Source organism: Leguminivora glycinivorella, chromosome 9, assembly GCF_023078275.1.
Source record: "Leguminivora glycinivorella isolate SPB_JAAS2020 chromosome 9, LegGlyc_1.1, whole genome shotgun sequence".
NCBI lineage: Eukaryota > Metazoa > Arthropoda > Insecta > Lepidoptera > Tortricidae > Leguminivora > Leguminivora glycinivorella.
This window is the reverse complement of record NC_062979.1, coordinates 5419663-5996378: the sequence shown is the minus strand read 5'-3', so window position 1 is coordinate 5996378 and position 576716 is coordinate 5419663. Positions and strand designations below refer to the sequence as shown.

Here is a 576716-nt window from a genome sequence, read left to right as displayed (position 1 = left end):
ATATAAGCCGGTGTTTCTTAAGAACTGTCCTTATTTAATCAACCCCTCAAGCACCTACGTAACGGACAGGACCGTAATGAAATTTCTCTCTTGCCCGACGGCCTTCGCCTTATCCAGGACGGGAATGCGAGTACGGCGTTTTTCGAACGGCGTGGACAATTCGGATTCACTTTGTACCAATTGTGGTGTATTTTATTTATTTTTATTGAAGTGAAGCTTCTAATCCGACTTCCAACTGCCAGCATGTAACACTCAGTCATTGTTACTTTGCGTGAAATGCCGCTCACTCAGCGCGTAACATTCTGTCAGTGTCGTTACGCTCAACAACTCACTCATTCCATTCATTCACTTTACTTATTCACTCACTCAGTGACAGAACAGAAATTAATTGGAATGTGTGTGTTTTATATTTAGATCGAGTTAAAAATTAGTTTGTTTTTTTTTTTCAATAATTTGAGCAAATGCCAATGTAAATGAAATATTTAAAACAGTAAAAAGATAGACGTAACTAAACGCAAAAACGTGATGGATTGAAATTAAGTATGTTGTTTGTTTTATGTTGTGTTGGAGTTGTTTATGTTGAAGTTTCACTTCTTCCGCGCGCAGGGACTCCACGCACTGTTTTTTTTTTTTTTCAAAGTAATTTATTAAGTAGTAAGTAAAGGAACAGTAACAAATTACTTAATATTAAACAGATTATTAAATTATCATATGCTGACTACTAACTTTTACATAGTAAATAAAGTACTAATGTATGTAAATTTCCCAAAAGAATGCCAAATAAAATACTTGGCCTCACGACAAAAGAAACATATTATTATGCTTATATTTCCAGTAGCGTGCATTTTAGGCGAAAATGAAGACACATTTCACGTTGATAAAAGACTGAATGACATAGTATTTCAGACGAATGGTCTCATAAACTATTAGGGACTGCTCATACCGCACTATTCGCTTGCGACTAGCAGGATAAGAGAAAGCGGTTTTTTTATACGGTCTTATGTGCGGGATGAGGACATCACGTCAAGAAATTATAGAGGTAGAACATATCAAAATATATGATATAATTTCACGTGGGTGTTATCCTTTCAACTCAAATACAAAAGATACTCGTATGATTAAAATGTAAGGTTTTGCAATATATTCAGGCGGACTTAATACGACAAGGGTATATTGGGTATTGGCCTAAAAAGTTTTTGTCGTCTTCTTGTAATCACAAATTCTTTATATTATAATTATAGGTACAAAGGGTGCATCGGGGTAATTTCGAAAGTCATATAAAAATTCACCATTATTTCCATCATATCAAGATTCCCTTTTCGAAATTACCTGAGCATTTCTGTGCTTAGAAATTACCCCAGTGCACCCTACCTTGGTACTACTTATGCTAGATCAATGAGATCTTTAGTGTTTTCTATTGCAAGATAAAATTAAACAATTGAAAATAAATGATATGTAGGTACTGACCCTAAACGGGGATAACATATTCCGTAAAAACTGAGCAGCAACGTTACAACTTACAACGGCGTGGACTGTTGTCCATCTAATATTGCCCTCAAAGAACAATATTATTCTACATGAATATGTTGTGTAGAGCAATAGTGTATGCTCACATATCCTACTTATATATTTAACATACGAATGTTGTACGTATAAGATTTAAAATGGATAAAGCAATTCATTTAACCCCTCGTATGCTTAGATACGGATCCGTGCGTGGGAATTTCAATATATTGTTTTAAAATTTAAATGCTAAGGTCACTGTTTCAATGATCAAAATTGACAGGCCGCATACGAGGGGTTCATTCGACCTAATTCGACCGAATGCCTAAGTGAACACGGGCCATAGTTTTCAAAGTTGGTCACCCCACTTTTTTTTGGATTTGCATTTTTTTTTGTGGTTTCCACTCAGAATCGCGAGCTCTTTCAATCCTAATGGCAGAAAAAAAAGTGTCCAAAGGCTTTTTTCCCATTTATGGCGGTAACGGAATGGAAGGTTTGAAAAATGTATGGAAATCTAAGGACATTTTTTTTCTCATATCAGGATCTGATCGATTCTGAATATGAATCACGTAAAAAATACCCATGTTACAAATAAAGTGAGGTGGACAACTTTGACAAAAATGGCCCACATTCTCTTTTAATGCGCCTTGGTGGGACGCTGACATGCGATTGGCTGATGAGTAAGTACGCTGCCTTCGCGAAATTGGTCGTATACCAGTGCACGCTTGGCTCGCATTTGTGTACTGAGTCAGTGACGCCACTGTATTTCCACCATGTTTAGTGTCCGTAATTCCGTATTTTCTTAAAAAGTAACCATTATTTTACCCATGCAATTGCAAAACTAAAATAAAAACATAAATGCATAATAAACTCAAACGTGGGGTAGACAGAGCATAGTAAACTGGGTGCGTAGCCGAATGGCACAAACGCTCACGAAACGAAACGCTCGTAGATATCTACATAAATATCTCTATCGCTGTTGCATATTGCCACGAAAGACCTAGACTACCTTTCGCGGCATTTCGTTTTCGTTTCGCGCCTTAGAAATGCCATTCGGCTACGGGGTCAGCAGGGTTAGCACATGATTGCCGCGAGAGTATGTCGCCGCGAGATAGACTACCCGTCCTTATGTCATTAACACTTTCGCTACCAAGAACCCGACTGTCGGGTACACCGCTCGTAGAAGCGTAGCCGATTACATGGGTTTCCCCGTATGTAGCGAAAATGTCGTAGCGCCGCGTAGAGCCCGGTTTCGAAAGTGTTAATACAGTTAGAAGAAGACGTGTCATCTATCTCGCGGCGATATACTCTCGCGGCCATCATGTGCTAGGCCTACTGGTGAAGTTTCAGTGCCATGGCAATTAAGGGAGTTGAAAAATAACGGAATTATTATTATTTTATTTTAAAAAAATAGGGGAATTAGATTACTGAAAAGGTTAGGAGGTTAGAAACTACTGCTCTATAAGGCCATGGTCTTTTTCCATCCATTAGCAGAAAACACCATTTAAAATGTTCATTTATTCTTTAGAATCTTTAGATAAAGGAGCTTTCTTCACGGCTCCCGGTAAGTGCACTTAAAATGTTTCCCGAAACAAAAGCGTTAAAAACTTCTTTCTCTCGAGAGATTTATTAATGAGATAATAATTCATTTATAAAAGAATTTTAATAGAGATCAAGTCTTTAGAACTTTGACTAGGTAACATGATAATATGATGAACGTCCTTATTTTCTACTTGACATTGACATTATTACACAATATATTAATGTATTAGGTGTCCTGTCCTCAAAGATTTTTCTCTTAACTTTGCTCTTAACTCTCACAACGAAGCTTCAAAATTATTAGTTAAAATTTTTTAACTAAAAATTTTTACTAACTATTTTATATAAAGGCATAATAATGTAAATAAAAAAACTTGATGAATAAATTACATTTAACTGAAATAAATAATTACAAAATTAAAACTAACTATTTAACCCCGCTCCTTATCGTTTCCGGTGCAAAAGTAATTACCCATAATAGGCATTCCCCCGTTGGACGGTTATGGATAACTTAAATATTTTATTAATGTCCTTACTTTCTATAATGTTTCCAGGGAGGAAATCGAGAACAATCGATTGTACCATATCCTCTTAAATATCAATTTTACGAGCAAAAAATTAAAAGCCCTTTTTATGAGTCGTTTACCCCATTGCCGTGCATAGCAATAGCGTGTCCCATACCGTGTATTACTGCCAAGTCAAGGTTCTTGCCATCCGAAATCGATAGTGCTAACACTAATCACATGCGATCTATCGAATACGATAAACTACTTTTAGAATTCCGTATAAACCCGAACCCTCCTTGGAACTTGTACACTCCTTTTTGCTGTGTGCTTAACACAGCAAAAAGGAGTATACAAGTTTCTAATGGGTTGGCAACGCGCATGTGACACTCCTTGAGTTGCAAGCGTCCATAGGTTACGTTGGCCGCTTTCCGTCAGGCAGACCGTATGCTTGTTTGCCACTGATGTAGTATAAAAAAATATTACCTAGTAAAATCAAAGACATATATATAACTCCGTATAGACAGATAAAGTACCTCAGAACCATGTAGAAAAAGGTACGGTGGCCTAGATGGCGTTACACCTTTGGGGACGCTCGGCTAAATGGCGCTAATATTAATATTTGACATTTAAATACATATCGAGCTAAGAATACGGGGAAAATTGTCAAAACTGAGGTTCAAAAGTTTTAAGCCTGTGTCGAGCGATGGCAGCCCATAACATATACGCCAATCACGCCTGTATCCCATAAGGGACTGGTCCCACCGCGAGCTAGTAAACTATGAGCTATCGGCTATAAAAACTAACAAAAGAAGCACTCCCGTGCAAATAAAAGAGACACGGCGATGTTTATAGTTACTCGCCCAGCGGTGAGCTATCAATATCGCCGTGTCTCTTTTATTTACACGGGAGTGATTATCTTTTGTTCGTTTTTATAGCCGATAGCTCATAGTTTACTAGCTCGCAGTGGGACCAGTGCCTAAAGGTGTAGACAGAGCACATGAAACTAGGCTTCAGTGTCACTCTTGGCAAACAAGGGATTGAAAGAAAACGAAATTTTGACATTCCAGTGACAGGTTGCCAGCCTCTCACTAATTCAGCATTTCTTGAAAAGTTTGTACAAAAATTAAGGAAAAATTAAGTTTTCATTATTCCTATTTTGTTACCAAGATTTTTTTGATGAATTGAGATTTTAGTAAGTTTTATTTCGTCATTAAGGTTCTCTAGTATCTATATTTTCTTAATTATAACAATTATCCTGTATATATCCTACGAAAGTCGACTTGGTACTACTTGGACTACTAAATGTTGGTAACAAAATAGGATCAATTAAAATTTGCTGACGTAGCTATGTTTTCGGGAACTGCACAATTCGTTCCAATCATGCCAGCCCTTGTGAATTGTCCTGTGTGCGTAGCCGAATGCACAAACGCTCACGAAACGCTCACGATAATATCTCTTTCGTAGTTATCTATCTCTATCGCTCTTACGTATTGGCGCGACAAAGCCAGCGGCGTTTCGGTGGCGTTTCGCGTCGCAGAAATGCCATTTGGCCACGCCCCCTGCCTGTACGTCAAACAGTCGCTTCTCGATTTCTGAAAAAAACTTGTGCGCGTTGGGACCCTACAGTTAGGCAAAAAGATATAAAATGCGGCCCACTATGCACCCATTAAAGGAATACCGGACACGACAATAAGTCTGGTAAGTATGTAAAATATGCTTCCGAGCATTCCGCTTTCTTAAAATGTGAAATCAATTTTATTTTACCACCGGTCTTAAAGATGTATTTTCTCATAGGTAAACTGCCACACTCCTAATCGCATGCGATCATTATAGCCAACTCCCTAGTGATTAATGATTACTAGCCTCGGAACGTGATCGATGGCCACTATTGATTTCTTTTTCATTACTTGAAGGAAAAACGAAGGAAACTGGCGTTATCCTAATCAAGTTCAGATATCCTCTTTGGATTACTATATACATACATACATACAATCACGCCTGTATCCCATATAGGGGTAGGCAGAACACATGAAACTACTAAAACTTCTGTGCGGTGTCCTGCCGTTTCGCCAAAAAACGTTTCGTCAAATTTCATTTCCCAATAATCATATCGCAATAGTCTCATTTCCCAAAGTATTGTTTGGCAAAGGTATGTTTCGCAAAGAATTTGCTTGGTCAAATTATCATTTGGCACAATTTTACTTAGTCAAATTTTATTTAGACAAAACTTTATTTCGCAAATGTTTTTAATGGCAAAACTTAGGTATATCCCAAAAACATGTTTGGTCAAAATTTCACATTGCAAATTTCGGGAATATTTAGGCATTTGCATTTTCATTTCTTCGGGATCCATTTAATATACCGAAGATTTTTTTGCCTTAATCTTAAAATCTGTCAAATGATAATTTCAGTTTTATTCCCAAGTGCTTCAGCTGGACAAGAAAAGTTTGGACAATATTATTTTGTCAACTATTTTTTTGCCAAAAAATATTTCTACAAATTACGCCATGTAAAACCACGTTTGACAATAAATATTACAACTTACAAGGTATAAATGTATGTAATAATTTTATTTGTATTGTAACAGAAAACTAGTGTGAGACAGAGTCAGTTTAGGTGCGACGACGAGCGAAGCGAGGAGGAGCGTATTAAGTTGACAGTGAGCAAACTGGAAATGACTTTTTAAAGTAATTAAAAATTAATAGAACATAATGGTCTTGAAAACATCAGGTTTCTTTTTAATTAAATGTATCCGGACATGTAAGTGAAAATGTCATCCTTGACATTTGAAGCAGGAGGAAAAAAAGTACGACATACACATTATTTTACACAAAGTATAAAACCAACAAACAAATTTCTAGTGCGCCATTTAATTGCAATATATTGGTAAATGTAAATTTTGCCTAACAATACCTTTGACTAAATAATATTTGGTAAAATGAAATTTGACCAAGTAAATATTTTGGGAAGTAAATACTTGCCAAAAAAAGTTTTGCTAAATGTCAATTTGCGATAAGTTGTTTTGCCAAACGTTTATTTGGGAAATGATAATTTGGGAATAATAGTTTGGGATGTGAAACTTTGGCAAACGTTTTTTGGCGAATCGTCAGTGAACCCTTCTGTGCCACTCTTAGCAAATAAGGGGTTGAAAGAAAACGAAACTGTGACATTGCAGTGACAGGTTGCCAGCCTCTCGCCTACGCCACAACTTAACCCATATCCCATAGTCGCCTTCTACGACACCCACGGGAAGAAAGAGGGTGGTGAAATTACTATATAGATATAGTAAAGTATCCCTTCAAGTATCTCTAGTTACAGAAATCACGTCAATTCGTTCCTCCGTTTTGCCGTGAAAGACGCACTCAAACACAGATACACACACATTCCCATTTATAAAATATGTGATAGCCGCGGCCAAAAGCTAGTTATGTATAATAATTTATTTCCAAACAGTTAAGTATCAAATTATTTTATTTTTATATGTAGATAAAATCATTTTGATGTGGTTCATGTAAATATATGGAGGCGTTGTTGAGGCTATAGGTAAACAAGATAGGTACAAGCATAAAATTTTAATTTTAGCCCCAATGACGTCACCCCGCCGAGATAATAATAAACGCTTATATAGTCTGAAAATATTTGCATATTTCTGTCACCTTAATGGCCAAAAGACTATCCCGTCTATTTATGTCACCCTAATGATCAAAAGTGATGAAGTGAATGCAAATCAAAGCGCCTAAAGTAATTGCATAGCAATTTCCTTCACATCGACACATTGTTGCGCGTCAACAAATGTCATCTCTCTTACTAGCGCCGATACTGTGACTCGACATAATTCAGTTATTGTACTTGCTTATTTTTATTATAATAAACTTAGTTAAACAAGTTAAACGCGTTGATTATTTACAACAGGTTATGGGCCGCCCCTGCCTGATATAATTTTGAAAAAATAAAGTGTAAATTAAGTGAAATCAAAAGTTAAAGTAAAATCATCATAACCTCACTTAGTCGCGTAAAAAAACAAAGTTTTTTTTCAGCTAAAAACTTTAAATATTTGATAAAATGATGGCTACAAACGCGTTAACAATCCAAAAGCTAACGGGACGAGACAATTTCTCGACATGGAAGTTTGCTATGGAAGCTTATTTGCAACATGAAGAATTGTATGACAGTGTCATTACAGCGGATTATAACGACAAGAAGAAAGATACAAAAGCGAGATCTAAAATAATATTGTCGATAGAACCACAATTATATGTACATGTGCAAGAAGCAACCACAGCCAAAAAGGTATGGGACAGTTTGTGCAAAGCGTTTGAAGACTCAGGTTTACTAAGAAAAGTTGGGCTACTTAGAGAATTAATAAATACTAACTTAGAATCAAGTACAAATATTGAAGATTATATTAACAAAATTATGTCGGCAGCACACAAGTTGAGAAACATAGCTTTCAGCATCGATGATGAGTGGCTTGGGACGTTAATGTTGGCTGGACTTCCCGATGAATACAAGCCAATGATTATGGGTATAGAGAGCTCAGGCATAAAAATTAGTGCAGATCTGATCAAAACTAAGTTATTACAAGAAGTAAAAATCTCAGATACTACTACCGCTTTTTATGCAAAGTCAAAGAAATATCCAAATCGCTTCAGTAAGAGCAAGGATAATCACTCAGGAAAATCTAAGGGGCCACGTTGTTTCAATTGTAATAATTATGGACATTTGGGAAAAAATTGTTGGTTTAAAAACAATAAAAAAGAAGAAAAGGGCACTTCAAAGGGTTTTGTTGCCGCTTTTTCAGCTTCTATGGGCAATAATTCTAGTGAAACTTGGATGGTAGATTCAGGTTGTTCATACCATATGACAATGCATGAGGAATGGATAGAGAATAAAACAACTCCACCTGTTCAGAGTATCAAGATAGCCGATAACACAAATCTCAAAGTACAAGGCTGCGGAACGATGACCATTCAGGTACCAAGTAAAATGCCAGGACAATTTGATCAGATACAGGTAAAAAATGTATTGTTTATTCCTGAATTAGCCCAAAATTTACTGTCATTGAGTCAAATTATTAAAAGTGGAAATAGAGTTAACTTCGATGCCTATGGATGTTCAATAATCAATAAGAGTGGAAATGTTGTGGCAAGAGCAAAACAAGTAAATAACACTTATGAGTTAATAACCGGCCCAAGAGGGCATGCAATGACGGCCACAGCAGAGGACAAATATGTCTGGCATCAGCGTCTCGGGCATATTAATTACAGTGACTTGGAGAAAATTCCACAGTATACACTTGGTGTAAAGTTATCTCCACAGGGACAACCAGGTGCCTGTACTTCATGTTTAAAAGCGAAGCAGACCAGGCAACCATTCAAGAATGAAGGTTCTCGTGCAACAAGTCTGCTTGAAGTTATTCATTCAGACCTCTGCGGTCCAATGGAGAAACAGTCTATCGGAGGGGCAAGGTACTTTTTAACTTTTATAGATGGTTATTCCAGAAAAGTATTTGTCTATTTTCTAAAACAGAAAACAGAGGTATTAGAGAAGTTTTTAGAATTCAAAAGAAGAGTAGAAAATGAACTAGACATGAAAATTAAAACTATTAGAACAGATAATGGAACAGAGTACAAAAATCACAAGTTTGATCAATGCTTGAAGAGTTTCGGGATAAAGCATGAAACAAGTACACCCTACACGCCTGAACAAAATGGGGTTAGCGAACGAATGAACCGAACTTTAGTAGAACGGGCGAAATGTATGATGTTTGATGCTTCATTACAGACGGAGTACTGGGCTGAGGCTGTAGCCACAGCCGCATATATCATCAATAGATCTCCGTGTCGCTCTCTACCTGAAGTCACCCCAGAAGAATTATGGACTGGATCAAAGCCTGACCTTAGCCACATGAAAATTTTTGGATGCCGGGCTATGGTGCACATTCCGAAACAGAAGCGACACAAGTTTGATCCCAAATCCAGAGAATTAATATTTGTGGGGTACAGCGACTGTACTAAAGGCTACAGATTTGTTGATAAAAGAAGTAAAGAAGTAATAATGAGCCGTGATGTAGTATTTTTGGAAGAATCAGTTGGACAGAACAAAACTATGGAAATATGTGAACCTAAAAATACAAGAAAATTATCTGAAGAAAATAAAACCGTAAATGAAGAAATATATACAGAAATGGGTAGTAGAAATGAAAACGGGACAGTATATTTTGATATAGAGGGGAATATACAACAGCCTAATAATGAAGAAAATCATAGTAAATCAAGTGATATTGACAATAATGAGGATACTAGCGAGGTATTTGAAGATCCATGTGATAAGGATGAGACATATGTTCCTTCAGACAACAGTACTGTAATAAGTCCTGAAGTACGACGTATAAACTTGAGACCTCGCCGACGCCAAGATGTCATTGATAACAATGAAGCAAATTCATTTTTATGTTTCAACTCTGAATCAACAATGAGTTTATTGGATAATGATCCTCAAGACCATGTAGAAGCCCTACAAAGTGAAAATTCAAATTTTTGGAAGACTGCAATGGAAGATGAATATCAATCCTTAATTGAAAACAACACATGGGCTGTTGTAGATTTACCAAAGGGCAAGAAAATTATTCCCTGCAAGTGGGTTTTTAAAACTAAAAGAGATGACGTTGGCAATATTGCCCGCTACAAGGCACGCCTCGTCATAAAAGGCTTTAGGCAAACCAAAGGCATTGATTACCACGAAGTATACGCCCCAGTGGTACGATATGCATTGATTAGATATCTGATTGGTCTATCGGTTAAACACAATTTGAAAATTCATCAGATGGATGCGATCACAGCGTTCCTCCAAGGTGATGTAGAAGAAGAAATCTACATGACATTGCCACCTGGTTATGAAATAGAAAATAAAGTTTGTCGACTCAATAAAGCTCTGTATGGTTTGAAGCAAGCGAGTCGGCAATGGAATAAGAAGCTAAATGCTGCTCTCTTAGAAATTGGTTTAAAAAGGTCAAACATAGATCCCTGCATATACTACAAAGTGCAAAGTGAAAATGATATATTATTTATTGCAGTATATGTTGATGACATATTATGTTTCTTTAATAATGAGAAAACTGTTAAGTTTATTAAAGAGAAACTGGGAGAAAAATTTAAAATTAAAGATCTTGGACCAGCTCAACAATGTATTGGCTTTAAAATAAAGCAAAGTGATAATCTGAATACAATTTCCCTCGATCAGACATTATATATTGAGAAGATATTACACAGATTTCAAATGCATGATTCTAAGCCAGTACCTACACCTTTTGAAGAAGGTGTTCAGTTGAAAAAGGCTGAAAATGACAATGAAATTCAAAGAAACATACCCTATCAGGAAGCTGTGGGATGTTTACTGTACCTATCACAGGGTACACGCCCAGATATTACCTTTGCTGTCAATTCTGTAAGCAGATTTAATAATTGCCCGACAGCTCAGCATTGGACGGCTGTCAAAAGAATATTTAGATATTTGAGAGGAACACTTCATTTCAAACTTACATTCAAGAAAGACAGCAGTAACATTACTGGCTATTGTGATGCAGACTGGGCCAGTGACACATTAGACAGAAGATCCTGCACAGGATATATTTTTATCTTTCAGGGTGCTGCCATAAGTTGGAACTCTAAAAAACAGGCCACTGTAGCACTCTCATCTACAGAAGCAGAATACATGGCTATGAGCTCCGCTGTTCAAGAAGCGCTTTGGCTTAAACAACTTGAAGATGATTTCTGGCATAAATCATCAGGTACGCCAATAACTTTGTACTGTGATAATCAGAGTGCTATTAGTATTTCAGGTTCTGGTGCCTATCATGCGCGAAGCAAACACATCGACGTACGTTATCATTTTGTAAGAGACAAGATTGCTGCCGGACAAGTAAATGTCGAATATATCAGTACCAATAACATGATAGCTGATGCGCTTACCAAAGGACTCCCTCGTCTGAAGCTTTCTACGTTCACAGCTGCAATGGGTTTGCATTCAGGAGAGGATGATGAAGTGAATGCAAATCAAAGCGCCTAAAGTAATTGCATAGCAATTTCCTTCACATCGACACATTGTTGCGCGTCAACAAATGTCATCTCTCTTACTAGCGCCGATACTGTGACTCGACATAATTCAGTTATTGTACTTGCTTATTTTTATTATAATAAACTTAGTTAAACAAGTTAAACGCGTTGATTATTTACAACAAAAAGACTATCTGTATCGTTAGAAGATTATAATGTATCAAGGATGACTTATACAGGGTTGAAAATGTTCATACTAAGCATTGTACCTCCATTTGTAAGCGCCATCTATTAAATACTATCATACATACACCGATGTGACCTAATTTTTTTTCGAAATATGCGATGAAGAGATATCATAATAGTAAAATAAAGAAAGATGTAATTTGTTCTTAGAATAATAACACGCAATAACATTTGGAAAAAATATGGTTTTTGCCACTTTCAGGCTACGAAACAGCGCCATTTAGTTTTATCCATAAATGGCCATACATTTCAGTTTCCTACACTTGGTTTTTTGTAGAAGTGTCAGTGAATGAATGAATGAATGAATGAATGAATGAATGAATGAATGAATGAATGAATGAATGAAATCGTTTATTCACAATGAAGTCCCGATATACATCGACCTTGGTAAGTATAGTTGTCTGAGAAAATCCACAACACAAGCCTTTTTAAGCTTACCGTGGTCAGTCAGTGTAAAAAAAATTCCTAAATATTTATTTATATAAATTTGTCATTAATTTCAGGAAATTATAAATTAAATTAAATTGATTTATATAGATATTTCGCTTTTTAACCGCAAGGCGGAATCCACTCCCCTACACAGCCAGTATGGTTTGCGACTTTTATCATTTGACTAAGAATAACCGTAAAATCTTGTTGTTTCCACGTAAAATGTTACGTAGAATCACTCGTGCGAACATCTTTAAGAGGAAAAACAGACAAGCGCGAAGCGCTTCTCCATACAAACGTTATCTCTTTCGTTTTTCGGAGAAATGCCTCTGGATCGAATTAGGGTTACTAATTTATACAAACTAGCCGGGTTATGTACCTACGGTTATGAAGAATTCTATAATATAGGTAATAAATATTAAACATTAAAACTAAAAAAGTGGTCACTCCAGATTTTCAAATTAAAAAAAAAATTGTTTTTTATCATGCAGAAACGTCTGCGAGCGATATTACATATTTTTAAATTAAAGGAAAAATGGAAAAATTCACACCTCCGGCAGGACTCGAACCTGCGACCTTTGGCCTTGCCGGGGCCATCACGCTACCAACTGCGCCACGGAGGCCTGTTAAGATCTATTCTTACGGGTAGATGTTTGCTATAATGCCACCCCACCCTAAGGCGGTTGAGAATTGAGGGAAGGCATGGATAAATTCGCACACATCCAGCAGGCCTCCGTGTGCGCAGCTAAAATTATAATTTTATGCTTGTACCTAAGATAGGTAAGTTTATAGCCTCAACAACGCCTCCATATATTATTTACATGAACCACATCAAAATTATTTTCTCTATGTATAAAAATAAAACAATTTGTTACTTAACCGTTTGCATCAAATTATTATATATAACTATATATGTCGGCGGACGAACGAAGAATCCGCCAGATTACGAGATTCCTAGGCGTATCGTGAAACGGCGCCAAATCATGATTTGGCTTAGTAACATTCGCCATACCGTTCAAAACTCATCGTTTAACGATTTTCCAGTGACGTTTAAGCAGATCATGAAATTCCTAGGCATATCATGAAACAATATAAAAAAATTATTTGTGTATTTTTGTAATGAAATGATAGATATATTCATGCAGATATATTACTACGTTTGTATGAAGAAGTGGTTTCCTATTCCCCTCTTAATGTTCTCTAGTACTTATTATGAGTCTTCAGTGACATTCCAGGTTGCTTTCAAGCGTGCAGAATGAGCTTGGTCCCAGAGGAATGAAGTAGCCAGAGTAACTGCGCATTTAATTAGTTGTTCCTAATGTTCCTACTAATTGCATATTTTAGCTGTCTTTCACTGAAAATATGGTTATCTTGTAAATTTTAATGAGTGATATCACTGACAATTTTTATCACACAACTACTTTGTAAACTGAATAATAATTTGAACCTTGAGATCTTATAGATATTTATATATCAATTACCATATTTTCATTGATAATCGTTGTGATTTCATTCGTATATTCACTACAAGTCCTTCTCGTGTGGCCACAGTATGCCTAAAGTTACATAATCGTTTTATTAATGCGGGTGGTTTTGCTAATTTGGTTTGAATGTCACAATACAATAAATAAAAATAAAAATAAAATATTATAGGACATTCTTACACATATTGACTGAGTCCCACGGTAAGCTCAAGAAGGCTTGTGTTATGGGTACTCAGACAACGATATATATGATATATAAATACTTATATACATAGAAAACATCCATGACTCAGGAACAAAATATCTGTGCTCATCACACAAATAAATGCCCTTACCGGGATTCGAATCCCGGGCCAAACCGGTCGTCAAACCTCAGAAATGTACATTATTACAGAGGTAAACAACAGACGGCCTTATCGCTAAAGAACGATCGTTTCTAGGTTACCTGTGGACAGAAAAACTTGGTTTACAGGGACCATATTCTTAAGTCAGGTCAAGTGAACACAAACTCGACTGCTAATGGCATCTGGATAAATTACAGTATCAAATTGACAAGTCATGATTTTTATATTTTGTATCATCAACACGATAGGTACGTCAGTTTTCACAAGTGAGAATGGTGACAGACATACACCTTTACACTTAGCAAGAACGAAACCGTTACTCTGTTTGTTTAATAATCAGTCTTTTCCTGTTGCGACTTTAAAATTACTTCTCTGAAACAGGTGGAATAAAACGACAAGCTTTATTGAAAATTTCATATTATATTTTGTGTAAACGAAGAAAACCACGTGACTGAAGATGTATTTAGTTTTATTATTATTGTCTACACGATTCGATGTATTTTCAGTTCATTTGGCGTTGACTTTTTTCGAATTTTTTATTATTTTAAGACAATTCTATAGTAACAAAAAACAAGTGTACGAGATTAAAAAACACCAAAATATGTATAAATACTTCTAATAATGTCAATATCTAAAAAGAAAAAACCGGCCAAGTGCGAGTCGGACTCGCCACCGAGGGTTTCGTATCCATACAAACTTTCAATAGTTAAAATAATAATGTTTCTCATATAACTTTAAAGTCTTGACTAGAAGTACAGGTATAGCGCGCTCGGTTGCGATTTCACTATTTCTTACATTAAAGCCCTCTTAAAGGGATGGAGAGTGACATAAGCGCCTTTTTATCTCTTTCTAATGCGAGCGAAGCCGCGGGCAAAAGCTAGTATTATATTAACGAGTGGTAATATAAAGGTGGATAGTGGAAGACCTAAGAAAAGATGAATGGAATGTGGAATGTGAGAATATGAGAGTGAATGGTATTAGTATGGAAATGACGGCTGATAGAGAGGAATGCAGGAGGAAAATTGCTGCGCCAACCCCAAATCATGGGAAAAGGGCAAGAAAATGATGATGATGACATAAACGAGGGAATAATGATGATGATGTTGAATTGATATTTCATAACAACAATAGTAAAATTCCTTCATTGTAAACCTGGAGTATAAAGTGCTATCCCACCGGTCTGGCGCAGTCGGTAGTGAGCCTGCCTGCTACGCCGCGGTCCCGGGTTCGAATCCCGGTAAGGGCATTTATTTGTGTGATGAGCACAGATATTTGTTCCTGAGTCATGGATGTTTTCTATGTATATAAGTATGTATTTATATATATCGTTTTCTGAGTACCCACAACACAAGCCTTCTTGAGCTTACCGTGGGCCTCAGTCTGTGTAAGAATGTCCTATAATATAAGTATTTATTTATTTATTTTATAGTTAATTACTTCAGTAATTATTTTGAGCCATCTTAATGTTCCTGTCCCTGTGACGTCACAGTTACTAAGGCCTCGTTAATCTTGTCAGTGACTAATTATGGATGTCTGGCACTAATTTAGATACTAAATGACTAGTCTTAGGTGAAACTTCTAAGATCGTGTCCTAAATGTGGGCATTACGGCGCGACTATGTATTTTAAACGTAATATTTTTTTGTAAAGAATGTGGAATTTATAAAATGAAACCAAATGAACCTTTCAAATCAAGAGTGAACAGGCATCTTCTGGGCGAGCTCACTCCATCGTAGGCCACGTCTTTGCCTTTGGCTAGTCTGTGGTCAAGAGTAAGCCCATTAATAATAATAAAAAAAAAAAATATTTTCAGTACAGATGGTGTTTTTGTGCGAGAAGTGGTTCATTATAGTTATGTCAGGTCGAAACTTCGGATGGCCATCTGTACTGAAAAACGTCGTACGTAATGTACTATTTCTTGTTTTTTTTTTGTAGTTTCTGGAGCAGTAGGTATTGTAGCGAGAAATTTCTTATAATCTGAACTATTTAAATGCCACATTTAATGGATAAGTTAACTTAATAATAGTTTAAATAATTATAAGTATAACAAAGTTGTGTGTCTGTTGGTCTACATTATGGGGGTCTTGAAATAGGTATGAGTGTGTGTGTGTATATATATAATTATAGTTGTCCAGGTTTTTCAGTTTTTAAAGCTCTGGGAAAGCCTCTGCAGTTACAGGTTATGGTGACTGCTTACAATCATGCGGGATGCATGCTGTTTGCCACCGAGTCGAAATTTAAAAGGTGTGAAAATAATTACCGGAAGAAATATCCGGAAGGATAGGACAATTTTGTATGGAGAGTCATAGGTTCAAAATCCCCTTTATTTCATGAACACAAACACAACAACAGAGTTATCACGCAAAGTTAACCCCAGACTTGTAAAGTGCATACTGAATAGCAGCTGCACGATGCACTCAAATTTGTTAGTAATTGCATTTCGCGGACTAGGATGAATTAAAAACTTCAACAGACGTGGGGGAAATTGTGTTTACTGTACACGACGTGCGAAGTGTTGTATGTATATCTTATTAAGATAAATAACCAATGAATAACAGGGGCCCATTTCTCAAAACTGAAAGTTACAAGTTACAAGCGGAAGACTCTTTCCAACTTGTCATATTAGAAATTGATAACCATTTGTTAATTGTAACTTGTTACTTGTAGCTTCGAGAAATGGGCCCCAGGTCCATGATGAATCGATTAAATCGAATGGGTTAGCCCGATGGTTAACCCACCATTTAATTTGGAATTTGTTAGTTGAAAGGTTGGTGCAAGTGGTCCTAAAAGTAGTAGACACCTGAATCGTTCCATTCATCTTGAGACTACGATATGTATTGCGATACAAGTGCGGAAAGGAGAAGTTCGAAACGAATGGCGATTTTCGACATGACTAGAAATGTAAATTCATAACAGTACATTAATAATCCAAAAACAGTACATTCTCGGATTAAGACAGCTCGTCTCAAATGAAAACCATTCAAATCTTGAGTCAAGATTATTTCAAATATTTTAAACCAAGTAAAGTGTTTTCTTGAAACAATAAAAAAAATCTTGTTGGAAAAATATGAGGATCTCCAATCAAGATAATTTCTTTTTTTTTCATTCAAGAACAGTATAAACTTGAGCTAAGACAGCTTATCTCAAATGAAAACCATACCATACTTGACTCAAGAATATGTGAAATATATTAACTCAAGTAAAGTATTATCTCAAATGAAGAATACATAGTATTCAATCAAGAATTTATAGTCTTCATGTAAAATCTCCATTAGTCTTCGGAGAAGAATATGATTTTATTCAATCAAGAATATTATCTTGAAATAAGAAAATGAATGAAGAGCATATTATTCTTCATTTAAGTATTCAAGGTGTCTTAGTCTAAAAATATATACTTATACCAAGACAACATTTACTTATATTTAAACAATATTGTTAAGAATATTGTTATTCTTGGCCGAAGACATCCTTTTTTTCCGTGTACCATTTTGCGACCTAGTGTGGAAGAAAGCGCCATATGTAGGTGAAAAATAACATACCTACCCATGTACGATACATTTCATAAATTTTGTCGTTCCGTCCTAAGACAATTCAGACAATGTCATATCCCTTTGTAATGGGACTGCCTGAAATTGTATGTATGTTCGTATGTTTCCGTAATAATTCGATGATGAAAAAACATTTCGCACTACATCTGTAACGCACTGTCCTAAATACGCCCCCATAACTGGGTTTTCTTAGCAATACAAATCTCTAAGAAAAGACAACCTTCTTCGCAAATGCTAAAGTTAAAATTTGGTCGTAGACAACAAAAGTAATGCCGAATATTTTCTATTTGTCCAACTTGAGCGGCAGCACGCAAACAATCAATCATGTTCCTAACAAAATACAATACAGGGTGAAACTTAAATCGTGAATAGAAACATGTTTTTATTTCTCTATCAACAATAGTCTACTTGACGCTTTTTTAAATTTCATTTCATTTCATTTATTTAATTGCTTGTGTGTACAGTAGGTGTTATTACTAAATAATGTTTCAACACAACCCTGTAAAGGGCACTGCAATTTACTTACAATTATACCTCTATATACCATTTATGATGCATTTACAAATATATAATAATATGTCACTTATCAACTACTTAATTACTTCATTTCAATATTATAATTCTTGTTTGTCCAATTTACGTCTACTAAATTTAACACGAATAAAAGGAAATTTAGACATTACATTTACAGAGTAGAAAGGAAAGATAGAGAGATGCATGATTTTAATCCTTATTCTTTAAGTATTCGTCGACCGAGTAGTAGGCTTTTTCTGCGAGATATTGCTTTAAGACTTTTAGAAATTTATTTTGATTTTGTTCGTTTTTTATATGGTCTGGCAGTTTATTATAGATCCTTATCGACGAGGGATAAGGTCCGTTTTTGTGTATTGCTAACTTTGATGTTACTTGTATAAGATTATTATTATGACGTGATTCAAAGCGGCGGGGCACATCTCCGGTTCTGGTGTACAGTTCAGGGTGGTCTTTAATAAATTTACATGATTCTAGGATATATATGCAAGGCAATGTAAGGATACTAAGGTTTCTAAAATGCATTTGGCAACCCTCTGGACATCTGATATTTGACAGTATCCTGACGCAATCCTTCTGCAGGATAAATAGATCCGATGCATCGGTGCTATTGCCCCATAGGATCACACCGTAACTTAGCCACGCGTGTGCGAAGGCGTAATACGCCGATAATGCGGTTTGTAAATTAGTTGTTTTTTTAAGTTGTCTGAAAGCAAAAATGAATTGGCTAAGTTTTGTTTTGATTTTTTGTACGTGGTCTTTCCAGTTTATGTGGGTGTCAATAGTTATGCCAAGGAGTGGAAAAGATGAAACACATTCTAATTTGATTCCATTGTAAATAATGTTTATGTCAAGTTCTATTTTCTGGTAAGGCCTGAATTGCATTAATTTAGTCTTAGTGAAATTAATTTCTAAATTGTGATCTTTTAACCAATCTATAATTTTTTTGATAATTACGTAAATTTTTTCGTCAAGTTTTGTAACATTTTCACACGGAAGTAGAAGGGAGAAGTCGTCCGCGAACATGACACATTTTTCGTTTATGGATTTAGGGAGGTCATTAATATAAATTATAAATAGTAAGCATCCGATGACACTTCCCTGGGGGATTGAGTCTACTACAGGTTGAACATCTGATCTGATAATCGTCATCTCTCTTGAGCTTTCACTTGCATACACAATGTCCACGTATTGCTTCCGGTTATTTAAATAAGATTGGAACCATTTGTAACTTATTCCGCGCACCCCAATACCATATAGTTTATCGAGTAGTATATTATACTTTACCCTCTCATACGCTTTTGACATATCAAACAAAATTCCGATGGCGTACTGTTTTTTATTTAAGATATCCAAAATTTCATTTACATACTTATAGACAGCTAGCGTTGTTGACCGTTTTTTCCGGAAACCGTTTTGTGAATCTGTAAATATGTTATATTTTTCACAAAAAGAGTACAGTCGGTTGCACATTGCCTTTTCAAAAACTTTAGATATCGCGGGTAACAGAGCGATCGGGCGGTAGTTGCTTGGGTCAGTTTTTATATTCTTTTTGTGAATGGGTTTTATAACCGCTTGTTTTAACGAATCAGGGAACACACCCTCGGAGAAGGATTGGTTTATGATATACGTTAGCGGTGACGTTAATTCTAATGCACAAGCCCTTATTAATATCGGTGGTAGCTCGTCAATACCGCAGCTCGATTTAGCTTTTAAGCTTCTTATTAGGCTGTATACTTCGCGATGTTCCACCGGCCGTAGGAACATTGTATTTACCGAAGGTTGCAATATGGGCCGGCCGCGCGGCATCTCTCGGGCGTCCGCCGCTGACGGCGATTGCCCGGCAATTGCAAACAAGTTGTTAAATTCGTTACAGACCAGTTTGGGATCAGACGTCAATTTATTGTTGATAAGTAATTGTATATTTTCCTTACTTTGTTTTGCTTTTTTATTGAGGTTTCGGTTTATTATTTGCCACATACATTTAATTTTGTTTGAAGATTTCTGCATTTTTTTAATGAATTGTAATTTTTTTGACTTTTGAATAATCTTTTTTAACATTTTTTCATACGTTTTGTAATGTTTTGCTAATATTTGGTCTCTGGACGAGATAACATGGATCCGCAAAAATCGTTTATGCAAACAAGACGTCCTTATGCCTCGCGTTAGCCATAGATTTGTTTTCGGAGGTTTTAATTTAAGGCGTTGTTTAGGTATTTAAGAGGATACGATACCGAAGCACGAATTCAAATTTGAGATTTTTAGGTCTTTATCGCCGTCGCGCTGACGGGGGCGGCACCCACAGAGAGGCCCTGTGTGCGTGCGCGTGGCGCACGCACACACCCGCGTCCACCGCCGGCACAAGTACTTACTCGCGCTCAAGCGCTCTCTATATTTGTCTAGTTTCGGACTTCTGATGTATAATGTTTTGGACTCCGTGAAGATATTAAGTGTACTGATTTGACTAAAATGCAAATTTGTAATGTTTTAAGGAATCGTAGAAACAATTCCTTATCTTATACATAATGTGATTATCTTAAAAGATGATTTCTTTTAAGAGTCACATTGTTAGCGAAATAAAGTTATTCGGTATGTAAAAAGCTAAAACCTTTTCGATTTCAAAGAGAAGCCATATTATAGGAGTAGATACGTACAATCAACCAATTAATCTGAATCCTAGGTCATTGGCCAATCTAGACCCTTTCACAGTAAAAGTAAAACTGACTTCTGTAGCAAATAAATGACGGTGTCAATACGACAGGGTTCTAGAGTGGCCTAGGATTCTACATAATTGGTTGACAGTATCTACCTACCAAAAATGTATGTGAATCTTATTTGCACATGTTTGACAGAAGTGACAGCGTAGGAAAATTTAACTAGGTAACAATTTGGCACCTATTATATTACCAGACACCGGATTATGTTCCAAGGTAGTTAGAACTTTTTAGCAGAATTCTAACAAAAAATCTGCCAAACAAAATCTTATTGCATATGAAGCATAAGGACCTTTTTCAGATGGAAAGCTACATATGCATCTTATATTTCTAATTTTCTAGGGTTGTGTATACATATTACCTACCTAGCATTAGAAATACAAGGCTTAGCACAGAACAAGACCAACCATAAAAATGCTTAACTAATTTGCCAGCTAAATTTAAACCTAGGTATCGGTACTTAAACGTATAGATACTTTTGATATTTTTATTATTTAAAACTTATTTATACTTACATATCAGCATTTCTGTTACCATAGAATTAAAACGTATATAACACTCATTTCACCTACCAACTAAGGGCATCTGTAATCTACATACAAATAAGGCCCGGTTAAAAGTCTCGAAATGTTATGTACATTTTATAATTAGATAAGTGTAAATGGGTCAAAAAATTGGGTCCATGTGCAATTGTGCATTAAGTAGGTGCACTTTTCCCAAATTGCTGCATGTATGAAATAAGGCCCATCAGTAACATAACAAAAAATAAGGTATTTCTTACATACCGAATTAAGCGTAATTGTGTCGCTTAACTTCAAACCTGGATAAATGCATTCTGCTACAAGGTTAATATATATATTTAATATATTCAATCTTAAAGCAGAATGGATTTAAGTACCCAAGTTTGAAACTAAGCGACACAATTGATAGTATGTATCTAGGAGATATTTTCTTTACAAAATCGTATTATTCAAGAGCGCTATGATAAACGCACGTCGAAATAAAGTAACATTGTCAATATTTACCGATGAGATTGTGCTCTGTGTGTAATGGTAAATATTAATAATATGAAAAGTAATTGTTTCAGTCAGAGCATCTTCACTCGTCAATTTCGTCTTACTCTTTAGTTGTGAAACATGGGTGACAAAGGACGGTCGCCAGAAGGAAAAGAATAAAAATATATGGATACCTATATATATTATAACTAGTTTTTTAAAGGTGCGCGGGGCCCGAGGGCCCCGCGGTGTTCTTTTGTGCTTTGCTTTATTGTTTCATTGCTTTTGCTTTTTGTTTTTGAGCTATGCTTTTTTGTTTTTTTGCTTTGCTTGTTTGATTTATTGCTTTGCTTGTTTGCTTTTTTGCTTTAGCCTTTGCGTGCTTGGGAGCACTCTCTGCCCGCAGCTCGGCCTGCGGCCTCGCGTGCTTGGGAGCCTGTCAGACACGCTCCGGGCCTTCGGCCCTCCGCGTAGTTACTGTGGGGGATGTAGGGAAGTTGGAGCTTAAACACGACCCAATAGTAAAAGTGTCTTAGAGAAGCGAAACGACGGGCCGGAGTCGTGTTTAAGCTCCAACTTCCCGGTCCGCCAGAGAGCCGATCAGGGACGCTCCGGGCCTTCGGCCCTACGCGGAGCTCGGCCTTCGGCCTTCGCTGGGTTTCGTTTCGAAGCTCCGCATCGGGCCTTCGGCCCGCCGCGTCGCTTTTTAGACACTTTGATTATCGTTCTGCTTGGGAGCACAGTCTGTACGCAGCTCGGCCTGCGGCCTTCGCGTGCTTGGGAACACTCTGCCCGCAGCTCGGCCTGCGGCCTTCGCGTGCTTGGAAGCCTCTCAGGCACGCTCCGGGCCTTCGGCCCTCCGCGTAGTTACTGTGAGAGTTGTAGGTAAGTTGGAGCTTAAACACGACCCAATATTAAAAGTGTCTTGAGAAGCTCACGACGGGCCTGCGGCCTGCGGCCTCCGGCCCGTCGTTTCGCTTCTCTAAGACACTTTTACTATTGGGTCGTGTTTAAGCTCCAACTTCCCGGTCCGCCGGCGAGCCGATCAGGGACGCTCCGGGCCTTCGGCCCTACGCGGAGCTCGGCCTTCGGCCTTCGCTTGGTTTCGAAGCTCCGCGTCGGGCCTTTGGCCCGCCGCTTCGCTTATTTAGATACTTTTTGTTATTGTTTTCTTGGGAGCACAATCTGCACGCAGCTCGGCCTGCGGCCTTCGCGTGCTTGGGAGCACTCTGCCCGCAGCTCGGCCTGCGGCCTTCGCGTACTTGGGAGCCTGTCAGACACGCTCCGGGCCTTCGGCCCTCCGCGTAGTTACTGTGGGGATTGTAGGATTTGTAGGGAAGTTGGACCTCCGGCCTGCGGCCTCCGGCCCGCCGCGTCGCTTTTTAGACACTTTTACTTATATTTTCTTGCTTGGGAGCACTGTCTGTACGCAGCTCGGAACTTGGACCGGAGCAATGACCGTCGGGCTGTAGAACGCTCCCTCAGGCTGGTAGGGAAATTTGACTTTGTCCCCTCTCGCCGCCGTTTTTGACTTTTCCAAAAATTTTTTTTTCTCATTTCTATTTTTGGCCCCCGCTCTTACCACGTGCCAAATTTGAACGCGCTCGGACCGAAAATAAAAAAAAAAAATTTCAAAGTCGGCCATTTTGAAATTTTGTAAATGCCATTCGATGGACCTCAGATAACTGTACAACATTAGTTTAAGCACTATTAACCTTTTTCCGACCGTTACGGAGCTATGGGAATTTAAAAAAAAACCTCCATACAAACTGGTAGGGAAATTTGACTTTGTCCCCTCTCGCCACCGTTTTTGACTTTTCCAAATTTTTTTTTTCTCATTTCTATTTTTGGCCCCCGTTCTTACCACGTGCCAAATTTGAACGCGCTCGGACCGAAAATAAAAAAAAAAAATTTTCAAAGTCGGCCATTTTGAAATTTTGTAAATGCCATTCGATGGACCTCAGATAACTGTACAACATTAGTTCAAGCACTATTAACCTTTTCCCTACCGTTACGGAGCTATGGGGATTTAAAAAAAGGACCTCCATACAAATTTCAATTGGCCTTCAAAGGGCGCCATTTTGAATTTTTCAAAATTTTCTTTTTGTATACTAATCTTGGGGTGGCTGTCTACCCGTGTGCAAAATTTCAGCGCGCTCGGACCATTTTGAAATTTTTCAAAAAAAAAGTCGGCCATTTTGATTTTTTTTTAATGCCATTCGATGGACCTCGGGTGACTGTATAACATTTGTTTGAGCACTTTTCACTTCTTTGTACCGTTACGGAGCTATGGTAATTAAAAGAAAAACCTCCATTCAAATTTCAATTGGCCCTCAAAGGCCGCCATTTTGAATTTTTCAAAATTTTCTTTTTGAATATAAATCTTGGCGCGACCGTCCACCCGTGTGCCAAATCTCAGCGCGCTAGACCATTTTGAAAATTTTCAAAAAAAAAAAGTCGGCCATTTTGATTTTTTTTTAATGCAACTTTTTTCTACTCGGATACCTGTATGACATTTGGTCGAGCACCCCCGGCTATCTCTTACGGTTTAAAAGTTGCCATACAAAATAAAAGTGGCCAGTTTTCCCACATTTGTAGCACTTTTCAATTTTTTTTTATTTCATTCGAATCAAGGCCGCTTGGAGATTCTATGACCAAAATTTGAGCTCTCTACGACAAACTTGAAAAATCGTCAAAAAAAAAAAGTCGGCCATTTTGAAAAAAAAATGGCGGCGTCAAAAACTGCCCAGGGTCCTCTATGACATTTGGTCGAACACTCCCCGGCTAACTTCAGCCGTTTGGCCAGGCCGTCCGACATTTTTTTACCCGGAACCGGTAGACCGACGGTCTGATCTATCCGGGGTCGCAGGACCAAACTCTATACGACCACACCAAACACTGCCACCTGCGAAATCCCCCTTCTGCCCATTTTTTGAAAAATGTCAGTCGGGTTGTAGCTTTATATTATATAGACTAGTTTTTTAAAGGTGCGCGGGGCCCGAGGGCCCCGCGGTCTTTTTTTTGTTTTGCTTTTGTGCTTTGCTTATGCTTTTGCTTTTTGTTTTTGAGCTATGCTTATGCTTTTTGTTTTAGAGCTATGCTTATGCTTTTTGTTTTTGAGCTTTGCTTTTTTGTTTTTTTGCTTTGCTTGTTTGATTAATTGCTTGGGAGCACTCTCTGCCCGCAGCTCGGCCTGCGGCCTCGCGTGCTTGGGAGCCTGTCAGACACGCTCCGGGCCTTCGGCCCTCCGCGTAGTTACTGTGGGGGTTGTAGGGAAGTTGGAGCTTAAACTAGTAAAAGTGTCTTGAAAAGCTCACGACGGGCCTACGGCCTGCGGCCTCCGGCCCGTCGTTTCGCTTCTCTAAGACACTTTTACTATTGGGTCGTGTTTAAGCTCCAACTTCCCGGTCCGCCGGCGAGCCGATCAGGACGCTCCGGGCCTTCGGCCCTACGCGGAGCTCGGCCTTCGGCCTTCGCTCGGTTTCGAAGCTCCGCGTCGGGCCTTCGGCCCGCCGCTACGCTTCACTTTTAATTAGTTGTACGCAGCTCGGCCTGCGGCCTTTGCTTGGGAGCACTCTCTGCCCGCAGCTCGGCCTGCGGCCTCGCGTGCTTGGGAGCCTGTCAGACACGCTCCGGGCCTTCGGCCCTCCGCGTAGTTACTGTGGGGTTGTAGGGAAGTTGGAGCTTAAACACGACCCAATAGTAAAAGTGTCTTGAGAAGCTCACGACGGGCCTGCGGCCTGCGGCCTCCGGCCCGTCGTTTCGCTTCTCTAAGACACTTTTACTATTGGGTCGTGTTTAAGCTCCAACTTCCCGGTCCGCCGGCGCGCCGATAAGGGACGCTCGGGCCTTCGGCCCTACGCGGAGCTCGGCCTTCGGCCTTCGCTGGGTTTCGTTTCGAAGCTCCGCGTCGGGCCTTCGGCCCGCCGCTTCGCTTATAGACTTTTTATTATTGTTTTGCTTGGGAGCACAGTCTGTACGCAGCTCGGCCTGCGGCCTTCGCGTGCTTGGGAGCACTCTGCCCGCAGCTCGGCCTGCGGCCTTCGCGTGCTTGGAAGCCTCAGACACGCTCAGGCCTTCGGCCCTCCGCGTAGTTACTGTGAGGGTTGTAGGTAAGTTGGAGCTTAAACACGACCCAATATTAAAAGTGTCTTGAGAAGCTCACGAAGTTTCGCTTCTCTAAGACACTTTACTATTGGGTCGTGTTTAAACTCCAACTTCCCGGTCCGCCGGCGAGCCGATCAGGGACGCTCCGGGCCTTCGGCCCTACGCGGAGCTCGGCCTTCGGCCTTCGCTGGGTTTCGAAGCTCCGCGTCGGGCCTTTGGCCCGCCGCTTCGCTTATTTAGATACTTTTTGTTATTGTTTTCTTGGGAGCACAGTCTGCACGCAGCTCGGCCTGCGGCCTTCGCGTGCTTGGGAGCACTCTGCCCGCAGCTCGGCCTGCGGCCTTCGCGTACTTGGGAGCCTGTCAGACACGCTCCGGGCCTTCGGCCCTCCGCGTAGTTACTGTGGGGATTGTAGGATTTGTAGGGAAGTTGGACCTCCGGCCTGCGGCCTCCGGCCCGCCGCGTCGCTTTTTAGACACTTTTACTTATATTTTCTTGCTTGGGAGCACTGTCTGTACGCAGCTCGGAACTTGGACCGGAGCAATGACCGTCGGGCTGTAGAACGCTCCCTCAGGCTGGTAGGGAAATTTGACTTTGTCCCCTCTCGCCGCCGTTTTTGACTTTTCCAAAAATTTTTTTTCTCATTTCTATTTTTGGCCCCCGCTCTTACCACGTGCCAAATTTGAACGCGCTCGGACCGAAAAAAAAAAAAAAAATTTCAAAGTCGGCCATTTTGAAATTTTGTAAATGCCATTCGATGGACCTCAGATAACTGTACAACATTAGTTTAAGCACTATTAACCTTTTTCCTACCGTTACGGAGCTATGGGGATTTAAAAAAAAACCTCCATACAAACTGGTAGGGAAATTTGACTTTGTCCCCTCTCGCCACCGTTTTTGACTTTTCCAAATTTTTTTTTCTCATTTCTATTTTTGGCCCCCGTTCTTACCACGTGCCAAATTTGAACGCGCTCGGACCGAAAATAAAAAAAAAATTTTCAAAGTCGGCCATTTTGAAATTTTGTAAATGCCATTCGATGGACCTCAGATAACTGTACAACATTAGTTCAAGCACTATTAACCTTTTCCCTACCGTTACGGAGCTATGGGGATTTAAAAAAAAGGACCTCCATACAAATTTCAATTGGCCTTCAAAGGGCGCCATTTTGAATTTTTCAAAATTTTCTTTTTGTATACTAATCTTGGGGTGGCTGTCCACCCGTGTGCAAAATTTCAGCGCGCTCGGACCATTTTGAAATTTTTCAAAAAAAAAAAGTCGGCCATTTTGATTTTTTTTTAATGCCATTCGATGGACCTCGGGTGACTGTATAACATTTGTTTGAGCACTTTTCACTTCTTTGTACCGTTACGGAGCTATGGTAATTAAAAGAAAAACCTCCATTCAAATTTCAATTGGCCCTCAAAGGCCGCCATTTTGAATTTTTCAAAATTTTCTTTTTGAATACTAATCTTAGCGCGACCGTCCACCCGTGTGCCTAATCTCAGCGCGCTAGGACCATTTTGAAAATTTTCAAAAAAAAAAAGTCGGCCATTTTGATTTTTTTTTAATGCAACTTTTTTCTACTCGGATACCTGTATGACATTTGGTCGAGCACCCCCGGCTATCTCTTACGGTTTAAAAGTTGCCATACAAAATAAAAGTGGCCAGTTTTCCCACATTTGTAGCACTTTTCAATTTTTTTTTATTTCATTCGAATCAAGGCCGCTTGGAGATTCTACGACCAAAATTTGAGCACTCCACGATAAATTTGAAAAATCGTCAAAAAAAAAGTCGGCCATTTTGAAAAAAAAATGGCGGCGTCAAAAACTGCCCAGGGTCCTCTATGACATTTGGTCGAACACTCCCCGGCTAACTCCAGCCGTTTGGCCAGGCCGTCCAACATTTTTTTACCCGGAACCGGTAGACCGACGGTCTGATCTATCCGGGGTCGCAGGACCAAACTCTATACGACCACACCAAACACTGCCACCTTCAAATCCCCCTTCTGCCTATTTTTGGAAAAATGTCAGTCGGGTTGTAGCTTTATATTATATAGATATTTATCCCGTAGGACAGCAGGTTACTTCAAAGTACTTTAATTAACTACCTAATTTTAATGTTGTCTTCGGTTCCCGTCGTCGTTCGTCGTTCGTCGAATCCCGGTAAGGGTATTTATTTGTGTGATGAGCACAGATATTTGTTCCTGAGTATGTATTTATCTATTTAAGTATGGTTTTGTATTTATCTATGGGATATGGGTTAAATTGTGGCGTAGGCGAGAGGCTGGCAACCTGTCACTGCAATGTCACAGTTTCGTTTTCTTTCAACCCCTTATTTGCCAAGAGTGGCACTGAAGCTTTAGTAGTTTCATGTGTTCTGCCTACCCCTTTATGGGATACAGGCGTGATTGTATGTATGTATGTTATCTATTTAAGTATGTATTATTTATTTATTTATTAGTAAAAACATGTTTACATGACATTACAGTAAAACCAATGCGTCACGAAACTTAGATAACAAAAAAGAAAAAAAAACAGTAAGTAAGAACATGAAAAAAAAACAAACAATAAAGTTTAAAACTAAACAATTTATTTGGGCGATGACGTAACAGCGTGGCTCCGTTGCGTCGTTTGCCCCAGTGTAGGATTCGGCAAGTTGCCCCGGAATCGCCGAAAAACCACACCTTTCGGCCAGAAGTCTGCGCTCGCGATGGTGTCCTGCGCTATATCGTCGCCTAGCACCCATAGTACAAGCTTTGCTTAGTTTGGGGCTAAGTTGATCTGTGTAAGGTGTCCCCAATATTTATTTAATTACTTACCATAATCATAATGTAATAAAATGTGCATTTTTTCGTGGTTACCAACATGCATACCAACCATAAAAATGCTTAACTAATTTGCCAGCTAAATTTAAACCTAGGCTATTTAAACGTATAGATACTTTATATACTTTTATTATTTAGATCTTATTTATACTTTTCGGCAAAGCATTTTTGTTACCGCAGAATTAAAACGTTGGTAATACTCATTTCATCTACCTACTAAGGGCATATGTAATGTCAATGCAAACAAGGCCCGGCTATTAAGTTTCGAAATGTTATGTACATTTTATAACTTGATAAGTGTAAATGGTTCAAAAATTTCGTGCAGTAAGTAAAAAAGTAAAAAGTAAGTATTATTAAACAGAAAAACTATGGGTCTTATTTGATGCAGGTATGAAATAAGGCCCATGCCGCCCATGTGTCCACATGTTCACAACCTTCGATACCCAAGAAGTAGCGCTGCGGAAATAGAGATGGATCGGATATAATCTTCAAAGATGAGCTATCAACAGCGCCAGTATTTGAGTGGTGGCCTCAGAGTGGAAGGCGACCCCGCAAACGCCCAGTACTTATGATACACAATACACATAAACACAATACATTATAATATTTATTGCCCCGTAGGACAGCAGGCTACCCCACACTACTTTAATTAAGTACCTAATTTTGTCCCTTTAAACTTAATATGAAATAAAGTCTGCCTATCTTGACCACATTGACCTTGACGCACTGCTTGTTAAGACTTGAACCCCTCTAATTTAGAGTACCATATCCTAAATGCATAGTCCTGAATAAATGTGTTTTAGACGACAGACCGTAGTATAAATACTTATCACAAAAATTGATGATTGAATTCATGAACACAATGTTTACACAAAGTTATAAAACTTAAGAAGCGAGCGATGGGCCTTATTTAGAGAAGTAACTATTTAGGGCATTTTTTGATTCTATGTCTGCGAAGAAAATATACAAAACGGCATGATTGATAAAACTTAGAAGAAATATAAGCACTGGGCCTTATTAAGGGCAGGTACTGGTACCAACCTGAACAAACTATGTATTACTAAATAAGGCCCATCGTTTTTTTAAATATTTTAAAACATGACTTAAATTATTAATATTATGTCTGTTTTTATTGTGTGTAAATAAGTACATATAATATGACTAATATAACTACTTACCTAATTGGTGTTCGGCAGAATAGTAATAAATAAACAATGATGACCGAATACCAAATTTTCGGCAAAATGGCTGAAAAGACCGAATACCAAATAGTTGCCTAATATTCGTGGAATCTATCGTAAAATACAGCATAACTTTATAATTGTTACTAGTAAACCAATGACGAGAAAAGTTATGCATGTATAAAATAAACCTATACCTGTATGCAATTGTTACGTACCTATACTTATAAAAATATGGACTTAGTATTTCCACAGAATATATAATACAGATTCAAACTTTCACGATTTTTACACATATTTAAAATTGCAAACGGGACTTAATCGCGTATTTACTATGTTTTAAACACTAACCTCCGACGTTTCAAGGACGGCATTGTCCCCGTGGTCTCGGAGCAGACTGGTCTTTTTTGGACCACCAATTTTAAATATGAACATATAATAGTACGTATTTCTAACTAAAAAGTTCGTCAAACACGGTATGTCGATATTTCGACGTAGTATATCGATAACTTTTCACATCACTAGATTATCGACATTAGATGTCGAGTATTTCCCATCACTTTATTTCAGTGTACGTATATAAAAACTTAGCCCCGCCCCTAAATTTGGTGCGATAGGGACAACTGCAGCTCAGGCGCGAAATCCCGCGTAAAAACTGCAAAAATCGAGGTTCCGCTCTCGACTGTTTCCTCCTCCAAAACTTAACCAATCGTTACGAAATTTGGAAATCAGAATGACAAGGAAATTATCTGTGTCGGACCGTTTCGTTTTTTTGGATAATTGATCTCAGTTTTGAATACCACGCCTTTCTTTCTGGCAAATTCAATTAAGCCGTTTTGGCCAACTTTGAGAGGCTCTAATTCCTTTTAAAACAAAAATATCAAAAAAAGCAAAACGGTCCGACACAGATATTGATAATAAAAGTCTGTGTTGAAAAAACCATTGATCTAGCTTCAAAAACCAGAGAGGAAACAGGCGAGAGCGTTTGTATGGAGAAATGAGGGGTATCGTAGCGTCTTAATTAAAATGTCCCGTTTGTTATATAGACTTTGCATATTTTGAAAAATAATGATGTCCTTGTTAGCGAAATGTCTGGTTTGGGTTTTTTGTAGACAGGTTTAGGTGGGTCCGGCTCGGGCTAGGGCTTGAAGCAGGAGTCGCAGGAGTAGGGGGTGATTTATTTCCTTCTTGGCTCGCGGACGTGGATGGTGTATTGACAGAGACTGATGGAGTGTTTGACTTTTCTAGCGATATTATATAAATAATTACTGTCCAATCAACCGAAAAAAAAATACTACCATATTTTATTAATGACTTGAAAACCGCAAAAAACATTTTTAAAGTTACTTTCACTTAATCAGGCAAAAACAACATTAGCCATGCCATCTATAGGTTGTCTGTGCATGACGTAAATCGAATTGAACACAAAACTTTCTGACATTTAAGTATGAGGCATAAAGTTCATTATGTCAGTGATTAACTAGACATAAAGTTAAGTTAGTTTCTATGACGTCACTACATGTCTGACAGCGTTTTCGGTGACAAAAGTAAAAAAAAAATATTACACACATTTTGAATCGAAAATACGTAGCCATCATACACTTTTAATACCCAAAATCTATAAATATTGGTTTCTTATGTCAAATAATACAGGAAACAATCATTTTTTGTGCCAAATTCGATATGAGTCTAGAAGCTTATTGACGATTGTGTCACTTAAGTCTAAACATGACAACGAAATCAAAAATTAACCACGAAAAACGGTAAAATAGAAAACAACTCGTCTGTTTTAATCGTCACTCGGAACATTCAATAGTCAATTGTTGATAGAGAAAGAAAAACGTTTCAATTCACGATTTTAGTTTCAGCTTGTATAAGGCAATGGAAAGGAACACTTTTTATACTAGTTTCAATATAAAATAACCCGTTTTCGATGTTATTAAACGAAGTAATGGCAATTGGCATGTGACTTTAGGCTTCAAGCAAATAGTTTAGTTTTTAAAGAGGAATACTGTGTGACCTTCGTTTTACTTTAATATGGGTTTGGTAAAAATTCAGTTCAATTGGCATGTGACTTTAGGCTTCAAGCAAATAGTTTAGTTTTTAAAGAGGAATACTGTGTGACCTTCGTTTTACTTTAATATGGGTTTGGTAAAAATTCAGTTCAAAATTAAGTACTTTTAGGCGTAACAGTATCAATAAATGAAGCGTTGAATGGTCGTTCAAATCATATTGCGAGTGAAAAAATAATGATACAAGTTTTAATTTTTTGACAAATTTCTTATTTCAAAAAAAAGGGTAACAACATATTTTTAAATTACCAACAATACTTGTAAAATAAAATAAAAAACAAATAAACGGGTAAATGAGATTACGAAAAACGCACATGTCTCGTCTTACCAACGTCGTACGCACGAAACGAAAATGTCTATCGCTTTTGCATATTGGCGCGACAGAGCCAGCCTACATTTCGCGGCGTTTCGTTTTCGTTTCGCGTAGAAATGCCATTCGGCTACGGGGCCAGTCCGGAAATACTTTGTGTTCGAGGAAAATAGTTATTTCAGGCTGTTGAAATAAACGCCTGTGATCTTATACGAGCAATTGTCATGTAGTCAATGTTTCGCGATTCGCATTTAGAAAACATAATAGTACATCACACTGATTTAAACTTTCACGATTATTACACATCATTATTTTTAAAATCGGGACTTAATCGCGTATAACTACATATTAAACTGACCTCCAACGTTTCAAGGACGGCGTTGTCCCCGTGGTATATGTAGTTATACGCGATTAAGTCCCGATTTTAAAAATAATGATGTATAATAGTACATTTCGATACAAGTGCGTAAAAGAGGTAGTTCGAAACGAGTGGCGATAAATTAAAACACGACCGAAGGGAGTGTTTTAAATCGACACGAGTTACGAATTCCCTTTTCGCACGTGTATCGAACGACGTTTTTCTTCGAAACTTCGGAGGTCCATCTGTACTGAAAAACGTCGTACGATACACGTGCGAAAAGGAAATTCGTAACTCGTGTCGATTTAAAACACTCCCTTCGGTCGTGTTTTAATTTATCGCCACTCGTTTCGAACTTCCTTTTTACGCACTTGTATCGAAATGTACTATTTCGTCTTTAAATTTGGTCAGGGATCTTTAAGATCAATCAGGTAGTCTTTTCGTCTGTAAATTCAATAAAATCTTGTCAGTGTATACTAAGAGTTGGGTAGATAGTCTAGGTCTAGTGTGCTTGTGGTTACGTTTAATGGTTCGCTCGGGCCTGAGTTCGAATTAATCAGTGTTCCAATCGCTTACGTAAATAATGTTTAGTCTCTTCCATTGTCGAATATTTATTGGTTTGTTTTAAGTAGTAACATTTCTATATATAAGTGAAATCACTTTATTGTATAAAAAAAAAACACAAAACACACACATAATTTGTACAATTTACTTGATCCGCCACGAACACGCTTCGTCAAAACACAGATGTAATCCGCCCAAGCGTCGTCAGATTCTTATTCTACATTATCGATAAAACAAACCACAATATCTGCAACATGGGTATTTGGGTATTTGGTTCGATGAACAGCTTAACTTTCGGTACCACTACGAGTACATAACTAAGAAAGGCAACCAAATGCTCGGTTTTATCCTTCGTGTTACCAAAGACTTCAAAAAACCAGACAGTCTTCTCTGCCTATTCCAGAGTCTCGTCCGTAGTGTTCTAGAGTATGGCTGTATAATTTGGTCTCCTCATTACGCTGTGCACTCTGGCAACATTGAGCGAGTTCAAAAGAAATGTCTCAGACTGTTGTCCTATCGGTATAAACCTGACCTTACAGGTCTGAGTTATGAACAGAGACTACAGTCACTTAACCTCCTCTCCCTTGAATCTCGTCGCCGTCTACATGACTTTTTATTCTTACATAAACTGCTACATCATAATGTTCACTCTCCTTTTTTATTATCCCTAATTACTTTCAATACTCCTCGTTTTAGAACCCGTGCTCCTAAGATTTTTGCCCTTCAGGTCTACAAGAATAATACCTCGTTCTATAATCCGATGGTTAGATTGTGTCGTCAGTATAATGATTTGGTCTCAAAATATAATGATGTCGATATCTTCAACTCACGGTTAGCCGTATTCAGGAGGCAAGTTGTCAAGGTTCTTGGCCATCGTACACCACAACAACAACATAACTAGAATTGATGATTTAATCATGAATTGTTTAATTTGTTTAATTTATTTATTAATTTTAATATAATTTAAAGTGATAAAAAAAAAATGTAATTTGTAATTTTAGGATAGGTTTTAATACTCATTTATATTTTTTCTTGCTGTGCATACATGTTTTGGACGGCATTCTTATTTTAAACCTGTAACTTGTAGCTGCTATAATAATGTATTGAATGTTGTCTGTTTTGTGTGCCTTATGAATAAAATAAAAAAAATAAAAATAAAACATGCTTCGTCAACACACAAAAACTAACATAACTACAAACTATTTCCATCCCCTCTCTGCACTCAGCAATTCCCGTCAACTTTGTACAAAAATTAAGGGAAAAGTTAAATTTGTTTTTATTAATTCCTATTTTGTTACCAAGATTTTGTTGATGAATTGAGATTTTATTAAATTTTATTTCGTCATTAAGGTTCTCTAGTATCTATATTTTCTTAATTATAACAATTATCCTGTATATATCTTACGAAAGTCGAATTATATTACTAAATGTTGGTAACAAAATAGGATCAATTAAAATTTGCTGACGTGGCATTGTACAAAGTTGACGGGAATTGCTGAAATACAAGTTACAATTTACAAGTGGTAGTCAATGTCTAATATGACAAGTTGGAAAGAGACTTCCGTTTGTAACTTGTAACTTTCAGTTTTGATAAATGGGCCACTGGAGAGGTCAATTCGTTATCTAAATAAACATGTATCTATGACTTTTTGACGTTACACTGTTAAAGTCTTGTACTTAGTAATTTACGCGCTCCCACCATCGATGTTCCCTCAAAAATACGACCTCGGTCTCTTTGAACCAAGAGTGAAGAAGCTAGTACTGAATCGGTGAGCTCCATCTTAGACTCTGTCTTCAATTTCCATCAGATGTAAAGATGTGCCGACGGAAAGTTTCCAAAATTCTGAAATTTTCACATAGGAAAACTTCGGAAACTTTCCATACTTCGTATGGACAATTGTATGGATGGAAACTTTCAATTCCATAAATTTAAATTCCCTTTATTTTTCGTGAAAGTTTCGTGAATTTTTCAAGAAATTTAAGATTTTTTTGGAAAGTTTCCGCAACTTGCACTCACTAAACTAGGGTCAATCTCTAATCAGTCTATACATTGGTACCCGCCTGATGGAAAGCGGTCACCGCAACCTATGGACGCCTGAAACTCAAGGGGTATCACATGCGCGTTGCCGATCCATTAGAAACTTGTACACTCCTTTTTTGAAGAACCCAATAGTTAGTTCATCGGGACTACCTCGGCATGGGAGCTCCTTCCACAGCCGCCGGAGCGTTCACGGGAGGAAATTCCTCTGAAACCACACGGTGCGCGACCATTTAGGCATACATATAATAGGCCTGAATAAACCGAAAATTACAAAAGTCATATATTTTTTTTTTGCTTTTTACTTATTTCGGGTTATAAAAAAGCGCTGGTGGCCCAGCGGTAAGAGCGTGCGACTTTCAATCCGGAGGTCGCGAGTTCGAACCCTGGCTCGTACCAATGTGAACTTATGTGCGAAATACGATACCATTTGATATTTGCCAGTCGCTTTTCGGTGAAGGAAAACATCATGGGGAAACCGGACTAATTCCAATAAGGCTTAGTTACCGGGTTGGAAGGTCAGATGGCAGTCGCTTTCGTAAAACTAGTGCCTAATCTTGGCATTAGTTGTCAAAGCGGACCCCAGGCTCCCATGAGCCGTGGCGAATGCGGGGATAACGCAAGGAGGAGGAGGGGACTTATTTCGGGTTATTTAGGCCCACCGTGTATAGGTACATATAAAATGTTTGTTTCCTTCAGGTAGTAAGTACCTACCCTGTATTTCGACGCAGTACCTCACATTAACTATTTTATATTGAACGCTGTCCTCGTTAGGTCTAGATCTCTAGATCAAGTGGCTGGCCTGCGGTTTCATCTAATGGACGCTCGGACGAATTAATCAGTATATGTTCCAACTGCTTACCTAATGGAGATGTAGGTATTATTCAGTATGATCTGTGGCCCCGTAGCCGAATGGCATTTCTGCGACGCGAAACGAAAACGAAACGCCGCGAAAGGTAGTCTGGCTCTGACGCGCCAATACGCAAGAGCGATAGAGATAGGTATCCACGAGCGTTTCGTTTTGTGAGCGTTTCGTAAGCGTTTGTGCATTCGGCTACGCACACAGGAAAACACTACCTATTCCAATTTTTCAGATCCCATATGGTACACGGTGTATATTAAGGCGCGTCACAAAATGTGTACCTATGTAATGAGTTTTTGATTCTAGTTAATTACAGTAGGAAGGCGCTATTCACTATCTCCATACAATGAACGTTCGTGACGTTAAACGCATGCCAAGGCACACAATTTTTACCGAGCTAACTACTTATAATTTTATTAATTTTATAAAAGGTGTAAATACCTATATGTCAAAATATATTATTTCATTTTTCATTCATTTTCATTTCATTTATTTACAACAGTCTTAATTAACACTTATAGACCGCAAAATAAATATTCCTATAAATAGTACATAGACGGTGGGAACAAAAGCTAGGGTGACCATGAGAGCGTCCGGACTGGGATTACATCCGCTTTTACACATTTTAATGAGAACTGTGTTGCTTTTTTGTTTTTTAGAAGTATAGTAAATTGATTTGTTATAGTCAGGGCCCGTAACTTTCATGCCGATAACATAAATTTGACGTCGCGCTGCATATAGGATGATTCAAGAGTTTTATTCAATAATTAATCATTATTCATCAATCATTTTAATGATGACTTCAAAACTAGTCTATTCATACGTGAAATAATTAATACCTACAAAAAACGTGAAAAGTAAATTCAATTATTTGATTATTTTTATACATACATATTATTAAATAGGTTTGTTACCACATTTCAATAAATTATAAAAACAAAACAAATTGTTTCCTTTTCGTTTCACGTATCAAGTAGGTTTTAATTATTCCACGTATGAATAGCTTACTTTTGAAGTCATTTGTACATGATTAAATTGAACCTAGCAAAGTGGCAACCTAGACGGAAGGCAAGGGGGAAACGTCCTGAGGTGTCCAGACAACCCGCATTTCTGCCGTATGTTAAAGGTGTGACGGATAAGGTTAGTACAGTACTTGGAAAGTACTCTATAAAGACGGTGTACACGCCATTATCCAAAGTTGCAGGAAACCTAAGATCACCTAAGGACGTTATACCGTTTCAATCACCTGGCGTTTATAAAATTGATTGCAGTTGTGGTAGCTCCTACATTGGAGAAACTAAGCGAACCATAGAAGAAAGGGTAAAGGAGCACATCGCGGCTGTGAAAAATCGTCAGGTCAACAAGTCTGCCGTGGCTGAACATTTGTTAGAGTCAGGACCAAACCACTGGATCGAACTACATGACCCTAAAGTCCTTTCCACGGAACGCCATTTCTACAGTAGAAAAGTGCGTGAAGCCATTTCAATCAAAAAACATCGCAATTTCAATCGGGACGAAGGTTTTAGGATCTCATCCACATGGAATCCTGTCATTAATAAGTGTAAGCGGAAAATAATATCGACAGTCGTTAAATCGAATATCGTCAGTGTTGTATGTCGACAGAGTAACATCCCTAGTGCGCAAACAGTTCAAGTTGATAATCAAAACCAAGTGCGGGTAGTTCGAAAAACTCGCGCGGCTGTCGGAAGGTGTTGATGTCATTTCAAGCCAGTCTTCTCCGAGACCACGGGGACAACGCCGTCCTTGAAATGTTGGAGGTCAGTTTAATATGTAGTTATACGCTATTAAGTCCCGATTTTAAAAATAATTATAATTAAATTGATTAATGAATAATGATTAATTATTACAATAAAACTATTTGCATCATCCTATATGCAGCGTGACGTCAAATTGATGTCATCGGCATGAAAGTTACGGGCCCTGGTTATAGTAGTCACTGATTCAATATGAATGACTATCAGTCTGTTTGTATAAAACTGGTCAGCAAACGACTCCTAGTAGTTGCAGTTCCACATGGTAACTGAAGTGATAATAATTGTAAATTCATCTGTTTGAATAGCGCTGAGTTAACCTGACTTTAGTCGGCATTTGAATGTCATGTCTTTTAACATGTAGGTCTAAACTGAAATAGACCGGTCTGGCTCAGTCGGTAAGTGACCCTGCCTGCTAAGCCGCGGTCCTGGGTTCGAATCCCGGTAAGGGCATTTATTTGTGTGATGAGCACAGATATTTGTTCCTGAGTCATGGATGTTTTTTTGTGTTTAAGTATTTATCTATTGGGTTGGTAAGAAAGTAATGAGCGATCGATTGAATTCCACATAAAATTTTTGAGAGAGTTCTAGAATCTTCTATGGTCGAAAGTATACAAAGGGCGAGTCGCACAGTTTCTCGTCAGTCATTCACTAGCTGTCGCCGAGCTAATATAAGGAAGAAAATGGACGAATTAAAAGTGCATGTAAGGCATTGCTTACTATATGAATTTCAGTCTGACCATTCAGCCGCCGAAGCAGTGCGTAATATATGTCAGCGTGTTGCTCCTGAAGTTGTGTCTGAGGCCACGGCGAAACGATGGTTCCAGCGGTTTCGTAGTGGCGACTTTTCATTATCAGATCAACCTAAGTCTGGTCGACCGGTGAAGATTGATGTAGCCAAATTAAAAACCTTAATTGAAGGAGATCCGAGGCTAACGAGTCGTACTCTTGCTACCGAGTTAGGCTGCTCTCATGTCACCATAGAAACACATTTACACGAGTTGGGAAAAAACTACAAATACAGTGTTTGGATACCGCACGAACTTGATAGAGATCAACTAAACCGCCGTGCCGATATCTGCATACAACTTTTGTCTTTTCGCCGCACATTCAACTGGTTGGACCATCTTATCACTGGAGATGAAAAATGGGTCTTATATATAAATCACACACGCAAACGTCAGTGGCTAGCTCCAAACGAAAAAGGAATAGAGGCACCAAAAACAGAGCCTCACCCGAAAAAAGTTATGCTGTCCGTTTGGTGGGATATTCATGGTATTATTCACTGGGAACTCCTACCAAGTGGAATGACTGTTACCGCATCAGTATACTGTAATCAGCTTGAAAATGTAAACCAAAAAATCTGTCAGAATCGTCCACAGCGTGCTAAAGTTTTTTTCTTACACGACAATGCTCGCCCACACATTGCAAAAGTGACTCGGCTAAAGCTATTGGAGCTAGGTTGGAAAGTGATACCTCATCCACCGTACTCTCCAGACTTGGCACCTACGGATTACGCATTGTTCAGATCGCTAAGCAATGCCTTGAATGAAAAAAAGTTCGATGATCAAGCCCATCTACGACAGTACATAGCTGAGTTTTTTGAATCTAAACCTAAGAACTTCTTCGCCGATGCTATTCATTCTTTACCAGAACGATGGAGACAAGTAGTAGATAACGAAGGCCGTTATATTTTTGATAAATGATTAAAATAATAAATTAAATAAAAATTACAATATTGGTTATGATTCGCTCATTACTTTCTTACCAACCCAATATTTAAGTATGTGTCTAATGTAATTGGTGTAATTATGAAATAAATATATTAACCTAATTTAAGTATGTATTATCGTCGCTTAGCACCCACAGTACAAGCTTTGCTTAGTTTGGGGCTAAGTTGATCTGTGTAAGGTGTCCCCACTGCCGGAAATCCCCTGGGTAGATTCTCTTTGTGTAATTGCACTGCTCTTGGATAATTTGTAATGAATTGGCAAACTTGTATCGCTACGAAAACGTTGTAATTGAATCAGTATCAAAGGCATTTATAGTAATAGTACACAGCACAAGCACTTTTGCTAACTCGTAATCTTAAATTTATCTAAATATAATACTTAAATAAGTATGAAATAATTAAGTAAGTTTTGCAATGTCTACCTATTTTGTGATGTGGTCATGCGGGGACTAAGGTCAAGTCGCTTGTATTGAATATAGGTTTATTCTGACTTATGTTTAGCAATGCACTGACGAGAAGTTTCCAAAGTTGCAGAACTTTCCTCATGAGAATTTTCGGTAACTTCTGAGAATGTTCTCGAGAACGAGAATTTATCAGAATACTTAGTAACTTCGTAGTTTATACCATGATTTCGTCGGACTCAGCAAGTCAAGAAGTAGTGCGCTGGCTTCGAATGCCGATGTTCTCAGGTTCGATCCTGACAGCGATCTTTTTTTTTATTTATGTTTTGACATGACCAAATCAAGATCAATCAATCAATCAAGAAATAATGGTTCGGTACCTAATTAAAAAAACTCAGGACTAAAACCGTGAAGTCTGAAAGTCGAAATGTTCCCTGAAGTATAGTGAGAATTTAAGCAACTTATTGGTAACTTATCACCAGAGATCGGACGGATTTGCGACATTCTTAGTGACTTACGTCATTTTAATGACTTTTAGTATGAGATGACGCACAAAAATCCGATCTCTGCTTATCACTTATCAACAAAATAGCTAACTGTAATAGACAATATTATATGTATAATAACATATAGTTTTATATTATGCCCATTTAAACTTTATTTCAAGTATATTCTCTCGTTTAAACGATAAATTTCATGTTGCAGGAATGTTCTCCGAAGATTCTCAAGAATGTTTCCGCTTTTTGGGAATGTTCTGCAATTTCTACATTACTACTTATGTTATGTGTTATATATTATATAGGGTAAGGTGAAGCAATATGACGTGTTGCACTCACACTACAATTTTTTTCCGATTTTAAAAATATACGATACGTGTCCTATAAACCTGAACGTATAGTCACCCCACTCGACACCTACGTTCTACATTCTACAGTTTTCCACCGAGGGCGAGACGTGGCCCATATTCGCGCGCTATTTTTGCCTTTATTAAGCACAATGTGGAAGAATTGTTCTTCTTAAAGGACCTTGAGTTAACACAAAGGGGGGTAAAATTGGAGCAAATTATTAGAGCAGCAGGTGGGTTAAAGGAGTTGATTTATGTACAGTCAAGTAGGCAGGTATATCTATGTGTGATAAATTATGAACTTCGTCGGCTACCACGGCGGGCGATTGGTCTAGTGGTAAAGACGTTAACAGCGTAAGCTGAAGACCCGGGTTCGATTTCCGGCTCGGCCACCAGTGGGCCTTGTCGTTTTTTCTTTCGTGTATGATATCTATTTCAATTTACTAATTTATTAGGTATAAAATTTTAATTTCAAACCAGCAATAATATAAAAATTATATAGATATGTATGATAATTATACTTGTCAAAGCGTGACGGATACTTTATCCACATAGATATGTGTTAAAATTGGAAGCATAATACACCGGCTCAGAATGAATCATATTTTATTATAAAGCCTAGTAAAGTTATCGTCGGGCAGGCTCGGAAACCTTTTTATGCTTTAAAACTAGTGGGTAAAAACCAAAATTTGTACCTCTTATTTGAAACTAATATATCTATTCTTGATTTAAAACTAGTCTGTTATGTGTACTTTACAACTTGTCGATGTATTGTTATCGACATATACCCTTCACTATTTTTATTTTGCTGTTCCTGGTAACACTTTATCTGTCAGTCATTTGTCAATTTAGTCCGCAGGATTGTGGATTTTACTTTAAACCTCATACACTCATGGTACTCGCTCAGAGGTATGACTATGTGACACTCCGCCCGTCAACACCAATATAAGTAGATCTCTGATTACATACATTTAGTATGAAACTAAAGAACTCTTTGCACTAGTCGGTTGATTGTCGAATACAATGAATATAGCTTAAAGTTTTCACACTGCTAATGCTTTCTTAAGGGTTTAAAATGCAATATGCAGAGCCTTTCAACATGTGTTAGGTGCAAGTTATTGTGTAGGAAAACTAGGTTAAGCTGATTGAAATAGATATCATACACGAAAAAACACCGGGCCTGCCTGGGCTAGCCTGTGTGGTGACGGGTTAAGAATTTCACCACCCCCTTTCTTCCCGTGGGTGTCGTAGAAGGCGACTATGGGATATGGGTTAAATTGTGGCGTAGGCGAGAGGCTGGCAACCTGTCACTGCAATGTCACAGTTTCGTTTTCTTTCAACCCCTTATTTGCCAAGAGTGGCACTGAAGCTTTAGTAGTTTCATGTGTTCTGCCTACCCCTTTATGGGATACAGGCGTGATTGTATGTATGTATGTATGTATGTATGTAAAAACACCGGGAATCGGCGGGAGGGGGGGGGGATAGTGGTGAAGACGTTAGCCGCGTAAGCTGAAGACCCGGGTTCGATTCGCGTCGTGTCGTTTTTTTCTTTCGTGTATGATATCTATTTCAATTTATATATTAGTAGTGTGACTACTTGAAAAAAAGAACAAATCAAAAAATATTCAATAAAATAATTTGATTTGTTCGCTAGTCGTATAGGTTAACCTGCTTTATATCAATTTATAGGTTTTCGATGAAAATTATGGAGTGCGGTATTCGGCGGGGCGGACGAGCGTGCGTTCTGCGTCCCGTCCACCCTAAGCAGCGTCGACTCAGGTGCCGTAGCCAAATGGCATTTCTGCGACGCGAAACGAAAACTAAACGCCGCGAAAGGTTAGTCTGGCTCCGTCGCGCCAATACGCAAGAGCGATAGAGATAGATATCTAAGAGCGTTTCGTTTCGTGAGCGTTTGTGTCATTTGGCTACGTACCCTGGTCAGGTATTACACTTGTATAAGCTTCAATATGAGCGTGCACTCATGCCTTACACTTTTTTATAAACAGGTAAGGTACAGCGGGGCAAATCTCGACTGAGGGGCAATTGTAACTGATCCATTTTTTCCATTGTTACACTATCAAGTCGAGTTCCACATATATCCACTAACACGCGTGCCATATTTAACCAGTGGACACTCTTATTAATAATGTAAAACATTGTAAAACAGAAAATAATGGACCAGTTGCATTTGCCCCCCGGTAGAAATTGCCATGAACTATAGGTTTTTTTATAAATAGATGATAGGGATTTAAATAATTTTGTAGGACAGTTTTCTTCTAAATCTTTAGACTAAAAGCTTGAGTGACCCGTTAGGTGTTTGGAACGGGTCACTAACATCATCATATCAATATGAGCATGCACAAAGGTTAACTTACGCGATGAAGTCCCGTTTTCAATATACCATAGACAATAATTTCGTTTAATTCTGCACAGACATTGTATCCGTTGTTTATGGCCATAAACGGCTATTCGCGAACGTTCTATTTGCGAAGTGACACGCAATAAATTTAAAATTCGAATGTCGTATACAGGCAGATCATTTATTCTAGACGCAGCATGTACAACTTGTGCTTGCCTGTAGGTATGTCTACCACGAGTTTGTTACTGACGATGACGTGACAGTAACAGCCGGGTCGGTTTGATTCTGTGACGTCTGATTAGCTACTTTTTATACATCTCGCTCGAAAGTAATAAAAAACATGTACGAGTGAGATTTAAATATTCTACCAAATATGTCATAGTCGTCAGTGCCAATTTATTGTTAATGGCACTGTGGTAGGTACCTAGACCTAGTTGTACCTACATTTATTTTAACAGGTTTATTAGCTTAATTTTCGTATTTTATTTTTATTGTCAAATTTTAAAAATTATCTATGTATGTGGAAAAATGTACCTAATTAATACTTAACTATCGTAATATGCATAGATAGAAGGCGATTTTCCTGAACATTTTTGACCCATAAGTAAGGTTTCTCAGTTTCAATAAACTGCGGAACCCTGAAAAAATCATAATAAAAACATTTATGTAGGGATACATAAATAACAAACCCCAAGCTAGTATTTGTTTGACTAAAAATTAAAGCGCGACTTTTCCTATACTAAATAGTTAACAACCATTAAAGTAACGAGTATCTATTAGGAGTAATCTATGGTCGTATGCTTAGTGAATTTGGAAAAGTTGTTTATTTCAATTCAAATCACAGTATTTCCTGATTACATCCAAAACGGCTTAACTCTCTGTTACTTGCCTTCCAAAAACGGTTTTTACTCCGTGTAATTTAACATGAAAATTGCAAGGAAAAGTATAATTTGAAGTGAATTAGCGAAAGTTATTTGGATTTGGCGCCTCGTAATTGACTCTGTGGTAATAAATCTCGTTAAAACCCGCACAAACGAAGGTGTGACTTGTTTACCACCCCGCCCGGAAAACAGGGGAATAATATTTACAGTACATAAGGCGCTATGTTACAGTACTAGTTAGATAATGAGCTCATTAAGCATCTATGTCAAAAATTGAAATGGCCATATGAGTTGTAAAATGTCATATGAGAAGAGGGTATTCGTATCTCGTGTCGATTGAAAATAAGTCCCTTTGGTCCTGATACCGGCCGGGACAGTACTAACACATATTAGATTGTCAGGAATGTACTATGGTAACATATTAGGGTGGTACATGAGGGCCTACCTACCTCTTAAGTATATTGAGCCAAGTGACAATTTTTATGATTTTACGTTTTTTGCATAGGAAAATTCCGTTCTCTTCACGACTTATTCTACATAGGAACATAAAATAAGTAGGAAGGTAGTAGTACTTTGCGCCTAGGGCGGTAAAGTAGCATAGCACCATTATGTACTGTAAAGTAAATTATAGTCACCCCGTAAATGATTGACTAAACACTGTACACATAACAATTTCTTTGACTCCACCCACAAAAGGGACGCGTTTGCGTGTCACGTATCTTTGGATTAATTAGTCTGTCTGTCGCTCAGTAATGTTTGTCATATATTTGTTGTAGCTTTCGTTTAAATTTCACGTTTATTTTGCAAGTTAATCTTTGGGTAGTCCAGCAATAATTTTACCTATACTTTTATTAAAGTCTTAAGAGACCGACGGTGGTTGTAAGCACAGTTTTCCATATTTAGTACAAACGTAGTCAAGCAAGTTATCTCATTTGTTTGAAAATAGGATAAGTTTTATAATTACGGTAGTCAATAAATATATCTTGTTTTACGTTGGTTTCTCAAGTGTCAGGAAGTTTTATAGTGGGTACGGTACAAAAAAAACATAATATATTTATAAGCCCAGATGACAAACAAATCAAAAATGCATACGTGTCTAATACAATGACAATAAGCCCGCGTGTATTTATTTGAAATATTGGTTTGTAAAGATGTTTGTGAACTGTAATAACAATAACGACACATGACGTCAAAGATTTCTTTATACCAGCGATCGATGCATGTTTTTGTTTGTGCAGTGAAACTGCTATAATTTTATCAGCGACATTGCATTGCCCTACCTTACCTTGGGCCTTGGCGTCTTTCATACCTATGGCAGTCCTACTTTTCTTGTTCCATAATAAAAATATATGCCTTCTTTTCTTATACAAAATGTAATCGGTAAGTTGATATGAAACGTTAATAAAAGAAATTTTTAATAAGCGGTAGGCAGAGCACATGAAACTGCTCAAGTTTCGGTGCCACTCTTGACAAGTAAGGGGTTGAAAGGAAACGAAATTTTGAAGCAGGGACAGGTTGCCAGTCTTTTTCGCCTACGCCACAATTTAACCCATATCCCAAAGACGCTTCTACGGCACCTACCCCTAATGTTACTACAGACCTAAGACACATTTGAAAAATGTGAGTGTGACCATTATAATAATGTTCAATCTTTTTCCAGTTTTTCAATTCCAAAACTATTTCGCGGTTAAAGAGTCACAAGCAATTTCGTGTCGCTTTTATTCAATTAATACCATCTAGCCTAGCAAACATACCTCTACACACATACAGCTATATCGCTAAACGTGTACAAAATAGGTCACGTGGCTATGACATGTGAAACGCACTAAGTCAAAACGTTTTCAAGCGAATTTAAACTTTTACGCATCTGCGTAGAACTTGAAATGGTAGTGTGGAGGTTTTCGTTGCATCTTTTGCTTTTTAAACTTGCGAGTGTGATACTCTAATTGGAAAATACACAGAGATATACAAGTGTATGTCTGTATGTCTTTCGATTGCGTAAATGTATGTTTTTCTAACTGCTAATAGAGGAACTGCTTAACCACTGTAGATAACTTATCGGCGATACTGAGACTCTTCGCTTATTTCTTCCTGCAATGCTTGCACATGATTGGCGCGACGCGCGACAGATTCTGATACTGACAGAAAGTAAAGAGTAAGTGAACACAGACACCAATGATTCCAATAAAAACACGTTATGGCTATTATTATTATTACGACTGGTCTGGCCTAGCGCGTAGTGACCCTGCCTGCTACGCCGCGGTCCCGGGTTCGAATCCCGGTAAGGGCATTTATTTGTGTGATGAGCACAGATATGTGTTCCTGAGTCATGAATGTTTTCTATGTATTTTTTTTTTTTTTTTTTTTTTTTTTTTAATCAAAAATTATTTATTTGTGAAACGTACATACTACATGATACGGGGGATGGAGCCACCCGGTAAGCAAATAAATGCCTGTGTTGGGAGGCACCGCTCTTCCCTTAATATTATGAATTATACATTTTGTAGAAGGTATAATTATTTTATGTATATAAACTAATTAAGCTAAATAAGAACAGCTAGAACCTAAACATAATAGTATTTAAACATATGGGTATATAAGTACAAAACATTATGATATAATAACAATTCAATACTTAAAACACTATCAACTCAAGGTACATGCGAGTATGCGCGCGCGTGTGTGTGTGTGTGTGTGTGTGTGTGTGTGTGTGTGTGTGGGCGTGTGTGTGTGTGTGTGTGTGTGTGTGTGTGTGAGTGTGTGCTTCCTAGTATGGCGGTCGTAACATATCCTCCGTCTCTTCATACGTCTTACTTTTAAGCCACTTGGTGATAAGCGATTTACATTCGTGATATGATTTTGAGTGAATGTCAAGTTCTCTGTTGATTTTATTATAGAGGTATGAGGATTTTGTATTAAATTGTGAGCTTGCAAAGTATGTGCGAGTATGTGAAGTTATTGCTACGTTAATTATATTTCTTTTAGTTTTATATTTAGGATTATATGGTAGTAACTTGTGTTTCTTATTCCATTCGTTTTGTGATTTCTGTGTTTTGTCTGCTTAAGTCTGCAATAGAGGCCTCTATACTTACATTTGTGTTTTTGATCTCTTTAAGGGTATTCGAGATATCCCGGAGTTCAGCCGTTTGCTGGTTTCTGTAAGAGGTTATCAGCTGGCGCATTTCCATTCTGAAGTCCTCCAGCCCGCCGGTCGCGATGTAACTGAGTTCATTTGTGTGTCTACCTGGCTGTCGTTGTGTGACGTAATCAGGCGACGAATATTCGCCCCTCTCTCCTTCCTCCATACAAATCGACATGTTGTTTTCGGTGGACATTTTGAGATGTTGCTACCAGGGTACCAGAGTTCGTTAGGCGTTGGCTGTACGGACGGTGTGGAGACGGCTTCTCAATGAACGCTGCGCACCGCGCGCCGATTGGTCAACGGAACGTATATAAAAGTATTTATAGATTATATATATCGTTGTCTGAGTACCCACAACACAAGCCTTCTTGAGCTTTCCGTGGGACTCAGTCAATCTGTGTAAGAATGTCCCATAATATTTATTTATTTATGTATTAACTAGAATTTGATGTTTACTAATAACTCCTGTAATATAAATGTTCGTATACTTACAAATTCTTCATAGACGTATTTTTTAAATATATGAAATCTTATTTCGATTTTTAATTTATATACAGTAGTTTGACTTCTTAAAACACAAATAAAAATATTTGTTAAAAATAATTTGATTTGTTCCCATAGTTGCGTGTAGACGTATGCTTTGTTTCGTCGCTAGTCGCTATGTCATTATTTCTAGTGGATTTCAAGAACCCTTTCGGTACTCACTTGTTACATTCGATAACCTTGTTATAACAGAAATTCAAAGACAATAAGAAAATGGATAGAAAAATATCAAAATACCTAAGTCCAAAAACAGATTCTTCCAGTAACTTACAAGGTTTAACTTTAATATCACAATCTAGACTATCTAGAGGAAGTAAAAGATTCCACTTTGTCGATTACCTTATGCATGAAAAAAACTTTTTTTTTTTTTTTTATTAAGTAATAAGACATAAGTATATGTCAATATGAGGTTTTTCAAATATTTTGCTAATATATTTTCGTGAGTGACTTGTTCAGATACTACCGGTCACTCACGTTTTTTTTTACAGAATCTTTTTTTCATATTTTCTTATATAATATAAAGCCGGCCATTCAGAAGCACAGAAATGCAGATAAATAGCGACAGTTATAAAAAAGCGAAATTAATTTAAGCTCACATAAACATTTCAGCGGGAAATTTAATTATGAAAGCTGCTCGTTGTAACAGATTCTGTAAATTCTGTTTCCGTTACTGCGAGTTGCGTTACAGACGAATAATAAGCAGTAAGTTGACTTTATATTATAGGCCGATGACCGGTTTTTGAATACTATGTCAATAATAAATAAATAAATAAATAAATAAATATTATAGGACATTCTTACACAGATTGACTGAGCCCCATGGTAAGCTCAAGAAGGCTTGTGTTGTGGTTACCCAGACAACTATATATGTAACAGACTCAGGAACAAATATCTATGCTCATCACACAGATAAATGGTCTTACCGGGATTCGAACCCGGGACCGCGGCGTAGCAGGTAGGGTCACTACGCGCTAGGCCAGACCGGTCGTCAATCGCATCCAAGTATACAACCCGCCTGCAACGGGCTGCTTCAGCGGTGCGCGTTGCCGAACGTCACTCCGCACCGTTGTTGAGTTCAAGTAACCTTCCTCTATGATAGCAACGCTACATTATGAATAGAGTAGAGTGTTGAACTGGCAATAACAAAAATAAAACTAGAAATGGATTTACGAGTACATAACCCTAAAGGACTAATCCAGAACAGACCTACTCTGTCATACGTTGCGGACCTTACGACCAGGCTAGACATCACTGAACAGCACAACAGGGCCAGTAACATTGAATTACACTGCATTCCGGAGCACCGAAGCGAGAACTTGCTCACAGTCGTGAAACAAATTGGCAGAACAATAGCATGCGAAGTTACTGACCAGGACATACATCTGTGTACGAGAGTTGCAAAGAAAAATCAAGAGAGCACGCGACCTAGATCAGTAGTTGTCAAATTTGGCTCTCCGAGAATCAGAGATCAGTTTTTAGCCCAAGTGGTCAAATTCAATAAGGCGAATCCCAAAGAGAAACTTCACACTGGGCACCTGGGCATAGGTGGTGACAAGAAGCCTGTCTATGTTGCGGAACATCTTTCACCAAAGAATAAATCTATACAAGCTGCAGCTAGACAGGTGAAAAGGGACAAGGGGTACAAATGGACCCAGCAGGGACGAGTCTTCCTGCGAAAAACGGAAACATCGGAGTACATTTGCATTAAAAGCTTGGAAGACCTGCAGAAGATTGTATAGACTCGTTGCTGTCTTGTAATATAGTCTTAAGTTAGTTCGATTTAATTAATTAAGTACTGAATTTGTCTATTTGTATTCCCTTTTCTATGGTTTTGACTTGCTTTTATCAAAATGTCAGAGGCCTTAGATCAAGTATCCCCGAGGCACGTCAATGGGCACTGAACTGTAATTATGACATCATAATACTTACGGAAACATGGCTTAACGAAAGTATATTTGACTCTGAACTTTTCAATAGTGATTATATTGTGTATAGGCGTGACAGGGAAACTGCATCAATTGGTAAATCAAAATCAATGGGGGGAGGAGTGTTGGTTGCGGTTTCCAGTAAATTGATCTCAAGAAGGGTACATGAATGGGAGAGCGATGGAGAGGACTTGTGGATCACTGTAGAACTGAAAAACAACAAAAAAATTGAAACTCTTAAATTATGCGCAGTGTATTTACCCCCACCGGTTACAAAAAATAGCTTAGATAGGTTTATTGACCAAGCCACTGCAGCTCTAGAGACACCAAGCACGTATACTTTTATTGCAGGTGACTTCAATCTGAGTGGCATAGTATGGAGTGCCTCAGATGGAGAATTGTGTAAAATACCCGATAATTATAGCAATTGTATAATAAAGAGCACCTTAGTTGACTTTATGTCCTCATATAATATGAAGCAGTACAATGGCGTCATCAACTCAAAGGACAGAATTCTTGATCTCCTCATATGTGACTCTGACATTGTCGAGGTTTCCGAAAGTACCACTCCAATCAAGAATGTAGATAGTTACCACCCCCCTTTAGACTTCAAAATAGACTTGTCTTCTCTTGAATATCTTAAAACTGAACCTCAATACAAGCGTAACTATTTTAAGGCAGATTATGATTTAATACTTGGGGCATTGAACGACATTGTGTGGGGTGATGAACTAAGAGCCTGTAGCAATACTGATGAGGCAGTAGATAAGTTTTACAGTGTTGTACATAATATCATCTGTGAAAACATCCCATTACAAAGACTTAAGCATAATTCCTATCCTGTTTGGTACAGCGCCAATTTAAAACATATGCTCAAACAAAAATACAAGTACCATGCTAAGTTTAAGAAATATAAGAACCCACTTGACAAACTTGAATTCGAATACTTGCGAAAGAGCTGCGAAAAATTAATTAAGCAGTGCTACAAAACTTACATTAAAGAGATCGAAAGAAGAATAAATCAAAATCCAAAAATGTTCTGGACACATATCAGTAAAATGCGTAGTAATAGTTCCAGGTATCCTCCTAAAATGGAATTTAATGATACAAAAGCAGACAATCGCGGAGATATTTGTAATTTATTTGCTGATCATTTTTCATCAGTATATGAGCATGAACAACCCGGTAACGACTTACGCACAAGCATACTAACTGCCGATAGTGAAATAACAGACATAATACTCACGCGGGATGAAGTTGAAGCTCGTTTAAAAAAATTAGATACTTCTAAAGGTACGGGACCGGATAATATTCCGCCTCTATTTCTAAAAAAATGCGCTAAGTCACTTTCGGAGCCTCTGACCATCTTATACAACTGGTCTTTAAGAACAGGGGTATTTCCAGAGCAGTGGAAAAAAGCTCGAATAGTCCCTATATTCAAAAGTGGGAAACGCAGTTTGGTCTGTAACTACCGACCTATCTCTATTCTGTGCACAGCGGCTAAAGTTTTTGAACAGTTAGTTTACCCTTACATCTTTAATCATGTTCAAAGCTATATATCACCATTGCAACATGGGTTTATGCCAAAAAGGTCAACTAACACAAACCTATGCACCTTCATCGAAGACGTTACTCAGTCAGTTGATAAGGGATACCAAGTTGATGCAGTATACACGGATTTTTCGAAGGCATTCGACAAGGTCAATCATCAGATACTGTTGGACAAGCTGCATCGTTTTGGAATATGCAACTCATTGTATGACTGGTGTCGATCTTACCTAGAGGACAGACCTTCGACTGTGGTTATCGAGGGCGCTCAGTCTTATGAGTTCATAGCGTCTTCTGGAGTACCACAAGGATCGAACTTAGGACCTCTATTTTTCAATATTTTCATCAACGATGTAACATCCGTGTTTAAATCTTCTAATGTATACTTGTTTGCCGATGACTTAAAACTCACGAGAATCATTAGAGGCCCCGATGATGCTGATAAGCTGCAGGACGATGTAGCGTCTTTGGTGAAGTGGTGTGCGACCAACAAAATGCATTTAAATCCTACTAAATGTTATCACATTAAATTCCACAGAAAACGAAATGAGATGCGAACAAACTATAAAATCTTGAACGAACATATGCAGGAAGTGACTGAGATTAGGGATCTCGGCGTTATTTTGGACAGCAGACTGCGGTTTCATAAACATACAGACACCATGATTGACGCATCATTTAGGGCGCTGGGATTTGTACTCAGAGCGGGGAAGGAATTTAAAAACAACTCAACTCTGATAACGTTGTTTAACTCATTCGTTAGAAGTAAGCTGGAATACGGTTGTGTTGTCTGGACACCTGTTTACAAGATCCATGTCAACAGAATCGAACGCGTGCAGAAACGTTTTACTAAACACCTGGCATATCGATGTAGAATGTCAAAGTTAACACCTTATAAAGATAGACTTAAGCGGTTCCACATGTTATCATTAGAACAAAGGAGGGATGTGCTTGACATGACATTCTTATTTAAAATAATTCATAACGAAGTAGACTGTCCCACTCTGTTAAGTATGTTTGCGCTTAGAGTACCAACCCGCACACCTCGCTACCCCTGCCCTCTATTCAGCACACGCTTCAGTCGCACCAAACTTGGCTCTCACTCACCGGTGCCTCGCATGTCACGCCTGTACAATACACTTAGCAAGCACAATGAACAGCTGGATATATACCATGACAGCTTGTATAGTTTTAGGAAGAAACTTATTTCAGTCCCCGATTGAAGTGCTTCTCTTGACTCTCGACTTACCACTTTGTAAATATTAGATTTTAGTTTTAGTTTATATATACTTACCATTTGACTTATCACTTTGTAAATAGATTATAGTTTTAGTATAGATTTCTAAGCTCATATTAAAATTTTTATAGAGTAGATTTTTTAATGCATGCTGTGTTCACCTGTAATTGGTGGCGCAATCACAATTAAGCTGTAAAATTTTTGTTTCTTTATATTAAGTTATTGTTGCCACTGTTGGTGAACCCTAATAAAAAAAAAAAAAAAAAAAAAAATACGAATGACATTTAAAATCACATCGCCTGTGACAAGCAAATATACCTGCAACTAAAAATAACAAAATGCACGATTATCGATTAAGTATGCTAGGTTAACAGCGATTCGGAAAATGAAATTATACAAATACGTATCGGGAAATAGAATTCAGTTATACTACTGATATATGAAGCCTCTATATTACCTCCACTGCAAGCTTGGAAAGCTTTTTAAAAGCTAACTGGATGCCTCCAGGCTTGTAGGGCCTTGTCTCATTAACGTTTAGGTACATTTCAGTCCGTGTAAAAACGGCAAGGGTGTTTATTAAGTAATAACTTTCTCTTGAAGCTCTCCTTTTTGAATAAAGATCAAGGTAGACTTGAGATCATGAGGATTTTAATACAAATGTGTTAAAAATTGCGTATAACTATGCAAAATTAAACAAATATCTCAAGTTGAAAAACCGACTATGGTGAGTATTGTGAGTGGAGAAGGTGACATTGACATCCCTAATGGACAAAATATCCAGGTGGGTAGTCAGACCAAGTGCGGGTAGTTCAAGGAACTGGTACAGCTAGAAGATGTTGATGTCAACTTTAGAAAGTGTGCTCTGAGACCACGCGGACAATGCCGGCCTTGAAACGTTGGAGGTTAGCCTTAAAATATGTATTAGCTTGAAGTAAAGTAGCCTATGACATCCGACAGTGTGGTACCTGGGTGCGTAGCCGACTGGCACAAAATTTCACGAAACGAAACGCTCGTAGAGATTTATCTCTATCGCTCGTGCGTATTGGCGCGTCAGAGCCAAACTACCTTTCGCGGCGTTTCGTTTTCGTTTCGCGTCGCAGAAATGCCATTCAGTACGGCACCTGATTGCATATTACCTGATTGAAAATCTCACATTTGCAGTTAAATATAGGTATTCCGGCAAGAAGGGAAACATTTACTTATAAAAATGAATTGGATCTAATATCCTCTTGATTATTTTTCCACCTACTCGACTTCACGGGATTCCCTGGGATTTGCGGAGTAAACAGAGGGATTCAACCTTAGTATAACGAATTTGCGGAGTAAACAGAGATGAAAGTATTTAAATAAAATCAACATTAGTATCGTTATAAATGTTGACTTTTTGCGTAATTTTGAAAGGTTAAAAAGGTTCTTGTGTTATGTATTTCTTTTTTATTTTGTCTATTTTCTTAACTTAATTGGATCCACTAGACTTACAATCTGGCAAAAAAAGAGTCGTCCTATTTTATGAATTGAAAGGGATGATAGTACTTTAGGTATATACTGACCGACACATGGATCGTGAATCATCAAAACTATTTACAACTAGCTTTTACCCGCGGCTTTGCTCGCGATAGAAAGAAACAAAGCGTAGCCTATGTCACTCTCTATGCCTTCAACTATCTCCACCTAAAAATCACGCCAATTCGTCGCTCCGTTTTGAAAGACGGACTCCTGAAAGACGGACAAATAAACAGACACACACACTTTCCCATAGTGAAGTAATTTTTAGACTTTTAAGATACTGTAGAGAGATAAGTTTGTAATTGTACGATTTAAATAAATACATTTCATTAATTGCTTTCCCATTTATAATATTAGTATGAATACCAGTGCCGGCTGGTGAAAATTTCTGATAAGCAACACCAAAGCATAAAGAAACCAACCTTAACATTAGGTACTTTACTAGTAATCAACTTTAGACAAGCCAGTAGGAATCGGCTTGTATGGACCAGCCGCTGCTGATGGATACACGCTGTACTGTACATAACATGTATACTGTAGAAATGTCAGTAACGATAGAATTTATAATGCACTATTATTATACTTTTTACCTATGTACACACGAGACGATATGATGACGTGAGTGACCGGTTTCAAAGACAACATTTTTAACGGGTCACTCACACTTTTAGTCTAAAGATGCAAAAATCCTACCAAAATATGTAAGTCTCTATCGCAGTATTTAGAAATTTAATGCTTTAATCTCATGTTGCCATTCTGTAAACAATAGTACATTACAATACAAGTGCGTAAAAAAGGAAGTACGAATTTCCTTTTTGCACGTGTATCGTACGACGTATTTCAGTACAGATGAGCCTTCAAAGTTTCGACCTGGCATATAATGAACCACTTCTCGCACTAGTGCGTAAAAAAAACACCATCTGTACTGAAAAATAATAAATATAGCCCCCAGTTCGATAGTAAAGTAAAACACGAAGTAATAACATTAGGCTGAAACTCCCTAAACTTCCACTTCTATGCAAATAGCCTGAGAAGACGTAAAGTCACAATAATATTTACATTTTATGACCCAAAAGTCCTTTAAATAAGAGTTGCTCAGAGACTTTCATAGGACGGTTATTTTTTAATATCCACACTTCAAAACCGCTGAAGGCCTAGTGGTAAGAGAGTGCGACTTTCGATCCGTAGGCCGCGGGTTCGAACCTCAGCTCGTACCAATGACTTTTTCGGCACTTATGTGCGAAATGTCATTTGATATTTCGTCGTGTTCTATACGGCCACAATTGAAAAAAACATTTTTTCGAGAAATAAATAGGATCTTACTTCTTGAGTTTTAGGTCTATGAATTTGAAATTTTGCTATTTTTACTCGGAATGATATAACCCTCCATAAGATCATGCCACTTTTCGCAAAAAAAATCTTTTTTTTGAGATACAATGCCTGAAAGACAGGTATTTAGAGTTATGGCTGTATTGCAGAAACGTTTTTTTATGATTTTGAGATGCGTCCAAAATTAAACGATATTATTCGATAAAGGTATCATGCAAATATATATGCAAAAACACCAAATAGTTAAAATAATTTTATTTACGAACTTTGACAGTACAGTAACGATAGCAATAATTATGTGTAACTAGCTTATAATCATCAACATTATATTACGTCATTACCAAATAATATTAATTATTTAAAATTGAAACAAATAAAACTTTGTAGCTTACGTATCTTGGTGTCACCCTGGATAGAAGCCTGAATTTCAAGGAACACCTGACCAGCCTCTGCGAAGGTCAATACACAGAACAGCATCATTCACAAGCTTACTGGAACTACCTGGAGTGCCAGCGAAGCAACATTTCGGACAACCGCGCTATCCCTAGTCTACTCCTCTGCCGAGTACTGCTCAGCGGTGTAGTGTGGCTAAACAGCACCCATACTACCGAGGTAACGCCCAGCTGAACCACACTATGTGACTCATCAGAGGCTGCCTAAAACCAACTCCCACACACTGGTTGCCGGTGCTGACTCATATTTTACCTCTAAACTTCCGCCGAGAAAAGTGCCTATTTCGTGAAATCGCCAAGATTCGAGCAGACACAAGTTTACCCATCCACCGAGACCTCGACGCGCTAAAGGCTCTCAGACCAAGGCCCTTAGAGGCATGGATAATGGACTGGGTAGCCAGAGCTCTTCCTACAGAGCTGTACGAGTTCGATACTGGGGCCCGACCGGTGTGATTTAAGGAGCCTCGACAGGTTTGGTGTCGGCTGAACCGTATCAGGGCAGGCATCGGAAACTGCTCATCTTTGTGGTGCAGATGGGGATGGTGCGAGTCTGTGGAGTGATAGTGTGGCCACCCAGATCCGACGGTGCACCATATAGCCTTCGAGTGCCCCATAACCAAGTTTAGCGGAAAAAGGGCTGATCTTAAGACACTTTCGACAAATCATCATCCTCCTTGCGTTATCCCGGCATTTGCCACGGCTCATGGGAGCCTGGGGTCCGCTTTGACAACTAAGACACTTTCGACAAATGCCGTTGAATATCTGAAGTCTAGTTTTTTAATAATTTAAGTAGAGAACAACGTGTACTGACTGGTAAAAATAATTATGACCTTAGTAATGAGACAGGTTGAACTGCACTTGTAAGAAAACAAAGTTGAGATTTGTTTAATCATTTTGTGTAGTAGTTTCGGCGTCGGGCTGGTAATTTTGTAATAATAAGTGTGATACTGACTGTTTGACACAATAATTAAAGGGATTTATCGCAATTATCACTCAAGTTTTTAGGACGCAACTCAAAACTTACATTTAAAACGTGTGCTATACAGCCACAACTCAAAACGGCCGTCGGTCGGTTTACATGCGAACAAACTGGCAAGTGGCCGTATTGCAGGGAATCTTCTGACAATTTATGGTCAATTCCATACGGCCACTTGTGAGAAAAAGGCTCTTAAGGACCTTTTTTGCTATGGCTCTCGAAATAACCTTATTACGACCTCGTAAATTGAACAATTTTGAATACGAATCTGCAATAATCCAGAAAATTAAAAATTTTGAGTTGTGGCCGTATAGCAGGCACACGACGATTTGCCAGTCGCTTTTCGGTGAAGGAAAACATCGTAAGGAAACTGGACTAATTCGAACAAGGCCTAGTTACCCTCCGGGTTGGAAGGTCAGATGGCAGTCACTTTCGTAAAACTAGTGCCTACGCCAAATCTTGGGATTAGTTGTCAAAGTGGACCCCAGGCTCCCATGAGCCGTGGAAAATGCCGGGATAACTCAAGGAGGATGATGATCTACACTTCTACAGTGATAGCTATCTCATCGTCTGCAAAACAGGGCTTTAAGAAGTTTCCGAAAACAATTGAAATAGATGCCATTTCTTCACTTCATTCTATACTATACTTGACAAATAAAATGATCTAATGTACTAAAACGAAAAAATTAAGGAAACTAAATTAGTGTATTACGATACAAATGCGAAAAAGAGGAGGTCTGAAACGAGCGGCGATAACGGCTATCGATACGAGTTACGAAACGAATTTCATTTTCACACGTGTGTCGTATAACGTTTTTCAGTACAGGTAACCTTCTCTGTACAGGAAAAATCAGTTAATCCATAGTAGTGAGTTTTATTTTAAGCTTAATTAGGCACTCAGATTAAATTGGCACCTCAAATTATACGATCTCAAATGTGTGATCAGCGTATCAATTACTGCAATTAGTGTTAAACAATATGGCGCCTAAACTTAATAACTTGGCGCGTTCCAATTACCCGTGTCAGAGGTCCGAGTAGCCGGGTGCAAACCTACCGAATGTGTTATTATCGCACTAAACCCTAAACCTGGCAACACTCACTACGTAACTATACGTTACGACCACTAATGTCAAAGAGAAGTAGGTACCTAGGTACTTATTTGTGTGATGACCAGAGCCCGGAAAATCCATAGCAAAACAAAAGACTGTCGCAATCAAACTAGGGTGAGAAACATTTTTTTATCGATATCGAGTAAGTTTTGTCTAAAAAAAATCATACCGATATGTTTAGGTACGTACGTTATTTTATAATTATTCACGCCAAACGCAAAACAAGTAGTAAGTTAAGGGTTTGTTTTATATGTGTTATTATTTCATCTAAAATACAACGTAACCTATATTATCAACGTTACTTATATTTCTGCATATTAAGTAAGTAATAACCCTTTCCTTTTAGCTTGGCCGTAGTCGGGTAACAAAGAGGTAATCTAATCAACCTCATTGTAAATTTATAATAGACACTGCAGAAAATTAATATTCCATAAGACATTGAATGTCATTATTGTCATTTCATTGCGTATGACAGTGATAAAATATAAGTTGTGTCTCTGTAGATAATTATTATTTAAATCTTAAATATTTTGACACGGACGTGGTTGATATATAAAACTATTTAAAACGAGTAATGTGCAAGATCGTATTAAAACGTGGATAACCAATCACCCTGAACTAGTCTACAATGAGTTTTATAAATTTGCTCCCTTGACGTCGAGTGAAGTCGAACGTTCATTTAGTATACATAAATGGCTTTACAGTGATAAACAGTCTTCTCCCAGAGAATGTTGAAAAATTAATGATTATATACTCCTATTACTATAACAAACCCAATAAGATGGCAAGTGCTGCTGTGTGTACTGACGTGGATTTCGAGGAAGAAATTTCATCTGTCTGTACCTGTATAATTATTTATACATTTTTTTTTTTCATTTGGTGGGCCATTTTCTTCTCATATTTAGAACTATCGATATCGATAAAAAAATGTTTCTCACCCTAGTCGCTCGGTAAAACTCGCTCTAGCGGGACTGTTGTCCAATTAGGAGTGCCACAAGGCTCAATTTTAGGTCCATTCCTGTTTTTGGTTTATATAAATGATTTGCCATGTATAGTAAAAAACTTTTGTGAAATAGTACTTTTTGCTGATGATACATCACTGCTTTTTAATGTTGACCGAAAATCTACGGATTACAATGTAATTAATAGCACGTTAGCTGATGTACTGCAGTGGTTTACTGTCAACAATTTACTTCTTAATTCTAAGAAAACCAAATGTATTCGATTCTCTCTGCCGAATGTTAAACCAATCGATACAAAAATACTTTTGAATGATGAATGCTTAGAGATGGTAGATACAACACTGTTCCTTGGCTTAACATTGGACAAAAATCTACAATGGAGTCCTCATATAAGGAAACTAGCAAGCAAATTAAGTTCAGCCGCATACGCCGTTAGGAGAATCAGGCAACTGACTAATGTTGAGACAGCTCGCCTAGTGTATCATAGTTATTTTCACAGTGTAATGTCATACGGTATTCTGGTTTGGGGCAAAGCAGCTGACATACAGACTATCTTTGTATTACAAAAGAGAGCCATTCGTTCTATTTACAACTTAGGAACACGTGAATCAGTAAGAGAACTCTTCAAAGAAATTAATATCTTAACTGTAGCTTCCCAATACATTTATGATAGTATAATTTATGTTGTTAAGAATTTAGACTGTTTCACTAAGAATTCTGATATCCATAATTATAATACTAGAAACAAAAATAAGCTTGCCATAAAGAAGTTTCGTGTCCGTAAAGTACAGAAGTCATTTGTTGGGCAATGCATTCATTTTTATAATAAGTTACCTGACACTGCTTTGAGATTACCCCTCCCAGCTCTTAAGAACTACTTAAAAAAATCATTGATGTTAAAGGCTTATTACAGAGTCGAGGACTATTTGACAGACAAACATGCATGGCCCGAACCAGAAACTACAAAAAACGAATAGCAATTAAAATAATTGTATTATGTATAGAGGACACAGTTCAGATAAGAAAGCACATCAAATATTTTATATTTTATGTTGTGTAGGTAAATTACATATTTAATGATATTGAGATTCATATTATCTTTTTCTTCTGTGACAATTTGATATGTTTTCTCTGAAGAAGAACGACGTATTATTAAGCAATAATATAATTTATTGAAATTAATTTCCATAGAGTACCTAGTCTGTTCATATTCTTTGATGAATACTTTTGCATGTTAAATTGTATCTTGTTATTTAATGCATGTTAGTTATAAGATGTAATGTTTTGAAAAGAAGTTGCCCGCCGAGTTTCTTGCCGGTCCCATAGTGGATACCCCCCTCCCAACTGAGGGGGGACTGAAATCTTCTCGAGGCTGAGGCGTAGGGTTAGAGCCGGCGTAGCTTTATTTGACGTTCATATGCGCATTGTAATATGCCTACTTGAAAAATAAATATTTCATTTTCATTTTCATTTTCATTTAGTTTGATTGCGACAGTCTTTTGTTTTGCTATGGATTTTCCGGGCTCTGGTGATGACCACAGATATTTGTTCCTGATTCATGGATGTTTTCTATGTATATAAGTATGTATTTATCTATTTACGTATGTATATCGTCGCTTAGCACCCATAGTACAAGCTTTGCTTAGTTTGGGGCTAAGTTGATCTGTGTAAGGTGTGCCCAATATTTATTTATTTATTTTATTTTATTTAAACACAGGCGTGTATTTAATTTTGGCGGCTTACAACCAATCGAGGCCTGTCTGAGAAGCCCGACTTATAAAAGCTCCTATGGACTCTATCGACCGAATATCTAACTCTACCAAGCCAACTTTATATAGAGTTTGCAATGACAATTGTGACAATGTCATCATCAATGACGCTGACGGTCTGTAAAGAAGGCGTTGCCACACGAACACGGGGTTCGGTCGGTGCAGACCCGGCAAGTCAAAGGTCCTCATATGACGTGGGTAGAGGGTCCAACAATAGACAATTATGACCATATTTCCACTAACACATGCATTGTTTGCATCTAAATGTTATCATAGTTCATTCATAAAAACGTAACGACGCATCTGATGTATTCTGGCACGAGGCAATTGCATTGAAATTAAATTAGCATTGAATTGATTTATGGACCAGAAAACGAAATAAAACATACCTACTGATAGGTTTCTGATACTGATGACTACTCAGATTTAACCGTAAACATTCACTTGAACTTTTATTCTAATAAACGCAGATAAATCATAAAAAGGGGATGAAACTATAGGCAGGTCGACTTGGCTTCTGAATGAGACTTACAGGTCACAACATGAACTGAGGAAAGACTGGCCACTTGAAGACCGCCCACCGGAGATGACCTAACTACATGAAATACATGCATGCAATCACGCCTGTATCCCATAAAGGGGCAGGCAGAGCACATGAAACCACTAAAGTCTCACGGTGCCACTCTTGGCAATTAAGGGGTTGAAAGAAAACAAAAATTGTGACAAAATTTAAATATACACAACATAAAATAGTACATCACATAATTCGCCATAAAATACTAGAACATAACTTTTTTGTAACTGTTGTGATTTTGCGTAAAATGCTTAACATGGCAACTATTTTATATGAAGACAGTGCAGTTTTTTTTGTAGCTGTTATATTTTTAGCGTAATGAGTTGCGTTTTTTTTAGTTGCAAATTTCAAACGTAAGAAATACAATAATTTTAAAAATTCGTGAGTGACTCGTTTCATATATTTTGTGACGGGTCACTCACGCAACTCATAGCTATTTAATCGACTGTTGCTTCAAAATAGTTGGCTAAATCATAAACCAACCTAAGTCAGGCCTGTCCCACTCGCGCGACGTAGGCATCGAACTCTAAGCACCCCTCGCGGGGGGCAAATGAGTAGGGCCTCACAGGTGAGCGGTGACGCACGCGCGAGAGTTGCTCGTCACATACCTACGTACCGATTCGACCGCTGTCACAGAATTTGATTATTTTATCGTGAATATCGTGATACATACTAGTCGAAACGTGAATATAATGTGTAGGCATTTAGCGTCGCGCATTTGAACTTAATAGTATCGTAGCATGAGTCATTATTTCTTTAAACGGGTTTTTGGAGAGGTCTTTCTGAACACGATTTATAATGTTTATGATAGAACTTAGGCACAGAATACATATTAATGTATTCTGTGCCTAAGTTCTATCATAAACATTCTAAATTGGTTGTACATTTGCATGTCTACACGAACATCGCGATCCGAGTACTTGACTACTGCTCATAAAAAATAACTTTTCCTGCTGACCTAGCCGAAATGACAATAGCTGACGTTAGACGCCGATCAAAACGCAGTCTGTCTCTCACGCTAATTCAGAAGAGCTATAGAGATAGATAACGATAGTGCATTTGGCTACGTATCCTGCCATCAATTTCGTTTTTATTACCACCCTAGTTCAAACAAAAAGACAACAAAGACTCATTTCAAGAAGTTTTATCATCTCATGACACCGAAATAGTACCTATCTTATGCCTATTCTTGTTAAATATACAACAGAAAACGATTAACGTTTCAAGAGGCCAATTGTACAACTTCACGGAAAAAAAATATTTTAACAATACTACCAGAACGTTTAGTAAAATAGATTTATCGTAACTGATACTACAATCTCGTAATAAAAACAACTGTATTGTTACGTTTACTATATCTTGAATTCAATAGAACTAAGCAAACATTAATATGCACTAAACAGTTCTGTTTGAATTACATATACGAGAACTCTAGTTTTATTTACAACTAATAGAATAAGCTTCTTGTAATGCCAAAAAAATAAAAATTATCTTTACAATCTTAATCTTAGCGGTTACTATCACAGTATACTTCCTGTAACTTTTTTATACGTTGCCATTACTTTGTAGTTCTCGTAAAGAAATAAAAAGAATATTCTTGTAATGTAAACTCAACGAAGAGTTATATTTAAAAATATTATGTTTGTATAAATATGTACGCATCGCTGTCAACTCTATTATTTGTATCGTAGCGAATGCCATCGCAGTATAGTTGATATGACTGTTTTATAAGTTGATATTACTTTGCAGCTCTTGTAAATAATGACAATAATATTCTCGTAATGTATACTGGTGAACAAATAGTTCTGTTGAAAAAGTATTTAGTTAGTATAAATATGTGTTTCGTTTTTGTAACGAAACGCCATGTTTAAGTACCATTGTATATCTTAGTGAATGCTATAGCAGTATAGTTGATTTTACTTTGCGCCTCTTGTAAAAAATAACAATGATATTCTCGTAATATACACCAAAAAATAATTGTTATAACAAAAATATTGTCCGCATAAATAAATGTTTTGCTTGTGTAACGAAACGCAATGTCAAAGCGCTTGCGGCGTGGTCGGCGGCCATTTACGTGTCATGAGAGATCACGCGTGGACGCGGATCGCAATAGGTTATATTATTTATCGTTAAACGTACTCACTACGTATTATCCATTCGTTTGGTAGTTTCCATTTTAGGAAATGGATGAAGAGGTGCAAAAACTCTTGCAAGGATGGGAGATGGCAGAGTTGGCAAAAGCAGGTGAGTCATGTACCGTACATGTAGAACTTAATAGTAGATAATTAGAATGGTGAGTAAGAAGGCATCTAATGTTGTATTCATTTTACATTGCATACAAATTCATACGACATTACGTGGGCAAAATCTAAATACTGAACTAATAAGGACTGTCCACGGTAAAAAGTGGTCATACATAACATGATAAATCTTTCTTCCTGAATGCACATTTTGAAGCAATATTATATTTTGATAAATCTGTATACATAAAACTATATAATAATTAAAGCTATTCCTTATAATGCTTTAGTGTGTCTGAGGTTTCGCCGAATGTATACCATCAAGCATTTCATTTCTTGTACAGTGTTTTTTAACAAACTTCACACGCTTCCTGGCACAATTTTATAAATACTTATATTTTTATAAGCTGTTTTACACACATTAGAATGACATCTTAGCAGTCAAAAAAATACTTTTTGAAACTCATTTCGACTTTTGGGAGTCAGGAAGACTTTCTACTCCAAGCACTGACAGTTGTTTTTGTATGGAGAGCCAAAAAGTGTCAAAAAGTCGAATTCAGCAAAGTTAGAAAATCTCAGTACTTTCTTAATCTGATTACAATCAGAAAAATGATTACTATCGTAAAATCAGTATGTAATAGGGTATATTTGGCTATTATAATTAAACATTAAAAAAATATTTTTGTCATTAAAACTGTTGTACTTAAAGACTGCAACAAGACACTGTACAAAAAAATATTGTTATCATGAGATACATACTGCTAAAATTCATAGGCCACCTAAAGTTTATAATTTGTTTGTATTTTTATAATGTAGTTTGATATCTACAAATTATTTGACAAACATGCTGCTTATAAATTCTCATTGTATCAAAAGATTTACCATGTTATATATGAAAACTTTTTATCGTGGACAGTCTTTATATATATCTGAAGTGGACGTAGAATATTACTTATTGTAAAATTTATTCATAGAAATTTTAATGTCTTTTTCAGATGATTTACAATGGTTGCAAGTTTCCTGTGACCCATGCCATACTGTGGGACAAAAGTGGAAAAATTCTGCAAAATATAAATTTTGGACGAAATGAAGGACGGTTCTATTAACACTGACGAATATATGAACAAAGTCTTGCACTAAGGATCGTTGAAATATATTTTTTAACAAATTATATAATTATTTTATTTACTTTCAGATTCACCAATTTTCACCGCTCATAGCATCCATTCCATATGCTGGGTGACCCAGGTTTCCGGATCCCAGTTTCAACTCTAGGCTTCTGTCTCTTGGAACTGGTCCTAGCAACCTGCATTTTTATCGGTAGGTACCTATGAATTTGTCTGTGCACTGTATAGACAACTAACATTTCTTGTAAATGTAAGAAAAGGTTTGTTGTCTATACAAGGTGGTACAGTAGGATTAAAGGCTGAGCCACGCCAGATACGTGTACGTAGACGTGCGCGTAGCGTACGCGGTGTAAATGACGAATCCTCATTAGAGATTACACCGCTTGTGTGACGTGTTTCCCGTGTGTGTCTAGCGGTGTATCATCTCTTTTGAAGATTCGTACTTTACAGCGCGCACGCCACGCACACGTCTACGTACACGTATCTGGCGTGGCTCGGTCTTTAATCCTACTGAACCACCTTGTATAGACAACAAACCTTTTTTTACATTTACAAAAAATGTTAGTTGTCTATACAGTGCACAGACAAATTCATAGGTACCGATAAAAATATAACACGTTAACGCAATTGTATATTTATTAGAGAGTACCATAAATGCAGTTGCTGTAACTAACTTTCTTGTTCTATCAACCATTTAATGAAGTTTACATAAATGAAGAGAATGTAATATATATCAGATGACTTGTATTCTTAACGATACCTATTATTGGCCTAACTAAAGTTTTATAACCTTTACAAGAATTTCTTGTGGAGTTTACATTATTTTGTTTATTTAGACACTCCATTTGTTATAAATACTGAATAATCTAGTAATACACACATTTGACTGTGTGACCCTTACAATATTTTTATTTTATGATACGTAATGTATATATTACCTTTACAAGAATATATTGTCAAGGTCACATTTCATTTATTAAGCTCTGCAAGAAAATATTATTTATTTGTACGGTCCACGTGTTATGATTACTAAATATTCTAGTAATACACGCTATTTTAATGTGTAGCAATTACAAGATAACTAGTTCACTAAGCTCAACGCATTTAAACAGACTAGTTTAGTTATTTATACTATGTGAACAATTGTCCCAGAATTTACTAGATTTTCTCGTTCAGATTACACTATTCAGGTATCATGGACGAGACTTTTTTCTCCGTGTTTGTACCTAAATAAGTAAACTAGTAATAGTACATTGTTCGACACGAAGGTTGTGTTTAATGTATTACCTATTGTCGATTTAAAAAAAAAAAACATTATGATTTTTGTTAGAACCAAACCCGAGATCACATTGTTTTACTTTTCCAGGTTGTTAGGTCACATATATATACACAGTAGGTAAATAAATATTCTACCTCATCTTCAGGCGAGTAAATAAATACTCATCTTCATTTAACAACAATTATGTAGGTAATAGTAAATTGCATTTCTGCTGCGCTAACAGTGTACTTAATACATCTCAAACGTTAGCTATCTCCCTCCCTCTTTCGAAAAACGAGCTAGATGCACGGTTTGCAGCGAATAAGATTCGGCATGAATAAGCAATGAGACATCAAAAGGCGAGGACGGTGTTTCGAACGGCGCCCCGGTTAGGGATGTCCAGCACGGGAAGCATGGTCGCGCGATAGACGATAAAATATCAGGCCGCCAAATAGTGCGATAGGGACGGCCTGCTATTTTATCGTCTATCGCGCGACCATGCTTACCGTGCAGGCAGGCAATTATGGTCGCGCGATAAATGATAAAACATATGGCCGTTCCTATCGCACTTACTAATAGTGCGATAGGGAAGTCAACTGAAGATGCAGTTGCAGAACTCACTACCTTCTTAACACATCACCTTGACCAAAAACGCCGGTGTCTAGGCATTTTTCTTGATCTCTCCAAGGCCTTCGACACAGTGTCGGTTCCTAACCTTCTTCTCAAATTAGAACACCTGGGTATCCGAGGTACCACCTTAGATATGTTCCGCGATTATTTATCTGATAGGACTCAATCACTAAAACTGTGCTCTTACACGAGCAACGAAGAACCAATTAGCTACGGCGTTCCCCAGGGCAGCATTTTGGGCCCGACGCTCTTTCTTATATATGTGAACGAATTGTGTAAGCTGTCACTAACAAATTGCAAAATCATCGCATATGCCGATGACACTGCCTTGCTATTTCATGGTTCTAACTGGGACGAAGCCAAAATGCACGCAGAAAGAGGGCTAAGAACTGTAATGCAGTGGCTTAAGGAGAATCTTCTCACCCTTAATCTTGACAAAACCAAAGTCATACCTTTCGCCATTGCCAAATCATCCCTACCCTCTCAATTATCTGCCTATGTCCATCTCTTGCTCTGGCCTCCAGCATAAAGTATCTTGGAGTTGTGATCGATCAAAAATTGAACTGGCATGACCACATAAACTCGGTGACAAGTCGGGTCAGGAAACTGATGTACATCTTTAGGCAACTCCGTCATTCAGCCGACACCAAAATTCTGATGATGGTATATAAATCTTTATGCCAAAATCTTGTCACTTATTGTTTACCACTGTGGGGAGCAGCCGGTAAGACATCCATGCTAGCTATAGAACGCGCACAGAGAGCAGTGCTAAAAGTGGCAACGTCCAAACCATATAGATATCCTACCGCACAATTATATGCTGACTGCAATGTCCTAACAGTTAGGCAATTATATATTCTTCGCGCTATTCTGCGACGACATCGTCACCTCCCTCTGAGTGCCAATGTATTAAGCAAGCGTAGTAAGCAAATCTGTTGTCCGGTGGTTCTCCAGAGAACTGTATTTGCTAATCACCAATACATATCTACTAGTGCCCGCGTTTATAACAAAATAAATAAACAACTAAACATATACCCTCTAAACCATTACAATTGTAAAGTTAAAATAAGTGCCTTCTTACAAACACTAACATACCAGGACACCGAAAACCTTTTATCATGCTTAAAATAATAATCCTAAAAGTACAACGTGTTAAGCTCCCTATACACCCGTCCCGTCCCCCTCCTACACATTACTTACGACACACACACACACACACACACACACACACACACACACACACACACACACACACACACACACACACACACACACACACACACACACACACACACACACACACACACACATATACACACTGACTGTTATGGCCTAACTCATAATGACACATGCCATTTAATTTAGTAGGCTTCCTTCTCTTTTCCTTTCTGTATTGTCTTGATCCTTCTTTTTACCTTTTGTTTTATATACCTACTTACTACTGTTTAAGATTTCATATTGCTCATTTTTTTTTTCTCTAAGATTAATTGTTATTTTTCCAAAGTGCTATATTTAAAGTGTTATATTTTCCTATTGCTGTTACCACCGTTACCAATTTAAGAGCTCACACCTTAGTAGGAAGAATCACTGACTCCCGAGTCACAGGCTTGACCTAGTTCGGGAGGCAGAGGCTCAACCCCTTACCTAATTGTGTTACAAACCTAATACATAAGTATGTTTCGTGTTACTATCATTATATATGAAATGTAATGTATGGTTTAAAGCAATAAAATATTTTTCATTTTTTCAGTGCTCTGGGTTTTTTCATGGCCTCAGAAACAAAAATCTGTGCTTATCACAGAAAAAATGCCCTTACCGGGATTCGAACGATAACTGGAAGACGATACTCGTATTAAATACAATTTAAATACGTCACTTTCCCCGAATAGTCCACAAACTACTGATGACAAGAGTTTCCATAAATCTGTAAGGTACAGCGGGGCAAATCTCGACTGGGGGTCAAACGTAACTGGTCCATTTTTTCCATGTTTTACAATATTTGCATTATTAAATAGAGTGTCCAGTCCACCAGTTATAATTGACGACCTTGTAAGTTTTTAGGATTCCGTATCCTACGTTACGTTATGACAAACGTTTGTTTGTGTGTTGCAGTTTATTCAGAATCTATATATTTGATTCTATAATTTATGATCATACATAATATACATCATATTTTGCGCATTTTATACCGCTACTTGTTTTAAGATGCATACAATGAAATAGAAAAATTAAATGAATTAAAAACTGGGGCATACCCTAGGTATGTTTTATCTTTGCCTGAAATTTTAGAGTGGAGTCAAAAATATTCTCGTATAAATGGAATTCGTCACAGCACTAGCGTTGAATTTGTAAATGAAAACGGGCCGGTTCTGAAATTCAAATGGCCGAGGTTTGTTTGTACAGCGTTGGAAACTGACGAAGTTATTACTGCTCATATTTCACAGACATAGGTAAGGTAGATAGGGGCAAATCTCGACTGGGGGACAATTGTAACTAATCCATTTTTAGGGTTCCGTAGTCAACTAGGAACCCTTATAGTTTCGCCATGTCTGTCTGTCCGTCTGTCCGTCCGTCCGTCCGTCCGTCCGTCCGTCCGTCCGTCCGTCCGTCCGTCCGCGGATAATCTCAGTAACCGTAAGCACTAGAAAGCTGAAATTTGGTACCAATATGTATATCAATCACGCTAACAAAGTGCAAAAATAAAAAATGGAAAAAAATGTTTTATTAGGGTACCCCCCCCTACATGTAAAGTGGGGTCTGATATTTTTTTTCATTCAAACCCCAACGTGTGATATATTGTTGGATAGGTATTTAAAAATGAATAAGGGTTTACTAAGATAGTTTTTTGATAATATTAATATTTTCGGAAATAATCGCTCCTAAAGGAAAAAAAAGTGCGTCCCCCCCCCCCTCTAACTTTTAAACCATATGTTTAAATAAAAAATATGAAAAAAATCACAAAAGTAGAACTTTATAAAGACTTTCTAGGAAAATTGTTTTGAACTTGATAGGTTCAGTAGTTTTTGAGAAAAATACGGAAAACTATGGAACCCTACACTGAGCGTGGCCCGACACGCTCTTGGCCGGTTTTTTCCATTATTACACTATGATGTTGAGTTCGATTGTACATGTGGGTAGTCAAGTAAAGTGGGGTAGGCTCGATATAAAATAAAATCAGTCTTGATCTAGCTATCTTCCTGTTTTACTTCAGATACCTAATCCCGAATACTACATGGTGTCAGGTGTGGGGTACGAACCCACGCTCCCATCTCGGGAACCAGAGATCCACTGAACACGCCCACCATATATAACCGGTGGACACTCTGTTTAATAATGTAAACATCGTAAAACATGGAAAAAATGGACCAGTTACATTTGCCCCCAGTCGAGATTTGCCCCTATGTACCATACCTAGTTACGCCGTGGCTTGCGTGGGCGACGGTCGCGCGATGGTCGCGCGACGGCGATGCGACGCATACGAAATCAAACCTTATCGATATGGCAGTATGAGACGCGACGGCGACGTTACAGTGGTAGGTAACCTTACGGTTTTGGGGTCATCTGTTACTGAATGACCTGCCCTGTTTGCGTGGTAGTTTCTCAATATTAAAGAACTTGGCAACCTATCTCCACTATATCAAGTATTATGGACAGTATCGCTGGCAACAGAAATTGGGTTTCCCATGTTATTCGCACAGCCAAATAACGAGGAAATGAGGAAAAAATATCGCGCCAGACCCGCAAACCGAACGGTATTTGTTTTATTTTTTAATTTACTTTGATATTTAAATTATTTCAGTCCGCCTACGCCTGTTATTTAGGATATAATAAAATCAAATGTTTATTTTGTGCAGTTTTCGTTTATTTTGTGCAGTTTTTTGATTCCGCAGCAAGATAGATTCTCCATACAATCTCCGTGTATATTAACCAGCTCTGTAATCTACAAATTGATAATGCATCTATCTTCTCTTATGCTTCACACACACACACAGCAGTCGTCTTTTCCGGAAACACCTGGGAAGAGGCTAGAGAATCCGCGGAAATAGGACTTTCTAAGATTGCCTGTTGGCTACGAAACAATTTGCTGACCCTAAACACTAATAAAACAAATTTCATGTGTCTCACAAAATCCACCAGGACCCAACCGGATACAATATTTGAGATAAAAATACATACCTGTAACGGGGCAACCAGCTCTACCTGCGCCTGCCCTCTTATACAAAAAGTAGAGTACACTAAATACCTTGGAGTCATGATTAACCAAAGGCTAACATGGCACGTTCACACAGATGTCATCATGACTAGAACACGCAAACTAATATGGTTGTTTAAGAACCTATTATTTTTTTATTATACAATCGTACTCATTTAACTCATTCTAATAAAACTAGCTAATTGCTCTGAAACTCTTTTTTTCTGTGCTTTGTACTTACAATAGTATCTTCACTAGTTGGAAAGGCACTTGAAGACGAAGAATTTATGTGAATTACAATAATATTTTAATGGCAGCATAGCACTCACAACTTGCATACCAATTCGAACATAACCTGATGTCAGAAAGATGTCTGAAATAAACATAAATAAATCGTTTAGTTATCGTATGTCTAGCTCGCACGTGTACGGACTAATACAACCGAAATGAACGACATCTGAACTAAATTTAGATGTTACATAAGCTCGAGTTTGCTGACTCTCGAAAAGTCCTGGAAACTCCGCAATCGACCAAACAAGAAGTACTTAAACCATGTAGGTAAGTTCAAAGTTACGAGTGCTCTCTTTGTGGGTATCTCACTTGCAACTCTCCGCAACCTACTCGCGCGCAATTGATGTAGGTATACCTAACTTTACAAAACACGGGACAAGCCATTGGCAAAAGCTTAGAAATTGAAATCTTCTTATCGTGTGAAGGGATCACAAGTTATAAACTAAATAATATTTTGCCAATATCTTGCCACCTCCAACCCTCGGGGGGTAGCTTTTATAAGGTCTTCTGCAGTGCACTTGGCTGGACACAGGGAACATTGCATCATTTATGTTGCATTGTTTGTATATCACCACATTCACATAGTGCATCACTTTGTCCCGGGTTGATTCCCCATTTTAGGAGGTTATCTTTAGATATTAAGATATCTTTATTTATCTTTAAAAAATAAATTGAAATAAGTTTTTATAGAGGCAAAATCGACTAATACTTTATGTATTAATAACCGCGTGTCTTGAGCTACAGACACTGTTTTAAATTAAATACTTTGCGGAAATATATGACTATTTGTCATATTGTCAAGAGGGCGCTGTTGTTCTGCATACATATGCGGTGACAGTTCAGTAAAGAAAATATTTCTAATGAAATTCCGCAATATGGGAATAGATAACTAATAAATTATTTAGAATTTAAAATAATGTGGACAATCAAAAGGCCTTTAAAAGGAAGTTGGAAACGAGTGGCGATAAATTAAAACACGACCGAAGGGAGTGTTTTAAAACGACATGAGTTACGAATTTCTTTTTCGAACGTGTATCGTACGACGTTTTTCAGTACAGATGAGCCTCAGAAGTTTCGACCTGACTCTCAAGTGCTTGAACCTATGACCGTAGGTATTTTCACTAGTCCCAGTAGCAGTTTTAACCTTGTTGAATAGTCTCCCAGAATGGAGCTGAATGCAAAACCCGCTGAATAAACTGTAGCATGCTTTATTAAAAACCTACGCTATTTTTACGGCTGCGGTTACTGAAAATGAGAAGCTCTTTTATAATTAGTTGGAATAGTGCAAAAGATTTTTTCACGAAGCTAAGCGAGGTCAGCCGTCCCGTATAAATAATGCATAGCATAGAATTGGTATTATTTAACAGTTCATATGTATTTTGATCGCGATGATTTTTAATAAGATTTTTTTATAAATCTAAACTCAATGAAACTATGGTGTCCTGATATTTTTTGTCTCAATCATCCAGTAAACAAAACCAAAGAAGAACCATGTTAAGGGATTTAAAGAAAATGAATTTATTATAATGCAGTGCCAGACCATCGCCCACACTACAATGAAACCCATATTATTCCACAGTCGACTCCTACAACACCCACGGGAAGAAAAGGAGTAGTAAAATTCTTAACCGGTCACCACACAGATATTTTGTTTTTAACCCCCGACGCAAAAACGACGGTGTTATAAGTTTGACGTGTCTGTATGTCTGTCTGTGGCATCGTAGCTCCCGAACGGATGAACCGATTTAGATTTAGTTTTTTTGTTTGAAATATGAATTAGTCGGGAGTGTTCTTGTTCTTAGCCATGTTCCATGAAAATCGGTCCACTATTTCGGGGGTTTGTTCAAAATTTTAATTTTGTGGTTAGGTTATTAAATCGGTGCAGTTAATTAACTACCTAGTTAAATGCAAATTCAATATGATATAAACGTTTAAACTCAATCATTCTAGTACAATACTTGCGCAGATTGCACATAATGCACATGCACAACTGGGGCTGGGCGGTCAGCCGGAACACTGTCACAGTATAAAACCAGTAATCATTCTTCTAACAAATTTTGCGCCACTCGGTTTGTCCTTGAGTAGCGCTCGCACGCAGCCCCGACGCAGCGAGGTGCAGAGAGTACATGCAGAACCGGAGGACGCCGGTCGCGTCAGTACGCGTGGCGCTGCGGTGTCGCGCGCGGCGCGTGCTAGAGAGCCAAATATCGCGTCGCCGCTGCCGGAGATTAACTACTGAGTCGTCCATATACTGTGATCACTGTCGCTGGTATCAATTATACCAGCTGGCTCTAAGGTTATTTTGTACACTATACATACTGTTATCCTTGTTGTTGTTGTTCGAAGAGCGACCAACAGCGCCAGCATCGCGTTTGAGTGGCGGCCTCAAGGAGGAAAGCGAGCCCGCAAACGCTCCGTACACACCTGGAGGCGGAGCGTAGAGAACGAGTTGCGGGAGTTCGGACTGAGTTGGAACGAGGCCAAGCCGGTGGCTCAAGATAGAAAGGCGTGGAAGGATCTTGTGGAGGCCCTATGCACCTAGGGGTGTCCTAGGACGATCAACAACAACATACTGTTATATGGGGGTATCAACTGGAGTCTCTGGACAGCCTTTCACAATAATGACAATTGTCGCCCGGCAGTGACACTTCGCCGTTCATTGCTCGTTCAAAAAGGAAATATTGACGCTGAATAAGAATACTTATCAACCCCGAGATAGGCACAGAATTATCAGTCTCAAGTGTCAAATGCCACCGTGGTGAAATAACCCACTGAAGTGACATTTATTTATTTATTTATTAGTGAAAACACAAGTGACATGACAATCGTTGACGATACGTGGCGATCAAAACACAGTCAGCTCTGTCGCCTACAAAAGAGTGAAAGGGCGATTGTTTTAAGTAAGTACCCTAAATTGGTGCTGTAATGTCACGCTATTACACTATATACATCGGGTTGGCTCGCCAATACACACCGCACGTCCGTGCTCTATCGCACTCGGACACCGACTGCCATATGTACTCGAGACACCTATACACTACATCCCTTTCTTGTTTTAATTTTTTTTTTTTTATAAATATTTAAATAATAGGTCAATTTAGTTTTAATTCAAATACTTGCCATGCTGTGCCGTGTATCTTTTTTTTTCCTTTTTAATGAACTACGTTTCTTATAATTGTCTGCCCACTTTCGTCATTCCTAACTTGATCATCTCCGTCTTTACCACTTAGTACTGTATGTGAAGTAGTTATAATTAGGGATTAATTTTCTATCTTTAGTCATATTATGTTTAGGACATTCCGGTCTGAGGGTTGACTCAGAGCGGACGCTGCACCACCATCTGCAGTGTATACTCAAACATACTTGTGTGTTTTATTAACTACAATTCCTAGATGTCAGTCTCACTCCTTCTTCTTTAAATCTGTTACCTTTTTCAATTCAGTTTTGAAAACTAGATTAGTACTTTTTTTTTATACATATATGATTGTTATTTTTTTTTTCTTTCTTCAATAGCATACAATATAATTGTACAATGCAAGCATCGCACATTTCTCGCGTCAGCATTAAAATTAATATAATTATGACTTGATTAGAATTGCTTTGCATTGCTTGATTGCATTTACATGCATTTAGTTATGTTTTATTGCAAATAAATAATGATTGATTGATTGATTGATCGCTGTATTTGCGATTACGCTATACATCGATTTATGCATTAGTTTACGTTTATACGTGCTCCTAGCTAGTACTCAGTATACCTTGGTTATCAATAAATTTATAAGTGTATCAAAAATCAGTGTTTCTATCAAGACTACCATCAACCATCAAGAATCATATCATCTAACGCTCCGTCTTGCGTGAGCGACGGGCGACGCGACGCGACGCGACGCGATGCGACGCGATGCGACGGCGATGGCTCAAGGTCATCGCGTATCCATCGCGCGCAACTTCGGCACTAGCATTTTGGTGATTAGAATCACAAGATTCGCCGTCTTTCACAATGTGCAAATGGTCTAGCGGGTTTGACTTCTAGGTGGAATCGTTTGCGCCATGAGTGTCGTGAGTTCGAATCTCGGCTCACGCAATCTTTTTGCATTTTTATTTACTTTTTTTCTTTTATGTTCTACTAGCTTTTGCCCGCGGCATGGGGTCTCATCCGGAACAGTGCAAAATTATTTCCAAATAGAAATCATAAATGGCGCTAAGTGTCACGATTGACGATTATTATTTTTTTATCAAATAGATTTAAAGGTATTTGAAGCGTCATAAATTAAGTACATTATAAATTAAATACAAACATCGATGACAACACAAATTTAATGCATTATTTTAGAAATTTTCAAAGAAATAATATCACGTAATATATTGCTACTGACTATGACCAAAGAGATTATAGAGAGTTACTGTCGAAGTAAAATGTGTAATCACAGTGCATAGACTGCCATCTCGCGACACAAGCTTACAACTTTCGAACCTCAGTTTTGACAATTTGGCCCATATTCTTAGCTTGATATGTGTTAAAATGTCAAATATTAATATTAGCGCCATCTAGCCGAGTGTTCCCCAAAGGTGTAACGCCATCTTGGCCACCGTACCTTTTTCTCTATGGCTTTGAGGTACGTTTTTTTCTTAGACCTTGGCCGTCTATACGAAGTTATATAGGTCTTTGCTATGACGCAACAACGTGAACAACCTGCGCGCGACAGTATCGAGCTACCTAAATTTTATTGCATATTGTCACTAGATGGAGCTGTCACTATCTACAGTATACTGCCAACGAAACGGTGCGATTGTGTGCGTTCCGTTCATTGAGATATATCAGGGGCGGCTCACTCCGCGATTCTATCGCCGCGCTACAAGTACATTCTGGCGGCCGCGAGTTCGCGGCCTAATCAGGGGTGGCGCGCCGCCCGTTCTCGTGGAACGCACGTTCGCACTTTCTATTGTTACTTTACGTCGCGAATTTTTTTTAAGGTTGTCCGCGTGTGGAATGACTACTTAAATAATGTTTACTTAAATAAATATCTGGATAAAATAAATACCATAGGACATCTTTACACAGATCTACTATTGATTAAGTCCCCCGGAAAGGTTCAATAAGGCTTGTGATGTTGGAACTTAAACAAAAATATATAACTACTACTGTATATATACCTAGAAACTACCCAAGACCTGAATATAATAGTATAACATTTTACCTCAGTATTATTTAATTCGTTTTAATCCATAGGCAACCCTATCGCCGGACGCCGCGCACGTGCGGCTCGTTTCTTTGTTAGAATTTTGTAGGCATTTAAAAAGGCGGCATGCCGTGAACATCAAAGCAGTGGGCCTTCTGTACTTGTACTATTATATATTCTGTGGATATATGTACTACGTACTATAGGCGACGTTGCCAGACGGAAACTGCACAAGCTGACAAATGCGCGGAGTGCGCGAAGCGGTAATTTACGCGTAGAGTAGTAAGTCCACCATCAGATGTGACACATTATTATATTCCGCCTGTCAAAATTATTTAAGGTCAGTTGGGGTAAGAGAAACATACTTTATTTAAAATAAAATATAAAATCGTGTAATTCGCTTCTAAGACGTTTATTAATTTTTATGATAATTGGATAATATTGCTGTGATACTCAGCTTATCTATACATTTTTTTTAATAAACTGCATGCACTCCATAAGGCTCAAATCATCAACTAAGTAGCACAGCGCAGAACAGTTTCTCTTTCCCGGTTTTTGGGGTAAGTGAAACTGGTTCCATTTTAATTGCTAATTTGACGTTTTATGAAATAGTTCACGCTTAAATATTCTAAGTATAGTTAAGTTCATCCAAAATAATATTTAACATATTGGTATATATTTATTTATTTACAACTTAAAAAATACAAAGTAAGCGATCACTGCCGCCCATGGACACCCGAAACACCAGGGGTGTTGGAGGTGCGTTGCCGGCCTTTAAGATGGATGTACGCTCTTTTCTTGAAGATTTATCTTCTTCTTTAAAATACAAATATATACTTATATATAATAATATATATATATAGTGCGGTCAGTTTTTTTGGACAAAGCGTAGGTATCCATTGTTCTCTTTTTTCATGACCAGGCCAAAGAAAACAGCAAAAAGTGAGCGTGCTAAAAATACAATGTTACTCAATAACTGTTAACAATCAATAAACAAATTAACTTTTTTTTTATATTATAGTAACATAATTCATAAAGTAGTAAGTAGTTACCTAATAATTTTCCAAATTGAAATAAATATATTTCGCAAATCTATTAGAGGTGAAACACATTAGTAGGAACAATGAAAATGGCACATCTGCGCGGTTAACTTTTTAGTCTATGATTGCGTCACCAAAATCGCGCAGCCTCGCTCCCGCTCGCGTGTTCGTAGAATATTCAGCTGTCAGCCGATAATTGACCGCAGCGAAGCAAGGGCTACGTTTTAACTCAAGCAGTTTGCTTTTGTATGTCCGGATGTCTCGCTCTACAGCTCGCATTTCCCAACCGATTCGCGTGAAATTTTGTGACCAGATTCTATGACTCAATAAAATTTTTTTGTCGTCCCAGATTTTGGAAATTGTAAAAAATTACAAAGTCATGGGGCCTCACGCCTTAACTTTTAGCCGTATCGATATCTTAAAAGTCTTGTCTTTTAGATGCATGTATATAGAGTGCTTGGCAAAAAAATCAGACGATTTAGAACACAGGTTTAGACGGTAGATGTAAAAATATGTAATTTTGCATGAGAATAAGCATTTTAATTTCGCCAATCTACGTATGTGTTAGGGTGGCTCAGTGGTAAGTCACCGTGCTTTTTTTTTCAAATTTCTAATCACCATGTTCTGCGTTCGAATCCTCCAGGTGCCATAATTTTTGTATTTTTTTTGCATTTGAATTTTGTATTATAATAATTATATTTTAACCAACTAAGCGATATATACATTTTATATACATTTAATCATTATTTTTTTTCAGTAGAAAGTAAAATCCTGTTTGCTTAATGATCGAAATTTGCATTTTTATGTCCGTATATTTTCCTGTATTCAACCGATTCTCGTAAAATTTAATTATGTAACGAGACTATTTATATTTATTTTTTATGATCCAGTGTTTAATAATTTTGAAGTACAAAAAAAACTTATTATTTATAAATAAATGTAGTGCCGAAGATGGCAAAAATAAGTACTAACCAATTTGATATAGAAAGGATGAGCTGAAATAATTACGATGCCTCTCCTACAACGTCACGCCACAATATTCTCACAGATGGCGTTAAACAGAAGATAAAAACTTACCTCGAAAAAATCAACAAAATTGTGTTTGACCAAAGACCTATATAACTTCGTCTGACTAAGACTCTATACTCTCTGGTTTGACTAAAGAAAACGGACGCAAACATTTAAAAATTTGTGCGTGGAGTCCCTCCGCGCGGCATAAGTGAAACTTCGTAACATAATTATGATAGCTGTTTGCAACAAGAAGAAAAATAATAAAAATAAAAATACAAAAAGTTTTGCATTTGCCGGGAATCGAACCTAGAAATATGACTAGCGTGAGGGCAAAAATGTACCATGAATGACACTGCACCACCGTGGTTTGTACTAATCGGTGCGAATTTAAGTGTTATGTGCTGCCACTTTCAAATAGATTGAATTAGTGAGTTGGCGATGCATCGTAGTATTTAAAATAGTTGGGTTAGGGTTTTCTTGCGACCCTTAAAAGCGAAAATAGGAAACCCACTTCGCGGGCTACCGTCGACACGTTTACAAAACAAAAACTGATATTGTTATACTGATGTTGTTGATGTTGTTGATATGGTTTTGTAACCAAAATGGACGACGAGGGGGAAGCACCCACAAGGGGGGCTCGGGGGGCGAAGCTCCCCGCCAAAAACAAATAGTACGTATTGAAAATAAGTAAGGTTAGGGTTTTCTTGCGAAGTTTAAGATCGAAAATAAGGGGCTGGGGGGCTCGGGGGGCACAGCCCCCCGCAAAATAGAAATACCGATTAAGTATCCAAACTAAGTAAGGTTAGGGTTTTCTTGTGACCCTGAAAAGCGAAAATAGGCAACCCACTTCGCGGGCTAACGTCGACACGCTTACAAATCCAAAATTGATAAGAAAAAAAAAATGGACCACGAGGGGCGAAGCATCCACAAGGGGGGCTCGGGGGGCGAAGCCCCCGCCAAAAAGAAATACCAACGTAGTACGTATTGAAAATAAATTAGGTTAGGGTCTTTTTTACGACGCTTAAGAGCGAATATAAGGGGGGGTTCGGGGGGCGCAGCCCCCCGTAAAAAAGAAAGATCAATTAAGTATCCAAACTAAGTAAGGTTAAAGTTTTCTTGCGACCCTTAAGAGGGAAAATAAGGGGGGCTCGTGGGGCGCAGCCCCCCGCAAAATAGAAATAACGATTAAGTATCCAAACTAAGTAAGGTTAGGGTTTTCTTGTGACCCTGAAAAACGAAAATAGGCAGCCCACTTCGCGGGCTGGCGTCGACACGCTTACAAATTCAAAATTGATAAGAAAAACAAAATGGACCACGAGGGTCGAAGCATCCATAAGGGGGGCTCGGGGGGCGAAGCCCCCCGCCAAAAAGAAATACCAACGTAGTACGTATTGAAAATAAGTTAGGTTAGGGTCTTTTTTACGACGCTTAAGAGCGAAGATAAGGGGGGCTCGGGGGGCGCAGCCCCCCGCAAAAAAGAAAGATCAACTAAGTATCCAAACTAAGTAAGGTTAAAGTTTTCTTGCAACCCTTAAGAGGGAAAATAAGGGGGCTCGGGGGCGCAGCCCCCGCAAAATAGAAATACCGATTAAGTATCCAAACTAAGTAAGGTTAGGGTTATCTTGTGACCCTGAAAAGCGAAAATAGGCAACCCACTTTGCGGGCTAGCGTCGACACGCTTACAAATCCAAAATTGATAAGAAAAACAAAATGGACCACGAGGGGCGAAGCATCCACAAGGGGGGCTCGGGGGGCGAAGCCCCCGCCAAAAAGAAATACCAACGTAGTACGTATTGAAAATAAGTTAGTAGGGTCTTTTTTACGACGCTTAAGAGCGAAGATAAGGGGGGCTCGGGGGGCGCAGCCCCCCGCAAAAAAGAAAGATCAATTAAGTATCCAAACTAAGTAAGGTTAAAGTTTTCTTGCGACCCTTAAGAGGGAAAATAAGGGGGGCTCGGGGGGTGCTGCCCCCCGCAAAATAGAAATACCGATTAAGTATCCAAACTAAGTAAGGTTAGGGTTATCTTGTGACCCTGAAAAGCGAAAATAGGCAACCCACTTCGCGGGCTAGCGTCGACACGCTTACAAATCCAAAATTGATAAGAAAAACAAAACGGACCACGAGGGGTGAAGCATCCACAAGGAGGGCTCGGGGGGCGAAGCCCCCCGCCAAAAAGAAGTACCAACGTAGTACGTATTGAATATAAGTTAGGTTAGGGTCTTTTTTACGACGCTTAAGAGCGAAGATAAGGGGGGGCTCGGGGGGCGTAGCCCCCTGCAAAAAAGAAAGATCAATTAAGTATCCAAACTAAGTAAGGTTAAAGTTTTCTTCCGACCCTTAAGAGGGAAAATAAGGGGGGATCGGGGGGGCGCAGCCCCCGCAAAATAGAAATACCGATTAAGTATCCAAACTAAGTAAGGTTAGGGTTTTCTTGTGACCTTGAAAAGCGAAAATAGGCAGCCCACTTCGCGGGCTAGCGTCGACACCCTTACAAATCGAAAATTGATAACAAAACCCAAATGGACGACGAGGGGAGAAGCACCCACAAGAGGGGCTCCAAAAAGAAATACCACGTAGTACGTATTGAAAATAAGGTAGGTTTGGGTTTACTTGCGAAGTTTAAGATCGAAAATAAGGGGGGGCTCGGGGGCGCAGCCCCCCGCCAAATAGAAACACCAATTAAGTATCTAAACTAAGTAAGGTTTGGTGTTCTTGTGACCCTGAAAAGCGAAAATAAGCAACCCACTTCGCGGGCTAGCGTCGACACGCTTACAAATCGTGGACGACGAGGGGCGAAGAAAGAAATACCACCGTTGTACTTATGGAAAAGAAGTTAGGGTTTTCTTGCGGCGAAACACCCACCCCGGGGCTCGAGGGCCCGGGTACCTATTGAAAATAAGTTAGTTTAAGGTTTTCTTGCGACGAACAAGAGTGATTATAAGGGGGGGGGGGCTTTAGGTTAGGATTTTCGTGTGACGCTTAGAAGCGAAAAGCCCACTTTGCGGGCTAGAGGCGACACGATTACAAAACAAAAGATGATAACAAAACCAAGGGCAGGACTATGATGCTTGCCATTTTATCACTTATCTACGCGGATAAAGCATCCGTCACGTTGTGGCAAGTTAGTCAGTGTGAGATTGACATATGTCTTATCCACATTGATAAGAAAGTGCAAGCATGATAGCCCCACAGTTTTTATATGTTAAATGCAAAAATTGCCGTTAAGGGCTTGAGTTGAGTGCCTATAGCGTACGAGTATATTATGTCGCTTGAAACTGTTGCTGTCATGAGGTCATGACTTGACTGCGATAATCACTAATTAGCTTTCAGTTTTGCGTTCTCTAAGCATTTCGCGAAGGTCTACAGCTCCACGAGCCACTAGTATTTGTTTGTTAAATAATGTAGGTATACGTTTGTAGTAGTGTGCGTGACAAAAATGTCGTCTATTTCTATTAAACAGCTGCCAATGATCGAAATTCAAATTAGTTGAACAATTTCCATTGAAAAAAAAAAGTTTGTAATGCATCGGTCCGAATTGTGGATACTAGTTTTATCATCTTTTAGTAGATACAATTGAATGTAAAATTATTTATTTTGCCTGACACTCTTGAGTATTTTTTATGCCGTTATTTTAATTTTACAATATAATATTTGGAATATAGTGCTTATAATTATTAAATATAAAACATTTTTTAAATACTTTTTGATACAAAATCATACTTCATTGATTTGGAACAATGCTTTTTATCGGACCTACAGTCAACTAATTGGAACCCTAGGCCACTGTAGAACTATGTCATAGTAACGTTATAAATCAGATTGTAAGAAACCTCTTACTGCTTGTCATTTTGACATGGTTGTAGAGTGGCCTAGGGTTCCAATTGGTTGACTGTACATCCGACACTATCGGAAGCGTTTATCGGATGTAGGATGTCGATCTGACACCCGATATCGGATCGGATAATGTGAAAACGGCCTAAGCATTAACCGTTAGTGCGTTTTCACATTATCCGATCCGATATCGGATGTAGGACCGATATCCCATACATTGAAGCCGCCATCTTTGATTTTTGCCTTTGAAATCCTTCCGACATTTGCTATATGCACGACCGATGCGATGCATGCGAAATCAAACCTTATCGATATGGAAGTATGAGACGCGACGATTGCCGACTGGCTAGGATTTCCGAACGCACACGAATGCGCGCTCGGTCGCCGATTTGCGGCGGAGTGGGCCTAGACCTCGACGCGACGCCGCACTTGCGTCGCGCGAAGCGCAACAGCATTTTAAAATCGGTGCGACTCTGTCCGTCTGTCTGTCCGTCTGTCACATTCCTAAATATCTCGAGAACTACTAATGCTATCAACTTGAAATTTGGAATAGTTGTGAACATTGTAAACCTCTACAAATAGAAAGTATAATTTTTTTAAATATATTAATTTTAATTGTAAAAAATGGCCAAAATGAAAGGGGGCAAACTGTAAATTTCAAGTTACTAGGTCAAGTGGGGTATCGTTGGAAAGAGCTCAAATTGAACGTAAATAAACTATTTTTTATAATTTTTTTGTTGTGGAAAAAAAAAGAATTTTGAAGGAAAATGTAAAAAAAATACCGTTCCCCCCCCTTATCTCCGAAGTTTACCAACGAAAAATTATGAAAATTTTAGTAAACATTGGTTTTATGCTATATATTACAGGAAAAATATAATCGTGTTTGTATTTTGAATACTTTTTTTTTAATTCACAAAAAACTTTTCAAATTTTTACTTTCAATTTACCCACCCTTGCGGATGTATATCGTACTTCAAATTAATACGAGATGTTACGTAAACCATCTTCTGTCCAATAAAGTAAAAACTGTTTAAATCGTTTAACATTATAAAGAATTATCCCTGAAAAACCAGGTCGCGCAAATTAGTTATCAAATTGACCGGGAGATGGCGCTATACACTATAATACTCATTAGTGCCTATACTTTTGTCTTCTAGTCAAGTCATTAGAGTTATATGAAAATATGAGATTATTTTTACTAGGTAGTTTGAAAGAAAGTTTGTACGGAACCCTCGGTGGGCGAGTCCGACTCGCACTTGGCCGGTTTTTTTATGTAAAAACGATAATGTAAAAACGGCCTAAGGGTTACCAAGGCTTGATCGGCGCGCCTAGTGGACGCCAGGCTTAAATTGTCTGGTCTTGGTGTTTTAATAATTTTATGTGTTTATAGTCGTAATTTATTTGCGAAGTATTAATTTTATATCTGTATTTTTAAATTACACTATGTTGTGGTACCGGGAAGCATATTTTAACTTAAAAGGACGTAATGACAACATTTCATACCATGTTTCAGAAAATAAATAGTTTCGGAGTTTAAATTAAGTTTGCAGTGTTTGCACAATTTTATGAATAAAAATATTACTCTCGAAAATGTTTTATCAAATACGTACTTTACATTTTGTTCATTATGTACTACATGTACATTCTTAGCTATTATACTTATGTATTTCTTACATAATAATATTCATTTCCATATTTCTAATTAACTACGCGCCTGCTTTAGAGTGCTTTAAATTTTTAACCGACTTCAAAAAAGGAGGAGGTTCTCAATTCGACTGAATTTTTTTTTTTTTTTTTTGTATGTATGTTACTCGATATCTCCGAGAATCGTGGACCGATTTTCAAAATTTTTTTTTTGATCGAACCGGTATAACCCCGAGATGGTCCCATTGACACCAAGTCAGGGTCTGATGATGGGATCCTGGAGAAATCGAGGGAACTCTTCAAATGTTATAGGCACATGTAATGTTTTTAGTCTATTTTTCAAAGGGACACCAGTATTTACGTCTGATGGTAATAATTTTATGTGGCTGAGCTGATGATGGAAGGTCAACTCCTCAATGGTTAGGAGTTAAAGGATAATTCTTTCACTACTGTACATGTATTCGGACTGATACATATAATATCACTAGGAACCACTAAAAATCAACTGAGCTGATGATGGAAGGTCAACTCCTCAATGGTTAGGAGTTAAAGGATAATTCTTTCACTACTGTACATGTATTCGGACTGATACATATAATATCACTAGGAACCACTAAAAATCAACAAATAAATAAACTTTTTAACAAAAAATAAAACCGCCTTCAAAAATAAGCGCGTTACAAAACACGGAGAAACTAAAAAGCCAAAAATAATAAACCTTTCAATTCAGATTTCTTATCGTATTGCAATAAGCTAAACATCCAAATTATAAACAAATCAATTATTTTTGGAGTCGGTACCAGCCTGTGTATGGTTGGGTGGGGCAAACAGGCAATAGCAAGGCGACGAACAGGTCTGGTACTGACTACAAAAATGGGTCTATATTAATTCGCATAACTGAATACTCCTAATATGAATTGGCATACCGTTTATTACGCATAACGTTTAATACGCATATCATTATTTCGCATAACAGATTTCGTATAATGCTAATGCGCATAATGTAAATTGTTATAACAATGAATTGGTATAAGTATAATAAGCATAACTTTGATTCGTAGCATGTTTAAATGGCATACAAGAAAATTTATTTTCACCATACTAACGGGTAACGGCTTACTTTTCTGTTCGAAAACAGATAGCAAAATTGTATTTTATCCACAAGAGTGCAAAGTAATTTCATACAAATTTTAACCAGATGTCTTAAGTTAGCTGATAAAATTTTACCTACAAATGATGATTTTGAATCATAAATATTGAAGAAATCGATGGATTTGATTTAGTTTGATGTTTTATAGTCAGTATTTTGTTCGTGCTGGGGTGGTGAAAATTTTTGTGTTTCAAACTCGGTGGCAATGTTTAACGTGCCGTACGAAGGTTAATGTGCCTTGAAACCCTTGCAACGCTCAAGATTCCACTTTTTGAACCACTCGCTACGTTCGCGGTTCAATATTGGAATCTTCCGCTTGCTCGGGTATCAGTATTGGCACGTGCGATCTGCGAAAATCTGAACGATGAAATAATATTATTTAAATACTATCCATTTTCAATTTCTTTAGTAAGGTACAGCGGGGCAAATAGACTAAAAGGCTATTGGACCTAATCCATTTTTTTTCCATTATTACACTATTTCCATTATTCCATTATTATTACATGTACCCACTGAACACGCTTACTACATAACTGGTAGACACTCTATTTTCTGAAAAACACTTATGAAAAACGAAAAACTTAATAAGTAATGTATAAATAAAATAAAGACTTCTTAACTCAAATAATCTTTTTAATTTAAGATTAGCAGATAAGTTCATAAATACATGTATGTTTATACAAAATAAACAGTTTTTTTTAATAATGCAAACATTGTAAAACAAGGAAGATTGACACAGTTACATTTGCCCCTCACTCGAGATTTGCCCCGCTGTACCTTAATTACCCCTATCTTTTTCATGCCTAATAAGTGAGACAATATAAAATTAAACACTCAAAATCGAGCGCTCGAAATTGGAAAATCAGCCCCTGATTGATCCAATCGCTTGCTCCATACAGTTAGTAAGTATGGAAATTCATTTTAGGATAATTAAAGTTATACGAAATAATAGTATGCAAATTTCAATTATGCAGATTCATTGTTATGCGAAATAAGAATTATGCATTTTTAATATTATGCTTATTCAATGTTATGAACAATTATGTTATGCCAAATCTGTTCTGCGAATTCAAATTATGCGAATTAATGATAGGCGAAATAGAGGGCACCCTACAAAAATAATTGATTTGTTTATAATTTGGATGTTTAGCTTATTGCAATACGATAAGAAATCTGAATTGAAAGGTTTATTATTTTTGGCTTTTTAGTTTCTCCGTGTTTTAACAAATCAATGCATCCTTTGGTCGGGGGCTGGGGCCTTTCAACTCAAGGTCGCCGGCGCCGTGGTCGCGGGGCGCGGGGCGTGGGGCGCGGGGTGGGGCGCCGCGGATCTCGTTCATTCAATTCCGCTTGCATGTGTTGCGGACAGAGCGAGTATATTATACGTACGCGGCGAGCACACATACAAGCCGCACGGCAACGCCATCTAGTAATGTTCGACTTTAAACGTCCATGTGACGTTATAGGTTTAGTGCGTGAAAGCTAAAACAGATGTCGCAAGATGTTGCAGTTTGATGACTATTTCGACGTAGGATACTGATAAGAGTTTTGTTGGCCACGCGTGGCTACTGGCGCCATCTAGCTCTTTGAGTGTGGATTAAATTTAGCCTACAGGTCTAGAATACTTAGGACGGCGCCCATTTTTAGTATGGGATTAGGTATCTGTACTAGTATTATTTGATCTGTGGCCGGACTATCGAACGTAGGTCCACTGTCTATGAGCGCTGGGCGCAGCGCAGACTGAACTGAGCAGTGAGCGGGCCCGTGTCAGCAGTGTATTTTATTCGAATTTTATGTGCTTTAAAATAGTACATTACGATACAAGTGCGTAAAAAGGAAGTTCGAAACGAGTGGCGATAAATTAAAACACGACCGAAGGGAGTGTTTTAAATCGACACGAGTTACGAATTTCCTTTTCGCACGTGTATCGTACGACGTTTTTCAGTACAGATGAGCCTCCAAAGTTTCGTCCTGGCATATAATGAACCACTTCTCGCACTAGTGCGTAAAAAAAACACCATCTGTACTGAAAAATATCTATCGACACAAATGTGTGTCTTATATGTATTTTTTTTAATATGGCAACAAGAAGTTCTGGTTTAGGATTATATCTCAATAAATGCAGGAATCGCAGGAATTACAATGAACGCCCCTTAAAGAGTAGTCTAATTATATTTTTTTTGTATGGGTACCTTTCCTTGTTAGTATAAAAGCCGGAGTTATTAAAAATAAAATAAAAATAAGAATGAAGATTCTTACAGAAAGAAAAAAGTAAACAATCAATTAATAAAAAATAAAAGAAACAAAAATAAAACTGCAAAAGCACGCCTCAGCCGAGGTTCGAACTCACACCGCTGGCGCGGCGTCCAGACGTCGAAACCGCTAGGCTACGAGCCCGTTGTAATAACTAGTTAATTTTGTGATCCTATTCACCAAAGTCAAGTGCTAGTACATATATCGTAAGGTCATCGCACTAGTGTTTCATATTTTTAGTTCACACTTAAATTTTAATAATATCTGGGCAACCGAGCTTCGCTCGGTTCTGTTTCGTATCCTTGACATGTGTCGCCATCTAGTTCAAAAATGAATAGTACCTACATCGAGCGAAAGAATTCTCAGCCTTAACAACACAACTACTCCACACGAGATGGCGCGCATTTCGCCACAAAAACTCAAATAGTGTATTTTTCTATTCGTTTTAGCCTTGACCTGTGTCGCCATCTAGTGTTTGCAATAAATAGTACTTACATCAACCGAAAGAATTCTGTCTTAACAGTACAACTACTGCACACGAGATGGCGCGCGAAGAAAAACGCATGAAAACTCGAAAATTCGCGTTTTCCGGGACCTAAGGATAAATTAGACCGATTTTTCACCCCCAAAAACCCCCACATAACAAATTTCTGCGAAATCGTTAGAGCGGTTTCCGAGATCGTCAGTGTAAATAAATATATATATAAATAAATAAATAAATAAATATACAAGAATTGCTCGTTTAAAAGTATAAGATAAGATATCTGGGCAACCGAGCTTCGCTCGGTTCTGTTTCGTATCCTTGACATGTGTCGCCATCTAGTTCAAAAATGAATAGTACCTACATCGAGCGAAAGAATTCTCAGCCTTAACAAACACAACACGAGATGGCGCGCATTTCGCCACAAAAACTCAAATAGTGTATTTTCTATTCGTTTTAGCCTTGACCTGTGTCGCCATCTAGTGTTTGCAATAAATAGTACTTACATCGACCGAAAGAATTCTGTCTTAACAGTACAACTACTGCACACGAGATGGCGCGCGAAGAAAAACGCATGAAAACTCGAAAATTCGCGTTTTCCGGGACCTAAGGATATGTTAGACCGATTTTTCACCCCCAAAAACCCCCACATAACAAATTTCTGCGAAATCGTTAGAGCGGTTTCCGAGATCGTCAGTGTAAATAAATATATATATAAATAAATAAATAAATAAATAAATAAATATACAAGAATTGCTCGTTTAAAAGTATAAGATTTTACACAGACAATCTCGTATCACCGTGCACATAATCAAAGGCTGTCAATACAAGTTACAAAAGTTGTAATTTCCTTACTTTTTAGGCACATTACTCCTTTGGTCAACTTATGTTAATTTGAATATTTTGAATTTTTATTATAAGAAAATATAAAGAATGAAATGTGAGACTAGTAATCAATCGTTATTTCTCTAGTCCGACCTCTCTACGTATTGAATTTGCTTCTAAAAATCAAATAGCTTGATCGCGCGCCCATCGCCATCGCATCGCGTCGCATCGCCGTCGCGGGCCGTCGCGGGCCGTCGCTTACGCAAGACGCTCCCATATGAACACAGCGGTTTGATCGCATCGCGTCGCATCGCGTCGCTTAACATTCGCATGTTCATCGCTAGTTCGTCGCGTCGCATCGCCGTCGCGTTCCGTCGCCCACCTAAGACAAGTCCATAGAGATAGAAGGTTTGATTTCGTCGCATCGCATCGCATCGCGTCGCCGTCGCGGGTTCGTCGCTCACGCAAGACGCGGCGTAAGGTGTACGGCTCGTACAATAATATTTCACTAATTTCATACCTTTTCATGATTTACATTATTATTTTTTTTTTTAATAGGTCGCTTGTCAGGCGTCTAATGTATATTAGGTAATTATTGATGATAACTGATTGTATCGGCCCTATACTTCATTATATGCACCTATTATTGCTAGTAACTAGTAAATAGTACATATAAGTATTTAGTTATAGAACCTAATGTATCTGGAGCCTCGTCTGCCGACAAACCATACTCTGGTTTGGCAGAAGATAAATTTAGTTGTAGGTTTAGTTTTTGAATAAACATTTATTTCATTTTATTTCATTTTTCATTTCATCTAATGCAATTCATAATACTTACGGATATTATAATGTTTAGTTAGATCTACTCATAAATTTAATTATAAATTGCAGTGCATAGTTATTAAAACTTTTACTGTCTCCTGTTTTTTTTTTCTGGATCGAAAGGGCTCGTGATTCATTGCATTGTAATACATAGAGATACTATATAGAATATGCATTAAAATCCTATTCAGGGTCACGTATCCACTTTATCGTTTTATTGATTTTGTTTCATCATGATCAGCTTTCTTTCTCGTAGATACTTTGTACCACACAAAGTATTCAACGATTAATTTTCTAAAATAGATAGCTGTTCATATACTATTTAAGAAGTGCTTACCCAATTGACCCAATTATACTAACATCCGATTTATATCTACACAGTATGTATATATTTTAGATAACACTTTTCTTTTAAAGTATTTTATCAACATCTTTTCTTTATTATTATTATCTCTTTATCTATCTTAAGATCTTAACTCTTAGGCTAGGCTATTTTATAATATGATTATTAAAGAAATTACAAAACCACTTTTTTTTTTTGCTGATTGGCGATTGACCATACTCACACCCGATGGAAGGCGAAGATATAGTCGAAGATGGAGCTCACCGATTCAGTAATACTTAGCATATTCACTTTTATCTTAAAGAGACCGAGGTCGTATTTTTCTGGGAACATCTATGGTGGGAGTAAATTATTACCCAAATATTATCTCCTTCATTTACTTTCTTTGCGCTGTTAACCGAACAAATCAGCATGCCCATTTACAAGGCATCAAGTCATACTGAAATTGACCGGAGTAACAGTTTTTTTTTTTTAGAACCCCATACTGTAGTTCATCGGGGAATACCTTAACATAGCTCATTCCACAGCCGGAGCGTTCGTGGGAGGAAATATTATTGTTTTTTTTTTTAACCAATCTATTATTTAAACCAACAAGTCGATTTTGTAAAAGCACATGTCACATATTGATTTAAACATATGTTGGGCTGATTCAATAAAATATATTTTAACAAGTTTGACCTTGTTGTTTGGTTCGTACAAATTCGACTTGTATCATCAATATTGTGATTTATTCCCTTTACTAAAATACTATTGTTTCAAACAGATAAACACGCAACAAGACGAGTTTGTTAGATTCACAAGGCAAATTTCTCTCAGTTGTACCCTTAACTTCACATCCGTCTATCAATCCATTTATATATAGAATAGAATCATGTTCCCTAACTTCAAAATAATGTGCATTGTAAGTAGTTAGGTATCTAGATAATTGACGTGAAGCATTGAAATCTGTGATTATTTAACATTTTACAATCACTACAGAAAAAGCTGATTCAGCCGCTGATTGTTGTCCTTTTGTTCATTTTCTTGACCAGACGAAATAAGGTCACTAGTGAGATTTATTTTATAAATTTACAAACTTAGGTTACTAGTTCGCTTGGAAAATCTTTAATATGTATTCACGAAAGAGAGACCACATTTCAATATCCTCCCGTGAAATTACGCAAATAAGTTCAGCATTTTTATTTCTTATTTTTTTCTATATTAGTTCAATAGAGGCTCACAGATCCATTTGTTTATTTGTTTTAACTGGACACCTGACTTGTATGAGATTCACATACATGAATCTCTGCAGTATGATATTTATTGACCGACGTCAATCTACTATTATGACAATTGAAGGCTCAGATAGTATTTATAATCTGATCTAAGCGTCATTTAAGCGCACGTTCAACCAGTATAACCGTAATTTACTTCGTGTTTAGGTTATTATCATTAAGCTCATATTTGCAACAATTCAATGTTCAGTTTTTTTTTTTTTTTAATTGCTGTTTAACTATGTTTACAACAATTTAATGACCACATAAATATATCTGCTTTAACCAAGGTAAGTTTTTTTTTTCATTTATTTTACATGACAATTAAATGTCCAGATTCAGTAATCTGCTGGTTCCACATATATCTATATTTATCCTCGTAAGGCTAAAGTCATGTCAAATTAATGACCAGATACATTTTATCTGCTTTGAATGAGCCGTGCACACTGTACAGGTCAGGTCATTGTTATTCTGTTACCAGTAGGTTTTTTTTTCCATGACAATTTAATGTCCAGATTCGGTAATCTGCTGTATTAACTAGCTTGATAACCAGAATTTCTGTTATCCAATTCACACGCATGACAATTAAATGTCCAGATTCTGTAATCTGCTTGTACGATACCGTACATTTAAATATACAAATAAGTAGGTAGATATAGAACTTTTAGTTGTAACGTTAACCCCGGTCGAACCAGTGTGGAAAGTGGAATAAAAACTGTAAAAATTTATGTGGGCGTTTTCCTATAATTATCCCTGCGCCCAACATATGGTCCTTCGGTCGGAAAACAAATAAGAACAATTAAATTTCGCGTAATTGGACTTATGGGCCGGGTGTTACAGTGCAGTGCATTGACGCGGTTAGCAACGCTACGTGGACACAGTGTGTTTCGCGGTCGGCAAATTGTCGACACCCGTGGACGTTATCAACTCAAATTGCCATTAAGCGCATTAAAAACAAATTCCGCGCAGTGCGTGGAGTGGTCGGTGCAGTTGTTCGCGCAGGCCCAGCTGTTTTTTCTGCGAGTGGAAGCTGTTGCAGATTCTATGCAACGTGACGTCACCGTGTGGCGGATCGTCGGTGTGCAGTGCACCCGATTTGTGTACCCCATCATCGTCTAAAAAGTCAGGCGAGCCTAGCTATAGTTTTATTTTAGGCCAGTGTGCAGTGCTCATTGTTTAAAAGTCAGACTTTTTCTTATGGTAGTTGTCTACCGACGGTGTGTGGACCTGATTTTCATCCTTTGAGTAATTATGTTAACTAGAGAGGGCACCTCAACTTGATTTTGTGTAACAACACTTAGAGCTGATCAGCACAAACGCGCTTAGTCTGTGCCGAACGGCTGTGGTAGATTGACGTATCGCAATGAAAAATATTTCGTCTAAATAATGCCGTCATGTGTAGTGAGGTACTGCACAAACTGCTCAGGAAAATCTAACAAAAGCTAAGGAGTGACTTTTCATACGTAGGTTTACTGCATTTTTGTTTAAACACGCTTACTTTTTAAAAAATGTATCAATATAAACTCATGCCGAAGCGCCATGTTGCGGCGGCCATGTTTCGTTGAAACCAAAGAGTAAAAAATGCAACAAAAGCAGACGTGACAATATCGCAAGTTAGTTCAAGTTTCCTATCATACATTAAATTATATATATTTATCGACGCAAAAAAGGTTATTTAATTATTATTGTCAGAATTGCACAGTTTTCCGACATGTCGGTCTATAACAGATTCTCAATACGCGTGTCGAATTTCATGTGAGTATGTAAATGTAAGTGCAGTACTTACCAGTAATTATGAGAGTATAAAAACGCGCGAAATTCAAATTTTCTATGGGACGATAAACCCGCGCCCATACATACATGGATGTAGATAAAGTTATATGTGTATAATTAGGCATTAAAACACTCATGTTATCTTATTAACACAACAAAAACAACAACAATCTTTTAATGCCTACCATTATGCAAATGTCACATAAATAACTAATATCCAGTTGCGTCTACGTGTACACATGTACGCTCAGTCCGTATACAGCTTTAAAAAATGTGGGCATTTGAAAAAATTGGAACTCACAGAGTTGTTAAAAAAAAGTTAAATCGCTGTCGGTTTTGCAACGATAATTAAGCATGGAATTTCAATAAAAACATCGTGAATTATACTAAGCTATAATCTAAATTCAGAACGTGAAAAAAGTTTAGTTTTAAATACAGATTTCAAGCTTTATTATCATTACAAAACTAACAGCGATTTATGTTTTTTGTTAACAACTCACGCTAATTGAAAGTCATAAATTAAAAAATGCCCATGTAAACCCATGTCACTTCTATACTACGACTTCTAATCTATGCACTCTATGCAGGGCTCATCATCGCGACCGAAGGTCGTAAGCGCCGAGTAAAATCGTAGCGCTTGCGACGTTACGGAAGCAGGCCATTGGTTCACACCCCGCCCCCTCGCCCCGCCTTCAGCTTACAGGCTGTGACACGTTCGTTGTTTGCTATAGCTCCTCTATACGAAGTAATAATTACTCAATGTTTTCATCAGAAGATACTTTGCAGTGCAAAGAAAGTGTTATCACTTATCGTACACTACAGTGTAGTGTGCATTCAATCTCCGAGCTAAACATTGCCTTGGGATATAAAGATACGGCATTTTATTTTGTGCCTAATACGTGCGGTGCTCGTAAATTTAAAACTTTTTAGAACAATAATCGTGAGCCTTGTTTGATAGTGCTTAAGGTACATTTTCGTACAGCGATTATTACTTCGTGTAACTACTGCCGTTGAACATCAAGGAACATTTTGTGACCTTATTTTAACAAGATTAGTGAACTTTTGTTAAGAAAACAATATTTTGGTGTTAAACAACCAACATAGACTTTAAATTATAACTTTAAATCATAAGTTCCAGCACATTCGAAAAATAGACTTGTTCGTTACGTTCAAGTGGACTCGCCCTGTTAGTTCTCGTTGGCACGGTTCTCATCAACCCAACTCTGCGATAACGAAACGCCATTCGCAACTAAGGCCGAACGTTTTGGCCAATCAGAGCGCACTGCAGCAGAGCAGTGATTGGTGACTGCGATATAGTGATTTTTGCGTGCAATAGAAAACAATTTGCAGTTTGCAATTACTTCGATTTGGCGTCATAACGGTAAAAGTTGTTTGTGCAAAGTTAAAAATTGCCTTTCAAGTGTTTTTAGTGTTCGTATCGTTTAAAAACCTATACACTATAATTAAAAGTGCAAACAGTGTTTTAGAAAAGTGTTTTTGTATACAATTACATTGTAATAAGCATAATTTATAAGGAAAAATGGGTGATGCACTGAAAAAACTAGTCGCAGCCAGAGGACAAGCCAAAGGGTTTATGACCCGTTTAAGGGCTTACATAAACAACATAGATCCAGGTAACCTTGATTTACATTTATTAAGAGAAAAAAGAGATCGTTTAGTTAAAACATTCTCTGAGTATATGGAACTTAATTTAGAAATTTCATTGATTGATCCAGATGACAAAGAGGTCATAGACACGGTGGAAGTTGCTTACTTTGAGATGGCTGCATATCTCAATTCGCAGTTAATGCCTATTGGTGTCGATTCTACTCTCGCGCGACCTGCGCAAGAGGCCGGTTACGGCGGATACCAAAGGCTCCCACGCATTGAGATCAAAAAATTCAACGGCGAGGTAGGTCAATATAATGATTTCATAACACTTTATAACAGTGTAATTAAAAGAGATCCCAAACTATCGCAGTGCGATAAGTTTTATTACCTTCGTTCGCTCTTATGTGACGAAGCCTTAAATATTATTAAACATTTACCTTTAAATGAGGAAAATTTCGAAGTAGCGCTTAAGTTACTAGCCGATCGCTATGACAATAAGCAGCAAATGATACAATATCATATTACTTCCATTTTAGATTTGCCAAATATGAATAAAACGTCTTCAGCGGCAATTAGGGATTTAGTTATTAACACTAAACAGCATTTAGGTGCTCTTAAGAACATGAATGTTCCAGTGCAACATTGGGATTTAATTATTATGACTGTGTTACAGCGTTAGATTGATCAGTACACCCTTAGAGCTTTCCATTTAGAAAAGCAAGGTTTGGAATTACCTAAGTTGAATGATTTGTTTGAATTTCTAGAGGACCGGGCTGCGGCACTGGAAACCCTTGCCCAGGCACAACCCTCAACCAAGAGAAGCAGCTTAGTAGTCGCTGCGACAAGTGATGGTTCTACCAAACAATCTACAAAAAGCTTAAAATGTAAGTACTGTACCTCTCATTTGCACAAGATGCACCTATGCCCAAAATTCAAACTTTTAAGCATAATGCAACGTCAAGACTATGTAAAGTCAAATAAATTGTGTAACATATGCTTAAATGAGCACTATGGTAAAAAATGCCTATTTAGTTTTAAATGCTCAGTATGTAAAGAAAAACACAACTCATTGTTACATGAGGATGTTGTTCCCGACAAAAGTACCAGCCAAGTCGCTTTGTTAGCACAGGCAAAATGCGATATACTCCTACCTAGTGTTAGGGTTAAATTAATAGATAAAAAAGGTAATGCTATTTTTACCAAAGCTCTATTAGATAATTGTAGTCAAGTTTCTCTTATAAGAACTGATTTAGCTAGACAGCTTGGCTGCACTTTAGAAGAGATACATGATACAGTTGGTGGAGTCTTCAACTCTGTCAATAGCTCTACGCTACAAACAACTGTTGATGTTTATGCAACGGCAACCAACTTTAAGTTGTTAGTGACTTGCAATGTAGCCAGTAGCATAACAAGTAAAATGCCTCAATTTAAGATTAACAAAGAGAATTTTACCATACCTCCATATGTTAAATTAGCCGATGAGGACTTTGATGTCTCTCAAACCGTTGGCATTCTCTTAGACAGTCACTTGTTTTTCCAGAATTTACTGCGAGACCAACTGCTGGCACAGCCTGGTGGTCCGTACCTCCATAACACACGTTTTGGCTACATTGTAGCTGGGAGAGTGAGTGACAGCGAACAAGCTGACTCCTCTCATCTTACAGCAGCGGTCTGTTGCAAACATGTCGGTAACAATTTAATTTTCAATAAGTTAGAGCAGTCCATTTCACAATTTTGGCAAACCGAGAAGGTGCCTGAAATCTACACTGAAGCCAATTCTGAACAAGAATTAGCAGAAAAAATATTTAAAGAGTCAGTTGTGCTAAAAGATAATAGATTTCAGGTAGCTTTACCTCTCAAACAGGATGTCAAAGAAATAAAATTGGGTGATTCACTCACATGTGCCTTAAAAAGGTTTAAAAGTTTGGAAGTTAGACTTGCCAAGGATCCTCTTCTATATAGAGGTTATAAGTCCTTCATTGATGAGTACTTAGAGCTAGGTCATGCAGTTAGCATCCCTATATCACAATATGATTTAGATACACAAGCCACATATTTTCTGGCACATCACCCTGTGATCAATGTGAAAAGTTCAAGTACACCACTTAGAATTGTTTTTGAAGGAGGAATGCCAAGCTTAAGCAAAGTTTCATTAAATGATGTACTTCTGAATGGTCCAGTTGTACAAAATGACTTATTTAGCATTCTGATCTTATTTAGATTATTTAAATATGTATTAAATTGCGACATACGTAAAATGTTCAGACAAGTTTTGGTAGAACCATCACATCGTCCGTTACAAAATATATTATGGAGGGATTCCCCCAATAAAGAAGTACAATGTTTGCAGCTTCAGACCGTGACCTATGGTCTCAAAAGTAGTAGTTTTCTAGCTTGTAGATGCTTACTCGAACTGGTCTATAGATATAAGGAGCGTTTTCCTCTGGCTGCAGACGTGTTGCTTCACAACACATATGTTGATGATGCTAATATAACTTGTAATGATAGGGACACTGTCATTAAAGCTCGTGACGAGTTAATAGAATTGTTAAAATTAGGCGGCTTTAGCCTACATAAATGGTGTGCAAATGATAGTTCGCTCTTGACTGACCTGCCATCAAATTGCAAAATGGAAAGTAAAGAGGTAAACTTTTCCGAAAATAAGGAAACTGATTTTATACGAACATTAGGTCTCAAGTGCAACCTATCAGAGGATACACTAATAATAAGTTCTCCCAAGCAAGAATTAATTGAAAATTATACAAAGCGAAAAGCATTGAGCTTTATAAGTAAAATGTTTGATCCATTGGGCTTGGCAGGACCCATTGTGGTAAAGGCAAAGCTCCTAATGCAGCAAATATGGCTTGAAGTCCCATCTTGGGACTCCAAACTGCCTGGCAAGCTCAATGAAGATTTTAGAGCTTTCGCAGAAAGCCTAACACAAATGCCAGATATTGTAATCAATCGAAATATAGATACACAAAATGCAAAATCCATTGAAATTTTTGGATTTGCCGATGGATCTATCCTCGCTTATGGATGTTGCATTTATTTGAGAGTTATTGATAATAACAATAAAGTTACAGTAGACTTGCTATGCTCAAGGTCACGCGTGAACCCAATAAAAAAACTCACCACACCACGTGCTGAGCTCAATAGCGCTCTGCTTTTAGCAATTCTGGCACACAAGGTGTATGACATCATTAAGTTAAAATTTGATACAAAAGTGTATCTATATTTGGATTCTCAAATAGTACTTTCTTGGTTAAAAATTGATCCTCTAAAGCTTACAGTGTATGTAGCAAATAGAGTAAAAATGATTAAAGATCATACAAAGGATTTTTCATGGCATTACATAAATACTTTAGTCAGCCCGGCAGATTGCCTGTCAAGAGGTGTGGATCCTCACCTATTACAGCAAAACACATTGTGGTTTCACGGACCCTCAATGTTAAAAAATAGAGAATACAAACCTACGGCTGACGAAGCCATAGAGATGATGCCAGGAGAAATTCCAGAACTAAAGGTTAGTCTGGTAACTGTTTCTCAGAATAATGATCTAGCACTATTCAAAAATTGTTCTAGCATAATAAAAATGATAAGAATCCTAGCATGGTGCTATAGATTTATAGACAATTGTAAAGCCTGTATTACAAAGAAATATACAGACAAGAAAACGGGATGTCTAACACCTCGAGAATTAAAAAAGTCTTTATTGACAATCATTAGATATGAACAAAATAAACATTTTAGTGATGAAATTAGTGCCTTAAGGGAAAATAAACCTTTTAAATCGAAACTCGATGGGTTACATCCATTCTTGTGTTCCATGAACCTTCTCCGTGTAGGTGGAAGGCTCCAGCATGCAAATCTACCCTATTCTCAAAGGCATCCAATTATATTGCCTAAGGGATCAGATATTACCCGTTATATCATTGAAAATGAGCATAGAGTACTGTTGCATTCTGGAGCAAAGTTTGTGCTAAATAGCTTAAGCTTAACCTATCATATTATGAGTGGGATAAGAGAAGTAACTCATGTACTTTACAAATGTATAACATGTTTCAAATTGAAAGCGAAGCAAGCCCAACAATTGATGGGTTCGCTTCCTCACGACAGGGTAAACCCCTGTAGAGCTTTTAAGAAAGTAGGTATAGATTATGGTGGCCCATTCACTGTAAAAATGTATCGTGTAAGAAAACCTATATTGTATAAAGTGTACATTGCATTGTTTGTATTCATAAGATATCTGTACTCCCAATTGAGACTGATTAAATATATTTAAAATAAATAAATAATTTCCAACATGTAACTTGTACACTAAAAATAAAATCAGAGCTCAACTGGAAGCATATAATATGGCTAGGTTTAAGATAAAAACAAAGTTAAACATTATTTTACAGTTTATTAGTAAGATACTTTTTCATTGTTATCAAGTAACTTCTTGCTGCGGTGGCAGTATGTACGATACCGTACATTTAAATATACAAATAAGTAGGTAGATATAGAACTTTTAGTTGTAACGTTAACCCCGGTCGAACCAGTGTGGAAAGTGGAATAAAAACTGTAAAAATTTATGTGGGCGTTTTCCTATAATTATCCCTGCGCCCAACACTGCTGTTTCCAAATTCGCAATTTAATGCCTTATTTTCAGCCACAAATGGCATAAAATTTCATAGTATTTAGATGCCATTTAAATGGTCGATACTAAACAATACAATTGAATGTACAGAGTGCACCTCCATGTGCTATTTCCAAATTCGCAATTTAATGCCTTATTTTCAGCCACAAATGGCATAAAATTTCATAGTACTTAGGTGCCAATTAAATGGTCGATACAATTGAATGTACAGAGTTGCACCTCCGTTTGATGCCTCTTTTTTTTCTGCCGACTTTACTGACAAAGTAATTTAATACTTAGATGGAAACTGCTTATCATAAGTGCTTCAAAAATGTATTTTTTTTTTGTTCTATACCGTGTTTTTTTTTTCGTTAAATTTGACACGTCGTTAGGTTCATTATCAAGAACCATCCTGTATATCACTTTTAGGTAAATATGCAATAAAAAATGTTCATCCTTTTCATACATAATAAATTAATTTATTATTGTGAGAGACCCTTAAGAATAACATTCAAGTTAGAGTCAAGTGATTGACGGCATATGTCAAAACAAATAACATTAGGAATTGTTGTGTTCAGCACTTTTTTTTTTTTAACTCGATAACCGCAAGAATTACGACGCTAGTTTCATAGATAAATTAATTGTATTTGATGTAATGAATCTCTTTTTTTTTTTTAAGTTAACGTAATCCAATAACAACAGGGTGTATATTTCTTTATTTATTATAAGTAGGTATATTTAGCACTTAATGTGAACCCATCTGGTTTTCTGGTTTTTAAGTAATTAAATACTCAGATAAAACTGCTCGAAATCGGCGTTAGGAATGTTTACGTAAGTCAATCCGTGACAAGGGTAAATAACTACTTAATGAAGTCGTGACTTACGTTACTTTTACGTAAATTCACCCCTGTAAGGAAGTATACTTAGGTAAGTATTTATCTAGTTTGTTTTGGTTTTCACCTTACTCTCAAACATCGACTAATGCTACCATAGGACATTTAAGTGTGATGGTTGTACAACATTTTATCATTCAAGTAAATGCCTTATTTAGGTAAATAGCTTAACCATTCATAAATTTAGCAACATCACATAATTTTGTGTATCAAACCAACCAACAGGTAGATGGTAACTTCACTAATTAAAAATAAATATCATTTCTTTTGGTTGGACGGAAATTATTGTAATGATTCCGGGCTGTGATTTATGTAAATAATAAATCAATTTTATAAACCCACTACACATAAACTCAAATAACATTTTGGTACCTAAAAACATTTGGCAATCTAGGTAGGTAACCAAACCGTTTACTAGGTAGGTAGGAGCCACACACCGACACCTGTATAGGCATGACAATCTAGGAAGGCTGGCCGTATGTTGTCAATTGCCTCAAACATTTTATTAATTGCATCGTTCGGTTACCTGCTTAAGGTTTATATTCGCACGGTTGAAAGAAATAATATTTCATTTATTTTTATTTGGTTTTGACTTAATTCTTGAAAAACTGCCGTTATAATCATTTCGCTTTGTAGTATTTAATGAACACTTTCATTTAGCTTCATTACGTTCCGAAACTACTAAGAATGCCAGTAATTTAAAACGGCAGGTAACCAAACCTGTTTACAAAAAGATAACGGTGCATCATGGCGCATCGTTACTCGATTTTGTAGGTTATGTTACTTATGTTTCTATCCCATCTTTTCCGAATACTAGATTCACGTGGTAAGTACTTGCTTTTATCCTCGTCGCCACTTGTAATGTCACGCTATTACACTATATACATCGGGTTGGCTCGCCAATACACACCGCACGTCCGTGCTCTATCGCACTCGGACACCGACTGCCATATGTACTCGAGACACCTATACACTACAGGTGCCTTGAAATAGACTCTAGTTTAAATTGAATTCGATATGATAACGAATTCTTGTACAATAGTTGTACCCATATCAAGTGCATGACTGTATAACGGGGAGTGCTCCGAGGAATTGTTCGGATTAATCCCTACCGCCTCTTTCTCATTTAGATGGCTGGCAGTCCTCAACTGTGCGTTTCTCCAGAAAATTCCTGCCCCGCACAGCTAAACTGTGGAATGAATTGTCGCCAGCGGTATTTCGGGACCGATACGACCTTCAAACCTACAAGAAAAGAGCGTACACCCATCTTAAAGGCCGGCGACGCACCTCCAACACTTCTGGGCGGCAGTGATCGCTTACCATCAGCCGACCTGACAGCTGGTTTGCCTCCTATCCCATAAAAAAAGTGCCAGGCTGCATATGAAGAACTGGGGCGATACTCGGTCAATCGGAACGTCGTTTACCCTCGATACTGTGTCTCCTGTAGCGGAAACTGTCAGGTCAGTCTCTCTGTTCACATCAAAGAGTTATTCGAGTACGTAAATTGTGCCTTCGTGTTTGACAACCGTGTCCATAAGACTATTAAAAGAATCCTCTCTAGCAGCCTGAATTTTCTTTTCTCCATTTATAAAGTAATGCTTCAGAATGTAAGGTACCTAATACAGCGGGGCAAATCTCGACTAGGGGGGCAAATGTAACTGGTCCATTTTTTCCATGTTTGTTTGCATTATTAAATAGAATGTCCACCGGTTATATATGGTAGGCGTGTTCAGTGGATACATGTAGAACTCAACATCATAGTATAATAATGGAAAAAATGGATTAGTTACAGTTGCCCCCCAGTCGAGATTTGCCCTGCTGTACTTTACATAATTCAATTCAATAATTTTATTTCGGAAAAATCCATAGTGTTAGTGTCCATCCCTTAAACCTATGTTAGTTACATTTACATTACATCTAAAAAACTAAACTATAATAAATTATACACTTGGCCTCTGGATGCCATATGTACACTATTATCCCAGTGTCTCCAGAAAGCACAAGCAAAAAAAAAGGAGATTCCCGCATCAGGTGCTGTAGCTAGAGATGTGCAAGTTGCGGTTTCCAAAAAAATCTTAAATTTCATGAAAAATTCACGAAACTTTAACGAAAAATAAAGGGAATTTAAATTTATGAAATGGAAAATTTCCATCCATACAATTGTCCATACAAAGTATGGTAAGTTTCCGAAGTTTTCCTATGTGAAAATTTCAGAATTTTGGAAACTTTCCGTCGGCACATCAGTAGCTGTAGCCGAATGGCATTTCTGCGACGCGAAACGAAAACGAAACGCCGCGAAAGGTAATCCTGGTAATACGCAAGAGCGATAGAGATAGATATCTACGAGCGTTTCGTTTCGTGAGCGTTTGTGCCATTCGGCTACGTACCCAGGGATGCATAATGTACAGTACCTATGTATAATTTGTTAGTACATATTTTTGTTAGTATATATTTCCGAAATCTACTTTAAACTTTGAAAGTATCATTCATAGTTCAAAATTCAAAAATAAAACAAACTGTTGGGAAAAATAAAACAAAATTCAAAAATAAAACAAACTGTTGGGGTCTACTTCCTCAACCTCATGTTACATCATGCGTAGGTACATATTTGTAATTAATACGACTTTTCCTCGTACAAGAATAGCATTATCTGCCATTTATTATAATGTCATGATGGTACAATACCACCTATAATTAGAATGTTATCTGTAATATCGTCCCCTTACTGCAAATACCGACTATGTGCAAAAAAGTGATTTTGAGATAATGCGATTTTAATGTTTGAAGGTACGATTTCATATGAAAACATGAAAAAAATTACTATTTGTATACAGCATTCTACAGCCCGTATTGTATTGTTTAATACTTAATCATAAAAATTATCCAGGCTGTGTTTGATTGCCGATAAAACTACGATTTAAAAAAAATAGTCACAAACTTAGTTGGTTTTTCCTGTAGAAATAAAAATGTGTATATTTCTTTTATTAATACATATAAAGCAGTGTTTCCCTTTGATTAAGCTTTTCTTTTCATACACTTTACTAATGATTTGCAAAAAAAGAAAAAATATACAAAAGTTTTGAACTTATTTCAAAATATATTAAATATTCTCAATGACATAGGCGGTTTTAGCTGCAGGAAGTATAGCTGCTCTAATTTTATGTTACAAAACTTCACTTATCATTGTTAATTAAAGTAGTACATTTGTAATAAAAAGTTTTTTAACATTACTAACCATTAATAATACTTTATTTGAGGTTTTGAAGGATTATTATCAAAAAAAAATTTTTGAAAAAAATCCTCTTCAACCGGTTTTAGGAGATTTTTCACAAAATACTTTAACCGATTTCAGTAAAATTTAACAAGAAGTAACGCAATAGCATTCTCTTGAAATCACAAAAAGAATTTTACAAATCGGTTAATGCGTTTTTGGGTAATAGCATAATATGCATAGGTACTTACTACATACTAGTTCACTGTCTCAGCAATCCGAAGTCCGCTATAATTTATGTTCAAAATTTCACTATCTACACTGTTACATTTAATATAGGTAAATAGTTTTTGTACGCACAATAACCTGAAGTAATAGTTTATTTAAAGTTTTCTAGTAATCATTTACGCCAAAGTCACTAAAATGTAGGCGTAGATGAAGTAATAAGTAAGAAAAAGTAATGTGTAACGGTAATTACATAGGTTTCTGAGGCGATTTAAAGCAATCATGTTTGCAATATTCTTACGCCCCCAGTTACACGCAGTGTTTATCATCACACTTGCAATAAAAAGATAAAAAAGTATTTATGGTAGTCCAAAATACAAATTTAAACACTCCCTTGGGAAAAAGTTTTTTCTTTTACTCCTGATACACCTGCGTGCGATTGCACACTTACTGCGCAAGAGTGATAAAAAGTTATTGAACAACATCTTCATCGCTGGTGGAATTCGATACAAACACATCCGTAACACGGCTGACAATGCTAGACTAACTAGGTATTAAGTGATTGGAAGCACTCATGGTACTATTTAGTTATGATACCTTTGTCAAAACGTCTGCATAAGTCCATTTTCTTGAACGCAGAGATAGCTAGTTGTTTATCGAGCTTTAGACCGAGATAGAAATATGGTATGATACGTTACGAGGTTTGAGGTGAATCTACTGAACTGGAGTTCAATTTGTGGCATTGATTTCCTTGCCTTGTGCTACATCCAGATCTCGCCATGAACTTAACCACCTTCTGAATTTCTTATAAAACTACGTCCATTAGCGACGCGTCGAATCGGATTCACCGTTCATTGTAAATGTATGCAGGGCTCGATTCGACGCTCACCTGGTAAGGCGTTAAAAATAGATGCTAGATGTCGCTGTATGGGAATCAACAGCGATGAAGATGACGTTTAATAACTTTATCACTATTTTATTAATAATAAGAATATCATCTACCTACGTCTACAATACAGTGACTTTGGCGCAGTGAATTTAGTTTCGTAGGCCAATTCCACTTCGAGTTGTTAAAACAACGATACATGTTATGCGATTACTCACAGACGTCTGAACCGATTTGTATTATTTATCGTAATTCAAAGGTTAATTTAAGGTTATTTGCCAACCAGCTTGGGTTACCAAATTAAAATTAGTATGAAATAACCTTGCACTAATGCAAACCACAAGATTTGGTCGATAAAATGTAACTCTCTCGTCCGTTTTCGAAGAACTAAGAGAGAATTTACCAGTCAGTGAAGTGGCAAAAAAGATTTGATTTAAATGTAACACTGTAATTAGTAACGGTCATCGAAGTTATGAAACATAAAATTACACTGAATTCGATTACTTCAGCTTAAACCGTTTGTGTTAGTGTATTTTTAACCAATTTAAAAAAAACGGAGGAGGTTCTCAACGCACTTTTTGCTAATCACGAAAATATCATATGAAAAACGAAGCTTAATTTAAGACAAACAATGGGTTATATGTATAAAGAAGAGAAATATGCAAACATTTATTTCTACAGGAAAAACCAACTAAGTAGGTATTCGACTGTTTCATTAAATCGTATTTAATCGTCAACTAAATACATTCTGAATATATATATGACAAAGTAATAAACAAAAAAATATAGGTTTTAAAATGCCATACACATAACGTACATTTCTTCATGTTTTCATATAAAACGTGCCTTCAAACTTTAAAACCGCATTATCTCAAAATCGCCTATTTACACATAGTCGGTATTTGCAGTAATAGACCGTTATCCTTTCCTTCGTCACATCACATGCAAAACCAATTATAGTCCCTATACAACTTTTTGGTAGTATGACATTGCTGATGTTTGTAAACAAACATCTTCTGGAAAAACATCTTAAAGACATTTGGTGTATTTAGCCTGGCTTAAAATAAATAATTTTGTTGATAGTTTTATTTGCAAAAATCAAATATGTACACATTAAACTTTTTTGTAGAACATAAGATGGCTACTTTAACAAAATGTTTAAATGCAAAAAAACACTATACACCATTAAAATGTTCTATTTGGCGGATAAAGCATAAAAGTTTATATTAAATATTCATATCACATTCTGGCAGTTTATAATGCAAAAAATTTACCATTAAGTAACTTTATGCGACAGCTATCTTTTAAATGCAGCGTCGTATCAATACATGGGTTTTAACATATTGTAGCCCTTGAAAACCTTATTCTATAGGTGCTAAAAACTCGATTTCGTCAAAAAGTCACTTAGTCGGTATTTGCATTAATGGGACGATATACTGGGTATTTACTATTTATAACATTGTTATTGTTTTTGTACCAGCTAATTAAATGGCAAGGTTTTACTTGTATAATGAAGTTCAACATTAATAGCAAGCGGTATAAGAGCAGTGAATATAGGTACAGTTTCTGTACCTTGTCACATTAACATCTTGTTTGAAATGTCATACGAAGTTGTCAAATGATTAAAAGCGACAAAGTACTGAAATCATCACTTATTTTTGTCGGTGACTGTACAAGTACAGAAGGCTCACTCATTTGATGTTCACAAAATACCGCCATTCTAAATTCTTACCTACATTAACAAAGGGATCCGCACGCGAGCAGCCGACATTGAATTCTATTGAGCCGCGCGAAGGTCGTCAACAGTGAATGGGCCTCGAACTCGCGGCCACCGACATGTACCTACTTGCGGCGCGGCGATAGGATCGCGGAGTGAACCGCCCCTCGTAACGTAACGGCGTGGCTTGCGTGGGCGACGGTCGCGCGATGATCGCGCGACAGCGATGCGACGCATACGAAATCAAACCTTATCGATATGGAAGTAGACGATGCGATGAGACGCGACGGCGAAGGTTACACAATCAAAGGATTTACAGAAAATCATTAAAATAAAGAAATATGTCATTTGTTCATATAAAAAATAAAAACACTCAAAAATATTTGGTGAAAATATGATTTTGGCCACTTCCAGGCTGCGAAACAGCGCCATCTAGTTTCAAGCCTAAAAGGCCCATACATTTCAGGGGTACGTTTTTTGTATGGGCTTTGTCAGTCCAGTATTAAATCGTTCTTGGTACTATCGGCTGCAAAAGTGCATGGAAAAATTATGAATGAATTCATTGATAAATTCGCCATGGTCTTTTGCAGCTGATAGTACATACATATGATTTTAAACACACCCTTACTGGAAACAGGCACTTAGTCCACCCTCGTTCAAGTCTCGTGAAAATTCAGCTTCGGCTTTATGACTGACACGTGCCACATAAAACTCCAGATGTTGCTACTCTGTGTTTTAAGAAGGTCGCAAGTGACTTGTATTGGTTATATAATTCGTCGTTATAGCACCGTGTGCGTTGTTTTACATGAAAACAGAGACAGATAAACAATCAGAACTGGTGTGGAATGCCACCTTACAAGAAATAACAACCAAATAACGCTAGAACTAGATATAGGCACGAGTACTGTATGTCTGGTGTAAAACATGTTTAGTTGTTATTTTTAAGATTGTTATATTTAAGTTTTGTAAGTATACGTTCGCCACAAAAACAATATTATTAAAACATACATACATACATACATAGAATCACGCCTGTTTCCCATAAAGGGGTAGGCAGAACACATGAAACTACTAAAGCTTCAGTGCCACTCTTGGCAAATAAGGGGTTGAAAGAAAACGAAACTGTTATTAAAACATGTGTCTCTTTAAACCTAAACATCCGAACACTTACAACCTAAACGTTTTGTAAGCTTCATTCTGAATTGCAGAACGTCCCTTCTATAATGTTAGGTACTGCGCGCTCAAGGGGGGCGCGCCCCACAGTTTGAAAATCACAGCTCTATGGGATATTGAACAGCGCGCCAATTGGGTAATTTTCGCATCACAACTTATCTAAATCATTCGAAAACGAAAAAAATCTCATTGCAACATAAGTAGGTATGTACAGTCGAGTTCATAAATATGTGTAAATTTTTCACTTTATTGCAACGAGTTAAGGTGAAGAAATGTACACATATTTATGAACTCGATTGTAGTAAGTTCTCATTCTCTATTGTTCTTCCATATTGGTGCGACGCACAAACGCTCACGAAACGAAACGCTCGTAGATATCTATCTCTATCGCTCTTGCGTATTGGCGTGACAGAGCCAGACTACCTTTCGCGGCGTTTTCGTTTCGCGTCGTAGAAATGCCATTCGGCTAAGGGGCCAGATGAGTATCATTCACCACGGAGCATCAATGATTGTACGTTTGGCTAGAGAGACTGAACTCCTTTAGGTTCGCATGAAAAATAGGTAGTAGATAGATACCTGCAGGTACCCAATTACATCGACTCACCACTTTTAAGACGATACAGGAGCGAAAATGCTAAAATGGAAAGGGGGCTCCTTTCAATTTCGGAATTGTAGTTAAATATACTAGTGTTATTAACTAGATTTATCGAAAAAAAATTGTCCATTAAGAACAACTCAGATAAAAGTATCAGTTAAAAAATTTTAAAGTTGAGGTTCCGCTCTCGACTGTTTCCTCCTTCAAAACTTCATCATTCATCAACCGGAACGAAATTTGAGAATCTGAATAACAATAAAATAGTCTGTGTTGGACCGTTTAGTTTTTTTGGGTAATTGTTACCAATCTTGAGTATCACACCTTTTTTGCGCCATAATAAAAAGAAGCCATTTTTGGAAATTTTTTCGTTGGCTCTAGCGTCTTTAAAAATAAAAATATCGAAAAAGTTAAAACGGTCCGACACAGATAAAAATAATACTAATCTGTGTTGAAAAAATCATTGCTCTATCTTTAAAAACCAGGAAGGAAATAGTCGAGAGCGTTTGTATGGAGAACTGACCCCTACCTTAAGGTTCTTATGGTCTTGTCTTAAGACGATACGGTAGGGGTCAATTCTCCATACAAACGCTCTCGACTATTTCCTCCCTGGTTTTTGAAGATAGAGGAATGATTTTTTCAACACAGATTGTTATTATTTTTATCTGTGTCGGACTGTTTTGATTTTTTTGATATTTTGCTTTTTAAAGACTCTAGAGCCAATCAAAAATTTCCAAAAACGGCCCTTTTCATTGTGGCGCAAAAAAAGGTGTGATACTCAAGATTAGTAACAATTAACCAAAAAAGCTAAACGGTCCGACATAGATTATTTCAATGTTATTCAGATTTTCAAATTTCGTTCTGATTGATTAAGTTTTGAAGGAGGAAAGAGTCGAGAGCGGAACATCGATTTTAAAGATTTTTTTGAAATATCTTTCGACTGAGTTGTTCTTAATGGACAATTTTTTTTCGATAAATCTAGTTAATAACACTTGTATATTTAACTAAAATTCCCAAGTTGAAAGGGGGGCTCCTTTCCATTTTAGCATTTTCGCTACCGTATCCTCTTAAGGTTCGCATGGTCTTTATTATTAACTCGTCTACGCCACAGAATCCGCATACCGACGATGAGTGATGGCCCGCGTGACACATTAGCGAGCTAGATACTCGTATCGTGGTGTGACGCTGCACAAACATTTACATACTTTTCAAGTTCAATTTCAAGGCTTTGTACATGTTAACGTGCAAAGATGGGTTTTCAGATGCAAAAAATATTTCTTTACATTTAGATCCTATACCTACAAGTTCTCTAAATCAGATCTGAGCATTTCTTTTTTTTTGCCACTTTTATGAAGTGTGATATTTTTGAAAAAAAAAATGCTCTTTCTACTCAGAATTACTAGCTTTTTCAATCCTAGTAGTTAAAAAAATTGTCCCATACGATTTTTCCTTATTTGTTACCATTTACCGTACATGTTGTATGGGGTAACAAAAATGTATGGAAATTCTGGGACACTTTTTGTCTCCCAGTGAGATTGAAAGTACCTACTCCTGATTCTGAGTACAATTGACCTAAAATTCCCTAAAACAATCAAAATTTTTTTATTGGCAAAAAAAAAAGAAATGCTCATCTACCAAGCTTCAAATCTAGGGTGAACATCTGGTATCTTCTGGGCGAGCTCACGAGCTCACTCCATCGTAGGCCACGTCTTTGCCTTTGTCTAGTCTGTGGCGACGAGTAAGTCCATTTATAAAAAAAAAACTAAATCCAAATCGGTTCATCCGTTCGGGAGCTACGATGCCACAGACAGACAAATAGACAGACACACACACAGACAGACACGTCAAACTTATAAAACCCCGTCGTTTTTGCGTCGGGGGTTAAAAATAATGTACAAGAATACTAGTTTTATTTTGTAATCAACCCATTTTTACACGACTGCCCAAAGAAAAAAGAATGTATTGTGTTTATGTTCATTTAATAATGATATTGACTTTAACATGCATATTTTAATGGTAAAGTTTTAGGATTTTTATCCAAATGACGAGATGGATTAAAACGATAAGGTTAAATCAAATATTACGAAACAAATGCAAATACTTAAGGAAATTTACACGAGTGACGATCGCGAGCGACTCTCGAAACCGCGTTTCGATCGGCCGGCTAGAGAGCGATAGAGAGCTAACTAAGATTCCGAAGCGTAAACGATTGTGAAGTTGGCTAGCACCTTGAATGCCACTACGGGTGATAAACGCAAAACGCGTCAAAAACGATAAGCCGCGATAACTGGAGATAATTACACGATCTACACAATATTAATGGAGATTATCCTCAGCACAGGTTGTTAATAGGTATGTTATGTAATATACATAATATTTTGTTTAGTAGGTTATGAAAAAAGTTTTCGTGACGAGTTAAGAATTTCACCCTTCTTTCCTCTCTAGGCACCTGTATCTTAACAAAATCATAAATGAGCGACAGTTTGGATATCAAAAGAGTAGAGGCACAAACGTTGCAATTAGCACTCTTGTCGCGGACGTTGTCAGTCAACTCAACCTTAAGAAAAAAGTAGCCGGTATTCTGCTTGATCTCAGCTCCGCTTTTGATATGGTCAATCATGACATACTGCTGAATAAGCTGGAGCACTATGGTGTTAGAGGTAGCTCGCTAGCCCTTTTTGATGCGTACTTAACAAACAGGAAGCTTTTTGTAGAGATTCAGTGGACTCAAAATCAGCACGAAAAGGCCTACAGATCACGCATTGCCAACACGCACAGAGGTGTTCCTCAGGGATCTATATTAGGACCTACATTTTTCATTATTTTTACCAACGACCTAATTAAGTTCATTGAGTACAACGTCCTCGACACTACTTTAGTTGTCTTTGCGGATGACACAAATGCTGTTGTAACAGCAAGCAGTATACCTGAACTGAATATTAAGGTAAGTTATGCCCTGGAGACATTCATAGGTGGTTTCAAGCTAACGATCTGAAACTGAATGCCAAAAAAACTAACGTTATGTTATTTAGAACCACATCCAAAAATAAAGACGCCTTGCAGATCTACATGGAGGGAGACATGATAGATCAGGTGGAGAAAGCCAAATTTTTAGGCGTATACAATATACATAGATTCGTATCTGAACTGGAAGCCAGAAGTATCTGCTGTGATAAATGCAGTAAACAGCGCGTGCTATGCCCTCCGAAGTCTAAGAGATGAACAATGGGGGATGTCTGATAATTTTAAAAGTGGCTGATATTTTTTCTGGTGATAGGAATAACCATTTCTAATTACAGAAAAAAAGTTACAGAAAAAAGTTACAGATTTTTTGGTAGCACCATACATTTTATAAAAATAAAAACGTGTTGCTTGACTGCGCGTCCCACCCACTTCGGCTGTTATGAGATTTGTCTTAGTCTTTAAAAAAATTCCTTTTTGAATCTGTGCAGGCCACAGACACTGACAGTTGATTGTCAGCTTGACATTTTTCTCGGAGAATAACCTTATCTGGTGAACTATTTATTACTGTTTTCGACTCATTTTCTCTCCCTGGCCTCTGATTTTGCCTCCTTCTACGACTACCTTCGCTCTCGAATCCCGGACGTTGATTTTACTGGCTTAAAACGACGACCTTTGATTTTAACCTCTGGACCTGATTCTGCTTGCATTAACGAAGACGTTTGCTTTTAAACACTGGACCTGATCCTGCTGAACTGTTTACGATCCGTTTTGCCTCCCTGACTTCTGATTTTGCTTGATATAAGGACGATCATCGCTTTTAAGTTCCGGACACTATTTGTTATAATGAATACAAGTACATAAACACGATATAAGGATCCCAAAACATGCTTTATACCAACTTGTTCTAAAACCAACCAGAAAAACCCAGATTTAAAATTGTTCATATTAAGAAAGGAGCTGAAGGAAAGTTGGTGTCAATAGGTTGGCAGGAACTGCCCAACCAGAGTGCGATTTTGCTGTGAAGACCACCTGAGTGTAAGATACCGTGTCTTGTTTACCAACCTTAAAATGCAGTTACACACTGGCAATAATATCATAAAAAAGAAAGCCATAAATATCTGACACGGTGGCATTTTATAAAATGTGTATTTTTTGGATAGACCAATAGGAAAAATATGGTAAAATACTTTTTTTTTTTATAATTTGCAATGTCCTATAATAAAATACAATTGATTTATTTTATTGTGTTGTTTTATTTTACTTCTGAGTTGTAGGTGTGTGTCATGTGTGTCGAGTTACTGTCAAGTTACTATCAAATTCAGTCGGCTATGGCTTTCCATATTCTTCTATGGCCCTCCATACTGTTAAAGCATGATTAACAGCACTATAGTAGATTGTGTTACGAGGGAGCAAAATTGCATATTTATAGCGAGGATATAAATTGAATTGTGAACGAAGTGAAGTATTCTATATGTAATTGAATACTGAGTGTAGTGACTGGGATTCAAAAAGAAAGGGTTATTTTCTTCCCTGCACTGCGAGGAGGGTGCAAAGAGGCACTTTTCCTCTTTGCTATTAGGGACCAAAGTGATACTTTTCCCTTTAAGGACATATTTTTTTTACATGGTTACATAACATACCATTTTTTATGTTCATATAACATATTCATTATATATAAATTTCCTAAAAGTTGATGTTAATATGTGTAGCAAATTTAATTCCACCTTGTGTCTTAACACTTGAATCCCTCACTACGCTCAGGATTAAATTTAAGAATACCTTGCTACACTCAAGATATATATCTCATTTTTCTCCCTTGTTGCACAATCTACTATTGCTACCATTTGACACTTTTTTTTTCACATCATATAAGCAAATACCAAAATATGAATCAGGTCTGTTGTAAAAATATTATGCACTTAATCGACACAATTTTTTTATACATAATATTACTTATGTGCAAACACTTTCCGTGGCGTTAATATTTTATACAGGCCAGACAAAGTTATTGAACAGAAAAGTGTCACTTAATTCCCTCCTAACAGGGCCGAAAAGTACCCTTTCTGAATGGGTGATGTGAAAAGCAGTAGGCGTCACATCGCAAACTCATTTCCTTTTTGAGCACTAACTACTTAAAGCAGACAATAAACCAACAATCTAAAGTTATTTGTTTAGGGCACAGGTCCTTCTCTAGTTCTCATCTGTAGGCAGGTGCGCTTATGAATCACTACTAGGAGTTAGCCTGTTTTCACATTACCCGATCCGATATCGGATGTCGGAAGGATTTCAATGGAAAAAATCCAAGACGACGCCTGTAATGTATGGGATATCGGTCCAACATCCGGTATTGGATCGAATAATGTGAAAACGTACTTATGGGTGCTAAAATGAGTAATAATGTTAAATATAGATCAAGACAAATTTATGTTTATTACACTCATTAACATGTAGTTGCACTTTTCAAAATTAATGGGATACACATTCTCTGTCCAAAATATCTCTGCATCTTTCATCAATTTCTTCTTCACAGGCATTGTGTTTGTCGCTGTTCCACATTTTGGCAAATTAGATGAACTAGCTCTTACAAAATCGCTAGTACCTATCCACGTTTTCCCAATTCAATGGGCTTAAAAATTGTAATCAGGTCCGGGGTTCAACGCAAAGGCCGTCGGCAGCAAGCAGGGCAAGCACACGTCTTCGTTAATGCAAGTAGAATCAGGTCCAGGGTTTAAAATCAAAGGTCGTCGTTTTAAGCCAGTAAAATCACGGTCCGGGGTTCGAGAGCGAAGGTAGTCGTAGAAGGAGGCAAAATCAGAGGCCAGGGAGAGAAAATGAGTCGAAAACAGTAATAAATAGTTAAAATAGTTCACCAGATAAGGTTATGAATTCTCCGAGAAAAATGTCAAGTTGACAATCAACTGTCAGTGTCTGTGGCCAGCACAGATTCAAAATGGAATTTTTTAAAGACTAAGACAAATCTCATAACAGCCGAAGTGGGTCGTACGCGCAGTCGAGCAACACGTTTTTATTTTTATAAAATGTATGGTGCTACCAAAAAATCTGTAACTTTTTTCTGTAATTAGAAATGGTTATTCCTATCACCAGAAAAAATATCACCCACTTTTAAAATTTTCAGACATCCCCCATACCTTCGTAGCTATCTATCTCTATCGTTCTTGCGTATTGGCGCGACAGAGCCAGACTACCTTTAAAAAGATTATTATATTATAGTTTATAATATATATAGGATTATAAATTACTTGAACATCAAATTGAATCAAATCATATGCTACTCTGGAAATCCTTGTGACCGGCGCAAGTTTTGAGTCCTGTTCGCTGGAAGACGGCCTGCCTCTGCCGCATTTGTCTCGGTGTCCACGTGGCACGCGTTCCGGGTTGAAAAGTCTCCGCAGTGCAGCCAACATTCCCCGGGAGGTCCCGTGCCACCTTCCACAGCTTCCCCGAAGGTTCACCATCTTAGAGGTCGGTCCAATTTATCCTTCTAATGGTCAGGGCATCTGCAATTTAGTTAGATTAAATTCATAGAGTCAGTAATTTAGAGCAAGCAAATATTTTTGAGAACTGGTACCTAGGTATTTATTAGTATAAACTTTAGGCATAAATTAAGATAACTTGTGTGAAGATTTACTTTGAACCCTTTTAAGCGACCTAGCTTTCCACTGAGCTCTGTACATTTCATTGGTGTCGTTTCGCGTCGCATAAATGCTATTCGGCTACGGAGCCTAGGTGTCAAGTCGATTGATGTAACGTGTTCACTGCATGTTCAATACGGATGTCGACTACATAAAAAATGGCATTCTGTTTAGTCCGTCAGTCAGATCGTTAAAAAATATTGAACACAAATATTTTTCGCTTTTTCGCTTCACTGTACCGTCGTCATTTTTCGTTTATATTTATACGATAGCAACCATGCAGTAGTTATAATATACCTATTTAATTTCTAGAAATAAGTATCGTTGCATGATCGAAGGCTGTCAATAGTAATTACAGATGAGTAAAATACATGGCACTATCACGACCTTGAGTCACGTGAGATTTGCCATTTGTTAAAATAGAATAATAGTACATTACGACACAAGTTCGAAAAAAAAGAAGTTCAAAACGAGTGGCGATAAATTATATTCATATTCATATTTTATTACCTTTTCGCACGTGTATCGTACGACGTTTTTTTAGTATGGATGACCGTCCGCAGTTTCGACCTGGCATATAATGAACGACTTCTCGCACTAGTGCTTAAAACACACCATCTGTACTGAAATAGTACATTACATCAGAGGCCGGGAAAATGAGGATTTCCGGCCAAGTGGGTATATACGGCCGAGCGAGCGTGCGAGCGAGCCCGGATAGGGATACGAGGCCGGGAATCCGTTTTCACGCCGAGGCATGTATAGTGCTTTTCTCAAACATACAATGAAATAAATAAAAAATGCTCTAAAGGACAATATTTTATAAAAAAAAGTTACTTTGCAGGCCTAGGCCTAAAAAATAATATGAAATCCCTTTACAGTCCTCTCGAGTTGTTGCGCCCAAAAAGCGATACTTCCCAGCCCATTTTAAGGAACGTAAAGACAATATTTCATTGCATGTTTGAGAAATAGTACATTACGATACAAGTGCGTAAAAAAGGAAGTTCGAAACGAGTGGCGATAAATTAAAACACGACCGAAGGGAGTGTTTTAAATCGAAATGAGTTACGAATTCGCACGTGTATCGTATCGTACGACGTTTTTCAGTACAGATGATACCCTCCGAAGTTTCGACCTGGCATATAATGAACCACTTCTCGCACTAGTACGTAAAAAAACCATCTGTACTGAAAAGGTACTTATATGTTTATTTTTTTTCCACCGTATTTTCCAACATTCCACAAGGCCTTGCTCATCCTAATATTAACCAACTGAATAAAGCAGACGTGTTGTATTGTCCAAGAAGTAAGCAGCTGCCAAAACAATACTTCTTGTTCGCTTTATGCATGTTACTCTTCAAATTGATTTGTGCCGTTTGGGCAAATGCGATACCTACTTGTGAAACTCGCAAATAGGTTGTCAACTTTTTTTTTTTAATACCACGTCGGTGGCAAACAGGTATACGGTCCACCTGATGGAAAGCGGTCACCGTAACCTATGGACGCCTGCAACTCAAGGGGTGTCACATGCGCGTTGCCGACCCATTAGAAACTTGTAGGTACACTCCTTTTTTGAAGAACCCCATACTGTAGTTCATCGGGAATACCTAGGCAGGGAGCTCATTTCACAGCCGGAGTGTCCGCGGGAGGAAATTCATCTGAAACCGCACGGTACGCGACCATTTTTGAAGCGAGTTACATATATGTGGACATCTAATCATGGGTTCATCATCCCGTCCCGTCGCTTTCGCCGTCAACCACTGGGTTTGTACTGGTTAATTATACATATTAAGATCGTTCGACGACCGGCTAAGCCGCGGTCCCGGGTTCGAATCCCGGTAAGGGCATTTATTTGTATGATGAGCACAGATATTTTGTTCCTGAGTCATGGATGTTTTCTATGTAGTATTTGTATATTATATATATCATTTCCTGAGTACCCACAACACAAGCCTCCTTGAGCTTACTGTGGGACTCGATCAATCTGTGTAAAAAGTACGTCCTATAATATTTATTTATTTATCGTCGATCTTGAGCATGGCGGCATCTGCGTCATTTTTAAAACTTGTAAAAATATTCTACTTATAAATAAATACATGAACAAAACCTAACAATAATGTAGCTGTTAGCCGCGTAAGCTGAAGGCCCGGGTTTGATTCCCGGCTCGGCCACCAGTAGGCCTTGTCGTTTTCTTCTTTCGTGTATGATATCTATTTCAATTTAATAATGTAGCTATTCAAATCAATAAATCTAAAATGAAACTTAAAATTAAACTAAATAAATCTAAAATTAGACTAAAATAAATCTAAAAACGGCCCCTGTGGCATAGTATTTTATTTAGTTTAATTTTCATTTTTATTTTTATTTTAAGTTTAATTTTAGATTTAATAGTTTAGTTTTATTTTAAGATAATATTATATACCTGTATTGTTTCTTGAATAAATATTCAAATCATTATCATTTGAACGAACTTAACCCGCTTTTTATAAAATAATATGTCAGAAGTTAATATGAATGAAAACTGTCATAAAGTTTTTAATAAGAACTACATCTGTGTAGGTACATAAAAGGAGACAATTCAACGCCCCAATTAAAATTGTTATGAGGAAAGTAACATTACGTGATTACGCATTGCATTGTGAATGATCACGCAACATTCGCATCATTATTATATCATCTTGTGTTATTCATAATTGTAGGTATTGTGTTTGCTGGTCCTGTTTAAAGAATGTGTGTTGTGTGTGTGCTAAGGTTGCAAAGAAACGGGTTTTTTTTCTGGCTTAAAAAAAACATGAAAAAAAATCTTTTTTTCTGGATTATATTTTTTTCGCAATATGTTTTAACAGAGTTGTTCTGAATGGACAATTTTTTTTTCAGTAAATCTAGTTAATAACACATATTTAACTAAAATTCCCATATTGAAAGGGGGGCTCCTTTTCATTTTAGGACTTTCCTTTAGGTACATACCTATAAATTCAATTCATATTAGTTCAATTCTTCCATCTGGTCAAGTCTTCCGGACGGGGGGTGTCCGGAAGACTTGACCTTGAATTGTCACCTTGTCAGTTATCTAGTACAGAATATATAATAGTACAAGTACAGAAGGCTCACTCCACTCCTTTGATGTTCACAAAATGCCGCCATTCTAAATTCTTACCTACATTAACAAACGGACCGCACGCGAGCACCCGACATTGAATTCTAGTGCGCCGCGCGAAGGTCGTCACCACTGAATGGGCCGCGAACTCGCGGCCGCCGGCATGCACTTGTAGCGCGGCGATATAATCGCGGAGTGAGCCGCCCCTGGTTAGGTAATGATAAACAAAATGACACCATTCTGACAATAAATAAATTCGAATCAAGTCGAATGGTCTGGACTAGGCAATTATGAGCAAGTTATTAGCATTGGCAGCGGCGCCCATTTAAGTTAAATGTGGTCAAATGGCTTTCCTATTGACCATTAAATCTGTAGCTGAGTATCTACTTCAATTAGCTAAAAGCAGTTTAAGGCCAAGCGGATACTTATTTATATATTATAACGATTGTTAAATTATAGAAAAGATGTAAAGTAAGTAAACACTTTTAGTTATTACAGTCCGTTCAGATGTAGGTACTACCTACTCTTTGAGTGATCACAGTACACTTTGGAACACCAAAACAAAACAAACAAACCTTGAATTAGATACTGCAGAAAGAAGAAGTAGATAGTGCAAATGCAAAGGCGAATTTATCCCTAAATAGGGAATGTCGGATGACCTAACTGGAACGTGAGGCCTAATAAACTAACTATTTTGATTTAGTAATCCAAAGTGAATCTTGGCCACCGAAATGAGAGATAGCCACCAGTCCCTGTCTTAAAGCTGACGCAGATCCGCTGCCACACTGTCTTTCCATTTTTCCAGAGATACTTGGGTCGACCCGCCGGACGGCCACCAGCCGCTCAACCCAAGAACGCTCTCTTGACAGCCCGATCGTTTCCCATTCTAAGTAAATGACCGAACCAGCGAGGTCTGCGGGCTTTCATTTCGACGATAATATTGGGTTCGGCCACTAACGCCTCGATCTCAGCACTACGTCACTACCAACTATGCTTGGGAAACCGATAAAGGTAAGATTTAAAATCAAAATCAAAATCAAAATAATTTATTCAGCAAATAGGCCACAGGGGCACTTTTACACGTCACATGTACATAGGTATTTAAAAAAATATTTAAAATTGAGTTGAAATTACAATTGATACTATTATATACTAATTCTAAGTTCTAACTAAAGTTAACTCTATACAATTAATTAGAGATGTAGAAGGTCTCTAAATGTCGAATTACAACCAAGAACTACACTAAATTTTAATATAAAACGTACAAATACAAAAAAAAAAAAAGTCTAAAATTACTTTAGAGGTGCAAATGACTCTAAATGTCACAACTAAAAATAAAATGTATATCTACTTAATCTAATTCTCCTTAGAGATGTATATGGTCTCCATGAGTCAAAATCATATATTTAAAATATTCACTAAAAGAAAGGAAACAAACGACAACCGAACAAAGTGTCCTAATTTAATAAAAATTAGAATTAAAGTTACTAAGTTATAACAGCCCCAGTAAGCTTAAACAGACCGGTCTTCACAGACGGCACCCGTTCACGAGTATGACGCATATCTCAGCCATCGCCTCCCTCAACCTTTATTCGGGAAGGTGGCGACCCGATCAACGACGCCACCGCAGCAAAGACTTTTAAGTGTGCATGACATGTTTAAGCTGCCAGGCTAAATTAAATATTCAAATAATAAAACATAGCTGTAAGACACTATATTCTGTGCTCGTATGTTACAAAGGAAGGAAATATAGATTTATACAATAAAATTAAAGTAAGATAAACATTAAACACATAATCTTGGAGATGTATAAGGTCTCCAAGTGTCCACAACTAAACTTAAATAAAAACAATATAATCAGACGAGAATATGTTCTCATACGTCAATTGAACACTAGTATGCTTAATTACACAATGCAGAGAAAATGAAAAAATATATACGACTTCATTCATCTATTGACAAGCAACCACCTTAAAGGCATCCCTATCATCTATAAAATCCTTTACAGTGTAGTACGCCTTACATAACAACAAACGCTTAATGCGTGCCTTAAATTTGTCAAATGGCAAATCCACTATATCGGTTGGTACTTTGTTATAAAAACGTGTACAGTTCCCGACGAAAGACGTACCAACCTTACGGAGACGGTGGGCGGTCACAGCAAGTTTATGTTTGTTCCTTGTGTTATAGTTATGGATGTCACTGTTAAGCTTGAATTCGTGGATATTTTTCCGAACATACATAATATTTTCGTATATGTATTGAGAGGCAACGGTAAGGATGTTCACCTCTTTGAATTTTTCTCTTAAAGATGCTCGACCGCCCAATCCGTAGATTGAACGGACAGCTCGTTTTTGCAGCACAAAAATAGCCTGAATGTCTGCAGCTTTTCCCCATAACAGGATCCCATATGACATAACACTGTGGAAGTAGCTAAAGTATACCAGCCTGGCCGTCTCTACGTTTGTTAGTTGTCTGATTCGCCTTACTGCGTAAGCTGCAGAACTAAGTTTGCCAGCTAAAGTGGCTATATGTGCATGCCATTGCAGTTTTGAATCCAAAGTGACTCCAAGGAAAACCGTTCGATCTTCAAATTCCAGCGTTTCACCTTTCATTTGGATCTTACTGTTATTTACCTGCTTAACGTTCGGAAGCGCAAATCTGATGCACTTGGTTTTCTTGGCGTTTAGAAGTAAGTTATTCGCCGTAAACCAGTCTGTTATGCTAGACAGTGCATCGTTGATGTTATCGAAGCTGCTTTCCTTTCTGTCAACTTTGAATATAAGAGAAGTGTCGTCAGCAAATAACACTATATCATGTTTATCTTGCACTAGTTTCGGTAGATCATTAATGTATACTAAGAACAGGAAGGGACCGAGAATTGAACCTTGAGGCACTCCAAGTGCTACCGGTGAACCTGCTGATTGAGTCCCATTGATAACAACTCGCTGAGTTCTGTCGGAAAGGTACGATGAAACAAGGTCAAGGGCAGCAGCTTTAACCCCATAGTGGCTCAATTTTCTCTTTAAATTCTCGTGATCAACGCAATCAAAGGCCTTTGATAGATCACAGAAAATTCCAACAGCATCTTGAGCTCTTTCCCAGGCGTCAAAGATGTGTTTTAGAAGTACCACACCGGCATCAGTAGTTGAACGACCTCTGGTAAAACCAAATTGATTATTGTCAAGCAATTTATTTCTGTTAAAGTGAGACAACAGTTGATTAAGAATAAGCTTCTCAAAGACCTTACTTAGCGCTGGTAATATTGAAATAGGTCTAAAGTTGGTCGGGTCTGATTTCGTTCCTGATTTAAACAGCGGGATAATTTTGCTGTGTTTCATAATATCAGGAAAAATGCCAGTTTCAATACATCTGTTGAAAATCTCAGCTAAATAGGGTGCAATTGATTCTACTATTGAGTGTAATACTTTAACTGACAAGCCCCATAGATCTTCAGTTTTCTTTAAATTTAAAGATCTGAACGTTTTAATAACTATGGTCGGAGTAACATAAGAAAATGTGAATATTTCTGAACATTCTTCTACATTAGCTTGCAGCATTTCTTCAGCGACAATTGGCGATGAGTTAAGAGACTTTGTTGTCTCTGCCGGTATATTCGAGAAAAATCGCTCGAAGTGATCTGCCACTTCACGGTCGGAACTTACTAAAGTATCAGCAACTCGTAGGTTGTAGTGCCGTTCTTTTATTTTACGCTTTCCTGTTTCACTGCTGATCACTTGCCATGTAGTTTTAACTTTATCGCTGGAATTTAAGATCTTTTTGGTTGTGGCCCCCGGGTGACAGTGGTTGATGACGCGCCGGTGGAGGCGCTCCGCCAGCAGCGCGCCCAGCCCGGCGCCCGCCTCGTCGCTGTACAGCACGGCGCGGGCGCGGGCGGCGCGCGGCGGCGGCGGGGAGCACGCCGCGGCGGCGGCCGGGGCGGCGGGGAGGATGGCGGCGCGAGGCGGGGCGACGGCGGCGAGACGAGGGGTGGCGGCGCCGGAGCGGGCGAGACATAGGTCAGCAGCGCCAGAGCCAGCGTAGCTAGGCTGGGCGGCGACGAGGCCGGCTCGACGAGGGCCGGCGGCGATGGAGCCGGCCCGGCGATGGACGGTCGCGATGGAACCCGCTCGACGACGCCCGGCGGTGAGGATGGCGGTTGAGCCGGTACTGGCGCAGGATCCCCGAAGCTCGAGACGGGGTGAAGGTCTCGGCTGGGCTCGAGCGCGGGGCTCGGGCGCGACGCGAACAGCGCTCGCAGCGCGGGCGATCCCGGCGCGGCTAGGACGGCACGCAGCGCGGGCGAACTCGGCGCGGCGGGGCGCGTCGGTGGCCGTGGTGACTCGAAGCTCAGGTTGTAGCCGCTGCCCGGTTCTAGAACATTATTCATAAAGGCTATGTACTCCTGTAAAGCTTTACTTGACAATTCATCCCTATTAGTTAAGTCTATCAACTTTAATTCTAATTTTTTTAATTCATCGGAGCGGAGATTCAGCTCCTCAGTTGTCCTGTCTAGTTGATATTGACAGTTTAAAAGTTCCTCGCTGAGGGAAACACTTTTACATTTAGATTGCACTGTCTTAAACAGTGAAGTATGACGTTTCAGCAAAAGCTTTGATTTCTTAATGAATCTGTTCAATTTCAAGTATTTTTTAATTTTATTGTTACCTTTCAATGTAACTCTAACATCACTGTGGTCCTCAAATTGCACAGAATTTTTAATATCTAAAGTTTCTATTATTGGAGAGGACACTGTACTATCAAGAACTAAATCTACATCAAAACTATTTAATTCAGCAAAAATACTCATATTATTGTCAGCGGGCACGGGGTTGCCGGAGCAATACTTGCAAATATGTTTTGATTCCGACTCCTCCAGTTGCTGTTGCAAGTCCCGGACGCGTTGTAACGCCAGCTCGTGTATATCCTGGCATTGCTGGAACCGGTTGACAATGGCCTGCAGTTCATCGCGCTGCCCTTGCAAGTCTTCATACTCAACGTCTTGGTTGGCGAGTTGATTTTTTAGTGTTGTGTTTGTTCTTACAACACGCTCAATCTCCTGTTCACTCTCTTCTTGTTCTTGAAGGAGCTTTTTGTTCAGCTCGTTGGCTGTTTTGAGCTCCTTCTGTAATTGTTGCATTTTGGCAATCAGGACGTCCCTCCTTGTAGTCATCTTGGTAGGTTGTTCTGAAGACATATTTGTAATTTGAGACAATATAGCCAATAAAATATATGTATAGGCAGTGAGAATTTGTAATTATTAACTTAATACTTGCACTTGATACACTATTCAATAATAACAATATGACTTTAATGAGGAAATCAAAATTTACTAATCTTAATTCCTAGTGTATGATAACATGTAATAGGTTTTATAATTCACTTTATTGAAAGTTTAACTGGTTTCCACTGTGTGTAGTCTTATTGTTTTTGAAGAGATTTAACAATGAACTAAGAAACACGGTAAGTTAAAACACTAAACAAGTTGTCATCAAAACATGTACAAACATAACCAAATACCTAATGACTACTAGCAATTTGAAAGATTACATGAAAACTGTATGTAAAGATTATGAAAACAATACTCATCTGTAAATATCTTCGCAGAAACACTTGTAAAACGGTGTATTTTTTAAATTTCGGACGTTACTTCGTTGACAGTTGACTTAATTTTTTGTCGTCGATTTTTGGCTTCTTACAATGCATGGACACTTGAGATAACATTTTATCACTTGAATTGCAGCATGATAGTCCCATTTATCACAATATCTTCTTATATTTTATGAAGTAACTAATTATATTACATATCGAAACAGCGCCGGCCCGCGCACTCGATCAGGGTAGAGCGAGATATTAAGGTAGTACTAAGTAAACTGTTCCATATAAGATGCAACAAAGTACCATTTTTTTAATTTTCCCGTGGTAACGCCGCAAACTCGAACGATACCGACGTCCGACGCGTGAAATCTGTTTGATTCACAAATAATGCCTTGACGTCTTCTGCATTTGCATACAACACACAACTGGACCGTCGCGAGACTCGCGAGCGTAACTGTCTTTGGTGAGAAAACGGTATAAGTTTCAAATGAGTTGTTTGAAAGTAATACTTCTTTTCACTCGTGATAAGCGTTCTTGTGTTTATTTTTAGTTTGATTTTGATATTTTGACAAAAATAAAATTCGGTGGAATTCCAATCTCTACCCAATAAAATAACATACAAACCAAAACAATTCGACGAATCCATTGGAAACTTGTCTTGCCATTTCGTTGTTCATTTGCAAGTAAATTGTCTTGTGGTTTTGCGATTAATACAAGGGCTACTTGGGTGGTTGTAATTGTATCACCGCTCACAATCTCTCTGCTTAGCCTCGAGGTTGACTGGTAGAGAATGCTTTAAAGCATTAAGTCTTCCTTTTTGTACCGCAAGATTTTTCTTTCGTGCAATAAAGATTAAATAATAAATATATATTTATATTTTCCTAGTGATCACTTGGTTCCTCGAAACGAGACGATCCCAAATCGAGATCGTCCAGGAAGAAACAGCTACCAATGCAAAATCAAGTGTATTTCTGACTCTTGGATTTGTACTCGGTTGTTGATTTATAGGTACCCAGGAAAGGTACAGTCAACCAATTGGAACCCTAGGCCACTGTAGAGCTATGTCATAGTGACGTTATACTCGTCAATCAGATTGTAAGAAATCTCTTACTGCTTGTCATTTTGACATGGTTGTAGAGTGGCCTAGGGTTCCAATTGGTTAACTTTACCTGATGGTCGTAATATTTTTCTGACCCCTATAAATGATCACATGATTTCTGGACTAGCACTTGCCACTTGCACCAGTACAATATGCATTGTGATATCAGAAAAGGCATAAATGCACTGGTTCGTTTGAGACAATCACTCGGTACACGTTAAAAATAACAGCCCAGCTTAGTGTTTGATAGCTGACGATAAGATTTCAAAGGCAGAAGACAGGTTAATGCCATGTCCGGTTTCGATTACCTTTAAATAGATATAAAAATATTTTGTGTGTTGTTACAGGCTAAAAAAAATTCTGTAGTCTAGACGCGAACTTAATACGTTCTCCGTCCGACATTTTTTTTTACATGGATTAAATAGTTTATTGAGTTTATTTATTTAAGTTTAGATTAGAGCATCTTTAGATACATAATATTATCTTAAAATAAAATTAAACTAAATAAATCTAAAATTAAAGTTAAAATAAAAATTAAACTAAATAAATCTAAAATGAAACTAAAATAAATCTAAAAACGGCCCTTGTGGCATTACTTTCAATTACTTTTCAGCTCTTGATCAACTAAGCAAGCTTTTTGAGAAAAGCTAGGCGGCAATTGACCCTACTCTAGTCACACTTGATGGAAAATGAGAACAGGACCCAAGATGGAACTCGCCGGTTCAGTAATATTCTAAAGTACTTACAGCTCATCCGATGAGTGCGAATCGGTTCACTATTATCTGGCAAAAACTTTTTACGCATATATTTGATTCGTATAATAGTTCTTGGCAGAAGTCAAGTTTGGCAGAAACACCTTACGCAGAATATGCTTTGGCGCAAATCATTTCGCAGATTTTTGTAATACCGAATCGTCTGTTGTCATAATGTTGATGAGCATAATAGTCTTCTAGTCGAATAATACATTTGCATAATATTTAGGCGGCATAAAGTTGTAATTTGCTATTTGATAGCGAGTTGGATGTGTTGGGGATGCAAGATACCTAACACTCCTCCTCGCTTCGCTCGTCGTCGTACCTAACGGTGACTCTGGGGCAGTTTTTCTTTTCTGATAGCGAGTAATAATTCTGCTAATGTAATATTATGCTATAAGATTATTATGGTACATACAATTATGCTAAACCAAAGTCGACCAAAGTAATGTTCTGTAAAACAATATTCTGCCAAATGTATCTTATGCATGGTAGTAATAATGCCAACTAAGTTTTCTGCAAAATTACCATTCAACCGAACATGTTATGCGAAGTGTGTTTCGGAGTAAAATTATTCTGCCAGATGAGGGTAACCCGTGCGAATATTTTCCTTCCTTCCATTTTGTTTTTGTTTCTGCATATCTCAGGGCTGATACAGACGAACTGAAGTCGAACTGCAACATGTCCGGAAACTGCACGCTGACGAATTTCATGACATAATTTCAAAGGAGAATGGGCATTTTGTCCAATGAATGTATGTACAATTCGATGTTTTCCCTGTTCGTTCATATTAGGTGCAATTTTTAGCGGCCGGCTCTTATTATAGGACATTCTTACACAGATTGACTGAGGCCCACCGTAAGCTCAAGAAGGCTTGTGTTGTGGGTACTCAGACAACGATATATATAATATATAAATACTTATATACATAGAAAACATCCATGACTCAGGAACAAATATCTGTGCTCATCACACAAACAAATACCCTTACCCGGATTCGAACCCGGGACCGCGGCGTAGCAGGCAGGGTCACTACCGACTGCGCCAGACCGGTCGTCAACCGGTCTTATGTATTGTATATTGTATTAATCAAGTTAATATATTTTGGAAGTACGTGGCTCGTTGGAAAGAGCTTATTTATAGCATTATTTTGTTGTATGACACCAACTTTGGATCACTTGCAGGGACTGAGTTAAATAAAAAACAGTATGGCGCATATAATTTGTTAAAAGTGGCACTCAAACTTGAGCATCTTCATGTGCTCTGCCTACCCCTTTCGGTAATACAGGCGTGAGTTTATGCAGAATATGTGTGTATGTAGATAGGTGTGTGGTGTCGCTTGTGTACTTATATCTGCTTGGTAAAATATTTTAGTAAATATACCTACAGGTTATTCAAGATGTTTCTAGAGATAATGTGTGTCGTCAAGTGTAATTTAGGTTATCTTTAAATGTTTCGTATAAATAGATTAGTTGTGTAAATAACCCTAAATTGCTGGCAGCTAAGTATGTGACAGATATTGCTATGATTAAATTAGAGTAGGTAGATAAAGTAAATTCTTTATTTCAATTAGGTAGGTACTTACTTCTTTCATTGCCTACAGAGCTTTTTTTATAATAACTAATTTTAGCAGTCAAGCTGAGCAGACGAGTCTCCTGATGCTAAGGAATTACCGGCGCCCATGGATACCTGCGGAGTTCAAGGTGAGTTGCTGGTATAAATACCAATGCATCTTGAAAGATGCGAGTACGGTCTTTTCGTTTTTAGGTTTCCGTACGAAAAAGGTAAAACAAAAGGAACCCTTCTGGCGCGACTCTGTCCGCCTGTCTGTCCTGTCATATGTCGAGAACTAAGGTACTTAAACTATCGATTCAGCGAAATCGTTAGAGCAGTCTCCGAGATTGATAAGAATTGCTCGTTTAAAGGTATTATATTATCATCATCATCATCATATCAGCCCTTTATCGCCCACTGCTGAGAATAGGCCTCTCTTCTAGTACGACACTTGTCCCGGTCCTAGACGTGTGCGCCGCGCCGGCGCGCCGCCGCCGCCGGTGATTTTGGCCACGCCGCCGCCGCCGATTATTAATCGGCGTGAAATCGGCGTGACCTTGGTGGTTAATAAATTGCTCAAACTTAGTATTTGATTACATTTTTGGACTTTTTATGCAATTTCCAATACATATAATTTACTTTTATTAAAATATTCTGTATTAAGCACTAAGAAAGATGCGAAAAACCGGATACGGGGGAAGATCTACAATATGATCGTGACGACTTTGATCTGGCATACGACTTGACACAATTATTTACAGCACTACGAGAATACCACATCTGAAGAGCCAAGAACTTTCCCTGTTGGATCTTCTGCTATCTTTTCATCTAGATCACCATTGAATCCATTCAAAATTTCATGGCTCCTCGAAATATTGTCCGTTCCAAAATACCCACGTGCCCACCGCGTCGGCAAATTGCTTATAGCCGCTGTGTGTAAGACTGTAAATCAGCAGATTGAATAGGAGGCGATTGTTTTTTGCGCCTTACGCCCCCAGGTAACCCAGGTTTGCTTCAATTTGCATGATCCTAATTTCGTTGCTGATCTGGTTCTGCAGGAAATGAAGCTTTTCATTCCATTCTCTGTGGTTCCAATCAATGGCAAGTGTCAAACTTCATTTGATAGAACCGTGTTTTTTAAGTAGCCTAATATGTGTCCCACTGCTGGGTAAATGCCTCCTCTTCCTTCGTCCACTCATCACGGTTTGATGCCTGCTACCGCCGTCCGAGTGATATCTCAATTTTTGGTCTGCCTTTCCCCGGCGAAGCTGCGGTAACCATTCAGTTGCTACTTTAGCCCACCGATCAGGTGCAAACATGTACTGCACGTATCGTATAGCACATGGAAAATTATTCAGTGGTTCCAAGACGCAAAAAACAGAACCGCATTTTCTAATAAACTGTCTGCGTCCAACTCAAAATTCCGAGACATTTATGCCGGACGTTAGTTTCCAGCATAGTTCAGCGTGTAAAGCTCTTTTTTCCTCGACACAGATAACGACGGTATCATTGGAATTTTGCTGAAGTTGTATGCTTTTGAGAGGTCACCGATGTAAATTCAGCTTTCTTACCCTTATGGCGTAGATCCAACCTCATAAAAATCAGCTTTGGCGTGACCCGATCTACAAACAAGTCCGTTAGTAATCATCATCATCATCATGTCAGCCTTTTTTCACCCACTGCTCACACTGCTGAGCATATGCCTCTTTTCTAGTACGCTACTTGTCCCGATTCTGAGCTACTCTTATCCAGTTATGACCCGCAATTTTCCGGATGTCGTCTACCCAACGAGCCAACGGATGTCAAGCGCTTCCTACATTTGTAAGCCGACACTATTCTGTTAAAATATTAGTCCACCTGCCATCGCTTTGCCTAGCAACATGGGCCCTACTCCCAACTCCATTTTAGTTTCGGAAGGTTGGCATTCATCAATTCAAGTCCGTTTTATACTACTCCTTCTGTACTGTACCAAAAAGACTACGAATTGAAAATAAAGTAACCAACAATACGATTTCTAGTTTATTAGTTTACAATTTACATGGCACATCTTTGAGCACCGGTGGGCAAGTCAAAGGGTGACCAAATAAGCAAAAGGCATTTCCAAATGAGTTTGATACAGCTATAGCCGACGATCGCGTTTGGCACAAAGTTCTTCTTTAATTTCATCATTAAGAAAGAGATGGTTGTAGATTCATGATCACTTAGAGAAGGCATCCTTTGATGGAAGCCAACATTGATCAAAAAAGGTTTTGTGCCAGCAAAGGGTAACTATTTGGGTATACTCGAAAGTGTTTTTTCCTATCCCGTGATCACTTATATGTGTTATTTAACTCATATTTTATATAAAAGTACACGTAGTACACCCTGTACACCTGTATTGATCAAATTTTCAAGAATAAAAACAAATAAATGATTTTTATATAAGAAACATGAAATCAAGATCACGCCGAATTCACGCCGAAAATACGCCGCCGCCGCCGATTTTTTGACAAACGCCGCCGCCGATCATTTTTTGATCGGCGCACACGTCTACCCGGTCCTGAGCTAGTCTCATCCAGTTGTGACCCGCAATTTTCCGGGTGTCGTCCACCCAACGAGCTAACAGATGCCAAGCGCTTCTTAAATCTGTGAGCGGCCACCATTCTGTTAACATTTTAGTCCATCTGCCATCACTCTGCCTAGCAACATGTCCCGCCCAACTCCATTTTAGTTTGGTAATATTTGGACAGTGTTATGGAATAAGCGATCAAGCGACAGTTAGTTGAAATCGAGAAAATGAGCTAGAAAGATTTGAAATTTGAATCAGTTGTTGTAAGTTCATTTATAAAGCAAAAAAGTTAATTTTGACATTGAACCTATAAAAGTGTTCATAATTTAAATTGATAAAAAAAATAACACCATACCTATTCAAGTTTCGAAGTTATTAACGTTTTTCCGCTTGATTCTTTATTGAACTAATATTGCGATGAGGTTAATTTATTTCGCCGTAGCGTACTATGAGACAAATTTTGTCGCTTGATTCTTTAATGCAAATTGTTAGAGGTAAAGTGAATACTGGAATAAAATAAAATTCCATATATTAGAGTAAATAGTGCTATTGTAAATAAATTAACAACAATGTTTTCCTCTACAATGATTAGGACATTTAGGACTAATCCGTCTAACAATTTAGTTTTGTTCTGCAATCAACTTTTTTAATAAATGTCAAAAAAATCAGCATATATGGCAAAATTGGCGTTGTAACTAATAATAATTCATTAGTACTAGCCAGGATTACACACATAAGATATTATGATATAACAAAACCTCTTGATACTTAGTTCTCATTAAGCGAAATATCCTGCAATTTCAAATATGTAACAACGAATTAAACGACACCAATAGGGCGGTTAAATCGATATTGCGTTTATAAATCATCAAAACTTTAAACCAAAACGAATTAATAACATCTTTATGGCGTTTAACTCGATTTTGCGATTTTGAATATACGCTTATTATAATTTGTAAAAGTAAATTTGGCGTTCAATTCGTTTTTACGTAACGACTTAGTACACAGGACCATACAAATTTTAACGTGTCGCTTGATTCTACCCCTTAAAATAAGGCTGTAAGCATGATTTTTCAACAAAGAAGTAATCAATACTATAGATTATCACATTTATATCCGAACTGCATTCATAACTTTTTTTTCGGATTTTGGCGCTTAGTTCGCTATTCCATAACACCGTATTATATTATACCTACCTGAAACCCCAACAATCCCAACATACACTGGTTGCGCAAATTAGTTAGATAATTCGCCGAGAGATGACGCTGTATATTTCCGTGCATCTTTAATAATAAAAGCCGTAATTTTAAGGACCTTCTGACCTTTGCTACAGAATTTCGTGCTGTATATATTCATACATTCAAGAGCAATAAAATCGGGCTACTTATTATTACAATATATTACAAAATAACCCTTTCTGTAACCCTGAGTGTAGCATCACATTAGTATTTCATCCTTTATCTGTGACCTTTCTAAAGATCGTCTGCGCGAATCCAAGGTAATCTTAATTAGCCAATGTGAATTTTAATTTGGTTGTTTTGTATCGTAAACTGTTGAGAATGTTGGCTAGGAAGCTCAAGATTGTGACCGAGCACGCGATACGAGTATTAAATATGTTTTGCTCCGTAAAGAGGAGCATTTTCAATTATCAATGTTGGAGCGAAACATGTCGAGCGATTCATGACAATTTTTATGTGAGTGACCCGATTTTACATGTTTAATAATTATTTATTATTTATTATTATTTATTATTTCAACATTAGCATTAGTAATTAAACCTTACATGCTAACACTTGGATTAATTAGGTACAGTTATCTTTATTATAATGTCAGTGTCCCACCCACGGTAGTTTTGTCAAGCATGCAATCTAACAAAACTTTAGTTTTTTTGTGTTGATTATTATCGGAAGACCAGCGCTTCAAGTTCCTTGGATCGTGCTGAAAGGCATAGGAGGTCATAAACGGCATTTTTTTCTATTAACTCTATTAAGTTTCTCAGTATAAAATGTAAATAAGTTTTACTGGCAAAAAACCTCTGCATTCAAAGTACTCCTAACATCATTACAAAAACCAATTTATATACCACTTCAAACCAGCTTTAATAGAAACAATAAATTTTCGCCTCCTATCTATTAGGTGTTTCAACTGTACCCAAAATCACCTAAAAACGCTTTCAAATAACATCCATCTCAAACCATATTCTCTTGAAATAAGATTGACTATACCATGAAATTATGGGTTACTTAAGACGTTTGTACATAGTAGGTGTATTTGTGGAGTGATATATAATTGTCAGTAATTGGTTCTGATTACTCAGCATCAGGCTTTCCATTGATAAATTGTGATTATACTGTGAACTGTCTTTGTTAGACGCCGTTTGTCTGAGAACTCTCTGGTAGTGTGAGTACTTGACTCTCAGTGCGTTTTCACATTATCCGATCCGATATCGGATGTCGGACCGATATCCCATACATTACAGGCGCCATCTTGGATTTTTTCTATTGAAATCCTTCCGACATCCGATATCGGATCGGATAATGTGAAAACGGCCTCAGGGTACGTAGCCGAATGGCACAAACGCTCATGAAACGCTCACGAAACGAAACGCTCGGAGATATTTATCTCTATCGCTCTTGCGTATGGGCGCGACGAGCCAGACTACCTTTCGCGGCGTTTCGTTTTCTTTTCGCGTCGCAGAAATGCCATTCGGCTGCGGCACCAGCAGAGTTATGAGTTAAGATGCTTTTTTTTATACCACGTCGGTGGCAAACAGGTATACGGTCCGCCTGATGGAAAGCGGTCACCGTAACCTATGGACCTAAGCTTGCAATTTATCACATCATGCTCCTTGCGTTATCCGGGTATTCGAGCCTGGGGTCCGCTTTAAAAACTAAACCCAAAAGTTGACGTATTAGGCACCAGTTTTACGAAAGCGACTGTCATCTAACCTTCCAACCCTGAAGGGTAAGCAGGCCTTATTGGGATTAGTCTGGTTTCCTCGCGATGTTTTCCTTCACCGAAAAGCGACAGGCAAATATCAAATGACATATAAGTAGCGAAAAACTCATTGGTAAGAATCCGCGACCTCTTGATTGAATTGTACCACATAGCGATGTGGATAAGACATATCACAAGGAAAACATTATACGACCAAATAAGAAGGTCAAACATAGGTCGCTCTCTGACAGATCCACTTGGTTTTGTATTTTGTTGGTTAACCAACAAATGTTGTAACTACCCAAAAATATACAAATCATTTGTTTACTTTTTTATTAACACGCTTTTATTAGGTCGTCGTGTATGTAACTAACTATGTAATGGAATCTGCGGAGGCTAATTTAACCATCTTCCAAGGATCGTAGCGTAATGAAAATTGGCAGCTGTATGTAGTTCTGATGACAATACAATAATATCATACTGTTGAATTGATCTGATGATGGAGTCGGAAGATATGAACTGGAACTACATGATGGAACATCCTATCATAGCTGTTTTTGGGTTTCTTAGAAAAGTCTTGTAATGAACTTTGACTACGATTAGGTTTCAAGGTCTGATGATGGAGCCGGAAGATATGAACTGGAACTACATGATGGAACATCGTATCATAGCTGTTTTTGGGTTTCTTAGAAAAGTCTTGTAATAAACTTTGACTACGATTAGGTTTCAAGGTCTGATGATGGAGCCGGAAGATATGAACTGGAACTACATGATGGAACATCGTATCATAGCAGTTTTTGGGTTTCTTAGAAAAGTCTTGTAATGAACTTTGACTACGATTAGGTTTCAAGGTCTGATGATGAAGCTGGAAGATATGACCTGGAACTACATGATGGAACATCGTATCATAGCTGTTTTTGGGTTTCTTAGAAAAGTCTTGTAATAAACTTTGACTACGATTAGGTTTCAAGGTCTGATGATGAAGCTGGAAGATATGACCTGGAACTACATGATGGAACATCGTATCATAGCTGTTTTTGGGTTTCTTAGAAAAGTATTGTAATGAACTTTGACTACGATTAGGTTTCAAGGTCTGATGATGGAGCCGGAAGATATGAACTGGAACTACATGATGGAACTTCGTATCATAGCTGTTTTCTGGTTTCTTAGAAAAGTCTTATAATGAACTTTGACCACGACTAGGTTTCAAGGTCTGATAATGAAGCCCGAAGATTGGCACTGGCATTCCATGATGGCATATCGTATCATAGTTGTGTTTTGCGCTTGTGAGAAAGGCCACGTAATGAACTTTGAACGTTACGTTTTCAACGTTATAACAAACCTATTATTGACCGAAGCGAAGCGAGGCCTAAGCTAACTTGACGGAGACGTTTTTTGAATTACACTTAAGCGGCGTGGCGCGGACGCCCCTTGCGCGCCCCGAGACACGCGACGCATAAGTGGGAACGCTGCCTTAGGGACCGACCCCACTTAGGCGTCCAGTGTCTTGCGGCGCGCAACGGACGTCTCCGCGCGCCACGCCGCCGCCACGCCACCTGGGGCGCGTCTTACGTCCTTCCTATACAAAATGTACTGAGGAGACGTTTTTTGAATTACATTCAGGCGGCGTGGCGCGGACGTCCGTTCCGCACCTCAGGACATGCGTCTCTTAAGTGTGGCCGGTCCCTTACTGTACAGTACCTGTATATTTTAGCCGACTTTGGTATTTATGCTCGAAAACTTGCGGTGGACATCCTTAAAAACAATGAGTAGGATGCAAAATCGTAAAACAGAAGCCAATGATGACTCTCACTAGGTACTTTATATGCAATGACACATTCGCAAACGTTATAAAATCACACCTACAAAAAGTACCTAAACGTTTTAGTTCCTTGTCGTAGTAACTTTAGACAGCATAAAATACAATCCTGACACGTACGTCAAAGTGACAAGGTACTAACGTGAAGAGTTCGTACTGGCCCTATCTGGTTAGCACCGCGTATGAAATTTTAACAAGGGGAACCATATTTGTCGGCATTACGGAACACTTTAGGACTCGTTGACACCTCACTGTAGGGTGCCCATGCTTTGGTACGTTTCGGGATATGTTGATAGTTAGAATTAGGTTAGCAAATACATTCATACTATCCACACTAATATTATAAATGGGAAAGTGTGTGTGTCTGTTTCTTTGTCCATCTTTCACGGCAAAACGGAGCGACGAATTGACGTGGTTTTTTAAGTGGATATAGTTGAAGGGATTGAGAGTGACATAGGCTACTTTTTGTCTCTTTGTAATCCCCCTCCCCTAAAATGGGGGGTGGACAATTTTATTGTATGGAACATTCTGCAGTTTTCGAGTTTAACGCGAGCGAAACCGCGGGCTAAAGCTAGGGAACCAATTCGTGGAATCTCTCCAGGGTGACCATATTTCTTGATTTGGGAACACGATCATTGCATTAGTCATGTCATGTATGTAATCGGGTATTTGTTTTGCGGTTTTTGCTGGAAAAGTCATTATGTGCACGCTCGATCGTGATTGTATTCGTATATTACTTTTAATTTAATGATTCACAATAATAACGTCAATAACCGTTACCTAAGAGTTATATTCAGGGCCGGATTAAGGGTAGAGCGAGTGGAGCGGCCGCTCTAGGCGCCACATGGTAAAGGGGCGCCAAAATCGAGAATATGGAAAAATCCATACAAAAAAATTATACATGGCGTGGGCGCGCACATATCATAAAATGGCAAGAGGAGTCGGGAATGAATCCAGCTTTTGAAAATCTAGAATTGTAATTCAGATTAAGTGGAAAGTTGTACCACATTGCCAACATATACCAACATTCATAATTCATAAGGGCGCTGTTGCTAGGGCGCCATAAGAGGACGATTCTAGCCCTTGACGAACCACATTGTTGTGCGGCCCAACGACAAAGTTACTTCGTTATCCAAATGCAAAAATATGAGTCTATCCGATAGTCCAAAGCGGAGTTCCTCAGAAAGCCAAAGGCGCAAAACGTCTCAGAGAGGCGCAATTTTGTGAGTTACAGGAGATGATGAGCGAACTTCAAAGGACTAAGATCCCGAAGGGCACTTAGTGGCAAAATACCGAAATGGGTGGCACGGTGACGATCGAGTTCGCAGTTAATGGCTTCTAATTCTTAGTATTATAAAAATAATAGTGATGGCGAAATATAAGGTCTAAAGTCGGGAAAATAGGCGCCCTGTGAAGTCAAAATAACCCAAAATATGCCAAAGACCGCAGTTCTGCAGTTGATCAAAGCTTGAACGCTCGCTGCTTCCCCGCTAGCGGGTTGAGAATTGCGTCAACAGGAAAAAAAATCGCGCTCGCTTCGCTCGCGCTTACTAATTTATATCAGTTCTCTTTTAGTTACTTAGGGAAAATTCCGCGCTCGCGTTTTCATTTCAAGTCTGCGACTGAGAAAGTTCAACTCTTGTCCCTTTCGTACTCTGTATGATGAAATCCATAAATTCTGTATTGCGTTAATCTTCAAACTACGGCATTACTATGAAAAAATTTTCGCTCGCTACGCTCGCGGTATTTTTATCTACATCGTAATACTTCTTCCCAAGGGCGCCGAAACTCAAACTCGCTCTACCCAGATCGAGTGCACGGGCCGGCGCTGGTTATATTCGTTAATACATTTTAGTTTTTACTAAACTAAATAAATAGCTTAAATAACTAAGGCACTGGTCCCACCGCGAGCTAGTAAGCTATGAGCTATCGGCTATAAAAACGAACAAAAGATAATCACTCCCGTGTAAATAAAAGAGACACGGCGATGTTTAAGTTACTCGCCCAGCGGTGAGCTATCAAAATCACCGTGTATCATTTGACATTTGCCAGTCTCTTTTCGGTGAAGGAAAACATCGTGAGGAAACCGGACTAATTCCAATAAGGTCTAGTTTACCCTTCGGGTTGGAAGGTCGGATGGCCGTCGCTTTCGTAAAAACTAGTGCCTACGCCAATTCTTGGGATTAGTTGTCAAAGCGGACCCCAGGTTCCCATCAGCCGTGGCAAATGCCGGGATAACGCAAGGAGGATGATGATGATTGATGACGTACCTTAAGTATATTACGCGTTCATATTTTGCTTCCCATCACCGAACTCACGCTCGGAGAAACAAGATAACTTTGCATGTATTTTAGTAATAACAAGAAAAGGGTTGTTTATCAAACCCCGTATGTTTGTTGTTAGTGTTGTTACCTCAATTTTGCCGAACTCTGTAGGCAGTTACATGACATTTAATGTGTGTGGTTTGTTGAACTATGATGGAGTGAAAGGTGTAATAAATTTTGCTATACGTATATAGCAGCAATTCGCTTCTGATTCCTTTATCAGTTAAACATTATACATACATAGAATGTTTATGAAAAAGAAGTCGTTTGAAAGGCATTTAATTCTGATGAAAAATGCGCCTTGTATAACTAAGTACACAACAATAACCGCAAAAAATATCTCACACTATCTAGAGCTATAAGAACGGGTCAAATATTTTGCGACCTTCGAAGAGTAAAATTATTAGCAATATACTACACAATAATTTATTTCACGTTAAAAATACATATTAAACTAACACAAATAAAACTACACTATGAACTAATAAATTAAACTATAACTAAACTAAATCTACCTATAAAATAAAACCCTATAAATAAAAATAGAACCCGGCCGGTAGGGTGCCCAGAAGGCTGGCGGCATTGTGACGCTGAACAGCAGCCAATGCCGATGCGCTGGGCAAGATATGCTCCAGCCTTCCGGTCACCCGACGCGTCTATTAGGCATTAGGCGTTTGGCCAGCTCTGTGGAAAAAAAAACACAATAATACACTTCTTTTTTGCGCATCACATTCTTTAGTCTTTTTTAAGCAACCAATGTGGTCACTCTAGTTTACAACTCATAGGACATTCGCGAGGGTCATCAACTGTTATTCACGATGCTTGTGCTAACCGGTCTCGAGGTACCTACTCTGTTTAATAGTTCGCTAAACAAAGGGAATCCTACTATGAATAATACCAAAGACATATGTTACTCCGTATAGACGGATAAAGTCTAAGAAAAAAACGTACCTCAAAGCCATAGAGAAAACGGTACGGTGGCCTAGATGGCGTTACACCTTTGGGCGCTCGGCTAGATGGCTCTAATATTAATATTTGACATTTTAACACATATCAAGCTAATAATATGGGCCAAATTGTCAAAACTGAGGTTCAAAAATTTTAAGCTTGTGCCGAGACATGGCAGTCTTTGTACTGTGATTACAAGTTTTGCTTTGACAGTAACTCTCTATAATACTCGATCCTCTTTGATAATACTATAATGATTTCTAGTAAATAACCGTTAAGGGGCGCTGTTCACTACATCCGAAGAATGACGGAAAGAAACCGGATGACGAAGATCATGTAGTGCATTAAATACCATACAAGTAATTCTACGGCTATGCCGGATATTATTTTCATGAATTCGGATCGGAAATAGTGCGAAACGAAAGCGCTCTTACAATGTCATTATCCGTGCTATCGAGTAACATATTCTAAAACGTCTAAAAATGTATTAATATCTGTGTGTATGTCGTTCTTATATTATATTACATATACGTTTACTTCATAAATTTTATTGTGCAATTAAATTACATAAATGTTCTGTTTTTAATATAATTTAATGTTGCACAGCCTAGAATTTATCTGATTGGCCCTAACGCCGTGGCTTGCGTGGGCGACGGTCGCGCGATGGTCGCGCGACGGCGAAAGTATGAGACGCGACGGCGAAAGGTTCACTAGTAGAGAATGCCTTATAGCATTAAGTCCGCCTTGTGTATAGTTGTACTTTCCTTGTGCAATAAAGATTAACGGCCATCTTAGATCAAGCAAACGTATCTACTTACTTAGCATGTCAAATGAACTCAGTAAATTCCACTGAGTTTGTCCGTCTTTACGGACATCGGTACGGGCGTCAATTTTTGTAAGTTGAAGTCAACAAAACCATTAAAAATGCCTCGTTACGTGATATTTAATTGCAATAACACAAAAATTATGAACACTCAAGGGCCTTAGACGTATTTAAAATCACAGGAAAGTAACAACTTCAGTACAAAATCTGGCACGCTCGGCCGCCATACAAATAGATGAACTTGTTTCTTCTATCTAAATCTAATTATCGTCGCTGCGCGTGCAAATTTCGCTATGTGTTTTTAACCTACTTTACAGGAGACACAAAAAACTGTTTATTTCGGCAATTATTGAACATAAATAAATCAATATTTTTATGGCATAAGTATTTTCACTTTTGCATACATTAAGAAATAACTTGAAATTATATTTCAGTTATTATAAGGTTAAAAAAATATTTTTTCATAAATATGTTACATAGCGATTATAATTTGAGTCGTAAAAAACCGGTATGTGTATTACAATCACTTAACTAGATTTTATTCTTAAGGAACAAAATACAATTTGTGCACTTTATCGTCACATGGTTATTTAGTCATATGATTTGAATTAAATATGTTGTTGTTTATTTGTAATTTAGCAATTCATTTTCGAATTAATTATTTCAGAAAAAACACGATTTAATACTATAAGCTTAATACACAATACTATAATAAAAAACTCGATTAAATTAATATATTACTACCAATATATTACAACCATAATAATATATTTTTTCCATTATATTTTATGAATGGAGGTTATTTCAGTTACAAAGTTGCTCAATGTGGTATTATGTAAACATTTATGTATTGAATAAGATTTCATTATGCATTTTTTAACTTGAAAAAAACCGGATAATGCTAGTCTGGCTCGAACACCGATGGTTACGTCTATATTTTACTATTTTTTTTCTCACAACTAGGTATATTAATAATAATCATGTATGGTGTAAGACGATTTATTTTCCAAATTTCATAGTTTAGGTCAAACGGAAGTACCCAATAGGAAGTACCAAATTAATAAATTTTGACTTCCTTGAGAGTGTAGATTTTTTTTCAACTCAATTAACCTATGTTGTATTTACTTAAATAAGGTTTTTTTACAGCTTCAAGGAACGGTACAGTACACTTGAGTATAGGGTTTTTCCGAAATAAATAATATTGATAAATTGATAAACGGATTGACAAGAAAGTACATAATTGTGTAAGGGTTCCATTTTTCTTTTTTATCCGAAAACGATAAAAAATCTTTGTCACTCAAAACTTTGTGTGATTTCTCAAGTCAGCTTTTTTTCATTTATTAAACATTTTATTTTCATTTATTTATTTTAAAATGTTTCCAGAAAGGATAGATAGATCTTATCACACAAAATTTCATACAAAACGATGTCTTACCAATGCAATGTTAAATCACTTGCTATTTTTTTAAGTTACTTAGCATAACTTTATCGTATTTCGATAGTTTGTAATATACGTTTACACGCACTGAACCCTACACGAAATTTGTCATTATACTAAACACTAATAAATTTCTGACAGTTAATCTTAAAAATCAATTTAAAATGATTTATTTTTAACAAATATAAAAAAATAGCTATTCGGTCAGAGTGAGTACTTTCAGACATAGTCTCAATAAAAAGGGAAACTACACTCTCTGTCTCATTTATAGAGGTTATACTTGACTACAAACCCACCTACCATACACCATTTAAAGAAGTTTTAAGAGAGTAGGCTAGATTTTTATAAGAAAAGCCTGCTATGTGACGCAAAACACACGATCTGGAAACATTCACGATTTCTACAAATAGTACAAAATTATCGCTGTGTATGAGGTTGTACAAATCGGGCACAAACATCTAACACATCTTTTTATACAATATTTCCGAAAATATAGCTATGTGTCATAATTCACATAGCAGGCGCAATTCCAAAACTGCTGTTATAAGAAGATAATGTAGTTATGTGATTTATTGCAGTTAGCGATTATAGGAGGAACATTCAATGTATGGGCATCACATACCTACTTTTGATAAAACCTGTAATACTGAAATGAGCTCGACGCTGTTTTTGGAGCATATGTATTTAGAAATAAGGTTTAAAATGGCATTGAAAACGAAAAATCGTTAAAAATCACATAGCGAATTTTGCACGCGCAGCGACGTTATGTTAAATAAATAAATAGGACTCGTAGTAGAGGTTCCATTGTATTCCACTCACGTGAGTAATGGCTGCTAATCGGCACGTGAACAGACACACGATTTTTCGCGACTGTGAACTAATTACGATGAATAATTTATCGATTGTATAACAGTACGGTCACCTCTGGCAATATCGATACGGACACAGTGCCAAAATTATGTATAAACTACCTTTTCAGTCATTTCAGTACAGATGGTGCTTTTGCCATTGGCTCGTTTGGTGGACGACATTCGAAAAACTGCGGGGCACTTCTGGATGAGATTAGCCCAGGACCGGGATAAGTGGCGTACACGAAGGGAGACCTATGCTCAGTCCATGGCCATAAAATAAAATGTACTGAGGAGACGTTTTTTAAATTACATTCAGGCGGCGTGGCGCTGTCGTCCGTTCTGCGTCGGCGGACATGCATCTCTTGAGTGTGGATGTGGACGGTCCCTAAGAAGAAGAAGAATAAGATTAAATATCTTATAAAACTGAGCATAACGTGTCATTTTGTCGGTATTGTCATCTAGTTTTACACGTGCCAATAAAATAAGATAGGTACCTTATTTACCTACGTAAATATCAAAAGTCATCCTTGTTAAAACTTGTTTGATTAAAGGTAAGTCAGGTATCAATCTTTATAAGTGACCTTGTAAGGGTCAAACTACATTGTTATCGGATATTTATCAAACCACTGGTTTTCCCCAAAGATAGCTTAGATAACTTCGTGTTTGCTTGTAATTTTGGCAAAACATGTTCAGCACGTGCTTGATAACGATGATATGTTTACGGAAACTGTTAGGGGAGAGTTGTTACAAATCGTAAATTAATGTGACGTTATCCTGGTAAAGAGACCTTATTGCCGATGGCGCTTACGTCCCGCGGCATGGTATTTGTACACGAACATCGCTCATAATGCCGTAAGCGCCATCGACAATAAGGTCCCTTTACCCAGATAATGTCACAAATGTGAGTGTGTTACTTGTTTAGTAACGTCACACTTTATCGATTACTATGAAACCGCTTTGTCAGTTTATTCATATAAAGATACAAGTAAATCTCTTCTTTGTGGTCAACAAAGTGGGATGTTTTATTAAACACACTCACAAATATACATGAAATAGAGTTCCTAAATTGTGGAGTAAAATTTCTAAATAAACTATGGAGAGTAAACGATGAAACGATGAACACTGCTGTGGCACATCTCGGTCACTGCCGATCAAATGTATGTATATGAAAGAGGAGCGTTCCTAGCACACAGTCTAAGCTCGTGTAGGTTGTAAGCCCACCTCTTAATTGCCTGTGTACATGAGAATATAGTTAGACAAATCCAAGATAAGACTATCTATATACTCAGCGACAGTCAAGCGGCACTCAAAGCCTTCACATCGCCCAGAGTTACCTCTAGACTGGTATTAAACGGCATCCAAGCTCTCAACAAGCTTGGAAGGCAAAACAAGGTGCAACTGGTATGGATACCGGGGCACGAAGGCTTCATTGGCAATGAAAACGCTGATGAACTTGCCAAGGCTGGATCTGAAGACAACTTCATAGGTCCGGAACCTTATGTGGGCCTTTCACAAGGAACCATCAAAACGGCTATGAAAGGCCAAACAAAGGCCAGTCACCAAAAAGAGTGGGATGCCCTGGTTGGTCTGAAGCACTCAAAGCTCTTTATGCAGAGGGTAGACTCTGGATGGAGCAAAAAGCTAGGGAAGCTAGGCAAAAGACAACTCCAAATTATAACGGGGGTATTCACAGGCCATTACGGGGTCAAAGGAATTTTGGCCAAGATGGGACACGCCGACAACACTGATTGTCGCATGTGTGGCGAAGAGGAAGAGACCGTCAGACATTTAATGTGTGAATGTCACGCCCTCGCCAGACAAAGAATGAAGAACTTTGGAGCAGGCTACCTGGCACCGAAGGACTTCAGAGAGCTATCCATGAGCCTCATCATCCGATACGTGGAGATGGTCGAGAAGCTCCTGAATAGCTGAAGGATCTTAGGATCGTAGGGGGTAATTGCACAAAAGATCCCGATGGGTCGAAGTGTATCCGTAAGGGCCCCCGCAGATTTAAGATAAGATAAGATAAGCCCACCTCTTGGGCCTCGTGCTGGGGATCTCAAGTGTTGTTCACAATACAAACTCGTTGGTCTTCTCACAGGTTTTAATTATAAAAACGATAATTGTTTTACAACAGAGCTTCCTCGCTTACGATAATTATGACAGAGCTAAAAAAAGAACTTAGCCACAGATAACATATGAATGCCTTTCCCGCCAAAATGGCGGCTTTACACGAACTATCATTATTGTTAAGTTAATATGCTTGATCAATCATACAATTTTATGGCCAATGAGATTATGATTAAGGTGTTACAAATCAAACCCAGGTTCTATACAGAATAAAGACAGACCAGAGAAATACGGAAAATATAAAAGCTAACTATGCTTGTATGAGTGAAATTATATGACTGGTCGACTATTCGCGTTTTTGACATGCGGTAATTGTGAGGTAACCGAGAGGGGGTGGTCGGCACTTTCTGTGGGAGCGGGAGTGGCCATACTGTACGATAGTACTCTTTATTATACTGTGGCTGTGGGCTCTTTCACCATTATGACACTTGACACTGACAGTTATGTGCCTATTTCTAGTTTGATAAATAACATTGTTACTCAGCGTCAATATTTCCTTGTTGAACAGTTAATGAACGGCGAAGTGTCACTGTCGGGTGGCAATGAGTAGGCACGCTCAAAGGTTATCACAAGATGGCGCCACCGTATTAGTTCGTACGTGAGAGCGAGAACATGATATGTTTTCTTCTACACATATGAATGATAGTGACATGCCTAGACACTCGCACAGATGCCGCCTGGCAGGATAAAATGTCAGTGTGCCTCCTCATTGTCACAGTCGTGAAATAGGCCACTGGCACGCGCGTCAAAATCAACTCTTAGTTCAGTTTCTTAGAATACCTTATGATGTGTTAATACGAGTAAATACTTACTTAAAAATTAAAATTTTGAAAAAACCCCCGACCGCGACATAGTGGGCCGATTTTCATGAAACATGGCTAAGAACACTCCTGACTAACTCAGCTTTCAGACAAAAAAACTAAATCAAAATCGGTTTATCCGTTCGAGAGCTACGATGCCACAGACAGACACACACACAGACAGACAAACAGACAGACAGACAGACAGACAGACAGACAGACGGACAGACAGACAGACAGACACGTCAAACTTATAACACCCCTTCGTTTTTGCGTCGGGGGTTAAAAAGAGACATCTACCCTGCTACTGTAAACAGTTTATATTTATGCTAAAGAATAAAATATTTTTATTTTTTATTTACTTAAACCTCGGTAGGTAAGTATAAAATAATTTAAATGGTAGTGTCTTTTTAGCTTTTTACTTTACAGGGTGTATTTTGATAGCGGGTCAGTAAGGGAAGTTTGTCAAAAATGCCCTTTTTCTCGCAAACTGTACCTATGTTTCTTCCAAAATCTGTAAATGCCATTTTTCATCAATTTGAAATTGAGGGAAGGTCTTCTTAGTCTGTCTGTCTGTCTGTCCGTATGTCTGTCTGTCTGTCTGTTTGTCTGTCTGTGTGTGTCTGTCTGTGGCATCGTAGCTCCCGAACGGATGAACCAATTTCGATTTAGTTTTTTTTGTTTGAAAGCTGAGTTAGTCGGGAGTGTTCTTAGACATGTTTCATGAAAATCGGTCCACTATGTCGCGGTCGGGGGTAATATCGTCCGTTATGTGTTCATTCCCGTGAATAATACAGAGTGGGGCCTGTAACAAAGGCAAAGAATTGAACTCTAGGCTATTCTCCTTATACTGATCAACATTTGTTCGGCGACTTTTAAAAATAACTTGTATTTTGATTTTTATCACCCTTGAAAATTTTTTCTAAGAGGTAATGTATTGCGAATTCTGTTAAGTCTAAAGTGTGACAGACAACGTCAATGACAACAATAATGGCGTACATTGAAGCTAATATTTATTTTGTATGAAAAATTAAAAATTTAAAGACTTCATAATTTTTAAAAGTCACTGAACAAATGTTGATCAGTATAAGGAGAATAGCCTACAGTTCAATTCATCGCCTTTGTTACAGGCCCCACTCTGTATATTTCATATGCAAAATATTTGTCCAGCGAAAATTTGCATTTTAGATCTATCTTTCTTCCGCTGCCAACTTACGTGCAAAGATAGCATTAACGTTATCGGACTGATGTCCTTCCGAAATTTTAGATAACATATCAGATGTAAGATGTCATCGACCGGTGAACGGTGCTTTAGGCCTTTAAATACTGATACATATGTAGTACTAAATCTTCAAATATATTTCAAAATCTTCTGTAACTTTGCACGCATGTACTTTGCCCAGTTTCTATCTGTGGAAACTTGTTATTGGCTCATTGTTTTTATGTTATAAGCCTTATTGTAACTTTAGCTGTAAGTTTTCCTTACAAATAAAATAAAATAAAATAAATAAAATAAATAAGGCATAGGGAATACAATACAATACAATACTCTTTATTGCACACCTCACATAGTTTACAAATAATACACAAGAAACAAAACTAATTAAACAGAGGTAACAACAGGCGGTCTTATCGCTTAAGAGAATCTATTTCCCATCTAATTATTAACTCTAATTGGTTAAATTTTGCATAATTACTGTCACGCATATGTCAACTATGCTTTATAAAGTTTTACTACTGTTTTAAATAAAATTAATATTGGGAACACCTTACACAAATCAACGTAGCCCCAAACCAAGCAAAGCTTGTACTATGGGTGCTAAGCGACGATATACATACATACTTAAATAGATAAATATATACTTATATACATAGAAAACATCCATGACTCAGGAACAAATATCAGTGCTCATCACACAAATAAATGCCCTTACCGGGATTCGAACCCGGGACGTAGCAGGCAGGGTCACTACGCACTAGGCCAAACCGGTCGTCTAAACACGGATGCAACAGTTGCACGGCGACATTTTTTGTCTCTGTCGTGCGTCTAAGGAGTGACGACAAAGACAAAAAATGTCGCCGTGCAACTGTTATACCTTTCCCCGTAAAATGTCACATTTATCAAAAAATATTGATGTTTCCTGCAGCAAATACAACTATTCAGTTGATTTCAGTACGAAATTTGCAGCGGCCAGCGATACTTTTAGCGACCGAAAATTTAAAAAAAAAAATGATTACTTACTCTATATTTGTGGCATCAATATATTCAATATAGTATTTTTACTTACTTAACTAGTTTTATTAAGCCCATCCAAAAGAAACTACCTATTATAGAGATATGGTAGCTTTCTCACTGGTTTTGACAAGAAGTCATCTCATGTACCTACACATACACACATGACCAAATGGAACTGACCATTACATTACATCACAGTGACGCGACAGAACGCCTTGACTCACTTTATGTAACAAGCGAACATAATATTATATCACAATGTACATGTCTAGTTAGCGAAAACGTCAATTATTATCGACAAGACGATGTACTTAGCCACTGTACTGAACATTTCATATGTATATAAGGTATTCTTGAAGCAACGGAAGTGGGGCGTCTGAATTTGAATCCGGAGGCCATGAATTTAAATCTTATAGTGAGTTTTTTAGCACTGGTCTATAAAATCTCATTTGAAATTGACCACTTTGTATATTGAATTGAGTTAAAATACTTGTTCAGTATAACATAATGTCGTGAGGTACCTATGGCATAAACCTACATTTGTGCGAAGGAATTAAAATTGAGGGAATGCATGGATAAATTCTATAATATATCTCTATAATAGGCTGAAAGTGGAGATACATTTTTATAGAATAAGATCTTTTATGTACACCCATTTTTTGACAAATAAATATTTCATCTCATTTCAAATTTTCACAGATCCAGCAGGCCTCCGTGGCGCAGTTGGGAGCGGGATGTCTCTGGCGAAACTAGAGGTCGCAGGTTCGAGTCCTGCGGTGATGTGACTTTTTTTTTCATTTTTTCATTAATTTAATAATATAAAATATGTGATTAAAAAGTATTTGTAATTTCGTTGTCAATTCAATGGTCTCTCCAGAAAATAAAACGTTGACTTTCGGCTCAGCAATTAATACTAAAGCTATCTAAGTACTAACGTTGGCTCGATGACGAAGTTTATGTGACATAGTTACTTGATTGGTCACTCAAAACAATACCCATTGATCATTGTCAACCTGATCAGGTGACTGTAATCAACGCGGTTTTCCTGGACCGCAGGTGTAAATGACCTATTAGCATGCAAACCAATTCGTACAGACTTATATTGACCGGGATATAGACCGTGTTTCCTTTTTTAATAACCTGAATCATTCAAAACTTCAATTCGTACAGAGCTTATACTTACTATCATTATTACTACTATACGAAATATTTTTCTAGCCTCCTGACAACCTACGTGTCTTACAACATCATCATCATCATCATCATCATCATCTTCATCATCATCATCGTCATCATCATCGTCATCATCATCATCATCATCATCTCCTTCCTTTTCATATCCGACAAAGGCGACTCCATTAACAATGATTGTCCGGATGATGGAATGCTCTGTTGTGGCTCGCAAACCCAAACTTGGTCTTAAGGACGCGGTCACACGTTGCACAGTGGAGCTGTCCAGATGGAATGCGGGTTACATGTCCTACACATTTTGACCCTTTATCAATTTGACAGAGTTAACATTAAACTAGCAAATTTTGAAACGCTGTCGTGAGGAGGCTAGATACAAGAGCAGATTTCCGTGATGACTTTACCTGATCACCTCGGAATGTAAATGAGGACTTCTGAATGAGTTATTTTTCTTTACTTTGGATTTTTTTTTTTTTTTAACAAAAAAAGACAATGTACACAAGCATATCGTTAAAGTTTCGCCAAACTGTAAAACAGTTTGTTGGCGATGCGCCATCCATAGAGACTAGTGCAGACAGTGTATAGACGTGTACATGCTGTTGTAATATACGGAGGCTTATGAGAGATGACACCGCGTAAGTGAGACGTGAGACGCGAGCGTACATGGCTCCAACATTATTTTCGCAAGCACGTGCACAATACGCACAGTTAACGAAATCCGTGCCTAACCTAAGTGAAAATCGTCGACGCTGCGTGGTGATCCAAACGCCGTCCTGGATAAGTAGCTAAATGCACAAACGCTCACGTTAGGTTATGTAGCTATCTATCTCTATCACTCTTGCGTGTTGGCGAGACAGAGCCAGATTGCGTTTTGATCGGCGTCTAGCGCCAACGATTGTCATTAGGCTAGGCCGGCTGGTTCTGACGCGCCACTACAGAAGAGCGATGGGAAGAACTAGCCACAAAACCTTGGCTCTTATAAGACAATCATATCAGGAATTATGGAAGATGGAAACCTACTACTTCGAAATAAATGTGATAACCATGTGGGGAAATAAACTTCTTTAGTAAATCAGTCACAATTTCATTTTCCGTTTTGCACGCTTCAAGGTTGTGACCGATAACAAAAGGATTTCGATAAAATGATCTGGAAATACCTAGTTTGTTATCAACTGTCAAACTCAAGATGATATTAGTTGTTTTACAGACACAATTTACATAATAGCATAGTCCCTCTCTTGCCTTGTTATGAATCCCCAAAAAGTTTTCGTATAGAGTGTACATTTTTACTTCTTATTTGTTCTAATCTACACGCAGAAAGACATGCAACAACATTTTTTTTACGTACAAAATGCAAAAATTGGTATCCAGCCAATAGGGTGCCACCGCAATTTTGGCCCTCCAGGGTTAGCACATGATTGCCGCGAGAGTATGTCGCCGCGAGATAGACTACCCGTCCTTACGTCATTAATACTGTTAGAAGAAGACGTGTCATCTATCTCGCAGCGACATACTCTCGCGGCCATCATGTGCTAGGCCTACAGAGAACAGAATATAGCTATTGTTATATATATGCACGCAAAAAATTCGATAATTAACACATTTAGTATGGATGTGGAATCGAATACTACGGTATTAACAATAGTTGATTGATGGGAACGTGCGTGCTATTAACAAACTTTTTTTTTTTTTTTTTGTCGGAGTGGGGAATGCGTTACGCACCGTCCCCCCAGCCGCGGGAAGGCCTTGAAGGGGGGGTGTGTGGGACTCCCTCCTTCGGCCCCCTCTCTTGTCGAGAGGGAGGGAAGAGGTTTACCCACTAAACCCCACTCCGGCGTTTCGCCCTCTGTGCCGTTCGCGAGGGCGTCATGGGATCATCGGGTCTCCTCTGTCCACCATGGCGCCCTCCGGCAGCCCCGAATTGTCACAGGGCATCCGCACAGGTTAGGGAGAGAGGGATCAGAAACGCTTGATCCCTCCCTCGACGAGGTTAGTGGGGCCGGTGCAATGCGGGTCCCGTACCCGCTAGCCCCACTAAGGGTCGTGGCGCAAGAATGCTCGTCGCCTTCGACCCTGCCGTCTTCGACGGAGAGGCAGCGCGTCAGCCGCAGCTTCGCGCTCTCTCTCCGCCGCCTCCTTCTGTGACATGACGTCTTCACAGAAGGAGGCCACCGCATCCCATCTTCTCTCGCTGCTCAGCATCGCCCCTATGACGCTGTGCAGCGAGAGGTCCACCAGTCCTGTGGCTGCGACCAGCGCAGCCCTTTCCACGGCCCAGCGACTACACTCCTCAAGGGTGTGCTGGGCCGTATCGTCCTCCACACCGCAGTCCAGGCACTGGGTGCTCGGCTCTCTCCCTATCCGGTGCAGGTAGTGTCCAAAGCACCCGTGCCCGGTCACCACCTGAGTCAACCGGTACGTGAGGACCCCCCTCCTTCTTCCTAGCCAGTCCTCCATGACAGGAAGGATGGCTCCTATGGTTCGCGTTCCATAGAGGCCATCCTCCAGGGCGTCCCTCCATTGTTGGCGCAGGTGCTCCTCAGCTGCCCGCGCCGCTCTTTCCTCTTCCTCGGGGTCCGGCGGCTCTCCCCGGCTCCTCGCTGCCACCCTCCGCTGGTACCTTTCGGCTAGGACCACCGCGTCCAGCTCCCATGGGGGCGTGCCAGCGAGGAGGCAGGCTGCGGCATGGGAAGTGGTGCGGTAGGCCCTGACTGCCCTTTGGGCCACGACCCTCTGGGGCCGACGGAGTAACGCCTTGGTGCGTTCTCGCAGCCTTCCGGCCCAGATTGGCGCTCCGTAGAGCGCCATACTCCGGACGACCCCCGCGAACAGCCGCCTGCAGGGGGCGTTCGGCCCTCCCAAGTTGGGCAGCAGATTGCCCAGCGCCGAGGCAGCACCCACGAGACGAGGAGCGAGTCTTGCGAAGTGCTCCTCAAAAGTCCACTTTCTGTCCAGGACAAGGCCCAAGTATTTTATGTTGGCCTTGACCTGGACAGACTGGCCCTCCACCCTCAGCGCCGTGTTTGCCTGTAGCCTCCACCGCCTCACGCCCCCAGGACCATGGCTTCGGTCTTTGCGATGGCGACCCGCAGCCCGAGGAGCCCGATGCGGTGGACGGTGAGCTCCGTCGCCACCGCCGCCCTCCTGAGAACCTCCTCCAACTCCCGCCCTCGCACAGCCACCAGTGTGTCATCCGCATAACACAGCGTGACCATGTAAGGGAGTTGTGCCCCGCGGAGGACCCAGTCATAACCGAGGTTCCACAGGAGGGGCCCCAAGACGGACCCCTGTGGAACCCCGCAAGTCATGACCCTCGCCCTCCGTACACCCCCCTGTTCGTAGAGCACCACCCGCCCCGTCAGGTAGTGCTCTACTATCCTCCTTAGGTACAGAGGCACCCCGTGGTAGCGGAGTGCCTCTGCGATCACCGCATAGGGGAGGGAGCCGATCGCGTTAGCGATATCGAGAGACACCGCCACGACTCCCTGTCCCTGTTCTTCCGCCAGCTCGCTAAATGCTCTGAGGGTTCCCACGGCGTCCAGCGTGGACCTCCCCCACGGAACCCGAACTGATTGCCGCTTAAGTTCGGGCCCGTCCCTTCGAGGTGCCGCTGGATGCGGGAGGCCAGGATACGCTCGAAGAGCTTCCCGGTCTCATCTAGCAGGACGATGGGGCGGTAGCCGGCTGGGGAGTCCGGCGAGCGTCCTTGCTTCCGGAGGAGGCATAGTCGTCCCTCCTTCCAGAGTCCCGGGAAGGTCCCCTCGACCAGGAAGTCCTCCAGGAGGGCCCTGAGGCGGTCTCCCAGGTGTTTCAGGGCCAAGAAGAGAACTCTCCCTGGCACTCCGTCCGGTCCCGGGGCCTTGCGGGTAGCCCTGACCCGCTCCACTGCCCACTCAAATTCGTCGTCCGTGACTGGGGGATGATGAGAGGCCCCTCTGGGTGTCCTTCCGGGGGGGCCATCACCGGCGGGACGAACTCCGGCGCCTCAGGGAAGAGGCCCTCTACCACCGTTTGGAGGAGCTGTGGCTCCATAGAGTCCATGGGGGGTGCACACTGCAGCTTATTGCGCACCATTCTGTATGGGCGCCCCCACGGATCTCTATTAAGAGTTGCGAGGAACTCTTCCCACCGCTCAGTCTTGGCCCTTTCAATGGCTTTCCGAAGCGCCCGTTTCTTTTCCCCAAGGATGGTGTGGAGGACCCCCTCTTCCTCCAGGGTGTGCCTCCTTCTTCGGCAGCGGGTATAGGCCCTCCGAGCGGCATTACAAGCCGTACGGAGGTCAGCGATCTCCGGACCCCACCAGTACACCTTGCGTCTGCCTTGAAATGGCCGGGCTCGAGGCATGGAGGCGTCGCACACAGCCATTGTGCTATTAACAAACTTAACAAATACATTTGGTTAAATCATAATGTGCGTAGGTAAAAGATAACACAGTGACTAACAATCTTGATAGTGCGCAAATAGTTATTGATAACATTACACCCTGTCGCTTACGCAGTACCCAAAGTTACATGTAAATTAAATAATCAAACTAAATAGAGTTCCTAATAACTAATCATTATCAAAGACTGATTACTAAAGATAGATATCACAAATCACAAATCGTTTATTTGCCAAAAATAATATCTACATAGGTACATTTTTCAAGCAGAACTTAACATAAGGTGACGGACCCAATCATGGACAGTTTAAGAAAAAAATTCGCCTGTTTTTGATATTTCACTGATAAATGTAAAAATTCTGCGGCTAAGCGTGTTAAATCTTGAATGTCCTATCCTTCTTTTACATTTCAAGCTTATTGCAAAATAGATACTCCTATTAGTTTCTTCATAGTTAACAAATTAAAACTAGGTGTTTTTTCTCCAATTATGGACGGCAGTTCTCCAGTAATGGATCCCCCATTATGGACAGTGAAATAAGTTTAAAATTTTACTTTTAAAGCCAACTGATACGCAATGAGTCAATTTTATACACCATAAATACAATTAGTTTGGGTTATTTTAACATAGGATTGTTTCTTGTAAATTTTGGTTTTGTAAATTGTTCCTTGTCCATCATAGGAGGTACGCAGTTTTTCGGGTCCAGTAATGGACACTCGCAAAATAACGTCAATTCTTACTATCTTTGGAGCAACAAACTAGTATGTTTTATACCTTATCTCATGCTTAATGCAATAAGTAAAACGCATTCAAGATTACACCGTGCGTTATTTTTTTATTATTTTATACATGAACTCAACTCTCTTAGCAACATTACTAAGAATTCGTCTTGATATTTTTTTCAGTAAACTGGTGAATTTTATCTTGCCGCCAAATCCTTCAGAAATAACCGAATTAATTGAAACTTCAAAATGAAACAGCTCTATAACTCTAGTTTATGGTACATAGCCGTCAGTTTTTAGAAACTTATTTTAGATACTTATTTTTAAGGATTTGTGTTTTTTTGTCCATAATGGCATCACCGTCCATTATGGGGTATTTTACCTTAAATTACATTTTTGTCATTTAGGTTATATCCGTCGGCCCCAAACTAGGCGCAGCCTGTATCTCGGGAACCGAAAAAATAGATTTAACTGTAGGACTTTATCTAAACGGAATATGGTGGCCGTTTTTAGGGTTCCGTAGTCAACTAGGAACCCTTATAGTTTCGCCATGTCTGTCTGTCCGTCCGTCCGTCCGTCCGTCCGTCCGTCCGTCCGTCCGTCCGTCCGCGGATAATCTCAGTAACTGTAAGCACTAGAAAGCTGAAATTTGGTACCAATATGTATATCAATCACGCCAACAAAGTGCAAAAATAAAAAATAGAAAAAAATGTTTTATTAGGGTACTTCCCCTACATATAAAGTGGGAGCTGATTTTTTTTTTCATTCCAACCCCAACGTGTGATATATTGTTGGATAGGTATTTAAAAATGAATAAGGGTTTACTAAGATCGTTTTTTGATAATATTAATATTTTCGGAAATAATCGCTCCTAAAGGAAAAAAAAGTGCGTCCCCCCCCCTCTAACTTTTGAACCATACGTTTAAAAAATATGAAAAAAATCACAAAAGTAGAACTTTATAAAAACTTTCTAGGAAAATTGTTTTGAACTTGATAGGTTCAGTAGTTTTTGAGAAAAATACGGAAAACTATGGAACCCTACACTGAGCGTGGCCCGACACGCTCTTGGCCGGTTTTTTTTTTTTAATATTTTTTACAAGGGTACTTATACAAATTTTGGTATACAAAATTAATTAAAAGGGTATACAAAATTAATAAGATGTGTGTATGATAGTAATAAGATGTGTGAAATGAATAAGATTGTGTATATATTGCGGAAAGTGAAGGTTTGAAGCCCGACGCCAAAGGCGGATTGATAACTCGAGTTTGTAATCCTTCAGCCGCGGATGATAATATCATCCAAGTTACCAATCAGAGTTACCAATCAATGTTTTTCATCACACTCGAGAAGTAATAACCAAATTTTAAATTAAATGTTTTGAAGTACCTACGCTACATCCATCTTGTATCAACCGCCGCGCCGTCTTGTAATTTTTGACTGGTCATGGAAGGCCCCACCCAGGTATTCACTTTACCGCCCTAGGGCAGTAAAATAGCTCATTACGTATCAGTATGCAGGCATGTAATAACACCGTTTACGAGCGAGTATGATGAAAAATAATTGTTTATTTATTGTTTCATGATTGATATTATTTTGTATACATAAGACGATCTTTTTGTGAATTTGTGTTATTTTTAATTTAAAATATCATGTAATTTTCAATAAGAAATAAAGAAAATAAAAAATAAATAAAATTGAATCTAAAAATAACAGATCATTTAATTTAATTGCACTTGAAAACTTACATACCCCGCCACATCCTTCTCTCCCTATACTATTTGTGCGATGATCTTGAAAATTCCTCCTTAGTCACAGCAACGATCATCTGCAAAGATAATGATGTCAATGATGACGATGAACCAAATCTATGAACCCGTCGTTTTTTTTTGCGATTTCAGCTTTGGTCGCATAATAAATCTTATAGACGTTCAACTTTCGTGAGACATATCGTCACTACTTTTAAAAAATCGTCTACTTTTAAAAAATCTCGTATCTCACGCTGCTTCTCAAAGTTAAAACGCAGTAAGTATATATTTATTCCATACATACTTACTACAATTTTCTTTTCATTGACATACAAGTTTTTTTAAAAGTAGTGACGATATTCTAATATTTAATGAATCTACGGTTGTAGTACGGTTGGCTAAATATAATAAATATTGTTCATTACGACCTCTAAAGTCACTATGCAAAGTTTGAACGATCCTTTTTTTTCACCGTGTATATTTACCACAAAACGTAGGCGTATTGACCCAAACAAACATAAATAAGGCAAGTAATATGGAAAAGTAACGTTACTAAGTAATTCGCAAAAACATAAAACCGGCGCTCATAAAACTCGAGTCGGTTTGGTGAACCGCCTTGAGGGCCGACCCACTCAGTTTTGTTCAAGAACATTGTTGCGTGCGACGGTCAGCTAAACTCTAATGTATCTAGACCCTCTACGTAAAATATAGCGATTCATACGATACGAGTATGGATGGGATATGCCGGTGTCAAAAATTACGTGTTTACGTGTTTGTATACAAACGTCATTTTTAACACTGACAGATCGGTCAAATCTTAGAAACATTATTTTATTACTTATTACCTAAGGCCCACTTGTATCAACGACTTAACTCAGGGTTAGTGGGCTGTCATCTGTCAAATTCCATATAAAACGGTGGGTTAACCCTCCATTTTCGTGGGTGCAAGTGGCCCTTAGGCAGTAAATTGGACATTATTAACTATTCGAACATTATAAACGTCACTTCACTTAAAACTGTGAAGTTTTCTTTGACAGGATGCACCGTACGATGTAACTTCACTGATGAGCGAAGTATTAAGTTCAAGGATATTGAAAGAAATTGCGAAAACCCGGGCGGTTGTCAAATCTTTCTTCTCAAATGTGCGTGACGAGATGCTTTTTTTGTTTCTTTTTTTTTTATTTATCTAAAAACATTTACATACAATTTTTTACATTTTACTAAGTAACCTGAAAATTCTCATCCGAAATCGCGCGTCTAACTTTCTGGCTTTCATTTGTCCACAGAAACCAGGATATTGAAGATTCCGATGGCTGAGGCACGTCCGAATGAGTGACGACCAAACACTATGCAGTCAGGGCGTTGTACTCGTAGTACCTACCAAAAGACCAAACAATGGAGTACCAAATGGCCGAAGACTGTCAGGACGTCCAGAAACCGTTGGAGAGATAAGTGCTATTAAAACCTCAGAAAATTCGGTGCCATCAATTTGACACAAACGGATTGGGACAGGGACTTAGCAGTAGGACGGCCATGATCCAATCGTCGACTCACCTCGGATAGTAAGTAAAGAAGTGTCCATTTATACGGTGCAAGAATGAAAATTTTATTACATTGCATTATTTGCTTGGTGCGCTAAATTCTATACACCCTGTTTTTATTGAAATCCGTTAACTTTAAGGGAAGATTCTTTAGTTCAAATACAATCAATTGCTCTAAGAAACTAGCCTCTTTACTCTTACGTTTATGGAATTATTTAAAAAAAAAATTACTGAACACGGATGTAGCATCCCTTAGGTATCACTTCCTAATGTTATTTGTTTTGACATGTGCCGTCAAACACTTGACAGTGACTTTAATGTTATGATTAAGGTCCTCTCCACTAATTAATCCATTTATTATTGTATGGAAACGAAAAAAAAAATGTTTTTTTACGAATTAAAAAAAAAAGCGTGGTTCCTAATGATGAACCTGTCGCGTGTCGAATTTAACAGAAAACAAAAAAACACGGTGTATAGCCTCAACAGTCCGCAATGTACTTGTACTATTATATATTCTGTGATAGAGGGAAGAGTTGTAACTCCATACATCAGTAAGTGCGGGTTATTTGTATAGGCATAGTTAAGTGACATCTAGCGACAATCACGCGTCAACTAGCATAAATTATCAGTACTGCTACTTGTCAATAGATGTCGCGACGAACGAAAAGTCTAATGCTCACCAATTTTTAGTTAATAAACATACATCACATAAACATACAATCACGCCTGTATCCCATGAAGGGGTAGGCAGAGCACATGAAATTACTCAAGTTTCAGTGCCACTTTTGGCAAATAAGGGGTTGAAAGAAAACGAAACTGTGACATTGCAGTGACAGGTTGCCAGCCTCTCGCCTACGCCACAATTTAACCCATATCCCACAGTCGACTCGGTTTTTAGTTAATATTACAATAGTATTAATCAGTATTCTGTTTTTAATTCCTTCTGCTTGTAATATAAGTTCTAACTATTCTATTATTAACTTTTTAGCAGACGACGACTGATAATTCACGCTATTTGACGCGTGATTGTCGCTAGATGTCACTTAACTATGCCTATACAAATAACCCGCATTTACGGATGTATGGAGTTACAACTCTTCACTGAGAGAAATTTGCATTGTGAATTTAACAAGTTCGACTTGTTGCGGTTTATCCGTTTGAATCAGCCAAACGTATGTTTAAAACAATATGTGTCAGGTTGTTTTTATAAAATCGACTTGTTGATTCAAATATATTGCCGATTCAAATGACAAGTAGCTTGTTGTTTGAACCAAAGAGCACGTAGGCGCTATTTTAACCAAAAAACTTGTTGAACGAACATGAAAACTGGTTGTATTTTTTCTCAGTGTTCCCTTACTTATTCCTCTATGGCAGCCATTCTCAAAGTGTGCTCCGCGGACCCCTAGGGCTCCGCAAAGCCTCTCTGGGGGCTCCGTGTGAATTTTGGGTACCTGGGTGCGTAGCCGAATGGCACAAACGCTCACGAAACGCTCACGAAACGAAGCGCTAGTAGATATCTATCCCTATCGCTCTTGCATATTGGCGCGACAGAGCCGGACTACGTTTTGTTTTCGTTTGGCGTCGGAGAAATGCCATTCGGCTACGGGGCCTGATATGCAACTTCAACTCTCTTCCATAAAACCAAATATTCACCAATTGTTAAAAAATAAAAAAACTGCTTCATGTAATACCTCACATTAGAATCTAGTGATTAGATTTTACTATCATGATTGCAATAAAAAAAAATTAAGGTTTCCGTCAGATGTTTACTTTTTAAAAAGGTTCCATGGGAAAATAAGTTTGAGAACCGCTGCTCTATGGTACCGGATATCCGACTTAGTTTTAATATTCTTATATTAATCACGGGTAAAGTTAGCATTTGCGCATAATGACCGTCATAAGGGTACCTCTTCCGTGGAATGGCACATTTATGTTCGCCGGCTTTCGGACTAAATAAGCCAGTTTATTTAAATACCCAGCAAGGACAGTTTATTTAAATACCCATAATAAAATAAATAAAATAAAATAAAAATCATTTATTTCAGACTCAAGGTCCATAGATGGTTAGTAGAACATTACAACTCTAAAGAACTAATATTAGTGTTAGTAAGACATTTACCTAATGCTAAGGCTTAGAAAACTAAAACAATTCACACTTAAAACCTACATAGCGACAGCGTGTAGCATTTGCCATCGATTGAGCATGGGACATTTTCACGCTCCATAAATACGCTCAAGATGCTGTTGGGGCTGCCGCGCAGGCGACGCATTAGTGAGGCGCACCTTTTGCGCATTATTGCCGCGAAACTGTCCACGTTAGCGTCTGCGAACATACCAGAGGCACTGCAAAAACGCACTGCAAATAATAGACAAGGTAAGACACAGAAAGTCATAGCTACTTTCGTGTTCATTATAATTATTTGGTAAGTATTAAAAACCGCCACTTAAAAGTAAACATAACATACAAGTTAAGAGGGCTTTCGTGTGAAAAACAGTGAAATCGCAACCGAGCGCTTGATCATACCGTGTGTGGTATCAAATTAAAGGGCTTTGCGAGTTGTTTACAAATGTATATCACGTTATAGGACTTTTTCTACTTGGTCTAACAAAATATGAGAAAATGTCCAAAAGTGGTAATAATTGTACCGGTGAAGGCTCGTTTTCAAAAAATTGCCAAAAATAAATAATAGCAATATAATCACTAAGGCATAACAGCAATTTAAGTAAACATAGCAGATTAATTAAGTACAAAGATTATTTCGATGTGATGTAGATTTTCAAAGAAATTATCATTTAATTTTAGGTAATTTCTGAAAAAAATTTAACTCGTCTTAGCCTCGCTTACTCTTTTTTAAAACCTTATAATAAAAATGTAGTCTGAGAAGTTTGTAGTACAGGGTATACGAATTACAAATTCACCTGTTTTAGTAATCAAAATTGTCCAAACTTTACAAATAAGATCGACTAATTCAGCTCTATACGTGAGTTTTTCTAAACGTGCATTAGAGAAAAATTCATAATTAATTTAGTGACTTGGTTTTCAAAAATCCAGTCTTACAAAAATCAAGATAATAAGATGCTCTAACTAAAATTTGAATTAAATAAATCTATTGGATAACGGAAAGTGTAGTATTTCACCGACTAAAACTATCAATTTTACATTATTTTGACGTTTTTTTTGAAAGCAGCCTTAACAACATAATGGCCAGCCTGACGCAAATGATAATTTCAGCCAGTCTAACCGAAATGACAATCGTTGACGCTGACGCCGATCGAAACGCAGTCTGGCTCTGTCGTGCCAATACGGAAGAGCGATAGAGATAGATTAAAAAAAAATATATATCAAAGAAAATGATATTATAGGAAGCGTTTGTGCATTCGTCTACGTACCTTGTAGTAGTAAAGCAAAACAAATGCCCAAGGTCGCAGTAAAGTAATGTGTTCGTATGTTGCCCGCATTTGGCTTCGGCAATGCAGAGTTTACTGTAGCCAATACCTACAAGTAGATAAATAAGAATTTAACATTTGACCAAGTTGAAAAAATCAACATTTAGTGAAATTATTAGTAGGGAGGTATATAACCCACATTTAGAAATGTTAACTTTATGGGAAATCATCTTTTTGTTTTACTAAGGGAGCATTTCTTTCTTTTCTTGCCACTTTTATGAAGTGTGATATTTTTGAAAAAAAATATGCTATTTCTACTCAGAATTACTAGCTTTTTCAATCCTAGTAGTTAAAAAAATTGTCCCATACGATTTTTTCTTATTTTGTTACCATTTTCCGTACATGTTGTATGGGGTAACAAAAGAGGAAAGTAAAAAAAATGTATGGAAATTCTGGGACTATTTTTGTCTCCCAGTGAGATTGAAAGTACTCGTGATTCTGAGTACAATTGACCTAAAATTCCCTAAAACAATAAAAAGTTTTTTATTGGCAAAAAAAAAGAAATGCTCAAGGGCCACTTGCACCAACGAAAATGGAGGGTTAACCCATTTATATGGAATTTACCAGATGACAGCCCACTAACCCTAAGTTAAGTAGTTGGTGCAAGTGGGCCTAAGGCCCTCGGGTTAAGCCTCCATTTTCGTTAGTGCAAGTGACCCTTAGGCCCACTTCAATAACCACTTAACTCGGGGTTAGTGGGCTGTCAACTGGCAAATTCCATATAAATGGGTTAACCCTCCATTCTCGTTGGTGCGTGGCCCTTATACTTGCACATAATACGTACTGATAACCGATAGTATTGGATATAGTCATGGTCGCACCTCTAGCGGATTTGACAGAAGAGCATCGCCCGCCATTTTTAACCCCCGACGCAAAAACGAAGGGGTGTTATAAGTTTGACGTGTCTGTCTGTCTGTCTGTCCGTCTGTCTGTCTGTCTGTCTGTTTGTCTGTCTGTGTGTGTGTCTGTCTGTGGCATCGTAGCTCCCGAACGGATGAACCGATTTTGATTTAGTTTTTTTTGTCTGAAAGCTGAGTTATACGTGTCGTATTTTAATATTTTTAATTCCCCAAGTCTTGTTTGTTTCTAGTGGTTTATTGGTATTTTAGTCTAACACTATGGTAAATTGATACATTGTATAGCTGACCATTGTTAGGTGCAACTACATTACTTTTGCAGAATAACTTTATCTCTGTCAATTTCCTTGATAAAATGAGTGTCAGTAACTGTTCCACTCGCGACAGCAAAGCAGCAACTAATGTTACGGGCAGAACATTAGGGACATACGCGGATCCAGGGGGGTCATGGACGCCATACCAATAGACCACGTGACCCCCCCCCCCCCCCCCCCCCAAGGGGCCTGGGCCTTTACCACGTGACTCCACCCTGAGCACGAAGCTGGATCCCGCTTGATTAGGTATTGTTATTTGTGTACACAAAAGAGAAGAACCGTGGTTAAAATAAATCAATATTAATGATCCATGTTTAATCAAATTAAGTATGCATGAGTGATGGACTTAAGCAATTCTAATAAGCATAAAAAATGCATTTGGTTTGACATTTACCCATGATTCGAAGGTAAAATAATATATTGCGTTACTCCACACGTCACAAAAGATATAAATATACCAGATTTTGGTAAACTTAGTTTCAAAATCTTAGTAAACTTAGTTTACCTTAATTTAACATTTTGACAAAGACTAATTAGGCTTAGAATAAATTTAAAAATAGAAAGATAGATAGAGACTTGAACTTACTAGATACGAGACGACACTCACGAGGGTTATACAGAGGCCGTGAGTTCAAATCTTACTCAAGGCAGATAATTTCCACTTTTGAACTTAGTCCCTAAACTTGTGTCGTTTCTACTCAAAAGGTTACACATGGTTGCTTAAATAAAAAAATATAAAGTCGCTCTAAACTAAAAGCTAATTTGTATAAGGAAGAAACACGAGCAAATTCAAACTTACAAGATAAGAGCCATTACCATCAGGCGACATGCCAACGCGTTTGACTCTTATTTAAAAAAATACTTCCTTATTATAAGCGACAATGTGGTTCCTTTTACTCGAAAACGTCACACTTATACATCGAGCTGCGAAATTGCACGGATAAACCGGAGAAATTATTTATTTAATCTATATTAGGCAAAAAAATACAACTGTACACGAGGCGTACTTAATTCTATAAGGCGTTCTGTACCAGTCAACCTTCGGGCAAATCAGAGATCTTGACATTGATGAAGCCATGCACTTTTGCAGCTCACTGTACAACGTGGTATAAATAATGTCATTTTCAGTACAGTTGGGGTTTTTTTACGCACTAGTGCGAGAAGTGGTTCATTATATGCCAGGTCGAAACTTCGGAGGGCCATCTGTACTGAAAAACGTCAAAACGTCGTACAATACACGTGCGAAAAGGAAATTCGTAACTCGTGTCGATTTAAAACACTCCTTTCGGTCGTGTTTTAATTTATCGCCACTCGTTTCGAACTTCCTTTTTTACGCACTTGTATCGTAATGTACTATTTCAGTACAGTTGGGGTTTTTTTACGCACTCGTGCGAGAAGTGGTTCATTTCTTGTTAGATCGAAACTTAACTCGATTATTACACTCCCTCCGGTCGTGTTTTAATTTATCGCCTTTCGCTAAAACTTCCTTTTCTCGCACTTGTATCAATCAATCAATCAATCAATCAATCAAATATCAATCAAATATTTTATTTCTTAGAATGTGGTACATTGTAGGTTGGTAATACATTTTTTGATCAGCACATCCTGCCACATACGGCATAGAAATATTAATGCATGCATGTCATAAAATCAAGTCACTTGCTTATATAAAAATTATTCTTTAAATATCATAATTATTAATTTTAAATAAAGTGTAATTATATTCAGGTTTCATAAAAAAAAATACATTTATAATTAGTTCATATTCATATTATTTACAATTAGGCGGCATCTAAGAACTCTTTAATGGAGTAAAAACGTTTTTCAATTAAATATGCAACCAATTGCTTTTTAAATTGATGAAATTGAAGGTTTCTTATTTCAGACGGTATTTTATTGAATATCCTGGGTGCCATTCCAAAGAAGCTATTTCGCATTAATGCTGTTTTCAATTGTATCGTAATGACTATTTTAATTGCATGTCAAAAACGTCACAGCGCCCCACATTGTCCCAAACTCAATCAAGCTTTTACTCATTTCATTACCAGCTTATCTGATAAACTGGAAGTTCGATAACTGGCGTGTTATGGAGTGTACGATGTTACATCACTTCATTTCGGTTTCATCGCGATAACGAAGTAAACAAGCCTGTGAAATATGTATATTTTTTTATGCTTTTAGTGCATTTCTATCTAAAATAGTTTAGATGGGATGAAAATCATTGTTTAAAAGCTGAAAAAAAAGATGACCAATACGCGTCATTAAAATCAAATAGGTATTTAATCTGATATAGGCACACGAATATTTATTAACAACTTTCCGGAAAAATTGATATAAAATGTTATAAATACTACGTGAAAACTACAGGGGGGGGGGGCTGTTGGGGGAGGGGGGGTCTTGGTCACCCAGGGCGGGGAGGGGAGCAATAAACGGCACAAATATGGTCATGTTGTTGGGGTTCCTTTACTAAAACATTTATAAAAAAAATTTAATATCGGTTCACGATTCTCGGAGATATCAGGTAACATACATACAAAAAATAAAAAAGACATTCAGTTGAATTGAGAACCTCCTCCTTTTTTTGAAGTCGGTTAAAAATTAAAAAAAAACTAATGTTAGCGTTAGTGCTAAAACCAAAACTAATACAATTCACTCTTAAACCTATCTACACAACGACTATTGAAATGTTTGTACTGTTTTCACATCATAATCATAATATCTTTTATTGCACCAAGAATCTCATCATCCTCCTCCTAGCGTTATCACGGCATTCTCCACGGTTCATGAGAGTTTGGGGTTCGCTTTGACAACAACTAATCCCAATATCTGGCGTGGCGTAGGCACTGGTTTTTACGAAAGCGATTAATTATCTACTCTCATCTGTGCGTTGCGACTTCAAATAATCCTTCTGCGCCAGAGGAGTTAAAATATTATTCTCATTTCAGTCGAGAAAGAAGTCAATTACCTCGGCTGACCTTACACAGTATAATAAAGAGCATTATTGCAACAAATGAAGTCATGCACGGCCATTTTCTTTCGAGTCAAACCGCTGGCACGCGGAAACGCCTACAAGTCAGTGTTGTAAACTTTGGTGCACACGGGTATAAATAAATAAAATAAATGATGTATGGTAATATTTCATGCCAGTACTCGAAAGTAAAATAATGTAGAAATAGTTCAAAAATGTTTTATCTTGTTTGTGTTCTCGTTTGTTGTCAAAATGCTTTGTTTGTATTATTAGGGTTTCTTTTGATATTTGCCAGTCACTTTTCGGTGAAGAAAACATCGTGAGGAAACCGGACTAATTCCAATAAGGTCTAGTTACCCTTCGGGTTGGAAGGTCAGATGGCAGTCATCATGAAATGCCATATAATTGGCACAAAAGCTTGCCAATAAATGTGCGAAGAACAATACCACACCTCGGACAATGGCGATCAAATATATGAAAGAGGTCCGTTTCTACGCACACAGTCTAAGCCCGTGTAGGTGAACGCGTACCATACTTGTAATAAGTGAGATAAGACAGGTCGACTGGTCGTGTTTTTGACAGGCGGCAACTGTAAGGTGACAGAGCGGGTGGGCGGCACCTTTCAGCGGGAAGCGGGAGTGACCATAATGTACGTGTAAGATAGTACTCTTTATTATACTGTGACAATAGGTACCTAGACCTGTCCATGAGAACATTTGCAATTTTGGAAACTTCTCTTCGGTGAATTTCTAGCCCCACAGTAGGTAAGCTCAACAAAAAAAAAGCAACAACAACAACAAGCGTCGGAAGGTTGCCAGCTTATCGGTATTTTACAGGATACATTTCGGAGAGTGCGCTGAGGAACTGTACAACCTTGTTCCTCCGTCCCCATTTAACCAAAGGACCACCAGACAATGCAGCATCGCTTCACGGTTAGTATTCCAAAAACACGCACTAAGCGTTTCGCTTTAACATTTATTTAGCGAACCGGCAAGGAGTTGAATGCCCTGCCTGGGTCTGTGTTTCCACATGAGTACAATCCAGGTCTCTTTAAAACAAGAGTAAATAGGTATCTCATAGGTAAGCGTGCTCCACCGTAGACCGCATCATCACTTACCATCACGTGTGATCGTGGTCAAACGTCTACCTATTCATACTAAAAAAAAGCTTGTGTCGTGGGTACAAATAGTGAAACTTTAAGCCAATACAGAACCTTATTACTTTAATGTGCACTACGCTGTAAATTCTGCTCCAATTCCCGCAATTTCCATTGCCAAGATTTGCTCGTACTGTATTTATTATTTAAAAGCATAAAGTCCTAGGATTAAGGGTCTTATTTATGTTTTAGTTAATCGACTTCGCATTTGCGTTAAGACAGATTGGAGTTATGAGCAGTCAACAATGGATTAAGCCTTTTATTGCGAAATTAAATGGGAGTTTGGAAATTCAACTGCGTATTAAATAATATTTTTTTAACATACTTAGTTCTTTTCCATTATATGTATTTGCAAAGAGGATCAAGTATTATAGAGAGTTACTGTCAAAGTAAAATACGTAATCACAGTGCGTAGACTGCCATCTCCCGACACAAGTTTAAACCTTTTAAACCTCAGTTTTGACAATTTGGTTCATATTCTTAGCTCGATGTGTGTTAAAATGTCAAATATTAATATTAGCGCCATCTAGCTGAGCGTACCCCAAAGGTGTAATGCCATCTAGGCCACCGTACCTTTTTCTTTATGGTACCAAGATGGTACTGAGGTACGTTTTTTTCTTAGACTTTATCTGTCTATACGGAGTTATATATTATATTTTTGGTATTTGCGTATCGTAGGCGTCGTATCACCACGCACGCACACACCGACAACTGTATGCTCAATGAGCTACCATCTGCGACACGTCCGCCCCGGCCTGTTCGCTCTCTAGTATTATACCTAAATATGCTCTGAGGTTCTGGGGGTGTGGATGACCTTTAAAAACATTCAATTAATTTCTGTCCTCAATGCGTTTTGTCAGCAATAGACAATTAATTATTTTTTTCCTTTAATACCAGCGGGTAAAAACGCATTTTATCCACTAGTGGGTAAAGTAAAACCGGGACCTTGGAACTACTGGAAGCGTGATAAACGCATTTTTTGCGTTGTAGTTTCCTCGCTATAGTGAGGGGAAAAGTTTTGTGTTACATTGCAAATGTATTTTACTTCTCTGAGTTCAGGATTCTATTCTCAACCACTCGCTTCGCTCGTGATTCAACTATAGAATCCTTTCACTTGCTCGTTTTTCAATTCCACACTCGGCGTTAAAATACAACTTTGCCCCCTTGTATAACAAATAACTATTAAAAACCGGGACTTAATCGCGTATAACTACATATTAAACTGACCTCCAACGTTTCGTTGTCGTGGTCTCGGAGAAGACTGGCTTGAAATGACATCAACACCTTCTGACAGCCGCGCGAGTTTTTCGAACTACCCGCACTTGGTTTTGATTATCAACTTGAACTGTTATCGCACTAGGGATGTTACTCTGTCGACATACAACACTGACGATATTCGATTTAACGACTGTCGATATTATTTTCGGCTTACACTTATTAATGACAGGATTCCATGTGGATGAGATCCTAAAACCTTCGTCCCGATTGAAATTGCGATGTTTTTTGATTTCAATGGCTTCACGCACTTTTCTACTGTAGAAATGGCGTTCCGTTAATAAGTGTAAGCCGAAAATAATATCGACAGTCGTTAAATCGAATATCGTCAGTGTTGTATGTCGACAGAGTAACATCCCTAGTGCGATAACAGTTCAAGTTGATAATCAAAACCAAGTGCGGGTAGTTCGAAAAACTCGCGCGGCTGTCAGAAGGTGTTGATGTCATTTCAAGCCAGTCTTCTCCGAGACCACGGGGACAACGCCGTCCTTGAAACGTTGGAGGTCAGTTTAATATGTAGTTATACGCGATTAAGTCCCGGTTTTTAAAAAAAATTATGTGTAATAATCGTGAAAGTTTAAATCAATAGACAATTAGACAACGGGATGATAATTATGGTTTAAAATTAATTACGATCATCATAATTACGATCGAAACGCAATTGGCTCTGACGCCCCAATACGGAAAAGCAATAGAAAGATACGATACGCCACGGATATTATTATATTATATATTATATAATATAATAATATCCACATATATTATTATATTATACCCTTGCCTCATTTTATATGATTCAAACCAAGAACGATTTAATACTGGACTAATAAAGCCCATACAAAAAAGCGTACCCCTGAAATATATGGGCCTTTTAGGCTTGAAACTAGATGGCGCTGTTCGCAGCCTGGAAGTGGCCAAAATCATATTTTCCTCAAATATTTTTGCGTGTTTTATGTTGTATAATAACAAATGACATATTTCTTTATTTTAAAATCATGATATCACGTTAATACACATTTAAAAAAAATTATAGGCATCATCAGTGTAGTTATGATAGTATTTAATAGGTGGCTTGGATAAAACCAAGGTCATGTTCAATGAACATGTACTACCGGAACCGATCGCGGTACACGGCGCCGTTCTCGAAGTTGTTCAAAGATATGTTTAATGTTTATCTCGGGCAAACATTGCAAATGGGTAGAAACAACTTCGAGGATGAGGTGAATAGAAGAATTCAGCTAGGTTGGGCAGCATTTGGGAAGCTACGTCGAGCTTTTACATCGTCGATCCCACAGTGCCTGAAGACAAAAGTCTTCAATCAGTGCGTCCTACCCGTCATGATGTACGGGGCCGAAACGTGGACACTGACGGTACGGCTGGTCCACAAGTTCAAAGTCGCTCAGTGGGCTATGGAAAGGGCTATGCTCGGCGTCTCTCTGCGGGATCGAATCAGAAATGAGGTTATCCGGCAGAGAACCAAAGTGATCGACATAGCCCACCGTATTAGCAAGCTGAAGTGGCAGTGGGCTGGCCATATTAGCCGTAGAACCGACAACCGTTGGGGTAAACGAGTTCTTGAGTGGAAAGAGCGTCTCGGCAAGCGTAGTGTAGGACGCCCTCAGGCAAGGTGGAGCGACGATTTGCGCAGGATGGCTGGCCGCAGCTGGATGCGAGCAGCCGAATATAGGAAACGGTGGCGTGAAATTGGGGAGGCCTATGTCCAGCAGTGGACTGCGATCTTAGGCTAATGATGAAATAGGTGGCGCTAAAAAATAGAGGTACGATTCTTAGTATGAAGTATGTAAATCCTATATAAATAATCCTTGATTCAAACGTTGTACACGCCTTAAGGATTTCAGTAGACTTTTGCAATGTCGTCGACTCAGCCCACGCAAGATTACAGCGAGATAAAATACTAGTAAACATTATTGGCAGCGGCGAAATGTCTGCACATCGACATCGAAATGGCAAATGTTTTGCGCCCTTGTGTGACTTTAAGACGAGTTTAGAAGTCGTAAAAACACTAATTTAATTAGTTTAAATACATTACATCGACGGTCATGTTGAAGATGACCGTGTCCCGGCTAGGTCAAAGACATCGGCCAAAAATTTTATGTTTTGAATTTTGCATCTTGTACTAACGTCATTATCAATATGCGATACCGAAATTCATATTCATTTTTACTGAAAGGTACAAAATATAGAAGTTTAATTATTAAAAAAAACGATCGGCTGGTACCCTTACATTAGATTACTCATACATATAAGTTTCGATTAACGATTTTCATCTTGGTAACTGATTATAAGTACCTTCATACCTTTGCTTATTCTCTGATTTTTCTCTAGGTAATTAGTCTAGGTGGTAGAACAAAATAATAGTTATTTGTTATACAATACAAGAGTGCAAAGTTGTATTTTAACGCAGAGTGTGGAATTGAAAAACGAGCAAGTGAAAGGATTCTATAGTTAAACCACGAGCGAAGCGAGTGGTTCGAAAATAGAATCCTGAGCTTGCGAGTTTTTCAACACACGAGAAATAAAATGCATTTGCACTCGTGTGTAACAAAACTTTTCCCCTCACTATAGCGAGGAAAGTACAACGCAAAAAACGCGTTTATCACTGCTTTCAGTAGTTCCACAGGTGGTAAAACATCTTCATCACTAGATTAACCCACTTTTATCAATTTTAAAACAGAAAATATGCCTCTATTCAAGGTCAAATTACTTTATCCACTAGTGGATAAAATGCGTTTTTACCCGCTGGTGTTAAAGGACAAAACACATGTTTCCGAGCTAGTGAGGAGAAAAGGATTCTTGATATAATAAGGATCTCGAGAGTCATGATTCTTTATTGTCAACAAGAATCCAGGAAAAATGTAAACTCCTCAACACATTTAAATATGCATTCATAATTAACATCACTGATTCATTAATGCGTCTGCCTCACGCGTTTTTGCAAAGACACATATTATATGTGATTATAAAATATAACTATTTTCTTAGCAATGCATACAGGTTATGGTAGTAATGTCTTTGACGACCGGTCTGGCGCAGTCAGTAGTGACCCTGCCTGCTGCGCCGCGGTCCCGGGTTCGAATCCCGATAAGGGCATTTATTTGTGTGATGAGCACAATATTTGTTCCTGAGTCATGGATGTTTTCTATGTATATAAGTATTTATATATTACTAGCTTTTACCCGCGGCTTCGCCCGCGTAATAAAAGTATTCTTATTCAAACGTTTACAAAAAATAAGATTTTCATTTGGATCCGTAGGTTTCTATGTAGGTACATTTGTCCGCAATTATTTCGATTAAGGTGCAGCGGGGCATTATACTTCTACATGTATCCACTGAACACGCTTACCATATATATTCCCCGTCCCCGTCCCTCCCCTATCCCTATTTCTATCCCTATCCCTATCCCTATCCCTATCCCTATCCCATTTTTTTATATTTAAACCCCATTGCACCACAACAGGGGAGAAGGTATTTCACTTCCGCCTCGTTAGATTTAAAAAAACGTTGTATTTATCGTGATCAGCGACCCGATAAACCATAAAAACGATACCCATATTGGTTTTTTGACTTTATTAACCCCTTTTGACCCTTTTAGGGGTAAAATTTTCAAAAAATCTGAAACACGTATTAAGTCATATGTCTTAAGGAATCTTCCTGTGAAGTTTCGAATAAAATAGTCAAACTAATCTTGTTTCCCCATACAAACTTTGAACCCCCATGTGACCCCCTTAGGAGGTGAATTTTGGAAAATCCTTTCTTAGCGCTCCTCTACACTACATAAGGAACCTACGTGCCAAATTTAAAATCTCTAGGACCAGTGGTTTCGGCTGTGCTTTGATATGTCCGTCAGTCAATATATTTTTTTGATATTTAAACCCTTTTGCACCACAACAGAGGAGATGATATTTCACTTCCGCCTCATTAGATTTTTAAAACGTTGTATTTATCGTGATCAGCGACCCGATAAACCATAAAAACGATACCCATATTGATTTTTTTACTTTATCACCCCCTTTTCACCCTTTTAGGGGTTAAATTTTCAAAAAACCTGAAACACGTATTCAATCATATGTCTTAAGGAATCTTCCTGTGAAGTTTCGAATAAAATAGTCAAACTAATCTTGTTTCCCCATACAAACTTTGAACCCCCATTCGACCCCCTTAGGAGGTGAATTTTGGAAAATCCTTTCTTAGTGCTCCTCTACACTATATAAGGAACCTACGTGCCAAATTTGAAATCTCTAGGACCAGCGGTTTCGGCTGTGCGTTGATATGTCAGTCAGTCAGTCAGCTTCTTCTTTTATATATTTAGATATATATCTTTGTCTGAGTACCCACAACACAAGCCTTCTTGAGCTTACCGTGGGCCTCAGTCAATCTGTGTAAGAATGTCCTATAATATTTATTTAAAAAAAAATGTCTTAAGGGACGCTAAACATACAAGGCCGCACCCAAACCCATTATTCATGTATTAAAGAGCACAACACAAGCAATATGAACCATATGAACCATATTAATGTTCAATTCTTCATAATTTATTGTATTTATGATTTCAAAGTTTCAACTACAGCGAAAACTGATTCAAGTGATTAGTGTGACCACATAAATTAAGTTTAAATGGGTACGCAAAATTCTGGCGTATGTCATACGTTATACGAATTCGTATGATATGTATTGTATATTATGTTATAACTGGAAGGTGCTGGCTGAAAATCAAAAAAAGAAGAAAATTTTTTTATAACTTTTTCTGTATGTAACAACGAGATTTTTTTTGCCAAGAAAACGGATAAATTATCGAACTAATTTAGAAATCACGCAATTGTCACCATACATAGTAGCGAAACGTCTAAACTCTCTGTAATGGAGTTCTATAAAAGCAGACTGTCAGAATATGGCACATTGCCAAAATGTCGGGCATTAACAATAAGTTTAATAGAAAAAGCCATGTCATTGAATAATCACAGCTCCTTGACGAAAATAGCACCATCTTGAATTTATTATGACCGGCGAATAATGTAGTTTTTCTAAGCGATTTGCTAGATAGCATCTGATTATTTCAATCGCTCTAAGAACCAGGGTAAATGGACTATCTGATTAAGTGATTAGTTACAACTAGAGATGGGCCGAATATTCGGTAAATATTCGGTATTCGGCATATTCAGCAAATTTTTCAATGTTCGTATTCGGCCGAATAATTCGGTTGCATTGCCGAATATTTACCGAATAAACAAAGTAAATAACTATAATGAAGATCTTACGTATTCCATTGGATAATGAACTCCTATTTTAGTAGGTTTCTAAGGAACTACTAAAAATAGATAATTACCTACCTATGCGTCAAAATATAAATAGAATTGTTTTGTAAAAAAGTTGAAAAAACCGTAGTTTAAGAATTTTGAAGAGTTCAGAGTGAACATATGTAGTTCTAGTCACATATGTAACCATTATCAATCATTTAATAGTTTTAATCTTAACTATGCTTTCTAAATATGGCGTAACCGAATATTCGGCCGAATGTTCGGTTCGGTAAGAGCTGAACTGAATGTTCGGCCGAATATTCGTATTCGGCAAAGTCTATATTCGGCCCATCTCTGGTTACAACGGTACACGGTAAGTTATTAGCACGGTTGCTTGATATGCCTATCAAGTGAACTCACTTTTCGTAAGATCTAAAAGGACGCACCAATGCGTTAATAGGCACAAAGAGACGCGATGATAACGCGAGCGAGTTATTATAGTAGAATGACAAACATGACTGACATATTAAATCGCTCGGTCTTCTTGTATCACAGAATATATAATAGTACAGTCAAGTGCAAAAATAAGTATCGAAACAATCGACTCAAAAATATGGTACTTCGCTCTTATTACACCGGACTAAGGTGCTATGGGACATATTTTTGAGTAAGATGTGTACACCCATATTTTTACACTTGACTGTGTACAAGTACAGAAGGCCCACTGCTTTGATGTTCACGAAATGCCTTTTTAAATGCCTACAAAATTCTAACAAAGAAACGAGCCGCACGTGCGCAGCTTCGGATGATAGGGTTGCCTACTTATATGGATTAAAACGAATTAATTCTCAGATAAAATGTTATACTATATATTCAAGTCTTGGGTACTTTCTAGGTATATATATACAGTATTTATATATTTTGTCTAAGCCTTCAGCATCACAAGCCTTATTGGACTCTTCCGTGGGACTTAATCAATAAGATCTGTGTAAGATTGTCCTATTTTATTCATGATGTCTATTTAACTAAGCATTATTAGCCATTCCACACGTGGACATCGCATATGAACCCTAAAAAAAATTCGCGACGTAATGTAACAATAGAAAGTGCGAACGTGCGTTCCGTGAGAACGCGCGCCACCCCTGATTAGGCCGCGAACTCGCCATGTACTTGTAGCGTGGCGATAGAATCGCGGAGTGAGCCGCCTCTGCTTGTATTTACACGGGAGCGACTATCTTTTGCTCATTTTTGTCCCCGATAGCTCATCGCTAAACTCGCTTTTGGTGGGACTGGTGCCTTTAGGCTATATAATTACACTACAGTGCATTGAGTGCATATACATATATTTAGCTATGTTGGCCAATACCATTGGACTTATTTAGATTTCTACAACCAACAAATGATCTATTTATTCAGTTGCTATCAACCGTCAATTTTAAGACAATTCAAGGTAGGTACCAAATATGCCCTACTGAAAAACATTGTAGAGGGAAAGATGGACGGAAAGAGAAGTAGAGGAAGAGCGAGAACATCATGGTGTGGCAATATTAAGGAGTTGGACCGGTATTGCAGGCGCTACCACTCTGAGTAGAGTGGCTATTAAATACTGCAGAGAAGATTTTCGCATGGTGATCGCCGACATCCGTTAGGATATGGCACCTTAAGAAGAAGAAGAAGGTAGGTACATTCTTTTGCTACATACCATTATAATAAAAAAAGGCACACGAAACAAAAAGACCGTCAATACCATGAGATCAGTATCCTAATCAGATTTTCCATAGCAACTCATGCTAAAGGTACTGGCTACGTCTGGCGTTTGCATACATAAACTGATTTGCAAATGAACATCGAATTCTTAATTGCATGATCAGGCCATGTATTCTCATTGCAAGAACTCGAGTAACAGACCAACCAGTTATTATGAGAAACGGTCGAAGAGATAGAAAGGGGGCCGTAGCCAAATCCACAAACGCTTATCGTAGCTATTGTAGCTAAGCTCTAACGCTCTTCAGACTGCGTTTTGATCGACGTCTAGCGGTAACGATTGTCACTTTGGCTAGACCGGCAGTAACTGTTACCGCAGCTCATTGGCAGGTGGATGTGTGGAATTGGAAGGAGTGTGTAATTTTGTGATGAACGAAGTTCCTGGCCACGTAGCCGAATAGCATTTCTGCGACGCAAAACAAAATCGAAACGCCGCAGAAAGTCACCCAAGAGCGATAGAGATAGAGAGCGTTTGTGAGTTCGGCTACGCACACTGGTGTCTGTGGCTGGTGGTATCAGCATTTTCAGTAATCCGAAGGTTTTCGCCGAGCCCCGTTTAAGCTAGAAAACAGAGGGAATAAAATCTCAAAGCGACGGGAATTATTTTCCAGTTTATGTTTGAATTTCATTTGCATGCGCATAATTTGCGAATATATTGATCCGAGGATTAAGAAGACAATACGTTAAGCAGCTCTGCGCATGTTTGTTGTTAATTTCTAATTCTGAGAATGGAACTCCTTTAAAGATGTACTTAATGTTATCCTTGGTTGCATAAAATTATGTGCAGTCTGCGCAGGACAGGTCATTGTGGCAATCTTTGGGCGAGGCCTATGTCCAGCAGTGAACGTCTTTCGGCTGAGATGATGATGCTGATGATGATGTGCAGTCTTCTTCTTCAACCTTGCGTTTTCCCGGCCTAGCACCAGGGTCCGCTTTCCTGCTCAGTCTTCTCCAATTTGCCCGGTCTTCGGCATCCTTAGGTGTGAGATTGTTTTCTTGCATGTCCGCTGTCACGGCGTCCAGCAGCGCTTCTTAGGCCTACCGCGTGACCTAAGGCAGTGAGATTGAGACATCTGTATCCGACGTAGTCTACAGGTCTGCGTCGCATATGTGGCCAAACCATCGGAGGCGAAAACAAGTGGCGAACTTAATCTTTTGATCGGGCATGTAAATAAATTGCGTATAGATAAATAGCGTGTAATGAATTTGCGGTATAGTGACGTTTCGGACCCTTAACCGCATTCTTGAAAATTAAAATTTTGATAAAACCCCCGACCGCGACATAGTAGACCGATTTTCATGAAACATGGCTAAGAACACTTCCGACTAACTCAGCTTTCAGACAAGTAAAACTAAATCTAAATCGGTTCATCCGTTCGGGAGCTACGATGCCACAGACAGACACACACACACAGACAGACAGACAGACAGACACGTCAAACTTATAAAACCCCGTCGTTTTTGCGTCGGGGGTCAAAAACATATTGAACCATAAAAGTGTTCCCAGAAATATTTTGTTAAATAAAAGGTATTCAGGGTAGCAGACTACACCTCTTTTCTTTACCATATGTGTATTAATTGCGAATAACATAACAGGCAAAGTCGAATAAAACATACCTACATAGAAACATACTAAAACTGGCTGCAGCCTTATCCCAAAATCCAGCAACAAATCTTCTGTCGGCGTTAATTCAGCGTATAAATCTAAGAGACCAGTTGACCTTCCACCTTATTGGGGAAAACAGGAGCCTTACGCCCTGCCGAGCTGCCGGCCTAGCCAAATGACAATCGTTCACGCTAAACGTCGTTCGAAACGAAGTCTAGCTCTGTCGCGCCAATACGGAAGAGCGATAGAGATAGCTAACTACGATAACGATGTCATCGTAAGCGTTTGTGCATTTGGCTACACGTACCCAGGGTACGTAGCCGAATGGCGCAAACGCTGACGAAACGAAACGCTCGTAGATATATCTATCTTTATTGCTCTTGCGTATTGGCGCGACAGAGTCAGACTAACTTTCGCGGCGTTTCGTTTTCGTTTCGCGTCGTAGAAATGCCATTCGGCTACTGCACCTGATACGAGACACGAACATCGAATTTATTCATCTACGTTTCTATACATAAAGCGACAGATTAGATTCCCAAATGAATTGATAGACTCATTAGAAAGTCGAACCTGTAGCCAAGCTCGTTATATACTGAAAAAACACTTATTAAAAACGAAAAAACTTAATTATGTATAAATAAAATAAATAACAACATGTAAAGACTCCTTAACTCAAATAATCTTTTCAATTTAAGATTAGCAGTTAAGTATGTAATAATGAATGTACGTTTCTTAGAAATAAACAGATTAAATGTTTTTTTTTTTTTACAGAGAGATAACTATGATTTTTTTTCTGTTTTCAGGGGTTTTTTTTTTCAGATAATCTACTGTATTCTTTCCAATTTAGAATTATTGAAGGAAAGAGAAATAAAATGTTATAGGAATTTAATTGCATCTGTATCTTGTTTTTAACCCCCGACGCAAAACCGACGGGGTGATATATGTCTGTTTGTCTGTTTGTCTGTTTGTCTGTTTGTCTGTTTGTCTGTTTGTCTGTTTGTCTGTGTGTGTGTGTGTCTGTTTGTGGCATCGTAGCTCCCGAACGGATGAACCGATTTAGATTTAGTTTTTTTGTCTGAAAGCTGAGTTAGTCGGGAGTGTTCTTAGCCATGTTTCATGAAAATTGGTCAACTATGTCGCGGTCGGGGTTTTTTTCAAAATTTTAATTTTGTGGTTAGGTTATTGTTAATTCTGAATAACGTAATTTCGGTGGCACAATCAACGGCACATGTTGACAACTCATTTTGTAACTTGTGAGCGAACGAGGAGTTTTGTATAAAATTGCTAAACTCACAACTCGTCTGGTTTCTTCCAGGTGTCAGCTTGACGAAAAGTTGACGTTATTTCTTAATAGGTGAAACTTGATTTTAAAGAAAAGATAAATGACAACCTCTAGCGGCCCACCATACAAAAAAGCCAAACAAATTGGAATCAATGGTACTAGAAAACAGGGCTGAATTTCTTTTGTTTGAAAATCGAACGAATCAAAACGCCTATTGAGGCTACTTTCCTCCTAGTCAAATCAGCTTCTTTTTAAGAACTGTCAAAACGATTTTTAACGACTTTCTAATATGGAATCAATATGAAATCGAATTGAGTGACGTCACGGTCAACTGATTTACTTTATATATTTCTATCTGATTTATAAAATATAAATTGGAGTTAAAAATAACTTCTGTCCCTGTTTTTCTTATAGGTTATCTGATGCTTTATCTCGTGCATGGTATACAATATTTTATTTTAAGTACATTCAAGTTGCGTATATCCTTTTAACGTAGATTCAAATATCACCGTAGGTATTTTCAATTTTGTCCTAGTATTAGGACATTGAACCCCAGGAGGTTAGGTTACACAAAAGAGATAGCCACAACTTCTACAAAAGTCTTCTTTCATGTTGATAAGTGTTTATTTTAGAACTGCATTATCATTTTTTGTTATCACCTACCTATAATACATGTCCTTCATTCCTGCGGACCACGAATGTCAAAGAGAAATACAAATATAAATAATAAATAATAATGAATATACATGATAGGTACCTATATAATACCGTTCCGTTCATTGTCTTCAATATTTAGAGCCGACAGCTGCTGGCGCCGAAGTTTTGTCCTCTTGTTATTTTTTAATAACCGAAAAACGTCACGCCTGACTCTAATGAAATTTTGTTCTTTTGTAAATTTCTGTCTAAACCATGCGTTACATAATCAGTGGCAAGAAAGATTTTTATGAGAATTATACACTGTGTGCCAAATTAAATGACCTTTCCACATTTTTTAACCCCACCAAAAATAAAAGAAACAACAGCTATTTATTATATTTATTAAAACAGAGTAGAGCGAATAAACTAGATATGGAAAGCCAAGCCAAATATCAATGAGACATACAATTTATTCATTATAAGGCATTCTATCTTCAATGAAAAATATGGAACTAGCAACACAATAAACATAGGAGTACAAATAAATATAAACGACCGGTCTGGCGCAGTCGGTGCGAGGAAGTCGCCGTGGCTCTTCGGTCACCAAGTGACCCTACCTGCTACGCCGCGGTCCCGGGTTCGAATCCCGGTAAGGGCATTTATTTGTGTGATGAGCACAGATATTTGTTCCTGAGTCATGGATGTTTTCTATGTATATAAGTATTTATATATTATATAATATATCGTTGTCTGAGTACCCACAACACAAGCCTTCTTGAGCTTACCGTGGGCCTCAGTCAATCTGTGTAAGAATGTCCTATAATATTTATTTATTTAAATATAAATTACAACCCACAGAGCAAACGAGTAACAAATACTTAGTGGATTTCCCTTTTCCTCACTCAAAACCATACGCTTCACAGACTACAAAACAAGGAAAGACGGGTTCACATTTCACCATTACGATGTAACCTCCGTCTATATATAGCCTTCGCCATTATAATGCTGAAAAAATATTATGTTAGATGAACATTGTGTTTATTTTATTTTTGCTCCGTCGCGCCAAGCGATGTTACCATCGCTTCCGAACTAAGGCGAACCATTATAAGAAAGACATCAGACTTATAGTAACTATTAGTGACCTAAGATCTTTTTACACTGGTTTGAACACAATTTTCTTTCACGCTTGGGAATCTCGGGGAAAAACAACCAATACTTGAAAAGAAAAACGTCTTATCTTGTTATAAATTTCATGTGTTTTACAGCGTTTTTCGATTAGAATGTTTAGTAGTAGGCGGGCCATTAGAATCAGTTTATTCGTTTGATAATCTTCGTTATCGTCGATATGGGACTTTAATTTTTGTTAGTGACTATTATAAGCGTGGGTGTTGGCCGCCCTTTTGATCGGTCTAGTGAAGACATTTATATAGTTTGAACGATAACATTAATATTTACTGAAGGGCAAAACAAATAAATCAAGACAATGTAGAAGAAACAGAAGACTGAAAATGCCTGAAAAAATTAAAAAACAAACTAATTCAGTACTTAAATTGTACCCAACTGAATTGCATAGTTAATAAATAAATGTTAATGAATATTTTCAAATATATTTGCAACAGATACAATTATTCACATTTTATTTGTTTATGTTGTAGAAAATAGTACATTACGATACACGTGCGAAAAAGAGGACGTTCGAAACGAGTGGCGGTAAATTACAACGCGACCAAAGGGAGTGTTTTAAATCGACACGAGTTACGAATTTCCTTTTCGCACGTGTATCGTACGACGTTTTTCAGTACAGATGAGCCTCCGAAGTTTCGACCTGGCATATAATGAACCACTTCTCGCACTAGTGCGTAAAAAAAACACCATCTGTACTGAAAAATAATTTTGCTGCTTTTATGTAAACATTTTTTTCAGACTGCCATTGAAAAATGCATTTAGATATGCACCGTTTTGAAATTGAAATTATATAGTGGATTTTGCATAAATTATAAAATTTTGGTATTTGGCAGAATTGCGAAGATCACGAAACATTAACATCGTGATATACGATATATTATCACATGAGGTCACATTACTTATAACATACTAGCTTTTGCCCGCGGCTTCGCTCGCGTTAGAAAGAGACAACAAGTAGCCTATGTCACTCTCCATCTCTTCAACTATCTCCACTTAAAAAATCACGTCAATTCGTCGCTCCGTTTTGTCGTGAATAACGGACAAACAAACAGACACACACACTATCCCATTTATATTATTAATATGGATTCAACACTCTCATAATTTTATCAAAAACCTTTAGTATTAATCAAAAACTGTTAACGAGTTCAAAGTGATATAATTTGTAATAAAATTATAATTGCGAAAGCTAGCCAACTGGCCAGCGATGGCGGAAACCAAAATATTATTTTAACCTGACTCTCATAATGTTATTTTGATTAAGACATCTCATTAGTGTAACTATTTCACGCAAAGTTCCATCCTGTTTGTTTCCAGGACCGAATTTCAGATTTTTATTTATTTATTCGTAAACGCACATGCGTTGATACCTACATATTTTTAATTTTTACATACATACATATGTATAATCACACCTATATATCCCAGGGTAGGCAGAGCACATGAACCGTGATTTTTAATTTTTCATAACGAAAATCGATATATTTGTAATATTTTTTTAACTAAAATATGACTTCAAGTCTTGCATGCACAATTGCACACTTTGCGCAGCAGAGTTGTGGAATGTATAGGGCCAAAAATACATTTTGTAACTACCAATTTTCTAGTCCCACAGGGGAGGGGGGTTTCTTCCCTCTATTTTCGAGCAGATAAATAGGTGAAATAAAACTATGGAAACGGATTAACGGATAATCCGTTTCCATTGTTTTATTTTATGAGTAACTATTAGAGTAACCGAAAACAATTTCAGATAAATAGGTATTAAAATATATTCACTCAATTCAATATAAATCAGCAGTTAGTATACATTAACTCAATAATTATATATACAATTAACTTAAAATAAAAAATATATAAAAAAAATAAAAAAAGGTACATAAAAAAATTAAATTAAAATATTTTTTAAGTTTTTAAAGTCAAAACGAAATCTTCTATAATAGAATGTTTTTCTCTTTGCGTTAATTGATATCAGATTCACCAGAGTAAAGACCACTGAATTTTTTTTTTTTTTATGGGATAGGAGGCAAACGAGCAGACAGGTCGCCTGATGGTAAGCGATCACCGCCGCCCATGGACACCCAAAACACCAGAGGTGTTGGAAGTGCGTTGCCGGCCTTTAAGATGGGTGTACGCTCTTTTCTTGCCAAAAAAACTCAATATCCCTCCTTCCCCGATAATAATGAAAAAGTTCGGGTCCGTCCCGTCCTTGCCCGCCCCAAGAGCAATGTCGTCCACGAATAGAAGAACCACAAAAACCGCTTGAAGACGTGCCAACACGCGAACAGCGACAGACAGAAATACACACAATGATACTGATAATTGTTTGGTTACGTAAAACGGGAATAAGACCTGATTTAGACGGCGTGCAAGCTCGCATGCGATTTTAGTTACATTGTGGGCTGTTGGTTACATGCAATTTTGCACAGCCATCAAATACCGCAATGTAATAAAACTCGTATGCGAGTTCTCATACCGTCTAAATGGGCCCTAATGATTTGATCTACACAGTGTTTTTATTGAATTCCGTTAACTTCGGCATATACTTAGTTAGGTTTTTTTAATACTACGTCGGTGGCAAACAGGTATACGGTCCGCCTGATGGAAAGCGGTCACCGTAACCTATGGACGCCTGCAACTCAAGGGGTGTCACATGCGCGTTCTTCTTCTTCTTAGTCGTATACTCTTGTCAGAGTAGTCGTGGTCATTGGGGTCGTTGTGCTGCCTTTTTAATGGTTTCCCGCCATATTGCTCTATTTGCAGCGTTCCGCGCGCAGAGATTTAAGGGTGACCCGGTGAGAGCCCTCACTTGGTCTGTCCATCGCATTGAGGGGCGCAGTCTGGGTCTTGTACCGCCCACTCTTCCCTGAACAACAAGTCTCTCTATGGCGGAGTCTTCCCTACGTGTATTTTTAATTCGTAACTTTTTTCTGAAAAATACTGTTATCCACCTGCGATAGATGTTACATCAATTGCTGTTAAGAAACGAGCTTTGTGTATTCGATATGCTATCGACATGTCATAATTTTGACACTTACTTAGTGTGAGTTAATTGTAAAGCCCGTTTATCAACAGCATTGAAGTAACATCCTAGCATCTATCGCAGATTTATGGTTTTAGAAAAAAATACGAATTTTAAAAACTAACTACGCCTTTCTGTTTCCTATAATGGACCTAACTATATGCACAAGTTAACGGAATTCAATAAAAACACGGTGTATATGTCTGGATGAATTGTGAAAAATGTCGTTCAAGAATTTACTTCATCTAACCCAGACCGGTTGTAAAAAGAGCTTACATCAAACTCAAAGCAACCCTTTCATTTAGATACCTCTCAGATTACTCGATTTCTCGACTACAAAAGACAGAAATACACAGTGATACTGATAATTGTTTGGTTACGTAAAACGGGAATAATGCTTTGATCTAAGATATGTCTTTCCTTGATGAGTGAGGATTGAGAAAAATGTCGTTCAAGAATTTAGTTCACATAACCCAGACCGGTCGTAAAAAGCGCCTACTTAACAACCCTTTCATTACCTCTCAGATTAACATATTGAAGGAAGCAACGGGAGAGGTGGATGGACTGTGTGTAAGATGATATATGAAACAGAAACAAGTGAATGATGAGATGACAGGTGATAGAGAGGTATGGAAGAGAAGGACATGTTGCGCCAACCCCAAATTACTGGGATAAGGGCAGGCGAATGATGATTAAAATTTATCGATAGACAGAAATACACAGTGATACTGATAATTGTTGGTTACGTAAAACGGGAATAATGCTTTGATCTATATGTCTGGTTCCTTGATGAGTGAGGATTGTGAAAAATGTCGTTCAAGAATTTACTTCATCTAACCCAGACCGGTCGTAAAAAGCGCCTACTTAACAACCCTTTCATTTACCTCTCAGCCAGCGTTTCCACTTAAGCGTTGCGTGTCTCGGGGCGCGCAACGGACGTCCGCGCCACGCCACCTGAATGTAATTAAAAAAACGTCTCCTCAGTACATTTTGTATAGGAAGGACGTAAGACGCGCCCCAGGTGGCGTGGCGGCGGCGTGGCGCGCGCCGCGCCGCTTGGCGGCGCGTCTTACGTCCTTCCTATACAAAATATACTGAGGAGACGTTTTTTGAATTACACTGAAGCGGCGTGACGCAGACGTCCGTTGCGCGCCCCGAGACACGCGACGCTCTGATGTGGCCGGTCCCTGATTAAACTATCGAAGGAAGCAACGGGAGAGGTGGATGAACTGTGTGAAAGACGATATGAAACAAAAACAAGTGAATGATGAGTTGACAGGTGATAGAGAGGTATGGAAGAGAAGGACATGCTGTCGACCCCAAATGACTGGGATCTGAGCAGGCGAATGATATTGTTATTGTGACGTTATCATATCACTGTCTTAAGACGATACGGTAGGGGTCAATTCTCCATACAAACGCTCTCGACTATTTCCTCCCTGGTTTTTGAAGATAGAGCAATGATTTTTTCAACACAGATTGTTATTTTTTTTATCTGTGTCGGACCGTTTTGATTTTTTTGATATTCTGCTTTTTAAAGACTAGAGCCAATCAAAAATTTCCAAAAACGGCCTTTTTCATTGTGGCGCAAAAAAAGGTGACACTCAAGATTGGTAACAATAAACCAAAAAAGCTAAACGGTCCGACATAGATTATTTCATTGTTATTCAGATTCTCAAATTTCGTTCCGATTGATTAAGTTTTGAAGGAGGAAAGAGTCGAGCGGAACCTCGATTTTAAAGATTTTTTTGAAATATCTTTTGACTAAGTTGTTCTTAATGGACAATTTTTTTTCGATAAATCTAATTAATAACACTTGTATATTTAACTAAAATTCCCAAGTTGAAAGGGGGGCTCCTTTCCATTTTAGCATTTTCGCTACCGTATCTCTTAAATGATGAATTGCAAAATGCTCTTTAAGCAAAATGTTACTGTTTGCCGCTATTATTAAAAACAGTAGATTTAAAACTAAGTCCGCTTGTAAAATCATTAGTAGATACGCCCGTACGCCGGTTGTTATCTTTTTTTTTAAACAAAGGAACAAGACTACTTCTTTTTATCTTTAACAACTCGGCAGCAGTAGTTTCTTACCACGAATACCTATTATATTACTCCATATTTACAAGAAGGTCCTACATTTCTTTTTAGGGTTCCGTAGTCAACTAGGAACCCTTATAGTTTCGCCATGTCTGTCTGTCCGTCCGTCCGTCCGTCCGTCCGTCCGTCCGTCCGTCCGTCCGTCCGTCCGTCCGTCCGTCCGTCCGCGGATAATCTCAGTAACCGTTAGCACTAGAAAGCTGAAATTTGGTACCGATATGTATATCAATCACGCCAACAAAGTGCAAAAATAAAAAATGGAAAAAAATGTTTTATTAGGGTACCCCTCCCTACATGTAAAGTGGGGGCTGATATTTTTTTTCATTCCAACCCCAACGTGTGATATATTGTTGGATAGGTATTTAAAAATGAATAAGGGTTTACTAAAATCGTTTTTTGATAATATTAATATTTTCGAAAATAATCGCTCCTAAAGGAAAAAAAAGTGCGTCCCCCCCCCTCTAACTTTTGAACCGTATGTTTAAAAAATATGAAAAAAATCACAAAAGTAGAACTTTATAAAGGCTTTCTAGGAAAATTGTTTTGAACTTGATAGGTTCAGTAGTTTTTGAGAAAAATACGGAAAACTACGGAACCCTACACTGAGCGTGGCCCGACACGCTCTTGGCCGGTTTTTTTTTATTTTAGGTTTTTAGGGAAAATGGTCAAAACAGATATTTGGATCAAATAATTTAGACCATTTTGAGACCGATTACTCGCGTAACTTATTAGTCTAGAGCCAAATTGGCCACAAGTCGTCTCCTTCACGATTTTCGTCGACATCTCTTCTAAATACCTAAAACAGGTATGGATGTGTTCCTCGTTCTCTTCAGATTACGAATTGACCTGTTTTAGTTTAAGGAGGGGGGGACGGGTCGAGAAAAAGGGGGGGAAATATGGCGACCGACCATCATTGATATTTATTCACATCTCGAGTCCTATAGCACCAATCTGTTCGTGCGAGGTGTCATTTGAAAGCTTATTAAACCTACTATATTTGTTTATGAATAACAATAGTCATAAATGTAACTGTTTATAAAATATTTGAAAATATGTGTTTTTTTTTCGAGCATGAATCGCACATGTACTGGTAAAAAATGCTTCTAACTCAATAAACAATAAATTTACAGCAATTGATGTTATTATAAAATTTACGCGTCTATTGATGCTCTTTCTAAAAATATAAGTTTCATTGGTATATGATAATATATAACCATGTAATTAAGAATTTTGTTTGGCAGGGGTTATCCGCCAGGTCGCATAAACGGGCGCTGACCGTAGTAAAGTATTCAATATTTTTGAGGTCTTATTTTACGGATCCATATATGAGAGGTATCGTTTGAAAGATAATTAAACCTACTATAATTGTTTACACATAACTATAGTCATAAAGGTAGCTGGTTACAAAATATTTGAAAATATGTGTTTTTTTCGAGCAAGAATCGCACAAGTACTGGTAAAAAGTGCTTCTAAGTCAATAAACAATAACGTTACCGCAATTGATGTTATTATAAAATTTACGCGACTATTCATGAGCTTTCTATAAATATAAGTTTTATTGGTAAGTGATAATAGAACCATGAAATTACGAATTTTGTTTCGTAGTGGTCACTCCGCCGGTCGCATTAATTAGCGCTGACCGTAGTTAAGTATTCAATATTTTTAAGTTCCTATTTTACGGATCCATATGTTAGAGGTATCATTTGAAAGGAAATTAAACCTACTATAATTATTTTTGAATAACTATAGTTATAAAGGTAGCTGTTTACAAAATATTTGGAAACATGAGTTTTTTTTTCGAGCATGACTCGCACATATACATATAAAAAATGCTTCTAACTTAATAAACAATAACTTTACCGCAATTAATGTTATTATAAAATTTATGCGAAATTTCATGCGCTTTCTAAAAATATAAGTTTTACTGGTGTATGATATTATATGACCAAGTAATCACGAATTTCGTTTAGCAGGGGTCACTGCGCCCTGTCACGATATTGGGTGCTGACTGACCGTCGCAAATTTTCTACATTTCTCAGATCCTATTTCACTGATAAATTTGTGAGAGGTATTATTTGAAAGCATATTATACGTACTATCTTTATTTTTAATACTTGAAGTCGAAACTGTAGAAGTTTACAAAATATTTGATTAGTAATATGTGTATTTTACTGTGCATGAATAGCATTGGCACTGATAAGACACGCTTCTAGTTCAATAAATTATAGTTTTCCGCAATTGATATAATAATAAAATAAACGGAAAAATGTATGACTTACACAAAAAATAAGTTTGGTTTATATTGCCATAAACAATTTTAATTTGTTCAGCTCACCTACTGCGCACCATCATATAAATGGATGTCCACCGTCGTTGCCTTTTTTCATGATTTTTCAGATTTTATTTCACTGATCATATATTCACAATAAATATAATTTATCACGTATCGTATTTACTTATATACTTAATTGATCAGTAAAATAGAATATGCAAAATGATGAAAAAATTAAGGCAACGGCGGTGGACATCCATTTATATGTCGATTGACCGTGCGCAGTGGGTATGGTGGACAAATTAACATTAATTGTTTAAGCAAAACTAACAAAACTCATTTTTTGTAAAGGCCATACATTTTGCGGTTTATTTCGTTATTATATCAATTGTGGAAAAATATAATTTATTGAGCTAGAAGCATGTTTCACTCGTATCAGTGCGAATGCTATTCATACACAGTAAAAATACACATATTGTCAAATATTTTGTAAACTTCTACAATTACGACTAAAATTATTACAAAGTAATGATTGTACGCATAATATGCTTTCAAATGATACCTCTCACAAATTGACCGCTAAAATAGGATCTGAGAAATATATAAAATTAGGCGACGGTCAGCACCTATTTACGTCACGGAGGTGCAGTGACACCTGCTAAACCATATTCGTAATTACGTGGTTGTATAATATCATACATCAATAAAACTTATATTTTTAGAAAGCACATGAAATGTCCTGTTAATCTTATAATAACATTATTTGCGTTAAAGTTATTGTTTATTGGTCATGCACCAAGATACAATCTTAAAAATTATGAAAAAGGCAACGAAAATGGTTCTCCATGTATATGACCACAGTATAAAGCAGTAATAACTCTTCTAACAAACTTCACTCCGCGCGGTGTGTCGAAAACTACTCTCCATATGCACCGAATAGATGCGAAACTGGTAAGTATTGGGCTGGACAGTCGGGGCCGCGTTTGCGCGCTGTGTTGACGTGTTGAGTTCGGGAGAAAATGACGTCAGCACCGAAAACATATTTTCGTTACTGTAGTGTTTATGGGTGTATGGAGAACAGTTCTCAAAATGCGGCAATGTCAGAATGTTCTTTAGAATTCCTAGACACCCAGAAAAGTAAGTGGTTGTTATATTTTTGCAGTGTTAGGTACATTATTGCTTACGTAAATGGCGTAAAAGTGAGATTTAAAGCTAGAATGACACATTAAAATCAATAAGGATTTATTTATCTGTAACGACATTTAGGTAGATGCTGCGGTCTATCTAGATCGAAAGTTTGGTACCTACTTAAATATTGTGCAAACATCTATTCAAACATTTTATGTAAATACGATTTCGTCATTATTTAAGAAACAAACAAGTATCCAAGAATCTTTATTGGATAAAAAGGTAGAAAGAGCGTTGGTACTAGCATAGCGCCATACACAGTTACTACGAGTAGGACAGTAGCACAGGTACAACCCTGCGTGACCTTGCGCAGTAGTAACGACCGCGTCGCCGCTGCCGGAGATTAACTACTGATTTATCCTTATACTGTGATATGACGGTGCGCAGTGAGTATGATGGATAAATTAACATTAATTGTTTATGCAATACTGACAAAACTTATTATTTGAAAAGGTCATACATTTCGCCGTTTGTTTTGTTATTATATCAATTGCGGAAAAAATATAATTCATTGAGCTAGAAGCATGTTTTACTCACATCGGTTCCAAATGTTCCAATGCATATTTTCAAATATTTTGTTAGCTACTACAGTTACAACTAAAATTATTGAGAACTAATGATAGTACGCATAATATGCTTTCAAAAGATACCTCTCACAAATTGATCGTTAAATAAAATAGGATCTGAAAAATATAGAAAATTTGGCGACGGTCAGCATCCATACGTGGCCGGGCGCTGTGGCTTAACCAAATTTGTAATTACTTGGTTATATATTATCATACACCAATAAAACTTATGTTATTAGAAAGCGCATGAAATTACGCGTAAATTTTATACTATTAACATCAATTCTGGAAAAGTTGTTGTTTATTGATTTAGAAGCATTTTTTACCAGTAGGTACTTGTGCGATTCATGGTCTATAAAACACATATTTTCAAATATTTTCTAAACAGCTACCTTTATGACTATGGTTATTTCTAAAAAAATATAGTAGGTTTAATTCGCTTTCAAACGATACCTCTCGCATATGGATCCGTAAAATAGGACCTCAAAAATATTGAATACTTTACTACGGTCAGCGCCCATTTATGCGACCGGGCAGAGTGACTCCTGCTAAACCAAATTCGTAATTACATGGTTATATATTATCATATACCAATGAAACTTATATTTTTAGAAAGAACATGAATAGACGCGAAAATTTTATAGTCACATCAATTGCGGTAAAGTTATTGTTTATTGAGTTAGACGCATTTTTTACTAGTACTTGTGCAATTCATGCGCGATAAAAAAACACATATTTTCAAATATTTCGTAAACGGTTACTTTTATGAGTATAGTTATTTGAAATAAATTAAAGTAGGTTTAATAAGCTTTCAAATGACACCTCGCACGAACAGATTAGTGCCATAGGACTCGAGATGTGAATAAATATCTATGATGGTCGGCCGCCATCTTTCTCCCCCCTTTTTCTCGACCCGTCCCCCCTCCTTAAACTAAAACAGGTCAATTCGTAATCTGGAGAGAACAAGGAACACATCCATACCTGTTTTAGGTATTTAGAAGAGATGTCGACGACTTTTTGGAAAAGAGGTCGTTTGGTCCCTGACGGAGTTATGGCCTGTTAAAAATATCTAATCGACACGATTCGAACATAAGATAATGTTAAGATTAGATGCCTCAAATATTAGCTATGACCGTGACAAAAGTGACGCTTTTGTTTGAAGAAACTTTATTTTTGACACTGATATGTCCCATCCACATCGTATTTAGATCTTTTTCTTCTTCAGGCCTTAGTCCCATCTCTATTTGAGACCGGATTATTTTTAACACGCTTTTATTAGGTCGTCGTGTATGTAACTAACTATGTAATGGAATCTGCGGAGGCTAATTTAACCATCTTCCAAGGATCGTAGCGTAATGAAAATTGGCAGCTGTATGTAGTTCCGATGACAATACAATAATATGATACTGTTGAACTGATCTGATGATGGAGCCGGAAGATATGAACTGCAACTACATGATGGAACATCGTATCATAGCTGTTTTTGGGTTTCTTAGAAAAGTCTTGTAATAAACTTTGACTACGATTAGGTTTCAAGGTCTGATGATGGAGCCGGAAGATATGAACTGGAACTACATGATGGAACATCGTATCATAGCTGTTTTTGGGTTTCTTAGAAAAGTCTTGTAATAAACTTTGACTACGATTAGGTTTCAAGGTCTGATGATGGAGCCGGAAGATATGAACTGGAACTACATGATGGAACATCGTATGATAGCAGTTTTTGGGTTTCTTAGAAAAGTCTTGTAATGAACTTTGACTACAATTAGGTTTCAAGGTCTGATGATGGAGCCGGAAGATATGAACTGGAACTACATGATGGAACATCGTATCATAGCAGTTTTTGGGTTTCTTAGAAAAGTCTTGTAATGAACTTTGACTACGATTAGGTTTCAAGGTCTGATGATGGAGCCGGAAGATATGAACTGGAACTACATGATGGAACATCGTATCATAGCTGTTTTTGGGTTTCTTAGAAAAGTCTTGTAATAAACTTTGACTACGATTAGGTTTCAAGGTCTGATGATGGAGCCGGAAGATATGAACTGGAACTACATGATGGAACATCGTATCATAGCTGTTTTTGGGTTTCTTAGAAAAGTCTTGTAATAAACTTTGACTACGATTAGGTTTCAAGGTCTGATGATGGAGCCGGAAGATATGAACTGGAACTACATGATGGAACATCGTATCATAGCAGTTTTTGGATTTCTTAGAAAAGTCTTGTAATGAACTTTGACTACGATTAGGTTTCAAGGTCTGATGATGAAGCTGGAAGATATGACCTGGAACTACATGATGGAAAATCGTATCATAGCTGTTTTTGGGTTTCTTAGAAAAGTCTTGTAATAAACTTTGACTACGATTAGGTTTCAAGGTCTGATGATGAAGCTGGAAGATGACCTGGAACTACTGATGGAACATCGTACATTAGCTGTTTTTGGGTTTCTTAGAAAAGTATTGTAATGAACTTTGACTACGATTAGGTTTCAAGGTCTGATGATGGAGCCGGAAGATATGAACTGGAACTACATGATGGAACTTCGTATCATAGCTGTTTTCTGGTTTCTTAGAAAAGTCTTATAATGAACTTTGACCACGACTAGGTTTCAAGGTCTGATAATGAAGCCCGAAGATTGGCACTGGCATTCCATGATGGCATGGCATCGCAAAAAAAAGGATCAACAAAGTATGTAAAATAAGTTGGGTTAGGGTTTTCTTGTGACCCTTAAGAGCAAAACTAAAGGGGGTTCGGGGGGCGAAGACCCCCGCATAAAAGAAAGATCAACGTAGTATTTAAAATAAGTTGGGTTAGGGTTTTCTTGTGACCCTTAAGAGCAAAGAAAGGGGGGCTCGGGGGGCGAAGCCCCCCGCATAAAAAAATGATCAATGTAATTTTTAAAATAAGTTGGGCTAGGGTTTTCTTGTGACCCTTAAGAGCAAAAGTAAGGGGGGCTCGGGGGGCGAAGCGCCCCGCATAAAAGAAAGATCAACGTAATATTTAAAATAAGTTGGGTAAGGGTTTTCATGTGATCCTTACGAGCAAATAAAGGGGGGCACGGGGGGCGAAGCCCCCCGCAAAAAAAAGGATCAACGTAGTATGTAAAATAAGTTGGGTTAGGGTTTTCTTGTGACTCTGAAGAACAAAACTAAGGGGGGATCGGGGGGCGAAGCCCCCCGCAAAAAAAAATCAACGTAGTATTCAAAATAAGTTGGTTTAGGGTTTTCTTGTGACCCTCAAGAGTAAATAAACAAGAGGGGGGCTCGGGGGGCGAAGCCCCCCGCATAAAAGAAAGATCAACGTAGTATGTAAAATAAGTTGGGTTAGGGTTTTCTTGTGACCCTGAAGAACAAAACTAAGGGGGGATCGGGGGGCGAAGCCCCCGCAAAAAAAAAATCAACGTAGTATTCAAAATAAGTTGGTTTAGGGTTTTCTTGTGACCCTCAAGAGTAAATAAACAAAAGGGGGCTCGGGGGCGAAGCCCCCGCATAAAAGAAAGATCAACGTAGTATTTAAAATAAGTTGGGTTAGGGTTTTCTTGTGACCCTTAAGAGCAAAAGTAAGGGGGGCTCGGGGGGCGAAGCCCCCCGCATAAAAGAAAGATCAACGTAATATTTAAAATAAGTTGGGTTAGGGTTTTCTTGCGACCCTTATGAGCAAATAAAAAGGGGGCTCGGGGGCGAAGCCCCCGCAAAAAAAAGGATCAACGTAGTATGTAAAATAAGTTGGGTTAGGGTTTTCTTGTGACCTCTGAAGAACAAAACTAAGGGGGGTTCGGGGGCGAAGCCCCCGCAAAAAAAAAAAATCAACGTAGTATTCAAAATAAGTTGGTTTAGGGTTTTCTTGTGACCCTCAAGAGTAAATAAACAAGAGGGGGCTCGGGGGCGAAGCCCCCGCATAAAAGAAAGATCAACGTAGTATTTAAAATAAGTTGGGTTAGGGTTTTCTTGTGACCCTGAAGAACAAAACTAAGGGGGGATCGGGGGCGAAGCCCCCGCAAAAAAAGAAAATCAACGTAATATTTAAAATAAGTTGGTTTAGGGTTTTCTTGTGACCTCAAGAGTAAATAAACAAAAGGGGGCTTCGGGGGCGAAGCCCCCGCATAAAAGAAAGATCAACGTAGTATTTAAAATAAGTTGGGTTAGGGTTTTCTCGTGACCCTTAAGAGCAAAAGTAAGGGGGCTCGGGGGGCGAAGCCCCCCGCATAAAAGAAAGATCAACGTAATATTTAAAATAAGTTGGGTTAGGGTTTTCTTGTGACCCTTAAGAGCAAAAAAAGGGGGGCTCGGGGGCGAAGCCCCCGCATAAAAAAAGATCAACGTAGTATGTAAAATAAGTTGGTTAGGGTTTTCTTGTGACCCTGAAGAACAAAACTAAGGGGGGATCGGGGGGCGAAGCCCCCCGCAAAAAAAAAATCAACGTAGTATTCAAAATAAGTTGGTTTAGGGTTTTCTTGTGACCCTCAAGAGTAAATAAACAAAAGGGGGGCTTGGGGGGCGAAGCCCCCCGCATAAAAGAAAGATCAACGTAGTATTTAAAATAAGTTGGGTTAGGGTTTTCTTGTGACCCTTAAGAGCAAAAAAGTAAGGGGGCTCGGGGGCGAAGCCCCCGCATAAAAGAAAGATCAACGTAATATTTAAAATAAGTTGGGTTAGGGTTTTCTTGCGACCCTTATGAGCAAATAAAGGGGGGCTCGGGGGGCGAAGCCCCCCGCAAAAAAAAGGATCAACGTAGTATGTAAAATAAGTTGGGTTAGGGTTCTCTTGTGACCTTGTAGAACAAAACTAAGGGAGGTTCGGGGGGCGAAGCCCCCGCAAAAAAAAAAATATCAACGTAGTATTCAAAATAAGTTGGTTTAGGGTTTTCTTGTGACCCTCAAGAGTAAATAAACAAAGGGGGCTCGGGGGCGAAGCCCCCGCATAAAAGAAAGATCAACGTAGTATTTAAAATAAGTTGGGTTAGGGTTTTCTTGTGACCCTTAAGAGCAAAAGTAAGGGGGGCTCGGGGGGCGAAGCCCCCCGCATAAAAGAAAGATCAACGTAATATTTAAAATAAGTTGGGTTAGGGTTTTCTTGTGACCTTTAAGAGCAAAGAAAGGGGGGCTCGGGCGGCGAAGCCCCCCGCATAAAAGAAAGATCAATGTAATATTTAAAATAAGTTGGGTTAGGGCTTGTGACCCTTAAGAGCAAAAGTAAGGGGGGCTCGGGGGGCGAAGCCCCCGCATAAAAGAAAGATCAACGTAATATTTAAAATAAGTTGGGTAAGGGTTTTCATGTGACCCTTACGAGCAAATAAAGGGGGGCTCGGGGGGCGAAGCCCCCCGCAAAAAAAAGGATCAACGTAGTATGTAAAATAAGTTGGGTTAGGGTTTTCTTGTGACTCTGAAGAACAAAACTAAGGGAGGTTCGGGGGCGAAGCCCCCGCAAAAAAAAAATCAACGTAGTATTCAAAATAAGTTGGTTTAGGGTTTTCTTGTGACCCTCAAGAGTAAATAAACAAGAGGGGGCTCGGGGGCGAAGCCCCCGCATAAAAGAAAGATCAACGTAGTATGTAAAATAAGTTGGTTAGGGTTTTCTTGTGACCCTGAAGAACAAAACTAAGGGGGGATCGGGGGCGAAGCCCCCGCAAAAAAAAAAAAAAATCAACGTAGTATTCAAAATAAGTTGGTTTAGGGTTTTCTTGTGACCCTCAAGAGTAAATAAACAAAAGGGGGCTCGGGGGCGAAGCCCCCGCATAAAAGAAAGATCAACGTAGTATTTAAAATAAGTTGGGTTAGGGTTTTCTTGTGACCCTTAAGAGCAAAAGTAAGGGGGGCTCGGGGGGCGAAGCCCCCCGCATAAAAGAAAGATCAACGTAATATTTAAAATAAGTTGGGTTAGGGTTTTCTTGCGACCCTTATGAGCAAATAAAGGGGGGCTCGGGGGGCGAAGCCCCCGCAAAAAAAAGGATCAACGTAGTATGTAAAATAAGTTGTGTTAGGGTTCTCTTGTGACCTTGTAGAACAAAACTAAGGGAGGTTCGGGGGGCGAAGCCCCCGCAAAAAAAAAATCAACGTAGTATTCAAAATAAGTTGGTTTAGGGTTTTCTTGTGACCCTCAAGAGTAAATAAACAAAAGGGGGCTCGGGGGCGAAGCCCCCGCATAAAAAAAAGATCAACGTAATATTTAAAATAAGTTGGGTTAGGGTTTTCTTGTGACCCTTAAGCGCAAAAGTAAGGGGGGCTCGGGGGCGAAGCCCCCGCATAAAGAAAGATCAACGTAATATTTAAAATAAGTTGGGTTAGGGTTTTCTTGTGACCTTTAAGAGCAAAGAAAGGGGGGCTCGGGCGGCGAAGCCCCCCGCAAAAAAGAAAGATCAATGTAATATTTAAAATAAGTTGGGTTAGGGCTTGTGACCCTTAAGATCAAAAGTAAGGGGGGCTCGGGGGGCGAAGCCCCCCGCATAAAAAAAAGATCAACGTAATATTTAAAATAAATTAGGTTAGGGTTTTCCTGTGACCCTTAAGTGCAAAAGTAAGGGGGGCTCGGGGGGCGAAGCCCCCCGCATAAAAGAAAGATCAACGTAATATTTAAAATAAGTTAGGGTTTTCTTGTGACCCTTAAGAGCAAAGAAAGGGGGCTCGGGGGGCGAAGCCCCCCGCATAAAAAAAAGATCAACGTAATATTTAAAATAAGTTGGGTTAGGGTTTTCTTGTGACCCTTAAGCGCAAAAGTAAGGGGGGCTCGGGGGCGAAGCCCCCCGCATAAAAGAAAGATCAACGTAATATTTAAAATAAGTTGGGTTAGGGTTTTCTTGTGACCTTTAAGAGCAAAGAAAGGGGGGCTCGGGCGGCGAAGCCCCCTCAAAAAGAAAGATCAATGTAATATTTAAAATAAGTTGGGTTAGGGCTTGTGACCCTTAAGATCAAAAGTAAGGGGGGCTCGGGGGGCGAAGCCCCCCGCATAAAAAATAGATCAACGTAATATTTAAAATAAATTAGGTTAGGGTTTTCCTGTGACCCTTAAGTGCAAAAGTGAGGGGGGCTCGGGGGGCGAAGCCCCCCGCATAAAAGAAAGATCAACGTAATATTTAAAATAAGTTGGGTTAGGGTTTTCTTGTGACCCTTAAGAGTAAAGAAAGGGGGGCTCGGAGGGCGAAGCCCCCCGCAAAAAAAGGATCATCGTAGTATGTAAAATAAGTTGGGTTAGGGTTTTCTTGTGACCCTCAAGAACAAAACTAAGGGGGGTTCGGGGGGCGAAGCCCCCCGCAAAAAAAAAATATCAACGTAGTATTCAAAATAAGTTGGTTTAGGGTTTTCTTGTGACCCTCAAGAGTATATAAACAAAAGGGGGGCTCGGGGGCGAAGCCCCCCGCATAAAAGGAAGATCAACGTAGTATTTAAAATAAGTTGGGTTAGGGTTTTCTTGTGACCCTTAAGAGCAAAAGTAAGGGGGGCTCGGGGGGCAAAGCCCCCCGCATAAAAGAAGATCAACGTAATATTTAAAATTAATTAGGTTAGGGTTTTCTTGTGACCCTTAAGTGCAAAAGTAAGGGGGGCTCGGGGGGCGAAGCCCCCCGCATAAAAGAAAGATCAACGTTATATTTAAAATAAGTTGGGTTAGGGTTTTCTTGTGACCCTTAAGAGCAAAAGTAAGGGGGGCAAAAGTAAGGGCTTTATCAACGAAAAATTTCACGCCACGCCACTGCTAAGCACGTCGCAAAGGTCTACAGATCCCAGAGCCACTATCAGTCTTTTAGTTGCTTAGCAAACTGTCGCGTCCACGTTCCATATCCAGGTTCAACCCCACGCAAATATACTAGAGAGCGACTGAGAAAATTCAACCTTTTGTTTTTTTCCTACTCTGTAAGATGAAATCCTTAAGTTCTGTATTGCATTAATCTTCAAATTAGCGCAGCACTATGAATTTTTTTTAAATGAATGACTTTATTGCGATAAACTTGGTACCTATACATCAGGTGATATTAATTCTTATTAAGTAGCAATACGTGTTAAGCCACAAATGGCTTGCGAAATTCGCCTACTTGAAATAATATTTTTGTTTAAATTTTAAATATATTTCATTATTAACGACTAAAAAGTATAAAATAAATTTATAGTTTAAAAAACTCTAGAAAAACACGCTTTTATAAATGCACGTAAAAGTCAAAATTAAATTATGGATCGTTCAAGTTGTCTCTATTGCTGGGATGAAGAGTAAACTATGTGCTTTTAATTATAATATTTGATTGTAAAAGCGTGGGGCGCTGTAACAGGAAAAACTTTTTGTATAACTTGTTGAGAAATCAAGTTAAGCTATATTACGAGAAGCAGTTTACACAGATTGGCGCGCTAACTGGACTTGCAGCACGACTGCAGCGCCCCACACTTTTACAATCAAATATTATAATTAAAAGCACATAGTTTACTCTTCATCCCAGCAATAGAGACAACTTGAACGATCCATAATTTATTTTTGGCTTTTACGTGCATTTATAAAAGCGTGTTTTTCTAGAGTTTTTTAAACTATAAATTTATTATCTGTGTTGGACCGTTTTGATTTTTTTGATATTTTTATTTTTACAGACGCTAGAGCCAATCAAAAATTTCCGAAAACGGCCTTTTTCATTATGGCGAAAAAAAAGGTGTGATACTCAAGATTGGTAACAATTATAGCCTGACAAGATTTTATTTGACCCTGAAAGAGTGTCGCTACAAACCGCTTTCATATGGCAATAATGTGCCGACGTCATACGTATTGGGGACAGCGTGTACTGGTTACCCGTTAATATTTGTAGAAAATTAAAACATGGTTTTAGAGAATCAAAATTTAAAAAGCAAGGTTTTAAGACTCGCTACTTCTTTCCGCACAGCCTAAAATCCATGAATCTTGTGCCTTAATCGAAGTCATCGATGTTTATTTTCTTTTTTCGTGGGACCTTGTTCTGTACTGGTGGCAGTTATGGAACGGCCTCCTTATTTCTATACATATTTTTCACGGCAGAGCTACAGACACCTTAAATTATATTAGGCTAAACGCGAAACCAACAAATTAATACAGGAGAACCGCACTATAAACTGTCAGTCCCGGACTTGTCAATAACCAATTTCAGAACATTGGTATCGAAATGCTGTCGAATCCTTCATCCTTTTTTGTTGTAAGTAATTTATCACGTTTAGTATAATTATTTTCACTTTTAATCATATTATTTTGGACAAAATTGCGATGAAACCGTTAGAAAATTTAAAATATTTGCTTCATGTTTACATCACTGACATTCGATGACTTTCGACAACGGGTGTCAAATAGTAATCCTTGCCAGTAAAAGAAATTAGTTCAGCTGAAAATCCGCAACGCGGCGAGGGTCAAATAAAAACTTGTCAGGCTATAGTCAAAAAACTAAACGGTCCGACACAGATTATTTCATTGTTATTCAGATTCTTAAAGTTCTGATTGATTAAGCTTTGAAGGAGGAAACAGTCGAGAGCGGAACCTTGATTTAAAAATTTTTTTCGCAATATATTTTAACTGAGTTCTTCTTAATGGACAATTTTTTTTCGATTTTAGCATTTTCGCTCCTGTATCGTCTTAACCAGATTAAAAAGTCCATAACTAATGTCGATCAATATAGCCTCACGGCTAGTAACGTCCTTGAGTACCCGAAAATAATTTACCAAACTGACTTAATAATACGTGAGACCGCCTGGTCGAACTTGAAATTACTTTTTTGCCTTGAAAATGACGTTACATCTGGCGATTCACAAATTATTAAAATAAGATAATTGGATTAGGGTTGCTTGAAGTCAAGTTTTCGAGAAAACTGATTCATCAGCACTCTAGAGGTTAGTGACCCTGCCAAGCTAAGTCGCCGGTCCTGGGTTGTAATCCTGGTAAAAGCATTTATTTGTGTGACAAGCACAGCATACATATTATTATTAATAGCCTACATGGTGTCCTACTGCTGGGAAAAGGCCTCCCCCATGGATCTCCGTCACGGTCTTGAGCAATCTCTGGCCAGTCGTCATGATATGCGTCCAGGTCATCCCGCCATCTCCGCCTGGGTCTGCCAGATCCTCGCCCGTCTTGCGGCACCCAGACCGTGGCATTTGCCCACCTCTGCATACATATATATTATATTTTTTCCTGAGTCAGGGTAGTATAATTCATAAGTAATACTTTATAATTACAGTTATCTACATAACATCCTAAATATTTTTGGGCGGCCAGAGTGGAGGCAGATCTCCATGAACTCCGACGACCGGTCTGGCCAAGCGCGTAGTGAGCTACTGCTATGCCGTGGTCCCTGGTTCGAATCCCGGTAAGGGCATTTATTTGTGTGATGAGCACAGTTATTTGTTCCTGAGTCATGGATGTTTTCTATGTATATAAGTATTTATATATTATGTATATCCTATCCTTGTCTTAGTACCCACAACACAAGCCTTCTTAAGCTTACCGTGGGACTCAGTCAGTCTGTGCAAGAATGTCCTATAATATTTATTTATTTTATTTAAGGCTTTTAAAAATTTAACTCTGTGGCGTGCAGTTTGAACTGTCAGATTGCATACAATTTTTTTTTAAGATTATGAATTTTTAAGACTGTCTGTGGGAAGCCTAACTCTGTGGCGGCGAGGGCAGGCGTGATGTCGCTCTGGTAGTCTGGACCGTGCCGCGCTCTAGTGTTGGAGACCAAGACTCATTTTGGGACATCGCGCCAATAAATATTAAGTAACTACGTATACAGGATGTCCCAAAAAGGACACTCCACAGCGACACTGGAGTAGACCAGCCTGAGTGGTTCCTTCAATCAATCTAACAAAACCCTAGTAAAAATTGCACCGTTTTCAAGTTATTGTTAATTTAATTTGAACCTTTTTAAGTACCCATGTTTATGGGTTATATAGTTCAAAGTAAAAAAAAATACGCGTAGGCAGGAGATTAAGTTGTCCATGTCCCAGTACCCAAATCAGAAGTTTTTTTGAGCTCACCGTGGGACTTACCACGTATAATACTAATTTGAAGTATAAGAAACTTACTAATCGAAATAGTAAGCCTTTCTTTACAAACCCATGCTCTGGGGCATTACTAATTCATAAATACTAAGAAAATTTTATTATAAGAAAAATAACAATGAGCTGTTTAATCCCTGCTACTTACAAGTCCAACTTATTCAGAATACTTATTGTTTTGAATACTTCTAAACAATAGTAATTTTAAGGTAACAAGACTTTGGAAAGTATAATTAGGTAAGAATTCCACTCCTTGGCAGTGCTTATAAGAAAAGAAGAAGCAAAGCGCTTCGTGCGAATTCGCGGAATATCTACCAAGAAAGGGTGGAAAGTGGAAACCGGTACGGTATATATGTGGCACGGGTATTCAGTGGATACATACCTACATATGGAAAAAAACATGGGAAAAAATAGCGAAAAGGTAAGTCCTAAGGGGGGGGGAGGATGGCTTAAACTCTTGATCCACCCCCTTAGTTACGTCCCTAGTAGTTATATTTACTGTAAGTCCAGCGTTTACGTAATAAGGGTACAGCGGGGCAAATCTCGACTGGGGGGGTAACTAACTGGTCCATTTTTTCCATGTTTTACAATGTTTGCATTATTAAATAGAGTGTCCACTGATTACGGTAGGCGTGTTCAGTGGATACATGTAGAACTCAACATCATAGTGTAATAATGGAAAGAATGGATCAGTTACAATAGTCCCCCTGTCGAGATTTGGCCCGCTGTACCTTAGATCTGAGTAAGATAAAGACAAATTATTGCGAATTATTATATATATCTAATCATTATTATTCTATTACTTAAGATAATTTACAAAATTCGCTACAGTAACATTAATCTGTTATCAAACTGGCTTATCCCTCAACTTTTCGAAATGCGAACTCTTTGTTTCAGAGACTTGTCCAAACAAAGAGCAAGTATTTGAACAGTTCGAACAAGTAGCTCCTGGAATAAAAACTATTAACAAAGAAACGCTTCACCTCCTTGGTTGCCCCATCATGGACCAATCATTTAATAATTTCATAGACACAAAAATCGAAAATTTTAAAGCATCTACACATCGTCTGGCTCAAATTAACATACATTCGGCATATTGCATCATAAAACACTGTTTATTTGTACCAAAATTTACATACATCCTCCGTGGTTCACACCTCTGGAAACACCCTTCTTTGATCTCAAATTTGGATAACTTAGTTTTGGAAACTCTCACCACCATCTTCAATATATCCTTTGGCGAAAGAACATGGACCCAGGCTAGCCTACCCATCAGGTTGGGCGGCTTGGGCATCCGAAAAATTTCTAGTGTGGCGCTGCCTGCTTTCTTGGCTTCGGTACACGGTGCTCAAATCCTCATCGGGAAAATTTTAGCCCCTTCCATTGGGGTCCTGGAGGCTGCGCACTGTACCGAGGCCAAGAATGTTTGGCAGCTAACATGCCCCAACACAGACCCGCCTGTCAACCCATGTTCGCAGAGGCGATGGGACGAACCTCTCTGTCGTCTAACAAGGGACCGCCTTCTAGAGACGGCTCTTGATTCGACAGATCGGGCTCGCCTCCTCGCTACTGCGGAATGGGAGTCGGGTCTGTGGCTGCAGACACTACCATCCATCACAATAGGTACATTGCTGGACAATACCACATTCCGGTTGGCTACCTGCCTCAGAATAGGGGCATCAACAAATGTGCCCCATCGGTGTCAGTGCGGAGTTATGGTGGATAATCTTGGCCACCACGGCCTTTCATGCAGCCGAAGTGCTGGGAGAATTCCTCGCCACGCCAGCCTCAACGATGTCATCCGGAGGGCCCTTGTGAGTGCAAAAGTGCCGGCCGTCCTCGAACCCAATGGACTGGCCAGGGTTGACGGCAAGAGGCCTGACGGAATGACGCTGGTGCCTTGGAGTATGGGTCGGCCGCTTGTCTGGGATGCTACTTGTGTAGATACCCTGGCGCCGTCCCATGTTTCAGGCACCAAATTTGGCTGAAGACCTCAAGCGTCGCAAGTATGTCACCCTCGGCAGTAGTTACATATTTGCGGCGTTTGGGGTCGAAACCATGGGGCCGTGGGGGCCAAGTGCGCGTTGCCTCTACAAGGAGCTATCTAAGCGCCTTATAGACGCTTCTGGTGACCAGAGGGCTGGTCAATACCTTGCTCAGCGGATCAGCATTGCTATCCAGCGGGGCAACGCGGCCAGCCTTCTGGGCACCTTACCCAACGAGCAAGACCTGGGCCAAATATTTTATTTATAAGTTTTATTGTAAGTTTTAATTTAAGTGTTTATTGTATTATTTTTATGTTGTTTATAAATAAATGAAGATAGTTTACCAACAAAAAAACTATTTTCATAATATTATTTGCGACTATAGCTAATCAGTCATCTGATTGTAGTTTAAATTTCGTCATAGCACGGCATATTTAAATCGATATATTTTGTTCTTATTGTTTACTCTTATTATGTCGATAATTTATTGATTAGATTAGAATTTCACAATTAGCCCCGCTTACTATGAGTAATTAATTCACAGTTTTTCTTGGAATATAAACGTACTGTTGTTTTAGACGTTTTAAATTTTTGTTCCTAATAAGTAGCCATTCACTTTCCATACAAGTACAATAAATTTACATTTTCCGAGACTCAGTATCCTGTACCAGGATCTCCATTTTTGTTTAACTAACCGAGCACTTATCAGTTTGAAAATTAATTTTGAAAATTATGTAAGTGTAAGTAATACTTAGTCAAACTCAATACCTACTACTTATGGCCAGTTGCATCAACCACAGTTAACAAACACGTCACACAGCAGATGTATATGTCGCAGTAAGATAGATAAAGCCGTTATATAGTTATAACCCTAGGAATATAATTATACGTCGTAACATAGTTAAACGAAAGCGATTAATTGCTATCTTACTAGGAATATAACTATAATACGTTACTATTGGGTTGGTAAGAAAGTAATGAGCGATCGATTGAATTCCACATAAAATTTTTGAGAGAGTTCTAGAATCTTCTATGGTCGAAAGTATATAAAGGGCGAGTCGCACAGTTTCACGTCAGTCATTCACTAGCTGTCGCCGAGCTAATATAAGGAAGAAAATGGACGAAATAAAAGTGCATGTAAGGCATTGCTTACTATATGAATTTCAGTCTGGCCATTCAGCCGCCGAAGCAGTGCGTAATATATGTCAGCGTGTTGCTCCTGAAGTTGTGTCTGAGGCCACGGCGAAACGATGGTTCCAGCGGTTTCGTAGTGGCGACTTTTCATTATCAGATCAACCTAAGTCTGGTCGACCGGTGAAGATTGATGTAGCCAAATTAAAAACCTTAATTTAAGGAGATCCGAGGCTAACGAGTCATACTCTTGCTACCGAGTTAGGCTGCTCTCATGTCACCATAGAAACACATTTACACGAGTTGGGAAAAACTACAAATACAGTGTTTGGATACCGCACGAACTTGATAGAGATCAACTAAACCGCCGTGCCGATATCTGCATACAACTTCTGTCTTTTCGCCGCAGATTCAACTGGTTGGACCATCTTATCACTGGAGATGAAAAATGGGTCTTATATATAAATCACACACGCAAACGTCAGTGGCTAGCTCCAAACGAAAAAGGAATAGAGGCACCAAAAACAGAGCCTCACCCGAAAAAAGTTATGCTGTCCGTTTGGTGGGATATTCATGGTATTATTCACTGGGAACTCCTACCAAGTGGAATGACTGTTACCGCATCAGTATACTGTAATCAGCTTGAAAATTTAAACCAAAAAATCTGTCAGAATCGTCCACAGCATGCTAAAGTTTTTTCTTACACGACAATGCTCGCCCACACATTGCAAAAGTGACTCAGCTAAAGCTATTGGAGCTAGGTTGGAAAGTGATACCTCATCCACCGTACTCTCCAGACTTGGCACCTACGGATTACGCATTGTTCAGATCGCTAAGGAATGCCTTGAATGAAAAAAAGTTCGATGATCAAGCCCATCTACGACAGTACATAGCTGAGTTTTTTTAATCTAAACCTAAGAACTTCTTCGCCGATGCTATTCATTCTTTACCAGAACGGTGGAGACAAGTAGTAGATAACGAAGGCCGTTATATTTTTGATAAATTATTAAAATAATAAATTAAATATGTTATGAGATTGTACATCCCACGGAAGTGCGGAGGTCGAGGCTTCCTAAACGCCAAAGATCTCCACAACCGTGAGGTGTACAATCTCAGGAATTACTTCCTTAACAACGAGTGCGGGATGCATCGTGATGTGGTGGCAGTGGACGGAAACCTCACGCCGCTCTCCTTGGCGAAACAGAACTGGCGCAAACCTGTGGTACTAAGTACTGCGGACCGCAAGGCGGTATGGGAGAGCAAGCAGCTACACGGGCGGTTCTACAAGGCCCTCACGGGACCCGATGTAGATCTGCTCGCATCGGTGAACTGGTTACGATTCGGGGACCTCTTCGGAGAAACCGAGGGTTTTGCCTGTGCAATTGCGGACGAAGTTATGATGACGAACAACTACCGGAAATATATCCTGAAGGACGGTACGGTCGACATTTGTCGGGCATGCCGCCGTCCCGGAGAGTCACTCAGGCATATCATTTCCGGTTGTTCTCATCTTGCTAACGGCGAGTACTTGCACAGACATAATCTCGTAGCCAGGATTATTCACCAGCAACTTGCTCTTCAATACGACCTTGTGGACCGCGAAGTACCGTACTACAAGTACTTACCTGCGCCGGTTCTCGAAAATGGTCGTGCCACGCTCTATTGGGATCGATCTATTATCACTGACAGGACTATTGTAGCCAATAAGCCTGACATTGTGATAATAGATCGACTGCAGCGCCGGGCAGTGCTCGTTGACATCACCATCCCCCATGATGAGAATCTCGTGAAAGCCGAGAAGGACAAGTCCAGTAAGTACCTAGACTTGGCTCACGAGATAACCGCCATGTGGGATGTTGAATCAACGATCATTGTTCCGATAGTCGTTTCAGCGAACGGTCTCATAGCGAAGAGTCTCGACCAACATCTTAAGAGACTCTCGCTAGGTGGCTGGATCAAGGGCCAGATGCAGAAGGCGGTGATCTTGGACACAGCGCGGATAGTCCGACGGTTCCTCTCTCTGCAGCCCTAACCACCGGCAGCTTGGGCCCTGCCCCGCTGCTGGCGGCACCCTAGGTTAGGTTTTTTATAATGTGTTTATATATTTTGTATTGTTTTGTATGTGGTTTTGTATTTTACTTTTATAATCATATTATAAAACCTAGCCTAAGAATTAAAATGAATAATTAAATAAAAATTACAATATTGGTTATGATTCGCTCATTACTTTCTTACCAACCCAATAGTTTAGTCATATAGTTATATGACTGGATTCAGTTTAGTGAAATGATTAAAAATAAAAAAAAAAAAAATTAAAATTTAATCTGTTTATTTCTAAGAAACGTGCATGCATTTATAATATACTTAACTAAACAAAAGCGATTCATAACCATCTTACTAGGAATATAATTATAATACGGTATTTAAAATTGCAATTGAAAATTCCCGTGTGGTGACAGGTTAAGAATTTCACCACCCCCATTCTTCCTGTGGGTGTCGTAGAAGTCGACTGTGGGATATGGGTTAAATTGTGGCGTAGGCGAGAGGCTGGCAATCTGTCACTGCAATGTCACAATTTGATTGGACAAAAAAACAAGTTACACACGTTATTCAGCTACACTGCTACAATTATACTACTGAACTTAATCCAGTAATATACTATATTACTTAACTAGAGACGTATTATAATTATATCCCTAGACTAAGTTTAATCCAGTGATATAATTATATAACTAAACTAGTAACGTATTATTAGACATATTCCTAGTAAGATAGTAAGGAATCGCTTTCGTTTAGCTATGTTACGGCATATAATTATATCCCTAGGGTTATAATTTAACTATACCTCCGCCGCACCGCCGCACTCCTGCCTACAATCATTTCACTAAACTTAATCCAGTCATATAACTATATGATTAAACTAGTAACGTATTATAGTTATTTTCCTAGTAAGATAGCAATTAATCGCTTTCATTTAACTATGTTACGACGTATAATTATATTCCTAGGGTTATAACTATATAACGGCTTTATCTATCTTACTGCGACATATATACGTATATTACGTATCACTATTTTAGTTAAATATTCACTAATGTTTCTGTACGTTGTGTAATTTGCTAGTAAATAATTGTAGATAAGGCGACCTCGAGCCGCCCGCCGAAACGCTATCGCGATAAGCCCGTAGAGATAACTGACATCTTGGATACACGACACGGTTGCGTAAGGCTGAAGAAATTAAGAAAGTTGACGAAAAAACCTACCTAATTTGTATTACCTTCTTTTAAAAATGTAACTAATTAGCTTTTAATTTCTATTTTAAGATGCATGCCTTTTATCTTTTGTTTTATCTACCATGTATGTTGTGGGAATGAATAAAGTTCTTATCTACCACACAATTTACTGAATTAATAAGTTGTCTATGCGATGACGGGTTAAGAATTTCACCACCCCCTTCGAAATCGACGGTGGATTTAAATTGTATGGGCGCTGGACTAGAACCGATCGCTGCAGTAGGTATCACTGTTTCGATTTCTTTTATTTCAACCCCTTTATAGCTAAGGTCCTGAGGCTTGAGTGATTTCATTCATGTGCTCTGTCGACATCTTTTGGAGATACAGGCATGAGTTTATGATATATATTTATGTAAATTAAAACCGAAATAAATACACATATGAAAGAAAAAGTGACCAAGGCCTCCATTGCCTGAGGCGGGAATCGAACCAGAGTACTCTGCAATCGCGGCAGTTGCATATTTCCGCTCGGCCACCAAGGTCACAGCTGCTAAGGTCGAAATTATCTCTCATATGAGTAATCTATACAAGGACCCGTAGCGCCCTCTGATCATCTCTAAGGTAGAACGGTATGGTTCTTGCCCCCATTTAACCATTTTCAATAGAATATAATTTGACTTGTGTTAATTAGAATTGTATTTATGTAGTTTTTGCGGAACCTTAAACCTAAGCGGTAATTTCAGCATTCATAAAGACGGGTTTTACGGTAAATATATTGTATCAGCCATTTGCATTCACACCAGTAGAAAAATGGCGACAATTTTTGAATTATCTCACTTGTCTAGTGACAAACTTTTTAATGAAGAAAAGTACGTGGAATATGTAGCAGATGTAGCTACGTCCTGAAAAGGCTACGTTGTACATTGGGATGCAAAACTGCATGGCGAACTTATCGATGAATTCATTCGTAACTTCTCCATGCAGTTTCGCAGCTTGCTTATACCTTAAACCTATTTAAATTTGTAGGTACAAAAGGTCCTGGTGACATAACAAAAACAGCACTGTCACGAGCTATCATGAAACATCTAGAATAGCACCCTACAGACAAAAATCAAGGATTGCGGAGCAAGTTTTCAAGGCCGAAGGTTAGAAGGGTCGGCAAGGCCTTGGAATTAAACGAGACGGGTATCCCTGGGGAACAATTGGAAATTGTTTCAGACCGCGTGGTTTCTCTTCTACCGTTTGATTTTCATTATGTTTATTACACACTTCGTGTGGATCCGTGATCGTCGCGCTTAAAGACTGTAGGTACCTACTCGATGAAATCCGGCCATTCATGACACAGAATATTGTTTCCCAAATGCACACATTGAAGCATTTTTAGGGTTCCGTAGTCAACTAAGAACCCTTATAGTTTCGCCATGTCATGCCATTAGGGTACGGTCCCCTACATGTAAAGTGGAGGCTGATATTTTTTTTCATTCCAACCCCAACGTGTGATATATTGTTGGATAGGTATTTAAAAATGAATAAGGGTTTTCTAAGATTGTTTTTTGATAATATTAATATTTTCGGAAATAATCGCTCCTAAAGGAAAAAAAAGTGCGCCCCCCCCCCCCTCTAACTTTTGAACCATATCTTTAAAAAATATGAAAAAAATCACAAGTAGAACTTTATAAATACTTTCTAGGAAAATTGTTTTGAACTTGATAGGTTCAGTAGTTTTTGAGAAAAATACTGAAAACTACGGAACCCTACACTGAGCGTGGCCCGACACGCTCTTGGCCGGTTTTTATTAATGTATGTGCGAGGTATCGGCGAATATATTCCATCAAACTTTTAAGAAATGAAATGCTCAGCGTTTTTAGGGTTCCGTACCTCAAAGAGGAAAAACGGAACCCTTATAGGATCACTCGCGTGTCTGTCTGTCCCTCTGTCACAGCCGATTTCTCCGAAACTACTGGACCGATTTACTTGAAATTTGGCACACGTATGTAAACCTGTGGCCCAAAGACGGACATGTAATTTAATTAAAAGAAATTTAATCATAGGGGTCACTTTTGGGGGGTAGAATTGAAAATTAAAAATCAAAGTTATTAAAACTATATTGTGTTACATATCAAATGAAAGAGCATTTTGTCAGCATCTGAAATATATTTTTTTTATATTTTTGATTTTGGTAATTTAGAAGTAATTTAAGAAAATAAGCAAAAAATGACCATTCCCCCCCCCCCCTTATCTCCGGAACTACTTAGCGTAAAATTTTCAAAAAAATACACGAGATATCCCTCTCCCTATAGATTACAGGAAAAACTATTAGAAATCTACAGTCAAGCGTAAGTCGGACTTAAGAGAAAAAAACTCAGATTACGAATTTCACTCACTGCCGCTGCAAGTAGTTACTAAACTTCTTAAAATTGTGTATGCGCGTTGGACAGGTATAAATAAATTCATTTCTGTCTTTTTCTTTTTAGAACTTGTTCAAATTTTTTTTCATTTGTACAAAATGACTTAAGTTCCTACTAAAAAGGAGGCGCTTAAGACCGTTTATAAATTGACTGAGCAAAATTTTATTCAAATCGGTCCAAAAAAAGGTGTCTGTTGACGAAAACATAGAATTTGTGCCACCGAAAGCCCAAATCTGAAGTCCATTTTGCTCTATCTCTTATCGTTTCCGAGATATATACGAAAAGTCTTGAAAGTGCGAAACGTTAACTTTGCCATCATAGTCGTTCAGGCGCTCATGAGTTCTTTGTATGGAAAAGTCGAAAACCGACTCGCACTTGACCAATGTTCATAGAACGTTGTGGTTTTTTTTTATTACCAAAAATGACTTAAGCGCCTTCGGAAGTGCAGGTGCTTAAGCCTCGTGGCGCCGTATGTACTTTTTAATGGACATAATGGTTTCAAAGGAATTTTAACTCTCATGTAAACAAATAAAATATAATTTCTTTTGTTTCTAAAATTTTTCGAATAACTGAAATTGAATTCAATCTCAAGTACAATAAGAATCAAAATTCCCTAGCAAAAATTTTGTATGGTGGGCGCCACGAGGCTAGGGAAATTTAAATCGATGTTATCGCATCGATCTACTGAGGGGGGCGGTGCCTACAGCAGTTGTAGTTGTATGCATACCCAGCTCACCCACACAGACGCGTCCACTGGCGCCGCACCGGTGTCCGCGTGCGCTCTCTGCAATGTCTCTGCAAATTCTATGCACAGCGCAGAATATGCAGAAAGAAACCACATGGTGGTCTGTGGCAGAAACTCAATAGACATTTTTAGGGTTTTTAAAATAAGTACCTGTACGTGAAGTAACATGGTAAGTTAAAAATTATCATTAGATACTTATTTGCGGAGGTGTAAACAATTTCCTTCGTTTTGCCATATATCAATAATTACCTATCTATATTAAATTCATTAATCCGTATACATTACATTTTTACAATTAAGTGTATGAATTATACTTTTTATCGTACGGTCACCTACATAAATATCTATACACCTGTATTCATTGAATTTTGAACCTTCTTCTTCAGTAATAAGTTTCGATATGTAAAGAAATTGAAGGACGATACACAGGCGGGCGGAGACACCGCGTGCCGCTGCGGGCGGGGCGGGAGGGAGGAGGGGTGTCGATGGACGATGTCACGCGGGATTCGCCGCGCGAACTCATCATTCGCGCGGTCGGCTCCCTTCGCTGCCTGCACACGTTCGCTGCTCTCGTACGACTTGATATTATACAGGGTGCCCTACTAATTAATGGACAACCTTTTAACCACCAAGAGGGCACCTTATACTGGTCCAGAAAATCGACTTTACGGTTTAGTAAAAGTCGCCTGATTTTCGAGATTTTCACACGTTTTAAAATTTCAATGGATATTAATGGACAACCTTTTAACCACCAAGAGGACACCTTATACTGGTTCAGAAAATCGACTTTAAGGTTTAGTAAGAGTCGCCTGGTTTTCGAGATTTTCACACTTTAATGGATATTAATGGATACTATATATTATATGTACTAAATGGGTACTATATATGAGGAGTGTCTTTTCAAAAGGGCTTATTTCCACTTTGACCTTTTTTTGGGAAATCGAGAAAAACATAATTCCACGGTATTGATTTTGAAATTAATATTTAATTTGCAAAATTGTATCTAATATGTATTGTAAGTTAACGTTAATGCTATTATTACATCAAACGTAACATGTGTACCTAAATAAATATTTTTTCTACTCCCGTATTGTTATTCGTCATTTACCGTGTCGTGCATAGATCGTTAAAACCCTACAAAAAAGATGCCCGCCCCCGGCCGGCGCCCCGCGCACCCACGCATACGATATAGCTCTTACAGCATTGTTAGGATGCCTTTAAGGGATATGGCGGGCCGCGGGGCGCCGGCCGGGGGCGGGCGGCGGCGCGGGGGAGTGCGAGCGACAGGGTGAGTGCAGAAACATTGCAGAGGACAAGTCAAAATACTTGTAGGAGACAGTGCGAATTTCACGAAAGTTATTCTAGAAAACTATTCAAAAGTAAGTGCATGGTCGTAGAAAAAGTATTGTATGCAACGGTGTTTAACTGAGTCAAAAAATACTCGTGGCGTCTTAATAACAATTTTCGGCTTCGCCTCAAATTGTTACCCACGCCACTCGTCTTTTTTGACCTCCTTTAAACGCCTGTTGCATAAAATACTATAATTACCATATGTTTTTGAGAATTAAGCACTTTTGATGCGAACTTTTGGGAATTAAGCCCTTTTGTTGTGGCCTCGTAGCGTAAACGTTATTATTTTAAAATAGTTTTATTTAATTTTTGGATTTTGTATTAAATTAGTTGATATCAATGTTGTTGTACTACATAGGTACATTGGTTTATCCACATAAATAATCATTACACATTTTTCAAAATGTGTTCTAAACTTTGATGTTACTCTTTTTTTTAAAGATCAGGGCGAGACTTTTCGAGCTTTAATCTCAAAACAACACGTAATTTTCTATACTAAAAAAACTGCATTCATAGTTTAAAAAAAAGAAAAAATGGAAATAAGCCCTTTTGAAAAGACACTCCTCATATATGTATATTATATATTTTAGTTAGTTTATGTATGTATATGGTTGTATTTATATATGTATGTATATTGATGATGCATAATAGTATTTAGATAGTGACTTATATCTATTTAAATTTCTGTTTTATTTTCCGCACCAATTGTAAGTTTCTGTTTGGTCCAATGGTTGACTGGTAGAGAATGCCTTAAGGCATTAAGTTCGCCATTTGTACTTTATGTTGTGCAATAAAGGTTAAATAAATAAAATAAATAATGGACAACCTTTTGACCACTAAGAGGGCACCTTATACAACAACATACAATCACGCCTGTATCCCATAAAGGGGTAGGCAGCGCACATGCAACTACTAAAGCTTCAGGGCCACTCTTGGTAAATAAGCCTGGCCTGTGTGGTGACGGGTTAAGAATTTCACACCCCCTTTCTACTACCTAAAATTTTAAAAAGTGTGAAAATCTCGAAAACCAGGCGACTTTTACTAAACCTTAATGTCGATTTTCTGTAAGGTGCCCTCTTGGTGGTTAAAAGGTTGTCCATTAATTACCGGGCAGGGGCACCCGGTATATTTGTCAAGCGATTTCTGTCGTAAGAAAGCGCGACTCATTCGCGCAGTCGGCTCACGTCTCTCGTTGTCGTACAATTTGACATTATTCAGCTACCTTTTATCGCTTGGCTTTAGTTCGCATATACAAGAGTACCTATAGGTACTACAAGGTCCAAGGCAAAATACAACAATAGATAATGTATTTACTAAATAATATTTATTTAGTAATTTCCCGCTAGAAACTTGCGTTATACTACTTCTACTATTATATATTCTGTGGTTATACATGTATATTTTTTCAGCTACCATAACCAAATTTGGATTAGATTAAAAAAATCTTTAAGTAAAACTTAGAACCTTTCAGATTGTTTTACTCACCCTTTCTGATGTTGACCATACTTACTTACCCCGTTATTCATAAACGTACACTAAAGTTATCAAGTCGATAAATTTCGTTTGTCCCTTTCCGACGTATTGGTGTGATAGAAAGGGACAAACGAACTTTATCGGCTGGATACTTTAGTGTACGTTTATGAATAAGGGTGTTAAAATTTATAGCTACGAAATTTTACATAAAACACCTACTTTAAAATAAAATAAAAAATGTTGAATTTGGTTAACACATAGATTTAGAATTATTAAACTAGATTGTTTAGTTAGGTCAAAAAGTGTGTCCACATGAGAGGTAATTGTTTGGGCTGGTGTCCCTCTCGCACTTGCTGACAATGTCAACATTATTCAGTGACGTCATCACTGTCATAAATTGGGGATACCAGTCAATTTTCAAAGTTACTACTAAATCTACTAACACCCAATTGAAAGTATTTTTTAATTATACAAATCTTTGATTTACTGGCATCAAAATAATTACATTATAATTATTTTCTAATTTTTTGAAATATATCGAAACCCTAGTTTGAATATAACATTAAAATAAAATAAGAAGTTATAAAGTCAGGTAATATACAGATAAAAATCTTATACTTTTAAACGAGCAATTCTTGTATATTTATTTATTTATTTATTTATTTATTTATATATATATTTATTTACACTGACGATCTCGGAAACCGCTCTAACGATTTCGCAGAAATTTGTTATGTGGGGGTTTTTGGGGGTGAAAAATCGGTCTAACTTATCCTTAGGTCCCGGAAAACGCGAATTTTCGAGTTTTCATGCGTTTTTCTTCGCGCGCCATCTCGTGTGCAGTAGTTGTACTGTTAAGACAGAATTCTTTCGGTCGATGTAAATACTATTTATTGCAAACACTAGATGGCGACACAGGTCAAGGCTAAAACGAATAGAAAATACACTATTTGAGTTTTTGTGGCGAAATGCGCGCCATCTCGTGTGGAGTAGTTGTGTTGTTAAGGCTGAGAATTTTTTCGCTCGATGTAGGTACTATTCATTTTTGAACTAGATGGCGACACATGTGAAGGATACGAAACAGAACCGAGCGAAGCTCGGTTGCCCAGATATTACTACTAATATGGGAACCGCATTAACACTGGCAACACGTGCGAGAGGGACACCAGCCCAAACAATGCCCTCTCATGTGGACCGTTTTCGCTAGTCTGATACGATCGACTTTCTGTTTCAGTAATAAGGTTTAATTTCGTATGGCAAAAAATATGATTGAGCTGTCCCCTGTAAAGGTCTTTGGGTTAACATTATAAAAGACCTCAAACAAGCTGTGTTAATTAGTTCGCGAATTCGTCGAGAGGTGGCGCTAAACACAATTATGCTCATTAGAGAACTATACTTCTAGCCTAGCCCAGTCTTTAGAATTATGTGAGTAACGTAAAAGTTTTGTAGGTACGGAACCCTCGGTGGGCGAGTCCGACTCGCACTTGGCCGGTTTTTTTATCAATCTTCATTTGTTTCCTACCATGATTTTCACAATAAAATTGTAGAAACATAGTTATTAGTTATACGCTGTTTTACACACATTAGGATGTTATCATACCCAAAAAATAGTTTTTGAAACTTTTTTCGACTTTTGGGGAGTCAGGAAGACTTTCTACTTGTCGCCTTCAATTTACTTCAAGTATCTTAGTGATAAAATTATCTAAGTAGTTACGTTATGTATTTTTTCTACTCCCGAACTGTTATTCGTCATTAACATGGTCGTGTATAGATCTTTAAAACCCTCAAAGGCCTCCGCCAGCTTCCCACGCACACGCGTAGTAACGAAATAATTGAAAACGCATTGTTTGGCTCTGTAACCATGGCAACGCATTGTTATAACGTTACTTCGCGCGTGCGCGGGAAGCCGGCGGGGGAAGACTTTGGGCAGCTGGCTCGAGCGCTGGCAGTGTAAACCTAGCTTTGTGTCAAAATACGGGAAACAGTGTGAATTTCACGAAAGTTAATTATAGGAAACTATTAAAAACTATGTGCATGGTCGTAGAAAAAGTATTGTACGCAACGGTATTTAACTGAGTCAGTTTTAGGCTTCGCCTCAAATTGTTACCCACGTTACTCGTCTTTTTTGACCTCCTTTAAACGCCGGTTGCATAAAATACTATTATCATTATTAATGTCTGCAAGTGTCAGCATGTTTCAAGAACGAATGCACCGACATCAAGAAGGTATTTCGCGTTTAACAGATGGTGTCAGTGAGATCATATGAGTTGTATTTAGCAGTTAGCTGCATGATGGAGATATGAGCCTGTGCCAAAATATGTGGCCAATGATGTTATAATCAACTATATTACCCCAATATTTAATATAAAAACAGAGTTACACATTATACACAGAGAGAAGAAACAATACTTAATATGACTAACATGTACACTTAAATTCCATAGCATAATAATTGATTATATTGATTCTAGGATACTTCCTTCTGTCGAGTTTTTTCTTTGTTTAAACAAACTAGCGAAAGCTTAAAAATATAGGTATGTCTGATTACTAAAGGTCATATTTTTTACTAATTATTTTATCTAATAAACTCAAAATGGTTAATCCCAATTATAATTAGATTAAACTAATTATTTAAAAAAGATGCGAAGCTTATGTAGGTGTCCAGAAATATGTAGATATCTTATTTCTATGGGCACAATGATCTGCAATTTTATTATTCTATTATTCTTTGTGATAAGATTAGATCGTGAATGATAAATATGAAACTATGGACAATTGTTGCATGCCATGATTGCCGTGAATGCTCTACGTGTACCGTTTAACATGAATCATATGATAGCAAACGTGAAAGTGACGGCTCTCTTCTACCGCGATTTTTTGACATTTTTAACACTCGATAACAACTCGATAATAATAACTCGAGTCATAAACGACACAGAAATTTATATTCATCGTATGATGATATAATACTATGACCACAATAGGCTACTTGCCTCCAAGTCAAATCAGCTTCTCTTTCAATTTAAACGACTTGCTAGTATGGAATTTATATGAAATTGAATTGTGTGACGTCACGGTCAACTGAGTTACTTTATATATTTCTACTTGACTTATTAAATAGAAATTGGATTTAAAAATAACTTATGTCCATGTTTTTAGTATAATTATCTGATACCTACTTTATTTATGTCATTTGATATTTGTCAGTCGCTTTTCGGTGAAGGAAAACATCGTGAGGAAACCGGACTAATTCCAATAAGGTCAAGTTTACCCTTTGGGTTGGAAGGTCAGATGGCAGTCGCTTTCGTAAAAACTAGTGCCTACGCCAAATCTTGGGATTAGTTGTCAAAGCGGACCCCATCAGGCTCCCATGAGCCGTGGCAAAATGCCGGGATAACGCAAGGAGGATGATGATGATGACCTACTTTATTTAGTGCATAGTATAATAGTACATTACGATACAAGTGCGTAAAAAAGGAAGTTCGAAACGAGTGGCGATATATTAAAACACGACCGATGGGAGTGTTTTACATCGACACGAGTTCCGAATTTCCTTTTCGCACGTGTATCGTACTCGACGTTTTTCAGTACAGATGAGCCTCCGAAGTTTCGACCTGGCATATAATGAACCACTTCTCGCACTAGTGCGTAAAAAGAACACCATCTGGGTGGCTAGCCGAATGGCACAATCGCGCACGAAACGCTCACGAAACGAAGCGCTAGTAGATATCTAGCCCCGTAGCCGAATGGCATTTCTCCAACGCCAAACGAAAGCGATACGCCGCTGGCTCTGTCGCGCCAATACGCAAGCGCGATAGAGATAGATATCTACTAGCGCTTCGTTTCGTGAGCGTTTCGTGAGCGATTGTGCCATTCGGCTAGCCACCCTGTACTGACAAATATTTTATTTTAACTACAGTCAAGTTCCCTATGTACAGTCGCCATCAGATATATAAGAGCGCCCGAGGTACTCAAAAATATCTGAACACGCCTCTATTGCCTAGGCGTTAGAGGCGTGTTCTTTTTTTTTTTATTATTATAAATGGGCTTACTCTGTTCAGATATTTTTGAGTACCTCGGGCGCTCTTATATATCTGATGGCGACTGTACACTACACACGTTTATAACGTATCCTTAGTAACGTTATAGTAACGTATCCTACTTCATCATCATCCTCCTTGCGTTATCCCGGCATTTTGCCACGGCTCATGGGAGCCTGGGGTCCGCTTTGACAACTAATCCCAAGATTTTGGCGTAGGCCCTAGTTTTTACGAAAGCGATTGCCATCTGATCTTCCAACCCGAAGGGTAAAACCTTATTGGAATTAGTTTGGTTTCCTCACGATGTTTTCCTTCACGGAAAAGCGACTGGCAAATATCAAATGACATTTCGCACATAAATTCCGAAAAACTCATTGGTGCGAGCCGGGGTTCGAACCCGTGACCTCCGGAACGAAAGTCTCACCCACAGCAGTAACGTATCCTACTTTTAGCTTCAAAAACTCTCATCATCATATCAGCCCTTTATCGACCACTGCTGAGCATAGGCCTCTCTTTCAGTAGGTACGCTACTTGTCCCGGTCCATGAGGGGCGATTTTTGAATTTCACATACGGGATTTTGTCACTAAAATACCGGTTGAAAACGGTGACTTGCTTATTATTTTCAGTGACAATTTTCTGAATTCGAACGCGTGAGACTCAAAAATCGGCCCCCTGACCTAGGCCAGTCTCATTCAGTTGTGACCGGCAATTTACCAGGCCCCGTAGCCGAATGGCATTTCTGCGACGCGAAACGAAATCGAAACGCCGCAGAAAGGTAGTCTGGCTCTGTCGCGCCAATACGCAAGCATAAGCAGAGCGATAGAGATAGATATCTACGAGGGTTTCGTGAGCGTTTTTGCCATTCGACTACGCACCCAGAGCTAGTCTCATTCAGTTGTGACCGGCAGTTTTCAGAGGTCGTCCACCCAAAAACTTTAAAAACTCATTGTAGCTAATGAATCCAACTTACAGACTTACTAACGACTTATTTCAGTAGCACGACTGCATGACGGACATTACTTCAGTCATACTTCTACAGGATTTCATTTCAGCCTTCTGACCATAGAATAATAAATGAGCATTTCTTTTTTTTTTGCCACTTTTATGAAATATGATATTTTTGAAAAAAATTACGGTATTTCTACTCAGAATCACTAGCTTTTTCAATCCTAGTAGTTAAAAAAATTGTCCCATACGACTTTTTCTTATTTTGTCACCATTTTCGGTACTATGTTGTGTGGGGTAACAAAAGAGGAAAGTAACCTAAATGTATGGAAATTCTGGGACATTTTTTGTGTCCCAGTGAGATTGAAAGTACCTACTCGTGATTCTGAGTACAATTGACCTAAAATTGCCTAAAAAAAATCAAAATAAAAAAATGGCGAAAAAAAAAAAAGAAATGCTCAGTGTAAGGGTTCCTAGTTTTCGTATTTTTCTCAAAAACTACTGGACCAAGTTCAAAACAATTTTGAGAAAGTCTTTATTATTTCTATTTTGTTTTTTTTTCAAGACATGGGCTTAATAAGGCACATATGTACGCATTTTGTCCTAGAAACTCGAGTTAGATGTGGGGGGGACGCATTTTTAATCCTCCTTTAGTACCGATTATTTCGGACAAAATATTGATATTATCAAAAAACGATATTAGTAAAATGTGGCATGGTGCTTTATTCGTTTTTGAATACTATTTCTCTCATCCTGCTTGTACTGCTCAAAAATGCGTTTTTAAATTATATAAATCCAACAATATATCACACGTTGGGCTTGGAATGTTAAAAAAAAAATCAGCCCCCACTTTACATGTAGGGGGATTAAACATATGGAAAGTTAGAGTTAGGGGGGGGGACGCACTTTTTTTCCTTTAGGAGCGATTATTTTTTAAAAATATTGATATTTTCAAAAAACGATATTAGTAAACCCTTATTATTTTTGAATACCTCGAAATCCAACAAGTCTTTGAGATATTCTCACACGTTGGGCTTGGAAATGTATTTGCTAGACCTTAATGAAAGCCCCCACTTTACATGAAGTCCCTAAAATAAAAAAATATCAGATTTTTCTTTGTATCAAATAGTATACATAATACCCTTCAGATCAGTGCTCTCGGACCATAATAATACAAAATTATGCACATGTCAACATTTAGACGAGATTTGTTGACTGTGTCCCTATAATTAACGATACAGTCCTTAGGGTTCTATGCTTCTGACGCAACCAAAACAGCGAAAAGGGTAAGTAACGGGAGGAATAACCTCCGTCACAAATACGCTTATCATAACGATAACCTCATAGTGCGACAGATCACGCGACTCTATTTTAGGAAATATTGTCAAACGAATACGAATCTACTTAAATGTATTGTTTATATGCAATGTGCGTGGTTTAGTTCAAGCAAGGATGATTTATATAGGATTGACAATCTTCATACTAAGAATCGTACCTCAATTTTTTATGCCACCCATTTAATAATGGGTGGCATAAATAGTTATTTGTTACAAGGGGGCAAGAGTTGTATTTTAACGCCGAGTGTGGAATTGAAAAACGAGCAAATGAAAGGATTCTATAGTTGAACTACGAGCGAAGCGAGTGGTTCGAGAATAGAATCCTGAACTTGCGAGTTTTTTAACACACGAGAAGTAAAATACATTTGCACCCGAGTGTAACACAAAACTTTTCCCCTCACTATAGCGAGGAAACTACAACGCAAAAACTGCGTTTATCACTGCTTCCAGTAGTTTCACAGGTGGTAAATCATCTTTATTACTAGATTCAACTACTTTTATCAATTTTAAAGCAGTTAATTTGACTTTATTCAAGGTCAAATTACTTTACTCACTAGTGGATAAAATGCGTTTTTACTCACTGGTATTAAAGGACAAAACACGTGTTTCCGAGCTAGTGAGGGAAAAAAAAAATTGAATGCATTATTATTATTATTTGTATCTCCGTTTAAAACTCTCGGGTCTTTCGAGCCCGGTCTTTTTTTTTTCAATTTTTAAAAAATATATTGAATGTATAATGTGATACAAATAATATCTCAAAACATAAATTCCGCAATAATTCAGTTCTGTTCGAATCCAAGTCACTCACGAGCCACGATGAAACGAGACCAAACCTGATTTATTGCGAACAACTGTCTTGGCTGCAGTCACCGTATTAATATTGCAAGTTCCTTTGAAACTAGTATGTCGTTTTTCATGTTTATCATAATGATGTCGTTGGCCTACTTCTAATTTAACTTTTTTTTTTTAATTATAAACTGGCCAGTGATTGACCTTAGTCGCACCTGATGGAAAGTGACGACAAGGCCGAGGTTGTAGCTCACTGGTTCAGGTCCATGTTAGGGTTTTAATATTATTTCGATTCGAATTATTACATACAACCTTCAAGAAGAGAACGCACATCCGTCTTCGGTCAGCAACGCACCTTCTCTTCTGGTGTTTCGAGTGTCCATGGGAGGCAGTGATCGCTTACCATGAGGCGACCTATCTGCTCATTTGCCTTTTATCGCATAAACAACGTATTTACATAAACTCACGCCTGTTTTCCTAAAATACATGAAACTGCAAACGTTTCAGGGGGGGGTTGATAGAAAACGAATTCATGATGAGAATATTGAGAATTATTCCTCTGATATTCAGGAATATTATTTATTAAATAGATCCACATAATGATATGATTTTACTACCTTTTTTTTTTGTAAAAATATTGTTTCTCCATTTACTCAGACAAAGATAGAAAGCAGACAATTGGCTTTATACTTACGTACGTATTTATAATACCTTTCTTTTTCGGAATTTATACAGTTGTACTTACAAATGCCTTATTGTACCTAAGTATCTCGTATGTCTCATGGAGTATTATGGTAAATACACATGAATTATGGAGTACATCAGTGACCTATAAACCTAAAGACATCCCAAACACAAAGAAATTAGGCCAGCAAAAGATAAACGTGGATGGCAATTCGAACTTACAATATGTTGATATGAATATTAAAAAAAGCGTACCCCTGAAATATATGGGCATTTTAGGGATAAAACTAGATGGCGCTGTTTCGCAGCCTGGAAGTGGCAAAAATCATGTTTTCCCCAAATATTTTTGCGTGTTTTTATTTTTTTATAAGAACAAATGACACATTTCGACCGGTCTGGCTCAGTCGGTAGTGACCCTACCTGCTAAGCCGCGGTCCTGGGTTCGAATCCCGGTAAGGGCATTTATTTGAGTGATGAGCATCATGAGCACAGATATTTGTTCCTGAGTCATGGATGTTTTCTATGTATATAAGTATGTATTTATCTATTTAAGTATGTATATCGTCGCCTAGCACCCATAGTACAAGCTTTGCTTAGTTTGGGGCTAAGTTGATCTGTGTAAGGTGTCCCCAATATTTATTTATTATTTATTTCTTTATTTTAATATCATGATAACTATCACGTCAATACACATTTTGAAAAAAAGGTTAACATCAGTGTAGTTATGATAGTATTTAATAGGTGGCGCTAAAAAATGGAGGTACGATTCTTAGTATGATTGTCAATCCTATATAAATCATCCTTGGTATTAACATTAACTCATCAAATGCCCACTACTTTTCATATGAGAACATGCCCAATTTTTAACCGCCGACGCAAAAACGACGATATGTTTGACGTTTATGTTAGTCTGTTTGTCTGTCTTTCTGTCTGTGTGTGTGTGTGTGTGTGTGTGTGTGTGTGGCATCGTAACTCCCGAACGGATGATCTTATTTAGATTTAGTTTTTTTTTGTTTGAAAGCTGAGTGTTCTTAGCCATGTTTTATAAAAATCGGTCTATTATGTCGAGGGTTGTTTCAAAATTTTAATTTTGTGGTTAGGTTATACAATTTTCTCTTCGCTTAGCGTGATGAGCTGATGAGACGGACTGGCGACTGATATCAAAATCATAACATTTTTACTGAAACATGTGCATTCGACTTCGCCTCATGAATAAGATATGAGTAAACTATACGGCATATGTGTATTGTCCTTATTTGGAACTTGCCCAACCATTATGTACTACAGTCAACCAATTGGAACCATATTAAGCCACTGCAGAACTATGTCATAGTGACGTTATATAACAGAGGATGGTTGCCTAATTCTTAAGGATATAGCAACATTAGGCAGTGGATATACGCACTATTTCTTTCTGATGAAGCACAAGCCCGAATTAGTCCGTTGCTTCTGGAAAGTTATGTATGAAAATATTGGCATAATTAATGGAAGATTTTTTTTGATTAGGGTATGTGCATTATAGGCCGAAGTTATTTTTCATCAACCCTCCCCATCTCTCCCCCCTCTGCGTCACCCCTCTTCCCCCCCTTAAATAGCCGAAAATGCGGTTTTTCGCAATTTCTGACAAAACCGTTGCAGATACAGAAAAAGCGTGTAGAAACAAAGTAATCCTTAATAAATTTACTACAAACCATTCATTGTCACTTTGGTTCTAGCACTTATAGTTTTCGCGTAATCCATCACGAAAGTTGGTCCTTTGCTGCAATTTTCTTTAGTGAATGTGAAGCTTTCTCCCAAATTGCTTACAAAATCTGTTTGATATTACTAAAATATTATAAACTGAAAATGAATTTCAGGGGGAAAAATCACTACCATGGGTGGAACTTGAACTAACGGCTTCTGGATTAAAACTCCAGGGCTCTACCAACAGCTACCAAAAGCTCATCCCCAGTCATCGATATACTATATGGATCAATGGTACTCCTAGCGACTACTACCGTGAAAATATTACGTCTTAAATAGTTACTGGAATTCCAAGACATATTGGAAATTCCACCCATGGTAGTGATTTTTCCCCCTTAAATTTTATTTTAGTCATGGGTTACAATATCTTAGTCATATCAAAAAAAAATCGACGATTTTGTAAGCATTTTGGGCGAAAACTTAACATTCATTAAAGAAAATTGCAGCAAAGGACCAACTTTCATGACGGATCACGCGAAAACTATAAGTGCTAGAACCAAAGTGTTAATGAATGATTTGTAGGAAATTTATTAAGGATTACTTCGTTCCTACGCGCTTTTTCTGTATCTTCAACAGTTTTGCCAGAAATCGAGAAAAACCGCATTTTTGTAGTGCATAGTGACCCTGCCGGCTGTTCTTGTTGTGAATGCTAAAGATTTGTATGTATTTAAGTATTTGTATAGTAGGTATATTACATATATCGTTATCTAAGTAAGTACCCACATCTCGGGCTTTCTTGAGCTTACCGTGTGGCTTAGACAAACTGTACTTATAACAATGTCCTTACAATATATAAGGCGATATTGCGGTATACCGACTGTCAGCTGGGAGAAAATTGCGTTACAAAGGTCTGAATAGCGTTCTAGTGTTCATAAGAAAGTGCACGAATTTGAGCAGCAACGGTTGGAAAACCTGGATGCTAAGCGCCATATCCGAAAGACGCGACCTGAGCATTTTTTTTTTTGCCACTTTTATGAAGTGTGACATTTTTGAAAAAAAAAATGCTATTTCTACTCAGAATTACTAGCTTTTTCAATCCTAGTAGTTAAAAAAATTGTCCCATACGATTTTTTCTTATTTTGTTACCATTTTCCGTACATGTTGTATGGGGCAACAAAAGAGGAAAGTAACAAAAATATATGGAAATTCTGGGACACTTTTTGTCTCCCAGTGAGATTGAAAGTACTCGTGATTCTGAGTACAATTGACCTAAAATTACCTAAAACAATCAAAAATTTTTTATTGGCAAAAAAAAAAGAAATGCTCACCTAAGCCCTTCTACACGTATACCCGCAACCCGTCTAGACAACTCCACTGTGCGACGTGTGACTGCATCTTCAAGTCCAAGTTTCGGTTTGCCAGCCACATGAGAGCATTCTATCATCCGGACAATAATTGTTAATAAAAGAAAGAAAGAAAGAAAGAAAAAATATTTATTTGGTATAAGAAAAGTATAGGTACAACACAATACAAATGGAGTCACCTTTGTCGGATACGACAAGGAAGAAGATGAATTACATAAAAAACAAGAATCTCCTCATCAGATTCTTGCAACGTTTAAAGCTTCTCATATTCCTTTATAACGCAAAAGCATCACTTTCATTATACATTGTAGGAACTCGTTAAAAGTTAAACTGACGAACTTTGCGTAGTGGAAACTTGCGACCAAGTTTAACACTTTAATGGCCGTGGCAAGTCAGGCATAAGCTGTCTAAGCTTAGTAATGCGCTTACGGCCCAGCCACGACATTGGTCTAAGCGCGACAGCGGTGAGCGGCAGCCATACGTGCGAATGAAAAGTCCCACCGCTGTGTCTCTCTCCAATGTATGGCCGCCGCTCACCGCTGCCGCGCTTAGACCAATGTCGTGGCTGAGTCTCACTTTCACTAAAATACCGGTTGAAAACGGTGAATTGCCTATTATTTTCAGTGATAATTTTCTGAATTCGAACTCCGTGAGACTCAAAAATCGGCCCCCAGGGTGTAAACCTGTGCGTTTTCACATTATCCGATATCGGATGTAGGACCGATATCCCGACCGATATATTTACGCCGCCATCTTTGATTTTTTCCTTTGAAATCCTTCCTGCATCCGATATCGGATCGGATCATGTGAAAACGCACTAATACGGGCGAATCTCTTTACGCACCAGCGTATAGGACATAATAAATGTAACTAGATAACATTTACTTAAAATTAAAATGAATGTTTTATCCATACAAAATAATTCGGCCAGCAATGTAACGGAAACACACTCGCGCCAAACGCTCGTTGACAGTTGTCATTGATTGTCATCGCCACCGTTTACAGTACATTGCTGCAGCAAATTTTACCAAAAAATCATTAAGGGTCAAAATTAAGAGTAACTCAAAAACCTACAACCTAAAACCTACACTAATGAATTCTATGCCCGGTTTCATTAATCGCCCGTATTACGTTTACATGCTGTATGAGCTGTGGGGGCGTGAAACTGTTAAAGAGTCTGTAGTAGCTTGCAAGCAAAATTTGAGTACAGAAATTCGGTATCTTTTTTCAAGAATCTCGCAAAAAGTGGCCCTCTTTTATTTTTAAAAGTTTTGTTAATCGCCAAATGGTGCTAAACTAAATATGAAGCCCTTTTTACAGTAATTGTAGCGACTGACAATAAGCAAGATGTCTGTAATGTATGTAGTTACGTAAGTTATATAGTAGAACCTAATCTAAACAAGGTAGGTCAAGTCAAGGCGGTCGGGGTGATGTAGTGGTTTATCACGTCAGCCGCGTTAGCTGGAGACCCGGGTTCGATTCCCGGCTGTGGGCTTGATCGCTTTTTCTTTAGTATATGGTATCTATTTTAGTTTATAAAGGTAGGTCAACTTAAATACTGTCCCGTGCATTTTCAGAATTGTGTGCTTAAATTTTGTGAACAACTTACTCTAATTGGGGGGGATACAATTTCTGAAAATGCCCCCCAATACTTAACTGTTCCCTCTAGTATTAAGTAGTTTGTTATATTATAGTTAGCACAAAAAAAATATAAATTGAAACGATGCCAAAACTAGCTCGCCACTCGGAATTGCCCAGACCATGAGAAACCTAGAAGTCAAGGAGGTCAATTACAGAAAGCACGCAAACACGGCACAAATCAAACAATCATCAAAACAGAACGAAACAAGTCATTATCGTAATAATGGGTGATAAAGTAGGTACAATTCGCATTTCCGAGTTCAGACATGTTATAACAATTTTATGTTGGAACTCCAAAATGCGGAATTTCGAAACGACCGTTTGACTTGCATATTTTCTGAATGCACATAACATCTTACCCTGGCCATAAAAAGTAGAAATTAATGGGAGCGCCACCGACCACCGTCTATGTAAACTGTTTTGCAAGTGGCAATTTTTGAATCACTTTTAATAACTAAATAACTTTTCCGAGAGAAGTCACCTAGTTATTGTCAAGGTGTTTCGCTTTTTCATATCAATTTTATTTTTGTAAATTGTCCGTACAGATATGTCTAACCGTTATTGCAGTTAGTTGGTTTATAATAAATCTCCTAATTATACTGCATAATTATAATTACATTCGCGAGTCCTTGACGCGAGTGAATGTGCGATGATCGAGGCGAAACATTCCAGTTACTTCATTCCGACAGCTTACCGAGATTTGGCGACAATTTAGCTGGACTAGTTCTTAACAAAACTTCTGTGTTAGATAGGCATATTCAATTATTTTATTCATCGTGTCACAAGGTACGGTCAACATCAAAAGCAGCAGATCGAACAACGCTTTTGAAGTGTCTGCTGTGCCGTATGGCCGGAGTAACCGCTAAACGCAAAGACATGTGCATGTTATACACTGTGTATTTTTAATATTGCCGCATATTTAAAGGTTTATTAGTAAACAATAAATTGAAATCTATTTATTGATAAAGAGAATTCTTATTTTAAATTACATTCATTGCAAAATCTTAAAATCATTGAGATTATTGCGCGGTCACTAGCTATACTGAATACTCACGAGCTATGTTTGTTACATTCTACTACTACGACTAGGTATAATCCTTCTGACCGCGAACTGAAGGTACCTACATACCAAAGACATAATATATAACTCCGTATAGACAGATAAAGTCTAGGAAAAAAACGTACCATACAGAATAAGGTATGGCATTATACCTTTGGGGTACGCTCAGCTAGATGGCGCTAATATTAATATTTGACATTTGAAAACATATCGAGCTAAGAAAATGGGCCAAATTGTCAAAACTGAGGTTTAAAAGATTTAAGCCTGTGTCAAGAGATGGCAGTCTATGCACTGTGATTACACATTTCACTTCAACAGTACTTAACTTTCTATAATACTTCGATCCTCTTTGCTACATACATATTTATCTATATTTATATAAGTTATTCAGGATGTCAGCTATTTTTGATGCGATGTTTCATTTGCTACTGTTTATTGACACTGCTACACCTATTCATCATCATCATCATCCTCCTTGCGTTATCCCGGCATTTGCCACGGCTCGTGGGATCCGCTTTGACAACTTATCCCAAGATTTGGCGTAGGCACTAGTTTTTACGAAAGCGACTGCCATCTGATCTTCCAACCCGAAGGATAAACTAGACCTTATTGGAATTAGTCCGGTTTCCTCACGATGTTTTCCTTCACCGAAAAGCGACTGGCAAATAGCAAATGACATTTCGCACATAAGTTCCGAAAAACTCATTGGTACGAGCCGGGGTTCGAACCCGCGACCTCCGGATCGAAAGTCGCACGCTCTAACCGCTAGGACACTATACCTAATCATATGGTGACTTGAAAGTTGAGATTACAAATCATTTTAACCGACTGTTAACAAACTAATCGGTCTGTAACTATCGATCGATAAATCTCTTATCAAGTTATCACTGAAGCAATAACTTTGAGACTAGTACATTCTACGCCAAGTTACGAAAATGTGCGCTCATGGTGCAACTACGAGAATTCACTTATATAAAATAAAATAAATAAATAAAATAAATATTGGGGGACACCTTACACAGATCAACCTAGCCACAAACTAAGCAAAGCTTGTACTATGGGTGCTAGGCGATGATATACATACTTATATAGATAAATACATACTTATATACATAGAAAACATCCATGACTCAGGAACAAATATTTGTGTTCATTACACAAATAAATGCCCTTACCGGGATTCGACCTCGCGACCGCGGCTTAGCGGGCAGGGTCACTACGCGCTAGGCCGGAATATACCTAATTAAGTAAATAATATCAATTTATTTCATATTAAAAAGATACAAACCATCATCGAAATACACAGCGCAGTCTTCGTCAAACGCGTAGGTACAAAATACACACATATTATAATTATTCTTCGTAGTGCGACTACGAAACAACACACAGACACATATGTATGACGCAAAATGATGATCAAATTCAGTTAGGTATAACATTTTATTTGTAATGTCAATGACAGATAATTCGTTGCATATGTCAGTGGAAATTTAAAACAATTTCGATCAAGCTTAGCAAACTATAATAATTTTATACAGAATTCTCCTATACGACTGATGACGACAAATCTATTTGATATGTAAACTTATACACTGAGAGAAATTTGCATTGTGAATTTAACAAGTTCGACTTGTTGCGGTTTATCCGTTTGAATCAGCCAAACGTATGTTTAAAACAATAATTATGTGTCAGGTTGTTTTTATAAAATCGACTTGTTGATTCAAATATATTGCCGATTCAAATGACAAGTAGCTTGTTGTTTGAACCAAAGAGCACGTAGGCGCTATTTTAACCAAAACACTTGTGGAACGAACATGAAAACTGGTTGTATTTTCTCTCAGTGTAAACTTACAATAACAGATCTTACTCTCTCTCTCTACCATTCGTTTTTCGAATTAAAATTCATTAATAGTGTACGAGTAACTACCGCTCTATTTCCTCCTATAAGAATTACAATAGAGCTAGCAACATATTTTGCCTTTTGCCACGGCTTATGGGAGCCTGGGGTCCGCTTCCTTAAATTAAAGACCTCAAGTAAAAGGTCAATTGATTAACCGATCTATTAGGCCTGAATAAAACAACCAATTGTACTCCGTAGAACACAAAAATCAACTTTATTCCGAAGTCTTAAAGATGATTTATTAATAATGGACGATATGTGGAATGATCACAATTTGAATACACTACTAGTTTTTTCCCGCGGCTTCGCCCGCGTACGTAACTAATTGATTTCCCATACAAACTTTGGACCCCCATTTCACCCCCTTAGGAGGTGATATTTGAAAAATCCTTCCTTAATGCTCCTATACACCTTATAAGGAGCCTACTAGCCAAATTTGGGATCTCTAGGATCAGCGGTTTAGGCTGTGCGTTGATATGTCAGTCAGTCAGTCAGTTTGCGTATTGGCGTGACAGAGCCAGACTACCTTTCGCGGCCTTTCGTTTTCGTTTCGCGTCGCAGAAATGCCATTCGTCTACGGCACCAGAGATTCCAGAGTCTGCTTGGTCCGACTCTATTGTCACTGGGAGGAGTGGCGCTGAATATCACAAACACATGTACAGATGTATAGTGCGAAAAGGTTTTCTTTAGTATTTTTAACCCCCGACGCAAAAACGACGGGGTGTTATAAGTTTGACGTGTCTGTCTGTCCGTCTGTCTGTCTGTCTGTCTGTCTGTCTGTCTGTCTGTCTGTCTGTCTGTCTGTCTGTCTGTCTGTTTTTCTGTCTGTGTGTGTGTGTCTGTCTGTGGCATCGTAGCTCCCGAACGGATGAACCGATTTCGATTTAGTTTTTTTTGTCTAAAAGCTGAGTTAGTCGAGTGTTCTTAGCCATGTTTCATGAAAATCGGTCCACTATGTCGCGGTCGGGGGTTTTTCAAAATTTTATTTTTGTGGTTAGGTTATTCCGGAAACGTTCGTATTTTTCATGCTAATTCAGACAGTGTCAGTACGTCTTGTACAGAGACTGAGTGAAATAGCATGACACGTTCGTACATTTCCGTAAAAAATACGAAGGAAAACCTTTTCGCACTACATCTTTAAACTCATGCATAAAGCTACGCCGGCTCTAACCCTATTACCCTACGCCTCTGTCAGACAGTTTTCCTTTACAGAGGGTAACAAACAGTTTGATCTTATGGATTGTCAAACGTTGTTGTAAATAAAAAATAGATAAATAAATACATATTGGGGACACCTTACACAGATCAACTTAGCCCCAAACTAAGCAAAGCTTGTACTATGGGTGTTAAGCCACGATATACATACTTAAGTAGATAAATACATACTTATACACATAGAAAACATCCATGACTCGGGAACAAATATCTGTGCTCATCACACAAATAGATGCCCTTACCGGGATTCGAACCCAGGACCGCGGCTTAGCAGGCAGGGTCACTACCGACTGAGCCAGACCGGTCGTCACATATTTCACCCCATACGTATACCAACCAATTCTTATCCGTCGTGTTCATATTTTACCACCGAAAAACCAACAAAATAGCCAAGCAAGCAAATAAAACCATAATTTAAATCGCGACATTATTTCACGTTGCTGTGTCGGAATCGGAACGTTTGCACAAGCCAACCGTTTATTGGTCCCATTACTGTAACTGTCGATTTGCACTCCCCCTTCCAGCAATTGTTATTCTCTCCCAGATCTCACAGCGGAACTGTCACCACCAGATATATCGGAGCGGGCAAAGTGTTCATAAATATCGACGCCTCTAACATCAATATGTTGTTGTTGTTGTTGCAGTCCTAAGGCACCCCAGAAGTGTAAAGGGCCTTCGCAAGCTCGCACCACGCCTTTATATCTTCAGCGACCCTCGTGGCCTCGCTCCAGCTCCAACCAGCCGCTCGTAGCTCATTTTCGACGGACCGCTTACAATGTGAATGAACAGGGCGCCCGGGGCTACGGCTTGCATTTTGCGGTTTCTAGCCGAAAGCAATTATTTATTTTATTTCTTTCCCTTCTCCGAATAGTGCAATATACAACCTAATATTTCATACCTTATTGAGCTTTTAATATTTGGCATTTGGGTGAATCAACTTTTGTATTGTATGGATCTGAATGCTGGGCGACAAAGGTGGAGGATGAAAGGAGAGTGCACGTAGCGGAAATGAGAATGTTGAGATGGATGTGTGGAGTGACCAGAATGGATCGGATCAGGAATGAGTATATTAGGGGAAGTTTGAAAGTTGCGCCTATAACGGAAAAGATGAGGAGTGGCAGGTTGGCGTGGTTCGGTCATGTAATGAGGAGGGATGAATGTCATATAGGCAAAAGAATGTTGGAGATGAAGGTTGATGGATGGAGAGGAGGGGTAAACCCAAACAACGCTGGATGGATTGTCATGAATTACCCTTACTTATTATTAGGTCTACTTTTGTGATTTTTAACCTTACCATCGTGAATAAAGATCCTTATTTCACGTATACCAATTAGGGAAAATTTTAAAAACGATTCATTTTTAATTAAAACAATATGTGACCCAGTGGAAGAGACACTTTTTTCATACAAAAGTGAGGGACAGCTATGTCCACTGGGTCACTGCTCGAAACAAAGTTATAAAATAGGAAATCCTATAATTACATGTTGTATTGCGTAGCTAGTATATTTGTCTTTAATATAATAAGTATACATTAATTAGACTAAATCCCAATTAAATTTTCTGACCACATGTAGTCGAAGTATGCGAAATTTTGCTGGCAAAGAAAAGTTGATTCACCCATTTAGATGACGGCACTTCGAGAGGTGAACCTATACGTCAGTCTTAAGAGCGCTATGACAAAAAATGGCGATATATTGTAAAATGCGCAATATTCAACGATAAAATTGTACACTTTACCCATACTAAAAGACAGTAAAAGTACTTGTTTTAGTTAGAACATCTTATTAACTGTCGGTTAATTAAAAAACATATGAAAGAAAAAGCTTATTCAATTGGTAATGATTTTTTTTCTGATGCTCGTTTAGGAAAAACCGCGTGAAGCACTGATTTCGGAGCTCTTATTATGTACAATTTGATAAGCTCACTCTCATAAATGTGGTAAATTTAAGTTCCTAATATCTTGTACTTTAGGCCCATTAAACAATATTTATCATTTAATTCTTTGAAATTGAGAAATTGGAAGTAAAACGAACTCAATTTTGTCTTGAAAATACATCGAAATAAGTGATCATTTCTCCGAAAATCTACATGTTATCGAAGTTATTTTAGTATATAAATAATCTGCACAATCTGCTTAAATTGCTGTTATCCATTTGTCGTTATAATATTTTATAATGATTTTTTGCCAATTTTTTGAAAACTAGCCTTCCTGTCGCTATTTTACCGGCGACGGACGAATGCGATTTCAGTGCCGCGCCGGAGCTCGAGGAGGTGAGACGTATGTCGCTTCGCTCTCCGAGTTTTCATCGCGAACGTCGAGAATATTTATCGTTGTGTGGGTCGGACGCCTTGTTTATACACGTCCTATCCTCGCATTGTGTGTGTGTAAACAGCGACCAACGAATTTGATCCTAGATCCGTAAATATTTGCTTTTGTAATATTTTGTTATGTTTGAATGTTAAAGTATTACAACGTTATGGTGATAAATATGTGAAAATTACAATACGGTCAAGATGATAAGACACATCAAGATGATACTCGGGATCTGATGATGGAGCCAGAAGGTGGTCACCAGTACCAGTGAACCATGCAAGTAAAGTACTTCGTGTTTAGGCTCGTTGGGTTCGTCTCAACAAGACCTTTGACAAGAGGTGGTACTCAGGGTCTGATGATGGAGCCAGATGGTGGTCACCAGTACCAATGAACCATATGACTAAACCACTTCGTGTTTAGGCTGATTGGGTTCATCTCAATAAAACCTTTAACAAGAGGTGGTACTCAGGGTCTGATGATGGAGCCAGATGGTGGTCACCAGTACCAATGAACCATGGAACTAAACCACTTCGTATGTAGGCTCATTGGAATCGTCTCAACAAGACCTTCGACAAGAGGTGGTATTCAGGGTCTGATGATGGACCCAGATGGTGGTCACCAGTACCAATGAACCATATGACTAAACCACATCGTGTTTAGGCTCATTGGGATCGTCTCAATAAGACCTTTTGACAAAAGGTGGTACTCAGGGTCTGATGATGGAGCCAGATGGTGGTCACCAGTACCAATGAACCATGGAACTAAACCACTTCGTATGTAGGCTCATTGGAATCGTCTCAACAAGACCTTCGAGAAGAGGTGGTATTCAGGGTCTGATGATGGACCCAGATGGTGGTCACCAGTACCAATGAACCATATGACAAAACCACATCGTGTTTAGGCTCATTGGGATCGTCTCAATAAGACCTTTTGACAAAAGGTGGTACTCAGGGTCTGATGATGGAGCCAGATGGTGGTCACCGGTACCAGTGATCCATGTAACTAAACCATTTAGTAATCAGGCTCATTGGGTTCTTACTTCTTCTCAACAAGACCTTTGAGAAGAGGTGGTACTGAGGGTCTGATGATGAAGCCAGATGATTGTCACCGGTACCAATGAACCCATGTAACTGAACCACTTCGTGTTTTTTATGTTATTAACATATGCGAGTTGATTTTTTGGCGACCACCATCTCTCTCCATCATCAGACCCTGATTACCACCTCTTGTCAAAGGTCTTGTTGAGACAAACCCAATGAGCCTAAACACGAAGTGGTTTAGTCATATCATATGGTTCATTGGTACTGGTGACCACCATTTGTCTCCATCATCAGACCCTGAGTATCACCTCTTGTCAAAGGTCTTGTTGAGACGATTCCAATGAGCCTACACACGAAGTGGTTTAGTTCCATGGTTCATCGGTACTGGTCTTAAAAAGATTTCATTACCGTTAGCTCCCAAATTGAATCCATCGGATTACAACTCAAGTTATAGCTGGACATTACACAAATAGTTAGCCAAGTGTGGTGACGGGTTAAGAATTTCACCACCCCCTTTTCCCCGTAGGTGTCGTAGAAGTCGACTGTGGGATATGGGTTAAATTGTGGCTGGCAACCTGTCACTGCAATGTCACAATTTGGGTTTCTTTCAACCCCATTTTGCCAAGAGTGGCACTGACACTTAATAGTTCATGTGCTCTGCCTACCCCTTTATGGAATACAAGCGTGATTATATGTATGTATGTATGTAGTTAGCTAAGTAGTAAGTTAGTTATTGTGTTTATGTGGGACGAAACAAATGTTCATAACGATTTATTTTCCAGATGTTTTCATTCCCATGATAGTATTTCATGAAATAAAAACCCATGACTATAGGACTGTTAGTATGTTTTCACACTATCCGATCCGAATCGGACGGAATTTTCTAAGGCAAAAATCCAAGATCAAAGGGGATATCGGTCCTACATCCGATATCGGATCGGATAATGTGAAAACGCACTTAGGGAAATGAAGTAACATTAATATTTTTAATTATAGGTGTCGAGAATCGAACTTACGACTCAGCTTTATTAGCCATCGTGTATCGCTCTACCAACTGAGCTACCGATACTTCTCTCGATGTGAAAAAATTTTCCCCTCACTAGCTCGGAAACACGTGTTTTGTCCACAGCGGAGATTTTTTATGAAGAATAAAGTCAAATTAACTGCTTTAAAGTTGATTTTCCATTTCTTACTCACATTAAACGCATTTTTTTGCGTTGTAGTTTCCTCGCTAATAGAAAAGTCTATTTAATACTTTTAAGGATAAAATGTTGTTAATGTCCCGTTTAGATCTCGTTTTCAATTTGCGTTAAAATACAACTTGTATAACAAATAACTATTTGCACTCTATTGATTTAAGGCGAGATTTTTATTAAAAATAAATCATCCAATCAACACACAATAGGTCTATATAATACTTTTAAGGATAAAATGTTGTATATAAGGTGTTTACTTTTTTCGCAAATTAGAATAATTGTTGCGAATGTGGCGATGATAAAGTAAGAACGCCAAGTACGATGAATTTAGTACATTGACCCCGCCTATTGCTATCTCTACCACACCCGCGTAATGTAATATTGCTGTCCCGTCTATGACAATAGGCGGTCAGCACAACTCTGCACTGGCAGCTGTGCAATTGGTACAGAATTGGCGAAATCGGAATCCGCTTTACGGCCCGGCCACGACATTGGTCTAAGCGCGACAGCGGTGAGCGAGCGGCAGCCATACCTACGTGCGAATGAAAAGTCCCATCGCTGTGTGTCCAATGTATGGCCGCCGTTCACCGCTGCACGCTGTCGCGCTTAGACCAACGTCAACCAAAAATCGCTATAGCCAACCAGTCGTCGCTGAACGCATCCGTACGCATTTAGCGAAAGCCAATTCCGCGTCTGTATGTTTGAGGAGACCCTTAATGGATAACAGTTTTCTTGTGTTAAATCCTAGATCACCTGAAAATAATTTGATTGTTAAATTACGAGTATTATACGGGACTTTTCCTATAGAACACCTAATTACCGGCGCATATGATCATGATGTTGATGGCATTCCCACACGGTGACGAATGGTCAATGCCACTTACTAGATTTCCAATTTCTAACGCTCATATTTCAGTAATAGCAGTCCTTCTTCGTATTCTTCCGAAATTCAAAAAACACAGGTCTTTGGTCAGTTGGTCAATTATTGATAAAATATCCTGTATAATATAAACCCAGCGTTTGTGGCAAATCAAATAGTTTTACCTCCACTTTATAAAATGATTTTGGAAATTATGTCCATGGTTTGTAACCCCCGACGCAAAAACGAAGAGGTGTTATAAGTTTGACGTGTCTGTCTGTCTGTATGTGTGTATGTCTGTGGCATCGTAGCTCCCGAACGGATGAACCGATTAAGATTTCGTTTTTTGTCTGAAAGCTGAGTTAGTCGGGAGTGTTCTTAGCCATGTTTCATGAAAATCGGTCTTTCAAAATTTTAATTTTGTGGTCCTCAGTTTAAATCTATTAAACTAAATAATCGCGTATAAAATGAACTATGGAAACCGTTTCCATAGTTTTATTTCATGAGTAACTATCGCGGTAACCGAAGACAATATTATCTACATAATTATGTATATTGTATAATAGCGCATATAAATGTTTATTATTATCTGCCAGGAAATACACAACAGTCCAGACTGTTCTATCAATTTGCTAGACGAAACGTTAACGATATGTCATCATATTATAGATTGATTCAAGAGCTGGCAACGATGTGTTATGACCGGTATAAATTAATATAAATTGTGTGCCAGATGTTGAAACTTACAATAACTTGGAATAAACCATTTGTATTTATTTTGTAACATTACAGTAACATTATAAATACAATGTCACAGCAATTGCTTTTTTTAAAGAATTCATTTCTCAATGTTGCACCAATTTGTAATATTTACGTTTATTGAACATTTAACATCAACATTACAGTCATTGACCGTTTTAAATATACGTTTTATAATTTTGCTGCGATATCACAAAATTAGCTTTCTTTCAATGAGTCTATTTATAAGGGCATAACATTACGGTAAATTATAAACAGTGTAAATGTTTAAGCTAGATTTTTTTACATTGTTTTGATACTCCTCTTTTGGAGATTTCACATTCGGTTATTCTCGAGAAAATTCAAAATTGTTATTTCTTGATTAAACTATACCTACTCTGTCAAACAAGTCTGTCAATAAATAAGAACAAAGTAAACTATATGCATCCTATTCTTTAGGTGCGGTCGCTAGACGGCGGACGCAGATCTGGACAATGAATATACACTTAACCGTGCAAATTATCGGTCGACGGTCGCAGACGTGGCCTTGAGCGCATGGACGTCCGATCGAAATCTGGCTCGCTGGATGTTTTGGTCAGCCGAAGCCACGTCCCGAAGACCGTGCACACTGATCGGTCGCGGTCGCGGTCGCTCGACGGCGGACGTCCGCGTAGTATGTTCCTAGCTGTACTAGTTTTCTGTTCTGAGATTAAAGCTAGGAACATACTACGCGGACGTCCGTCGTCGCGCGACCGTGGACGCGGATCTGGATAATGAATATACACTTAACCGTGCAAACTATCGGTCGAAGGTCGTGGACGTGGCCTTGAGCGCATGGACGTTCGATCGAAATCGGGCTCGCTGGATGTTTTCATCAGCCGAAGCCACGGCGTGATACTCTGCAGCCGTACCACCTCGCTTTATTGTGCTCAGATTACCATGGTGGAATTTACCTCTGACGTACCTCTTGTATTATACCTCGTCGGAAATTAAATGTACTGTACATGTAGTTTACCAGAAATATGGGTTTAAAAGGGATCCGACTGGGGAGTACTACTCCCCAACTTGAAGTTAGGTTCTGTAGACCCTGATGAATAGGTCAGATGGAGAAGGCGGTATTCCTAGGCATGGCACACATAGTGTACCCTTGTTTCGCCGATAAACTTTTCATCGACAACAAATCATCGAAAATTTTGTTCGAGTAATTTTGTTTCAACTACTATTTATTTGAAATTTTCTTAGGTATTATAAATACTATTCCAGTATTCAACTAATATTTCGTCATCACCCAGCAGCAGATGGTTGCTCAAGACAGAATGGCGTGAAAGAATCTTGTAGGGGCTCTGCACCTCTGGGGTGTCCTTAGGATAGGCAACATAATATATGACTACTACTTTACTTTAATTCCCTCTTCTAAATATTTTATATGTACAAATAAAGGCCTTCTAACACATGTCCCTCATTGACTAAGTTATTTATGATTCAAAAATTAAAGAAAAAGAGAAAAACGAGACAATGATTCATGGTTAAATACAGCATTATCAAGTTGTTGGTGAAAGCCAAATATATTGCGACATGTCCTTATTCTCATAAGTAACAATAACAACCAACCTGTCTGGCCTAGTCGGTAATACTCTTTATAATACTGTGTCGGTAGTAACTTAGACTGCTAAGCCACAGTCCTGGGTTTGAATCCTGGTAAGGGCATTTATTTGTGTGATAAGCACAGATATTTGTTCCTGAGTCTTGGATGTCTTCCAAGTGTATAAGAGTTGTATATAAGTACCTACACTACAACACAAGCCTTCTTGAGCTTATCATGGGACTCGGTGAGTCTGAGTAAGAATGTCCTATATTTATTTTTTTAGATCTGGCTGTCCCCGACTTGTGCAATAAGGTTGAAAATAAGGTTGCTTTTAATGATATTGAAAGCCATTCAATCATAAAGTAGTCACTATATTTAGAACTTTTAGAAGAGATGTTAGAGGTGCAATCCTTTATACAAATAAAACTAAAATATATTTAATAAAATATTTAGAATTAGTATAGATCCTGTGGTTGAACAATGATGGTACTGAATTTGAAGTCTTCTGCTTGTGATGGTTCTACCTGATTATTACAAATATACTCTTGCCAGGGAGGCTCACTCAACTTTTCTTTCATACATTCCGGCAGCCGCAAGTCCTGGCTTAGAGTTTGATGACCGTCTCCCTGCACAATAGAACTCAAAGTTGCATGCAGTCCGTTGACAGGTTGATGATGATGACAGTGCAGAGCCTTCTGTACTTGTACTTTTATAATTATGTGCTCTTGCTTCTGTCTCAGAACTTGCTTCCTTCAAATGATGGGAGGATCCACTGTAAAATAGAAGAGGTAGATTAACTAACAATAAATAATTATTATATTATTAGACCTGTGGCCCGTCTTTCGAGAAACGGGCCCCTGGTATTTAGCAATATAAACAATTCATACTAAAAGAGAGAATATGGTTTATACTTACATAAGGTTTTCTTTGGTGGACAAACAGGTGTTTCTTTAGCTTTCCAGAATGGTGAATTTACCAATACTGAAACAAGTCTTCTTCTTGTTCTTTGATTCTTTCCACTTCATGTAGGGCTGACAATTCAAACTGACACTGACAGATCTGTATAATCACTACATTTTGAGTTACGTTTTGATCCACATAAAATTTCATAATATATTTTAAAAAGTATTTTTGTGTCATTAATAATTGTTGTAGAAAGAATATACATTTAAAGTGAATCGATACTAAATACAATGTGATGGTAAAATATGCACTTTAAATACTTTTTAACATTCTAGAGTGTAAAATCTGAAAATGAGTTATATGGTTTCACATATTTCGTCAATCGAAACGAAACGTCAAGGAGTTTTTGTTATGCTGACAGCACTGTAACGTAATTATAGCACGACCAGTGTTGTCAGTTCAGAGATTTTTCTCCGATTTGCGGAGAATTTGAGCCTCTAGCGGAGATCAGATACAATCGGAGAATTTCGGAGATTATGAAAAGGTCTCTAATTTTTTGAAGTTAAACCGCTCGGTAAACCTGAATGCATGAATTAAAGATATCAAAATATTCTCAATGTTCTGTGCATTTCTGATATAAAAGCGTTAATTAATTAAAAGTATTAATTCACTATAAACATTTTTCTTTGTTTAAAGACGGTCAACCAAATCTCGGCAGTAAAAAAGCCGGCAATGTAGAAAAATGTATCCTAAACATTGAAGTTGGATGAACGGAATCATCGAGGAGCCATAACACTTAAATTGACCGTCTCGAAAGCCTGCTGGCGTCCACCGTCTGAAAAATTCATAATCTGAATTTGGATTTGTATGACAGATCTAGTGCACGGATTTCCATACAATTAGCAACTGTCCGTGTTATTTTTTAATATTATGTTTTTTTTTTCAGATCGATCTGACAGATTGCGAATAATCTGAATTTTCATTGCACTCGATCTGATTTCATTTTTTTTATACTACGTCTGTGGCAAACAAGCATACGGTCTGCCTGATGGAAAGTGGTTACCGTAACCTATGGATGCCTGCAACTCAAAGAGTGTCACATGCGCGTGGCCACCCCATTAGAAACTTGTACACTCCCCTTTGCTGTGTTAAGTATAAGTACACAGCAAAAGGAGTGCACAAGTTCAAAGGAGGGTTTGGGTTGCCAACGACTCAAAGGACAATAGACGGAACAAATTATTTCCTTAAGTCCTCCCGTCGTCAGCACCCCGCACCCTCGTTGAGCTCTGGGAGCCTTACTCACCGGCAGGAACACAACACTATGAGTAGGGTCTAGTGCTATTTGGCTGCGGTCTTCTGTAAGGCGGAGGTACTTCCCCAGTTGGGCTCTGCTCTAGATTCGAGCGAGACGATATCCGTGTGCCCTACCACAGAAAGCGGAATATCATTCGCTATGCCCTACCTCCTAGCGATAATATTATGACTTTTTAAGATTATGAAATGAAGACTGTATGCATAACTGACAGTTCAAACGTACACTGACAGATTTGTCAGTGTCAGCATACAAATCTTTTTTTAGATTATGATTTTTTCAGACTGTCTCTTTCAGACTCTGTTGCCGTTCTTAGTGCCCTTAGTGGATGCCAGGCTTAAGGCGGAATCGAACTGTGTCGAATCGAGTTCTCATATGCGATTCGACGCGTCGCTGATGGACGCTGTTTAATAAGAAATGCAGATGAGAGATCGCTCACGAAGCGACGCAACTTTTCATACAAATACGTAAGTTGCCGAGCAACTTCGACGACCGTGGGCGAGCTGCGCACCCTTAACAGATATGTTGTAAATAAAAATAAAAAAATTCAGCTCTGTAGGTGGCGCATTCATAGCACAGGCACTAGTTTTCATGTAAAACCAATTAAACTTGAACTCATTATTTTTATGACTTAGATACTACAGTGACAGCTTAAAAAACTACTTGCTAGAAATCTGCCTATTCTGCTGCACGTATTAATTAAGGCACACCACGCCACAGTGTGGAAAAAAAAAGGTTTTTATGCAACCTTTTTTTGTATGCAACCTGTCAGTTCAATCTGAAAATTCTGTCAGTATGAACTGACAGGTTGGATGCAAATCTTTTTAAGATTATGAATTTCTCAGACTGTCTATGGCGTGCTTAAGACTAGGGAATGCAATAACCGACCAAATTTCATAACCGGTTACAATTTTTTATTATGTGAAGAATAACATTAAAAAAAAAAACACTCACGATATTTTGTACCCATAGGAACTTGAAAATATTATAGAGAATTTATTTGCATACCTCATTCATTCTGTACACCCATGGGCCCACATACATATGTACATACATGGACCCTGATACGGGTGTAGCAAAGTGTAAATGTGTCACTTATTAATATAAATATCTGGGTGACCGAGCTTCGCTCGGTTTTGTTTCGTATCATTGACATGTGTCGCCATCTAGTTCAAAAATTAATAGTACCTACATCGAGCGAAAGAATTCTCAGTCTTAACAACACAACTACTCCACACGAGATGGCGCGCGTTTCGCCACTAAAACTCAAATAGTGTATTTTTCTATTCATTTTAGCCTTGACCTGTGTCGCTATCTAGTGTTTGCAATAAATAGTACTTACATCGACCGAAAGAATTCTGTCTTAACAGTACAACTACTGCACATGAGATGGCGCGCGAAGAAAAACGCATGAAAACTCGAAAATTCGCGTTTTCCGGGACCTAAGGATAAGTTAGACCGATTTTTCACCCCCAAAACCCCCACATAACAAATTTCAGCGAAATCGTTAGAGCGGTTTCCGAGATCGTCAGTATAAATAAATATACAAGAATTGCTCGTTTAAAAGTATAAGATTGTATTATATTATATTCCATGTACGGGCAGAAAGTTTCAATTTCTAACTAAATGTAATGTACTCGTATAGCCTTCCCATCAGTTGCTCATACCAAGCGCCCCAGTCTTATAAGATGTGCTTGAATTTGATATAATTATTATTGTTGCACAGCTCAGCACATAATATGTCGTCCCATTAATGCAAATACCGACTAAGTGACTTTTTGACGAAATCGAGTTTTTAGCACCTATAGAATAAGGTTTTCAAGGGCTACAATATGTTAAAACCCATGTATTGATACGACGCTGCATTCAAAAGATAGCTTCCGCATAAAGTTACTTAATGGTCAATTTGTTGCATTATAAACTGCCAGAATGTAATATGAATATTTAATATAAACTTTTATGCTTTATCCGCCAAGTAGAACCTTTTAATGGTGTATAGTGTTTTTTTGCATTTAAACATTTTGTTAAAGTAGCCATCTTATGTTCTACAAAAAAGTTTAATGTGTACATATTTGATTTTTGCAAATAAAACTATCAACAAAATTCTTTATTTTAAGCCAGGCTAAATACACCAAATGTCTTTAAGATGTTTTTCCAGAAGATGTTTGTTTATAAACATCAGCAATTTCATTCTACCAAAAAGTTGTATAGGGACTATAATTGGTTTTGCATGTGATGTGACGAAGGAAAGGATAACGGTCTATTACTGCAAATACCGACTATGTGTAAATAGGCGATTTTGAGATAATGCGGTTTGAAAGTTTGAAGGCACGTTTTATATGAAAACATGAAGAAATTTACGTTATGTGTATGGCATTTTAAACCCTATATTTTTTTGTTTACTACTTTGTCGTATATATATTCAGAATGTATTTAGTTGACGATCAAATACGATTTAATGAAACAGTCGAATACCTACTTAGTTGGTTTTTCCTGTAGAAATAAATGTTTGCATATTTCTCTTCTTTATACATAATTATAACCCATTGTTTGTCTTAAATAAAGCTTCGTTTTTCATACGATGTTCTACAACCTAAATGAGTTTTTTCTGAAATATACCGGGTAATAATTATAAGTTAGCCAGTAAGCTAATATAGTCAGTAGTTTTTAAGAATATTGTACGCTCGAAATGGGCACTGTTGATACTGTATTTCCTGTATATCATACCATCTTATGTACACAGTTAACAATGAATAAACTTTACTTTACTTTACTTACTAGCATACCTACGGTACGAGTAGACTTCAGATGTCACAACTGTGTACCACTTCACCAACTGCAGTATTAAGTGGTTGAAACCACTCATGGTACCCTTTAGGTATTAAATCTCTGTCACAAAGGCTGAATAAAGTCTTGAGGACACTTAGGTGGAGTCGAGGCACGTCGAATCGAGCCCTGCATACATTTACAATGAACGATGAATCCGATTCGACGCGTCGCTAATGGACGTAGTTTCATAAGAAATGCAGAAGGCGAATTAATGAGATTCGACTCGGCGAGCTTAGTGGGCACTAGGCTTAAGTTCATGTCGAGATCTGGACGTAGCACAAGGCAAGAAAACCAACGCCACAAATTAAACTCCAGTTCAGTAGAACCACCTCAAACCTCTTAATGTATCATATCATATTTCTATCTCGGTCTAAAGCTCGATAAACAACTAGCTATCTCTGCGTTCAAGAAAATGGACTTACGCAGACTTTTTGACAAAGGTATCGTAACTAAATAGTACCATGAGTGCTTCCAATCACTTAATACCTAGTTAGTCTAGCATTGTCAGCCGTGTTACGGACGTGTTTGTATCGAATTCCACCAGCGATGAAGATGTTGTTTAATAACTTTTTATCACTCTTGCGCAGTAAGTGTGCGATCGCACGAAGGCGTATCAGGAGTAAAAGAAAAAACTTTTTCCCAAAAGAGTGTTTAAATTTGTATTTTGGACTACCATAAATACTTTTTTATCTTTTTATTGCAAGTGTGATGAAAAACACTGCGTGTAACTGGGGGCGTAAGAATATTGCAAACATGATTGCTTTAAATCGCCCCAGAAACCTATGTAATTACCGTTACACATTACTTTTTCTTACTTATTACCTCATCTACGCCTACATTTTAGTGACTTTGGCGTAAATACTACAAAACTTTAAATAAACTATTACTTCAGGTTATTGAGCGTACAAAAACTATTTACCTATACTAAATGTAACAGTGTAGATAGTGAAATTTCGAACATAAATTATGGCGGACTTCGGATTGCTGAGACAGTGAACTAGTATGTAGTAAGTACCTATGCATATTATGCTATTACCCAAAAACGCATTAACCGATTTGTAAAATTCTTTTTGTGATTTCAAGGGAATGCTATTGCGTTACTTCTTGTTAAATTTTACTGAAATCGGTTAAAGTATTTTGTGAAAAATCTCCTAAAACCGGTTGAAGAGGATTTTTTTCAAAATTTTTTTTTTGAGAATAACTCTTCAAAACCATAAATAAAGTATTATTAATGGTTAGTAATGTTAAAAAACTTTTTATTACAAATGTACCAGTTAAATTAACAATGATAAGTGAAGTTTTGTAACATAAAATTAGAGCAGCTATATTTCCTGCAACTAAAACCGCCTATGTCATTGAGAATATTTAATATATTTTGAAATAAGTTCAAAACTTTTGTATATTTTTTCGTTTTTTGCAAATCATAAGTAAAGTGTATTAAAAGCAAAGCTTAATCAAAGGGAAACACTGCTTTATATGTATTAATAAGAGAAATATACAAATTTTTATTTCTACAGGAAAAACCAACTAAGTTTGCTACTATTTTTTTTAAATCGTAGTTTTATCGGCAATCAAATCAAGCCTGGATATTGTTTACGATTAAGTATTAAACAACACAATACGGGCTGTAGAATGCTGTATACAAATAGTAATTTTTTTCATGTTTTCATATGAAATCGTACCTTCAAACATTAAAATCGCATTATCTCAAAATCACTTTTTTGCACATAGTCGGTATTTGCAGTAAGGGGACGATGTGCAGTGCAGTGCATTCCAACTTTCATTATCATTTAATATGTTATCTTTTATTCGAGATACCATTAGTACAAACTCCGTGTTAAAAAAAATTAATAAATATGAAAAAATTTAAAGTATCAAAACTATTTGTCAGTTATTTCTTAATTGCATTGCATGCATATTTTACGTAAATGAATACTTCTTTAAATATACTTACTAATAAATGAGACTAATTACTAGGAAATCAAATCAAAATAGGCAATTTCGTATTTAATACCACACAAATAAATGAAATAAATACCTCGTTCTCAAAGTATTGCTTTTATAAAATTTTGTAAGGATTGTAGCGAAAACGAAAAAGTAGTGGTAAAACATTTAAGTTGGTAACCCTGACGCCCCTTGTGACGCCACGAACATGCGGTGCGAGTAGGCTTGCCAGATCGAATTACCCGATTATCGGGGAAAAAAATTTTTTTTTCGGGATTTCAGGTCTCTAGTCGGGAAAAAAAAAAAACCGGCCAAGTGCGAGTTGTACTCGCGTAGCAAGGGTTCCGTACACTACAAGGGCTTAAGCGCCTCCTTTTTAGTAGGAACTTAAGTCATTTTTGCGAATAATCGATATTTTGAACAAAGCGAAACAGAAATGAATTTATATGTAATATTAAAATGCGCTCACACAATTTCAAGATATTTGGTAACTCCTTGCAGCGGCAGTGAGTGAAATTCGTAATTTGACTTTTTTTCTTTTACGTCCGACTTCCGCTTTACTGTAGATTTCTAATAGGTTTTTCTGTAATCTATAGATTGCAAACTATCTCGTGTATTTTTTTGAAAATTTTACGCTTAGTAGTTTCGGAGATAAGGGTAAATATATATATAATTATACAAGTAAAAAAAGTTCTATGAGCAGGAGGTGTGCCTCAAATGTCATAATACAAACTTTTAAAGTATATTCTTTAAACATAATTACGTTCCTTATATATTTATATTTTGAATAACAATAAAAATCTTATCTTATGGACTAATTCGTAACTAATTTAACAAATTCAGAGTGCGTTTTCTTGGATAATTTCTAGTTTACTTCGTATTATACCATATCTGAAAGGTAATTTCTTTACGATTCCTGTGAAACAATGAAAATGTAGACGTGTCTCCAAACATCTACTTTACCAGGAATTAAGTTGATGCGGTATTAGTTACCTGGCATTGGTTACTTTTGGATAGAGAAATCTACAGCAAAAAATGCTGAAAGAATCTGTTAGCAGATTTTTTTTAATAATACGATCTTTCAACTTTATTCTGACAATAGCTTGATGTTGTCCATGATATTTATGTAGAAGCCAGCAGCTTGCTAAAGCCAGTGCTCTCGAGTACGGGACGAAAGACTTGATTTAACGAAGTCCCACAGTATTGACCCATTAACCGGTATAGAATGTAGTGTCCAAGAAATTCGTTCATTGAAATGACACCCACGATGAGCAACCAAAATATTTTAAAAAACGTACCGCGTACGGTACTTGCTTTACGGTCGTTCCAGAAAAATTATTTAGCTTGATTCTAGTTTGAAATTTGAAATTTTAGAGTATTTCGAAAAATCGGGACATTTTCTAATTTGTCGGGATTCGGGAACACATGTTAAAAATCGGGAGAATCCCGCCGAATCCCGACCGTCTGGCAACCCTAGGTGCGAGCTGCGACGCTGCGAGTGCGCCACCAGTCCGCCATCTTTCTTACCTTTTTGATGGTTGTTGACTTGTAAATTTTGTAATTAGTTTTTGCCGACGTCCGTTTTTTAAGTAATTTTTGGTATTTTACAAATTGTGTTACTTTAGTGGACACGTGGAGACATGGACGCTGACTGTTGGAAGAATTCGTCAATTCAGACTGGCGCAAAGAGCTATCAGGGCGCGATGCCAGGAATTTCATTGCGAGACAGAATTCGAAATGAGGGTATTCGCCAACGCAATAAAGTTACCGACATTGCAAAAAGGATTAACTCAAGTGGGAATGGACCGGCTATATTTTTCGCAGAGATGACGATCAATGGGGTCGCCTAGTATTGCTGTGGAGACCTAGCCTGGGTGGCCGAGGTGGCGGGAAACCACGAGCAGATGGTCGGATGACACATATAGAACGGAGTGGAAACCCACGGAATGCAGACCAGGATCATATAGTAAGTATTTTGTTTCTTAAGTTTTGTATGGATTCTTTGAATGAAATGAGTTCTATCGAGTTAACTGCACTTTGCGTTAGGCGTCCATGTGTTTTATTCTTAGCGCCAGGCAGGCAAGCATGGGATGGCCTAATGTTTTATCATTTATCGCACAACCATGCTTGCCTGCCAGTTCTGGTTATTTATTGATTTAGGTCGAGTTTGTTTGTTTGGTTTAGTTTTTAGTTATTTAAAAAATAAAATGCCCTAGGTATGCTGATCTAGGCCTAATCAAGCCAGCAGCAGTGGGACATGTTGCCCGCTCTAACGTTATCCTGTTAATTAGATTATATGAGATAGATTAGATAGAATAAATTTTATGGTATGAGGAGAAAACCATTCAAATCTAATTGAAACTAACTACTTCTACTTGTGTAAATATATTAATGATGCTGATTTATTCAACTAATTTTATATTTTCAGCTTTAGGTATGAGTTTGTTACTTTTGCTCATAATAACATGGAGTATGTCACGGCTGCTCCACGGGCTGCATTGAAGGGCAACAGGAGCGAAAATGTTAAAATGGAAAGGAGCTCCCCTTTCAATTAGGGAATCTTAGGTAATATACTATTGTTTTTTATTTGCATACCATATAATTTTTACAATATGTACATATTTGGACCCTGAAAAGGGTATAGCAAAAATCTCTGACTAGTTTGTGTTATTAACTAGATTTATAGAATAAAAATTGAGGTTCCACTCTCAACTGTTTCCTCCTCTAAAACTTAATCAATCAGGATGAAATTTGAGGATTTGAATAATAATGAAATAATCTGTGTCATACCGTTTGGTTTTTTTGGCTAATTGTTGACCCATTTTGACTATCCTACGACAGTCCGACACATATATAAATGATAATAAATATTAATAATCTGTGTTGAAAAAACCAGGGAGGAAATAGTCGAGAGCTTTTGTATGGAGAATTGACCCCTGCTGTAGTAAATCGCCCGTTTCTGCTGAAGTAATTATGGATTGAATAACACTGACTCTCTTTTCTCTTTTTAGGATATGCTAAGGCAAACAGAAGGAGGCAAGGAACGGGACTGCATCAATTGCTGTCTGGAACCAATCTTGTGGGATGACTTCTGGACAGGGAAAAACAATTTCATCATCTACCCTAATACTGACGAATGTTCTAAAACGTAAGTACTTATGAACCCTTCATAAAGGGCAATGTCCATCTTTTATTACAAGCTTTTATTCAACTTGCCTTGTTAGTGTGTTAGTGTTAGTTTGGGTCAAAACGTAGAAGCTAAATTTGACCCACTTCCCGGTTTCCGATTGAGCTGAAATTTTGCATGCATATGTAAATCATGTGACAATGCAATATTATGGTATCATGGCGCTGATCTGATGATGGAGCAGAAAGGTGGTCATAGAAACTTTGTTATGAAACGTCGTATCCCCATTGAGTAAAAGGGGTTTTTAGAAACATCTCGGAGAGCAGTAGACAACTGTTGAAAGAAAGGTACAGTCGGCGATAAAAAAGCTTGTGCCAAAAATGATGTTTTTGCAAAAGACTTATTCATATGCGTTTAGTACAAATTGATTTAAAATAATATATCTAAAGGTTTTCTAACATTTTATAAATTTTACAGGTGCTGTAAGGCAGACATTTCCAAATGTAACGGAGGAAAGTTTCGAGACATGTAATGGTTTCAACATGCTGCTGAGACCCAACTCAAGAGACGTCAGTTTGTACTGTTTAGTCCATTCTCTATTGGGCATGCTTGTATAGAGAGGTATATATATATATATTGGAGTACAGACATGGTGTTTGGTATGAGTATTATATACATCCTTTTGAGTCAAATAGGACCGGTAGCCACTTTGAACTCCGTGTCCGAAAGGGTCAAAGTATGGAGCTCCCGGTACTCAGAAAAAAAAATTCTGGCCTATTAGTTTTGAACTTTCGAGTCAAGTTTGGTGTCATTTTTAAACTGTTCGCTTCGTTTTTAAATTGAAGAAGATTAAAAATCACAGTAATATTATAAAGGCAAAAGTTTGTGAGCATACCGTGTTTGTTACTTCCTCACGCCACGCCCAAGTGCCTTAACAAATATTATTTATAAAATTAAGTATGGAGGAAGTACGATATACCCTAAGTTAACACGTCGCTTCTTCTTGATCGTGGGTAACACTCGGGGCGCAGTATAATGATTATTAAAAATCTTTATGCTGTCCCCTATGCTGCGATGGCGATCGTTGCAGTACTTTCAATATTTTTTTACATCAAATATTAGAATCATCAAAGATTACTAATAAAATAGGCTTTTTAGAAATATTTTTTAAAAATCATGATTAGTATAAAAATACGGAAATATGAGGATTTGTTTGCATTTCGTGGCTACTAAAAATTCATTATTAATAAATATTGTGCTATATTTTGCTATGGAACCCTAAAAAGTAGTTACATAAAAATGACACTAAAATTGACTCAAAGCTCAAACTAATCGGCCAGAATTTTTTTCTGAGCAGCAGGAGCTCCATACTTTGACCCCCTCTCCCCCTTCGGACACGGAGTTCAAAGTGGCTACCGGTCTTGTTTGACTCGGGAGGACGTGTATAATACCCATGTAGATGTAGATGTAGTGTAGGGACGCCTGGCCGGATACAGGCGGGCTGTCGATCGCTGGTGCGTTCATTCAGCCCAATTCCCTGGAGTTGGAGCTGCAGGTTACTGTCCCGGCTGCCCTCCCACACTTCTCTCCTCAAATTTTCTTGTTTTCCTGCAGAACATAATACCCATACTAAACGCCAATGCTCTACTCAAAAATTCACTTTTTCCCAATAGAGAACGGACTGTGTTAGACAGTGCATGTCGTTACACGGTAAATTTTTCTAGAAGACCAAATTTATAAGTTCCTTAGTTATTCTATTTTTAACTAAATAAGTTCTTGTACTATAAGCAGTAATCGGAATAGGCAGAGTAGATATATTTATTTTTAAACGAAATGACTTCCTTGCGATAGTATTTTTTCAGTACAGATGGTATTTTTTTTACGCACTAGTGCGAGAAGTGGTTCATTATACGCCAGGTCGAAACTTCGGAGGCTCATCTGTACTGAAAAACGTCGTACGATACACGTGCGAAAAGGAAATTCGTAACTCGTGTCGATTTAAAGATTTTTATCGCTACTCCCCAAGTAACAATTTCTGGTCCTATAGTGGTCGCGAGCACCAAATTAAATCACATTAAATGGTCCTATAAATAGTCTATATTGGTACTGTAGAGCCGATTTGGCGCAATTATGCAGCCATTTAGTGATATAATAGGGCTATAGCAGTATCATCCGTGACGTTTAAGGTCTATAATGGTGATGTGATGATGACTATTGTGCTAATTTTGTTGACATAGAGGACACAGTAACGCTATTATAGTATCAATTTATGCTATAGTAGCATTTGAGATTCCGTTATACAGGTTTTTTGTTCTGTAATAGCAGTTGCCGTCCCTTTTAATGCGAATGAATGAAATTTCTAAAATAATTTAATGTGTGTAATATTTAACAAAAACTGTTCTAAACGAGGAACTTTATGAAAAGTGGCGTGTGAACTTGTGAAGTTTAGTGTCAATCAAAATAATTTGGATTTCGTATAATTCCATCATTACTGCAAAAAGGTATGCGATGGAAATTTTACCGTTAAAAGAATATTAGTTTAATGGAGTATTTTAAGTGCGCCCTCGATTTATACCTGTTTTGAATAAAATAAATAAATATAATTTAATACAATAAAATTATTGGCACCATAGTTTCTACTATGGATCCAAGAAGTAAAACATACGCTTTTATAGTTCGACTATGTCACTTATCATACGCATTCACTGCCATAAGCCCGCCATTGTGGATTCTATTAGGGTTGCATGAGACTTTAACTATAATCCAGTTTAACTTATAAGTTCTTTATATAGAAAACAATACTTGTTTTCAATGTTTTACTATAGAAAGATCTTCTAAACAGTTTTTTTTTTATAAAACATATAGTAAACTCAGCTATAACGCTATTGTGTTTTAAAAGAGATACCGAAACCATTATTCCACAGTTCTGTGATATAAAAGAGTAATTGTGACGTATACGGCGATGAGATATAAAAGACATTAGAAAACGACTATTAACGCTTTTCAAAGCTATATAAACGTATCCTGAAAACTTCATTATACAGCAAAATAGCTCTATAATGGTATTCATACCACTACTACAGTGTTAAATACTGTAGCAGTGTTTTCCAAAGCCACTATATCCCAAAATAGTGGTATAGTTAGGTTTTAATTTCTGTTAAAATACGACTACTAAAAATACTATAAGCGGCTTGTTGGGAACCTTAATAGCGCAAATTGATAGCATAACCGTGATTCCTAACACTATTATACAATAATATTGTTCTTTAGTAGGTTATTTGATCCTGCTATAGACCAGGCCTATAGGGGCTCTATAAAATGGTGATATAAACGTTTACATCACTTCCTAATAACACCTTTTAGCTGTATAACACAACAACTATAGCGGCTTGTCGGGAACCTTAATAGCGTAAATTGATTGCATAACAGTGATTTCTAACACCATTATATAATAATATTGTTCTATAGTAGTCATATTTGATCCTGTTATAGACCAGGCCTATAGCGGCTCTATAAAATGGTGATATAAACGTTTACATCTCTTCCTAATAACACCTTTTAGCTGTATAACGCAACAACTATAGCGGCTTGTCGGGAACCTTAATAGCGCAAATTGATTGCATAACAGTGATTTCTAACACCATTATATAATAATATTGTTATATAGTAGTCATATTTGATCCTGTTATAGACCAGGCCTATAGCGGCTCTATAAAATGGTGATATAAACGTTTACATCACTTCCTAATAACACCTTTTAGCTGTATAACGCAACAACTATAGCGGCTTGTCGGGAACCTTAATAGCGCAAATTGATTGCATAACAGTGATTTCTAACACCATTATATAATAATATTGTTCTATAGTAGTCATATTTGATTCTGTTATAGACCAGGCCTATAGCGGCTCTATAAAATGGTGATATAAACGTTTACATCACTTCCTAATAACACCTTTTAGCTGTATAACGCAACAACTATAGCGGCTTGTCGGGAACCTTAATAGCGCAAATTGATTGCATAGCAGTGATTCCTAACACTATTATACAATAATATAGATCTATAGTAGTCATATTTGATCCTGTTATAGACCAGGCCTATAGCGGCTCCATAAAATGGTGATATAAACGTTTACATCACTTCCTAATAACACCTTTTAGCGGTATAAGCTTATAGAGCTAAAAGGTGTTACTGGAGGCTTTTATACGACAAGCGGTCACGCCGAAAACCTTTATACGACATCTATAGTAGCTTTTGGCGTCGAAAACCAAAATTATAGCACTAAAATGTTACTTGGGTCGTTTCGAACTTCCTTTTTTACGCACTTGTATCGTAATGTACTATTTTGCCATATTGGAATCTTTCGCTTGCTCGAGTATCAATATTGGCACGTGCAGGTAAACAATAACTTTGCCCCCTTGTAAAACAATTAACTATTTTTTCAGTACAGATGGTGGTTTTTTTACGCACTAGTGCGAGAAGTGGTTCATTATATGCCAGGTCGAAACTTCGGACTCCGAAGTTTCGTTCGGAGGCTCATCTGTACTGAAAAACGTCGTAAGATACAAGTGCGAAAAGGAAATTCGTAACTCGTGTCGATTTAAAACACTCCCTTCGGTCGTGTTTTAATTTATCGCCACTCGTTTCGATCTTCCTTTTTTACGCACTTGTATCATAATATACTATTTTAACAGCCTATATTGTGTCCCACAGCTGGGCAAAGGCCTCCCCTAGCACACTCAACGAAGCCTACCTCATCGGAATTAATTCGTGTATAAGCGAATTTTGGTATAATTGTAGGGAATGGTGTCTAAATCCACATTCTCAAAGTACTCGGGGGTTTGGATGGAGATAACGGGTAGAGGGGGGGGGGGGGGGGGGGTGGAAAAAGTCCCTTTTTTTAGTTTTTCGTGAATACTTCTTAAACTGTGCCACGTAGAAAAAAATGTTTCAAGACACAAGTAATCTTCAGAAAATTCTCTACAAAAAAAATATGTTCACTTTTTATCTGGGATCATGAAATATGGAGAGGAAAAGATGGACAGAGAAGATTTTTTTTTATAATGCAAGTGTGATGAAAAACATTGTGCGTAACTCGGGAAGTATGAATATTACTAACTCGACTCTTTAAATCGCTCCAGCAAGCCAACTTACTCTCGTTAGTACAATGTACTATTATTGTCCGTCTTTTCCCCTCCATACCACCATTACCACCCCGACCCAAGAGTACTTTGAGTATGTGAATTAAGACACCATTCTCTACAACTATGCCAAAATTCGCTTATACACGAATTATTTCCCCCGACAGGCAGTTAAAAGTTGGGCGTGCTACCCTGTTTTCCGCCACTCGTCATGGTTTTTAAATTTCTTTAATTAACTATTTATCTGTTAAAAAGTTAGTGGACAATAGTTTAACAACGTTTTTTTTAATATTTTATTTTCGAGTTAGGTCAGTTTGCAGTGTATTTTGACCTATTTAGAACTATATTAATTACGGTAGGTTCCCGGGACGTTAGTTACGCAAAAAAAATGTCGTAAGGAAGTCTACTTTTTATATGTTCTACCAAGTGTAGGTAAATGTACTCTGCCTATTCCGATCACTGACTATAAAGCTTATTAAAACTCCATCGAGACTAGACTTCAATCATTTTTAAGAATTAACTTAATTGCGATTATAATAGAGTTTATACTAATAATATTCACCAGGATAATGTGTCATATTTTTATCAAAATGTGCGTGTGTACTGACAAAAATCTTTTTCAGTACAGATGGTGTTTTTATACGCACTAGTGCGAGGTCGAAACTTCGGATGGCCATCTGTACTGAAAAACGTCGCACGATACACGTGCCAAAAGGAAATTCGTAGCTCGTGTCGATTTAAAATACTCCCTTCGGTCGTGTTTTAATTTATCGCCACTCGTTTCGTACTTCCTTTTTTACGCACTTGTATCGTAATGTACTATTCTGCGTGTGTTATTTTCTCACCCCCGTGAATTTCGGCAGACTTTTTGTAAGCAAAGGAGGAGCAGCTTATAAGTAGTATAAAAAGCTATTCGCTAGGTGCATGACTGGTGCTGTTCTCAATTTGTGGGCTTTTCCATATTAAATTAAATTCTATGGTTTAAAGTTAGTTCCAATCCAACGGCCGCTGCTGGCATTGATGTTGGACAAGCCCATGATGACGTGTATTTATAACAATCAGCGCCACTCTGTCACGCACGTTGCCAATACTTATTAGGTTATTACGATTTAATAAGCTTGTAATCGTCACTTTTGTGATATAAGCATGTAACGATCAAAGTTTTCCTTCCCTTGTCACATCCCATAACAATTTAATTTTTATTATTATTCTCAGTATTTATTTTCTTTCTTAGGTTAGGTGTTTTACAATATGTATATAAAAATAAAATATAAAAACATTTACAAAACAATATACAATAAAAACATATAAACATATTATAAAAAACCTAACCTAGGGTGCCGCCAGCAGCGGGGCAGGGCCCAAGCTGCCGGTGGTTAGGGCCGCAGAGAGAGGAACCGTTGAACTATCCGTGCTGTGTCCAAGATCACCGCCTTCTGCATCCCCTTGATCCAGCCACCTAGCGAGAGTCTCTTAAGATGTTGGTCGAGACTCTTCGCTATGAGACCGTTCGCTGAAACGACTATCGGAACAATGATCGTTGATTCAACATCCCACATGGCGGTTATCTCGTGAGCCAAGTCTAGGTACTTACTGGACTTGTCCTTCTCGGCTTTCACGAGATTCTCATCAAGGGGATATTGATGTCAACGAGCACTGCCCAGCGTTGCGGTCGATCTATTATCACAATGTCAGGCTTATTGGCTACTATAGTCCTGTCAGTGATAATAGATCGATCCCAATAGAGCGTGGCACGACCATTTTCGAGAACTGGCGCAGGTAAGTACTTGTAGTACGGTACTTCGCGGTTCACAAGGCCGTATTGAAGAGCAAGTTGCTGGTGAATAATCCTGGCTACGAGATTATGTTTGTGCAAGTACTCGCCGTTAGCAAGATGAGAACAACCGGAAATGATATGCCTGAGTGACTCTCCGGGACGGCGGCATGCCCGACAAATGTCGACCGTACCCTCCTTCAGGATATATTTCCGGTAGTTGTTCGTCATCATAACTTCGTTCGCAATTGCACAGGCAAAACCCTCGGTTTCTCCGAAGAGGTCCCCGAATCGTAACCAGTTCACCGATGCGAGCAGATTCGGGATCGGGTCCCGTGAGGGCCTTGTAGAATCGCCCGTGTAGCTGCTTGCTCTCCCATACCGCCTTGCGGTCCGCAGTACTTAGTACCACAGGTTTGCGCCAGTTCTCTTTCGCCAAGGAGAGCGGCGTGAGGTTTCCGTTTACTGCCACCACATCACGATACATCCCGCACTCGTTGTTAAGGAAGTAATCCCTGAGATTGTACACCTCACGGTTGTGGAGATCTTTGGCGTTTAGGAAGCCTCGACCTCCGCACTTCCGTGGGATGTACAATCTCATAACAGACGAGCGCGGGTGTAACATACGGTGTGTGATAAGCAGTGACCGGACCCTCCGATCCAGGGCGTCCAGCTCAGTCTGTGTCCACCTTAGTATGCCAAAAGAGTAAGTGAGTAGAGGCATTACTCAGGCGTTAAAGGCGCGCACTTTGTTGCCTCCTGACAAAAGACTGTTAAGGACTTTTGTGAGCTGACTGAAAAAGCGCTCCTTCACCGACTGTCTAATGCCAACATCCTCAATACCCAACGACTGTGACATACCAAGGTACTTATAGGTTTCTGATTCAGAGATAGATCTGAACGACATCGTCTCAGAAAGCTGTAAACTTTCTGAATTTACAACCTCTCCCTTTTTATTAGTATTATTAAGTACAGAGACTACATTTCTGTTTTTGGTTTATTTTTGAAGATTATTATAAATTTAAAGTGTACCCAGGTATTGGCTGTTGTATTTATTTATATCTAAATGTTTTTCATGTAATGTAATGTAAATGTTTATCATGTATTTCAGTCTGAAAGTTTAAACATATTATTATGTATATTTCATGTGCTGTGGCTAGTGACGTGTATAAGAGCCCTTGTGGCCTACTTGCTGAATAAATGTTTGTATTTTGTATTTATGATTTAAAAAACATGTTTTCATGAAAACTTATGTGCGTATTAGTTAAGAGGAAACAGGAATAGTCATTTCTTCATACAAATATTCTCGACTGTATCTTTCATTGGTTTTTTTTTAAGTTAGAGCTTGGTTTTTAGTGCATTCCACGAGAATATCCTTTACGAAATACGTATATAAGGCAGCTACTCCAATCAAGTCAGTGAAGCTCGAGAAAATACTCTTAAGTCATGAAAGATGGTCAGGCACAAAATCGCTTTCTTAGCGTTGTCAGAAGTATTAGAATAATTGTATTTTGCTAAGGACATTCTCGTGGAATGCCCCTTTTACCAATACTTCATATTGTGTCTGACTGTTTTGCTTCTTTTGATTTTATTTTGACACAGCTGCAAAGATAAGCGTGGTACCTATTCAAATCTGACATCGACTATCCAAAAAACTAAACAGTCCGACACAGACAATCATTATCATCCAGATTTTAACATTTGATTACGATTGGTTAGGTTTTGGAGAACAAAACCTTGATTTTTTCGATTTTTTAGGCACTAAATAATAGTAGTAGTATTCACGCACACTGTTTTAAAATGTGTTTGTGTGTATTATAATAGATATGTCATTGTCAATTCAAATATGTAACACCATTAGTATAAATAAGTATTATCACTGTACATTAGTATGGTGCTGGTTTTCTGGTCTGAAGGGTTAAAAGAAAAAAAATGAAATAAATTATGTTGGCTGTATATCCATGTTTTTGTTTTATAAACATCAATGATTTTTGTGTGTGGTATTTTTAAAGTTTGACTTTATTTGTTTCTAGTTATTAAGCTGCACACGAACAGCAGCGAGCCTGGGCGAGCCCGCCCGCCCGCCCAGGCTCGCTGCGGTCCGCACGCAGCTCGCAGAGCACCTTGCGTGCATTTGTATTTGCGACGTCCTATCAACCACAAAAATTAATTTCCCTGCAATATCCCTATGAAATGTTGTGCGAACGATTCACGAGTTACTTACTCATGACGTGCAATTAGCAAGTTCTAGCAATATTATTTTTTGACTAAACTAGTAAGTTGCCAGTGATTTATTGACACAACATACCAAATGGTTATATACCAGAAACATTATGAGCGCTACTTTTAGGTACATTACAAGTGTAACTTGCAAGGAACTTCACTAGAGTTGTTAAAGCAATGTTACATTTGTAACTTACAGTATCTCATCATATAATTAGAAATAATATTATATCACTATGTACTTATATAGATAGGTTTAACAATTCCATGTTTATTTCTTGCATCTAAGTACCTAAATAATAATTGGTATTAACAACTTTAACCTAACTTTGCTTAAATTGAGATAATCAGAAAGAGTGGCAGCAAAATATTTGTATAATAGTCTACTGCGCTAACTTTTTTGATAGTCATGGCCTCCTAAGCCCCCTTCGTAAAAGAAGAACATTAAAATTTTGAAAAAACCCCCGACCGCGACCTAGTGGACCGATTTTCATGAAACATGGCTAAGAACACTCCCGACTAACTCAGCTTTCAGACAAAAAAAACTAAATCAAAATCAGTTCATCCGTTCGAGAGCTACGATGCCACAGACAGACACACACACAGACAGACAGACAAACAGACAGACAGACAGACAGACAGACGGACAGACAGACAGACAGACATACACACAGACAGACACGTCAAACTTATAACACCCCTTCGTTTTTGCGTCGGGGGTTAAAAAATGCAACAAAGGTGAAATTTTTGCACCAAAAACTTGTATCGCTGATACAGATCAATATTGTATCGTTGTTACAGGGTAAGCATCGATTAAATTGCCGTACCAACGTGTATGTTATAACCAAGTATGCCAAGCCGACATAGCCAATACGTATATGACAGCCATTCTCAAAGTGTGCTCCGCGGACCCCTAGGGCTCCGCAAAGCCTCTCTGGGGGCTCCGTGTGAATTTTGGGTACCTGATATGCAACTTCAACTCTCTTCCATAAAACCAAATATTCACCAATTGATAAAAAATAAAAAACAGTTTCATGTAATACCTCACATTAGAATCTAGTGATTAGATTTTACTATCATGATTGCTTATTAAAATAAAGATTGCAATAAAAAAAAATTTAAGAGTTCCGTCAGATGTTTTACTTTCTAAAAGGGTTCCATGGGAAAATAAGTTTGAGAACCGCTGCCATAGAGGAATAAGTAAAAGAAGAGTTGTAACTCCATACATCAGTAAATGCTGGTTATTTGTATAGGCATAGTTAAGTGACATCTAGCGACAATCACGCGTCAACTAGCGTAAATTATCAGTACTGCTACTTGTCAATAGATGTCGCGACACTCGCGACAAACGAAACGTCTAACGCCGTGTCTTGCGTGGGCGACGGTCGCGCAACCGTCGCGCGACTGTCGCCGTCGCGTCCCATACTTCGATAAGGTTTGATTTCGTATGCGTCGCATCGCCGTCGCCCACGCAAGCCACGGCGTAATGCTCACCAATTTCTAGCTAATATTACAATAGTATTAATCAGTATTCTGTTTTCAATTCCTTCTGCTTGTAATATAAGTTGTAACTGTTCTAATATTAACTTTTTGGCAGACGAGACACAGTTTCCACCTAGTATCGAGTTAGTGGTACTGATAATTGACGCTATTTGACGCGTGATTGTCGCTAGATGTCACTTAACTATGCCTATACAAATAACCCGCATTTACGGTTATTGTATGGAGTTACTCTTCCTTTCCTCTGTGGTATATGTCCCGAATTCTATATACCTATACCTACCTTGCAATGTGTAATAAGGCTCCAACATACATTCTAAACATGTATTCCTTATTCACATGAAACATAAGAAAAACCTTCTGCATTGGAAACCCACATATTATTTCCTCAGCGTGAAAAGAAACTATTTTCCATAACATTCACGGTCGTTAGGCGGAGTGACTTCGTTTGACCGCCAAGGCTACATCTGTTGCTTACACAGTGTACGTGTACCATGAGTGTGCCATTATAGAAAACGTCCATGACTCAGGAACAAATATCTGTGCTCATCACACAAATAAATGCCCTTACCGGGATTCGAACCCAGGACCGCGGCTCAGCAGGCAGGGTCACCACCGACTGAGCCAAACCGGTCGTTACATTATAAACCCAAGTAAGCATAAGCAGATTATCAGCCGACATTATAGGGTAAACTCGCCTCATTCGGTGACACGCCTAATTCGGTGAAACAACCAAAAATCGTCTTTTGGAATAATGCTTCAAAGCTTTTATCACCGAATTAGGCATGTCACCGAATGAGGCGAGTTTACCCTACGGCATTCTTTTATTATTTAAGCACTTACTGCTAGTTCTATAGTTAGTAACATTATATCCGGATATAATTATATATATATATAGGTTATAGGTATACGCGGGCTCGGTTTCCGCAACTCGACGTCATAATTTGCGCCTATTTTGCGTGATGGGTTGCGGCACTATTCCTGCCAACCCAGCTCTACCAGAAAGCCTAGCAGACCCTTTATGTTGCCGACGACTTCTGGGAGACACCCCGGCGACCCGAGGTGTTGTGCCCGGTATTCTGCCACCCCTGGACATTCGAGAATGACGTGAGCGGCTGTTTCCTCTGCCTCCGTGCACGCTCTGCAGAGGGGCTGTCTGTAACACCCAGGGTGAATAAGTGTTTGTTGAAAGGGGCATGGCCAGTTATGGCCCCCACTAAAAGTCGGAGCTGTGGCCTTTTTAGTTGCCTCACCTTTTTTGACAATCCGGGGGTGATTGTCGGGAGTGCTTCCTTTGCCTGTCTGCAGGTGCCTAGGTTAGACCAGTATTGTTGGTGTTTTACCTTGGTGTTGTAACGCAGCATGTTTCGAAGCCAAGCATAAGGTAATGGTAGTATGGGCTCCGGTCCTGCCACCTTCATTTCGGAGCCTCTACGCGCTAGGATGTCGGCTCCATCGTTACCTCGCGAGTTGCTGTGTCCTTTAATCCACTGAAGAGTTACGCTGTTGGTGGTGCATACCTCTGTCAGAGTTCTGTGACATTCGTAGATTAGCCCTGAAGTAAAGGTATAACTTTGTAGAGCTTGTAGTACTGACCTACTATCGGAGAGTATACGGATGGGGTAGTCACGTACCTCCCTTGAGACGATCGCATGTGCTGCCATTATGATGCCCATACATTCTGCCTGGAAGACTGTGTTGTGGGCACCTAGTGGTGTCGAGATGTGTATGTTGAGGTCCTCTGAGAATACCCCAGAGCCAGTGCCTGACCTTGTTTTTGATCCATCCGTGAAGATTCTCAGCTCCCTTGGGTTAAGTCCTTCACGGGGTTCTTCGTGTAATTGTATTTTGTATTTCTTGTCGAAGACGAATTGCTTCGGTATCTTATCGGTTACCGCCTCTATTAGCGGTGCCTTACCTATCGCCTCATAGAGGATTTCGGTGTGAGGTACCCTAGGTGGTCTCCAGAGATTGGACTTTTTTAGACGTACCGCCGCAGCTAGCGCTTCTTGTTGTATGTGGAGGTGCAGCGGCGGCAGGCCTAGGATGGCTTCCAAGGCCGCGGTTGGAGTGGTTCTCATGCAGCCCGTGGTCGCCATACAGGCCAACCTCTGAAGTCGTTGTAGTTTAGCTTCAACAGTGGATAAATTGGTGCGTGGCCACCATACTATAGCACCGTAGCTTATTATTGGTCGGATTACTGCCTGGTAAAGCCATAGAGTTATTTTAGGGGTTAGTCCCCAGGTTCTGCCTACCATTCTACGGCATTGCCAGAATACGACTGTAGCTTTTTCTATCTTACTGTTTAGGTGGTTACTCCAATTTAGTTTATTGTCAAGTAATACCCCTAGATACTTTACCTCTGTTGATAATTGGAGTTCTGTATTGAACAGCCTGGGAAGGCGAAAGTTCCCCAAGTTGCGTTTGTTGGTGAACATTACCAGCTCAGTCTTGTTAGGATTGACGGTGAGTTCGTTGTCGGCGCACCAGCGTTCCACGATGGCAAGTGCGGAGCGTGTGACATCACATACTGTACCTGTGTGGTTGCCGCTCGTTAGTATCACTATGTCGTCAGCGTAGCCGATCGTGTAGTAGTGATTGTTGTTTAGTGTGGAGATCAGGTCGTTCACCACTAGATTCCATAACAGTGGTGAGAGGACGCCACCTTGAGGGCATCCTTTTGCCACTAGTGCTTGTTGTGCCTCGCCTGTCCCGAGTGTGATGACCCTTTGGCTCAGCATGTTATTTATCCATGTGGTCAGGATTGTACTTACTCCATGTCTCACTAGTGCTGCAGTTATGCTGCTGAATCTGGTCTTGTCGAAGGCCCCTTCTATGTCTATGAAGGTTCCTAGGCACATGGACCTGCTTTTGATCGCTACTTCAATCTTGCTCACCACTGCGTGGAGTGCTGATTCCGTAGATTTGCCAGGGCTGTAGGCATGTTGATTAGGGTGAAGGGGCACGATGTTTAGCACCCTCTCTCTCAGATACCTGTCGCACAACCTCTCCAGTGTTTTCAGCAAAAAAGAGGTTAGGCTGATGGGCCTAAATGCTTTCGGATCCGAGTAGTCGCTTTTACCTGGTTTTGGTATGAAGATGACTTTGACCTCTCTCCATTGTTTCGGCACGTACGTGTGGGCCAAGCAGGCGCGTAGGATGTTGGTTAGCTTTATAGTGAGTGCTTCCCCGCCCCACTTAAGCAGAGCAGGGAAGATCTCGTCCTTACCCGGTGATTTGAAGGAGTCAAAGCTGTTAATGGCCCATTGCGTGCGTTGCGGGTTTATTACCTCGTCAGTCTGTTGCCACTCGTCCTCCGTCGGAGTGGTCTCAACCTCATCCCAACTAGTCATGTGCGAGATCACACAATCCGGGAAGTGTGTGCGCACTAGAACTAGTTCCGCTTCTTCAGGCGAGGTGGTGAGGGAGTTGTCCGGCTTTCGCAGGGATCCTAAGGTTATGGCGGAGTTATTGGAGAGGACCTTCCTTACCCTGTTAGCCTGCATTGTGCTCTCGATTTCTGTACAGAACTTACGCCACGAGTTGGTGCTTCTGTATCTGAGGCGTTTTTTGTACGTGGCTTTCGTGGACCTGTAGTTATCCCAGTCCTCGTCATTGCACGTGTTCATAGCTCTGTTGTATTGCCTCCTCATCTTACCCCTGAGTCTCTCCAGTTCAGGCCCCCACCAGTTGTTCTTGTTTTTGTTCCTTTTAGTTGCCGGTGGGGTGGATAGGGGACATGTTTGATGATAGCATTCCAGAATTGTGTTCGTGAAAATGCTTACCTGTTCTTCTATCACCGCAGTGCCCTCTATTTTGTGGGTATCTCCCTGCTGCGCCAGAGCTGTGCTCAGGCGCAGTGTGTAGAGTTCACGGTTCGTCTTCCGTGGATTCCTTCTAGGCACTGTTGTGATTGTCTCTACCTGAATATCAAATCGAATCCACCTGTGGTCCGAGCAAGACATCTCCTTTGACACATGCCAGCCCGCGATGAATTTCGATGCTTCTTCAGTCGCCAGTGTCAGGTCAATAATTGTCCTGCTTCGTTTATTGACGAATGTAGGTTCTGAACCTGTGTTGAGAATATTGAGATTTGTAGTGAACAGGTACTCGACAAGTTTCTTACCTCTTTCATTACCTGTTGTCATGCCCCATAGGGGGTGGTGTGCGTTAGAGTCGGTTGCCACGATGAGCTCTAGCCCCTCCTCTTCACAGTAATTGACTAGCCTTGTCAGGTCGTGTGGTGGTGGGTCATCCGCTTCCGGCATGTACACGGAGGCCACGACCATCTCCTTCAGGCTGGAGTTTTGCGCCCCGTGCAGCTTTATGGCGCACAGGTCTCTAGAACAGAAGCTCATTAGAGGATGCGCATGTATGTTATTAGTTGTGTATATGCAGGCCCGGGGTTATCCGGGCCCGCGTAGACTGTTAGCTTACCTCCTAGGTTGCGGAGACCGCAGACGGTGCCTCTTCTGACCCACGGCTCCTGGATCAGAATTACGGCTGTAGTGTTGTCCTCCAACCACTTCCGGATCTGAGCCGTTGCCGTTTCGCTGTGGTGGAGGTTGGCTTGGAGGAATTTACCACTTATCGAAGGGGGCTCCGTGGGCCGGTTCACCCTCCCCTCCGACATCGGTTCCTCCCCCGACACCGGTTCTCCTCCCTCCGTGCCAATGGCCAACTTTTTAGCCCTTGAGCGCATTCCCCTTCACTCTCCGAGGAGCTGCGAAGAAGTACTTCCTCGCCCTCCTCCGAGACCGCTGGGGAACGCGCCGGACTCTTCATCTCTTGTACCGGGACTACGTCCTCGGGTACTGGCTTGGCGATGTCCATTGGCTCGGCGGGTGTGGTATCTTCGCCGCTGGTGACGGCGATGGTTTTAGAGGGCGGTTGCTCCCCGAATTTACCCCGTGGTCCTTGGAACTTCACGTACACCGACCCCAGCATAAAGCCGAGCCGGCGCCCGTGTTCCACCAGGGGCTGTACGACTGTCTCCGGCACACTGACGACAGCGAACGTTTCCGTCCCCTGCACCTCTCGCCGGTTGAGAAGCCAGCGGTCTACTTCTGCCCACGGGTTCTGATAGCGTAGGAATCGGCCTACCTCACCGAAGTCATCATAGACGCCCGGGAACAGAATGCCGCAGCGTACACGTTTGGGTATGTCGCTCTGGCGCTTAATTACCACTTTCACCCCGTCGTCGAGGGTGATGGTGGCCGCGCTGCGCCTCAGCCAATCCAGTGTAGCCTGGTCCTCGCACCACAACCTTAGGGATCCATCGCCGTAGGTCGGCTTGCCCCTGAAGATTGGGCCCGCGGGCAGGTTTTCTGTCGGCTGTCTAGCCTCCATAGACATTAGGCCTAGGAGCTGTTTTTGGACCTCATCCGACTGCTCTTGGCTCAGGTGTCCCGTGGTGGCGTTAGTCACCGCCACCAGCAGGTCGGCCTTCACTGCCTCGGCGTAATCAGCTCGGGGGGTTACTCCGCCTGGTCCGGTCCTCTGCCTCTTGGGCTCGTTTCTGGGAGATGTGGTCTCATCCAGACGAGCTCTCTTGGCAGATGAACGGGCCTCCTGGTTACTCCCCCCTTCGGTCCTTGTTCCTTTTGCCCTTCTACCCATGGGGGGGCGCGGCCAGCAGCCTGCGCCTCACCTTCCCCAGGGGCGCTTTGCTGTGGCGCTGGGGCGTTTTGGGCCGTAAGGCCTTGTTTCAGTCTCCGCCGCTGTTTCCTGCTGAGCTTCTTCGGCCTGGCCGGAGCTGCAGCAGGCGGGGGCTGTGGAATAGGAGGTACTTCCCGTTTACCGGGTTTCCACTTCCTTTCCTTCCTGGACACGTGGAGCGTCCAACCAGCCTCCAGTTGGGCGGAGATGGGGTCTAGGACCGGTGCCATCGCTGGGGTCTGTTCCGCGCTTGGGGGTTTCCCTCCTATCGGAACGATAGCCATCGATGTCCCCGGTGTTGGGAGCAGGGGGCGGGTACGCTTTTCCATAACGGAGGGTATGTTCCCCGTAGGAATGGCACCCGCGGAAGTCCCTGCCGAAGCGAGTGGGGGCTGGGTACACTTTCCCGATCCAGGGGGTTTCCCCCCCTTCGGAATGGCACCCGTGGATGTCCCCGCCGAAACAAGTGGGGGCTGGGTACGCTTTCCCGATCCAGGGGGTTTCCCCCCCGTCGGAATGGCACCCGTTGATGTCCCCGGTGTTGGTAGTAGGGGCTGAGCACGCTGTGGTGTCGAGCCTGTGTGTTTGGGCGTCCACGCCCCGGGCTTACGGGTCTTTGGTTTCCCAGAGGCCCTCCCACCCGGTGCGGACTGTCCCTTGTGTGGCGGCTGTGCCGGGGCGGCGCCGCCACGGTGTGTAGTGTGTGGGGCTGCTGCCGAAGTAGCGCCCTCCTGGTGTGTATTGTGTGGCGGTGCTGTAGGAACAGTCCCATCGCCGTGTGTGGAGGCGCCTATTTGGGTTGCGTGAGCCTCCCTATAGGCGCGTGTTGAGGAGGGAGGGGCTGTCGAGACCGCCCCATCTCCTTGTGTTGTGTTGTGTAGTTGGGAGGTACCCGGTGCAGCCGAAGCCGCGCCGTCTCCCTCCAGTGTAAGGGTTGTGGATCTTGTGTTTTCCATTTTTAGTTTGTATTAAATTTTCACCTCCCGGGCTTCCCACCCTCCATGGAGCCCGCACCTTTGGGGATGTCACTTAGGACACCAGGATTACCCAAGAGGTATAGGAGTGTAGAGGTGAGACTCATGCGCGACATCAGGAGCTGCAGACACGTGGCTGGGAGAGACGATCCCATCTCCCCCAGTGCGTCCACGTGCCCTTGCCCCCTCAGCATGGCCGAGCCCCTGGCATCCTCCCAGAGGACGCCCCTCCCCACCCCTTGCCATGCGGACCGTACCACCTCGACCGTACGGGACGCGTGTCCATTACCCTGCAGTGGCCAGCTGCAGGGCAACCGTTTTGCCTGAAATTCAGACCGAAAAGGGCATATTGGTCTAAAGGGGATAACTAACCCCGACCCCCTGTAGTCCTCGGCCCCCAGGACTCCTGCATCCTGGCTCACGGCGTTCGACTGCGCAGGACAAGCGCAGGTAGGTGAGTGTAGTCCGCTTAAGTCACCTACACCATAAGCGGAACCGGGAGATCCCTGAGACGTGGCAAGCAATTAGACCAAGGTCAGATTACTAGCCATGTCGTACGGAATGCTCCAATGTTTGTCACAACCCGCTTGGGCTTTCAGGTCCTTGCGGGTTGTGACCTCGCCTTCATACTTGGCTACTGGTGGTCCGGGGTAGATGTAAATGTGCGACGCCCGACCGACCACCAGCATTTCCAGGGTGTACGACCCGTCCCACAAGTGAGACGGGTTCGTCCATGACCCGCGGCGGCAGTGTCATGGACGACGGGGACGTGGTATGATAGACTTGAGGGAATAGACATTGCTAGCTCAGCATCGCACACCTGAACCTGCGTAGCTACCCCCCCCTACACCCCTATAATTATATATAATCCATACCAATCTGGGTTCAGACCTGGGCATAGTACCGCAACAGCGTTACTCAAGGTCACTGAGGACATACGGCTGGGCATGGAATCTTCCAAAGTCACTGTCTTGGTCCTCATTGACTTTTCGAATGCATTTAATGTAGTGGATCACGATCTCCTCCTTGCTGCCCTCTCTCATTTGAAAGTCTCACCGAAAGCAATCACTTGGTTTGCCTCGTACCTTTCCTGTCGGTCCCAGACTGTTCGTGTGGGCCCAGCCCAGTCTGACTGGAATGACTTAAGCACAGGGGTGCCACAGGGAGGTATTCTGTCCCCTCTTTTATTCTCCGTGTTTATTAACCTCATTACATCCAAGTTTAAAAGCCCTCACCATTTGTACGCCGACGATCTGCAACTGTACGCACAAGCTGAAGTATCTCAGTTAAATGCAACTATTTCTGTCCTCAATGATGACCTGGCTCATATCGCTGACTGGTCGCGTAATTTTGGTATATCTGTTAACCCTTCAAAGTGCCAGGCCATCATTGTGGGGAGCTCGCGTCAACTTTTTAAGTTGGAAGCTGTTCCAGTCGCATCGATCATGTTTGACGGCTCGGTGATCCCAGTCTCTAATCAAGTAAAGGACCTCGGTCTTATAATTGACAAAAATCTTTCATGGGATGGCCACCTCACAGAAGTCACGCGTAAAGTCACTGCAACACTACGTTTTTTATATAGATTTAAGCACTTCTTGCCGGTGAGTACCAAGAAATTATTGGTGCAAGCCTTGATTTTGCCATTGATCGATTATGCTGATGTGTGCACTACCAATGTTACCCAGGATTCTCTAAATAGGCTCGAGCGTACACTCAATAATGGCATTCGTTTCATTTTCAATTTGCGCAAATTTGACCATGTCTCGCTTTATCGCCACAGACTTAAATGCCTTCCTGTACGTCAGCGCAGATCTCTTAGAGTTCTGTGCAGCCTTTTTTCTATTTTATTTGATCCTTCCGCTCCCAATTATCTTAAGTCCAAATTTAACTTCATGACCCCCGTCCGGGCTGTGAACTACGTTCCTCCCGATCCCTTGTTCTTGCAGTACTTCCTCACCACAGTGGTTTCCTCTCAAATTCTTTCACTGCACAAGCTATTCGACTCTGGAATGCACTTCCCCTGACTATAAGACAGGCCCCAAGTAAGTTAATTTTCAAACGCATGCTGCACCAGCATCTGCTGAGTGCGGCACAAGTTAATTAGTTCTCCTTCGCCCATATGCATAATGTTTATAATATATTATTTGTATGTATATTTGTATTTATATTTGTGTATAAGTATAATATATAATGCTTATTTGGAAGGTCAGATGGCAGTCGATTTCGTAAAAATTAGTGCCTACACCAAATCTTGGGATTAGTTGTCAAAGCGGACCCTAGGCTCCCAAGAGCCGTGGCAACTGCCGGGATAAATAATGATGATAATGCTTACGGTTTTTTATTATTATAAATGGGCTTACTCTTGGCCACAGACTAGCCAAAGGCAAAGACGTGGCCTACGATGGAGTGAGCTCGCCCAGAAGATGCCTATTCACTCTTGATTTGAAGTTTGACTTTAATACCTAGTTATTTGTTTTACAACGGGACAAAGCTGTTTAACCGCACGTGCCAATATTGGTACCAGCAGTACCGCGAGCGTAGAGAGTGGTTCCAAAAGTGAAACCTTGAGCGTTGCGAGGGTTTCAAGGCACGAAGGTTAAACATTGCCACAGAGTGAAACACAACATTTTTCACCACACCAAAAGACATTAGGTAGTGTCTTAGATAAATGAATTGTATTTGACCTAAAGAATCTGCCCTTAAAATTAACGGAAATCGATAAAAACAGGTACCTACCTATATTAAAGACGCCGTCTTTCACATCCTTCCTACATCCGATATCGGATCGCATAGTGTGAAAACGCTCACGTAACTTTATCGTTAGGTTAACAGCATAGCATAGAGGGCTAGCTGTGAAAAAATGGTAACGCTCCTAGTTCCTCAATTTCCGCAAATAGGAACAAGAAATGATTAGGACTTAAGCCCTTAATGACCTACTTATTGTTATTGGGCTATTCGGTTAGGAACTGACCATACCTTTTGTGGCTCTTATAAAACTGATAATACACTTAAAGATACTCAGTATTTGTATCCACACCATACATTACATCTAACAGAAAGCGTTTTATATATGACAGACGTGAAAACATCTGTACCAATGTTTTTCTACCTATTTGATTGGAATTTTTTGTCGATATAGATAGAGTTATCTATTTACCCCCCTATTCATAAACGTTCACTAAAGTTATCAATCCGATAAAAATCGTTTGTCTCTTTCCAACGTACTGGTGTGCTAGAAAAGGACAATCGATTTTTATCGGCTTGTTAACGTTAGTGAACGTTTATGAATAAGGGGATTAGTCTATACCATTTTAGTCACCATATGCCATAAAAATTACGAAAAAAAAATTGTAATGAGTGAAAAAATTGTAATATTTCCTGGACAAGTATATTTTGTATTTACCCTTCTCCATGATCAGGAGTACTTCAAACCAGCCAAATGTTATCAGCGCTAATGTTAATGTTAAGACGCTACCGGAGCAAAAATGCTAAAATGGAAAGGAGTACTCCTTTCAATTTGGGAATTTCATTTAAATATACTAGTGTTATTAACTATAGATTTATCGAAAAAAAAATGTCCATTAATAACAACTCAGTTAAAAGATATTGCGAAAAAATCTTTACAATCGAGGTTCCGCTCTCGACTGTTTCCTCCTTCAAAACTTATTTAAACGGAACGAAATCTGAGAATCTGAATAACAATGAGATAATCTGTGTCGGACTGTTTAGATTTTTTGGCTAATTGTTACCGATCTTGAGTATCACACCATTTTTTGAGCCATATTGAAAAAGGCCGTTTTTAGAAATTTTTAATTGGCTCCAGCGTCTTTTAAAATAAAAATAGCAAAAAAATCAAAACGGTCCGACCCATATAAAAATAATAATAATCTGTGTTGAAAAAAACGTTGCTCTATCTTCAAAAACCAGGGAGGAAATAGTCAAGAGCGTTTGTATGGAGAATTGACCTGTATCGTATCGTCTTAATGCGTTGCAGCGGTAATTCGGCTACACACACAGGATCCAAAGAAAATAATAATAATAGATACAAGAAAATAAAAAATATAGACCCATATGCTACATCTAGTAAACATTGAAATGTTGTACCCACACAAAGAGCCCGCACTACAAGTATCATACGCAACTCGTAACTTTCCCATACTCAAGGCTGCCAGATGGTTGCGCGACCTGCGCAAACGCACCTTAGTCGCCAATAAACCTTTATAGCCGCCAAATATATCAGAGCGGCTGAGATGGTCACAAACATGTAAACACGCCTGGGTGGCTAGCCGAATGGCACAATCGCTCACGAAACGCTCACGAAACGAAGCGCTAGTAGATATCTATCTCTATCGCGCTTGCGTATTGGCGCGACAGAGCCATCGGCGTATAGCTTTCGTTTGGCGTCGGAGAAATGCCATTCGGCTACGGGGCCAGTATTATCTTGAGCACCTTGGCTATTTCGAATGATCTGATAACATTGCAGACTGTTGTATAAAGCAGAATACATATGACCTAAGATTAAATAGAATTCGTTTGAGTGTACAGATCAAGTTATACTAGTATATGATGGTATGATGGTATGTGATATGAATTATGCTACTTTATGCTTGGTAAAGTTATTTGGCACGATTTATACATTATTTGGCTTCTGTGTAAAGTGCAGGTACTAATATGGTCACATTTGTGTTATTGCTAGGAAATTGCGTAAATCTATTTGTAAGACGCCATCTACAAGTATAATCGAAAGCTACAAGACATTTTTTTTGTGGCGCCATCTATCATATAGACGGAGAGCTGGCAGGATTTTGGAGTAGGTCCTTGAGGCAACCTGGAAAGGTGCTCAGATGCTTCTCTGATCATAGCCAACATCAGGTCTGCAAGTCTGGCAGCTGGGGAGCGGGGCTTTATCGAGCTATGAATTTTTAAAGATTTAATTTTTGAGGCCCAAAAAAGGTGTTTGAGGCAACCTGGAATTATTAAAAAGTGAAAATAGAGTTCCTCAGAAGTCGCATAGTATTTATGCCAGATCATTTGGCCGGGTCCTTCACCGTGCCAGAACGGTACAAAGTGGTAAAAAAATAATTCCAAAAAAGGTTCTTGAGGCAGTCTGTCATTTTTACCAGTGAAAGATGAGGGTCTAAATAGCCATGGAAAAATAATGCCATGACATGAGGTGGGGTCCGTACCCTGCTATTCGATCTTGAAAGTCAATTTTTTAGTTTTTCGTAAATAACTCGTAAACGGTGGCCCACAGCAAAAAAATATGTTAAACAGAAAATATCTACATAAAATTTCCTACAAGAAAGGTTATGTACGTTTTTTCGATAGGATCAATATATAAATGGATAATTTAGTAAGAAAGTTTTTTTTAATCGATTACATGCTCCGTTTTTCGTTAATACCTCGTAAACGGTGGCCCACAGCAAAAAAATATGTTAAACAGAAAATATCTACATAAAATTTCCTATAAGAAAGGTTATATAACTTTTTTCGCTAGGATCAATTTTTTAGTTGGAAAGTATTTTTAAATAGATATTTGAGCCGTTTTTTGTTGATAACTCAAAAACGGTGGCTCACAGCCAAAAATAATGTTAGACAGAATTAATCTACATAATATTTTCTACAAAAAAGGTTCTATAAGATTTTTCGCTAGGATCAATATTTTAGTTGGAAAGTATTTTTAAATAGATTTCATGGGCCGTTTTTTGTTAATAACTCGAAATCAGTGGCTCATAGCCAAAAATAATGTTATACAGAATTAATCTACATAATATTTCCTACAAGAAAGGTTCTATAACATTTTTCGCTAGAATCAATATTTTAGTTGGAAAGTATTTTTGAATAGATTTCATGGGCCGTTTTTTGTTAATAACTCGAAATCGGTGGCTCACAGCCAATACTAATGTTTCACAGAATTAATCTTCATAATATTTCCTACAAGAAAGATTCTATAATATTTTTCGCTAGGATCAATATTTTAGTTGGAAAGTATTTTTCCAACTTCCCGGACCGCCGGCGAGTCGATCAGGGACGCCGGGCCTTAGGCCCTACGCGGAGCTCGGCCTTCGGCCTTCGCTCGGCTCCGAAGCTCCACCGTCGGACCTTCGGCCCGCCGGTTACGCTTGTTTAAGACACTTTTGTAAGGAAATTGTATGGGAGCACTTTATGCCCGCAGTGAAATTACTTGGATTTGGCCCGGGTGGGAGCCTAAAGGTGAGCTCCGTTCCTGCGGCCCTCCGCGGGATCGGCCTTCGGCCTCCCACCCTGAAGCTCGCCCTTCGGGTTCGCGAAAATACTTGAAAAATTTATTTTGCCATAACGGCGGCCATCTTGGATTTTCGAAAAATTTTTTTTGACATTTGTATTCTAGGGGCCCATACAGCCGCATGCAAAATTTCAGCGCGCTCGGACCAACTTGAAAAAAAAAAAGTCGGCCATTTTGAATTTTTTTGATGCAACTTTTTTCTACTCGGGCTCCTGTATGACATTTGATCGAGCACCCCCCGGCTATCTCTTACGGTTTAAAAGTTGCCATACAAAAAGTGGAAATTTTTTTCACATTTGTAGCATTTTTCAAAAAATTTTTATATCATTCTAATCTAGACCCTAGAGAGATTCTATGACCAAAATTTGAGCACTCTAGGATAAACTTGAAAAATCTACAAAAAAAAAGTCGGCCATTTTGAAAAAAAATAGCGGCCTCAAAAACTGCCCAGGGTCTTCTATGACATTTGGTCGAGCACCCCCCCAATATCTCCCCCCGTTTAGCCAGGCCGTCCAACATTTTTTGACCCAAGAGTCGCAGACCAGATTCCATATTTTTTCCACACGTCTCCCCGCTCCCTCTACCGTCGAAATCGGTTTAGCCGTTCTCCAGATATAGGGAGAGATTAGAAATCAGTGGGGTTGCAGCTATATATAAGACCGTATGCCTGTTTGCCACCCACAGGATCAAGATTTGTTAAGTCGCAGTATACAGCATTTCTCGGAACTATCTAGCTACTTACGAAAGCAAGGAGCGCCGGACGATCGAACGCAAGTCCGTTGTCTACGAGCGCTCGGCGCAGACTGAGCGGAGTGAGCGGGCCCGTATCAACACAGTGTATTTTATTCGAATTTCAGGTGCTTTAAAAAAATGACTGTCGACAGAAAGGTATGTCCTATATGTATAATTTTTTCTTATATGTCAACAAGAAGTTCTAGTTTAGGATAATATTATTTAAGAGTTACAATAAATGCAGGAATCGCAGGAAAAATACATAATGTAAACCTCTTTTTATCGAAAAAATGGGGAAGATACGGAAGGTTATTTATCCACCATTTCAAATAAATCTTAAAATGTCAAACTATGATTACCTCGTACAGCACGGGGAGCATGGTCGCGCGATAGATTTTATCGTCTATCGCGCGACCATGCTTCCCATGCTGGATATAACAAATAGGATTGTGATCATTTATTACCCCAAATAACATATTTAACAGCACAATCACGATTCTAAACGAGTGATCGTAAGTAAGAAAGGTTCTATACGTTTTTTCGCTAGAATCAATATTTTAGTTGGAAAGTATTTTGAAATGGGCCGCTTTTTGTTGATAACTCAAAAACGGTGGCGCACAGCAAAAAATAATGGTATACAGAATTAATCGTCATAATATTTCCTACAAGAAAGGTTCTATAAGATTTTTCGATAGGATGAATATTTTAGTTGGAAAATATTTTTAAATAGATTTCATGGGCCGTTTTTTGTAAATACCTCGTAAACGGTGGCCCACAGCTAATTAAAATGTTCACAAGAATAAAATCTACATAAAATTTCCTATAAGAAAGGTTCTATACGTTTTTTCGCTAGTATCAATATTTTAGTTGGAAAGTATTTTGAAATAGATTACATGGGCCGCTGTTTGTTAATAACATCAAAAACGGTGCTCCATTACCAGAAATAATATTAAACAGAAATAATCTATATAATATTTGCTACAAGAAACGTTATGTAAGATTAATTTTTTTTTATTAAGCAGTAACGTCTGCTAACGATTCTAAACATTTTTATACGTCACCCTAAGACGTGTAAAAAAGGAAAGGCATGGAAAGATTTGCGAAGTCCGGCGTGGCTTCCGTAGCTCAATTGGTAAGAGCATTGCACGGATTGCAAAAATGGTGCGGGTTCAAGTCCCGCCGGAAGCGTAAATTTTTCCATTTTTTCCTTTAATATAAAAATGTTATGTAAGATTTTTCGTTAGGATCAATATTTTAGTAGGACAGTATTTTAAATAGATTACACGAGCCGTTTTTTGCAAATAACTCGAAAACGGTGGTCCACAGCTAAATCAATCTTCAACGGGAATAACAAACATAAAATTTGCTACATTAAAAGTTTTGTACGTTTTTTCGCTAGGATCAATAATATTTAAATAGATTTATTTATTTTATTTATTTACACAAAGAAAATTACACAGTATGACAGTATACAAAACTAAAGCACCGTGAATTTTAAATAAACATTACAACAAGTAGCACAAAATTAAATATTAAATAAACAGCAAAATCAAAACATTACATACCATAACATAACTAATAAATAACAGATGAAGGCCTAGCATCCAATCCCACACAAAACCTCATGCATTCGTCACGTATAAACGCCCATCTGCTCGCAAGAATATCAACATTAGGTGCCACGTCTAAAAACTCATTCACTATTTGCAGTGCACGAACTAGCGGTCACTTGCGGCAAAACACGGTTCGAGCGGCCGGCACCGCCGGTAGGGGGTGCCTACATTCACGAAAAGCATATTTCGTCACAGAGGGAACAAATAGACGGACCAGCTGGGATACTAAAACCGGGCAATCTGACTCCCCCTTCAAAATACCACATGCAACAGACATCAGCACGACATTACGCCTAACTTCTAACGAGAAGAAACCCAACGTCCCCAAAAGGAATTTTGTTGGGTACAAGAATCGGTAATACCCGTACATTTTTTTATAAAAGAAACGCAAAAATATTTTTGGACCTTTTCGAGCAGCAGGATGTAGAGCGCTTCATGGGGATTCCAAACGGCTGAGGCTGTCTCAAGCTTACTTCTCACGAGGGCAGTATAAAGAAGCTTTATGTCCCTGGGATTGTCAAATTCTTTGGCGTTGCGGACAACAAACCCAAGCCTGCGGTAACAGTCTGCAGCAAGCATTGTCATGTGCTCATGAAAGTTAAGGTGGGAATCTAAAACAACCCTCAAGTCCCGTATCGATGTGACACGGGCGATGGGTTTCCACCCCAGGAGATACTGCCTACACAGGGGACTACGCGCTTTACAAAAAGTAATAACCGCACAGTTGTCAACATTGAACTGAAGTTTCAGAAGTTTGTTTACAAGACTCAATTCATAAACCCGATCAATATCACTTTGTAAAGATTGTAAGTCAGAATCTTCCTGGACCCTGTAAATTAGTTTCAGGTCGTCAGCATAGAATAGGCATTGCGCATGCTTAGGCACCAAAGCCAGATCATTGACCATAATACCAAAGAGCAGAGGACCCAGAATAGAGCCCTGACTGACCCCGGACGTAGATAACTAGCAAAAAGGCAAAGCAGTTTAGGCGAGAAACCAATGCTGCATAATTTGCTTAAGAGTACGTCGTTATCTACGCGATCAAAGGCTTTTTTGAAATCAAAGTACAGCACGTCCACCTGCATCCCTCTATCTAAGTAGCGCGAAACGGAATCAACCAAGGTTAAGAGGCCTTATTCCTAAAGAAGAGCGGTTTTTGCAAAATGTAACATTTTTCATTCAAAACTATAAAGAAACTATACTTAAGTGATTATTAAAAAAACCGGCCAAGAGCGTGTCGGGCCACGCTCAGTGTAGGGTTCCGTAGTTTTTCGTATTTTTCTCAAAAACTACTGAACCTATCAAGTTCAAAACAATTTTCCTAGAAAGTCTTTATAAAGTTCTACTTTTGTGATTTTTTTCATATTTTTTAAACATATGGTTCAAAAGTTAGAGGGGGGACGCACTTTTTTTCCTTTAGGAGCGATTATTTCGAAAATATTAATATTATCAAAAAACGATCTTAGTAAACCCTTATTCATTTTTAAATACCTATCCAACGATATATCACACGTTGGGGTTGGAATGAAAAAAATATCAGCCCCCACTTTATATGTAGGGGGGTACCTAATAAAACATTTTTTTCCATTTTTTATTTTTGCACTTTGTTAGCGTGATTGATATACATATTGGTACCAAATTTCAGCTTTCTAGTGCTTACGGTTACTGAGATTATCCGCGGACGGACGGGCGGACGGACGGACGGACGGACGGACGGACGGACAGACAGACATGGCGAAACTATAAGGGTTCCTAGTTGACTACGGAACCCTAAAAACTGATAATGTTCCTAAAAGAACATATCTTAAGCTAGTTAATCATAATATAATATTTTAAAATATGTCTTTTTATACTTAAAAGAAATCAGTTTTTTCGGTACACGTTTTCAAATTTCGTTTTTTAGGGTTCCGTAGTCAACTAGGAACCCTTATAGTTTCGCCATGTCTGTCTGTCCGTCTGTCCGTCCGTCCGTCCGTCCGTCCGTCCGCCCATCCGTCCGCGGATAATCTCAGTAACCGTAAGCACTAGAAAGCTGAAATTTGGTACCAATATGTATATCAATCACGCTAACAAAGTGCAAAAATAAAAAATGGAAAAAATGTTTTATTAGGGTACCCCCCCTACATATAAAGTGGGGGCTGATATTTTTTTCATTCCAACCCCAACGTGTGATATATCGTTGGATAGGTATTTAAAAATGAATACGGGTTTACTAAGATCGTTTTTTGATAATATTAATATTTTCGGAAATAATCGCTCCTAAAGGAAAAAAAGTGCGTCCCCCCCCTCTAACTTTTGAACCATATGTTTAAAAATATGAAAAAAATCACAAAAGTAGAACTTTATAAAGACTTTCTAGGAAAATTGTTTTGAACTTGATAGATTCAGTAGTTTTTGAGAAAAATACGAAAAACTACGGAACCCTACACTGAGCGTGGCCCGACACGCTCTTGGCCGGTTTTTTTTAATAACTTTTTGCTAGTTATCTACGTGATAGACGGCAATATGTGCAGCACGGATGCTTTGTGTCGAGTGCCTACCCCACCCGTTCCGGGGTCAGTCAGGGCTCTATTCTGGGTCCTCTGCTCTTTGGTATTATGGTCAATGATCTGGCTTTGGTGCCTAAGCATGCGCAATGCCTATTCTATGCTGACGACCTGAAACTAATTTACAGGGTCCAGGAAGATTCTGACTTACAATCTTTACAAAGTGATATTGATCGGGTTTATGAATTGAGTCTTGTAAACAAACTTCTGAAACTTCAGTTCAATGTTGACAACTGTGCGTTTATTACTTTTTGTAAAGCGCGTAGTCCCCTGTGTAGGCAGTATCTCCTGGGGTGGAAACCCATCGCCCGTGTCACATCGATACGGGACTTGAGGGTTGTTTTAGATTCCCACCTTAACTTTCATGAGCACATGACAATGCTTGCTGCAGACTGTTACCGCAGGCTTGGGTTTGTTGTCCGCAACGCCAAAGAATTTGACAATCCCAGGGACATAAAGCTTCTTTATACTGCCCTCGTGAGAAGTAAGCTTGAGACAGCCTCAGCCGTTTGGAATCCCCATGAAGCGCTCTACATCCTGCTGCTCGAAAAGGTCCAAAAATATTTTTGCGTTTCTTTTATAAAAAAATGTACGGGTATTACCGATTCTTGTACCCAACAAAATTCCTTTTGGGGACGTTGGGTTTCTTCTCGTTAGAAGTTAGGCGTAATGTCGTGCTGATGTCTGTTGCATGTGGTATTTTGAAGGGGGAGTCAGATTGCCCGGTTTTAGTATCCCAGCTGGTCCGTCTATTTGTTCCCTCTGTGACGAAATATGCTTTTCGTGAATGTAGGCACCCTACCGGCGGTGCCGGCCGCTCGAACCGTGTTTTGCCGCAAGTGACCGCTAGTTCGTGCACTGCAAATAGTGAATGAGTTTTTAGACGTGGCACCTAATGTTGATATTCTTGCGAGCAGATGGGCGTTTATACGTGACGAATGCATGAGGTTTTTGTGGGATTGGATGCTAGGCCTTCATCTGTTATTTATTAGTTATGTTATGGTATGTAATGTTTTGATTTTGCTGTTTATTTAATATTTAATTTTGTGCTACTTGTTGTAATGTTTATTTAAAATTCACGGTGCTTTAGTTTTGTATACTGTCATACTGTGTAATTTTCTTTGTGTAAATAAATAAAATAAATAAATCTATTTAAATATTATTGATCCTAGCGAAAAAACGTACAAAACTTTTAATGTAGCAAATTTTATGTTTGTTATTCCCGTTGAAGATTGATTTAGCTGTGGACCACCGTTTTCGAGTTATTTGCAAAAAACGGCTCGTGTAATCTATTTAAAATACTGTCCTACTAAAATATTGATCCTAACGAAAAATCTTACATAACATTTTTATATTAAAGGAAAAAATGGAAAAATTTACGCTTCCGGCGGGACTTGAACCCGCACCATTTTTGCAATCCGTGCAATGCTCTTACCAATTGAGCTACGGAAGCCACGCCGGACTTCGCAAATCTTTCCATGCCTTTCCTTTTTTACACGTCTTAGGGTGACGTATAAAAATGTTTAGAATCGTTAGCAGACGTTACTGCTTAATAAAAAAAATTAATCTTACATAACGTTTCTTGTAGCAAATATTATATAGATTATTTCTGTTTAATATTATTTCTGGTAATGGAGCACCGTTTTTGATGTTATTAACAAACAGCGGCCCATGTAATCTATTTCAAAATACTTTCCAACTAAAATATTGATACTAGCGAAAAAACGTATAGAACCTTTCTTATAGGAAATTTTATGTAGATTTTATTCTTGTGAACATTTTAATTAGCTGTGGGCCACCGTTTACGAGGTATTTACAAAAAACGGCCCATGAAATCTATTTAAAAATATTTTCCAACTAAAATATTCATCCTATCGAAAAATCTTATAGAACCTTTCTTGTAGGAAATATTATGACGATTAATTCTGTATACCATTATTTTTTGCTGTGCGCCACCGTTTTTGAGTTATCAACAAAAAGCGGCCCATTTCAAAATACTTTCCAACTAAAATATTGATTCTAGCGAAAAACGTATAGAACCTTTCTTGTAGGAAATCTTATGTAGATTTTTTTCTCGTGAACATTTTATTTAGCTGTAGGCCACCGTTTACGAGGTATTTACAAAAAACGGCCCATGAAATCTATTTAAAAATACTTGCCAACTAAAATATTGATCCTAGCGAAAAATATTATAGAACCTTTCTTGTAGGAAATATTATGAAGATTAATTCTGTGTAACATTAGTTTTGGCTGTGAGCCACCGATTTCGAGTTATTAACAAAAAACGGCCCATGAAATCTATTTAAAAATAATTTCCAACTAAAATATTGATTCTAGCGAAAAATGTTATAGAACCCTTCTTGTAGGAAATATTATGTAGATTAATTTTGTGTAACATTAGTTTTGGCTGTGAGCCACCGATTTCGAGTTATTAACAAAAAACGGCCCATGTAATCTATTTAAAAATACTTTCCAACTAAAATATTGATTCTAGCGAAAAATGTTATAGAACCTTTCTTGTGGGAAATATTATGTAGATTAATTCTGTATAACATTATTTTTGGCTGTGAGCCACCGATTTCGAGTTATTAACAAAAAACTGCCCATGAAAAGTATTTAAAAATACTTTCCAACTAAAATATTGATTCTAGCGAAAAACGTATAGAACCTTTCTTGTAGGAAATATTATGTAGATTAATTCTGTCTAACATTATTTTTGGCTGTGAGCCACCGTTTTTGAGTTATCAACAAAAAACGGCCCAAATATCTATTTAAAAATACTTTCTAACTAAAAAATTGATCCTAGCGAAAAAAGTTATATAACCTTTCTTATAGGAAATTTTATGTAGATATTTTCTGTTTAACATAGTTTTTTGCTGTGGGCCACCGTTTACGAGGTATTGACGAAAAACGGAGCATGTAATCGATTAAAAAAACTTTCTTACTAAATTATCTATTTATATATTGATCCTATCGAAAAAACGTACATAACCTTTCTTGTAGGAAATTTTATGTAGATATTTTCTGTTTAACATATTTTTTTGCTGTGGGCCACCGTTTACGAGTTATTAACGAAAAACTAAAAAATTGACTTTCAAGATCGAATGGCAGGGTACGGACCCCACCTCATGTCATGGCATTATTTTTCCATGGCTATTTAGACCCTTATCTTTCACTGGTAAAAATGACAGACTGCCTCAAGAACCTTTTTTGGATTTTTTTTTTTTACCACTTTGTACCGTTCTGGCACGGTGAAGGACCCGGCCAAATGATCTGGCATAAATACTATGCGACTTCTGAGGAACTCTATTTTCACTTTTTAATAATTCCAGGTTGCCTCAAACACCTTTTTTGGGCCTCAAAAAATTAAATCTTTAAAAATTCATAGCTCGATAAAGCCCCGCTCCCCAGCTGCCAGACTTGCGTAAGACACAGTTGTCGGTCAAAAACATTCAGTAAAAACGTCACTTCTGTGGACAATATTATAAAAGTTAACGACAATGGTACATTCGTAATAATCGTATCCTGCTTTTTGTATTTAAGTGGCAAGAACGAAAAATATGTTTCCCGTTATAAAATTAGCACTAACGCACACAATTAGCATTGGAGAGATATAACCAATTCACCATACTATACATATAAAATCTGTTTGACCCTTGATCCCTTCAGTCAGTTTGTCAGGAAGTAACTCTGCGCACTTCGCAGATGCCTAGGTAATAATATATTACAGTATGTTCTAGTGGTTATTTATATTGATGCAAATTGTATGTTTGGTGATACGTGAAGGACGTTACATCATCTACCTCGATCAAGCGTGCTAGGATAACTTATTACCCGACTTCATAGTCTATTAGCAGTTATTGTATTGACAGACTAATAGCAACAATCACTTAACAATACATTAATAACAGGGGCCCATTTGCGTCGACAAAGCAACACTGAATTATGGTGAATGATGTACTGCGGATGATAGGCCCACCGTCTAGCCTCATTTAGGACATTAAGGAAACTAAAAGCTAGCTAATATCTCAGAGGCCTCAAGCATTGTACCAAGGACGCTAGCGACACTTCCTCGCTGTATCGCAATGCTGATATGTTCAAGGAAGTCGCCAGCTCTTCGATCCCCATATACTTACCTCAACCAACCAAAACTTGTTCTTGCTAGCCCCATGGATCTAGTTTCAACGCCAAAAGGTACGAAATGGTACTGCTTGCCAAGGCTCTTGTATTTATTACGTTTCCATTAAATAACTGCTTTTTTAAGGTCAAAATCATCCGTTTTTGACGATACGGAAGACCGGTCACACGTGCGATTGTCAAGCGCGATCCAGCTTCATGCCCGGGGGGGTCACGTGGTAAAGGCCCAGGCCCCCGGGGGGTCACGTGATCTATTTGTATGGCCAGCCTAGGGGGCATGACCCCCGTGACCCCATGGATTCCGCGCATGGCGATTGTATGAAGAAGCGACCGATCCTCGAAGCTCATGCCCGGGACATCTAGACCACCCGTCCATTAGTCCCGATTTCTCGAATTATGAAATCTTTGAAAGGCTAGGTGCCTTGTGGCGTACTCAAAAGGGCCAGCTGTAGGTAAATTAATAAATTATTTATTAATTTATAATGGCCTAACATCCCACGATCCTAATACTATAGTACAAATTGCTTCCTATGAATATTAATCAATATCAAATGAAACAGAAGTGCTTCGGTCTTGTTAAAATTGTTCGATTCGAAACGAAACAACTGAATTTGCACTATTAATTTAGTTATAGTATAGTGAGCTGCTAAGAGTTAAGTAGTTTAGTGTAGACCTCTTAAAACACACATATAAATATTTAAGCCCTTTGAAAACCAAGGACAGTAAAAGGCCCATCCGTCGCGCGCGCCTCCGACGCCAGTAACCAGTGTTTTACGTCGGACTAATTGGTTGGTGGTTTCAGTGTCTTTGACAACTCAAAGTGACTTTCCTGCTGATAGTTACATCTTGGCGGTTACAAGGCGCTCAAAAGGTTAAAAAAATAATATAATATTATGTTCCTCAGTTGATTGTCATCTTGGCTACAGTCCCTAATGGTATTCTTGGATAGAATTCAGCTTTACCAATGTATTGTACCTATGCATATTATTTTGGCACGGATTATTTTTGTAGCTCTTCAGAATTTATCACGAAATGCATGTATTATTTTCTCTCACACAATTATATGTCTTAAGTATTTTAAGAATTGGATCAGATTTGTTTAGTCTACATTGACCTTCAGTAAAATGAATGGTTTCGAGACAAACATTAATTTATATTATTTCGAAAACATTGTGTTTTTCCTCGCATAAATATTTCTTATCGTACTGCCTGAAATAACCAAGTGGTTTTATTCCGTGTAATATTTTCCTTGACGGTCATTTTCCTTGTTTTTGAGCAACTTTTTGAACATTTGACTTTATTTAGTTATTTTTTTACTCCCGTATTAGATTTAAGTTTATTGGTTGGGGACTGAAAATCGCCCCGCGCACCCACGCATGCGATATAGCTCTACAGCATTGTTAGGATGCCTTTGAGATATGCGTTTTCAGTCATTAGGAAATCGAATTTCACGAAAGTTATTCGATCCGATATCGGATGTCGGACCGATATTCCATACATTACAGTCGGCATCTTGGATTTTTTCTATTGAAATCCTTCCGACATCCGATATCGGATCGGATGTTGTGAAAACGGACTCTCATCCATTTTACTGCACAGGCACACACATCTGTAATTCTAATTTTACTTACTAAGTTTTTATAAGTTCTTATATTTCCATTTCGTGCTGTGTTGGTAAATAAATATCTTTTTTTTTTTTACTTGAATTATTATTTTATTTAGTGTAGGTAATGATAAGTAGGTAAGTATCTACTCATGGATGTATGTATGTTATCTCAAATACGACGAGTAAGCGTTGTTTAAGTAATTACTTAATGATAACTACCTATATTGATTGTATGGTGTTATATGCTAAATAAATTGTATATGAAACAATTTAGGTATACTTCTTTCCTGCCATAGTATTATGTAACGCAGGTCCAGCTATGCTTTTTGAGATTATTGATAATTTTTAGGGTTCCGTACCTCAAAGAGGAAAAACGGAACCCTTATAGGATCACTCGCGTGTCTGTCTGTCCCTCTGTCACAGCCGATTTCTCCGAAACTACTGGACCGATTTACTTGAAATTTGGCACACGTATGTAAACCTGTGGCCCAAAGACGGAAATGTAATTTAATTAAATGAAATTTAATCACAGGGGTCACTTTTGGGGGGTAAAATTGAAAATTAAAAATCAAAGTTATTAAAACTATATTGTGTTACATATCAAATGAAAGAGCATTTTATCAGCATCTGAAATATATTTTTTTTATATTTTTTGTTTTGGTAATTTAGAAATAATTTAAGAAAATAAGCAAAAAATGACCATTCCCCCCCCCTTATCTCCGAAACTACTTAGCGTAAAATTTTCAAAAAAATACACGAGATAGCCCTCTCCATGTAGATTACAGGAAAACCTATTAGAAATCTACAGTCAAGCGTAATTCGGACTTAAGAGAAAAAAACTCAGATTACGAATTTCACTCACTGCCGCTGCAAGTAGTTACTAAACGTCTTAAAATTGTGTAATCGAGTTGGACAGGTATAAAGAAATTCATTTCTGTCTTTTTCTTTTTAGAACTTGTTCAATTTTTTTTTCATTTGTACAAAATGACTTAAGTTCCTACTAAAAAGGAGGCGCTTAAGACCGTTTATAAATTGACTGAGCAAAATTTTATTCAAATCGGTCCAAAAAAAGGTGTCTGTTGACGAAAACATAGAATTTGTGCCACCGAAAGCCCAAATCTGAAGTCCATTTTGCTCTATCTCTTATCGTTTCCGAGATATATACGTAAAGTCTTGAAAGTTCGAAACGTTAACTTTGCCATCATAGTCGTTCAGGCGCTCATGAGTTCTTTGTATGGAAAAGTTGAAAACCGACTCGCACTTGACCAATGTTCATAGAACGTTGTGGTTTTTTTTTATTAGCAAAAATGACTTAAGCGCCTTCAGAAGTGTAGGTGCTTAAGACCGTTTGTAAGTTAAAGTTAGCTGTGATGGCTCAACGAAGAAAGAAGATTTCAGTATCCTACTTATCAGGGCGAGCGGTAGCGAAGCCCTCCTATAGTCGACAAAGTTCCGAACCTTGTGGTACATTTTTTGAAAAAACTATCACGCCTATGAAGTTGTGCTTAAACATAGTAATTTATATTCATATCTAGATTTCATATCTGTAAAAAAATATTATTTTATTGTCATTTAAAAAAAAATCAAATCTCAGTTTTGTGTTCAATATTGTACTACTAACGCCATCTGTTAGGACTCTAAGGAGTAAGAAAACATCGTTTACTATTTTGTATAACTAACGCCATCTGTTAGAAAACTAAAGAGGTAACGTTGTATTTTTGACGTCTGTCAACTATGACGATCAATCGAAACTTGGCACTGGAAATGGCGCGTAATTCAATTTTTCTATGGGAATCAAAACTTAGCCCCTACATTTTTAATATTATGTTATGGCTCGTCAAAGTTTAGGAAGCCAGCCAGAAGCCAAGGGAAGAAAGGGAGGGAAAGAGAGGTTATCAACACGGTGTTTTCAGTCAAAAGAAAAAGTGAATTTTATTTATTTATTTATTGTTGAGAAACCCAATGTACTTAGGATATGTTTAGGAAACTCAACGATAGAGTTGTTCGCTGTCGTTCGCTAGATGTCACTGTTACCCCCGCAAACTGGGCAATGACTTGTTTTCGTAAAATGTATAAGTATTTTTTGATGTCCACATTTTTCGTTAGATGTCGCTGTACCACCTGCAAACTAGCGAACGTCCGTCCGTCCGTCCGTCCGTCCGCGGATAATCTCAGTAACCGTTAGCACTAGAATGCTGAAATTTGGTACCAATATGTATATCAATCACGCCAACAAAGTGCAAAAATAAAAAATGAAAAAAATGTTTTATTAGGGTACCCCTCCTACATGTAAAGTGGGGGCTGATATTTTTTTTTCATTCCAACCCCAACATGTGATATATTGTTGGATAGGTATTTAAAAATGAATAAGGGTTTACTAAGATCGTTTTTTGATAATATTAATATTTTCGGAAATAATCGCTCCTAAAGGTAAAAAAAGTGCGTCCCCCCCCCTCTAACTTTTGAACCATATGTTTAAAAAATATGAAAAAAATCACAAAAGTAGAACTTTATAAAGACTTTCTAGGAAAATTGTTTTGAACTTGATAGGTTCAGTAGTTTTTGAGAAATATACGAAAAACTACGGAACCCTACACTGAGCGTGGCCCGACACGCTCTTGGCCGGTTTTATTTAACAATAATATTTGATGATTTAATTAAATAAAAATATCCTCTGATAAAGTAGATTTAGATTAAGTGAATACCTACTTACAGTACTTACTACCCTAACACAAACTATTAGGAAACCGACAAAAAACAAATGAAACTAGGTACAGCTTCTCTCAAGTATGCCTGACCCAGACCTCTGTCCAGTGACCTTCTAGATCACCTGCAGGCGGTTGCCGAGTCATAAAGCGGTCAACGTCTACCATGCAGACTACACCAAGTAGGTAAGGTAAGTTCACGAACAGCAAGGTCAGTCAAAGCACACTAAAACACTAAATTACAGTACCCGTAGAGCAACCCACCCTAATACCATAGTATTAAGCGGCAAGCACTTATACTTACAAAAAGACTCCTGCCTTCACAGGAATCGTCAAAAGATACGCTACACCTGCAATATTTGGGACAAGAATTGCCTTGCTGCAATTGGACTTTACAGCCACAGGAAAAAAATTGACACACCTCCGATCTTCAACGGCGCGGCGCTGCAACAATCATCAGTCTGTTAACCCATTCATGGCCAAGGACTGTCGAGCGTACACATCACGCCGGGCCACCATACAAACCGTTTTTAGCTAAAACGCGTGACTCAGCTCATGGGTCTCTGGCCTGGCGCGAACGCAAAATAAATTGCCGCTTATGAATCCGGCCAGTTGAACAATCTTATGCAACATCTTTACGAACCAACTGTTTTCTGTTCATATTCAAAATAAATGTATTTACTAATTTGTTGCTATTTGTAAGAATTAACATTTTATAGTCTGACCAGAAATATATGATTGTCAAGAGGATGCTGTTATTCTCATATAATTAATTAATAATACGGTTCAGAAAAGTATTTAAAAAATATTTATAATGAAATTCCGCAACTTAGCGCGTGATTATGTATATTTCTAGTCATCCATAGCCAAGGTCACAAAAATCACAAAATACGAAATCACTGAAGAGCACTGCGACGAGTATAAAGTCGCCAACGAATAAATCATGACTAAATAGAATTTCCCATATTACTCTAAAATACATCCTAATATTTAATTTCTTGAGTTTTTGTCAAAAATACCACGTGAAAGATGAGACGACCGCTTAATCCGCCGCCGCTCAGGTGCATTCTTTGTTTATTGGCCAAGTGTCACCGATAATCTTACATGTGGCCTGTCATGATCTTTGTTTTGGTAAACGTCATTATAATAGAAACAATAGAGCACTTAAAAACTGTTATAAACACCACGCAAATGTTTAGAAAAAAACTTGTCTTGTAAATATTTGTCACACACTTTTATGATAATACAATAATTACTATTTAGTTTGTGACTGTTTAAGCCGCCCTGTTTTTGTAATGAAACAAAAAATATAGCATGGTAATAAGTTTGGTTCTTAGAAATGTTGCTTGCTGCCATCCAAACAGTTATCCGTTGTAAAATGGTACAATTTGCAACGAATTTCGTCATGAAATAAGCTTTAAAACAATGCAATAAAGTTTATTTTTGCGTGCTATGAAAATATGTGTAGATTTTACAAGTAGCGCCAGGCCACGGTGACCCATACCTTGAGTCGGATCTATAACTTCAGGCATATATATATTATTAATATTTTTGAAATGTGGATTCATCCATTTGCTTGGAACACGTATGTATCTCGAATTTCAGAATATTGACTATATTACACATATAGTAAACCAAACTTGAATATTCTCGACCCCATTTCACTAAAAAAAAACATGTTTAGAATGTTTTTTTCATTATTACCTTATGAAAATGGTTGTTAGCTCAAACTATACTTACATTATTACGTTATATTACGTTTTGTTTATGTTTAAATCAGAATTTATTCAGGACTCACATGCGAGTCATCGGCCCTGCGGAACTGTTCCACCATGACTCATAGGCTGAGTTGCTGGCCCTGAATGGGTTAAGATGTTGTGTCCAATGATTATGATGACTCGCATCTCGTATAGGTAAGCGGTAGGTACGCTAGTTACCAGTGTTACCACCACAGAACTAGATTATATGTATTTAGATAGAAGAAACAAGTTCATCTATTTGTATGGCGGCCGAGCGTGTCAGATTTTGTACTGAAGTTATCGTTACTTGCCTGTAATTTTAAATATGACTCAGGCCCATATGTTCATAATTTTTGTGTTGTTGCAATTAAATGTCACGTAACGACTTAACGAGGCATTTTTAATGTTTTCGTTGACTTCAACTTACAAAAATTGACGCCCGAAAGCTGCAAGCTGCGATTAAAGACGGGCAACTCAGTGGATTTTACTGAGTTCATTTGACACGCTAAGTAGATACGTTTGCCTGATGATCTATGTGTAGGAGATATTACCAGGTTGATGATAACTATTACTTGTAACACTTTTACTTTATTCGTTTATTACAAACATAATAACAACCAATTTACAATAACTATTTCAAGACTTCTTCACTACAACCACAGAATATATAATAGTACAAGTACAGAAGGATCACTCCTTTGATGTTCACAAAATACCGCCATTCTAAATTCTTACCTACATTAACAAAGGGACCGCACCCGAGCAGCCGACATTGAATTATATTGCGCCGCGCAAAGGTCGTCTCCACTGAATGGGCCGCGAACTCGCGGCCGCCGGCATGTACTTGTAGCGCGGCGATAGGATCGCAGAGTGAGCCGCCCCTGCTACAACTCGTCTGTACTCGAACTGGCCAACCGTCACTGCATTCCCAGAGTTTTATAACAATAACAATCCAAGATGGCGGGAATCAGTGACTAGTACGAGTCAATTGATAAATAACAATAGGATAATTCAAAATATAAGCCATTAATAAATAATTACTCTTATATATGGTAATTCATATATAATTAGTAATCATATATGACATTTGTGGTTACCACAGCATGGAACAGAGGGCCTCTATCATTCTTGCATGTTTATACGATAGAAGCGTTCCATCATACCGACCACATGCGTCGAAGAATCTAGCCGTAGCTCTGTGAAGGTATTTGCGGCTCTTCAAGTCAATTAAAGTATTAAAAACCAAGGTAAACAAAGTTTGCGATTCTCTGAGGATAATTAAAACCTAGTCATTTTACTAGCGTTGACTCTTCACCTCAGAGGCTTGGCTGGCCTGTGATCTAATGGTAGTGCCCACAGAGTAGTAATGTAGTGCCTACTATTTATCATTGTGCTTTAAATACTAGTTGTCTTGAATGTGTCCCGTTTGCATAATAATTGCTAGTTTAGGCTGAGTTGGACAGGATATAGGGACAGCAACAAATGTCGTGTTGCTGCAAGGTCGTGTAGTTTGACGCTCCATTACCAAAACTCAATCCAAAGTACGAACGAACTAATCAGATGGCATTATAATTAAATTAGAACGTGGGCTGCTTCATGTTATCAAGATATACATAGTGTCATTCACGAAGACGCGCGTATTTGACAATTCTAACCTTAAATTCCATGAAAATACGAACCAAGGCACGTGTCTTCGTAAATGACACGATCTATAATGCCAGGCATGTTATGTACTCGGTAATCGTTTCTGGCTAGGGATCGTTGGCGCGTGCGAACACTGCGAACCATGTTTATTAAACGTTACAATCAACTTCATAAATATGTATACATATATCTTCACCCTAATCCATTGAAATAAGGTGAAAAAATGTATACGTATTTATGAAAAACATTAATGAATTCATTTGCTCGCCGAGTGCTTCAGTCGTACCATTGTTACTTGGACTTTCATTAGGTATGTGTATACAGTTCTCAGGATCTAATTTATTTTGGTTTATTTGCTAATGGTGGGAATAAAATTCATTGTTTTAGCTAATAATGACTGTCGTCGCGTGTCAGCTTCAGACAAAAACTGTGGAGCTATCTGGTTTTATACTTCGTGGGATTGTGGGTATGGCTGATGGTTGCTAGTTTGAACCAGCTAATAAAAGTAAAAGTGGGCGTATAAAATGGTTGGTTTATTGCTTGCCAGGCCTGATTTCTAAGGTCATGAACTTATGGCAATTTTAACTTTATCGGTCAGGCTATTTGTCAATATTTTTATTAATACTCATACTGGTGAATCATGTCCGCCTCGCGTGACCATGAGAACTGTAGAACGGTTCAGTCAATTTTAAACTTAAAATGGTCAGTTTTGAGCCTATGAGAGTTTAAAATTATGTCCAAGAATGTCGATACATTAATTTATTTATTTTACCCAGGTCTAAGACTTGGGAAATACCTCGGCAGGGATGAAGTAAGTAAGTACATTCCACAGTCGCATTTCTGCGGGAAATTCTTCTTAAACCGTCGCACGACCATTTGTGTTATTTTTAGCAAAAGGGACTCCATATTTAACTTCTAGGGCATAGGGATGAATGAATACCCTACCGGCGATGGCAGCAGTGTGGTGATATGGCTGTTGGCACCGTGTCAAACCGTTGTTAGGACAGCCCCTTGTAGAGGTACAGCTGGTAGAATATACAAACGATGCAATCCTTAGACTTGTCTCAACATACGGCAAGCCTAAACACAGATCACAGTCCAGTACAAGAGTTACTCATACCGCTTATTTATATCTTGCGGTCATGATTCAGAGTAACCGGAACCATAAATCGACAGAATTTGTACATTTGAACTGGGTTCAGAGGAACATGCAATGTTATTTAAGACTAAAATGTATATTTTAAATGGATCGGTTGGAAACGAGATTTTTCTGGCAGCGGCATGTTGGACCGAAATAGATTTGCATAACATGCTAAAAATGCTAAACGTAATAAAATTTCGTAACAAAAATGTTGCTATATGGAAAACGGAGTTATGTTGAGCGCTATTATTAGTTCTCGTCGCATTGAAGTTAGGTTTAGGTACTTTTAGTTAAGTAGGTGGTTAAAATACCCAGATGTCTTCCGAAATGTATTTCATCACTTAGAAACTGTACAGGATCTTCAAAAAACAAACAATTTCTTTGACCGCTTCATGTACAGTTTTTCGAGGCGTTTTCTGCTAAGTTTGGCTCTCAAAAGTTTGCTGACTCCTAGTCTAATATGTCAGAAATCGCACGACTATATCAGGCGATATTTGACGTAATAACTAAAAATATGGAAGTGTGCCAATACGTGCTGAACATGCTGATATCTTTTAGTAATCTGGCTGGCCAAATGTGTTTATAACAATAGAAGCAAAACCTACTACTACACTCTTCTGTTCCTTAAATTAAAGGTTTTTGCACAGGCTTCGTCTTTCGCTTAACGGTTTACCCGACCACGTCGATACTCTTCCCAATTTATCTAGTACGTGTACTATATATAGTACCTACATGCAATCATAAGAAATCCGGGTCAGGTGCACCTCAAACCGCCGAGCGGATATGGAAGAATTATATGAAAGTGAAGGAATCGAAAAACGTGCCCGATTGAGGATTTAAAAAACCGTGTTTGACAAACTCTGCGAGGGCGATGCGATGAACTTTTTTCTCTAGTACCTACCTAGTCTACCTACACCTGTACTCGAGGGCCCCACAGGCTGGACAAATACATCTTTCTTTGTTTTCCATAACTCCTCATTTTGGCATTCTCCGGCCGGTTATAGGACGGTGTGAAGTCGTCTAAATATTTTTTTTTGCTTTTCACCTGTTTATCACCGAGGTTTCACTGGGTTTTGATAAACTAAACGCGAGTGTAAACACCGTTGAGGTTGAGACAACACCAATTAACTAATTGCTATCGAAAATTGGACATAATAACGTAAGGGAACCTTAATAGCGGAAACCGTTAACAAATTCATTAATTAGAAAATTACGTAACGTTGATATGACTGAAACTGTATAAGGGTAAAGTGTGGGCTTGGAACGGTAATTCTTGTGTAGGATAAGGATAAACTGAGTGTATCTTGAGTGTATAATGTTTCCTGAGTGCAGCGAACGTTCGTCCTGGTTATTATGTGTCCGTGAGACTTGAGTAACGAGTGTTTTATATGCGACATTTCCTCTTTGGATATAAATGATATAGGTACCTACATATTTGGACACATTTTGTTGTATATCCACAAATAATGTCCAAATATATCGAAAAATATTTAGAATTTTTACGTTTATTAATTAAGTTGCGGTGTTATTTATATGACTACTTATTAATTTTCTATAAAATGACCAAAAATGAAGAAAAAATACAAATATCTTCAATACTCAAGTCAAAACTCCCCAAGTATAGTCCAAATATTACGCTCAGGCCTTTTATTATATTTTTGTAGATCTAAGGCTAACTATTGACTATTATACAAATGGATGAAAATACTTAGAAAAAATCGAAATAAGATGTCATATGAAGACACGGAAAACTTATTAACAGTTTTAAAATAACTAGAAATAACCTAGACAGAGCTACTTAATGTTTACAAATAAATACACCTACCTATGTATCCTTACGCTGATGCGATAAAGTACAACTGTTGACTCATCAAAATGCTAATAAGCAATAAGTATTACATATGGCTTACCATCTTTTTTTGCTGTACTTTTAGAAATATGATAGTTTTATTTTAAGTAGGTAACCTACTCTATTTATAAATCTGTAATGTAATTTATTTATTTTTTAGTTGAATACCTATGCAATGCACATGATATCAAATAATTTCCCTGTTTTAGTTTGTAAGTTATTTTTTTTGCCTGAGATACAGGATCTCCCTAGTTCATGTCCGTACATTGTGTTATAGTTTATGGCCTGTTTATAACTGCTATTTTTGGTACATGAATAAATGATTTTTATTTTTATTTATTTTTTATTTATATATTAAAGAAAAAATGACGGACACCACCAGTGGCGAAGGTCGGATTCGAAGCGGCGTCTTTAGCAATCCGGGCTAACGCCATGAACCCCTAGGCCACCCCTTCACAGCGGAAGCCGTCGAAATTTCTCTTCTATGTGTCATCTTTGTAAGACTAGGCGTCTTTGACCAACTCTAAGGGCAAGCAGTAGGTGCTTGCACCTCCTATACGAAACCTTTACAGGTTTACGATATAGCTAGAGAGACTGGTGCTGCCATATATACTTATATACTTAATACTTAGATTAAACCAAAAGGACCATTGATCCATACTTAAATTATTTTTGAACTTCTAGATGGACCATCAGCAGCGGCTGGTCCATACAAGCCGATTCCTAACGGCTTGCCTAAAATTGGTTACTAGTAAAGTATCTAATGGGCAATTCCACGTAACTGTAATGTAAGTGACCACTTCATTGCATGTTTTTTTTATTTATGATGCAAATTGAAGTCTTAATTTATCTCTAGATAAGCCTACTTTTAATCCTTAGATATATTGATATTTAAATTAGCACCATGAATAAAAAAACATGCAAATAATTGGTCACTTACATTCTCTGTTACATGGAATTACCCTAATGTTAAGGTCTCTTTTTGCTCAATGTTGCCTAGCAGAAATTTTCACCAGCCGCCACAATGGAGTGGTTGTGGTGGAGTGGTGGTTGGGGAGTTTTACATGTCAATATCCAGAGAGTAATCTAAGGACTTCTTGTACAAAGAACTAAATGTCCCCTTTCCTCACAAGCCACCCTATAGGCTGTTCAAGAAATATTTCGATATCAAACCATACGTGAAGTGGCAGATACAGTAGCGGCTCGCCCTGCAGTGGAAACAGCCGCACAGCTTATTAGGAAACAGACTATTAACGCTCCACGTGTCGACCTCGTGCACGCGCCAAACGCCGGGACTGGCGAATGACAGACAGGAAAGTAGCGGCTGTCATGTCTCCTACGATTTTAATATGTTGACAAAGTAACATACGGAATAATTAATTACAATATTCGGAACATGGAGTGACGTAAACGTTTTGGTAAGACCCATTTTTACAGAATTCAGCAATTTTCGTATAATAATACACTTGGGGGTTTAGTAGGCCAGTAGGCCTAGCACATGCTTGCTGCGAGAGTGTATGTCGCCGCGAGATAGATCACACGTCTTCTTCTAATTGTATTAATGTCATAAGGACGGGTAGTCTATCTCGCGGCGACATACTCTCGCGGCAATCATGTGCTACCCTGCTGACACGTAGCCCTCATAGTAAATATGAATACCTATTATTTGTATACAATATGGCAATTAGTGTTGAAACTCACTAGACCGAATCGATGATAACTTGTATGACGGTTCTGTGTGGAGTAGGCCCGTGTAGGTCTGTATGCCTCCCTTTTTCTCCAATGTGAAGAAAAAGGATGGCATGTTGCATATGATCATATTTCTATGATAAACATAATTATGATAGTGGAGTATCGGTCTAATGATTTGAGACGTTTTGAACTTACATTGTTTATGTTAGGTAGCGTCCCCACTTAGGCATCGCGTGTCTCGGGGCGCGCAACGGACGTCTCCGCCACGCCGCCTGAATGTAATTCAAAAAACGTCTCCTCAGTACATTTTGTATATACAAATACATATCGCGCGGCTGGGGGCACGTCTTACGTCCTTCCTATACAAAATGTACTGAGGAGACGTTTTTTGAATTACATTCAGGCGGCGTGGCACGGACGTCCGTTCCGCACCTCAGGACATGCGTCTCTTAAGTGTGGCCGGTCCCTTAGAGATGTAACAATACTGTAAAAACCTATTTCAACAATACTTGGATTTGGAGGAAGTGTCATATGGACCATCATTGCCCGCGTCAAGTGTACGTTTTCCGCCTTCTAATACAGCAGTTCTGCTCCAGCGAATAATATCACAAAGTCATCCAATGCCACAGCTATTGTGTGTTGGAGCAAAATTAACGAGAATGCATTAAAAAAAGAAAAAGACTTGTTGAGCGTCGGTAGATGTCGTCAATGATATAATCACGCCGATTGACCTGTACTGACGCAGGCTACAGCCGTCATTGTCTCGACGTAATAACGTAAACACTGGTTATCTATACAACAGATAATAATGAAAACGTATACGCATCGACGTAAGGTAACTGTACACTATTCCGGGATAGTAAAATGTGGTACATTATTCCGGGATACTTTGGTTTTTGTCGCAAACTAAGGAAACTATCAGTAAAATCATAATTTAATGCAGTATTTTATTAACTATAGATCAAATAGAACCGAAAAAGTCGATTTTCGAATATGTATCATATCTTTTGAAGCCGTGAGGTACCTCCAAACGCGTCAGTCGCAACCACGCAGTGGTTTCTATGGGCGTGTTTGACGGTGAGCTTAACGCGGCAGCGGAACTTCTTAAGGGTTTACTGTGATGCGGGTAAGTTTATTTATATTAAATTTGTATCATAATGGTCTTATACTTATTAAAAAACATTTATATCATCTTTTCAAATTAATTTAAAGCATATTTTAATTAAAATACCCGCTCCCGGAATAATGTACACCATTTTGACGCGGTGTACATAATTGCGGGAGTATCACGGAATAACGGAAACACAGTCTACAATGTTTTTATGTTTTATTACTATTTGCGGTGAAGTATAATTATATATTTGATGTAAATATATTGAGTAAAGATTTCAGATTTATAGTGACATAATTACGGCACATATATTTTTTAGATTTTAGTCTCATAATTGAGTACGAAATGTATACTCGTTGAGTAATACGTGCGAAATATTGGAGTGTGGCATCGACATTAAATTTGTTTTATTTCATAAAATTAAAGCACAAAGGTTACTTATTTCGATGTTTTGAGTATAATTGTTATAAATATAATCTTCCAATGTACTAAGAATAAAATCTTGTTTGTCTTTTAATATAGCCTTCGTTTTGACTGCCGTAATTAAGTACACGACTTTATATGAGTGTATCTTATTCCGGTATGCCCATATAAAGTATATTAAAATATAAAAACACAAAATAAGGTATAGAGGCCCGACTATTATTATGTTTTTAAACTTCCTTAGTTAGCTAAAAATCTTTATACCGCACATTGGTTTGTCCGTCAGTCAGTCTGTCCGTCTACGATTTAGCTCAATCATTATTAGTACTAGAAAGCTATATAAATATAAAATAGTACAAATTCTTCGGACAGTCAATCTGTGTAAGAACGGCCTATAATATTTATTGAGTACTATTTATTTATATATACATACTTGAATGATGTATCACCACCATATATGTATACGGTGTAGCTCAGTGATCACCAGTACCAAAAAACTGAAATTTTCACGAGTACCTTGCAATTTTTATAACCGGCAAGAGCTTCTGGATTGAAATTAAATTTTGAAAAAATAAACCCCGACATTGTGAAGTGTTTTTCATCAAACATGGCTAAGAACACTCTCGACTAATTCAGCTTTCAAACGAAAAAAACTAATCTAAATCGGTTCATCCATTCGTAAGCGATGCCTTAGACAGACAGACAGTAAAACTTATAACACCCTGACATTATATCATACAATCGTTATACCGTAAAATATCATGTTTCCCATCCCACCCATCAAAACATTGCTAATTATAAAAAAATACACTGTGTATAAGCATCTATTAAAACGATATGTGCATTTATATATATTTATGTAAACAACATTTTTAATTCATTTTCTTACATTATGCTTAAAGAACGTCGACTTTAAAGGTATCCCGTAATTACGTACAACGACTCCCGGAATTGAAGCCATACCAAAATTGTATCCCGGAATAATGGGCAAACTAAGGGTTAAGTAAAACAACGGTAATTTCTATAAATTAGAAGTTACGATGGAAAATAGTATCTTAAATCCATCGTAGAAGACTTATCCTTAAAATAAAATAATTAACACGACTAGAAACTTCGCATTTTTTTTACAATCCTCACTCAAAGTAGGAAACGTCTTAAGTTCCCGTAATATGGGACAGTTACCTTAGATACAAACTTGCAAATATACAACGCAAACTATTGTACATACTATAATCTACTACCAACTACCGACCCCTGTTTAGGCTGTTTCTAAAACTACAGATGTATGGTAGGTACCTTAATATCTGATGAAACCAGCAATAGTTCCCTAGTGGTGTATTTTCAACATAGAAATTGACTCCTTTTCCAAAATCTAGTAAATGCCGCTTGTCATTTGTTCTTTATTTAAAATGTCCTGTGGCTACTTCGAGTAGGTATCAGCACCTACAAACCTACATATAGCTGTAATAACTATGTAAGCAGTACGTATATAATTTTATGACCATGCAAAAATTGTACAGTCAACCAATTGGAACCCTAGGCCACTCTACAACCATGTCAAAATGACAAGCAGTAAGAGATTTCTTACAATCTGATTTATAACGTCACTATGACATAGTTCTACAGTGGCCTACGGTTCCAATTGGTTGACTGTACCTACTTCTTAATCTTAGAAAATCGGACAGGTACAACGCACAAGTGAAAAAAAATATGATCCGGCCCGGTTATTGGCCTAGTCAATTAGATAGAGTATAAGATATATATGTATTTGTATATACGCTCATTCATCGTTAATTCGCTTCTACTCATTTCCTCAAAGGTTGACTGGAAGACATCCCATTAAGGGATAAGTCCGCCTACATTGTATATTACTGACTCTGTAACTGTGTCTCTTTTGTTTCCTTTATGTACAATAAAGCTTATACATACATACCTACATATTACGCTTCGTTGCCTATTGATGACTGTCTACGTCAGTTACACACAACGTACATAGAAACAAAAAGCTGAATCGTATTCTAATAGGTTTCGCTCGGCAGCAAACCCGCATGCATGTCAATATGGAGGTCGACGTGTTTTCACCTTTCGTGTCATCTGTCGGATTTCGATTTATTAATAGAACTGCAGTCAGTATTTTAGTCTAAGTCGGACTATGCTAAATTTTTTTATACTACGTCGGTGGCAAACAAGCATACGGTCCCGGCATACGGTCACGGCGTGGCGGCGGCGTGGCGCGCGCCGCGCCGCTTGGCGGCGCGTCTTACGTCCTTCCTAGGTACATTTTGTATAAGAAGGACGTAAGACGCGCCCCAGGTGGCGTGGCGGCGGCGTGGCGCGCGCCTTACGTCCTTCCTATACAAAATGTACTGAGGAGACGCTTTTTGAATTACACTCAGGTGGCGTGGCGCGGACGTCCGTTGCGCGCCCCGAGACACGCAACGCTCTGGTGTGGCCGGTCACCTATACAAAATGTACTGAGGAGACGTTTTTTGAATTACATTGAGGCGGCGTGGCGCGGACGTCCGTTGCTTAAGCCCCTGCTACACGATACGAGTATTTACTCAAGTCTCCAAACTTGCGTACTTTCACGTCGCCTCGATCGGCTCGGCATTCTTTTGAAATTGCAGCCAGTAGTTCAAGGCTGGTTACATAACGCATTTTTTGTTCTCGAGTAAGTAAATACTACTACTATAATGCTAGGCCCGAGTAGTGAGTATATTGGTAAACATAGATTTATAGAGTCAAGAGCGATGAATAAGGGTTACTGTTTTAATTTTTTACTGAGTGATTTAGGTAATGATTTTCCGATGAGTTTAATGTAGAAAGTAACTGTAATAAATTGTGTATCATAGCAAGCAAAGTTTTTGTTGTTTAGTTAATTTTTTTCACAAGACTTGATTAGGATCGTATAGTCCAGTGAGGACTACTGGCTCATGGCCGGTACTAACTTATACTATCAATATCAGCTTCTTTTTAAGAACTGTCAAAACGATTTGCTAATATGGAATTACTATGAAATACTGAGGAGTGACGTCACGGTCAATTCATTTACTTTATATCTTTCTCTTTGACTTATTAAATAGAAATTATGTTTTCACCACACCAACTGACAAAGGCTTACTTTGCTATTCGAAAACAGATAGCAAAATTGCATTTTATCCACAAGAGTGCAAAGTAATCTCATACAGATTTTAACTTGATATCTTTAACTGGCTGGTAGAATTTACCAATAAATGATGACTTTGAATCATAAATATTTAATAAATTGATAGATTTGATTTAGTTTGATGTTTTATAGCCCGTATTTTGTTCGTGTTGGTGTGGTGAAAAATTTTGTGTTTCACTCGGCGGCAAAGTTTGTTTAACCTTCGCGCCTTGAAACCCTCGCAAATAACTATTAAATTAAACATAACTACTGTCCATATTTTTCTTCTAATTATGTGGTGCTTTATTTTGTTCACTGCATACAATATTTTATTTTAAGTATAGGAAACTAACCTATTCAAAATGGCCCTAAATGTATCAATGTTTTTGAAGAGTCTACACTCGTCTAGTCTACATAAACTTATATTCATAAGAAACCACCTACATTTAACGTTAAATTATCAATTGTAATTCTCTACACAGGCAAATGTCGTCTGACGTAGATCACGCAGATGTCAACCGACGGGTCTGAATATTATTTGCGAAACCATTACAACTCGAGCGATTTGCGTAACATTATAAACACATTAAGCAGGACATTGAGAATATTGAGACAAGTTTAAACAGATGGAGGAAATCAAACGAAAAGTTACATCGATATTTTTAATTTCATCGTAATTTTATGGAAGATCAATACATGGTGACAAATAATTACTGAAATTAACTGACTTTTTACACTTGAACCTTCAATGCTATAGGCACTCGATATAATAGATCTAGACGTGAACATTTTAATATTAATACGCACAGATATAAAAAGACTGCTCTCAATTACACATACTGTCACACTAATGTTTATAATATCCAAAATGGCTTAAAATGTTCACATTAGAACGTCCACATTGGGTTGATGAGCAAGTTTATAAGGCTGGTTTACATGATGCCAGTTGCTGGCACTAACATCGCTGACAAGACAGAGTTATCGATAGCGCAACGAAAGATCCCGGGTTCTATTTCGTTTTAACGCTAGATTTACACAATAGTGATTAAATGGAGGCAGTGCCACTGTTCTGTGGAGCAAGACTAACGACAGTCGCTGGCATCGCCTAAACTAGCCTTTATGAAGCTACTGGAATGAAGATCTGCGGATACCGAAGCTGATATCAAATCTCCTACTTATCGGGGACACGACCACTCTAGATATATACAATGAAGTAACAAAGGAAAACTACACCTCAGAACCTTACTTATTACGATCCAAAAAAGAAATATTGCAGTGATGAAACTACAAAAAACAGCGTTGCGCGAGAATTGAAGGCGAAATCGAAATGCATCTTGTTAAACAATGTCTAGTTGGTGAATGTCTTTCGCTTTTATAGAAAACGATATGCACCTTGTTTTTACATCCATTGATTGCACAGGCGTGACAGTACAATGGCATGAAAGCATGAGACATTTTAATCTTTGATTACATTGCTGTATCATCATCACTTATATAATACAATTCGTAACCGAAACAAGCACCTACTTAACTAATAAATAACATTACACTACCTAATATAAAAATCTAAGGCTTCTCATGCGATTTAAACTTTGGAAAGATAGAACAAAACAAGCAGATAGTGACTAGTTGCTATACATAATATTGATTCTTAGTGATATTTTTAGTTCATGATTTTGTTAAAACATAGACCTGGTAAAATTACAGAAAAATTGGGAGCACATTTCATGATCGAGACTAAACATACTGGCGTATAATGGACGCTTTTATCAGTTATCTGTCTAATTGAGATGCATCCTCCTGAATTCAGCAACACTTTACAACTGGCATCGTTTACATCAGTCTTAACACATTGACATATGCAGAGCATTTGTCTTTAACTAGTATCAAAAAGACGTCCATTTGCAAGGGATGCTATCTTTTATTTATCACATGATAAAAGCAACCATAATACGCCTCTCATTAGACTATGATAAAGCAACGGCTGATAAGGTGTCGTGTTTATCACGTCAGCGAATGTATACTTGTGTTATATACCTGATCAGTAACAGGGAGCCGTGTCGTGTTACTCTCTACTCTAGCACCTGTACACAAGCTCTAAATATACACTTGTATACATTCATTTAACATCTGAATCGAGTAAGCACCGTGCTACGTGGAATAGCGAGTATCCTTGCTAAACTTATTAAAGGTGCATAAGTGCTACTTGCACAAGTTCCTAACCCAAGCGTAAACAGGCCATTACAGAAAAATTGTAACAACATAAAATGGCATGAGATAGAAATAGGAATTAGTAATTTTCTACACTGCTGGCAGACTATTAACTTTTTCTATCTCATAAAATCTTGTGACGTTAGAACATATTCTCGAGCATTGTCTAAATAGTTACTTGCTACTCCACTTAGTCTAATTTAAATAACAATAGTGCATAATTTAGTTCTGTTTGTGACAAGCATACCACTGAGAGTGGACATGTAATGTTTAAAACTAAGTGATACATGTAATGAAGGTATAAATAAGAATTTCTAACAAGTCTTAAAAAATATTTATACAGCAGGCCCATTACTAAGAATCTTTATGGCACCAAGTAAACAATGTAAGTAACATTGGCATTAAACAAGAAATAAGGTTGCTCACCAGCTCAGTTCATATCTGTGGTTAGCAACATGAACATGTAAGATAACATATTATTTTGCTCGACAATTCACCAACAGACATCATCTTTACAGCAAAAAATGTAGTGCTTTATATTATTAAAAAAATACACATAAACACTAATGATTCAATTAAGAAAATAGGTAGATTGTAAATCGAGATATGGTATTGTATCATTACTAGATGAACACACATGAGGTTATAGGAAAAACAATAGATATTTATAGTACACTACACACATACATTTGTTCCTTTATCCTGTGTATAACTACAGGTTTTCATCAATACAGGGGTACTGGATTTATATGCTTGACAAGGCATGGCAACAAGCCATATGAAACAGAGTCCTATAGGCTTGTCATCACTCTGGCAAGCATGGAAACTCAGCATAGGACAGTACAGTAGTTCATATTCTTGTAGTGTGGTCTTAAGGTGAGAAGTGTGCAGCTCTCTCCCTGTCCCTGGGATATGCAACCTAATAACTATTACCACAGATGCGCACAATGTCTTCACAATGTCAAATGCACTACAAATAACTATATTTTTATTTGTACAGCCTGGATTCAAAGTTTCCATCCATTTCCATTCAATCCTACATCTAATAGCTAACAAACTTTATAGTAAACATCGCCAGTTAGCCGTTCTCTCATTCCATGGAACAAGAAGTTATGGGACCGAACCAATAGCACTTATGAGACAGTCATGTATTGATATTAGAACTTGTTATACACACCTACATACGCTTATTGATAACATCAGTCTCAATGACAAGATATCACCATGTAAAATGGCATTTTAAGAGAATTACTACTAAGATATTTTAATCATATTCCTATGTATACAATAAAACAACATTTCCATCCAAGTAAGAAAAGAAACCAGTTCTTTTAGAATGATTGAATGAGGATTTGTTTTCTTGTTTGTCTGAGAATTATTGCTTTATTTATAAATGGGAACATGTTTAAAGTGTTAAAATTTATTGCTTTTCTTAAACTGATGCTAGCAATAAGTTTAGTTACATCATAGATGATTACCTATACAAGACTGGCATGTTGTTTAATGTAATTGTTACACAATAAAAATCCATAAAATCTACAAAATAAGGAACTATACAAATTACACTTAAACTTGAAAGGAATTCTCACATCAGATCACAAACACATAGGTCAATTGCACAGACGGGTGAACACAACTACACAGTTACAATAACTAATCTCACCACATTGCCATGTAGTTAGTTCCTTAAATAAAATATCAACCAATTAACTTTAAATAAAACAAATTATGAAATGTCAATATTTAAAATCTATACAACATTCCATCAAGATAAGAACATTATTTAGGAAATTCAATAATAATCCACTAAAAAGTAGTGATTCAAATAGCTCTAGAATCTGATTGTTAAGTGATGTACATCAAACTTCAAATTCAAAAATTAGATTGTGAAGATTATGTAGCATGAATTTCATATGGAAAATTGTACTGATGTCTTAAAAACAATAAATAATTTAAGACCACCACAATCCATTGTTATCAGCAGCTAACTATCATTTAGGTGAAAAACATAATCAGAACAGAACATGATTCTGAACAATGTAACACTGGTATTGCACTTCTGCAGTCCTAACATTGGGGAATATCAGTTGAATTAGGACACTTCATCTATAACTGCTATGTTATGTCATTCTGAAAGGGCACTAAGCAAATGAACGCCACCGAAATATCGGAAATCAGTTCTACTTCATCACGCCTATGCTCCGAACTGAATCCACCTGCGGGGCCGGCCCCGGAGCGCGTCAGCGTCCATGTCCACCCGAGGCCGAAGGCAAAGAGCACTCGTCGCGTCGCGACCACGTCTTTGTAGAGAATTCACTAATACAAAATACCTACTCACGGTGTCCGCGTGCAGGCACCTCCAGTGCGCTCAGAACTCGGCGAACTCCTTCGCACACTTCTCCGTCGAGGAGATGCGCAGCGCCTCCTCCTCGTAGTCGTCGAAGTTGCTCGTGTCACCCGGGCCCTTGCAGCGCGGGATGAACGGCGCCTCTATTTTCTTCTGGAAGACTGAGATCCAGTCGGTGCTCGCGAACCATTTGTGTCCTTTGATATCGTTCACGCCCGCCTTTAGGTTGCCGTAGCGCTTCGTCAAATCCACCTGCAGCAGGTTGCGCAGCAGGTCTTTTAGATCTGACCCGAAGTGCGAAGGAAACCGAACTTTGCCCGAGACGATTTTCTCGTAGATTTGAATGGGTTGGTCGGCGAAGAACGGCGGGTAGCCGGCCGCCATTTCATAGACGAGAACTCCTAGTGCCCACCAGTCCACGGCCTTGTTGTAGCCCTTAGACAGGATGATCTCGGGCGCGAGGTACTCTGGTGTGCCGCACAGCGTCCACGTACGGCCCTTCACGCGCTTCGCGAACCCGAAGTCAGTCACTTTGAGATAACCCTGAGAATCTATAAGCAGATTCTCAGGCTTGAGGTCCCGGTAGATGAGGTCGAGGTAATGCAGGTATTCGAAGGCGAGCACGATCTGCGCGGCGTAAAATCGCGAGTGCGGCTCCGAGAAACGGCCCACCTTACGCAGGTGCGAGAACATCTCTCCACCGGGCACATACTCCAGCACCATGTACAGGTTCGAGTTGTCCTTGAAGTGGAACTTGAGGCTCACCAAGAACGGGAAATTGATCGCCTGGAGGATTCGCTTCTCGTTAAGCGTGTGTTCCACCTGTTTCAATTTAACCACTTTTTGCTTATCCAATATTTTCATAGCATAGTATTCCTTGGTGGGCTTATGTTGGACTATCATGACTCGACCGAACGATCCCGTTCCGAGCGTTTTTATTCGCTCAAAGTCGTTCAGTCCGGCGGTGTTGGTAGGATTTTTCTTCCATTTCTCTTCGAAATCCTCTTTGGCCTGGTCCAGGAACTCTTTGACGCTTTCGGCGGCGTCCACCTTTTTGTTGGCGGTGGCGGCATTGTTGCCCATGGCGGCACTGCTAACTAGTCCAGCCGGGGCCTCGATTCGCCGTTATTAGAGGCCGCCTTGCACTAATCGATCCCTGCCCTTGCGACCGCGTACGAAACGAGGCAAGTCAACACAAACCCATTACGAGCATGAACATTCCTAGTTTTAAAATCACTAACACACGTCACAAACAACACATAACGCAGGCACACATTTACACAAAAGTTCTGGGTACAAAAAACTAAAAATATTTTGTCACATTCACAATCCCCAAGAATAAAATGGCTTCCACAATCAGACTCGATCGACAGAGCGAGATCGAGCGAGCGAGCGAACGATTTGCTCTTTGCTCACGGCACGGGAGGCGGTCAATTATGACAGTGTTACCAGTGCCTATAAAAAAACTACCATTTTCATCAAAAAAACTCCTATCAAAAATACATTGTTTTGACGAAGGGTTCCATATACGCTTTTATTAGGGGATTTAAAGCCAAACTTTTCTCAGAAGGCGCCAATTGCACAGTGAAGGACCAACCGCAAAACCTTGATTTACGTGATTCTTTGTAGTTTTACTTGTACTTTTATATATTCTGTGGTTTTATATGTGATGATCATGTTCCTGTTATTCCTTATTAGGGACATAGGGCTCTTAGAAGAATCTTCCACTTTTCACTATCCTGGGCGACTGCTTCCAAATCCTTCCAGCCTAGTCTACTTGAGCCAGCCTCCTTCTCCATCTCCACTGACCGCCTCCACGTGGTACAAGGCCGTCCCGACCGTCTACTGCCAGGTGATGGCCATCAGAGACTTGCTTGGACAGGTGGTTGTCTGCTCTGCGTACCACGTGCCCTATCCATCACCATTTACATGCGCGTATTTCCTTCCTATGGGTTTTTGCCCCGTCATCTGCCACAATCTAGCGTTTGAAATAGTTGTCGACCAGTAAATACCCAAGACGCGCGAAGTTTTGCATGTAAAATGTAATAAATGTGTAAATTCGCAAGTGTGACAGCGACACGTCTAACATGGTTTGAGGTATGTCATGTAATCTAACCGCCTTGCTGCTTGCTGCAGACGCGTGCCTTGTGTTTACTCGTAGTTACAAGTTATGTAGTTACTTTTCGTTCGGCGTCCAGTTTTTAACCGACTTAAAAAAAAGAGGAGGTTCTCATTTAGACTGATTTTTTTTATTTATGTTACTCGATATCTCCGAGAATCGTAAACCGATTTTTTTTTAAATCGTACGTACGTTTAAAAAAACGCCTTCAAAAAATAAGCGCGTTAGAAACAAACACGGAGAAACTAAAAAGCAAAAAATAATTTTACATTTAAATAATATGATGATTAGATTCCCTACCTAAACCTTTTGAAATCAGATTTCTTATCGTATTGCAATAATCTAAACATCCAAATTATAAACTTATCAATTATTTTTGCAGTCGAGGCCAGCCCTACCTGCGTGGGTAGGGCAAACAGGCAATAGCAAGGCGAGGAACAGGGCTGGTACCGACACCGACTACAAAAATAATTGATATTGATTATTTAGATTTTTATCGCCCTTGAAAGTTTTTCCTAAGAGGTAATGAATTGCAAATTCTGTTAAGTCTAAAGCGTGACAATAATGGCGTACATTGAAGATACTATTTATTTTGTATGAAAAATAAAATAATGAAGGACTTCATAATTTTTAAAAGTCGCTGAACAAAATGTTTGTTAGTTTAACGAGTAGGTTTATGATATATCCTCCAGTTGAATTTTTTGCTTTTGTTACAGGCCCTACCCTGTATAGCTGTGGGACAACAATGGCAATAATTATATGAGTAAAATGACTGGGAATGAGGGACTTCTTTTTTATTTCCATTGTTGCTACCCAAAAATTACAATTATAAATATTGAATCAATGAAAGATTCATGCCAACATTGAATGGTGTGACAGGGACAGCGCAAATGTTATAAAACATTTACAACGGCCCAGCGCAGCGTGGGAGCACCATTAGAGATTTCTACAGTATCTAAAGGTCTAAAAAACTATAATAGAAAAAATATAAACAACAGACAATTACTAAAAAATGAGAAGCAGTGATGACAAAGTCTTAAAAGGTAAGAATAATTAAAAATATATTTACTAAGGTACTGCGGGACAAATCTCGACTGGGGGACAGTTGTAACTAATGCATTTTGTCCATTATTACACTATGATGTTGAGTTCTACATATATCCACTGAACACGCCTACCATGTACACTAAATAGAGTGTACACTAACCGGTGGACACTCTATTTAATAATGCAAACATTGTAAAACAGAAAAAAAATACCAGTTACATTTGCCCTCCAGTCAAGATTTGCCCCGCTGTACCTTAATAAATCCTAGAAGTGTAACTGTAAGACCTCACCATAACAGAGAAAAAGCGATGTTAGATTAGAATTCATAGTGATGCAATGTGATATGATTAATTGTAGTCCTGCATTGATTCAAGTTATTTAGAGTATGTTATCAAATTATCTAGAGTGTGATGAACCTGTATTTACTGATCTCTGAAATAATAGGAAATGTAAATTCTACCAATGTCTAATCATTATTTTTATTGGCAACACTGCAGCGATGTCAGTGACGGCTAATAGGTGGCAGCACCAACTTGTTGCGCAGTCAGCGTGCGCTGTGGTTTTCATGGCGTCTCTCACGACTGTGCTGCTGCTAGCGACCATTTATTGAACTAATTTAATTTAATCGATATTTTGTTTGTACATATTTTGCTATCGGCTTATCAGTTATCAGTCACAGCTGTCATTCGTTTTGTAACTTTTGTACAACGACCCGCTTTTTTATTTGCTCGAGTGTAGTTGGCGCTGGTAAACAGTAATCCCATTTCAATATTTTCCTTGTAGATTATACCCAGTTATTGCACAACACCTAGATACCTGCCTAGCTATTTATTAATTGAATGTGAAAGAAGTTAATTGTGCTAAAGCTAAATACTTGTAATTACTAGGTCGGCTATAGCTACCTATGTTTTACTTGATACTTAGCTGAGGTGAGGTGAGGTACTTAGTATGTAGATGTAAGGTGCATTAGGTAATTCCGAAAACAGAAATGCTCGGGTAATTCCGAAAGGGGAATCTTAATATGATGGAAATAACATTATGGTGATTTTTTTGTGACTTTCGAAATTAGACGACTTAGCTTTATTAATTAAGTACCTACTCATAGGTATCTTACCAATACCTATATTTTACGAAGTAGATATCTAATTTGGGCCCTGTGCAAGTGAAAATAAAATTAATCAACATGTTGTTTTGTGCAATCTCCGTGGCGAAAGATACGGTAGTCTCGGACTCTTCTGTATTTGTACGCTATTATACAGTGGCATTTCTTTTGCTAACTGGATTTTTAAGCGACTGCAAGAATAGAAATAGGCTTGGCTGGTCACAGATGTACAAAATTTTCATTTTGTTTCAGTACTAACGGAACGCCAGGTGTGGTATGAGCGGGACGCCGCTATACACATTTACTACATTTAAAATAATGCTGTCGCGAGCGCACACATTGGGATTCCGTTATTTACTAAAATTTTGGGATCAGTGACTGTAATAAATTGTGTGTGCACGGGAAAACGTCCCACTTTGTCCATATTGAGTTACGAGTAAGTTCCTAATACTACGTATAGTATGAATTTTCTGGGATGAACTTTTCGCTTTAGCCGTAATCTGTTAAACAAAGACCTTTGTTTCTATTATTCCCGGCGGCTAGCTCCCGTTTCCACAGCACGTGCTAAAGTCTCAGTGTAGTTAAAAAGCAATCATAATAGGGGTGGAAGTTCAAATATTAATTTTATGCAAAATTGTTGAGTAATTGTTAAGTAAGCACATTACAAAATTACACATGGGCACGGTAATGTTTTGCCAAGTTTGGGGAAAATATAAGTGCAATATGTCAATGATATGGGTGTTATATCTTGATTTTAATAAAATAATGATTATAAACTGAAATAAATGTCATATACAAAGAAAAAATGACCAAGGCCTCCAAGTGTCCGATGCTGGATTGGAGGCCTTGGTCATTTTTTCTTTGTATATGACATTTATTTCAGTTTATAGTTAAATAATAGTAGTGTGTCTACTAAAAAACACAAATTAAAATATTTCCTATGAAATAATTTAATTTGGTCTTAGAGAAAATAATGATTATTAATAACAAGTAAGTATAGTATTTATGCAAGTATGTACCTACTTTTTCGTCTTACCGCTTGCTTTACCAAATGTTTGCCTTACTTTTAGAAACATTATAAAAAACACTTTTGGAAACGTGCCTGAAAGCGTCTCGCTGATTGTCATAACTCACAGATACCTACGTTTAATATGTTTAACATATTGAGTGTCATACTTTAATCATAGCAGCAGCAGTTGGAAAACATAGAAATAACAAAACCATGACAGGCGTTAACCTAGTAAATAAAAACCGGCCAAGAGCGTGTCGGGCCACGCTCAGTGTAGGGTTCCGTAGTTTTTCGTATTTTTCTCAAAAACTACTGAACCTATCAAGTTCAAAACAATTTTCCTAGAAAGTCTTTATAAAGTTCTACTTTTGTGATTTTTTTCATATTTTTTAAACATATGGTTCAAAAGTTAGAGGGGGGGGACGCACTTTTTTTCCTTTAGGAGCGATTATTTCCGAAAATATTAATATTATCAAAAAACGATCTTAGTAAACCCTTATTTATTTTTAAATACCTATCCAACAATATATCACACGTTGGGGTTGAAATGAAAAAAAAATATCAGCCCCCACTTTACATGTAGGGGGGGTACCCTAATAAAACATTTTTTTCCATTTTATATTTTTGCACTTTGTTGGCGTGATTGATATACATATTAGTACCAAATTTCAGCTTTCTAGTGCTTACGGTTACGGAGATTATCCGCGGACGGACGGACGGACGGACGGACAGACAGACATGGCGAAACTATAAGGTTGGCGAAGCTATAGTTGACTACGGAACCCTAAAAAAAGACTTGATTTTGATTCCGTTGTGATCGAAAATAATGCCAGTTAATTTGAATCTGGTCAATCCCCACATCCACAGGGGGACATTGATTGTTAATGTATTATAATCGGCGGGGACCGTTCGTCGCCTCTGGGTCCCAGGCTTGTTTGTTTTAGAGAGTACTTCAGAGATAATAAATCACGATTTTTTGACGTTTATTTTAGAATAAGTTGAAGTTTTAGAATAGTCTTGATAGTGATAAGTAGCATTATATGTATTAAGTTTTCAGTTCTATAGTACTTAACCGTTTGGGAGCGCTGTATACCTATGTCCATAATTATAATGTGACGTTTACGTGACGTAAAAACCTAAACCTATTCTGGAACGTCAAAAACTCGTAGCAGAGGTTTGGACAAGGGCAACTGTTATATGGTTGTAAGGCCGGCAACAGACAGTCTTAAAATTCATAAACTGAAAAAAAGAGTTGTATACGATCTGTCAGATTAATCTGAAAATTCATAATCTTAAAAAATAAGTATGTGGACCGTTAAGAAATTGTATGGAAATCCTCGATGTGATTTTTATAATGATTTTTCAGATTATGAATTTTATTTATTTATTTAAACTTTATTGCACAGTAAAAATATACAGTTACAAAAGGCGAACTTAATGCTACATGGCATTCTCTACCAGTCAACCTTTAGGCCAAACCACAGAATATATAATAGAGAAGACCACTCCTTTGAAAAAAGGTGCGGGATATGTAAAGAACACTAAAGACTTGATTTTATTGGACTATTTTATAGAAGAAAAAAAATAGGGACTTATATAAATATTTTTTACCTATTTAAGACAATAATAACTATAATAACTATAATACATATATAAATACTACTAATAATACTACTACTAATTTTAATACTATCGGTTCTGTTGCCGGCCTAACACTTAAATTTCCTGATTATATCAATAGGCCATTCATTATTACTTAGGACAAGAGAAATGACATTCATTATATTAGAAAAATTGAAGGCCTTCTTCTGTATAGAAAAAAAACGGGCCCCATTCTTTGGATGGAGTCCGTCGAGAAACTCAAAATGATTAATAAAATTTATAGTGGACACATATTTAGTATGATCCAAAAAACAGCTATCACTTTTCTAGTCTCTGAACCTTAAAAATTAAAATTTGTTTCCTACATAGAAAATCTAAATAATTAATCGCAATAGGTAACGGAAAATAGAAAAGTAAGTAAAGTAATGTATGATGTTATGTTATATGTACGGTCAGCCAAGAAAGTGGTTTGCCAATTTTCGACTCTATATTAAACACATAAGGTCGAAAAGTGGTAAACCAATTTTTTGGCTGACTGTACCTAGTCTATCACGTACATAAGTATTGTTACTAATCGATTATGTAGGTACTAGTTGTATAGGCAGCTGCTGAATTATATTATAAATTGTAAAACAAGTAAATTTCTATCAAGCGGTGCTACTGATATAATTACAGACGTACCGATACCGATTTATTACTAATAGAGCTGAAACTATAGTTAACATCGAATATAATAATACAATATTATTTCACGATTACGCTTATCGGTTGACGGATCGCAGTAATAGTTAACGGTAGGTATGACAATTATTTAATATTTATTTGTATATCGCTGAAATCCTGCTTTCATGTCTTTTTTCAAGTGTAATAGAAAAGGGTAATCTGATCTTGCTCTTGCTGTCTACTCAGTTAGTAACAAAAATGTGTTTGGTATTTAAACGACAATACCGAGTCGAGGCTTAGACTATAATAATAATAACCAAGCAACAATAAACGTAAATACTCGCATTAAAATTAGTCAGAGTCTCTGATAACACCTGAAACGAACTCAGTTACTTGGCATCAAAGTCCAAAATCTATTAATATTGTGTGTCTAAGTTCAGTCACCACAAAAGCACGAGAACTACGGATATGAACTACGTCGAATAACCTCGACGCCTTGGGAATGGCATAGCAACAGTGCGGCTATACACATTTGCACGTAACTCTTACGCTGGACGAATTTAATTCTTGTAACGAATACAACAGAGTACAAATTACTATAAAGCTTCTAAATTACGTTAACGTCTGAGCCCCAGTAAAACTATTTTCTATTGTATGTTAACAAATATAAAGTTCTTTTTTGCTCCTTATTTTTTGTTCCCGCGCTGTCGGTTGTAGATGATCTTTCATGCTTCTTTAGTTCAGATTAAAACGGCTTTTCCAGTGGCGCTAGTGAGCTTTAAGCTTGTGAAAAATGTGTTGCATGTTAGCTTGCCCTCGTTTTCTCCGCTCAAATGAGATCACCCCTTTGTACGTTATAGTACTTAGTTTGGTCCTTTGATGACTGACAATAGTGACAATGCTGATAGATGATACTTTCCTAATATTTAGTTAAATTCAAACGATTATCGTGACGTCCCTAAAATATGACTACTACTAGTGCTAACTACCTAGTACCTAACTGCCTGTCATTAGTTTCAAATTTTTGAATGTATATCTTGTTTCAAGTTAACTACATAACATTATTTATTATATGTATTCCTATTCTAAGGATACGCATGTACAATAGTGCAGTCACTGTCATATAGACTATACTTAATTAGTATACCTATAATTTAAATACCTACAAAGTACATAAGCTACTTAGGTACGATGAGTAAGTTCATTCAGTCCCTACAAATGAGGTTAGGCGGCAGGTATCTACAGCACACCTTCCAAATGTTCTGGTTGACGAATTCCCTCTGACGAAATCACCAACTTGTGCCAAGATTTCTTTCAAGAGCCAACGACCTGACATTAACCACGATCTATATGCGTACAGCCGTATAGTCAAAATTCTTGTCTCCTCCGAATAAAGATCAAAATTACATAACCGGTAGAGTTGAACTACACGATACAATGGTACGATGATTCCACTCGGCTCGACGGTTTTGTGGCGTCAACCGCAGCAGAACATCGAACTCATTTTTGGGAAGAATGAACATGCGTAAGTATTTTAAACATTTCCAAGATCAGCTACAGCCCTGAACTGCAGGTCAATGAAATATGCATATATATAAAAAAACACTAACGCTCGCTAAAACAAACTTGGTGGTAGGCAACAAAAATTTGGTACTAATAACTGAACTAAAATATTTTAGCAATACCTTTTATTACTTTTGATATCTTAGCGATTTCTACATAATCAAAATATTTTTATATAAATTAATTTTATACTAAACTCATTTGATATTTAGTTTAATTTAGATGGTTCGTTATAATATTTAGAGCAACATTAAATACCAGCTCCTTTTTTTAGAAAAGTGTCTTTTAGAAATATAGATTTAGGTACCAATTGAATATGTACTTATAATTTTTTTTAAACCTAGATGACTAACGCGAAAATGTACAAATTCAAGGTAGTGGGGTCGTCGATCCCACGAAAACTCCACGTTACTTTAATTGTTGTATTAATTAGAATTAATTTATGTTCACTCGAGGCAGAATGCACTTTTCAGGCATACCACGTATCAAAATAAAAATATAAATAATGAGTATGTACATAATGTGCAATCAAATTGTAGTACAAACGCGGGTTACCTACTAGCAATTGTAAAAAAAGAAAGTTGAATTTTTTAAATTGATTATTTTATAAGACTGCATTCATTCAAATTGCCATGCATTCAACATTTCAAACGCAAAGTAACTATGTGTGTATGTATTATTAATTGATTTCAAATACCACACCTTACAGCGTTATTATACTTATTATACATATTTCACAATAGGATCAACTATTACAAAACGAGGTGTAATGTTGTGAGGTACCTACATATCTAATCTTCGAATTCATAAGAATATGATATTGAATATAACATGATTGCGTTGGTATCCTCTTGGCGCCCAATGTACTTTCTGAAGTATATTTGGTTTCAACGGAATTTTAACTTTCAGGTAAACAAATAAAATATAATTTCTTTTGTATCTTAAATTTTTCGAACAAATGCAATTAAATTCAATCTCAAGTAAAATAAGAATCAAAATTCCCTAGCAAAAATTTTGTATAGTGGGCGCTACGAATGTAATTGTTTTTTTTTTTACTGAAACCATGATGCTGAAACCCCTAAATTTTGTAATTGATTGATAAATTAGAACGATTTCATTATTTATCTTTGACCTCTTTTTAATAAAATAATACACGTACAAACTTCAAAGTCTTCAAACAACACAACATCGATAACCTCCTAAGGCCCAAGGCGAAATTCGGCCCCTAGTCATTGCGAACCACGGTCCTACCAGTAGTACTATTGTTTTATACTCGTTCAGGCCCAAACATTAGGAACACATTTTTTTAATGTTATTGTACTTGTATGCCACCAACAGCTTTGGGGCATATTTATTATCAGTTTATGATGCCTTTTAGGATAATTTGATTTTAATTAAAAAAGTCCTACAGGAAGGACCATGGGCTTATAAAAAAACGTAATTTATATTAAGAAAATAAAAAAAACTCACTTAAGATTTGTCTCTTTTTTAGTTTTATTGAATGAATACAATAAAATAATAGGCTTATTTAAATAATATAATGCACTAATCACTTTTAATCAGTCTTTAGTGGTTTACTAGACCCAAAAATTAAGATTTTACGCTCTTCTTGGACGAACGTTACTCCACTGCGAGCGTGAGATCGTCCTCTTAGGCGCTTCTCGACGACGTCCTGCAGAAGCGAAAAAAGCGAAGAAATATCGGATCCTGCCGTGGTTAGGCTTTGAAATTAGTTCTGACAGAGAAATATCGACATAGGAACTAGAGGAATCATATCGGAATCTTGTTTGTACAAAATTTATTTCTATGAGTTTTATGTCGCAAAAGTCTGTTTCTTCATCTTAAGTTTCTATTTCTGATTCCCTAAGAGCGAATTATGTTTCTCTGTCATTTAATACTACAACAATAAAAGCAATATGTGTCAGTTTTTGCAACCACCACAAACATTATTATTAAATTATGTAGTTGTATAAACCCGAGGTACTACTTATAGGACTTAATATTTTTACATCCCGTATTTCGTAAAATATAAGCAAAATCAAAGAAATTATTACTTAACTCCGTAAAATAACTAATAAAAAGAAGATAATTTAAAAATTAGTAAAAAATTACTCAAGATTACATGAATAAAATTGGATTTACTAACCTCTCCTTCACGGAATACCCATGTTGCCTTCTGTAACTTGTCAGTTTGACAATTTTTTTTTATTGTTCAAGCTTATGAGTGTGTTCACATTCAAACTAAAATACCCCTCTAGAAAATCGTATACGTCAGTTTAAATTGGCGCGAAATTTGAAATCAAAATGATGGCTTTTATAATAAGTCCTACTGGTAGGACCGTGGTACGCTATGACTATACAGTCGTTGAAGAAGCTGGGTCTGAATGACCAACTTAATTATTACTATAGGAAGGACCTTGGGCCTTAGGAGGATAAGTAGGTAAGTATCTTTTTTGAAACTTTAACTTTCTTTTTTGAAATAAAACGTTGGCACATTAGTAGATAATAGGTATTAATTGGGTAAAGTTTATTAAAATAGGGACAAAGACAAATTTTTGCCGGCCGGCAGCCGGTAACCGGTAACTACAGTAACCTCGTATAGTCCCCAGTCAATCGAAATTAACTTGGCGTGGGCACTGGTGTGCTTCCACGTGGGAAAAAATATTGTATGTTTTAATGTAACTAAGTTAATATTAAAACGTAGGTTACTATTAGAATTTCCATTTATATCATGCCTAACACCGGATGCCCTGGTTGACCTTTGGTTACTTTGAAAAGGGGCTTGTCTAGGTTTTCCCGTGGTTTTCCCACAACGCTCCACATTACCTTTAGTAAGGACTCTAGGGACTTAGGCTATAGTAAAAAAAAAACGTTTTCGTTGTTTAAGTAGTTCTACATATTTTTAAAAATACGTGGAATTATACTAATAAATTTATTTTGAAAACAGAGCAAGGTAAAGGTATAAAATTATTTCTTGTTCGTTTTTGCCTCATTTTAAACCCAAATTCAAGGTTGCCTGAGTCAGAAGAGAGAAAAATACTGTCGTCCTTCTCCAACTTGTAGAAAAGAGGTATGGTACTGTTTCACTGCTACGATGTAAGCGCGCTTACTTCACTACAAACCGCGGCCCCGCGAAGCGACGCGCATGATATTTTCTATTTCCTCCTCCCCTCCTTCATTTGGACGTCGGTGTTTGTGCAGTGAACAGTGCCGTACAGTGCGTGACACGTGCTTGGTTAAATTAAATAAAAAGATCAAAATCTTCTAAATAACAATGGCAGACGCAGCAATTGAAAAGAAGTAAGTGATTTTAAGTTTTTACGAATTCTGTTAAATTAAGTTTTTGTTTTTTTAGTTTTGGCGGCTTTGGAAAACGTGATCAAAATGGCTTCCTATTATAGTGTGAAATTGGTATTTTCCCTACAAGTACTTAATTTTCCATGCAGTTTTTAGGTTCCTAGCGCTCAGAAGAGTAAAGATAGTGTTTTATGCTATTGTTTTGATGCATATCGATAGTTTTGTTATACTTATCCTGCGGACGCCGTCGGCTAGTACACGCGGGAAAATGTGCGATGTCAATTCTTTTGATGTTTCGTGTTGTAGTGTTAAAGTTTAGCCCATTTTAAGTTGTTTCGGTATTGAACCGGTTTATCAATTTTTATTTAAATAATATCAGAATATTGCTAGTCGCGTCGTTTCATTAATATCTTGAAGTAAAAGCATGCCGGGTGGCGGGCGCGGGCCGCGCTTGGATTCAAGATGGCGCTTGGTGCGCAGCGTGCCGGCGCGCCGCCACTCCGCGTCCTCCGTCGCCGCGCTCTTTTTAAAATATTATTTTGAATTTGCACACGCGGACTTTTCGAGAATGCGCGGTCTTGAATAGGTCAATGGCTTTTTTTTATTACTATGAAGTTCATTCATTTTAAGTAACTACATACGTGTTTAGCATTGCTAATTTATTGTTTTAGTAATGTTTTCGAAGCCATCGAACTATTTATTTGCAAACTTTTGACAGGTTGCAGTCAAGTAAACGTAAACGTCATTCCATATCGTTACGCTATCAGACTGAGAATATATTGGCAGGTGTTGTCAGCGATCGGCGTTGGCTTTTGCAACACGTCGGTTACGTTATCGCAAGCACCGGTACGGCACGTATGTTGTCATTAGTTATTTTTAACGCTTCCAAGCGGCGTCTCTACTGGAGCGAGTAACTTATTCAGCGAATCGTGTTTACGTTTGGTTTCCGCTTTTGCAACTTTCCCACATGCAGCCTTGCGAAACAACGGCCCTTGTTTTTGTTCCGACACACTTTTCCTTTTATACCCCTACCACGCTCTGATCCGTCGAGTGTATGTGCTTCGTAAAGTTGCATTACGTTTATCCAAGTTCCGTTACTTGTTATCCAATAGGCTCACGTAAGCGCGTATATTACGCTCGGTGTTCGTGTTAAAGTTAATAAGGTTTCTGATCATCTACGCTTCGACTAACTTAGTCACTCAAATTTTTCAGTGACGCCGCTCCCGAGGAGGTCACCTCTACCGAAGCGGCGAAGGAGTCTCCAGTGAAGAAGTCTCCCGCCAAAAAGGTCGCGGAAGCGCCCGAGAGCAACGGCAAGGAAGAAAATGGCAGCGGAGACGCGCCAGAGGACACCCCTGCCGAGAACGGTGACGCCGAAGAGAGCAATGACGCCACCGAAAACGGAGACTCAGGTTTGTATACTTTTTTATTTCTTTACATTTACATCCATACTTGACAAGAACCATCAGGGAATGGCCCTTAGGCAGCGTCCCCACTTAGGCGTCGCGTGTCTCGCGGCGCGCAACGGACGTCTCCGCCACGCCGCCTGAATGTAATTCAAAAAACGTCTCCTCAGTACATTTTGTATAGGAAGGACGTAAGACGCGCCCCAGGCGGCGGCGGAATGTACTGAGGAGACATTTGTTAAATTACATTCAGGTGGCGTGGCAGAGACGTCCGTTGCGCGCCGCAAGACATGCGTCTTATGAGTGTGGATGGTCCCTTACATATTATATTTGGATTTGGTCTCAAGTACTCAAACATACCATATATGTAATACTGTATTTATTACCACTTCATCTTAAGTGGTCTTTGTGAAAATTGATGCCTTTTTAAAAAAGAAAAGGATTTCTTTTATAGAGTTTTAAACTATTATGTGTTAGATTGAAGTTTTACACAAAATATTCATTGTATTTTATCATATTACAGAAAAGAAGGAAGCTGCCGTGAAGAGGAAATCCGTTGCTGACAACGGTGATGCTGAGAAGACCACCCCTGAGAAGAAAGCGAAAGTGGTAGACGAAGCCCCCGTTCCAGAGGCCGAGGAAGCCGCAGCCTAAACCTCACTCCGCACACCGCTCGGTTTACTGCAATGCATCCATGTTCAATAGGGCTCAACTCTCTTCAAACAGACTGAATTATATACTACATATCCTATACGCAAATTATGCCCCACAGCAAACCCAAGCAATAGATTTTATACATTATATTATATGTATAACTTATACCGATGTAATAGAGTTGAGCTCTTTTGTGACAACACTAAGTTTAGGTTTATGATACATTGTGTATTAAACTTACCTGTGAAGTACCTGTAAAGTGTAAATTAATATTAAAACAGTTGGTCATGCACTGTGACAAGTGCATCGCAGTGAACTGATCACCTGAAGTTGGTTAGGTGTTGTATGCTGTTTTGCGTATTGGTGTCTATTTCAACAGACTTAGAAATGGGTTATTGAATTGATAACTATTAACTTACATTGGTTTGGTAATTGAATAATATGTTTTTGCCAGTAAAATACTGCCAAAGTAATTCACTATGTGTGAAATCAATTCACAATCCGTTCTGTGAACGACGCGCTTATACAGCCTCCGAGAAACAAGGATTCTAGATTAATTAAGATTTTAATGTTTAGATAATTCAGTTGTAAATTTAAGTTAGCAGTTACGTCGCACATTATTTTTCATAGGCATTATTACTTAACCATTTAAACATTCCTTTGACATTTTGGTCATTATGCACTGTGGTAGTCAAGCCAGCTGGGCCAGTGGCGCTGAAGGCAGTCAATGGAATATACAAACCACAGTGCTACAAGTAATTTTAAGGAACGAAAATGAATTAAAGTTCAAAGTTGACATATAAGGTGATACAATATTGACATCCTACTTTTTGTGCTATTTTAGTGATTCTATGGACGCATCTTTATTTTTCTTATATCCTGTTTTTCTAATTTATTTTCTTCTCCATTTATATGTGATAGAAGATTACAAACCTCGAATGTAAGATAATCCTTGGAAATGAATCTTCATTTTTATTGCCAAACAAAATATATTGAAACACATTGTGTTCTGTGTTAGAGATTTAAAACTAAGATTTTAGACTAACTTTTTAACAACTTAACATTCATGTTTAAATTTTGATTCAAGAGTACATTTAGATTATTAGAATATAGTAGAGTGTACAGTTTTAACACTTCTCGTACCAGTGGAGTTAGTGTTTGTAAAACATTTCTGGCAATAAAATAGTCCAATCAATATGTTGTTTATACTTTTCAAACCACCCATCAAAAAATATTTAATGTAAGCCTTAATCGCTTTTATACTATTGTAGATACAAGGTAAAATGTTATAGATAATTATATCGATGGCGAAGTGCCATGAACTCCTAACTAAGTATGAAAACCTAAGTAATTGGGAGTTCATGGTACTTCACCGTCATTACTATTACGATATTGATTGTCATTACTGTTGCGACATCGAAATACAAACAGTGATGGCACAGACATCATCAATAATGAGGTGCTGACCAAGGGCATGCATCGCCGTGGTTACTCGCCACACAACAAATGTACACGTGTGATGCGGCCGCGGCTCCACCAGTCAGCCGCGAGAGGACCAGCAGGCGGGCGGGCTCGGACCGGAGATCGGCATGGTCAAAATAAAATAACATTATCTATAAATTATTAGAATGTCTTCACTCACCATCTTGCTTCTATTTCTGTTCGTGCCAGATTCATTTTCTCAGACGACACAGAATATAAACGTTTGTAAGTGGAATTTTTAGCAGTTAATTTTAAATACGATGTGCTCGTCAACCGCGAACGGTTTATCTAAATAAATGTTGTATGTTATGTTAACCTGTCTCGACTAAAAATATTTCAGTACTAATCAATGAGGAAAATAACGCACTGGCTGAGAAATCGTTCGAAGTGGCGAAAGAGTATGTGCGGCGGAATCCGACTTTGGGGCTGGCGGTTGATCCTGTAATCGTAGTTGGAAACAGAACTGATGCTAAAGCTTTTTTAGAAAATGGTAAGATTTGATGGTTTTATATAGGGGCCGGCCACATCAGAGCGTCGCGTGTCTCGGGGCGTGCAACGGACGTCCGCGCCACGCCACCTGAGTGTAATTCAAAAAACATCTCAGTACATTTTGTATAGGAAGGACGTAAGACGCGCCCCGTTTTTTGAATTACATTCAGGTGGCGTGGCGCGGACGTCCGTTGCGCGCCCCGAGACACGCGACGTTTAAGCCAGCGTTCCCACTTAAGCGTCGCGTGTCTCGGGGCGCGCAACGGACGTCCGCGCCACGCCACCTGAGTGTAATTCAAAAAACGTCTCCTACTACGGAACCCTACACTGAGCGGCCCGACACGCTCTTGGCCGGTTTTTAGGGTTCCGTAGTCAACTAGGAACCCTTATAGTTTCGCCATGTCTGTCTGTCCGTCCGTCCGTCCGTCCGTCCGCGGATAATCTCAGTAACCGTTAGCACTAGAAAGCTGAAATTTGGTACCAATATGTATATTAATCACGCCGACTAAGTGCAGAAATAAAAAATGGGAAAAAATGTTTTATTAAGGTACCCCCCATACATGTAAAGTGGGGGCTGATTTTTTTTTTCATTCGAACCCCAACGTGTGATATATTGTTGGATAGGTATTTAAAAATGAATAAGGGTTTACCAAGATCGTTTTTTGATAATACTAATATTTTCGGAAATAATCGCTCCTAAAGGAAAAAAAAGTGCGTCCCCCCCCCTCTAACTTTTGAACCATATGTTCAAAAAATATGAAAAAAATCACAAAAGTAGAACTTTATAAAGACTTTCTAGGAAAATTATTTTGAACTTGATAGGTTCAGTAGTTTTTGAGAAAAATACGGAAAACTACGGAACCCTACACTGAGTGTGGCCCGACACGCTCTTGGCCGGTTTTTTATTTTTGCACTTTGTTGGCGTGATTGATATACATATTGGTACCAAATTTCAGCTTTCTAGTGCTAACGGTTACTGAGATTATCCGCGGACGGACGGACAGACAGACATGGCGAAACTATAAGGGTTCCTAGTTGACTACGGAACCCTAAAAAACGTCTCCTCAGTACATTTTGTATAGGAAGGACGTAAGACGCGCCCTAGGTGGCGTGGCGGCGGCGTGGCGTCTTACGTCCTTCCTATACAAAATGTACTGAGGAGACGTTTTTAGGGTTCCGTAGTCAACTAGGAACCCTTATAGTTTCGCCATGTCTGTCTGTCCGTCCGTCCGTCCGTCCGCGGATAATCTCAGTAACCGTAAGCACTAGAAAGCTGAAATTCGGTACCAATATGTATATCAATCACGCCAACAAAGTGCAAAAATAAAAAATGGAAAAAAAATGTTTTATTAGGGTACCCCCCCCTACATGTAAAGTGGGGGATGATATTTTTTTTCATTCCAACCCCAACGTGTGATATATTGTTGGATAGGTATTTTAAAATGAATAAGGGGTTTACTAAGATCGTTTTTTGATAATATTAATATTTTCGGAAATAATCGCTCCTAAAGGAAAAAAAAGTGCGTCCCCCCCCCCTCTAACTTTTGAACCATATGTTTAAAAAAATATGAAAAAAATCACAAAAGTAGAACTTTATAAAGACTTTCTAGGAAAATTGTTTTGAACTTGATAGGTTCAGTAGTTTTTGAGAAAAATACGAAAAACTACGGAACCCTACACTGATCGTGGCCCGACACGCTCTTGGCCGGTTTTTGAATTACACTCAAGTGGCGTGGCGCGGACGTCCGTCTTAATTTATTGACATTTTCTTGCATTGTCTGAGTGACACTACAGACCTTTAAAAGCAGATTCGACAGATTAACATATTTTTTCGTCTATGATGCTGGCTGGCTATAAAAGTACCTACCTTTTATAGCCAGCCAGCATCATGAATTCCAAAAAGTCTGTTAAACCATTTCCGTCACTAGAAAAAAGCAGCAAATTAAAAAGTATACATGCGGAAATGTTTATAATAGATATCGTCCCACAGATTTTTTTTTATGTCGCGCGTGTTTTAGCGACGAACTTAGACCGTCGTCTATATTATTTATTAATCTCTATTCTATTCTATATTTATTATAGTTGTTAATTTATTAACTCTGGCGTAGGTACGCTGACTTATAAGCAATAATCAGATTTCGCGCCTTTTGGCTACTGTGTATAAATTATACAGATGTTGGTTGTAGTTTGCAGAAAATACAATGACATGTTGTCTGCCAAGAAAACGCCGCACGTCGTCCTTGATTTTACCATGACCGGCGTGGGCTCAGAGACCATAAAGTCGTTCACCGCAGCACTGGGCCTGCCCACTATTTCTGGCTCATTCGGCCAGGCCGGCGACCTGCGTCAGTGGCGGAACCTCGATGCCAATCAGACCAAGTTCCTCTTGCAAGTGATGCCGCCGGCCGACATTCTACCAGAGTCCATAAGAGCCATAGTTACTAAGCAAGACATCACTAACGCTGCTATTATCTTTGACGAGTTCTTTGGTATGTTTTTAAAAGCTTTGTGTTTTGGGGTTTCCCCTGTGTTAGTGTTGCCTCATGTAATATTTTATTTTTTCAGTGATGGATCATAAATACAAATCACTTCTTCAAAACATTCCCACTAGACATGTCATAACGCCAGTCAAAAGTTTTAATAGAGACGAAATTAAAACTCAATTAAGGAGTTTACGGGAGCTTGATATAGTCAATTTCTTCGTCGTGGGCAGTCTGCGGACTATAAAAAATGTTCTCGATGCGGCGGATGAAAACCAGTATTTTGGGAGGAAAACAGCTTGGTTCGCCTTGACGCTGGATAAAGGAGACATCAGTTGCGGTTGTAAAGACGCTACAATTGTGTACATGAAACCGACTCCTGACGCGAAAAGCCGAGACCGGCTAGGAAAGATCAAAACGACGTACAGCATGAACGGAGAACCTGAGATCACCTCCGCGTTCTACTTCGACCTCTCCCTGAGAACATTCCTTACCGTCAAGTAATAAACTACCTATTTTCAGTGCTTGTGTACCTAATCACGTAAAATTAGCTCTAAACCGCGTGTAATGCTAGGTAGAGTCTAATTATAGAGCGGCATATTCCATGACTCCGTTTTATGATTTTCCAGATCACTGCTGGATTCTGGCAAATGGCCAAATGATATGAGATATATTAGTTGTGACGATTACGACGGTAAGAATACTCCTAATCGGACCTTGGATCTGAAGACGGCTTTTCACGAGGTACCTACGAGTTAACGGCGTCTGTTACTACCTGCAGGGTTAGCACATGATTACCGCGGGAGTATGTCGCCGCGAGATAGACTACCCGTCCTTATGTCATTAATACAGTTAGAAGAAGACGTGTCATCTATCTCGCGGCGACATACTCTCGCTTCAATCATGTGCTAGGCCTACTGGCGTAGAAACAATACGCGCTCTGTTTATGACATGCAATTTATTAACAGTGCAAACTTTTACAGATAAAAGAAACACCGACGTACGCTCCTTTCTTTATACCCGAGGACGATCCGATGAATGGCAGAAGTTACATGGAATTTAACACCGATTTGTCGGCGGTTACCGTGAAAGACGGCGCGTCCATAGGCAGCCGGAACTTAGGTTCCTGGAAGGCCGGGCTTTCTAACCCGCTGTCGCTTACCGATCCCCAAAATATGAGCGATTATTCGGCCCAACTTGTATATAGAGTGGTTACTGTAGAGGTGGGTGAACTCCGCTCATTGTTCTTGTTCTGAATGTTTTCGTCTTTTGATAAAAATCTCGAACAGCTGTGTAAACAATCTTGTCATAATTTCTTTGCTCTACACCGGTTCATTAATCGCTATATATACACATGTGAGTTGACAAAATTGTGAAATAAGTACAGAACATTTTTTTGCGAATCACGATTACTCGATCTACAGTTGCACACTACTATCTTACTGAAACCACCACCATGCAGATCCTTTTATTACTTAGTATAGACGCACTTTTTCTATAGCGAAACTACCTATAGGTACCTTTGTCAAGTTATCATTCTGTTGTTTTTGTTATTAGCAAAAACCGTTCATTATAAGGGATGACGATGCCCCAAAAGGTTTCAAAGGGTATTGTATCGATCTCATCGAGGAGATTCGCCAAATCGTCAAGTTCGACTATGAAATTACGCTCGTACCCGACGGTAACTTCGGTACTATGGACGAAAACGGCAATTGGAATGGAATCATCAAGGAACTCATCGAAAAGCGAGCTGACATAGGATTGACGTCATTATCCGTGATGGCGGAGCGAGAAAACGTGGTAGATTTCACCGTTCCCTACTACGATTTAGTAGGCATCACGATCCTGATGAAATTGCCCCGAACGCCGACTTCTCTTTTCAAATTCCTAACCGTTTTGGAGGACGACGTCTGGCTGTCCATACTGGCTGCATATTTCTTTACTAGGTAAGCATGCTAAAACCTGTTTACAAGGTAAAGTTGTTTGATTAAGCGCACCATGCCATATTTAATAGCCGATTTCTTGATAAATACCAAACGATCTTGGACCAGTGAACTTGTACCGTCGCGTGAGTAAAATTGGTTATGGCTGGTCATCCGTGACATTTATACGTTTATTACAATTGGTAACGATCGATGGGCGATCGTACACCTGCTTCCATAATTCTTATCTGATTTTGTGGAACGAGGTCAAACGGTGACCAGGGTGCGATCCCTATCGCTCTTGCGTATTGGCGCGACAGAGCCAGACTACGTTTCGTTTTCGTTTGGCGTCGGAGAAATGCCATTCGGCTACGGGGCCTGTCTATCTTCCATTACTTAAGGTAAAACACTAAAACAGTTTATGATTCATAACTCTTTAAGTTTTATGGATTTCGAAGTTTATTGACCAGCCAGCAACCGATTTGAAATAAGTGAACAATTGAACAATAAGGTCTGGCTAACTGATTGTGTTCAGACGTAGAATAACTGAAATCGTTAAGTTTAAGAAAGGAATGCATTGGTAAGATCATGCAATTGCAATGGGATAATGTCAGATAATTATATACCTACGTTAAGTAGTAGGTACATGTAGTAAAGTAGAGTTGGTAGAGCTTATTTAGTCTATTGTTGCGTTAAGTATGTTAACCCATTACAACATGTAAATGAATACTGTCCTAAAATTGAAGTTTACATGTTTATTATAAAATTACCAATTTACATTAGTTAGTTTTTTTTTATAAATATTGGGGACACCTTACACAGATCAACTTAGCCCCACACTAAGCAAAGCTTGTACGATGGGTGCTAAGCGACGATATACATACTTAAATAGATAAATACATACTTATATACTTAGAAAACATCCATGACTCAGAAACAAATATCTGTGCTCATCACACAAATAAATGCCCTTACCGGGATTCGAACCCAGGACCGCGGCTTAGCAGGCAGGGTCACTACCGACTGAGCCAGACCGGTCGTCAAGTTAATAGTTACTTACCGATATCAATACATACAGTTTAATAATATATCGATTTTAAATTCCAGTTTTCTAATGTGGGTCTTTGACAAATGGAGTCCATACAGCTATCAAAATAACCGCGAAAAATATAAAGATGACGAAGAAAAGCGCGAATTCAACCTAAAGGAATGTCTATGGTTCTGCATGACATCACTGACTCCGCAAGGAGGTGGGGAGGCGCCGAAAAACCTCTCTGGGCGACTGCTGGCCGCTACGTGGTGGCTGTTTGGGTAAATGCCATTTAAAAATATACAATTTAAAAAAAAAAAATTTAACGCGGACGTAATTAAGTCAATGTATGCTTTAAAACGCTACAATTAAGATTGATATTTGGTTAAACGGCATTGCTTGTAAGTACTCTATGATGTTTTTCTCAAAATTAACACGTAGTGTCATGGAACAAAGTTGAATTTTATGACAACTAGTAAGTATGGCTGATTAATTTTGAACTGCGAAATCTGTGCATTTCTGCAATATGCCGTTTTAATTAACTAATTTGTTGTTTATTGCCTCGCACGCGTTCGATGTCGTAAAAATTAAGACCCGGCCATACAGCCAGCGGGACGGGCGTAGATAGCCAATTTGTTCGTAGGTATAAACAATCGATGTACGCATGAAAGGTAATTATTGTGAGCCATGCAAAGGCTCAAGAGCTCAGTTACAGTAGTCCATCATTTAATCCATTGCTTCCAGTTACATTTGGGGCATGACTGACATGACTCCATGGCATGGCATGGCCATCGAGCTCCGATATAGGGGTTTATCATTTAAACCACTGCTTCCAGCTACATTTGCTTTATTACATTGATTGTTCCAATTACAGTGCCAATTAATAATCAGGAATATAACATCAATTAATCATCTACTATCAGTAGTCACAATCCGTACAAAAAGTATTACAACCTAAAAGTGAAGTGCCGCCAAATCTGACGTTTACCGTTGACATTCGCTAAGCCCATGCACAGATGAGCTACGATCAGTATAAGGCTATGTATACAGAATGTTATTCATTGTGATGCTTACATTATGTACCTAGACTTATTATACATTTCCTGGCTGTTGCTTACTTAGATTATGTAATCCTAGCTAGAGTATGTCCCCCGTCCTATCATATACGAATTATGTGCCCCTTATAGGTTACCCATAAGGCATAAATTATGCTCAGGTCAGTACTAAACCAAGCAAGTTTAAGCATTACGAGCTACGGTAGGAAATGTCAGAAGCTCATGCATTTTAAAACGCGACCACGCCCAACAGGTGAATGACCGGGAAATTGGATTTTACTACGGTATTTGTATTTAACCAGTATATAGGTCTATGCCAGTAGGTATTGAACTAGCCTTTTTAGTGCGTGTCTTAGTCACACGTCGCAGTGGACGAAAAGAGATAAAAATAAAGAACGATGTCATAAAGTCAACTAGTGACGGAACTTGAAATATATATATATTTTTTTAAGTTTAGTCTGGAAAACTATAGTTATTTGTTTTACAAGGGGGCAAAGTTGTTGTTTAACCGCACGTGCCAATATTGATACCCGAGCAAGCGAAAGGTTCCAATATGAAGTGGAATCTTGAGGGTTTCAAGGCACGAACTCACGAAGGTTAAACAAACTTTGCCACCGAGTGAAGCACAAAATTTTTCACCTCACTAGCTCGGAAAGGACTTTTTTATTCTTTAAAAACAGATAGCAAAATCGCATTTTATCCACAAGAGTGCAAAGAATATTTGAAATCCGAACGTGTCATTAGTTACTTTTTAAAATATAATTTCTTGTAGAAGCCATGTCCCAGGTAGGACAATTTTCTTCCTGTGCTTTAATTGTCTTAACAAATCATGTGATGCGAACGTAATAGTTATTTGTTTTACAAGGGGGCAAAGTAGTTGTTTAACCGCACGTGCCAATGTTGATACCTGAGCAAGCGAAAGATACCAATATTAAACCGCGAGCCTAGCGAGTGGTTCAAAAAGTGGAATCTTGAGCGTTGCGAGGGTATCAAGGCACGAAGGTTAAACAAACTTTGCCACCGAGTGAAACACAAAATTTTTCACCACACTAACACGAACAAAATACTGCATGACTTTAAAACATCAAAATAAATCAAATCCATCAATTCATTTAATATTTATGATTCAAAATCATCATTTATAGGGAAAATCTAGCAGCCAGATTAAGACATCGAGTTAAAATTTGTATGAAATTACTTTGCCCCCTTGTGGATAAAATGCAATTTTGCTATCTGTTTCGAATCGCAAAGAAAGCCTTTTCCAGTTGGTGTGGTGAAAAGTTATTTGTTACACACGGGATGCAAAGTTATTTTACCTCGTGTGTATTGCAACACTCTCTGAGCTCAGGATTCTATTTTTGAACTACTCGCTTCGCTCAGCATTCTATTTTCGAACCATTCGCTAGCTCGTAGTTCAACCCTAGAATCCATTCGCTAGTTCGTGCTTCAATTCCACACTCGGTTAAAATACAACTTTGCTCCCTTGTATAACAAATAACTGTTTCCCCTCACTAGCTCGGAAACACGTGTTTTGTCCTTTAATACCAGCGGGTAAAAACGCATTTTATCCACTAGTGGGTAAAGTAATTTGACCTTGAATAATGTCAAATTAACTGCTTTAAAATTGACAAAAGTAGGTGAATCTAGTAATAAAGATGATTTACCACCTGTGGAACTACTGGAAGCAGTGATAAACGCATTTTTTGCGTTGTAGTTTCCTCGCTATAGAAGTTTTGTGTTACACTCGAGTGCAAATGTATTTTTTACTTTAAATGTGCTTGCACGCAGGCGGAGCGTGAGTTATAGAAAAATCGTTCTGTACCGTTAAAAAACATATTTTTTCGCGAGTGTGATGAAAAAAGTTCAGGATTCTATTCGCTCGCAACGATTTAACTTACTCTCTCGCTTCGCTCGTGGTTCAACTATAGAATCCTTTCACTTGCTCGTTTTCAATTCCACACTCGGCGTTAAAATACAACTTTGCCCCCTTGTATAACAAATAACTGTTGTTCTAAGACACCTTTACTATGTCTTTAGGTGCAGATTTAGGTACAGTCGACCAAAAATGTGGTTTACCACCCTACGGGTGAGGTTCGTTTAAACGTCATGAGACAACAAGGTCGATTTCCGCTTGCAATAATATTATGTCAGTGACAATCGCTCTGTCTTTATATGACGTTTACGTCATGCCATGTGTCAAGTTAACCTTAACGATCGTTAGAGCTCACAGAAACTTTTGTAAAAACTGGTAGACCACTTACTTGGCCGACTGTACCTACATTGTAGCAAAAGGTATGACATTTATAATGTTACGAGTACCTAAGAATGTTTACGCTGACATCATGAATACCGTCACGAATGGTCAAGACAGGGCATAATTTGTTTGCACATATCTTTTTGACGGTTTATTTCCAATCGTTTTTGCGCCTATTTGTGACTCCATACGTTAAGCTGGAGGACCTCTTCCGTATTTAGATAGATATATACCTATTAGGTACATTTGTTGCATATTTTGAGAGATACACTGGGACTTAATCGCGTATCATAACATTTTGAAAATATGTTTCCGAGACGTTGTTGTTCCCGTGGTCTCGGACAAAATAAGACTAAGTTAAGCAATCATTAATCATCATCATCATCATTATCAGCCTATCCTCGTCCACTGCTGGACATAGGCCTCTTCTAATGCACGCCACTGCTCCCGATCTTCAGCTAATCTCATCCAGCCAACTTGCGGATGTCGTCACTCCATCTTGTCACAGGGCGTCCTGCACCACGTTTACCGAGTCGCGGTCTCCACTCAAGAACCTTTCGGCTCCACCGACCGTCTGTCCTGCGACTAACGTGACCAGCCCACTGCCACTTCAATTTGCTAATCCGGTGAGCTATGTCGGTAACTTTGGTTCTGTGACGGATCACATCATTTCTGATGTGATCCCTCAGAGATACCCCGAGCATAGCCCTCTCCATAGCTCGTTGAGCGACTTTGAATTGGTGGACCAATCATTAATGGGCTCCCATAAAGTCCTTTAGGACATATGTATAAATCACATATAGGAAGCCTTAAATAGTTATTTGTTATACAAGGGGGCAAAGTTGTATTTTAACGCCGAGTGTGGAATTGAAAAACGAGCAAGTGAAAGGATTCTATAGTTGAACCAGGAGCGAAGCGAGTGGTTCGAGAATAGAATCCTGAACTTGCGAGTTTTTAACACACGAGAAGTAAAATACATTTGTACCCGAGTGTAACACAAAACTTTTCCCCTCACTATAGCGAGGAAACTACAACGCAAAAAATGCGTTTATCACTGCTTCCAGTAGTTCCACAGGTGGTAAATCATCTTTATTACGAGATTCACCTACTTTTATCAATTTTGAAGCAGTTAATTTGACTTTATTCAAGGTCAAATTACTTTACCCACTAGTGGATAAAATGCGTTTTTACCCGCTGATATTAAAGGACAATACACGTGTTTCCGAGCTAGTAAGGGGAAAATGAATGAATAAGCCTTACCCTTTCAGGTTCATCATCATAGCATCATACACGGCTAACTTGGCCGCGTTTCTCACCGTGTCTCGTTTGGATACACCCATCGAGTCCCTGGACGATCTGTCGAAGCAGTACAAGATACAGTATGCCCCGCTGAACGGCTCCGCTGCGATGACGTACTTCGAACGCATGGCGCATATCGAAGTCAGGTTTTATGAGTAAGTGTCATCTTTTCTAACGTACTTATACCTATGGCGTAATCATGCGCGGATCCAGGGGGGGGGTCATGGGGGTCATGACCCCCCCTGGAGCCTAGGTTGGCCATACAAATAGACCACGTGACCCCCCCTCTGGGGCCTGAGCCTTTACCACGTGACCCCCCCCCCTGGGCACGAAGCTGGATCCGCGCTTGGGCGTAATATGTACGACTACGGCCCTCGAATCATAGGGTGACTTGTGGTAGCAATACCAGCCCCTCTAGCACAACTTGCCTTGTCGCGCGCGAGTCCATACTTGAAGTCGCGCTTGATGTATGGACTCGCGCGCGACAAGGAAAATTGTGCTAGAGGGTCAGGTACAATACGCACCGCTAGACCAGGTCCACTGCGGTATATCGATAAGGTTTGATTTCGTATGCGTCGCATCGCCGTCGCGCGACCATCGCGCGACCGTCGCCCACGCAAGCCACGGCGTTACTGAAACACTTTGCACATACGAACTATACAAAGGCAGTATCGGTGGCTAGCCGAATGGCACAATCGCTCACGAAACGCTCACGAAACGAAGCGCTAGTAGATATCTATCTCTATCGCGCTTGCGTATTGGCGCGACAGAGCCAGCGGCGTATCGCTTTCGTTTGGCGTCGGAGAAATGCCATTCGGCTACGGGGCCAGGTACTATACAAAGGCGGAGCGTTAGCGGATCCAAATGACGACTGCCTTGCCTGAAAGAAAATGTTGACGAAGTAGGGCTCTAGAAAGAAACTACCTGTAAAGTAAAATATTAAGTATGTCATGTTCATTACAATTTTCCTCGCCTCGTCCGCGTTCTGACACCAGTATGACAGTAGCTTAATAATCTTAGAACAACATACAAAATACAAAATCATTTATTCAGCAAATAGGCCACGGGGGCACCAAGCGCGGATCCAGCTTCGTGCCCAGGGGGGGGGTCACGTGGTAAAGGCCTGGGGCCCCAGGAGGGGTCACGTGGTCTATTTGTATGGCCAACTTAGGCTCCAGGGGGGGGTCATGACCCCCATGACCCCCCCCCCTGGATCCGCGCATGGGGGGCACTTTTACATGTCAACATTACAGAGTATTCATTAAAGTTAAACAAATAAAAGTAATAGAAATATAATATTAACAATTAAAAATATTAATCATAAGCAAAGTAGCTATACACTGATATAGAATTAGAGTCATACGTCATCTCAACTATTTTAATCAGCAACATTTAGTCAAATAACTAAGTTATGATTATGAAACTCGTAATTCCTGTAACTGTGCGTAACGTAGTTATTTGCGACTGTGACATCATGTCACCTCTTCAATTTAATTGACGTGCGCTCAATAAAATGACTTCGTTGTACTAACCCGCCTACTAATTAATTGTTTGGTTACAATACAACTAGTTTCTCACAATCTTACATCACAAGATACACAAGGGTATGTCAATACTAGTACGAATATTAGTAAAAATATTATACACCCTGTTTTTATTGAATTCCGTTTACTGTGAGGGAAGGTTCTTTAGATCAAATACAATTAATTTCTCTAAGAAACTAGCGTCTTAACTCTTACGGTTATCGAGTTATTACAAAAATAAAGACAGTTACTGAACACGTGTGTGACAGCCTTTACCAATTCCAATGTTATTTGTTTTGACATGTGCCGTCAATATAAATTAATTAATTATGTTATGTATGTTAACTAAAAGTGATATTTAGGGTGGTTCCTGATAATGAACCTAGCAACGTGTCAAATTTAACGGCGACGCGAGGCTTTCTCCCCGCGCGGTTAATAGTTATTTGTTATACAAGGGGGCAAAGTTGTATTTTAACGCCGAGTGTGGAATTGAAAAACGAGCTAGTGAAAGGATTCTATAGTTGAACCACGAGCGAAGCGAGTGGTTCGAGAATAGAATCCTGAACTTGCGAGTTTTTTAACACACGAGAAGTAAAATACATTTTCCCCTCACTAGCTCGGAAACACGTGTTTTGTCCTTCAATACCAGCGGGTAAAAACGCATTTTATCCACTAGTGGGTAAAGTAATTTGACCCTGAATAAAGTCAAATTAACTGCTTTAAAATTGATAAAAGTAGGTGAATCTAGTAATAAAGATGATTTACCACCTGTGGAACTACTGGAAGCAGTGATAAACGCATTTTTTGCGTTGTAGTTTCCTCGCTATAGTGAGGGGAAAAGTTTTGTGTTACACTCGGGTGCAAATGTATTTTACTTCTCGTGTGTTAAAAAACTCGCAAGTTCAGGATTCTATTCTCGAACCACTCGCTTCGCTCGTGGTTCAACTATAGAATCCTTTTACTTGCTCGTTTTTCAATTCCACACTCGGCGTTAAAATACAACTTTGCCCCCTTGTATAACAGTTCCGCTTATAACTATTGCACCCGAGTGTAACACAAAACTTTTCCCCTCACTATAGCGAGGAAACTACAACGCAAAAAATGCGTTTATCACTGCTTCCAGTAGTTCTACAGGTGGTAAATCATCTTTATTAGTAGATTCACCTACTTTTATCAATTTTAAAGCAGTTAATTTGACTTTATTCAAGGTCAAATTATGGATAAAATGCGTTTTTACCCGCTGGTATTAAAGGACAAAACACGTGTTTCCGAGCTACTGAGGGGAAAAGATTGTAACATAACCTAACCACAAAATTAAAATATTGAAAAAACCCCCGACCGCGACATAGTAGACCGATTTTCATGAAACATGGCTAAGAACACTCCCGACTAACTCAGCTTTCAGACAAAAAAAAACTAAATCTAAATCGGTTCATCCATTCGGGAGCTACGATGCCACATACAGACACACACACAGACAGACAGACACGTCAAACTTATAACACCCCGTCGTTTTTGCGTCAGGGGTTAAAAATAAAAGGTCTTGTTTAAAATATGACCGATCACGCGATTCACGCGCGACAACGCACTTGATTTAAAGTCGTCGTCAATAGAATTTGTGAACAATGTAAACAAACCTTGTAGTCAAAATGTCTTTCATTTCCATTCTAACTCATCAGATACTGACCAAATCCATGTGTTATTTGATCAATTTATATCACATTATGATCCTCAACCTTTAAAATAATAAAATTGTGCTGAAATATTGATATTTTATGTATTGGTTTGTTTACATTGTTGACAATTTCTATTGACAGCGATTTTACTTACAATTTTTAACCGCGCGGCGAGAAAACCGCACGGTCATCTGAACTTAGCCTAACGTACGTTGGTTATTATATCACTGAGAAAACAGAAGACAATCGAGGCACAAGAGACCTAACACGATGGATGGACCAAATTAGGTCAAGGTGCCTTGCCTAATAGTTCCTACCAACCGACATGAACATCTACAACCGACATCGACATGGACAATGGACATCCACAACGCACCGTGAACGCTCCGTGTAATGTTTCTGTCACTAATATGGAAGAGTGAATGATAGAAACAATACTAGACTATATACTAAGCATGTTGGCTAAGAAAACAGCCGGATCGACAACGTTTTGCGGAGAACATTCTGCAAACGGGTGGTGGCAGATAATAGTTATTTGTTATACAAGGGGGCAAAGTTGTATTTTAACGCCGAGTGTGGAATTGAAAAACGAGCAAGTGAAAGGATTCTATAGTTGAACCACGAGCGAAGCGAGTGGTTCAAGAATAGAATCCTGAACCTGCGAGTTTTTTAACACACGAGAAGTAAAATACACTTGCACCCAGTGTAACACAAAACTTTTCTCCTCACTATAGCGAGGAAACTACAACGCAAAAAATGCGTTTATCACTGCTTCCAGTAGTTCCACAGGTGGTAAATCATCTTTATTACTAGATTCACCTACTTTTGTCAATTTTAAAGCAGTTAATTTGACTTTATTCAAGGTCAAATTACTTTACCCACTAGTGGATAAAATGCGTTTTTACCCGCTGGTATTAGAGGACAAAACACGTATTTCCGAGCTAGTGAGGAAAAAAAATAGGTATAGGTACTTTTTACTTCTAGAAATTAATATTTCTTTAGTAATGAGTTAACAGACTCTTTGTCGCTCGAACAATGAACAGACATTTCCGACAGACGCGAGACTTTGTGAAAATAACAGATAATTTGTAATTCTAATTAGTGCGCCGCAGTCTGCAGTAGGTACATAACTTAAAGTTACAAAATGAAGGTTATCAAACTTATCAAGGAAACTATTTTATTTCTATGAGAACAATTTACACACTGTAACTATTCATAAAACTTAATAGAGGTAACTTAAATCTAAAATAGGAATTTGGGGCAATGGAAATGGACCAAAGAAGTGCTGGCGGCATTTCTTCGCTGTATCGCAATGAATACGTTGTGCGAGGAAGTCGTCAGCTCTTCGGTCACAAGCGTTAACGACGTCACGTGGACCCCAATGGACTTAACGCCATGCCGACGGTACAGTGGGCTGCAAAACTTCATGGAGAATTATTAATGAAATCATTCGTAATTTATGTAATTTTGCACCTACGGAATGGTACAACTCTATCGACAATTTCAAATATAGAAATATTATTTTTTTCCACCGTTTCCATTCAAAAGTGTGAACTAATTGTTTATATTCGGAATGAATGTTCGTCTTTCAGACGTTCTTGAATGACGCATGACGCGGTCTCGTAATATTTGCCCGCTGGTTATGATGAGAGACGTTTCCGTAGTTCTTATTATCGGGTTATCGGTCATTCACCTCTCTTTGGCGATGACTTAAGTATTAAAATATGTAGACCGGTATATATACGGGCTTGTTAAAAAGTTAGATACCTACATTTTTTGTTATTTTTGTAGCGGATAAAATACAAAACAAGGATGTTTTTATTGACGATAGCGGATAAAGATGTTATGCACTTGTATTTATTTACCTAATCTACGACAAGTACCTAAACACTTTTGCATTCTGTTTTTTTTCCGTTTTTAATACGGTTGGTTAGTCGAAGTGTATTATTAAGGACAGCGCAAACTTACATAGGTTTCTTGTTAATCACTAGAATTGTGTCAAATGTTATCCGAACATTGATCGTGTTAAGTCAAATCTCATAGAACAGAACTAGAGATAACTAACAACTAGCAAAACGTTCACAGTATCAGTCTTTTGTTTAGTTTCTTCACTTTCTTCACAACCAATTGAACATACATACATATATACAATCACGCCTGTATCCCATAAAGGGGCAGAGCACATGAACTACTCATGTTTCAGTGCCACTTTTGGCAAAAAGGGGTTGAAAGAAATCGAAATTGTGATATTGTAGTGACAGGTTGCCAGCCTCTCGTCTGCGCCACAATTTAACCCATATCCCACAGTCGACTTCTACGACACCCACGGGAGGAAAGGGGGTGGTAATAGTTATTTGTTATACAAGGGGGCAAAGTTGTATTTTAACGTCGAGTGTGGAATTGAAAAACGAGCAAGTGAAAGGATTCTATAGTTGAACCACGAGCGAAGCGAGTGGTTCGAGAATATAATCCTGAACTTGCGAGTTTTTTGACACACGAGAAGTAAAATACATTTGCACCCGAGTGTAACACAAAACTGCTTTTCCCCTCACTATGAAACTACAACGCAAAAACTTAAAAACTGCTTCCAAGTTCCACAGGTGGTAAATCATCTTAATTACTAGATTCACCTACTTTTATCAATTTTATAGCAGTTAATTTGATTTTATTCAAGGTCAAATTACTTTACCCACTAGTGGATAAAATGCGTTTTTACCCGCTGGTATTAAAGGACAAAACACGTGTTTCCGAGCTAGGGAAGGGAAAAATTCTTACCCCGTCACCACACGAGGACAGGACGGGGACCGATTGAAGATAGATAGATACATGTGCTTAAACAAGTCATACTTAATAACTTACTTTGCCTATTTATTATGTTCAGAATATGGAAAGAGATGAGCCTCAATGACAGCCTGAGCGATGTGGAGCGAGCGAAGCTAGCAGTCTGGGATTACCCCGTGAGCGACAAGTACAGCAAAATGTGGCAAGCTATGAAGGAAGCTGGATTGCCAAACTCTGTCGAAGAGGCAGTCCAAAGGGTACGCTTATAGGGATTACTTTTTAAACGCTTGTCATTTGTTTATGTATGTCACGGAAAAGCTGTTGGTGTTGCACGACGTGGAGCGAGCGAAGCTAGCAGTCTGGGATTACCCCGTAAGCGACAAGTACAGCAAAATGAAGCAAGCTATGAAGGAAGCTGGACAGCCAAACTCCGTGGAAGAAGCAGTACAAAGGGTACGCTTATATACCTTTTAATCGCTTGTCATTTGTTTATACATTTGTGTCACGAAAAAAACTGTTGGTGTTGAGCGACGTGTAGGTAAGGTACAGCAAAATGTGGCAGGCTATGAAGGATGCTGGACTGCCGAACTCGTGGAAGAAGCTGTCCAAAGGGTACGTATTATAGGGCCAGCAAAACATTAATTAACATAAGGTGTCTAAAGACCTATTAGTTATGTAGTTTATGGTCATTTGCGAGTTAAGTAAATGTCGATTGTCGCTGCAAAGAGTGCAAAGGTATAGGTTTATGCCTTTCACAGAATCACCTAAGCCTATATAAAAGTCTAGGTAGATTTTTATGCTGATTCTTTTGATGATTGTGTATTATGTGTGTCCTACCATTGGACAGTTACACCACAACATATATTTAGTTGTAAAGAGACATCACCAGCTAAATTCCATGACTTTTGACCAGGTTCGTGACTCCGAGAGCTCAAGCGAAGGATTCGCTTGGCTGGGTGATGCTACTGATGTGCGTTACTACGTACTGACCAGCTGCGACCTTCAGATGGTTGGAGACGAGTTCTCTCGGAAACCGTACGCTATTGCTGTCCAACAAGGATCGCCGTTGAAGGATCAGTTTAATAACGCGTAAGTATATCTTCTGTCGTAGGTACCTATTTAGTTATTAGTTTCTTACATTATTGTTTCGATTAAGCTTCCAGAGATGCTACCAGAAATCAAACCAAGGTTTCGCATGGCTATGTGATGATACCAGCGTGCGTTACTGTGTGATTACCAGCTACGAACTTCGGATGGATTTTTCTGTCCAACAAGGGTCACCCTTGAAGGATAAGTTGGATGCTGATAAGCAACAATGTGTCAACCCACACGCCAACCATTTTGAGAAAATGGCGTCTAAAGATTTTTTCTCATCTTTTTGTGTTTCTCTTAAAAAAAATTGTTTTTATATAGATTGTTGTGTTTTTCAGCTATAATACGTTCAGTAGTAGTGATTATTGTAGCTTAATTTCAAAACAAACTTCAATTTGACGAAATAATGCCCTTTTCTTTTATTGCGAATTGTTCGACGACGTCAAACTTTTTCAAGACTGTGTTATGATACTTAACCCACTTTTGCTAATTGTTTAAAAATATCTATGAGTCTTAAATAAACATGTTAAAGCACATAAATTGTTGTTGTAAAATACTCTACCTATGCATATTTTTAACTTTATAAGTGTTAAGTAACATATCAGTCATGGTCACTTATGTTATTAGGTATGTAGGAATCAATACATTATTTATTAATCAAACCTTTTAATGATTTTTCTACTCCCGAACTGTTATTCGTCATTTACAGGATTGTGCGTATCGAAAAAACTGAAAACGCATTGTTTGGTTCTGTAATCATGGCAACGCATTGCATTAACGATACTGCGTGCGTGCGCGGGAAGGCTTTGGGCAGCTGAGCTGACAGTGCAAACCTTTGCAATACAGGAATTAACAGTGTGAATTTCGCGAGAATTATTAAAAAAAAACTATTAAAAACTAAGTGCATGGTCGTTGTAAAAGTATTGTATGCAATGGTGTTTAACTGACTCCAAAATACTCGTGGAAAGTACGCCACTCATATTTCTTGACCTCCTTTAAACGCCTGTTGAATAAAATACTATAAATTAACTATTAGAGTAATGATCATTTCTAGACACATATTTAAATTATCTGTGCTTTTTCAACAAAAAATCGTTACAAAAACCAAATAATCATCTTTAAAAAAAATAAACTACTTATCTAAAATATACAACAAAATATTTTTTTACGCTAAGAAATAGACTAAGTCATTTAAATTATGAATAACTCATGACTTGTACAAGAACAAAACATAAAATATCTTTAACAAAATAATAAACTACCATTCAGTAAGTATTCAAAAATCAAACAATATTTTTATGCATACATTAACACGTCTTAATGTAATTAGTAATTATAAAAAAATAGTAGCTTATATTCGATTTTTAAATAAACACGTACCTGTAAAAAATGTTTGCAAATTATAATAACGAATATGTATATTCATCACTTAAAATTTCGTACTGAATTTACCATTCATGTGCAAAAATATACTAATGGACTAAGTCATAACTTATTCAAACATAAATTAATATGAACAGTTATATTTTACAATATAGTGTCATGGTACTTACACCAAAAACGAACAATTTATGACCCGAATATAATTTAACAATAATGACTTATGTTTTATAACACGGGTCGTAGCATAAAACAACGAATAAAATATCATTTTGCAATAATCATTCAAGTCTCATAGTGGGTAACTATGTCATTTTTTGCGTTTTGCAAGAATGAGTCAAGTGTAAAAAAATCGTTGAGTCAACCCTCATAACACATTATTGTAATTTAAATATGTCTTCTGCCAATTACTATAATAAGTTAAGGTTCTTGACACATTCATGCAAAACAGGCAACACACGATAAAGGATTTGTGTTAACCTATTTTTTTACTTTTGGGATAGTGAAAATTTTCAAAATGAAAAGGTCATTTTTGCAAATAGAAGTTTAAAAATCCAGCTATAACATGGCATTAAAATCTCATTTTTTTAGTTTTTGTGGGTTGACACATTATTGCTTATCACCATCCAGTTAATATAGGCCTGAGTATATATTCTGTCATACTCCTAACACCCACAATGGGTGATGGCACAGATGTGCATTTGAAGGAAGGGACGAAGATTTATCTTCTGTGTTATAGAACTAATACCTATTTAAGATAGTTGCCTCATAATAATAACTATTTTGGCACTAAATATTTTCTGGACTTCTGCACAGTTTTTACGGTAGGTACATTTTTGTTGTCTGTCCCTCTTTGCAGGACAGCAGGAAATTTCTGGTAAAAGGATAAAATACCTCTATAATCCCTACCTTAAAGCCCGTCTGCGGAAAACTAACCTTAATCCTAATATGTGCCATTATCTGGGTAAAGGGACCTTATTGTTGAATGCGCTTACGGCGTTGTGAGCGATGTTCGTGTACAAATACGACACCGCGGGACGTAAGCGCCATCGACCATAAGGCCCCTTTACCCTGATAACGTCACATATCGTCACTACTTTGAAAAAAACTTGTATCTTCTTCTGTTAATGAAAAGAAAATTGTAGTAAGTATGTATGAAATGCATATAGACTTACTGCGTTTTAACTTTGAGGAGCAGTGTGAGATACGAGATTTTTTCAAAGTAGTGACGATATGACCTATTTCGGCACATCATCGTAATCGTTGTCGGAATGCAAGAAGGTCGATTTTGGGCTGCAGCCGCCTTTTTGGAGGTCAAAGTGTTAAATATAGTGGCATTGGTGCTCGAATAAGGTGAATTTTATTGATAAGTGCAGTTTAGTTTCCAACATTTAAATAACTAGTCTTTAAACAGCTTAGGTAATAAATAAATGTTGATTACAAACAAAACTAGTTCTCAAAGTCAATCGGGAGCTCAGACGGTGACCGACATTATTTACATACATATACTTAGACCTGTATTTCCAAAAGGGGTAGGCAGAGCACAAGCAATTGCTCAATGTTCAGTGCCAATCTTAGGGCCAATATTATAAATGAGCAAGTGTATGGTGTCTGTTCGTTTGTCCGTCTTTCACGGGAAAACGGACCGACGAAATAACGTGATTTTTTAAGTGGAGATAGTTGAAGGGATGATGAGGGACATAGGCTACTTTTTGTCTCTTTCTAACGCGAGCGAAGCCGCGGGAAAAAGCTAGTTCCATATAAAATGTTGGGTTAACTCGGGTTGACCTTCCATTTTTGGTAGTGCAATAAGTGACCCTCATTTAAGGAGTTGAAAGAATCCGAAATTGCCTTATTGCTGTGACAGTGACAGTCGAGATTTGCCCCGCTGTACCTTAATATTTGTTTAGTTGCCACCACCCCGTTAACATTTTAGCCCACCCAACTATTTATTCATCGTTCATATAGGTATCTGTTGACAATTTCATTATTATACGGACTAAATTATATGGATTTATTATACGTTAACGCCAACACTGAGAAAAGTGTTGACAGTTGTGTGAATGCCAATTGTCTCAGCCCAATGGGCTCATTATTCTTATTTCTCAATGGGAAACAAGAATAATGGATTTAATTTGATTATATTTATAGTTTACTTGAGACACCACAATTGTTTATGTATAAGATGGATTCTTCACAGTAAAAGTTTCTAAACTAACTAATTTACTTAATTAGTACAGACAGGGGCGGCTCACTCCGCATTTCTTCCATACATTCCGGCGGCCGCGAGTTCGCGGCTCATAAAGTTTGACGACCTTGTCGCTGCGCAATAGAACTCAATGTCGTATGCAGTCCATTGACAGGTTGTTGACAGTGAGCCTTCTGTACTTGTACTTTTATATATTCTGTGGTACAGATAGGTACAAGAAAAAGGTACCAGGGTGGCTAGCCGAATGGCACAATCGCTCACGAAACGCTCACGAAACGAAGCGCTAGTAGATATCTATCTCTATCGCGCTTGCGTATTGGCGCGACAGAGCCAGCGGCGTATCGCTTTCGTTTGGCGTCGGAGAAATGCCATTCGGCTACGGGGCCTGACGTTGAAATGACAGTGTAGAATCACTATTTAAAAGTCAAATCTTGATAGGATACGAGTATCGATACTTAAAGGCTCTAATGAGGATGCACACTCAAAGGTTATGATGAAGATTATTAGTCCATTGCACAGAAAAAATTTCATATGTGAATTGCATACTAATCATACTATAATAGTGAGAAGATGAATTTGTTACACCGATTTTTCTCTCTCAGGTTTGCCACATGCAAGAATTACTTTTTCTGACACAGCGACCCCATCAATATAAAAGGCGGAAAAAAATTGGCTCTAAGTGCGTTTTCAGATTATCCGATCCGATAGGACGTAGGTCGATATCCTGTACATTACAGGCGCCATCTTGGATTTTTTCAATTGAAATCCTTCGCACATCAGATATCGGATCGGATAATGTGAAAACGGACTAAAGGCCACTGTACATATTGGCCCTGCCAAGATCCTGGGCCAGCCCCTTGGGCAACGTGTAAAGAGGGCAGTTGGTGCCAACGCTGGCTGGCCAACCAAATGGTGTCTGTTTTTTGTCCACACGCATTTTCCTTCTGCTGTGTTTGCTAGATGCACGACTTGTGCTGCTCTCGTTTTGTTAGCTATAATACCATGTCAAAATCTTATTAAGAACCGTCAATAAAAAAGTGCATCTTTGATATCCTTCCTACATCTGATATCAGATCGGATAATGTGAAAACGCTCTTTAGGCTGTCAATGATCGCTAGCATTTGTTTGACATTCCATAAGACGTTGACTTATGACAATCCGCAAATCAGCGCCACTTCTCCAGGCTCCTCAGGGGTTACCACGACTAAAGTCGAAGTAGGCCGTTCAGTTTAGGTTGAGAAAAAGGGACAGAGATATATAAACTAGTTTACAGCGCTATCGCTGTCCCTTTCTCTCAACCAACGCTACGGCGTTAGTACTTCATAGTAACCCCCCTTATCGTACTTTTGGCCCTGAATATACATTAGCTAAGGCGTTTGTGTGTAAGTTGAGTATGTTTATTTGCTCGTTGACGACGTCAGCGGCCGGCATGAGGGCTAAATAACGGTCAATGCTGTATGCAAATTGGCGGAAAGGTGACACGGGCAGACATTTACGATGCATTTCGAACGCATCATACTTACCTACATACATATATATATTATGTATGTCGGGGAACGAGCAAAATGTGGTTTCAGATGTTTTATCACGCTATATTTGACAAATGTGTCGCTTAACTTCAAAACTTAACATTTCTATAAAACTGGATAAATAGTCAAATAAACCATTCAAGCATTACAAGCTTACTCTCACAAATAGAGCAAACAACGGTTTTATCGACAAAAAATTCAGGGATTGTGGAAGAAACAACAACAAAAGGATGGAATAGTATGATATGAATATTCGATTCAGTTCTAAATCAGAATGGAAAATTAAGCCATAGATGACGACTGTACAACCGGAGTTTAATTCAGTTCCCTCGTATGCTTAAATGCTTAAACACGATCCGTGCTTGGGAATTTTAATCTATTGCTTTAAATGTCAAGGTCATTACTTCAATGATCAAAATTGACAGGTAACATACAAGGGCTTAAGCTGCTTTCTAAAATAACAGAAATAGTTCCTTTTGATATTGAAGCGTAAAATTGCAGACTTTTTTGAAACTTACCTATTTTATGTTCATCCGTGTTGTGACGTTAAGAATTTCACCACGTCTTTCCTCTGTCGTGAGTGTAGTTGTAGTCGACTGTAGGATATGGGTTCAATTGTGGTGTAGGCAACCTGTCCCTGCAATATCACGATTGCTAAAAGCAACACTGAAACTTGAGTAGTTTCATATACCTACCTCTGCCTACCTCTTTTGGGACTACAGGCGTGAGTTTTTTGTATGACCTATGTATGCAAATGTAGGACTCAGTATGAAAGTTTCCTACAGACCATGCAACTTGCTGTTATTTGTTATACAAGGGGGCAAAGTCATGCGCGGATCCAGGGGGGGGGGGGTCATGGGGGTCATGACCCCCCCTGGAGCCTAGGTTGGCCATACAAATAGACCACGTGACCCCCCTGGGGCCTGGGTCTTTATACCACGTGACCCCCCCCTGGGCACGAAGCTGGATCCGCGGTTGGGCAAAGTTGTATTTTAACGCAGAGTGTGTAATTGAAAAACGAGCAAGTGAAAGGATTCTATAGTTGAACCATGAGCGAAGCGAGTGGTTCGAGAATAGAATCCTGAACTTGCGAGTTTTTTAACACACGAGAAGTAAAATACACTTGAACCCGAGTGTAACACAAAACTTTTCCCCTCACTATAGCGAGGAAACTACAACGCAAAAATAGCTACGTGTTTTGTCCATTACATCAGAGGCAAATTAACTGCTTTGGGATCATCCATAAATTACGTCACACGTTAAGGGGGAGGGATTTGACCATGGGGGTGGGAGGGGCCTAAAGTTCGTGACGTCACATTTCAAAATCTATATACGGCCGAGGTACAGGAGCGTCAACCGGATGAAAAGCGAAAGTAGGCGATAGTCTAGGCCATTTAGAACATTCTTTAGCTATAAATGTCTTGGATAAAAATTTTTTTTTAAACTTTTCGGGAATCCAAAATTTCAGACTAAATTTCCGCCGAGGCATGCCTGAGTCTGTGCATGAGTTTCTCAAACATACAATAGGAAATAAGCGTGAAAAAAATGCTCTACCAAGGTGGACAATACCTATTTACTAAAAAAAAAAAAAAAAAAAAAAAAAAAAAAAGTTACTTTGTTACAGTTGTTTTGGTTTTATTTCTAAAATGTCTATCGTATACATAAAATACATAAATAAAATAAATTTGAAATCTAAAGAAAAACAAATTACAGTGATTTAAACATTCCTCTGGAGTGATTCGAGTTGATAAATAAACTAAAATTTGTCTAAGTCATATAGCTAAAAAAGCGACTATACTTCGCTTCAGCATCTTGTTATAAAAGATACCATGGTTTTTTTCAAAGCAAGGAACGTAAAGACAAGGTACATATTTCAATTGCATGTTTGAGAAAATGTGTTTTACCCCCTCACTAGCTCGGAAACACGTCAAGCACATAAATGGAAATAAGATTGATTTCTAACAGCTGTTTTGTCCTTTAATACCAGCAGGGTAAAAACGCATTTTATCCACTAGTGGGTAAAGAATAATTCAAGCACATAAATGGAAATAAGATTGATTTCTAACAGTAACTAGGGAGGGGGAGAATGTGACCAGCTTGAATAAAGGTCAAAAAAATTAACTGCTTTAAAATTTATAAAAGTAGGTGAATCTAGTAATAAAGATCATTTATCACCTGTGGAACTACTGGTAGCAGTGGTAAACGCATTTTTTGCGTTGTAGTTTCCTCTCTATAGTGAGGGGAAAAGTTTTGTGTTACACTCGGGTGCAAATGTATTTTACTTCTCGTGTGTTAAAAAACTCGCAAGTTCAGGATTCTATTCTCAAACCACTCGCTTCGCTCGTGGTTCAACTACAGAATCCTTTCACTTGCTCGTCTTTCAATTCCACACTCGGCGTTAAAATACAACTTTGCCCCCTTGTATAACAAATAACTATTATCACTGCTTCCAGTAGTTCCACAGGTGGTAAAGCATCTTTATTACTAAGATTCACCTACTTTTATCAATTTTAAATCAGTAAATTTTACTTTATTCAAGGTCAAATTACGTTACCCATTAGTCGATAAAATGGGTTTTTACCCGCTGGTATTAAAGGACAAAACACGTGTTTCCGAGCTAGTGAGGGGAAAATAAAATTAAATATGAGTTAAGTATCTTTCGATCTTTAAAGGGTAAAATTGCTGACATTTCTTTGAAGCTTAGTTAATTATTTACTTACTCATGACATCGAAGTTATTGTTTACAAAATAACAACGTTTATTGGCTTGTAAATGACCGTCTTCATGAATAACTCGTTTCATAATCGGGCAAGGTTAAGGCCAACCAATTTGTGACATTTCTGTTTACGGTATTAGAAATACGTCGTCATCAAAACCTATGTACATATGTTATTATAAAAACTGAATTAGATTTCGGTCGAACCAGTCGAGCGCAGAACGTAGCTAGTAGCGACATCTGTTGGTGTGCTCAAGAAACTGCCAATTCGAAGTCATTAAATGACCGTCTTCATGAATAACTCGTTTCATAATCGGGCTGTACATATGTTATTATAAAAACTGAATTAGATTTCGGTCGAACCAGTCGAGCGCAGAACGTAGCTATACTAGCGACATCTGTTGGTGTGCCCAAGAAACTGCCAATTCGAAGTCATTAAATGACCGTCTTCATGAATAACTCGTTTCATAATCGGGCAAGGTTAAGGCCAACCAATTTGTGATATTTCAGTTTACGGTATTAGAAATACGTCGTCATCAAAACCTATGCACATATGTTATTATAAAAACTGAATTAGATTTCGGTCGAACCAGTCGAGCGCAGAACGTAGCTACTAGCGACATCTGTTGGTGTGCCCAAGAAACTGCCAATTCGAAGTTTGTTTGATTCGTTCGCGTTGCGTTCACGTTTACCGAAGGTGCATCTTGTCAAATGCTATCAAATAAACTTTGTTGCGAATAGGCTGCCAGTTTCTCTCTATGTTTCGAGTGACAGACTACCGCACACATGTGTTAATTCTACAATAAGTGAGAGTGGTCAGGCTGTGCCAACGATTGTAGAAAATGTAGAATCTTTGAATTCCTGGACACATAGCCAGGCAGAAAAATCAAATGGAAAGGCGACCAAGAGGAAGAAGCCTATAATATTGTTCAGATAAAATGAAATCAGGGAATGAATGGATTAAGATGCTTTACACAGTATTTAGAGACGGGTAGTCGGGAGATACCTATCAGTACTATGGTCCATAGAGCAAATTGTCAGTAATTTCTGTCAGATTATGCTAATCACCAAGCCGAGATACTCACTCAATTTCCATGTCGCGTTAACCAATGTTTAATTGTAATTGATTTACTTAATATGGTGAATCCGTTTACGTAATCCGATGTCCAAGATGCACTTTACAGTGCTCTTGCCAGACTGCTCACCACAGGTACAGTCAGCCAAGAAAGTGGTTTACCACTTTTTGGCTGACCGTATCATAAAGTATAAACTAGACGACCGGTCTGGCGCAGTCGGTAGTGACCCTGCCTGCTACGCCGCGGTCCCGGGTTCGAATCCCGGTAAGGGCATTTATTTGTGTGATGAGCACTGATATTTGTTCCTGAGTCATGGATGTTTTCTATGTATGTATTTATATATTATATATATCGTTGCCTGAGTACCCACAACACAAGCCTTCTTGAGCTTACCGTGGGCCTCAGTCAATCTGTGTAAGAATGTCCTATAATATAAAAAAAAAAAACTTGTGTGTGTTGCATATGCCTAGATTAGGTCGAAGCAGTATGTGTTATACTGGGCGTGACGGACTTGATTGATGTTGTTTGACTTTCGTTTCCACCCTGACTATGAGTTACTACGTTGTATGGAAAATGGACTTACCAATCCCATTAATACTATTGATGGAATACCATTTACTGCTTTAACTATGTATTGCGTGAACACGCTAAATAGACCATTGATTTGATGCCGTCGAAAATAGAAGGCAGATTGTTTTTACCCGAAGGATTAACAGATATAGACATTCTGAATTTAGTCGCCAATTTCATAAAATTGTATCATCAAGATGGCGCAGTTTTACTGTTAAGCCTACGCCACACATAAAGCGTTTTGATAGCGTAGCGTTAGCGGAGGCAATGATAGTGGTGCGTCGGACGAACGCTGGCGTTCCACTCGCAATCCGCGCGCATTCCGCTCGCAATACGCGCTCGTTAGTTCCCGCCGGCGTCCGCTGGGCGCAACGCCAGCGTTCGGCCGGCGCACCGCTATCAATGCGCTCCGCTAACGCTCCGCCTGCGCTCTCAAAACGCGCATGTGTGGCCGAGCTTTTAAGGTTACAGCGTTGTTGCAGAGGGTAATGTGCGATGTCATAGTCAGTAGGTACAATGGTACACATCGTAACTACTTTTAAAAAAAATTGTATCCTCGTCTGTCAATGAAAAGAAAATTGTAGAAAGTATGTATGGAATGCATAGAGACTTACTGCGTTTTAACTTTGAGGAGCAGCGTGAGATACGAGAGTTTTTCAAAGTAGTGACGATATTAGATTAGAGGCTGTGCAAAACGAGAAGAGTCACAGTAATGTATAAGGCCACGACTCTTTTCTTTACGAACAGACTCATTCTATATAAACAATATTCCCTACGTAACGGTGTTAAAATGATGTTGAGAATGTAACTTATAATATTTCAAATACTTCCTTGATAGTTCCTTGATTTTAATCCCTAAACTCGATTTTTTGTACATTCTTCCAGAATTCTCCAACTTCTAAACAAACGTAAACTGGAGAAGCTCAAAGAGAGCTGGTGGAACAACAACCCCGAGGCCATGAAATGCGAGAAGCAGGAAGATCAGTCTGACGGCATCTCCATTCAGAACATCGGTGGAGTCTTCATCGTTATATTCATGGGCATTGGCTTGGCTTGTATCACTCTTGGGGTAGAATATTGGTGGTACAAGTGGAGAAAGAGGCCAGTTATTGGAGATGTCACGCAGGTTAGTCATTTTAGTAGCATTTAAAGTGCTAGAAGTAAGAAGACCAGTCATTTCCATTCAGAATATCGGTGGAGTGTTCATTGTCATTTTCATGGACTTTCAATTTGCTTGTCTCCTTATAAATTAAGTGAAGAAGATAGTTTTAAGATGTACGCTTGCAGGACAGAAAAAATGAAAATGAAAAATGCTTTATTTAGGTATCAAAATATCAGCTTATTACACGAGGAAGTGTATACCTTACCTATTCATTACTTTTGATTTCAGACCACTTTTCGAATGGGCTTTTTTCTGCGTACCAATAGGCTACTTGACCCTTTTTAAAGTCTGTCTTATATGTATGATAAAGTACTGTCCAATTAACCGAAATAAAATATTACCATATTTTATTATGACTTAAAACCAACAAAAAATATTTTTAAAGTATCAGGCAGGTATTACGTAATCAGGCGAAAACAACACAGTCATGTTAATCTAATAGATTATCTGTGCATCAGGTCATTCTATTCGAAAACAACATTTTCTGACTTTTTAAGTTTGAAGGAATAGATTTCAATATGTCAGTTATTGTTTTGACATGCAGTAAGGTTCGAATTCGATGACGTCACTACATCGCTGGCAGCGTTTTCGGTGGCCAAAATGAATAAAAAAAAACACACATTTTGTAATCGAAAATATATAGTCATCATACACTTTTAATACCCAAAATCAATTTTTTTTTTATGTCAAATACTACAGAATTCAATCATTTATTTTGCTAAATTCGATATGAGTCTAGTAGCTTATAGGCAATATTGACGACGATACAATATTGACGATAATGATGATGGTAAAGCCTGACAAGATTTCATTTGACCCTGAAACAGTGTCACTCCAAACCGCTTTCATATGGCAATAATGTGCCGACGTCATAATGTAATGGGGACAGCGTGTACTGGTTTCCCGTTAATATTTATAGAAAATTAAAACATGGTTTTAGAGAATCAAAATTTAATAAGCAAGGTTTTAAGACTCGCTACTTCTTTTCGCACAGCCTAAAATCCATGAATCTTGTGCCTTAATCGACGTTATCGAGGTTTATTTTCTATTTGCGTGGGACCTTGTTCTGTACTGGTGGCAGTTATGGAACGGCCTCCTTAATTCTATAAATATTTTTCACGGCAGAGCTACATACACCTTAAATAAGAACAAAAAATATATTAGGCTAAAGGCGAAACAAACTAATCGATACAGGAGAACCACACTATAAACTGTCAGTACCGGACGTGTCAACAACCGATTTCAGAACATTGGTATCGAAATGCTGTGAAATCCTTCATCCTTTTTTGTTGTACGTAAGGGTGCCGCCAGCAGTTTCACTTTTATTATTATTATTTTGGGCAAAATTCCGATGAAACCGTTAGAAAATTTAAAATATTTACTTCTTGTTTACATCACTGACATTCGATGACTTTCGACGACGGGTGTCAAAAAGTAATCCTTGCCAATAAAAGAAATTAGTTCAGCTAAAAATCCGCAACGCGGCTAGGGTCAAATAAAAAAAGCTGAAATGTTAAACTCTGTATTTTCTGTTACAGGTTGAACCTTCAAAAACAACAAGGAATAACGCTGACACTACCACTAAAATCGGAGAAGGATTTACATTCAGATCCAGAAACATGGGTCTTCACTATCAGGACGTACCTTTTTGGTCACTAATACGACGTTCTACTGACGTCTAATTGGGGTCACTATCAGGACGTACCTTTTTGGTCACAAATATGACGTTTTACTGACGTCTCTTTGGGGTCACTATCAGGACGTGCCTTTTTGGTCACAAATACGACGTTTTACTGACGTCTCATTGGGGTCACTATCAGGACGTACCTTTTTGGTCACAAATACGACGTTTTACTGACGTCTTATTGGGGTCACTATCAGGACGTACCTTTTTGGTCACAAATACGACGTTCTACTGACGTGTAATTGGGGTCACTATCAGGACGTACCTTTTTGGTCACAAATACAACGTTCTACTGACGTCTAATTGGGGTCACTATCAGGACGTACCTTTTTGGTCACTAATACGACGTTCTACTGACGTCTATTTGGGGTAACTATCAGGACGTACCTTTTTGGTCACAAATACGACGTTCTACTGACGTCTAATTGGGGTCACTATCAGGACGTACCTTTTTGGTCACAAATACGCCGTTTTACTGACGTCTCATTGGGGTCACTATCAGGATGTACCTTTTTGGTCACTAATACGACGTTCTACTGACGTCTAATTGGGGTCACTATCAGGACGTACCTTTTTGGTCACAAATACGACGTTTTACTGACGTCTCTTTGGGGTCACTATTAGGACGTACCTTTTTTGGTCCCAAATACGACGTTTTACTGACGTCTCTTTGGGGTCACTATTAGGACGTACCTTTTTGGTCACAAATACGACGTTTTACTGACGTCTATATGGGGTAACTATCAGGACGTAACTTTTTGGTCACAAATACGACGTTCTACTGACGTCTAATTGGGGTCACTATCAGGACGTACCTTTTTGGTCACAAATACTACGTTTTACTGACGTCTCATTGGGGTCACTATCAGGACGTACCTTTTTGGTCACTAATACGACGTTCTACTGACGTCTCATTGGGGTCACTATCAGGACGTACCTTTTTGGTCACAAATATGACGTTTTACTGACGTCTCTTTGAGGTCACTATCAGGACGTGCCTTTTTGGTCACAAATACGACGTTCTACTGACGTGTAATTGGGGTCACTATCAGGACGTACCTTTTTGGTCACAAATACGACGTTTCACTGACGTCTCTTTGGGGTCACTCTCAGGGCGTACCTTTTTTGGTCACAAATATGACGTTTTACTAACGTCTTTGAGGTCACTATCAGGACGTGCCTTTTTGGTCACAAATACGACGTTTCACTGACGTCTATTTGCGGTCACTATCAGGACGTACCATTTTAGTCACAAAGTTGACGTTTCACTAACGTCTAATTGGGGTCACTATCAGGACGTACCTGTTTGGTTAGAAACATGGCGTTTCGCTAACGTCTATTTTGGGTATTTTGCCTGTGTGGTGACGGGTTAAGAATTTCACCACCCCCTTTCTTCCCGTGGGTGTCGTAGAAGGCGACTATGGGATATGGGTTAAATTGTGGCGTAGGCGAGAGGCTGGCAACCTGTCACTGCAATGTCACAGTTTCGTTTTCTTTCAACCCCTTATTTGCCAAGAGTGGCACTGAAGCTTTAGTAGTTTCATGTGTTCTGCCTACCCCTTTATGGGATACAGGCGTGATTGTATGTATGTATGTATGTATGTATTTTGGGTCACTACCAGGACGTACCTTTTTGGTCACAAAAACGACGTTTTACTGTCGTCTTTTTGGGGTCACTATCAGGATGTACCGTTTTAGTCACAGAACCGAGAGAAAAGAGAAGAGAGATTTGGGGCGGCGGTTAAAAATGGACGTTTCACTGACGTCTATTTGGGGTTGCAAATCGACACTATTAACGGTTGCAAACCAGCAATTGAGTGGATAAGCATCCTTTAATATTTTAGGGTGTTAGTACTAGTGTAAGTCAAACATAGTATTATTAGTCCAAGGATATAAAAATTTCATCCCTTAGAAAACCGAGCGTAGCGAGGTCTGTTACAAAAAACAAAATATTTTTTTTTTATTGGATCATCTGATTTTGACAAAAAGTATGTCAGTTGAAAGAGATTCATTGATGTAACGCATCGATCTAAACTACCGGAAGTTTAAATCGATGATGTAACGTAAAAAAATAGAAGAAAAAATTTCACAAAAAAAGAAAAAAATTAAAAAAAATATATAAACAAAATAAGCCAAATTTGGCAACTTGTATCTTAAAAACTACTGATCCGATTTCGATTCGGTTTTTTGTTTATAATCATGAATTTATTTGTCTTTAATATTAAAAACTTACTTCTCGACATTGTACATTATTTCTACCGTTATTTGCAGTTATTCAGTGTGATACGAAAATATAAAATAAAACTATGGAAACGCATTAAATCGCGTATAATGAATTTAGAATACATCCCGACGTTTCGAACTCTTTACAGCGTTCGTGGTCAACGGGTGACTGAAGAAAAATTACAATGTGCAAAAGATCAAATATTACAATGTGCAAAAGAAGAAATATTAACGAACCATGACCACAAATAATATAGATTTCTAAGGCAGGTTCACACACTATTAATATTTTAGTTATACAATAATCAAAAAATTACTATTACTATGTTAAAAAATAATTAACCAATTAATCTACACAAAATTGACAAAGAACAAACTGCAAATGTCCAACACCATACAACACAAACGCCTCACAGCCTTCGTCGTTGTTCCATTATCAGATGTACTACTGGATCCCAAGCCGGTGGTAAAGTAAAGCCATCTTCTCTATTAAAGTTTGGATATTTCTGGGTATATATCGCTTCTCCTTAGCAAGAACCAGAGGCTTGTCAAACTTTATAGCATGATTTACTTTATCCATGACATGTTCAGAGACTGCAGACCTTTGCCGACGGTGCTTGACATCCGCTATGTATTCCTTCACCCGTGTGGAAATACTTCGTTTCGTTTGTCCCACATATGACAGGCCGCACTCACAGTCTAGCCTGTACACTCCCGCATTTTATAGAGGAGTTTGACATTTCACAGGCCTCAGGAATTGGGACATCTTCTTCATAGGCTTGAAATAAATTTTAATAGAAGCCCGTTTCAATCTTGAAACGGGCTTCTATTAAAATTTATCACACACATCACACATGTTCACATCTGTGGCTGATCCTATCCATGACCCCTCTAACAAAAGGCAGAATAGCAGGCCGGCGCTCGTCTGCAGGGATCTTCAAGCGGGCCTTCTGCTTGACACGCTGTATCTTGAGCTCGTTCGCCAACAGCGCCTGCCTGGCATGTCGAAGCTCCGCGGCCAAATGCTGGTCGTCACATATCCTTTGGGCTCTCTGAAACAAAGATTTGCCCACAGTAGCTAGTTGACTGGGATGGTGGTGGGATTTGCCATTTAAGTACCTAACAGTATGAGTAGGTTTTCTATACACAGTGCGACCTAAGCTATTATCAGGATTCCTCAAAATGAGAACATCCAAGAAGGGAAGAGAACAGTCTTTTTCCAACTCCATAGTAAATTGTATTTTACTATGGATAGAATTTAAATGGTCTAAAAAAGTTGAAACATTACTTTTAGGAAGTATAATAAAAGTGTCATCTACGTATCTTTTAAATATCTTCGGCTGGACGGCAGCCAATGAGAGCGCTCTCTCCTTGAAATCCTCCATGAAGATGTCGGCGACTACTGGAGACACCGGAGACCCCATTGCCACGCCGTCCACTTGAAGGTAGAATTCACCGTTCCATAGCAAGTAGCCCGATGTGAGGCAATGTTCCAACAACTTGGCGTAGTTCTCAGACATGTTCTGCTCTCTCAACCTCTTCTTGACAATTTCAATGCAGTCTTTTACCGGTAGATTCGTAAATAGCGACTGAACATCAAAACTGACCATAATTTCATCTTCAGTTAATGTGAGATCTCTAATTTCACTGATGAAATGGTAAGAATCCTTTGTATGAGTGCTGGTGCCACCTCGCAATGGTGAAAGGACTCCCGCTAGGTGCTGAGCTAATTTATACGTGGGAGCATCGATCTGAATCACTATTGGACGTAGCGGAGCATTCGGATTGTGTATTTTTGGCAACCCATACAACTTCGGAGGCACCGGGCAATCAGGAACTAAACTTGCAACATTCAGATTGAGGCTGTCCGAGTACTCACTAATTAGATCCTTATTGTCCCGGATCTGTAAGTTCACATTTTTGACACATTTGTTTTAAATATGTCGCGATGTGGCTAAGATGTATCGTTTATCTCACGGAAGTATAACTAAGTTTATCTGATAAATTGACAACGGATCGATTTGACACTGACAGCTACGTTCCGTTTACGCTCTGAGGCAATCCGTCATCGCTGCGTTTCGTTCTCGATTTTAACTTGTCAAACTTGGTAACTTGTCTCTGCTTGCATTGTTCGAATCACAGGTGCAGATTTGAGGAGTTATTCCGTTCTAATCATCATCAGATTAAGTTCCAGTGCACCAAATGTCACTGTTCTGAAAGTAAACGCATTTGAGGAGTTCCGTTGTTGCAAATCAGCAATTGAGTGAATGCATCCTTTATTTTAGGGTGCTAGTACTATAGTGTAAGGCTCCCCACAGACAGTCTTAAAAATTCATAATCTTAAAAAAAACTTGTATGCAATCTGACAGTTCAGATCTGTCAGTGTCTTGTCAGTGTCAGTTTGAACTGTCAGATTGCATACAAGTTTTTTTTAAGATTATGAATTTTTAAGACTGTCTGTGGGGAGCCATAGTCAAACATAGTATAAGGCTTCCCACAGACAGTCTTAAAAATTCATAATCTTAAAAAAAACTTGTATGCAATCTGACAGTTCAAACTGACACTGACAAGACACTGACAGATTTGAACTGTCAGATTGCATACAAGTTTTTTTTAAGATTATGAATTTTTAAGACTGTCTGTGGGAAGCCTTATTCTCTCTGTCTAAATTTGAAATGAGACACCTTTGACAAACTATAATAGTTATCCTATACTAATAATTCACTACCATAGTGAATGCTAATGGCAAATGCTATACTAAAACTCTATAAAAATAGATGGTCAAGCAAAAATCTTGTCGCGAAGGGATAATTATTATCCTCTGGCACAGACAGACATCAGCTGAGCCACTTACCTTTTCAATGTTCTTTTATAATGTACCTGTGTTCAAACATTTGAATAAACGTCTTTATTATTATTTGTTTCTCCGTTTTATAGTCAGGGGCCAAACGACCTCTTTTCCAAAAAGTCGTCGACATCTCTTCTTAATACCTAAAACAGGTATATATGGATGTGTTCCTCGTGCTCTCCAGATTACGAATTGACCTGTTTTAGTTTAAGGAGGGGGGGACGGGTCGAGAAAAAGGGGAGAGAAAGATCGCCATCTTAGATCGATCGCCGACCATCACAGATAATATATGTATTCACATCTCGATTCCTATGGCACCAATCTGTTCGTGCGAGGTGTCATTTGAAAGCATATTAAATCTCCTTTAATTGTTTTTAAATCACCATACTCATAAAAGTAACGGTTTACGAAATATTTGAAAATAGGTGTTTGTCGTGTTTTTAGGGTTCCGTAGCCAAAATGGCAAAAACGGAACCCTTATAGTTTCGTCATGTCCGTCTGTCCGTCTGTCCGTCTGTCCGTCTGTCCGTCTGTCACAGCCGATTTACTCGGAAACTATAAGTACTACAGTGATGAAATTTGATGGGAATATGTGTTGTATGAACCGCTACAAAATTATGACACTAAATAGTAAAAAAAAGAATTGGGGGTGGGGCCCCCCATACATGTAACTGAGGGATGAAAATTTTTTTTTTCGATGTACATACCCGTGTGGGGTATCAATGGAAAGGTCTTTTAAAATGATATAAAGTTTTCTAAAAAACATTTTTCTTAAAGTGAACGGTTTTTGAGATATCAGCTCTCAAAGTCGTAAAAAGTATGTCCCCCCCCTCTATTTTTATAACTACGGGGTATAAAATTCTAAAAAAAATAGAGGTGATGCATGCTAATTAACTCTTTCAACGATTTTTGGTTTGATCAAAGTATCTCTTATAGTTTTTGAGATAGGTTGATTTAACTGTAATTTTGGTTAAGTTATTGGTTTATTATATTTGCTGCTACGGAACCCTTTGTGCGCGAGCCCGACTCGCACTTGGCCGGTTTTTATCGAGCTGAATTGCACAAGTACTGGTAAAAAATGCTTCTAACTCAATATAGAATAACTTTACGGCAATTGATGTTATAATAAAATTTACGTGACTATTAATTCGCTTTCTATAAATATAAGTTTTATTGGTATATAATAATATATAAATAAATAATAATAAATAAATAAATATTATAGGACATTCTTACACAGATTGACTGAGGCCCACGGTAAGCTCAAGAAGGCTTGTGTTGTGGGTACTCAGACAACGATATATATAATATATAAATACTTATATACATAGAAAACATCCATGACTCAGGAACAAATATCTGTGCTCATCACACAAATAAATGCCCTTACCGGGATTCGAACCCGGGACCGCGGCGCAGCAGGCAGGGTCACTACCGACTGCGCCAGACCGTATATAACCATGTAATTACGAATTTGGTTTAGCAGGAGTCACTCCGCCCGGTCTCATGAATGGGCGCTGACCGTAGTAAAGTATTCAATATTTTTGAGGTCCTATTTTACGGATCCGTATGTGAGAGGTATCATTTGAAAGCAAATTTAACCTACTATAATTGTTTTTACACAACTATAGTCATAAAGGTAGCTGTTTACAAAATATTTGAAAATATGTGTTTTTTATCGAGCATGAATCGCAGAAGTACTGGTAAAAATGCTTCTAAGTCAATAAACAACAAAGTTACCACAATTGATGTTATTATAAAATATACGCGACTATTCATGCGCTTTCTATAAATATAAGTTTTATTGGTGTATGTAATTATATGACCAAGTAATTAAGAATTTGGTTTAGCAGGGGTCACTGCACCCTGTCACGATAATGGGTGCTGACTGACCGTCGCCAAATTTGCTACATTTCTCAGATCCTATTTTATTGATCAATTTGTGAGAGGTATCATTTGAAAGCATATTATGCGTACTATCACTATTTCTTAATATTGAGTTGGCACAAAAGTAATGACACACTCTACAAAACTCTATACATTTCCTTTCTTAAGTTAATTGTTTTCGATGATATTCTAGTATGTTGTAGAACATTCTAGATACTTCTAATGTGAGGGTACATAAAGCCGCCCTCGTGATTGGTTTAGTTAGATTGAAATAAAATGGACGAGCGACAAGTTCGAACACTTTACTTATACGAGTACTTGTTAGGCCACAGTGCGCGGGCTGCGGCTGACAATATCAACACTGCATTGGGCGCTGGAAGTACAAGCCATGCCACGGTGTCCAGATGGTCTGACCGTTTTGATTCAGGAGACAGGAGCCTTGAAAGTCAGTCACGCTCAGGGCTACCACCTGCATTCAATGATGACGATTTACGCCGCGAACTACAGTCGAATCCTGATGCTACTACTCGTGAATTAGCGGAAGCACTTAACTGCAGTCACCACGCTGTGGAATACCATCTGCATGAGCTTGGGTATCGAAAAGTTTTGGCTCGATGGGTACCGCACATCCTTACCGACGCCAGTCGTGCAGTCCGTGTCGCCATCTGTCAATCACCTTTGCTGCGACCCCGACGTAAAGAGTTTTTGACTGATCTGGTTACGCCGTTGCGGGAGATGAATCATGGATTTATTATGAGAACGATACACGTCGTGCCGTTTGGCTGCCTCGAGAAGAAACGCCACCAACTCAACTGAAGCTGAGTCAAAAGAACCGCTTAAAAGTTTTGCTTTGTTGTTTCTGGAACTCGCTAGGCATGCTGTTTCATGAATAGTTCATGAAACAGCATAATGCAAACAACACAATGAAACTGTAAACGCTAACAAATATTCAACACAGCTCACCGAACTATCTTCTGCTATCAAGAAAAAACGACGAAGACGAGCCACTGTAATTTTACTACATGATAACGCTCGACCTCATGTCGCATCTACCGTTCGCCAACAGCTGCAGAACTTGGGCTGGGAGACGATACCCCACCCACCTTATTCTCCAGACCTCGCACCATCAGACTTTCATTTGTTTAGAGCCCTGAAACGACATTTGCGGGGTAAACAATTCAATTATTTCCATGATGTACAGGTGGAGTTGAACAACTTTTTCGAGGCACAGCCATCAGAGTTCTGGGCGAAAGGCATCCAAACTTTGCCGGATCGTTGGCAAGAAGTCACAGATGCTAATGGTGATTACATCATCGACTACGCTTTTTGTATTGTAATAATAATAAAAAATATACAACGTAAACCAAGTGTCTCATTACTTTTGTGCCAACCCAATACTTCATATCGAAACTGTAGAAGTTTGCTAAATATTTGATTAGTAATATGTGTATTTTACTGTGCATGAATATCATTGGCACTGATAAGACATGCTTCTAGCTCAATAAATTATACATACATACAATCACGCCTGTATCCCATGAAGGGGTAGGCAGAGCACATGAAACTACTCAAGTTTCAGTGCCACTCTTGGCAAATAAGGGGTTGAAAGAAAACGAAACTGTGACATTGCAGTGACAGGTTGCCAGCCTCTCGCCTACGCCACAATTTAACCCATATCCCACAGTCGAAATATAATATATAGTTGTATAAATTATAATTTTCCAATATTGATATAATAACAAAATAAACGGAAAAATGTATGATTTACACAGAAAATAAGTTCAGTTTGTATTGTATAAACAATTAATTTTAATTTTATTTTATACTGCGCACCATCATATAAATGGATGTCCACCGTCGCCGTCGTTGTCTTTTTCATCATTTTTCAGATTTTATGTCACTGATTATTTATTCACAATAAATATAATTTATCACATATCGATTTATCTTACGATTTATATTTATCGACATTTACTTATATACTTAATTGATCAGTAAAATAGAATCTGAAAAAAAAATTATGAAAAAATAAGGCAACGGCGGTGAACATCCATTTATAATCCGGGTCGCGCATGAACTCCCCTCTGCTCCGCGCCCTCTCACAACTGAATGCGCTATTGGCATCAGCACCAGAGTGCGACCTGATTGCTTGGCGATGGACGGCAGTGAGAAATGAATGCCTGAGATTCTGCGAGATGATGGATGCTAGGCCGTCTTCAACTGGACATTAGTGTAATTAAATAAATGTGAATAGTAGGATAAATGTGTTAATGTAAATATTGTTATATTCTAGTTTCGTGACGCATTAGTTTTAACTGTAATGTCATGTAAACATTTGTAAATAAAAATAAAATAAAAAAAAAATAATATAACGATTGACCGTGCGCAGTGGGTATGGTGGACAAATTAACATTAATTGTTTATGTAATGCTAACAAAACTCATTATTTGCAAAGGCCATACATTTTGCGGTTTATTTCGTTATTATATCAATTGCGGAAAAATAAATTTTATTGGGCTAGAAGCATGTTTTAATCGTATCAGTGCAAGTGCAAAATGCTATTCATGCACAGTAAAAATACACATAGTTATTGTCAAATATTTTGTAATCTTCTACAATTACGACTAAAATTATTAAAAAGTAATGATACTACGCATAATATTCTTTCAAATGATACCTCTTACAAATTGATGGTAAAATAGGATCTGAGAAATATATAAAATAAGGCGACGGTCAGCACCTATTTACATCACTGCGGTGCAGTGACACCTGCTAAACCAAATTCGTAATTACTTGGTTGTATAATATCATACACATGAAATTGCCTGTAAAACTTATAATGACATTATTTGCGGTAAAGTTATTGTTTATTGGTCATGCAGCAAGATACAATCTTAAAAAATATGAAAAAGACAACGAAGATGGTCCATGCATACATGGATTCATGTATGATGGTGCGCTGTGAGTATGTTGGATAAATTAACATTCATTGTTTATGCAATATACTGACAAAACTTATTTTTTGAAAAGGTCATAACATTTCGCCGTTCATTTTGTTATTATATCAATTGCGGAAAAATATAATAAATTGAGTTAGAAGCATATTCTACTCACATCGGTTCCAATGCATATTTTGTTAGCTTCTACAGTTGATTATTGAGAACTAATGACAGTACGCATAATATGCTTTCAAAAGATACCTCTCACAAATTGATCGTTAAATAATACAGGATCTAAAAAATATAGTAAATTTGGCGACGGCCATCAGCATCCATGCGTGGCCGGGCGCAGTGGCCCCTACTTAACCAAATTTGTAATTATGTACTTGGTGATATAATATGATACACCAATAAAATTTATATTTTTAGGAAGCGCATAAAATTTCGCGTAAATCTTATACTAACATCAATTCCGGAAAAGTTGTTGTTTATTGATTTAGAAGCATTTTTAGGGTTCCGTAGCCAAAATGGCAAAAACGGAACCCTTATAGTTTCGTCATGTCCGTCTGTCCGTCTGTCCGTCTGTCCGTCTGTCCGTCTGTCACAGCCGATTTACTCGGAAACTATAAGTACTACAGTGATGAAATTTGATGGGAATATGTGTTGTATGAACCGCTACAAAATTATGACACTAAATAGTAAAAAAAAGAATTGGGGGTGGGGCCCCCCATACATGTAACTGAGGGATGAAAATTTTTTTTTTTTCGATGTACATACCCGTGTGGGGTATCAATGGAAAGGTCTTTTAAAATGATATAAAGTTTTCTAAAAAACATTTTTCTTAAAGTGAACGGTTTTTGAGATATCAGCTCTCAAAGTCGTAAAAAGTATGTCCCCCCCCCTCTATTTTTATAACTACGGGGTATAAAATTCTAAAAAAAATAGAGGTGATGCATGCTAATTAACTCTTTCAACGATTTTTGGTTTGATCAAAGTATCTCTTATAGTTTTTGAGATAGGTTGATTTAACTGTAATTTTGGCAGGTGTATAAATTGACATAATAAGTTTATTATATTTGCTGCTACGGAACCCTTTGTGCGCGAGCCCGACTCGCACTTGGCCGGTTTTTTTTACCAGTAATTTCATGCTCTATAACACACATATTTTCAAATATTTTGTAAACGGCTACCTTTATGACTATAGTTATTTACAAATAATTATAGTAGGTTTAATTTGTTTTCAAATGATACCTGTTACAAATGGATACGTAAATTAATCAAACCTCAAAAATATTGAATACTTTACTACGACTATGCGACCGGGGGGAGTGAATCGTGTTAAACCAAATTCGTAACTACATTACTATATATTATCATATACCAATAACATATGTTTAGAAAGCGCATGAATAGTCGCGTAAATTTTATAATAACATCAATCGCGGTAAAGTTATTGTTTATTGAGTTAGACGCATTTTTACCAGTAAAACGCATAAAAGAACACATATTTTCAAATATTTCGTAAACGGTTACTTTTATGAGTATAATTATTTGAAAACAATTAAAGTAGGTTTAATAAGCTTTCAAATGACACCTCTCACGAACAGATTGGTGCCATAGGACTCGAGATGTGAATAAATATCTATGATGGTCGGCCGCCATCTTTCTCCCCATTTTTCTCGACCCGTCCCTCCTCCTTAAACTAAAACAGGTCAATTCGTAATCTGGAGAGAACGAGGAACACATCCATACCTGTTTTAGGTATTTAGAAGAGATGTCGACGACTTTTTGGAAAAGAGGTCGTTTGGCCCCTGACTATATTCTATCAATGGATGCAACACGATGCGACTTAAAAAATAACGAATTTCGTTTCTTGATATCAATTTGTTGTAAATCATTAATAAAGTTAAAAAAAAAACATTTTCGTCTTTTTAGGTAACTTGGAAGTTGATATATAAAGTAAATCATTACAGGTTTTTTATTTTAATCAATAACATCGAAATAAACTTAAAAAAGTTTTTTTTTAAAGAAGCTAAGAAAACGGAACGCATTTCTGTCAGTTTGATTGATGTAACGAAGTGACGCCGTTTTCCCTCCTTTTCGGTTTGTCGTACCTGTTGTGTCGTACGCTCGTACGCGTCCGTGATTGTGCTCTATGTGATTAATAATAATACCTTTTCGTGACACAATTTACTGAAAAAGACGGCGGAACCGTATCATTACTATGATTAGTGAACAACCAGTGGTTTACGACAAGGCGGTGCGAAGAGTCCTGACCACCCGTTAAGGGAACCAAAGCATTTGATAAGGTTTTAGCTGATGCCCAGACACCAGACGAAAAGTGGAAACTTTACAACGTCCAATTGATTAGAGAGAAATTCTTCAAGGGGTTTTAATCGCATAATCGTAAGTATTTACATTCCATCTTCGAATTAAATTTGTTATGATACGTTCAGTGCTAATTCTTTTGTACATTATTTTCAGACGATTTTACATACATACATACTATCACGCCTGTATTCCATGAAGGGGTAAGCAGAGCACATGAAACTTCTCAAGTTTCAGTGCCACTCATGGCAAATAAGGGGCTGAAAGAAAACGAAACTGTGACACGATTTTATTTTCATAAAATGACTGAGGACCCCTTCCATTGATATGAATGCACGGAACCACAAGCCGGCTTCTTTTCTGCGTTGGGTATGTTTCACATTTGTACGCGCAAGATTTTAACCCTTGCCAAGGGTTGTTAAAAGCCTCAGGGTCATTGTTTTTTGTTAAATCCTATTTCAGGGTCCTCAGATTTGGAGGTTACGTTCTGATGCTTTCCGAGCTTGGACTAGTGGACAGGAGGCTGTAGCGACCGGTATGGAAGAGCTCCCATTCCCGTAGCTGCAGCTTCCACCTCCCCTAAATTCGGTTACTCATGGTAAGGCAAGATAATATAGATGAGTTCATTACTGTTTTCTTTAGGTGTATCGGAAGTGGTTGTGAACTGCTTTATGCGGTATGTCTATGGGGGGTGTAACTGTTTGTAGACTCACCATACACGGGCAGCTTGTAGCAGATGAACTGCTTCAAGTGGTCCATCTATGGCGGGCTTGAAACTTAATACATACTGAGGGAAGGCAAAAATTACAATAAAATACAAAACACAGTCATAACAAACTCTGTGTCTTTATATACATACATACAACATACGCCATACCACATCACGCCTGTATCTCATAAAGGGGTAGGCAGAGCACATGAACTACTCAAGTTTCAGTGCCACTCTTGGCAAAAAGAGGTTGAAAGAAAACTAAAATTGTGACATTGCAGTGACAGGTTGCCAGCTTCTCGCCTACGCCACAATTTTAACCCATATCCCACAGTCGGCTTCATATGTACAACATATAAAGACACCGAGTTTGTTATGACAGTGTTGACAAGTAGTTGCAGCACCTGTACAGTCAACTATTAATTTAGTAGGCAACTACTTTGATTACACTATAAATTTTACAATTACAAACTAAATTAATTAAAATATGTTTTAGTGAGAACTTTTAAGGGGTAGACCTATACCCACTCGAATGTTATGTTTTATGTACATTTATTCCTGTTTGTTTCTCCTATAAAGAAAATAAATAAATAAATAAATTAATTACTTTTAGTAGACATGCTGGCATCAAAGAATCCTGCAAAGATTCAAAGTGACCTACTAATTAAATTGGTTGACTGTACAATTTCAGGTTATTCCTACTAATGCAAGTCCATCCTATATGTTTACTTAATAACCTTGTTTACTGGGGGATGCATTATGTTGTGTTAATTTATTATTTTTTCATGTTGTGTGGGTTGGGTATAGCAAAAGGGGCCCGCTTTTAGGACTTAGAAAATTTTTAACAAAAATTTTTTTGAGTGTTTGTATTTTAAAAACATGAAAGATTATATTAAAATAAGCATCTTTTATAGAATGAAGTTGTTTGAAAAACCTACTTATTTAGGAGTTAGAGTGGTGCGAACTTGCGAATTTTCCCATAGTATTACTAAGGCGCCAGAGACTTAGAAAATTTACGATGATTTTTTTTTACCACTCTATGTTATATTGATAAATCATATAGAACACGTTTAAATAAGGATGTTTTGTTACATAAACCGTTTCTCTTCCATTAATATTTACTGAGATATTAGGGTTCTAAGATAAGTAATTTTAAATTTCAAAAATTATAATTATGTTATGTTTTGTGCAGATAGTCGTCAATCTCAGCCAAACATTGCCCAAGAAACCGCTTCAATAGCAGAAAGTAAGTAAATTATAATTAATAATTAATAGATAAACACATATTACTCTTACCTGATAAAGTTTAGATTTGGGTATGGCTTCATAAAATGCATAACATTTAAAAAGGTAATCAGGCAAGGTAACCTTTGACATAAATAATAAAATAGATTCTTCAGGCACGCAAAATACCTGATTAACGGCTTACAAGTGAATAGTCATTTTAGTTGAACCATGTAATTATACTAATTATAAATTATAATGTATTACATACTAAGGCCAACTTTATAGAGTTTAAATAAATTGCTAACTTGGGGGTTTAGCCTGTCCCAGCCTTTGCTACTACATATGCCGCAGCACTATAAATGTTGTGTGGTATATTACGGTACTTGGAATATGTTCTTTGTCTGATGTTGCTTCGAAACTAATATTATATCCACTTAAGCTCCAATTAACTCCCTTGCGTGCATTGTGTTATCAATAGTATTAATACTTGTACTGAAACTTGAGTATAGTTTCATGTGCTCTGCCTACCCCTTCATGGGATACAGGCGTGATTGTATGTATGTATGTTAATACTTGTAGTAAATATAATTCATATTAAATTAAATGTTTTTTGCCAACAGGGACCCTCTCATTACTGACTGTAGCAGATGAGCTTCCCATCTTGACAAACAGTGACAACAGACTGCAAGGTAAGATATCCATGTTTATATATTTTAACCCATGCGGCGCTTTAACTTTCATCATCATGTATGTATCATCATCATCATCAGCCTATCGCAGTCCACTGCTGGACATAGGCCTCCCCAATTTCACGCCACCGTTTCCGATCTTCGGCTGCTCGCATCCAGCTGCTGCTACGTAAGGTTTGTAAAAACCGGTTAACTTAAAAAACCGGTTAATAACCGAGACTTTTCTTTCAAAACCGGTTAACCGGTAATTAACCGGTTTTGAGGATTTTTAGTAAATGGCCGTACTACGCAATAATTACCATTACCTTTAAGAATTCTGATGTTGATGATATCGTAGCAGGTATTACTTGCACGATGAAGATCATTTTTATCCAGTTTTTGGAAATTTTGTAAAATGAGGAAATTGCAAAAAAAGGCTTGTGTGGTTTGAATGTGACGTCAGTTTTGCGTTTTCTAGGCATGTGGCGAAGGTCTACAGCTCCCAGAGCCCCTAGTAATACAAGCAATTGATGTAAGAAAACCAAGATCTCCATTTTACCTTTCTTTTAAAAAATATAGTTTGAAATATACGGTAGAATCCGGTTACAACGACGCTCAAGGAACAGCTGATATTACGTCGTACTAACCGGATGTCGGATGTCGTACAAAACGAATTTCATTTCTTTTAATTAAAAATAATATCTACATCTCTATTACTAAATCATTTCAATCAATAGGTTTATTTACAGGGTATTATTATCATATTATTAATACCTTATTTTATTGTGACTAGTTTAGTTAGAAAAAGTCATTTTTAGTATGCATGCTTGCTCATCATTTGTAAGTAAAGCTAGTTCATACGCAATCGAAAAATACAAATTGGGTTCTATTTAGCTTATAAGATTAGACCCGAGGCGAACAAATTGTTAAAATTTTAAAAGCAATACTCAAAAGTTGCATGGCCACAATGAAATCTTGCTACTTGTTGTAGGCAAGACAGGGGGCCGTGCTCGGGTGGAAGTAGCTTTGTTTCCTCAATTTACTAGTAAAACATGAGTAAAACTAAAAACGTTGTCGCTCGTCGTTGCAACCGGACTTGACGGACGGATTCTGTGTAAAATGTGTCGTAAAAAGCGGCTGGTCGTTAAAATCGGAGTCGTAATAAACGGATGTACTTTCATACTATAACATACGAAAACCAAATAAATACCTGTGCTTATGTCGTTGTAAGAGGTTGGACGTTAGGTCTATGCGAGTCGTCGTAATAAACTAACCGGACTCTACTGTATTGTATAAAATGTATAAATGAGTAGACTCGGGACTAATTTTCAAATAAAATCATTACAGATAATAATGTTGTCAATGAAAAGTAATTAATAAATCTTTATTAATACAAAACATTAAATAATTACGTATTTTTGAGCCTTTTTATAGCTAATTTTCCAAATTTTGAGAAATAAATACAGTTTCGGTTATTAACCGGTTAGAGGCTATAAAAACCGGTTTTTAACAGAGGCCAAAAAGTCTCGGTTAACCGGTTTTTCGGTTAACCGGTTTGCACACCCTAGCTGCTAGCCATCCTGCGCAAATCGTCGCTCCACCTTGCCTGAGGCCGTCCTACACTACGCTTGGCGAGACGCGGTCTCCACTCAAGAACTCGATTACCCCAACGGTTGTCGGTTCTACGGCTAATATGGCCAGCCCACTGCTACTTCAGCTTGCTAATACGGTGGGCTATGTCGATCACTTTGGTTCTCTGCCGGATAACCTCATTTCTGATTGGATCTCGCAGAGAGACGCCGAGCATAGCCCTTTCCATAGCCCGCTGAGCGACTTTGAACTTGTGGACCAGCCGTACCGTCAGTGTCCACGTTTCGGCCCCATGTATGTATATGTGGTGTTCATTACTCTATTCCCTGCTAGGCTGCTACAGTTTAAACAGCAAGGATGATTTTTGATTGGATTCATCTTTATTTATTAAAAAGTAGGTACTAAAAAATTTCCGCTTTTATTGTTTTAGTAACAAGCTTTTATATTAGGTCGACCTGTATGTAAATTCCTTCTACTTCCAAGGATCATAGCGTCATGAAAATGACTTTTTTAGAATTGTCTCGATGAGTATTAGTTGTCTGTCGTAAGAAAAGTGCAGTCAGCGATAAAAGCTTGTACCAAAAATATTTTTTTTGCCAAAAACTTATTATATTTGTATGTTGTCAGATTTGGCAGAAGACGGCGACGGACGGGTAACTCCCTTTGCACGCCAAGTTAGTCCCCGGTGCCGATATGAACAACCGTCGAATCTCGGCAGCGACGAGCCAGCAACGCCATCGAGAATTCAGGGATTATTAACAGGTATTAGGTAATATACTATATATTATGACTATGATGTATGTAGTACTTTTTAGGGTTCCGTAGTAAACTATTATTTCGCCATTTATTATTAGTACTTCTCATCTGACTATTGGAAATGTTAGTACTTACCTACTCTCTCCATATTTTTGTTAGAAATCTAATTCTAAAGTAATCAGTCACTAAGGCACTGGTCCCACCGCCGACGATGAGCGAGAAGCGAGTGTTTAGTTCCGATAGTTTTGTCTCGCGACTGTAAATGTTCGAGAGCGACGGGCGAATACTTTAACCACTCGCCACACACAAATGTTATCATAAAATACATCATTATCGTCGTCTGTGCACGTAAGTCTGTCGCAAAATGTGCGCTCAGATACACTTGTTGGTCTCTCAGCGTGAATTCCAAACGCCAACAATAAACATATCTGTCTCTTTAACCGACAAGAGATCTATATCTTTTGTTCGTTTCTTGAACGAGAAAATTCAGAAAATAATCGATTGCTAATCAATCCCTCGCTCTTGGTGGGACTAGTTCCTAATGCCGGCCATATACACACCGCCGGGACAGTATGAGACCGGGTTAACCTTCTCTAACTGTAAGTTATTAACAGTGATCGGACAACTCATCGCAAAAGTAAATATAGTATGGAACATGATACAATTTTTTAAAGAGCCCATCAATGTGCACACTAGCGCCACAGCTAAATAATCGTGATTATTTAAATTTATCGAAAAATAAAAAAGGGGGCCGCTACGTACTGTAGGTATTGTGTATTTAAGTACCTTTTGAATACATCAAACTAGTTTTTCATGTCGCTGGTTTCGTCGATCTATGAATTCAAACTTTGGACGCATATATTCTGTCAAACAAGTCTGTCAGTAAATAAGAACTAAGAAAACTCCTCCTCCTCTAGCACCCTAAAGAAAAGGATGCATATAGTTTTGTTTGTTCTTATTTACTGACAGACTTGGTTGACAGAGTATAGATTGACGAATCGAGCGACATAAAAAACTAGTCTGATGTATTCAAAAGGTACTAAAAAATACACAATACAGTACTTAGTGGCCCCTTTTTAGGGTTCCGTAGTCAACTCGGAACCCTTATAGATTCTTCATGTCTGTCTGTCTGTCCAAATCTGTTGAAATGGATAGGGGTTTTCTAAAACCATTTTTGGATTAAGTAAATATTTTCAGAAATAATCTCTTCTAAAAATAGAAAATGGAAATTGATATTTATATCAGATGGTTGTCTATTGTTTGCCCGACAGTCATTTAACATAATATTCATATGCCCGAATTTAACTTGCCTGAATTTCATTTGCCCGAATGATTTGTTTACCATAAAAATTGTATGACATACTGGTTGTTTATCCGAACATTACCTTCCATAATCATACAATGCCATACTATTTGTTAGCCATATTATTAAGTGCAATAATATGGTTTAATATAATATTCAAACGCCATAAGCAATTATTGCCATATTAATTATTGCCCATATTATTACCTAACCTACTTTCTGATAGCAGTTTCATTTTCCAGGGGTCACAGTTCTAACCTAACCTAACCTACTTTTCAAGCAGTTTCATTTTCCAGGGGGTCACAGTTCTAACCTAACCTAACCTACTTTCTGATAGCAGTTTTATTTTTCAGGTGGTCACAGTTCTAACCTAACCTAACCTACTCTCTGATAGCAGATTCATTCTTATCCCATTCTTTTTAGTACTTCTAGTAGTGTCGTCTCTGTGATAATTACGCATTTCGATGATTCTGCCAAATCACATTATGGAAATTGACTTTTCGGGTCGCTAATTTGGATGACAAATGATGGTATGGAATGTGGTAATTACTGATTTCGATGATTCTGACAAATGACATTATGGAAACTGACTTCATGGGAAACAAAGTTTCTGGCACTTGATTAATATAGTAAACAATGATTATGGCATAAGATGTTATGAGAAACAATATTATGATTGTTGAATAGGGTGGCAAATAAAATTATGGCAAATGAAATTCTGGCAAATGGGGGTATCCCATATCGGATGCAGGAAAATTTCAATTAAGTATAATAAGCTCATTATAGTTGACTTTAGTTAACTGTAATAATTTCAAAAATAGAACTTCGTACAATTTCTATACTAATTTGCGATACCTGGAGTTCTATTTTTGAAATTATTACAGTTAACTAAAGTCAACTATAATGAGCTTATTATAATTGAGTCGGAACTGCCATAGAGTATCCAACACTGAAAAGTTAGCACTTATAGTTTAGTCTGTGGTGTCCTAATTGACAGATTACAGTCGACAAGTAGAAAAATGATTTTTAATAGTTTTGCGCTGAGTTGTCCGATTACTGCTTATTAACAACTATAGCATTTGACCTCAACTTCGTTTGTGGTAACCTATCGATGTTTCGAAAATCCTTTGTCCGATTATCACTTGTCCGAAAACGGTTGACAGAATTTTTATAATCCAAATGCATTGTTTACCATACTTTCAATATGTCGCTAGTTTGCTATCCCACATTATCGTTTTCCCGAAATTCAATATCCAGAAGAACGGTTGCCAACTTTATCATTTGACAACCGATTTGTTAACCACCTTTTTATAAATCCCATGCTACGTAACATCGAAATGTCATTTTCCCTAATACCATTTTATAGAAACTCAATAACCAGAAGAACGGTTGTCAATCTTATCATTTGACAACCGTTTCGTTAACCACCTTTTCATAAATCCGATGCTAACGCAACGCGACATCGAAATGTCATGTTCCCTAATATCATCAAAAAAATTGGTTAGGTTACGTCACGGAAACAAACATTTGCTAGAAAAGTGGGTTAGGTTAGGTTAGAACTGCGACCATACAGAAACAAACTTGTGCTAGAAAAGTGGGTTAGGTTAGGTTAGAACTGCGACCATACAGAAACAAACTTGTGCTAGAAAAGTGGGTTAGGTTAGGTTAGAACTGCGACCATACAGAAACAAACTTGTGCTAGAAAAGTGGGTTAGGTTAGAACTGCGATCATACAGAAACAAACTTGTGCTAGAAAAGTGGGTTAGGTTAGGTTAGAACTGCGATCGTACAGAAACAAACCTTTGCCATAAACCCTTATGGCAAGGATTCTTAAGTCAAGTAAGAACTGCGACCGTGAGGGTCGGCAACACACTTTTGTTAGAAAATTAAGGATTTACTGAACTTTTGATATAGCGGCTTAATAATATTTCGAATTATAAAATTATACGCCATACAAAATAGCTGTCAAATGATACTTAGGAATTTTAACAAGTGTTAATTCGAATTTCGAAGTTTTGATATAGCGGCTAAATAATATTTCGGATTAAAAACTTTACGCGACAAAAAGTAGTTGTCAAATGATTCTTAGGCATTTTAATAAGTGTTGATTCGAATCATAAGCGAAACAAAATTACAGCGAAATAAGAATGGGGAAAATAATAATAGGGGAAAAGTACTTTCGGGCAAACAAAACTTAGGGCAATTAATAAAATGGGAAGCGTTTTCGGGCTACTAATATTCGACATTACAATTTTCGACTTTTTGATAGGTAACCTTCGTTTGTAGATGTGTAAAAGATATTTTTTAAATATTTTTATATTATTTTATATTTGGGGACTTCATACTATTGTTACTAGGCGACGATTTAATTACCTACCTATAGATATAATACACTGATAGTACTGATACACGGTGTCCTTATCCATTAAACAAAGCCGAATCGTACATTACGTTACGGTATTTACCTAGAACCAGTACAGTCGTACAAAGTACTTACAATTGGTGCAGTGGTTACGAATAAATTATCAAATTTCGATTTCTTAGTTTGTAGCAGGCCCATATACATATATGTAGTTAAAAGCAAGTGAGGAAATACTTCCTCATTAAATAGTATGGAACATCTCACATTCGATTTAATTATCTTTTTATGCTTGACACTAATAACATTTTCACATGAAAAATATCTTATGGCAGTTATGGCACAAACGTGCGTGATGGTAGGTGCCAACACCGACACATACATACAAACACATTACGTTGATCTGACGTAACGTGTTACTAATATTGTTTAATACAGTATGATTATTGTTATTGTGTCGGTTATTGGAAAAATCTTTTGTTACAAAATTGTTTTTCTTTTTTATCTTTTGTTCTAATTAAAAATTATGGCGTTAGAGCACTTCTGACAAGTAACCCTATGTGGATTTAAGATTTAAGGCTTTGTCCAATGGCTAAGGACACTGTATACATAGAAACATCTATTACTCAGGAACAAATATCTGTGATAAACGCACAAATATATGCCCTTACCGGGGTTCGAACCAGAATCTCCTGCTATGTAAGCAGTTGCACTACCAACTAGGCGTAGGCGAGGAGGCCGTCAAATGGTAACAGATAGACTGAGTTCCTTTCGCATTTATAATATTAGAATGGATGACTGAAATGGCGTGCCCATCTCGCGTTGTCTCGGCGAGTGTGTTCAGTCGGCATAACATGTATTTTTACAGCGTCCAATGTACACGCTCTTAAGTCTTGTTCCGATATATTTGACCACTTTGCACTTACACTGTTTTTATTTCATATTTATTTTTTAGGATACCAAACAAAAGTGCTGTCATTGTTGACATGTAACGAAACTCAAAATGATCAAATAATAAGTCTGTTAAAATATACAGGCACATCGAAAGGTAGCCTACAACCGGAATTAAAATTCCCAATTCAAAATGCCGATGAATTAACTACAACTGAATTATTAATAGAGAAAAAAGAAAATTATGATAATTTGGTAAGTTACAATACCTACAATAACTCTTTATTGAACACCATATAATAAGATTTACAGAAAAAGGATAAATGGAGAATATTTGCACCAATAGGCGGCCTTGTAGCTTCAAAGCGATCTCATTCAGGCAGCTTATATTAATAGGAAGAAGGAAGGAACAGCTTGAAGCAGGTGGTGCAATTTATACTTATTTAGTAGTAATAAAAATACATAAACTTGCATACAATACCTACAGATACAACATTTGTAAAGCTGAGTTTAGGCCAGCAAGTTATTTCTGCAAGTTTTGTATTTCACATATTTCTAATCTTCACTCAATTAGTCTGACCAACAATAATTTATTTGCTATTTTTCAATTATACATTATTTTGTTTGTTGCAGGTTTCATACATGAGAACTGTTGGAGGCAGGGATATTGTGAGCAAAGGGTCTCGGCTAATGAAATTTTGTTTCACTGACCAGCTGGCTCAACAGTACAACTTTTATGGAACCTCCTGCCAACTGCGCCTGCGAGATTGTATCGTGGGTAAGTTGGCTGTTTCATAAATTTTGGTCGATCAGCTGTCGACATTCTTTTAGGATTTTGGGGTTGGTCCCATAGAAAAAGTTGTTCAAAATGACCTACCTATGGTTAGTTGTTGAAAAAGCAACCTGTATGCTGGAGAATCTGGAGATGAGTCTCTGGCCATACTTTTAGAAAGGAGTCGAGCTCGTCTCGCCAACGTCGGCAGGGTCTGCCGGATCCTCGATTTTAATTATTAGGTTGCCCTTCAGTAGTAATGTTATAACATTAACAAATGTATTATATCTTTATCTTTATAGAAGGAGTTGTCACCACTACATCTGGGTCTACAGCCAAAGACGAAGAAGATTCCATTAAAATTTGATGAAGAAAATGACTAAACAACAATAAACATGGCAGAGAAAATAAAATATTCGAGAAAAGCGATAGTTGGCCAACGTCAATTATTGAGGAGAGCCAAAGAAGCAGAGTTAAATGTAATTTCAAATTTACTAAAGAGTACTACAACTGTAAGTGCGTCCTCCTTCTTAGTTTATGGTGAACTAGCCTAGCGAGATAAGTAAAACAAGCTAGTTCCACATTAATAAGCTATATTGTCAAATAACGGCACACAAAAGTCACAAGCACAAGTAGAAAAAATAAGAGTACAAAGCACAGCACAGCATAGAAAAAGAGGAAGTCAGAAATAGCACAGAAGATAGGAAAAGTACATAAAGAAAGCACACATTAAAAACGTAAGCTTAAAGCATTATAATGCAAGCGAGTCGGCGCGTAAGCATTAACCGTTAGCTCGGGCGGCGCGAGCGCATGCGTCCAGCCTCCAAAGTGATAAATTGCCGACTGGCTGGGATTACCGAGCGCACACGAAAGCGCGCTCGCCCGCCGATCTGCGGCGGAGCGGCCCGAGCGATAAGGCAGTACCTTAACGCCGCGCTTGCGTCGCGCGAAGCGTAACAGCATTTTAAAACATATTATTGTTCAAATATTGATTATTTATTAACAATATATTTAATACACCTGTCGCCACAAGTTAATTTGCCATGTACTTCATATAATAATTCTCAATCTGAAATTGTATTCCAAGGTTCTAGAAATAATTCCGGTTTATTGATAGAACATGACATTTCTCACGATAATCATATCATTAATAGTGATAATGAGCATTCACTATCTGATTCAGATTCTGTGAAGTCTATAAAAGAAGATGATTTCAAAACAGAGTTGGGGGCCACTCAATATCAAATACCACAATGTTTTAAATAGTCTTCTTAAAATTGTATCTTCTTTATGCCCTGGATTACCAAAAGATAGTAGAACACTATTGACAACCCCTTTACAACTAGAAATTACTAAGTTAGATACTGGAGAATTAGTACATTTAGGCCTTCTTTCCCAAATTCAAAAGCAAATAAAACTATTTGACCATAATAATAGTAATGTCGGTAATAGAGAAATTAATGTTTCTTTTAACATTGATGGACTTGACTAATAAAGCTTGTTTAGTAAAGCTTAATTTAGTTATTGTAAAATTTATAGTGTAATCAAAGTAGTTGCCTACTAAATTAATAGTTGACTGTACAGGTGCTGCAACTACTTGTCAACACTGTCATAACAAACTCTGTGTCTTTATAATTCAATTCAATTCAAAATATCTTTATTAATGTAGGCCTAATTAAAAGTTCTTATGAATAGTTCATTACGTATATATTATGATCTTTGTTGTAATTATTGTTCATAATAATATTGAGTCTATAATATACAATTTCATATAAAAATAATCGTTAGATAAAAAATATATAATTAGGTATATGTATATATAAAAATACATGTCTAGAATATTTCTAGGAAAAATCAAACTCTAGGAAAATGTTTGAAAAGTTGTAAATTTGAAGTCAATTATGAAATATTGATACCTGACGTACATGCACGACTGAGGGTCCACCTTTAACCGAATGTAACTTTTGAGTGCCTACTTTTACAAATTATTGGTGCAATTCCCGTTAAGTTTGTACTTGTACATTTGGATCACGTCTCCGATTTGGATAAAAATTGGTAGGCTGATAGAGTCCATGATGCTGAGCAAGATCCACTAGGTATCCCAAATTGTCCTAGGTTGATTGTATGAAACTTTCATTTTTTGTTACCGAAAATGTATAGAAATCTGGTAACAAAACCGGCCAAGAGCGTGTCGGGCCACGCTCAGTGTAGGGTTCCGTAGTTTTCCGTATTTTTCTCAAAAACTACTGAACCTATAAAGTTCAAAACAATTTTCCTAGAAAGTCCTTATAAAGTTCTACTTTTGTGATTTTTTTCATATTTTTTAAACATATGGTTCAAAAGTTAGAGGGGGGGGGACGCACTTTTTTTCCTTTAGGAGCGATTACTTCCGAAAATATTAATATTATCAAAAAACGATCTTAGTAAACCCTTATTCATTTTTAAATACCTATCCAACAATATATCACACGTTGGGGTTAGAATGAAAAAAAATATCAGCCCCCACTTTACATGTAGGGGAGGTACCCTAATAAAACATTTTTTTCCATTTTTTATTTTTGCACTTTGTTGGCGTGATTGATATACATATTGGTACCAAATTTCAGCTTTCTAGTGCTTACGGTTACTGAGATTATCCGCGGACGGACGGACGGACGGACGGACGGACGGACGGACGGACAGACAGACATGGCGAAACTATAAGGGTTCCTAGTTGACTACGGAACCCTAAAAAAGGAAGGTTTCATAGAAACTACATAGGACATTTTAGGAAACCTAGTGGATCTTGCTCAGCATCATGGACTCTATCAGCCTACCAATTTTTATTCAAATCGGAGACGTGATCCAAATGTACAAACTATTCAGGAATGCACATTGGTTGAATTTAAAATCGTTTGAGAACTTTTACTGAAGATTGACACATTCAAAAGCTCGAAATTCCAACGTGGACCCTCAATGGGAACGCACATTGGGTGGGGCGGGGTGGGAGTCGCAACTGTTTTATAAAATGTGTAAACTTGTTTGTGCCTCGTTTGTATCTGTTGAGCTGAATGTTTCAAAGAAACTTAAAGATTTTAAACATGTAATAAAAAGAAATTTAAAAAGTCATTGGTTTTATTTAGTATCCAAAACAAATGACATTTTTCCTCTTAACATAACTTACTTAACCTTTTGAGCGCCAAAGACGGTTGTGACTTACATCGGAAAATCGTGCTGTGGACGCCAACGATGGCTAAGGACGTCAGCTTTGTTAATGTAATAGACACCTACGGGGATTCCGCAAAGTTCAATTGCGCTCAACAAAAAATGCGATAGCGTGACATCAGGGCAACGGCATATTTCTTCATCGTCTGGTGTTCAAAAGGTTAAAAAGCGGCCGCCCTAATATTTTCGGCCCAGTAACGTCCCTATGAATTCAGTATATGACGTCACTCCGACGTCAGTGGCTGCCCTAATATGTACGTCCGTGTAACGTCCTCATGAACTTAGTATATGACGTCTCTCCAACGTCAGTGGCTGCCCTAATATGTACGGCCTAGTAACGTCCCTATGAAGTCAGTATATGACGTCACTCCAACGTCTTGGCTGCCTTAATATGTACGTCCGTGTAACGTCCTCATGAACTTAGTATATGACGTCTCTCCAACGTCAGTGGCTGCCCTAATATGTACGGCCTAGTAACGTCCCTATGAAGTCAGTATATGACGTCACTCCAACGTCTTGGCTGCCTTAATATGTACGTCCGTGTAACGTCCTCATGAACTTAGTATATGACGTCTCTCCAACGTCAGTGGCTGCCCTAATATGTACGGCCTAGTAACGTCCCTATGAAGTCAGTATATGACGTCACTCCAACGTCTTGGCTGCCTTAATATGTACGTCCGTGTAACGTCCTCATGAACTTAGTATATGACGTCTCTCCAACGTCAGTGGCTGCCCTAATATGTACGGCCTATGGGTCTTTCTAACTTCAGGTCCAAGTTTTAAGGTCCAATTAACATTTGATCTCAATATATGATCTCAACACTGTCTTAGATTAAGATCAGGAGATATTTTTCATGTGTTCCATTGAATAGTAGTGCCGGATCAAATTCCGTATGTGTTGAATATATTTTCTGATCCCTAAGAGTTGATAGACTTCAACTTCTGTTACGGCAAACCACAGATTACGGACTAAAGCTGTAACAACGGTTATTTTATAAATCAAATACATTTTTTAAACTATTGTACCTATACAACTAGGGAACAAATCAAATTATTTTATTGAATATTTTTTCGTGTATGATATCTATTTAAATTTATTATTGTACCTATAGTTTAAAAAATATAACCATCCGGCACTGATAAGTTTGTTCCTCTTTTAAATGACTATTTAGGTTAGATCTAGGCTAGGTTCTGCTCCATAAGGTATTGTTAACGCAAGTGTGTCTGCAATAAACACTTAGCACAAACATCGGTTGTGTATTTATTCACCTAAAATAATTTCAGGCGTTTGTTAATGCATTCAACTTTACAACATGGCTAAAAATAAAATAGTAGATTTTTTTATCATAGCAACAATTTAGCTCTTGCAAAAGTGACTCAATAGTTACCACATGCAAAATGGTTTGCATAGACGGTGGCGCCCTTATTCTTTTCTAATCTTTTTTGCTAGGCTATATGTGATATTTTATTGAGCAATGAGGAGGCACACTCAAAGGTTATGACAGATGGCGCCACCTTATTAGTCCATACATGACAGCGAGAAGATGATATGTTTTTTCTCTCTCACGCATATTAATGATAGTGACATTTTTTTTTTTTTTTTTTAATACTACGTCGGTGCCAAACAAGTATACGGCCCGCCTGATGTAAAGCGGTCACCGTAACCTATGGACGCCTGCAACTCAAACAGTGTCACATGCGCGTTGCCACCCCATTAGAAACTTGTACATTCCCTTTTGCTGTGTTAAGTACACAGCAAAAAGGAGTGTACAAGTTCCAAGGAGGGTTCGGGTTGCCGACGACTCAAAGGACAATAAACGGAACAAGTTAGTTCCGTAAGTCCTCCCGTCATCAGCACACCGCACCCTCGTTGAGCTCTGGCAACCTTACTCACCGACAGGAACACAACACTATGAGTAGGGTCTAGTGCTATTTGGCTGCGGTCTTCTGTAAGGCGGAGGTACTACCCCAGTTGGGCTCTGCTCTAGATTCGAACGAGACGATATCCGCTGTGCTGTGCCCTACCACACAAAGCGGAATATCATTCGCTATGCCCTACCTCCTACTTAGACATGCTTAGACACTTGCACAGGCGCCGCCTGGCGGGATAAAATGTCAGTGTGCCTCCTCGTTATTACTAGCTCGGTAACCCTGGTGACCCCTAGTGGGTGTGTGAAGCTGTTGTCTAACAAAAGTTTGCGACATTTCCTGCACCTATTAAGCTCTTATAGATCTCTGTTTGGCCCAAAGGTTAGCTGGTAGAGAATGCCTTCTGGCATTAAGTTCGCCTTTTGTACATTTTTTTACTGTACAATAAAGTTTAAATAAATAAATAAAAGTTCATAATATTTTGACCACGTCGTGTCCTGTGTAAGTAGGCGTTGCGCGTTGCCTTTATTTCTGCTAAGATTTATTCCCACTGCCAACTTCGCATAATTATAAGTAATAAGACGTAGCTTAGGTTGTTATGTATTAAACCTAGAGGGTAGTAGACTCTATATTTCCTTAACAAACTCCACGGATACTGAATTACTGATTGCTTCGACGATTAAAGAAAAACTTGACAGTGGCTGTCATATCATCGCAGTTTCTGAAAACATCTTTCTATTAAAATATAATGTTTTTAGTTTACTTTTGAACAGCAAGTTTCCATATTTCTTGTGTATCATTAAAGATCTAAAAAGACTAAAAGAATATTGGCTAAATAATGTATAATCGTTTTGGTGGCGGCGGCAACAGTGTCGGTAAGTATGCTTGCTGTTAGGATTTATTTTATTGTTAGAAAGGAAATATTCCTTACAGTAGCTTTGAAATTGTCTCTTTCCAATTACTGATTTTTCTTCCAGTCTGGCTTCCAAAGTTACACTATCAAAGAAAGACAAAGGCATAGTTTCAAAATACTTTTATTACATCTAAAATAACTTAAAATCTCTCTTACATAAAATACGCGTATTCCCATAACATAGCATGAATCTATCCGCTTGAACTTATCAATGTACAATGTTACTTAATTGTGGCATTAAGTCCTTGCCTATCGAGTATTATAAAATCATTATCAGAACTACCGCAAAAGGCAAGATATCAGGCAAAATACTATTTACATGGCCTGGATAAATAATAACTCTAAATATTTTGGTACTGTTACAATTCTATAGCTTTTCCGTGTTTCACATTCTTCATGTTTTTGTTGCAAAGGTCGAGTTCCAGCCTTAAGCTATCGACCTCGGCTTCGAGAGTACGGGAGCGTCTAAACATTTGGACGTAGTTCAGTTGTAGTTGCTTCTGGTATCTGAGGACTTTGTCTTTCTCCTCGGACCACTTTCTTCTTTCGTTGTTGAACTGTGCTTCTTTAGCTTCGAGGTCGCACTTGAGTCTGTCGACCATGGCGCTGGCGGGGCAGGGATCTCCGCAAGAGTCCGGGAGTTCCCCATTCAATCTCTGGACTTCAGCGTCTTCTAGAGCGCTATCGCTTGAAGTCCAGTGGTATTCATTTGTTTTGCATACGTCATAGATTCCTCTCATAGTTCTCCCGCATTCGATTCCTTCGTAACCGCTTAGGGAAACATCGGACAGCTCCTGCCGTAGTTCTTTTAATTCGGTCTTTAGTTTGTCTATTTCGCTTTTGCTTGCTTCTTTAGTCTTGGAGAGGTCGGCGACACTCTCCATGAGGTCGTTGGTGAGTCGGTCGACTTCGGATTGAAGTCGGTTGGTGTTCTTCTCTTTCTCTTCTGACTCTGCTCGGAGTCTCATGATCTCTTTCTCCTTCTTGTCGAGGGCTTCTCGTAGTTGGCGGCAGTCAGCTTTGAGGGTGAGATACTCGTGGCCTTTTGCGGTTTGTTCGTTCTGAAAATAGAAATAGCATATATTAACATCGTTTCTTACTGTTACTGTTTTATCTTAAGGGATAGGTAAATTGGTGTATGATTGTCTAATTATTTATAATTTATTCATTAGTTTTGAAGCAATAGGCAGCATGAATATTGGTTAAATGTGACTAGATTTTGAGCTGGAGCTTCTAGTTTAAACATAATAAGCAACTTAAAAACGTCATACCATGCATTTTGGCCAGTTCATTCATTCATCTTTTGCATCGTTGCAGCGTGAGACCTTAAAAATATTCTTCCTAGAAGACTAACCAATCTTTAATTTGGGCCTTCAACAGCGCCATCTCTGACAAAGACTCCACTCCGTGTCTTCAAGACGTTGCCGTAGCAACGCCCTGTTGCGCCGTACTTTCGCCAGCTCAGCATCACGTTCGTCGTTTGAAAATAGATTAGTCTAATACCAACCTGGGCATCTTTGAGCTGGGTCTTCAACAGCGCTATTTCCTTCCACCTTAAGAGAACTTTGTAAATCAATGTCTAATACCAACCTGAGCATCTTTAAGCTGGGTCTTCAATAGCGCAATCTCCCCCGCTCTCTGGCAGAGACTCCACTCCGTGTCTTCAAGCCGTTGCCGTAGCAACGCCCGATCGCGTCGCACTCTCGCCAGTTCAGCATCACGCTCGTTGGTTCGAGAATAGCCTTGAAGTGTCAGGGCTCGAGGCGCGCGGAGACGAATGTCGTGTGAGCGGAGACGGTCAGTGGTGCTGGAATGTGGGAAATGTAGGATTAGCATGAGTCTATGACTTCGGTTGACAAAAATAAAACTGAAATCTCAATACCAATAGGTAGATGAAAATGAAAATGCAGGTAATTAAAACCTTAGATTCTATCTTACAGGTTGCGTCTATTTCTTATTGGTAATTACCAATATTTAAACTGGACGTAGACAAAACTAATGCCTGGTTCCATCTACACAAACTTTAGACAGTTGCCAACCTCAATTTTTATAGTCGAGGAATCAACCTACGCCGTCAAATAGATACACCGAGTTTAAAGAGCAGACAAGTATCACATCGCCCACAAAATTCTAGACTTGACTACCTATATCTATTTTGTGAGAGATAGCAACTAGCCACTGTCATCTGGCATCAACATTGTGCCTTACCTGTAGTCGTGGTGGTCTCTCTCTAGTTCAGCCACGCCGGAGTCAGCCGGAGAAGGCGCTGGTGCCGGCTCCTTGCTCTCAGACACGCTTAGACCCGAACTCGATTTTGTTCTGGAACGAGAAAAGCAAATATTTATATATATAGAAATAGAGAGAACATATTTATAAGGATGGGGTAATTCACAATTTATGAACGCATAGATTTGTCAAATCTAAACGTTAATAAATGTGACGTTTCGAGCCGGATCGGATAGGCTCCTTAATCTAAATCTAGATGAACTCTTCAAAAGCGCTAGGGAAGTTTTCAAACTCGTCAGCAGGGCTTCAAATTCGTTCAAAATTGAAATCCAAAAATGTCTGGGTTATTTTGAAATTATCGTGTTAATAATGACTAATGATGGAGGTTATTTTTGGCTGTGCGGTGATTCCATTTCACGACTAAAATGCATATTTCGGGATTTCTATTTTGGGGTACTTAGGGTGAAAATTATACCCCTAACATGCAGACTCTTGCGTCTTCTGTGTCTGACCTGGCCGCGCTAAAAATATTCTTATTCAAAGATTTTACAAGTACCATAAGTGTATCGTAGCCTGTGCCCGCGGGGGCAGCTTGTGGCGAGCTGACGGTGAGTGGCGACACCGCGGACCCCTATTCCAGAGGGCCCTTTTCTATGGCTTGACTTGGCTGCGTCAAGAGTATTCTTATTCAATTATTTCACAAGTACCATATCGTAGTCTAATTATTGATGCAATTATTTAAAAAAAAACTAGATACGTCTTTAATTAGGTAGCATTCTTTTCTCCAGGAATTTTAATTATAAAGATTTTTGCAATATTATATCCATTCATTAATATTTATCGTACCGTGTCATGCATTTAGAACATTAAAAACCTCCGCCACACATAAAGCGTTTTGATAGCGTAGCGTTAGCGGTGCGCCAGCAGAAGCGTTGCTTTGCAACTTACAAATTACTCTGGCTACATTAACTGGCAAAACACCACCTCTAATGTGCACAAGTTGATGTTACTGTAATTTCGTATCTGTAAAGAAAGTACCTAATTGTCTAATAAAAGGTGCTTTTATCTACAAACTAACGGAATATCCAAATTGTCAGTCATTAGAGAACCATACTCTTATCTCCGTCCCAGTAAGCCGAACTTTTATGAACAATGCATTATAATTACTTGATTCATCTGTATTGTAAGTGCTTTCCATTCTAGCAAGTACCGTGTTATATTCTTCTTTGGAAATGGTTATAAAGTTATCAGTTTTTCAGGGAGTTATGACGTTATTTTCTTGTATGTGTACTGTCGTTTCGCTCGACAGACCGCCTTGGTCTGTAGGCGATGCGTGAAGACTTGGTACATGTATGGTGCTTTGCGCGTATATGCCCACAGAAGCGGAATATATGACTGCGATGTTGAGGTCATGTACCTATTTGATTGATCATTTTTTTCTTTTTATTATAAATGGGCTTACTCTTGGCCACAGACTAGCCAAAGGCAAAGACGGGTTTACTGACGATTCGCCAAAAAACGTTTCCCAAAGTTTCACATCCCAAACTATTATTCCCAAATTATCATTTCCCAAATAAACGTTTGGCAAAACAACTTATCGCAAATTGACATTTAGCAAAACTTTTTTTGGCAAGTATTTGTTTCCCAAAATATTTACTTGGTCAAATTTCATTTTACCAAATATTATTTAGTCAAAGGTATTGTTAGGCAAAATTTCCATTTCCCAATTAATATATTGTAATTAAATGGTGCACTGGAAATTTGTTTGTTGATTTTATACTATGTGTCCAAGATTTGTGTGAAATAATGTGTATGTCGTACCTACTTTTTTTCCTCCGGCTGCAAATGTCAAGGATGACAATTTCACTTACATGTCCGGATACATTCTATTAATAAGAAACCTTATGTTTTCAAGACCATTATGTTCTTTTAATTTTTAATTACTTTAAAACGCCATTTGCTCACTGTCAACCTAACACGCTCCTCCTCGCTTCGCTCGTCGTCGCACCTAAACTGACCCTGTCACACACGAGTTTTCTGTTACAATACTAATAAAATTATTACATTACATTTATGCCTTGTAATATTTATTGTCAAACGTGGTTTTGCATGGTGTAATTTGTAGAAACATTTTTTGACAAAAAAATAGTTGACAAAATAATTTTGTCCAGTAATATTAATTTGACAAAAATAAAGTTAAGCAAACTTTTCGTGTCCAACTGAAGCCTTGGGAATAAAACTGAAATTATCATTTGACAATTTTAAGTTAAATTTGGCAAAAAAATCTTCGGTAAATTAAATTAATCCCGTAGAAATGAAAATGCAAATGCCTAAATATTTTCGAAATTTGCGATGTGAAATTTTGACCAAACATGTTTTTGGGATATAAGTTTTGCCATTAAAAACGTTTGCGAAATAAAGTTTTGACTAAATAAAATTTGACTAAGTAAATTTGTGCCAAATGATAATTTGACCAAACAAAATCATTGCGAAACATACCTTTGCCAAACAATACTTTGGGAAATGAAACTATTGCGAAATAATTATTGGGAAATGAAATTTGACGAAACGTTTTTTGGCAAAACGGCAGGACACCGCAAAGACGTGGCCTACGATGGAGTGAGCTCGCCCAGAAAATGCCTGTTCATACGGAGCCATTATGGCTTGGTCTTGACTATGAAGGGATGAATGATAAATCCCATATGAAATAGTTTAGAGTGGTATTGTCAGTCCTCAAACTTTGTGTTACCGTTAGGATACTTGACGACACCCAAGGGAGTCTATTTATAAGTCTGCGACATCGTCATCTTAACTTCTATCTCAGTCTTTAGCTGCTGGGTTTCTTTGCCGTATTGGTTACGTCAGCAGGGTTAGCACATGATTGCCGCAAGAGTAATATGTCGCCGCCGCGAAATAGACTACCCGTCCTTATTATATGTCATTAATACAGTTAGAAGACGTGTCATCTATCTCGCGGCGACATACTCTCGGGGCAATCATGTGCTAGGCCGGTAGATTCGAAGCCTAAAAGGTCTCAACAATTCATCAGATGATGATGATCATGATGGCCTGTTAACTATTCTGAGCTGTCACTTTGCTTTTAACTGACAGGCCGATATAGTCCGGCGAACTGATTGGTCAGTGGTCCCCGAGTTCAAGCTAAGTATGATGGGCAGCACTATGAGTTTCATAGTCATTATTAACTTATTTTAGTAAAATCGACATTAGCGTGAAGTTAATTTATCCCACATTATCACGCACGCTCAACAAGGTTAATGTTTTCTCTAAAAACGTAGTTTCATAATCAAAATATGAGCATTGTGAGTAAAATATGAAGTAGCACGTCACGGTCATGCCTCGAGCGATTCCGTATTCTGTAGGTACAGTCAGCAGCGTAACCCACGATATTCCTTAGTTACTGCAGACCTTACTTTTTCAGACAGGCATTAAAGGTAAAAAAAGGTACCTACATAAGTGCATTGGATTAACTGCAATAGCGGAGTAATTTTAAAAGTTATAGGTAATTAGTGTCTGTAGAATAAAAAAAAATATACTTAATTAAAGAAATCGTGTTAGTTGGAATCGTCGAACTGTATGGGTTTCCTTACTTTTTACGACCCTTCTCTTTCCACAGAGATTAAATCAAAAGCACTTTCTACTGTAGCAAGTGTAGCAACATTACCTATGCAAGATGCCTTGGTGGGAGCTGCAGTGACGACTACGTGCTTTTTCACATTATCCGATCCGAAATCTGATGTCGGACCGATATCCTATTATATTCAAGGTGCCATCTTTGACATTTGCCTTATCATCCACATCCGATATATATAGAATACAAACATACATTCACGCCAGAGCAGGGTCGGCTCACTCTGCGATTCTATCGCCGCGCTACAAGTACATGCCGGCGGCCGCGAGTTCGCGGCCTAATGTTGGCGCGGTTCTCACGGAACGCACGTTACTTTCTATTGTTGCTTTACGTCGCGAGTTTTTTTTAAGGTTCATATGCGATGTCCGCATGTGGAATGGCTAATAATCTTAGTTTAGACATCATGGATAAAATAGGCAATCTTACACAGATCTAATGATTAAGTCCACGGAAAAATCCGCCCAAACAAAAATATATAAATATATATACTGTATCTCAAAAGTACCCAAGGCTTAATAGTATAACATTTTATCTGAGTATTAATTCTTTTTAATCCATAGCCAAAGTCCGACGCTGCGCACGTGCGGCTCGTTTCTTTGGAATTTTGTAGGCATTTAAAAAGGCGGCATTTCTTGAACATCAAAGCAGTGGGCCTTCTGTACTTGTACTATTATATATTCTGTGGCCAGAGCACATGGAACTACTAAAGTCACAGTGCCACTCTTGGCAATTAAAGGGTTGAAAGAAAATCAAAAGGAAAATTGTGACATTGCAGTGACAGGTTGCCACGGGAAGAAAGGGGGTGGTGAAATTCTTTATCCGATCTTCCGATATCGTTTCAGATAAGTAATGTGAAAACACTGAAAACGCTCTAAGAAATAGGTAAATATCTACGAGTAAGTAGGTATGAAAATCATATCTTTCGGGATTTCCGTAACGAACCTTACATCAAAATGTGCGTGAGCTTGAAAAATAATGAGACTATTATTTATTTAGGTATGAAAAAAAGCAATAGACGACCGGTCTGGCGCAGTCGGTAGTGACCCTGCCTGCTACGCCGCGGTCCCGGGTTCGAATCCGAGGGCATTTATTTGTGTGATGAGCACAGATATTTGTTCCTGAGTCATGGATGTTTTCTATGTATATAAGTATTTATATATTATATATATCGTTGTCTGAGTACCTGCAACACAAGCCTTCTTGAGCTTACCGTGGGACTCAGTCAATCTGTGTAACAATGTCCTATAAAAAAAAAAGATTTAATAAATTACTACTTTTTGTTACGGGAAAGAAAGTATTCATTAGCTAAAATACTAGGCACATAATAAATGAGTCTAATTCAGGCCACTAGGTATACTAAGTGCGGTCATTTGCAAATTATGCAGTGCTAATGAGGAAATTTAAATTAATTTAGCATGACAATGAATGAGGGCAAATGTTAATGCGTTAAATAATTATTATAATCGGTTTTCACTTTCGTAATGATAAGTTACGAGTTGGAAATCTGCTAGGTTTAATAAAATTTGGAGACTGCGAAGTCATGATGGCTTATCAGGATTTTAATCAAACAATTAAATATAATTTTAATGCCGAGGAGATGAGAGAAGATCTGCATAAGACCCATTATTATAGCAGAAAACTGCGATTGCAGGGTCAAAGGAATATTGGAAAAGATTTTACAATCCGACAATCAGTACTGATATTACTGATTGTCGAAGTTGTGTTGAAGAGTAAGAGATTGTTAGACAAGACACTTAATATGTGAATGTCACTGCCAGACAAAGTATGAAGAGCTTTGGAGCAGGTTAGCAAACTAAAGGAACGGAACGCTGCTACCCATAAGCCGCATCATCAAACATATCTGCAGGTCGAGAAGATCTTGTGGATCTCTAGGTGAAGGAACGATCATTGGCGATGAATGCACAAAAAGTCCCATGGGTCGTGTATCCGAACAGGCTCCCACAGATCTTTCTAAGATAAGATAAAAGGCGTATTGTCCGCCGAACTGAATATTTGCGGGACTCCGCGGCGGGGCGGAAAGGACAAGAAAAAAGTTAGGACGTTAGCTTCGTAAGCTAAAGACGTGGGTGTGATTCCCGCCTAGCCCAGGGTACGTAGCCGAATGGCACAAACGCTCACGAAACAAAACACTCGTAGACATCTATCTCTATCGCTCTTGCGTATTGGTGCGACAGAGCCAGACTAGCTTTCGCGGCGTTTCGTTATAGTTTCGCTTCGCAGAAATGCCATTCGGCTACGGCAACAGTTAAGTTTGTTAATCTGTGCAGGTGCAGAGTTCTTAGAAGTTCCTTTCCTCATAGGTACCTATTATGTGAATAGTGAATAGATAAAGTCACCAGTCGTAACACACGTTTATCTAGTCCCATATCCCCATCTCGTCACACATGTAACACAAGCCACATAGATAATCCTTTGCGAAACCATTACCCAACGTTTTAATTATTTGATGCAAATGTGGCTCGCCCAACCGCGTTTCCTGCTCCATTGTTGCTCTCGACAAATTACTTCAATTATTGCTATTATCATCAAATGGATGCCATTTTTTAGAGTTCGGCCATTAGTTTCATGACTAGTGTTTTTGGAGTTATTTCGCAGGCTGGTGACGCCATCTGTTTTCGTGGTGGAAAACTATACTTTCAAGGTTGCCAGTATTTTCATGGTTTCTCGTGTACATAATAAGGTTATTTTGATATCGATAGGTTAAAGGATTTGAAGTTTTAGGTTAGACATTTTCGAATCTCATTTTACTTGCTACTTGGAATCAAAAAACTTATTGTTACTCTTGACAAATAATTTGGTAATTTAACGACTAGTAAATATAATGCTCTTAGAGATAATACAAATTTAGAATACCTACGCCATCTATCGCGGGTGGCGTGAAACCATTCTACATCGAAATCGTAATTAATAAAATGCACGACTGGAAATCAAGTGGTCAGTATTTTGCGTGCATATGCGGGAATTAAAGTGAGTCATGTGCAACTGTGCGTGCATTACCTAAAATGTGGAGGAACGCAGATAATCCAAAGTGGATATAATTGTATTAAGTACACAATTCGTGTGACACACGCTAACATACTACGTAACATAGCTGTTTTAATTAAAGCTAGAAGAGAACAAAAAGAAATCTTGATTTTAAATCACCCTTATTTAGGTTTATTGTACCTATAGCTAAGTCTAAAGAGACTCAGTACTAAAACAATACAAACATTTAAGTCGGAAATAAAATTGGTATCATATACAATATATTCAATTATATACCTAAACCATTATCTAACAATAACTATAGGTGCCGTCAGGATGCGTGTCAACTAGCGGCCGTGATAAACAATCGACTAAATTCAAAAAAGATTACCGTACTAAAACAATTCAAAGAGGAAGTAGATACAATAATTCAAATTACAGACCAATAAATAGGTATATAAAATGATATAAATTATCTAACAATAACTAGGCACCGTCAGGATGCGTGTCAGCTCGCGGCCATGATAGTGCAATCGACGGATGCACCGGCGGATGCGACTGCACTTTACTTGCATCTACTTGAAGCAATACCAGGGGCGGCTCACTCCGCGATTCCATCGCCGCGCTACAAGTACATGCGGGCGGCCGCGAGTTCGCGGCCTAATCAGGGGTGGCTCGCATTCTCACGGAACGTTTGTACGCACTTTCTATTGTTACTATACGTCGCGAGTTTTTTTAAAGGTTCATACGCGAGATCCGCGTGTGGAATGGCTAATAACGCTTAGTTAAACAAACATTATGAATAAAATAGGACAATCTTACACAGATCTACTATTGATTATGTCATTTATGGCCCACGGAAACGATCAATCAGGCTTGTGACGTTGGGATTTAAACAAAAATCTATAAATACTGTATATACCTACAAAGTACCCAAGACTTAAATATCATAACATTTTATCTAAGTATATTTTTTTTTAAATACATAGGCAACCCTAGCGTCCAACGCTGCGCACGTGCGGCTCGTTTCTTTGTAATCATTTTGTAGGTATTTAAAAAGGCGGCATTTCGTCAACTTCAAAGCAGTGGGCCTTCTGTACTTGTACTATTATATATTCTGTGGCAATACAACAATTCTTACTACTTCGAATTTCACGGTGTGATTGTTCAGAGATTTTTAGTAAGCTGCAGACAAGCTGCAGATATTCCATTTTTTTGTACACAAATTACACAATGTGTGGATGAAGAGAGGGGAGGTCGGTCTTTGACTGGGCAAAGACCTCCCCTGACCTATTCATTTTTAAATACCTATCCAACAATATATCACACGTTGGGGTTAGAATGAAAAAAAATATCAACCCCCACTTTACATGTGGGGGGGGGGGTACCCTAATAAAACATTTTTTTCCATTTTTTATTTTTGCACTTTGTTGGCGTGATTGATATACATATTGGTACCAAATTTTAGCTTTCTAGTGCTAACGGTTACTGAGATTATCCGCGGACGGACGGACGGACGGACAGACAGACATGGCGAAACTATAAGGGTTACTACGGAACCCTAAAAAATGTGTCGCTTAACTTCAAAAGTAGGTAAATCCATTCTGCTATAAGGTTGATTAAAAAAATATAATATGATCTTAAATATAGTCAACCTTATCGCAGAATGGATTTACCCACTTTTGAAGTTAAGCGACTCAAATAAGGAACATAAGTACTTATGTATAAAAATAATAAGTTGGAATTTTGGTGTTTGCTAGAACTGGAAATCTCGGATTTTCGGAGATAATTCCGATGCTGACAGATTTTCGGCGCTGTCACTTAGAGGGTTGGTAAATCAGAAGGAGCGAAATTCTTACTCTGTCTTGTCAAAGTACTTATTCAAGGACATAAGGCCGTGAGGCCATAAAAGCCATAAGGCCTGGTTACCTTTAAGCAAGTCTTTAATTTTATAATAAGATTAATAAGTCACTGATTATACTGCACTATTGTTATGATTAAGTTATTATAGTTATTAAAGATTTATCACTGTATTTTTAATGAACTTATAAATTGGTTTGAATGTTTTTGAACGTCTTTTAGTAGAATATTAAGCGGAGGCAGACGGGAAGAAAACTCACTATTTTGAAACTCAAGGACGGGTGTCCTAATGTTACCGTAGTATATATTATAGATCGCTAGTTTTCAAAACAATGAGCAAAAGAAAAGCATTTGTACAAAAATGTGGCATATAGCTCAGTAGCTAATTTAAGAAAAGTTATCACAGTTTTTCTCATATTTACGTGATATAGGTACAAGTATCACTTAAAATCTTATCTAACATTTGAACAGATGGCTTCAATCCCTTCATACACGTTAATACAAATATCAATACGTATAATTCAGAAAAAAACTGTTTGTATAGCGATATCTCGTATTTATCGAGCATGCAACACCCATGTTTACTTATTTATGACCGTTAGATAACACTCTTGGGAAAAAAGTGATATTAAAATATATGCAGCATCATTTCTTCATATTTAACCTGAATATAATATATGTCTGTTACAGGTAAACCGATTTGAATTAATGATAGGTAGGTACTTTGGTGGAGTCGTATTTATATAGCTAAAAAATGTTGATGCAAAAATATATCTCTCCATTTTTAGCGGATCAAAAGTATTGAAGCACCAAAAGTACTATTGGCCACACACCGATTATATAGGTGAGTTAGTAGGTACATACTACTTTGATTCGCATATTTTGATTCTGACTAGTCTAGTACACACTCGTAAATCCCTTTCTCTTTAAAACTGTTTCGGCTCTCTTTAGGGACAGTACTGCCTAAGTGTTTTGTGACATCACAATTTCGCAATCAGACAGAATTTGGCGTCCAATAATTACTCTCAATTACGCATGTCATTAGTAATGAGTATGACTCATTCTCAAAGATGCTTGTCTATCACCTAAATACTGATTAATTATTAATTTATTATGCTACTATTATAAAGTGCCTGCAATTTTCCTTGTTTACGGTCGGCAGAAGCTAACGGACTGATCATGTAAATGCTTCTTAAACACCGTTAAGTACTGGTAAACATTATTATAGGTGTACTAGTATACGATTGAGTTTCCGTCCTTACTATTTTTATTGAAGGTTAACTATACGTATAGTTACTGGATACAAGTGCTAAGTGATTACTTATTACATATATAGTTAAAAAAAATGAGTATTGAATAGATACGTGGTTTAGTAGGAAGACCAAAAACGAAAATACATATAAACAAACTATACTTTATAAAATGAAAATTTTAATAATAGGTACTTGACCTGACTTAGAGATTCGATATTTTCGATAATAGTAAATGTAATTTTTGATAATTGTATAATTTGTCGCTTCTCTGTTTGTCGCAGGTCGCTGTTTAAGATCTAAACACCTGGGATTTGAAGGGTTACCTCAACAAAATGCAAATGTGAATGTTATACTAGGTAGGTATTTTATAAAAGTTATCCAAAGTGATCGGAGTTTTGAAAAACAGCTCAATTTAATAACTTTGCGGTGCGAAGTGTGAATTCTAAAGAAAATGCATTTTTTTACGTTTTCAAAAATCTCATTTAGGTACCTACTCTCAACACCTACTTGCAATTTTATTACAGAAAACATGCAAAACAATTTTTTGCCGCGCAACAAATCCAAAATGGCCTACAAAATTTGCATTAGGTAGGTTATAGATACTGTCACTTTTTTAAATCCCTCAATATTTTTTTCTAACCAGTGACCATAAGTCCGTTTTCACATTATCCGATCCGATATCGGATGTCGGAAGGATTTCAATGGAAAAAATCCAAGATGGCGCCTATAATGTATGGGATATCGGTCCGACATCCGATATCGGATCGGATAAAGTGAAAACGCACTAAGTCTCCTTACAAACACTTACTAAATAAGGGTGTGCAATACATACTTGCAATTTTACTACCACAAACATACAAAACAATTTTGCCGCGCAATAAATACAAAACAAACATTTACCTATACATATTTCCAATGTCTCAACACCACAAACACAACACTTAAAATTTTCACTAAGTCACTTTTTTCTAACCAGTGAGCATAATCCCGATATTTTTTTTAATTCGCACTTTTTTTCTAACCAGTCCCGTTATTTACAAACACTAAATAAGGGTGATCTGATCACACGTGCGCTGCTCGCGGGCCGCCGCGGCGTATGAGGCAGATGCGCGTGCGACGATAAAATGACGCCGCTGTGATTGCACCCTGACTGATCTATTTTTAAATGAAGATTATTTTGACAGCTGTATTTTGAAACCTTTTTTGTTATCGGTTATTTAATCCGTTTGTAATTAGCATTGGAAGTTGTTTACTTGACGAGTGTCAATGAGAAAGGGAGCATTTTGTAGGATTGCAATTAGCAATGGGCTACCGAGTGATACCTAATTATCTAATTACTCATTAGAGTTACGGGAAGCGTATTTAGTACGAGTAGCTATAGATAAAGCAGTAACTATTAAAGCTGCTAACAAAAAATGTTAATTATTATGTTTGGCATTACAATTATGAACCAAACAACAACATGGGTTTTCATAACTTTACTTTGGTACCTGGGACGACATTTTAGAACTTCTGCTTTGATTGTTTTAAAAATATAATTACTTATGTGACAATGTGGTCCTTTTACCTGATCACGGCACATTTCTCGTACAAGAATCCTAAGATCTCGTTATTTTCAGCAAACATATGTAAGCCAAATACATATACTTATCAATATAAATCTTTCTATACAACTCGTCACCGTTATCTGAACACTGCTAGTCTTGTTCGTCTTAGAAATCTCGCAGCATTTTAGAGGCCCAGCCAGTCCAGCAACGCACTCATTCATGAATTGTAAAGGCCCGTGCTCACGCGACTCCTCTAATTATAAAACGTAATCGCCATTCTATAGTGCTCACGTAACTCTTGATTGTCTATGCTGTTTGGTTTAGGGCTATCAGTTGATGGGTTTTCCTATCCTCTTATCTTAGCCATCTGTACCTAATCATGTTTTTTTTCTTTTAATATATGAAATCTTATTTCGATTTTTTTTATCTGTAATTTGTTTGGAAACTTGTCAGAAAACGTTTGGAGAGTTTAGGATTACTAAGAGTAGATCTCTGGAGTGAACATTCCATTGTGTTGGAGTCATTTAAATATTGCCTATGAAAACTTATGCATAGAGGCAAAATTAACACATCGGAGTTAGGTAATTTGAACAAGAGCTAAATAAGCATGATAAATATGGACGTAGTTTAGCGAAAATGATTGTTTTAATAGAGAGTTCAAATTGACAGATATTTCCTTGACCTACGTCAAAATATAAGACCAATTTTAATTTAGGTAGGAAATTAGGAGGTTTTAAGTAGGAAAGCAACTTAGAACTTACAAATAAACAGGGTTTATGAAATAGGAAGTAGCAACCCTACTTACATGCGAGGAAGCGTTAATAGAGAAATGGCCAGGTACAGTCACGCTCGCAAATGTGGGCAATCAAGCGTTCCGTGAAAAAGTCCGTTTTTGTGTCTCCGGTGCGCGGAAAACGTTCGTAAAATAAGTAAATGAAGTTACTGGATTTCAGAGAAATGAGCGTTTTCAGTAAGGGAAACGGCAATTAATAGACGTCGTAAAAATTATAAGTAACTAACGTTTGTATTGCTTTGCTCAGTTTGGGGCTAAGTTGATCTGTGTAAGGTGTCCCCAATATTTATTTATTTATTTTATTTATTTATTTTGTAAGGAAGACAGGAGAAAACGTCGGTTTTCTATATTCGGAGTAAAAAAAACGTTATTGCGTAAAATGAAGCTGGGCATTTTAGCGAAAAAAAAAGTAAAAAACTTTTTTTTCTAAAATAGGTAGGTAGATTTAATGTTTTTTCTACTCAGAAACACGAGCCTTTTTGATCCTACTAGGTAAAAAAAGCCAAACACGTTTTACAGCGGTTACAGTGCATTTATGCAAAATAATAGAAAATTTTGGGACCATTTTTTTATCTCTTGTTTTTTGCCGTAGATCGTGATTCTGAGTAGGAAACACATAAAAGTTACCTGCCTTAAAAAAGTATGGTTGTTCTCGTGAAAATACCCAGCTACTGGTTTTAGCGTAAGGAAAGCAGCAATTAGTAAACTTGTCATGTTAGGAAAATAATCGTAGGTATGTAAGGAAGAAAGAAAAAAAAAACACATTTTTTGTGTCACCAATGTGCAGAAAACACTGGCATAAATTACTGGACTTCAGGGAAATGATAGTAGTTTTAGTAAGGAAAGCGGCATGCAGCGCTGTGAAAATGTAAGAAGTCGGAAAAAATATGTCCGTTAGGAAGAAAGGTGCGTGCATGTATCAGGTTTTGCTGACTGAAAGAAATGTATTAATTCTGAATTTCAGAGAAGTGACACAAGAGTTTCAGCTAGAGGAAGTCGGTAATTAACTAACATTGTTGCAATGTATGCAGTCGCAAAAACATGTCACTGCTTGTGCATGGAAGGCATATAAAATGCAAAAATTGGCCATTGGAATTCGAGGATATAAAAACGGGAGATCGTCAATAGCAAATAGCAATACAACTCCCTTTCCGGTATATAAATAAATTACGTGTACAATGTATTTGATTACTAATAAATACGTGTATAAATTAAAAATTACTGACCACAATGTCCACAATCTACAAAAAACCACCAAACCTAAAAATCGTATAATAGTGTATAAAAAAAACGGGTCACCTATCTCGTTGGTGTTAGTGCGTTTTCACATTATCCGATCCGATATCGGATGTCGGACCGATATCCCAGACATTACAGGCGCCATCTTGGATTTTTCTACTGAAATCCTTCCGACATCCGATGTCGGATCGGATAATGTGAAAATGGCCTTAGGTCTACAGTGTATAAAACCCCTAACAGGTAATGGTTACAGGGTTTGCTTGCGGCCTACAGACCGGGATTACGTGTCAGAGGTTAATTAAAGGATTGAACCCGCATACCGGCGGACAAATCGGTGTGACCGACATAGCGTAAGCGGATTCGCAACGTCAGGGGTATGGGGTATGACTAGTTGTAGTGATTCGTATTTATCTAACTAATTTACAAAACATTTATTTACTTATTGAAATAAAGACTAAGCATACAATTGAATGATGAACTTTTACTGACGCATATCAAGGACGCTAGCGGTATTTCCTCGCTGTATTGCAATGCTGGTCACGTAGCCGAATGGCATTTCTGAGACGCGAAACGCCACCGAAACGCCGCAGAAATGTAGTCTGACTCTGTCGCGTGTCGCGTCAATATACAAGAGCGATAGAGACAGATAGCTACGAAAGAGATATCATCGTGAGCGTTTCGTGAGTTAGTGCATTCTGCTACGCAGTACGCACACTGATATGTCGAAAATCCGCTTGCTCTTCGCTACTTTGTCATATGTACTAAAATATAACTACTGAATGGAGATGTACTAACATGGAGGCCGATTCAAAAAGTAAATGTGACAAATATTTTCATCTTGCGAAGTGACCTAAAATAAAAAGTAACATTGCAGTATTGACAATGTTTTATCTTATCGTTTATGAAAAAGAGTACATACTAAAACTCTACAAATCTTTAGAAATCTGGGGTCTTAAAGTTGACCTGTTTAGGGCCCCATAAAGGCGAAGCGAAACAGACACAATCTTCGCTATTTCAATAGTGAAAAGTAAAGTTAAACCAACTCAGAATGACGGCACAAAATTAAATGGCTTCACTTCGGTTGGCGCACTTACTTTCTAGACTTTATTGTTCCAAGCAATCAAAGTAAATAGGGTAGTATTAACCAGTCAAGTCTGCTGTTCTTTATGTATCGTCAAAACTATTTGTTTTTATGAAAGTTGTCAAAGTTAGGTCCTCTTTAGGTTAGGCGTCCTCAGTAATCTCAGTATACAGAGGATCCGTAGTGGAATGTCTTGGTGTTGGGGGACCTCAACGCCAAGAGCCGGGCGTGGGGGTGTCCCGATACCGACCTTAGGGGAGCCGAGGTCGAGGACTGGGCGGCGACGGTGGACCTGTGCATCCTCAATCGGGGCCACACGCAAACGTGCGTCCGTTGGAACGGGGGGTCTATCGTTGATGTGTCCCTCGCGACCCCCTCCCTGATGGCCCACGTTGCCGACTGGAGGGTGCTAGAGGACGAGGAGACCCTCTCGGACCACCTCTACATCCGCATGAGGGTCTCCCAGACTCACAGAGGATCACCGCCTAACCTCGGCCCCCGAAGGGGTGACAAATTCCCCAGGTGGTCGCTGGCCCGCCTCGACAGGGCAATTGCAGAAGAAGCCGCCATTATTGAGGCCTGGAGCGCCCCCCTCAGGCATCCATGGGCGTCGAGGAGCGGGCAACCCACCTACGCAGGTCACTAATGGCCGTGTGCGACGCCTCTATGCCTCGAGCCCGGCCTTACCAGGGGTAGTGGAATGAGGATGTCTACAGTGTGTATATTTGATATTACTGCATATTTAAAGCGTTATTAGTGTAAGTCGTAGGGAACATATATTTTCATATGATGTAATTGAAAAATAACACTTTTATTTTTTCATACAAAACAATTGAGTACACTTGAATGTATTGCTATTTATTTTTAACCCCCGACGCAAAAACGACGGGGTGTTATACGTTTGACGTGTCTGTCTGTTTGTTTGTCTGTCTGTCTGTGTGTGTGTTTGTTTTTTGTTTGAAAACTGAGTTAGTCGGGAGTGTTTTTAGCCATGTTTCATGAAAATCGGTCCACTATGTCGTGGTCGGGGATTTTTTCAAAATTTTAATTTTGTGGTTAGGTTATTAAATATTTTTTGTTCAATACGTCGACTTAGCTCACTTGGCGTAAAATGACTATCAATAGGTCCGTGTCTTACAGATGTTAAATAGGTGCACTCAATACATTGCACATTTTTTTAAATTAATTTCGCTTTGGTAGGGCATACTTAAAATACTTGTATTGTTCGTAGCGCTAAACTTTGTGGCTTTAAACTCTGGATAGTTAGTTAATCTGGTTAGTTAATATCAAAAATACACACTACATAATACCACAGAATGTATAAAAGTACAAGTATAATACCTATGATAATACCTATAATACCTATTACTAACTCTATCATATGGTAAGGACTGCGTATTAACAAATAGTAAAGATGTACAGTTAGCGCAATCTCGGCGTGACGATCTCGTGGTTTATCGCTTATCTGCCTATTGTTGTCAACCGCTGACCGTCCATTTGTTTGCACGACTGTACCGTCCCGTTAAACTAGAAGAGGATTACATTTAAAGATCATTGGCGCACAGATTTGTCAAATCTAACCTTTGATATGAACCAAAGTACGCGTCTACGTGAATGAAATAAATAAATATTATTATAGGACATATCTACACAGATTCACGGAGTCCCTCGGTAAGCTCAAGAAGGCTTGTGTTGTGGGTACTCAAACAACGATATACATATTATACATAATATATAAATACTTTTATATACATAGAAAACATCCATGACTCAGGAACAAATACGAGTATCTGTGCTCATCATACAAATAAACGCCCTTACCGGGATTCGAACCCAGGACCGCGGCTTAGCAGGCAGAGTCACTACGCGCTAGGCCACACGGTCGTAAATGCTGTAGGTATAGTTTATAATTGGGAGTATAGTACCTACAGAAGATATTATGATTGTTTTTGTACACCCTACGCATTGTAAGCTCAGAGTGGCTAGTAAAAACTAGTCACTCTAGCACCACAGGACAGTTGCAATTTTTCTGTTATTTTCTACCAAAAGAGTACATGCCTGTAGGCGTCAGCTAATTAATTTATTTTTTAAACAGTGCGAATTTCACGAAAGTTATTCTAGAAAACTATTCAAAAGTAAGTGCATGGTCGTAGAAAAAGTATTGTATGCAACGGTGTTTAACTGAGTCAAAAAATACTCGTGGCGTCTTAATAACAATTTTCGGCTTCGCCTCAAATTGTTACCCACGCCACTCGTCTTTTTTGATCTCCTTTAAACGCCTGTTGCATGAAATACTATAATTTATTTAGCGCGTTTTAGGGCCGGTTGCATCAAACCGTCTATCACCGTTAAAGCGTTCGTCAAATTTTATTGTATGGGAAGTTCCATAAACAGCATCTGCTGCGTGACGATGATGTGTCTGTCAAATGTGGTTGATGCAACTGGCCCTTAATAAACAAAATGCTGAATTTCAAGAAAAATATTTTAGTGAAATGAGAAAACCGTTTCTTCATTTTCTTTGAAAATGAAAAACTATTTCCATTTAGTCTTAGTTCTTATAAACAGACAGTAAATCCGTGAACTAATGTAGTAATGAGTTACGGGCAGATTACTGTTACATACATAGTAAGGCATAACTATTAATCAACATCACGTAATTCGGTAAATAATTGATAACAGAGGTTACGAGAAGAATCGTAACAAATAATTTAGCGCTAGGAATATAGGTATGATTAAATAAGGGTAGGTGCGTAATTGTAAAGGTTTAGCGTTTTGTTAAGCGGAGCGTTACGTGGGGGTGAGCGAATAAGCAGAAAAAAGAACAACGAACTAAGTAAATGACCATAAACTATAACATTGCTCCATTATCTGCCTACACTTATTTTTTTTTAGTAAATATGTTAAGAATATTTTACGTATGTGTTTATAACCCTTCTAAATTGTCTTGACGCCGCGATCAAAAACATAAATTACCTACACATCCACCCAGTAGATACATGTATAAACTGCTTCACTCACATTTCCTTCTAACTTTTCCAAAGTAAAATATACACAGGTATATATTTCATGCAACGCGTTATAAATGTACTAAACTCCGTAAGCTATAACTATCAGTATAAGGTTACTCACACAATAGCAGAGTGGTGGCGTTGGTGGAGCGGAGTGGGTAGCGAGGCGGGCGGCAGAGCGGAGAGCGACGCGGGCTGCGGAGAGCCGCACCAGCGGGCTTCACGGACGTCTGATGAGCCTGGAAATGTATGCCAGGAACTTTATATAATATGATATAAAATACCGAGTGAGTTAAGAATTGAAGGTTTGGAAGAGAGACATAAAAGTAAAGGGAACCTCTTCTTGGACTGTTCGTTGTTCTGACAACGACACAGATTTAAATCATTTAAACCTAAATTATTTTGGAATCCAGACAATATTAGTAAACAAATGTGTTTTTCAAATTTGATTTTGATTTCCAATATATTTTTTTCTTACAATTAAATATCATGGTTTAAATATTTAATAAAGTAATGGGTGAGGTGACATGGCGATGACGATCATGAATTCAAGAATACAACTTATGATGAATTTAGTGCAAGGTCACGAAAACTGACGCAGATTCTTCACCACAAACCAGTTCAGCATGAATTTTGCATGCATACATAATATATTTTTACGACAAAAATGATTCACGCTTAAAAAGACAAAATAAAATATGATCAAGACGCGATGATGTAGAAATGACTGGCCTATGGTCTCATGAAACACCAACCAGACTTTAGTTATAATGATGATGACGTTGATGATGACGATGACGATGCCATATCAAAATTCCATAATACATACTGTGTCTAGTGTTGTACTCACTGCCGTACAGCGTCATGTGCGACGGCGGGCGGCTCGCGAGCACCGGCGTGGAGCCATACCGCTCCCCGCCCGCGGACAGGCGCCCGCCCAGCGGCTTGAACGCGATCGGACGGATCACTGATTTGCCCTGAAACAAACGGAAAAGAATGTTAGTAATTTATTTTAGGAATGGCGTCAAAGCAGACCCCAGGCTCCCATAAATTGTAGCCAATGCCGGGGTAACGCAAGGAGATGACGGTTTATTTTAGGAATGGCAAGAGTCACATTTTAAAATGTGATTGATATTTTTCAGTAAACTGTATTAACTGAAATAAAGGTGACAGCTCGTAATAGTTACGCCGTGTCTTGTGTGGGCGACGGTCGCGCGACCGTCGCGCGACCAATGCCGTCGCGTCTGATCACATCGTCTACTTCTATATCGATAAGGTGTGATTTCGTATGCATCGCATCGCCGTCGCGCGACCATCGCGCGACCGTCGCCCATGCAAGCCACGGCGTTACACAAAGCATATGAGTGGTAAAAATTAAAACTAATATTTACATATGAGCAAAGTAATAAAAAAACATGTCAAAAAAAGTAAAACCATTAAGAAAACTTTCAACATAACAGAGTTCGGTGCTTTTAATCATAATCATTATTTTGGCATAGAGAGCTCCGCTTATCCACTTAAGTTACCCGCTCCACTTATACGCTATGGTCTCAATATTAGTGTAATTCAGTCTAGCGTGTTAGCGTATCTAATGACATTGGCTAGAGTAATCGGTATCAAACCACTGGCAGGACAAAAACCAAAACTATTGTTAATAACCGGATTTGGCAAGGTTTTTTGTCATTTAAACGCAATTTCAGGAACAATTACAATTAATTCGTAATGGTTTTTTTATAAAAGGCCAAATATAACACCGAACATTTAAACAAACTGATATTTTAGATGGATCGACTGTCGCCAACCCAATGTATAAGAAAAAAAATCTGATCCTAAAAACACGAGTTTGGTTAAAAAACAAAAAATTGGGAAAACTTCTTTAATTCAATTAGGTTATCTATTAAAATCTGGCTTATGGAGTGGGGTGAGTACTACCTATACACATACACCGTGTTTTTTTTCAGATTTCCAAGTTAATGGAGAACAATAAAAACATCGTTGAATAGAGATATGTAGACAAAATATTTATTGACGTATTAAAACAAACATAAAACATTTTAATAAAAGGTAACTTAAAATAAATATTTACAAATAATTGAATCGTTGAATTCTATATTTGATAATATAAATTATCTTATTTTAAATGAGACAAACTGTTTGTAAACAACTTTAAACACTCACACATTGTGTGTGACTACAGAATACATATGCATATAGTACAAGTATAACTCATTATAAGTAATATAAATTTACGAAGCCTTCATTTAGATTTATTTATATATTTTACAGTTTATAGTCTCAAGTTTTAGTGCTATTAGATTAGTTATACCAGAAACAGCTTGGATACGCACATTAAGTACCTTTTAAATTAATGTTCACGCTTGACGGTAAATAAATGAATTTATGAGCGATATTATTAAACCGTATGTTTAATATTAAATATATTGCCTTTAATAACAAACTAAATATATTAGCTAAATGGGGTATTTTCGTTTTTAAGGATGAAAATATTACAATTTTCAATTTTTATTACGCACAGCATAGGTTAGATATAAGAAGATCATACCATCCCATACATTAATATTTAGGGACACATTACACACTATCAACTTAGCCCCAAACCACAGAATATATAATAGTACAAGTACAGAAGGCTCACTCCTTTGATGTTCACAAAACGCCGCCATTCTAAATTCTTACCTACGTTAACAAACGGACCGCACGCGTGCAGACGTGCCCAAACTAGCAAAGCTTGTACTAAATAAGCTTGTGTTAAATAATCATGACATAAATCTGCAATTTAAAACATGAACTTACATAATTCATGCTAACCTTTGCAACAATGCCCAATTCTCCTAATTTAACCGAATTAAAATCTCAGTCATAGATCAACTCCTACAGATTTAGCATGAAATGAAATGAAGCGTAAAAGAATACTCGAGTACCTAATCTAAAATGCGGTTTTAATACTTTTTATTTCACAGTCAATGGGCGGGCAAGAGATAAAATCTCTATTTGAATTGCTGGGGATTTGACAATCAAAGCGGTATAATAAGCACAAGCGAAATATTTCTGCGAGTAACGTCATATTGTTGCCTTCGCATTACTAGTACGATTGTGATGTTCATTCCGTTACTGATTTAATCTAGGGATTGACTAATTAATACAGACATCGCAATTCGCAATATTCCATGCTTTAGTTATACGTCCGTGCACTAGGTGCTGCAGGCAGGGGTGACAGATGATATGGTCGCGTTCATTGTAGAGGTAATTGCAAATGTTTGATGTGTTTTATTTGTGTTCTGTTATGTCTTTCCTCTTTTTCCGTTCCGTTTCCGAATTTTGGCCAAAACTTTGGAAAAAGGTAAATAATGTTATTTAATCGTATTCGACCTGTTTGTGACTTTAAATAATGTGTACAAAACGCGAGAACTTAGTGTTATTAAGCAAAATATTTTTTAAAGTGTCACAGAACTCATCGTTGAAAAAACTATAGTTGCTTTAGTGCGTTTTCACATTATCCGATCCAATATCGGATGTCGGAAAGATTACAATGGCAAAAATCCAAATTGGCGCCTATAATGTATAGAATATTTGTCCGACATCCGATATCGGATCGGATAATGTGAAAACGCACTTAGGAGCGTCGCAGATTCGTTATGCGCTACGTCTAGTGCGTGTGATCTCTGATCGTAGTTAAATCGTAGAGTATCTCGTTAGTCGTCGCACGGATCTGACATTTGGTACGCAGCGGACGACAAATGTCACGACACGACACGACAAAGGTCATTTTTACGACACTACCGAGTATATGAGGCTTATTTACTTATTCGTGGGTAATGAATAGTGCATTGTGCCATAATAACTCAAAAATTGAAACATTGTAATAGGTTACAGGTCAATTTTATGTACACGGACATTAGAATGATATTTGAACCTTAATGAAATCATTTTGCTATGGTGCATATTTCAATGCGGGATATTTAATTAAATCACTAGGTATTCTCCATATAAGAAAGGTCACTTACTAGTTAAATATCAGTTTACGAAGTGAATTAAACTTAGTGACATTTTGGTTATGCTGGCCATGCGACTCTAGACACTTCAGACAAATCCCAATCATTAATGTCCCAGCTACATTAGACATACCTACCAATGGCGGCTGGTGAAAATTTCTGCTAGGCAACACATCTAATCTAATCTAATTCTAATCTAATCTAATCTAATCTAGTAATCAATTTCATGGATCAGCCGCTGCTGATACCTACATAAAAGTAGGTACAACCACAGATGTCATATAATTATACCATAGATCAAGCAAACGTATCTACTTAGCGTGTCAAATGAACTCAGTGAAATCCACTGAGTTGTCCGTCTTTACTCGCAGCTTGCAGCTTTCGGGCGTCAATTTTTGTAAGTTGAAGTCAACCAAAACATAAAAAATGCCTCGTTACGTGATATTCAATTGCAACAACACAAAAATTATGAACAATCAAGAGCCTGAGACATATTTAAAATTACAGGCAAGAATCAACTTCAGTACAAAATTTGACACGCTCGGCCTCTATACAAATATATGAATTTGTTTCTTCTATCTAAATTAAGTTCTGTGGGTACAACCAACCGTCTATCACCTATTTTCATAAGGTGTCTTCTAGATAGTTTTAAACGGGTTCCACGAAGTACTTTGTAACAAGCACAGTACTTATGCCCTACTCAGACGTCCTGTTGTTATCTGCGATCAGAAGTTGCAATAAATTGCCGAGTTCCGACCGAGAGCCAAGACCCGGAGCGAGGGTTTTTGCCTCCGTTAACCATAGCACCGATTCTGCCGTGGAGAAATAGGTTTAAAGCTCTTTTATAATAAGTTTTTTTTTATCTAAGAATAATAACCATAGTGTCGGTGTTGTCCTTCTACTATTATATCCTCGTTGTGATGTCGGGCCCTTGCGTGGACGTATCTCCTGTCTTGTAGGTACAGCTTTATTAGGCAAGTGTCCGATTTTTTCACCCTATAGCCTCTAATTCACTTTCGATTCCAATAACTATTTTTAATCCTTACATTTAGCGGGTGATGCCTTTGCGTGCGTCCCGGGACATCATTACCTACCGTTTTTTTACCCCTAGGTACTATATAGTATCTCATTAAAGTTCCAAAATTCTGTATTACGAGTTATATTCGCATCGGCTCTATGCGCATCTCCCAGGACGTCTCCTGAATCTATTGAATTTAGAAAAAAATCTAGCTTTCAAAAGGTTTAGGTTTAAAAAAACTTAGCTTGTCGTTTTAAAATAAATACGACAGCGATTGCGTATAACGTGTAATAAAAAGCAAATAATACAAACGGTAAGTACTGTAAGTAGCCAAGAAGCCTGACCTCACGCAGATCGCGCCAAAGTTGATTTTTATATTCTTGTGCCTAAAATTTAAAGTAATTTACGCCCACGCACATACGTGCGCGAAAATAAAGTCAACCATATAAAGAGCCGGTAGCACTATTTAGGTTGATATGGTCTTAACTTTGTCTTAACTTGGTCTTAAGTTGGTCTTAACTTTGGTTTTTCGCAAACAGTGGCAATTTGAGTGGAACTAATGGATTTCATTTCATTTCGTATATGTTTTTAATGTGAATATGTTCGAGTTGTTACTCAAATGTGTCTGATTTGTAAATGTTATTTTAAGTAATTTGGTAACACGCAAATCGCAAAGGCTGTCGTAAACCGCACGTGTGATTTGATTATTGTAACTATTTAAATACGATATTTATACATATATGTACGTAACTTACTTAGATTATAATTCGTGGTCAATAAAAACTGTATATTATCTTCTACAGCTTAAGAAAAATTGTATACCTACCTATTGTAATTAACTAATCAATTCGGTCAGTAAACGTTGTATGTAGGTACTATCAGCTGCAAAAGTGCATAGCGAATTTATCAATGAATTCATTCATAATTACTCCATGCACTTTTGCTGCTGATAGTACATAAGTACTTCATAGTGCCTATACATTTTTGAAATTATGATGTTTATTAAAACAAACCCAACACTATTCAGGACGGTTTCCGAGGTATTTACTAGAGATTCCAGGTACCCTCAGAATCTATTTCCTGTTTTCGCAAAAACTGCCTTAATGCGCAAAAGTGTATTCTGCTTAGCTAGTAAGATTTATAACAAATTCCCTGTTAGTTTTAGAATGTTACCCTTAAATGAATTTAAACGTAAACTATTGACATTTTTAATTGATAATTGTTTTTATTCTATTTCTGAATTTTTGCTACATAATTTTTAATGCCCACGGCCTGATATGAATTTCAATATTAATTATATTATAACTAATTATTACTCAGTTTCCCAATTTATGTTGAATATAGTTACGTAAAATCAATTTCGCATGTTAGTATGTAAGGACATAATGAAGTTTTTGTACGCCATCAGGCAGAGTATAGTGCTACATATATCATATTGTTTACCACCACTGTAATCAGTTTGACATATACTTGCAAATAAAACACTTTGGACTTTAGGAGCAGGCCATGCTAGGTATAGTCGTTCTGTGGTCTCAGTGTATGGCTGACTCATATTCTCAATTCCATGGGAAGCGGCAAAGATCAAACCGCACTCAACCCTCCAATAAACAACAGCTCAACTACATACAGATTCCATAGGCGCTTACGTCATTCTTTCTTTCCAAAGATATTGCTCAATTACTTCGCTAACCTAGAACTGAGCTTGACTCGGTCACGTCGCTTCAATTGATAGTACAGTGATCTTGGCATTCGAAAATGAACAAATTATAGTATATCCGGGGTTTCAAAATTGAGAGGTTAGGCGAGAATTTTAGAGAGACGTGAGAGAATTTTGGGTGTTTCGAAACAGCTGTCAAATGCAATATTTTAACTGTTGAGGTTTAGGGAAAGGCTAATGCAATAAAGAATGAGTGGTATTATATTGCTATACTTGTCAATAGTTGTCATGCTTTCTAAATTTATTTTTCTCACTGCACCCACATTCGCGAATTTCTGTTTGGCTATATGGTTGACTGGTAGAGAATGCCTTAAGGCATTAAGTCCGCCATTTGTACTTTTTTTCCAATTGTGCAATAAAGTTTAAATAAATAAATAAATATTAGGCACAAGAGCAACATACAAGGAAGGAATATGTAAGGCCTAACAGACGATCTAATGTTATGTTATAGGTACGCGTGCTTAGCCTTGCTTTGACGTCTGAGACAGGCTGTAGGTACAAGCTCTAAGTTGTATTATTGACGTCTAGATGTTTGGTATTTCAGCTCTTCATAGCTATTAATGCTATTATACAGTTAATCACCCGCGTTAGTGCTTGATATGGATGGGTAAATGAGGAAAGGGCAACGACGGAAAAAATAACTTCAATAGGTACACGGATAGGAAAGATAATATGCTGCGTTGACAGCAAAGTGATAAATATCCATATGCATAGGTAGGTACCTACATAGGTATTCTGCCCTCCTATACTTCGTTTCTTTTAAGATTAGAATTATCTGTCAAACGGGTAAACAAAGAAGCAGTGGTCGTAGACCTTCCTTCTTCGATTTCGGCCGATACCACTGATTTCTGTTAAGGTATCTAGTTTAGGAGTCGTGAATCAAACACGGGCTACGAGCTGAGACTGCTTTATTCCATGTGAATGTAATCTTACCCACATATGTACAATTATACAAATACCTACAATTTCTTGGAACTTATGTACATAGTATTATAAGTTATAAGTTCCAAGAAATCAGTGGTATCGGCCGAAATCGAAGAAGGAAGGTCTACGACCACTGCTTCTTTGTTTACCCGTTTGACAGATAATTCTAATCTTAAAAGAAACGAAGTATAAGCCGAAAAGCGCTATCTCAAACAAAAATCCACAGCTAATAACTACACTTCCATTTTCAAAATTATTTGGTTTTGAGATAGCGCCACTCGGCTTAGCAGGGCAGTATTATATGTACTATCAGCTGCAAAAGTGCATGGAGAAATTATGAATGAAATCATTGATAAATTCGCCATGCATTTTTGCAGCTGATAGTACATACAATGAGTAGGTTACCTCACGTCTGCATTCCCAAAAGTTGTTCAAGTTTCAGTGCCAAAAGCAATTAAGGGTGTGGAAAAAAAATTGCGTTATTGCTGGTTGTAATAAGCAACCGAAAGAATGAATGAAAATGAAAGAGAGTAGAGTGAATATTATTTTTATTAGAAATACCTTCATAGAATTGTGGTTACTATTATCGACATAGACGTAAAAATATAATACACACACCAGTACTAACTGTATTAATATGCGGTTAGAAGCAATACAGTTGTTTTACAGTGGATAATTCAGTGCAATTGTATCGTAATATTCGTAATCACACGCCTATTTGGACTTAATTCGATATCATTACGCCATGGCTTCATAACTGCATATTTATCCGTAATAAAGTACTGCATTAACGCCAAACCGGCAATTTCAATTGAATTTGTCTTATTTAGAAAATTTTCAAATAGCTTTTTTACCACACTATCAAGTAAAGGCCCTCTCGAGTTTTAAAAACTAACGAGAACGTTGCATTTTATCACACAATTAATATATTTTACAGCAGTTCTCAAAAAGTTTGTACATAGCCACGTCAGCAAATTTTAATTGATTCTATTTTGTTACCAACATTTAGTGATATAAGTCGACTTTCAAAGATATATACAGGATAATTGTTATAATACTTATAATTAAGAAAATATAGATACTAGAGAACCTTAATGACCAAATAAAACTTACTAAAATCTCAATTCATTAAATAAATCTTGTCAACAAAAAAACCAAATTTAACTTTTTCATTAATTTTTGTACAAACTTTTCGAGAACTGCTGTTTAATAGTTTGATACAAATTTTGAGTTGTTTCTTTCTGTTTGGTAGTAAATCTGATTTCGTTTGTAATAATAACGCTCAATGGGATTTGTGCTTTGTTTTAACGCTTTTGAGATGTTTGAAAACTGAACTGCAAATAACATGTGTAAAGACTTTATAGGCAGCCTACTAAGGCTAGTCTCAGTCTACTATAGCTGCCAAGGTGCCAACAGATCAATCAAGCGGAGTCCAACGACAAATGTCAGAAATACCGAGCGAGCAGCCATGTCGAACAAGCCAACACAAAAACTGCTAAATAACTACGACAATCATTAATAGATGACGCTTAAGTCACTTTGAGCATCGAAGTATTGAGTACTCTTATTCCTAAAAAGGCGTGTTTAACTAGAGATTTCATGGTACTTAAGACGTTATGCAATGTGAATGAGAGTCCCACAAAACCGCTAAACGGAGAAAAAGCGGGACGGGAACGTTTACAATGTTTAGTTTCCTAGAATGGGGGATAATCTGTGGACTGTAGATTGTTGTCGGTTCAGTGAAGACATTGTAGATGTCACTCCAGATATTCTTATACACGTGTAGCTACTACGTAGGTACCTATTTAATATCCCTGGTAGCCACCGTGATATAGCAGCAGTTCTCAAAAAGTTTGTACCTACATAGCCACGTCAGCAAATTTTAATTGATCCTATTTTGTTACCAACAGTCCAACATTTAGTGATATAAGTCGACTTTCGTAAGATATATACAGGATAATTGTTATAATTAAGAAAATATAGATACTATTGAACCTTAATGACCAAATAAAAAATACTAAAATCTCAATTCATGAAATAAATCTCGGTAACAAAAAAGGTATAAAAATAAAAAATTAACTTTTCCTTAATTTTTGTACAAACTTTTAGAGAACTGCTGATATCAGACATAAATATACCGTAAATTGATCAACAATGTCTGCCTTGCCATGTTGCCAAACAATGCAAAACAGTGTTCTCTAAAAGTAAAACTAAAGCTCTCTATCTCTTCTAAACAGCATCAGCAGTCTACAGGACTTTTTTTGGATCTCTGTTTGAAATAAAATCATAAAATAAATCATTTATTTGCTTACCATGGTACGTACAGGATGTTACAATAATATTTTAGAACATAAACACATTAATTAACCAAATAATTTGGTACATCAATACCTACTGATTCGAACATCGATAGTTCGAGAAACTTCTCTTGTCTTTTTTTGTTACCTAGGTAGATAAAAAATGTTATGTAATAACTACTGAAAAATAATCTAAAAATAAAACCTTTCTCTCAGTCGATCTTTTTAATTAAAACTTAAGGCTTCATATAATGAACACTGAATAACCTAACTAAAATACAAGAGTGATTCAATCTTGTCATAACCTTTATTGGAACAACCTTTATTTTAAATTCATGATTAAGAATGTATCTGATAAAATTAAAGAGGCTTCACTAAACAAATCGAGAATAATTAATGCACATCTTTTATTGCAATACTCATAACAATAGATTTGCGCGAGTAGGCACACAATAGTACAAGATAATATGTTAAACGGATGCGTAGGCGGTATTGCGAACTCGTGTTTTTATACTGATTCAAATTATTAATAGTTTTTGCGATTTACAAATTACTTTAAGATTCGATTGGGTAAACGTAAAATATTTTAAGGTTTATTTGTTGAGACATAGTTCAAAGTTTGCGTTTGCTTTTAAAGTAGAGTTACGAAATGTGATTTATTACGTTGTATTGCAATAGTTATGGTTAGATACGGATAATATGGATAGTATGTACCTAAATGAAAAAACATATTTCCATTCAAAGAAATCGTAGCTAGAAGTTTGGCTGAGATTGTACAAGAGTTTTCTATTTGAAAAAAAAAATGTCTTTAAAGTATCCACCTTCAAATGAGAGTTTATTGACCCATATATGGCCATTGGGTCGTTTTTGACCCACTGCTGAAAACACGCTAATAAGCAGGAGAATGAGGTAGTAAAATAGGGGAAAAAATATATGTGTTGGACACATATGGGTTAAGACACTTTAATTTTATTCTTCATTATCTTTTATCAGATTTGATACGGTAGTGTTCCGTGTTTTATAATCAAAGATAATAGAAACAGAATATTATTGTATTTTAACAAAGGATTAAAAGTTTCGTTGCTATAGGTATCTTTATAATCTATGACATATATGTATGAGGTGGTTGCTCTATATTATAACTCTAAATAAATAGGATTAAAAAATAACTGCTGTCCTCATTATCTGAATGCTTTATTTCGTATATGGTATAACATACATATTTTATTTTAAGGATAAGCAAGTAATATTGGGTACCTACTTAATCATGTGTTTCACTTTTACAGAGTAAGTAGGTATATTCAGTCAGAGTTATAGACTAACCACTTCATACTATGTCTTTAGAATAAAGATACCTGTATTTTATTTAATAAGAAGTGTATTTAAACTATAAAGTAAATGAGTTGACCGTGACGTCACTCTAGTCGATTTCATAATAAGTAATTCCAGTTCAGTAAATCGTTCAAATTCGTTTTGATATTTTTATCAAAAGAAGCTGATTCGACTAGAAGGAAAGTAGCCTATACCTACTAGTACTAGTAAACTCCAAAACAAGAATAACAAAAATTCATTCAGCTTGTATTTTGATTTAGATAATCTTAGATACAGGATATTTCTTCATCAGAAAGTTGTATCTTATAAGGAAGCCAGAGGCGTGTACGTCATTCTCCAAAAGGAGTGGCGCTTGCGCTTGTATCCTGCCTAAGATGTTATGTCTCTCGGCAACTGAGCTGTTGCTTTTAGTAAACCAAGAACTGAGATCTATGTGACCATGACCACCTTTGTTATCATCAAGGATGATTTATAAAGGATTGACAATCTTCATACTAAGCATCGTACCTCCATTTAATAGGGGGCGCTAACCCCCTATTAAATACTATCATAACTACACTGATGAGGCCTACAATATTTTTTTTTTTTCAAAATGTATATTGAAGTGATGTCAGGATATCAAAATGATGAAATTATATGATGTTTGTTCTTAAAATAGATTAAAAAGACGCACAAACATTGGTGAAAATTTGATTTTTGCCACTTTCTTTTTAGTTTTATCCATGAATTGTATGCCATTTCAGGGGTACATTTTTTGTATGGGATTGCCTTCCTTCCTTGGTTCTACGAAGCCTTGAGGTCGCCTTTACACTGGCTCAAAGAAGTAAATAAGAGTACAAGCGTTTGGAATGGGTCCTGTTAAACAAGATCCGAAAGCAGATTAATCCCACGCCAAAGATGGCTGCGGGATTAGTCTGTCAATCGTGGGAAACTCTTTGGCAATTTCTTGCTGGACCTTATGACCCATTGTGAACGATATTATTATTGTCAAAGATACTTGAGGCATCACGTTAACTTTATATCATTCTTCTCGCGGATTTTAGTCACTTATTGCATCCCTTGTCGATATCGGAGAGCCGAGTGTCTAGGTTTTCATACATCAAAAACAGCCACCAAACGTAATAAAACATCAAGTGTAAGTATAGACATTTTTTACGTGTTTTGATACCTTTGATGGCTGCTTTTCCTCAACCCATAAACGGAGCGCAAGCTGATGTTGATAAGGGATATTGCTATCAACTTTATATTTAATCACTCGGTCGGAATGTGATGACCAACAACATTGGAACTGCCAACTGCCAACTGAATACACATTCTAAATATCTGTATCGACTGTATCCATTTCCTACCAGTGAGACAGATATTCGTAGGTATGTCGTATGTCAAATCGTATTCAGGGCCCAAAAAATTGTTCCGACGTCTAATAGACGTAACTATATCGCCAATTCTCTGTGGCAAATTGACAATAAAAAGCCTAGGGTTTACGATCAACCTACATCGACCTTGGCGGCCTAGCCAAAATGACAACCATTTTCAGAATGCGAAACGGATCGATCTGTTTCTATCGCAGTATTATGGAAGAGTGAAGAAACTGACTCAAGTCGAAGGTCTTCGTCCAGTGTGCCCTACCTGTAATGACCTACGGTGCCGAGACGTGGGCACTCACGGCTGGATTGGTCCACCAATTCAAAGTCGCTCAACGAGCTATGGAGAGGGCTATGCTCGGGGTATCTCTGAGGGATCACATCAGAAATGATGTGATCCGTCACAGAACCAAAGTTACCGACATAGCTCACCGGATTAGCAAATTGAAGTGGCAGTGGGCTGGTCACGTTAGTCGCAGGACAGACGGTCGGTGGAGCCGAAAGGTTCTTGAGTGGAGACCGCGACTCGGTAAACGTGGTGCAGGACGCCCTGTGACAAGATGGAGCGACGACATCCGCAAGTTGGCTGGTGTTGGCTGGATGAGATTAGCTGAAGATCGGGAGCAGTGGCGTGCATTAGAAGAGGCCTATGTCCAGCAGTGGACGAGGATAGGCTGATAATGATGATGATGATGAATGATGAAGAAACTGACAACTTTCAAGAAATCCATTGTCATGTTGGCTATCCCTAGGCCCTTGCGGTTAACCTACATCGCCCTGGGTGGCTCAGTGATTTATCGCGGACCTTCGCTTATTAGATACTATTAGCTGTACCTGTTTCTCCACTTCATACATTTACACACTATATGTAGGAAATGCAGTATTATGACTTTACAGTTTAAATAGACGCTAATTTTCGCTTATTGGATGGGCACAAAAGATTATGACGCAGGGTGTGGGAAATATAAACGGCCGCCACTTGCCTAAAAAAAATGTTTCTTTTAGTTAGTTCGAGTCTCGGCAAGTGAGTTTTAGAAAATCTTTTAATGCGCTTTTGCTTCTTTTTAAAAATAAATGAATGTCTTCTTTAAGTAAAATGAGCTAGCGTAAGGATTTAAGTTTCCCTCTAGGGCCCCACTTATCTTACCACACTGTATTGTATATAAATTTGTATGAAAAAAATACTGTCCCCATTAAGTAATAAAGGATGGTAACCTTTTGACCAGTTTTGTTATTCGTACGAAATCAATATACTGTCTAATTACAGTGTATCATAGATATGATAGGAAAACTTGCTATTTATTATATTTATTAGGCAAGCAACAAACACAAAGCGCAGTTATATCCGATTCTAATTATTACTGTGCTTTCACAATGCTAAGATTTATACTGCTATAATTGCTAACATATATTTTAACATTCGATTACTTGTACAGATTAAAAGTACCGTTTTTCCTGCCCACTTTATTTAGGTTAAGGTTTATCTTTTCTCGTTTCTATTATAAATTACGAGTAACTACTGAGTACCTGCAAAAATACTGCACCAACCCAACGAGGGCCGCAAAAATATCTGACATATTATATGTAGTGTAGCCGTAGTTCAAAAAGAGTGTGTCACATATTTTTGCGGGCTTCTGAGAGTAACATATATTATTGTTGGTGACTGTACTTGTAGGTACAGTCGAATTCATTTGCATTAACATATTTGTATGAACAAATCCAAGGCCACTGGAGGGCGAGCTGGGATTTTCAACTTAATTAGCTAACATGATCATTACAAGTAGAGATGGGCCGAATATGGACTTTGCCGAATACGAATATTCGGCCGAACATTCGGTTCAGCTCTTAATTTATTTTTTTTTATTAACATTTGGCCGAATATTCGGTTACGCCATATTTTTAAAGGGGATGTTCATTAAAACTATTAAATGATTGCGATTACATAATAATATGTCACTACAAACTACAACTATGTTTTTATGATTTAATGGATAACTAAAACTTAGTTAAAACAACTCTGAACTCTTCTCAACTCTTAAACTACGGTTTTTCAACTTTTTTACAAAACAATTGTATTTATATTTTGACGCGTAGGTAAATTATCTCTTTTTAGTAGATCCTTAGAAAGCTACTAAAATAGGAGCTCCAATGGAATACGTAAGATCTTCATTAGTTATTTACTTTGTTTATACGGTAAATATTCGGCAATGCAACCGAATTATTCGAACATTGAAAAACTTGCCGAATATGCCGAATACCGAATATTCGGCCCATCTCTAATTACAAGTACAACTAGTCCATCCAGCCGGCGAAAATTATCTAATGTCACAGACCAACCCCTATAGACATCTATTACAAGACGACTCGCGGTCGCCAGCCTTCCTAGTATTTGCACTGATATAAGCGCGGGCGCTCGCCGTGCCCGATCAGTATCGACCAAGTAACAGACCCGAAAGCAGCGCGTGTTTTTCGCACAAAAAAATTGGAAAAGGGTATTTTGATGCCTTAAAGATGTCCACCTGTAGTGTGAAATGGTGTGGAAAGGTAACAAGAAGCTCAAATTTAAAAACAGACGGCATTACATTCCACAAATAAGTCATATTTATAATTTATTCAGAGCCGGCATAGGTCAACTTACATTGGCCACTTACGCGTCAGTAGAGGGACAGTCATACTTCTGTCCCTTTTCATCTGGCGCGACTGCCCGCCGTCCTTGAAACGGCCAATCACAGCGCGCTTAACACATTACTGATGTCGTCGCTTGAGGGGGACGCCCTAGCAGCTATATTCACTTTCTTTATTTTGCCTTTCATCATTTGAACGAGGAGTAGGTTTTGACTATAAGTTTTACGGCCGGTTGTACCTGACGCCAAGATCCTGTACCTGCCGTTGACCAATAATAAATAATAATAATAAATATTATAGGACTTTACAGATTGACGCCCGCTCCTCGCACCCCAAACACTGGTGACTCGTATCGCGAACCAAATATACAAGACTGCCACTCTATAGGAGGTTCTCTGTGTCTAATGTTATTCTCTTTTTTAACCCCCGACGCAAAAACGACGGGGTGTTATAAGTTTGACGTGTCTGTCTGTCTGTTTGTCTGTCTGTCTGTCTGTGTATGTGTCTGTCTGTGGCATCGTAGCTCCCGAACGGATGAACCGATTTAGATTTAGTTTTTTTTTTGTCTGAAAGCTGAGTTAGTCGGGAGTGTTCTTAGCCGTGTTTCATGAAAATCGGTCAACTATGTCGCGGTCGGGGGTTTTTCAAAATTTTAATTATGTGGTTAGGTTATTCTTTCGTGAATGATATATATTCCAGTTTATACCATAAATAGTGTGTTCAGATATTTTTGCATATGACAGTAGACAGCTAAATAAATTATGTTAGTCACACATTTTTGGCCAGAATCATATGGCTCACTGACACCTACCATAATAGCCAACTTAGCTAATAAAATTATCATATCAATTCCATACTTCTAACAGCCAAAAGATATAATTTAAGCAGTCGGAATTCGGAATGTAACGTAGGCAGAGCATGTGTCATACATTGCAAAAATCTCAATCTGCATGTTGGGAAGCAGGTAGGCGCATTGCAGTAGGAAATAACATTAATTAAATCTACTGATTATCCATACTTTATATTACAAATGAAAAAGTGTGTAAGTCTATTTTTTGATTTTTTTTTTTTTAAGTAGTAACACTGCTATATATAAATTATAAACTGAAATAGATACCATAACACTAAAGAAAAACGATCGATGGCGAAGCCGGGAATCGAACCCGGGTCTCGCTTTTTCTTTAGTGTATGGTCATCTATTTCAGTTTATAGTGGTGTAAGTCTGTTTGTTTGTCCGTCTTTCACGGAAAAATGGAGCAGCGATGTATTGACGTAATTCTTTAAGAGGAGATATAGGCAACTTTTTATCTCTTTCTAACCTCCCACTTTCCTAAAATGGGGGGGGGGGGGTAGAAATTTGTATGGAGCGTTTCGCAATTTTCTAATTTAACGCGAGCGAAGCCGCGGGCAAAAGCTAGTACTTACTTAATATATTGGAAGAAAGTATACATCAGCCGCCATATCATGCTGACAATTTTATCACTTATCCACGTGGATAAGACATCTGTCACTCTCACACTGACATACTTGCTAAAGCGTGACGGATGCTTTATACATCAGGGCAGTAATTTTCGCACAAAGTAAGAGCGTATTTGTAAGGATCTACTTACTCTCATTAAGAAGCCTTTACAACTTTAAAATAAGATTTAAATTCAGTCAGTTGACTGTTTTAAGTTCAGTCAACATTCAGTCGAATATTATTAGTCCTCAAGTCAAAGGATTAAGGTTCAAACTGCGTGAATGGCATCGTAATGCGCCTTCGGCGATCTCCCACGCTCGGGCCACGTGTTTAATCGTATCAGGAAGAATGCTAAGCAACTGGGTGAATGAAATCGTATCGAGCATTTATTTGGGCGTGGAAAGTAGTCACAGAAATCTGCATATTATCATTATTCGGTTATTTTCAGTAAATGGCCGAAACCGGATATTTAGCCGAAATCTAGTTTCGGTTTTAGTCTAGTTTGGAAAGGGAACATTCAGCAAATGCATGATTTGAGACCGAAACCAATAGTACTATCAGGTACTGCTATAAATTAAGATTTGACAGTTTAATCGCCTCTAAGCAGAATCAATTAAAGTTGATTTTTTTTATACATTTTATTTATTTTGTATAAGACATTCTTACACAGATTGTCCCACGGTAAGCTCAAGATGGCTTGTGTATATATATAGACAACGATATAATATAATACAACATTTGATTGAACAATATGGACCTTTAAAAATAATGTTACTTACGAAAGGCTTGCCTTATATTGTATGTCAAAAACCTATACACAAATTGTTAACTCTTATAAAACAAAATTGGAATAGAAAACATATTTTTTTGAAGTTTTAGAAGGATAGGGACTCAATCGCGTACACTAAACTGACCTCCAACGTTTCAGGGACAGCGTAAAGCACTGTTTTAGAAGAATTGCTTGATGTTTGCAATGCTACGGTAAATATTAAAGTTCAATATCCTTACACCGAACTCCAAACATAGCATCACGCACAGAATAGTTTGGGGACCGTTTGGAAACCGCCCCAGGCCAATTCTCAGGCTTTGCCAAATTTGAGGAATCATTTTTTGCTTAATTACTGTATTTATGCTTGCCACTGTGGAATTAGTGGAGTATTAGGTGTTCATGCGAGTATTTTTAAAGTATTTGGGGAGCTTTAAAATATTTGTTACTTTTTTACTTGTTTTGACTCTCTGTTCGCAGTTTAAATCAATTTTAATGTAGTACCTAATTATATTCTCGCATATTATTTATCACTTCGCAGAAAACATATTTACAACCAGCTTTGAATTCAACAGTAAGCGTTTGGGACTATCTCTGCTCTGTAGTTAATTAGGGTTTGATGCGGGTAGAAAAAGTTAAGCACTTATATGACGTTACAGCAACATACGGTTGTCGGCACGCCAAGTGATAGAATAGGCAGAATGAATCTGATCACGATCAAAAATCCGTTGAAAAAAAAAACGTTTGATATGTTGCATCATGTTGATATCATATTATCGCACTAAAACTCCGTATTAGGTCATTTTACCCGCTACGTCAGTGGTAAGAATTATTTTAAAAACCAAAGATTTATTTATTTATTTAAACTTTATTGCACAAACTTACTTACTTAATGCCAAAAGGCATTCTCTACCAGTCAACCATAGGGCCAAACAGAGATTCAATACAAATGGTGCAGAGAAAACAAAAAGGTGATTTACTAAGAAGAAAAGCAAACTATATATATACATATACAGCATATACTACACATACTTTTACATAAATAGATATTTATAATAAATATTTAAAATATTACATATAAATACATATAATATTGATGGATATTATTCGAATTCTTGTTTTAGCAAGTGCTTGCGTAATAAACGCTTAAATGAAAACTTACTTGGAGCTTCTTGCTTACTTGCTTGATGGATTTATACACCGAAAGTAAAGACCTATCTCTTCCTTATGAAAGTCTGCTCGCTCCGCCTCCATCCAGTCCATAGCCTTATGACCGCCAACATTGCCAACCAGCTCATTGTGTAACATTGTAACGAGGGTCGTAAATTAAGATTAACATCTCGCTACAAGGACATCGCATCTGAGACAGTTGTAGGGAAAGTACGACAGAGACGAGTTCAGGTGAGGACTGCTCGTCTTTGGTCAAAAAATTAAATGTTTTTCATATATTAATCGATATTTTTTCATGGACAGTTTTTGTTATTATTTTTTTATTTTCATCACCATCATCATCATCGCCATCATCATTAGGCCTTGTACACCTTTACAGATGATTTAAGCAACGTCTTTGATCGAGCGACAGCGGCGCTTGTGGCTATATAACCACACACAATCGGCCGATTCGTCGTTCGATTTTTATTTTATTTCTTAAGAAACAAACAGTCTCATATTGTGACAATTGTTACAATAAGAGTTTTTAATGATTCACGGTTATTTTCATTAGACTTATATTGACCGGGATATAGACCGTGATTACCTTTTTTTATAAAAAAAAAAGGTAATCACGGTCTATATATATCCCGGTCAATATAAGTCTAATTGTTACAATGTAAAGTACTAATATTGTAGACTTACAGTTTCCTTATTTCAACTATCTTAACCTAAACATTATTAGTTATAAGTGTTATAACATTCAACATATTTATTGTTTACTTTCTGAGCGGTATCGGTATACATCATTAATACAAGTGAAATTATCTAATACAAATAGATGCTTATTGAATACATTGTAATCCTATAATTATAATCTCCTCAGAAATGAAGTAAGTCGTCTTAAGTTAAAACTATGTATAAATAAATGATAACGGTGCTTCGTACTTTGAGATATCAATATATCATAAATGTTTTCTTATTTGGGGGTCATCCTGTATTTTTCCTTCCAGGCAGAGATTTTAGCGAAAATGAGTACTTTCCTTCGCTGGATCACTGGTTACTTGGATTTCTCCACCAATATTTCCCTCTTCACCACCTCAATGCAGGTATGGCAATGGCAGTATGCAGTCTCTTCTAAACATATCTTTGGTTAGGTTATTAAGTTTTATTTACGTACTGTATGCTACAAACTTGCAACCGTAACTCACAAATGCAAATCGCGGTCGTCCTATGAAGCGCATATAATACAAATATGGGTGCGCAAGACGTCTTGCTCCGGTAAAAAAAGAAGTAGGTAACTCTAACTATAGTATCACAAGTAGGTACATACCTGTAACATATGTATTGTGTTATGTCTCGTCGAAGTTTCGTTTTCGGGAGGTTTTCGTCATAAACTCGGGATGGCAGAACGTTCGGTTTGCACAAAAAACTTGCGAACCTTTCAGTTGCGACACTTGCGACGAAATTGTATTTTTGGTACCAAGTTTTGGTTTCGGCCGTAGGTTTTGGATTGCAGCAAAAAATCGGTTTCGGCCAGTGCTTTTATATTCGGGCAAGTCATTTGAACAAGTTATTTGCCATATTCCTGTTTATCCATACTAATATTATAAATGGAAAAGTGTGTCTGTTTATTTGTCCGTCTTTCACGGCAAAACGGAGCGACGAATTGACGTGATTTTTTAGGTGGAGATAGTTGAAGGGATGGCGATCGACATAGGCTATTTTTCGTCTCTTTCTAATGCAAGCGAAGTCGCGGGCAAAAGCTAGTTATAAATAAATAAAGTTTAGTGTGATTTTATTACTATTATATCAGACAGTTTTCGAAAATATATCACAGAAAATTAGTCAACATTTATTACTGGCTGCAAAACATAATTACTGGTTTTTGAACATCCCCAAATAAAAATGTAATATGTCAAGCTTTTTGTACCGAATGTAAAAATACAATGGCTAGGTTACAATAAAATGTAATTGATATTCAAACCAACCAGCATGCCACAGATAATAATAATATTGGCGCATTTAAACCAGTTCCACCCTCTTTCGGGTCAAAAAACATTTTTTGTATCGACACGGCTTAAATGACAATTAAGGGGTCACCGGGCACGCGGCACGCAGATGCGCACAAATAGTGCACGGTAAAAAAAAAAAGTTAGGAGATACATCGAGCTTATGGACTCAATGTAAGGTTGCCTTTTGCAAGTATTTAATTTGGATGTTAAGACTTTTTTTGGATATGCGTGACATGGAACTGAAAACCAATTAATAAAGGGGCGAAGCTGAATGGAGATTTGTTTGAAAAGGTACGATAAACTATTTTTGTTAAAATTGTGGGAAATGTGTTGCTAAATAAATGGTTTTGCTGTTATGTATGTGATATGGAGTAGGTACTAGGTAGGTACGATAAATATTAGGTCAAACAATTTGAGAATGGTATGATACTTAAGTATATTATGTAATGTTACTATTACAAAATAACGTTTAAAAGTAAGGATAGGGATTATAAAATGAGTTCTTAATCCACATATATAATACATGTACTCGTATTACCTATTAAAATTATTATTTTTTATCGAAAATATCAATATACCTAACAGTCTGGAATGTGAATTGAAGTTGTCGCCTTAAAAATAATAACCTTAACATAATATTTTTCTAGATACAAAATAGCCTTCAAATTATAATTATTTTATTTTAGAGACCCGCGGTAATTAGAAAACAATATTTTAGAATTCCTAATTCAAAATATTAGACGCCGCAAAGGGTTTCGAGGTTAAGGTCAAATCGAAAGCTTTTCCTTATCACAAATCTTGAACTTTTACCAAACCTATAGTACAGGTTGCACTTTCTCCAGCCCACAAAAAGTGGAAACGCAACTGTGCCCGTTCTGCTATTGATTGTTGTTATCAGAATGTAAGTGGGTGCTGGTGGAGAGTGGTCAGAAAGTCAGTCCGTGTGAAACTGTTGATATTAGCAGTTTTTGGGCGAGAATGGCTTTGGATTCCATAGAAATTGAATTGAGTACTACAGTCACCTGCAATGCATGAATAAATGCTATTACTCTTCGAAGGCCGCATAAATGTGACACGCTCTTATGGCTCTTACACATAAGACGGTGTCAGATATGACTGTTTCTCTTGTACTAATATGTGTCTGGCCTGGCATGGCCTGGCTGGCTGTACTGGCGATCGAAGAGCACAACGTATCAGCATTAGATACGTATGATATCGCCGGCATCTTTGGTACAAGGCCTCATGGGATTATTTTAAAAGTAGAAGTTTATGTGTATTCTTAGATATTTTGTGTATGTAGATTTGTACATGTCAATAAATTGATTTTTAATGATGAACAAAAATGTTAATGGCGTGTTGAGCCTCTTAATTAGATTAAATCCAAAGTATACCTATTCATACTGAGTAACTTGGCTTTGAATAACTTTAGCCTTTCATGTTAACCAGTCAATGTAACTGTATTTCAATGCATTTCAACCAGTCTTTGCCAATTATTTTCGACCATTAAATCATATTTAAGAGCATTACCTACTGGTCTTCACACGTTTTAGAGCGACCCCCAACAGCGCGTCTCAAAACGTTCAAAACTCAATGTTACTTCGGTCCAACGACTCTCACGTACATTTTATTTATAAGATTTGCTCTAAAGAATTTGAAGAATTGACAAATGTGTAACAAAAGCGAGTAATGGCATTGCATATGATTATGAATGGCACGTTAGAGGGGCCTTGGCACGAATGGGCTCTCGTGAAATATCGAGTAATAGGCCAAGAAAGAGTCACGATTGAGAAGCTCAATGTATCTATGTATATAGGTACATAGGTAATGTATATTTTATTTATTAACACAACGAATTTGTATGTAGACCTCAAAAAATTTGAAGGTGTATATTAATAATTAGCACATTAATTATTAAGATATATTCCTTCAGTGTGATTCCTTTGGATTTTATAGTCATTTTGAGTCAAAGAGACATTCCGAAAATCAGCTGTACTCTCAGCTCAGCCTTTTCTCCTGACAACATAAACGTAGCAGAGTACCTTTTTCTCTTTACTAAGTACTGTAAAAAACGCGAAATTCATAATTTTTAATCCATCGCGACTCCATTTTTCAGTTGCCTGATTCAACTGATACAGCCCAGTGTACAATAGATGGTACTATACTGATACCTTCAATTAAGTGAAAACACATCAACCAAAAGAAAAAAAGTCATGCGTTTACATACAACGGTGTCTGCTTATCAGGCGCGGCGGTTGTTTGCCACTGACGTTCCATTCAAGATTTTGTTCTGCTAGCGAATTCCATGATTTTCTTTAAGTCACGAATTCTGGAGTGATACCGTTTCTGCATCTGATGCACGGAACGGTAAACGAATCGGATCGGATGGAACCATCTAATCGGATTATGGCCGTATAATTTATTAATTGGAAGAACTAGACAGTTAAGGGTATATCTGTATTAGGAATCTTTGCGTGCTGTAAAATCCTAATCGCGATGTTTTTACAGTACTTAATTGGAAGCGGAGTAGTATAATAGTTTTCACCGTCTTGGTAAGGAATGATTATTCTATGATTTTCATCACAATAGTCAATAATATATAATATATACCTGTATTTTGAGTTTTAATACTTTTACGGTTATAAATATATATTATGAGTTATAAATACTTACATACAAACATTACAAACTATCACCGTACCCAATCTTGTTCAGAAAACAGATGAATAATAAATGTAGGTAATACCTAAATAAAGTATATTAATTCAAACTTTCACGATTTTTACACATATTTAAAATTGCAAACGGGACTTAATCGCGTAGAAAAATACGTGAAGCCATTGAAATTAAGAAGTATAAAAATTTCAATCGAGACGAAGGTTTTAATATCTCATCCACATGGAACCCGGTCATTAGTAAATGCAAGAAGAAACAAATATCGCGGGTTGAAAAGCCGAATATCGTGAGTGTTGTGTGTCGACAAGGTGACATCCCTAGTGCACAAACTGTTCAAGTGGGTAGTCAGGACCAGGTGCGGGTAGTTCGAAAAACTCGTACAGCTAGAAGATGTTGATGTCAACTTCAGCCAGTCTGCTCCGAGACCACGGGGACAATGCGTGACAATGAAACGTCGGAGGTTAGTGTTTAAAACATAGTGTTTAAAACATAGTAAATACGCGATTAAGTCCCGTTTGCAATTTTAAATAAAGTATATTAGCTAACATAATTTTCACCGTGAATTTTATTTCATTTTGCCGAAACAACAAAATATTTCGCTATCAAAATATTACGAGAAGTTAAACCAATTATCAAATTACAAAACGCCATTTTGCATTTGAACATCATATATCTCGATTTGATTTATTTATCTACAAGTGCAATTAAATTCACAATATTACTGTGAAAAAATATATCGTGCGATACTTTATCGATATTGTAAGCAATAAAGTAAACTCTGATTGCATTTGGAAATGTAAGAATATCAGACATTTCGGTGACGAAATATTTGCGCCAATATTTCGAATAACTTGCACTGGTGGCGAAATATCGTCAAATCTACCAAGTATATACTAAAAATTGCATAATATTTTTAATAATTTCTAATTTAATTACATTTTATTTTATTCAAAAAAATTGCAATTTATAATATAATATATTTACACAATAATAATAATATCTTACGAATACATACGCAAAATGAGAATAGATACCTACTGTACTTATGCAAATTGTAAATATCAAATTAGGTACATACTTAGTTTATTAACTTAAGTAAAATACCTAAGTCGGTACATTTATCTAAATTTTGGAGCAATTTGATAGTAAAATGACTTATTGATATCATCGTATTTTTTGGGAAATGGTATGATTATAATCGCTGAGCCTAATTCGCGATTTTGATTTCAAATTCAACATAACTTATTATGGACATTGTTAGATCCCATAGTTCTAGTCGAAATAAGTAGGAAGAAGCCTATAAGTTTCTTCATCGTCATCTTAATGATTCACACTAGGTATAGGTATATCAATGTGAATATATATATGTATGTTTATTTTTATTACGTATATATGTAAGTTTATCTTGAATATGTATAGTTTAATATTCATAGTTTAGTTAGGTTATCCATAGTTTAATCTTTCTGGTTTAGCCCATTGGTTGACTTTGCCTTTTTCCGCCATTTTCTTATTTTGTTTTATTAAAAGACACTACCTACTTAATCACCACCCCTTTTTCGTGGTCTTGAGCGCATTAAGTCGTAGGCGCCACCTGTTTGTACCTTGTTTTGTTGTGAAATAAAGATTAAATAAATAAATAAATTTTCAAGAACCCCATGAAAATCTCCAAAGTGAATACAATAGCAGGAAGTAGCGAAAACTATCGTTTCCCACAGCTATCTGCCGCCCACTCGAACTATACTACAGAACACTGCGCAAGAGTGGAGTTACTTGTACCACGCGACGCGAGTAATAAAGGAAACAGAGTAACAACACTTACTATCGTGCGCATAGTAAAAACTGTTACTTGGAGTACGTTTACGCGTTTAAAAATGCTGTGAAATATAATTGTTCGAATAAATATTATAGGAATATTATAGGACATTCTTACACAGATTAACTGAGTCCCACGGTAAACTCAAGAAAGCTTGTTGTGGGTACTCAGACAACGATATATATATAATATACAAATACTAGATATATACATAGAATAGAAAGATAATGTAAAACATATTTCAACCTTTTGTATTTGACGATCATATAGACGAAAAATTATGTCTATAAAATTGTATGGAAAAGATATGAATGATTCATTGATATCTTCGCCATGTACTTTTGCAGCTTACTGTACCATAACTTCTTAGATTTACTTAATTTAACAATTAATTTATATTGTTAATCACCCAGAGTTAGTAAAATTGATTTTTAAGATACGTTTAGAAACTTGAGCATTATCATCATAAAAATAAAACTATGGAAACGGATTAAATAGCGTATAATGAATTTAAAATACATCCCGACGTTTCGAACTCTTTACAGCGTTCGTGGTCAACGGGTGACTGAGGAAAAATTAAAATGTGCAAAAGGTACCCACATACAAGAAATATTAACGAACCATGACCACAAATAATATAGATTTCTAAGGCAGGTTCACACACATTACTATGTTAAAAAAAATCCGTTTCCATAGTTTTATTTCATGAGTAACGCGGTATCGCGGTAACCGAAGGCAATATCATTATCATGATCATCATTAATTTTATAATGTGTCATAGTACTACTTCATCTTATTAGAATGTCATTAATTTGACGACCGGTCTGGCCTAGCGCGTAGCCCTGCCTGCTACGCCGCGGTCCCGGGTTCGAATCCCGGTAAGGGCATTTATTTGTGTGATGAGCACAGATATTTGTTCCTGAGTCATGGATGTTTTCTATGTATATAAGTATTTGTATTTTATGTATATCGTTGTCTGAGTACCTGCAACACAAGTCATCTTGAGCTTACCGTGGGACTCAGTCAATCTGTGTGGTAATGTCCTATAATATATTATACTTCTCATTAGACTACTACAGCCCACATAATATTTTACAGAGAGCAAGTTTACTCCAGCCAAAAAAAAACAGATATCAAACCTCGCAAGTATCTCTTTTACGTTCTGTACCTCTGTTAAGTTTCCTCACTCGTTGTGCACAATCATCGTCAGATGATTGATAATGATCGCAGGCGCATGGTTTGCGTTAAGTTCGCTCGATGACCCATTTCTGCTCTTTGCCTATATAAAGACCTTTCACAGTTTGTAACTCTGTTATATCTCTTCAGTCAGGTACAATCATCTGATGATTGATAATGATCGCATCTTGCGTCAGGTTCGCGATGATAGTGCTCAATGGCTTATCAAAGACCCATTTAGGCAAAGAATAGCTATTTTTAGACCTTTCACAGTTTGTAACTCTGTTATGTTTCCTCACTCGAGTAACAATGATCTGATGATTGATAATGATAGCGCATCTTGCGTCAGGTTCGCGGTTATAGCGCTTAATGGCTTATCGGTGACCTATTTATGTGGCCTGAGAAAAAAATCGTACCAAAAAAGGTATTTAGGTTTTATAGTTCTTGAAGCCTAATCGATTAACGTATTTAATTGTAAAAAAAAAACAACCAAAATCCTAAAAAAACCTGTCTTCAACTGGAAGTCCTAACAAATATTTCGTTTGGAATCACGAGCAGCTATCTGCAAAGTAACATCTTTCTTAAGACAAGGACAACATAAAATTATGAAATAAATACAATACGAAATAAATATAAACGTAATAAACTACTTAGGTATTTAAAAAGGTAATGTAAAGTATACTTCAAAAATAATTCACCTACAATGCATTCGCGAGCAAAACTGCGCTCGCGCACACTATAAAACATTACACAACATCCACGCGGCGCCGGCGCCGAAGCGAACAATCAATAAATAATTGCATTTCATTAATAACGGCTCATCTAAACAATACCTTTAACAATGCCCCGAATTAATACAATACCTTTAACGACTAATAAAACGTTTATCACGGATATGCTCACTATCGTTTATGTTATGGCGTGATCATGTGGGGACGTAAACAATGGAGAATTGGATTAGATTATTGTTTTTGTCAATTGATCGTTTTATAGAATGTGGTTTAAGAAACGTGTGGGGTTTAATAATTGTTTTACTGTGAATGTACCTATATAATTTATAATTATTTGCTTCCTTTAAGCACTTTCGTAGAAGAAGCTACTTAATTTATCTTTACTGTTTCACGGTATTGGTTTTTGATAAATAGTATAGATTAGGTAAAAAATATGTTTTGTAAAAAGTAAAAACGCATATTGCACTTATTGCATTATTCCTTTAACAGATATATAACATGTTATAACTGAAGTAGGTAGTCTCGTTTGACCATGGGCCCTGAATACAACGTACATGTTCCTAATAAATAATGCAAAAACGGTTATTTCAAATCGACGGAAGCAATGCGAACAAATTTATTCCACAATTGCCTTGCTAAAGAGGTTCTTAACATAGCAACACGTAGCAATACAGGCATATTTTAATACATTACCGTAAAGAAAAACGACACATACGTAAGATATTTCGTAGTATTATGAGACATAGCTAGATTGAATAACACTGAAGTTTCATGGTCACATAACAAAGACAAGACATTGAATTGTCAATCGACTTAAACGCGTGATTGGCATCCCAACAATGTAAGTCTATAATCCAGTCCTTATCACTCATAAGTCTGTCAGCCTTAGAGAGAAAAGAACAAAAACGGGAGAGAAATGTCCCACAAAATTCGAGAGCGGAATCGAAGCGAAAGTGAGAGTGATGGTTGATTGTAAGTGGTGAATAAAAAATGTGATAAGAATGTAGATAGATATCGATTGACGTAATGGTGTTTTGGCTACTTCATTTTAATTTCACAGTAAGTGTATTAAGCTCTGTGCAATTTTTGTTTGCGAATGATAATGACTGATTTTCTTTCTTATTTAACAGACTTTTTATTAAATGGAATCAAATTAATTACCCTTACCCGAAGTACTAGTATTATATGTTACCCAAAGTACTAGTATTATATGAACTGTGCCCGAAGTACTAGTATTATTTGAACTGTGCCCGAAATGTCTGATTAATGTATCTGATAGACTGAAGAGCTTTCTGGATCAGGATACAGCGACAAAATGCCGCCAGCATCTTTAGTACAACGCCTCTAGCAAAGGCATATTTTAAATTTTAGTTACTTAGGTTCCACGCTGTCCTAGTTTCAAAGTATTTTTAAACAGCGTAAAAAATAATGTTATTTCTACTTGTCGTTGATAAGATGTTTACATCCAAGTGTCAATGAAGACGACAGCGTCTCTTTACCGGTCCCGTTCCATTACATTTACCGAGGTTTCACCACCTCAAAATTACTTTCGTTTAACATAACTACGCAATTTGACTAAGGACATATTTGGAGTTAAACCTGCCAAGTGAAAATGGAATGCGATCAGATAATTACAGTGAATTTAAATGAAATTGGCGGAAATTAGTTTCGCTTCATGTAATGTTGATTGCTTTCATTTATATCCTGTTCCAGTTACATATATGAAGTGCTTACAAATGAGGAACATATTTTTAATGAAACAAGAGTCATCATCATCCTCCTTGCGTTATCCCGGCATTTTCCACGGCTCATGGGAGCTGGGCTTTGACAACTAATCCCAAGATTTGGCGTAGGCACTAGTTTTACGAAAGCGACTGCCATCTGACCTTCCAACCCGAAGGGTAACTAGACCTTATTGGAATTAGTCCGGTTTCCTCGCGATGTTTTCCTTCACCGAAAGGCGACTGGAAAATATCAAATGACATCCGAAAAACTCATTGGTGCGAGCCGGGGTTCGAACCCGCGACCTCCGGAACGAAAGTCGCACGCACTTACCGCTAGGCTACCTAATTCACAAAAGCTTACGATAATAGACATACACATAGACATAATATTTCACCACCCCCTTTCTTCCCGTGGGTGTTGTAGAAGGCGACTGTGGGATAATGGGTTAAAGTGTGGCGTAGGCGAGAGGCTGGCAACCTGTCACTGCAATGTCACACTTTCGTTTTATATCGACCCCTTATTTGCCAAGAGTGGCACTGAAACTTGAGTAGTTTCATGTGCTCTGCCTACCCCTTCATGGGATACAGGCGTGATTGTATGTATGTATAATATTTCTATCACTCTTCCGTATTGGCAGACTGTGTTTCGTTAGATCGGCGCGCCTAGCGTCAACGATTGTCATTTCTATTAGGCGACGGGCATGAAATAATCTCCATTTAGTTATAAAATATAGCTTTTTTTAACCCCCAACGCAAAAACGACGGGGTGTTATAAGTTTGACGTGTCTGTCTGTCTGTCTGTCCGTCTGTCTGTCTGTCTGTCTGTCTGTGGCATCGTAGCTCCCGAACAAATGAACCGATTTAGATTTAGTTTTTTTTTGTCTGAAAGCTGAGTTAGTCGGGAGTGTTCTTAGCCATGTTTCATGAAAATCGGTCCACTATGTCGCAGTCGGGGGTTTTTTCAAAATTTTAATTTTGTGGTTAAGTTATTAATTAGAAAATTGTGGAATACTCCATACCAACTTCCACCACCGATTTTAGGGAAGTGGGGGGTTAGAAAGAGACAAAAAGTAGTCTATCTCACTTTTCATGCCTTCAACTATCTCCACTTAAAAAATCACGTCAATTCGTCGCTCCATTTTGCCGTGAAAGACGGACAAACAAACAGACACACACACACTTTCCCATTTATAATATTAGTATGGAAGTATGGATTTATTGAAAAGTACGTGAAATGATAAAGGATGATTCACACTAGAACAGGCCGTTTTCTATAGAAAACATCATGTACCTATCATAGAAAATTACTTAGAATATAATATTTTAAAAATGAAAGAAATTTTATATGCAATTGATGTTTAAACTTTGCGTATGTCAATGTACGATATAGACTTGTAATGTATCTTTACGAGCGTGTGACGACCACACTATGTGTGCCCAGGAACCATAAAAAGGTAACTCGAGTTCTAAGTGTGTATGTGGGACCACCCCTCGGTTTAGATATGTATATCGTAGATATAATATAAATGTACGTCGGTCAATGCAAACGTCTCTATGGTTTAAACTACAGTATGTAAATCGAAGCTAGGGCTTAAAAAGGCACCATTACCTACTTACGCAAATGGGAACCAACCCACATGAAATAATAAAATTCGTGTTTTAAAATTCTTTGGCTTGGTATAACTATTGTAATTCTTTGGCTTTGCATAGTCAAAATAATATATTAGTTTGACTACGCAAAGCTCTCAAAAAAGCTTGTGTTAAAGTGAAGCTACGGTAAAACTGCGTAACACTAACCCAAACACAAGCAAAGCATAGTGCAAAGTACGATACCACTATTTTGAAAGCTACATACAGATGTGACAACATTAATTAAAGTATGTAATTAAAAAACCGGCCAAGAGCGTGTCGGGCCACGCTCAGTGTAGGGTTCCGTAGTTTTTCGTATTTTTCTCTAAAACTACTGAACCTATCAAGTTCAAAATAATTTTCCTAGAAAGTCTTTATAAAGTTCTACTTTTTTTTTCCTTTAGGAGAGATTATTTCCGAAAATATTAATATCAAAAAACGATTTTAGTAAACCCTTATTCATTTTTAAATACCTATCCAACAATATATCACACGTTGGAGAATGAAAAAAAATATCAGCCCCCACTTTACATGTAGGGGGGGGTACCCTAAAAAAACATTTTTTTCCATTTTTAATTTTTGCACTTTGTTGGCGTGATTGATATACAAATTGGCACCAAATTTCAGCTTTCTAGTGCTTACGGTTACTGAGATTATCCGCGGACGGACGGACGGACGGACGGATGGACGGACGGACGGACGGACGGACGGACGGACAGACATGGCGAAACTATAAGGGTTCCTTGTTGACTAAGGAACCCTAAAAAAGCAATCAATAAAAATAACAGAAAATAACTACTCCATTAAATAAATGGAGTAGCCATCAGTTATACCTAATGGAAACACATGCAAGATTTTTTATTGAAGTATTTGCCATACTCTAATTCAATTAAGCCCTAATCGAATGTCACCCTGTATCTTATCCCGGACCACCACAGATCCTGACATGTACAAATGAAATTAATAATAGTTTCGTACCGCGGACCACCTGTGCGCACATTTGCATATCACCGTCGCACGCGCATCCAAGCTTGCACCGTTACGATGTTTCTATAGCTATTACCACAGCTATTACCTAGTACCTACAGTTGGTATCTGTACTACAAACTGATCACTGCGGTTGATTTTTTTATACTACGTCGGTGGCAAACAAACATACGGTCCGCCTGATGGATAGCGGTCACCGTAACCTATGGACGCCTGCAACTCAAAGAGTGTCACATGCGCGTTGCCACCCCATTAGAAACTTGTACACTCCCTTTTGCTGTGTTAAGTATAAGTACACAGCAAAAACACCGGCAGGAACACAACACTATGAGTAGGGTCTAGTGCTATTTGGCTGCGGTCTTCTGTAATACACTTACTACTAATGTTTTTGGAGGAATATCTACTTAATTTTATTGACATTCAATTTAAGCTCTTCAAAATAAAATAGAAACGTGTATGTACCTAACTATGGGAACAAATCAAGTTATTTTTAACAAATATTTTGATTTGTGTTTTTAAGTAGTCACACTACTATAAATATAAGATATATGACATATAGAAGAGATTTCCACGGCTTCCGCTGTGACGATGGCCTAGGGGTTCATGGCGTTAGCCCGGATTAATATATGACATTTTATTTCGATTTTTAGTGTATGTATCTACTGATGAAACGCGGCGAACAGCAAGGCGATTGTATTTATGTAACGCTTTATTTGAAGATCAACAGTTTCAATACCTATTTGTCTTCTGTGTAACCAAGGACATAGCATTATCTTCCTTAACCCTTAAATGCATATTGTTGCCATTTGGCTACAATGCATGTATTTTTAACCGACTTCAAAAAAGGAGGAGGTTCTCAATTCGACTGAATGTTTTTTTTTTTTTTTATTTTTTTTTTGTATGTATGTTATTCGATATCTCCGAGAATCGTGGACCGATTTTCAAAATTTTTTTTTTGATCGAACCGGTATAACCCCGAGATGGTCCCATTGGCACCAAGTCAGGGTCTGATGATGGGATCCTGGAGAAATCTAGGGAACTCTTCAAATGTTATAGGCACATGTAATGTTTTTAGTATATTTTTCAAAGGTACACCAGTATTTACGTCTGATGGTAATAATTTTATGTGGCTGAGCTGATGATGGAAGGTCAACTCCTCAATGGTTAGGAGTTTAAGGATAATTCTTTCACTACTGTACATGTATTCGGACTGATACATATAATATCACTAGGAACCACTAAAAATCAACAAATAAATAAACTTTTTAACAAAAAATAAAACCGCCTTCAAAAATAAGCGCGTTACAAAACACGGAGAAACTAAAAAGCCAAAAATAATAAACCTTTCAATTCAGATTTCTTATCGTATTGCAATAAGCTAAACATCCAAATTATAAACAAATCAATTATTTTTGGAGTCGGTACCAGCCTGTGTATGGTTGGGTGGGGCAAACAGGCAATAGCAAGGCGACGAACAGGTCTGGTACCGACTACAAAAATTATTGATTTGTTTATAATTTGGATGTTTAGCTTATTGCAATACGATAAGAAATCTGAATTGAAAGGATTATTATTTTTGGCTTTTTAGTTTCTCCGTGTTTTGTAACGCGCTTATTTTTGAAGGCGGTTTTATTTTTTTTAATAAACTAGCCAAAATATAAGCTGGACTTTTTTATTTATTTTTCTTAGATCTGTAGGATCATCATCCAGTTTTTTCACACTTTTCCGCCATTTTTTCTTAAATGGTTGGAAATAATGTTTTTATTTAAGAAAAAATGGCGGAAAAGTGTGAAAAAACTGGATGATGGTGATTTTTAGTACATGATTCAGGCAGATTTTTTCAGAGTTAGTAACTATTTTATGTTTAATCATTTTATCATAGGGGTTTCTCAAATAGTGTACCTTTTTAATAGTAGTAAAAGTTTTCTTATAAATTTTACTAGTAATTATATATTTATATAAGTAAGATTTAGCCAATTTTACTTCTAACACTGATTTAGTATTAAAATCGATGTTAAATATTTTTTTATTATTTTTCCTAGAGTCAGAAAACCATTGTCTATCACATTATTAATTTCTAGTTAAAAGAAAAAAATCATGCATTTAAGGGTTAAGGTGTAACATTGAACGATCGACAATAAGTACTCTTAAATTCTGTCGTCCTGCGGTCTTGTCCAACATCTTAAAAGCTTTTAAATCCTTCCATATCTTTGTTCTTGATCCGTGTAGGGTTTTGACCTTTAGAGTAGGCGATTTATTTTCTAGAACAAAAACCAATATGTCTACTTACTAAGTAGTACTTAGTGTGCTTTCTTGTCATGTAAGAGACAGTTTTGATACGGTGCCTCAAAACAATTGACATATGTATTATAAAAGATATGGCAAGAAGGAATTTTAGTAAAAACTAATTTATTTACCTACATTACATAACTAGAAAGTAGGACTAAAGAAAAGACAAACAATAGCTAGCTTATACCTGAAATAGGCCCTAATTTTAGTTGACTTTAACTGGACTATATGTTTGTAATACAAAGTTTTTCAATATCTTCAACCACACTATTACCTAACAATTCTTAAATCTAAAATAAGATATACGTAGTGGCAGATATTTTTGCGGCCTTCGCTGCGTCACATATTTTTGCAGGTATCTAAATGAATACATACATACAATCACGCCTGTATCCCATAAAGGGGTAGGCAGAGCACATGAAACTACTAAAGCTTCAGTGCCACTCTTGGCAAGTAAGGGGTTGAAAGAAAATGAAACTGTGACAATAATGAATAATAATGATAAATCTGTCTTTAAAATTACGTACACAATAAGTATTAGGTAAAGGATACGGAGAAGTAAATACTTACTCGTAACATTGGTAAGTATAAATTACATTAAGTAATTACTTAAGAGATAATTTAGTAGGTTTCAAAATATTGGACAATAGAGGATACGAATAATTTCAAAAGAGTAAAATAATGGTTTATTTTTATAGATTTATGATTGAAATGTCGATTTCAATCATGTTAATGTAAAAAAGTTAATTATCGATAGTCAATTGTAAATAAAATCTACAATTTACAAGTTTTTAAAATTATTTTTATTTCCTTGCTTTTTCGCAAGTTAGAAGAAAAAAAATACTTTATTCATGTGAAAAAATACAAAAAGGATAATAGGAATAATAGTTTGATTTACCTCTAGTTTATTGTGAAAACTTTAAGATGCTATTGAATTCTTTTTCGGAGTATGAAACTACAGCTGTCTGTCATTCTATGCACATATAATTAACGGGCAGAAGGTGAAAAAAAAATCGAAATAAGATGTCATATATTAAAGAAAAAATGACGAGCACCACCAGTGGTGAAATCCGGATTCAAACCGGCGTTTTTAGCAATCCGGGCTAACGCCATGAACCCCTAGGCCGCCTCGTCACCCGTAGGCGTATAGTGTGACTATTTAAAAACACAAATCAAAATATTTGTTAAAAATAATTGCGGGAAGAAGGTGAGTTTAAAAAACCACTATAGTTAAACCACTAGGTATTTAGTTAATAAGAATCTATCATGATATCAATGATGCAACGAAGCATAACAATATCTTGTACCAATTAACGTTGCACCATCCAGCCCACATAAGACTTTAGATTGTCTAGAACTGTAATTATATTCGTTGCTCAGAGGCATAATCTGATTACTTGAAAGGCTATCAAGGTATTAAGCCAGAACCCCGATGCGGCGTACGTTCGAGCTAGGTACATGATACTAAAACGCTTCCACCGTCTACGTTATGTACCTTACTTCTGCAGAAAGAAGTAAGAGTACATAATAAAATGACTTAACCAGTTCAATGTGATCTGCCTACCCCTTTTGGAAATACATTCGTAGAAAAGTTTAAGCTAGTAAGTATATGCTTAGATTGCTTAGTCTTAGCACAGTATAATAAAGAGTAATACAATCGTACAGTATGGCCACTCCCGCTCCCCGCTGAAAGTGCCGCCCACCCCCTCTCGGTTACCTCACAGTTACCGCCTGTCAAAAACACGAACAGTCGACCTATCATATTTCACTCATACAAGCATAGTACGCGTTCACCTACACGAGCTAAGACATGTGTGCTAATAGGAACGCGCCTCTTTCAATATATTTGATCGCCAGTGTTCGAGGTGTGGTCTTAGTTTCAATAGTAAGTCATATCCTACTCATGCACAGAACACCCATGCGTCTGAAAATACGATATGAATTGGACATGTCAGTGTCAAAAGTGACATACATTCTTGAAGAAACGTCTCTTCTTTTGAGCGTCGTGATCGTGAGTACGAGTATTCTATTCCTGATGAATTCCTGACACTTAAATATATTGGCGGGTCTTTTGATTTTGATTGCTGCTGCTGCCTGCTAGTTGGGTGGTTGCGGTACGGCAAAATACTGTAAAAGTTAGTGTAAATTACTCTTTTTCTACCAGAACGGACCTTTGGTCAGTCGAACAGGTTTCCGCTCCGTTTCTCAAAACCTAAACCGCTGGGTCCGTTACCTGCATTAGCCTTGTTCCTACTTACGCCTTGCTTGCCTTGTTACTGTGAGAACTTTTGTAAAGTTAAGTCTTGTAGTCTTATAGCGTTATTCATAAAGACGGTCAAACGTAGCTGCTTACGTACATAGACGCTCACGAACTCGCTTGCGAGTTGCGAATATATTGTTATTGTTACATAGGTATAGGCACCTGCATCGTACTCGCATGCGAGTTCTACCAAGGTCCATTGACCTTAATAAACATATGCTGTGAACTTAAACATTAGTCTGTAACCTGACCAACTTTACTTTTGATTAAGCGACTTTAAAAAAAAACTTTTCTGATTAAGATTAGACCCCGCATGCTGGTGAAGAGATAAGAATAGTTTTATAGGTTTTTGAGGTAAATAATTCAAGATTTAGTAAAAAGATATTCGCGCCTGTAAGTTATTTTGTAGTTACTTTACACAGAGGAACGGCTATGTTGCGTTTTAAAATACCTAGGTAAGTACATTAGAATTTTAAGATTTTTACAATAGGGTTACCACTCGATCTGGATTTCCAAGTTATAGGTACAAAAGTATCATTCCAAACTGAAGTTTGAGGTAGCGGAAGCTCCAAAGGCGTTGTTTCTGACCACGATATATACCTAAAGTTAGTTTGTAGCAATTCAGAAATGTAATAAACTTTCTGTAGTGAGAACATTAATTTAAAAACGTTTTGTAACTTAAACTCAACTTCGATAAATAATTGTCGATCCCTTATATATTTTAGATGAAGCGTACCAAGATATAATTATGTGACTTTGATTATGGGTCTAACGTCGAAATCTCGCATATCTTCTGTCCTATAATTTAACCCAATGTTTTCTATGAAACAGCATGTTTTTTGCGATTTAGTAAAACCTACACTGACAAAGTTTACATTTTTCTTTTAGCCGGTGAGACATACGAGTAACAAAATTAAGAATAGAACACGCGTCAGTGCCAACCCTGGACATGCATAGTCAAGTACCCCCGTACAATGCGAGCCACTCAATAAAACATTTCGATATCTGCGCCTGCGATCTCTTCCATACACCTTCGCGAAGCAGGTGATACGGCTGCTTAAGAAAAAACATTTCAGGGTATTTGATTTTTAGGTATTATAGGTTTATATCCTTTCAAAATTAAAACAAAGGCCAAAAGTAATAGACAGGTTTAGTGGAACATACTTGGAGTAATTTCAATAAAGTCTAGGTTACGGTTACCCTTTCAGTTGTAAGGTCAAATGGCAGTCGCTTTCGTGAAACTAGTGCTTACGCCAAATCTTGGAATTAGTTGTAAAAGTAGACCCCAGGCTCTCATGAGCCCTGACAATTAAATGCGCATAACGCAAGGAAGGATGATGACTTGGAGTACAATTTATGACTCAGTAGCTTTGATGAACTATTTATACCCCTTGAGCCAAGGGAGGGGGTGACGTGTTAAGGTCCTCTATTTCCCATTCGTCGTCATAACAGCATATCACCACCATATTAAGTGGCATTCGAAGAAAAACTGAAACTTCGAAGAGTGACATTAATATGTTACTCTACTTGCAAGTGACTTTACAGGATTCCAGAGTTTCCATATTTATTTTGACATTTAGAAATTATTCTAGAAGTTTTTAGACTAGTATTTTTTATACAGTTTAGATTGATATCATTTTATTAATTCTATGTAGTTTTAAAACAATATTGTTTATTGCACCAATAAATTGCTTCTAATATTTAGAATAAGATGAATATTGTACATTGTTGACAATTTAAAAGTGCTTATTGTAAGCCTATTTGAATAAAGAATATTTTGACGTTTGACTCTTTTGACATTTGTTTATAAATCTCTTTCATATCACTATGAAACAAACTGACCACCACATCGATTCTGACTGTATTTTTTCCGTACAATGGTTGCTAGAGGATTAATATTATTAGTGGTGGCAACCCTGGCCACACTCCACACCCGGCAGGTAAGGACAATGAGGCCACTCAATAAAACATTTGCTATCTGCTCTCAGGATCTTCACTTACTGGGTCACACGGCTTTCAGATATTTGCATATACTGCGCCCGGTTGAGATGAGGGTCTAATATGGGAGAAAGCTTTTCAACAACTTGACAGGCATGATAGTAACGGTTCCTCCACCAAAAAATTTACACATCCCTCTGCCAAATCACTTGCCTGCCTCAGCTGCTATATAAGCGTTTCACGGAAGTTAAAATTTTGATTGGTGGTGTGTAAGTATACAAATATTGTACAATATGTTACTTAGAATAGAATAGAATAGAATAGAATCGTTTTATTTGTGTAAAAAAGGGTTTACATTGATGTTACATTATATTATAACCAGCCTTAATTTACCATAATACATGGCGTACAAATAATCTTAATTTACCTATTTTTCACTAACATGACATTTGTATCATCAAATTTACATGAAATGATAATAATGATAAAAAACAATAAAATTCCAATAATGAATAAATATTGAATATTGCAATATCAGTATAAATTACAATTAAAATATTATTATTATACCGTACTTACTTTATACCGTACAGACATATGCTGCCTATGATGGTACTTATACTTCTTAACTTACGCATAAGTACTGGCTTATATCCTGTTGAAATTCGAGAATGTCTGGCGTGTTACTTACCTGAAAAAAGAAAAATAAAGGGTTATGAATTACATTTGGAAGATCCCAATTTTCAGTCGAAAACTGAGGAATGTATGCAGCTGCGTCGAAATTCTCAAGTTTTAGTTTCAGTAATGTGCTGTCGAAGGTTCGGTTTTGGATTCTGCACAAAAAAAATCATGCTTCGAAAGAATGTAGCTGCACTTTCAAGTATTGACTTTTGCCTTCATAAACTTGTCTACCGATTATCAAGACTTAGTACATAATGTACCGTAACTAAACAATAGACCTACTCGTAACAGACAGTGATCCTCGACAAACCGGATGTCACGCAGGATTATTGTACTTAAAATAAGCCCGTGGAACGACATACAATAAGATTATGTAAAGTGAAAAGTCTATAAGTATATTAGACGGCGTAGCTAGAAAATATAGGCCATAAGCGTACAGCAAGTAAAAGTAACTCAAGTAAAAGCGTCTCTGTAGAACTGCTGGACCACCCCAAGAGTCAAGGCACATTTGTGATCGATGCGGCAGAAAATGCCGATCCTCCATTGGCTTGTACAGCCATCACAACTGATGTCAGGCTGTAGACTGCCTACTCAGAATACCTACCTCTTACATAGTCGCTGCAAGTGCTGCAAGTATCATCTGGAAAGATGCTGTGGCCAATGATGAAGCGTACAGATTATCTCTGATACCTAGACGCCACTTTATGAGTAACGTCTAATGTAAATGCTTGATAGATTTCTCAGACTATTTTTGTCTACATCTAATAATACCTACAATACCGGAATTTCGGAATTAATAGCGGTAAATTAAATACTTATGAACAATATTTTTATAAAGTTAGGTCAGTTATAGAGAGCAACAGAAGAAGGAGAACAACAGAAGTATATTGTGTCAGGTCATTAGAATAACAGCTCTTCAAAATCTATTATCAAAACTAGATCAATTAGTTTAAGACAGGCAAAACTGGTACATATTAAGATATTTTTCAAAGATAACTCCAACGGAAACACTAATTACATTAATAATGATATCGATAGTATAATAGGAGAATAGTAAGGCAATAAATTGAAACATTTACCTACAAACAACCCTGATAACCTGTTTCTTATCACGAGCTAAAGCTGAGAAGCCAATTATCAAACATTTAGGTACCAAGTCGTGACCCAATGCAAAATAACTACCTCCTTTAGATTTCGCATTAACCTCTTAACACACAGCTATAAGATTCGAAATTTGAATCTTCAGTTTAGATCGTAAAGGTTATTTCGTTTTGTTTGGTAACTGAACGAAAGATGACAATTGAAAATTATTTAAATTTCAATTAACTGAATGAGTATGTATAGAAACGTGAGCTTTAGAAGGTTATGAAGTGAAGAAAACTCGCGGTCAAAAATATACGTATATTCTTCATCATCATTAGTACGCTTTTGTTCATCATTATAATAATCACCATTAATCGCTCGACCTTGTCTTTTCTTCCGTATCATTCTATCGTGTCGTAAGTTAGTCTCATCTTATTATGAACAATACACATTATTTTTTAAATCTTCTGTCAAGCAAGTCATCCTTTGAACTGCCTTTCCCTTAATATTATCACATCAATGTATGAGCGTTTTTTTTTTAAGTCAGTATAAAGCTAAAATTATTATATTCAGTTGCAACCCATATCAACCCTTTCTTAGCTTTAGTAGTTTATTTTAGGCAGCCTGATAAAACTTTAGCAGAGTGCACTGAAGTGTAGGATTTGCAACTTCTGGAAAGCCTAAGAGCGGCGCCTGCAGTGTATCCTAAAAGCTCTATCTAGTGTGTTCAAAACGATCTGTCCGAAGTCTGAATCCGCCACCAGTAGGTGGCCTTGGACTATATCCACTCTTGTGAAAAGGTCACTTAAACACCACTTTAAAACTATTGTTCTACAAAACCGTTTAGATGCTACCGATCACAATCTTTAGGTAATCGGAGATCAGACGATAGCGTATCGATTTAATGGTCTTAATAGGTTTCAATATCGTTTTGCAATAGATTTTACAAGACTCTATAATCCTAGTAACAGTAGCTTTATCACTGATCTATATAATTTTAACCGCACCTCGGTTTTTTAGCAAAATTATCCGTAATAACTGAAGTCATTATCTTTTTTGTCCTACAATAACTAGCTCATATAATTGGATGTTTAAATCTCGCTCTAGAAATCTATCGTCAAATATGAAACTCTTTCCATATCCAAGGTCAGGTGCGCTATAAAATTCATTAGTAACACTATTTAGACACACATTAAAGTCCGCATAGAAATATCAATGAAGACGTCAGTTTGAATTTAAATAGAACCGCGATCGGAGCGAGAACCGTTGGTCGGCTCGCCCAGCCGGTCTTATTTATGTTAATCACTCGGAATTTCTATACCAAAACCGCGCCACTTCTATTACCAATGTCAGTATCGAAGTGATTTGTGTTCCGAAGAGCGGAAGAGCGATGAGCTCGAAATGTGGGCTCGAGGTCAATCGGATGCTCATACAATTTTCTCGCCTATTAAGATTGCTTATCTTTTTGGTGGGCGGAATGTCCGACAGTATCGACATTTCGAATGAACCTGTCTATCGTATTGTCTCTTAATTGACCGTGACCCTTTACAAATCGTTTATGTCTTATCCCACGTTTATTCAGGTAGTTTCTAGCTCATTGTTTTTGCTTCACGGAGGATCATTAATTTGTTCGGTAACATCAGTCAAGCGTCAAGCGGGAGCTCCCACGCATCTTGGCGTGAACTGATCGATGGTGTACAATTACAATTACCCAATAACATGTGAAAACTGTTTACGGATGCACAATAGGGTCGTTGGGAAAGTGTAAAGAAGTACTTATTGAAGTAAATACAATTGCTTTAAGTGCCTATTACAAGTGTGATTTAATAGGATGTAAGTATAATGTAGATGCCAGGAAGTATGTTCATCACGTTGGAATAGTGCAGGTTATGGAGAAAACACTTTTTTGTTGAAATTTAATTCAGTTACCCAAAACGGACTGTTAACGATTGACGTGTCGTCAGTGTGGACAGTATAATTATTCACATTTATCAAGTAAAGATTTTTTACTATTAATAGATATTGACATTTCCAATGAATTTTACAAAAGATGACATTGTAGAGAGGTGCTTTACTTAAAGTCTGATTCATATGTAGTTAAACACACCAATTAAGGCATGTTTTAAAGCTGAAGGCAGCAGTGGTATTTGCAAGTAGGCCACTCTTTTATTGCATGTAAAATGCGTATCCTCATTAAATTGTATGTATCTAGATTATTTTAAGAAGTTCTTTTGCAAGGCTAAAGCTATAATGGCCCATAAAATGATCTGCTCTAATTGTAAACCGAGCTCATTTCGCATTAGTTTTTGTGGAAGTTCTTGTCTTATTTGTTTTTTTCGCTTCCGTGTAATTATATCTAGTCATCATGCCAAAAACGATTGAGACTGATTCTGACACGAAAAATTTTATAGAAATCGTAGGTAGAATTTAATCTTAAATATTTCCCGATTCTAACGTTTTAAGCGTTTACATTTTTTTGTGTTTCAATTCAAGTGATGTGTCGGAATTGACGTATTGCAATTTTCAACGATATTATTAGTGGTGTTAAGATTCAAAGTATCACGGGACTTAATAGTCATTGTAGCGAGACATAAATAAAAATAATACCATTAGAATATTGTGGAGATAGAGTTACGGGGCCTCTCGACCTCGCAAAATCTAAAGCCGTGACGAAAGGACACAGCAACGAAAAAATTCAGCAAAATACAAGACAATGTAAAGAATACATTCATAGGAAGAAAGGGGACCGTTCGAGTCATTAGTTATAGCAAGTCACGGTCGCGATAACAGTTATAAATCTATTCAATAAATACAATTGGTGAAAAATATTTACGTTTAAAACTGCCAGGGGACAACTTGCAAAATGGGGACGAGCAAATAACTGCACTTTCGCACATGACGATTTAGATTTAGAAACCGTTTAGACTATTAAAAATAATTGATCACATTTACAAACGGACAATGTTGGTGAATTTTCTTAATTCAAACAAGTGAGAATATTCAGATAAAAATTTATGAAGTTCTACATGTATACTTAGTTATTATATTATGTAACCCTGGAACTAAATACGTTCTATACTTATCCATTTTATTTACAAAAACCTAATATAATTGTACGTCAAGCTCATCAAAATCTTCTCAAATTGGGACCTCACCTATACCATTGCAAAACCCCTAATGGACCACTGATTCTACCATGCAAACCCCAAACAATGAAGAATAGACCTTTGTAGTGACTTACCGTTTTGCAATATGTTTTGCCACACATAATTAAATCTTGGCCAACCTGTCACCACATTCTATCTCTCTCCCTCCTTAGCTATTTTATTGATAATAAAGGGGTATGCCTTCTTTGTCTGTCACCTCATTATGAGGAATAAATCTGAAGTATCCCTGATGGAAACTGGAGACATTTTGAAGTGCGCAACGAATCGTTTGAAGCGTGAACAGTGCCTTGTAATATGGCCTTCGATGGGAGTCTGTCATGCTTTAGAACTCGGTTTAACGTTATAATTTTAATTTGCGGAATAAAACTCACTTAGGCTTGCTTAGGGTTGCAAAAAAACGGTTTTTTTTTCTGGCTTAAAAAAAACATGAAAAAAACCGTGAAAAAAAAAACAGTTTTTTTTCTGGAGTATTTTTTTTCTAAAGTACGAAATCTCAAAATTTGCAAAGTAGTTAATACTTTTATACGGTTTTTAGACTTAATGTTAACTATTAAACGAATTTAATTAAATAACTTTAATTTCTGGTCTTATAAAAGTAACATTTACGAAATTTGTAGTTGGTAGTTATCACTATTTACTGTTGGCAACACCACCGCCTCTCCACGCTACACGCAGCATCGGGAATTCCCCAATAAACGTTTGTATACTGAATGTTAATTGAATTAAAATGTACGTTATTGTTATTGAAACACGTTACAACTCACGAAAAACCGTTATTGTCGTATTATTTGTTCATCTGAAAAAAAACCATAGTGCTCGGTTTTTTTTCATGTTTTTTTTCACAATTCTGAAAAAAAAACATTTGGTTTTTTTTCTATTTACAACCCTAGGCTTGCTACTTTTTGCTTTTTATTTACTTTTTATGTATCCTATAATTACAGTTTAATTTGCTATCGTAATCTTAAATTTCTAAGTAGGCATATTAAGTGCGTGTAGCTCAAGGTGCTATTTTGGGTCCTCCTTTTCAAATTCCGTGCATAATAATAATTTAAATATTTAGTTAAATCAAACACTTAATACGTTTACAAATTGTTAGAGGTATCATGTTAGAAACTTCTTGCTACAAATTGCGTGGGTTTATTAGTCTAAGTATTGACTAATGTAGCCTATAAGTAATATTAAGTGACAACTAGGCTCCTAAACATGGTGTGAATGGGCTCAAAAGTCCGAAGGCTCCAGTGAGTCAGCGGTGACGTCACCTCGCAGACTCTCGATAGACGGGCGCATGCAAGCGCAGCGCAGGTTCGCGAGGAATTTCGGGTTAACGATATTTCGATGATCACACACCTTGCCTTTAATTTCGTTTTTATGAGGCTCGGACTCAATAACAGTTTTTTACAAAGTAACTGCATCTTGTCGATATCACTTAAACTGTAAAGTTTAAGTGATATCGACAAGACTTTAAAAGAAAAAGTTTTTATTAAATATTTTGATTCACAACTTGCTTCCCATGATTGAAAATAGGTCTAAGTGATTTAAATGGCTTCACGCAATTGAACTGTGGGAAATTTTGACATAAGCACAGTTATTTCGAACTTCATATTTATACTGATGTATAAAGGTACTTTTTATTAGGAGAGACATCGAACGAGAACGTCCAACCCATTGGATTGGAAATGTTTACCAATAAGTACTTAACCATATTAAACTACCTCTCGCACCCTTAGCTATTTCGGTCACGTTACACGTAGGGAAGCCTCCGCCATAGAGAGACTTGTTGTTCAGGGAAGAGTGGGCGGTACAAGACCCAGACTGCGCCCCTCAATGCGATGGACAGACCAAGTGAGGGCTCTCACCGGGTCACCCTTAAATCTCTGCGCGCGGAACGCTGCAAATAGAGCAATATGGCGGGAAACCATTAAAAAGGCAGCACAACGACCCCAATGACCACGACTACTCTGACAAGAGTATACGACTAAGAAGGAAGATATTAAACTAAATACATATGTACTAAGTAGCCTATGTACTTTACTATGATATAATCTGAGGTTTAAATAGGTAAGTCTCTAAGTAAAACCATTCAAGCGCTCTTACAATTGTTTGTCGTATAGGGCTTCTTTTTAAATTCTGACTCATTATAAATGTCTAGTAGCTGATAGTTGAACTTTACATAATGGAACCATTACAACTAATGGTCCATTAAATAAAGAATCCAACTTCAAAGTTATAACACCAAACCATCGTTACTTTTTAAATCATTGACAGATAAGTGAAACTGACTATTGAGGTGTTTGAATCCATTATGGTTGTGTATATGGGTTAATTATGGCATGAAAGTGGAATAAATTACCTGACACTGTCGAATAGACATTTTGGAACTAGAATGATGCATCGCTGACACACTTAAGGTTGCATGGGATGAGAAACAAGTTTGTGGAAAAACGGTTGTCTGATTATAAGACTAATCTACGTTGACATTGTTATTGACAGTGCTATTCTATTTTAACTTCTTATACGTAAATAGAAAATATTTAGTTCATGAAACTTTAAAGAACTTGCAGGAATACAAGAAACGATGTAGAAACATATTCCTTTAAAACAGAAGCAGACAGTCTCATTTAAGTTTGACAGGTTAGATTATGCTTACTCGAGCTTAACGAATATCCACCATCCCACTGGGTGGACAACTGGGCATTACAGAAGGTCAGCCAGGGATCTACACGTTCACCTATTATCAGGACGGCAGAAAACAATGCAGAATGGAGAGTTATGATGCACAAAATAAGGACCTCATGTCATGTGGACGCGACCCACAGACATGAGGAATCGAGGAAGGAGAAGCTTAAGTGTACAAACCTTTGACGAAATTAATGACTAAAATACGAAGATGTCAGAGATAACGAACCTATACAACAAAAGACAGAATTTTCAAATACATAAAACAATCAACAGATGTAATCTACATCAGCAATTTTAAGAAACGAAAATAACCAGCCACAAATCCAAAAGCCTGTCTCAAAATCCTACAGAGCACGAAACAGACAACGAAGTAGGCCACTCGTGAGCTCGATAATGTTTACGATGCTACAACACCAATTTGAGTAAAAACGTCCAATGTTACAATACATTTTAAGAAGATATCTACAGCTTTTGGACTTGGTCATATTGGCCGTCCATCTTCCATGGCGACCGATGGATTAACAATGTAAGTATATTATGCGTTCTCTTTGGCGGATGGCGGTCATTCATGTGGGTTATTTTGACCACCCGTGAGGCATGTGACCCGTATTTATGGCCGATCTGCCGTAGCGATATCGGTTAAAAGGTTAGTGACCACCCTTGGCGGTAATGATATGGGATCTTTTTTCTTTCTTACTTTTTTTAACACATACTGGGAACAGTATAAATGTTGCTATAGTTGAGCTAACAATATTTGTACATTAGGATTCTTCTTTATTTATTATATTACTTACATGTTCGTATTTCATAGAAAAAGCTTTAAAAACTATTCGAGCGTCATATGTCTAATGTCTACGCAATATTCGCCTCTGCAGCTTCCCAGTATTTTGAAGCTTCTATTGAATATGGATCACTTCTTAGTTTTAGAATTTATGGAATTTTAAGTGGTGGTATATCAGATATAATAATCTAAAGATGTTCCTTGCACGCAAGCCATTTTATTCGACACCTCGGGCGCTCCCATCTTCCCAACCATTTCTTTCTGTTAATACAAAAATAATAACGAGTGAAAGTAACCGATGAGCTTTCGACAGTTTCGACCGTCGAATAATGAGAGGTATCGCACACATAATCACAATTTAGTGCGGAGAAAGTCTAATACAAAGTTTAGTTCGTTAATCAGATGTAAGGTGTACATACTTTCGGTTATACGACGTTAACAGATGTTCGATTGTGTTGGTGATAAATGTAAGAGGAGGGACGGAGGTGTGTCGTGTTTAAAAAATGACCGTTGGCTTGGCTATGTGAAACTGAGTTTTAGTATGTGGAAGTTATATGATATCAGGATGTATATTCATACTAGTGACCAAATAATAACATTGGTGACGTTAATAAACTATATGTAGAAAGAAACCATATCACTGGCACCAATTAGAATATACGAGTATCCTATCCTATACCATTCTCAAATAGCTTCGACAAGAAAACAGTCTTTAAAGACAGAAAGGCAATAGAAGACTGTCAGATACACAAAGAAGATCAACATGAGAACAGTGGATGAACATAGAATAACGTTGGTCATATTATTATTTGCTAATATTTATTTTAAAGGTGTTTGTGATATACCTAAACAAGACCTTTGTATTATTACGGATAAGGACACAATACTAACCGGCATAATAGTTGACAATATTTCTTTTTGTTTAATATTTTTCTCGTTCTTCCAATTCTTTGGTATGCGGTATATGTTTGCGGTCAGAATGTTTGATTCATCTGTTGACACTCCCGTTTGTAGACACCTAATTATTATAAACTTCAATAATAAAACATGTTCATTAATGTAAACAAACATCTACCCCGGATGTTTTTCTTCAAATAAAAGTACAGTAAAAATAGCCACTGCGTGCAGTTCGGGGGCAATGTACACAAACACAGCTAGGTCCCGCACCCGACTGCGCCTGCGATAACAGCTCGGGTAAACAGAAACACCGAAACTGGTAATATGTTAAGAACTATTGCCTAATCGTGGGTTCAAGAAACAAATAATACTGGAGCTTCAGAGCCTCCTAAGACTGACACTGTACCGAAAAATCTAAAATTATACCCAGCCCAGAACCAGAAAAGTTTTATGATTTTCCTATAAGTACCTAGGTACTATTGGTCCATTTTCTGAATTTACTAGCGTAGTAGCGTACTCTTCTCCCTTTTATATCATCAGACAGAAACTGCATAATTCATGGTCAAGTCCAATGTTTCGTCAACGTTTTTATTCTAAGTGCATGCATTAATGCATTTCCATTCATCTTTGGAGTTTTTAGTTTGACTTGTCGACATGTGACACTAAGTCCGTTTTCATATTATCCGATCCGATATCGGATGTCGGAAGGATTTCAATGGCAAAAATCCAAGATGGCGCCTGTAATGTATGGGATATCGGTCCGACATCCGATATCGGATCGGATAATGTGAAAACGCACTAACACTGGTTTTGTCACACTATTCTCGACTGCGATCAGAATGACACGTTAACCGAAAAACTGGTTAAAACTGGTTAACGTTTAACTTTCGATGGCTGACAAAAAACTAAATAAACCCACTGTGTAGGTAAAAGTGGTAGGTTAAGAATCATTCAGGTTTGGAAATTACTATTATGGTATTGGGAAAGAAATGTGACTGCACACAATAGATATGGACCCAAAAACTGGAGTCGCCGATATCCGATGTCTAGTCGTTTTTGCGTTGTTACGAAATCTTATTGGAAATTATGGATGTAGAGATATCACGATTTACCAAAAAGCATTCGTAGTCGCAAAAACACTGTAAGTAGTAAGATATCGAGGACGGATGTTACGTCCATTACTTGCTCTTAAGCTATTTTCTCTTTGTATTTTTATGAAACTCTCTAGGGTATGATTGGTAGGAACCTTTTATAAACCAGGTCTTAACTGAACTCATTGATTTTAAGAGGACTACTAGCTCCAATTGCAATACAGACCAAAACTTAGATCTATTGACTAAAATTATGCCTAAAAGTTATTTGCAAATGATAGTAGCTAATAATTTCGAATTTATTAATTGTTGTAAAAAGTTTAGCTATACATAAGTACCTAGGCCTACTTCAGTAGCCAGTTAATCGCATTTATCGCATGGCTTCACTCGTACTCGTAACTACCTAATTCAAAGTAGTCGAGTTGACAAAACTCTATACGATACCATACGATAGTTTCCTAAAGATGCCAAGAATCTAAATGAGCATAGGTAAAAGTTATTACTTCAAGAACTAACAAACTAGCATCTAACTGACCTACGATTATGAACATGTGGGGCTCAAATTCCAATAGGGAATACTTATAAGACCGGTTAAGAATAGGGCATTAGGTTTATGAACGCTCATATGTGCCCTTTAAACCTGCGACCTTTGTGCACCTCATTGAAGGGAAGTGGAAACACACTAAGGTAATGGTTATAAGTTATAACTGTACCTAAAGGGGGTTATATTATCTAATCTAAAGTCAATGGCATAAAGGAGCTTAAGAATTTAAAAGTTAATGAAGATACAATCATGCCAAAGCTATGTTGACGGATATTTGACCACCCACCCAGTGCGTGAACGTCTATTGCTGCAAAGATAAATCATAAAAAACAAAATAGCAACCTTCAAGTTCTAAATCTTCTTTCAGATTTTAGATACATAGGTAAGTAGTTTTTTGTGGTTTCATTGTTATAAAGTTCAGTAGAACAGCGGAAATTGGGAGGCAAATAAAAGATCAGGCCTAACAAAACATACCACAGAGATGACTAATGCAAATATTTTGCCATTAAAAATGACTTAAGTTTCTGCACCATTTGAAGTTATGAAGTTTGCATTTTTTTGCAAGACCATTACCTACGTTGGTAAAAAAAATGTCGAAGACAAAATCAAATGCAGACTTTCAAACTATTCTGAGATTAAATTATTAAATTAGACACTAAATAATTTATTAATCCGCAAAAGTAGGAGAAACGATCGAGCTAAGAAACCTGTACCGGAAAGTGTTATAAGCGGCTTACTAAAGAATTAAACACGACTTTATCGCCACTGCATTTCATTTCGGGCTACTTTATAAACATTCAACCTCAATTCTTATTCGCAAAAATACCAGAGATAATTTTCCGTTGTTTACATTTTTCAACAAAAAATTTAAACAGCCAACAATGCTAAGGTCCAATTTTAAAGTAAATTACCCTGCAAAAAACTTAAATGCCAGGGTAAAATGTCGTGCACTCACCTCATTGTACAACGACGTCATCTTGGCACCACAATGTTTTGTTTTTGCTAAATGTCCATAAAAACTAAATACACATTTCACACTTGAAAAACGTCTCTTAAGAAACTGGCCGACGAAAGAGTATCACTTGAAAAAAAAATCAACTGTCAATTTTCCCGCCGAATGTCGTGTGAAAAAAAAGTCGAAGGTAAAGTTTTACGCAGCCCGCAGCGCGTGTGTCGCGGTCCGTGCTTGGGACGCACTGAGTCTGAGTGACGGGCGAACAGCGAACGGCTGAATGGCTTTGCCCAGCTGCCCGATGCTCAATGAACCACTCAGGGCGGAGGTCACTCTTCTTGACCTGGCCCTTTTGCTTAACCAACGTTAGGGAGACGGTGATAAGTGGTCTATTAAAGGTCCTTTGTAATTTCTTAATTGGAAAGTTTTAAAAGTTTGAAGAGCTTTTTATAGTCACATAAAAAGCTTTTAGCTGAGATCCTTGTTAGACATTCGAAATTGTTTTTATCGATGTCAGACATCAGAGTTCGTCGACAGCGATCGGCTTATTTGTCATAGAACCGGTATCGGGCCGTCTCGTGATCCTAGCGAGATTGATGCCCAATCACACAATCGATTTCAAATCGACAAATTGAATGAAATTTCTGCATTTATTACACGCGCAAACGAATCTTTTAATGTCTATTAATCATGCTTGATTCTTGGTATTGTTCCGTAAAATTAGCAGTTTTTTTGCAGAAAGAAAATATAATTCGCAGCTAAAGTTTGATTTAACCGTTACAATGTAAAGAAATGAATGCAATTAAGTTATTAAATGTTGTTACCGCATGTAACGCTCCAACTAGCAGTTGCATTGTTTTCTTTCTCGTTAGCTTAACTGCAAAAACTGGCTGTGAACAAAGTGAACACCATCCATCCATTGAACCTTTCTAGAAATAAAGAAAAACTCATCAAAATGATCATTTTATTGCCTCAAATCACGGTATGAATTATGTAAATAAGTGCCTATTATATTATGCTGATTCAGTACTTTAATATCTTTGGACGGATATTTGCATATAAAAGTGCGTAATACGATATGGATATGGTTCCCCATAAAACTGGCTTTTGAGTGTCCGACAAATATACGGATTTAGCAGATGGGATATTAGTTCTTTTGGAAGTAGATACATACATAAATAAGAAAAGCAGAATCTCTACAAGATGAGTTTTTGACTACTCGACTGCGTGAACGTCACGTAAAATAACATTGTATGGAGAAAGAAACAGCGCCCCCAAAAATTACATAAGGTACAGCGGGAAAATTTTGACTTGGGGTAATTTTTTCCATGTTTTACAATGTTTGCATTATTAATTGGAGTGTCTACTGGTTATATATGGCACGCGTGTTCAGTGGATTAAGAATCAAATTAATAGTGTGATAATGGACAAAATTGATCAGTTACAATTGTCCCTCAGTCGGGATTTGGCCCGCTGTACCTTTTTCCGTGTTCGCTAGGTATCGAATTACATTTTTTAAAACATCAAAAACTCATTGAGCTTGCTACTACTAGTATGATAATGTTATAATAATATTATATAGTTATAAAAACGTATGACGACACGTCACAGACAGCCCACAGACGAAATACTTTTATGTGTAGTCTTAGATTCCATTCCATTGACGTAACTTGGTCACATTCTGCGATTCTTATCGGTGATTTTAGACACGTGCGATTTGTAAAATAGAATAACATAAGGTTAAATTAGGTATCAATTTTTGAAACCACATTGCAGAGCAACTTTTGCTAAATGCCAAAATTCTAGTCTATTCCTTCCTAACAAGAAGGACGGTTAGGTTTATTGTATTCAAAAATAAGGAAAGTCAATGTGTTCAACGAAGCAGAATTCATCGGTAGGATCCAATTAGTGGTTCTGAATTTCTATAAAGTCAAATGTCAAATTCAAAAACAAAAACTCAAAAGCAGTTCACTATAACGGAAATGAAACAGGAAATGCTGTTCTCAATGTTCTCATCTAGTTTGGTGAGCGCACTAGTCTAAGCCTTGACTAAAACCACAACAATCCATATTCAAATAAATGTTAGCATTATCGCTAGCCCCGGAAGACATTGCACTTCATCTTAATTTCCCTGCATGTTCCCACGGAACAAAAGCCGCCGCCAGCGATCGCTAATGTCGCCTGATATCCATATAAATGACATTTTCAACCCAAAGGTACCACATTGTCTGTTGTCGATAACGTTTATTTCAATTTGAAGCTATACAGAAATAGCGTCTTACTGACGGCAGGGGCGGCTCACTCGAATTTGAAGTTCGCGGCCCATTCACTGGCGACCGTTTGTTAATGTAGGTAAGAATTTAGAATGGCGGCGTTTTGTGAACATCAAAGGAGTGAGCCTTCTGTACTTGTACTATTATATATTTTGTGCTGACGGCCGTTTTGGTTGAAAACTTGAAAATGGCAGAAAACGTATAGGGAAATGGTCAGCCAGTCTAGCCGAAATGACAATCGTTGACTCTAAGACGCCGATCGAAACGCAGTCTGGCTCTGTCGCGCCAATACGGAGGAGCAATAGAGATAGCTACGCTAGGGATATTATCGTGATCGTTTGTGCATTTGGCTACGTACGCAGGTCAACTGAATTTGAGATTGTTATCTTGACTTGACTGATCGAGCGATAAGTGTGGCGTGGCGCCGCTAGTGCGGTGCGCTATGCCGAACACTTTACAAAATGCCAATGCAGTGCAGTGCAGACTTGGGTAAATCGTGGATAAAACTTTTAATATTATTGTAGTTTGTAAACTACATTATTAAGTATAATCTTATCGAGTAGGATAAAGATTTCATTGTTTTATTTTGAAGCTTTATATTGACAAAAAATATTTTCGTTCCGTAGGCAATCATTATGGTTGTAATAGACCAACACAAATGTGTAAAATTTATCAAATAGGTGCTGACACCCACTCAGAGGTAAGTAAGTAAATAAAAAAGTAGCAACAATCTATTTAAGATCCATACGAATATTATAAATGGGAAAGTTTTTGTTTGTCCATCTTCCACGGCAAAACGGAGCGTCGAATTAACGTGATCTTTTAAGTGGAGATAGTTGAAGGACTTGAAGGGATGGAGAGTGACATAGGCTACTTTTTGTCTCTTTCTAACGCGAGCGAAGCCGCAGGCAAAAGCTATTAATTTTATGGTTCAGTTAGATGTCAAATGTTATTTAAAATGCCCTTAACGTAAATAACTACTACATAACAATGGTAAATTTAAATCTAAGTAAATGAAACCATAACGAAAACCCTCATCCCTATTAAACTCAAACACCAAAGCTTTCGAATCCACCGATAGCCCCAAAAGGCATCAAGCGGCGCGGCTATCGGCGCACGCGCGTCGGCGCAATATGGCGCCACGGCCATTCTAAGGGCTACTACACACTAGCGTCTTTCGAGCGTATTTCGGCGTCTTAAGTAGAAAAGTTCCCCTGTATGGAAAATGCAGAAGCGTCAAAGCAAAACATTCTGTGCAATGTCCCACAGTAACAAAATTATGGCCCCGTAGGTTCACGTAATGTGTGTTAATTATGGTCAAACCCTTAGGTATAGGCACGTAATGTGTGTTCATGTTATGTTTTTTGTTAGTATTGAATTTAGTGGAACAAGATACCGCTCTCAAGATCGCACTATTTTGGAATCTTTTTTCAAAATTGATTACAATTTTTTTATGAATTTTTAAAGCGCCGAACATGAAGAAAAACTCGATTCAAATAAATAAAGTCAGTAAATAATAACTACGAATATAAAGGCAATATCAAGATTGGTACCTAAATTAATATCTTGGCAACCGCATTGTGACCTATAAAAGCTCTAAAACTGTTTTTATATGGTGATGCGCCGGCGATGCTCGAGAGAGTCCCGTGTGTATTAGTCCTAAATCACCTGCTTAGAAAAAAAACAAAGCTTTATCTATGGCAATCATTATTAATAGACGGCGGTTTCATTAAACAAGACAGGGCTTTATCAGTACAAGGCATATGCGAATGCCATAAAAACAAAGACGAATTGCATTGGAACTTTGTGTTTGACTTCGCCGGTGTTTGTTCGCTATCTCTGTTTGTAAAGACTGTCATCTATTAATCACAGTTTAATATCCTTTTGTTAAGCATTTTAGAATTCAGTATAATTTGAGAGGAAGAGAATCTAAGAAAGGGTAACTATTTAAGTTCAGAAACATCTTGACTATTTACTATGCAAATGCACATAGGTATATAAAAGTTCATAAAACATAAACCCACGGCTGTATTCCCAAAAGGGTTAGACAGAGCACACGAAACTGCTCTTTTAGTGTAACTTATACATAAGGGGTTGAAAGAAGTGTGTTATTCTGCAAATAAGTACATCACAATAAACAAGACGTGGTTAATTTATGAAAAATATTAGGTAATAAAGTTAAATTTCATCATCCTCCTTGCATTATGTCGGCATTTGCTACGGCTCAAGGGAGCCTGGGGTCCGTTTTGACAACTAATACCAAGATTCGGCGTAGGCACTATTAGTTTCTATGAATGTTAAATTTAAGATCAATAATCATAAGCATCATAAGAAATATATTGCAATTCCATGCAGTTTGCACGTGATCTTACTGCAGTTATTTAAAGAGGGACAGGCAAAGATTTCTAGAATCGTATGGCGCCAAGGTATATCTTAATTTATGAAACTAGAGCAAAAAGATAGATAAATAAAGCAGCATTGCTCAAAACTTAACCAGATCAATAAAACATTGGCAATCGTAATGGTGGATTAAGTTAATCGTAGTTTAACCTTACTCGCAACCGCTGTCACGCTGTGTCTCAATTACGGGTTCAAGTTTCAGTAGGTACCTACACCAAACCTGTTGAAATTGACTATCAAACTACCTACATAATTTTATAGTTTGTAAAACAAATTAGTTACCTAGCAGAAAATGGTGGTAGGGGCTGTGCTGTGCTAGTTACCGTCCACACTGCAGTTTTCGTCGACACAGAATAGTGTGTTCATAATACACGTACATACATAAACTCACGCCTGTAGTCCCAAAAGGCGTAGGCAGAGCACATGAAACTGCTCAGGTTTCCTTGCCACTTTTAGCAAGAGATTGAAAAAAAAAACAAATTGCAATACATATTATTTTTTTACATTTTTCATACTTGTGAAATATTATGTATATTGTATATGTCGATACTATCGATAAATAGGTTCCTTCACTGTCTACCTATCTATCACCGTACACATAAAGAATTGTTTCTAGTTCTTATTTGATCCTCTAGTTTTTAACTTCTTAGGTCTAAAGAAAATCCCATCAAAAATACATGTGACAAAGTAGACACCGCTATTAAAGAATACTGTATTTTTTGCCGAATCCGTGGTAACGTGACACCCCGGTGCAATATTTCAAAGGTTTCGGTCATAATACCAATCCCCGCATTTGCGTACGCAAAAACTGCTACATGCGTTTATAAAGTAAGTACAGTCGGATGTAATATGTATGCAACTATGCATTGCCAAAACGTACAACAGAGCAACTATACAGAACAGGTCCGTAACCAACTTTTTAGTAAGAGTGGAAGATTTGGTAGAGCATGCACTGAAAGTAATAAATTTTTTTTAAGTGTGGTTGCATTGAACTGATTGAACAGAAGAGACCCACTCAAAGATTTCAAAAGTAAGCATAAGGCATTGTGACAATGGGCTCGCATTTCGTGCATAGCGGTGTTACTGTCACCGCAGTGCCTACATAAAGCCACGTCTTTATGTATTCAATGAATCCGCCATTTCCGTCATTTTTTTTATTATGTACTGATCGGCGATTGACCCTAAGTCACACCTGATGGGAAGTGAAGATAGAGTCTAAGATGGAGCTCACCGATTCAGTAATAGCCTATTCACTCTACGTTTAAAGAGACCGAGGTCGTATTTACTAAACAGTAAACACGTCCTAGTACATTTTTTTTGAAGGACACAGGTCTTACGCCGTGGCTTGCGTGGGCGACGGCGATGCGACGCATACGAAATCAAACATGCATGCCAAACAATGCATGTCAAACAATTGAAGCTCATACCATACAAGTGTCCTGAGTCGACGTTGCATAAGGTGTAGATACGCACGCTCGCCGCTCCGAGAGTCCACTCAGTCCATACACTTATGGATCTACCAATCACTTCGATCGTGCCACATATTTTTGTAGCTTTTAGTTTAACACATTATTATAGATGACTGTACTATCAGAAATACACGTGCTATCGAAGTCCGCAAAAATAAAAAGAGTGCTAAGAGAGCTCTCTTCATGATTACATCTAGAAATCTACGTTTTATAGCTTTCGATGAGTAACATATAATTACAGGTGACTGTACTTTCAGAGTAACACGTGCTCCACTGCGGGGTTTCGGCTCCGATTCGTCGGCGACACACACTTTCTACAGGCAGCCTTATAAGCGCTAGTCGTCAATAACTAGCCGAATTATTAAATCTTATTGATTTTACGTTGAAGACAATGACCGATGATTGACTTGTAATTATTTAAACCGCAGGAATTATTGAGAAAGCTTACAACTTGGCAATGGCAACATCGTAGTGACAGTGCAGCAGTGGCGTCCCGTTTTCTTACACATAGTGAATTGAACTTGTGTCAAGTTATTGACACATTTTAATTTCTGCTTTCTTTTGCTTGATTGTAGAATATAACTTGTAAAGTACAAAGATGGACTGCCACCAATCCCGGTCTAAGTCCAATGATAATCCCGGCCTACTATCCCATAGGTCGCAATACTTAAGCTTAAAATGTGGCATCAGTTGCAGACGTTTCCTGATTGTTAAAGAGTTTTCGTAAAATCAATAAAATGTTTGCAAATTCAATATTTTTAGGTTTCATTTTTGTTTTAATCTTTGTGCAGAGTTGGTTACAAATTAGACGACCCTTTACTTAATAAGCAGTGAAATGTTTTCTAAACATTAAAGTAATTTTTCATTGCGAAACAAAGCCATAAAATATATTGAACTTAAACAAATCACGATCAAATTGTCTGCGCGCGACCATAAAACATCTGTGCTAACTTAATCGTGTGTAGCGTAGACAAGGCAGGGCTGTCAGGTAAAAAATGTTAATGCAAAAATATATGCCGCAAAAGTGAGTCAAGTGTGTTGATTGGTTTTTTTTTTATTGAACAGAGGATCCATCATTTTTAATCCAGAATTACTTTTCAATGTTTTATTTATCACAATATTCCAAACTACGTATTTGGTAATGTAACCTACGCTACTCCGACTCCGTCGTATAGTGATGGTGGTATGTAAACAACTTTTTATACGGGACGCAAAAAAACTAGAGTCGGTTATAGCTATTTTGTCTTTCATAAGAAACTAATTTTACATTGCACTCTTCAGAGGTAAGAGGTGACATATTATATATTCGAATTAAGATTCAATTAGGGTCATAAATATTTATTTCATTGTCCACGGCATTAATCTTTTTCAGAAATATATTTGACTCCACTTCGATCTCAACACTTTGAAAGGGGTTAGACAGCTACAGTCTAAGAAAAAAACGTACCTCAGAACCATATAGAAAAAACCGGCCAAGAGCGTGTCGGGCCACGCTCAGTGTAGGGTTCCGTAGTTTTTCGTATTTTTCTCAAAAAGTACTGAACCTATCAAGTTCAAAATAATTTTCCTAGAAAGTCTTTATAAAGTTCTACTAATGTGATTTTTTTCACATTTTTTAAACATATGGTTCAAAAGTTAGAGGGGGGGGGACGCACTTTTTTTTCCTTTAGGAGTGATTATTTCCGAAAATATTAATATTATCAAAAAAAGATCTTAGTAAACCCTTATTCATTTTTAAATACCTATCCAACAATATATCACACGTTGGGGTTGGAATGAAAAAAAATATCAGCCCCCACTTTACATGTAAGGGGGGTACCCTAATAAAACATTTTTTTCCACTTTTTATTTTTGCACTTTGTTGGCGTGATTGATATACATGTTGGTACCAAATTTCAGCTTTCTAGTACTTACGGTTACTGAGATTATCCGCGGACGGACGGACGGACGGACGGACGGACGGACGGACAGACAGACATGGCGAAACTATAAGGGTTCCTTAGTTGACTCCGGAACCCTAAAAAGGTTACGGTGGCCTAGATGGCATTACACCTTTTGGGGGATGCTCGGCTAGATGGCGCTAATATTAATATTTGACATTTTAACACATATCAAGTTAAGAATATGGGCCAAATTGTCAAAACTGAGGTTTAAAAGTTTTAAGCTGTGTCGAGAGATGGCAGTCTATGATTACATATTTAACTTTGACAGTAACTCTCTATAATACTTGATCCTCTTTGCATTTACATATAACAGAACTGATAAACCCTGATAACGGTTTGGGTGCAGATGGTCGATAACCCTAGAATGCTGGTAATGTCTAAATTTTCCATCCAGGCTGATCTATGCTGCACGCGGCCAGAAAAATTCGTGACTATAGTCACGACAGAGTGACATGTTTTCAGTTGGATTTTATAACACTACAAGTAAGTTTTAAGCAAGTTTAGAGTTGAGCTTGGATTTTTTGGAAGAAATATAACTTTTTTAAAGTGTTTTGATCCAATATGTCTTTGTAAGATAAGGAGTATAAGAGAGATCCTGACTGATTTGTTAGTCATCCCACTGCTTACGGAAACTACTTGACGATCGAACTCGATCGACTCGATGACCAATGAATGACCGGATGAATGAATGAGTGAACGAGTGAAGCTACTTACTTTACGTACTTTACTCCACGTGATGGTCTGCCCCATGGTCTGCGCAACCCACGATTTTTGGCCACCACGCCACGCACATGTGAAATTGTATGATAGCGCAGAGTGGACTAAAGAAAAGGTGGTGAAAGAGAAATTAAATTACTAAAAAGTGATAAAGAAATTGCTTATCAAATCCTCCTTTGCACTAAATTAATAAAACATAAATGCCTAAAATAAGTTGTGACCTCATTTTCCAATTTAATATTTTATATTTATAATATTCTACTCGTATAGTTCAAGTACAGAAGGCTCACTCCTTTTTGATGATGATGACGGACCGCATGCGAGCAGTCGACATTGAATTCTATTGCGTCGCGTGAAGGTCGTTGCACTGAATGGGCCGCGAACTCGCGGCCGCCGGCATGTACTTGTAGCGCGGCGATAGCCGGCATGTACTTGTCGTCGCGCGGCGACGCGGAGACAATGAATAATTGAATATACACTTAACCGTGCCCTGATTGTGGCCTTGAGCGCGTCCGACAACTTTATTTCAGAAGAAATGTACGATCAGTATTTGAGCAACAATAAATAGTAAAACGGTTATGTTATGAATATGCTGACGATTTAATGAAATAACAAGCTTCTTTAAGGCTTGTTCGGTTTTCCCATCTAGGCGGTGTTGTTAATGTTTTATATGTTTGTTGACATAAAACATTAATTAATTTTAATGACTGACAACGCCCTGAACGAACGGTCATTGATACGGGTTACGGGTTATAAAAACGTGTGTTATGAGAATACAATTAAGCTATAAAAGCCTAATATTTAACCGGGTCAATGAAAATCCATACTAATATTATAAATGGGAAAGTGTGTGTGTCTGTTTCTTTGTCCGTCTTTCACGGCAAAACGGAGCGACGAATTGACGTGATTTTTTAGGTGGAGATAGTTGAAGGGATGGAGAGTGACATAGGCTACTTTTTGTCTCTTTCTAACGCGAGCGAAGCCACGGGCAAAAGCTAGTACGTATATAGTTCTCAAATTTTTAAATGAAAGTGCAAGTAAAAAAGATAATAGTGTACAATCAATGGCTATCAATGGTTTTTTTATAGGGGTGCTTAAAACATTTAAAATAAAATAAACAAAAAGAAAGAACGAGAAAAGAAAATAGATTTGGTAATTCAATGTCACATTAATACAGTACCTTCCTAACAACCAACAAATTCTTACTTCTCCCTGGAAGTCCATTAATCCCATAACACTCGACCTAAACGTCGATAAAATTCGCACATTTATATCCTAGATAATGGAGTATAAACAAATGGCGAGAGATACATTGCGCTTCGCTTATTCTCGTAGTAATCTTCCAAACAAATTGCACTTCGCCGCAATGTCATTAGTTATTTTTATCGCCCTACAAACATTGACTTATATTAGTTCATAAGGACGTGGCATATGGGTATCAAAAATGGTGTCTAACACCACTGTGCTGTGCACGAATGGTAGCTGAGCCTTTGCGACTCTTGTAGACTGCATGATTAGAATTAATCACTCATTCATAAGGCGTTTCAAATCATGCGGTACCAAATGATACCAACCATGATACCAAAAATGGTGTCTAATACCGCTGCCTGAATTGTAGCCAAGCGTGTACTTGTAATCTTAGGTGCAGCCAATCGTACGCACGATGCGAACGCATCAGCACATAGCACTCTAGCGTTGCACAAAAAGTTCAGTCAAAATTATACCTATAAACTGCCTTATCCTTGCTTTTGAAATCTTTGCCTACAACAAATAATTGCGTTGCTTGCAATGTTTAATGACTGCACTCTGGAACTAGTTCTTATAAAACAAATTGGAAATAGATACGTACAAATTAATTTGCGCTACCTTTTGTAGGGTCTCATGCTAGGCAGATTAATTTTAAGATTAAATTGGTTTTGATCGTGACTTGGGTTATACAAGTACAGTAAAAAAGGATGCAGAGAAACTCTTTTTTGTCGTTTTCTTATCGACATGCGTAATATTTGCTCGTAAAAGCTCGTAATGTTATTTTTATTTTATCCACATGTAATTTCAAAAAAACGGTATCTATATGAGCATATAGTACTTAGGCCGATAGTCCATTATCATATTTATCATAGAAATATGATCATAGGTCTGTATGCCTCCCTTTTTCTCCAACGTGAAGAAAAATGACGGCATGTTGCCTATGATCATATTTCTATGATCCTTAGTTATAAAAATATAAAAAACAAAACGAAAAAAGAACGCCTCCGAAAGCTGTTCCCAATTTGAATTCGTTTTTTCCCACCCAACCGTTTACTTTTTTCTTAATTTAAACATAGGCCCGAACATGAGTCATTCAGCCTGAGGCCCGACAAGTAGACCACAATTCGAGCCACGCCTAACCTATGGTAGTACCGGTTGTTCATTCATTAGTTCCGAACTCGTACGCTTAATAGATGAATTCACTTTTTTTTTTTAAGAATATTAGAAGTGTAAGGTTTTATTTACTGTTAGACAGTCTCACAACGGGATTATGTTCTTTGTTAATTTTGCTGATACGAAGTGTTTTAGTCCGTTGCAGTTTTCCATATTTTTATGAATTTTTTTTTCGATGACTTTATTTATATTGTTGCCTTCTATCAGAAACCAGTAAATTTTAATGCAAAAAATAGAGTTCGTCATAGTGTTCAATTTTTTTTTTTTACGGCCCAGTCTTTTAAACCAAATCTCATGCAGGCGACGGTGCCATTTTTAAAACTTTGACAGTTGCGAACTCCATTATTCAAACTTAATACAGATGTTGTTTACGCTATATGTTTATTCTTTCCGAGTTCTTGAACTCTGCCGGTAAACTTGTAAGTCTTGTAACCCGTAAAGTTGCCGCCGTCACGTACAACTCGTACTACGCTGTGTAACCGTAAACGTTGTTTACAAACAACTTTTGCAACGGAGCAAGGCTAAGGGCCAAGTTTCGGAAGTAGAGGTACCTATAGTCATGAAACTTATAAATAGATATTTAGATAGATCTTTATGAAGTTCCCTGTGCCGTAAAACTTCCAATTTGGCGATAAACGTGCAGGAAGGAAGGCAGTCCATACTTGAAGTCGTGCTTGATGTATGGAGTCGCGCGCGAGAACGCAATGTGCTATAGACCGCCTTGTAAAACGGAACTGTGAAATGAAGTCACGCCAGAGATATTTCTGGACTGATACGATTTTCACATTTTCTCATTAAATGTCCACGACTCTTGACTTTATTTATGCGTATGACTAAAGTGATTGACAATGTCAAGGACAAGATTTACTCATAAATTGTCATTTGCTAATAAGTTTGTAAAGAGGTTACAAACTCATTAAAACCGATTAGTACAGTGACAAGGATTTTAGGATGAAAATACACTCTAAATTAAAATTATGATTTAAAAAAAAAACAAGTTTGTTTCCACGTCATGACGTAACGTCACTACTTTAACTTAATCCCCATCAATTACTGAGTTAGAAAAAATGGTTCCTGTTCACGGATTAAAAATCATCATGTATAGGACCCCCTACATCCCTACACTACACTACACTCATTTCTTTCAAATTCTTTGGTGTTGCTGTTGGAAAAAAGTGGTGAGAGGTTTCATTCGATAGAGAATGACGTCAGCGTAGGTTTTTATTACCTTCCTCTGATATGGCTTAAAAAGCTTGCACCCAGGGAAAAGGGAAAAAGAAAATACAAATATTTGACAAGTGACAGATAATGCACGAAAAAACAAATATTTGACAAGTGTCAGATAATGCACGTTGTAAAATTATTCTAACAGCAATTTTGCGGAGAATTAATACGTGAGCAAGAAAAAAAAGATTGTTAAAGTTTGAATACCCTTAAAGTACAAAATGGAAGACAACTCACGTCCGTCCTGTTTCAAGGTAAGGTAAATATTGGAACAGTTAACAGGCCAGTTTGAGCGCGAAATCTCTTCGTTGTTTTGCTGTGCAGAATTGGCGTGCCGCTAACGGAACTATAGGTACTGTAAAACGGCTGACTTTGATCCATGAGGGTTTTTTTTTGTATGCCTTAATATGTTATAACTAAAGATATTTGAAGTTACTCACGTTTAATTGTCGTTATTTCGACTTTAGCTCGACCTGTTTTCGAGGATTCTTTTCAGACTCGCGGGTGTTTTATACGGCATAGACTTTAATAGTATTTTATGCAACTGGCGTTTAAGTGAGGTCAAAAAAGACGAGTGGCGTGAGTAACAATTTGAGGCGAAGCCGAAAATTGTTAATAAAGACGCCACGAGTATTTTTGACTCAGTTAAACACCGTTGCATACAATAATTTTTTTACGACCATGCACTTACTTTTTAATAGTTTTCTAGAATAACTTTCGTTAAATTCGCACTATTTCCTGTATTTTGACTTGTCGGCCTCCCCTCTGTTCCTGCCTCACCCTGTCGCTCGCACTCCCCCGCGCCGCCGCCGCCGCCAGCCCCCGGCGCCCCGCGCCGCCGCTATATCCCTTAAATGCTTCCTAACAATGCTTTAAGAGCTATATCGTAGGCGTGGGTGCGCGAGGCGACGGGCGGGAGCGGGCATCTTTTATGTAGGGTTTTAACTATCTATGCACGACACTGTAAATGACGAATAACAACACGGGAGTAGAAAAAATATATTAAGATGTCCGCTGTTCAAGTAAACTGTTCGGTTGGTTGTTTTTTAACTAGGTCTAAATTGCTTCGACATCAAGTTAATCCAACATTTCAATGCTTCTCTATGTAGCCACAGCTTCGGCAAGCAATTCAGAGGTGCGTAAGCTACAGGAAGCATGTTGGTTATTTGACACTATAAAATATAACACGTAGACTTTTCAAGATACTTTGACATATGTAAAAAAAAACACATCTCTCTATTATGGATAACATTTTTCGAATAAACCTCTAGATGATCCTAAAGTACGTACAGCTTTCGTATTCCGTTAAACGTCTGATCCCGCCGCATAACGGTCACGGCTAGTAGGTCGGTAGGGTCTGTCTAGGTCTCAACCTAACCCAGTGCTTCCCAACTTTAGCTCCGCTCTGAATTTTTGATTCAGTGGAGATTATCATTCTGACGACCGGTCTGGCTCAGTCGGTAGTGACCCTGCCTGCTAAGCCGCGGTCCTGGGTTCGAATCCCGGTAAGGGCATTTATTTGTGTGATGAGCACTGATATTTGTTCCTGAGTCATGGATGTTTTCTATGTATATAAGTATGTATTTATCTATTTATGTATGTATATCGTCGCTTAGCACCCATAGTACAAGCGTTGCTTAGTTTGGGGCTAAGTTGATCTGTGTAAGGTGTCCTCAAATTTATTTATTTATTTATTAATTTGCAAGAAGTACACAAGTAGTACACAAAACAAGTTCTTATAGAAATACATTATGTTCCATAGTACAGTGAGCTGCAAAATTTCATGGAGAAATAATGAATTATTGATAAATTCGCGATGCACTTTTGCGGCTGATAGTATATTCTGCTTAACGCATGCAAAGAAGGTTTGCTTAATCTAGCTTAACTAAATGACAAATATTATTTGGTAGGTACTAACAAATAAAAGATTGTTACACTATTATTACACATGTCTAAATATTATCATAATATCAGAATTTAAAGTATTGCCTAAATTAAATAGTTAACTAATGAGTTCAGTGCGGCACAGGTCATATTGACGCGGTACAAGGTACAAGTAAGGTTAACTACGAATTAATTTAATTGCCGCAAATTCTAATTTTGATTAGGCATGTCGCGTAAAAAAGTACTTCTTTTAAATTAGACCTACTTCATAAATTAGGAACAGCAAGGAAAGAAGACCTTTGGCCACTTTTAAATGCTGTTTGATCTGTTTAATGGTCGTTGTCACATATCCTCATCATCATATCACTTTTAAGTTTTATTGTATTTCTCCTCATTTTCTGTGTCGTGGCATCCACCTCTGCATGTTTAATTGTTTTTCATGTACTCGTAACTGTTTTTCTTTAAATTTTCATGTGTACAACGTAAATCCAAGCCTATTTCATAACTAGTTGCAAAGACTCACTTGAATGTAATTGATCACACGTCTATGTACTTTGCACTTGATTACTTGTTATTTAAGATTGCCTCTTGTTTTACCTCTTAAGTTGTTGTTTATACTTGCTATGTTGTTTCGTGTATTGAGGTGTGCAATAAAGAGTATTTGTATTGTATTGTATTGTATTGTATTGTATTGTAATGTACTTGAACTCATTGGCACGCTGTACGACCTGACCGGCCATTTTTATTATTTTTTATGTAAAATATACCTACCCGCAGTCCAGATGGCGCTGAATACCGCCTCCCAATTGTGGCCGCGTTCAGATGTTTCGGAGGAGCAGGCCGTACAGCTGCGTTCGTGGCCCACAAAGTGGTCTGGCTGGAAGATCAGCGCTGACCCCTGGGTCAGCATCTATGCTGAGGCGGGACCATTTCGTGGTAAACCCGTCATACATTTTTAATATTAATTGTAAAATTTATGTAATACTTATGTAGATAAATTATGTGTTTACCATGAATAAACTATTGAATTTTGCATCTATATCGAATTTTTCTGCGATATAATTGCTGCGACTCATATTTGTTCTTACAGAATGTATGAAAATCGTGGCTATCAGACGCAACTGCAGACATGTTCACAGAATAATTCCTGAAATATATCCCTAGTATTGTTGCGCGATTGTTAAACTCACGACCATATGAACTTATTAAATTAATTTATGGGTCAATTTTCAGCGACTTCGCTGAAAATTTACTCAAAAATTGATGCTAAACGCTGAAGTAACCAATTCAAGCGTACCACAGTTTGAGATTCACTGCCTTAGCCCTTTATTGATATTGCCTCCGCTATAACAGGTGACAATGTCCCTAGATTTATTGGGTATTCAGAGACGATTCTATTAGGAATGATATAAAGCTAGTCAAAAGGAGGGCGGACAAATTTCTAAAGATCTATCTAAGTTATAATTCACTCTGTATTTGTCTCTTCCTATTAAATCAGCATTTTAAAAACGTGAAGTTTAGTTTTCGAAATAATTAAGTTTTGAGTGGCAGAATATTTCGAGTGTTTATCTTAGCCACTCCTCGATATTTGTTAATAAAATCGAATTCGTACCCCTGTGTTTTCTTTTGAAACTTTTTGTAGGTATTTGGGGAAAAAGGACAATAAAATTACAGATCTTACTTAGCAGATTTTAGCACAGGTGTGCAATTTTCGAAAAGTTTGTACATTTGGATCACGTCTCCGATTTTGATAAAATAGGCTGATAGAGTCCGTGATGCTGAGCAAGTTCCACTAGGTTTCCCAAAATGTCCTAGGTTGATTGTATGAAACTTTCCTTTTTTGTTACCGAAAATGTATAGAAATCTGGTAACAAAAAAGGAAGGAACCAATTTTTATCCAAATCGGAGACGTGATCCAAATGTACAAACTTATGAGGAATTGCTGAGGTGTATTCCGTTAAAAATGTCTGCTTTTTTAAGTTGCATTACGCAATCAATACATCAAAGATGATTGACAGAAAGCGTGATCTCCGAAACCCGCAACAAACATTAAAAAAATAACAATCGAGTTTATCTGACGGCTCTCTTACAATCGGAATCAGCATCAGTAGCATCCATTTCACAACAATATTGCGTTACAAAATAACTGAACGTTCCTAACAATAGGGCCATTTCTGGAGATCCCATCACGTCCGCAAGACAAATTGGCCAAAGACCGGGAAGCTGAAACAATATACAGATAGAAAAACAAATTGCCATACGCTTTTTAGTTATTATAACCGGCCAGATTGTATCTGTGGTTCCCATAGAGTAGGCATTGTATTTTTTTTTCTGTCGCCATCTGCGGTATTTTTTCGGTATTATCTCATTCCGCATTCACTTTTCCTGTGAGATCTAATCGTGGTAATAAATGAGATGTGTAAGGGATATGAAGGAAATGACTCATTCCTACTTATGTATGTAATGTAGTTATTTCACTGAATAAGTGATTAGCGTTTGTAAATTCGTTCTTTTTTTTTTGTTCATTGTGCTACCTGAATGTAGATAAAAAATCCCTCAGCTCAGCTCTTATCACTGAAATTTAATAGACGTTGTCATTTTACCTATACATTGTACCTAAAATCGCGGAAAGTTCAATGGAAAACAACAACTATTATGCAATGATAGAATGAAAATCATTGCCTAACAATGAAGATGATAATCTGTGCGATATCATCGTCAATGCCGCCTGTTATCTGCGCTTTGACAAAAGCATTCCGCCAGAAGGTTCAAGTTCGCTTCCTTGAGAAACACTATTAATACATAGCAACATTCTGGAAGTGATATGGGGTTTGCTATGTATATATCTTGTTTGTTTTATAAAAATTTGCTTAAAAACCGATTTTAAAGGTAGTCTATAAACCATTAGTCCAACCAATATAGCTTTGGTCTCTGAGCGTCATAGGTAAGTTCCAAAAGCTTTGGCACCCCAGCTTTGTTTGGTACTACGAGAATACGCAGACTGCCTAAAGCGTCATACCTATGCTATAACATAGAACATTAGTAATACTATATAATATGACGCCGTATTACAATACAATACAATACTCTTTATTGCACACCTCACATAGTTCGGCCGTATTGTTCGGAGAGTAACACCAAATCAAGAACTAAACGCATCCACAAACTCTTGCAATATCGAAAAGCACAGCATCAACGTTTCCTTGCGATATCGAAAAAGCATATCAACGATCAACACGATATCATGCCGACAATGCCGCCTTGTCTGCTGCGACAATAGCATTCCGCCAGAAGTTCAAGTTCGAATCCTTGAAAAACATGCATGGTCTTACTGGAAGCGAAGCGTTGGTTTTATTTACTTATAAGTACATACCTAATTACTTGAATCAAAAGATTCTAATTAACACAAGTCAAATTATATTCTATTGAAAATATTTCAACTTGCGCTATCTTAAAGTAGTCACACCACTATTATATGTATATAAATTAAAACCGAAATAAATTACACATATGAAAGAAAAAGTGACCAAGGCCTCCAGTGCCTGAGGCTGGAATCGAACCAGCGTACCCTGCAATCGCGGCAGATGCCTGTTTCCGCTCGGCCACCCAGGTCACAGCTGCTGAGCTCGAAATTATCTCTCATATGAGTAAGCGAGAAATGGTGGCTTCCTATGGCTTTCCGATTCCTGAAACCTCTGCATCTGCATGAGTCATGTCATGTATGACAGACTTACGTCACACCTCGGACACTGGCGATCAAATATATGAAAGAGGCGCGTTGTGAACGAGTACTATGCTTGTATGAGTGAAATATGACAGGTCAAATGTTCGTATTTTTAACAGGCGGTAACTGTGAGGAAACCGAGAAGGGGTGGGCGGTACTTTCAGCGGGGAGCGGGAGTGGCTATACGGTACGATAGTACTCTTTATTATACTGTGCTTACGTTTCCAGTATCCATGTCATTATGTAACTATAATATACGGTTACGAATGTTGGTTAGTACAACCTACAACCAAATTAGGTACTAAAAAAACTTCACTACTATCACTTGCACTTTTCAACTATACAAGAATAAACTTAAACACTGATAATTGTATGCATAATAATCCATAGCTTTCTCTTGTCAGACTTTAAGACCAGTGAGTAATTCTGAATTTCTGAATGAAGTGTCAAAGACGTAATTGCAAACAAAACAAACTAACAAACCTCGTCTATTGTCGTGCAAAAATAGCCAAAATGAACATTATGATGATATTAATTCAAATTTACAAGTCCGCAAACCATTACTTAAAAAAAAACTAAAAAGTTTTATGCAGCAAGACAGAATTCTATTATAATTTATAAACCTTTTTCTGACGGCTTATGGCTGATTACACAGTGGGGCGTAGCTAACTGTGTATTAGAGGCAGTCATATCCAGTTATGTCTTAATTTCACGTTACGTATAACAATGATCATTGTTCATATTCACTTTTTACAAGTTTTCTAGTGAATTTGATGTAATTTACGACATTGAAAGGTCATGCGCTTTTTGCTTTGAGAACTTGAGCTTTTTCATTGAATTGTATTATAATAGATTAAAAGGAACGTATGTGGTTTATTTACTTTCCACAAATAAGCTACTTTGTGTTTTTTATTTTCTACTTATGTTTGTTGTTTGGTGACCCTTGTATGCCAGATTTATCGGTTTGTTCGAGGTTCGTCGTATTCCTGTTTCATTATATCCCAGTTTCATCGGATTCCTGACGTCGTATTGGTGTTTCGTCGGAATAATCTATTAAATATATAAATAAACTATAAGATAGTTGAGTTGCATGCGTCCATAGGTTACGGTGATCGCTTTCCATCAAGTGGACCGTACACCTGTTTGTTACGTGGTACAAAAAAAAAACAGAAACGAGATTTTAACCATGTATAAAGTTTAATTATAGTAATTATATATGGATAATTCCGACGAAACAGCAGTACGAAGAATCAGGAATCCGACGAAACAGGAATACGACGAACCTTGAACCAACTGATTTGTTTTCCTGTACTTATAAACAGGGTAAAAGGGTGAGTAGCCTAACGGTTAGCCGACGCTGGTTTTCGAAGGTCGCGGCTTCAATTGACCGACCCAATGAGTTCTTCGAACCAAATGTACGAGGCTACTAATATAAACGATTGTCATGTTGGTCAGGAACCTTATGGTACTTTTCCCATACAGCTGTGCTGTTATAAAATGTTAGGGTCCGACATCTAGCGTCTCGCGTAGCGTCGGGTCAACTGCATTCAGGCTTTGCCATACAGTTCGCCCGGGGTCATATATAATATGCTATGTATAACATTTATCACTATTAGCGCACAATCATTAGTACGTAGTACCCCAGAGAAACCTAATTGACATTTTGCTGATTAATTTAAATAGTACCGACTCGCGACTGTTCTAAATTCAACCGTTTAAAAATTACGGTAACACTAATTGGCCATAGAGTTTATAGCCCCTATTGTCTACAACGTACCATACACAATTAGGAGATAAGGGCCGCTCCAATTATTGTCATTGAATAGAATTATTCAATTAAATGCGATGGACGAGCGGAGCAGTAATTTGTGGTAAATTAAGAAATTATTGGATGGTTTTATGGTTATATTTGCTATAGATAATAGTTACAATTATCAGGGGACATGTTTATACTTAGTTTGATGTATTAATTCCAAGTAGAATAATTTAAAAATGTACAGTGCGCTGAAAAACTGCATTGAGAAATTATGAATGAATTGGTTGATAAATTACATTGATGAGGAGGCACACTGACATTTTATCCCGCAAGGCGTACAAGTGCCTAGGCATGTCACTGTCATTGATAGTAAGCACAGCGACCATGGCCAGTATTGAGATGAGAAAAAAATCTGTCATTCGCTTTCGCTTTCACGTATGAAATTCTTTATCTGTGCAATGGACTAATAAGGTGGCGCCACCTGTCATAACCTTTGAGTGTGCCTCCTCGTTGGAACAGAGACATCTTACTTGAATATACTTCATTTTGAGGAAGAATGTAAGTGACTAAATTCCATACCCACGTTATTTAAAAGTAAACAAAATTAAAACTCATTAAAAAACTTCATAGAAAGTCAAGATTACCAAAACCCGTCTGACAAATAGACAACTAGAAACAGACAGAAGAAAGCTCCTATTCTTTTTATAATTGACGGCCGACCATTCGAATTATGACAAAGGGATTCATTTAAACTGAACTTTGACTCCATACAAATTGGATGACGTTTATAACCTCCCATATTTTCATATATCCCCATACTAAAAGCTTGTATAACTCTTGGACCTTAAGTTCAAAATGTAATCATGTTGTATAAAAGATACGAGCTTGTGATAGTTATAAATAATGCGGTATGCTCTTGTTCTTTATTAGAGAAATTGACCCAACAGATGACCATGGAATCTATGGTATGGTACATTGTTTTTCAAAAAGTTTTAGATACGTCCCTGCAACTTTCAAAAATCTGCGTTTACGTAACAATCTGAAGGAGACATGAAATACTTGGTTTGGTTCAAACATTTTTCAGAATTCAAAAGTATGCTTTTCTTCAGTCACCCGTTGAACACAAACGCTGTAAAGCATTATACGCGATTTAATCCGTTTCCATAGTTTTATTTTATGCTTGTCTGTTAATAAAAATGCTTTTAGTCTCTTAGATAGGCAACTAGGTATATTAACTACTCATAGAATAGACACAAACAGGCTAAATCATACAAATGTATAATATAATAACTTCTTGTGGTATTCATTTCTCAAAATTTCATTGAATGTAGATATACATGTGTACGTACAGTGCAATATAGTGTTACAACTGCGGTAAAGCATCATGGCCTAAATAAATTAAGTAGATTTTAACACTGGAATTGACGATTTCATTATATTTATAACACTATAATCGTTCTCTTCGTAAAGCTTTGCGTTTTAAACTTAAACGCAAAACAAATAAATAAAGATTACATTTACACAAAAATTTCGAATAAAATAAGGCCCGGCTCATAAAATTACATAACCATAAAAAGTTCACACATCTATAAAGATAAGGGTATTATAATACAATAAGTATAAAAGACATCGCTTGTCCGGTTGCAAAATATTATTATGTCGATAAATTTCGTATATTTCGGACATTTCATATGTATCCGGATGCGTGCGTGAGTGTAAACATTACTTTTTGGTGGAGTTCCAACGCTTGCGTACCTACTGATGTAAAAAAAATAATATGTGGATTTTCAATGTAGAAGGCTCCTTATGTTGATATGCGATGATCTTTTTATAAGAATTTATGTTGAAATTGCTGTGATGGAAAGTACGAATGTTTTTCTACATCACCAAAAATATGAATACTACAATAGGTATGTACATAATTTAATTTCATAGCGCTACTATTGTAACGTCAGTTAATGATTTTTTAAACAGTTGAAGCATAAAAGAAAACTGTAAAATTGTGTAGCACAATAACACAGAAGGAAAAGGAAGCGACAATAACTACTTGTAATTATTTAATTGAAATAATCAAAATGCGTGAGGGGAGGCCCTGTTATGTATGTATGGGAACGTCCTTCAATTAAGATGGGAATTATTAAGCACACTTGTACTTTCTTTTATACATATCCATACAGTTTAAAGAGACGTACAATCGGTACTATTGAAACAAAGGTGTAGTAATTTTATACATAATTATTGTATATAGAAAGTTAGTATTATTCTTATTTCAGTGAGATACTTGGTTTATGTAATGAATGTAATGATTATACATTGTAATCTATTTCATTATATCGCATATTTTACACTGCAATCATGCATGTTCATAAGCATCAATCTATTACCAGTATTACCACAAATACTTAAATATATATAAATTTTTTTATAAAAATAATCTCGGCTCTAATAACAATAAATGACTACCGTGTATCGGTCTTAAGAAACCACTAAGTTAATACTGTTATTTTATTTTTGTTTGGCTTGATTACACAACTGCTTTATTAATTTTCGCATTGTTAATGTGAGTTTTTTTTTACTTAGCCCATTTATGGACTTTACGAATTTTTCAGGATGCCATTCGGACTAGCAACAGCACCTTGCACTTGCACTTGACCCAGAGTCGAATTGTCATAAACTTTCGCTGCGGCCTTCGTCCGAGCCACAGCCGCGGGCGGCTTTCTCGAGCTTATCGGAGACCCATCTATGTGTCGATCTGATGATTACTGTTACATGTTTTTGGTTGTACTGTACCACTAAGTAGTCAATAGGCCTGTGTACGAAGCATGGTCAAAGAACTCAAAGAGTATCGATCATTCTCTAATATATTTTAAGAATAAAGATCTATTTGTAACGTTAAGTAACAACCAAAACCAACTAAATGCAAAAACATCATTACGTAAACTAAATTAACCTCTTTTGGTACTGTTCTTTTGAAACAGTTTAGTACCTATAGGTGCCTCTTAATTTATGCACCCTGAACTGAATCCTGATGCACTTTTAGTAGTGTAGGTAGTCCTTGAAAATAGAGACCCAGGTTTTTCGAAAAAATACCTTATTGAAACCATAAGACTCGTCCTCTTCTGTCCAGTTTTTGCTTTTATGGTTTCGGCAGCAGACGTTCAATACGGAAACCGAATGCTTATTAACATTACTATATTAGCACTTATAGTTAGGTATCTAAAAGGGGTTTCTGCAAAAAACTCTTCTTCTTCTTCTTCCTCTACGTTACGTGATGGGGACGGTACAACTTGTCTTCCTTTTCCATTCTACTCTATATTTGGTCATCTCAACACTCACTTCTTCCTCATATCCTCTTTCACACAATCCATCCATCACCCAAAAAATACTCCTACGAAAAACTACTAAGTACATACATACATACATACAATCACGCCTGTATCCCATGAAGGGGTAGGCAGAGCACATGAAACTACTCAAGTTTCAGTGCCACTCTTGGCAAATAAAGGGTTGACAGAAAACGAAACTGTGACATTGCAGTGACAGGTTGCCAGCCGTAAGTACGCCCGCAAAAAACGGAGTTAGTATTTAGTTTATGGACCTCAAATAGTGCAACTTTTTAATAGTAGTAATTTTTTTTAAATAAAACTTACCAATTACGATATATTTAGATAAATAAGATTTGGCCTATTTAACTTCTAACACTGAGTATAAAAATCGATCTTAAATATTTATTTTATTATTTTTCCCAAAGTCAGAAAGCCATTGTCTATCACATATATTAATATCTCGTTAAAAGAAAAATTCATACATTTAAGGGTTAAAGATCCACTGTTCATCAGTAGGTACCGGCAACATGTCGACTTGTCGACTGACCCACTGTGGGACCACTTTCGACAATCGCCTGTTATTCTTACTTGTTATCGCTTTCACCCGATTGAGCGAATGTAAAGCAAGATTGATAGGCTGGAATATGTAATAGAAATTATGTTAGTGCCATTATGTAGTTGAAATTGCTGGGAATGTTGGCAAACTTGGCTTCAACGGGCGATACCATGAGGGTTAAACATTTATGAGGACAAATGACCAAAATGAGGGTCCATTTTAATAATTTGTCTTCATAAATGGTTTTGAATCATGTCATTAAATTAAGAAAACAACATTGATTTTTTTTGTAATGTTTTCTATACATTTTTAGATTCCTGAGTAAATCTTACATAAGTTTATCTAATCATATATATTAGAGAGGTACCTACTCTATAATCTAGCCTGTATATTTAAATTAAAAAACGCTAATTCCATTTTTGTAAACAGAGTAATTTGTACCTATTTTTATAGACATTCAGTTAAAAATGGGTTAAAAATGATGACGACGTTTTGAGACATACCAATCCTTTTGGTCCCGCAGAAGAATTGAAATGTGAACCGATGTTACTTACCTGAAAAAAAAAAGTAATAAATACAAAACGTGGTGATAAAAACACACGGTTTTATTTTTTAGTAGATAAAAAATCAATCAAGTCCTAGTAAAGTCAACTAATTGGAACCCTAGGCCACTGTAACTATGTCATAGTGATATTATAAATCAGATTGTAAGAAATCTCTTACTACTCTTCATTTTGACATGGTTGTGAGTGGCCTAGAGGGTTCCAATTGGTTGACTGTACCGTCTGAATATTACAAGTAGGTAATAGGTGTGAGTGTGAGCACTTACAAAGTTGGGTTCGAAATCAAAAGTAAAGGAAATAAAAAAGTTGAAAAGACTTGGGCCGCGGGCCTTATTAGGATCGATTTTCTAGACAGAGTAAGTATAGGTTTTTTTTTAACTTTCGAACCGTTCAATGACCCCCCGTAAATTGTAATAAAAGCATTACCTCAACCCATAAAGATCCCATTGCATAATAATGCGAACATTCAGATGCCAAAGGACAAACAAGAAGTGAAATTAGACATTATGTAACAGTTACATAACAAATCATATTCAACAAAAGACTGCACAAATGAAATACGACGGGTAACACAAACTTAACTTTACCGTTAGTGCACAAAAAAATGGTTCGACGCTCGTGCAGATCTAGTTTTTTCCAACGGCAAAGATAAGTTGGTAGTTTATTATAAAGAAAAATCGCTCTAGACAACCTTTTCAGTCGTGGTTGCGCTGCTATGTTATCAAACAATACTTTCGCTGTTTGGTCCGAGTTGAAAAATCGCTTTGGAAGTCTACTTACACAGGGTTGTCACTGTTGTCTGTAGTGCAGCATATTATCTTATTACAATAGGGTTGTCAACAGGTTCTTCCTGAATGCTGTTTTAAACGAATGAACAACATGGAAAGTGAGCTAGAGCTTTATGGAACTCGATGAGCACCAAATCAGATAAAAAAAACTTTGATATATTTAATAGGACTTTCTGTAATACATTTTCCGTCTTTCGCAGCTTTATGAAAAAAATAGCAACTACTGTACAGTCAACCAATTGGAACCTTAGGCCGCTGTAGAACTATGTCATAGTGACGTTATAAATCAGATTGTTAAGAATCTCTTGCTGCTTGTCATTTTGACATGGTTGTAGAGTGGCCTAGGGTTCCAATTGGTTGACTGTACATGGACATGACGGTATAACAAACAAAAACAATGGTTAATTTATTTTCTTGGTTTCAGAGTCCAATTATAGCTCCTTATTATGACTATAGGCACATCAGTTCGATAGCAACAAAATATAGAATCGTTATTTGAACTTAAATACTGCATATATATGCAGTATTTAAGTTCAAAAACGATTTACGCACTTCATATGAAGTGCTTGATCAAGAAATGTGTAGAATTTAACTTGCAAGACTTTACCTGAACGTACATTCGAATATTTGCAAGTAAAATAAAAGCACATAAAAGCTTACAAAAACCACATTTTCAGAAGAGGCAACCCTACATCACCAATAACAACCACTTATTGTGCTTCAAAATTTCATTACATGGAGCTTTCTCCGCACTGGGTCAGATTGCGTTCCCAGGGTCCCTACGTGATCTAGGCGAGCTATCGGACCTCAGAAACCTGTGATGGAACTAGGTTTCGGAAAAGTCTATGGGCTTTTGTGCCGTGATATGCGCAGAGTTATAAACTGGCGCAGTCGGTAGTGACCCTGGCGCGGTTTGAATCCCGGCAAGGGCATTTATTTGTGTGATGAGACTCATGAGTCATGGATGTTTTCTATGGTTCTCAGATCAATACAAACTAAGCAAAGCTTGTACTATGGGAGCTAAGCGACGATATACATACTTAAATAGATAAATACATACTATATACATAGAAAACATCCATGACTCAGGAACAAATATCTGTGCTCATCCACAAATAAACTGGATTCGAACCTGGGACTAGGGTTAAACGTCAAGTATTTATATATTATATATATCGTTGTCTAAGAAACTTACCGTGGGCCTCAGTCAATCTGTGTAAGAATATCCTATAATAGTTATTTATTTATTTATTTATTTATACTCTCATTTTACAACATCCACCAATACTGGTAACTATTAATCCTTTGTAAGTTTCAAAGAAATAAAACTCATTCGGACGAACTGAGATTGGATACCGCGAACCGGATTGAACGCTTCCTGGCGCGTGCGTTTTCACATTATCCGATCCGATATCGGATGTTGGAAGGATTTGAAAGGCAAAAATGGGCTTAAATACAGAGTGTAGCTAAAATGGTGGTGATCAACGGATCACAGAACGTAATAGCTAAGAGTAATCACTGCCTATAATGGATGAGTGAAATAAATACTCGTCATCTCAAGGTTTTGGTTTGGTAAAGGCTCTTTTTAATTGTCAAAAACGGATGAGAAAAATGCGACTCATTGTTAGAATACGATACTGAATACGCCCTTAAACGTAAGGGCGTATTCAGTATCGTATTCTAATCAGGAAAAAGAAGAAAAAATTTTTTTCGCGAAAAAAAATTTCATTTTTGTATGGGCCGGGCCGCGAGAATCGGCCGAACCGCCATACAAAGGTAAAAATTTTTTTCGCGAAAAAAAAATTTTCTTCTACTTTTTCCTGATGAAGAATACGATACTAAATACGCCCTTAAAGGGATCACCACTATTTTTGTTACACCCTGTATATGGGATATCGGTCCTACATCCCATATCGGATCGGATAATGTGAAAACGTACTAATAATGAGTCGCATTTTTTCATCCGTTTTTGACAATTAAAAAGAGCCTTTACCAAACCAAAACCTTGAGATGACGAGTATTTATTTCACTCATCCATTGTAGGCAGTGATTACTCTTAGCTATTACAATACACTCTTCAATAGGTTTTGCAACGTCCCACGCGAAAACATCCATTTTGGAGGTAAGTAATCCTTAACCTAGCAGATTTTTACAAGTGTTTGACAACCATTGTGGACTGCGTGTAATTAATCATTATAGTAATTACTCGAATGTATTGTTTACCATAATGAATGACAGTTACACAAGGTTTGATCTTGGCTAAATCTGAAGATATGTATGTACGAGTATACACTGAGAGAAAATACAACCAGTTTTCATGTTCGTTCAACAAGTTTTTTGGTTAAAATAGCGCCTACGTGCTCTTTGGTTCAAACAACAAGCTACTTGTCATTTGAATCGGCAATATATTTGAATCAACAAGTCGATTTTATAAAAACAACCTGACACATATTGTTTTAAACATACGTTTGGCTGATTCAAACGGATAAACCGCAACAAGTCGAACTTGTTAAATTCACAATGCAAATTTCTCTCAGTGTAGTAACTAACATAGCTGGGCACCGTTAATCAAATAATTAACTTCGATAATCGCTAATCCGTTACTAAAAAATAACTTCTTTAATTGTTAAAGCGATACGTTTGACAAATTTAACGCAAGTTAACGTTAATCGATAATCCGTTAATTTTCGGGCTTTTACCGACGGATGACGATGCTAGCTGGCGCCTATTATAGGCCTAGCACATGATTGCCGCGAGAGTATGTCACCGCGAGACAGACTATCTCGCGGCAATCGTGCTAGCCCCGCTGCTGTGCTGGATTAACGATTAGCGGACTTGGAAAATTTACCTGAAGTTAATGAATCCGTTAACATTTTTTAAAGTTAATCCGTTAATCGATATGTTAACTTCGTTAATTAACGGATTAACGAGTTAATGCCCACCTATGGTAACTAACATAATAGTTGTGATGAGTTTAACCAGGATGTCACTTAAATATATGGCCTCCAATTAATCCGATTGCTTCCATTAAATATTTAAAAGTCCGCAGCAAGCTCGCCTGAATTTTACCCCATGTTAAGAGTTTTGTTCCCATTCTCCCCTTTTCGGTTAAAAAAAAATCTTTATGAGGAAACCGAAATAATCCCAAAGACCTCCGATTCAGGGTGAGAAGAATCCAGGCATATAAGCAAGGCCGCGCGATAAATGATAAAATATCAGGCCGTCCCTATCGCACTTTATAAATAGTGCGATAGGGACGCCCCGATATTTTATAATTTATCGCGTGACCATGCTTGCCTACCTGGGTGCGTAGCCGAATGACACAAACGCTCACGAAACGAAACGCTCGTAGATATTTATCTCTATCGGTCTTGCGTATTGGTGTGACAGAGCCGGACTACGTTTCGCGGCGTTTCGTTTTCGTTTCACGTCGCAGAAATGCCATTCGGCTACGGCACCTGACCTGGATCTGATCTGATGCTTCAGATGGTAGTCGCTTTCATAAATATGTGTATTTACGAAAACTCTTGTTAATAGTTGCAAAAAAAAGCCAATCTCAGAAGGTAGACGCCGGGAAAACGCCAAAAATACTTGCGATCAAGGGATCGAACTTGTGAGCCTCAATACCTAGGATATTTAAAGTCCCACGACTTACCTGTAAGGCAACTAAAGCTGCACTTATCTATTAAACCGAAGATTTATGAACAATATCTAATATCCCCGGTTTAGTTACGGCGACAGCTTAATCAGAACCTTGGGGAAGCGACGCCGCGGGCGAGCACTAGCGGCCACAAGTGTGTCAGCAACTTCGTGCGGCCAAGTGCCCCACTTCAGTACAATATACTTGTACTGGAGACAGGTTTATAGTAAGGACTGATGTGTCACTACAAATATGTAGGGGAGTCGATGAAATTATGGGTTCCCACATCCTAAGACTCTATTCTTTCTTAAACTCACACAAGTACAAAGTTAAATGATTGCATCTGGTTTTGCTAGATATGAGATGTAGCTTGTACCAGTTTCGAGTAATCATAATGTAATGCATGGACCGAAGCTTCGCCTAATCTTCTCGTATTTATTTCGACACTGAGTTCTAGGTTAACGGCCTTGATAATGTCCAACAACAAAACTTCATCATCACAATAATGTGTAGGATTCTTCTCCGTTTCTTCTTAATCTTACCCTCTGCTGAGGTATAGAGCTCAGACGACTTTCTTCTACTTACTCCGGTCCTGATCAGCTTAGGTAACTTATTTCCACTCGATCACCAAGAGGGAGATCTTTGGCCCTAAATATACTTGGCGTCGTTCTAACGACGCCAAGTATATTTAGGGCTACTTTTGCTGGGCATGTTTCAGAACTGGATACCTTGGCCAACTTCACAATCGTTTACGATATTATCTTTTTAGCGTTCTTCCGTATGGTCGCGATAGAGAGAGCTGGCTACGGTAACAATAATATTATCGTGATGTGGCCAGGTGCCCAGGGTTATTTTTGACCAGCGTAGAATAGGACATTACCAGTCTTTAAATATATTTGTCTCTTCATATACCTACTACTGCAGTCCAGTTATGGAGCTTTTGTCTGAACCTTAATATTTTACAACAGAGTCTAAAATCACTACTTTTGTTGTGTTCAGCCGGTTCCCACCAATACCGGATGTGGATACGAATATCTATAAATATGATAAATGTTCGGCTTTAAGTGCATGTTGCCTTATTTTTCAATGGAATATGCAAAGCAGAAACACGTTATTATACCATTATTTATGACGAAAGTGTTAAATACATGTTGTCGGTTTAAAACGCCTGTGTGAATCTACCTTTAGGATTGGTTACATACTTAGGTACCTATTAGAGGCAATTCCCCTTAGGCCGATAGTCCACTATCATTATGTTTATCATAGAAATATGATCATAGGTCATTTCTCCAATGTGAAGAAAAAGGACGGCATGTTGCCATGACCATATTTGTATGATAAAAATATGATAGTGGACTATCGGCCTTAATCTCTACTATCATAACTCTGTGTATGTCTGTTACCTCTTCAAACTTAGGCCGATAGTCCACTTTTATATGTTTGTCATAGAAATATGATCATAGGCAACATGCCGTCCTTTTTCTTCACGTTGGAGAAAAAGGGAGGCATACAGACCTATGATCATATTTCTATGATAAACATATATGATAGTGGACTATCGGCCTTAGGTAACCCGCTGAAGTTGAGGTATACAGATTGAGTCCCTTGGAATAACAAAGAATAATTTATCCTAGACCTCGAAGCAGATGAAAAGTCAGGTAAGTACTTTGTAGGGGCATTAAATATCACATTAAAATAAAGTACCATTATTGCGCAAGCAAAATCTTGGGCCATCAGCAAATTGTTCTTCACGGTATTTTTTTTAATGCTGACTGTGACTGTACCTTAATAAACTATTAGCTATATCAACATAACTATATCTCAACAAACCAACTAATTACCAATTAAGCACACGTTACCAGAGACAATAAGGGACCATCCACACTCATAAGACGCATGTCTTGCGGCGCGCAACGGACGTCTCCGCCACGCCGCCTGAATGTAATTCAAAAAACGTCTCCTCAGTCCTCAGTACATTTTTATCCCGACGCAAAAACGACGGGGTGTTATAAGTTTAAATCAAATCAAATCAAAATCAATAAATCAAATGTCTGTCTGTCCGTCTGTCTGTCTGTCTGTCTGTCTGTCTGTCTGTTTGTCTGTCTGTCTGTCTGTCTGTCTGTCTGTATGTGTGTCTGTCTGTGGCATCGTAGCTCCCGAACGGATTAACCGATTTAGGTTTAGTTTTTTTTTCTGAAAGCTGAGTTAGTCGGGAGTGTTCTTAGCCATGTTTCATGAAAATCGGTATACTATGTCGCGGTCGGGGGTTTTTCCAAAATTTTAATTTTGTGGTTAGGTTATTGTATAGGAAGGACGTAAGACGCGCCCCATGCGGCGTGGCGGCGGCGTGGCGCGCGCCTGGGGCGCGTTACAAAATGCGAGGAGACGTTTTTTGAATTACATTCAGGCGGCGTGGCGGAGACGTCCGTTGCGCGCCGTGAGACACACGACACCTAAGTGGGGACGCTGCCTAATAGTAATTCAATGCCAATTAAAGCCTTGACCTTCTCACACAATGGATTAAAAGTAAAAAAGTTTGTCATTGGCTCAATACGTTCCGATGTATTGGAAATCAACGCTTGACGAGCGGGGATGGACGGGTACGTGAAATGAAACGTTTTCTAGGGTTGGCTGTAAAGGCTACATTCAGAGAAAAACAAACAACTGTTACGAAGATAAGTAAACAAAAAGTAATTGACTCAATGCTACTCCCTATGACGATTGACAAATATAACAGAGACACTAGACTAACCCTTTATACGATACGATCGTGAGGTTGTTATATTGAAGTAGCGGGCGGATGGTCTAGTGGTAATGACGTTAGCCGCGTTGACGTTAGACGTTAGCTGAAGACCCCGGGTTCGATTCCCGGCTCGGCCACCAGTGGACCTTGTCGTTTTTTCTTTCATGTATCATATCCATTTCAATTTATAATTTATATATAGTTAATGTGACTACTTGAAAAAGGACAAATCAAAAAATATTCTATAAAATAATTTGATTTGTTCCCCAGTTGTATAATATTTTAACACACGACATAAATATTCAAAATTAAGTTAGCAACCCCCGATTTTTCCGGTTTATGGGGCCGGTCGTGCTACCATTGAATGCTCTGCGAGATGGGCTAATATGTCTACCATCCCATATCCGTGTCGACAAGGCCTTCGAGGTAGATCAACAAGAAACAATTCATGAAAACTTCATAAATGTTATCGTTTTTTGTTGCGACGGGTTCTAGCAGACAAAGAATCAGTGGCAAGTGAGACGAGGGCATCCTCGGTTTCAACACAGGATTTCGCATTGCTGACAATACCAGTATCTAAGTAGGTACTTTACGGCATCTACAGAGAAGAAACACTAATTAAAGCCTTCAGGTGACAACCCTACCTCGGACATTGATAGATGCTTGAGTGCAGGTGGACCCTAATTGGCGCTTTGCATATGATTCTCATTGGATTCTCATAAAGTGTTGATCAAAACTCCAAGGAAATTAGAATCTTATATCTCTATAGAGTGAAGTTTACTTTCAGATTATGGGATTAACTGAAGGCGCTTTCAACAGTCTCCTGCTTGAGGAAAACAGGTCTCGGACACTGGCGATCAAATACATGAAAGAGGCGCGTTCCTAGCACAAAAGCTCGTGTAGGTTACTATGCTTGTATGAGTGAGATATGATAGGTCGACTGTTCGCATTTTTGACAGTAACTGTGAGGTTTGGCACTTTCAGCGGGGAGCGGGAGTGGCCATACTGTACGATAGTACTCTTTATTATACTGTGGTATAGGCAAGAAGCTTTACCGATGCAACTAACGAAGCTTAGTATTGTATCTGATGGTCATGTGAGGTCTAGTACTGTTAGGATGATACTATTAATTAATTTGTAAGTCCTTTGGTATGGGTCGAGTGAACCTTGATCAAAACCTTTTCTCAATGTTACAGTTAATATAGTCCGAGAGCCCAAGACGAAATTTGACTATTTACGCGAGACAATGGCGAATGGCGATCAAAAATATGAAAGAGGCGCGTTCTTACGCTCTCTAAGCTCCTGTAGGTGAACACAAGCCATGATTGCATAAGTGAGATATGACAGGTCGACTGGTCGCTTGACAGGCGGTAACTGTGAGGTAACCGAGAGCGGGTGGGCGGCGCTTTTAGCAGGGAGCGGGAGTGGCCATATTGTACGATAGTACTCTTTATTATAGGTACTGTAGCTTCAGATTAAGATATGAGTAAAATCTTGCAGCCTACTTTAGTCTACTCATATTACTCCATTGGTTGGTGAGGAGTTCAACAAATCATTAATTTAATCAACTTTAGTACCAATTATTTTACTACCGTCTAAAGCTTATTCTTAATATTCTTAAAAGTTTTATTTTCTCTTTCTGATTATTCTAAGGTATAATTATATAGCATACCATTATTTTTTAATTCCGAATTTCCGTAAATATTAATAACGTTCTACTTTCACTGTTTAAAATGGCAGTTTGGTGGCTTTCGCCGATTTTCAGCACGCTTAAAATTAATAAATTCAGTCCTATACCTAGATTTGTCAAGATTATCTTTATTAGGTAAGGTAAAAATCTAGTAAATAAAGAACCAGACATCGGATTCCTTGGGGCGAAACTTCTTGACAGCTAGGGACTTCCTATGTCGATAAACTAATTTATCGATACTAGTTCTAAATACTAGTGATCACACAAAGGTTTGCTTATATAATATTTTTTTATTAAAAGAGTATGCGCATGTGACACTGTTTGAGTTGCAGGCGTCCATAAGGTTACGGTTACCGCTTTCCACCGCACCGGACCGTATGCTTGGTTGCCACCGACGTAGTATAAAAAAAACATTATATAATAAAATAAGAACTCAATTTTCTTCTTCTTTTTTGAAAACGTTTTTAAAAGTTTACTCGTCACAATTTATTTCGACGCTATTTATTTAAGACGCTATGTATGAATTTCATACTGGTCTTCAGAACAATAGTTACAAAAATCACACAATGTTGGGGGCGGTCACTAGTATATAGAACTAGTATCGATAAATGAGTTTATCGATATAGGAAGTCCCTAGCTGTCAAGAAGTTTCGCCCCACGAAATCCGATGTCTGTAAAGAACATTTATTAGCCTCTAGTATACTTCCGGCCAAACGATTATAGAAGTTTACCAAATAAGTAGGAATCATGTGGAGATCCATATAGGCCGGTTCTGAATAGAAGAAAAAAGAATACAAGCTCCCACGCAAAAATAGTACATTACGATACAAGTGCGTAAAAAAGGAAGTTCGAAATGAGTGGCGATAAATTAAAACACGACCGAAGGGAGAGTTTTAAATCGACACGAGTTACGAATTTCATTTTTTACACGTGTATTACGACGTTTTTCAGTAAGTACAGATGAGCCTTCAAAGTTTCGACCTGGCATATATGAACCACTTCTCGCACTTAACTAGTGCGTATAAAAAATTCCATCTGTACTGAAAATGTTCAGTACAGATGCCATATTTTGCAACTGTAAACTCCTAATAAGTATTGAATTACACGTAAGAAATCAAAATAATATTTTACAGTAATAAAACAATAAACTAAATGGTTGACATTTAATCCATCTTCAGACAAGTCCGCTCACAATGCGCGCTGTGTTATGTGTGACCGCTCGCATTCCGCTGCTCTAACGCTACGCTATCAAAACGCCCCATGTGTGGCCGAACCCATGGCTCATTATCGAAATAACTCGTTAATAAACATAGCGGTATTTTAATATCCTATAATATTGTCATAAATTGTTAGTTATAATGTGTTCTTACATTAATTAGTCAGAAGACTATATCTTACAGCGATTTGTATGTTAACAAGATTATGAAGCAGTTAAATAGAGAGATGCCATGGATCATTCCACTAATCCATAGTCACTAATATTATAAATGGGAAAGTGTGTGTGTATGTTTGTTTGTCCGTCTTTCGCGCCAAAACGGAGCGACAAATTGACGTGATTTTTTAAGTGGAGATAGTTGAAGGGTTGGAGAGTGACATATGCTACTTTTTGTCTCTTTCTAACCCCCCTCTTCTCATAAATAGTGGGTGGAAGTTTATATGGAGCATTCCGCAATTTTAATTCGAAATGAACGCGAGCGAAGCCGCAGGCAAAAGCTAGTGAGATATATAGTTAGGTTTATTCAATCAGTAAAGGTATCCCCAATACCTCACTAATCTTACTAGGTCACTGACAGTCGTTCCTGACGTTTTTGTAACTACATGTAACTTGCTTTCTATGCCTCTCGCTCGAAATATTAGTGGTAGTACTTAGACATGAGTAGTTCCTGAATGAAAGATTCAAATGAAGTACTTCACCAGATGACACCCTTTCATTCACTACTTCAGTTGAGATCTATTTAGTTCAGTCCTTCAACAGTTCAGTTTGTCTATCTTTTCTTTTACTGGCTCACTCGCTCAGTAAGTGAAGGACACAGTATCGATAACTTCTAAATAACCTTACCTAGTTTTCGTTTAAATTTCACGCATTTCACATTTTTTCGATTCAATTCATTGAATTTTATTTGAATCATGCATATTGAATGAGATTATCTGTCACATTAGTAATTCCTTTCAATATATCCGTGAATGAGAGAACTGAAACCAACTGTTGATACAAATGGGTCCATTGAGCTACTGAACTAAACTGAACTAGTGAACTAAAAGAGTACTTCACTGTGAACGACAGATACATATCACTCTTTTCTTTTTGGTGACACATTTTGCGCATGTCTAGTAGTACTGGAAGCCCTAGAAAGTAAAATACGAATACGTTAAATAGTATGTCGAGTTGTAAATTGAAATAAATATCATACTTACACGAAAGAAAAAGAAACGCGCCGCGGGCGGGTGGTCTAGTGGTAATGACGTTAGCCGCGTAAGCTGAAGATCCGGGTTCGATTCCCGGCTCGGCCGCCAGTGGGCCTTGCCGTTTTTCCTTTCGTGTATGATATCTATTTCAATTTATAATTTATATATAGTAGTGTGACTAGGTACTTGAAAAAGAACAAATCAGAAAATATTCAATAAAATAATTTGATTTGTTCCCTAGTTGTATAGTATGTAAAGTGTTGACACTGCCAGTTACTAGGTATGCATGGTAGGATACCGGCTATAGTTTAAGGTATGACAATAAAAGTATTATTTCCATTGTGAGTAGACCACACTTGTCATATCTGTTTATTTAATCTTTGCCACCGCGGCGCGGACGCATCATTATAGTGCCGCCGCCATTTTATATAAAATAAAAGACAAATAAGCATAATCCAGGGGTCAGCCGCCTGAACCGCATTGTCTTCGGTGTACTGCCATGAAAAAAGCTATTTTAAAACTGTGTCACGAGATAAATATCGATAAAAAGCTATTAGTATAACCTAGCCACAAAAATAAAATTTTGAAAAACCTCCGACCGCAACATAGTGGACCGATTTTCATGAAACATGGCTAAGAACACTCGCGACTAACTCGGCTTTCAAACAAAAAAAAACTAAATCTAAATCGGTTCATCCGTTAGGAAGCTACGATGCCACAGACAGACACTCAGACAGACAGACAGACAGACAGACAGACAGACAGACAGACATGTCAAACTTAGAACACCCCGTCGTTTTTGCGTCGGGGGTTAAAAACAATGACAAAATTCGTTTTCCCAAACATGTCATACGAAACATTTACTGAAAATATGTCTATTCAATTTAAACAGTTTCGATTTTTAGTTTGAATTGGCGGGCAGTGCGCAGTGCACGGAATCTAGCCGCCGCGATCACTTCTATGAGTCTGAGGACGGGTCTCCTAAATGACCCGAAATATGTCGCCACAGTCGCGATATAATATGGATTGTAGGTAATTCTAAAAAATAATAGCTTAGTAGTAGCTTATCTATGTAGTAGGTTTATATATTCTTTGGCACAGCGGACGCATCATTATAGAGCTGCGCCGCCGCCATTTTATATAAAATAAAAGACAAATAAGCATAATCCAAGGGTCAGCCGCCTGCACCGCATTGTCTTCGGAACTGCCATGAACAAAGAGTGCTATAAATGGGAGACACCTCGGGTGCTGTTCCTATTGCTTTTAAAGGACAGGCGAGTCGACCACGCTTATAAAGAGGGGATTTATTTTGAATTTTCACACTAAATTTATAGCACTATAATATAAGGTCCAGGGTCAATCAAAATTTTAAAATAGTAATTAAAGTTGGCTTGTTGAAAAAACACAACACGGAAAACATATAATTTTATAAAGTTAAGTTTTGACTTAATTATTTAATTTAAAATACTTAACTGCTAATACGAAAAACTGACAAAACCATAAAGAAAAGTTACAAAACACTTTACATAACGTACCTAAATTAGATACTTACTATTCGTAGCACAGAATACTTAATAGTACAAGTACTCGTACAGAATGCACACTCCTTTGATGTTCACAAAACGCCGCCATTCTAAATTCTTAAGTACATTAACAAACGGACCGAACGTGAGCAGCCGACATTGAGTTCTAATGCGCGGTGCTAAGGTGGTCGTCGTCACCACTGAATGGGCCGCGAATTCGCGGCCGCCAGCATGTCTGTAGCTCAGCGAAAGAGTCGCGGAGTGAGCCGCCCCTGCTCGTAGTTTATTTCATTTAAACTGGCTAGTCTGAACGTTCGCGTCCCTTCGCATTTTGCAAAAGAGGGGCACCTTAAACCGTATTGTGCATTGTATCAATACAATGAATTGTTTTACAGCATAAACGTGTTCAAAGTTTATGTGGAGTACCTAGTACCCATAGCAAAGTCTATTGCTTTCAATTACAGGCTGCGCGATTTGAAATAGCTTTTACGGGTAAAAAACCTTGACAAGAGCGACTCGGCCCGGCCCCCACAATTTTTATTTTTCTAAAATGGTTTTAAGTTTTTTCTCATCAGTAGTGTGTTGTGTGTATATTCAATATTTTTTACAAGCTTTTATTCAACTTGCCTTGGTAGTATGTTAGTGTGCGTCAAAAGGTAGAAGCTAAATTTGACCCACTTCCCGGTTTCCGATTGAGTTGAAATTTTGCACACATATGTAAATATTTTTTCCATGATCTTAGTGCAATTTCTTGGATAATGTAGCATATAATATATTATTTTTTAGCGGCATAAACAACATTGCCATTCCATGCCTTCCCGGTATAAAAGGTCTTGACAGATGACAGGGAAACACACAAACAACAAAAATATATGCCTGATAGTTCAATTCAATTTAAATTCAAAATATCTTTATTCATGAATAGTTCATTACATATATATTATGAAGTTCCATTGAAGAACGGGAACCCTAAAAAGCTTAAAAGTGTTTCAGTACGTACCTATAAAGAGAATAAGGATCTCTTAGAAATCCTGTTGACTAAAACAATTTGAAATAGTCCGTGACCGAATACAAAGGAACGCTGTTCATTACTTACATGTTATGGCGAGCTTTATCGATGAGTTTCCTGTTTGTTTAAAAAAAAAATATGTTTCCAAAAGCACTTTTCTGGACTTAGAGTGGTACCGTTTAGGTTATTTGAAACTTTAAGACTATAAAAACATGAAATTTTACATTTGACTGATGAAACTATTTTTAATATTTAAGCAGGTACCTACATGACTGATCCGTTTTCTTTAAAACATTAAATATTTTTCCCCTCCCTAGCTCGGAAACACGTGTTTTGTCCTTTAATACCAGCGGGTAAAAACGCATTTTATCCACTAGTGGGTAAAGTAATTTGACCTTGAATAAAGTCAAATTAACTGCTTTAAAATTGATAAAAGTAGGTGAATCTAGTAATAAAGATGATTGGTAAACTGGTAGGTGGTAACCTATGGAACTACTGGAAGCAGTGATAAACGCATTTTTTGCGTTGTAATTTCCTCGCTATAGTGAGGGGAAAAGTTTTGTGTTACACTCGGGTGCAAATGTATTTTACTTCTCGTGTGTTAAAAAACTCGCAAGTTCAGGATTCTATTCTCGAACCACTCGCTTCGCTCGTGGTTCAACTATAGGTTCCTTTCACTTGCTCGTTTTTCAATTCCACACTCGGCGTTAAAATACAACTTTGCCCCCTTGTATAACAAATAACTATTATATTGATATGGTCGCTATAAGATGTTATTGGGTTAGATATAGGTAAACTACGTAATAACTTGTGGCAGAAGGTCCTTAAAGTAAAGACTGAATAAATTAACCGACTTGGTATTACAGGGATCTCAACTCTTTTTACGCCAGAAGAACTGAGTTGCAAGACTTGGGTGTTTTTACGAGTTTTGTTTTTGGTGGGATAATTTTTAATATTTAGGCAGGTACCTACATGACTGATTTTTTCCGTAGTTAGGTGTATTTTGCTTGTTTGTAATATTAGTACTTAAGTACTAAAGATTGCAATGAACGCTATTTATTTAATATCAATTTTATTTTCACTGACACTTTGAGACACTTTACACCTCTAAATTTTACTAGTTTAAGTAGGTAAGTACCTACTATTTAGTATTAAATACCTATTCTACTCTGACATTGGGGAACTTTCACATGTTGTTTTATACTATATAGTGAATATAGTTTGCATTTATTTGCACAGTAGTCAAAGTAAAAATCAGCTATTACGAAACACGTAACTCTAAGCGGTAGGTACATAAATATTATAAAGTTGGCATTTATTTGCACGATTCTGGTATAGTAAAAAAAGCTCAGCATTACAAATTTCACTCTAAACTGTAAAAGACTCGATTACTCAAACAGTCTTTCAATTGCTTAATTGGAGTGCAAGAGAGGGAGCAAGTTTATTTTGTAAGGTTTGCAATAGACTCCTTTAATTTATCATGTTCCTCGCAGCCATCTTCTAGTCACGTTAGTAGGGCGCGTCAGAGCGCGCTTCCTCCGAGCTTACGGTGGATTTATGCGCAAGAGTTTACCTATACGCTGCGCAAGCGCATGACTTCGTCGTGTTCCGTAAATGATGGCGATGTCGCTATTATTCTTTAAACTAATATGTTTACATTTCGAGTTATCAAAGTTTTAGGTAGTCACCCAGTTAAGGGGGCGTCCATTAATCGCGTCATACTGCATAGGGGGGAGGGGGTCATGAAAAAATCACCAAATATCACCATGGGGGGTGGGGGGTTAGGAACATATCACGTGTATTTTTTTTGTTACACTAACGTAAAGAAAACATCATATTTCTGAGCTATTTTTATATCAACTTTTACAGTCAGAACTTGCGTTGTGCAGTGCAAAGAGAACAGAATAGAATAGAATATAATTTATTCGTGAACACAGTCAAGATTAATTACACATTACAACACAAACAGAAAGGAATGAAGTGCCATGAAATGGCCTCATCTCAGCGTGTTGCTGGTGACTTCCAGCGCTGATCTTCCGATGAGACCATCAAGTGAGAAAAAAAGACCTGTGTGCAGTCAGTTCGTGATTACCCTGTGTGGTGTGCAGTTAGAGATTACCCGCGGACGGACGGACGGATCCGACGGACAGACAGACATGGCGAAACTATAAGAGTTCCTAATTGACTACGGATAACCCTAAAAAGACGAAACAAAAATGAATGTACATGTAATATTCAAACGCACTCAACACTTTCAAAAGATTTGGTAACTCCTTGCAGCCCCAGTGAGTGAAATTCGTAATTTGAGTTTTTTCTTTTAAGTCCAATTTAGGCTTGACTATATATTTCTAATATGTTTTCTTGTAATCTATACATTAAAGGCTATCTCGGGTATTTTTTTGAAAATTTTATGCTAATTAGTTTCGGAGATAAGGGAATGGTCATTTTTGCCTGTTTTCTTAAATTACTTGATATTACTTGACTGAAAATTATTAAAAACATATATTTTTGACGACCGGTATGGCTCAGTCGGTAGTGACCCTGCCTGCTGAGCCGCGGTCCTGGGTTCGAATCCCGGTAAGGGCATTTATTTGTGCGATGAGCACAGATATTTGTTCGTGAGTCATGGATGTTTTCTATGTATATAAGTATGTATTTATATATTTAAGTATGTATATCGTCGCTTAGCACCCATAGTACAAGCTTTGCTTAGTTTGGGGCTAAGTTGATCTGTGTAAGGTGTCCCCAATATTTATTTATTTATTATTTATTTACGTATAAGGGCCATTTTTTTTTTTCAAAGTTGTCCACCCCACTTTTTTTGTAACATAGGTATTTTTTACGCGATTCATATTCAGAATCGCGAGGTCTTTTGATCGTGATAGGAGAAAAAAATGCCCCAAGATTTCCATATTTTTTTAGACCTTCCATTCCGTTACCGTTATACAAAATGTATGAAAAAATGGTAACGGAATAGAGAAAAACCTTGGGACACTTTTTTACTCCTATTAGGATTGAAAGAGCTCGCGATTCTGAGTGGAAAGCCCATAAAAAATTCCAAATAAAAAAAAGTGGGGTAGACAACTTTGAAAAATAAAATGGCCCAATTAACGCTCTTTCATTTGATATGTAATACGCTAAAAACTATTTCAAAAAACTTTGATTTCTAATTTTCACTTTTACCCCCCAAAAGTGGCCCCTATAGTTGTTTTTTATTTTATTTAAATTACATGCCCGTCTTTGGGTCACAAGTTTACATATGTGTGCCAAACAAGTTAATCGGTTCAGTTGTTTCGGTTCAGTGGTTTCCTTTTTGAGGTACGGACGGAACCTTAAAAATGAGGGGGCAAAGGTTTCATTCTCATAAAAAATTTGAATTTTGCGCCAAGATTTGGTTGATTCGTGGGTTGGAAAAAGTCTACTTAAGTTGCCAAAAAATTACACGTCATATTGGCCAGGGGGGGGGGTCCTGAAAATATCACCAAAGATCACCATGGGGGAGGGGGGGTCTAAAATAAGCCAAAAACGTATGACGCGATTAATGGACGCCCCCTAAACATAAATGATAACTTTATCTAGCTAATGCTATTTGCGCTCAGTGCAATATTGGCGATTTGTTGTTTTGGTTATAATATGTATAATGAATAGAATACCTACATAATTACATGATTGTTGCATTGTATAATATCTACCGCGGAAAGGAATAGGTATCGAGACAAACCTTATTGGTTTAACGATACTGTGTAATTAATTAGAGATTTTTGTTTGTAATTACCTAAATAAATAATAATAAATAAAAATAATAGCATCATGTCATGCAGTACATAACTGCTTACAGTTAATTAATGATAAACTTATAAATATCGTAATCTAAACATGTGCTGACATTTTTAAACAATCTGACAATAGTAAAAAGTTACTTGAATTATATATTGTAAGTAAGTAATTTATTGTCAGATTGTGCATATCAGTTTACAGATGTTACAGTATTAATAACAATTATAGCTTGTGTCACAATCAACCGTTTTACGGTATACAATATACATAATTATTCCTATAACTAAATAAAATTGAACTTAAATAATAAAAACTAATTGTGGTTTCTAGTACATACATATAATACGAGTATCAGTAGACATACAAGCTAAAAATACAGACACATTTTCCATAGTTACACATAAATATTAAACCAATTTTCCCTTTTCTCAATGTCAATCACTTGGTGTTGACTGTCGACAGGGCCGGATTAAGGATAGAGCGAGTGGAGCGGCCGCTCTAGGCGCCACATGGTAAGGGGGCGCCAAAATCGAGAATGTGGAAAAATCCATACAAAAAAATATACATTGCGTGGGCGCGCACATATCGCAAACCGGCGAGAGGAGTCGGGAATTAATCCAGCTATTGAAAATCTAGATTTGTAATTCAGGTTCTGGAAAGTTGCACCACATTGCCAACATATACCAAGATTTATAAGGGCGCTGTTGCTAGGGCGCCGTAAAAGGAGGATTTTAGCTCTTGACGAACCACATTGTTGTGCGGCACAACGACAAAATTACGTTATCCAAATGCATAATTATGAGTCTATCCTTTAGTCCATAGCGGAGTTCCTCATAAAGCCAAAGGCGCAAAACGTCTTAGAGAGGCGCAATTTTGTGAGTCACAGGATATGATGAGCGAACTTCAAAGGACTACGATCCCGAAGGGCACTTAGTGGCAAAATACCGAAATGGGCATCCCGACGGTGACGTGTGAGTGATGGCGAAATATAAGGCCTAAAAGTCGGAAACATAGGCGCTGTGAAGTCAAAACACCCTAAAATATGCGTAGCTCTGCAGTTGATCAAAGCTTGAAAGCTCGCTACTTCCCCGCTAGCGGGTTGAGTCTTAATAAATTGCGCCAACAGGAAAAAAAATCGCGCTCGCTTCGCTCGCGCTCACTATTTATATCAGTTCTCTTGTAGTTACTTGGGAAAAATTCCGCGCTCGCGTTTTTATTTCAAATCTGCTTTCCTGACTTGGCCAGTATAGTATTCCATTTTGTTCGTTATTTTATGTACATGATATCCATGTTCAGCCCCACAACCATACTTCAACATATTTCGTACTCTGTATGATGAAATCCATAAATTCTGTAGGTATTGCGTTAATCTTCAAATTACGGCAATACTATGAAAAAAATTTCGCGCTCGCTACGATTTTTTTTTTCTGCGTCGTATGACTTCTTCCCAAGAGCGCCGAAACTCAAACTCGCTCTACCCTGATCGAGTTCACGGGCCGGCGCTGTGTCGACCTCTATGGGATATCATAGCAATACCGATAGAGTTTAAGGTTGCCTGTGCACGTACCCTAGCTCTATTTTCCATACAAATATCACACCAATTTTCATGTAACTTCGTATGGGATGACTTTTTGGAGAGGTTCGTGTGATCTTCAGACTTGAATGAGGCAAACTCCACCGATTTTACTAGCCCTTTTCCAGTGTCAATCATTTGTGACCTCTATGAGATATCATAGCAATACCGATAGAGTTTAAGGTTACCTGCGCACGTAGCCGGCGGGGCGATCCGTCTGCATAAATTGCTGCGCTATGATAGCGGCGCGGTTTTAGCAAATCGTTATAGAATCAGATTATACGTTGCAAACTAGCCAGCCTGCTATCGCAGAGTATAACAACTGCTGCACTTTTTACCTGAATCTAAAAAAAATGTGCGAATCGTCCCGCAATGTTTTTCTACAAAAGCAAACATTTGTGGTTTTCCATCATGGAAAGATCCTTCGTTACTTATTTTTGACCATTGTATTGCCGTGGTATTGCCTAACAGGCTAACACCAATTTGGTATAACAATATATCATAAAGTAAGATATCTGACCAATCCAAAGCTTTTGATTGAGTTTATCAAGACATAGGTACTACGATTTAGTTGTATCACTACAGTTCATACACTTTACTACACCTTTCTATATTATATTTTAAACATAAAATATCTTAGGTAGATTATAAATGATATTTAGTACGCTAAAGTGTACTATGAAAACTCGGTGTTCTCCAAGGTTCTCTTTTTGTGATGTTTGTTTTTATTTCTTGTAGTCATTATACTTTTTTTATATATGCAGCAAACGAGCAGACGAGCCGCCTGATGGAAAGCAGTCATCGCCGCCCATGGACATAAGCAACATCAGGGGAGCCACTTATGCTACGAGATTTCTTACTAATGGTAGGAGATTTTACACAGCAGTGCACCATCGCTTTTCAAATTGTCTATGGACAGGAACCTCGGCACAGCTGCCAAGCACCGAGCACCATTATTACGGCAAATTGTGCTCGATAGATTTACGAGCTGTCAACCCCTTATTTTGGCGGCACCGTAATCTAGGCAAATCGTTTGCAACATTGTTACTTTACCGTAGCATAGTTAATGAGCGATAATGCTAAATAAGTTAGGGTATTAAGTTTAATGTGAGAACAATAATAGACTATATTTAACTTAGTACAACTGACTCAGAAGAAAGTATTTCCCTTATTTTGGGGGCACCATAATCTAAGCAAATCGTTCAGCAACATTGTTACTTTATTGTTGCTTTACCGTAGCGTTAATGGGCGAAAAGCTAAATTATACCAAGTTAAGGTATTAAGTTTAATGTGCGAACAATAAATTGACTAAATAGGTAATTAGGTACACAGTGTTGGAAGAAAGTATAGATAAACACGGTGTCTTTATTATTATTTTGACGGCCGACAATCTAAAGCAAATCGCTGAACATCAATATTACTTTACCGTTGTGTAGTTTATAGACGAGACGACTATACTAATACAAATTTTAGTAATAAGGCATGTTAATGTACAAATAACTACTGAGCAAGAAAACATGACTGTAGAAGAAAGTTTTACATCTAGATACTCGTAACTCGTAACTACATACTCTTACTTTGGCGGCACCGTATTTGTAGGCTAACTCTACAACAATATTATTTACCGCGGTTTAGTCAATGACAATAAAACTGAATGATGTATAGTGAAGTAAGTGCTAAGTATTAGGAATAAATTATAAATAAGACATTCTTATAAGAGACTTTATCCAAATATAATCTTGAGCGTGACGGTATGTGTCAAGATCCAATGTCACAGGCATACCAAGATATAATATGCCACACATACTTAGTATCTATATTTACCGACCTAAATAAATGTAACCTAAATCATTATGAAACAGCTGTAAAATGACACTTTGCAACAGTAAGCAACTAGGCACTTTGTTAAAAATGTTTTTTTTTTATCTGTATTTATTTTGGAGCCTTGGACCATGGGACTACGCCGGCTCCGTTAGGCCACTTCACATTATTAACAATAATAGTTATTTGTTATACAAGGGGGCAAAGTTGTATTTTAACGCCGAGTGTGGAATTGAAAAACGAGCAAGTGAAAGGATTGTATAGTTGAACCACGAGCGAAGCGAGTGGTTCTAGAATAGAATCCTGAACTTGCGAGTTTTTTAACACACGAGAAGTAAAATACATTTGCACCTGAGTGTAACACAAAACTTTTCCCCTCACTATAGCGAGGAAACTACAACGCAAAAAATCCATTTATCACTGCTTCCAGTAGTTCCATAGGTGGTAAATCATCTTTATTACTAGATTCACCTACTTTTATCAATTTTAAAGCAGTTAATTTGACTCTATTCAAGGTCAAATTACTTTACCCACTAGTGGATAAAATGCGTTTTTACCCGCTGGTATTAAAGGACAAAACACGTGTTTCCGAGCTAGTGAGGGGAAAATATACAAACTCATTATAAAGAATAGGTCAAAAAATGTTACCGGGTAAATTTTTTTCTCCCACAAAACTTAACTGCAGTGTGTATGTATACCCCTTAAGAAGATCCTCTCAGCATGTCCCAGTAAATCTTTATTTCCGTATTAAGAGCAGATGAAAGATCTCCTTAAACACGAGCCATTGATCACCTTATTAACGCGGTCCCGTTTGATTTATGCTCACTTTCCTCTCGCACCGTTACTGCTTCATTTGGCCGACGGTAATGTTACGTTTCTTAATTGGCAACTGTTATAGTTGTATAGTCTGGCTCACCTGCTTTGTCAGTAAAAACATATTAACATGCGCGATTTTTTTAAAGAGAAAACTCTTTAATAGTCTATATTTTTTTTATTCTACAGTCAACAACGGGGTATTGCATGCATTAGCGGTAGTAGTAACAATTTGCATGTAATAAGAGGAGATGATGCCAAAACTACCTTTCTCTATTACTCGTAGGTTTGTTCATAAAAACTTTGAAAAGTCACAAGTATGTTTTGACGTTACTTTTACAACTCTAAAACGTTATAGTTAGATACGCCGTTATTTACAACATATAGGAACTACCTAGCTACTATTTAATATGCAAGCTCACACATACGGCCAAAAATAATACTAGCAATATACAACATAAATATAGAGTGAAACAGAAATTTTGGAACGCGAAATATTAAGATATATTTCGTTAAGAACATATACAATAATTAAAGTCGTGTCGGAAATATGATACCCCAGTAATTTAAATAATGCGCACAAATTATGGCTTCTAGTCCGAAAACGCAGACATCTATAAAAATATTTAAAGAAAATCAATATAAATCGTAACGCACCAAATCCTAATGAAAATTTTAGTACAACGGATATATTAAAGATATGATAATGACTGCTAAACTGGTAAGACGGAACGTGCCCGCGAAAACCACCCACGACATGATTTGATCAATGTTGCTGGCAACGGCAAAGTGTAGACAAACTGAGAAGTGCCTAGTTTAGAATAAAATTAAAAAGTGGAAAATGCCTGCCTTGGGTGAGACTAGGACTCACGGTCTCTGGATCGATACTCCAGCGCTCTGCCAACTGAGCAACCAAGACTTCAACCAAGCCAGCGAAATCACAGATGTTAAGTGCCTAGTTCTCTTAATCAACCAAAGAACAACACAGTCGCGAGTTGCTATGGATAGAATCGAACCAAGCTACCAAAACCAATGAAACTGGCTATGTTGTCACGCATAATCGGCATAATTTTTATAAAAATATGACATTTATAATAACATCGACGACATTTGCTAAAATTAAAGTCGATTCATTAATACATGACTGACGACCATCTGTTAAAATTTTTAGCAAAGTTTTGCACAACAGACCCTTTAGCACGACTTGCCTTGTCGCGCGCGAGTCCATACTTCAAACGCGACTTCAAGTATGGACTCGCGCGCGACAAGGCAGGTTGTGCTAGAGGGGCTGGTCACAACAATTTGGAGACAGTTGTAACTTGTATCCGAAGATGAATTGGATGGATGGATAAAATAGAGAGATAGAGGGTAAAATGATAAATACATAGGGTATTAATCTGTTAACCACAAGACAGTGCCGTGTTTTGGTCGAGTGTTGAGTCAGGCGTTTCTACACTACCTGGCTACTTCGACTAGCAATACGTAAAACATAAAATAAAATTAATACCAAAGACATATGTAACTCCGTATAGACAGCTACAGTCCGGTGACCTAGATGGCGTTACACCTTTGGGGGACGCTCGGCTAAATGGCGCTAATATTAATATTTGACATTTTAACACATGTCAAGCTAAGAATATGGGCCAAATTGTCAAAACTGAGGTTCCAAAGTTTTAAGCCTGTGTCGAGAGATGGCAGTGTATGCACTGTGATTACATATTTTACTTTGACAGTAACTCTCTATAATACTTGATCCTCTTTTATTAATTGCTAGTCAAAGTAGCCAGGCAGTGTAGAAAACGCCTGAATCAACACTCGACCACAACACGGCACAAGTGGTCACAGCAGACGACACGCATATATCACGTTTTATGCGACTAACACACATATATATATAATTGTTCGGGCCGATGGCAAGATAAGGCCACGTTTATATTCATATGGCATTATTGGATGCGGATAATTTATGAGATTATAATGGAAGCTTCTTTCGTAGGATTAAGAGTTTTGGATTTAATCTTCTGTCTACGGAATGATAGGTAGCAGTTATATCCACCCACGATTATGAGACAACTAAGCTACTGTCAAAAAACGCAAAATCTTAAATGTTATATGTAAATTCCAGAGCTCTGTTTCCAAAATATTTTAGGGCCCGTAAGTCTATGGGAACTTCCCATACAAAAATTTTGAACGATAAATTCGGTAACAAACGGTTTGATTGATGCTGCTTCGGGAAAATCGGTAACAAACGGAACCTTAGCCCTTAAAATTCAAATGTATCCCCCTTTAAGTAGTTTTTTTAAGCGCGACCCACGAAGTGGTGCAGTGACGGTGCGTGCCCCTGCCCACTTGCCCAGTCTAGGTGGATCGCCAACACCGTGACCCACGAAGTGGTACACTGACGGTGCGACTTGCCCAGTCTAGGCGGATTGCCAACACCGTGAAATCTCACTCCTCACCCCCATCGTATTGTGCGCTGCAGCGGTGTCACAGAAAACAACACAGCAACATTGGTTCTTCGCGTAACAGCTGACATGCTGATTAGCTGGTCAAAAGTGACTAATAGCAGTAATAGCGCTGTTATTGTCTATCGTTCGGATTAATCCCTACCGCTTCTTTCCACCATCGCCCTATATACGCGACAACATTTCCATCTCCATCATTTAGATGGCTGGCAGTCCTCAACTGTGCGTTTCTCCAGAAACTTCCTGCCTCGCAAACCTAAACTGTGGAATGAATTGTTGCCAGCGATATTTCTGGACCGATACGACCTTCAAACCTTCAAGAAAAGAGCGTACACCCATCTTAAAGGCCGGCAACGCACCACCAACACTTCTGGTGTTTCGGGTGTCCATGGGCGGTAGTGATCGCTTACCATCAGGTCTGTCTGCTCGTTTGCCTCCTATCCCATAAAAAAAAATCGTGAGTTGAGATTCGTGAGTCCTATTACTATGGCTGGATGGCTATAGTAATAGGACAAGTATAGTAAGTATATAGTACAGGGGGGTTACCATGACGTGCTAAAGCCGTTCAGTTTAGGTTGAGAGAGAGGGACAGAGCTATGTAACTGCTATAGCTGTGTCCCTTTCTCTCAACCTAAACTGAACGTCTTTAGTACGTCATGGTAACCCCCCAGGTATAAGTTCTGGATAAACTTACGTTTCCGAGGAAGCCGCTGCAGGGCTGGATCGCCGGCGGCGGCGGCTCGGGGGAACCCGGCCGCTGGGGTCCCATCATATCACCATACTGGAACAAAACATGCACACCTGTAAGAAACAGTACATTTACGATACAAGTTCGGAACGAGTGGCGATAAATTAAAACACGACGAAGAAACTTCAGAGGGCCATCTGTACTGAAAAACGTAGTACGATACACGTGCGAAAAGGAAATCGTCTCGGTTTAAAAACACTTCCTTCGGTCGTGTTGTAATTTGTCGCCACTCATTTCCTCTTTTCCGCACGTGTATCGTAATGTACTATTATCAAAGAGCATCATATTTTAGAATTCGAACGGCATATTTTCTAACACCCTAAACTCTTGTCACTCCATCACGGCGGAACTGATACCGGTTTCTCTATTATATATTACTATCTTTAGCCCGCGGCTTCGCTCGCGTTAGAGAGACAAAAGGTACCTAGCCTATGTCACTTTCCATCCCTTTAACTATCTCCACTGAGAAAATCACGTCAATTCGTCGCTCCGTTTTGCCGTGAAAGACGGACAAACAAAGAGACACACACACTTTCCCATTTATAATATTAAGATGGATTTAGTAAGACTAAACGTCATTGACCAACTCCATTGAGCAATATTCTTGCACCTCTTATAAGGATCCTTTACATGATTAAGATATAATGAGAAATGTTCACTATTAGGGAAGAGAAGGGGGTTGCTTGTTTAAGATGTTTGTGCGACATGACATGATCGAGGCGGATGCGCTCCAAACAAGCCAACGTCATTGTTCAATTAATATAAGTATATTGATGCAAATGCAATGATAACATTACCTACAGAAATAATTTCAAGAAGTTGGATAGCCATTATGCCAGTAATATCATCTTTTGCATGCAATAACAAGGCCCTAACCTTAACACATATAATAAAGCACTAAAATAACTTAGTTTATGCATCTAGCTAGCATATGCTAATATATGTATATATAATATACGTAAATACCGTATATTACGTTTCAAATAAGTAATATTAGTTTAAGCACCTTACTGGACTATTGAATAATTTGAGAATTAATTGTAATGGTCACGCATTTAGCAAATTGTAGTTATAATACCTTCATACCTATTTATAACGAACCTATACGACAGACCTATCATCACAAATAGATACGTGTATGAATGTGTATGGCTGTTTATTGTACCAATAGCTATTGATGATGATGATTTTATCCTGTTGTCCCTCATCAGGGGCATAGGGCTCTCAGGAAGGATTTCCACTGTTCCCGGTCCGACGCGGCCTCCTCCAGGCGCGCCCAGCCGAGGCCCACTGAGCCAGCCTCCTTTTCCACCGTGCGCCTCCAGGTCGTCCGCGGGCGACCTCTCCCCCTTGATCCGGGAACACTCCAAGTCAACCCTTGCTTGGACAGGTGGTTGTTTGGTCTTCGTAAGACATGACCTATCCAGCGCCATTTCCGCAGAAGTATCTATCTATTAGTTAGTAATAGCTATTAGTTAGTATAATAATATATTAAGAGTTTTTGAACGATTTACGGTTATTTTCATTAGACTTATACTGACCGGGATATAGACCGTGATTACCTTTTTGATTTTTGTGAGTGTAGTGTGTTTGGACAGACCATCAAGAGTGAATGCGACCAGTGGTAACGCTGAAAGTGAACGCAGCCGACGCGCGCGAAGGAGGGTAGATCGCGCGCTGTCGATGCAACTTTGACATCCATCCGCCTTCGTCAGTTTTCCGTGATCATGATGCATGCAACTGCGTCGAAATATCGGGAGCTCGACAAAAATCAAAAAGGTAATCACGGTCTACGAGTATATCCCGGTCAATATAAGTCTAATAATAATATATTGATTTTGCATACTCGTATATTGCTATACAGCATTTTATCATCAGTCTAGCCTATCCTGTAATAGCTAAAGTATTACCTATTTAAGTACCTATACTTAACAAGTCGTATTAGGTGCTTATGCATATCAGCATATCACCTATGTACTTACCTGTACACTTGTACAGGGTTGTATATACTCAAAAAGGTTATCAGATAGAAAATGCCATACGCATTAAGTCCGCCATTTGAACTGTAACGTTTTTCCTTTGTATTGCGGAAAAATTATATAGGTATTTATGTAGTTATTATGCAAGGAACAAGTTTTGACTATTGTAAATCAATGTTTGATTTAATATAGGAATTTCATGATAACACTGCTTTCAATTATAGAAATTTTATTTTTAGAAATTTCCCGTCTTGTCGCGCAAACAGCAGGAAAACTCCGTTTTCCGTTGAGATTTGAAATGAAACTGATAGAGATAAGAAATTAGAATGTCAAAAGTCAGCCTAACGTTTACAATAAAACCCGAAAAACACGATTGTCAATACGGATGTAAAATATCTATTGTACCCGTTCGGCGTCGAGGTCGTTTGTTCACCCGCGATATCGATACCTCTGGGTTCAATTGGCGTAAAGGACATTTTGGCGAAAATGAGTTATATATACAGTTTTGTTCAGAATTTCAAGCGCTATCGATCTGTGTAGTTAAAATTTCGATATCTCTTAAAAAGTTGCCTTTACGACCAAGATTTTCTACTATGGACTTGCAAAAATAGCTTTTCTGAAGGGGCGTAAATATCAAGTCATTAATTATAAATTATTATTTGTGTCGTAAAGGAAATCTACAAATAAAAATATAGTTGTAAGTCGCCTTGATATATATTGTTGCCCTTTAAGCCCTTACTTTTTAAGGATCACTTTCTATAGTAGTGTGGTAAAGTTGGGCGTAAAGGACAAGTTTTTTTGTTCTTCGTCCTTTACGACCAGCACTAAAAATATTTTATCCGCAACTGTAATCGATATCTTTGGGTTCAATTGTCGTAAAGGACATATAATGCTGGTTTCCAAGAGAAAGATAAACCCACTTTTTTTGTTTTTTGACCTATATTTGTGACGTGTATAAGAAAAATATGCAGATTACGAGTATCTTTAACCTAGTGTAGCAACCGTAGTGATAAACTAAACGATTTAGAAGATAGATGGTTGTAAAGGACACGTCAAAATGCTATTACGTCCTTTACACCCATGATTTGATAGGGTCGTAAGTGACGGTCTTAGATGATTTTTATACAAAACCGGGGCTTAATTGTAACCGAAATGGTACAAATGTTGTGCTAAGTTTACAATTAAAAACTGGAAAAATGTGTCAAAACGTACTTAATATGGCATAGAACAGCTACATTAGTTTAATGCAGTGTATTATTTATCTAAGCTATCTTAGAAACAAAAAGGAACAAGACTATTTTATATCCAGTTTTGTAATAAAGAAACAATATTTGCTTAAAAACTATCTAATACTTTGGCAACAAACTCAAAGTTATTTTTTTAGTATTCGCCGCTGTCTGAATAGTCAGTAGGTTACGCATTCAGCCTTTAATTCTAACAGGGAAACGCTTTCGTAGTATTATTATACTGCGACGAGATGTAGGTAATTAAAAAAAACACTATGGTAATCAGGGTAATATCTATTTCGTAGCTATATATCTTTATCGCTCTTGCGTATTGCACCAGACTGCATTTTTGTCGGCGTCTGGCGTCGACGATTACCATTCAGCTACGCCAGCAGTAAACTTTAACAGTAGACTATACTAACATTTAGTGCGACAATAACAGGTGCGTTTCGCTAGCGATGAGCGTTAGCGTTTGGTGACTTGGCTATGTACCCAGGTACTTAAAGCATTGAATATAATATTTCTAGGATTGAACTCATAATTAAGATTACCTATTCTTATTTAACAGGTTTAAGACTAAATAACAATCTTCTGTTTTAAAATTATCAAAAATATGAATCAACATAGTAGGTAGTCTTGACTACAGTTTGTATACGCGTCCTAACTTGCGTTTATAAATAAGTACTTAGTTATTCTTAGAACTTCTTTCTACTTTAGACTTAAAATTACTGTCGTATTAATATAGTCTTACTGTTCACAGTTGCTGATTAAAGTTTACGTGGTTACCATTAGTGTTTTTATATTTACTTAAACTACTAAAGCGTTTCCCTGCTAGAATTAAATACTGAATGCGTAACTTATTGACACAGCGGCGAGTACTAAAATAATAACTTTCCAAAATATTAGATAGTTCGATCGTACCTGGTCCAACAGATCTCATTGGCTATTCAACGTGGTAACGCTGCCGGTGTGATGGGGACATTTGAACCGGGTACGATTCGGGACGGTTTCATTTAGCTTAAAGTTATTATTTTATGTGTGACGAAGCCTGTTGCGGATATCATCATTAATTTGTTTGACGAAGCATGTTGTTGATTTGGATTTGTGGCCACATGACGAAGCCTGCGTTGCGGATGAATTTTCGCATGGGAGTAGTGTTGAGTACTGTTTTATTTTAAGGTTGGAAGTGTAATTTTTGTACATGTTGTAGTAAAAGTATAGTATTAGATAGTTTTTAAGCAAATGTTGTTTCTTTATAGCAAAACTGGATATAAAATAGTCTTGTTCTTTGTCTTTGCTGAATATTTAGATAAATATACACTGTAACACTAATGTGGCTATTCTATGCCATATTAACTACGTTTTGATACATTTTTCAAGTTTCTCAATTGTAAACTAAGCTAAAATCAGTTGCCATTTGTATCATTCCGGTTACATTTACGCCCCGAATTTGTATAAAAATCATCTAAGACCGTCATTTACGACCCTATCAACTCTAATTGTTCAAAAAAATCGTGGGTGTAAAGGACGTCCATAGCATTTTGACGTGTCCTTTACAACCATCTAACTTCTAAACCGTTTAGTTTATCACTACGGTTGCTACACTAGGTTAAGGATACTAAAAATCTACATATTTTTCTATATACGTCACAAATATAGGTCAAAAAGCAAAAAAGATATAAACATTTTTCTAAAAAAAAGTTGTTTTTTGCTTCTCCTGAAAACCTGCATTTTGTCCTTTACGCCAATTGAACCCAAAGGTATCGATATTATAATAAGGATCGGTTTAGAATGACTGAGGCAGCTTCCTCGTATATCGCATCATTGCCTTAGCTGCTTTTAGGCTAGATAAAGTTGCCATAGCGAATTAACCTTGGCTAGATATGCATTGTCAATATGTATGTTTTCCCCTCACTAGCTCGGAAACACGTGTTTTGTCCTTTAATACCAGCGGGTAAAAACGCATTTTATCCACTAGTGGGTAAAGTAATTTGACCTTGAATAAAGTCAAATTAACTGCTTTAAAATTGATAAAAGTAGGTAAATCTAGTAATAAAGATGATTTACCACCTGTGGAACTACTGGAAGCAGTGGTAAACGTATTTTTTGCGTTGTAGTTTCCTCGCTGTAGTGAGGGGAAAAGTTTTGTGTTACACTCGGGTGCAAATGTATTTTACTTCTCGTGTGTTAAAAAACTCGCAAGTTCAGGATTCTATTCTCGAACCACTCGCTTCGCTCGTGGTTCAACTATAGAATCCTTTCGCTTGCTCGTTTTTCAATTCCACATGCACTCGGCGTTAAAATACAACTTTGCCCCCTTGTATAACAAATAACTATTCTAACAAACTTCCAAATCCCAAGATTTAACCCGAGGTTAACCCGCCATTGTAATATGAAATTTGACAGTTGACAGCCCACTAACCAGTTAAGCGTGTGGTGCAAGTGGCCCTAAGGGAATGAAATAAATTGACAATGTCAATTGTGGATGACATCGTCCAAGTCACTAAAAAAAAACGAAATACTTCTTCTATTCTATAATTATGCTTCCTGATCGTGATAATTCAAATTTTTTTTTCTAGTGCCGCTTTATAACAAAGTCTACTTACGTTTAAATTGCCTATTTATATAATTTTGGTTTCACCCCAAATTAATATAGATGGCAGAATTCTCACATAGTCAAAAGGTATTAGAAAGCCGACAATCAGTCAAACAACTGTTTGTGTGGGCGTAGAGAAACTAGGCACTATATGTGATCCTTCCCACACTAAAATCTAGGGTTACCACTTAGGTTAGGCACCAAACAGTAAAACGTTTTTATGAATTAAGATCAATTTTCTCATGTACGGAAAAAAGCTCCAAATCTGCACCATCCTAGACTTCATTAGGCTTCCAATAAAAAAAAACTCGAAGTGAGAATGGACAAACACAGAACCAAATAATAAGATAAATTTTGTATTCCGTGTGAAAAACCAAGGTAGCGGCTTGATGTGACAGGCATAGTGGACAAAAAGAGGATAGGCTTGATGCACAGCACCACGATATGGATAATTGAGTTTCTTTTTTTTGCCATTTTTTTTATTTTAATAAAATTTTTATAATTGTACTCAGAATCACGAGTACAATCTCACTGGGAGACAAAAAGTGTCCCAGAATTTCCATACAGTTACTTTCCTCTTTTGTTACCCCATACAACATGTACGGCCAAAGGCAAATAAGAAAAAGTCGTGGCCTACGATGGATGGATCAAAAATAATTAAAATGCCTAAATTAATCTATGCCATGATGACATTCAAAATTCAGCAATACCTACTATTGACAATCCATTCAAATATGTCCCTAGTGGGATAATGTTTCTCTACATTATTGTTTATCCTCCAATTCCAAACAAATTAAAAACAGAATATTGTGGAAACTAGAATACGGAGGAGACATAACTAAAAGTCACGTTTCACTTATTTACCATAGACGTTTATATCAACGATTCTCATTCGGCTATTATAGCGTGCTAACCCTAGCCAGCAGCTTGGTGACAATAAAATGACCTTGAACACTGACACCAATCGAACGCCCAATAAATTAACATCTGTGTATTGCTAATTCTAGATTAACTGTGGAATTCCCATTTATTTGAGCCAATTCGAACTTTTGAACGTACTGATATATGTACCTTATATGGCCTTTATTTCGTCACGACAATTGTCTCCTGACAACGACAATCCGCCAATTACGCCTGGGCTCATGATTTATAATTTGTATCAAGCTAGATTTGTCCACTAAATTCAAGAAAAAAGTGTCAGCAGACGGCGCGTGCTTTTCAGTGGCCTGTTTTACCACGGTGAAAATTGTCACCCGACAGTGACTCTTCGCCGTTCATCCTGTTCGACAAGGGAATATTGTCGCTGAGTATTACCTAACAATTATCGACCCAAAAATAGGCACAGAATCGTTAACTATGGCAATGGTCAGCGACTAAATGATTTATAATTATTTATATACCTTTCTATAAGTAGTTATATTGTATCTTTCCAAAGATCCTGTTTTAACTAATTTCTCTTTGAGTTGCAGGCGTCCATAGGTTACGGTGACCGCTTTCCACCAAGCGGACCGTATGATTGTTAGCCACCGACGTAGTATTAAAAAAAAAAACATACGTGTAATGATCCAACCAAATATCATTCTGACGTCAACGTTCACTGTGTTCGAATTGGCATTTATTTCCATTTATTAAACAGCTTTTAAATGCTAAACCAATAAACCTTTGAACTAAGGACTGATTTAGACTAATAACCATAAAATTGGTGTTTGCGAAATGGATTTATTTATATCGGTAGCCATTTGTGAATTGGAACAAAAGAATGGAAATTATTAATAAGTACATAATTTTTTGGGTTACAATTTATTCAGATCATTTAAAATCTGTTAAGGGAAAGTCAAAAAATAAAAGAGTCCCTTTCATGAGTTTGACGTTTTAAAATAGGTGTACGGTTACTCGATAGCGTAAATCACGGAAAATGACATTAATTGTATGAAGAAAGAGAACAGCGCCCCCTACCGGTGACTTGATATAACCAAAAAATATTTTTTCAGTACAGATGGTGTTTTTTTACGCACTAGTGCGAGAAGTGGTTCATTATATGCCAGGTCGAAACTTCGGAGGGTCATCTGTACTGAAAAACGTCGTACGATACACGTGCGAAAAGCGAACTTCCTTTTTTACGCACTTGTGTCGTAATGTACTATTTTCTGTGACGTTTACGCTGTTGAGGATGTAAATGTATCCTGAAATAGTACATTATCGTACGACGTTTTTCAGTACAGATGGCCCTCCGAAGTTTTGACCTGACATATAATCAACCACTTCTCGCACTAGTGCGTTAAAAAAGCACCATCTGTACTGAAAAGTTATATTCATTGTAGAGGCACAGAATATATAATAGTACAAGTACAGAAGGCCCACTGCTTTGATGTTCACGACATGCCGCCTTTTTAAATGCCTACAAAACTTACAAAGAAAACGTGCGCGGCGCCCGGTGATAGGGTTGCCTATGGACTAAAACGCATTAATACTCAGATAAAATGTTATTCTATTATATTCAAGTCTTGGTTACTTTCTAGGTATATATATAGTATTTATATATTTTTGTTTTCCAACATCACAAGCCTTATTGAATCTTTTTGGGGGAGTTAATCAGTAGTAGACCTGTTTAAAAATGTCCTATGGTATTTATTTTATTCATGATATCTATTTAACTAAGTATTATTAGCCATTCCACACGCGGACATCGCATATGAACCTTAAAAAAAAACTCGCGACGTAAAGCAACATTACAAAGTGCGAAACGCGCGCCACCCCTGATTAGGCCGCGAACTCGCGGCCGCCGGCATGTACTTGTAGCGCGGCGATAGAATCGCGGAGTGAGCCGCCCCTGGTAGAGGTTGGTTCAAATCGATGAAGTGACGAACCTACGCTACTACTACCTAGTATAAGTTAACATTGTAACGGTTTTAAAGTAAACATACTCTACATGTACCTTTAAAGATTACCTTTATTTATATAACATAAACAGTAATCGCTTCCCCAACATCACGTGCATAACATAAATTATGTTTTTGCCTATTTTCTGCATAAATGGTCTGCCCCGTGAGAATCACGGCCTCTTGTAACGGACTAACATGCCTCGATAGTCCAGAACATCTTATTTCTGAATAAACTACAACTTTTTATTTGAGATAAGTGTATGTTATTGGAATATGGATAGGCGAGATTTCCAGCTAACTCTATCGCACTTATGAGCTTAACAGAAGTGCGACAGAGACAAAACTTCGTTCATAGTTGCTGTAAGCTAATCGCAGAGATATTCCATATTTAAAATGGTTAATTAATGCGATGTATGTATGCGAAAGCAGTGATATCCATATGAATTCTGTGAAGCTACGGTGCCTACATTTCTTTTGCGTCTTTTATGGATGACTTTATGCCGATTCCCATGGTTTTTATCGCGTTTAGTATCCGACTAAGCTAAGTTTGCGCTGATTTAACCAGATCCAAGTGAGAGATAAATAACAAACGTTGTTTTACCTACTAACCCTAGATCTAAGTATTTTGTTGGATATACTTAAATAGTTTTTGATCTACTTTTTTTTCATAGAAACTTGGATTTTTCGCTGTTCTTACCAATAGCTTGTAAAGTTAACTTGATCGGTAAAACACTAAACCTAAGTATTTGTGACTTTAGAACAAAATGGCAGAATTACGATGAAAACAGACATTTGTCAATGGGATATCAAATTGACTTATTCATCGTTTAAAAATATCACCATAATTGTAGTAGGTAGGTATTTATTTAATGGAACAATATTCCAATTCACGAGCTTCTTCAGGTATTTTTATTTTAGTTACGTAGGTATTTCTGTTTTATCAAACTTGATAGCTAATCGTTTTAGTTCGTACTTATATTATAAATGGAAAAGTGTGTGTGTGTCTGTTTGTTTGTCCGTCTTCTGTTCTGTCACGGCAAAACGGAGCGACGAATGGACGTGATTTTTTAAATGGAGATAGTTGAAGGGATGGAGAGTGACATAAGCTACTTTTTGTCTCTTCCTGGCCCCCCACTTCTTTAAAATGGGGGGGTGGAAGTTTTTATGAAGCATTCCGCAATTTTCGAATTTAACGCGAGCGAAGCCGCGGGCAAAAGCTAGTTCATTATAAAGTAAATAATTGTCCATGTCAAAGGAACAGGAAGAAAACATTCAGAAACCTACAGTTATTATGTTTTAATAAAAACCGGCCAAGAGCGTGTCGGGCCACGCTCAATGTAGGGTTCCGTAGTTTTCCGTATTTTTCTCAAACACTACTGAACCTATCAAGTTCATAACAATTTTCCTAGATAGTCTTTTAAAGTTCTACTTTTGTGATTTTTGTGACACGTTGGGGTTGGAATGAAAAAAAAATATCAGCCCCCACTTTACATGTAGGGGGGGGTACCCTAATAAAACATTTTTTCAATTTTTTTATTTTTGCATTTTGTTGGCGTATACATATTGGTACCAAATTTCAGCTTTCTAGTGCTAACGGTTACTGAGATTATCCGCGGACGGACGGACGGACAGACAGACATGGCGAAACTACTTATAAGGGTTCCTAGTTGACTACGGAACCCTAAAAACGCTCATAAAACATGAAACTAAAACGAAGAAGTTTCTATTCGCACAGGAAACGGATCTTCATCATTACTACTGCCTGAGGATGTTTTGATTACAATTTATGGTTTACACTAAGCAAACAATAAATCAATTTATTTATTACTATTAATAATACATATTTTTCAGTACAGATGGTGTTTTTTTTACGCACTAGTGCGAGAAATAGTTCATTTCTTGTCAGGTTGAAACTTCTGAGGGACATCAGGGTAGTACGTAATAATCGAATGGCACAAAACGCTCACGAAACGAAACGCTCGTAGATATCTTCTCTATCGCTCTTGCGTATTGGCGCGACAGAGCCAGACTACCTTTCGCGGCGTTTCGTTTTCGTTTTGCACCGCAAAAATGCCATTCGGCTACGCCCCTGTAGGTACCTAACCTACTGAAAAACGTCGTACGATATACACGTGCGAAATGGAAATTAGTAACTCGTGTCGATTTAAAACACTCCCTTCGGTCGTGTTTTTATTTATCGCCCCTCGTTTCGACTTTAAAAAATAAATAAGTAAACAACTAGAGTTGTGCCTACTCGTTCACTGAAAAGATTGCTCCCAACTAGTACGATCTCCGAAGTGTACCAGTTCGTTCTTTTAGGACATTTAGGACAGTAGTACACCGAGAGACCGAGAGGTAAATTGTGCATATGGCGTACAGTAACGTTCGCTCGTACTAGCCGAGAGCTGATCGGCCGTTTTCGCGCGCTCTCGGTCGGTTTCGGTAGGATCACACGGATCGCTTTGCTGTCATTGTCACTCCTCGGCTCTTCGCTCCTTTCGCTCCCATTCTGTTGCGCGTGTGTGAGTGTACTAAATGTACTAGAGAGCAGAATCATTTGGGAGTAGTTCGATCTAGTATAGTGCAGGGAATCGTGTCTTTTGTACTAAATATTAGTACATGTCCTACACAAGCCTAGAAACAACGAACCGATTTGTACGAACCGACAACGAACCGTTGTTGTTTAGTTTACTAAAAAAAAAACAGTCGAATTGAGAACCTCCTTTTTTTGAAGTCGGTTAAAAACAGCCTACATATATCTGTTTCTAATAAAAATTATGTTCATGTTTATATTTCATTAGATACACTAAAAATACGCAGTCATAAACCTTAACCCTCTCTCTGCTCAAATAAAAACTACTCACTTAAAAAGTAATCACGAATCATAATCGATGCACCAGTGCAATAAACTAGTTGCGCTAATTCTTGCAGCAGTAAATTAACTGCACACCCTGGGGTAATTAAAGTAATTATAACCCAGTATACAGGCCCATTCGAACGCATTGTGATATTAAGATGATATTTGATTCATAGTTTTTTTATCATACAGAAACGAACCAACATGAACCAACATGAGGTTTTCATTTGGTTAGTGTGATTCGGGATTCCAAAAGGTCTGCCGGAAGTGTAGGGTTGCATATAGAAAAAAAACCAAATGTTTTTTTGTTTCAGAATTATGAAAAAAAAAACCAAGCACCATGGTTTTTTTTCTAAATATGTTTTTTTTTTTCAGATGAACAAATAATACGACAACAACGGTTTTTCATGATTTGTAACGTTTTAATTTGATTAACATTCAGTATAAAAACGTTTGTTGGAGAATCCTCGATGCGGCGTGGAGGGTGGAGAGGCGGTGGTGTTGCCAACAGTAAATAGCGACCACTACTAACTACAGATTGTGTAAATGTTAGTTTTATATAACCAGAAATTAAAGTTTTTAAATTAAATTCGTTTAATAGTTAACATAAAGTTTAAAAAACCGTATAAAAGTTTAGTCGTATAAAAGTGTTAACTGTTTTGCAAAATTTTGATTAAATTTTCGAATTTTGTTTTAGAAAAAAACATACTACAGAAAAAAATCTGTTTCTTTTTTTTCAAACCGTGAAAAGTTTTTTCATGTTTTTTTTTTCAAGCCAGAAAAAACCGTTTTTTGCAACCCTACGGAAGTGTGAGTTTTTCCATTTTTCTTGAATTTAAAATGTAGTATCATATTATTTATTTATTTATTTTAGGTACGAAATGTAAGATAACTGGATGATGGTGAAATCAAATAAATCTATCTACCAACAATTTTCGAAATTATTTTTAATAAATAAACGTCTAAAAAAATAAACCCACCTTAAAAATAATAAGCGCGTTAGAAAACACGGACAACTAAAAAGCAAGAAATAATTTTACATTTAAATAACAATATATGATGATTAGATTTCCTATATAAACCTTTGAAATCTTTCTAATCGGATTGCAATAATCTAAACATCCATCCTCCTTTTTTTGAAGATGATTACAAATATGAATAACTCGATAATGGTAAGAGTTAAGACACTAGTTTGTTCGAGAAATTAATTGTATAATTCACCTAAAGAACCTTCCCTTAAAGTTATCGAAAATCAATAAAATATCAGAAATTAATATATTCACTGAAAATATAACAAAAAGAACTGTATTTCAAGATTTGAATCCAAAAACACTTTGAATAAGACAAGAGACATAACATAAGAGACCCTCAAAAAGTTGGATATCATTTAGACAGGTTTGATAGCTGGTGTGTTCGAATGGGCCTGCCAGTCTAGCCGCTAGATCCCTTCGGATTCCATTCTTCTATTTGTGAGCGCTATCTCAAATTACAGAGGGATTGTCTATGGTTAAACGAAGCACGACTCATGAAGTTGTTTAGTTTTTTTTTGGTATTAGATCGAAAGCGGCGGTCATAATAAACGGCCGGCGTTGTTGCAATCACTTATAGTTACAGCTTTAAGTCGAACGTTTGTTGTGCACCACCATTCGTCCAGCGTTTGCTTTACATAGGTACCTACAATGCACAATGCACTGCCTTGCAAAAAAGAAAGTCCTTATAAAGTTCTACTTTTGTGATTTTTTTTCATATTTTTTAAACATATGGTTCAAAAGATAGAGGGGGGGGACGCACTTTTTTTTCCTATAGGAGCGATTATTTCCGAAAATATTAATATTATCAAAAAACGATCTTAGTAAACCCTCATTCATTTTTAAATACCTATCCAACAATATATCGCACGTTGGGGTTGGAATGAAAAAAAATATCAGCCCCCACTTTACATGTAGGGGGGTACCCTAATAAAACATTTTTTTCCATTTTTTATTTTTGCACTTTGTTGGCGTGATTGATATACATATTGGTACCAAATTTCAGCTTTCTAGTGCTAACGGTTACTGAGATTATCCGCGGCCGGACGGACGGACGGACGGACGGACGGACGGACGGACGGACGGACGGACGGACAGACAGACATGGCGAAACTATAAGGGTTCGTAGTTGACTACGGAACCCTAAAAAAGAGCAGAAATAATAGTGGCGCCACCGTCTATGTAAATCGTTTTGCTTATGGGAACTATTTTGACCGATTTTGACACTTTCCAATGAGAACAGTTGTCCCATATAACCATAATCGGTCGCCGTTCCTACGCAAATCCTCCTATTTTGTGTACACACAGGTCTTCGGGTCTCAATGATTAGTCGCAGTACGGTCGACGTTTAGTCGCGGCGACCCAAATGGGGACGATTGGTAACAGACACAAATGGTCACAGAAGTGACAGAAGTGTGCACTACGCGTGCACACATTGTTACCGTTTGGCGACTACTTTCCCAAAATCATTCGTTCATTTCATTCTTTTCAAATGGCGACTGTCAGAGACGTCAAAGTAAAAAAGAAATAAAATCATTTGACATTAAAATGTAATGGCGTAAGAATTTGTTAAAGATAAATATTGTTTGCATTTGTAATATAATGTGGGCTAATTACCATGGCCAATTAAATTGCTCGAGTGATTTCATAAAATAAGTCTAAATTTATCAACGCGCCATCAATTTACCTCAGTTTAACCAGTAATAATATTATTGACTACTCGGTGTTTGCGTGTTATGTATATTGATTGGTGAAATTTTAGTGCTCCGGTGCATATACTATACTAAAATAATAAAAACAATGCCTAGAAAACCAATAAAGTTGTTAAAATATGGATTAAGACGGTAATATTCCATGTAAAAAACAGTCGCCAAACGGTCACCAAACGGTCGACAAACGGTCGCAAAATGGTCGCAGCGTACACGCGTGACCGAAAGCAGTGAATATTTATTATATTTTCAAAATGGCTTCTTGTATTATTTTTTTCCAGGTATCCTCAAACTTTATAAACAATTAAATATGCCGTCGTACTCAGTTGCCCTCACTAAAGAAAATTTAAAAAAAATTGTAACGTGCGTACCGAGCTGCTGGGTTGTAAAGGATCGGGGATCATATTATTATGGTCTTCTATAGAGCAACTAGTATTTTGCGGCATTTCACAATTGACACTTGTTGAAGTAGTCGTCATTAATATTACTATCAACATTAATTTCAGCGATCTGTAGTTCTTTTGTCAAGATTTTTGTATAGATAAGTGTCTACAAATTTGTAATGTTAAAGAGACATAAATAAAACGTAGTAGAGTAAATAATGTGTTTTTTTTGTAACCCAAACAAAATACTTGTAGATACGAGTGCGGAAAAGAGGAAAATCGATACGAGTAGCGATAAATTAATACACGAACGAAGGGAGTGTTTTAAATCGACACGAGTTGTGAATGTCCTTTTCGCACGTGTATCGTACGACGATTTTCAGTACCTAAATCTAAGCTAAGAGTTTCGACCAGACAAGAAATGAATCATTGTTTGATTTGCTCGCACTACTGCGTTAAAAAAAGCAGCATCTGTACTGAAAAAAACTATCATTGCGCAACAGAAATTCTATTAATATCACAGTAAATACTCTATTTCATTTGATTCCTACTTTTATTGTGTAAAGCAACACTACACTTCATTTTTATCAATAAGAATTAAAAATTATATATTTAATACATTAAGTAACTATATAGTGCTTATCTATTTGTATTATCATTCTGCACTTTTCTTAACTTTCCCACATTTCTATAAAATTTATTTATTTTTCTAATAAATTTATTTGTTTATTATTATTTAATTCGCTCATATTTAAATGATTCAAAGCAACCAGTCCACAACTTCACAAGACAGTTTGAGAAACCTTCGTATTTCAGATTGTCATTTGCGGATACAGTGGTTTAGGAGCAGTTCGGTAATCAGACCTACACATGTGTGTACAAATTCTGTCAATGTCACTGTCAGAAACCGTTCTGACAGTGACAATGACAGCCACAAATTCGTCCACATGTTGTTACCGTTATGTGTGCAAACGTCGACTAATAAAGTGTCGTTAAAAGTCATTCTGACAGTGACATTGACAGCCACAAATTCGTACACATTTTGTTACCGTAACGAGTGCACACGGCGACTACATTTTGTTATTATAGTGTTGCTATGATATAAAAAATCAACTCAATTTCTACTCTTTTGTACTGTAAAAGTACCGACACTGACCCAGTAGATAATTAGTAGATTGTCAATGAACCAGACAAGTGTCATCTACTGGATGTCTAAAATTATAATGTTTTTAACATTTCAGATACATTTCAGAAGTCACCTAGTATGCTTTAATTTGTGCATTGTTGTTCGAGCGAAGTAGGTATATTAAAGTCCTCTACCAGCGAATGGCTGCAAAAAAAAAGCGGCAAACTCAAAAAATGTTTAGATAGTAACACAAAGTTTGATGTTTTAGGTTATGTCCCTGGGACTCGGTCAATCTGTGTAAGGCTTGCCACAGACAGTCTTAAAAATTCATAATCTTAAAAAAAAATTGTATGCAAATTGACACTGACAGATCTGTCAGTGTCAGTTTGAACTGTCAGTTTGCATACAATTTTTTTTTAAGATTATGAATTTTTAAGACTGTCTGTGGCAAGCCTAAGAATGTCCTATAATATTTATTTATTTATGTCCATGGTTATGTCCAAAGAGAAGCTGTCAACTTTTTGACAATTGTGTGACACTTTTGACAGCTAAATTGTTGCATTATGAAGAATTCTGTAAAAGTGCTAGTGCAACCACTCGCTGATACGACGTTACTCTACACTTGCCTCTGACGACTATCTAAATACGATTTTTTTTTTGTTAATTTATGGCCTGAATTAAGTCGTTTATATATTGGACTCACTCCTGGCAGGCAACAGTACGGGGCACGGGGCCAGATAAAAACGTTCCATAGACTATAGTTGGCGGGTAATTGCGCGTCTATGCCCGGCGTTTGCCTTACAATTTATTATTTGCAATTTTTTTCAAAATTGTACCAGGTTGCGGCTATGAGGCTGACTGAGCTGACACTATAACAAAAAGTGACTTAGAAAAGTTCTGAGAAATCGATTTTGCAAAGGTTGCAGAATTACGAGTTCGTTAAATAATCGCGAGCTCTTTCGATCCTGATAGGAGAAAAAAAATGTCCCAAGATTTCCATACATTTTTTCGAACCTTCCATTCCGTTACCGCCATACAAAATGTATGAAAAAATAGTAACGGAATGGGAAAAAAACATTGGTACACTTTTTTTCTCCTATTACAATTGAAAGAGCTCGCGGTTTTTAGTGGAAAACACATAAAAAATTCCTAATCCAAAAAAAAAGTGGGGTGGACATCTTTGAAAAAAATGGCCCAAATAGATGATAGAGGAAATAAAAATTAAATTACGTTCAATAATAATTAATATGAAAAAAGTTATAGTTAAAGTTAAGTGGGTTAAATTGTGGCGTAGGCGAGAGGCTGGCAACCTGTCACTGCAATGCCACAGTTTCGTTTTCTTTTACACCCTTATTTGCCAAGAGTGGCCCTGAAGCTTTAGTAGTTTCATGTGCTCTGCCTACCCCTTTATGGGATACAGGCGTGATTGTATGTATGTATGTATGTATGTATGAAAAAAGTTTAAGAAATATATGTTGCAATGTACTTAAAGGGTTCGTGTGGAACTGTAATAATCTTTAAGAACTGTGTAGTGCAATAAACAAAATTGAAATTGAAAATTGAAATATTATAGGTACCTATATTCTTATTATTGTTGGAATCCGTAAAATAAGTACCTATGTCGTCAAAAACTAAAGACTAGGTTGCATCCTATCCCATATGCAGACAGGCTAATCCCAAACACTAGAAAAAAAATATAGGAACACGGAAAACGGAGGTGATAAATAAGTAGTCAACAAAACATACATTTCTTCTTTGGGGTGTCCCCGGATATATCGCCGCGCTACAAGAATGATGAGTTCTTACGGAACGCACGCTATTGTTACTTTACGTCGCGAGTTTTTTAAAGCTTTATATGGAGGTGATAAAGTGCATAGTTAAATAGACATCAGAATAAAATTACAATCAGATCTACGTCCTACGGAAAATCTCTTGTGATGTTGGGACTTGCACGCTGTGATGTTTATAAAATTATTCGGATGCAGCTCGTTTCTTTGTTAGAAGTGCATTTAAAAGGCGGCATTTTGAACATATTTCTTCTATTATATATTTGGCTTGCGTCTAAGAACTTCCTCTTCTTTGTATTATCCCGACGGCTCATGAGAGCCTGGGCTGCGGTCTGCTTTGGCAACTAATACCAGGATATTGCGTGCTTCGAAAGCGACTGCCACCTTCCAACTTCCAACCCTAATGAGATTAGTCCGGTTTACTCATGATGTTTCTCTTCACCAAAAACGACCGGTAAATGTTCATGTGCTAGTGTACTGGAAATTTTCGAAAAAATCAAACGTCGGGGTAGTTTCATAGAAAATACTTGAGATTTACTTAAGCTAAAAAAAAGCGTTCGGTCCGTAACAATTTACGTCTATGAACCTTTGTTGATCTTTTTTAATTAACTTCCAGAAAAATTCAAAGTGTTACTAGCCCTATTTTAACCGACTTCATTGCAAATTCGATTACCAATGTTTCTCAACTTTCCCTCGTTTAAAGTAGCCTCAGTGATTGTCACTGAAGTTTAAAGGAGTCAATGTGACACCGTGAGAAAGATAGATTTCAATTCTACTTAAGTTACACAGTAGTTACAACGAAACACTACCTTCGACTTTCTAAAATATACAATAGCCACCCAACCGTGAATGTTAGGTATAAAATATGATTATAACCATTTATTTTTATTACCAGGTTTCCATCTACACTTATCTGCCTAATTAAGTTGGTAACGTTTGTTGATTTTTATGGTTATTGGATATCTGCAAGAACATCACAGTCATAATGATCATACAAAGTGATAGGCGAGTAAAACGCACCTAGGTATTGTTATAGTGTTGAATTTAGATATACCTGTGGGACTACTATTTAGATTAAATAATTAGCAAAAGTTTCGTAAGCTTTATCTGCCATTTGAGCTAATTTATCTAAGGATACATTATCGTCTTGAATAGAAATCATATTAGGCTTTGCAATAAAATGGTAGACGATTTGACCATACCTGGCGTAAAAATTCGTCTGGGTACCCAGAACCGGCGAGATTACGGAGATGGCGCAGGAACTGGCTCGGCTTTCCATCTCCGAGTTCCTCCGAAGTCATAATCTGCTTCAATTTTTTACTACGCGATGCCGAAGTACGGGCAATTAGGTCTTTTAGCTCTTTTTTCCAAGTATTCTACATACTTATTTTCTGCCGGCGGACTTAGGGCCCGCGCACACGGGCAACTGTTGCCGGCGACTTTTTTGTCGCGACCATGGCTTAGTATAAAAGTGCGCACACGAGGCGACGCAACTTTTCATACAAATACGAAAGTCGCCGAGCAACTGTTGCCTCCGTGTGCGCGGGGCCTTACGATTATGTCTTGGACTTCCGTGGCATACTTATTTTGCTTCCAAAACTGAAATAACGTGGTCAAATTGGTCATACTTGGTAGAATCCGTAGCTATTCCTGCGACTGCAAATTGGCCTTCTATTTGTGAAAACCTTAATGTTGCGTTGTCTGGCCAAAACGGTGGAATTTTCACGCTAACGCGACAAACTGCTGAATCGCAGTTACTTCTTATTTCTGGCATTCTGTACACTTCACGATTAAATGTTTAAAGTATAGTAAACTCTAGGTATTATTTATTTAATTTACGTTCGGGTCACCAGTTGTGATGGGACTACTATTTAGATTAAATATAAATAGCAAAATAACTTGAACGTATTTTATTTGACAAATCTAAAATCTACAATAACATAAGTCAGTTTTGACAACGAGGTATAAAAATTATCTTAGCGGCCGGCGTTCGTAGGCGAAGGTAAGCTAACCCAAAGACTTAAAAGAGGTTCGCAACATACCTACATAATTACATATACAGAGTGTAAATGGAATATGGGCGATAAATTAAGCCAGATATAAAATGTATCCGTGTAATGTAATCATTAAATTGATGAAGATTTTTTTTTGCGATCAGTAATTTATTTCAAAATTAAGACGCACTCCTACACTCTATGATATACATAACGAGGAAGGAGATTTTTATAGTACCATCAAGCGTTGACAACTTGACAGTTAGGTATTAGTATTAGATTCCAATCGTAACTTGTACCAAGGTACGTTGAACGGTTTAAGGAAAATGGCACTAACTTAGCCACTAATTTCCAAAATAGACGAGCGCCCATCTTACGCTTCATATTCCTAAAACGACAATCAAAACAATTTCAATGTCCATTTTTATTTTGAATCGGAAAGGCGCCACTATTAAACAACTTCTATCTGCTGCTGGCAAACACTACAGTAGCCTTTATTTCTTTGGATTTAAGATAAATATTAGGATTACTTTGTGAGATAGTAGCTGTACCGTAAAAGTTGGTAGCGGCGTGACAAAGGGTCCCATTTGAGCGTATCTGAGATCGCGCGTGATTCGCCTGTCTATGTCGGATGGGTAAGATTTAGGAGTTTACTTGATCTTGGGGCTTTAGTCTGTAATTGGTGTTTTACTAGTTTCCTGTATGAAAGGTCGTCTAGATATATTTACAGACACGTAGGTATCGAAAGAGTTTTTAGTTTAGGTACCTACAATTTTTACTTCCAGCTTTATATGTAAAGTAGAAAACCTGTAAGAATATAATTTTTAAGAAAAAAAAACCGTCGCCTTTCGGGTTCTGGTGAAAGCTACTTGCGAATGTTGGATTATGTAGAAATGTGTAAGTATTTTTTAAAACTGCTTTTAATGCTTTAATTATGAGATGGCAACACAAATGAATATACGTATAACGTTAAAGTTTGAGGAGTTTCCTCAATTCCTCATGAATCCGATTATATTATGAAATCGAAGCTTGACAAACTTTGACTTCAAAACTCAATATGCTTAACAAACATAACTAAATAAATGTCACTGTTCCGAACTTAAATGCATGCTTTTCTTACAAAAATACCAAAGTCACTATGAGTGTGCCGTTCAGGTTTGAGGAGTTTGGTTCTGACTATCATCAGCAGTTCCACTGCACCAAATGTCACTGTTCTGGACATAAGTGCATGCTGTTCTTATAAAAATACCAAAGTCACTATAAGCGTGCCGTTCAGATTTGAGGAGTTCGGTTCTGACCATCATCAGCAATTCCACTGTACCAAATGTCACTGTTCTAGACGTAAGTGCATGCTGTTCTTATAAAAATGGCAAAGTCACTATAAGCGTGCCGTTCAGATTTGAGGAGTTTGGTTCTGGCCATCATCAGCAGTTCCACTGCACCAAATGTCACTGTTCTGGACGAAAGTGCATGCTGTTCTTATAAAAATACCAAAGTCACTATAAGCGTGCCGTTCAGATTTGAGGAGTTCGGTTCTGACCATCATCAGAAATTCCACTGCACCAAATGTCACTGTTCTGGACGAAAGTGCATGCTGTTCGTATAAAAATACCAAAGTCACTATAAGCGTGCCGTTCAAATTTGAAGAGTCCCGTTCTGGCCATCATCAGCAGTTCCACTGCACCAAATGTCACTGTTCCGTGCCTAAATGCATGCTGTTCCTTTAAAAACACAAAAATAACCATATGTATGCCTTTCAGATTTGAGGAGTTACCTCGATTTCTCCAGGATCCCATCATCAGAACTGGGTTCTGAGAAAAATGGGACCAATCTGTATGCATATACATTCAATAAAAAAAAAATTTTCAAAATCGGTCCAGTAACGACGGAGATATCGAGGAACAAACATAAAAAAAAAAACATACAGACGACTTGATAACCGTCCTTCTTGAGATATGAGGCGACGGTTAAAAATTAGTGTACCTGGGAGGAGCAGAGTAGGCACATTTTATTTAAATGATTTTGCGAAATTCGTGCGATTGTAAATTTTAAGTGATCAAAGAATACTTAATCAAATTAATCCACATTTTGAACGCAAGTACCTATAAGTTGAAACCTTGACCAAAAAGCAGCCAACCGAATAACAAATCAGTGTATTGTATTACAATGGAACTAAAGTAGGTAAAATGAAAAATGAAAATGAAAATGAAATATTTATTTTTCAAGTAGGCATATTACAATGCGCATATGAACGTCAAATAAACCTACGCCGGCTCTAACCCTACGCCTCAGCCTCGAGAAGATTTCAGTCTCCCCTCAGTTGGGAGGGGGGTATCCATCCACTATGGGACCGGCAAGAAACTCGGCGGGCAACTTCTTTTCAAAACATTACATCTTATAACTAGCATGCATTAAATAACAAGATACAATAACAAGATACAATTTAACATGCAAAAGTATTCATCAAAGAATATGAACAGACTAGGTACTCTATGGAAATTAATTTCAATAAATTATATTATTGCTTAATAATACGTCGTTCTTCTTCAGAGAAAACATATCAAATTGTCACAGAAGAAAAAGATAATATGAATCTCAATATCATTAAATATGTAATTTACCTACACAACATAAAATATAAAATATTTTATGTGCTTTCTTATCTGAACTGTGTCCTCTATACATAATACAATTATTTTAATTGCTATTCGTTTTTTGTAGTTTCTGGTTCGGGCCATGCATGTTTGTCTGTCAAATAGTCCTCGACTCTATAATAAGCCTTTAACATCAATGATTTTTTAAGTAGTTCTTAAGAGCTGGGAGGGGTAATCTCAAAGCAGTGTCAGGTAACTTATTATAAAAATGAATGCATTGCCCAACAAATGACTTCTGTACTTTACGGACACGAAACTTCTTTATGGCAAGCTTATTTTTGTTTCTAGTGTTATAATTATGGATATCAGAATTCTTAGTGAAACAGTCTAAATTCTTAACAACATAAATTATACTATCATAAATGTATTGGGAAGCTACAGTTAAGATATTAATTTCTTTGAAGAGTTCTCTTACTGATTCACGTGTTCCTAAGTTGTAAATAGAACGAATGGCTCTCTTTTGTAATACAAAGATAGTCTGTATGTCAGCTGCTTTGCCCCAAACCAGAATACCGTATGACATTACACTGTGAAAATAACTATGATACACTAGGCGAGCTGTCTCAACATTAGTCAGTTGCCTGATTCTCCTAACGGCGTATGCGGCTGAACTTAATTTGCTTGCTAGTTTCCTTATATGAGGACTCCATTGTAGATTTTTGTCCAATGTTAAGCCAAGGAACAGTGTTGTATCTACCATCTCTAAGCATTCATCATTCAAAAGTATTTTTGTATCGATTGGTTTAACATTCGGCAGAGAGAATCGAATACATTTGGTTTTCTTAGAATTAAGAAGTAAATTGTTGACAGTAAACCACTGCAGTACATCAGCTAACGTGCTATTAATTACATTATATCTTATCAGATCAGAAGTTTATTCTTATAAGGTATCTTATCAGAATAAAAGCTTGTTCTTAGAACTGGCTGATCAAAGGCCACGCTTCCTCGCTATGGCGATACGCGGAATAGGTCCCTTATAAAAGCACAAAATATACTTTATTTAATCTATTAGTTTGAAGAAGTAGGTCGAATTTTAGAGATACGCATTATACAGGATGAACGTTGTAGGTATCTCTACTTCGGGTGCGCAATTTCATGCAACTGTACTGATACTGACTGTACCTACTCTAGATTCATGATTAATGCCAGTGAGCCAAATCAGTAAGTCATCGTACGCTTGTAATATCTAACAAGTTTCTGTAATTTGAGCTATGACATAAATGTCACAGTTCTTTATGAGCAGAAACTGTAAGTGAGGTTAGTTTTATGTTCATTTGAAGCCATTATAAGCGTCCAGCTGGCATTCAAGGTGATAGGTCGATAAAATGGAAATTTTATGAGCTGGATCGACATGACATACAATTTGTTTTTCTAACATTGCTCTCCTGTACCACCAGTTTGACATTGGCATATATATGTCAAAGCGTGTACGTAACTTACCTACTGTAACTAAATCTCCGCTCACCTTTACTTATTTACTTACTTACTTGGCTAACCAACAGTATAGCTAACCCCCCTTTAAATATACCCCGTAAATTTGGCCTTGTGATCGTCTAGCGTGAATAAGTAGAACCCTTCGATGTGAACCGCGATAACCTAGATCCTTTAATGAGTATCAGCTGTATTTTTGACTAATATTTAAATTTTTATTTATTTATATTTTAAAGAAGAATAAAGGTTATTGTAGCATAATAACATAGTGTTATAGAAGAGTATTTTATCAGATTTAGACCTAGAAAGTTATATGTGAGAAAATTAATGACGTGATGAAGAAATTTTTAGTATAAAAGTTAGTGAGTGAAACATACATGAAATAAATATTAAAAAATATTTTGGTAATCATCCGCTACGCCTTATTAGTGGTCCCGGTTTGGGCAAGGGCTTGCGATTCGGTATGGGACCCCTGACCTGATCAAACCACTTTATCAGGATCCTAAGCAAGTAAGCCTGAAGGGCTATCTATCTACAAACTAACCCCTTTTTTATTTTGTTTCTTGTCCCTAGCTAAACCCCCGTTCCCCAGTACTGCTAATAGACCATAACTTCTCGATCTTTCTAATGTTTTATCGAAACACCGAGCAGTTGCTAACTTTTATAAGAAATAAGTAAGTCAAACTTTTCTAAGCTTTAGACTTTCCATCAGTGGACGGCGCTCGCATGCCACTGGGCCCTATAACAAAAAAATCCTTTTATTCCAAAGACAGTTTGTTTCCCTAGCCAATTTGATAGAATTTACCTTGAAAAACTAGTTAGCAACACTAAGTGTCCCGCAGCCACACCGAAAAATCAGAAATTGCTACCACAATTATTAATTTCACTCAAATAAATTAAGTAATAAGAGTTTTTATAAATTACCAGTTTTACCACATATTTTAAGATAGTAAACACCACATTTAAAGTCCATTAAAACCATATAAATACACGCCTATCAATTATACTTCAAAACCAATCGTAAAACAGCCCTAATTTCATAGAAATAGTGTGTGACGCTACCCTAATCCTATTGTTTTCCCTACTCTAACATATCTGAAACACAGACCCTCACTTACCATAGATCTTGTGTTCAGAATATGTACAAGTGTATCCCTACTAGAACTGTACAGTTCAGCCAGCGAAGCTGAGATAGGCAACCTATAGGCTTGTGTCGGTCAGATCCCCCCCTCTGCTCTTGCCCGCGGGCTAGGGTAGCAGAGAGTAGATCGCCCTATCCGTGTATATATCCAGTATTCTAGGACACACCAGTACCAGCCACATGGGAGACCCAGCTGCGATCAAACTTTACTTAGATATGGATCAATCACAACCGAAATCCCCAGCGACCAACGCCAGCATGGACCAGAGCACCGAGTAAATAAATATATATATATATATAGGACCCCAGCCTCAAATACTGCCGACTTCAGTGAGCAAGGATTACTCCTAATGCCTTTCGTCAATCGTGAAAGTCCTCACTTCCATCTAACAGTTGGACTCTTTGAGACCGGTGAGAAAATACGCTTTTGTAAGTATAGAAAAGCGTCCAAGCCCTCCACTTGGAACAAAAAGACCCCTAAACGCCTCTTATTTGACACCGTAAGGGAAGAAGCGCCTAGCCGGACAACAGTCTGTCACAAACAATGATCTGGCTTATAACTTTCACAAAATAACCCCATAGAAAATTACTAAATTCAATTTTACTGACCAACTAAACAAACGAATGAAGTTTCCTTTACGTGCTATAATCTAAGCTTAGTTTTGCAAGAATTACTCCCTACAAAACCAAACACAGACTTATCTCCAAGCACCAGCCATACATCGACCCAGTCTTTGTATTGCTTGACGGCACTCATGAAACAAAGCACAGAAAACTTCACTACACACATCAATTTAAATGTAACACTACACTATAAATAGAACACTAAAATAACCCCACAACTGACAGTAAAGCAATTCCACTACAAGCCTAAGTTCAACTGTACAAAGATATTGTCTTCGCACAACCAAACAGAGACACAATTTCAAAGTTTACAATCACTTAGAATAATTTCCAAGTAAGTACAAACAGAGAAACAATAGCAGAATAACTTCACTCACCAGTATAACACACGAAAGCCAGAGACACTGTTAGTCTTGTAGATATTTTAAGAATGACGCGCGTCGGCTCGCTCCGACCCTTTTATAGATAAAAATGAGCGACAAAAGAGCTACAAAAGAGCGACAAAAGGGCTACAAAAGGGCTACAAAAGGGCGACAAAAAGGCTACAAAAGAGCGACTGGCTACAAAAGAGCGACAAAAGAGCTACAAAAGAGCGACAAAAGGGCTACAAAATGGCTACAAAAGAGCGACAAAAGGGCTACAAAAGAGCGACTGGCTACAAAAGAGCGACAAAAGAGCTACAAAAGAGCGACAAAAGGGCTACAAAAGGGCTACAAAAGAGCGACAAAAGAGCTACAAAAGGGCTACAAAAGAGCGACAAAAGAGCTACTGGCGACAAATAACAATGGATAGCCGCTAAATTACACTTATAAGAAAAAGGTCGTAACTGTTTTGTTTACTAAGTCGTACGCCTTAGGCATTAATGTCCAAGACATCTCAGCACGTACGTTTTTGCTTCTCAATAGTAACATCTGCATGACTGCACGTGTTCCAAAGTGATATAGGAATAATTTTATTGATACCTAGTTAAGCGACGAAGAGTTATGTATTGCGGTTAGTTAGGTATGCAGATATTTTTTTGTTAAAGGGTTTTAATTAGATTTGTAGATCAAATACGCAGTAAAATATCATTTTTGTTTCTAAATGCTACATTAAACACATCCAGAAAGTATACTACTAATCATTATGAACTTTTATGACCTGTGATTGAAATCAAGACATAATATCGGAACGTTACGCAGCTGACAACTGTCAGTGTCAGTATTCCGTCCATGTGAACGTAGTTTGTTGATAAATACGTTTTTTTCAACCTGTTTTGCATCAAATAATAGTGAATTTGATGAGTGAAAACGTGACTAAACATGTGATAAAGCTTCAAAGATATTGTTTGTTAAAATATTCAATGAAATCCCGAAGGAAATATGCACCAAAAAGTTGGTCAAGGAAAAGTTGATTCGCCGTAAGTTTTATATGTAATAACGAGTCCATTTCCTCGTCATAGACGCTTGTTCTGTTACAACTCGCCCCCGATTGGATTTCTTTTATAAAATACAAAGTGGTTTGTAAAAAAATCCAATCTCACTTAGCAAAAGAAGCAATAAAATTGAATAAAAGAAAAATATCTCTAGATCAGTCGGAAATATCCCCCCATTTCTAATCGTGTGGTGTGTATTCCAATACTACGCAACTGCTAGCGACTCAGTTTTGAAATCAGCTCATCTGAATCTCGACAATGAACCATGATAACCCCTTTCTCAGAGTCCACGCATCGCCAGGGATACCAGGTTGTGAATCTGATAGGTCCTATTAACCCGTTCTTGCTAGCTCGTTCCCCGGTCGCGGCGAATATTCATTCCATCCACACTGTTGGACCGGAATAATTATCGTAATAATTTCAACGAGTTCACAATAACTTCCCACGCAATTACGAAGAAACCTTTAGAGCTCTCATTATAAGTCCAGAGCCTTCAATCTCCATTGTCGGAACTCAAACCAATTTCTCTACCTATTCACTCCAGCCACATGTTTTGGCGCATGTCTCATACTTGAATAAAATATACTGACTTAAGATCTGTTTGGATGTGTTTTTTTTTTTTTTTTTTTTTATAAAACAAACCTTAAATGACATAAGCATGTACCTCAACTCGGTACCATATCATGATCAAATGAAGAAATGATTTGATGATACTAAACTTCACATATTTGAACACATAACAAGGAAACAAATATTGAAAAGAGCCTCGTTCTCACTAGACGATATCGGCCCTAAAATATGTCGATTGTCAAATACATCCCATTCAAGATGAGGTGTGTGGTTTTAGTATGGGTCTTATTACCTTGTAGAGTGAGTAGCCACGAAAAACTACCCTTGAAATGGGTCGAATCCAAATGGATTTTAACCTAACCGATAAGAATTTTATGACTAATGTGTTCCCAAAATTCCCCCCTTGTTTGTTCCCGCAAATTCCGACCAAACTAGTTTTGACCACTTTCCAGCGCTGTCTGTCCGTATCAATCCACTCATTCCATAAAAAAAATCATTCAAGACACACATCATTCAGTCATTCATCCCATTCAAAACATTCTTACATCTATAAACATTCATCATCTCTAAATTATTCACACACACACACACAATGTAACCATTCTTACTTCCTCATTCGCTCTTTCACTCGATCTCAACAGAAAGCCAACGCTTTTAAAAGTAATCAAAATAACGAATAAAAATGGAAATAAAATTACACAATAACTTCAAAAGTTTACGTATCCCATTTTACTCCACTCTACCCTGACTCGAAGGCAAAGAAAATTTCAATTTATTTATGATAGGTTTCATTTTATACATCTATATTTAATTTTATAAAATAATTACTAACCGCAAACAATTTGACAATGTGTGAAAATTGTTTGATGCACATACTAAAAATAAAATGTTCGTACGAAACAAAATATTATATTTTATGGTCACATTTTAACTAGAGTCAATTACTGTAAGAACACTAGCCTACTTTCAATTTCCCTGTCTTTGTTGTTTTTTTTTTTTTTTTTTTTTTTTTTTACAGTTCATAATGCAAAATTGATAGCATAAAATGCAAAAAATTTATAAAAGTAAGTACAGTCACTTAAACAAAATAGTGGCCCTCCCTACTCCGATCTTTGTAGAACAAAATACTGACCGAGTTATGCTTAGAAACGAGGATCTGCACTGGTGATTACCGATATTGTACAGTATACCACCCTATATAATGTAAAAAAAAATGATAACGCATAAATAATAAATATCACTGCTAACTGTAATAACTAAAATGAAAAATAGCTTATCCACCGCTCTGAATTTTCTAATGTCTACCCCAGGTAGACTAGATACTATATGTCCAATTATGATTATATTAAAAGAATCCAACCATACAATGAATGTTCAATACATTCTCTATACAAAAAAAATAAAAAAAAAAATTGTTGTCCACATAATGAACCGACTTCTTTATCTAGATAATAAAAAAATCCGTATTATAGATTTACATCCACCATACACCACTTTATAATCCTAGGAATGAAACTACTAAATGACAGTGAAACTTTACGATGGGCTAGCCAATAAGGCCCTTTATCACACTCATATCACTATAGAATTAAAATTAATTTTAGTCAAAATTTTGACTTCTACCACCCCTATAATAATAACAGTGAATCTCAATAAAATTTTGAAAAACTCATGACGCATTTAAAATAATGATAATGATGATGATGATAAGAAAGAAAAATAATAATGTTCCACATAAGTATGTCGCAATAAATAAACATTCTTTACTAAGAAGTCATTGACTTGTAACCAATGTACTCATAAAATTTACATTACACATCATGTAATGTTCATAATAAACGCATAATACAATTTTGCAAAAAAAAGTAATTGCAGTTTTGAAGTGGTTTTCATATTTTCAATTTTTTCCCGCAAAATATGATGTATCCTTAATTTTGATATGGTTTTGATATTTTTTTGTAAAATATAATGTAACATCAAATTTGATGTGGTTTTGTTAAAATATATTCCCTTTTTTTTTTCAAACTATCTGCAAAATTTTATTTTGGTTTTAATTGCCTTATGATAAAATACAAAATGATGGCATAAGTAGGTTCAAAATACTTTTATTTGATTGAATAATAATATAACAAAATAATGATTTTTTCTTGAAACGAGCTTAAAACTTGTATTGTCCTATTCTATGTCTTCAATATTGTATAACATGCCCCGAAAGTTTTGTAACCTCAGACAAATTATTTCTTCTTCATGGCATTTGCAGTTGCAGCAAACTTAGCAAATTGTTAACAAACACGACAATGGGTTGAGGAACTTGGTCAAAGGTGTCTCTCTTCCTTTTTTCTCCTTCATACTTGGCTAGTTCTATGATGGGTTCTTGAGTAGCTAATGATGATGGTTAAATCCTGCTGGCCTCCTGGTAATATTTCAAAATTTTCCAAACTATTCTCTTCTCAGTCGGTGTCATAACCCAGGACACCATGAAACCTCTTCCGAAGACACGTTGCACACTTGATCACAATCAGCATAACCGCAAAAGATCCAGTTACTTATTTTTGAACACAGCAAGTAACTTGAAACCAATGAATATTTCTTCAACTCTAAAGTTGGCTAGTCCTTATTTGTCCAATCATTGGTCAAAAAATAAAATATTGCATAAATCGAATATCATAAACACTTGTTATTTCACTAGCGTTACTAAGCATGCACTTAAACACACACTGAAGTTTTCACCGCATGTTTCCACCGTCCTCGCTGATCCACTATGTTCAATGACAGAAACACTGCTGTGGTAAGAATCTATCTTAGGTTGAAACTAAAGCTAAGTTATAGACGTTCCAATAAACAGAGGGAAAGATAAAATAAAAATCACAAGGTCAAAATATTTTCCAAAAATATTTGCCAACTAAGGTTGCAGGACCATCTAGGTACTTTAACCATATGAGACATACGTCTCATTTACGTTCACCTACAATTTTTTTTTTTTTCATTTTCCTCAAATATGATGTCTGATCGCTAAGTGACTTTAATTTTTCTAACTCAAAAATTACTGCAGACTATAAAACTCCGTCTTGTTTGCTTGATAAAATAAAAATACTCGTAGGGTAAATTAACTGGGGTTTTGAACACTTACATATATGTATTTTTCTTGATCCTCATTTTCTGTTCCATTCTTCTGCGTAGTGTGGCATAATATGGGACCAATAACAACATAATCATATTGAAAATCTTCAGTAACACGTTGGTCCTATGAGCAGGTATGAGACCAGGCTCAAAAACTCTTACTCCTCCGTTAGTTGACATCAAAAGCCGGGTACTTCAACTCGAACGTCCCACATTTCTCTTCGTGTGATAATAAGACGTCACTAAAAATCACACGTGCTTCTACACAATCAACTATACTAATTATTGGAAGCTACACAACACTGTAATTTCTGTGAAATCGTTTTCTTAAATAAAATTTAATAACTTCGCGCTCAGATTTTTTTTCGTAAGGAACTGTCACTGTCAATATTGTCATCCTTAACCGTTTTTTTTTTCTTTTACAATTGTCCTCATGGGCGTATTTTCATTGTAAACACACTAATGTGTTTTTAGTAGTCACAAACATTAAATGCGTAGGAAATTGCGTGTACGCAACTTAGATTATAGTGTGACCAGGTTTTAAAAAAAATATATTGTGAGATTCTTTAAGGATCTAACAGACGGTCGGACCGCACTTGTAAGGGGACATGTGTTAGGCCCTATTTACAAAATACCGTTCAAAATCTACACAACTTGAATAGTTTGATGTGATTTAAGCAATAGAAAATTAAATTAACAAAATCTTTTGTATTTAAATACATCTATTGTATTAATTTTACTATAATGAAGTAGAGAAAAATGAAGTAAAGTTTTGTAAATGACAACACCGGACAATAAATTACTGAATTACTGAATATTTTTTGTCGAAAATTGTATGACCGATCAAGCGTACCAACTTAAAAACAATGATAGTTTGTGTAATGTCACCGATAGAACACCTTTTGGCGAAGATATATGTTATCTGTGGTTAAATTATTTTCTCTAATCTATGTCATGCTTACCGCTAATCCGCTTGTTCGCGAAAAAATGGCAGATCCGTTTTTGTTTTCTTTAGCTCATTATTAATTACGTGATCTACAACTAGAATTATTTAAATATTCGCTTTATTTTAATCTGCTTAAACAATACGACAGGCAATTCTGCGCCGACGCCGGTCATGAACCGTCCATATTCGCCATTTTGTCATTTAGCAAACTAAGAAAATGCAAACAAAACATTATTTGCCCTAAACACGCGTTACTTCTAAATAATTTTGTCGACAAAGTGAGCCTGTTTTATCAAATTGAACTCTGAACTGCAATTGCAATGTAATTTTCCGTTAGCGAAAGTGAGGTTACGAAATTGACATGACATTATTGTTGAAAAAAAAAAAACGTGAATGCAATGGACATGTGTTTTGTTGTGTTTCTCATCAAGATAATAGAAGAATTTAGTGCTCATACTCATGATCTAATGAGCAAACAGCCCATGCAAAGGATGTCTTAACGGGCCATGTCTCCACTGATAAAATTATTAAGTTACCTACTTCAACGCAGCTCTTCAAGAAAGGTAAGTCCTTGTTTTATTATTTGATGTGTTTTCAAACAAGTCGTTGTTTTCGAAACCCAGCAGAACATACTTGCGAACTACAATAAATAGACCAAATATATATGGTGAAATGTTGCTTATTTCGTTGTTTTATCGTCAGATAAATTAATGATTAGTAAATTTCCCACGTTACTTTCTGACTTTCACATTCCCTAAGAGGATCTAAATGTACGTGAAATAGGCCTAACTAACAAAATATATTTGTTACTTTCAATGAGGTTTACATGGTTGTTCGATTTTTCAGTTTCAACATCTAATTGGAATTTCTCTGGAAAGTTTACAATGCCCGATATTTCTACACATCTGCCACAAATTTATGGAAATCAATATTTATAGAAACTGAACATACCTTGGTTAAACGGTAAGCATTAAAAATATGTTCGACTAATTTATTTGATCTAGGCTACCTAACTGTTCTTGGAAATTGTAACGTTGTTTCCGTACCAACATATAAACTTCTCAATTATTTTTCTGAAGCGCTGGCTTATGGGCTATGGAAAATAATATTTGTAGGACCTCTAACGAATGTCATGGCATTTAAAAATAGGCATTGAAACTTGTCCAAACTTTAATTTTGTATTTTTCAAAGATAAAACTTGACGTCTGATACTTAAATAAAATTATGTAGACTAAAAATCCAGACTTAGCATAGATTGTATTTCTGCTACATTGAGTTTAAATAGTGTATGTATAAATTTTCAGTATATGAAATGGGTAACCATCCTCGAAGAACATCAACCAGCTGTCGGCAACATGCAGGTTGACTGAGGAATCCCCAGTGCGTGGTCACGGACCGTTCCCCATATATCTACTGACTTCATATAAATGAAAGGTACTTATATTTTATAATAGCTCGTACTATTTATTAAATTTAAAAGTTAATAGCTCATGGCATTAATATTATATTTAGATAATTTAGGCGAAGTATAGCGATGGCAATAAGCAATGAAGTGAAAATTAAACTTACATTAATTTATCCTAATTTTATTGGTTAAGCAACCTTATTACTAACTCATTTATGTCCTAGCTCATGTAGATATGAACTGCTAGGCAGGGGTTCTCAAACTTTTTAATATTTTTTTTTTCCTTTTGTACATTTTGCTGTATGCGTTGTTTTTTCTGACACAATATTTCTCATGGGCGTGTCTTAGTTCCAAAAATTAAGCGACGCGCCCCCGTGAATAGATAAATGAAATAATATTGAACCCTATTTGGCAGAACCTTACTCTAAAACTAAACCCTTTTCTTACACTATCTATATGAATATTTCTAATGTCTGACTATTTCCTTTCAGTGTACTGAGGACTCACTAATCTGCACTACCAGTAACAAAGTAATCCGACAATCAGACTGGACCCGGTCATGTTAGGTAGGTTTACATACTTAATGTGTACCACATACCACATACTATTTCTGAACCTCAGTAAAATATGGTTTTATAATGATAATAGTGCTTATTATCTATGCCTACTTAACAGGAATATTACAAATTTCAATCAATTTTCATGAAATTCATTAAGCAATTGTGACAATGATCAAGCAGTGGTGGAGTTAAGGTATGGCAAGGTACGACCTCCCAGATGCTGGTAATTTTGTAGGAAATCTGGTGACGATTGTGTAGCTATTTAACTTAACTAATAAAATATGTATGTTGGCATTTGGCATATGCCTGATCCGTGAAATATTGCGACAGTGTAAGGTTCCGTATAAAAGCTGTGTACACAATCTAAGTGAGATAACATGTCATGTGTACCAGTTGAAAATATTGTTCATACATACATACTTGTTTGTACTATAGCAAAAATATATACTTATAGAAAGTTGAAATTCGCACTGTGCATTTAATTTATTGAAATAATTGGCAGATATAGGCTACAGTGACCTCTCACCATCAAGAGGGACGTATGCCTGTCTACCACGGATGTAATATGAAAATGTATGACAACTTATAAGTTAATGAACTTAAATTAGTCCTAAAATGATTAATACCTATATCTTAACAGACAGAAACCTGTTCTTCTCATGGCTGCACTACAGTGACAATATTTGGTACAAACCGTACAAACAATATGCCAAATTATTGTATGATGTATGAAATCCTGTCAGCCAAATTTTAGATTATAGAGTTACAACTGAAATGCAAACAAACCATCCATCGAAGGAGGTACTGTCATAGTATAACATGCGTGTAGCTATTCAGTATTCATAGAAAAATGGCGGGGCGCCCCATATAATATTGTACTTCAGCGCGACAATGAATAATCGCGCCCCCATAGCCATTAGACTAGAGCCTATCTTCTTGTATTACTAGGTCTTAAATCTAGGGCTTAGGTATCCTAGGTTATCTGGGATAATATAGTCTTACACCTAGATTATGATAACGACCTACTTACTGTCCTAACTAGTAGTTATCCTGCCTATAAATGAAATTCTGTATAACAGCCGCCTTCCAGGAACATACATAACATCAGAGAGTGTTCATGGACTATATAAGACAGCATCGAAGCTATCCGATCTCCAATGTAAAGTGCAAACGTGATGCGAGCTTTCAAAATAGCCCTGAAGATGGCAGAGCCTGCTATGAAAATGTACTAGACATATAGAGAACTATTTGTTTTAACATGAAATTCTATTGCTATTGTACATAGTTCACACACTTATGTTTCCAATTCCGGTCACTAGGTGGCAAACTCTTCTAAAGTGTTACAGTTCCGCGCCTCCTATTATTTTAGATACATGGGTATTTTTCTATATAAGTACCTAGTATTTCCAGTACCTGCTCCGCCTATACAACAGCCATAAAACATACATTAAGACACAGAATAAATAATAGTACTACGCACAGGCGCAAGGGAACGTCAAGATGCGCCAATGCCAACAATTGCTACGTAGCAATGCAACCCGAATCGCCTATTGGGGACGATGTTTAACCACTACGACTATGAACTAATTTCCTAGAAATATTTTTTTGTCTTAGTTTACTACGCTACTTTACTTTTATTACTATGTTTTTTTTTTAGATACCAGTGGAAGGAGATGAACATACAATTGACTCCGCATCGATGCATGACTTCGCCCGGAACGCGGCAAGAATTAACAATGGAAGAAAATAACTACAGACGTGTTTATTAACAATAAAGTTATTTTTGTTTTTATGAAATAGCGATTGAATAAAAATATTAGGTATATGAGTTTTATTTAGAGATGAAATAAGTCAGAAATACAGCACACCCACTCGTCTTCACAACAACAAATGTAGCCTGGTAAGGCTAATAAAATAAGGTTATTAAAATTCTGGTTGCTCGGCACCAAAAGTAACCTTGCAACGGCTACTTCCTATTATTTATTTGTAAACCTTGGTATCCAAGATGTGTTCTACAGAGCACATCTTAGATCCCTTGGTCACGGAACCAAATGTAACTAAATCTCCGCTCACCTTTACTTATTTACTTACTTACTTGGCTAACCAACAGTATAGCTAACCCCCCTTTAAATATACCCCGTAAATTTGGCCTTGTGATCGTCTAGCGTGAATAAGTAGAACCCTTCGATGTGAACCGCGATAACCTAGATCCTTTAATGAGTATCAGCTGTATTTTTGACTAATATTTAAATTTTTATTTATTTATATTTTAAAGAAGAATAAAGGTTATTGTAGCATAATAACATAGTGTTATAGAAGAGTATTTTATCAGATTTAGACCTAGAAAGTTATATGTGAGAAAATTAATGACGTGATGAAGAAATTTTTAGTATAAAAGTTAGTGAGTGAAACATACATGAAATAAATATTAAAAAATATTTTGGTAATCATCCGCTACGCCTTATTAGTGGTCCCGGTTTGGGCAAGGGCTTGCGATTCGGTATGGGACCCCTGACCTGATCAAACCACTTTATCAGGATCCTAAGCAAGTAAGCCTGAAGGGCTATCTATCTACAAACTAACCCCTTTTTTATTTTGTTTCTTGTCCCTAGCTAAACCCCCCGTTCCCCAGTACTGCTAATAGACCATAACTTCTCGATCTTTCTAATGTTTTATCGAAACACCGAGCAGTTGCTAACTTTTATAAGAAATAAGTAAGTCAAACTTTTCTAAGCTTTAGACTTTCCATCAGTGGACGGCGCTCGCATGCCACTGGGCCCTATAACAAAAAAATCCTTTTATTCCAAAGACAGTTTGTTTCCCTAGCCAATTTGATAGAATTTACCTTGAAAAACTAGTTAGCAACACTAAGTGTCCCGCAGCCACACCGAAAAATCAGAAATTGCTACCACAATTATTAATTTCACTCAAATAAATTAAGTAATAAGAGTTTTTATAAATTACCAGTTTTACCACATATTTTAAGATAGTAAACACCACATTTAAAGTCCATTAAAACCATATAAATACACGCCTATCAATTATACTTCAAAACCAATCGTAAAACAGCCCTAATTTCATAGAAATAGTGTGTGACGCTACCCTAATCCTATTGTTTTCCCTACTCTAACATATCTGAAACACAGACCCTCACTTACCATAGATCTTGTGTTCAGAATATGTACAAGTGTATCCCTACTAGAACTGTACAGTTCAGCCAGCGAAGCTGAGATAGGCAACCTATAGGCTTGTGTCGGTCAGATCCCCCCCTCTGCTCTTGCCCGCGGGCTAGGGTAGCAGAGAGTAGATCGCCCTATCCGTGTATATATCCAGTATTCTAGGACACACCAGTACCAGCCACATGGGAGACCCAGCTGCGATCAAACTTTACTTAGATATGGATCAATCACAACCGAAATCCCCAGCGACCAACGCCAGCATGGACCAGAGCACCGAGTAAATAAATATATATATATATATAGGACCCCAGCCTCAAATACTGCCGACTTCAGTGAGCAAGGATTACTCCTAATGCCTTTCGTCAATCGTGAAAGTCCTCACTTCCATCTAACAGTTGGACTCTTTGAGACCGGTGAGAAAATACGCTTTTGTAAGTATAGAAAAGCGTCCAAGCCCTCCACTTGGAACAAAAAGACCCCTAAACGCCTCTTATTTGACACCGTAAGGGAAGAAGCGCCTAGCCGGACAACAGTCTGTCACAAACAATGATCTGGCTTATAACTTTCACAAAATAACCCCATAGAAAATTACTAAATTCAATTTTACTGACCAACTAAACAAACGAATGAAGTTTCCTTTACGTGCTATAATCTAAGCTTAGTTTTGCAAGAATTACTCCCTACAAAACCAAACACAGACTTATCTCCAAGCACCAGCCATACATCGACCCAGTCTTTGTATTGCTTGACGGCACTCATGAAACAAAGCACAGAAAACTTCACTACACACATCAATTTAAATGTAACACTACACTATAAATAGAACACTAAAATAACCCCACAACTGACAGTAAAGCAATTCCACTACAAGCCTAAGTTCAACTGTACAAAGATATTGTCTTCGCACAACCAAACAGAGACACAATTTCAAAGTTTACAATCACTTAGAATAATTTCCAAGTAAGTACAAACAGAGAAACAATAGCAGAATAACTTCACTCACCAGTATAACACACGAAAGCCAGAGACACTGTTAGTCTTGTAGATATTTTAAGAATGACGCGCGTCGGCTCGCTCCGACCCTTTTATAGATAAAAATGAGCGACAAAAGAGCTACAAAAGAGCGACAAAAGGGCTACAAAAAGGGCTACAAAAGGGCGACAAAAAGGCTACAAAAGAGCGACTGGCTACAAAAGAGCGACAAAAGAGCTACAAAAGAGCGACAAAAGGGCTACAAAATGGCTACAAAAGAGCGACAAAAGGGCTACAAAAGAGCGACTGGCTACAAAAGAGCGACAAAAGAGCTACAAAAGAGCGACAAAAGGGCTACAAAAGGGCTACAAAAGAGCGACAAAAGAGCTACAAAAGGGCTACAAAAGAGCGACAAAAGAGCTACTGGCGACAAATAACAATGGATAGCCGCTAAATTACACTTATAAGAAAAAGGTCGTAACTGTTTTGTTTACTAAGTCGTACGCCTTAGGCATTAATGTCCAAGACATCTCAGCACGTACGTTTTTGCTTCTCAATAGTAACATCTGCATGACTGCACGTGTTCCAAAGTGATATAGGAATAATTTTATTGATACCTAGTTAAGCGACGAAGAGTTATGTATTGCGGTTAGTTAGGTATGCAGATATTTTTTTGTTAAAGGGTTTTAATTAGATTTGTAGATCAAATACGCAGTAAAATATCATTTTTGTTTCTAAATGCTACATTAAACACATCCAGAAAGTATACTACTAATCATTATGAACTTTTATGACCTGTGATTGAAATCAAGACATAATATCGGAACGTTACGCAGCTGACAACTGTCAGTGTCAGTATTCCGTCCATGTGAACGTAGTTTGTTGATAAATACGTTTTTTTCAACCTGTTTTGCATCAAATAATAGTGAATTTGATGAGTGAAAACGTGACTAAACATGTGATAAAGCTTCAAAGATATTGTTTGTTAAAATATTCAATGAAATCCCGAAGGAAATATGCACCAAAAAGTTGGTCAAGGAAAAGTTGATTCGCCGTAAGTTTTATATGTAATAACGAGTCCATTTCCTCGTCATAGACGCTTGTTCTGTTACAACTCGCCCCCGATTGGATTTCTTTTATAAAATACAAAGTGGTTTGTAAAAAAATCCAATCTCACTTAGCAAAAGAAGCAATAAAATTGAATAAAAGAAAAATATCTCTAGATCAGTCGGAAATATCCCCCCATTTCTAATCGTGTGGTGTGTATTCCAATACTACGCAACTGCTAGCGACTCAGTTTTGAAATCAGCTCATCTGAATCTCGACAATGAACCATGATAACCCCTTTCTCAGAGTCCACGCATCGCCAGGGATACCAGGTTGTGAATCTGATAGGTCCTATTAACCCGTTCTTGCTAGCTCGTTCCCCGGTCGCGGCGAATATTCATTCCATCCACACTGTTGGACCGGAATAATTATCGTAATAATTTCAACGAGTTCACAATAACTTCCCACGCAATTACGAAGAAACCTTTAGAGCTCTCATTATAAGTCCAGAGCCTTCAATCTCCATTGTCGGAACTCAAACCAATTTCTCTACCTATTCACTCCAGCCACATGTTTTGGCGCATGTCTCATACTTGAATAAAATATACTGACTTAAGATCTGTTTGGATGTGTTTTTTTTTTTTTTTTTATAAAACAAACCTTAAATGACATAAGCATGTACCTCAACTCGGTACCATATCATGATCAAATGAAGAAATGATTTGATGATACTAAACTTCACATATTTGAACACATAACAAGGAAACAAATATTGAAAAGAGCCTCGTTCTCACTAGACGATATCGGCCCTAAAATATGTCGATTGTCAAATACATCCCATTCAAGATGAGGTGTGTGGTTTTAGTATGGGTCTTATTACCTTGTAGAGTGAGTAGCCACGAAAAACTACCCTTGAAATGGGTCGAATCCAAATGGATTTTAACCTAACCGATAAGAATTTTATGACTAATGTGTTCCCAAAATTCCCCCCTTGTTTGTTCCCGCAAATTCCGACCAAACTAGTTTTGACCACTTTCCAGCGCTGTCTGTCCGTATCAATCCACTCATTCCATAAAAAAAATCATTCAAGACACACATCATTCAGTCATTCATCCCATTCAAAACATTCTTACATCTATAAACATTCATCATCTCTAAATTATTCACACACACACACACAATGTAACCATTCTTACTTCCTCATTCGCTCTTTCACTCGATCTCAACAGAAAGCCAACGCTTTTAAAAGTAATCAAAATAACGAATAAAAATGGAAATAAAATTACACAATAACTTCAAAAGTTTACGTATCCCATTTTACTCCACTCTACCCTGACTCGAAGGCAAAGAAAATTTCAATTTATTTATGATAGGTTTCATTTTATACATCTATATTTAATTTTATAAAATAATTACTAACCGCAAACAATTTGACAATGTGTGAAAATTGTTTGATGCACATACTAAAAATAAAATGTTCGTACGAAACAAAATATTATATTTTATGGTCACATTTTAACTAGAGTCAATTACTGTAAGAACACTAGCCTACTTTCAATTTCCCTGTCTTTGTTGTTTTTTTTTTTTTTTTACAGTTCATAATGCAAAATTGATAGCATAAAATGCAAAAAATTTATAAAAGTAAGTACAGTCACTTAAACAAAATAGTGGCCCTCCCTACTCCGATCTTTGTAGAACAAAATACTGACCGAGTTATGCTTAGAAACGAGGATCTGCACTGGTGATTACCGATATTGTACAGTATACCACCCTATATAATGTAAAAAAAAATGATAACGCATAAATAATAAATATCACTGCTAACTGTAATAACTAAAATGAAAAATAGCTTATCCACCGCTCTGAATTTTCTAATGTCTACCCCAGGTAGACTAGATACTATATGTCCAATTATGATTATATTAAAAGAATCCAACCATACAATGAATGTTCAATACATTCTCTATACAAAAAAAATAAAAAAAAAAAATTGTTGTCCACATAATGAACCGACTTCTTTATCTAGATAATAAAAAAAAATCCGTATTATAGATTTACATCCACCATACACCACTTTATAATCCTAGGAATGAAACTACTAAATGACAGTGAAACTTTACGATGGGCTAGCCAATAAGGCCCTTTATCACACTCATATCACTATAGAATTAAAATTAATTTTAGTCAAAATTTTGACTTCTACCACCCCTATAATAATAACAGTGAATCTCAATAAAATTTTGAAAAACTCATGACGCATTTAAAATAATGATAATGATGATGATGATAAGAAAGAAAAATAATAATGTTCCACATAAGTATGTCGCAATAAATAAACATTCTTTACTAAGAAGTCATTGACTTGTAACCAATGTACTCATAAAATTTACATTACACATCATGTAATGTTCATAATAAACGCATAATACAATTTTGCAAAAAAAAGTAATTGCAGTTTTGAAGTGGTTTTCATATTTTCAATTTTTTCCCGCAAAATATGATGTATCCTTAATTTTGATATGGTTTTGATATTTTTTTGTAAAATATAATGTAACATCAAATTTGATGTGGTTTTGTTAAAATATATTCCCTTTTTTTTTTCAAACTATCTGCAAAATTTTATTTTGGTTTTAATTGCCTTATGATAAAATACAAAATGATGGCATAAGTAGGTTCAAAATACTTTTATTTGATTGAATAATAATATAACAAAATAATGATTTTTTTCTTGAAACGAGCTTAAAACTTGTATTGTCCTATTCTATGTCTTCAATATTGTATAACATGCCCCGAAAGTTTTGTAACCTCAGACAAATTATTTCTTCTTCATGGCATTTGCAGTTGCAGCAAACTTAGCAAATTGTTAACAAACACGACAATGGGTTGAGGAACTTGGTCAAAGGTGTCTCTCTTCCTTTTTTCTCCTTCATACTTGGCTAGTTCTATGATGGGTTCTTGAGTAGCTAATGATGATGGTTAAATCCTGCTGGCCTCCTGGTAATATTTCAAAATTTTCCAAACTATTCTCTTCTCAGTCGGTGTCATAACCCAGGACACCATGAAACCTCTTCCGAAGACACGTTGCACACTTGATCACAATCAGCATAACCGCAAAAGATCCAGTTACTTATTTTTGAACACAGCAAGTAACTTGAAACCAATGAATATTTCTTCAACTCTAAAGTTGGCTAGTCCTTATTTGTCCAATCATTGGTCAAAAAATAAAATATTGCATAAATCGAATATCATAAACACTTGTTATTTCACTAGCGTTACTAAGCATGCACTTAAACACACACTGAAGTTTTCACCGCATGTTTCCACCGTCCTCGCTGATCCACTATGTTCAATGACAGAAACACTGCTGTGGTAAGAATCTATCTTAGGTTGAAACTAAAGCTAAGTTATAGACGTTCCAATAAACAGAGGGAAAGATAAAATAAAAATCACAAGGTCAAAATATTTTCCAAAAATATTTGCCAACTAAGGTTGCAGGACCATCTAGGTACTTTAACCATATGAGACATACGTCTCATTTACGTTCACCTACAATTTTTTTTTTTTCATTTTCCTCAAATATGATGTCTGATCGCTAAGTGACTTTAATTTTTCTAACTCAAAAATTACTGCAGACTATAAAACTCCGTCTTGTTTGCTTGATAAAATAAAAATACTCGTAGGGTAAATTAACTGGGGTTTTGAACACTTACATATATGTATTTTTCTTGATCCTCATTTTCTGTTCCATTCTTCTGCGTAGTGTGGCATAATATGGGACCAATAACAACATAATCATATTGAAAATCTTCAGTAACACGTTGGTCCTATGAGCAGGTATGAGACCAGGCTCAAAAACTCTTACTCCTCCGTTAGTTGACATCAAAAGCCGGGTACTTCAACTCGAACGTCCCACATTTCTCTTCGTGTGATAATAAGACGTCACTAAAAATCACACGTGCTTCTACACAATCAACTATACTAATTATTGGAAGCTACACAACACTGTAATTTCTGTGAAATCGTTTTCTTAAATAAAATTTAATAACTTCGCGCTCAGATTTTTTTTCGTAAGGAACTGTCACTGTCAATATTGTCATCCTTAACCGTTTTTTTTTTCTTTTACAATTGTCCTCATGGGCGTATTTTCATTGTAAACACACTAATGTGTTTTTAGTAGTCACAAACATTAAATGCGTAGGAAATTGCGTGTACGCAACTTAGATTATAGTGTGACCAGGTTTTAAAAAAATATATTGTGAGATTCTTTAAGGATCTAACAGACGGTCGGACCGCACTTGTAAGGGGACATGTGTTAGGCCCTATTTACAAAATACCGTTCAAAATCTACACAACTTGAATAGTTTGATGTGATTTAAGCAATAGAAAATTAAATTAACAAAATCTTTTGTATTTAAATACATCTATTGTATTAATTTTACTATAATGAAGTAGAGAAAAATGAAGTAAAGTTTTGTAAATGACAACACCGGACAATAAATTACTGAATTACTGAATATTTTTTGTCGAAAATTGTATGACCGATCAAGCGTACCAACTTAAAAACAATGATAGTTTGTGTAATGTCACCGATAGAACACCTTTTGGCGAAGATATATGTTATCTGTGGTTAAATTATTTTCTCTAATCTATGTCATGCTTACCGCTAATCCGCTTGTTCGCGAAAAAATGGCAGATCCGTTTTTGTTTTCTTTAGCTCATTATTAATTACGTGATCTACAACTAGAATTATTTAAATATTCGCTTTATTTTAATCTGCTTAAACAATACGACAGGCAATTCTGCGCCGACGCCGGTCATGAACCGTCCATATTCGCCATTTTGTCATTTAGCAAACTAAGAAAATGCAAACAAAACATTATTTGCCCTAAACACGCGTTACTTCTAAATAATTTTGTCGACAAAGTGAGCCTGTTTTATCAAATTGAACTCTGAACTGCAATTGCAATGTAATTTTCCGTTAGCGAAAGTGAGGTTACGAAATTGACATGACATTATTGTTGAAAAAAAAAAAACGTGAATGCAATGGACATGTGTTTTGTTGTGTTTCTCATCAAGATAATAGAAGAATTTAGTGCTCATACTCATGATCTAATGAGCAAACAGCCCATGCAAAGGATGTCTTAACGGGCCATGTCTCCACTGATAAAATTATTAAGTTACCTACTTCAACGCAGCTCTTCAAGAAAGGTAAGTCCTTGTTTTATTATTTGATGTGTTTTCAAACAAGTCGTTGTTTTCGAAACCCAGCAGAACATACTTGCGAACTACAATAAATAGACCAAATATATATGGTGAAATGTTGCTTATTTCGTTGTTTTATCGTCAGATAAATTAATGATTAGTAAATTTCCCACGTTACTTTCTGACTTTCACATTCCCTAAGAGGATCTAAATGTACGTGAAATAGGCCTAACTAACAAAATATATTTGTTACTTTCAATGAGGTTTACATGGTTGTTCGATTTTTCAGTTTCAACATCTAATTGGAATTTCTCTGGAAAGTTTACAATGCCCGATATTTCTACACATCTGCCACAAATTTATGGAAATCAATATTTATAGAAACTGAACATACCTTGGTTAAACGGTAAGCATTAAAAATATGTTCGACTAATTTATTTGATCTAGGCTACCTAACTGTTCTTGGAAATTGTAACGTTGTTTCCGTACCAACATATAAACTTCTCAATTATTTTTCTGAAGCGCTGGCTTATGGGCTATGGAAAATAATATTTGTAGGACCTCTAACGAATGTCATGGCATTTAAAAATAGGCATTGAAACTTGTCCAAACTTTAATTTTGTATTTTTCAAAGATAAAACTTGACGTCTGATACTTAAATAAAATTATGTAGACTAAAAATCCAGACTTAGCATAGATTGTATTTCTGCTACATTGAGTTTAAATAGTGTATGTATAAATTTTCAGTATATGAAATGGGTAACCATCCTCGAAGAACATCAACCAGCTGTCGGCAACATGCAGGTTGACTGAGGAATCCCCAGTGCGTGGTCACGGACCGTTCCCCATATATCTACTGACTTCATATAAATGAAAGGTACTTATATTTTATAATAGCTCGTACTATTTATTAAATTTAAAAGTTAATAGCTCATGGCATTAATATTATATTTAGATAATTTAGGCGAAGTATAGCGATGGCAATAAGCAATGTAGTGAAAATTAAACTTACATTAATTTATCCTAATTTTATTGGTTAAGCAACCTTATTACTAACTCATTTATGTCCTAGCTCATGTAGATATGAACTGCTAGGCAGGGGTTCTCAAACTTTTTAATATTTTTTTTTCCTTTTGTACATTTTGCTGTATGCGTTGTTTTTTCTGACACAATATTTCTCATGGGCGTGTCTTAGTTCCAAAAATTAAGCGACGCGCCCCCGTGAATAGATAAATGAAATAATATTGAACCCTATTTGGCAGAACCTTACTCTAAAACTAAACCCTTTTCTTACACTATCTATATGAATATTTCTAATGTCTGACTATTTCCTTTCAGTGTACTGAGGACTCACTAATCTGCACTACCAGTAACAAAGTAATCCGACAATCAGACTGGACCCGGTCATGTTAGGTAGGTTTACATACTTAATGTGTACCACATACCACATACTATTTCTGAACCTCAGTAAAATATGGTTTTATAATGATAATAGTGCTTATTATCTATGCCTACTTAACAGGAATATTACAAATTTCAATCAATTTTCATGAAATTCATTAAGCAATTGTGACAATGATCAAGCAGTGGTGGAGTTAAGGTATGGCAAGGTACGACCTCCCAGATGCTGGTAATTTTGTAGGAAATCTGGTGACGATTGTGTAGCTATTTAACTTAACTAATAAAATATGTATGTTGGCATTTGGCATATGCCTGATCCGTGAAATATTGCGACAGTGTAAGGTTCCGTATAAAAGCTGTGTACACAATCTAAGTGAGATAACATGTCATGTGTACCAGTTGAAAATATTGTTCATACATACATACTTGTTTGTACTATAGCAAAAATATATACTTATAGAAAGTTGAAATTCGCACTGTGCATTTAATTTATTGAAATAATTGGCAGATATAGGCTACAGTGACCTCTCACCATCAAGAGGGACGTATGCCTGTCTACCACGGATGTAATATGAAAATGTATGACAACTTATAAGTTAATGAACTTAAATTAGTCCTAAAATGATTAATACCTATATCTTAACAGACAGAAACCTGTTCTTCTCATGGCTGCACTACAGTGACAATATTTGGTACAAACCGTACAAACAATATGCCAAATTATTGTATGATGTATGAAATCCTGTCAGCCAAATTTTAGATTATAGAGTTACAACTGAAATGCAAACAAACCATCCATCGAAGGAGGTACTGTCATAGTATAACATGCGTGTAGCTATTCAGTATTCATAGAAAAATGGCGGGGCGCCCCATATAATATTGTACTTCAGCGCGACAATGAATAATCGCGCCCCCATAGCCATTAGACTAGAGCCTATCTTCTTGTATTACTAGGTCTTAAATCTAGGGCTTAGGTATCCTAGGTTATCTGGGATAATATAGTCTTACACCTAGATTATGATAACGACCTACTTACTGTCCTAACTAGTAGTTATCCTGCCTATAAATGAAATTCTGTATAACAGCCGCCTTCCAGGAACATACATAACATCAGAGAGTGTTCATGGACTATATAAGAAGACAGCATCGAAGCTATCCGATCTCCAATGTAAAGTGCAAACGTGATGCGAGCTTTCAAAATAGCCCTGAAGATGGCAGAGCCTGCTATGAAAATGTACTAGACATATAGAGAACTATTTGTTTTAACATGAAATTCTATTGCTATTGTACATAGTTCACACACTTATGTTTCCAATTCCGGTCACTAGGTGGCAAACTCTTCTAAAGTGTTACAGTTCCGCGCCTCCTATTATTTTAGATACATGGGTATTTTTCTATATAAGTACCTAGTATTTCCAGTACCTGCTCCGCCTATACAACAGCCATAAAACATACATTAAGACACAGAATAAATAATAGTACTACGCACAGGCGCAAGGGAACGTCAAGATGCGCCAATGCCAACAATTGCTACGTAGCAATGCAACCCGAATCGCCTATTGGGGACGATGTTTAACCACTACGACTATGAACTAATTTCCTAGAAATATTTTTTTGTCTTAGTTTACTACGCTACTTTACTTTTATTACTATGTTTTTTTTTTTAGATACCAGTGGAAGGAGATGAACATACAATTGACTCCGCATCGATGCATGACTTCGCCCGGAACGCGGCAAGAATTAACAATGGAAGAAAATAACTACAGACGTGTTTATTAACAATAAAGTTATTTTTGTTTTTATGAAATAGCGATTGAATAAAAATATTAGGTATATGAGTTTTATTTAGAGATGAAATAAGTCAGAAATACAGCACACCCACTCGTCTTCACAACAACAAATGTAGCCTGGTAAGGCTAATAAAATAAGGTTATTAAAATTCTGGTTGCTCGGCACCAAAAGTAACCTTGCAACGGCTACTTCCTATTATTTATTTGTAAACCTTGGTATCCAAGATGTGTTCTACAGAGCACATCTTAGATCCCTTGGTCACGGAACCAAATGTAACTAAATCTCCGCTCACCTTTACTTATTTACTTACTTACTTGGCTAACCAACAGTATAGCTAACCCCCTTTAAATATACCCCGTAAATTTGGCCTTGTGATCGTCTAGCGTGAATAAGTAGAACCCTTCGATGTGAACCGCGATAACCTAGATCCTTTAATGAGTATCAGCTGTATTTTTGACTAATATTTAAATTTTTATTTATTTATATTTTAAAGAAGAATAAAGGTTATTGTAGCATAATAACATAGTGTTATAGAAGAGTATTTTATCAGATTTAGACCTAGAAATTTATATGTGAGAAAATTAATGACGTGATGAAGAAATTTTTAGTATAAAAGTTAGTGAGTGAAACATACATGAAATAAATATTAAAAAATATTTTGGTAATCATCCGCTACGCCTTATTAGTGGTCCCGGTTTGGGCAAGGGCTTGCGATTCGGTATGGGACCCCTGACCTGATCAAACCACTTTATCAGGATCCTAAGCAAGTAAGCCTGAAGGGCTATCTATCTACAAACTAACCCCTTTTTTATTTTGTTTCTTGTCCCTAGCTAAACCCCCCGTTCCCCAGTACTGCTAATAGACCATAACTTCTCGATCTTTCTAATGTTTTATCGAAACACCGAGCAGTTGCTAACTTTTATAAGAAATAAGTAAGTCAAACTTTTCTAAGCTTTAGACTTTCCATCAGTGGACGGCGCTCGCATGCCACTGGGCCCTATAACAAAAAAATCCTTTTATTCCAAAGACAGTTTGTTTCCCTAGCCAATTTGATAGAATTTACCTTGAAAAACTAGTTAGCAACACTAAGTGTCCCGCAGCCACACCGAAAAATCAGAAATTGCTACCACAATTATTAATTTCACTCAAATAAATTAAGTAATAAGAGTTTTTATAAATTACCAGTTTTACCACATATTTTAAGATAGTAAACACCACATTTAAAGTCCATTAAAACCATATAAATACACGCCTATCAATTATACTTCAAAACCAATCGTAAAACAGCCCTAATTTCATAGAAATAGTGTGTGACGCTACCCTAATCCTATTGTTTTCCCTACTCTAACATATCTGAAACACAGACCCTCACTTACCATAGATCTTGTGTTCAGAATATGTACAAGTGTATCCCTACTAGAACTGTACAGTTCAGCCAGCGAAGCTGAGATAGGCAACCTATAGGCTTGTGTCGGTCAGATCCCCCTCTGCTCTTGCCCGCGGGCTAGGGTAGCAGAGAGTAGATCGCCCTATCCGTGTATATATCCAGTATTCTAGGACACACCAGTACCAGCCACATGGGAGACCCAGCTGCGATCAAACTTTACTTAGATATGGATCAATCACAACCGAAATCCCCAGCGACCAACGCCAGCATGGACCAGAGCACCGAGTAAATAAATATATATATATATATAGGACCCCAGCCTCAAATACTGCCGACTTCAGTGAGCAAGGATTACTCCTAATGCCTTTCGTCAATCGTGAAAGTCCTCACTTCCATCTAACAGTTGGACTCTTTGAGACCGGTGAGAAAATACGCTTTTGTAAGTATAGAAAAGCGTCCAAGCCCTCCACTTGGAACAAAAAGACCCCTAAACGCCTCTTATTTGACACCGTAAGGGAAGAAGCGCCTAGCCGGACAACAGTCTGTCACAAACAATGATCTGGCTTATAACTTTCACAAAATAACCCCATAGAAAATTACTAAATTCAATTTTACTGACCAACTAAACAAACGAATGAAGTTTCCTTTACGTGCTATAATCTAAGCTTAGTTTTGCAAGAATTACTCCCTACAAAACCAAACACAGACTTATCTCCAAGCACCAGCCATACATCGACCCAGTCTTTGTATTGCTTGACGGCACTCATGAAACAAAGCACAGAAAACTTCACTACACACATCAATTTAAATGTAACACTACACTATAAATAGAACACTAAAATAACCCCACAACTGACAGTAAAGCAATTCCACTACAAGCCTAAGTTCAACTGTACAAAGATATTGTCTTCGCACAACCAAACAGAGACACAATTTCAAAGTTTACAATCACTTAGAATAATTTCCAAGTAAGTACAAACAGAGAAACAATAGCAGAATAACTTCACTCACCAGTATAACACACGAAAGCCAGAGACACTGTTAGTCTTGTAGATATTTTAAGAATGACGCGCGTCGGCTCGCTCCGACCCTTTTATAGATAAAAATGAGCGACAAAAGAGCTACAAAAGAGCGACAAAAGGGCTACAAAAGGGCTACAAAAGGGCGACAAAAAGGCTACAAAAGAGCGACTGGCTACAAAAGAGCGACAAAAGAGCTACAAAAGAGCGACAAAAGGGCTACAAAATGGCTACAAAAGAGCGACAAAAGGGCTACAAAAGAGCGACTGGCTACAAAAGAGCGACAAAAGAGCTACAAAAGAGCGACAAAAGGGCTACAAAAGGGCTACAAAAGAGCGACAAAAGAGCTACAAAAGGGCTACAAAAGAGCGACAAAAGAGCTACTGGCGACAAATAACAATGGATAGCCGCTAAATTACACTTATAAGAAAAAGGTCGTAACTGTTTTGTTTACTAAGTCGTACGCCTTAGGCATTAATGTCCAAGACATCTCAGCACGTACGTTTTTGCTTCTCAATAGTAACATCTGCATGACTGCACGTGTTCCAAAGTGATATAGGAATAATTTTATTGATACCTAGTTAAGCGACGAAGAGTTATGTATTGCGGTTAGTTAGGTATGCAGATATTTTTTTGTTAAAGGGTTTTAATTAGATTTGTAGATCAAATACGCAGTAAAATATCATTTTTGTTTCTAAATGCTACATTAAACACATCCAGAAAGTATACTACTAATCATTATGAACTTTTATGACCTGTGATTGAAATCAAGACATAATATCGGAACGTTACGCAGCTGACAACTGTCAGTGTCAGTATTCCGTCCATGTGAACGTAGTTTGTTGATAAATACGTTTTTTCAACCTGTTTTGCATCAAATAATAGTGAATTTGATGAGTGAAAACGTGACTAAACATGTGATAAAGCTTCAAAGATATTGTTTGTTAAAATATTCAATGAAATCCCGAAGGAAATATGCACCAAAAAGTTGGTCAAGGAAAAGTTGATTCGCCGTAAGTTTTATATGTAATAACGAGTCCATTTCCTCGTCATAGACGCTTGTTCTGTTACAACTCGCCCCCGATTGGATTTCTTTTATAAAATACAAAGTGGTTTGTAAAAAAATCCAATCTCACTTAGCAAAAGAAGCAATAAAATTGAATAAAAGAAAAATATCTCTAGATCAGTCGGAAATATCCCCCATTTCTAATCGTGTGGTGTGTATTCCAATACTACGCAACTGCTAGCGACTCAGTTTTGAAATCAGCTCATCTGAATCTCGACAATGAACCATGATAACCCCTTTCTCAGAGTCCACGCATCGCCAGGGATACCAGGTTGTGAATCTGATAGGTCCTATTAACCCGTTCTTGCTAGCTCGTTCCCCGGTCGCGGCGAATATTCATTCCATCCACACTGTTGGACCGGAATAATTATCGTAATAATTTCAACGAGTTCACAATAACTTCCCACGCAATTACGAAGAAACCTTTAGAGCTCTCATTATAAGTCCAGAGCCTTCAATCTCCATTGTCGGAACTCAAACCAATTTCTCTACCTATTCACTCCAGCCACATGTTTTGGCGCATGTCTCATACTTGAATAAAATATACTGACTTAAGATCTGTTTGGATGTGTTTTTTTTTTTTTTATAAAACAAACCTTAAATGACATAAGCATGTACCTCAACTCGGTACCATATCATGATCAAATGAAGAAATGATTTGATGATACTAAACTTCACATATTTGAACACATAACAAGGAAACAAATATTGAAAAGAGCCTCGTTCTCACTAGACGATATCGGCCCTAAAATATGTCGATTGTCAAATACATCCCATTCAAGATGAGGTGTGTGGTTTTAGTATGGGTCTTATTACCTTGTAGAGTGAGTAGCCACGAAAAACTACCCTTGAAATGGGTCGAATCCAAATGGATTTTAACCTAACCGATAAGAATTTTATGACTAATGTGTTCCCAAAATTCCCCCCTTGTTTGTTCCCGCAAATTCCGACCAAACTAGTTTTGACCACTTTCCAGCGCTGTCTGTCCGTATCAATCCACTCATTCCATAAAAAAAATCATTCAAGACACACATCATTCAGTCATTCATCCCATTCAAAACATTCTTACATCTATAAACATTCATCATCTCTAAATTATTCACACACACACACACAATGTAACCATTCTTACTTCCTCATTCGCTCTTTCACTCGATCTCAACAGAAAGCCAACGCTTTTAAAAGTAATCAAAATAACGAATAAAAATGGAAATAAAATTACACAATAACTTCAAAAGTTTACGTATCCCATTTTACTCCACTCTACCCTGACTCGAAGGCAAAGAAAATTTCAATTTATTTATGATAGGTTTCATTTTATACATCTATATTTAATTTTATAAAATAATTACTAACCGCAAACAATTTGACAATGTGTGAAAATTGTTTGATGCACATACTAAAAATAAAATGTTCGTACGAAACAAAATATTATATTTTATGGTCACATTTTAACTAGAGTCAATTACTGTAAGAACACTAGCCTACTTTCAATTTCCCTGTCTTTGTTGTTTTTTTTTTTTTTTTTACAGTTCATAATGCAAAATTGATAGCATAAAATGCAAAAAATTTATAAAAGTAAGTACAGTCACTTAAACAAAATAGTGGCCCTCCCTACTCCGATCTTTGTAGAACAAAATACTGACCGAGTTATGCTTAGAAACGAGGATCTGCACTGGTGATTACCGATATTGTACAGTATACCACCCTATATAATGTAAAAAAAAATGATAACGCATAAATAATAAATATCACTGCTAACTGTAATAACTAAAATGAAAAATAGCTTATCCACCGCTCTGAATTTTCTAATGTCTACCCCAGGTAGACTAGATACTATATGTCCAATTATGATTATATTAAAAGAATCCAACCATACAATGAATGTTCAATACATTCTCTATACAAAAAAAATAAAAAAAAAAAAATTGTTGTCCACATAATGAACCGACTTCTTTATCTAGATAATAAAAAAAAATCCGTATTATAGATTTACATCCACCATACACCACTTTATAATCCTAGGAATGAAACTACTAAATGACAGTGAAACTTTACGATGGGCTAGCCAATAAGGCCCTTTATCACACTCATATCACTATAGAATTAAAATTAATTTTAGTCAAAATTTTGACTTCTACCACCCCTATAATAATAACAGTGAATCTCAATAAAATTTTGAAAAACTCATGACGCATTTAAAATAATGATAATGATGATGATGATAAGAAAGAAAAATAATAATGTTCCACATAAGTATGTCGCAATAAATAAACATTCTTTACTAAGAAGTCATTGACTTGTAACCAATGTACTCATAAAATTTACATTACACATCATGTAATGTTCATAATAAACGCATAATACAATTTTGCAAAAAAAGTAATTGCAGTTTTGAAGTGGTTTTCATATTTTCAATTTTTTCCCGCAAAATATGATGTATCCTTAATTTTGATATGGTTTTGATATTTTTTTGTAAAATATAATGTAACATCAAATTTGATGTGGTTTTGTTAAAATATATTCCCTTTTTTTTTTCAAACTATCTGCAAAATTTTATTTTGGTTTTAATTGCCTTATGATAAAATACAAAATGATGGCATAAGTAGGTTCAAAATACTTTTATTTGATTGAATAATAATATAACAAAATAATGATTTTTTTCTTGAAACGAGCTTAAAACTTGTATTGTCCTATTCTATGTCTTCAATATTGTATAACATGCCCCGAAAGTTTTGTAACCTCAGACAAATTATTTCTTCTTCATGGCATTTGCAGTTGCAGCAAACTTAGCAAATTGTTAACAAACACGACAATGGGTTGAGGAACTTGGTCAAAGGTGTCTCTCTTCCTTTTTTCTCCTTCATACTTGGCTAGTTCTATGATGGGTTCTTGAGTAGCTAATGATGATGGTTAAATCCTGCTGGCCTCCTGGTAATATTTCAAAATTTTCCAAACTATTCTCTTCTCAGTCGGTGTCATAACCCAGGACACCATGAAACCTCTTCCGAAGACACGTTGCACACTTGATCACAATCAGCATAACCGCAAAAGATCCAGTTACTTATTTTTGAACACAGCAAGTAACTTGAAACCAATGAATATTTCTTCAACTCTAAAGTTGGCTAGTCCTTATTTGTCCAATCATTGGTCAAAAAATAAAATATTGCATAAATCGAATATCATAAACACTTGTTATTTCACTAGCGTTACTAAGCATGCACTTAAACACACACTGAAGTTTTCACCGCATGTTTCCACCGTCCTCGCTGATCCACTATGTTCAATGACAGAAACACTGCTGTGGTAAGAATCTATCTTAGGTTGAAACTAAAGCTAAGTTATAGACGTTCCAATAAACAGAGGGAAAGATAAAATAAAAATCACAAGGTCAAAATATTTTCCAAAAATATTTGCCAACTAAGGTTGCAGGACCATCTAGGTACTTTAACCATATGAGACATACGTCTCATTTACGTTCACCTACAATTTTTTTTTTTTTTCATTTTCCTCAAATATGATGTCTGATCGCTAAGTGACTTTAATTTTTCTAACTCAAAAATTACTGCAGACTATAAAACTCCGTCTTGTTTGCTTGATAAAATAAAAATACTCGTAGGGTAAATTAACTGGGGTTTTGAACACTTACATATATGTATTTTTCTTGATCCTCATTTTCTGTTCCATTCTTCTGCGTAGTGTGGCATAATATGGGACCAATAACAACATAATCATATTGAAAATCTTCAGTAACACGTTGGTCCTATGAGCAGGTATGAGACCAGGCTCAAAAACTCTTACTCCTCCGTTAGTTGACATCAAAAGCCGGGTACTTCAACTCGAACGTCCCACATTTCTCTTCGTGTGATAATAAGACGTCACTAAAAATCACACGTGCTTCTACACAATCAACTATACTAATTATTGGAAGCTACACAACACTGTAATTTCTGTGAAATCGTTTTCTTAAATAAAATTTAATAACTTCGCGCTCAGATTTTTTTTCGTAAGGAACTGTCACTGTCAATATTGTCATCCTTAACCGTTTTTTTTTTCTTTTACAATTGTCCTCATGGGCGTATTTTCATTGTAAACACACTAATGTGTTTTTAGTAGTCACAAACATTAAATGCGTAGGAAATTGCGTGTACGCAACTTAGATTATAGTGTGACCAGGTTTTAAAAAAAAATATATTGTGAGATTCTTTAAGGATCTAACAGACGGTCGGACCGCACTTGTAAGGGGACATGTGTTAGGCCCTATTTACAAAATACCGTTCAAAATCTACACAACTTGAATAGTTTGATGTGATTTAAGCAATAGAAAATTAAATTAACAAAATCTTTTGTATTTAAATACATCTATTGTATTAATTTTACTATAATGAAGTAGAGAAAAATGAAGTAAAGTTTTGTAAATGACAACACCGGACAATAAATTACTGAATTACTGAATATTTTTTGTCGAAAATTGTATGACCGATCAAGCGTACCAACTTAAAAACAATGATAGTTTGTGTAATGTCACCGATAGAACACCTTTTGGCGAAGATATATGTTATCTGTGGTTAAATTATTTTCTCTAATCTATGTCATGCTTACCGCTAATCCGCTTGTTCGCGAAAAAATGGCAGATCCGTTTTTGTTTTCTTTAGCTCATTATTAATTACGTGATCTACAACTAGAATTATTTAAATATTCGCTTTATTTTAATCTGCTTAAACAATACGACAGGCAATTCTGCGCCGACGCCGGTCATGAACCGTCCATATTCGCCATTTTGTCATTTAGCAAACTAAGAAAATGCAAACAAAACATTATTTGCCCTAAACACGCGTTACTTCTAAATAATTTTGTCGACAAAGTGAGCCTGTTTTATCAAATTGAACTCTGAACTGCAATTGCAATGTAATTTTCCGTTAGCGAAAGTGAGGTTACGAAATTGACATGACATTATTGTTGAAAAAAAAAAAACGTGAATGCAATGGACATGTGTTTTGTTGTGTTTCTCATCAAGATAATAGAAGAATTTAGTGCTCATACTCATGATCTAATGAGCAAACAGCCCATGCAAAGGATGTCTTAACGGGCCATGTCTCCACTGATAAAATTATTAAGTTACCTACTTCAACGCAGCTCTTCAAGAAAGGTAAGTCCTTGTTTTATTATTTGATGTGTTTTCAAACAAGTCGTTGTTTTCGAAACCCAGCAGAACATACTTGCGAACTACAATAAATAGACCAAATATATATGGTGAAATGTTGCTTATTTCGTTGTTTTATCGTCAGATAAATTAATGATTAGTAAATTTCCCACGTTACTTTCTGACTTTCACATTCCCTAAGAGGATCTAAATGTACGTGAAATAGGCCTAACTAACAAAATATATTTGTTACTTTCAATGAGGTTTACATGGTTGTTCGATTTTTCAGTTTCAACATCTAATTGGAATTTCTCTGGAAAGTTTACAATGCCCGATATTTCTACACATCTGCCACAAATTTATGGAAATCAATATTTATAGAAACTGAACATACCTTGGTTAAACGGTAAGCATTAAAAATATGTTCGACTAATTTATTTGATCTAGGCTACCTAACTGTTCTTGGAAATTGTAACGTTGTTTCCGTACCAACATATAAACTTCTCAATTATTTTTCTGAAGCGCTGGCTTATGGGCTATGGAAAATAATATTTGTAGGACCTCTAACGAATGTCATGGCATTTAAAAATAGGCATTGAAACTTGTCCAAACTTTAATTTTGTATTTTTCAAAGATAAAACTTGACGTCTGATACTTAAATAAAATTATGTAGACTAAAAATCCAGACTTAGCATAGATTGTATTTCTGCTACATTGAGTTTAAATAGTGTATGTATAAATTTTCAGTATATGAAATGGGTAACCATCCTCGAAGAACATCAACCAGCTGTCGGCAACATGCAGGTTGACTGAGGAATCCCCAGTGCGTGGTCACGGACCGTTCCCCATATATCTACTGACTTCATATAAATGAAAGGTACTTATATTTTATAATAGCTCGTACTATTTATTAAATTTAAAAGTTAATAGCTCATGGCATTAATATTATATTTAGATAATTTAGGCGAAGTATAGCGATGGCAATAAGCAATGAAGTGAAAATTAAACTTACATTAATTTATCCTAATTTTATTGGTTAAGCAACCTTATTACTAACTCATTTATGTCCTAGCTCATGTAGATATGAACTGCTAGGCAGGGGTTCTCAAACTTTTTAATATTTTTTTTCCTTTTGTACATTTTGCTGTATGCGTTGTTTTTTCTGACACAATATTTCTCATGGGCGTGTCTTAGTTCCAAAAATTAAGCGACGCGCCCCCGTGAATAGATAAATGAAATAATATTGAACCCTATTTGGCAGAACCTTACTCTAAAACTAAACCCTTTTCTTACACTATCTATATGAATATTTCTAATGTCTGACTATTTCCTTTCAGTGTACTGAGGACTCACTAATCTGCACTACCAGTAACAAAGTAATCCGACAATCAGACTGGACCCGGTCATGTTAGGTAGGTTTACATACTTAATGTGTACCACATACCACATACTATTTCTGAACCTCAGTAAAATATGGTTTTATAATGATAATAGTGCTTATTATCTATGCCTACTTAACAGGAATATTACAAATTTCAATCAATTTTCATGAAATTCATTAAGCAATTGTGACAATGATCAAGCAGTGGTGGAGTTAAGGTATGGCAAGGTACGACCTCCCAGATGCTGGTAATTTTGTAGGAAATCTGGTGACGATTGTGTAGCTATTTAACTTAACTAATAAAATATGTATGTTGGCATTTGGCATATGCCTGATCCGTGAAATATTGCGACAGTGTAAGGTTCCGTATAAAAGCTGTGTACACAATCTAAGTGAGATAACATGTCATGTGTACCAGTTGAAAATATTGTTCATACATACATACTTGTTTGTACTATAGCAAAAATATATACTTATAGAAAGTTGAAATTCGCACTGTGCATTTAATTTATTGAAATAATTGGCAGATATAGGCTACAGTGACCTCTCACCATCAAGAGGGACGTATGCCTGTCTACCACGGATGTAATATGAAAATGTATGACAACTTATAAGTTAATGAACTTAAATTAGTCCTAAAATGATTAATACCTATATCTTAACAGACAGAAACCTGTTCTTCTCATGGCTGCACTACAGTGACAATATTTGGTACAAACCGTACAAACAATATGCCAAATTATTGTATGATGTATGAAATCCTGTCAGCCAAATTTTAGATTATAGAGTTACAACTGAAATGCAAACAAACCATCCATCGAAGGAGGTACTGTCATAGTATAACATGCGTGTAGCTATTCAGTATTCATAGAAAAATGGCGGGGCGCCCCATATAATATTGTACTTCAGCGCGACAATGAATAATCGCGCCCCCATAGCCATTAGACTAGAGCCTATCTTCTTGTATTACTAGGTCTTAAATCTAGGGCTTAGGTATCCTAGGTTATCTGGGATAATATAGTCTTACACCTAGATTATGATAACGACCTACTTACTGTCCTAACTAGTAGTTATCCTGCCTATAAATGAAATTCTGTATAACAGCCGCCTTCCAGGAACATACATAACATCAGAGAGTGTTCATGGACTATATAAGACAGCATCGAAGCTATCCGATCTCCAATGTAAAGTGCAAACGTGATGCGAGCTTTCAAAATAGCCCTGAAGATGGCAGAGCCTGCTATGAAAATGTACTAGACATATAGAGAACTATTTGTTTTAACATGAAATTCTATTGCTATTGTACATAGTTCACACACTTATGTTTCCAATTCCGGTCACTAGGTGGCAAACTCTTCTAAAGTGTTACAGTTCCGCGCCTCCTATTATTTTAGATACATGGGTATTTTTCTATATAAGTACCTAGTATTTCCAGTACCTGCTCCGCCTATACAACAGCCATAAAACATACATTAAGACACAGAATAAATAATAGTACTACGCACAGGCGCAAGGGAACGTCAAGATGCGCCAATGCCAACAATTGCTACGTAGCAATGCAACCCGAATCGCCTATTGGGGACGATGTTTAACCACTACGACTATGAACTAATTTCCTAGAAATATTTTTTTGTCTTAGTTTACTACGCTACTTTACTTTTATTACTATGTTTTTTTTTTTTTAGATACCAGTGGAAGGAGATGAACATACAATTGACTCCGCATCGATGCATGACTTCGCCCGGAACGCGGCAAGAATTAACAATGGAAGAAAATAACTACAGACGTGTTTATTAACAATAAAGTTATTTTTGTTTTTATGAAATAGCGATTGAATAAAAATATTAGGTATATGAGTTTTATTTAGAGATGAAATAAGTCAGAAATACAGCACACCCACTCGTCTTCACAACAACAAATGTAGCCTGGTAAGGCTAATAAAATAAGGTTATTAAAATTCTGGTTGCTCGGCACCAAAAGTAACCTTGCAACGGCTACTTCCTATTATTTATTTGTAAACCTTGGTATCCAAGATGTGTTCTACAGAGCACATCTTAGATCCCTTGGTCACGGAACCAAATGTAACTAAATCTCCGCTCACCTTTACTTATTTACTTACTTACTTGGCTAACCAACAGTATAGCTAACCCCCCTTTAAATATACCCCGTAAATTTGGCCTTGTGATCGTCTAGCGTGAATAAGTAGAACCCTTCGATGTGAACCGCGATAACCTAGATCCTTTAATGAGTATCAGCTGTATTTTTGACTAATATTTAAATTTTTATTTATTTATATTTTAAAGAAGAATAAAGGTTATTGTAGCATAATAACATAGTGTTATAGAAGAGTATTTTATCAGATTTAGACCTAGAAATTTATATGTGAGAAAATTAATGACGTGATGAAGAAATTTTTAGTATAAAAGTTAGTGAGTGAAACATACATGAAATAAATATTAAAAAATATTTTGGTAATCATCCGCTACGCCTTATTAGTGGTCCCGGTTTGGGCAAGGGCTTGCGATTCGGTATGGGACCCCTGACCTGATCAAACCACTTTATCAGGATCCTAAGCAAGTAAGCCTGAAGGGCTATCTATCTACAAACTAACCCCTTTTTTATTTTGTTTCTTGTCCCTAGCTAAACCCCCCGTTCCCCAGTACTGCTAATAGACCATAACTTCTCAATCTTTCTAATGTTTTATCGAAACACCGAGCAGTTGCTAACTTTTATAAGAAATAAGTAAGTCAAACTTTTCTAAGCTTTAGACTTTCCATCAGTGGACGGCGCTCGCATGCCACTGGGCCCTATAACAAAAAAATCCTTTTATTCCAAAGACAGTTTGTTTCCCTAGCCAATTTGATAGAATTTACCTTGAAAAACTAGTTAGCAACACTAAGTGTCCCGCAGCCACACCGAAAAATCAGAAATTGCTACCACAATTATTAATTTCACTCAAATAAATTAAGTAATAAGAGTTTTTATAAATTACCAGTTTTACCACATATTTTAAGATAGTAAACACCACATTTAAAGTCCATTAAAACCATATAAATACACGCCTATCAATTATACTTCAAAACCAATCGTAAAACAGCCCTAATTTCATAGAAATAGTGTGTGACGCTACCCTAATCCTATTGTTTTCCCTACTCTAACATATCTGAAACACAGACCCTCACTTACCATAGATCTTGTGTTCAGAATATGTACAAGTGTATCCCTACTAGAACTGTACAGTTCAGCCAGCGAAGCTGAGATAGGCAACCTATAGGCTTGTGTCGGTCAGATCCCCCCCTCTGCTCTTGCCCGCGGGCTAGGGTAGCAGAGAGTAGATCGCCCTATCCGTGTATATATCCAGTATTCTAGGACACACCAGTACCAGCCACATGGGAGACCCAGCTGCGATCAAACTTTACTTAGATATGGATCAATCACAACCGAAATCCCCAGCGACCAACGCCAGCATGGACCAGAGCACCGAGTAAATAAATATATATATATATATAGGACCCCAGCCTCAAATACTGCCGACTTCAGTGAGCAAGGATTACTCCTAATGCCTTTCGTCAATCGTGAAAGTCCTCACTTCCATCTAACAGTTGGACTCTTTGAGACCGGTGAGAAAATACGCTTTTGTAAGTATAGAAAAGCGTCCAAGCCCTCCACTTGGAACAAAAAGACCCCTAAACGCCTCTTATTTGACACCGTAAGGGAAGAAGCGCCTAGCCGGACAACAGTCTGTCACAAACAATGATCTGGCTTATAACTTTCACAAAATAACCCCATAGAAAATTACTAAATTCAATTTTACTGACCAACTAAACAAACGAATGAAGTTTCCTTTACGTGCTATAATCTAAGCTTAGTTTTGCAAGAATTACTCCCTACAAAACCAAACACAGACTTATCTCCAAGCACCAGCCATACATCGACCCAGTCTTTGTATTGCTTGACGGCACTCATGAAACAAAGCACAGAAAACTTCACTACACACATCAATTTAAATGTAACACTACACTATAAATAGAACACTAAAATAACCCCACAACTGACAGTAAAGCAATTCCACTACAAGCCTAAGTTCAACTGTACAAAGATATTGTCTTCGCACAACCAAACAGAGACACAATTTCAAAGTTTACAATCACTTAGAATAATTTCCAAGTAAGTACAAACAGAGAAACAATAGCAGAATAACTTCACTCACCAGTATAACACACGAAAGCCAGAGACACTGTTAGTCTTGTAGATATTTTAAGAATGACGCGCGTCGGCTCGCTCCGACCCTTTTATAGATAAAAATGAGCGACAAAAGAGCTACAAAAGAGCGACAAAAGGGCTACAAAAGGGCTACAAAAGGGCGACAAAAAGGCTACAAAAGAGCGACTGGCTACAAAAGAGCGACAAAAGAGCTACAAAAGAGCGACAAAAGGGCTACAAAATGGCTACAAAAGAGCGACAAAAGGGCTACAAAAGAGCGACTGGCTACAAAAGAGCGACAAAAGAGCTACAAAAGAGCGACAAAAGGGCTACAAAAGGGCTACAAAAGAGCGACAAAAGAGCTACAAAAGGGCTACAAAAGAGCGACAAAAGAGCTACTGGCGACAAATAACAATGGATAGCCGCTAAATTACACTTATAAGAAAAAGGTCGTAACTGTTTTGTTTACTAAGTCGTACGCCTTAGGCATTAATGTCCAAGACATCTCAGCACGTACGTTTTTGCTTCTCAATAGTAACATCTGCATGACTGCACGTGTTCCAAAGTGATATAGGAATAATTTTATTGATACCTAGTTAAGCGACGAAGAGTTATGTATTGCGGTTAGTTAGGTATGCAGATATTTTTTTGTTAGATTTGTAGATCAAATACGCAGTAAAATATCATTTTTGTTTCTAAATGCTACATTAAACACATCCAGAAAGTATACTACTAATCATTATGAACTTTTATGACCTGTGATTGAAATCAAGACATAATATCGGAACGTTACGCAGCTGACAACTGTCAGTGTCAGTATTCCGTCCATGTGAACGTAGTTTGTTGATAAATACGTTTTTTTCAACCTGTTTTGCATCAAATAATAGTGAATTTGATGAGTGAAAACGTGACTAAACATGTGATAAAGCTTCAAAGATATTGTTTGTTAAAATATTCAATGAAATCCCGAAGGAAATATGCACCAAAAAGTTGGTCAAGGAAAAGTTGATTCGCCGTAAGTTTTATATGTAATAACGAGTCCATTTCCTCGTCATAGACGCTTGTTCTGTTACACTACTTAATACCTTTTTACATGATTGTATGTATTTAGTTATTTAGTTGTTCGATTCACATTATTCTATGAAATTTATATATTTTAGGTAAACACTACATTTAATTATAAGTATTTCAAAAAGGGTAACATCATACAGGAGTTCTTTTGTCACCTGCAGTATATTACAGAGCAGTAAATACTTATGCATCAACTTTTACTATGAGACTACATGTCAAAGTCAGACTGCAAATATGAATGAAACAACCAACTTTTTCGCCATCACGACTTCGCTGTCCATTACAAAAACACCTAGTAATAAATACACTGTGTTTTTTTTGTTTTCCGTTAAATTCGACGTCGTTAGGTTCGGTATCAGAACCACTCTGTATACACTTTTAGTCAAAAAAAAGTTTTCATACATAATAAATGAATTAATTAGTGTGAGAGACCCTGAATAATATTCAAGTTAGTGTCAATTGATTGATGGCACATGTCAAAACAAATAACATTAGGAAGTGGTAAAGGCTTGTCACAACGTGTTCAGTAATTATTTTTGTTTTTTTAACAACTCAATAACCGTAAGACCGCCGATCGATATCGGATGTCTTCGCCAAGATCCTGTAATGTATGGGATATCGGTCCGACATCCGATATCGGATCGGATAATGTGAAAACGCACTAAGAGTTAAGACGTCAGTTTCTTAGAGAAATTATTTGTATTTGATCTAAAGAACCTTCCCTTAAAATTAACGGAATTCAATAAAAACAGGGTGTGTATTCATTTCGTAAATTACTCCAGGTGAACGAAAACACACCCCGTATTTACTAAGTGCTTATTGTCCGCTTTATTGTATGCTGTAGTGTGCGCTAAGCCACACACACTCTCACATAGCCTTAGTATTATATAAACGTTAGCACTTAGGAACAATATCCAGAATAAAGGCGTACTTATAACCGATTGGTCGTGTTCTTTAACATCCCACACTATTGCAATCCTATATATGGGTGGATACAGCTCTTATATACTAGCATCATAGAGTAGTAATACATAGAGAGTATACAAAGAGTATAAATGTAGACATGTAATAAGGCATAATACTTATAACACTACAATGCGCCACCAACTCTTCCGCCCTAACCTAACATACCTACGTTAGAACTAGAAGTCGGTGCAAAGCTGAATCGCATAATAAATTAAAAACGTTTCACAAACAACTACATAACAAGGAACCAACGAATATGAAGCTAAATTTAATAAACGCTCAGCTAAATTTTAAAACAATGGCATATAAAGTGTATAAACCAGCTGCATTGTATTTGCAACTTTGCTGTCTAGATCGCGAAGAAAGAAGCAACTGTGCGAATTTGGAGCGTAGTTAATACCTTTTACAAAGAGGAAACGAAGCACAAATCAGCCTTATTAGTGTTCCTAGATTGTAGATAGCCTTAGATGAGTCCTGCCTGTTGCATTGTAATCGCCTTCAGAGCTACAGTTTGAGAATGATATTTGACGACGAATATTTTGCAGGTTATATATACATATAGGTGCAGTGAAGTTTTTTTGAAATCAAACCTTAATTTCTTGATTTTTCTTTTAGCTGAAAAATAATGAATTTAACTTTTTAACGCACCTTACAGTACTTACAATTTTTTGTAGTTTGTACACTTTTCGAAAATACTAATAGTTTGTACACTTTTCGAAAATACTAACGCACGCACGCACGCACGCACACACACTCACGCACACACACACACGCACGCACGCACGCACGCACACACACACACACACACACACACACACACACACACACACACACACACACACACACACACACACACACACACACACACACACACACACACACACACACACACACTCACATCTCAAATCTTTAACTGTGTACAAATAAATGTAGTTGAAAATTGAGGAAGAGCGGGGCTTCCTGTCACAGGTATTTATTATAAATACTTACTAGGAAGTCTCAACCTGCGTGTGTTATGTTGTAAATTGGTTTATGAAATAAAAAATTCGCTATATCCAATATGTATAAGGTAGGTAATCATCAGTTAGGTAGTAGGTATTATTAAAAAGTGCAAAAAAATAATTTCAAACACATGATACATATAACATAATCCTAGGAAGACACATGGTTGGTACACAAAAAAGGGTAGGAATTTAAAAGTAGGACTGGGAACATCGTACTGTCGTCACATTTTTTCACACTATACTGATTTAAACGGGATAACACTAAAATGTTGCCACATTTTAAACTACTCTTTTTTGACAGACTGAAAAGAAACCTACAGCTAAAACAAGTATTGTTAAAACTGGTCAAAAAGTATAACAGTCACCTAGTTCTGGTATAAACTGGTAAGTCCTAGGGCTTGGAATAAGCCCAGTAATTACCCATTGTCCACACCAGGCCATAAACACGATGTGTGCTTTCTCTGATAGCCATCGGACGGATATTTTGTTGCTTATCGTTGATCAAATGCTTCCTTTACGGCAAACGCCTTTACCATGTTTTGATAGAAAAAATCATGTTTTTGATTCTCCTCGCGATGTTTGATCATGTACATTGTCGAAAAGAAAAAGTTTAAGCAAATTGATGCGAGAAACATGACGCCTTTAAAATGTAGGAGTATCATGCTCATCTTAACTATTCACAATACTTACATTATGCAAATTGTCTAGTTAACGTACATGTTCTTACTCAACTAATGTACTGAGGGCATAATTAACTAAGAACGCTGAAATCAAAGCACCAGCCATTCTTCGTCACGCAGTTTATCTTTTCTCGTGAATAGATAATCTAAGTTGCGTACTAGTGTCGAAACTTAGGGTCAACCGCTTTGCTAGGTTTGGCTTCTTTGTCGCACTTATTAATTCGTATGCAAGTGCGAAAGAGAGGCAAAATTTTGTACGAAGTGTTGAAATCACCCCGTTTCCCGTTGGTCTAGCCTAGCTTGATCGTCTCTCGATTCTTATCTTGGCTATTTGGCCGTCAAAGACGTCTTCTCACGTCGACGGAAAATCGTGGCTCAAGAATCTTAAGATGTCACGACCATGGTTCTCTTGGTGGTTCCGAATATATAATATACTTAAATATATTTAGATGTGAACACAATATTGATACCTACATAACTACATAGGTACAGGTTGTTACATTACACCTGGCATAGAGACAGCCTTATGTTTTATCATTTATCACGCGACCATGCTTGCCTGCCACACCGCATAAGTACTATGTAAGTAATTTGGTAAGTTTTACTTTCGGACTTCCGACGCAAAATCGCTCAGGTATCATTAACGCTTACTAGCAGCCTACAACTCCAATTTGCGCATGTCGTACTATGTTTCATGCATTACCAACGCTGTGTCAAGTTACTTTGTGTAGGTAGGTACCTAAGTATTTGTGTTGTAACGCAATAGTTGCCTATTTGAATATTCAAGTACTTCATCATTGGCCACGACATCTTAGCAGATGATTGTTGCAGTGATTTTATTGTGTGGTGCCGGTACATCGTCTTTGGCGGCTTAGTAGTCCGATGGCAGCACGACACCTTTTGCGACATCTGTCACAGGTGAAACGCGAGTCAAAAGGAGGAGGAGCTCTGGAACGGAGCCTTTTCCGCTTAAGACCGTTTTCACATTATCCGATATCGGATGTCGGAAGGATTTCAATAGAAAAAATCCAAGATGGCGCCTGTAATGTATGGGATATCGGTCCGACATCCGATATCGGATCGGATAATGTGAAAACGCACTAAGGTTGTCGAGCCAGGCTTTTATTCAAGTACTTAGAGGTACACAAATAAACAACATACACGTACAAACTTAAAGTATTCCCTGTATTCCCAAAAGTAGGCAGAGCATCTAGCGAGCTTCAGTGCCACAATTAAGGAGTTGTTAGCTCATCGCCCACACCACAATTTAACCCATTTACCATCGTCGACTTCTACGACACCCACGGGAGGAAAGGCGGTGGCGAAATTGTGGCGAGGAAAAAATAATTTCTGTTAACTACTTACTCTAAATATTTTGTTTGCAATGTTTATATGTCTATGCATTTTATCCATGCCTAATCGTTTTTCAAATTAGGCAATACGTTTTCATAAGGGGTTAAGGTCTCAGGTAAGTAGAACAACGGACAAGGAGTAGGTAATTAAAATGAACGTAATACCATAACAGTGTTTCGGCCGAAATACCGAGGTGGCTCACTGCCTCTCACTGGACTACCTTAACATTTAGACGAGCATTACCTTTAAAACAAAAATTAAAACCCCCGACCCTGACATAGCGGACCGATTTTCATGAAATGGCTAAGAACACTCCCGACTAATTCAGCTTTCAAACAAAAAAAAAAAATCTAAATCGGTTCATCCGTTCGGGACCTACGATGCCACAGACAGACACACACGCAAACAGACAGACAGACACGTCAAACTTATAACACCCCGTCGTTTTTGCGTCGGGGGTTAAAAAAAGGTACAGATTCCGTAGGTACCTAATACGGACCCTTCTGTGATACAAAGCCTTCTATTTACGTCTATAGCAACAAGTTGGACTTGTTTTCCCTAGGCTAGGCTTGAATGAATGAATGAATGAATGATTGATTGCGTTTTATTGTTTGCTTCACGCGCGTCATCCTACTGTCCGTCATCACTGGGGCAGTTCCATTAACCAGACTGGTGGTGATATGTGTCCCGACTAGTTTTTTTAAAAGGTGAAATGCAGGTGTAACGGCGATAGATTTTTTTTAAACATGATTGATACCAGTTTTTCAGCTGACTAACAAAATTGTCGAAACCTAAAACGCTACACAGATATGATGTGTGATCACAGTTGATCCGTTATCACAGAGTTCCAAAACCCATCTCCTGTTTCCATGAAACATAGTCACGGTGACATATTACGGGACATTCTGTATATGAATGGAAAATTCCGTATATTGTGAATTAGGATCACGTACTAAAGACGTTCAGTTTAGGTTGAGAGAAAGGGACACAGCTATAGCAGTTACATAGCTCCGTCCCTCTCTCTCAACCTAAACTGAACAGTTTTAGCACGTCATGGTAACCCCCCAGGGCTAAATTAGGGCATGCTAAAACCCACTTAACGTTGCCTAGTATGTACTTACTACCTATCTCTTCTGAAAATGGTGTCCCTTTCACATAATAACAAAAGATATAATTTAAGATAAGTAGGTCACATAGTCGTAGTTTTAAGGATAACGATATATATGGACCACATAAAACACCGTTGTTTTACCAGAACTTGTCTATCTCCGTTTTACGCATTTCTGGAAAACATAACAATAATGTTCTAAAGTCTAGATGCGAAGACAAACATAACGGTAGAATTCAAAACATAAGAACATAACACAGTAGATAGCTCTACTCGCTTTTTTAAATCACTAATAGACTGCAGACCGGCTTAAAAAGACAAATAGAATAATCAATGAATGATGATGATGATTACAGGTACTTACTACTACTATTACCCACGAAATATGATTGAAAATACTTAATTATCTACTCCGTTAAATTACAGGACATAATTAGTTCTGTTGTAGGTTATACATAAGTAACTTTTCCACTTTTTACCTTCATCCCTATACTCACCCCGTTTGACCTGTCCAGCATCATAAAATCTTCTGTTTAAATTTAGAACGTTCAAAAAGTTATACGTTTGAAATTGGAATACGACCGCTGCGGCTAAGTTTAAGTAGATACCAGCTAAGTACTCTATTGCTCTGTGATCACGACTCGCGTTACTCCAGGTGTCTATGGTCGCTATACTCGCTATCTACCATCTCCTAATGACTCAGCTCACTTCGTGCCTCGTTGAATGACCTCTCGTTCCCAACTTAGTGCTCCTACGTGAGAGACTTTGGTTTTTATTAGAAAGTTTACAAACTAATCACAATGACCTGGGGTTTGATAGCAATGTTGATTGAAAGGAAATCATGCGCGGGGACACCATTCTTTCTCTTAGCAGTGGGAACGAGTTCTCATAATACGTATATGTAGACAGTAACTAAACGCTAGTGTGCATATGTGCTAGTCAATTAAGCTAAGCTATACATAGAAGGTAATTTAATATTTTTCAGGTCTATTGTACCTATTAGATTGAAAAGCTTGGCTTTTTCTATGAGAAAGAAGTAAGGTAAATAATTATCTACAGAAGACATGAACGCGTATTATAAATACATAATCCATACTATACTTCTTGATACTAATATTATAAATGGTAAAGTGTGTGTGTCTGTTTGTCCGTTTTTAACGGCAAAACGGAGCGACGAATTGACGTGATTTTTTAAGTGGAGATAGTTGAAGGGATGGAGAGTGACATAGGCTACTTTTTGTCTCTTTCTAACGCGAGCGAAGCCGCGGGCAAAAGCTAGTATCTATACTAATATTATAAATGGGAAAGTGTGTGTCTGTTTGTTTGTCCGTTCTTCACGGCAAAACGGAACCACGAATTGTCGTGATTTTTTTATTGGAGATAGTAGGGATGGAGAGTGACATAGGCTACTTTTTGTCTCTTTCTAACGCGAGCGAAGCCGCGGGCAAAAGCTAGTTATCATATATAAATATATTACTCATTCTATTCTATAGTAGCGCGTTGATGTCTTTAGACCGCGGCATCCCGTGATTGGTCAAATTCATTACAGATGACCACAAGTACCACAACGTTTCACTATGAATATCATAGTTGATAAGCCCATATATGAAAACTACACAATTACATCAAGTTGTTAAAATGCAATATTTAGATTTTAATTGCGTTGATATAAAACGTAACCGGCCCTTATCTCGGAGCCTAACGAAGACGTTCTCTCGCCAATCCAGTATCCGACAATTCTATGACTCCACGGTGCGTAAATTAGCTTTAATTACTTACTTAAGTTTGATTAGAGTAAAGCGGAAACGGTAACTTACTTGGACTACGTAATTTCCGTATTAATTGCCCAATTTCAAATATTTAATTTAACTATTCGTGTGAGTGGTGGTCAAAAATAGCCTTCGCTTGTTCAGCAGAACAAATGTGAAAATAATTCGGTCAGGATAATACACTCACAGAAGAAGCCGAAAAGTGATACTTAACCCTTCGTCTGTGTTTGATAAGGATCCAAACATAACGCGTTGGAATTTAAAAAATTATATCAAAGTTAATTATTTTATGACAATTTTTCGACCATGTAAAATCTTCGCTGGTCTCAGGTCTTCGTATTGATGGTGAAATAATAAGCGGACTGTAGTTTGGTGCTGGTTTTAATCCAAATTGTGAAAAGACAAAGAAAAGTGGTACAGTGAATGTCGTTGGAGGCGGAATAACCGTAAGTTTTTAAAAAGCTCTAAAAGCTGTCAAATTTGAACTTATCACATTGCCATTTGTAAATTTAGATTTAACTAGAGATTTGAAATATTATTATAATTATACAATTCAATGAATATTTTATTTAAAAAATAGTCAAGTAGTATGTGAATGAATTAAAACATTACCAATAACATGAAATTAAAAATTGAATAAATTAATACTGAAGATTTATAAAATGCATAATGTCGACTCGAACAATACTGAATATTTTAGTCAAAGAATAAACAAATTGAAATGTCAACAGATACATGATTATTAATTAAAATTAAATTGAATTATTATTATTAAATTGATAAAAATTGGAAAAATTGATTTTAATTATAGAAAATAAATGCCTTAACCTAAACGAAGAAAGGATCGAAAACCAGGGTGGTTTTCGAACGTTTCGTAACATGCTCCCGGCCTCAAGGGTGAGCAATTTGATTGTTGACAGGCAGAGGGCAGATGTTGTTGAAAGCCCTGCGGATGACTCCTTTCTTTGTTTTTATATCCGCCACCCGTGCGATGCCATCACTGCCAGGAATAACTCGGACGACTCGACCAAGTTGCCAGAGAAGGGGAGGCAGAGTTCTGTCTTTGACAACAACCAGAGCACCTTCCTGAAGCTCTCCCGTGGATTCGTGCCATTTTGTCTTCTGTTGAAGCCAAAGGACATACTCAGTGGAGAAGCGATGCCAAAACTGCTGCTTGAGTAGCTCGACGCGTTTCCAGCGCTGAAGCGATGAGATGTTGGTTGCCGTAATCTGTGGATGTGGTACGAACTGTGTGGATCGCCCTATTAGGAAGTGGGAAGGAGTTAAGGGACAAAGGTCATTTGGGTCATCTGACATTGGAGTCAGTGGCCTTGAATTTAAAATTGCCTCAATTTGAATTAAAAGTGTAGACATTTCCTCATACGTCATGTGTGTCTGGTCAAGCACACGACGGAGATGATGCTTAACAGATTTTATGGCAGATTCCCATAACCCGCCGAAATGTGCTGCATAAGCCGGTATGAATGAAAATTTAATACCCTCACCGACATCTGATGACGACGATGCATTAAGAACCTTTGTGAATTCATTACAAGCACCTTGAAAATTTGTGCCATTATCGGAAAATATTGTCTGCGGCTTACCACGCCGAGCAATAAACCTGCGCAAGGCTGCAATGTACGCTTCCGTTGTCATATCGGAAACAAGTTCGAGATGCACCGCTTTGGTTGCAAGGCACACAAATGCACAAATATACGCCTTTACAAGCACACTACCTCTGCCTTTCCGGTTGGATATCATGACCGGACCAGCATAGTCGACACCGGTCTCAAGGAATGGATATTCTAATTCAACACGCTCTCTCGGTAAGTTACCCATGATGGGTTGTATGGTTTTTCCATTGAAACGGGTACATTTGACGCACTTATAAACTGTACTTTTCGCCAGGTCCCTGCCACGAATAGCCCAATACTTATGCCTGACGGTAGCAAGGAGCAGCTGAGGCCCTGCATGCAAAAATGTGAGATGAAAAAACCTGAATATCAGCCTGCAAAGATGATGCTTGGAACTGAGCAACACTGGATGCTTAAGGTTGTAATCATAACTAGAGTTGCTCAGTCTTCCCCCACACGAATGAGCTTGTCATCACCGAGAAACGGAGACAGAGATCGCAGATTGCACTTTCGAGGTAATTGTTTCTTTGAATTTAATAACTCAATCTCGTTAGGAAATGAGTCTTCTTGAGCCCTACGCAAAAGAAAATTAGAAGAGTTTTCCAGCTCTTTATATGTCAAAAAACCAGGCTGTTTGCTTTCTTTGCTGCGACTATTATGAATAAACCTAAAAACATATGCCATGACACGCTTGAGTTTTGTGTAACTGGATGAGTTTTTTATTAATGTACTAAATATGTTTTCAGTCGGCTGATTGACAACAAGAGAACGCTCTACCATCTCGGGGAGATCCCCGTCGGATCTCTTATTTGGATTGCTTGGCCACTGCGTCTGATCTGACTGAATAAATTGTGGACCCGACCACCACAGAGAAGTTTGGCCTAACTGATCAGCGCTGAGACCACGAGAAACTAAGTCTGCTGGATTCTCCTTCGACGGCACATAACGCCACTGACAGCCAGCTGTACGTTCCTGAATCTCGCTTACCCTGTGACGCACGAACGTCTTTAGATTCAGAGGATTTGCAGCAATCCACCCTAATGCAATTGTGGAATCTGACCAAAACACGCAGTGATCTATGGCTAAGGTGAGTGACGAAGACACCTTTGTATAAAGCTTCGCGCCAAGCAAAGCTCCACTCAACTCCAAACGCGGTATTGTAGTCTGAGGTTTAATCGGAGCTACTTTACTCTTGGATGCCAAGAGACGGACACTAACAGCCCCGTCATTGCCTACACTACGTACATAAACGCATGCACCATATGCTTTCTCACTGGCGTCTGTGAATACATGAAGTGAGACTTCGGTTGGATTCGGTAACTTAATACACCTCGGGATCAACAACCTGTTCAAGTATGGCAATGTATGTGCAAAATGGACCCACGCATCTTTAATTGATTGAGGAATTTCACCATCCCATGAACACTTGCTAATCCAGAGCTGCTGCATAATTATTTTCGCTTCTACTATACATGGAGCGACTAGGCCAAGTGGATCGAATACCTGTGAAATCGTCGATAAAATTGACCTTTTATTAATTTTACTCTGTGTATCGACGTTAATGGCAAATGTCAGGCTGTCTTGAAAACATGACCAATTTAAACCAAGAGTCTTGGATGACTCTTCATTGCTCAAATCTACAGTGTCTGAACCACTGGGAGAATGAAAATAGGGATTAACCCATAGGTTGTCAATTACCTACTGGTAGTACTACTGCACTAAAACATTACATTGTATTCCAGTCTGAACCTAATTCAATTGTACCCTCTACCCTCGAACTTAAGTTAAAATTCAATAAATCTTACATTTATATTCAAAAACAAATTTCCTAACCTTCTTTTGTTTTACTTACTTACCTATTGCTTCCGTCGTCGTCTTCTCGACTTTGTCTAAATTCTCTAATTAACGTCATGTTCGAAGTGCCATATTGTATGAATTGTCACAGAGATAAAAAAGTGACAAGGTACTAAAATGTAAATATATTTTTGACTTCGACTGTACCTACCTACTAGATAATGCATAGTATATCCAGTACCTACTTGACTACGTTTGACTTTGCATAGCAATATTTTATCAAGCATAATTATTTTAAGTGTTACTGATATGTAGGTAATATATACCTAGATACAGTAATTATAAACCTATAATTGCGATAGGTATCGTAGTACATATAACTGTTTTACGACCCACACTAATCAGAAAGGTTTAATGAAGTGGTCAGGTGCACTAGATACTTACATAACTAATGTATCTTAATTAAATTAATTTTAAAAAATATAGGTGTAGTAGCAACTTGCATCAGATTGTAAAAGGCCCAAATCTTCATAAACGAAGAGGTATATACTTATATGTATCATTTATGTATGTATGTACCTATGTAAGCATAACCTACACACCACCACAGCAACTTATTTTAAAACTGTACACAAAAGTTAAAAGTTCTGCAAATGAACCGCTAAGTACCCAAGTTAGCACACAAACTTGACACTTCAACTCAAAACAGCGTAAATCACTTACCTCTTCCAAAAAACAAGAAAACTATATCAATTCACTCGTCGGCACGATTTCACTAACGGTCTATTCACTCACAGAATCGGTTCGGTATCACTGGTATAAAAAATCGGATTAGCATAAGTTATAGTTTTCGATAAATACACGAAACTTTGAGAAGACAAACCGGCGTGTCGCTTTCTTGACGGGACGCATGCATTTCAATGGTCGAATGTGTAACCGTGGTTTTTGTATAGCTTTGTCTCGCTCGCGCGGATGTGAGAGGCCTAAGGTTGTATTCCCATCGCCTACGAGAATCTATTGTTAGTAGGACATCGTAGTCTATTGTAAACTGTAAGTAAACAGAGAGCGCGCTATACTGGTTTTGTTAAGCCTTTTTTGAGTAACTTGCGCGCTTTATGCGTTTGAAATAGTCTCGAGTTAGGACTTAGGACATAATAATTTTAGTTATTTGTTATACAAGGGGGCAAAGTTGTATTTTAACGCCGAGTGTGGAATTGAAAAACGAACAAGTGAAAGGATTCTATAGTTGAACCACGAGCGAAGCGAGTGGTTCGAGAATAGAATCCTGAACTTGCGAGTTTTTTAACACACGAGAAGTAAAATACATTTGCACCCGAGTGTAACACAAAACTTTTCCCCTCACTATAGCGAGGAAACTACAACGCAAAAAATGCGTTTATCACTGCTTCCAGTAGTTCCACAGGTGGTAAATCATCTTTATTACTAGATTCACCTACTTTTATCAATTTTAAAGCAGTTAATTTGACTTTATTCAAGGACAAATTACTTTACCCACTAGTGGATAAAATGCGTTTTTACCCGCTGGTATTAAAGGACAAAACACGTGTTTCCGAGCTAGTGAGGGGAAAAATAATATATCGTGTCAATCACGAAGACGCGCGCCTAGACTCGTAATTTCATGCAATGGAAGGTTAAAATGGGACGAATCTGGGCGTCAGCCTGGACGACAGGAACCATAGCAAAGTTTGAATGTTTCACCCAAGCGGTGCAACGAAACAATTCATTCTTAAAGGGATGCGTTCCATTAGGATCCACAAAAAAGTTAATTTGGAAGTAATAGCTTTCACTTTCATTATACGTTTTTGGATACATTTAGCTTTTTTGGATTTAGTTCTTTAATATTTTAACTGATAAAGGCAAGCCGGAAAATAAAAGGAATTTAGATCTGCTACGCCGCCAGTTGGGAAGACACCGGGCGCCTGGTAGCTTACATGTATTGCTAGTCTCATCGTTCCGCCAGCGCACCGCTATCATTGCGCTCTGCTGACGCTCCGCTAACGCTACGCTATCAAACGCTTTATGTGTGGCGGAAGCTTAAAATTTAATTGTACTTTCTCACCGTCATTTTGTCATCGCGACAACTTGTACCTTTAGTACACTCTATGACCAGTGTAATATTGATCAGCTAAATGTACATGCAGTATCGGCCCGGTATAGATTATTACAGTTATTTGTTTTACAAGGGGGCAAAGTTGTTGTTTAACCGCACGTGCCAATATTGATACCCGAGCAAGCGAGATTCCAATATTGAACCGTGAGCGTAGCGAGTGGTTCAAAAAGTGGAATCTTGAGCGTTGCGAGGGTTTCAATTTCAAGGCACGAAGGTTAAACAATTAAACTTTGCCATCGAGTGAAACACAAAATTTTTCATTAATTCGTATAAAACACGAACAAAATACGTGTGTGTGTGGATTGAGTGAGCACCTTCCGAAAATAAAATAAAATATGCTGATCATTTAGTAAAAGTTCTAAAACAATTGTAAAACGAATCTCTGAATTTGTAAAAAGATAAATCAAAAGATACAGCCATTAACATGTGCTCACTCAGTTCTCACAAACTTCCAACGAAAACAGTGAATATATTCATTTTCCCCTCACTAGCTCGGAAACACGTGTTTTGTCCTTTAATACCAGCGGGTAAAAACGCATTTTATCCACTAGTGGGTAAAGTAATTTGACCTTGAATAAAGTCAAATTAACTGTTTTAAAATTGATAAAAGTAGGTGAATCTAGTAATAAAGATGATTTACCACCTGTGGAACTACTGGAAGCAGTGATAAACGCATTTTTTGCGTTTTAGTTTCCTCGCTATAGTGAGGGGAAAAGTTTTGTGTTACTCTCGGGTGCAAATGTATTTTACTTCTCGTGTGTTAAAAAACTCGCAAGTTCAGGATTCTATTCTCGAACCACTCGCTTCGCTCGTGGTTCAACTATAGAATCCTTTCGCTTGCTCGTTTTTCAATTCCACACTCGGCGTTAAAATACAACTTTGCCCCCTTGTATAACAAATAACTATTAACATATAATATTTATATACTAACATTTAGTAAAAAATAGGCCAACCTACCTCTATAAATATTAGATCACCTAGTGACGTATTAAATTTTTTACAAATAGTTTCTTATGCTCACTCAATCCACACACTTTTGAAAAGCCGAATTTTGATGAAAAACATAAGATTTAGACCGCTATTATATGTGTATAGTTTAGTAAAAGTGAAATGGGAATTTGTAAAATACAAAACGAACCACTAACGTGTCAGGTTTTTTTATAATAAATTTTTGTAAGTGCTCACTCAGTCCACACGTTTTGAGAAAGTTAAAAATGTAAATATCTTACGATTTGTAGCACCTAAGACACTCGAAAGTACTTCAACATTTAGTAAAAATTTTTACTAAATATCCACCATCTAATATTTTATATTCGTTGTCTGGTTTTAAAGATATTCAGACATAACTTTTCTCATACAAATGTATCAAGTAGGGTGACTACACTATGTCGGCTCCTGATTTTCCCCACCTTCCCATTGTCATATTGAGATTGGGGAGTTTCGTTCGTTCAATTTTGATAATATTAAACTAATACCATATTAATTATCCATCTGCAAACTGTTTTTAGGTTATGTTGATGTGTATTGTGTAATTTTTATCGACGTCAGGATAATAACCATATCGACATGCATGCATTAAAAAGGACATGAATGATAATTGGTAAGAAACAAAGAATATAATACTTCACTAGTAAGAAACCAGAACCTGGTAATCTAATCGCGCTAACAGATGAGCGTACCGGATTTGTAAGTGGGAGCGAGAAATAGTTATTCTTTTCTCGCTCCCACTTACAAATCCGGTGAACTATTATCAAAATTGAACGAAACTCCCCAATCTCAATATGACAATGGGAAGGTGGGGAAAATCAGGAGCCGACATAGTGTGGTCACCCTACTTGATACATTTGTATGAGAAAAGTTATGTCTGAATATCTTTAAAACCAGACAACGAATATAAAATATTAGATGGTGGATATTTAGTAAAAATTTTTACTAAATGTTGAAGTACTTTCGAGTGTCTTAGGTGCTACAAATCGTAAGATATTTACATTTTTAACTTTCTCAAAACGTGTGGACTGAGTGAGCACTTACAAAAAATTATTATAAAAAAACCTGACACGTTAGTGGTTCGTTTTGTATTTTACAAATTCCCATTTCACTTTTACTAAACTATACACATATAATAGCGGTCTAAATCTTATGTTTTTCATCAAAATTCGGCTTTTCAAAAGTGTGTGGATTGAGTGAGCATAAGAAACTATTTGTAAAAAATTTAATACGTCACTAGGTGATCTCTAAATGTTAGTATATAAATATTATATGTTAAATGAATATATTCACTGTTTTCGTTGGTAGTTTGTGAGAACTGAGTGAGCACATGTTAATGGCTGTATCTTTTGATTTATCTTTTTACAAATTCAGAGATTCGTTTTACAATTGTTTTAGAACTTTTACTAAATGATCAGCATATTTTTTTTTATTTTCGGAAGGTGCTCACTCAATCCACACACACACACAAAATACTAACTACAAAACATCAAATTAAATCAAATCTATCAATTTATTCAATATTTATGATTCAAAATCATTATTTATAGGTAAATTCTACCAGCCAGCTTAAAACATCAAGTTAAAATTTGCATGAAATTACTTTGCACTCTTGAGGACAAAATGCAATTTTGCCAGTTGGTGTGGTGAAAATAAATTAGGCCGTCAAATTAGGATAAATTTCTAATGGTATAAAATAAACAAAGTAATGGATTGTTTATTTTTTATTTTCTTCCATAGGTGGCAAGTACCAGAGTAGTGAGCACAACTAACTTTATGAAAATGGTAACTATTATCAGGGATACCACTGCTAAACAATCTTTACTGAGGGCCTACGCAAAATCTAAAGACCAAAACATACAATTTAATTTTACATTTCGATATTACTAGTACTTTAATCTATAATTACTTACAAAACCAAAAAGGGTGTCGCAAAAGGTAAGAAAAGTGCTTTAAAAATACAGGTGTTTTTGTTACAGATTAAGCAGTGAATTTAGTAAATATGGAAAGAAGATTTTAATGAATTTTCGAATAGAGCCTGACGTGAAATCCCTGCGCAGACTGCTCCTACCCCGGTCTATAAGATAATCTTTATTTCTAATGATTTTAAACTTGGAAAAAGAAATAGTTTGACAGGTGTACAACAAATATGCACGTAACCAAGGCTCTCCGCGATCGGTTACAGGCCGACTTGACGTCGAGAGCTCACGGCGGTACTTTGAAACGTGTGCTCCGAATGGAAGGAAAACGTGACGCTCTCGACTAAACATAGATAACATGTAAACAAAGATCAGTTCAACAATTCGCTGACTGTGATAGTTTCGAATTACAGATACATTATGACGAAAGCTCTTCCGCGTTGGGCGGCAAAGTGTAAGTGATTTTGGGGACTCGCTTGGTCCTTGAATCACTTGCAGACTTCAAAGCCAGATGTTAAGCTAGTTAATGTTCAAAATGAAGCATTTGCAAGTAAATTCGACGGCCAAGCTTATGTCGAGTTGTGCCGACTTTAAGTTGACTTCAGTTGGCACAGCACGACGAAGTTGGCAGCAACTCGGTGTTCGTGCAGAAAATAGCGTCCCCTTTTTCAGCCGCCGCCAACTTTACTCGCTCCGAGGTGTGATGGAGCACATCAAGTGCATAGGCACATTACATGAGATTAATATCTAATCAAACATAATATAATATGCAAACTTGACTCTATATAACATTTTTTTTGAGATTTTTTAAACATTTTTTATCAAGGTATCGTTTAGCGAATATTAATAAGTACAATATATAAACTTATGACAGAAAATAAAACTGTGATGGAATCAATGAACTGTGACGTAATAGAAATGAATTAATTAGTTGAATGACTTTAAAAATACTCCACCATACTAATGAGTTAATGTATAAACAGATTACCTGAACTAAAGTTCATTTCAGTGTTGAAATGCCCGAAACGCGACATTTGCGAGACTCGGGTGGACATTTCAAACACTGGCACAAACCAAATAAAACATACAACAATACATACATAATAAAAACTGAAAAGACTACACATTAAATTCACAATAGTATACAATATATATACATTATTAGCATCTCTAACGGAAATTTTGTAATGTTTTTTTTTCTATATTTTTTCGTTTTCAGTTATTACAAACAAAAGTAAATCACACTACAAAAAAATATATAAAAACACGACATATAAAGTAGCAAAATCTGCGTGAAACATTAACCTTTATGAAATTGTAACTAGGCATGGTTTTAAATGAAATAAATAAAGTATTGACGGGGCCTACGCGCGGCCGGCAAGCGTGCCGCGTAATCAAACTCGTCGGCAGCTCCCGACTCGCCGCATACAACTGCCCTCTATAAAATGAAGATATAAGAAAATATAACATGCACTTCTTATGCTTTACATAAACTATAATATAACAGTTACGCCTATATGAACCGTTCAAATTCATATTAGCAGTAAATTATGTTACAATTTGCCGCCGTCGCTTGTAATAGCGCCGAACCATTATTTCATAAGGAAAAAAAGCTTCCAACAATAAGTATTCCCGGTCCAAAACTGCGGGGACATTACAAGCGGAGGCGGCGCAAAAATCCTACAACCACTTCAGAGCGCCTGTCGCGCCCTCTCGAAGTTGCCTCTACCGGCGGGCCTCCGTCCCGAGCGGACCCTCCACTGTGCGCGCGGCACCGGGTGCAGCTCACCCTCACAGGCCCGCCGTCCTAAGATTACATATTGCGGCTACTCAATAAAATCGCCGCGTATAAAACTTAGACATATGGACAAACCGCTAAAACAAACCGTCCTCTCTTCGAATCGCGGACGTATCGTCGCGTACGGAATCCTACTCCGAATCGACTAACGGAACGGTATTTCTATACCGTCTCAACATTTAAAATTGAATTTAGATCGCCAGAAAAACGTAAACGAAAAAATACTAACAAAAATAAAATAGCTGCTTTACCTACACTTTATAATTAACAATTTTTTAAACAAATTTGGACGATATTATTGTAAGAATTATATTAGAATCGTCCTCTGTGCTCTAAGTGGAATGCTAGCGCTCAGATTTGCGTTGCGACAGCTAAACGAATCTATTAAAATGAAGAGCTAAAACTGTATGCTACAAAACAATCGGAAACAAAATTTAGTACGAGAACAACTTGAAACGAATCGCAGAATTGGAAACATTTTTCTCACATTAATCAATCCACACCAAATATTGTTGATCATGTCGTCGAGCGCGAGCATTCCACCGAGCAGCGTCACATCAATATGAAATCGCTATAAAGAAATGTTCAACTAAAATTAATGTTACATTAAACTCCTCCGCAATATCTACAGTCATAAGATATGTTAGCACATGTCTAGCCTTGCAACACTGTCCGGAAAACTCAACTTTCAAGGCTCCTCTAATCCTATTTTATTGCTAACTTTCTTCGCATTATGCAACTCGAAAGTGTGTCGAAACACCCACATCAGTCAAGGACGCGTCAAATTGCTCTCACATAGATATTTATCGAAATAACAATACACTTGATGAATAAAAGGCGATATATACACAGAATGCAGATGGTTTCGTTTAAGAAATTAACTAGAGCGACGCTCCGAAATCACATCAACTAGGATACTAATGTGTTTTAAATCAGATGAAAGATCTTTACAGTAGGTATAGCAGTTCATTTAAAAGTATCCTCGTCAATGAGGTATCGAAGCGATCAATGGTAGAAGGTACCGCCTCTCACAATAGATCTGCACCCTACCACATTCGACAGCGAATCGCTTCGCCGTCGAGCGTTCCAAGGATCGACGACGCACCGAGAAACTCGACCGCCGAAACATTACGTAATCTAATCGTTAACGCGAAATTAATAACTCCCGCAAGGTGAATTCCTCTACTAATGACCACCGACTACTATAACACACACATAATAGACTTTTCGCTTACCGAATATTTTGTCAAAAATTTCTTCGGTCACTCTCAACCGGAACCAAAAGTAAACCCAGGAATCGGTGTACGTTTTTCGCAAGCTTTATTTCCATTTCGGCCTAAGTGATCTCATTTTCCGGGCCGGGGTCTAGTACTTTTCGAATTCCTAATCTTTATCGGTTCCGTCGGGGCTCTCGGGTCGGTCGGGCGGGCGAGTTTCGATGCGGACTCGCTAGCGAGTGAGCGGGCGGTCGAGCAGCGTGCAGCAGGCGAGGAAGCGCGCGTGCGGGTGCGAGCAGGCGGCGGCGCAGCGCAGCGCGGCCGAGTGGCGGCGCTTGCGGTCGGGCGGCTCGGGCGCGCCGGCGCCGGTGCCCGTGCCCGCGTGCGCCGCGCTGATGTCGGACAGCAGCTCCTCCCAGTCGCGCGTCAGCTCGTCCGGCGGCAGCGCCGGGCGCGGCACCGGCGACGCCGGCGGGCACGCCTCGCACGCGCCCGCGTCCGCGTCGCACGCCCAGATGCTCTCCATGGCGCTCGGGCGCTTCTTCTTGGCGGAGCCGCCGCAGTCCTCGCACCAGAGCTCGGCGCGGTCGGTCTGCACGGCGGCGTCGCGCTGGCGCAGCGGGAAGCGCAGCTTGAAGGCGTCGTCGTCGAGGTCGGGGCAGCGCTGCGCGGCGGTGAGGCGGAGGCGGCCGTAGTCGATGGTCTTGTCCTGGCGGTACTCGAGGTAGCGCTCGCCGGAGCCCTCGATGTAGACGCCGCCGGAGTCGCTGCGGCGGAAGGGCACGGGGTCGAGGTCGCCGCGGATGTCGAAGGTGTCGCCGTCGCGGTAGCGCGCGTCGGCGTCGCGCTCGATGGGGCGGAAGTGCGTGCGCGCCGACGTCAGCAGGTCCGACGGCGGCCGCGCGGGCGCCTCCGCCGCCGCCGCCGCCGCCAGCGGGGCCGCCGGCGCGCGGGCTCGGGATCGCGGGGGCACCTACAAATTAATAATCCAGCATTAATGGCTTTCATAAACTTCCTGTCCTAGTTTGGGATATGGAAAGTTGGTACTAAATTTGTGGCAGGTTGCAATCCATCGGTATTGACCCTAATGATATTAAAAATGGAACATAAACAAGGAAAAATAAGCTACCTGAAAGCAGATCAGAATAACAAAAAAAATAAACAAGTCAGAATGTTTTATTACCTCGACGAAGCCGCTGCGATCGCGACTGTGGTTGATAGCGGTGAGCGAGCGCATGGTGCAGGCCACATTCTCAGCGGCGTCGTAGATGTCGACCTCGGAGTAGACCGCGTAGGAGTCGGCCGGGTCGGTGGGCTCGGCCGCGGCCACGTCCGCGTCCTCGGCGAGCTGCAGCGGACGCAGGCGCGCGTGCAGCGCGTCCGCCAGCCGCGACGGCGACTCGCGCTCCGACGCGTTCGACCAGATGCTCTCCGTCAGCGACATCATGCTCTTCTCCACCGACGGGTCCGCGAACAGATTATCCGACGGCGAAGACAGCAGGTCCTGAAAATCTATCGGCAGATCTTGGTACTCGTCATCCGGAGTATTCTGATCTTTCCACAGAGCTTCTATCGAGCGGTCGAACTTGGCCTCGAACTTCGCGTACATCTCGTCCTCCATCGGCGTGCGCGCCCTCGGTTTGAGGTCGTCGTTGATGACCCACTCGGCGTCGAAGTCGAGGCTGTCGTCCCACGCAGGCACCATGTTCTCGTTCAGTCTAAACTTGACCTGAGCTATCTCCTTCAGTTCGTCTGTGACGGTGTTCTCACAGGTGCCGTAGCCCTCGTCGAGTGCTATGGCCCTGATGAACTCCTTGACGGGGTCCTGCGTGTCCATATCCCAGACGCCCTCGTGCGTGACCCACTCCGGCAGACTCTCCTCGCTTTCGAAAGACCGACTGTAACTGTTGCAGCGCTTCTTGTTATTTTTCCTCTGCCCGTGGTAAGAGTTGCGACGTTCCTTACTGGTGGAAAACTTCTTTTTGGAGTTCCAATCTTTACTGATCATAGACAGTTCACTTTGCATGTTGAGTTTTTGATCTGCGTCCGACTTGCGACACCAGGCGGGCGGCGGTAGATAGTACTGCAGTGGCGACTCTTGCCCTTTCTTCAGCGCCGGGAATGCAGCGTAATATCGACGTACGGCCTCTGTCTGGTCCACTGAACAAGTGGGCATGCCTGCACGAAGCGTGCTACTTTGTTCCTGGGTGTCTTGGTATCTTGTGCACTGTCGATCAACAATGTTGTCAAGATTGTAGTCCTGTAAATAACAAAAATGCAATTTTAGAATATTGCACTCCAGCAGTGTATCCTTGAAACGAACTTGTCTTATCTATAATAGATAAGTCATATCTTGAGTAAAAATTACTTATAATTGTGATGTAAGTTTTCTTTATAGGCTTTACAGCAATTAATCAAACTATAAAGAAATGATTGCAAGTCATTCTAATTACCTACATAATAATTCCGATTGCAAACTATTCTCTATCTACAATTTGTTATTAAAAATATTAAAATGGTTCTATGCTAAAAGTTATTTACATATTATGTAGTATAACATTTGTGACAAGACAGGACTGGGTACTACAAAGCTAGTCTTAAAACTATGGTGAACTTGCAATAAAATGAATATGATGCATGGATAGATACATATATAAATTAATATGCAGCTTCAGACAATGGAACAAAGGAACAATACTCCCAAACTAAAGTGCGATAAAATCAAGGGGAAGAGCAGAATGTGCTACCAACCAATCCTGGCAAAACAAGGGGAGTATACAATGTGCAAATGCAAAAAATATCACAATGTACTTAATGTATTCACTTCACACTCACACAAGACTTCTTAAAGCAAACTTTTTAAATGCACATTGCAACACCTTGCCAATGGATTTATCCATAACATGATGCCAAACCGACCTTTTTGCTAGTATTCTTAACATTGTTAACCATCTTCACTATTTTCCCACTGTTTACGTCTCTTTCCAATGTTACCGAGCACTGCATATCCTCTTGATAGTGAAAACAGAAGACAATGAGTTAAAATAACACCAACCCATAAGCTCATATCACAAGGCAAATGTTTATTAATTAGCTTTTCCTCCATTGACTAATGAGAATTAATTTAAATTGTTTGCTACCTAATCACCGAGCCCTATTATTTCACAAAACTATTTATCACAGTCCGGCCATGGACACACTTTGCTCATTAGTGTTGATGTTTGTTTGTTTTTGTGTAAACAATGAACACAACTGATTTGGAATTCCCAGTTTGTGATAACTTGATATATCAAACAAACAAAGGTTAAGTGCCACCACTCATTATGATAACCATCAGTTACAATTTTTTAATCTAGGTTTTAAATGATAACTTAGTATTTTAGATTCAGCTCGGTTGAAAACTGGCAAAGTAGTTGAGACTATTAGCCATTGTAAATTAATAAAAACTGGCATTTTACAAAAACATTAAGGGCATAGTACAATAGCTATAGAAAAAAATGACATTGAAAATAATTATTGTATGGCAGATAAAATAGACAGGAAATAGCAGATCATTAAGGTTATTATTTTATTTGTATCGCTTACCTGTGTGGCTTGTGTGGGTATCAGATGAAGGAGCTTGGAGTCTGGTTGCGTTCTCGGGATGTGGCGGGCCTGCAGGCGAGTGCCTGGCTCTCTCTCTTGTGCTTACGCATCCTGCCCGGGATACTCTCTGCCGTTATCTAACACCATCAACTGGCTCAAAAATCGAGGGTCCATTTTACAATTGCCGTGGGCCGTGTGATTAAAATCGATCCTTAAGAATACCTTCGTACTAATACATTATTAATTTCTTTGGCGTATTCTTTGCTTGCGGTTCGATTTTAGACGGTACCGCGTCTAGTGCATGTGCAATCGCATTGTCACTAGCTATTTTTTGCAAATGACGCACTCGGTGCACCCCCTTTAATCTGCAACACAAAACACTTTATTTATTTTCGATAAACACGTGATGTTTATTTATGTACAAAGGTCACTGGGAATTATCAGTACGCAAAGTAAAACTCATTGCCGCCCCGCGCGCTAAATGGGTCGATGGCGCCAAAACGTCACAGTGGTCGAGGGTAGATGGCTACATTTTGCTACGGAACCTCTTCGCAACGTCACCACCAAACTTACTTATCAACAAAGCAAATATCGTCGGACACGTACCAGACAGTTTGTGATTATTTTTCACTGAGTCACAATCACTGGTTAAACAGATATGATGCAGTTTCACAAGAGGTGACAGTATTACATGATGCACTTTCACTATGGACGAGGGGCTTGCTTCCGTGTTGTTTATAGAAAATGGACTGCTTAGAACAATAGGCACTCACCTGTTATAGTTTATATGGGGTTAAATTAACATGATATATTTTATACACACACACCCCACATGAAAAAAAACATGGCAGCCGTGATGAGTGAGAGTCAAAAATGCTAATTTTTGCGCAACTCGTCAAAAGAATGGACTAGACGACTTATCGACCAATCCCAACGCTTCATTTTTCAACTTTTTTCAACATGGCCGACTAACAGCCCATAACTACTTTTCTTCTCACTGGTGATTGGCGGAAATATGGCGGAAATATTGAGCAAGCATGCTATTGGCTGTTGGTGGTATACAACTTCCAATGGAATGATCGCGTGCGAGCCGGATGTACGAGTTTCTTGTGGTTTCCACGCCATGTTTTACCGCCAAGTTTGAATTTAAGAATGCCTATCATGCGGTGATTGGCCTCGTGACACAAGGACAAAGACACCAGTCAGACGTCCTGGCAAGGTCAACGTTCCAATAAGCAGTCTTTTATTTTTAAACCGACTTCAAAAAAAGGAGGAGGTTCTCAATTCGACTGAACTTTTTTTTTTGTATGTTACTCGCATAGCTGGGCATTAACTCGTTAATCCGTTAATCGTTAATTAACGAAGTTAACATTTTGATTAACGGATTAACTTTTAAGTTAACTTGAAAAAATGTTAACGGACTCGTTAACTTCCGTTAAATTTCTCCGAGTCCGTTAATCGTTAATCTAGTAGGGCACAAGCGCCATCTGCGCTGCGAAAAACACGTTCTGAACGCTACTATAAAAGCCCGAATTACGGCAAATCCCATGATTTGCCAGTAAATCCTAGGTTTTACCGATGTCGATCGCTAAAAGCCCGAAATATTACCTAAAAAAGTATTCTTCACGTAGATTTGCTTTCACTAACGTTGATTCGGTGAATCCTAAGCTTTACCATGGCGACTGTTGTAGTGATAGGGCAGCAAATTCGAGCCCTATTTACGACCACATTCGCTTCCCTAACCTCTACCGCCTAAAGTGCCACAACAGTCCCGTCACCGCCAGCATCTCTCCTGACACAGCTCTTGGCAGTAGCTCAGGCGATCACTGTCTTCCACGCTCAACCTAGAGTTCAATAGGCTAGCTGTACTTCGGCCTTTTACAGA

General features: G+C 37.8%; 9 protein-coding genes and 5 long non-coding RNA genes across 17 annotated transcripts; 7 read left to right on the top strand and 7 right to left on the bottom strand.

The window, feature by feature from the left end:
• The first annotated feature begins 49043 nt into the window (after window positions 1–49043).
• Window positions 49044–49622, top strand: LOC125229821. The gene has a single exon (XM_048134762.1). The coding sequence runs from the start codon at window positions 49044–49046 to the stop codon at window positions 49620–49622; it is 579 nt and encodes a 192-aa protein (XP_047990719.1).
• Window positions 49623–121023: 71401 nt separating this feature from the next.
• Window positions 121024–122451, bottom strand: LOC125229820 (vegetative cell wall protein gp1-like). Its single transcript, XM_048134761.1, has 2 exons — window positions 122061–122451; window positions 121024–121628 (listed from the first exon to the last, which is right to left on the bottom strand). Exons 1-2 carry the CDS (start codon window positions 122449–122451, stop codon window positions 121024–121026), a joined length of 996 nt encoding a protein of 331 aa, XP_047990718.1.
• A 25527-nt stretch (window positions 122452–147978) lies between these two features.
• On the bottom strand, window positions 147979–150664 carry LOC125229819. Its single transcript, XM_048134760.1, has 4 exons — window positions 150177–150664; window positions 149908–150087; window positions 149626–149848; window positions 147979–149485 (listed from the first exon to the last, which is right to left on the bottom strand). The coding sequence occupies exons 1-4, from the start codon at window positions 150662–150664 to the stop codon at window positions 148334–148336; spliced, it is 2043 nt and encodes a 680-aa protein (XP_047990717.1). The 3' UTR covers window positions 147979–148333.
• Window positions 150665–254929: 104265 nt separating this feature from the next.
• Window positions 254930–260644, bottom strand: LOC125229817. The gene is made up of 5 exons (XM_048134758.1): window positions 260299–260644; window positions 259681–259801; window positions 258768–259548; window positions 258468–258693; window positions 254930–258369 (listed from the first exon to the last, which is right to left on the bottom strand). Exons 1-5 carry the CDS (start codon window positions 260642–260644, stop codon window positions 255050–255052), a joined length of 4794 nt encoding a protein of 1597 aa, XP_047990715.1. The 3' UTR covers window positions 254930–255049.
• A 33014-nt stretch (window positions 260645–293658) lies between these two features.
• LOC125229566 (cAMP-dependent protein kinase catalytic subunit 1) lies at window positions 293659–298973 on the bottom strand. The gene has a single exon (XM_048134444.1). The coding sequence runs from the start codon at window positions 298649–298651 to the stop codon at window positions 297590–297592; it is 1062 nt and encodes a 353-aa protein (XP_047990401.1). The 5' UTR covers window positions 298652–298973; the 3' UTR covers window positions 293659–297589.
• Window positions 298974–309816: 10843 nt separating this feature from the next.
• Window positions 309817–313225, top strand: LOC125229574 (nucleolin-like). Its single transcript, XM_048134454.1, has 3 exons — window positions 309817–309973; window positions 311183–311382; window positions 311900–313225. Exons 1-3 carry the CDS (start codon window positions 309948–309950, stop codon window positions 312028–312030), a joined length of 357 nt encoding a protein of 118 aa, XP_047990411.1. The 5' UTR covers window positions 309817–309947; the 3' UTR covers window positions 312031–313225.
• Window positions 313226–313341: 116 nt separating this feature from the next.
• Window positions 313342–370127, top strand: LOC125229560 (ionotropic receptor 25a). The gene is made up of 14 exons (XM_048134435.1): window positions 313342–313737; window positions 313853–314002; window positions 316188–316490; window positions 316567–316981; window positions 317111–317225; window positions 317465–317704; window positions 318039–318427; window positions 319511–319714; window positions 324011–324196; window positions 330122–330278; window positions 330935–331110; window positions 341479–341719; window positions 343294–343378; window positions 369898–370127. Exons 1-14 carry the CDS (start codon window positions 313659–313661, stop codon window positions 369924–369926), a joined length of 2769 nt encoding a protein of 922 aa, XP_047990392.1. The 5' UTR covers window positions 313342–313658; the 3' UTR covers window positions 369927–370127.
• LOC125229575 lies at window positions 355476–360509 on the top strand. Its single transcript, XR_007177417.1, has 6 exons — window positions 355476–355742; window positions 355821–356033; window positions 356127–356262; window positions 357566–357619; window positions 358221–358289; window positions 360486–360509. It is a non-coding gene; the product is annotated as an uncharacterized LOC125229575 (long non-coding RNA).
• Window positions 370128–370138: 11 nt separating the features above from the next.
• LOC125229579 lies at window positions 370139–370373 on the bottom strand. The gene is made up of 2 exons (XR_007177421.1): window positions 370250–370373; window positions 370139–370169 (listed from the first exon to the last, which is right to left on the bottom strand). It is a non-coding gene; the product is annotated as an uncharacterized LOC125229579 (long non-coding RNA).
• A 1655-nt stretch (window positions 370374–372028) lies between these two features.
• LOC125229565 (leucine zipper putative tumor suppressor 2 homolog) lies at window positions 372029–564112 on the bottom strand. Of its 3 annotated transcripts, none has more exons than XM_048134441.1 (7): window positions 563918–564112; window positions 490539–490625; window positions 392396–392543; window positions 391688–391805; window positions 374134–374244; window positions 373516–373732; window positions 372029–372986 (listed from the first exon to the last, which is right to left on the bottom strand). In XM_048134441.1, the coding sequence occupies exons 2-7, from the start codon at window positions 490614–490616 to the stop codon at window positions 372285–372287; spliced, it is 1374 nt and encodes a 457-aa protein (XP_047990398.1). In that variant the 5' UTR covers window positions 490617–490625; window positions 563918–564112; the 3' UTR covers window positions 372029–372284. The 3 variants fall into 3 exon arrangements, with proteins under 3 accessions (XP_047990398.1, XP_047990399.1, XP_047990400.1); XM_048134442.1 differs by having other exon boundaries at window positions 392417–392543; XM_048134443.1 differs by lacking the exons at window positions 490539–490625; window positions 563918–564112 and adding an exon at window positions 441344–441574.
• Window positions 522678–525779, top strand: LOC125229578. Its single transcript, XR_007177420.1, has 4 exons — window positions 522678–523022; window positions 523364–523493; window positions 523956–524030; window positions 525682–525779. It is a non-coding gene; the product is annotated as an uncharacterized LOC125229578 (long non-coding RNA).
• On the top strand, window positions 534486–537590 carry LOC125229577. The gene is made up of 4 exons (XR_007177419.1): window positions 534486–534830; window positions 535172–535301; window positions 535763–535837; window positions 537493–537590. It is a non-coding gene; the product is annotated as an uncharacterized LOC125229577 (long non-coding RNA).
• Window positions 546293–549395, top strand: LOC125229576. Its single transcript, XR_007177418.1, has 4 exons — window positions 546293–546637; window positions 546979–547108; window positions 547569–547643; window positions 549298–549395. It is a non-coding gene; the product is annotated as an uncharacterized LOC125229576 (long non-coding RNA).
• Window positions 564113–568021: 3909 nt separating the features above from the next.
• LOC125229564 lies at window positions 568022–575742 on the bottom strand. 2 transcript variants are annotated; one of them, XM_048134440.1, is made up of 4 exons: window positions 575605–575742; window positions 574832–575196; window positions 572430–573506; window positions 568022–572219 (listed from the first exon to the last, which is right to left on the bottom strand). In XM_048134440.1, the coding sequence occupies exons 3-4, from the start codon at window positions 573420–573422 to the stop codon at window positions 571479–571481; spliced, it is 1734 nt and encodes a 577-aa protein (XP_047990397.1). In that variant the 5' UTR covers window positions 573423–573506; window positions 574832–575196; window positions 575605–575742; the 3' UTR covers window positions 568022–571478. The 2 variants fall into 2 exon arrangements, with proteins under 2 accessions (XP_047990397.1, XP_047990395.1); XM_048134438.1 differs by lacking the exons at window positions 574832–575196; window positions 575605–575742 and adding an exon at window positions 574166–574305.
• Between the last annotated feature and the right edge of the window lie 974 nt (window positions 575743–576716).

What these genes read in the sequence shown, in the direction of transcription:
- LOC125229821 (XM_048134762.1), top strand. Translation starts at nt 49,044, where the DNA reads ATGGATTTACGAGTACATAACCCTAAAGGACTAATCCAGAACAGACCT.
- LOC125229820 (XM_048134761.1), bottom strand. Translation starts at nt 122,451, where the DNA reads ATGTCTTCAGAACAACCTACCAAGATGACTACAAGGAGGGACGTCCTG. An exon ending in GCCCGCTGACAATAATATGA is followed by an intron (nt 121,629 to 122,060) that starts GTATTTTTGCTG and finishes ATAATGTTCTAG; the next exon opens with AACCGGGCAGCGGCTACAAC.
- LOC125229819 (XM_048134760.1), bottom strand. Translation starts at nt 150,664, where the DNA reads ATGGCTGTGTGCGACGCCTCCATGCCTCGAGCCCGGCCATTTCAAGGC. An exon ending in CTGGCCTCCCGCATCCAGCG is followed by an intron (nt 149,849 to 149,907) that starts GCACCTCGAAGG and finishes TCCGTGGGGGAG; the next exon opens with GTCCACGCTGGACGCCGTGG. An exon ending in TGCTCTACGAACAGGGGGGT is followed by an intron (nt 149,486 to 149,625) that starts GTACGGAGGGCG and finishes TGCGGATGACAC; the next exon opens with ACTGGTGGCTGTGCGAGGGC.
- LOC125229817 (XM_048134758.1), bottom strand. Translation starts at nt 260,644, where the DNA reads ATGGAAAACACAAGATCCACAACCCTTACACTGGAGGGAGACGGCGCG. An exon ending in TCTCGGAGGAGGGCGAGGAA is followed by an intron (nt 258,694 to 258,767) that starts GTACTTCTTCGC and finishes ATTGGCACGGAG; the next exon opens with GGAGGAGAACCGGTGTCGGG. An exon ending in CGGTCTCCGCAACCTAGGAG is followed by an intron (nt 258,370 to 258,467) that starts GTAAGCTAACAG and finishes TCTGTTCTAGAG; the next exon opens with ACCTGTGCGCCATAAAGCTG.
- LOC125229566 (XM_048134444.1), bottom strand. Translation starts at nt 298,651, where the DNA reads ATGGGCAACAATGCCGCCACCGCCAACAAAAAGGTGGACGCCGCCGAA.
- LOC125229574 (XM_048134454.1), top strand. Translation starts at nt 309,948, where the DNA reads ATGGCAGACGCAGCAATTGAAAAGAA. An exon ending in GACGCAGCAATTGAAAAGAA is followed by an intron (nt 309,974 to 311,182) that starts GTAAGTGATTTT and finishes CAAATTTTTCAG; the next exon opens with TGACGCCGCTCCCGAGGAGG. An exon ending in CACCGAAAACGGAGACTCAG is followed by an intron (nt 311,383 to 311,899) that starts GTTTGTATACTT and finishes ATCATATTACAG; the next exon opens with AAAAGAAGGAAGCTGCCGTG.
- LOC125229560 (XM_048134435.1), top strand. Translation starts at nt 313,659, where the DNA reads ATGTCTTCACTCACCATCTTGCTTCTATTTCTGTTCGTGCCAGATTCA. An exon ending in TGAAGACGGCTTTTCACGAG is followed by an intron (nt 317,226 to 317,464) that starts GTACCTACGAGT and finishes AAACTTTTACAG; the next exon opens with ATAAAAGAAACACCGACGTA. An exon ending in AAGGATCAGTTTAATAACGC is followed by an intron (nt 331,111 to 341,478) that starts GTAAGTATATCT and finishes ACATTCTTCCAG; the next exon opens with AATTCTCCAACTTCTAAACA.
- LOC125229565 (XM_048134441.1), bottom strand. Translation starts at nt 490,616, where the DNA reads ATGATGGGACCCCAGCGGCCGGGTTCCCCCGAGCCGCCGCCGCCGGCG. An exon ending in GCAGCGGCTTCCTCGGAAAC is followed by an intron (nt 392,544 to 490,538) that starts GTAAGTTTATCC and finishes CGTTTGTTTCAG; the next exon opens with GGCAAATCAGTGATCCGTCC. An exon ending in AGAGACCACCACGACTACAG is followed by an intron (nt 373,733 to 374,133) that starts GTAAGGCACAAT and finishes CCCACATTCCAG; the next exon opens with CACCACTGACCGTCTCCGCT.
- LOC125229564 (XM_048134438.1), bottom strand. Translation starts at nt 574,252, where the DNA reads ATGCAGTGCTCGGTAACATTGGAAAGAGACGTAAACAGTGGGAAAATA. An exon ending in TTAAGAATACTAGCAAAAAG is followed by an intron (nt 573,507 to 574,165) that starts GTCGGTTTGGCA and finishes TGTTATTTACAG; the next exon opens with GACTACAATCTTGACAACAT. An exon ending in ATCGCAGCGGCTTCGTCGAG is followed by an intron (nt 572,220 to 572,429) that starts GTAATAAAACAT and finishes ATTAATTTGTAG; the next exon opens with GTGCCCCCGCGATCCCGAGC.